Source organism: Channa argus, chromosome 4 (assembly GCF_033026475.1).
Source record: "Channa argus isolate prfri chromosome 4, Channa argus male v1.0, whole genome shotgun sequence".
Taxonomy (NCBI): Eukaryota; Metazoa; Chordata; class Actinopteri; order Anabantiformes; family Channidae; genus Channa; species Channa argus.
In genome coordinates this window covers 9,526,979-10,103,694 of record NC_090200.1, presented here as the reverse complement: position 1 = coordinate 10,103,694, position 576,716 = coordinate 9,526,979, and the positions used below count along the sequence as shown (strand labels likewise).

The window sequence follows — 576,716 nt, the reverse complement described above, 5'->3', positions numbered from 1 at the left end:
TAGTATGAAAGACTTCTAGACAACATGTGGACGGGGGCAGTCATTTTAATCCTCAGCCAGGCTGCCTTCTGCATTCAGAGCTCTTTCTACCCCTGAAGAGTCTAATGCAAGCCAGATTGTTGCTTCTTTGGGGAAAATATAGATATCATGATTACCAGCATTCACCAATTCATTGAAGACCTTTAACATGGCATTGTGTCATTTACTGTGTGTATGTGTGTGTGTGTGTGTGTGTTATTGCCTTCCACAATAATAAATCAAAAGAGACGTGTGGCCTTTAGATCTTGTTGGGCCACATGTGTTGGAGAATGGCACTCGGTTTGAACACTGATTGAGCCACTGAGAGGGTGTTTCGATTAGAAAGAGTCTATACACTACACAAACGGGGCTCTGTGTGTGTGTGTGTGTGTGTGTGTGTGTGACAGCCAACAAATTCTAATAAATATACATTAGGAGATATTTGCTTGTACAGCACCATATCACCCAGCCAAATAATGTGTGCCAGGCAGCACATGCAAGTAGTGGAATTGAAAAGCAACAAAGGTCGTGTGATGAATGGTTTAATGGCTTAAACTGAGATCACTAGACTTTGTAGCTGGCTGTTTTTAGCTCAGATAGCTCCAGCTTGACTGCCATAAAACCTGTTTGGAAAGGTGAAGGGAGGCAATAGAGAGGCAGAGAACTTTACTGGCTTGAGATTAAGTGCTTGTGTACAAAGGGATTCCATAAATGCCAGGAAAGATGGAGACTGCCCATGGCCAGGTAGCTCTCTAATACATCCTCCCTCCTTATCATGGAGCCACTCACAGCTGGCATACAGCTGCTTCTTTGCACCACTCTATCTAAAACCACTGGCACCAGTACTTATCATCGCCTAATATCAGTTATATGAGTGAAGGAGGACTGCAGATAACAGGGAAGATAAATCTGAAACTAGTTTTTGCCTTTTATCCTAGACTGCTAACTTGTGCCATGCCTGAAGGAAAAAACAAAGAATGACTGATACAACAACTTAAACACAACCAAGCCACTTTACTTTTCACTTTGGATTTTTCTGTAAATGCGTGCATGTTAAAAGTTCTGCACACAAAGGATTAGGACTGTATATGCTGATACATGTAAACATATTTCACTTGTTTGGAAATGAATTAAGCACATCACATGAGAGCAGAGTGAGATGATATCTTACAATTTGCACGTGTATGATCACGAACACCAAAGGGTTGGTCATAAGTAGCAGGGTGGGTGGTTCGATGCCGAGCTCCTCTTGTCCACACGTTGAAGCGGGTAAGACACTTACTGCCTGGTGTGTTCTCCTTACTGTTTAGTTGCTATGGAGTAAAGCATCTGCTTGGAGACTACAGTACATCCAGCTCACTCGAGTTTTATGATGCCACTGAATGGTGAGTTGCTGCTTGAATAGCTGCTTTTAGCCCAGAGTGTGTGGTTTGGTAGGTAACATACTACCTACCGGCACAGTCATTATTATTGAGACATGTGGGAAATTAGCAACATGTGCTAGAGTTGCATTATGTGACATAAAGTTCCCTTTGGAAGTTGGAGCTGGGAATTACATCACACCCTGGCTGACCACGTTCCATTTTACCGTCCAGGTTACAATATCAATACCATTTCAATCCAGGATAACAACTTTAGTTTATAACATCTACTAAAGCACTGCAAACATAATACGTTCATAGATAGAAGTTGGAATGTTGGATGGGACGTTCCAGATCAAAGTTTTGTGACAAAACCAACAATTTTGAGATCAAAGAGACACAAGCAATTTTAGTCATTTTTCCTCCCTATCTTTGTATTTTTTTACCACCCTACTTCCTCTTTTCCCTAAACCCAACGACATTGCAGTGATAATAACCTACTAGCATGTGGCACAGCAACCTATGGGCCCATAGTTCTGGTTCCGATAACACCAATGAACCATTGAGTGGTGTGATAACATCCAAGGCAGGTGCTGTATAGATAATAACAGCTTAGAATAAAGACTGGAAACCGTGCCAACCACTGTTGCCCGGCCAAAGTTTGTAAAGTTGCAGATAGTTCCGTAAAAAAGGATACAGCATGTAAACTGGTGAATTTGTGTACAACTGGTGGTAGGAGTATTTTTTTACTTTGGACAGAGTTAGGCTCAGCTGAATATTTCCCCCTGCAGCCAGTCTTTATGCTAAGCTATTACCCTCCTGGCTCTTCATACATAACAAATGATATATTGTATTGGCAGAGAATACAAACGTTCCCCAGAATCATTCACATGAATCTCTGTGTTGTCTGTGTTGATTAGCCCAAAACAACCAGACATTGCATGTAAACCAGCTTGAGGGGGATGAACTGATTGTGTCTGTCTGTGTGTTTGAATGGGAACCTCTGACTGATCCCAGCACTCACCAGAAACGTATTTCCCTCCAGTCTTTCAATCACATTTTAAACCATCACCCGGGGTTTCCCAGACAATCAGTATGACGATGGTTGACATTCTGTGGCAAGCAAGAAAATCTTCATAGTTTAGAATCCAAAAAAACTACATTAACGCCAATTACATTAACGCCAACACATGCACCTACTGTTACAGTAAAACCCAACCACAAGACAAGTAAATGAGCAAATCAAGGAAATGAACAACATTACACAAAAGAGTAAAAAATAATTACGCTGGGAGTTTAACATGTACATGCACCGACGTATAATATTTACACATAATGTATACAGACACACATAGAATAATACACAATATGCAGTCTCAAAGGAAATGCCCCTAAATATCTGGAAATCGCCTATTTCCTTCTAACATAAAATGGAAACCTTATCTCTCATCTGTTTTTAAAGCAAAAACAGTTCACAAATTTTTTTACTATTGTTAGATATTTCTTTTGGCTGGGTAACCACTGCTGATTAAAACAGACCCTGACCACAAATTGTACGTTATGACCCTGCTGGTTTAATTAGAGATATTTACCTTATACTTAAATTGATTTGTCTGTTGAGTGAGTGGAGGTCCTTTGGGTGTTTGACTATAAATATTAATAATTAAAAGGGCTTTTATCGTTGAGTAAGATGACCCCGGCCTAAGAAAATAAAATTCCATTAACATCAAAAATGCTTCCTACCATTTTAACTCTTAAAAGGGTCAGAACCGAGCGGCTGTTGTTCCACAGCCTGTTAGCGTGCGATTCGTTGATCCCTCTGTAACACGAAGCCTGTGTAGCGAGCCGGACCACATGGAGGGTGCGATGTTGTGAGGTGAGGTATTTTTCGACTGGGAGATGGATATGTAATACATTCCAGACACTCAGGCTGCACATGACTTTCTCCCCTGCTACCTATAGGCATCAATCATCTCCCCTTTCGCTAGAACAATAAACCCACTGCCGCTAAGGAAGAACTCATTTCAGACTCCAAATCGCAACTACCTCTTCTGTTGCTTCCTGGGGCTTGGAGAGAAATCCTAACTAAGACTTTTGGCTTGGAGTTGGTCTCTAAACATTAAACATTTGACCCATGAACATCAACCCTTGACCCAAACTTTAGGACCTTGTATAAATGTTCACAACTTTGACCCTCAGATCACTCACAAAGCCAACCATTACAATAAATCTGTCAGACATCCAAAAAATAGTCGCAGTGGTTCCTCGATACACGACCTCCTGGATGATCAGCTTGTACAGTAGAAAGAACAGTTACATAACTCGAATGCTCAAGTTTCTCTGTTCAATGAAGCCCAGATGGAAGACAATGCCTTTTTTTAAACAAATCTGTAAGGGATCCCTTCCCTCACTTCCTACCTTGTCAACATTCATGGGGTGATGCAAAGATAGATGTAACAAACAGAAAGCTGACATACTAGTTTATTTATAATTTCTGTGCCGGGATACTAAAGTAATGGAAAGCATGAGTTTTATTATGAACCTGCATCCCCTTTGCTTTATTTGAAAAGCATCTTTGTGTGATTTTCTCCCCTTTTCTCTATGTGTATGAAATGAGTTTCAAAGGGAGCTACAAATGACTGAAAGTTGCATAGTGACTTAATTTTGTAAATTCTAGCAAAAGTGTTTACTCATCCTTGTTCAAACTAAAACAAAAGGACAACAGATCGACAGCCTTCACTGCGTGACACGAAATCTCTTTCTTGGCCTTCACTAAAGGCATGGGTGGGTCCATGTCTGCATGCAGGATGTCTACATGTGTCTCAGCCTCCCCATGTCGTTCCAATGTTCTCTCTTCTTTCATTCCTCAATTTTTTGTTTTAATTCCTCTTTTCCAAGGAATCTGATCCTGTAGACCTTCAGACATGTGAGAGCTGATGGTGCATTCCTCCTGCCAAGACTGCAAAGCTTTGAACTGAGCTGCATGAAACAGAGTCAGCAAGGCCAAGCTGAACTGGGCTGGATTATACCTGAATTTTACTTCTGCATAAAGAAATCTCTGTAACCAAGCTGTGGGCTCAGGTCTATTACATGGGGAAGCATAATTCTGCATAGGGAGCATGATTTTTTTTTGGCCCCTTGAGGGTAGGATACACAAGTTTGTCATATCATCATCTTTTTAGTTAAAACAGGTGTAGTTAACACCTGTTTATTCACACACCCAGCGATTATGAAGCAACTTTATCATTCATTTGCAATATTGTTTCTGGTCACCTGATGAATGTAGATGGTAATTCACTGCAGGTCTTCTCTTTTTTTTTAAGGTAAATTGATTTAATACCATTCGAACTTTATGGTCTGTCTTAACAACTCTCAAGTCAAAACTGAAAAAGTTTTGGATTGTGGTATTCTCTTCTTATGGGCACGAGTTTGTTTAATTTCAAAAGGAAACGAAAAGATTAAATTATTTTATTCACAAAACAGACACCCAAAATTAAGGGTTTGAACAACGATTCAAGTTAAATTTCTCATGTCTTTAGGTGTTAATGGAACATTTCACTTTCAAAGCCTTGCAATCCAGAAATCCAGAAAAAAAATTCAAGGAATGCAGTGATGTTAGGTTTCATTTTCTTATTGCTCCAGGTATTTATTAGCTTAACCTCTGACCCTCGTTTCCCTTAAGTCTGGAGTCTGTAGGAAGAGATGTCTCAAGTCTCAGCGCTCGCAGAATTGTGTCCAAGCTGAGTCTGAATTGGATCCAAGTCCACCGCTCTGGTTTCGAACCACAAGGCTGTGCATTCTTCTGTTTACCTGACATAATTGTTTAATAAATTTACTTCATCATTAAATGTTATAATGTTTTGGTCAAATAAACGAAGAGATGCCATTTCTATGATTTGCAAACCAACACACCTGGCGCTGGAAGCATAATAATCATAGTTCACAAAGACATCCATCTCTGAGTCGGACTGAAAATAAACATAGAAGGCAGTTCTCCTGGAAATCACCTCTTATAGCTATAGCTGCATCAAACAGTGGATCCACTCGCCTGTCACTTTGTTGGGTGCAGTGAAGGTGAGATGTTTAGTTGAAGTAAGGCAGTGTGAAATTGCTCACTGTGAACTTTCATTTCAGTTTTACAATAAGGAGATGTATTAGTACAGAGACACTGTTACAAACTTTGGGTAAGAAGTCCTTCATGTTTTGGGCTGGATGTAGCTCAGTGGACCATCCACAAACCACAGGCTCAGTGTCTACGTATATCAGAGTGTCCTTGGTGGATCAGGTGAGCACCTTGCATGGCAGCTGTGAGCATGTGTGTGAATGTGAAGCAAGACTGTGAAGCGCTATGGATGAGACCAAGTTTCCTTCCTGTGAAGGACGGCCAAAAACACGAACGGCCCAGGGGGCCGGGTCATGTTCACTGGCCCATTACACATTCTGGTACTTCTGAGACTTTGTCCTCTTTTACTTTCTGAGAGGTTCAGTCCACAATTTCTTTTATTGACCTACTTTTTAGGTAGTGCACAGATGATATATGGAGCAGGGCTAACAGGGCTAACCAATTGGTGGGGGCTGGCGAGGACTTCACCATCGCATACCTCTGTGTGAGTACAAGAAGTAGCCTTTCACCTCTCTGGCGCTGTGCTGCTTTTGTTATTGCAGAGAACATAAATCACTAGAAGTCAAGCACAGAAATCAGCAGTGACCAAAACCTCAAAATAAAGAAAGGAACAGGATAGGTGAGGTGAGCAGTAAGGCAGAAGGTCGCCAGACTAAACCTCAAAATTCATTCTGAAAGTGAGAGCCAATTGACAATCCCCAGTTCCACCCACATGTGTATGTGAGCGCCGAGGCAGGATTTATGTCGAATCTACAACATGTTCAGCTCACGAGTCTGGCAGACAGCTAGGAGACGGAGCGAGCGAGAGCCAAAGATAAAGTAAGAGCGCAGAAGAATAGGATCCAGCCCTGTTCTCAGGCTTTACTCTAATCAGCTCTGCAGAAGGAAAACACAGACAGGGCGCATCAGGAAAAGAACAGTATAAAGCCTCTGGCACTACTGATGGTTCGTCACACAAACGTACAGAGTACAGGGTTTCCTCTTAAGTTTTAACCTCTAACCTTTTTTAGCAGCGAGTAGAAACAACTGTATATGTTTCAACTTCCAACAGACGAAAAGAGAGTGAAGTCTCATTTCTGTTACAGACCAAGTGCTAAGATTAATTCGTCTCCAGAAATTTCCAAAACATTCTCCAGCATAACTTTATACCAAATCACAACTGCTAACTTTTAAAAACTTTATTTGTAAGTTACTAAGGACTAGGACAATAATAAGAACAACAGTGAATGGTTTGCCCACACAAAATAATTATAGATGTGCTTTGCCAGCAGCATTTACTGTGCTTTACTCTTGTTTGCTCCCTAATTTAACAGTTTATACTTCATATAAGACACAGGTAAACCTATCTGTATTTTATATGAAATAGAATCACAATCTCTGGTTATTGCAATAGAAGGAAATTTTTTTATTCTAATTTTATTTGATTCCTTTGTAAAAAAAAAAAAAAAAAAGTTTTCCTTACTTGCCTTATACTGTTGAACATTTCGTCTTCTTTTTAACGTAGTTGGTCATCCACCTGAACATCCACCTGTCTTTTAAACTTGTAAGCTAACATTGAGGCCATTTTGCGCTGTTATATCATCTTATCAGATTATTCACGTAATGTCAGTTTTTTGTACAAAGGTTTGATTATCCAGTAAAACAATGATGGCATCTTGAATGTAACTTCAAGACTGCAGGTCCACATTCATCAATTCAGCACTTATTGACCCACCATGAATCAGCATTATAATTAAGTTTGAGCTGTGTTTCTTTCTACCTGGCATACATAAATCTAACATTTACTCTATTTTAGCTCCTTTTTTGGTCTAGTGTAAATAGTGTAGGTATAGTTGGATTTTGGAGCTTTTCCGTTGTAAACGCTGCCTCCTGCAGCTGGAAACACTATTTCTAGTAACAGTAAGTTAAAATTCATTCTATTCTATTGCTTTGTAAAGCTGAGGGCAGCTGCAGATTCAGGTGACTGTGGGTCTGTAGGTTCATCTTTAACTGTCACATTTGATGTTATTAAAATTTCATTTTTAGTCACTTTCAATAATAAACACAGTCAAGAAATATATTACTTACTGTTTTGTTTTTTTCTTTGGCATGTTTTACAGTGTCCTTTTGGAGGCTGTAATAGTACCTATTATAGTAATACCTATTGCCACTCAAAGCCCTTCACACTGCTTCTCATTCACCCATTCGCACTCACAGCCAGCAAACACATGCTGTGAGCAACTAAGTTGGGGTTCAGTGTCTTGCTCAAGGACACTTTGACTTGTGACCGGGATCCGGGATCGGTGGACTACCACTCTACCTCCTGTGCCACAGTCACTGCGAACTGTATATGTAAGGTGGAACAGAAAGATGCTTCTGAAGAACATTTATGCACGTAGTCTCTCATCTTCAACCACATGTGCTACTCTAAGAGCTGTGAACACACACACACGTGCAGAGAAACACACACAGTGACCTACAGCAACATGTCCCAACAGGTGTGGGTTTTATACACTAGGAGGTATAAGATGCTGTCACTGTGCCATTACATAAGACCGTTCAAACTGAAGTAGAGCATTCTTACAAGGTGATTCACCTGTGTAAAAACATTATAAAACATGGAAATAAGTAGTCTGCTGAGCACTACTTGGACAGGAGAGTGAATTAGGAGCCTCTAAATTAATTTAAGACCTGAAAGCCTCCCAGGTGCACCTCCACCGGCCATGTAGCACCAGGAATCAGCACTTAAGGGTGGTAATAACAGGGTGCTGTTGTCAGAGAGCTGCACGCACACACACATGCACACGCATACAGAATCATAACTCACAGAGACATTTGCACGCACACGCTCAAACTTCACCTGCTTTATCACAACCAGCATTTTGCTTTCTCAACCTTTTCACACTTTCTGTCTCTCACTCAGACATTTTCGCACCTCCGTTCGGATCTTTCAGCTGATGTCTTACAGGTCAGCACATATGCAATAAACTCAAACAGCAGCTGTGTGGTTATACAAGCGGCTCCAAAGCTGTCTGTAAACCTTTTGACCTCTAGTCTATGCGGGTCAGATCACAAGTCTAGCAACAAAAAGAGAAAGGAATCTCAACCACATCGTTGTTGATGGCATCGAACAACAGCATAGCACTTCTGGTATTTCATTTGTAATGTTTGTTTACTAAAGAACGATCCCACTGCAACTGCTGTGCATATTTTTCTCTTTAATAAAATCTATTTTTAGGCAATATTTTCAAGGGCTGGTGTTGGTATGAAGCACAGTGGGGCACATCATTTCCAACAAGCCAATGTAGCAGCAAACATTTTTCTTGACCATTGCATACCACAACGTGAAAACAGGGCTCCATGCAGGAGTCAAGGTCAGATTCCCAAACACAGATCAGAGTTATTAATCATATAATCATATAAATGCACAATTTAAAACAAACAGCAAAAAATATATAGACCGATTTTTACAAAGAAATTATTCTAATGTTTGTTATGGGCCACACAAACTCACTCTCAGACACACAGAAACACACACACAAACACACACACACAACACACACACCTACACACACACCTACACACACAACACACACACACAACACACAAAATGCACAACTGTGCACTTTGACAGAAGCTTAAAGATTTTAGAGGTTTATAAATGTCTACAAAAAAAAAAGAAACCAAAATTCAAGTGGAGGCCTTTAGACAGCTGAAATGAATATTTGCCACCTGTGGGCTCTTATCTTAAGCTGCTGTTAATCTGAAAGGGGGGAGCTCCCTGTCCATCATTAACTACAGGTATGTGAGGAAATGCAGCTGTTTTCTGTCCCTGCTTTTTTCTCAAAGGGGTGTGGTAACGGTGCTCACAAATCATGGCTCAAGTTCTGAGAAAGAACCCCACACAAGCACTAAATACCTTTCAACTACACTGCATTTGTTTTTTTGTTTTTTTTTGCCCCCAAAATTTCCCTAACACCGTCGTCACAAGTGTATTGAAGCACAGAGTGAGCAGATCTGGCCTCTGGTCTAGCCAGCATCGTTATGTGATACCAGCGTCACCACATGCTATTTTTAACTGTGTCCTTTTTCAATTTGACCACAAACAGCCAGGAACCAGTCTTCTTGTGTTTGTATACGCTTACTTGGTTACCTATCCGGGGGGGCGTAGGGCTGACAAACAGCTTGTCTCAGACCCATCTCATGTATGCTGCTAATTACAGACCCTGTCAGAGCTTAGTCAACACTGGTGCTGTGGAAATCTCTGCTCGCTGAGATGCTGTCAGATTAGGGAACATTCAGTTGCAGGTACAGTGACCGTCCTCTGTGACCCTGCTAACCGTAAACACACAACAAGCCTAATCTTCTGGGGCCTCTTTAAGCTCCACAGCAAACAGGACCCCTGACATAGGAGCTGTGCTGATGAAAAACGACTTGACCACAGGGGACAGCAAAATACCAGAGTTATCTCACACTGCCTACACAAGTTTCAGCTTAAATTAAAATCTTTGCAGACTTGCTTGAGTTATGCAATTTGGTTTGCAATGTAATGGTGGTTCACTGTGGTAAATGTGAGTAATTGTGAATGTGGCCAAGGTGTTCCTGTAAAAGAGTCTGTTAGGGGTCGGTTAATTGTGTTTCCTGTTGTGCAGAAATGAAAAACAAAAACAGACTGGAACAGTTGAAAAAACATGTCCAAAAATCTAAAACTCTAGAGCGTGCAATAATGATTTGAGTAATAATACTTTATTAAGTTATTCGTCCATTATTAACAATTTACAAGACTTTGAAACATTGAAAACGAAATACCCAACCAAATCAAAAGTGAAGCAGGACGTGTGTAGCAGGCATATCTCAAGCTGGACTGCTCTCCATGATGACAGGTCTTTAGCAGCCCTCAGTGCCACAACACCATTAGACTGGCACCTTTAATCTTACATAACTCTCTTAATATGTGCAGCCACCACCTCTGCTGCAGTACTGAATATGAAAAAAAAAAGCTTTTCTCTTGAGACAAAGGAGATCTGTCACCAACACTCATTTGTTTTGAAATTCCTCAGTTCTTATCCTTTTACATCGATACCAAGCACAACCCAGGCAGGATTAATGACCTACAGTCAGTTGTGTTTATGTAGACTGTGGGTTCCGCTCAAAGGAAGCTATGGGTGGCAAGAGGAGAAGAAGTGAGGTGAGAGGATGTGGGGAGGACAGCGGTGGCTTGGCACATTAGCCCTCGTTGGCTGGTCGATGCAGAACATCATGCTATATAACATGGAGGGTTTAATAGAGTGAGAGTGAAATAGGGAGAGAGTGGTTATTATTGCTCCTGGAATAGCATAATTAGAGAGAAAGGCCTCGCTGGGCAGTGTCTATGTGTGTTTTTCTTTTCCTGCTGGGGATAAAACAGTAGAACATCCCAGGTGCATTTATGTGCCACTGGTTTACCGGCACTTTTTGTGAGCCTTTAGAACAAAAAACAAAATGTTTCAAAAGGATATCTGGCCATTTTAATGACAACAAAAGTTGCAAGTACGTCATGCTGTGCAGCCAATCATCATTTCGTTTCAAACCAGCAATACGTTTTGTTATTTGAGGCAATATAAACAGGACTGCAACGGATCAACAGCTTTAGGGTTGTCCCCAAAGCCGTTGAGCTGCACTTGATGAATTTTTTATGCCACACGCCCTTCCTGCTGCATCACGTCTGTTTTATCTGGACTCGGGACCGCATCAGGGTGCTCCTTGGTGGGTGAGAAGGACTGGGCCTAGTGGGGTGGGATATTTGATCCCATACCCTTCTGCATCCCAACCCCGGTGCTCTACCCATTGAGCCGCTAGGCCCCCTATAAACAGGAATGCACATTATTATATTAAAGTAAAACATATTAGCAAACGTTGCTTTACACATTAACCTGATACAGAGCAACAGTTGATGAATGTAAAGCAATTTCTCCTTTTACCAGAGAAATTGTTACAAACGTTTCACCACTAAGTTGCTAACTTTGTCTGTCTGCCATTTGGTCCTGAACGGTTAGCACACAGTAGGTTTTCAGAGCCTTCGCCGCTGCCTTTGAAAGCTGAAAAACACCGTAAAACAGCCGAGGGAAGCTGCAGACTGAAGTGATAATTCTCCCAGACATTTTGCATTATACATAATCTTTTATTAGATCAAAGTTCAAATGCTATACACATCGCCTGATGGATTGTTGCAGCCCTAAAAAACACAGAGTCGTGGGTTTGAATATTTAATTTATTGTAAACATCTGAACTTTATTGAAGAGGTCAGGTGATCATCACTGTGATTGTGATGGTCCATATGGTCTAGGAACTTAATGGCACTGGAAGCACTAAAGAGCAAATGTGCTGTGTGAATAATATTTTCCCTGATTCTAGTTTTAAGCTGTTCCAGTGATCGACAGTGGATGGCAGTAATACACACAAAGACATGTCTATGTAGCCGAGCAAAAGTAAAAAAGAGGTAGAAGACTGCTAGCTGGCCAACATGAGTTCAAACTGCAGATTTTATATTGCCACACACTACATACTCATAAAGATTATCTTTTTAACAAAGAGATATTTTCTACTTATAAAACTGTACCGGGATTTTTAATTAGCAGAGTCCATCCTTTGTCTTTATTTTGTTAAACTTAAAAAAGTCCAAATATCCTGAGTTTATACTGACAACTAATGATATATTAGGATCTTTACATCTGCCACATTAGTGTTTCTCTCTGTAATTGCAGGAAACATGTTATCTACAACTCTCAAACAAAAACTAGCTGGGCCTTGATTAAAATTAGTCTAATACATAAACACCAGAGTGATTGAGTAATCTAATCATCAGATCTCAACAGGAGAATGTGCATGTGATAGCGGTTAAACACACACATCACGGCTGCATTTAGGAAATGGGCAGTGAACACAGAACGGCTGAGAATGGCAAATTGATTTTCTCTTTGGAACAAAAGCACATTTTTAATCTGACGTTTCCAAATTTAGTGCACCATCATTTCCATTAACAAAGAGCAGATTAAATGCTTACAACTGCACTCCCACATGTCTGTGAACATGCCGGATGCATTCACACACACGCTCAAACTCAGTGAAATACTTGCACACATGCATTCGCGTGTTCACGCTCACACGCACACACCAGCGTTCTTCACCGTAGCTGTTGCAGTGCATGCGACCGCTCTGCCGATGAAGGACGAGGAGCTGCATCTGTCACTGCTGCACCAACATTACAAGCATGACAGTTTACACAACTATGGGGCACTAAAGTTGGCCTTCATTAGAGGAATTAGAAGCCTAATCTAAAACACTGTTCAAGTCTCTCATCCCAAAGCCTAAACACCCTCTCTAGGGGGGCCCTTCCCTCCTACACCAACCATAACATCTCAGACTTCAAACACTCCATCTGTAACCCCAACCTCTGAGTGCTATCCCCTCTCCCATCGACCCCTATCTCAGAGTGAGGGGTTACAGAGGTTGATGGACCCCATGTGACGGTGCAGCTGTGGAATGATTTATTGTCGGGTTAATTGTTGGGTGAGAGGGAATAGTACCCATGGGCTGCTAGCAGTGGTCTGATTACAGGTTCACCTGCGATCAGACTGTAGCATCCACTTCATTAGCTTCATAATTGGGCTCAAGCCCCCTCCCCTCTTTCTGTGAATAACCGTAGGCCATGGAGGGAAAGCTTAGAATCCGATCCTTAGAGTCCTATTTAAGCAATTAAGGGTCATCTGTTTTGAGGACTTCCTGTGCTGACCAGCTGTTTAGTGTCTGTCCACCATAAAGCTTTGTGGAAGGCATCAACAGTTTTCTGATGACTATGACCCCAAATAGTCTCTCATAAATGCACGGTCAAGTCATGGCTACAAGTTGCACTGAGCATTGATAGGTACCATGAAACTAATAGTTGAAGCAAAAACATCAACAATTCTTTGATTTGCACTTAAATGTGAAAATTTGCTACTTTACTTTGGTATATACAGTATGATAGAACATTTAATATCCTTGGGTTTGCAACTGTTGAAAAGACAATAATCTCCTACTCTAATAATGATCAAAACAATCACCACTTGTAAACTTTTTTTTCCGGGTTTCCAAACATTCTAAATCCAAATGTAGGTGTCTCTACAAATGTAGAGAGCTCATTCTCTACATGTTTAAAGAAGCAAAGATTAGGTGGACTCATTTGTCCCAACTGCACATATACATTTACCTTTGTGTCTGAGTCTGCATCTTTAAACATTAAGCACACACATCGATTTCATAACATTGTTTAGAGGAACCATGAGTTGTTCAGTGTGACACTGTCTGTGCAGAAATTTCACTATCGGTGTGCTGCCATTTTAAAAACAAGCATCTTAAAGTCTTGGCACATAAAACCAAAATGATTAACGTACCTGTAGAGGTACGTTAGTGAACATGTTTCTTTGTGATTTGAGTGTACTAACCCTTTAACATAAATTAAATAGGACAGAATATGAGACATTTTGTGTAATCCAAATTGATACAGAGGAAAAAAGCTTTGACAGGCCGGGATAGACTGAATGGTGCAGAATGACATGTGGTATAATCAGCCTTAAACGTAGCAGACCATAATCTTCTGTTTCCTGATATTAGCTATAATCAGCAGCCAACCTACAGTAATCAAAAACACATCTCAGAGTAGAACCTCTGAGAGCTTTAACTTTCAATTTCTGTCCATTTATTTGATAGAATTAAACTACTGGACTTCAGGGTTCAGAAAAACCAACAAGGAAAATGAATTCCCTTCAGCTCATCAACCTAAAAATGGTCTAAAGAGGAAATGTCAACTTTAGTTCCTGTTTTTAACACAGGAAAAACCTGGACCAGACTTTGGAATCTGTGAGGTGGAGGTGGAGATAGAGGTACCTGTGCACATGATGGAAAATCAGCTGCCACATTTGTAACAGTGTGATTGGATTGTTCTCACCACCCTGGAATCTATACATTTTTATTATTTCCCATAATGTGAGTGTTGGCGGAAGCACACTGAGAAAGGTATTCCTCTGAAATGTGCGAACAGTGAAGTAATCACCCAAATACGTCCTTGTTACAGTCCAATGGATATTTGTTGGGCTTTTACTCAAGCTAAAAATATGTCCCCCGCTCTTTCATCTCTACTCACTTTAGTTTTGCATGTGAGAGCTTTACTGGGTGCTGCTGGTCCGTGGCCTAACTGAGGCCTAAAGCCCCCTCTCCTGTAAAGTAGTGTGATGCCAAACATCTCTGATTTACAGCTTGGAGCACACGGTATGCCTTCGCTCCTATGGCCTATAAACGGCAAATGAGAGTGAGATGCCCAGATCCCGCTTGCTATATTAACCTACATTCTTTCCAATAGAGCGGAGTGGCTGCATGAACTGACTATAACCACATGCTGAAAAGTGGCAAACCTTCCAGGCCCCGGTAGAGAGCTCACGTGAAGGGCAGCTGGAGGCTTGGGATAATGATCTGATAAAATCAGCTGCTGACCTGCTCTTGGATACTGTATATAGAGCAGTCAATGACATTCCTTTTCCTCTACATAACACTGGCTCCACAGGCTTGTCTGAGCTCAAATCATATTAGATATTTCCTCAGGAACACCTGGGGACTAGGAGGACAACAAGTCAAAGAAAGAAAGGTCCTAATCAGGACAAAATACAAACAACATGGGTGAACAGCCATGCTAGCAGCTCTGTCAGGCTGCATTTAGGTGCAACAGTGCACTGGGAGGACCGCGTGAACTCTCCGGACTCGCGTCTTTGTCGAGCCCTGATGAGAGACATTTTACTTAAAACCACAAATTAGATGCCAGTTAATGTCAAATGATCACAAAAGTCATAAGGATACATCGTCTAGGAAGCATGAGTGTCTGTCCAAATTCATCTCGTAGATGTTAAGACGCTTTCTTGGCAATGCATCAAAGTGTTGTTGACATATTTCAGGGTGGACCAGGGTAGCGGACTAACCAATTGACATTTCCAGCCGTAGCTGCTAGCATGGCTAAAAATCATGGGACTTAAAACCTAAAGTAACACTAAAGGCAAAAAGAGGACAGGTTCTCATAATGCTTTGAAGTAGTGCTCGCCGACCATTGTGAGCATAGGCCCCTGTTGAAGATGCCGCCAGGACCCTCAACTGCCTTTACCCCTGCCGTTCCCCTCAGGATTAGCTTTGCTGTGATTTAGTGTTGTTTCTCACTGGCCTCTGGAATGCGACAGATGACGGATCTATTTTCCTACATTGTTTCACCTGCTCTAAATGGAACCACATGCTGCACCGGACCGCCTCTCCTTTGGCTGTAATTGGAAGCACATGCACTGTGAAGCCAAGAGTAAAGCGAAGCCGCCACAACCAACAGGGCTCCCACCTCACCTTCTCCCTCCCCCACCTCCTCCCTTGGGTCTGGGGTGCCACATTTTAGTCTGGGCCCCAGTGCAGATCCTCAGAGCATTTATTGAACTAACTGACCTGACATTGCATGTCAAACTCAGTTCAATGGGACGACTGTATCTTGTGTCCTGTGTCACTTTCAAGCCCTCGGATTGAAACTTGAGTGACAGTTGAGAGTCTGCTGAGGGAGGAGGCCTTGACATTGAGCTTGCAAAGCGCTGGGAACACGAGCAGAACCGTACTGTTCATTCGCCACGGTCTGCGGTGTCTCGACACGACAGGCCAAGAAGCAGGGCCGAAGGATCACCAAATTTTACAGCGCTGCTTTGTATCAGAGCAAAATTGCATAAGGGGAAAAATGTATGATATTTATCAACCTCATCCGTCATGTTAATTTAACATGTCTGTCAGTGATGTATGGAAGGAATTTCTCTTAGACAGAAGAGGGAAGGAGGGAAACAGAACTCCCTGTAGTCAAAACAGTGCATTGCTTGTTAGGGCTGTAGTGAGGATTGTGGATTCACGTCCCCCCTCCTCCAAATTAGTATGATCAGAAACCAATTTGATGGCTGTTATTTACTCTGTTACAGAATTTAGATTGTTTTCTGTAAATTTCCTGACGTGAACACCCAAATGCTTTCTTCGCACTTGTTCTGCATCCCGGAACAGGAGTAAGTGATTACGATGATGGATAGATGGATGAATTTTTAAATGACAAACATCTACTAGGATAATGTTTTTTAAACAAAATGTTAAATTACCTACCGTAGTTAACTGAACCCTTTATATATCTTAAAATTAGGCTTATTTAAATACATTGTAAATAAATTCTAAAAAAATCGGTAAAAAATAAAAACACAGATGTAAACACCCTCAGGTTTCTAAAAATGGTGCACAGGGAGCTACAGTGCTGCAGGTTGGTACTTCAGTGTAATTTATGATGAAGTAGCAGTGAGCTAGAGAGGCTTTTATGTTCTTAAACTTCCAAGCCAATTTGGAGCATTAGAGCAGGTTTGAAATACCAATTAATGAAGGCTGGGGTAGGTATTTTTGTAAATATTTTTGTAAATTCACTTGGCAGCAAAGCCTGTCTCTTCTCTTTTTTTCTCAGAACAACATTACAAGACCAGGTAAGGCTGGGGATACATAACACCCATTTTCAGGTTTCAGCCTCATTACTGTAAAAAACACCCTGGCATCGGCTGTAAACTCATCAGGGAAAGCTGGAGGGGCCTTTAAGTGGCCTCATTGCCATGGAAAATCTGGCAACGTTATTTTTCACCCCACCAAAAAAATTATTAGCGCCCAGTTCCAGTTAGTGGCCTCAATTGGGACTCTGGGGCCAAAGACTAGTGAAACCCTCTGCTTTCTCAAGTCAAGTGGTGATGACTGCTGGTTTTAACCATTTTATCACAGTCTAAGCCTAAAAGCAATTACTGAGGCTTCAAGGGTAAGAAAATAACATACTTCCTAGGAAATTTAGATATGAAAGAAATGTGGTGTCCTGGATCTTTTTGCTGGCTGCCCGTTAAAGCCATAGCTGTGCTGCAGTGACATCTACTGTGCACAAGTGGAATTACAGACACAATTGTGGGAAGCTTAAAAGTTATTTTCTTTACTTTTATTCCTAGAAATGGACACAATGCATCAATAATGACTGTATTGTTGACTGTATTAATGATTGTATTGCTTCTTGTCCAGTGGTGACAACATAAAACATAATTAGTACAAAATTAGTATCCAGTTGTCTCTTTTCTCTGCTTTTCGGTTTCTAAATGAATGTGACATTTTTTGTATAAAAACTAAAATAACTGAAATGATTATGATGATGGGTATATAATAAGTTACGTAATGGCTTTTTTTGGCTTTGTGTAGTTTGAAAAATGTGAAAGAAGTTTAAAAAATGTGTTTGTATCTTTGATCTTTTGATAATGCAATGATTTTGACAAAAATATGCAGTCTTGCAATGTTATGTATCGGCCAAATGTTTGGTATGATATGGAAATTAACCTTAGCCACCACATGGTTGGTTCATGGAGCCACCAACTGAAGCACAATATAGTGTTCACTATGAAAAATGAAGGACTCAAAAAGGCAGTATTTACACTTTCCTTACATGTGCTAATAATGTGCCTGCTGCTCCCCACTGTTTACAAAGAAAATGCTTCTAATAAATTTAAAAACAACTAACAATTGTTAGGAAAAATATTTTAATGTGTAAAATATATATTATGTAAAGTGTATTATAGTATATCTTAATGTATACTAAAGTTGCAGCTTATATTCGAGTAAGTCTTGGATTATTTCCTGTTATAATAAAACTAAATTCCGTTCATTTCTAGTACAACTGCAAGTAGGACAGGAAAGTTTTCTATTTCTGTTGTTACACAGTGTATAATTACTTGTCAGATTTCCAGTCAGCCCTTTTGAAAAATGTCTTGTTGTCCTTTCTTATCATGTCATCAACCGTTTGGATAAGTGAGCGAGGCAGGTTTGAGGCGAAGCAGAGAGAGGAGCAGATCAGAGGAGACGCCAGTGTTGACTAAAGATTTCAGCTGGAGAAAGAGCAGCTGCGTTGTCGTGGCGAGCCAGCTGCATAGATGATCTGATTAAGGGCTTGTTCTCAATCACGTAGCTCTCACAGTTTACACACAGGCACATATTTATTTGTACTTGATGTACAGAGCACTGCTCACTTCACGGGAGAACGGAGTGCATGTTGTGGAAACTTTTAGAGAGTGATAACAAGTCAGTGGCTTACTTTTGACTAAACGTGTTGCTGAGTGACACGTCACACACTGCAGTTCAGCCTGATTATATAACAAGTCATGGGATTCTACATTACTGACAAAAAGCAAAGTTTGTATTCAACAATTTGGAGCATTACAATAAATAAATGATGTTAAGATGTTGGTTTCGATACCGTACGTCACCTTGATACCATTTGTACCTGATGAAGAGTCTGCTGAGACTTAACAGGAATAAAGAAGTAATTAAACAGCAGCTGTCAGCACAGCTGTGAGTCTTTCCTAAACTCATTTTCTCACCTTCAACTATATTTCTCGGTCTTAATTTATTGTTTATGTATTTTAGTGACCGTGTAGCACTCAGCTAACAATAAGAAGCAGAACATGATTCACCAAAGGTTTATTTTTTTCAGTATTACCCTATATTGCAATATGTTGTCAGTGGAGGTGAATGGAATTTCATTTACGTTTCACTGTGGCAGTAACAACAAAAGAGTTTCATCAGTCTGCACCAACGTAACCATGTCCCTGTGACTCTGGATGCTCAACAGAAGACGTGGTTTTTTGAAGGCATATTTTTTCAATAGAAGTAGCTGAGTAGTGTCCAGACTAACCAAACCCTACTGACACTCAAGGCACCAAGGCCGTCTCCATACAAGTGCTTCAGCATTGAATGATTCTGCACAACATTTGATCGTGTGCAGTAGAAATGTTTTTAGGTTTTTTGTTTAATGTCACTGTCAATTTCTACAACGTTTGAGCCTGTTATCTGTGATCGTTCGGTTACATACATGACTAGGGTAAGAAATTGTATTAGCTTTGATTACTCTGACCTACAAATCTACCTGTCAATAGGACACATGTGTTTCTGCATTGTTACTTAATGTTATATGGAATATTAGAGATAACCAAAGCTATCTGCATCACCAAACAAATGCAGGGGTACGTTAAAAAATGTTTTACTGCAATTTAGATGGAATGACATTTTAAGTCTTTATGTCTCTGCCATATTTTCTGAAGACATGTCATAAAATATACTGTAGTATCCCCACCCTGGTTTCTAGATGATGATACAGTATGAAAGCACAGAGGCTGGGCATGCCCTTTTTCAGCTGTCTTTCTCAAGCTGACTTATTGGTGAAGCTCTGTTTTGTCTTGCACAGAATGACATGAGGGTCTTCTAAGTGTCCTTGGTTTCTGTAAGCTATTGACTTTATAATATGATTCTGAATCACTGGAGAGTTGCTTCTGTCCAATTAGAGACAAGACAGAACGCTACCTGCTCCTCCCTCCCACTCCTCCGAGCACTCCCAACACTGTCAATTACTGAGATGGAGCTGTGATTGACCATGTTGCAGGTGGACTGCGTTCTCCTCCTCTGTCCACTAATGACAAATGTTCCCCTCACTTCTAACTTGATGTTGTTAAGCAGTCTGACTATAACGGAGGGAAAGGGAAAGCCTGTACAGTGGCTCCCAAAAGTATTCAGACACCTTCACTTTCGATACACATTAAGGTGTATTCAATTTTGATTTGATAAAATTTTCATTTTGCCCATCAGTCTACACTCTGTGGATGGCATAAAAAGAAAGTAAAAAACAAGGTTTATTAAAAATCATTCACCCATCAGCCAAAACTTTTAATGCAGCTGGTTGTTTTAATGCTGAGGTTCACAGAAGTCAGTATAGAATAGAATAGAATCTTTAATGTCATCAGCGCATGTACTGTACAGTACAATGATCTGCATTGAGCAGCCTTATGGGCGCCTGGGGAGCTGAGTGTCATGCTCAAGGACACGCTTGGTGTGTAGATTGAGCCTGATGTTCTACCCACTGAGGCACCAAGCTGCGAAATAATAAGTCATACGCCCTCTCGGGTAAACTGTGCAGCTACATGCACATGTATGGACCCTCTTCCATACACAGGAAGCTGCAATGCACTGTGTAATCTGCCTCCTGTTGATCATGGCCGGAATTCAATTTTTCCATGCAGACACCTCTCCACCACATCATTAACGCCACGACGTGGATTTATGTTCAGCACTGTCTACTGTGTAGAAGCCCCCTGTGGCACAGCTCAGAATTTTCCTGAGTAGGTATCCACAAGCTTCTCACCCCTGGATTCAGGCAGTTGATCTTTTTCGCCCTGTCAGATCCTCTCAAGCTCCATCAGGTTGGATTCGAAGTCTCTGTGAAGTCATATCTTCAGGTCTCTCCACCTGTGGGAGGTCGATGTAAACACTACTCTCAACAGTAACCACAACTGTGTGCAGACAATACAAAAGTCTCAGAGTCATTCCTGATCAGGAGAATAAAGTGTGTGAAAAAAAGACATGGGAGAGAAAAAGTTTGTAAAATGTGAGAGAAATGAATCCCTTAAATTATTACTTCTTTTAATCACAAATCATATAGCAGTCAACAGTATAAAGAAACACTGGTGGGTTTTTAATGAAGGCTCCAGGTCTTTTCCAGAGTGTGAATGGGCATGTAAATAATTGTTTTGACCTTAAGTGGTTTCTGTAATTTTCAGAATCAATGTGCCACAAAATCCTGGAGGATCCTCCAAACATTAATTGAATAATTTAACATTCTGAGGAAATTGGTTTATTTGTTGGGTTGCAGAGAGTTGAATTAAAACCACTCTCATGTCTGTGCGGCTAAGACGAAGGTGGAGGCAGTCAGTTAGGCTACAGTTTAAATCCAGGAATGAAAAGCTACCCTGGCTCAGAGGTAAAATTAACACAGTGTATCTGGTTTTCTAAGTGTAAAGCAGCAAGTTGGAGTTTTACGGTGGGTGTGACTGTTTCCGCACCGAGAAGAGTAACGTCCTGGAATCACCGTGAAATTGGCAGGAAACCAGAATTGCGTGACGTGTTAATTGATGATTTTTAAACCTGTTGGCAGGTAGAATTTCTTTCGGCATTCGGCTTTTACTCTTAACCCATTTGTAATATATAACTGTCAAAACAAATGAGTGTGTTCACCCAAAACACCAAATAAATTACGCTGTGTCTTACTTCTCAATGACATCCCATTCTTGTTACATTCAAGCAAAATGCTATGCAGCAGCACAGCTTTAATCTAAGCCTGTGATGTGCCACAGCAGCATTCTACTGCAAAAGACTTCACTTTGCACTGTATTATTCATCAACATTCTGCCCTTTTGTCCCTGTTAGACTAACTGCAAAGGCAGTGACATTCATCACATGCAGAAGCAACTGCAATAAAGGGTAAAGCGGAGCTGATAAAAGTGGGCAAGACAGGTGGAGCAACACACAGTGAAAGCCAAAGGCCTCTCGAAGGCACTGCTGCTATTATAGTGAATTAGCAGCAGGTAGGAAATGAAGATGTCAGGGAACAGGAACACTTACGTGGTTGCGGTCAAATGCTCCGGCGCTGTCGGCAAAGTGCAGCTCTTTTATAATAGGCCATAAACTACACAGTACATAAAGCAGCTCACTGCGTCTGCTGTAAATTCTACCTCTACTGTACCGTAAGTGAACAGTGTAAATGCTGCAATGGTGTGAGCTGAAAAAGGGCTTTGAATTGAAAGAGACACTACATAAAACCCCTTGGTATCAACGTGAGTGATCTGCCTGTAGCACATCAGTACTGAACACTCAGGAAAACAGACACAAAGAGTAAACAGCGAGGTTTTGCTCGGGTATTGTGAAACACATCCCCATGTTTATGTGACTGGTCAGTCAAAGCTGCACACACACACTTGTACAGTACAGTATAAAGCGGTTTGTGTAGCACTGATGGAACATTACCTAAATCTTAAGTGTTTTAAACTTGAAATCTCCTCTTAAAATATCCTCCTGGGTACTAGTGAGTGGAGGATGTTGTGCATTCATTAGAGGAGAGAACTGTCGCGGGGCCTGGCTGACAAATGGCCTGGGATCCTTGTGCCAAGCTATGATGTGTCTTGTTGTTTTGGGGCCCACACTGGTGTTGCTGTAGGTGGCAACAGAATAGCCCTGTTTATATCCCATATTTTCTCACTAACAACTACTTCTGCATATAAACCCGATAATAAATGTATCCATCCAACAAGTATTATCTGTGTATCCAAAGCCTTATGCAGCTTATTCCTCAACCCTTAATACCTCCACTGTTGCCAACACTATTAAAAAAGGGTTTACTCATCCACGATGTCGCAGTGGGTTTGATGAACCTGGACACTGCAATTTATTTTCGGCCCCACACACACCATCCTGTTGCTGTGACACTGTAATAAATCCTTAATGTGGTGCTTTATCTGTTCTTTAAAGTCTTTTCATTGGATTTTTTGACAATAAGAAAATTATACAATAAACCAATCTAATCATTTAAAACGTGGCAGAACATTTAAAATCAGGTTTGATATGCAAAAAATATTGATTGCCATGAGATCAGTGTCGCAAAGCAATGTTAAACAAGAGAGGGGGGCAATTAATGTCTTTATTTTAATTTTAAGCCACTGAAGACAATTTAAAAACATTTTCTGCTGTTACACAATACAGTAGATCACATTTATGCTGTGAGATACAAACAACCTGTGTGACAATTATGCGTCTGTAAACCTGGAGAAAGATTTAAGTGCAGTGTGAATTACCCAATAGCCCTGAAATCAGAGCTCTTCGGGGGGGAAAAAAAACAACACATGCATGAGTTGAGACAGAAAAGAGAGAGGAGAACAGAGTCAGACAGACATAGCCAGAGAAGCTTCATGAGTCATATGCAGCTGTTACATAATCAGTCTGGGTCACAAGTGACAACACCAGCTACAACCTGGTTGACACACCCAAGATATTTGGAGAAATTTATTTCTTGGAGAAAGATACCATTGACTTAAATTGCTGCTATTAGCATTAATGTGAATGTCTTATGATACCTGAAATCAATACCTGCTGAGATGCTCTATGACACACTAACAAAAACTTATTTGTCTTTGTCTCACTAGTTTGGTGACTCCACCACACAATGAATGGTGTCTTGGAGAAAGAACTGAGCAGTGATTGTTATTGCAGAAGAAATTCCAGACAGTTATTTACTGTAGCTGGGTTTCCTGTCTTGCCCTTCTGAAAAAGAAAGAGAACATTCTAAGATGGTTCTCACAATGTCTGCCACTGCTGCACACAGCTGCAAGTCCCACAGAGGGTGCTTTTCCACTTCAATGCACATCTTGTTTTTTGGGTTATTTTTATTTATTTTTTATTTTTTTGCAAAGTGAGGAGTGACTGTTAATGCTGTCAGCAGATCTCCACTGTGCATCCCTGCATCACTGAACCACCCATGACTTCATAAGGCAGTTTCCTCAGAGAGTGCAGGCAAGCTGTCCACATGCTCGCTCAGTGAGATAGTTAAAGCCTGAGACTTGTTTCGTGTGTGGTGATTGGAGCACTTACACGCTCTCTGCGTGTTATGTGAGTGTCCTCCCTGTAAATGAGTTTGTAGGATCCTGTAGAGACAAAAAAACAAAGTTGTTCACTTTCATGAGCATCAGCTTTCATTCACTTTAAGAGAAGTTTGAGAGTTAGTACCTGTGGTGTGTTTCCTTCAGTCACTGCTAGTCTATAACAAAGGGAGGAAAAATAATCAGTGCAAACATATTTACATAGACTTTTTTCATCAATTGTCTTTTTCTTGTGTTTTAGCTCAACGTCAAGACCGTGCTCAACAACGCCCGTGCACTCATGAAAAAAAGAGTCAATACGTTTGCTACATGTAAAATGAATTCTAAATTCAATGAATTCTTCATTGCACTTTGTATTTAGCACAATAGGCACAAGGACAAACATGATGAGAAGAATGCCTTTAGGAGTGCAAAATACAAGACTGAAGTTGCAGTTTGCTTATGTCACTTTACAATAAAAAATGTCACTGATCAGCCACAACATTAAGAGTATCTGGTGGTTTTAATATTAAATAATATGTGTTTTTCATTTTAAAAAAATCTCCCACTGAACATCTAATTGAGTTAAAGATTTGAAGTAGTACTTGTAATTTTAGGCCTTGAACATGCCACAAGAGCTGCAGTTTTAGAGTTGCTCTGTCGCATAGCCAGCACATCAACTGCAGGTACAAAATGTTCTTTTGCTTCCTAATAATTCCCACCCACTTCCAGGTGTCGTTATAACACGATAATCAATGTTATTCACTTCACCTCTTAGTGGTCATAATGTTAAAATTCAGTGTACACCGGCATTGAGCTCATTATATCATGTAACAGGTTTCCTAACAAAGATAACTAATGTACACTGATCAGCCACAACATTAACACCAGTAGTCTGTATAGAGGACAGGGGTTAACATGGCCACTCTGAGCAGCCTGCAGCTAAACAGTAAAATGCCTACAGGCATCAAACGGTGAAGCACTGTGTTATGACACGTTTTTACCAGAACCAGCATTACCATTTTCAGAAACTGGGCTGAGCCATGTCTACAAGACCACATAGCAGTAGATGATTATGGACTGGTCTGATGAGTCAATGTTTTTTTTATTTTTGGTTTGTATGTTAGTTTTAGTAGATTTTTTTATTTTGTATTTTACAAGGCCAGCTTAAGGTTTTTTGAGCTTCTGTTTTTTCACTTTAGAAAAAATGTGTTCTTTCACTTTAGAAAAAAAGTATACAGCCTACAATTTGTCCTTGGTTTTCAAGTGTGACCACCATGCACCATCTACAGACTATGCAGAGGGTTAGACATGTTTACCTTTACGTGTGGGCTTGGCTTGACTAGCAGCCACAGTTGTCAGGTCTGCTGGTAGACCCACATATACACCGCCATAGTTCCTGAGAGGAGACGAGAGGAGAGTCAGAGTCATTTTGTTTTAATTATTTGCACCTGTGCTTTTCCTAGAAGGAAAACTATTATTATTATGTATTATGTCATATGCTACAAAGAAAATAAGTCTTTTCACAATATTAGATAGTGCAGGTGCATTAAAACACAAACATTAACCTTCTTTTCTCATCTTCTGCCAAGGGATCTTCTGTCCTGATTGAGAGAAGAAGCGCAGGTCAGGTCAGCTCTTTGGAGCACAGGGGACATACAAAGTTACAAACTAATTCATTAGAGGCAGTCAACACTGGACTGTTGCTACAAAACGTTGAGGTGTACTTCTTTAACACTTTGGGAATATTGCTTATTGAATGTTGAGAGTTCTGAACAGGTAAAGATCAGATTTAATTACCAGCTTTAGTGGTAACTGGTTTCCAGCCACCATATTTTGTTTTTCCTGCTTATTTTTTTAAGGGATGGCATTACACAAACTCAGGGTTACTGCAGTGCAAGAAAATATTATTCTAGTGTGTGCATGTGTTTTTAATATTATGCTGTGTAGTACAGTGCTAGGAAGCAGTGATTGGCTTTAGTGAGTCAGTAGTGTGCTGCTGTCAGCTCTCATGGGTCGTTTGCTGACTGCTCAGACAGGTATCAAGGAGCCTACACACACACACACACACACACACACACACACACACACACACACACAAACGTACAGCACACTGACACACATACAAATACACTGATTTCCAGGGAAATGCTTACAAATAGATGGGAACGCCCAATCTTTCTTTGATGTGACACTGGACTGAATTGACAGTTTTAATAAAGTAACTTTTTAAATCCAAAATAGTTGTAGAACTAAAGTAGAGCCAGTGGGGATTTGGCTTCAGGGTCACATATCTGATTTTCGTACAGTCAAGTTTTCTAGTGTTTTTTTCAACATTGGTGGGGAGTTTTATTTAGCTGAAATGAGACAACCTTACAGTTCATTTTACTTTTTTACTACATTTGTCAAACTAAGACTCACCACAACAGTCCCCATTCAACCACACACACTCCTTTACAAACGGAATACAGTTTAGATTTGTGTTGCAAATCCTGAAGAAAAGAACTTTAATATAAAAAAAGTATATTAAATTAATGCTTTAAAGCAACTTTTAAAAAGTTTTTATTACCTATGTATCTTCAGTTTGCAACATATGTTGTAAATCCCATGCTGGTTTGTTTCTATCTGTTTTAGGGAGTGAGATGGATCAAATTGTACACAGTGTTGCATCAAAGTAGAATCAAGAGCCACAAACACTAGAAACACTTCTCCAAAAAGTTTCACTTCGAAAGTTGACACTGTACAGTATAAAAGAGGATATGGCGAACCCTTGAATTATTATTAAATCTAATTGACAATAACAATTAGATTTTGAAAAAAAAACAAAAACGTGTTAATCTGAGTAAAAGTACCGTGTTTACCTCTTTGTTTTGACTAGATCTAGTTTTTTTTACTAAAAGCCATTAACTGCAGTTGAAGAACATCAGCTGTCAGGACATAAATACCTAACCACACATACAGTACGTATACTGTATTCATGCAGTATTAGGTTAGTTAAGGTCTACTGTGATGGAAAGCCTGGGGGGGCTGCAGATGATACAGTTTATTAATGGTTTAAATCATTAAAATAACACTGGTGTACTTACACATCTTTGGAGGCTTCTGCTGGCCCTGAAAACACATGAAAAGACAAGATTTATTTCATCTTCATTTTAAGAAATGCAAAATAATAAATAATAAAGGAGGTTTGCTGCTTCACTGAAAATTAATTCCTTATGTATTTACAAACCACAGATCATCAGGCCTATAAGAACAAATAAAGACAACAAACCACCACTACATAACAAGCCCCACTGCTCTTTTCTGGCTTTCTGAATTCTCACTCTCCTCGTTTAGGGCAATATGTTTTGTAGAAACATTCTCCAGAATTTTTTAATATGGAGAGGTGCTGTCAAAGCCTCCTGTTGCGTGGCAGAACAGCACTGGTTAGCACTGCAGAGATATTCACTCCTCACAGTTTCTCAGCAAAAGTTTGCCACTTGCAGGGATTTTGTGGATGTACAAGCAAATGATTAACAAGAATATACAATATGTAGATTTATTGTTGATGTTTTAAGTTCATTTAAATGTTAATTTTGGATATATATCTTTTAAATTGCGTCTTTAACTCATGTCGGTTTGAGTGCTTAACTTTACAGCCTATAGTCTATTGGCAGCTTGTGTCTCTATGAGGTTGGCCTTTCTGATATCCCCGCTTCCCTCTGTAGACTAACAGAGGACAAGTTGTAAATTGACATGAAGGATAAAATATAAAATGCTTTAAATCTAAATGACACCTGTTGTGCTCATGCCGATTCTAAGTGACTCTTTTATGGACCGATAGGAGCTCACTCATTGCTGAACCACAGGCAGTCCTCTGAACTTGATTTGACTTGAAATGAGGTCATAATACATTCATATGGGGGGGGACTCTAACATCCTCCGTGAACATACAGCATCACATCAACTTACATCAAGTAAGAGAAGACAAAACCCTTCCAACAGGCATGGAAGGCTTTTTCATGGTTAAAGTTTGAGTCTGCTGACATGACACAGGAGCCCATTCAGTTGACTGACAAAAGCTCATTCATATCCAAGACTAGAGAGGAGCAATCCGATATAGGCTTCGCCGAGGCGGTCCTTAGAGTTTGGTGAGATCACTGCTTGCAATTGGAAGATTTTTGTATGACTTGACCTACAAGTTTTCTGAATGATGTTGCTTATGGTCAAGATTGAGATATGTCCTGTAAGAAACACTAAATCAAATGGTATTACACTACTGTAAACCTCTTATATACTGGTTAGAAAAAGGTTGTTTATCACATACTGTAATGTAGTTGTACATCTAAATACATATTAAGTTGTTGTTGACATAGATAGTCTTTGCTTGTAGTAATGTATATGAAGACATGTACATTATTTCAGCAGTTGTTTTACAAAAATATTGTATCATTAATTTCCTGCATAAATATATACCAACCTTAATAACCGCACAGACTTCTCATATGCTAAAGGAAATCGTAATGTATAAACTTATAAAAAATTTTAATGCATAGAACAAGTGTAATTATGTAAAACAAGTATTCTGAAAAGAATTTATATTATGTACTGTGTATCCTATATTATGTTTTAAAGTGTCTTTTGTTCTTAAATAAATATATATCAGTGTTAGCTACTGTGGTAAGATATTATTTCTCTACAATTTTACACTGTCCTAGGGGTACTCAAATCTGGACCTTGAGTTCCACTGTCCTGCTTGTTATCCAACTATCCCCATCTGATGCTGTTCTCCTGCATCAGGTGTGTTCAGTCAATGAGACACCAATTAACCAAAGTGAACTGCTGTCTTTGGTAGATTACTGTCTTTCATCCTCATCTACGATGTTGTTTTCCAGCTTCCAACTGACTGATCACACCTAATCCAGGTAATCAGCAAGAGGTAGGACAGGAGAGGATGGAAAACAAGCAGGACAGTGGCACTTGGGAGTTAAACTAAATACGAATACCTATATGTGCTTAGTGCTATATAAATGGAAGGTGTGTCACAAAACATTTACAAAGGTTTATGTGCTGCAAAACATAGTCGGTGAAAATGAAGCAACTTACAAGTGTGTAGTGAAAAAATTATACATCTTCTATTCTACAGAATATGAAAATATGGGAAACAGTGTTCATTGACTCTGCTCTGGTATCAGCGTCCATGGATGGATGTGTGCAGCCACTAGTCCACATTCATTACAGTAAAAGGATGCCACACGTCCTTGTATAGGTACTGACCTCTACGAAAGAGCACAAGATGGCTAAGACTTCACGCTGAAATAAATACAGCTGCTGTTCTTTATAGACAAAAACAGACATTTACTATTACATGCTGTTTGCTGACAGTGTTACTGCCAAGCTGATCAAATTTAAGGCAAAAGACGATACTGGGACCCATTTCCCAGTAGCAGTCTGTGGCTCTGTTAACATGCCTGGCAAGCACTGATTAGGTACCTGCAAGCACACAAAACACACACCATCCTGCTTTAATGGGCAGTGATGGTGAGGTAATCCTGCCTCCTACTTCAATCCAATTATTACCTCAATTTGACTATGGTGCCCAGAGATTTGTTCAGTATAATTTAAACCAGGCATTGTATCAACCTACATCAACTGAGAGATGTGTGCTATTTGAGAATAAGTGTCAATAAAGATGAATATCTGGTAAAAAGCAATGAAATACCAGATTTTCTCCATGTATTTTTCTCCTCCAGGCTTTATGAATGAAGCCTGGCCATTGAGGGAGTATTTCAAAGCTGCCAGCTTACAAGCACAACATCAGCATCAGTCAAGCGAGTAGAAAGGAATTGGTGAATGTCAATAAAAGTGCTCGCTTTTCACTCTCACTAATCCTCAAAAAATAGCACAAACAAGCACCAAGTGAAACGCATCATCAGAAAAGACACAAGTGGCCTACAGCATCGAGGACTTCGCTTGGTATTGATATAGATATTAACATAAGAATTGCTGCATGAGTGACATTATGATTATAAAGATGGAACATTCCTGGTTCTACTACATACTAGAATATGGGAGGCCCTTCATGACTGACCACAATCCGTGGCTTTAGAAGACCATCGTTTACACACAAACAGTACGGACACTACAGAGTGGGAGCCGGCGTGTCACAAATTCATGAGGGGGTGAAATACAAGTCATTTTGAGATACAGACATCGATGAACATGATGCTGTTTATGTATTTCTGAATGAAATAAAGACAGTGAGGGCCCCACTCAAAAAACCATGGGGATAAACTGGATGCAAGGTATATACTCACACACTTAATTTACATTCAAAACACCTTCTCTCCTCGGTGCAGATACAGTGACAACACTCACACAGACACGCTCACCCAATTTTATTCTCTTGTACACAAACACAAACATATGTATGTGTGTGTGTGTGAGTGTAAACTGAAATACTCACCCCCTCCTGAGGTGCTGGTGGCTGAGGAATTGCCACAACCCATTTTGCATCGATGGAGCCACTGTCCAAGCAGACTGGAGATGCTTAACAAGAAGTGGAGGAAGATGAAGAAGGATAAGAAGAAGGAGGAGGAGGAGAAAAGGAAGGACAGCCGAAACACACTGGGAGAAGGGGAGAAAGTGTGGAAGAGAGAAGTAACAGAGAAACAGTCAGAGGGAAGGTCAAAGAACCGTCTCACAGGAATCTCCTTTGGTCGTGTCCCCCCTCCCCTCGCTTTAGTCTTACGTCTATCCACTCTGTAATGCAATGAAGGGCTGGGAGTGAAGTGAAAGCATGGGGAGAGAGGTTTTTATAAACACACACACACACACACAGACACACACACACACACACACACTGAGAAAGGCAGGGGAGAGAAAGAGAAAGGAGGAAGAGATGCTATGCCCTCACATGATTTGCTCTTTTCCTCCACCCTGACAGGGTTGCCCGGGAAACCAGGGGAAAGAGGCGGAGGGTGGGGTGAGACTCAACCAATAGGATGATTCCTTTTTATATAAAGGTGGGAAAAAATTAAATGCTTTTAAGGAGCATCAATATATCAGCCTGTGTGTATAACATTCTGTAAAATCCACGAATTGTCTTTGTGTGTTAAAACAAAGACAATTTTTATGGGTTTTTTTCTATGGCTGAAACACAAAAATCACTCGTGGCTCACTTGAATAGGCTCTGCACAAATTATGAGAGCGACAAGCTGGAAAAGCCTTGAACAGTCTTTTCATGGAACCATAAGGTCACACTTAGGCCAGTTTTTAGCCCCCAATAATTCTCAGCAAATCTTTTTTCCTTTTTGTCAGACACACCATTGTGTGTGCGCTCTGACAAAATTAGCGTAGTCATATGAGTGGAGTTTAGATAGCACGATGCATTACATTAGCACCATCCACCAGTCAAACTAATTCTCACATTCAGCTAGGAGTGTGATCTGATGATGTTAAGATGTCTGTGTAGCTGAGAGTCAAGATTTTTGAAGTCCCAATGAGAAGTTTTCTGTAGCGAATGCTCTGCCTCTGGAAAAGTATCCAAAGAAACAAAACACTAGAGGGAGAACTTCTGATATTATTTATTATGTATTCATATTTATTGTACTGTCATAAAATCATGGATTGATGTAAAGGTACAGTAGATTTATAGAGAATCTCTTTTTCCACTGATATGTAAGATCAGAGACTGAATAACATTCAAGGAATAGCTTGACTAGAATACTTTGCTTTCCAGTTAAAAAAGTCAACATTTATATTTATCTTTATTTAATTTGTATAATAAAGTGTCCAAATTACAAATTTGCATTGTATGGAGTGTTATGTGGCTATATGCCCAGTTTTTGTGTTAAGCTAAGCTAACCAGCATGTGGCTGTAGCGTCATAGGCCTGTATGTAAATGGTATTAATTTTCTCATTTAACTCCCTCATAAAAAAACAACGCATGATACTTATGCAGGGCAAAAGTAGCCCCAGTTTGGTTCTTAGCCTCTGTGCTTCCGGCTTGGACCCATCACAACATACTTGTGCATCCTTGCACCAGCCTCAGCTTTATCTTTAGCGCTAAGTCGCAAATGTTAGCATGCGTTTACAGTGGCAGTGTTGTAGTGAAAGAAGTTAATCCGAGGCGCAATTATTGCTAGTTGAAAACGTTACCCAGCAAATGTTTGCATGCTGACACAATAAAATAAGTTGGTTTGCTCTAAAAATCTATATAAAAACATTATTATTTTCAGCATGTTTGTGTGCTGACATTACCATTTACTCAAAGCTCCGCTGTTCACCTGATGTAACCTGTTTTGTTCAAAGGTACATTTTGCCCACACATGGAAAGTACAAATGGTTTGAGTAGTAGTTAACTTGTAAGAAAGGGCCATTTAATGTATAATTCCTAGTCACAAGCACTTGCTCACCAGAAAGTACAGCTCTGCTCTATTTTCTCCTGAGAGCATGTTTGCTTGGTCAGCTGCTTTATTTAATCCAGGTTAGTTCCACTGACATTCAGCATCTCATTTTATAGGCCAGATGTCACTAAGCCAGCAAACCCAATTAATTGTGAAAGTCACTAGTGAAATTCTTTGTCTGATTTAGAGCCTCGACTCTACCAATTAAAAATACAGGACCACTGAGGAGGAAAAATGTCCTCAAGCTCCCAAAGACCTTGATGAGGAAACACTACTTGTCATGACTTGCCTGCATTGTCAAGACACTACACAAAAAGACATAATTGTCCTAACAAGTCTATAAGGGTATCACGGCGACCTAAGTTTATATAAAAAGGCTTTAAAATATCCTGTTAGATTAGATTGTGCTAAAAAGCTTTTTTGAGTAATTGTTATTCATACAGTATTTCTATGTTAGGAGGCCACAAACCATTTTACATTCAAAAAATGGTGTAAACTTTGCTTTGGAGATTAGGCTCAACCCAACAAATATTTGAAAGCGATGTTTTGTGGCACATTGTTTCATTTTACAAAATGTCAGCAACTTATAAATCCATGACACGAAATAACACATAGCAAACAAATGTGGCTCTTTTTCATAACAACACCACTTCAGAATTATGTGAGAATACCAGCACTTTTTCACAGCTCATTACCAAAAACCAAAGTATTCTGATTATTGTTGTTTTCTAGATTCCAAGACTAAACTGAGGACTCTGGACAAGAAGACAACTCTTAGCAAAATTTCAATCCACTCTGACCCACATGACACACCGCTGTTACCACGTCACCTGTCTGTTTTTAGCCTGGTAGCTGCACTTAGCAGGCTTTCTGTCAGAGGAAGGAACTCAGGCAGGAAAAGTGGGATGTTTAAAACTAGCGGAACAGAACAAAAGCGAGACTAATGGTAAAAGAGTGCACTTAAAGATGAGTAGACTGAAAAATATTTGTTTATTTCATCTAGAATTTTCTTTCTATAAAATATTTTGGAAGAGAGGTAAAACAAAAAGGTACTAGATGTTTTGTGAGCACAGGATGTTTTTGCTATGATTTAATAATTTGTTTAATCCAACTTCCCTGGATCCATGACATTGTGAAAATGCTGCAAGTAAACCAAGTTGTAGACTAAGTAAGCTGTAAGCTTCGTTATTGTGTGATCTATAATTAAGTACTATCTATAATTAAGTAAAAATACTTTTTATGTGTAGGTTTAACATAAAAAAAATTTTCTGGAAGACATTGGTTTTATGAAGACTTGATTTAGTTATATTAAATGGAACCATCTTTTGGGTATATAGTAGCCTATTATCATAGGCATAAATTAGGCCTTTTTATGTAAAAATATAAGAGGATGTTTGCAGAGCAAAAGAGCATGATAACCACTCTCTTCATCATCCAGGATGAGATCAGTCAAGGAAGAGCATGTGTGCATCCTCTCCAGGAAGTAAGAGGTAATTAGAGAGACAGTAGTTCCAGCTATACTCAGTACATGTCATGCTCTGTCTCTAATTTTGTAATTACAAACAAGACTGAACATGACAAGATGTGCATTATGATTACTTCCTGAATGTTTTAGTAAGTAGATGTGATTTTAAAAGATATTTATTGGTTTTCAACTATGTTTCATACTGTATATTCATTCTTTTGCCAGAAATAATTCCTAAATGTTTTTTGACTAACTATGACAAACATTTTATTGGTCCTAGATATAGAAAGGAACCTAAAGGTCAACTGATCCTGGTTGTAGTACTGAGCATGGAAAATTCCACATGGAGAGGACTTTATGTAACCAAAACCTTAATATTCAGATGTGATTTCACAGTTACTCTATGTTTTCTGAACAGGGATTTCAGACAGCAATTTAAACGTTGTACTTTCTGCTGTATATGATAAGAGACAACATCATCTTAAAACCAAATCCAAACAGTGTAGACCCAGTTAAACAATTTATTAGTAATAAATAAGAAAGTAATAAAAATACTGTAATAATATAATATATGAAGAGGTAAGGAATCATCATGAGTAATTACAATATCTATACTTTATGGTAATAATATGCAAGTCAGCCCTTGTAGATGTAATATTTCTATATAGTTGCCACTCACTTCTAACACCACTGTTGAAATGGATGAGAAGAGTCAATCTATTAAATGTTTGACTGTGTTATAATCTTTAATAGTAGTAACATTTTAGTGGCCATAATGTGAAATAAGTCCCTTTCTATAAGTAGAAGTCAGATTTTATGATTTGTGCAAACGTCTTATTTTGAAATAGCAATCTGTGACCACATAGTGTCACTGTTGATATGAAAATGGTAAAAACGTAGTTGGACCATGTCTTTTACTTTACACTGTCCACTGAAGTGGACAGGTTTGCTATTTACAAACCGCATATTTAGACCACAAAGACAATCATTACGAAAATACACAAACATGTACCTTCGAGTTAAACCTGACCTGAGTTAAACAGTTTTAATGATAAGTCGTTAACAACAGATCCGGAAGATGAGGTCACATTAGGCCCGCCTCCAACTCCTACGTGTACACCTCGCCCGCCCAAAGGCCGCTGGGAAACCGAGTGCACGCGCTAAGTAATTCAAGCTCCCATTCCCGTCTCCGCCACTGCTAGCAAGATGCCGGCCGTACATCACAAACTGCTCCTTGAGGACGCTTTGCAGGACAGTCCTCAGGTAGGCCCCGTGTGGGGGGTTATCACGTTTAAAGAACGATTTGTCACGTAGAAGGACGCTCCGAAGGCTGAAGTTAGCATCCTAACTATCCCAGGCAGTATCCTGTTCCAGTTGTAGTAGGCTGTTTCCACTGGTCGATGACAGCTCTCAATTGACACATTGTTTTGGGAATATAACAATCTGTCAGGAGTGGCTCCACTCTCCGACTGTAAACACTGCTCTAGTTTATGCAGCATCTCATAGTTAATTGGCGTTTTTCGGCATCTGTTGTATTTAATAAGCTACCCTTCGTCATAGAGCCATACCCATTTTTCAGACGTTGATATTCTGTGTACATTCAGACTCGTATCCATTTGACAGATGTCACGACCATGTAGCTCAACTAAAGCCACTTTCCTGCGAACGAATTATATTTTCAATGTCGTATGAATTTAGTTCTTTTGGGATACGACTCTGATCTGGAATTAAACTGGGCCTGATTTACAGGATGTGGGAGGGGTTTCCATTATCGGACTCCCCTGGAATTAGTCAATAGCCTGCAAAGAAGCAGTGTTAGTCACTAAATACCATATGGTGTTTGAGTCTTACAGGTCTGAAATGCAATCTGAAAGTTGTTCACCAAGTACTGGGCCTCATGCATGAATACCAATTCCTGTGAAGTGAAATGTATCACAGTCTTTGCTATTGAAACCAAACATAGATAATCTCAGTGATAGTTCTGCTTAATTGCAACTTGTGCAGGAGGTTAATTTCTCTCCTCACATTTTGTCCTTCAAAATACAGGCTCTTCAAATACAGTGACCTTGCCTACTGTATAATGTAAACACAATGCTGATAATATACCAGATGATTCTTTTAAAAATTGTATCTATGGCACTGTACACAGACTTTAGCTGATGGGTGTGTTCCTCTCTGCTATATCTGTCCTGTGTTGCTGCACCTGTTCATGGGAGAAAAAAAACTACACCCAGACAGGATTTTCTCAGTTTGCATAGCCAGCCCGTAGTAAAATCATTAGGTTCACTTCAAAGCAGCACTTTGCATGCCTGTGCATACTGCAACACCCTTTATTGCTTCACCTTGGTGCCTCATGTCCACTTTTAACTTCCAGCACTGTTATAATACACCTTTTTTATGAGACTCCTGCCAAAGTTGGTATAAATTGTTTTAATTTATTTTATGGATGTAGCGTTGAGTACACTGCTTTTAAAACAAACATGACAAGAAACCTTTGAAACAACAGTGACACCCAGCTCCACCCAAATCCACCTGAAAGGTTACATGCTTTAACGAATGTTTTTACTATTTGATGAATGGGCTCATTATTTTACTGATTATTTGGTTTGTATATTTTGTTATATAAAGTAAACTAGTGACATATGCCAGTTATAATTTTAACACCTCAAGATGAATCAGAACCAGAGAACTGTTTCACCTCTAACTGTTGTCTTATCCGTTTATTTCTTGATCTTATTCAGCAAATGTTTTATCTTTAAGACTCGCTCCTTGCTCAGTGTATTTGAAGAAGATGCTGGCATGCTTACAGAGTACACCAACCAGCTGCTACAATCAATGCAGCGCGTCTTTGGAGCTCAGGTACCAAACAAATCACAAACACTCACACATACAATTTGTTTTCTTAGCTGTTTGTGACTAAGCTTTTTTTATGTATAAACAGCTATATCATTTTATTTGCCTGAGTGGAATTGATTTTGAGTTGAACATTTGCATTGTCGAACTACAGTAGAGTTTTGTTTTGATTTGCATTGAACCAAATATGGTGCTGGACCGGTTTTTCACTAGACACCAAAATAGAATATTAAATGCACGTTTGCAACTGTTGCACATGCAGACTGATGAATGAAGCATTATGTGCAGAGGTGTCTTGTACAAAAACTGAGGAGTATTTGACATTGATCCTGACCTTTGGGAGGAGTGTGTGCAACAAAATAATACCTTCAATAATACAAGCTTGGCAATGTGATTGAAGGAAACAATTTCTGTATAAGTTACTCACTAAGTGTAGTGTGCAGCAGTTGTGGAAAAAGTAGTCAGATAATTTACTGAAGTAAGTTACAAGTAAAAGTCCCACATTCAAAATATTACGTAAGTAAAAGTACATAAGTAATGGCATAAAAATACTTTGGTACCCAAAGTAAAAGTACTCTTTTTGTAGAATGTCACATTTAGGAGTATGATATTGCTGGATTATTCAATAATTTCTGCATCATCTAAATATTTCAGCTTTTAACAGTGGAACTTATTTATTTATTTATTTATATACTGTTTTATTGAACACATGTTTTGAATCTAACAATTTAAATTACATTACCCACTGCTGGTTGGCTTAAGGACTTCCCTCTGGGGATCAATGGAGACACAGCACACAAAACTTAAGGATAACCTCTTCCATTCTATATCAAGTTTAAGCAATTTCAACAACTTTTAAGCCAAAAGAAACAAGAGGTAGGGAGGTAAGCAATTGTAACCACCACAGCGGGCGGAGCATGTACCTGTACCTTACAAGATGTTGCACCCACCCCCCAACAGTTAAAGTAGCGGGATGTTAACCTCACATTTTTTTGTTTAGCAAATGAAGTGAAAGTACAATATTTGCCTCAAAAGTATAGTGAAGGTGAAGTACTCATTTAAAATAGAAATATTTCAAAATCATACTTAATATAGTATCTAGGTAAAATATACATACTTACTTCCTGCTACTTGTATGCTGTAAGAAGAGGCGGCGAGTACATCGTGATTTAGTTGTTTTTACAATGTTTGTTTTATATGCATCATTTCTTTTCCTAACATCAGACCGTTTCTGAACCAGTAGTAGTTTGCTGATAGAGTTGGGATTTATGTGACCTGGCCCTTTTTGCTTTTTCAGAGCAATTTTCCTTTGAACCATTGATTCGCCCATTGTAATTTTGTTTCTTTTCATTGCCTTATGATGAACAGGGACCGAGAAGAGAAAAAATGTAGGAGCCAGGGATCAATTTTGTCCATTAAAAAAAAATTATTTTCCTTAACAGAGTGAAATGGGATTGGCCACAGAGCAGCTCTCACAGCAACTTCTGGATTACGAGAAAAAAGTAAGTATGATGTGAGCATGACGGTTTATACATATTAGTTCAGGTGTAACAATTTAGTTCTGCTAATGTGATATAACAAATACATTTGAGTTTTGTCCAAAAAAAACACATTCCCGCGATGGTTTATCACTTCTGTCCCTCCAATTATATCAGTATCATCTGAGGTTTTTTTTTATGTTGGGTTGCATGTGACTGCAAAGCCTCATCTTTGCATGCCTGTCAGTGAAATCTCTGTGCATGAGAAAACCTTGCTGTAGAAGAGGCTCGCTGTTGGTAGTCTGTCGTGGGGGCTTGTTTTCATCAACTAAGAGGAGATGAAAAGAGCGAGTCTGTTAAATCATGCTGGAAAGATTTTGTTGGAACACATTCCAGATTGCAGAGTGGATGTTGGACAGAAAAAACACAGCATTGACCTATAATGAATGCACTTTTTAGCTATTTTAGACAAAGCTTTCAACTCAGCATCTCTTCACTGTGTTTATAAGCATCTTTGGCCTTGCTTCATTAAAGTGATGTGCCAGATTTCCTGGCAGAAAATGGCTTCTTAGCCCATAATATATGTTGGTTCTGCACTAATTTATGCTGTTTCATGTCGTTTCCCTTCACTTCTTGTTCTTTCTAGAATTTTGCCCTTGGAAAAGGCGATGAAGAGGTAATCACCACTCTGCAGAAGTTCGCCAAAACTGTAGGGGAGGTAAGGCCTGTATTGGCAGTGTTGATGTTTTTATGTATGTATATATTTGTGTTCGCTCGTAGCATAAGGGAGGAACAGTAAACTATTTCCCAGTCAGTAGTTGGTTCTTTATATCATGTTACAAAAGCATTCATTGGAAAAGCTTGAGCATTATCCTCAATGTACTGTAAGTCTGGAACTGTTTGTATTGTATATTAATGCAAAGATGTGATAACGATACTGTGATGGATGGATAGATGGATGGTACGGAGAAGCAACAGTGGGTCATGCTGATAGATGGGGTTTTGCGGGCTCATGTATATGGATAAAACAGATAGGCCTGTCACTTTCAGCCATAGGGATCCACAAGCCTGCTCAGTCAGCACTCCACAAGATTCAGGACACATCCACACAGACATTTGGTCAGAGGACACAGGCTGATTGTTTGTTTGACCTTTACCACATCATGTACAGAAGAGAGCTCATTTCCTGCGAAGAAATAGGCCTATTACTGCACTTTTAGCACTTGTGAAATCATTCAAATGAACCTAAATGTCACTTTGTTAATTGTTGGTATGTAGCTTGCCAATAATCCTGAAGAATTATTGCAGGATATGTTTGTGTGAAGGATATATGGTCTTGTTTCCAACAAACAGCAGGTTTTATTATTTCCTTCACAAAATGTACTGTTCCATAATATGGGTTTTTTTATGATGTACGAGAGGCTTCTGCTCCCATTTCGCCGAAAATGTTACTTTCCAGGAATAACTGGCGGCAAATGTCATCGTACATATTAAAATAAATTGAAATCCCTCAAGATGTTTGGCGAGGGTACATCTTCTGTTTGTGTCCTCGTGTAGCTCTTGATATTTTTGTATAATCTGTGTTGTCTGGTCCAGCTGAACTCGCTCCACTCTGAGCTAGCCAACCAGATGGCTGACAGCATGGTCTTCCCCTTGATCCAGTTCCGAGAGAAAGACCTCACAGGTAGGAACACATGCTCACACATAAATGCACAAAACATATTTCAAATGTTTAAATATATATTGCTACAGACAATACTTTTTTTTAAATCAATGTTGAAGTAAAGAGCTCATTTGATTGAGTCTAAACCGCAGAACAAAATCTCATCTCCCAACAAACCTATATAGAATCAGATTTGTACAACCATTTCTCTGCAAATGCTGACTAATTTAAAAAGCAATAATGCCGTTTTATAATGTGAATGTTTACTGCATTTAATTTTTCAGAGATAAGCACATTAAAGGAAATATTTGGCATCGCCACTGATGGCAAGTACATATTTTCATCAACTTCAGAAACAATTGCAGCCTATAATTATTATCTGACCCTCATGTCCTTTCTCTCCTCTCCTGCAGAGCATGAGGCAGCTATGGTCAAGTACAGCCGATTGCCCAAGAAAAAGGAGAACGAGAAGGTAATATGACTGGGGAGTGCTTTTTCAGCTTCACCGATAATGCTTTTGTTGGAGCAGTACAATAATGCAATGGGAGTGTTTTATGACCATCTGAAGTACAAATGGATGGAATAAAATATTCCCTGACTGCTGGGCATTAAGACTATAAACACAACATACCGAAATGGCTGCTAAGGTAAGGGTTCTCTGCAGTTCACTCCTCTTTTATGTGTCACAGCATCTTGTCTTGAGTGTGTAGCTTATTTGAATGTGTGCACGAATAGGGCAAGTGTTTGCATAGTATGTATGAGTGAGTGTACAGCGCTTTACGGTTTGTGCTGGCCATGTTTATATCTGTAGAACCAGTCAAATGTTTGGACAAACATTTATACACTGTCATTTCTGTGTTTCTGTTATTTAAACATTATAGATTTATGATTTAAATTAGCAATGACCAAATTGAAATGACACACATTTATTCAGTGCATATTTTGCCTATACCCTTTTCTGTCTGGACAGCTGAAGGCAGACTTGGTGAAGGAAGTGGCCTACACCAGAAGGAAGCAGCACCAGGGGTCACTACAGTATTACTGCGCCCTCAACGCCCTGCAGTATCGCAAAAGAGTAGCTATGCTGGAGCCGATGCTAGGCTACACTCAGGCACAGGTACTAAGCTGCTGTAGGCCTACAAATGTCATTGTCCTATCAACATTCAAATTCAGTGTCTCAGGAATAGCTATGATTCCCTCACTGAAAGTGATTTAGTTTAGTACACTTGTTACTGTGCAGTGTGCCCAATGCAATATAAACTTAATAAAACAATATTAATAGTTACATTTCAAGCTAAAATGCCACCTTATCTAGATCCAGCTTTTCATATGTGAGGGTTTGAGGGTTTTCTTTTTTGTATATTTCGGAGTTTGGACAGTTAGCCAAATAAAACAAGCATCTGAAAATCGGATTTTTGACTGTAAAAAAACATGAGCGACATTTTTCCCTACTTTCAGACATTGTCAAAACGGTTATTTAAGAGAACAAAGGGCAACTTGGTAATGAAAACACTGATTAGTTGCAAGTTGACCAGGTGATTAAAAATGTTAAGTAGAAATTCAACTGCAGCTGTAAAACTACACCAAAGGAATAATCAACTATAACTCTTCTCTCAGATCAGCTTCTTCAAGAAAGGCATTGAGCTGGTGTCAAAGAAAATGGACAGCTTTCTCAACTCCGTGTCCAACATGACAGAAAGGTAAAGACTCATCATTTCTTTGTGCACAGGACATGTGAGGAACCATGGACAATGTAAAGCACAGTGGTGTATCATCCTGAAGAATAGTTAATAAATAAAAATAAGTTTTTGTCTGCAAGCATTTCATATTTTTTGTGTTCACAATTTCTGTAGACAAAGACGACGCATTTTATGAATCAATTTAGATAAATTTCACCTGTATTAAAACTTTTTTTTTTCCCTAGTATTCAGGCCCAGCTGGACAAAGAGGCAGAGGCCATGCGTATGTCCCAGAGAGAGCTACTGTCTGTGGAGGACACTGTCTATATGCCGGATAAGGACATTGAACCTGTAAATCGCACACTTATCCAGAAGGCTGGCTACCTCAACATTAGGAAGTAAGTTCACTTACACTGCTTCTGTCTAAAATCTGGGGACATTTTCTATTCATGCAGCATTCCTAGGTAGTCGTTATGTTAAGAGGTGTCTCCAAGTATTGAACGTAGAGGAACACGATTCTTGTGACATTTCAGACTTTGTATGAGTATTGAGTCTGCTGCAATCAATACACTGCAGCTACACTGCATTTTGAATGTCTAGATAACCAAATGTAACAGAGAAATAATGTTGCTCTGATTGCTGAAGCTGAACTATGCGAGGATACAGTAAACAAACAAACCAAAAATGTCTGTCACAACAGACACAGTGGGTCAGGTAACATGTTGACAGTGTGCGCTGTCAGCTTATTGCAGAGTGGATGTATGAGAAGGGAAACTTCCTTGATGGTTTCGGGGCAGAACTGCAGCGTAGCCCACAATGTGATTTAGTGAAATGTCAGAGCTGTCAAACTGTGTCTCTCCTTCATATACATCGAGAGTCTTTGACAAATGTCTGTGACACCAGAGAAAAGGTTTCCACAGAATGCCATTCTGCTTAATGACACGCAGTGCCAGCAGCCTCAAACACTTGTGAAATGGAGCTGTGCAGAGAACATTTGCTTTTTTTTTTTTTTTAATGGTTCCTCAATGTTAAGGGTCTGAGTCACCCACAGCAGCATGAGCCCTACATGTGAATATTAATTAAATAACAATTATGGATAATATTTTATGAACAGTTGGGCAGGTTTACAGTTAGGAAATCAAAAATGAAGTGGCTCAACAATTATTTGCGTGGTAGTTTATGTATAAATTTTATTTTCACAGAAGCTTTAATACCCAAAACAAAAGCAAAACCGAGATTGAGTACAACTTATATTTACACGTAAAATATGATTTAATATTAAAACTGTGAAAAAATAATATAGTGTGTAAAATTGGAAAGAGAAGATGCAATGTTGGATGGGAAATATTAAACACATATTAAACAAAATCTGATTAGATTAAAGTTTGATTAGGATTGTAAATGTAAATTCTATTATGCTAAACAATATTGTAAGTATAGAAAACTTGAAAAAAGGTTGAAGACAGTTGAACAGAGATTTCAGAGAGCATACCAAACCATTTAATGACTTTTCTGAAAGCTAACTTGATGCGACATTTCCATTTTCGCTTTCATGAATTATTACACCAAGAAATTTATGTGATTCTGCCTGATGGATTTAACAGTTGTCTGTTATTTTTGGAAAGTACTACTGTCACTGATGACTCATGAGTGAGTCACAATAACTAAAAATTTATATTAGATATATTTTAACAGAGATGATCAAACAAAAAGTAGCGATGACCTAAGAATAGCACTGCAGAGATTAATTTTCTTCTATATGCAGGCAGCATCAGACAATCACACAAGCATATTGATAATAGATATACACTGTTTGTGTACCCTGAGGTGCAGTATTTGTTGGTCCTCATTCCATTCAAAATACTATTTATCCAGTAATATGTTATGATTAACTGTAAATTGTCTTTGGTAGATGAATAAATCCATCTATTTCTGATTTACATAAGGTAGATTTATATTACCATTGAATTGTAAAAATGATATTTCATTAAGGGTATGTTCTAGAAAGGTTCTCTGATGCATATATAAATAGTTTAATTGCTTCTGTGTTTAAACATTTCACACATAATTGTAGCAATTTAGGTTTGAATGATAATTATGGCAGTACACAGATTGGGTAATAATTGTGAAAATTTAAATTCTCTTCACATAAAGTATAAGGAAGCATAAACATTATCGTCATTTATTTGCAATAACATTGAGGGGGGAAAAAGCTAGCAAGCTTAGCTTCCACTCCTAAATATGGATGTGTCCAGGCCATAGTTTGCACCTCCTCATACAGTCATTTCATTAAATCTTTAGACTTCTTCACTTTTGCACTCACGAACGTTGATGTCATTTTAAATCTATACAGATACTATTGTCCATCAGTCTACACTCAATAGCCCATTATGACAAAGTAAAAGCAGGTTAAAAAAAAAAAAGTTTATTAATTTATTAAACCCAAACTGAAATTAGAGCTTTGATTCTTATTGGCTATGCCTCTACAAGCTTTGCATGTGTGGATTTGGGCAGTTTATCCCATTCTTCCTGTGAGATCCCCTCAAGCTCTGTCAGGTTGAATGGGAAGTGTCTGTGGACTGTCATCTTCAGGTCTCTCCACAGATGTTTTATGGGGATTAAATCTGAGCCACTCAGGGACAGACTTGTCCTGAAGCCACTCCGGCATCGTCTTGGCTGTTTCCTTTACTGCCGTGCAGAAAAGGTGAACGGTCGCCTCAGTAACCCTTTTCCCTATGGGAGCGCTCAAAGCTTTAGAAGTGGTTTGATAACCTTCCTCTAATAATTGCCTCCACACAGTTTTATTGCAGAGGTCTACAGTTCACATCTTGGCTTGGTTGTTGTACTACTGACTTGTATCCTTGACAGCCATGTGCCTTCCTAGGTCAGATTTCTGTTCTTGTTCTCATTATGGGTTATTAAGTAGTCGATGGGCAAATTTGCAAATTAAAATTAAAAGTACACCACAAAGTGTTGAAATAAAGGGGCTCTGAATACTTTCTGCGGCTATTGTATTAGCGTACAGTACAGTATGTCAGAGACGGTGACACTGTTACATCATTAGGTTATTACATTTAAAAAAAAAACACAGGCCATATAAAGTCAGTAAAACATGACATGCCGGACACAAATAGTTTGAAAAGGATACTAATACAGATTTCCAATCATTCATATTGTTGGGCAGTTAAATTTGTTATTAAATTCACTTGCTTTGAAGTAAAGCCATTGATTCAGTAAACCTTTCATAATGCTATGAGTTAATGTTACTTTTATCAGATCAAAATCGGGATATTAACAAATATCTTTACATTTATTTATGCAGAATTTGGAGGAACTCCAAGAAATGGTTATGTTTTAAGTGGATATCACGACCTGCAGCACTGACCCTTACCTGCTTTTTTTTCCCCTGCCTTTTTCTCTGTGCTCCAGTAAAACAGGCCTGGTGACCACAGCCTGGGACCGTCTGTATTTCTTCACTCAGGGAGGGAACCTCATGTGTCAGCCACGTGGGGCGGTTGCGGGGGGCATGGTGCTGGACCTGGACAACAGCTCTGTCATGGCCGTGGAGTGTGAGGACAGACGCTACTGTTTTCAGATAACCTCCCCCTCTGGCAAAACGTATGTACATGTCTCTCTTTATCCAGTAATGAGAGTAATACACAAATATGTATATTGGTTGTATTTGATTTGTCTTCATTTTATTGATGATTTCAGGTCAATGATTCTACAAGCTGAGAGCAAAAGAGAATATGAAGAAGTAAGCGTGAAAGAGGCAGCGGAGACAGCTGTGTTTGACCTTTTTATCGCTTTATATCTTCATTCCAAACATATCTGCTGCTACAAGTATCCGTCATAGAACAATGGAGGAGCTGTCGAGACTCATTTGTGTGGTTTTAATAGCTGATTCTGTGCTTGGACACAACTGACTGGCCTGTCACAGCTGGTATCAGTCAAGTGATTTCAGGCGGTTTGTGTAGCGAAAGCCCTAATGTGGAAATCTGTGTTTCTTTCTCAGTGGATTTGCACTGTGAACAACATCTCCAGACAGATCTACCTGACTGACAACCCAGAGGTAAAGCGCTAATTTCATAAGACGTCTAAGAATAAAATTTGCTCTAAATTGCAACAAACATTTTATTAGGTTTTTTTTTGGTTAAACCTTCGCCCATTACAGTATGTTGTGATTAGTTGTGGCAGTGACACAAAAGTTTAATGATGGATTACATTAAGATTAATGGCTTATTTGATGCTAATTACAGTTTGAAACTCACTCTTAACACAGTTATTTATGATCATCTCTAATGTTCGCTAATGTTTTGGTCATTTTTATTGTATCATTTAAAATATTCTGATTCACAAAGCAAATTCAAATTTTTATATATTTCTATTTTGTAATTTTTGGGGGCTTTTTTTGTTTTGTTTTGTCAGTTTAAAGTTCTTTCAGAGAAAATTTCTTGTTTCTTAGTTTATTTGTGAAAGGGCACCAAAAATATTATCCATGTCTATGTGTGATTACATTTAAAAATTACACATATTGTTTAAAGTAGTGGAACAACCACATTTGGGGGAAAGTAGTCACTGTGTTTTTTGCTGTGGGCTTAGTTTTATTATTCCAGTTATTCCAGTTATTATTCATTACAGCTGTTGACTGATTGTCAGTCACAAAATGTTGTATGTTTATTCTTCAGACTTTAGAGAGACAGAATAGAGCTGTAGCTCTCTCTCTCTCTCACTCTCACTCTCTCTTACACACCTATTTAAAACGATATTAACTTGGTGCATTACTGTACAGGAAGCATTAGTTAAAAAATTCCAGATCACACTTAAAATTGTCAGGGATGAAGATGTGTCCCCAGTCTCTCTCAGTGTAATCTGTATTCTATGGCAACTTCCTGGTCTTATTTCTTCTGTTTATGACCAGTTTAATTATTTAATTCTGTAATTAAACACTAAAAATTTTTCCACTTAATAAACAACTGCATTGGGGAAACATGTAATCCAATAAAATAAAATGTGATTGACGATCTCTATAAGACATGATGGATTTGGTTTCAAAATTTAAATTGTGGGTTTTTCTTTTTAATTTTATAACAATTTTTCAGTGTTTTACTTAATTAGTCCCCACAGACTATTTCTTTTCCCAGATCTATAAACTAATAGATTTATTCCTTACTGCAAGTGTCAGAAATAGACCAATTAAAACCATTAATAATTTTCTTTTAACTGAAAAAAAAAACAAAAAAACTTTAAATCAGGCAAGCTGATTAGTGTTTCTGAGGGATTAACACGGGTGAACAGGCCCCTCTTACTCCACACAGAGCAACAGGAGTTGAGATAATGTAGAGAATTAGTTGTGGAGGTGGTTCAAATTTAACATAATATTACAAGTAATTTACTTAATAGTTTGGCTAAATAATACTACTTCAGCTTAGTTCTGATGTCATGTTTCTCACCATCACAGTGCTAATTAAGCAAAGTTCTGCTGGAAACTGAAGGCACAGAGCTTATTATAACAAGTTTATTTACACGAGCAAGTGTCCAGACTGTCATCTGAAAATGTTTTTCAGTAGTAGGAGATGTGACCTTTTGTACAAAGGGGCTAACAGAGAAAATGCCACAAACTTGCTTAAATCTGATTGCTGGCCTAAGAATGTATATTTTTCATTTTACACGTCATAACTACTTGTGGGTTACAATGTTTTTAAATCCTCAAATTCTCAATATTCTTTCCAAGTTTAGACTTTTACAGACTTCTCCGAGTTTTGGATCTTAATGCTTTATGAATGATTCACCTGCTGCATTGTCCCCGCTTGTTGTTAGGCTGTGGCCATCCGTCTGAACCAATCTGCCATCCAGGCTGTCACCCCCATCACCAGCTTTGAGAAGAGACAAGAAGGCTCGCCCAACCCTGACAGGTCAGACATGTTGCGTGTATAAGTTACAAGCGCCAAGGTTCCCAATGGCAACACTACATGCTGCATCTCCTCCTGAAATGTACAGCATAATTAACTACATAGAACTGTGTTGTTTCACAAACTAATGATTAAATCTGCAGCCGTTTACATCATCCTTTTTGGTTTTTATTTCAGTATACATTATGAAACACTAGTTATTCTTATATCAGTAAAAAGAAATAAGAAGTTTCTTATTTCCCCACATATTTGACCTAAGCTGTGAGCAGATTCACACTGATTAAACTCATTCTCGTTCTACCCGTCTTAATCATGCAGAGCAAAGCCAGGAGGAATTCATGCTGCCAGTGGCAGTTCCCAGAAGACCGGCTCTGCTCCGGAACCAGAGGATCTGATAGCCCCCGGGACACCCATTCAGTTTGACATCATGCTGCCAGCGTCCGAGTTTCAGGACCAAAACAGAGCTGGAGGGAGGTGAGGTGGCCACTAGGGCAGGCGGTTTATGTGGGCTTGTGTTTGTGAGAGGCAGGAATAAAGCAAACAGTAGGTGGGTGATGAGGCTCATTTTTCTGAAGTCGGCTTCACGCAGCACTAGTTATTATATCTTTTCCAGGAAACTGAATGCTTCTTGGTGGCTCAGTGCAGGGGTTTAATTTTCTTTTTTTCTTTTGTGTTTACTTCCTCAAAGACGCACAAATCCGTTTGGAGAAACAGACGATGGCTGTTCCACAGAAAGTGATGGTAACATTTTCCACTTTGTCTCAAGCACTGTTTAAATTTAGCTCAGCCTCTTTTGTGTTTTTGTGTACCTTGAGTTTACTCTCCTACATGAGTGTTCCTGTGTTGTTTACACTCTTTGTGTATTTATGCTGTTGACACATTTTTGTGTGGGTTATGTTTGTATGTTTCTGCAGACTCCCTCCTGCAGCAGGTTTTCGCTGTACGCTTCTTGGGCTCTATGGCAGTTCGCTGTGGCAACAATCAGGAGGTAATCTATGAAGCCATGAGGCAAGTGCTGGCTGCCCGAGCCATCCACAACATCTTCAGGACCACTGAGTCCCACCTGATGGTCACTAGCAGTAATATCAGGTAGAATCAGATTTTCAACAATTCCCATACAGACTCTAAAATTATTCTCCCGTAGTCATGGTTTAAGTTGGTCAGTCTGCAACCTTGGTAACTCGTTTGTCTGTGCTCCATGACATCTGTCCAAAACCAATTCAAAACACATCAGTCAGATTCTGCAACTCAGCGACATGTTTCTTAATTTGAAAGCACTTGTGTCAAGCAGCTGTTCAAAAGCATTGCCCCAAATCGCCTTAGTCTTTTACAGCTGTCAAAAGTAAGAGACAATAATGATTTAGGATCACATTTTAACAACAATCCAGGTTGGACACTGACCAGTTCCCTTTAGGTAGAGATAATAATGAATCAACATGAAATAATAGAATATTTTAATAATGAAATAAAATACTTGGGGGAGATGCTGCATAACTGTAGCATCCCAGGTTTGAGTCTGGCTGGGGACCTTTGCATCCATTTACATTTAGTCATTTAGCAGACACTTTTATGCAAAGCGACTTTCAAGTGAGGTACAAAGCAGCAAAAATCTAAGCAAAAAGGAAGTTTCTTTTTTCCGTTAAATGCATAAGGATGGTGGGGAATAGTTCTCTTTTCAGCAGTTTTTTGAATGTTTGCATACCATACTCTAACTGTATATACAGTAGATCTGTAGCCAGGTGCAACCATGCAACATCAACAAGAAAGCTTCATATCCCAGCCAATAAAATACGAAAATATCAACACGTCTGTAAACTGTTTTGAAGTGACTATGGCAGTTTTTCTTTAAAAGTGAGAAAGGATCTTGTCCCAAGAAGCATTTGAAGCCTCATCAAAGCAACAAAGAACTTTTTAACATGCCACATGGGCTATCAAATAAAAATCACTGACTTGACACAACTGTCAAGTTGTCGTAAAACCTGTAATTGATGTTGACATGTAAAGCAATGTCTTCTGACCAAGTAGGGAGACACGTTTATTCAGATACAAATGACAAGTCACATTGTTTTATTGCTTCAAAATTGTTCAGAGTGAAAAAAAAAAACAGAAGAGATAAGAGTTCCTTAACAAAGAAAATGGACACATCTAAAACATGGCTGATGTTTTTATATTCTTGCTCCTATTTGGTTTTCACAATAGGTTGATTGACCCACAGACTCAAGTTACAAGAATAAGTGTAAGTATCAGGATAATATCGCACCAAATTTAAATTAAAAAAAATCTTTATTCTCTTCACCTCACCTGTCTCAACTGTTGTAATTTCTCAGTTCCAGCTTGATGAGATATGTCAGTTTGCAGCCCACCAAGAGAATGGGAGGCTGATGGGATTCGTGGTTGAGAGTAGAGATTGGAGTGATGGAGATGATGATGGAGAGCCCTCATTTAGCGCATTCATCTTCGAGAGCAACACAGAAGGCGAAAAGGTCAACACAGCAAGCCTTGATTGTATTTTATATTCCAAAGGAGTAGAAATATGTTGTAGTTATGGAAAAGAGTGTCTCTTTTTGTCTTTTGACCACAGATATGTTACACTATAAGCTTGGCGAAGGACATTACAGAAGCCAAGAAGGTAACGTAAATACTAAAAAAACATTTAAAGTTGCATCCTGTACCACATGAAACAGGAGGGAGTAAGAAGTTGTGTGTGCGTGTTTGAATGAGGTAGGGAATGATTAGGGTTCTATATTTCTCATCCAAATCATCTGGGAGTGCATGTTATTTATACATTTCTAGTGGTGAATGTTGATGTAATGCATGAGCAACATGGGGAAACAGGTTTTGACTGTGATTTTTGTAAATTGAACACGGTTCAGAAGTAATAGGAAGTAAGAGGAAGTAAGAGGAATACCTCTGTAACCCCTCTGAACAACCAGCGTGAATCGAGTAGTTCTAGATTATATCAACACAGGCATCTTTTGTAAAATCATCAGCTGACAAATCTTTTCTGTAATAGAACTTTTACCTCAGAATATATATTGTATTCATACGATTACTTAAGGAAATTAAACATAAAACGAGGAAATAAAGTTATATCTCACTTAGCAATTTTATTTTTTGTTTTCTATTATAAAAGGACCCAGAGGCATTGGCTCAGTTAATAAAGAATATGCCGCTCACCAATGATGGTAAATTCCTGCTGCTGGAGCCAGAGGCCGACAACACATCAGACGGAGCTGGACAGGAAGATCTGGAGTCTGAGGCCTAGTCCAAGTCAGGACCAAAAACAACCGAGAGCAGAGCCATGATGTGACTTTACACAGGAAAGAAGGCATTTCCTGGATGAAGGTTTTATCATGAACCTCTTGTCCTAGTTCCGGTACTGTAACACCCACATTAGACGTGTAGACTCACATTGCTCACATTAGACTCACCCCCCACTACTACATTTCCAGTTTTTTTTCTGGATCTCAAAGCATATCTCATAGATGTTAAATTAATGCATTTTTTTCAAGGTCAAACATTAACATGGGTCTTTTCCATTTGGAGTTGCCTACAAACCACTGACCTTTCCAGAACTTTCATCAAAAGGGACACTATATTAATTGTGTTTCATTGTCACTTTTTAATATCCCCAGCCATCTTGACACGATGGTAAATCATTTGCTTCAGTTTAAGTTTACATAGTTTGAAGTTTGTTTGCAGATTTGATTACTTTCTTTTAAATGTTAATGTGTATAACATGTAAGGATCTCATTCAACTACTTAGGCATTTAATTCTTTATTTGTAATGCACAAAATCGTTAATGCACTTCCAAGTTTTTTTTTTATCTGTCTATTAATAATACTCATTAGCTACCGCATGCACTACCTGAGCAATTTTAAGGATCTGAGACCTAAGGAGTTAAAATTTTAATTAAAAATTGTATGAATTTTGTCTGAAGAGCAGTGACTGTTGAATTGCTTATTATTGTTAGTCAGTGGACACCGTAGGCATGAGTGATTAGGCAGAGCGGTCTTATTTTCATGTCAGCACTCTGCTACGATGAGGTTGCCTTTGCATCCTGACCATCTTAACCACTGACACTAAACTGAATCAATGTAACCTTGACAAAATTCTCGACTAAGTGTACAAATCTTAAGATGATCTGTATGCCAGGTAGGTACTTTCTGAACCACCTGTATGTTCTCTTAATTAAAATGAAACTACTTTGCACTCTCTCTTGAAAGCCTATGTAAATATATTCTGTCCAAGTGTCTATATGATGTTTAATCAGAGTCTGCTGCATTAAAGGCTTTCAGAATCAATAGGACTGATGCAGTGCATGATTAAATTAAAGCATTGTTTCTTGTTCCCTTTGCAGAAAATTAAAACCACTACAATGAGCTGTAATGCTAAAGAAAATCCACCGAAATGTTACAGGCAATTTGTATGCACGCCTCAGTGAGGTATTCCACACTTAAAACAGAAAAAGGAGAAAGTAATCGATCTGTGGATCCCAGCGTAGTTTTGTTTCAGCCCACTTGAGCTATAATGTTGATCTGGACAGACAGTGAAATTCTGCAATGGACAGTGTGAATGTGACATGTTTTTGTACTGTGTAACACAGACAAGAGCAGAGCTACTGAGTTGACGTTGATTGTGAATGATTTGTTTTGTTGAATAGTCCGTTTGCCTGTCTGCTAATTTTTCCTATTCAACACTAGAGCTTCTGCAGAATCACATCAAGCAGTGATGGTGTGTGGATATTTTACGGCCTGATCTACTAATGAAAAAAGGAGTAATGATCATTTTGGATTGTTGCTGACAATTCATATTATGATTAAAGGAATTGTCTCCAGTGTGTCTCTAGGAGCACTAGCTCGGCTGATGCAGTAGTAAAATGCTATGTCTTCTACAGAGATGCAGTATTAAATGATAAATTAGTCCCATTATTGTGATTGTAGCATTTTCCCCTAATTGATTATGATTGTTGCTTAAAATGCCTGATTTTGCAAGGTCGTGACGAATTCATTGGACACTGGCTTAAAAACTAGTAGCTGGTTAGCTGTAGTTCAGGAAAAAAGTTTAAATAGGGATCCAAATACTTTGCTCCGAAGTGAGAAGCTAAAATTGCAGGATGTTTGTTTTTGTGTGTGTGTGTGTGTGTGAATACGCATCTAGAAATTGTAATATTACAAAATAATTTCTTTTGAGCAAAGAATATCTTCAATAAGCTATACATGTGCACTTGTAATGAATAAGCTAATGTCCCACAATGTCTAAATTCTGCTCTTATTTGGTCAAAAATGTCTTCGTTGCCTGAGGTACAGTAAAAAAGAATAAACAAGTGTCTTTTGTGGACAGGGGTAACCACTGGGAATATTGGCCATGGCAACTATAGTCATGACTGGTCAAAGAACCCATGCTGACTCCTGTCCACCACAACATTAATAACACATGGGAGTTATAATGTTGTGGCTGATTAGTATGTTACAGCTGTGCTGCGCAATCTCGCCATTTTTGTTTTGTCAGTAATGCAATGTCAGCAGAAATCTGGTACTCATGGTGTAAAAATAAATAAATCGCTGTAATATAGCTATAACTGCATTTTCTACCCCTCACCTTGTCTTTTTGTAAATGGCTGAAGTTGACAGAATCCATTATCCATAAGGCTTCGTCCTTATTTTGTCCTAGTTTTCGAAAAACTTTAAAAAAAAATGTCTTACTCGGGTAAATGTGTTATCTTTAAATCATAAAAAAATTCAAAAATAGACAAAGTGTACAGCATTTATTAAACAAAGCTTTCCGCTTCTGAATTTATTAATAATTGACATTTAATTTTTATTCCCTTAAAATCTACATAGCTGGAGGCACACTTGAGACATTAGTTAGCAATAGATTGATCTGAATTACAAACAGCAGCATATACATTTTAGCATATACACGGCCAATGGGTTCAAAAACAGTATATACAGTACAGGTAAAGATCAGTGTATTTTGGATAGACATTAAAAAAATGATGATTATCAGTACTGTCTTAAGGGATTCTTATGGTACATGCATTGCACAATGATTTAATATCAAATAAAAACTGTAAAATTAAGCTCATGTATAATTTAGACACATGCAGCTCAGGAGTCTTTGTAGTAGTTGTTGAAATTGATGCGAAGAAGGAAATCCTCTAAATGAGGCTGGTAGCCTCTGTTCACTAGTTTAGTCACCACTGAAAGACAAAAACACATTTGTTATCTTTCACACATACTCATCGATTTCTCTACTATTTTGTAGTTAAACGAGGTTTGTTTCAATACACTATATTTAGCTTTGGTTACTTTGCAGATTGAAGTTGTAATTACAAAATAATACAAAATTAACATTTTATAGATAAAGCTACCTCATCATATAAAGGAAATACTGTACAACTGGTTCTACCTTTACCAGCTGCAACATACTAATGCTTATACAGTACATGAATGCATCTGTTGTATTACAGTTAAATAGTACACTGTATATGAACTGCTAATTTTTAGCCATTCTGCTAAATTTGCTCTTTTACTCATTGTGCTACATTAAATCATATTTCAAGTAATTTTGAATTAATTTATCAAGGGAGATGCAAACTTTTGCCCTATTGTAATTAACATTATTGTAACTTTTTTAAAATACATCCCTTGGCCATTTGTCACTTTTTTGATGAGAAAATTTGTACTAATTGACTGTGCATTGTTATTATTTGTAGTTTAGGGTTACGTTTGTATCTCCTTACATGTTATGTCAATGTAATTGAGTCCGAAACAATCTTCTGCCCTTACCTTTGAAAAGGAAGTGAGAGTAATACTTGAAGGTGTTGTACGACTGCTGCATGGCAATGAAGCTGGGGTGCATTGCCTCCCCCTGTTGGCTGTCCCAGGGCTGTGTAATCAGCTGTGCCCTAAACTTGAGGATCAGGCTGAAGATGCTGTGGATGATGTTCATGACCGGAGCTGCTTTCTCTGTCAGCAAACCCCTATGAAGGTGTGAGACAGGCTGGAATTTTAACACCCAAAAGTTTCATAGTGACAACCTCTCCTAATAAGATTAAATCCTTCATTGAGTTCAGAAGTTAGCCTCAGATCTAGCTGGAATTTTAATGAATTTGTTACAAGGAGATTGATTTGATTTTATATCAAAGTCCATCGTTAGTTTATTTTTTGCTGCATTCTTTTGGTTTGCAGCTTGAAATTTGTTACCTATACCAACACTTTTCAGGGAGGCCTTTGAAACACAAAGTTTGGGACCCTTCTCTTGCTCGCTCACACACACACACGCTCACACACACACACACACGCTCACACACACACACACACACACACACACACACCTCTACTTACAGGTGCTGCAACTTACAATTAAGAGATTTCCGAATGATGTCTGCAACATTGCTGGCTTCAAACTATTAAAGTTCTAATTTATTCTACAAAATAATTTTAATTCAGGCGATCACCAACAAATTCCACAAAAGGGATGGATACTTATGCATATAAGTCATCATATTAAAGCTAAAAAGCATGAGTGTAGACTTTCTAGAGAAAGCTGCCTTCTAACGAACTCCGAGTACTAAGGTGATGAGTTTTTGGGTATACAGCAAGTACTATATGCAGTCTATGCATACAGCCAGAGAGATTACAAGATTATCTGCACCTGTCCTTATATGGTATATACAAGTTAAAATGTGATAACTCTTAATCTCTAGAGCTGTAATCACTCACTGCTAAAAGGGGTTTGTTTAAAATGTATTGCTTTCAAGGGAAGACAAGGACAAATAGTCTTGTAACAAATCAGTGTATCACATATTTTGTGCATACTGATGACAGCATGCATTGCGTAGTACTCAATGCTAGAATATGTAAGTGGGGCCTGGTGGCTTAGTGCTAGATCACTGGGTTGGGATGCAGAAGGCAACGTGTTTGAATCTCAAACCACCAAGTGTGGCCCCACCCAGACACCAAGGGCAACATTGGTGCCGGTCCCAAGCCTGGACAAAAATGGGAAGGTTTCAGCAGGAAGCGCATCCAGCGTAAAAACACGTGCCAAATCAACGTGCGGAACGTGTTCCGCTGTGGCGGCCCCTGAAGGGATCAAGCCGCAAGTTGATATTGAAATGCTAGAATACACACTTGCTTAGTTCCAGTCCTCACCTGAAGATGGCTCTGTTGAGGTAGTCTGCATGCATGCGGTGGATGGCATCTAGGTCACTGGCAGTGGCCAGCTTGGCTGTGAACTCACTCCAGGACACTTGCAGGATCTGGTTGGCGATGTATCCCTGTATCACCTTGACAAAGTGCTGCATCTCATGCCTGTATAGCTGCAGCTGACGGAATTGGACAGAGCGACCTGCACCTTTCACCAGGGCTAAGGGAAACAAACACGGAACTTACCAAACATTTGCCAGTTACACCTGCCAAATATCTGAGGATATGCTTTTTCTGTAGTCCCCCCCAAATAAAAAAAAAAAAAAAAAAAAAAATCAATTCATCACACCATCATGCTGAGCCTTGTATTAAATTGCAATTTCCATCATGATCATAATTAATCCTATAATTGACAAAGTTTACATTCACTTTCATAACTTATACTAATAGTAAAAAAAAAAAGTATTATCTATTTATGTAGTCTACACAGGCTTTCACTGATCAATACTATCCAACCCAGTGAAGCGCACCGTTTTACAACAATCCCACTGGTATGACACGTGCTTTGTATAAATAAAAAAGAGGAATTGCAACATTGTCCTCTATGAATATTTCATAAACAACTGAAGCACAACAGGGAGAATCTTAACTCGTCTCCCTCAGAGGTAAGATTGAGTCTGAGCTGGGTTTGGTTCAACAGCTCCCATCCTCTCACCTGTTCTCTTGAGGTGGAACCAGACATCACGAAGGCTCCACACCATGTGCTTGAGCTGTAGCAGGAAGGAGAACAGACGGTTGTACTTGTTCATGCAGCTGTCCGTGATGATTATATTCAATGGCCAGTCCACCTGGGAGATGACATGAAAGAAAAAAAAAAAGTGTGAAGGTGTGACGGAGTGAGTGCGAAAGAAACCAAAGGAAAGTGGAATAGGAGTCAAGAAAAACAGGTAGAGGGAAAGTGATGGATGAAGCAAGGGAAAGGAAGGAGAAAGGTGTGAGTGCAGGGATGTTGATAGAGGAGGTGAGAGGATTGTGAAGGGAAGACAGAGTGGTGCGAGATAGGGGGCAGAGGAGGAATGTGGAAACATATGGGGAGAGAGTGAAAAATACCCACAGCCAGAGACGGAGGAAAAAAAAGGGAAGGGTGATGAAGCAGGAAAGAAAGCCGTCGTGAGACAGACAAGAGGGTGACAAACACAGGAGTGAACAAGAGCAGAGGACAATGTGTGCAGCATTAGTCACTGTGCGTGTCATCGAAAAGACCCAAGTCCAATCAATCTATGAGGTTCAACCATTTAAGTGCGTGATAAGCTCATTTTCCACACCCAAAGCAGTTTGTCAAAACATGACAGGTTGTCACATTCAAGCTGCCACTCACGCTGAGACAAGCTCACCCATGCAAGCATACGGACTCTGTTACCTACTCCATTAAAACACACTGCCTCACCTTGTAGCATAGCTCTAAGCAGTTGAGGGAGTCAGGTGCGTGTGGGTGGAACGTCTCTGGCAGGAAGCGAAGGGCAAAGGTGAAGTTACTAGCCAAGGGGGTGTCTCCATGTAAGCTGTACTGCAGGGCTTTACTGAGGATGGAGTTCAAGACCAGGGGGGTCAGCAATTCACCGGGAGTCTGCCCACTGGCCAGCTAGATGGGGGAGACATGGGTAGATAGACAAAGGTCAAACACGGATGACTCTCCTGTCATTTCAGATGCTTTCAAGACCTAGAAGTTGGCAGGTTTACATTCCAAATAAACACTACGAGTAGCTGATTACAATGATTATTTCCCTCGTCAGTTGAAGGTGTGCTAATCAGTGAAATGAGCTGGTGTAGTGTTTGGCTGGAACAAAAACCTTCTGTCTCATGAGCCTCAAGAGTCACATGTCCATAAATGTTTGTGCAGAACAGCACCAAGGTGTTAGCGAAAGCTGTGCCTGTTATTTCATGCCAGGAATCTCTGGCTTGACATTAGTCTTCAAATTTGGCAGTGATACATCATGTGCTGCAAACAGACAGATTATAAAGTTTACATTCCTATAAAATTATGTCTACCGCCTTAGCTAATAATTTATTCATGCATCCAGCAAAAAAAAGCATATCATATCATATTCATATGTAGAATATTCACTCCTTTTTACTCTGTTTTGGTCTCCACCGCCGCTTAACTTCTGCACTCCTCTTCAGATGCTAGCTGATGCTAAAAATAGTCGCTAGCTTCGTCTATCTGCTGGTTGATCCTTGGCAGCTCTCTGCTGCAGCTGAAAACTATGCTAACAAGAGCGGTGAGACTTACCCAAAATAGTGAGGTTGCAGGTGACAAACCCAAAACAAAGAGACGAAACACAGTGAGCTCAAACACTTTTTAGAGCTGAGGAGAACTGCAGAGCTGGGTGATAACTCTCTTCGGTCTTGTTAGTACAAGCAACACCTTTCGGGTATTATTAGTTGTCATTAATACTGAAATATAAGAGCAGCTAAAACAATGTTCTGTTTTGCTTGTACAAAGAAAACCTCAGTAGTTCAGCACTCGAGATTAGTTTATTTCTCTGCCATTTCTACACACTACTCTACTTTGTGTTTCTAGGTTTGATGTAAGCCAGCACTAAAGTTTATCATTCAGCATGTATTTAGCAGTTTAAGCATAAAATCACTACGTTTACAAGGTTAGATAGCACTAATTATATGCAATGCTGAGGACTCAAAGAAGGTTAGAATTGTGGGAAACCAGAACATTTGGCCTTGTGCTTAGAATGTATTAAATTGAAGAAAAATATCATAAATCACCCAATTCTCAATGTGCATGAAGATGACAGCAACAGTGAAAGAACATCACCTTTTCAAAGAGCAAATCACTAAGGGACTGTGCAAACTCGCCATCCTCCATCAGCAGGAAATGGCGCAGCGCCTCAAAGTGTCTTTCCACCCCCAACTCCACAAAGAAGTAGTCCACAACTGCCTTGTTCACCAGAGATACACTGGGGATGGAAGGTAGATGAGAAAATGACCAAGATAAGGAGACAGAAGTTATGGCACAACAATCAGGACTTGAAAATGATGCTGACTTGCAAATCTGATACAGACTGTGGAAATGATAGACATCAGCTCTGAAGAAAGCTCAGGGAATGTATGGGGGATTTTTTTTTCCATTTTCCGGATAACTTCCTCCATCTCATTACTTTAAAATATTCCTATGCAATTCACATTTTTATAAGAGTGGGATTTAAGGAAGGTTCTCTTCCACTGTAAAGTCAGCAGGTAAGAGATAAAAATAGAGGTGAAAATCTTTGCAGAACTCCACTCCTCTACCTGGTGATGGCATAAAAATGTGTTAATAAAACTTTTGGAGTTATGAATTTCAGTGCCAAATAAAGTGCAACACCGGTGTGTTCAGAAAGGGATGAGAAAGCCATTTCTTTAAACACAAAGGCTAAACTGCATAGTATGCACACACATTGTAGGTGAAGACTGACAAGCTTGTCTGGAGTACTGATGGAATTTCAAACAGAAAAAGGATCCTACAAAGATGGAAGGTAATGAGAATTTAAATTATTCCTGCAGTGCAGACTATGTGCTTAGCTACAGTTTAAGTGGTTTGAAGTAGCAGAAAAATGACAAGAGATCAGTGAAAAACCTCACACTTGCATTTTTCTAAACCAAGCATTAGACTGTACAGGAAAAATATGCATATGCATTTTTCAGACACATCAAACTTATATTTCTATACAACAACCTCCAAATTTAATATGTCTAGTAACAAACAGACCCTCTCCTCTGGCAGCATTCACGAGACAAACACTTACTGTGTGATGAGCGGGGCAGTAACAGAGTGTTTTATCAGAACTGGCAGGGAAACCATTTCGCTGAGTTGGACAGCAGTGGTGTCAGTGGCTCTGCGGAGTGTGGGGTCCATTGGAAGGCCCCATGGGCCTCGGATTACCTGCTTCAGCAGCTGACACTCGGGGGATGAAGCTATGAGAGTGTGAGATGACATACATAGTGCTATATGACTTCAAACAAAAACAAAAACAAAAAATAATTAAATATATAAAAATGGACAATGCTATATTTTTGCTGGATTTCTTACTCTAAACATTTGCAGCCTACAATGGCCTTATAGTACAACGTATGCCTGACAAAAATCAACAAAGACAGAATATAAAAGCTTCACAATGGATGGCAAATTTGAAAGCTAATTTGAAATTAGCTGAAAACTATTTTGTCCATGTTCCCTCCGTACCTTCTTTACTTCTGACACTGCCTAAATAATTAGGGCTCCTGACTGATCAGTGGTGTGGAAGATGTATTTGGCTGAGTAGATTCCGATTGATTTCACAGAAGCAGGCATGAATAATACGAGCATGACCGAACTACAAACGTAGAGTGGAAAAGGATGTTACTTCAACGAGCCATGATGCATCCCAGCAAAACATAAACCAGACTTAATATGTTTATGAAATATCACTGCTTTTTATGCAACCTCTGTGCTGGCTGATGGAGAAAATATTCAACAGCCTCTGGAAATAAATCACTCCTGAATATGTAAAAAGACACACACAAAAAAAAGAAAAGCTTGTTTTAATTTACATCAAGGAAGCTTCACAATTAGGTGCATCATTTTAATTTCTCTGCTATTTGAATTGCTCATCTTCTTCAATATATACTATTTAATTCTAAAGTGCTCATTTAATTATTTTGAGGTCAACTTGTACTTTAGCCTACGATTACTGGGTTTGGACAGACAGCAAAAACAGTTTTGGACAGTTCCAAAACTGTCAATTTTAGGAGACATAATTATTGAATTTAATTAATTTAATCTGACTATTTTTTATGATAGAAGCCCATGTGAATTATTAATAACAAAATGTATTCAATGACCTACCACTGTATACTCTACAACACTAATAAACTGGTTTTTACATTTTCCTATTGTCAGTAGGAAACTAATCTGTCACTGTACTTGTATAAAAATGTCTGTTATTCCCATTAACTTAAAATGTGGAGTTCCTCAAAGTTCTGTTTTGGATCCTCTTCTAATTCCAATTCAGCTATAAGAGTATTCATTTATATGCTAATGATAGTCAAATAAACAATATGCACTTGAATTCGTAATAGCAGCAGGCATCAAACCACAAACAAGAAAGTTATCAGTAAACATTCTCCAAATCAACAAGACCAAATCAGAAATAGTTTCGCATTTGTACAATGTGAAAGTAAGAAACACCATAGTAATTTTTAGTCACATTAAGATTTTAAATATCAATTTAACTATATTATATTCTGTTATTATTAGCTAAAAATTACCTAACATTATATCTACAACCATTCATTTTGAACCAGTCAAATGTTTTCAACTAACCCATCAGGTTGTAGCAGTCTTCATAGTGTTCCACCTGGTACTGCGCAGACAAAGCAAAGAGGTATTCCCTCTCAGACTTTTCTCCAGGGGACATACTGAAGCTGGCTGCCCAGGACCCCATGCCCTCTAACAGCTGCTCACCAGGGCTTTCGGGCTTAGAACCTTAAAAAAGAAAAAAAAGAAAAAAAAAAAAGGAGCAAGATACATAAATAGAACTGAGTTTCAGTGACATCCTATTTGTTTGCACTATTCCTAACACCACAGAGTCAGAGCTACAGATACTATATTTAATTTATTTTTACATTTTTTAAAGACATCTCAATGTAAAAGTGACAACATAGTAAATGTAAGTGCAATCACAATATTACTTCTACACTAAACAATATTTATAACGTACCTTTATTTTCTTCATCGGCCACTGTTTTTTGCTGATCTCTAGTGCCTTTGCCTTTCACCACACATCCAATTCCAAGTGAAGAATCTGATGAATGGCCATAAGCACTGCCAGGTAGTGCAGAGGACTGCAGCTCCGAACCCAACACCACACAACCTACACCCAGTGCTGAGTCAGAGGAGTGGCCATAGGCACTGCCTGGTAGAGGTGATCGAAGTGGTTCCGTTTTGGAAACAATGCATCCAGTGCCTAAATTGGAGTCTGAAGAATGGCCATAAGCACTACCAGGTAGAGGGGAACGTTCTGGTTCATCTCCTGAGACTAAACATCCAATCCCTAACACTGAATCTGAGGAGTGACCATAAGAGCTTCCAGGCAAAGGGGACAGAGCTGGTTCCACTCCAGACACTACACAGCCTTGTTGAAGCGTGGAGTCTGAGGTATGTCCATGCTTACTCCAACGAGGCCTTGCTTCAGCGACATTGGACACAAACTCACCCACTTTTATATTGGAGTCAGAAGAGTGCCCATGGATACTAGGAGTGGGAAGTGGTGCACCTACATCTGAAACAAGCTCCCCAATTTTGATGTGGGAATCTGAAGCATGACCATGGACATTTGGGGTGGGAAAAGGCGCAACAAAATCAGAAACATTTACTCCAAGTTTAATGTGAGAATCAGAAGAGTGACCATGAACACTGGGAAAAGTTAGAGGTGCATCAACTTTGGAAACATTTTCTCCAACCTTAATGTGTGAATCTGAAGTGTGACCATGAATGTTAGGTAATGACAGATGAGCGGTTTCCTCTGATACAAACTGTCCAATCTTGATGTGTGCATCAGAGACATGTCCGTGAATGATATGTGAAGGTTGAGGGGCAACAACATCTGAAACCAACTCTTCAGCCATTAGGTGTACACTGGAGACATGACCATGAATCTTTGTTAAAGAAATATTTTCACCAGTGTTATCTGGAGCATCTGAGGTCTGATCTTCAGTATCTGCCTCAAGTGGTTTAGCCAAACTACAGTCAGAGACTCTAGTCAATACTTTATTGCCACCATTAAGGTCTTGCTCTTGAGTAGTAGAAATGGAAGTGTCAACTACATCATCTTCTTTTGTAAGCTCAACAGATTTACTCTCATCTTTTAAATCTACTTCACTTTCTGAGATCCTCATTTCAGTCTCTTCTTCTGGCATAGAGGCAACTTCTTGCTTTCGGTCTGTGCTTGAGCAACTACCATCTTGAGGCTGCACTAAGGCTTGAGAGAGATGTGTATTCATACTGGCTTTAGATGCATCTCCTGGGGTGTGCTGGCCTGGTGTAAAACTGGACTTAGAGGCATGACCAAAGGGGTCGGCTTTGGGAACATTCTTCTGAACTTGAAACATGTTCTCTCCTATGGTGATGTGAGACAAAGAGGGGTGGTTTTGAATGAAACCAGGCTGGACTGCAGGTCCCCAGTGAGGTCGGGGCTGCATTGGTGCTTGGCCAGTGATACCCTCAAGTGGACTAAAGGGGGCACTGAAGTCATAGTCAACTAGCTGTGCTGTAGGGCAGGCCTCAGGTAGGTTAGAGCCAATCTCTTGTAGGGCTATATCCACTTGCTGACCGTCAGGATTTGGAGACTTTGGGAGAAAATCCGTGATATCAACGTTTTCAGTGATGAGAGCAGGCTCTGCGGTAAGGGAAGTGAGGGTGAAGGAGGACAGGTCAGTTTGTGGCGATACCATATGAGATTCTTGAGTTTTATGTGGCTGTTGTCCAGACAGCTCCTGTGTGGGAGATTCCTGTAAGAGAAAAAAAGTACTTGAGAGGCATAAATGTGTCAATCAATCAATGGAGCTAGCATTCAAGATCCAGTGTGGTCACATACCAGTGCTAGTTGTGCTACAGCCTGCTTAGCTGGGAGAACAGATGCCAACACTTCCATAGGAGGTCTCTCCTGGCCTAAGGGATACTGCTCTAGTATTGCCTGGCAACAAGTCATAAAACCTTTGGTTAAAATTCTTTACACTTCCTTTACCTCAAATAATTAAATACTTTAACGATTTTTGGCTTGTTATCCGAATGTGTTTTTTATGTCTTTTTAGGTTTTTTTTTAACAACCTGAATCTGCTGCCTGTCACGCATGAAGAACTGAGCACGCGCTTCATCAAGTCTCATTCGCTGCACCCGCCACATGGCCCTTCTCTCTCTGCGGGCTGCTTCCTCTGAAAGGCGGCTGTACTGAGCAATCAGCTCCTTCCTACAATTTGAGTGTAGAGACACACAAGAAAACAATTTAGCTGATCATCTTATGGTCGGCAACTTGCACCAAAGGCAAGTTCAGCCAAGGATTAACATCGTGTAGAACTTTTTTCTTGCTATCGATTATTTTCTTGTATAATTATTTGGTCAAAAATGCGTAATTGTGAAAAATGTCTATGTCCCAATGACCCAGAATCAAAAGTGACATCTTTAAATGCATTATTTTATCTCACCAAGTGCTAAAAAAACAAAAAGGTATTTAGTTTAGAGTTATATAATGCAAAGGAAACAATCATATATTGAAAATGAGGAAATTGGAAACAGAAACTACATCATTTCTAAGCACTGTATTATTGCAAAAAAACGTATAAAAAATGCGATAAAATTCCACCAATCCATTATCCACAATTGGTATCATCACATTAGTACTGAATTAGGAGAAGGACAGCAAAATGTTATAACTCCATGCACATTGCTTCCTACATGTCGACTTACTCAAGTAATTCTCTACACAAGTCGGCTGTTCCAATAAATACTAATAGCATGTCTCATTTGAATAATGAATAATTTATATTTAAATTTGAGTGCAAACCATTAAGCATTCACTGTTCCTTCTACCTGCATTTCATGTGCAAGTGCTTACGAGGAACATTACATTACAGGCTCTGATAACATTTGCTCATGTTGTCACTGCTCATGGCATCACACCCTTATCCCAAATGAAATGGCCAGCCACTTAAATATCCCACAGGGATGGCGCTGATGTCCCATCATGTTTGCACAATGACAGTTAATATATTGTAGATTAAATAAAATTGAACAGAGATTAATCAATCATCAGTACAATGTTTACATTTCGAGTAGCAGCCGTAAAAGTGGTCAGACCTGGCTCTTTGCTCAAGCTGCTCCTCCAAGGCTTGTAGTCTCTTTTCTCTGTCTCTCAGCTCTCTGGCAAAGCTGAAGTCATCTTCCTCCTGCTTCTTCTTGTCTGCACTTCGCCACTAGTGCCAAACACATACACATACCAGAAATCATTGTGTTCAAATTCCAAAATGGTGCCACAAATTCTGTAGTGGAAATGTATAAAATCGATTTTCCAAACGTCTGATCTAACACGTGTAATGCCTTTTATATGTTTAAATACAGAAATTCTATAACAAACTGCCTGGTTTTGTTTGTCTTTCTTCATCTATATTCACATCTTGTCATACTCACGTACAAGCAGATTAAAATCTTTAATTCACACACAACATTTGTTCTTCTCCTCACTTATCCACTCATACCCACCCACCTCTTGTTCTTGCTCAAGGTGCTGTTTCAGCTCCTCAAAACGTTCCCTTTTTCTGGCCTCCTCAGCCAGACGTTGTGACACCTGGTGCCCTACAGGAAACAAGGTAGATAACAGTAGGCTGCTTACCACATAGAAAAGTATGTAACATCTTGGTTCTCTTATATGCACACACGGAAAACAACTTCACCATCTGCCTCACACAAATATGCATATGCCAAGAAACACACAGTGCATTCAAGGCAGATAGTCCCCAAATCAACCACATTCCCCACCTCCCAAACTTTGCTAGACACTTTGAATGAAGAAATGATGTGAGGAGTTTGCTAAACTGTGCGAGTGATGATTAGATTTCACAGCCCGTAGGACTGGAAGCCATTCAAAACATTCCTCATTGCAAATACGCCTGTGCATCTCTGCTGATCTCCTGAGAGGAATGAAAAGACCTCAAGAAAGCTCTGGTAGTGAAGAGTCAACAAGGAAGTGTGGGTTACACTCAGAGCAGAGCCATTTGTTAAAGTGTACTCAGCAGGACTGGGGTGCGCATGAACATCAAGCATTATATAAATTATACATGCAGAGTGTGTGTGTGTGTGTGTGTGTGTGTGTGTGTGTGTGTGAAGCACTAACCCCGGATGCTCTCCAGAGTTTTGGCTGCTGACTCCCTGACCTGATTGATCAGCTCCTGGCGTGCCCTCTCTGTTCGCAGAGCCTAACAATAGACAGACAAGAAGATGATTAACAAAGATCTATGCAACAGCTCTGTACCTCACTTCACCTGCCTTTACCTCTGCCAGTTAGCACCACACACTGCACAGGCCATACAAACCAGGGTGTCACACTTAATCATGCAGCGTGCAAGCTTCAGACTTTGGCTGCACCATTTTAATGACTTCCTGCTGGAATTCTCACTACTTGAGGGGCTGTGTCACAATCATGGATCATGTTATGTAGAAAAAGAACTCCCCCCTCCCACCCACCTTTCTCTCTGTCTTAGGGGACAAAACCTGTGTAATGACTTGTCTTACTGCAGGTTTGCCACTTTACCTTCCAGAAGTGCAGACTTCCTTTGATTTTTAAAAATCCATTAAAGTCACCTAGCAGACATAATAGTGTCTTTATTAAAGTAATACACCATGATTACTGCCCATGTTTTAACATTCATTCTGCATGAAACATATCTCTCTTTATGTAAATTTGACCAAAGTTCTTACACACAGCCAAGAAGAAATAATAACTAAAGCTCAAACCTTAGAAGAACACATTACAGAAACATAAGACTCCATGACATTGTGTGTGTGTGTGTGTGTGTGTGTGTGTGTGTGTGTGTGTGTGTGTGTGCGTGTGTGCGTGTGTGTCTCAGTACTTGTTCCTCCCTGCTGATGGCACTGTGTTTAGCAATCCTCTCCATGCGTCCACGGTACACGGCACAGTCTCTTTCGATCTCCTCTACCTCTTGGAGGGAGAAAGTGACAGCAATGCGAGGCACTGGCAGCTCAGACCAGCAGATATAATGCTGTGGACCCAAGTTACCAGAACATTAGTACCATAGAGAAGATTCACTGATTTATAAGTTAATTTGGATTATTCTCACATTTGATGGATGTGAATCATATGTTAGAACATGAACTTCACAATTAAATATGTACTATAAGCCATCTGAAGCTCATTTTTGCAGATACACCCTCAAAAATGTTTCTTTTTTAAAGTCTAGAAAGAGAAAGTGAATCAAATAAGCAATTAAAATTAATGAGAAGCTGTGAAGTGGCCTGTGCAGAGAGTGGGTTACATCTTCTTTGAATTAAAGGTATAGATGAACTTTTCTGCATCAGTGTTACATCACCGTCCAAATTACACAAATTTAACTCAAATCTCAAAACCCTGTTTCACATGTGGCTTAGAAGAAGGCACATTTTTTAAATTCTCCTTGGTCCTAAACCAAATGTTTTTTTCTGATGTAAGCAATATATCCCAATTCCATCTGACTAATATGTAACTATGTTTGCAGAAATCTTATTACACTACTTCCAAAGACTAAAACAGAAATCCAAGATCTTGGCCCCTAGATTGCTTAAATAATTACATAACAAGTAAGAAAATTACATATTGGGTGAGAATTAAAAGTTAAACCTTTCAGGAGATATGAAAAAGAGTTTCAACAACCAACATTGACCTTGTCCACACAGACTGAATCTATGCATGAGGCTAATTTTATCAAGTGTTTTATCAAGTAACAGGAAATGCAAACACTCCCATTAATTAATTAATTATCCTAGTAATATATTTGAAACTAATTAAAAAGGTCTATTTTGGTCTGAGCTATTGCTTCTTCATTTTTGCTCATTTTTTTTACATTATGTACTCTACTTTCTATATGTAATTTTTTTTAAAAAAGGTAAATGCTGAAAACTGAAAAGCAACTTAAAATATAAATAACTAAAAAAAGCACAGTACATTGCATGGTGTTGTTCAGAAAATAGCCACAATGTATTTTTTAATAAACAGACTATCACTAGCCACACTGTCTTATTAGCCAATAGCACACACATTAGTGAGTGTATTTTTATCATTCTCCTGTATTCACAGTCATCATGCAGCTTTTCCAAGAATAACAACGTTAATGGAAATTACTATTTAGAAAAACACTGTGGTTACAGAATTTGCCACAGGCCCTGCAGTTCAGGTCAGGGAGGTTGAGTCATAAAGAAGCATAATATGCTTGTGAATTAGCAGGAAAGTCACACAGGAATTAGAAAATTAAGGCCAAATAGACCACATAAAAACTTCAAAGCTTGACTTGACACTTTGCTCTTCTCCGCCATGCTAAGCTTAAAGCCACGTGAGGAATCAAACAAAATGTATAGACAACAATTTTGATAATTGATCCTGGGAAACTGTGAAGGACATTTTCTATAATAACATTGTAATAAATCAACTGATAAGCCATAGGGAAAAAAGAAAGACACAATTATTTCAAGCTGCAACTAATGACCAATTTACAACTGCAAAACAGTTTCATTATGTTATAACATTTCATTATAAAACAATTTAGCTATTATGTATGAAATTAGTTATTAATTTATATAAAAAAATACTATCAGGACAAAAAAGGTTAAACACCACATGTTACAAGTCCAGGGTGTTGTCTTTATAGGTCTACAGAGTAAACCCCAACCCAAACACATGCTGCTAAACAAACAAACAAATAAATAAATAATTTATTTAAAAAAAATGCCAACCATTCCCTTGTTCCAACTTTCTAAAGATGACTTGCTGGATTACTCTAAATACATAATCAAAATGGCTGCAGATCAATTCCTGTGGATTCGACTAAATCACTAGTCTCTACACTCTTTATCGTGGCATGATGCCTCTATGACAAAGAAAGAAATCTGTCGACAGTGACAGAAAACTCAACAGTTTAAAGTTAAAAATAATGAAAACACTTCTGCCCCAATAACAGAACAAACTCTATCACAAAATTGATGACAGTGTATGGATAACAATTTACGGGAACATGCATCCCCATACAATGCTGTATTGATTATTTGTCCCACCATTGCGGGCAGTATGGATTTTCAAATGAGCAGAAACATTGTTGTGGCGGGTCTTTAATATGTGGAGTGTCTGTTGGTTGATGTCTGAGCTGCTGTGTGGGTCTCTAAGCCAACACAGTACACTGAATGGCTCGTGACACCAAGACAAACAAATCAAATATGTTAGCCTAATCTTAAGGATTAACATTTTGCATGATTCATTTATCCACTGCTAATAACTGTCAAATTTCCCTTTGCACTGAATAAAATACAGGTTATATTAACCTTTATCCTAATTAAACATTCATCTGTGTAATATTACCCTCCTGTATATACATATGAATGCATATGACTTTGGTAAATGTGCAAAACAAACCTGTGGGCAACAGATCTTGAGGAGGTTGATGGTCTTTCCGCAGACATAAACGTCATTGGCAATGTGTCTCAAGAAGGCCGGAACACAATCTTCCACATCCTTTGAGATTAGAGTGTAGCCCTCAACCCAGAAGTGTTTGTCTGCAGAAATTCAAAGAGTATACAAAAGTAAAGTAATACAAAAAGTAATATTGGTGGCGGGGTACCCAGCCTGTGGTGGGCAAAAACTTTTCCTTGTTAGTATGACTTACGGGGCATAGCAAAACTCTGGCCGCTTGAATTAACACTTGGAAATTGTTAGCGCTTAGCTCAGTGATCCTAAGCAAAAAGCATAAGAGAACATGAATGCACCAAGCTTCCAGAGCTCTTTACAGAAAGCCTGCGGCTTGCCAAGAAAGCTTAGTCACTGATTGCTTGCCTGGCTGATGGACTTCGAGGAGAACAATGACATTTGTGTGTCCTCCAAAAAGCAGGAACGAGAAGCACAGAGGTTCAATGCAAGAGTTGATGAGGTGTAGCAGATGAGCAAATGAACCTCTTAGCCAGACAAAGGCGAGGTGATGGTGTGACCTTGTGTGGGGTGTTGCATGACATACAATATTTGGACAGGATATAATGATTCATACAGAACCATACTTGGAACCTTGTCAAAATGCAGCAGTTACAGTGTGTACTTGTTTGGGGAATAGGACTTAATTGATCATTACTCAGCTTAGCTGTAGCTAATTATTAGGACACAAAATATAATCATTTTTTAATTTGGCGGGTTATGGTACAGTTTTATTACTGTATTTGAAAATACAACTCCTCATCCATTTGTTGAGGAATGAGACAGTAGGCAGTAAGGCAGTTCCTGTTGTTTACAGATGGGTCTATACCCCTCCCCTCTCAACTTTACCTTTCTTTACGGATGCTACTCATTAATTGGACTGAAAAAAAAATTCTCAGCCTGTCCACATTTGTCAGGAGTAATTACAAGAGATGACATGTAAAAAATAATATAAAATTATTTCATAACCTATGTTATTTTAGCCAGCATGTATCAACCGAAAAGAATAAAGGAAAAATATTTATTTGTGTTTGTCCCTCTGGCTAACTGAGCAGAGAAGGCTTTGGTCCCTGCAGCTGTGGTAGCTGATTCTGTTTCCCACTGATTATCATCCAATAACTTCATGACATCCTTTATAGACACAAGGACAAATCCAACCAGGCAATAAAGGCTGTAATGAAATCCATTTTTTTCTGCTAGACAATCTGTCTGGCAGGCTTTTCATTTTCTGAACCTGCTGACTGAAGCCAAAGTGTTTATGCGACAGCATATGGGTGTGTGTGTCGCCTCACCTCTAAAGCTGAGGTACTCCTCATTGACCTGGATCATGAATTCCCCATAAACATCTCGAAACACACCACTATACACCCACTCAGACACAAACCTAAGTGAAGCACAGGAAAAACTGTCACAGAGAGGTGAGATCAATATAGCAAGCTCTGCATAACAATCAACTGAAGTCATGTCCTCGGTTGATATGATTTTGTTTTTGGATCACGCGTCTGTTTAAGAAGCATGCCTACAGACCGTGTGTAAGGTTCACAGCTGCTCTTCAGCAGCGACAGCAGGACTGGATAGTTCTCGTTGCTGCAGTTATTCTGTGCTTCATTGTACAGGTAGGACAGCAGTTTAACACCCTGAGGAGAACCACATGGCATTGAGCTGAAATACCATCTGATAGGCTAAACACAGCTGTGATGGATGACATATTGCAGTTTGCAGATAAAGGAGCACTCACCACAGGGAAGGTAGCCTGGCCTGCACCCAAAGGCCCATCTACACAGCACAGTTCTGACAGGTACCTTAGATTAAAAGAAAGCAGAAATGTTTTGATCTGATCAAGGTCCCCTCTGTCAGGACACGACTGCACTGGTTACTAGACTGGCTTGAGGTTCAAAAGTCTGAAATTAACACTTGCAGAAAATAACCTTTTGTGCCTCACCTGAGTTGGCGACCAACTTTCCGAAAGAGGAAGCCAATAGTCAAAAGGCTGAGGGTGGGTGGCGTGCTAAGAACACAAGCCCTGTAGTAATGCAGATACTTTCGCAGACCCCCTGTAAAAGCCTAGAAGTAAAATAAAATAGAAAACCTTTTACTATGTACACTTATATCATACAATACTGGTGTTCTCCCCCATGTATGAATGTCTAACTGCTCCTTAGACTCTGAAGGCCTCAGTTATAGGTCCTCCCAGCTAGCAAATCTGAGAACTAGCAGCCAATCACAAACCTTCTGGGGATATAACAGGGATCAGGACTTTAATTCAGGGCCTCTTGGTCAATTTCTGCTGACTGCTAACATCCACATTTGTACTGGGAGCAATTTGTCTCAGGAGTTTACATTTGCTTTAGCTCTTTTCGGTTTTGTTGCCAAATGTATTACAACAAGGTAGAGTGGATTTGTTACAAAGCAATTAGGTTATGCAGCAAATGAGTGAAAGATAAAATGTGGAGTCCAAATGGCATTAACAAGAATTATATGAACATACCTGAAAGACTAGGCCTTTCTTGTCAGCACTCTGCAGAGAGAAGCGGCTAAGCCTCAAGTAGTAAGTGCCATACAGGGCTAGTTCCCCCAACAGACGAGACACGCTCTCGGGGGAGGCTCCAGAAACGCACACACCAGGTCTGACATCAAAATGAACATTCTGAGAAGATGATTAGACATATACAGATGGTGGAAGAAATACATTGAATAAGTGTTCTGTCTAATATATCCAATAAAAAGAGCCTTGCAGCAAAGACCGTCTTTGTAAAGTGCAATATTGAATTTTTGTCACAGGTGTCAGAGAGTCACCTCCATAGTGATTTCTAAAGGCATGGTTGGTGGTGTTATTTTATTAACTGCAATATGCTGTATAATCAGGTGTTTGTCAGGTTTTTGTCCTTCCCATGGTTCTTTTATTAGAACTGGACACAAAGTTCCTAGACAGCACTCTTCTGGGGGGACAAACACAGACAATATTTTTGCGCTACCACAAACCAAAGCCTCAAAGGTTGCAAATGTGTTTCATAAACATTTCTCTGATCATATCAACAAACTTTAGTCATCACAAAAGTAGAGCCTGCTTGTGCAGCCATTGAATTCCATTATATTGTGTTCAACTGTGTATGTTTTCATTACATTATCCCCACTGCCGATCCTTTAGGGATCAGAAAGCAAACAAGGGAATGAACCTTCAAATGATGGAGTTAAAAGATGACTATAAATAATAATAAAGTATAAAAGCTAATGGAAAGCAGTGAAGCAACAGAAGAGTCCCTTAGAATCTTTCCTCTGGTGTTAGGAATCTTTTCATTAATCTCTTCATCATTTAATGGATTATGTCAGGCCTTTGTGTTTTCTTCATTATTTGAAGTTAAAGTGCTTTTATGAATCAGCTGGGTGTGTTTTATCATACATGCGCAAATTGCCCACTGATACTCTTTAGAATTGCCTTCTCTTAGTTTTTTAGTAATTGCATGCTGTCAATGAGCTTTCACGACTCCATTCACTACTTTTATTACTTCCGTTTGATGGGGCCCTAAAACAGCAAATCAGCTGCATTTTATTGCATTTCAGTGACTGATTAATTAAGATAATCAAGAGTACCTGGTTAAGAGGGAAGGTTGTAGATGCCACACCAATCAGCACGTTGAGGAGGTCAGACACAAGTTGTGTCTGAGAGTCCAGGGGCAGAAGGAGTATAGGAGAAGGTGTACTAGTGCTCAACACCCTCATCTCTCCCTCCCACAGACGATACAACTGGTCGAAGACTTCCCTTCCTCCTTCTGTTAGATAGAGAGACTCCCTTTTTCCTGGTGGGCTAATGGAAGAAACAGATTGGCATTTGATGTTTTGTTCTAGAAGGGGAGAGTAAAACTAAATATATGACTACATGCTGCTCTGGAGGCCAAAATTAAAATCTAGTCTTCCTTTTATTTATGGATAATCTCATTTGAAAAAAATACACCACGTTTATCCTAAATAAAATTATTATGGAATGGTCCCTACCTAGGTATATTACATGAAAAGAAAGAGCAGTAGTTATTTGACTGCTCCAATTCCATGAACAAACTGAATGTTGAGGACTGTAAGATCTCTCCCTGCCTGGAACTGACTTCCCACATCATTGAAAATAGATATAAAAAATAAAAAAAACTGATGAGTCACACATCATACCTGTTTTAGACCACTCTATAAAAAATATCTTTGGGTTTGGGCTTATAGTCAAACAAACAAGTGGATGACATCTTAAACTGACAACTTGCATTTTACAGTCTCAAAGATTATTCAGTTAAAAATATTCAACACCAGGGATGAAAACAATTGGTAGTTGCATCCCTTAGCAAATGACTTAAGTCATTTAGAATCAACACAAATTTCTACAACACAAGTGACGTGTCACTTACCAGCCGATAGACTCCCAACAGCGACATCTTCCAGGCTCAAATGTGCGGACTGCTTCCCATACGTCAATGTCTGGAACTGAGCTGGGCTCCGACTGAGAATCTGGGGTCAGGTTGGAGGCTGACTGAAAGCCCTCATCTTCTGACTGATCTAAGCAGGGAGGAACCTGAACAAACAAAAAACAAGATGGGTGAGCATTCAAACTCGGTCTAAGATTGATCTTACTATTATAAAATATCTCAAATTAAACAACGTGGTTTAGAATCAATACTAGACTAAACCAGTCTCCTACCCTGATCGCCAGCCCAGTGACATCAATATTACTGGGAACAGGAGGCAGGTCCAGTCTTATGTCCATATCTGAAGTGCGAGTGTGCTGCAGTGCTCCAAACAGTGTCATCCTAGTCTCTTTCTCAAATCTTTCCTCTACTTCCAGGTTAGTCCTCAGAGCCAGCAGCCCTGTACCTGGAGGAGCATCCATCAGTCTCTGAGTTCCACACAAACTCTCCAATGTTCCCCATTCCTCCCCACACATTAAGCCCCATGCATGGGCTTCTAGCCTTTGCAGTTCCTCACTCTGGTAGGCCCAGGGTTGAGACCTTCGCAACACAGGCCGCTCTCTTCTCATATAGTCCATGCTAAAAGTAGTAGGGGGAGGAGGCGCTGAACCAGCTAGGTGTACTAGAAGCTCGAGGACAGCGTCTAATTCTTTCAGGCCAGAGGATTCTCCATCCAGCAACATCTCCAGCTGGTCCTCCAACCTTTCTGCTTCCTCCCTGCACCCTGCCACCCGCAAGTCAAAACATATCATCAGGACTTTGTTTCTGGGGGGCGTATTAGCTGTGGCACTCTGTCCTGTAGTAGACCCTTTGGTGCCATCTTGAAAGAGCTTAGATAGCAGGGCACCATAGGCGCGCTTCTTGAGAGACTTGCGGAAACCTTCTCGTGAAACTCCTCCCAGGGCACGTCGCTTCCATGAGACTCCAGACAGACTGCAGTCACACAGCGCACCCAGCAGCTCGGTGATGCTGCTGCTATTGTAGCTAAGCTTCATGGGGGTGTTAAAGCTCGGGTACATGATGCCACTGTTGCATCAGCCTGTATGAGTGACATAAGGTCAGGTTGGACAATAATATACTGTTTACAAGAAATACTGGGAAAAACAGCACACGAGGACTAGTAACGTTAAAAGTTTAGCTAGACAACCGACACCAAATATGCTAAGTTTCCAAAACAGCCTTTCACGTTTTACATTACTTTTTCTTAACGAAACATCAACAAGCCAGTAAATAGACTGCACCAGAGCCATCTTGACAGTAATAAGCTAACACTTATTTATTGCAGACGCAATAATTAACTGAAGCTTATTAAATTTACCCTCTCGAGATGATGTGTTGCAAGTTGATTCAGCTGGCCGTTTCAATATCGCATCCACCCCAAGTGACTGCTTTCCGTACATGCTAACTGTTATTAGCAAGCCTAAGGTTGCTCTGCGACCAACTGGATTCGTAGCTTAATTTAGGTTGCAAGCATGCACAAAACAGAAGGTATAACATCTAAGCAGCTTAACGTTTGTCTTTATTATTCCTTTGTTTCTTGTTGCTACATATTAATGACTGGAATGTTGTCGCTGCTAGCTAATAACTTCATTCATCTTCCACCGTCTACCGCGGGGCTACGACCGAATAAGAATATCGCGTCTTGATTCTGATTGGACGATATGCTATTTTGACTTGGATGATTGGCTAAAGATATTATAGTGGCCACGCTGATTGGTCAGTTAAGTCAGTCGATCATAGCTTGACGGAAACAGGCATTCGCCACCGCGCTTTGTTGCATTCAAGTGAGGAGGGGGGAAATGGAAATAACACTTTCCATTTCCATCCCGCCAGCGAAGAGAAACTTTATCTTAACTCGCGATTCCGGTAAGCTCCAGTACAGCAGCAATACTTGTAGGATGTGCAATTTGTAGGATTTGAAAAATGTGTTAATTGAACGAATAGAAGCTGTGTGTGCTCTGATCTGGTTACTAAATGCAGCAGCAATAAAAAAGTTTATCGACGCGCCTGCTGTTTGACAGGCCTGCAGGCTGCACACGCTTGCTTTTATTTATTTATTTTTACCGGTTGGGTAAATCAGGTACCGTGGTCCGTGTACAGTCAGGGGGACAAGCTCTCTACGGACTTTCAAGAGATAAATCATGGCATTTGTTTGCATTTTCTCTAAAAATGTAGTTCATGGGGGCAATAATAGTCTGTTTTGTGCGTAAACGCATTTCATTATTTAGCTGAAACGTATATGGGATTTTATCTGTCAATGTTAAACCAAAAGACAAAGTTCCCAAGTTCCAGGCTACAAAATCCCACGTTTCAATTAGGCAATTGGACATTACCCCCCATCCTTTATAATCCTGTTGGGGAGCAATGTTGTTTGGTCCAATTTAAACAGAAGGATAAGTGTGAACAGTAATTCTTTTAAAGATTGTGAGTAAAATTAGCCAATTATTTAAAATATTCTCTCAAAGCACCAGGGCGTATACAACAGGTAGCCTGGAATAAGCTGCTTTGTTTTGCAGTGAATCTTTTGGAGTTGTATTTAAATTTTATTTAGAGAACTAGGCAAAAAGCATTTATAAGGTTGCATATAATTGTTTTTTTTCATCTGGAACCACTGTTTTGTGCATGCAAATTGTGTGTTTGCCTGTGCCTATTGTGTAGCTACATGATTATTACTTTAAAACATCCGGATTTTAACACAAACTTCTTAACATGTATTATTTGGATAACATAACTATATCTTAAAATAGCAGATTGATTGTATTAACTTGTGTTAAAATAGTCCCAATTACCCTCAATGTAGCCAAAGTGCACTAATATTGTCTTCCAAATAACTTGCACATGCACTATATTAAACATGGATTTTGGCCCGTAACTCTGCACCTCCCACAGATTGTTTTCACCCCAACAAATCAGTTTGGACTCATTGCTTGAGAAACTTCAGCAGATTTAACTGCTTTAATATATCCTGGGTTTAGTTTAAAAGAACCGTGCCGCTTTAAGTTTGTTAAAATGCAAGAAAACCTAAATTATAAAATCCATTTGCTCTTTGCTTATCTCTAACCTTAGAAAGCCCCCAGTTGTTGCTGGATTTTAATTTTTCACAGCTTTAAATAAAACAATACACAATCATTGTTTGTTTTAATTTATTCGCCAAGTTCCTTTCCCCCTCCTCCCCAAAGGCAGAGGAAATCAAAGCCAAATCTCATTAGAAGAGTTGAAACACATGGAGGTGAAACACAACCTGCTGGTGTCTCATGCTGAAGGAGAGGCTGGCTGTTTTAAGTGAAGCACCCCAGACTAGAGAACATAAGACAGCAACATGCAGATTTTAACCCAATTTCTAAGAAATCACGAAAGAAACTCAAAATAATTATTCCTGCTGTGCAGTACGATTAATTTCTACACTTACAAGGGCACAATTTTCTGGAAATCTCATCACAAGTGCAGTGCACAGCAAATAATGTTGACTCTCAAAATGATGTAAGATGCACGTCTTAACAGAAATATAAAGTACAGTAGTGCCTTTGATTTTCCAGCAGCCTGATGTACTAGATGCAGTGCTTGTGATAATCAAGCGTAATCACTCTTGTTTTGGAAGCAGCCCTTGAAGTCGCTTTATCTGTTGCTGCATCAATGATCTGCTCAGTTAGAAGATGGCCTGCACAGGCCTCTGCTCTGTCTTTGAAATCTTCACCCCTGCATCAGGGTTTGTTAGCCAGTCAGAAGATGCAATGCTGCCTTTCATCTTTCTTTATTCCAATTTCATTCTTAGCTGTCATTACTTAATTAATGTTTTCGCAGCAATTTTTCAACCTTCACTGGCGATGACAGATATGCTACGCTGTTATTTACATTATCAGCTCATTTCATGAAGCCAGATACTGCCTTCTAGTTTGTATTCTGGGGCCCGTGACAGGAACCTGATTTGGCATTTAGGAAAAAACATCAGCCATCATGGGGTATGCTGCAGAAAAAAAGATTGATGCTATCAACTAAGTCATTTGAGGTCGTAATATGCTCGAATATCTGATAAGGTAAAAAAATAAAAATCAGATTCAAGCACTTGGCCTTCTCCTTCATAAAGTGATTGCGTTTGAATGAGGGGTCAGTTTCATAAATTCACATATTACTCTTGCCAGTGTATAAGCCCTTTAGTGAATCTATGTTCTGTAATGAGCTGTAGAAATATCAAACTCTTAAAGCAAAGATTCAATTCACTTCAACAAGAAATTGGCTACCTGTGGCAAGTGTTATTCTATCACCCAAGGTGATTGTAACTCATGTAATATGCATGGGAGGTGAGTGTTCAATTGAAGCAAATCAATATTGTAAAAGTGAAAGAAAAACAGCAGATATGAAGGGCGTATATGTCTCTGAGTTTATTCAAGGAGGAGCGAATGATGAAACCTGTGGGTAACTGCCCCGTCCACACACAACCTTTGTAAAATTAAGTTCATCCAGTACAACCAGATCAGGTACAAGATTGAGAATCTTCTGAGCTGCCTTGGATGGAGGAAAACATCGGCTTCCGTTACTGGTCTTGTACAGAAAATGGAGTGTACCAGTTTCTTTTATCAATACAGCACATTCACAAGGTTCAAAATGGGGAAAAAAGTCTCGACAACTGCACAAAGTTTTTTTTTTTTCTGTTTTGTTTTTTTGTGTCCCAGAACTCAATGCATAGGATTATACAGTTAGAATACAGTATTTCAACATGTTTTACAAAGATTTATATGGTATAGGAAACAAGAAATAAAAATAACTGCACAGCAGTAAAAAAGGTAATTTGTCGAGTATAGATAGTCATTTATCGTACACTGTGGAATAGCTTAGAAACACATGGCAAAAAATTAACACCATTGGAACAATTTTGCGCTATATTCAATCTACATAAGGACACCTTTTGACTTTAGACTAATTCAGGAATGCCAGACATTTTCAAGGGAAACCCAAATCACACCGGGCACTTTTACGTTTATTAATTTTGGCTGTTTGCCTTAGCCACCAGTCCTATTAAGCACACACCACAGACACCCAAAGGATATGCACACATCAAAACTGCAACCAGAAAAGAAATCATACTGAAATGTCTTCAGCCTATTGGCACGCAAATGGCTGCAGCAGGGCATCTAGCATTTTAGACAGCACACAGAATATCACAAGTTCAAATACATTGCTTTGTCTATAGCACTATCATCATCATAATCACCTAGGTTAACAATAGAATAATTTAGAAACAATATATATGTATCCTATTTAATAAGGCACATTTTTGGTCAAAGAAAGGCTCTGAAAGAAGCTTCTTGCATCATCTCTGTCAGTGAGAGAGGAGACAGCAGTAAACAATAGCAGAGACAAGGATGGAGTCTGCAGTCGGCATGCAATTAAGATCAAAAGCCTCCCCTGCTGATTCCATTATACAGAGTGCCACTCTGCACTGCGCTGAGTGGGCAGTGCCAAGTGCTGTTGGTCGGGATGCCAGGGTGCCATGCTGAGAAAGCAGGCAGGCAGGCTCCAGTTCTGTGCAAACCTCTCTCAGGCCAAGGCAGGAATCATTAACATTCTGGGGTCTCTGAAGCTCGTTATGCGCTGTCAACTACACACGTCCATGATCAGATACAGGGAGTACAATTATATCATCTGTCAACAGCAAAACCTACAATTTAGAATGGCGCTCAATGGTCCAATAAATATCAAACCCTCATTCCTATCTTGTCAACACCCCATCCCTGGCACTGACATATCAATATTCCAATTACTATAACAATTATGTACATGACTAAACCTGACCTTCCCAACATCACAGAACGGCTAAAACCACTGTAATTAGATCAATATGTAGCATTTACGTACCTTCGCATCTCAGCAGAATATTTATATCATATGCAATAGGCAATTTCATAGCTTTAGAGGCAGAATGCTTGATGGTTATTTGGAACATTACAAGGGTAATACCAAAACAAACGGCACTAAAAATCATGAACACTAAATGCATAAATCAATATTTTAAACATATTGCTGGATTGCTACTGTATGTGAATACAAATATTAAGCTAATGTGACTATTGAATGTGGTTCATGTATTTGTGACATTATTGCAGGGCTAATATGAGTGACATGGCTCCATGGCAGAATAAAGTTGCTTCTTGCTGACACTTAAAAAAAAAAAAGTTTTATTAGAGAGAAAAATATCTGAAAATAGTAATTAACTGAAATGTTCTTTTAAAAAATTCTGAAATGTCCTTCTGTGCTTTAGTTGAAGTGGAATGTATCATGGCACTGTACAATAAAGGGAGACAGACTGTGCTATTATCGATTTCTACAAGCACAAGTGGCACTCCAGCTTGAAACAAATCTGGATCCAAAGCAGTGAATTTAACTGAAATGTTCTGAAATTACTGGTGACCTGTCATTCATATGAGCCTGTACATTGCTAGATGAACCAGTGTCCTTATGAGGACCCTTTGGTCTCTGCCAAAAAGCTCGATGAGAGTGCAGGCTCCAGTGTATCACTGGAAATGGGGATTAAAAATGACGAAAAGCAGGCGTCCCTTCGCCCTCGCGCCTGACAGTAGGCATCCTGTGTGTGCACATACATTCCCTCACACTCTCACACTCACACACTTACAAGCCACACGAACATACACATGCGCGCAAACACACACACACAGAGTTTTATTCACATGTACTTCACACAGACATCTACGCACACACAGGCTAATAAAAACACTATCCGCACCACAAGGTGATCCATTTAAAAAGATAATTTTTTTCATATAAAGCTTTCCGCATAAAGACTGGACGATAAAAAAAATATATAATACAATTCTTAAAACCTTTTCTACACAGAAAGAAATTGAACATCTGATTATCTCCCGTGCCAGTGCTCCACAGACGGGCTTAATTCTCAGAGAGAGGTTTCCCGCGCTGCATTGTGGGAGGCAATATTCAGTGAAGCATGAGTGAGCGCGCAGACCTTTAAGGTTTGGCAAGTGAGCTTTAAGGCGTACCTATGACAGTGTAACCCATAATTTTCTTCCTCTTTTTGCTCTCTACCTGCATTGCATTAGTCCCTGTTGCTGAACAGCACAGAAAATTGTCCAAGGGCCAAATTGTACAATACACAAGCCCACAAGTTCCTTCTCACCTTTCCTTATTTCCATGTTTTCTTTTCTAAAAAAAAAAAAAAAAAAACACAAAAAACAAAAAATAGGAAACAAGAACTAAGCCCCTGTAGTCACTGGCAGTATCCTGTCATTCCCCTTCCTTCCTCCCCCACTCGCTGGGTTAGAGATCAGTCACTTTGTTTTCCAGGGCAGCAGCTATCTGCTGAAGCCGCAGGGTCAGCTGTTTGCTCTGGGCAGCTGGGTCCTCGTCTAGAGATGCGATGATCTGAAACAGGGAGGAAAGGTGAGAAGGACAGAAAAATTAGGTAAAATGAGGAATGTCAAGAGAAGCAAGGGGGTGGGAGAGTGAGCACAGAATGAAGTGGAAGAAAAGGGGAGGAGAGTGGGAGGAGAGGATAGTGTTATTTGACATCAACAGTCGTATAAGCCGTTATTGTTTGTGAGCCCCACTTAGGGGAGACTGACAGCCCCATTTGTTTATCCAACTTGTTCATTAGGTTTTGTTTATCCCCTTTTCGTGACCTCAAGAGGCAATGCAAAATGGACATTTAAAAATCAATTCCCAGAGCAATTTTCCAATTCACATCCCACAGAAATGCTTTCAATTAAAATTTCATACAATCACACTTCTGGCATATCAAGAGTGGAGTGAGAAAAAAAGGAAAAGCAATAATATAGTGGGCAGTAGTGCATTCAGTGGAATAGCCTCCTTTGGGTGTGATAGGAAAGAGAAGGGCCCCTTACCCCATCATAGTATTTGCTGGCATACTGGTAAAGCTGATGGAGAGCCACTTGTGTGTTCAGTCTGTCTGTGTGAGACTGGAGAACAAAAAAAAACAAATTGAAGGTTACGGAGAAAATATAACTAAAGCATGAAACAGCAGAGACTTGAGTGGGCAATCTACTGTTTGTTTTCAGGTTGAAAAAATAACAAAAATAAATAAACTTGGCTTTGCAAAGAAGCCGTTATTATTCACCATTAGCCATTAAAGTCACATTCGTCACATATTGTCATCAATTCATATATTATTTGCAAATATTAAGCAAATATTGATCGCAAATATTAAGCGTTGTAAGAATAGTCTTGACAAATGGACGCCTCTCTGTTAGGGGCACCGTCTGCTATTTGCGCACTTCTTCATGTCTTCACAATCACTGAACGTTTGGTCAAACATCTGTGTTTCTCACCCGTGACACCTCTGCCAGATGAGTGTTCATGTCTTGGTCACTGACGGGAACCATCTGCCTGATTCCCTTGTAGTAACTACACATGGGAGACAACAAGTGGTAATCACATTATGTAATTCTGGTAGACAAAGCTTTGACAAGAACCACTTTCAATTGACGTGAAAACAACAGATTGAAAGAAAATTGCAAAGTGCTGACATGACTTACTCATCCACCATCTTCTTGTAAGTGGAGATTTCCTTTGCATAGAGTAGTTTGTTACTTGGAGAGTCCTAAAGACAAGAGTGAAAATAAAGCCACTTTAGACTCATTGACCTCTGATATTCCCGCTGACTTCTTTGTACTTCTCATGTAATCAACGTTGTTCTTCTTCATCGGGTCTCCCGTCCCATCTCCCCCCTTCTTCCTTCTCCACTCACCCGGCTGAGTTTGTGCTCACTCTTCGTACATGCATCCATGAAGGTCTGGGCGATGACAGAGAGCGAGGCGTCCACCACTTCAGACACGTGGACGTCGAAGATGAAGTGGGGATTCTTAAGGATGTTCACCCAGAACCGTAGAGGAAGGCTGTATGGAGAAAAAGGGCAAGAAAACGGTCTATTGTTATGGTGGTTATTGCTTTAGAATGCGAGAAAATCTCATCAATTGAGTCAGGGAGGCATTTCATGTGCGAGAGCACTTGCCTGAGGTGCAATTGAGCGCAGTACAAGATAATAACAGGGATGGAGAAAAGCCTTTCTTGTAGGTGTCAGTTTATTCAAGCCAATACCCTCCACTGTCAGTTTATATTACCATTTCATATGACACTGACCTCTGTGAAAATTATTGCAGCTCAATGAAAAAGAAAAGAATAACCACACAAGATTTTTTTTCCTCAATAACAAAAGGGATCTACAGTGAGTAACAGTCAATGATGCTTGTCTTCTCTAACAAGTAGTGATTAGAATTGCTAAGGTAACAGTAAAACTTTGACCTTTCAAGCTCCTGCGTAGCCTAACAGCTGAAAGCACCGACTACATAATGTAATGCTCGAGTACTCGCACTAATTTCCCCTCTGAACACAAAAGCGCAAGCTCCATACACTTTTCTCCAACCTCATGTCAGCATGTGATTTCAAAAGAATCCCCAAAATGCAGCAGTTTCCAAAAAAACTCTCCACCCTGATCGGTGTGAATGCCGCGCCATTTGAGACATGAAACGAACACTGCGTAAATTTCATACTGGCTTGGTAATATCTCTGGGGAAGGCTGCAGTGAGAATACAATAGAAGCATAAAAATAGCAATGTTGCTATAATCACAGAATTAAATTAGCTTGGGACATAATTACCATGTTTGTTTGTTGTTATGCCTCATACACACATTCATATTTAATACATAGCCCTCAGTTGATCTGATAAACAGAACGGGTGGGTGCAGAATGCGGTGTGGAGTGTAGTAAGTAATTAAATTGCTCATCTGCTGTCCTTGTGTGGGTGCTCTCTTGCCAGCCTAACGTCAGTCACTTGCATCTACATGCAACACGTCGTCTTGTATGCTTGAGCCTTAGCCGACGTGACACTAATTTATGCACTTAAATGTCACATGGGAGCAGGGGGATTGCAAATGCAAACTAAGTGAGCTGAAATTGTCCATTTGTATTCAGCTCTTTCTTGGGTAAGTAAGTTTTATTTCTTGGAGAGTTACTGTATCTCAGGCGGCAGGATCTGTGGTGTTTTCACAGTCAGACAGTCAGTGCTTCTGTGTGTTTATGTGTTAGTGGACATTTTCTCACAGTCAGTGGGGGCAAGTAACCAAATGCTCAAATACAAATAGGCACTTGCAGTTTACTTGAGTAATATGCTACTACCTTGTACCTGCAGAGACAAATAGTGTCTCTGTTTTTCTAAACTAAACCTAATCAATACGTAGCTTTAAATAAGAGACACTAAGGGGTAAATTAATCAAATATTTTTTTTGTGTATTTAGAGAGCGGCAGCATGGTGGTCTTCCAGCTAGAAGGTCCCCAGTTTGAATTCTCAGCCAGCTGTGGCCTGCTCGGGATTTTAAATACACAATTTATTTTGTCTTACTGGTAATTTTACTTAAGTAAATGATCTGCGTCCTCCTTTAAAGTCTGATTCCTGCACATGAGACTCTCGGTGTATACGGAGGACCATTACCTATTCGTTTTCCAGATATGGATGGTCTCCTCATCCATGTTGTTTTTTAGCGCCTGCTCATCCAGGAAGTCAAAGAAATATTTGACAGCCGGTGGCACCACTGCCCCTGAGCACAGCACACTTCGGAAGAAGTCATCCACAAACTGCTGCAGTGTTCCCTGAAAGGAGTCACAAATAATATGAGACGGGGCAGAGACAAAGAGCAGAGCCCGAAATATCAGAGCCCTGAGACATAGCTATTTGCACTTAATGTGAGGTAAGATATTCCGGTATTCAGGAGTATTTTACCATTTTCTAGCCTATCCAAACCTAGATTCAATGAATTATATTTCCCTTAACTGAAAAATCCTTCCAGAAAGAGCAAAAACTGCTATTGGCTGGAGTCAGAAAATTAAATAACTACCTAACAAATGTCTGATTGAATAAATGGGTCGGTCTTTGTACCTTGACAGAAAGGAGTCGTGTTAAATAGATCTCTGTAATGGCTTTGGTCATCGACTTGTCCTTTATGCTTCCTCGTTTAGATTTGATCTCATCCAGTTCCTCCGCTGGCCTCACCAAGTGGAACACTTTGTCATCTTCCAACAGAGCATTTCCTATGGAGTAGAGACAACACTTCTTAAACTTTCTTGTAATGATTCTACTACTTATTTATTCATGCACACCCATACAGAACATATTCATACGCTGGAAAATGTGAGGGTGTTTGTCATCTGAATTGGAATGCAAAGAGAATATCCAAGCAGAAATGCTAAACAATCAACTATTCTGAAATGCACATGAAAAGGCTGAAGATAAAAGTGCATTTTATTTCTGCATAATCTCAGTGTGCTATACATAAAACCACATGTATTAGCATGTTAAATGAGAGCAGGGACGTTGACAAAAGCCCTGGGGAACATAAACAATAGCATGCATTATGTTCTCAAGTACACATCTTATCTGCCTGTTCAACAAGTGTGTGTTATGTGTATGCAGAGACACTTACGTTCCTCGTGGTTTTCCTGGTTCTGGTCATAGTTCTGCTGAGTGTGAAACACTCTGGACAGGACTAATGTGGCGTTGTCTCTCACCTGAAATGCACACAACACTCTTTTGTTAGACAGAAAACACACAATGATTTGAACTCACTTCACACACCTTCAATTTAATTAGGCACTGTGACTGAGGTCAGCAGTCTCTCTTAGTTCCCCAGAACTAATTCATAATCAATGTGACTGAGTGGACATCAACAGTGGGTCTTTATCTGGGTATTTACAGCCCATTTTCTTTGGCTTCAACCCATTATTGACCCCACAAATACTGTGATTAGCACTACTCTGACACAACCAATGAAACTATGGCAGCAAGGTTGTCCTCTAAGAACAACTGCGAGACATCAGCAGGGCAGGACAAAAAGGAAAAGGAGTACCTTTGAAGAGGAAGGATTAACGTGGCAGAGAAGCAGGACAAGTTGGGGATATTTGTGAGTGACCTTTACTTTCTCAGGATCAATACTGTTCCAAGAAGATTTAGTGGTGTTCTGTCACCACTGAGCTACAGTAGCAAACCAAGGCAGTGGCTGTGACAAATTACCTGATTTTTTTTTTCTCACATGATAAACGCTGATGATAATAGAAAATACAGCATATTTGATTTGTGAACGCATGAATGTGATGTTTGTACTCATGCAAACACTTTCATCCCAAAACTTTTAGCTTTACAACCTTTTATATTTTCACTACTTACCAGCTTCCAACACAAATATAATACAAATTTAGGAAACCTACAAAATAAAAGCTGCTTGATGGACTAGAAAATGTGAGGCACATAAAGGACTTTGAAGTACCACTTCACCAATTTCCAATATTGTCCTTGAGTGCATGTTGTACAATGGCGTTCTTATACAGTCACTTCAGAAAGTATTCATACCTTTTCACTTGTTGCACAGTTTAATTTGAACTGGCCCCTCTAAAGTTATACACAATAACCCATACTGACAAAGAGAAAGCATTTTTAGCATTTCTATTAAAAGTCAAAAACCTGTCATTTACAAAGGTATTCTACCCTTAATTCAGTACTTTGTAGAAACCCCATTTGACAGCCATTTTAACTTTGAGTCTCTACAAGCTTCTAACACCTGGATTTGTGCAGTTTATCCTATTCCACCTGACAGATCCTCTCAAGAATGGACAGGAAGTGGCTGAACTGCCAGGTCTCTGGGCTTTGTTTGGGCCAATCACAGACAGTCAGAGACTTCCTGAAATGTGAACTGTTACCCCAACTTCAGGTCTCATCCATTCAGGAGCAGTTCATCCCTCAGTCTTAACCAGTGTTCCCATCCCTGTTGCTGGACTGCACCCTCATAGCATGATAATGCCCCCACCATGCTTCACTGTGGGGATAGTATTAACCAAGTGATGAGTACTGCCTAATTGATAAAGTGCATCACTTCAAAGAACTTCTCGAGCTCTTTGAGATAAAGTTATGTTAGAGTGGCCACTGGGTTCCTGGTCACCCCCCTGACCAAGGCCATTATTGTCTGATTACTCTATTTGGCTGGATGGGCAATGCTAGGAAGGGTCCTGGTGGTTTCAGACTTGTTTCATTTCACAGTTATTGAAGCCAGTGAGCTGCTGGGGATACTAAGAGCTTTAGAAATGGCTCTACAATATACACTTGTCCGGATCTGTGCCTCACCACCAAATCTTATTGTGGACGTCTACAGAGTATCATTTAGACTTCATGACTTGGGTTTTTGTCCTAATATGCAGTGTGGATTGTTGGAATTTTATATAAACACGTTTCTTCTAAACTACATCCAATCAATGCAATTTTACCACAGGGGGAGTCTAATCAATGAATGAAAGCAAACTGGATGCACCCAACCACAACTCGGTGTGTCACATCAAAGAGTGTAAATGCTTCTGAAAATACAAGATCTTAGTTTTTCCATTTTGGGTTCATTTACAGACAATTCTAAAACTACTGCGTGTGGCAATGTACTGTGTGAAGATTGATAGGGATGTTTTTCCATTTTCATTTCAAAAGAAATTCACAATGCAGTGAATTGTGCCAAAAGTGAAGGGTTATGAATAGTTTCTAAAGCTGCAACTGTAACCTATTAGCGATAAATGTATCACAACTTTTTTGTTTGAATAGTCTATTTTCAGGCACAAGCAGCAATAAAGAAATGAGAATGGTTTTATTAACAATAGCTTATTACTGCAATTTTCCCATAGTATGTAGATTTTTCATTTATTTTAACTTTTTTTATTTAGTCTAAAATTCGTTTTTTTGGTTTCAGGTTTTAGTTTCCAGGAGTGAAACTGTAGCTGGATCACGTGCTTGTATCATTCAAAGATTTTCATCTCTAAATAAAGCATGTTTATTGTCAATAAACTGCTGAATGGTTTCTGAAAAGTACTTACACTGTGGTATTACCATGAAAATGTATTGTTTGACAAGACTGCACATCTGCATATCGATTTGTGGTAAATAATAATAAAATAAACCTATAAATAAAATAATTTAAAGAATGGTAAGATATTTAGGTCTCCAGAAGACATAGATTACATACACACCACTGTGACACAAGATAATAAAACTCAGCCTCTTACTGAAATGGCATGAATTCACATCCACATGCCAACATACAGCTTTTTACTCCCCCCGCCTCCACACATCCTTGCTATTTTCAGTCTTCCCCTTTTTTATTATGTTGCATCATGGCACCAAATTTTGTCAGTACTCACATTGTAGTGTGCCAGAGTGTTGATGCGTTTCCATCTGCCCTCTTTTTGGGAAGTCAAGTCCAGATCTGACAAAATCTGCCCTGTTGAACCTGGACGCCACTCTGCAGTGAAGGCAAGAGGAGAAAGTTAATCTGTTAGGCGGAATTGTGCTGCAATCTTTGGCAATTTCTCATCATATTTTAGCAATTTTTAATTTTTTCAATGCCAATTGCATTTATTTCATCATGGGCCACTGTTGCCCTGAGGTTGGCCCTTAATAATGTTGGCTTAAAAAAAAAAAATCTTTCGCACTGCCTGCCCAACTCACACACCTGGGAATTAGTGACACACTCAAGTTAATTTGTGGTGAAAAAGTAACAGAATAAGTTAAACTGAATAACCTAAATCTAATTCTAAACTGTGATTTTCACCCCAACATTTTCAATTTAGAAAATTTTGACATCACTTTAAACCTGAGCTTAACGCCATCTGTGATGTGTGATTCATTTACTAGCACCACCAAATATAAGGGGGTTATGTTTCTGATTCATCGTGAAAAAAGAAGGATCTCTGCTTATCTAAAATGTATAAAAGAGAAAGATCTACAGCATGCGTGGGAATAAAAATTACTTTGATGATGGAAATTTCTATAGAGATTTAGCCTTTCAAGTGAGTCCCCAAGGTTTGTGATTACAGTAGTGAGCCAAACTTTGCTCAGGGATGATCATGCTGCTGACAATGAATTACTCCTCAACTTCAGTAAAGCATTTTTAATCATACAAACAGATGGTCAAAATGAAACAATAAATGTAATTAAAATGTAATAAATAATCAATTATGTATATAGAAACTTGCATTCTGATTCAATTATAAATGGATTTCAGTTAGGAATAAATGAGCTTCTCCATTCTGACATCCTCCCAACTCCCTGTAACCATTACATTATTCATCATTATTAGATATTTTTTGCTTCTACTTAGGTGGTTCTCATTTACTCACCCAGCGTGACACTGTCAACCTTCGGCCGCAGAGAGTATGGCAGGTTCTTGTACACCTGCTCTATGATCTTCTCTTTCACCTGCGAGATGGTGTCACAGTTCAAAACCTTGACGGGCGTCACATCTGGACCCTCACCATGCACCAGCACTTGCAATGTCTGGCAGACACAAACAAACACACATTAGGATCACATGGTGACAGAATAAACACCCAGGAGCACAAACGACATATTTGGAGAAATATTCCAACATGGCTAGAGTACCCACCCACCCACTCACACACACACCAAGCTGTGTCAGGATGTTGTTGTCATGGTAACCGAGTTTCTCTAAGCGCACACACTCACACACTGTGGCGACACCTGACAGGACTCCTGTCACCTTGGCCAGCTAATGACCACAGCTCAGTGGGAGCAAACTCTAACCCCCTCACCTCCCACTGTCAGTCACTCTGTCACAAATAACCAACTGACCACTCCACAGATTCAAACAGGGGGCCAGGCAATCTCATCGCAGTAGCAACCGCATCAGCTCGTCTGAATTTTAAAGTGAATGGGACAAGTGCACAGTGAATAAAAGCCTGTAGGAAGCAGTGCCACTGACTGTGAAATCTTGCTTATTGCGTTTTTTTCCTCCCTTTCTATAATTCAATCACAGATTGCAATCCATCATGGCAGGAGACGTGTAATTCAGGCTAATTTGATAATTGCCCTCGACAACGCCATTACCCATGGGTCTTTTTATTTGTGCTGACTTTAACAGGAAACAGCTGTGTTCATATTAGCCTCTATTATTGAAACACGATATCAAAGCGTGCCTTTGAAACCTGTCCAAATGGATACGGAGCAGGTGCAGGTTAGAAGGTCAATGAGGGCTTGTAAAGGTGGCTTGTAGTCTATACTTGTCCCAACTTGTGGTACTTTCACCTAAGTCATGCATTTCACTGCTATATTGGAAAGTGTTGCCTGTGTCGTTTCCGTGCCGACAACAGTGACATTGAAAATGGATGTCACACAAAAGCAGGCAGTCGCCGGGGATTTTTTTGGTGGTTACCATGGCAACTGCAGCGCGTGTGTGCACATGCTCGTGTGTACGATCTGTTTGTCTATTTGTGCGTGTTTGTGTTGCTCACCAAGCAAAAAAGGCCATGCAATCTCAAAGCAATGTGTGCAGCTTTTCCAACTATGGAGTTTGCATGCTTGATTGTTTGTGTGCGTTCTGTTTGTGTGTTTCTGTCCGTCTCACCAGGACGGAGTACTCTACATCATCGCCCAACAGGCCTGTGTCGTTGAGAGTGTACTTGGCTTTCTTCAATCTGGCGTCCACAGGCCCTTTCTCGATCTGGTGCTTGATGGCTCGGAACAGTTTGTACAAGGGCTCGCCTGCAGAGTCCTAATACACACAAACATGGTTGTCACAGATGTTGTCAAGGAGCTAATTGTAGTGCTTAGCAGTTTAGAGGCCAGACAAATGCACATTATCAATACCGAGCACTAATGTAAGAAATGAACAAATCTATAATTGGAAACATGGTTTAATCCTGTAACATGATCATTATACACTTTTTGTAATAAAGTTTATTCACTGCAAAATGAATTAGGCCATTTAAAATAATATATGCTTGGATCACCTTAACTGAGACTTAGAAATGTAGTTATCATTAGGCCTGCAACAAAGGATTTTCAAATTGTATTATTTGTTATATTCTTCTCAATTCATAGTTAATGAAACATCAGAAAACTGTGAACGTGTCCTAGACTCCTACACCTTGTCTGACCAATAAGCCAAAACTCATAGACATTAAATTTAACATAAACTACGATAAGAATAAACAGCAATTAAGAAGCTGGTGACATGTAAAATCTGGCATTTTTCTTGAAGCAAGAACAAAAATAGCTACTAACTGATTTTCTGTTAAACAACAGAATGAACACACATTTTTTAAGCTTTAGTTATCATATTATATTTTGTTCATTAAAATCCCACGTTACCTTCAAAAACTGGTAAAGGCAGATAGACATCCAGTTGCACAGCATCCTTTCCACCACTGTTTCTGACCTGGAGAATACATAAATACAGTATCATCATGAGAATAAATGTGGGTGAATGACTGCCATGTGTTAATAAGCAAGGAAAAAAGTGATATCGTTTGAATGCTAAACCTGAAACCCTGTTGTTTAGCGTGCACCCATGTGGGAGATTTAGCATTTGTCTTTCTATATTTTACATTAAATATAATGTAATTATTTTGTTACATCTTTGGGAGGGCCTGGTGGATCAATGGGCAGGATATCGGGTTGGGGTACAGAAGGCCACGGAATCGAATCCCAGCCCACCATGCGTGGCCCCACGAAGCCACCAAGGGCAACCTTGGTGCCGTTACCAAGCTCGAATAAAAATGGGACGGTTGTGGCAGGAAGGGCATCCGGTGTAATAACTCATGCCAAATCAACGTGCGGAACACGTTCCGCTGTGGCAACTCCTGGAGGGACAAGCTGAAAGCCGATGATCTATTTTGTTACATCTATGGAATGTGTTTATCATGATTGCGAGACAAATTTCACCTTGGGAAGTGACTGAGAGTTACCACATATTGCAGTTCATACCTGCCTTCCTTCCATCTTGCAATATGTAAATGCAGCTTTTTTAAAACATATTTTTTTCAGCATAGCCTGTCACTGTCATGATATTTTAATAAAAAACTTGTGTCAGCAGTCACTTGACAGATCACCCATCCTACTGTCAGACATCCAGTGGTGGTGCCCGTTGTTAGCTGTTAGCATGCCTAATTAGATGTCTTGTATATAAGGGGGCCTGTGCTGGCACAATGGCCTAATCAGCATAATGAGCTTCTCCATTGGGAGATAATTAAGGTGTGTACTTGCATAACAGCCAGTCACAGCGTGCCTAGCCACAGCAGACAGTTCACATCACATAACCCACTCCCAGTAGTGACGAGCGACTGTACTGTCAGACAAGTGGGTTCTGATGAGGGAGGGCAGACAGTCATCAGTGGATGAACTGACCTTGACATGATCATTACAGTGAGGAGAAGGGTAAAAAACATTTGGTGATTCTTTGCTTGAGGCTGTTTACTTCAATCAAAATAGTCATTTCAATGTTTACAGACACTAACATAACCAAGAAATTATGAGCTATTGCCAAGGGAGAAAACAGTGTGCAGTTAATTTTGGTAATGTAAGTGAAAAACATCTACATTATAAGTTTATAAGTTTTACATTTTTTCAAAGATGTATCCATTACATTTTGTAATACAACTAGTGATTGTATCTGTGTGAAAAGTTCTAATCTAAAATTAAATTCTGGGTCATGTTAAATGCTGGCTCAAGTGCTGCAGGTGATTTGGTGATGATTATGTTCTAAAGCGACGTGCAGAAAAGGCAATTTAATTTGACTGAAGTAATTTCTACCCCACTATACATCCTGTTGGTCAAAAGCAACAGGACAAGAAAACGGGAATCAGGGAACAGATGAAGTAGAATCATCTAGCACGATGTGGTTGGACTCCAATGAAGAAAAAAACAGAAGGAGAAACAGAAGGCGGAGGACTGGAATAGATCAAGCAGCAGTCTGGCTCTTGATAGTGGACTACAGTATTCAGTGCAAAATTCAACAGAAAACATGGCAACAGAATGAAACAATGCACCGCATCTTGAACTGAATCCCAGTCCTCCCAAAATGGTTGGTAATATCATGGCCAGGGTTTAGATATGGGTGATTCTGATTATAGCTCTAAAGAATAACAACACTGCACAATGTCGAGAGCAGAAACGTTTGGGGCTTTGAGGGGGTGTAATAAAGCTGATCGTGTTCCCTGATCCTTGTGCAGCGACAATGCTAAAACACCCCCACCTCCATCATCACTACGCTGACATGGTGATGTTTAGCTGTTACAATGTTTGTGATTGCCATCTAAAATTTTTGCAGGCTAAAAGTTGCTAATTAAAGTTGGCCTACAATAGAAAATTAGGGGAGAATAAATTAGTTTTGCAAACGTTTAGGGATGATGATGATGATGGTGCTACTGTAGATTTAAGTATTGTGATAACATAACTTAAAATTGCAATCCATCTGGTACATTTAGATATATTTTACTGTATATGTTAAAACTAATGTGCTGGTAGCACTAAATGACAGGGGATCCCCAGAGTAAATGGTCTCTGTTTGTACAACATTTAATGATAATGCTTCCAAGGAGACACACCAGCCCGCTAATGTAGTTAAAAGGCATCCAAGCCATGGTGTTGACATGTCTTACCAATAGTTTTCCTTTTTGGCATTTTGGCATAGTGACTGCACCACTGTCTACTTAGCAACAGGACTGAGTTGTTCCTCACTCACCTGCGCAGCATGAGTTTAGGGTTCTTGCTGTTAACGTAGTCATACATCAGCTCCAGCAGCAGTGTTCTCATAATGTCAGTGTAGTATTCCAGCTTCCCGTGCAGAGCCACTGTCAGCAGGGAGGCAAAATACACCTTGGCCCTGGCATTGAAGTCATGACTGCGCTCCAGGGTACGGATAAACTACAGATGGACCACACACACACAAACACACACACACACGCAAAAAGATAAACAGACAAATGAGAAGCAAAGTTAATGAAACCCACATACACACACACCAGCAAACCCAACATAATATGCTTTTAAATGATCAAAATACTAATGCTTGTGAAAACAATAATTATCAAGGTAAATTTAGTTATGCCCTGTGAAATATTGTGGCTCAGAGAAGATACCAATTAGTGAATGAGGAATCACCCACACATATGCAATTAACACCTCACAGGCCGTTTCTGTGCCAGCAAAATTGTATTATTAGTAATCTTCACACGTCTCCCTGTGCTGTGTCTTTTGTATCTCACTTTTCACTTCTGTACTGACTAAAGTATTATACAGTAATTCAAGGGAAGACAGCCCGAATTTGAAGTAGATCCAAACGACTTTATATGTTATATTAACTGTGCTTAAAGCAGATTGTGTAAACTTGCAGAGATGAAGAAGGGTGTACACTGGTTGTGGGAGGTTAGGTTCACACATGTGATTTTGTTTATTTTGTTTTAGTGTGAATAGGCCCATTAAGGTGGGACAAGGGGGGAGTCATCAAGATGTCACGATTAGGACCCTAAACCCCTAAACCCCTGAGATGGGGTTCGTTAGGTATGGCCCTCTTGGTAAATGTGTGAAGTGGTCTTAATCTACCTGGGGATGGATGAAAGAGCAGCGAGAAAAATGGGAGACAGATTGTGCCTGAGGCCTCCTGCTCTGTTGAGAGAAGAATTCTCCATGTGAACATAAATGGCTTTACATACTCCTATCTCATACCATCTGTATTCTCTGTCCAAAATGTGCACATTGTCCTTGGGTACAATGCTGATTCTGATCCTGAGGTGTTGCTTCTCGTGTGCTTCCTCTGTTCCGCTTGTGTGGTTGATGAGTCCCCCCTTGTCCCACCTCCCAACTCAACAAGCCTATTCAGGCCACGGTGGAACAAAGCCTACTCTGGAGGATATAACTGGGTTCCCTGGTCACTTTATTCCGATAAGTAGTGAAACTTTTCTAACCAAGAAGACAGAAGTCCAGTTGACGTGATTCAATCTTCTGATTTACTCTGCTAACTAAAGATGACGCTGGCACAACTTTATAATTTTATTACTAGAAAACTATTGTAAAAAGTAAATCCACCAACAAATTTCTGAAGGATTGCCTTGGTTGCTACAGCCTGGTAATTTATACGGTTCCACAAACTTCACTTCCCAAACATTTATTAAATCATATAAAATAGCCATATTTTCACTGAGTTTCACTGAGCTACACACTCCTTTATTTATAATAAAAAGACTGATTTAGTTTGCTCACAAACTGTCCACAAATGCATTTTCAATTTCTCTGCACCTGTAAATCAGGGAGCCCCACATATGACAGGGTTTTTGCTGCTTGGATAAACAGAGAATTTCCTCAAAAATACAAAAGCAATGGCAGCCACCTACTTCAAGTACTGTCATTTTTGTATACTGTATTAAAATTCTTAACAAATGGCGTTTAGTACATGGTTAACATCTCAGGGGACATATTTAGCTGGGTTAACGTGTGCCATCTTGGTTCAGAGATTTTCTTGGATGTCACTTGCTAATTAGCACACAGCACGGTTTAGGCTGGTAAGCACATCAATAGTCATGCAAATATGTGTAAAAAAGAGCAAAGTGATGGACAAAAAGTTTGAACCAATTATAGCACTAGAGGAAAAGTCAGGGGCTTCCCCAACTTTTTACAAATTATCCTTTGGAGAAAATTAGCTTATATACGAATTTTCATCTAACCATTGTAAATATTTCTCTCATAAGCACAAATGTCAACCCCCAGGTGACAAGATGATGCGGAAAACTAAGTAGCTCACAGGTCATAGATCATCTGATGACCATCAATGTCTATTTAAAATCCATTCAGTAGCTGCTGAGGTATTTCAGTCTGAACCAAAGTGATGGAATGACCTACACTGACATTTCCAGAGCTCTGCTGCTAGTGTGGCTAAAAGGAAAATTGTTAAATTCAAATAAGTCTTAGAAGCATCCAGCATCAGTCACTTTGTGGGGCTTTAATGTTGCACACGTTTACAACACAACCGTCGACTGCACATGTGCTGATATTGTCTGGCCCCAGCTGTCTATTTAATGATGCATGTCTATGTGAAATGTACTTACATTAATGAGGAAAGTCTTGGAGTTCAGGAGGTTGGAGAATTGGTTGAGTGCCTGGGTCACCGTGGCCCGTCGAGCCTCTGGGATGTCAAGTTTCCCCGTGATCATTACATCATTGGCACCATCCTTAGAGGGCAGGAAGAAGACTCGGTCCGTGTAGGTCTTGTAGTCCAAGAAGGGGATACGTCCCTCGCTCAGTTCGTTGGTGTGGTCCTCCATCTCAATCATCAAGTCTGCAATACAGAAACAAGAAAATTGCACCTTGTTTCTTTTTAATAAGCGTTTGTACACTGCTTGTCTGTCTCAATCACTGTGTCGCGGGAAGCAAAGAAAGGAGACCAGTGTACGGAAAATTATTTCAGCTGGGAAAGATTATTTTCTGTTACTGTTGCTGTGAAACTGCTGCTCATAATGATGATAACATGATGTTAAGGAGGAGCATTTATTTAATTCGCTGCAGTACAATACATCACAGAAATGTAATCAGAGCTATAAAGCACTTCATTACTTTATAGCTTCGTGGAAACATGGATCCTATGAGAGACATTAGCGATACTTTGAGCTTTCGCACAACTGCAGTGTTGGTACCTGTGAATTCTTTCTTGCAGCGGTCTCGTACGCTCTCCTCCAGATTCTCGAGCTGGTGTTTCACCTTCTCGTACTCCCTCTCAGCCTGCTGACTCTTTCTCCTGAACAGGCAGGCAGACGAAGACAGTGCAGGTGTCATTAAAGCAAAAGTCTCTCAAAGGGAACTGTTTTTATTTTTAAAACAATGATTTCATCGAATTCACCTAATTAAAAGACGTCACGCTCTAGCCAAGAGAGGATAACTGGTACATTTGGCTGATAAATTAAGCACATTGTGTTTTCACTGAGTTTGATAAATATCTCATTAGTGCTGCTATTATTTCATCATTTGTGGGCATGCTGTTGCTGTAGGTGTTTTATGAATATTTAGCTGTAAATTTGTACTAAGGCATAATCACCTGTCACAGACATTACCTGGATTGTGGAGAACCTCTAATAACAGTAAATGTGGTAAAAATTAGTGTTATGGTTATGAAACGAACCCTGCAATGATATTAGGCAAATACAATTTGAGGAAAAACACCATGAACACACTGCTGAGTACAAAATAGCAAGTGTGTCACTATATATATAAATAAGAAAATGGATCGTGTTTGACTTGGCTCACTATGTATAAACTAATATTTAACAGACACAAGTTACACAAAGTACATTTTAATAGACACAGCTCTTACTACAGATTCCAAAATATGTATTGGGAGCACAATAGACTATATATTTTTTTCCCTTGCATAATGGTCTGGCATTGACTCATAACACTTACTAAGGAGACAATAATGTTTATTTATAAGGTGTAACCTTTTGATTCTGGTTTGAATATTATCCCTTCCATTTAATCACTGGGTAGATAATGCACACCAAATAATGGAGAGCAAGCAACAGTTTTACACCTGCCCTCCAGCAATTCACAAAGACTGCGGTGAACTGCAAACCTTTATGATCTGAGGTACAATGATGTAATAAAGGATCATCAGTAGGTTAGAGCCTATGTGTGGTATGAACATTTACATCCCACTAGTGCTCATTATGATTTTCTTACTGGATGTTTCTAGCTGTGCTGACTCTGCACTGTGGATCATAATATGTGAAGCGCTCTGTTATACTGTGCAGATTTTAAATTACCCAAAAAACATTTCAACAAGGTAAACAAGTTCACCACACTCAAAATAGATGTCAAGGTCTATATTCATGAATATTTAACTAAACAAAACACAATCCATCTAGACAAAAAGTGTGTTGCAGAATTAGAAGTTTTGTGGAGATTAATTTTAATTTTCTGACATTTTATTTTATGCAGGGCCCTGGAGACATCAGACCTTTTAAAAATGTGCTTAACATTGTTTTATCGACTTGATACTTCATCAATTTTACAAACTTTTTTATTTATTTGCTTATATTTTTTAAAATAACTTGATGACATGTTTAGGAAGTCCAAAAAAAAGTAGCTGCTCTCTAAGTCAACTGCGAGTTGGGTAGTATGTGTTGCTAAAGAGCACACTAAATTGACTTTTCCGCCTTTTCTATGTAATACTACAACAGTTAAACAGCTAAAATAGCACCACTATAAAGATCGAGGTGATATTATTTAACTGTGTGGGGTCAACAAGATCAAATCTGATCTAAACATCCAGAGAACCTGTAAACATAGTTTATTTTAAATATAATATAACTTACCTGTAGCAATAGACGGAGATTGCGATGATGAGCAGCATGGGCACGATGACAGCAGGGATGATAATGTAGAGTGACAAATCATTCTTCTGCTCATACTGCACCGAGCCGACCACCCACTCCCCTTTTCCAAATTTGATCTGTACATAAACACAAAGAGGAAATGTTCCCATCTGCACAAGTTCTTCTCAAATTTTAGGTTTTTGTCAATAGTGTCCAATTGTGTTGAGGAGGTAAGAGTGGACAGAAGACTTCTCTGTATCTGCTGGGACTATATGCACAATCGCGAGCCAACTCTAACTGAACAATGAATTACTGTGTTAAACCTGACACTCTATAATCAAACCTTTTCTATAAAGGTATCCTGTACTATTGATAGTCTGGTGATTTCACTTCTTAATGCAGCACACAGCCACAGAAATGAAACAATACCTCACTTAGAGAAACTACACAGAGGAGAGGTTACTGTATTCATCGCAATTGTGGCTCGGCTATAATTAAAACTAATTATAAGGGCCTGTAGCTCCATGAAATTTGTTCCATTTAGAAAATGTCTCATGTACAGAAGACAGGCTTAGAGAGGAAAGATGAGGAAAGATTCATGGTTCATTTCTGGTCTCAGCTGCAGGTTCGTTATAGAAGGAAACCGTACAAAAGGTAATATGTGTCTACATTTAAAAGGAAAAAAAGGGAAGTCTAAATTTCAATCATTTATACTTCCCTCTTAGAATTTTTTAATGGTTTGGAGGGTTTAGACTATTGTTGAGACAAAACAATCAAGGTTCACTTTGAATTAACTTTCCATCACCATTCGTCTGGAAGATTGTGGTGGGAAGTTCTGACTACTTTTTGATTTTCATAAACATCGACAAAAAGCAAAGACTGATACAGTGATATAACACTTACAGAGACCCAAAGCTGCCATTCAGTAGCAACTAAACTTGCTTGACATAGTTGAAGGTGCTTCACCTCTCGTCTGAAAGGTTTCATCAGTTCTGACTAACTGGTTTGGAGTGGCAGGCATATAAATTCTGTGAAATCATAAGAGTGCCTGCCGATCCAAGCCAATTAGTTAGAACCGATGAAGCCTTTCAGATGAGAGATGAAATGTCTTTAAGAAGTTCAAGCAAGTCCAGCTGCCACTGAACTGCACCTTTGGCATAAGCTGGATAACTGAGAATCTTCACAGACATCTTAGAGGGGCATTTGTCTGTGTTCTATATTTTTATAACACATTAAGTGCATTTACCTATTTATTTATCTTTTTACTTGCATTTAAAATTTATTTTCACTGTGTGCTTTGAGTAGTCTGAATAACTGTGAACTGATTGAAGCTGTTGAAATAGTTTGATATCTTTCTCTGATCTGACCATTAGATCCAGCAGCTCGGGCCGGGCGTCCCTGCGGTGCCTTCTGGAGCGAGCACGGGGCGGGGTGGACGGTGGGTCCAGGAACAGCTTGTCATCCTGAAGTGTGTTGACCAGACATGGAACGTCGCCCACAAAAGCTTGAGCCTCTTTGGCCGTCATAGCTTTGGAGAATCCTCGACCCTACAGGGGAAGACCATGTGTAGTGCTTAAAGTGTTATGACTGAACTGCATTGGGGAGAAATTAATTTGTGCATTTAAAAGCAACAAATGGATGCATCACATAGTTTGTAATAAAAACATTATTGAAAGCCCTTCAATTAGTAAAAGGTGGAAAGTTTAAACCATCGCCGTTCCATCACGAATGCCAAAATTAATTAAAAAGATTAAGAATGTAGTCAGCGTAAGCACATTTCTTTATATTTAGTATTTTCTTCGTTAAGACACTTTAGGCACTGCTCCAGTCATTCCCAAAGTTCTGGCACTACAGTATACACTCTGAGATTCTACAGCACACTTCTATAACTATAGACATGCATTTCAATTATTCTAATGCACTCTAGAATACAAGAAAGGGGAAATTAGCTTAAGTAAAACTGCATATGAGTAGGGCGGCAATGGCTCAGTAGGTAGAGTGGCCGTCTACCGACCATAGGGTCAGAGATTCACACCCCACTCTTCCCAACCACATGTCAGTGTCCCTGGGCAAGACACTGAGTCCCCAACATTTCAAGCCGTGCAGTGCCAGGCTCAAGCCCAATAGAAATTGCGGAGGGTTGCGTCAGGAAGGGCATCAGGCGTAAAAACTGTGCCAAATCATCATGCAGACAAATGATCCGCTGTGGTGACCCTGAACACACAGAATAAGCCGAAAGGACAAACAAAAGAAACTGCATCCGAGTAATTAAAAAGGTCTCAGACCTATTTTTTCAGCCTTTTTCAACTGAATTATCTAAAGTGTGTTTACTCAAAGAATATGTACGGAGGCCCAAAGCTGACATAACGCAGTAATACAGTAGGCCATTGGAACGAAATTGAGCCATTTTACTATCAAGCTAACTACTGTTTGTCAAATTGTAGGAATAACTGCATTAATGTACTTGCCTCATTAGTGAAGGTTTCCTTTAATTTGTCGCATGCGATGATAGACTAAATATAAATTGGATTCTGAGTGAAAGACAAAACAAGCATTTTAAAGACATGACCTCACTTTAGGAAACTGTGACGCCCTTTTTTAAAAATTTCTGGGATTCTAGAGACCATAAAGCTGATTAAAATCAGAGAATGATCTTGAATTAACACCTAAATGATACTAAATATAATTTAGTTGCACGCCTGTAGGTGTCAAAACAAATAATACAGGTAGTTAAATGTTTAAAATGAAGTAAAGAAAGATATTATTACTTAAACCTGTAATGTTTGAACTGAGCCACCATCATATGCACTAAACATTTAACCCCAATAGGAAGCACATTTCTAAACTTACTGAGCTGTCAGTAAGACAAGAAATTTGTAATGAAGTGTTGTACATTATAATTTATCCTTGAATGTGTCCTTTGGTGCAGTGTCTCAAATCAAAACCATGTTTATCTGTTGCAGTCATTAGTTACTGTATTACATGTGTTCAACCAAAAATGAAATTCCTAATTGTGTATCTGAAGAGCCGTTTAAGTAGAAATATTCAAACATTTCCATCACAGTCGGTATGGTAATGTGTAAATTAACTTGTGACAATCTGTTTTAGAGGCCTGGATATTTACCTTAAAATCTTCGTTTACATAGATTTAACTGAATACAAGTTTGTTAATTGCAGCAAATATATTGTACAGTTGACCCAGTTCATTTAACTTGCAGAATAACCACGCCACTGAGCTAAAATAACTAATGCTGCTATTTGCATAATTCTTATATGCAATGAAACTCAACCATGATTTAAGCAGCTTAAGAGTGAAAATGTGGCACAGCAAGTGCGATTCAGCATGTTTTCCATTTTTATCCTCAAGTCAGATAATAACACCATTTGTCTTAATTCCCGCACACAAAGGGGCTGAGTTCAGCTCTGTCGTGTTATAACTGCAGCAGTAGAAGAAGTTGTGCGGTCTGCACTCACTGTGACGATGATGATGCTGGCCTCAGTGATGACCTTCTTCGGCAGCTCGTTGAAAGTGGGGTCAGGGTAGTATTCAAAGGGCTTTAGGTCCCTCGACCAGTTGTCCAGCTGGATGGTGGTTTTAAAATGCTGGGTAAGGGAGCTGTTCACCGTTGGAGACCGAAACTGGATGACTGTATCGTTCTTCTCGTGGGCGCTCTAAAAGTGTTGGAGGGAGACTAAGATGTCATAACTCAACTCTAACCGTGTGTTCAAGTTTATGTGTTCAAGAAAAATTTGGATCTGGGCTGTCCATAAAAAAATGCACAGCTTCATCAGAATACATGTCTGTCAGAATTGTCACGTTTGATATATCTAACCATCCATCATCCATCATCCAGGTGGCAAGAAAACACTTGCAGTACTTAACTAGGATTGTGAATAGAAAATGGTGGCAATGTCATTACATATGAACTAAATCATATATAATTCATTAGGCGTTCAAAGTGAAATATACAACCAAAAAACTCAAAACTCGATTTAAAACTTGTCCTAGTCAATGGAAGTCATAGAAATTTTTGTTAATATATAATTACTAAATATATAAATTTTAATCAACTCATAATTTTCTATACTATTACTACGCCCAACATATTTTAGTTATTTTTTTCTTAGCATTCGCTTATAGGTTTTGAGTAAATTTCATTATCTTATTTGATACATTTTACTCAAACCATTTTTTTTTTACATCAAATCTACTCACTTATATTAGCCTCACTTTGTTGACACAATTTTTATAAGTAAATATTGTGCAGTGTAATGTAGAGTAGTGATATGAAACACACAACATAAGCAAGACATGAAGGAGAACATATGACAGTATAGCCTAGAAAATTCAAAGTAGGATTAGAGGTAAAAAAAAAAAAAAAAAAGCAGTGGGTTTCAAGTGCTTTTTAAAAAGAGGCAGAGAACTAATTTTTTGGTTCTGTGAAGAGTTTTGGTGGTGGTGTCGTGGAGAAAGAAAACGGCTTGTTTGCTACAAAGGAGAAGGTAAAAGTATGTCTCTCTATTCGAAGAGTCTATTAAAATCCAAATCTGCCATCGTAGGAATTGCAGCCTTTCACGAATCACAACTCACACTGAGTCATTCCTCCCCTGCCTTTGTTTATTTGTGTGTGATGAGCTGGACTGATGGTGATATTTCTGTCACTCGCTAATTGTTTCTATACAGGGATGACAATGCTGTGTGTGACAGCTAAACCCTACAGTCCTACACAGAGTCTCGCTTTTTCAAAGCGCAAGGCAGAAAGCGTAGGCTACACAGAGTAATGCTTTGAAAAATCCTGTAGACCTACTACAAATTAGTTGGACGTCTTTTTTTCTTTATCGATGTACAGCTGAGTTGCACCAGCTATTTGTAAATCCATCACAAAGTTTGAGTGTAACAGCATTTAAGGCTCTCACTACCAACTAACTGGTGATCTACTAAACGACGCTGCACCATTAAAAGTAGCCAAGGAATGTAGTGAAGACCTTTGTATACGAATGGGTTATTTGACATGAGCCAGAACCTATTGTTTGTTTTTTTTGTTTGAAAGAACTCAGAAGGCAAAAAAACAACAACGACACACAAACCTAATGGCCTAATACTATTCAAAAGAGGTGCAAAATAGACACGGAAAAATTACACATCAGTAACTAAAAACAAATGAAACAACAGGAGTTGATACAATGGTTTTTAGATGAAAATTCAAGGGGCCACTTAAGTTATTACAATTTCTGTGGTGGATCAAAAGGTATATCAAGTTTTATGGCCATGTAGGGGAACTGGGAATACATTCTCCCAAAAGCAACACTTTGAAATTCATGATGGTAATAATAGGGAAGAAACTGTGGGCCAACACACTGACATGTAAGAAGGTGGTTGTTCAGCCTACTTCAGTGGTGCATAAATCCCAATTTTCCCCATCTCCTAGAAAAATATCACTGCCTTGAGTCACTAACCTGACCTGCAGTGTAATCAACATGTTTTTACCACAAATCAGCAGTCATAACATTCCAAATATGTGGATGTTGTTCAGTTTTTGGAATCATACCAAGAGAAGCTTATGAAGTTGACCAGCCAAGGCCTTTGAGATAACACTTTACATCTGCTGCTAGTTTGTGGCTGCCAGAAGTCTTTTCAAATCTCTCCTGTCCCTGGGTAGCAGGGACCAGGGACTTGGCCGGGAGTAAGGTGGTAAAGAGCGGCACAGTCACATAATCTTCTGCAACCTTAATTCTGGTATTAAATTTAGCCCTTTAAATGAACAAAAACTGCTACTGCTTAACACTGGCCAGTACCCTGGAGGGCAGGAGGGGGCAAGCTTCAAGTTCTCTGGCACAATCAGTCCAACTTGATTAAGCTGGACAAAGAAGGGAGTTATATTTTGGTGAGGGTGAAACAGTGGTGCTGCTATCTGCAATCCTACAGGTTTTAAGGATTTATGGGCAAAGAAGTGAGATGAATTAATGCTGGCTTATGGAATCTCACTGATGAGTGTAAGCAAAAAAAAAAATGCATGTGTTTGTGTGTGTGTATGTATGTGTGTGTGTGTGTCTGCTAGAACTGTTGCAATGCTTCACAGAGTGTGAATGAATCACCACTGTAGTCGTGGGCTCCTGAGATGTGGTGAGATCGATGGAAAGGGCCGCTGTGTGTGTGTGGTGTGTGAGTGTGAGTGTGCGCGCGAGCTGGAAAAGTTGAAAATCTATGAGACAAACAATGTTAGAAAACAGATGGTAAGAAACACAGTGAGGAAAGTAAGGAAATGGTGATTGTCGAGGTGCAGGATCATCTGGGCTCATAAAAAGATGCTTATAAATATAAAGAAAATAGAAACCTCAAAAAATCTTGAGTTGTCTCCTTCAACCTTCAGAACAGCAGTCTGGATCAGGTCAAAGCCAGAGCCGATCACCACAATGTTCCTCCCACCACTAAAACACACACACATACATATGAATACACACCACAAGCACAGAAAAGCACATACACTGGTAGGTTAAGTATGTGAACTCATTGCATACAAAAAATGTCCTTCTGCATTACATTACTTCTGCTGAGCTACAGCGAACTGACAATCCCCCTGACATCCACAAATTTGGAAAATCTTTTGCCCCTCGTTGAGGAGTACCCATCCAGGCCCAAAGGGCAGCAAAAGTGACCCAAATTATATTGCCCCCTCTGTCTTATTTCACCTTTGGGATGATGTTTCATGTTGGCATGCGGCCCCTTTTAAACTGTAGTATAGTGCCGCATGTTCTTCCAAAGTAATTCAACCTTTGTTTCGTCGGTCAGCAAAACATTTTCCCAGTAGTGTTGTGTAAGCTCTCCAGCTACTGGGAAACTTCAGAAGCACAATGATGGAAAGCAGCTGCTTCCCCTGTGATGTCCTGCCATAGACATCTGGGTTTTTATAGGGTAGAGTCAAAAATATACTGTAGCCTTAAGCAATGTCAGTTGTTTCTTTAAATGTTTTGTTGTTATTTCTGGGTTATTTTTATACTAACCTTTAACATTCAGCTTTGTGTATTTAGGATCTGGAGATGCTTCTTGTTAACAGCAAACTCAAACTGTTTTTACATATTAAAGAAGCTCTTTTCATTGGCTGGTCACTGAGTATTTTAACCCCTGGCTCCAATTAGCATTTGTTGATGCAATTAACCTAGGGTTTCCTCATACTATTTCCAAAATAAATTGTAAATAATGTAATAAATATGGGCAAAGCTATGGTCCATGTTTACACAAGGATAACTCATAGGGAGACTTATGGGAGGTGGGTAGAGTTCTGAAATTGCGCCTGGTGTCATTTCACAAGAGATAAAAACAAATGAATTTAGCTCGCAAACACACCATCTCTTGTTGAAGTCCTTGTAATTATTTAATGCATCCATTAAGATCAACAAGCATTTTGTTGCAAAATCAAAGACTAGACACTTGAACCTCCTTCAGCCAATAAAAACTATGTATGGAAAATATTGTGCACACAGAGGCATAACTAGTCACTCTGAAGGACAATTTACAACTTTAAAACCTAAAATATTCTCGGCAATAAAATTCTTTACAAAGGTTGCAGACAGACAGAAGCTAGCAGATCAAAGAACAAGCCAGACGCCTTTCGACACAATTATTTAGATCATCATTCTGTTTGACCTTGCCATCAATGGCAGCTTATCAGTTTTTTACTTTGCTTCTCTACTTTACAAATGGAAGTACTTCAGGTATTGAAAGGAAAAGGTCTTGGGTTGTAAATCTCCTTTTCAGTTGTAAAATAAAACAAAAATTGCACAATACAAACCGTTTTATTCGGTACAACTGTACAATCCGAGGCAATGTATTCACTTTAAAAAGGGTGCCCAAAATATTAGAAACACCTCTTAATTAAGTTCACTCCAGTACAACTCCAACTCCCACTATGACCTCAATAATAACCATATAGTAGTATTATTAACTTTCTGACAGATTTAACTTAAAAACTGAGAAATTATAACATTGTAAAAGTAGCTGTCGTATTGGATTTTATTCAGTTGTACAGCTGTACCTAATAGAGGGGTAAGTGAGTGTATGTCTACATATAGTATGTAAAGTCTACAGACTTTTCTGTTTTACAACATTTATGACCTAAATGTGATCAGCTTTTCAGTCCTAAAACTACATAAACAACCCAACTAAATGAATGTGACCAAAAAGACCAAGCAAATATTTGTGTCAGGGAAAAATATGTAAACTCGTAGTTTCAGTAACTTATGTGTGTGACTCCCTTTTACAGCAAAAATTTCAGCTAAGCATTAACAGTAACCTTTTATCAGCCTAGCACATCAGCTGGGAGACATTTTCTTTGTCTTGCAGCATGATTCACTCTCTGTTGAGATTCAGTTCACAGATGGGTATCTTGACATTTTCCTGTAGAATTTGCTGGTACAACTCCGAATTCATAGCTTCATCAACAATGGAACAATATCCTGCTCCAGAGGCAGTAAAGCAGGCCCTAAATACGATACTGCCACCACCATGCTTCACTGATGGATAAGACTCTTGTGTTGGAGTGCAGCGTTTTGTTGACACCAAACATACTTTAGCGCTTCTGATTCAATTTAAGTTTCACAATGTTTTTCCTCAAAACATTATTCTTATTGTACATAATCGGATCTGTCTGATTGCCAGCTTCTGCTGATTCTTAAGTAACTCTTTCCAGCCTGCTAAAAAAACAACGCCAAGATAAACTCAAACCTCTGTTGTCAAGATCAGGATTTATGAATCAAGAAATGCCAGCTTCCTTTATATCTGGTTGTTATCACATTGACTGAATCAGCTGAGCCTGATTTTTCTCTTCAAGTGAACTGATAACCACAGAGGTTCACATACTTTTCCCACTGACAGATATTCAATACATTTTTGGGTCTCATTTCTTTACCTGGAGTTCATTTATTTTTTAGGTCTGGCACATAGATTTGATCACATTTTAGATCGTATTCATGCAGAAACTTCTAATGATCACAAACTGTCATAAACTGACCAGACAAAGCTCCCCTTTGGTTGGTGGTCCACCACGATGGGGTTTTCCAAGAACTGGAAGGCACTTGGAATGACTGTTGTGGTACTCTTTCCGTACTTCACTGTGACGGTGAGAAGGTCAGAGGGCACCTTATCTGCTCCGTAGACTCCTGTCCTGCAGGTGATCACAGCTCCAAAGTGCTCCCTGTCAAGACAAGGACATAGCTTAGCCCCGACTGGCTAGAGGGGTTGGGTTTCCCAAGGTCTCTGTGCAATGGAAGCAACATGGCCGCAGCGTGACACCTTGTTAAATCTCATCCCATTTTTCTGTTACCTCTGCCTATAAAGTCACCGAGTACTGGTGCTCACACCTTACAAAGCAAACGGTAGGATGAAAAAAAAAAAATCTTATAACTACAAAGTTAAGGTCAATTCCATTTCTGGTTTATAAATTGAAAAATAAATACACTTATGGGCTTTGAAGTGTGCATACGGTGGAATTTACATAGAATAAAATGTGCAAATAAAAATAGTGGCACTTCTCAACCAAAGACGCTGAATTAAAACAGAACTGATCTTTGGTGAAAATGACAATGGCTGAAAAGAAAAAAAAAAACAATCCTTACACAGTGCACTCCACCCCTCCAATGGCAACCTGGACATCCTCCTTACTGCCAGTGTCTAGAAATCGGCCAGAAATTGTAATGAGGGTGCCTCCTGCTTTAGGACCTTTAGTAGGCTGCACTGCCTCAGGAATGGGATTCTGGTAAGGAGGAGGAGAAGGGTCACAAGATACATTATGAATACATACTCATTTTTCCACTGCAAGGAGTTACAAGCATACAGAAGCTTCAACACAAACCCAAGAACAACACACACAGTGCTATGTCATACACACACACACACACACAGTTCCTCTCGTCTTCCTTGATCTCGCTGTCTCCATCACGAACATTCACACGCACACACTCATACAAGCACCACATCTGCCTCAATTTGCTGAGCAAACAGTTAGGCGGAGCACTCCCCTGTGGGGAAGCTTTAGCGGAGCCAGAGATATGAAAAGCCAGTTAAATAGCTACGCTGTAGCCTGTTAAAGTATTAGAGAGAAAAGTGGGACTGCTGCACAGCATCTGGTTAAAGAGGAATGCATACACATTCTGGTTTATAATACAATGCATTATCATTGTAAATATGACAGAATCTCAGTTCCTAATATGCCAGTACATTGGGATGTTGTATTTGAACATTTCACTTAAATGGCATGCCCTTGGTATGTCTCTGCTGTTAGAAAATGGAAAACAAAATAGACGCCACAAAACAACAAAATCAGTTGAAAGCCTTTGGATATGTCTATTTTCAGGGTCAAAGGTCGTGCGTGTAAATGAAAGAAAGAGCATTTACCCTGTAGGTGAAGTACATGGAGGATGTTCCTTTCTTCCCCCCCCTCAACTCCACCTTCACCTGGCCCCAGTGGTTTTTGGGGTCAATACGACCAATCTCACACACCACGCTAGAAAATAACAAGTCACACATTTAGCAGTAAATCTACGGATTCTCAAAAGCATGAAGAATGTTGGTGATGTGTTAAAGTTACTCGGTTTGCCTAATCAACACTGGAAAAACCCAAAGATATGCAGTTAACCTTTACACAAGATGAAGTAATGCAGCGTTACACATTTAAGGAGCTGGATACAGAAAATCTTTCACATTTTTACTTGGAAAATTACTTGATAATCGAAACAGCTACTGATAAAGGTTTTTTTTTTCCCCCCGAATGACTAATAAATAGTGAAATCTTATCTGTGCTACTTTGACTGCCAGTTTGGAGCTGCTCCATTGACAACAAACAAGACTCATGCAAACCAGCTAATGTTACAGATAGTGACAGACATATGATTTTGTTCACTTTTTAAAGTGGGCAGACATGCTAATAAACACGTTTAGCTGTTGTTTGATTAACGTTGACTAAGGAGCTATGAATGTCGTATGATTTCTAATGCCATATTGCTTGGCTCTCGAGTCAGAAATTGAACCCTGTGGGAATTTCCCACATTGCAGAGCCTGGAGTTTACTGGGAATCGTGTGATAAACCACACACATTCAAGTCTGCTGCAGTCCTCAGGGAAAATGTGCTGCTGATGGAAGAGGTCAGCATTAAATGGCAAGCCTCATTCTGACTAACAGGTGGGCCTCGAGTAGACTATTAAGAGCTCCAACAGTGAGGTGAAGGAATGAGATAGTGCAAAGGAAGAAAAGTGAACATTTAAACAAGCAGGCTACAGTGTGTAAAAGGAGAGCGAGAGCAAGTAAAAATGAAGGCACGCCTCCAAAAGTGGATGATTTAAGGGTGAAAAACATTCCATCTGCTCTCATAAATTCTGGTTTATGCCTCATCATGCAGATGGTGGGGCGAGAGCTTGTCATAAACGTGGATCCATGCTGCCAGGTGTCAACAGTTCTGGCTAGTGGCTGTGGGGCAACAATGTGTATGTTTTCTCTTTTATAGACCATTTGTGTGAACTGAACATTTTTAAACACTGCTGTTGCTGAAGTACATTTGCCAGACGTAAACATTTATTCCAAAGGATTTTTTTCTTTTTTTGGGGGGGGGGGGGGGGGGGGGGGGGGCGGCAATACTCAGCCCATAAAGCACCTTTGGGATGAGGTGAAACAGAGTGTCAGCAGCATGAACAGACCAGTAAAAACATCTGTGGCAAATGTGGGATGCTATCAGATAACTGTGGTTTATTTCCAGTGCTTTAATAAGAATCTGTCTCTGAGATTTCCGACTGTGAGGGTCACATCCTTTGAGTGCCCTTATAGATATGAGCTAAGTACAGTTATTAAGTTACTGTACATAAATACAAGTTAAAGTACTTAATTCAGGTTTTGCTCCAGGTGCAATTTTTCACCATCAATTCAGAAGAAATGGTGCAATATCTACTTTTATCTGACCTCTGTAGACACCCGGTTACTATTCATTATAAGTATCAAAACTACTTATAATAACATTAGGTTAAGGTTGAACCACAGAAAGCACTACCTGTGAGTGCAGACAAATAGAGATTTCCCCTTGAAACTTCTCAAATGCTTTCATTTAAATAACATTTTGAGGCCCAATGAGGTAAAAGTGTAAAACATTTGACAAAAAAGTAAATATTAGAGAAACTATGAATACTGATTTATCAAGCAGTGTTTTGTCTTTTTTTTTTAATCTCTCCTACCCATTAATCACCTCACTGCCCCAAACAGTGTATACTAAACTGTAGGTAAACTACTGTAGCTACTTTTTGACCAGCTACACCAGATAAATACTGTTTGCATTTTGCCACATAAGTATAAATGATCTGAGAATGCAACAGATAATGATATACTGTACGAGTCACAAGTTTGTTTGTTTTTAGAATGTGTACTTTACTGCAGAACTTTTACTTTAAAGTAGGTGTTAATACATTGCTGTAGTGGTACTTTTACTCAAATAAAGATCTAAATACTGATTCTGGTCCTCAATTAACCTTTTTCTGGAGGCTTTCAGATCAATACAGTGGAATAATGAGCTAATTAGAAAACAAAGCACGCCTTAGCTTATAATGTATCTAAAACTCGCTCTAAGAAAAGACTTTGAATAAAACCAATATAATTACAATATAATTTAACCAATATAAATACTGTACAGTGTGTATTTGTTTCTGCTCATAGTTCGATAAATGCATCAAGGTGTGCAATTATCACCTTGTAGAGACAGAGTACTTCTCCTCCTGGTGGATACACGGCTCTTCAACCACTGTGATGCTTTTAATGTCTTCCTTGCGGATCCCGAGGTTGGAGCCACGGATGGTGATGGAGATGCCTCCCTGCAGGGGGCCGAAGCGAGGGATGATCTGGATGGGAAAAACACAGCATATGGGATTGGAGTGGCTGTTTATAGAAAGAAGGGATTTAAAATGGATTTCAACAGATTAGTTGTGCCATAAGAACAAACAACAGATTCAGACAATCAGTTCAATGTCGGCAGAATAGTTGTAGCTAAAGTGTTTATTATTCAAGGAAGAGGTTGAGAATAACATCCGTACTGTATGACTCATGTCTGGATGTTTGTGTGTAGATGCGAGCATCACTGAAACTGGATTTCTGAGCCAAATACAATCAGTGCTGGAGAATGATATCAATATATCCACAACATATAAGCTTGTATTTGAATTAAAGTTTGATTCCAATCTGTTCTAAATATGATAAAAATTTGGCTATATTGAGACAATTCAAAAGCAAAGAAAACATTACTATCTTATTCTCAAAAAAGGTAGTGACAGCATATTTGAACAGTAAATGTTGATGTTATTTAAAGTATTTTAGATAAATAAAAATGAAAAACTACATTAACCTGACCCAATCAAATATACATTAAATACGCAAAAAAATGCACACAGTATATATAGTAGGTCTAATACATTGGATTCATATTAATGTAAACTGTAAGTAGAGTTAAACTGCACTAAGTTTAACTCTACAGATTAAAGAGCTAAATAAGTGCTGCAGCTACTTTCTTGTCTAAAAGGAATGAGACAGAAATGCTAGTGCGTGGTGTCAAAGGTCAGGCTGGAGTATGCATGGTCACTGTTGCTGGCGGGTTTTTGTCCATGACAATCACCTAACAACAGTTAAGGGAGCAAAGAAAGAATTGATTCAATCTAGAATCTGTTGAGCCACAGATCAGGTCAACACACCCTCAAGGAGAAACAGACTTTCAACGCATCCATCAACACAAAGAGGTGGGAAAAAAAAACACTGGCATTAAAGTGTTCAGATGAATAATCCAATCAGTGAAGTCAATGCCTTTTCAAAGCTATTCAAAGGTCTTCAAAACACTGTTCACAGAGCAAAGGTCAATTTAAAGACATGATGACACTGTAAATACTCACATCAGTAATCTGAGGGTCGGGGCACTCGATGTCAAAGGGATTGTATGAGCCTTGTTGTGTCGTGCACAACTTCTCATACACACAGGCTTTCTGCTTGGCGCACCACACACACCTGTACTTTCGATCTGCATTTTTGCAGAGACTACAATCCTCTCTCCCCACGGAGCAGTTGTACAGTGTCACTGTTAGGAAAGAAGTGAAAATAAATAAAAAGAGAAAAATAAATAAAATAAATTCACATTTTGCATGAAATTCCTTATATTTAAATAGCGATAGGGCAGGTCTTTATCAAGAAAACATAATTTTTACTAATCACTGCACATTGAACTGAACACTGAACATTTTTTACAATACCATTATTAAAAGTATGATTACACTCGATATGTAATGTTTAAAATTGGTAACCCCCAACCACACGCTGAAACCAAATCTATGCTGTAATATGTGTACTGGAAATAACTGATAAAACAATCAGTTATTCACAATACACATACTACAGCATCTGTTTATTATGTTTTTAAATTAATGAGAAGAAAGGCAAAGAAAAGGTAAAACAGGTTGCACAATCAGTTTTTATGAATGCCTTTGAATCCAAAATGCACCTAATGAGGTAATAAACAAATATTATTCAAATTAATATTCAATAGGAAATTAAAAGTAGCTTCCTCAGATATATTGAATGTCCCACATTGGGACTAGCAGAGTACACACAGGTTATTGTAAATAAGATCTCCACATTAAAATGTACCATTCAGCGTGCTGTCCATCTTCTTGTCTGACTCCTTGTCCTTCACGTAAAAAACAACAGTGGTCTCCGGTGACTTATCGTATGAAAACTAAGAAAATGGAAAAAATGAATTATTAATACAGAATCCAGTGATTAATGGCACTTAAGCGCTTCTTGGCAAACAGTGTGGGCTGCCGCTCTTCCATACCAAGGTAAAAAAAAAAAGAAGAAGAAAAAATGATATGCAGCCTGGCTGAATTTCAGCTGAAGAAATCAATGTTGGAAAAGAACATAGCTGGGGGCTAGGCACTGTTTGAGCTTCCCAATAACAGAATTCACATTATGGATGGAGATGGAGCTAAAATAACTCCAGTCAGGAGACTGTGTCCATTAGAGGGAGCTAGAGAACATCAAAGTGACTGTGACAACCAGTTAAAGGGTTATTTGATTTATAAGTCTGGAACATGAAGTCAGCTGCATGTGGACTTTTTCAGTACAGAAAAACTGAAATCAAGTGATACTCCACAGTACATTTCACTGAAATTAGGTCCACAGCTCAATAATCTGTGTTGAGTGGAGGGCAAATTTGCCAGAAGCTCTTTGAACAAGCTTAGAAAAGGGTCTGTGAACACTGAGCCACAGTCAAGCATTAGGAGCACAGTCAAGACAAGTGTCGAGCAACTACCAACCAGCCACGCTCACATTAAAGCCGCTGAAGGTGTAGAATGGCGAGAATTCAGAAATGACCTCTTCCTCGACATTTCTCATCAGATCGGTCCCGATTGTGAAAGCATGACCCTGTAGAACCAGACAAATAAGAAAAACAAACACAGTGTGATCCGGTTTGTAAAATATTGCTTTTTTCATTCTACAAAATGAGAAATGTTAAACACTATGTTGTACATGCAGACTCTTCAAGCCCTTTTATTCCCATTCAGGGAAGCTTGGACGGGGAGATTTTTTCCTTTTCACAACTGCGTGGCATGTGAAAAAACATTTACAGGTCACAGTACTAACAACGTCTACTTCAATAGGCGTGCTGTCTGTTGGCATCATTTACCTTCTCTCTTGCCCACGTGGGCTGCACTATATTGCTCAGACAGGCTCAAATGCACGGACAAGTGTCTTAGCACCACACTCAGAGCTGATGGGATCCGTTAAGAGTGGAACATAAACTACTGACTGTTACTTACTGTTTATCCATTCAATGATTAATGGAAGCCAACCGATCTTACTGTTGCCTACAGTGATTTCTGTGAACATACGTGAGTGTATAGATCTAAATATGTTGGGACACATGGGAATATGTATACTTTCTGTGTATTCAGTCCTTTAGATCATGTGACCACTCTCATGTAGCAGATTCTTCATAAAAACACCTTTTTGTTGCTGCTTACTACGTCTCCTTTCACCTAATTGGTTAGTTTGATAGACAATTACATGATCCATGAGTTGTTTCTACAATTGACTGTGAGAATTAACCCTTTTCTGGTCATGTGTTGTCCAAGAAATGTATTTACTGGTAGCCTGAAACCTTTTTTGTCAGGGTTTTGTGTTTGTGAGCAATTATTTTTTTGACAGTGAATCCTTTACTTTTGACCAATTTTTGACCAATCTTGTCAAAATACCAAACCCAAGAAATGCTTATAAAAAGCTGAGAACTTTTCCCAGAAATGCTTTCAAAACTGTGTTTGTGCCACTTTACCTCGTATTGTTCCAAATTGATCCCCTCAAAGCTGATTCGTGTCTTGTAGCCCACTGGAATCAGCACAGGATCTGGATTCTCGAACTGAGGACACTTTGATCCCTGAGAAGGCATCAAAAACAAATCAGACGCTCCCGCTTTCTAGCATTTACATTTTAAATGTGCCAGCCGCTTAACGGACACCCTCATCTGTGGCGACAGATAAGTGTATCGCCGAAACATCTGCTGACTTGTAAATTGATATCCTCCACCCTACAACATTTGTCATGCAAGATGGTGGCAGCTGATATGAGGATTTGAGATTTTTATTAATTTTAAGGAGGAATTTGGATCCCTCAAGCGTTGCATTGCATGTGATGATTACATGTGTCTTACTAAAGTTTGGATACTCGTTTACCAACTCTTATCATACACGTACTATGAGAGACAGGAGTGTTTGAACTTGTACTGATGTCTTTACCCTTGTGGTGACTGACCTGACGATGCTTGATGATGTTGGCGCCCTCAACGGTGTCGTCCATGTCGCTGCAGGTGTGGTCAAGCGTGTTCCACTGACATCCCCACTGACTGGCCACACATGCCATGCATCTGAAAACGCATAAACACAGCAAGAAGAAAATGCATTCAGATATATAATCAGGCAGGATCACACACATAAAAGCACACACAAACAAAAACCTTAAAACATGCAAACTCATCAAACAGCGTCCGGCACAAAAATCCATGCTGCTGACAACAAAATGGATCTCTACAACTTCGCATAAGCAAAGCTCGTTCATCACGCATTCCTCAGCGTGAAAGCAATGAAGAAAAAAAAATAGGAAGGGGCGAGAAAAAAATGGTGAGATCGACTTTCATTTTTTGATTAATGAAAAGGAAACTGAGGCAATTTCCTGAGCTTGGTAATAAAAGGGGGAGAGAAAATGCAAGAGGTGCATTCAAAACTAGCATGCATCACAATTTACAAACAGAGCCTTGATCTCTCATCTGTTCATGCACGGTGATACATTTACATCAAGGTTGTCAGATGATGCTGTGTTCAGTGTCTCTGTATATTTTCAGTGAGTGACAGAGCAGAACTGATAGAATAAGAGTCTGACTCACGGTGTGTTTTCAGCTTTCTTCACTGTGGCGGCGCAGTTGTAGAACTTGAAGTCCCGCGTAGCCAGTTCCACAGTGTCATTGACGAAAACCCCGATAGCCACGGCTACAAAGTCTGCAGGCACAACAATGGAAGTTTTAAGCTACACTAGCAGTCTGAAGGCCTTTTTTATTTTGGTTTTACTCAGAGACACTTGTTCAGTTCAGTGAATCTTCTTCATGGCAGGATGCTGTTACCGGTGCCTTTGAGGACAACAGGAACCATAAAGTTACATTTATACATGTATACTAACTAGTTATGTTTTAATGTAATTATTTAAAAAGTTAGAATCACTACCTTTAAATTCCATTAAGTCCAGACCAACCAGTACTCGTAATAAATCTTTAAACCAAGGAGGTAACTTCCTGTGTTAACGACAGTTCTTCTTACCCCTTTAGTTATTATTTGACAACCAGACTCAGTAAAATAATTTGGGATGTGGGAAACATCTATGGCTACACAGCCATAGAGCTTCATATTATACATTACATTACATTTATTTATAAGAAGGTGGACTATAACCGATTTATAAAACAACTGACTCCTATGTTAGATAAATGCCAAAGTTTTAGTATGTGGCAGTTTGATCAGTATAATTAACATATCATAAGCATATATAGCTACGTTTCTAAAACTCTTCATGAAATAAGATGTGACCACAAAATGGTTTATATTACAACACCGACTTTACTGGACACTGGGATTCTGTGACATAGTTTAGAGGACAACAATAGACATGGCCACACCTTGGTCCTCAGGTGTTTGTGGTATAAGTAACGGTTGGGGCAGATCACAGGAGACCTGACCGGAGTCAGACATGGTGCCTTCGCTCTGGAAAGACCTAATAGTGCAATGCAGAGTGTCAGAGGGTCCAATGGTAGGAAGGGAGGGGATGCTGATCTTCACCTGTACAAAAAAAAAACTGAAGATTAAGAGTTGTTTGGGTGAATAAAAACAATTAACATTAAATTACTGTCTAATGTGGGTTTACAAATGAAAAGGTTTCCTATTGATAGAGGGACAGAGGTGCTGCTGCTGGAAATATTAAAGTGAGTCAGAAAGGGACGACATGAAGGGAAAAGCGCTCTCCATCTTTAGGCCATGAGCACAATTGCTGAGATCAAGTCGGTTTGGTTTTCGGGATGGATCAATACAGAGCAGGAAGACCCAGAATACAGGGTCTCTGATTCACAATAGAATCCATTTATTACTCAGGCTGTTTATGGTTGTGTAACGTGCATGTATGTGGGGTCGTGTACTCTGGAGCGAGAGTAGACAGAGAGAGATGCAGGGAGCAGAGAGGGAAAGAGAGTGAGAAAAATGAGCAGGGATGCAGTGCCTTACCTTCACCGTCTTTTTACAGGAAAGGTTCGGGGGGAAGAAGGAGACGATCTTGACACACTGCTGCCTGGGGCTCCACAGCCAGCCATTCTTCTCCTCTGCCCTTCGGCACTCAGACCTCCTGGTACACCTTCAGAAGCAGAATGAACAACCCCCATCAGTCTCTGCTCCACACATCCCCTAAACGCTTTCACAAAAAACAAAGCCTGTGGAATCTAACAGATTTTTAAGGTACTTTTGTGAACAACAACCACATGCCCACTTCGCTTAATGCAGCCCCTGTGCACTTCAATATAAAGTTTGTGTACATATGAAAAACAAAATTACCCAACTGCCAACTCATTTAGCGGAATAATTGTAGCAATGGCTTAGAGCTTAAAGTCTTTTTTAAGCAAAATGCCCCATATTGCAGTGTTCCAATTTTAAAACCACGAGGATGTGCTCATTTTCATTGTCTTATGAGACATTAAACTGAATACTTTCAGGTTGTCACTGTGGGTTGAGGAAAATTACCACTTTAAAGACATCACCTTGTGCTTTAGAAAACATTAATGGAATTTATTTCACTACTTACTTATATCTTATAGGTTGAATGATAAACTATTGAAGAAACAGTACAATTGGTACAATAAGGAAAAATTAAGTTGTTGTAGTTGGTATCAACGTATCAACCATTATTAGCAGTTTAATTTCATATAATGATCATTTTTATATACTAACTACTTCTATACAGGAGAAGAAAATAAACATAAAAAGAAGGAGCTAATAAGATATGTTCAGATTTTTAGTCTGTTTTCAATTAATTGCAGCCCATAAATTAGACCAAAACACACGCTAGTTTGGATGTATACAAAGACACATTATGATGCATCATCAGATTTCAGTGGAAAACATCAAGATTGTTTAGAAGTGGAAGCAAAGACAAATACTAAAAAACTAAGTTCAGCTACTACCAACAATTAACTTTATCACTAAACAAAAATCCATGTGACAACCATTTTCTTGATTTGACTATTCATTTTGTCTGTGATACAACAGGAAACACGGAGAAATATCCATCAAAGCGTCCTAGAGCCTAAGGTGTTGACATCAAAATGCCATGCACTGACTAAGCATTGCAGCTCCAAATCCAAGTCAAGTGTCTCTAGTGTTTCTGAATATGAATGTCAACGACTTCCAGAGGGACATTCTGCTTTTTTCCTGATCACATCCGTGTAAAATACATGATACATACTGGTACCCTCCAGACCCTGACAAATATAGGCTGATGAGAGTAAATTGCACATTCTGCCTTCCCTGCATGAGGCTGACAAACAGCTTTAATTCCTTACGGCTGCACGGACAACAGGAGATGGAATATAAACACAGACGAGTACTAAAAGTGTCGGCAATAAAACACTGAACAAATATCCCGCTGTGTTTTACAGATGGAATTGCACGTGTGGGTGTTTGTGTTAGTCTGGTGCTGTGTGCTTGCATTTTATAGATGCATGCATTAGTATACGTGTGTGTCACCCTAACCTGCCCTCCAGGACACACCAGCCACAGTAAGGGTCCTTCAGTTCCACGCATGATTGGCAGTCTTTCTTTTGGAGGCACGTCTGCACCGGCACCTTAGTGATCTGGTGTGTTACAACATGAAATATGATCAAACAGTGCACCTTAGGGGGGACACGGCAAAACAAATGTGAAGCACTGTAAATACAGAAAGAGATGCTCCTTGGCTTGTTGCAGGTGGGCAGAGTGGGAGTAAAACATGTTATAGCACATGGTCTCTCTTGTTTGCACCCTATGTTTAATTACAACAAGAATTTCCTCTCTCTACATGCTAAATGTTTTTGTATCCAGTAGTGCGAAGTACATTTACTTTTCATAGCATGTGCTTTTAATGCTTGTATGCTTCCTACAAAGTCAAAAGATCTCAAAAAAAAAAAAAAACCTCTTACAGACTGTTCTGAATGTTCTCCTTTTGATGTTTGCTTTTTTAATGTACTTCTTTAGTCAAGTTTTCCATACAAACCTGTATACAGACCTTGTAATGAAATACTGAATACTTTTTCATATCTGCATTTATTTTCTTCAGTCTCCTCCAAGGTTTTCATCTACTGATTACACCCAATGCCATAAATAGCTGACATTTGTACTGTACGTGTTTAGCCACAATTACCATAAATCAGTATTCTTTAAAATACATGCTGTGTATAGGACTTTATAGCTGCAGACTGGTGGCCATACTTACTCTAGTCCTCCATGACATTATGAAGACCACCAGAGTTACTGTTGGTGTATATCCACATGAATGTGATAATATTTTCAACAGTGTTTTCATTATTTATTTTCAAACAATAACTTTACATTTATTCCTTTTCTGTCCCATATCCTAGACAGGTTGTGTTGGCAACTTCCAAATAAAAACATAATTTTAGTATGTTATTTGTCAAGTGGTGTCCAAACTATTTGGTTACAGCTGTATAAAACTGAAAGGACTCTGACACACACACCTTTTTCTCTGTGGTAACGTAGAGGTGGCTGTGACTGAAGTCAAAGAAAAGGTTCTTGTTGACCTTCTCTCCCACAGTGTCACCTGTTATCTTGTTGTAGACATATGGCTGTGCGGTCAAGTGTACCTGGGTAGACAAAAAAGGAAAAAGGCAAAACCATCAGACATAAGGTCATTAACTCCTGAGTCCTCTTTCCCTCAGGTAAAAGCGAAGGGAAAAAGTACAAAAAAAGGAAAAAAAAAGAGAAAAACTGCACCTTGAAGACCTCCCCCTGGTTGCTGCCCAAAAAAGCCACGGTGTGATCATTCTCCACAGCAACAGCCACGGCAGATAGAAGGCTAGACATGGTCAACACTGCATCTCCCTGTAAAGCGAATCTTGGCTTGCTGGCCAGAGGGGAAGGCAAAAAGTCTGCACCACACTTGAAGTTTTCCAACATGTCTTTCTGTAATGGAGTAAAACATGACAAAACATCAATTTTATGTGTCGATAGGCAACAGGTGCAATTAAGATAAACCATGTGTCAATTTGTGCACCATTGGTTGTATCTAAAGTGTACATTTACATGCAAAAGTTGGTACTCCCTTACTTTGAAATGGCAAAAAGAGTAAAACAAGTAATTTTTTGTCACAATAATATTTAATACCCAATTAGCTCTTACAAATTCAAAAAGATCAACGGCTTTCCGCTTGTCCCTTCAGGGGTATTTAAAATAATTTCTTAAGAGGAATGCAACCTTTTGCACAGGGTTAAAAAACATTGAATGCAAATGTTTGCACTTAAAATGCAATTTTAAAGTGCAAACATTCGCAACCACCTTTTTTTATACTAGCTAAACATTTGTACAAGCTAATTGTGCATAACATATTATCTTGATGAAAACAAATTCTTAGTTTTATTCTTTTTGCCGTTTCAAAAAGGGGGTACTAAATTTTCCATGTGCTCTTCAGATATCGGACCTGTAACTGGGCACAGTAACTGGTTTGTCCTTACTTGATCATTAATTCATAAATCTCCTTTATATTAATCTATAGGAGATTTATGCAAAAACTTATGTAAAAGTTTAAAGTCAGTAGAGAGAGCGTTCATCACAGAGCCAAATATTTCTGCTAGAGGGCCTGATTTAGCTTACAGTCTCCTTTTTGCCTCCCACATCTATGTCACATTGTTTTGTATGAGTTGAGGGAATTGGGAAAAGAGATGTGGAAGAAAAGAAAATGTGTGAGTAGAATAAAGAGATTTAGATACAACACACAGGATCTTCAGAACAACGACTGGGACACTGGGACATTAAAGTAAACAGTGACACATATGTGCATTATTGATTCCAGCAAAAGGAATTATTCTAAACAGGTCCCAGTCTGCCATTTATTTCAAACAGACTTTCTTAAAACTTTAATCAGTCGACATAAAAGAGGCACTTACTGAAATTTTTGATGTGCAGAAGTCCTCTGTTTTAGTTGAGTAGGGAATGTGTACAGCAGGTATATCAGAAATTTTCCCCGAGTCGCTGTAGCAGGCGCTGATGATATCCACCAGCCGCTCATTGATGGAGCTGAGTGGGTACATACATAGAGCAGAGTCATTTTCATTGTCATCAGGACTCGCCACCATGAACAGAACTTTGCTCCAAGGGTCGACTTTCCCATACACACTTGATTCAGCTATGACCCTTATAAGCTCTTTTCCCGGAGAAGCCACAAATGCAGCTTGGACTTTGTTGTATCTATTGTGTAGTCCACAGTTTAACTGGAGCTCTGTATGGGAATAGTAATGGTGGTCATCTTCGCAAAGACGAGACACAAATGTCAGGTTTTTGTTATCCGTACCATCCAGAGTCCGCGAGAAGAGGAAATACACAAATCCATCCTCTTTAAAGGCATGGCGGAAGTCGTGGAGGTACCTCGGAGCAAATGGCGTTGTCTGTACTGTTGATGCCTCAATGATGCTCTCAAATACAACCCAGTCCCGGAAGTCCTGAAGGATCCGAGTGCTGATGAGTTTTGTACTATCAAGGGTTCCATAGCCCTTCCCAACAACAAAAACACTAAAGGGGTGTCCATCTTTCAAGTAGGTGGACATGACGCCCACCACATTCACGTTGTCCTCTATGCTGGCCACATAAGTCCTCTCTCCTTTGCTGTCACTGTAATACAGCTGCTGTTCCACGTTGGTCAGGTTGAGGAGGGAGCAGATCCCTCGGTAGCGGCTGCCGCATACAATCAGTGAACCGTTGGATGGGTGGACCAGCAGAAGCTTGTTGAGGTTGGGCATGAGCTTTGTGTCCTGGCAGGCTGAAGCAGGAGGGGTACAGGTCCGGGCGTCCTCTTTGGGACCCGTCTCAGCACGAGCCTCTAGTTGGAGTGATGGTCCCAGCTGAAAGATGGTGTTGACTGCTCCCAGGTAGATGCGACCAGTCTGGGGGTCCTGGACCACATTATTGATGGGGGTGTCTGAAGTGAAATTTGGGGTGCTGCTGCTCACCACCTGGGCTCGTGAGATCAACTGCCAGAAGAGGAGGAGGAGGGAGACCCAGCTTGCCATCTCTGGAGAAAACAGAGAGGAAGAGGTGTTTTATTATTTATGAAGTTTAATGTACATATGTACATTAACTATCAATAAGGTATAAGCAAAGAGCAGGTGTGTGGTTAACATACACCCTAAGGCATAAATACACTCCACTGTAATGGTCACGTGTACAATGTCTGGATTCAGGTGTTAAATGATAAATCACACACACTTTGCTACATATGAAGCTGGATCTAGGAGACTCTTCACTTTTTTCTTTTTAACTGCACTTATTGTGTTTTCCTTATTAAACTAAGGAAATATAAGGCATTAATTAGTGAGCTTTAGATGTGTTGTTTGAACAGAGCCGGGCTATTTGTTTCCCCTGCTGCCAGTCTCTGATAAGTTCACCATCTTTATACAGTTTGATATTTATATATATGTGTGTATATATATATATATATATATATATATATATATATATATGTATATATATACACACACACACACACACACACACACACACACACACACACACAGAGACCATATAGAAATGACAATAATATTATCTAAAACACAGTTCTGAAAACTTTTCTTGTAAAGGTTGTGCTTGACTGAATTTAAAACAAAAATGTTTTTTCTCAATTAGCTCTTATTGCATCTGGTCCTGCACATAAAGTTTTTTTGTTTATACACACACACACACACACACACACACACACACGCACACTGAGGCCATTTTACTAGGTACACCTGTACAATTGCTCATCATCCTTATAATCTAATTAAGCACCAGCGGGATGCGCTGGGAAAATAAAGTCGATCCTTGTGGTCCCCACCTCACAATTTACAGGACTTCAAGGATCTGCTATCGATGGCTTGATACCAGACGCAATAGCACTACTTCAGAAGTCTAGTGGAGTCTATACCCTGAAGTGTCAGACCTGTTTTGTAGATCTACTGAAAACTAGTCAGGTGCTGATAAAGTTATGACTGATCGGGGTGTGTGTGTGTGTGTGTTAGTGTGTGTGTGAGTGAAAAAAACTGTGCAAAGCTAACAGCGTAGTGCAGCTGTTTGTGTATGACTCAACTCCCTGCTCCAGTTCTATAAAGGGCGTGCTATTTTGGATTTAATTGACTTAATATCAGAAAATGATTAGTGGTGAAAAAAATAAAACTGGTTTGTGCGAGAGTGAATAAAGATTAGGCGAAGAGCTAAATCTCGAATCATAACACTATAAAAGCCTATTTAAAAAGCTTGGATGCCTTCCAACTTCACTTGCACTTGTTTTTTCTGAAAACACCTCCAAACACGATGCACTCCGAAAGTACACCCGTTTTGTCTCAGGAAACATGATCACAGAGTATCCCTGTAAGACGCAGACAGCATCATGAACCGGTGAACAGCATGTGCCTGTGGAGTCCCTGCTCACTGCTGTTTGCCCGGGCTGTGGTAAATATGGAACTGCAGGTGGCTTTGAAGCAGCTATTGCCCACACAGGAAATGTGCGTCTGTTTGCATGCGCTCTCTCTCAATAGTATCCTCCTCCTCATTCCACCTTGTCAGTCAAGTCCATGGGCGCGTTTCGTCAAAGTGAAAGCCCCTGATAAAACTTTCGTTGAGTCACTTGCCAAAGCTGTGTTTTAATATGTTAACCTGCCTTCTCTCACCGGACAAAGTGGGGAGACCATTCATTAGACATATTGCCCTGAGGGGGGAGGGGGCGTTATTTTACTGGCAGCTCCTATTTGCATTTAAGTGCTCAATTTGATGATTTTATTTTTCTTTCCACTTACTGAGAAAGTCCCCCCCCCCCCAAACCAATTTCACTGCGTAAATGTATCGTGCCCTTTTCAATTCACAGCCTTAAATATTTCCATTAAAATTGAAATGGGGCAATAAAATCCCCGTCTGTGCTTATTCAGGACAGAAATGTGTGCTGTCGGTTCTCACAGCTTTAATTAAAAGGAAGGGACAGTTGCCGTTGCGCCAAGACTTCAATAAAGGGAGTAGACAAAAAATTAATAAAAAGGGAGTGCACAGTGTAGTGGTGGACACAATAAGAGAAGCACCATGTGAACAATAATTCCAGTGCTAAACTTCAACTACAGACACTTCAAAGACATTCCCACTGGCAAAGCTGAATGACAATACAAGCATATGTCAGCATTACGGGGCTCCACAATAACTCACTTTTATGTGTGACTTTTCAAGGAAGTGTCACATACAAAACAAAAATACACAAGAGGCCAAATGTTTTCAGAGCCTCAAAAAAATGACAGTATAAGCAAAACGCAATCGAACTTCTTGAACGTAAAAACAAATTGTGAAATGTGAACATTTCAGAATTGAGAGAGAGAGCGAGAGACAGAGAGAGAAATTGCCTTAAAATGATCACAGACATTTTCTCTGTAAAAAGGAAGCTACAACAAATGCTTTCTCTGGGTGTATTTAGGGCAGGACTGCCTTTTGGCAACACCTTGAAAGATGTTTTGAGCTAGATTGTAGATGGTCCTGTGCTGAACCAAAAAAATTCACATACAAAAATCAATTTAAGCCACAATAAACTGAACGCTTGGACGCTCTGCTTGTGAACTGGCATGGTGCTTGTTTATCAAAATGTCCAACTATAGCTGTTCTCATTTTCGCTCATTTGTAAAGTGCCGTTTCCTGCCTCTGAGATGTGACTATATAAATGCAGATTTTATCGTTATTACACTTCACTTTGTTTATGGAAGTCTGTTCTCACAAAAAGCTGTTTTTTAAATCAGTCTATGGATGGTATCAGTTTTGACTAGACAGGTTCAGGTACTTTGACATGTGGCATCACCTTTAATGTGCTTTTTTTTTTTTTTTTGCTATTTGTGGAAACACCTGACAGGAACATTCAGTGTGTGGGAACTTCATCAGCAGCTTCAGTGCGTGCTGTATAAATTAGACCAGCAGTACAGTAGCTTTGTGCTATGAAAATGTTTGCTGTTGAAAGCTGTTTGCTTAATGCTGCAGAGTTATTTTTCTGTTTTTTTATACAACAAGGAAGGCCAGGCTGTCTAAATATTGAGTGCAATTAAAAATATTGACAGTAATTGAAGCATGACTGCCTCTCTGAGTGAACTTCCACAATGTGCCATTCACAAAAAACTATAGTATCCATAGTGTTATCAGTTCACTTTGCCATAATGCAGACTGCATAGAGAGACTCCACAAGAGGTGGATTATGTCACTGGTTCCTGCGACAGAAAATGACTTGAATTCTTTGACTTCCAATCAAACAAGCTGTGACAATGCAACCTTCTCAAACTATGATGTACAATGCAAGGACAATAGTCTAGGGGTGCTCATTTAGGTTGCAGAAAACTCCAGTTCCACTTACATCCATGACTTCAAAGAGTCCCTTTTCTATTCATGCAAATCTTATAGCCAGCCCCCGACCAGAAAAAAAAAAGAAGAAAAAAACGAGTGTCACGCAAATTTCCTTCAGATGCTGCATTGTGGGTCAGTGCAAATGAAATTCTTAACATATTTCAAAGGAGCCCGTTCTCTCTTAGGATGACTCCTTCTGTCGCTCTATCACTTTTCATCCTTTTTTTCATGGCTTTAATCCTGAACGTGGGAATTAAAGAGGCTTCAAAGAGTTGAAGAGAGGCAGACGTCTGGTGTAGGGCACGCAGGTGGAATGAGGCCCATTTCTCCCTCATACCAGCCCACCCTCTCTCTCTCAACAAGTCTCCAAGCTGCTGCGAGAGAACACGGCAACTAGGTATACCACCCAACACGTGGCTATTGTGAATAAATAAAAAGCTGCTAAATTTAGAGGCTGCGTGCTGCATCAGCCTGAAGCTAATGAAGCCTCCAATGGCCTGAGATAAATAATAATGAAACACATCATGTGCTAATGAAGCTGGCACATCTGAAAAATGTGATCCTGTGAATGATACAACTGTTGCATTAATACCGCTTGATAGTCATTGTTGAATTGACCTCAAATTAGAAATCTCAGCCTGTTGCTCATGCACGTTTCTAACCACAATCGTTACTTCATAGTAACAAGCAACAACGCTTTTTTTTCCTGAATAGATTTGACTCTGAATCTTTAAACTGAACTGTCATTGTCACTGACCGAATCAGTAGCTTTTGGCAGTGCAGGTCCCCTTGCTGGGGGCTCACAGCTCAGCAGTGATTAACAGTATGTCGCTTCTTTGTTAATACTCTATTTTAAAACTCTTATTAAAACCTGCAAAAGCCACTAAGATGTGATAATGTGCAATTACAATAGTTATTTGAGTTAATTATGTGCAGAAATTCAGTTTTCCAGTTCTTACTTTGCTCTGATTTGTCTTATTGGACCTTATGCAAGAAACACTCTTAGGAACATATTAGTTTCTAAGTGGCAAATGCATATGATTTAAAAGACCTTGTGACATTCACAACTTTTCTTGTATTTAGAATACCAACAAAATTAATGAGTGGTTCACATTATCATACTAGGCTGTTTTGAACCAGCAACAGTAAAGACCTACAACTGAACTAAATAGGTCAGAGTCAATGTGAAAATTGATTCAATGAGTGACAACTTTGTTTTTGCATTTGGGGGTAAAATTAACTTTAAGAGCAAAACCGTTTAGGTACCACATGCACAGACTTGAAAGAGGCAAGTGAACGTGAGTCTCTTTGTTGGCTTCCATTCTCCACACAGATGCACATGCTCTTTTAGTTGACAACTATAGCACCATCTCTTTCACCCTCCCACCACAAGTTAGGACATGCCTGGGCAGGAAAAGCAGCTCTCAGCAGAGGAAAATGAACAACAATTGAAAAATTGCAGGTGTGCACACAAACCCGCGCACACAAATTCGTGAGGCTTAGAGATGCGTGCACCGGCGCCCAGCTTGAAGTGCTGACAAGGTAATCCCGCTCTGACCACACAGAGACACTCTTCTCTTATAACTGCCACGCTGTGTTTCTTTGACACAGGGGCACTAAAACCCGCCATGGCAGTCCACACGCTCTCGGCCAATCCTCTTGCCACGCAACATCCACATCCCCCACCATTTCTGGGACAGCACGCTTCGGGGAAAAAAAGTGTGCAATCGTGCCTGCACGAGGGAGCAACAGATCAGGAAGAAGAGAGGAAATGAGATGGTTGGGAAATGTGTGTGTGTGTGTGTGTGAGTGTGAGTGAGTGATTATTAAATAGATCACATACACAAACACTTCCACAACTGCTGACCTGGCAAGTTTTGAACCAGCACGACTGCTTCGCTCACTCATTAAAACAGATATGGAAAGAAAACAGATATAATAAATAAAAAAAGCAGACGCCCTACCCCGACAACATAATAGGATATCACCACATACTGTGATCTCTCATATTCAGCACTTTCTTTATCGGAGTGCTGGCTTTGACAGATGCCAGGGTCTGACATTGATGTGGGGGGTGTCTGCACATTGAAGCTGCTTTCAGTGTTATACACTGATAAAAGTGAACTGCTATTAAATTACTTGCATGTCCCCTGAGGCCTCGGGGCTGGGCAGAGGGGGGGGAGAAGTGAGTTGATCCAGGGGTTAATGCTCTGAAGCAAATCTTCCCATGTCTCTCGCAGCGCGTAGAGTGCTGAAAAGGACTGATAAAGTTTATACAAGGCAACATGACAACGTGGGTTAGGAGCCATACGAGGAGCCGGAAATAAGGGGCGGATCCTCGTCCTTTATTTTCCCAAAGCCATTGAGGGAAGGATAGGCAGAACAAGCGGCATTGTTAGAGATGAAACATGAAGTGGGAGAGTGTGGAGAACTCATTCTTTCTCTACACGTCTCCTATCTTGTGGGTTTTTTTTTTTTTTTTTTGACATGCAAACTCTCTTGTCTCATCCTTACAGCGAAATTGTTTCACAAGCTGCAATGGGAGGCCTGTGTGACGACGGCAATCCAATTTCCATATGAACAATTACCCTGCCGTCAGGGTTGGCAGTTCATTTATTTCAATTTGACTGACTGGGAGAACCATGCGTACCAAAGCAGCCAGCCTGGTCATTGTATTCAGGGCACCATGCAGGGGGGGGGGGGGTTGGGGGGGGTTGTTGGGCCTGGTCCATTTCAGTGGTATCCAGCTGCTCTGGCCTAAATATGCTAACACCTTTAAAGTTGGCCTGTGACCCAAGGAGGGCGTGAATCACACTCTGCTCCTATATTAGACTCTGTGTTGTGTGCGTCCCAGTTGTCACGGCTGCGTGCTTGTGTTCCTCTAGTGTGTCTATGTGTCTGCCCTCCTGTGTATGTTTGTCTGTTGTGATGTATGACCACAAGCCAGGGGGTGCGAGCATAACCCGCATACACACACGCCATCCTTTTAGGCACAGCACATTTCCTCATTAGGACTGATAGGCTGTTTGTGTGTCTGTTTACCGCTCCGTCACCATTTTCAAGGCTCTTGCTATCTCCCCTCTGCCAGCTGGACACTTGAGCGCAAAACCACAGGCGCACACACACAACACAAAAACTACTTGAGCAGAGCACACATTTCAATGTGCAGAGACACACAGAAGCACTCACTACTCGGCTTCTCCGCCTCATACCTTTCTCAGCAGGCGACCTCTGTGTCTCTTATAATCTCTCAATCTCTGTTTGTCTCTCAAACAAACACACAAATGCAACCTCTTTCTGTGTCTGGGCAGCAGCAGCTTGGACTAATCTCCCAATGCTAACTGGCCTCTCCCAACCCCAGCTGGACGTTGCAGCTCTCCAGCGGGACAGAGTGGCTGTTTGCTGTGTGGACACAGCTGGCGGATGTTGGGGAACCTGATTAAATTGCCTGGTCTGGTGGAGAAAAGCTACTTTCGGGAGCCAATGGCTCCTCCGATGTCGCCGCCACATCCAGACGGCTGCTAATACACACAAACAGTTGTAGGGGCAGGCATGCGTTCACAAGCTCACTAATCAACTTGACTCACTCAGATACGCTGACATCCAACACTGTAACTGCATATGAATAATGCTTCTCACCCAAACAAGTAGAAATGAATAAATAAATTGTTTAGTCTATAAGGATGTGCCTCTAACAAGTTGCCAGAACTCAAAATGAGTTATGTTTCACTCCTTAAGCCAAAGATATTCAATTTAAATGACACAAAAGTTTACTTTTGAAAAGCGCATAGCAGCATGAATGCCATGAATGAGTAAAACAGTCACTAAAAGTGTTATTGATAAAGTTTCTCTTCATCAGCTTAATCGATTATTATCATTTCAGGACTACCTGAAGCTTTCATTTCTTTGTGACACATCAACTGATTGCTACAAGGAATTTTACTACAGTGGTTAAGTGTCTTTTCAAGAACAGGTAAAAATCCAGTGTCTTGCTCAGGGGCACTCACACACAGAGACTTTAATCCCAACTTGCGCTGGTTGGAGGGCGGATTCTCGAATCTGTACAACCGCCCTAAGGCGAATCCTCTCGCTCCGAACACTCTGCACTTACAAACGGCCTGCGCTCACGTTGTAACACACATGCAGCCACAATTAAGAAGTCAGGCAGGCAAACTGACTGCTGGGAAGGAATCCATTACACACCTTATTGGTTATAATGATTTCACTTCACCAGCATAAACGCCAATGAGCCATGAAGGTATCTTGTAATGTGGCTTAGTCTCAGTGCCCAGCTTTCGTTTGGTTTCAAGGGGAATACAGATCTTATGTTGACTGATTGCTCGCCTGCTCTCTTAAAGGAATTCACATGAACAGTGGACAAGGAGATGTAAGCACCGTGAGTTTGAACGAATAGGTCAGCATTTAAATAAATACACCTGTTTGCTTTCTTTCCGACAGTGAGATAAGAAGCGTGATATTGATCTCTGGTCGGAGTGTGAAGTGTAGATTTACTGTTAGAACCTGTTAAAAGTAGTTTAAAGCAGGAAGAACCAGCAAGCCTGCTTCTGTGTAAGTAGCAAAAATACCACTACAAACACATTCAAACCCAGCATAATTAACACTTTGCATCTTTTTGTGCTTAATCAGTGCATAAACGTAAGAAACGATGACAATTTGCTTAACTGGCTTACAATTTGTCAACACTTTACCCATTTTTTTGTGCTTCTGAGGGGTTAATTTTAGCTATAGTGTCGCAGACACATGGTATTAAAATTGATGTAACAATGATAAAAACCAAATGACTTCTTTACTGATGAAAACCCAAGTGTGAGTAACTGCCCCTAAACCCCAGGTTGGGCTCCATACACTTGTTTTTGTGGATGCCTTGAACAAAGTAGATGCTAAATGTTGGATTTATGAGCTCTACATGTTCATTCCTGCACAATCAATCTAACTGCAATTGTGATGTTCACCTGTGGAATTACATAAACACAGAAGACAGCAATTTAAATAAAGAAATAACTATGTGAGGGTGACAACCTATTCTGTGTTTTGTACAGTTTGTTCTTTATCTACACACATAAAAACAGAAATAACCAGTTAGTCTCTGTGCAGGCAGTGCGTGTAATATAGTCACATGACTTCCTGCTTGGAGAGTGCACACAAACAAACAAATGGTGATTTATTGAATGCCGATATTTTATATTCAAGCTTCATCAGAAAACATGAAAAATCTACAGTATGCACAACATGCAAACGTTAGCATGAGACTCAAAAGCAGTTCACACTGCTCTGCAATGCCCACCCAGCACCTACTGCACTGTGCTCTTCTACCATCTGCTATGCTCTGCATAGCCCTTCAGGTATTAGTCATTAGCAAACTACGATAAATAAGAAGCCACAAAATAATCAAGCAAAAAATTTGAAAGTTAGAAACCTAACCCTCACACCAAAACCTGCAGAAAGGACTCTCTCTGCAGTGCTGCCATGGCTGCTCTGTGACTCTGACTTTATTAGAGGGGCTGAAAGCATCTCTCTGCAAAGGTACCATACTTTTAAACATGACAAAGAAAAGTATGATGAAGGAATGACAGACTAGTAAAAAAGACAGCTGAAAGCCAGGGGGATTTCAGAAATTGATCCGCACCCTGTACAGGAGGTACCCCAACTACCCTCGTGGAGCTACTGTATTTCTTTAAAGTTTCAAACGATCTGTTTTACATCAAATGCCATGGCGAGGATCAAGTACACAACACAATGTTTTTTGGATGTGTTTTTTTTTAAGATTTAATGTTCTGTACAATTAAGTTGGGAAATACACATTCTAATATCATCACCAATCTGTTTCCTTGATTACCAAGCGAATTGAGTCGTAGTACTATTTGTTTATTATGTATATCACAATCGTAATACTGTCCACAATAACTGCAATATGACCAATTCGTACCGCCCTGCACATGTTGGTGCTTTTCATTGTGAATGGAGCCAGGCTTAACGCCCAGATATCAAATTGATATGAAAAATCTCATCTCACTGTTGCAAAGAAAGCAAATGAGCATATTCCCCTAGAAAAGTACAAGCTGGGAGAGAAGACATGTCTCTGGTTCTGTCCATCCTTGTAAGAGTTAAATAAGCCAGAGAGGTAACCACAGGAAAGAAGGTGGGAGGGATGAGAGATGATCGGGAGACAGAAAGACAGGAACACAGGGGGAAAATGACACACACACACACACACACACACATACACACACATTGCTGACTGAGTCTCAATAGCTGCTTTGTGCAAACTGACAGGTGCCTGTCACTTGTCAAAATGAGTCAAAATGTGTAGATAGTGAGTGAGCACTGTGATGGTGAGGATATACGTAAACGTCGGCTGAGGCCCAAAACGATTCCAGCAGCCTTTGGTAATGACTAACAGCTATCAGGTAATGGCCCAAAGATTAGTCAGCTCTCTTCAGCATATGGAGAAAAGGTCACGTTTGAAGCTTAAAAGGTAATGGCTAAATGAGCTGCAAAAAATACCTCATAAAATTAAATAGCTTTCAGCGAGAAGGAGCACTTTCCGCTGGTCGTGCAGAAGGAAATAGACTGGGCTACTTTTTAATTAGCTGGACGATGAGAACTAATCACAGAAAGGGTAGACTTGTGTGTATGCCTCAATGCAAAATCTCAACTCATAACACAAGAGCACCTTCTAACTTCTCTATCTCTCGCGAAGATTAATGAAAAACCACATTTGCTCAGACTACCTCTGTACACATACTTCCAACAAATGTTCTTGATGCTATCGAAGCCCCTCCACAACACTCATACTCTCATCTGCGGACCCTTGCAATCTTCATCCATCATCTATCAATGTTGCTGCAGCCAGAGGGGAGAGCGCTGCTAAGCAGGGCCTGACTAATGGCTAAACAAACACCATTATCAGGCCTTAGTGGCCGAACGCTGAGCTACAGGAGCCCCAGAGCAGCTGAGGCTCTTTAATACTTAATCCCTGCTGCCCTGCTCTGCTAGCGGCTGGTATAAACTAAGCAAGAATTTGTGGCACTGAAAGTCCACTAATGAGGGAATAAGCACAAAAACACAAGCGAGGAGGATGTTCGAGGTAAAGAGGGACGTCACACATACATGCACACACATGCACAACCACTCCCTGCAAAAACAGTGTCAAGAATAGACTGAATTAAGAGGGGGAAGAGAGAAGTGCAGCATACTCGTCTTGGCCAATTCCCTCTCTAAAAAAAGGCTCAGGGAGAAGTTAATGAGCCTGTTACAGCCCCACAGTTCCCCTGATAAGGCCGCTGATTACACCACATGTTTAGGCAAGAGGATTGTCTGTGTGTTTGCATGCATATTTGTATGTGTGTGTCACCTGACCCAAAGCGGTCATCTGCTAATCGTACGTTCACGAGTCAAGAACGCACATTTTCTGACAAACACACTTTCACACACGCGCGTGCACACACACACCAATCACCACAGAGGCGCAATCTATCGCTCTTGCATAGACCCCCTCGCCTACACACACCAACAAAGTCACACCCGTGATCACATTTCTCAGAACATACACACTCACACACTCAATCAAGTGTGACTGAGTGAGCAAGGCACTCAATGAGAGTGGGTGATTAGGCCCTCGGAGACTAGGCTTGACCTTTCCCTCCACATCAAGTCCTCCACGCGCATGTGTGTTTTTATGAGTCAGTGGCTGTAAGCTCTCGGGCCTGCGCCACTTCACATCAAATGTCACTGACTTAAATGAGACGCCCAGACAGACAGGATGCTGGGGAGATGGAGTGGGGAGAAGAGGAGGATGACGACAAGGGAAAGGGTGTAATATGAGAAAGGGAGACGTTAGGCCGCAAGAAAAACCCAAAGAAAGAAATAACAAGAAGCAAAGGCTAAAGAAAGACTGAAAGAAAAAGAGAGAGGCCACTGTCACCCATCAATCTTATGTCTTGTTTTCTCCCTTTTTGCATGAGAAACAGCAAAGCTGAGGTATTTTTAAATTCCTTGTTGGTTGTGGGAATTCAGTGCAGGCCCTTGCGGTTACACAAAGCTCCCCCTCTGACTGTCGAGATGGTTGAGTCTGCACTTCCGTGTTCCCAGAGTTCAGATGTATAGAAAGGCAGCCAGTCTGACTCAGGCCTCTGAGGAGCAAGTGAGCAGGGGGCAACTGAGGTTCTGTTTGTGGGTTTGTTGTGCTACCAACTCTTCAGGGCAGTGTTAGTTAGCAGGCAAATTATATTCATGAACAACAAAAAGATACACAGGCTGTTCTGGTTCCAGATTGAACTCTTTCAGGATACAGTTTAAGGGTCAAATTGTCAAATAAAGCAACCAGGCCAAGACTATTTTAAAAGCAAGTTGAGTGAAAAGAATTAGATTTTCACCACATGTATCGCTTGTAAACATCAGAGTTTACAGACACATTTACTGGTTGATCTTATGATTGACAGGTGTGCACACATTTTTTCGGTAAGTGATTATTACCAACATTACGAGCTCACCAATATTCAGCTACAGTTCTTCATATATGGATACCTGCATGTCTGCTTATATCAGACTTAGTGATGTCACATCCCCTGAAAACTGCACCCAGAACTATGAAAATGAGATGTAAATCGTGACAAACCGGGAATTACCATTTAATAGTAGGTAAGTTTTGATGGTGGAGGTACAATTTCCCATCTGTCTTGTCTCGCCACTTTTCTCATCTTTCTCCTCCCATCATCACGGTAGATCTCAGTAGAGATTGTGAACCAGCACTCACTGCTGACGGGCCGGCAGACGCGTGGCGCGCCGCCCAGGTTAATTAAGTTTGAAATCGTGGAGATGATCAGTGGCGCTGCCACTCAGGCTGCCAGCCTCCCTTCCCTTCATCACTGTGTCCCTGCTACGACCAATGTGTTCAGTCTGTCTGACAGGTAGAGAGGTGTGCGCGTGTGTGTGTGCGTGTGTTTGAAAAAGAAAGTGTTATTTGTATGTCACCTGACCCTTACCTACAAAGGTAAGAGTTTAAGGGTAGGGGGAGGCATAAGGTCTGTGGATGTATGGCAAATTTGTGATTTTCCACAAAATAAATAAAATTGTTTTGAATCATTTATAGATTTTGATTGGTACTTAAGCAAAAAGAACCAAACATTTCCTATGCTTAACAATTAGTTAATAATCTAAATAATTAGGAGATTAATTGATCATCAAAGAAGCTGCAGTTCTAGTAGGTAGGTGCGCACACACACACAAACACAAACAAACACAGACACAGACACAGACACAGACACACACACACACACACACACACACACACACACACACACAGACACACTCTGGCCTGAATAAACTGTGTTGGAAAAATGGAAAGGGAAAAAAAAATGTCCAATCCCGTCCAGACTACAGCCTTTTTGCAGCCATGATTGCTCTGTTTCCCAGGAGGCTGCTGTAAGGAGCTGGAGCTGCAGTGATTGTTAGATGTGTATTGGCATTAAATGCACGTAGAGCCCCCCACCCCCCCACCGATCCAGTACCACTTGTAATCCTGCAAAAATGGACTCTACATATTAGAAAAAAGTGCTCAGTATTTGAAAAAAATTAACTCTATATATTAGAGAGATGCTTAAAATGCTGGAATGAACTCAGACACACAAACACACATTAAAACCACCTGTAAGTTTTTAAAAGGCTAAAGATGATCCCCTAGCTCAGTATCAAAACCTTTATGCTGAGAGTTTCCAGGTACAGAGGTACAGTGATGTGTACCCAAGTACATTTATTAAAGTACTAAAATTGTGTTCACTTTTGTGTTTCCATTTAATTAAACGTATACTTTTCGTCATGTACAAATATATACTTTCATACCCCTCCCACCACTGGCAAGATATTATGTGATGCATATCTACACATGAACTTTTCACCTGATGAATGGCTGTGATTGTATTTTGTTATTTATTTAGTTTTTGATTAATGGCTCGATCCTCCTCTTTCTAATCAAACACAGTCACACAAAGGTCAGAGGGAATTAGCCCCCCACAGCCTAAAAATAAGCTGCTTTAATCAAGTTGCAGATGGCCCGATACGCAGCAGGGTTGCATTACGGACCGGTCTTGTGGTGTAGCTGAGGCGTGTCAGCGATAGCATCTGCGCTTCGTCTCTGAAGGTGCCACTGTGTCTTTCATGTCAGGTGAGTGCACTGACATTCTGTCACATCCAGGGGGCAAAACATCAAAGTCGGGATTTATGTTGGCAGGGGGCTAACACTGACGCACACAGCACCGTCCTGTAAAAGCCCGGCACACTGTACATGCGTGCACGTGCACCATGATTGGTGACAAGCATTAAGTTTGAGTGTGAGATAGTGCTGATGTCTGCCAGTGAAGCCTACAATTCAGTCTCTTTATCTCCTGAGCCTTCTGCTGATAATTACAGCCGTCCCTTCCCTCGAACTCGGTCACACCAAAGCTGACAGTCTGCACAGCTCGAGCCAGAGGAATTATCGCTCCGGACATCGCAAAACGGAGCACGCCAAGGTCAGGCCCTGTGTTCAATTTCACTTCTGATTCCAGTCCACCTTTCTTGCTCTGCTACCACTTATCCACTCCTCCCTCCCAGCCCACCCACGCTGTCACCGTTGAATTTCAGTCCGGAGCTAACCTCTATTTCCAGGACAACCAGCACCCTGACACTCATTCATTTCCAATCCTGCGGAGTGGTCGGCTGAATGGAAATTGACGATTCAATTTTTGGAATGAAACTCAAGAGTTCTTTTTGGAATTGACTCTCCCCTCCTGCTCTCCCCACTCCTCCTCCTGCTTGGGTGCCCGTTCTGCCACCCCCTTTTGGCCCCCACCACTCACTATCTCTGTCTTGGTCTGCTGGGTACAGCCAATTTCTCTGCATGTATGGAGACGTGGGCGAGATGGCTACCGCAAAGCGAGGCTTAAACGCCCTGCAGCTTCCACCGGCTTCTCTCAGACACCTTTTCTCCATGCTTGCTCTCTCTCATCACTAAACTGCCATCAAACAAGCAAACACTTAAAACCAAAGGGTTTATTCTCAGCATTGCTCCCAGCTGGATGTTGGGTGGCAATTTAAAAATGATCTATGCAAATGTAATTTCGCTGTGTGTCATCCAACACAGCCAATTAATGAGTGAGCTTCTCCAACCCAACTATAAATTAACAAGGCTAGATATAATAGCTAGATTAATGTGTTTTTCTGGCACTTGCCTAATTGCTAGAAGACTCCGGTGGGGCTAGTATGAGCTGCCTCATTTCTATGTGTGATAGAGTGAATTAAGACAGAGAGGGATAAATGCTTGTATAAACTATTTATCATTTATATGAACTTTGTTGTCTCTCCTATTGGTTTTTAGCGAGGGAATGCATGAGGAAAGAGATGAGGAAAGATTGTCCTCAGGGAACGTTTTATTTACTTCAGCAGAAATGACTAGTATCAGTTCTTAGATTGAGTTTGGTCTGAAGGACAGCATTAGCTTCAGCCAGTCTTAGGAATTTATTAATGGAAAACAAATCCATAAGCGGTCAGAGGGGCATATATGCATGGGTGGCCTACCTGGTAATGAGAAATGAAAGCTGAAGGCAAAGAGAAAACATCCAACATGGCCAGGAAAGAGCATATGCAAGGTACGGGAGAAGGAGAGAATGACTAACCGTCTGTCTTAGCCAAAGGAAACACAAAGAGAGAGCAAGCAGAAGAGAAAACACGCTCCAGGATCCAAACCAGCACATCACCAACAAGGAAGCCTTTTGTTTTGCCCCTCTCAACCAATTGTTCTCTTCGCCAAGGGTGAGAACGCTAATCCGCTGTGGAAAGGGAAGTTGGGAGGATTTACTCTAAGTACCATTATTAGTGGGAATTCACTGATATGGGAGTGCAGCGGAGGGGTGACGGGGTAAAAGGGTGAGGAGAGAAGGTAGAGGGCACAACAAACAAGGAGAAAGAGGAGAGCAGCAGGAGGGGCGTTTTAGCGTATTCTGAATACACTGTAGGTGCCATATGAATCTTTAATACAGGGCTTAATGGGGAGGGAGGGAAGAAGGGAGGAGTAGAGTATATAAAGAGAGTGAGGGAAAATGGAGAGAAGTCTCAGAGGAGGTTACTGAGCCCCCCATATCACAACACTCCTGATAAGTGCCAGCCTCCCAGGATCAAACTTAATTTTCCACAGCTCCAACGCCACCAGAGTCCCTTTCAGAGTCAGAAGACGGTGGCAAAGGACAGAATTGCCTTTGTCTTCAAAAACAGAGACGGGCCTGATGTTCAGATAAAAACGGATAAAAGATCTTTCCAGGTGATAAAATTCTTAATTGCTTTTGTTAAACACATACCCTGCTGGAAGCTTGGCCACGGTACATTGTTTTAATTACACGCACAAGAGCCTAATTAGTTGTATCTGTTCTACCAGAGGCTAACGTGCACCCAATTAGACCCAAATCAAAAGGATAGTACAGTCAGACGGGGGAAATGTGCGGCTTTTTGTTCCTGCACAGTATTCGTCAAGTAACAGAGAAAAGTAACGACAGCGCTCAACTTTCCCAAGTTGCTGATGTCAAGATCGCCCCTGCTATCTTTAAACTAATTAAAAGCATTTTCTTGTGTGTGTACCCAAGCAGGTGGCTGCCTTGTCAGTTTCTCAATCTCTTTGTCTCATGCACTGATGATAACCGCTAAAGTGGAAAAAATGATCTATGCAATGATAAGACTAAACAACACAGGTCGTAATTGTGCCGCTCGTGCAACAGTTTGCGCGCTGACACTGGAAAAGTCTTCAGAGTCAGATCCACCAGCTGGTTCCCATAAAGAAAAGAGGGACTGTCTGAAATGCAGTGATGATGCCACAAAATACTGCCTTTCCTGTAAAGAAGGGGGGATATATTGTGGGTGTGGGTGCTGCTCTTGCTCTATGGTAACTAATTGTTAAACAGGCCCTCAGGGGAGATCAGATATAATTGAGCAAAAAAATAATAATCGGACATGAGAGCTTCAGGCAAAAATTATTCAAGGGCATCTACAAAAAGATTTCCCTAATGATGTGATAAACAGAAACAAAGATCCACCACTTTGGAAATGCAACCTCATCAAAGCCTTCTGAGCATCCCCCAAAAGAGCAGCTCTCTCCCTCAGCAGTGGGGCGAACAATCCCAGAAACATCCACAACTATTGCAGGTTCTTGTGAATTTTCCACATTGAGAGAGCCTGTAATGGTCTCCTGGGGCAGCGCAAGAGCAGAGTCAGGCGGCGGCTTTTCAGAGCATGTAGCATTTCTTCTCTGCATGTTTCCCTGTTAGCTGTTAACAACCTTGTAGTAGGTCTTCTGTACTCTACAATCACTCCCATCAGTCAATAGAAAGCATCAAGAGACCCACCGTGAAATTAGCTGTGGCTAAACTGTGGTGTTTTTTTTCCAGGCATAATTAGAGCCAGAAACCAAACCTAGATAGCAAGATTTTCTACATATATGTATCGGACACACACAGAGAGAAAGAACTTGTCTGAATTCTTGTGCCTTGTTTGTTGAAGCAAGTTGAAGTATGCGATTTGATCAAGAGGTACAAATAAATAAGTAGCTGTACAGATGCACATGTAGGAGTGCAAAGGAGGTAATGCTAATAATAAGTGCCATCTGGTGGAGCAAGTCCATTTCCTTGATTGGTTCTATTCTACCGCTGAAGGAGACATGCTGGGCTTATGGCCTGGCAATCCACATCCTGAATAGTGCCTGACAAGTCACACCTGAGTGGTGGGAGAGGAGGGAGGGGTGAGGTGTAGCTGCTGATTGTTACCATGGCAATAGCAGACCAAGGATCAGGAGGTTAGATCACTCTCCATAGCTGCGTGAGGCCACACGTGGGAGATATTCCTAAGGTTTATAATCACTGTCAGCCCGCAGCTCCAGCGGTCTATGTGCGCACACACTCGTGCACATACACACACACAGACACATATTTATGTGTGAGTATTTGTGTGTATGCGCACCCCTATCTTCCTGGGAAACTCATCTGGCCTAAGCTCCCAACTGGCAGAGAAATTCTAAAATCCTACCTACCAGCTTTCTCATGAGTGACAATCTTCTCTCACTGGTCCCACGCGGGTTCTTACTTTTAGTAAAATGAAGAAAAAAACAAAACAAAAACACATTTATAAGAAAGCAGGATGCATGATTCAAACAAGAGATCATCTGTGCTGTGAGAATAAAAACAGGCTGCTATGCTGCTGCAAAATAACCCAACAGCGCCCGTGTCTTATGATTTCCCAATCAATAGCTGGTATGTACACCAACAGCAGCCCACAGTTATGCAACCGTGCATCGACGATCAAATCGATGCCAGCTTGCTTTAAAAAAGCTCATCATCATTTCGCTGTGGTATGCCATTGAGTCGCTCCACTCATCAACTTACACACTGAATTTTCATTAGGAGGCACTTAATAAAGACAGGCACGTTTAGAGTTTCTCTCTGGGTGGGTGGGTTGTTTCGATTAGGCCGAGTTAATCTCTATCACAATAAATAACATTGATTACAAATGCTGAATGTTACGGGAGGGTGCTAAAATTAAAGTGCAAAGGAGGATGGGGATAGGGATGACAAAGAGCAGTGGAAATGAATAAATGGATATTAGTGGGGTGTTCTCTGTGAGAGAACAGCACATTCAGTACACGTGTGTGCAGCAGAGAAGTAAACAGGGTAACCACATTCATTCCTTCAGGAGTATCAGATTCTCACTGAGTCAGAGCGTCAGACCACTAACAGACACACTGGGCTTCTCTGGCGGGACACATGCATTCCCAGCCTTTTAACCTACAGGGACAAAACAGGTGCTGGCTCGCGTTTCCCTGGCTGAGGTGAGCATTAACAAAACAAATCAAAACCAAAGTCGCAATCGCACCGCAGCCACTGAAAATAATCTGTGCTGCACACTTTGGGTGAAGAAGTGTTTTCTCAACAGACACAGTTCACCTGAGGGTCACGGTAGCTCAGATGAATTGTTTTCAGCAAAATCCAATCCTGTGCTGCTACAATTACTACTTGACAGTAGTGAAAGTACCAGAATTATGCCCTCACTCTGCACCAATGAGATGTTTTGCTTCACTTCGCTCTATAAAAAGAGAAAAAAGTTTGCATCACATTTATCTCTTAATACTAAACAGAAATTTTGCCTCTATTTATATCACTTAATTTTTAAATGGACAGTTGTCTGGTAGAAGTGGGAGGAAAACCACCATGTTCTCAAGGGCTACGACCTTGCACAGCTTAATAGATCTTTTCGATGTTTGCTGGCTTGGTATGCTGTCTGGATTTGTTTACAATGCACCATGCTCAACATCACAAATCGGGGATTGCGTGGCTGTTGTCAGGGATTACTGGTCTGGTCTTTGAGTTTTTCATTAAACTGCTGTATCAGAAAACAAAACAAAACCAAAAAAAAAAAAATCCCTTCACCCTCTTGCCAGAAAAGACCATGTCACATACATCTGCAGGACACACATTTATCTGAATGAATGGTTTTTTTTTAATCCCATCTTCCGCATAATGCCAAGCTTCCTCATGAATAAATGAATGATCTGACAGACTCCACAGTAACAGAAAAAGAGCTTTCCCGTTTTCTAGATGAGAGTCACATTGACACTGTGAAGGAAAGCATAAATCAAGAAAAGCTTACAACTGCAGAGTGGACATCACATACAGTTTTTGGAAGCTGTAATATATTTAATATCTAAGCTCTTTATCCTATATAGGGCTGCAGCGTGATTTTGTTTGACACCGTAGCGAGTGGAATCCTCTTACTTTCTTCTTTATGAGGTCAGCAGTGGAAATGGACAAGGTTCAGACAGATGGGGCCCGAGGGAATGAGGCAGGGAAAGAGATAAAAAAATAAAAATAAAAAAAAATAGGGAGGAGCATCAAAGCAAGCAGGGGATGAAGGCAGGACAGGAATGGGTGGCGAGACGGAAATATGTAAAATTTAAGAGGCAAAGATAAGACACAATTAGAGAGAAGTGGGAATAGAGACTAAGGGAGATTAAAGGCGTCAGTATGTTTCAACCAAAGTGCTTTCTGGATGTTTGAACATTGCCTGAAACAGCCCTCCTACTACAGCTTTCTAACATTGATATAAGAGGATGACTGCGACTGACTATTTTTGCATTTTTCCCAACATTTACAGCGAGTTTGGCAGTAACTGTCCAGGTGTGGAGGTCCCTCACGCAAGTTCTTCCTTCCCATTTCCACAAAACTGAGTGATATATGGCTGACTGTCGCTTGTTGTTTTCTGTCATATGCTGACTCCTTATTATAAAAATGTAAATATCTAACACGCGACTGAAACGCTTTTTTGCGGTTCAGTGGCCGAATAGTTTGTTAGAATTTCCAAGGACATCTTCACAATTGTCTTTTCCTGTCTGTTTATCCAGTTACGTACTGGCAATGTGGACTTCCACGGGCTTCATGTGATCCCTCAGTGGTGACATAAACCGCCACTTTGCTGTTGTGCTGTTTGTTCACACCTCCACCTTTACCTCAGAAAGACCACTTGTGGTTAAAACAGTGTCAACTCCATGCAGGGATCAAAGACATCCTGGATACAGGATAGGAGTGTGTGGGTGCTTTTTTCATTTTAACTGCACAGCTGATTGTTACCCAGCACCTGCAAAAACTTTATAGATGTGCGTGCCACTCCTGATGATTGCCTTTTCATGTATACAAATGGCTGCAGCAGCATGAATGCATTCGAGGATAGCCCGTCCTAAAGAATGTGCTTTGAATGATCGTCCTACCTTACCCCCCCCCTCTCTCTATAATGGCAGCCCTTTAAACGCCGCCTTCAAGTTCTGCTGTTTGAAACAGCTATAAATATGCCTGCCTTCAGACCTGGTTGGACGACATGATAAAGTTTATTTTGAGCATAACCACCTCCAAGCCTGTGAAAACATGGTTCTGAATTCTAGGCGTTTTATTATTAGTATTCAGATTCAAATCGTTAACAATCATGTCTGGGCACAAAAGCACTCATTAAAAGGTATTAATTAAAAATCGTTTAACACTCAAAAAACTAATCTTTTGTTTTCTTCTAATTAACAGAATGGCATGACGATCAACTGATACTGTAATGAAGTGACTGTACACATAATTTACCAACTTAAAAAGTAGGTGTAGTGTTTTATTTTCTTAACAGCAAGAAGCAAACTAGAGTAACGATGTTCTGAGCTACCACTGTTGTTGATTGTCTCTGCAGTAAGTGATTAAAAGACAAATTTCCCATCAGTCACAGAGAAATAGGAGTCCCACTTAGTTACACCTGCTAACCAAGACTTTCTCCTCTTCAAGCCTTGATGGACTACACTTCCTCCCCTTTTCCCGCCTAGCCCGTTAACTCTGCTGCCCCTGAACATTGATGTGACCACTTGTCTCTGCCCAGGCCACAGGGGTCCTCTGTAAAAATGACTAGTCGCCAAGTACTGTCTGAAGTGAAGCTTTGATAAAAAAAAAAGTGGCTTTTTTCCACTTCGCTGCTCAGATCTGCAGGATCCAGTCTGCTCCAGAAGCTGCCCCCCACCCCCCAACCCCCTTACACAACCCTCCACAATCCCCTGCATCTTTTAGTGATAAAGCAGGCAGGCAGAAGGGCTCCTGCTTCCTACATCCTCAGGCCAAGAACACGGCCCTGACAACTATCTCCTCCCTGCGACAAGCAATCCCTCTGTGCAGGGCTGCCCAAAGAAAAGTGTTGATGTTAACAAAATGTGTGACAGCCACTCACTTATGCTAACAGCCCGCACAAACAGAAGAGCAGCAGCCCTTCGTTTGAGTTTGGTTTTATTTTCAATCACCCGCTCTAACATCTGAACTGTGCAGTCTCGCGGGGGATGAGAGGACAGTTGACAGTGAGCCAGACAACTCCCCACCACCGCCACGAGGGGTTTGAACTCTTTGTCCTGCACAGAGGGATAAGTGTGCATGCTGGGATAGGAGTGGAGGGGGTGAGGGATGGCTTAGCAAAAAAAGAGGAAATGGAGGGGACTGAAGAGAAGAGACCCATCAATTTCCTGTCATGGCTGTCTTGGAGAGCTACTGCTACAGAAATGCTGAGATAACACAAGACAGACAAGTTTACTTCTTTGATTTTTAATCTGAAAAACTGAAAAACAACTGGGGAAAAGTTTACTCGACTTAGAGAGAGGAGCAAAAAGCCATGGAGTAATCAATGTCAGTGGAGCTTTGTGAATAAAAAAATAACAGAGCCCTTACTGTGTGTTGTGTTTGTAGGGAGCTCCACAGGGCTTAGTGCACAGCCTCCTCATGTTATTCAAAAACCGGGAGCACAGGCAGCAAATGGTCCTCGGCAGAACAGAAGCCTCACAAACAAATTCGAGGTCAGAAATCAGAAGTTTTCAGGCAAAAGTGAAAAAGTGGAATTAATCTCCTAAGTTTTGTTAAGCAAAGCTCTGGGAGGAGTAAATTGTTGAAAGTCTACAGAGTTTAACAGATGAGCGGATACTCATCAGCCTGATTTTTCCTTTAAAAGTAATGACTCCAGACAGACGATGCTTAAAGAGGCTCCGCGTTTATTCCACAGTGATCTACCTTCCTATCGTTTAATATGGTGGTGGCTGACCTGCTAGTGCAGATAGCGGAGAGGAAATTCTCTTATAGGCCAAATAAACTGTCCAGTGGACCCGAACGTGCTGTCATCGTTGTGAAAAGGGCAATGACAGCTTGCATAGGCCATTCCACTTCAGCACTTTTAATGCATGTTAAGAAGAGAGGATAGGACTGGCAAATTAAAATCCATATCAATTACTTCTTGGCTCCTGTGACTCGTAAAGAGGGAGTCGAGTTTTAAGGTAAAATATCAGTCATTAGGTCCACATCATCAAAAATGCATTAAGAGTTGTTCCAGGGCAACTAAAGACAGTTTGAGTGGAAGAGAGATTTATATACTGTAATTTTCAAAAATCAAAAAGAGGAGGGCGGGGAGGACGCCAGGCATTCACACAAATACAACCAGTTCTTTCAAAAGAAACTCTTATTACCTTGCAGGTGTCAGCACTTGATTCATCACACACTAACAAAATCCCCCCCAGGCTCCCTTTTTTTAAATAACAAAAATCAAACATCTTAATTTCACAGACTCCTTTTTCCCCCTCCCTTTCTCATCTTTTTAGTCCCGCTAACCAAATACTGCACAAACTTGTGTCTCGCCATTCTGGAGAGCTTCCACACATACTCAGTAAAGCCGTGTGTGCGTCTCTCTATCACATCTAAGATAGCGTATCACAATGAGTGGGCTGCAGGGCCTCCCTCTTCCACAACAGATACTACTGTTGTTGTTTTTCCTTCTCGTTGGCAGTGACAGAGTGGAGCATTCCAAGTTTGCGTCAAGCAAGTCTGAGCTTTTTTGAGAATGTTGATTGCAACGCAGTGCCTTCTGCTTACGCAATCCGCTGAGACCAAAGCCTGTAACTAAAAACACCACAGAAAAAAGACATGTCAATTGTTTTTTCATCAGCTCAGGCAGATGGTAGCCCAGCTAGCAACATATCACTCTGTGAAAAGACTGGTTTTGTTTTGGCTTTCTTGGACTCTGTGTGCTGTTCATTCTTGCTTCTGAAAAGGAAAACCAATATGGACTTCCCCACACAGGCTCCTTTTCTATCAGTGGTGGAAGAATTAGATCCTTTACCTAAATAAAAGTACCGGGTAAGTAAATGTAATCAGCATTAAAACACACAACTAAATGGCTTCCACTGATTCAACAATGTGTAGGCACCATGTAACAGCTGTAGCTGCTTAACGGTGGATCAAGTTTTACCCTCATTATATAGACATTTATTTTAGTCCAGCGGCCCCGAACCTGGAAGCCCAGGCAGTGACAAGTGAATGTAATGGGTTGGGGCATGATTAATTTTTAGCCGAAAAGGAAAATCGAAATAATTCTACACATTTTAGGACCAATCCTGAAGTTTTTCTTATATAAATAAAATATTGTGTCTCAGTTTTTCAGTGGCAAAGCTATTTGAGAAGTTTATAGTGGACAGGGGAAATGCAAACAACATCTCAGACATCAAAAGGGGTTTCTAAAGGTCTCAAGTCAAAAGGTTTGGGAATATTCTACTATGCATTGTAATTTATAAATTCTTAAAAATCTAAATCTAAAAATAACTACAAGTTATATTTGTCAAACAATAAAATTTAAAAAGAACATTTTTCAATATGAAGTGTAGTGGAGTGGAAGAATCCTGCGGTATAAAGTGAATCTACTTTTGGATATTAGTAATATTAAATTCTACAACAGATTATGCTGACACTCATGTACCACGTCGTCTCTGTTGTCCTCAATACATTCATGACCCAGACAGCTAACATCATGTGAGTGACTGAACATGAGCAAATTATCGAATTATCAGTTTTTTCATACTGTAACTGTAACTTCTCATCAGATTGCATTAGAGCGCAATACTGAGCCTTTTTTTATTTGTTTTTATTTTTAGGGGCCTGGTGGTTCAGTGGCGAGCATTGACTTGGGATGCAGAAGGCAGCAGGTTTGAATCCCACCCCACCAAGTGTGACCCCGCCCAGCTGCCAAGGGCCAATTTGGTTCTGGTCCCGAGCCCGGATAAAAATGGGAGGGTTGCGACTGGAAGGGCATCCAGTGTAAACATGTGGAAAACGTTCTGCTGTGGTGACGCCTGAAGGGAAAAGCCGACAGCCATTGATGTTTACTTGTTTTATATTTTCTTTTCTTCGTTTCATTCATTTCAGAGATAGGGGATTCGTTTGACTGCTGAGTTTAAACGTTTCGGGTATTTTTCCCCAATTGGATCTCAATATAAACCAAACTTCACCTGCAGTAATGCAAACATATTCCCTTCTAAAGGTTTATAAGAGAAGGGCAAACCCTGCATTACATGCGGACTTGAAAGGCTACCTTGCACTTATCTATGAGACACCACAGGCTTTGATATATTGTCAGCGTTTGGCGCTGTGGGGGGATTGATTTAGACACTCATGCTACAGCTAGCTTGATTTCCAAATGTTGCGTAATGTGCCTTTAATTAAATCTGGATGCCCTAAGTGCAGCCATGTGAACCTTTCAGCAACAGCCCAGCTTACAATAACCACAGCTGTAGAGACTACAACAAACTAGCAGGGAGTGCAAGATTAGCTAGAATAATTGGTAATTCTTGCAAATTATAGAAAATTGGGTGTCTGTGTTTAATGAGAAGGGCAAAACAATAGTTCTTTGCAATTTGGGAGACATCATCACAGTGAGAGAAAAGAGATGCAAAGTCTTGAAGCCAATTGACCCTGCACATTTCTAACCCACACACATGACCGAGCACGGGTTCTTTCCATTCACCAATTCAACCAATTAGACTCACAGGGAGAGCGCCCACCATTGAAAGACATTCCCAGTCCAATTTCTCGCGCCCTATCTTGCCCCCCACTTTCTCAGAAAGATACTTTCAAGCCATCAGATAAAGTGCATATTTAAAAGTATCCACAGTGCGGCTGTGATGGAAAAGAAGAAACAGAGCAGGAAAAAGAAGTTCAACCCAGAGCTATCTGGCTCCCTTTGATGGAGGAACGGTGGATTAGAAAGGATTCTCCAGAAGTTTCCACTTAATCCGCATAACATTTTATAAACGTTAGAGCAAACTCAAACCTGCTCCCAAGGTTAGATTAGACTACATGCTCCACAGCGAGGATTCCCCCACTTTAACAGACTGGAGGTTTTTCTTTTGCCTTGGACTAAACTACTCCACGCTATTAAGTCCACAACAATGGTTGTTGCAGCTTTCCCTCCACAAAAACAAACAAAGGAAACCGTTTATCTTTTATCGTGGATACAGCTGCTCCAAACAGGTCAACTTTTCACCGCTTGTCAGGTGAGGATTTCTGAGAGAGCATCAGACAAAGAGGGACATAAAGAAACGTTTCTCCTGGGTATTAACTATTGAGAACGGTTTTGTTTTGTGCCTGCAACAACCCTCCAGCCTCTTTTGAACTTCAAGTGTCACATCTCCAGTAAACTATTTGAGATTGTGTTGGGAATGTGATCGTGTACATGTCCTCTGAGGCAGAGTATTATGTCTGTGGGGGTGGACTGATGAGACAGGCATGCAGACTCTGTTTCTGTATCGTCAATCACCTTCACGTACAGTAAATGATTTTTCAACAAGCTCCAGGGTGATGGATATTCAGAATGAAAGTGTGGGCCGAGTGTTCCTTTCGTAGTTTTTCAGTGGACGGCAGAGGGAAGAGAAGGTCCCTAAATCACTGTGCCCTTGTTGTGCTGTGCACGTTTTTCCATTTGGGTGCTAACGTTAAACATAGCGCCCTGGGCCAAAGCGATGATAGATTCCCCTCCTGCCAGCTTCCCTTGTTTCAAAAGAGCACACAGGATGACAGACGGGGTGAGAGAAGATGGGGGGGATGTCTGGGGACAGAGGTCCCATGTCGAATGAGAAGCTGCCAAATGAAGCCTCTGCAGCTCTTCATCAGGGCCGGTGGTCCTGGAGGGGTGGCTGCTCTAGGCAAAAGCTAAAAACTGCCAGCCAGGCAACACATCTGTGCAGCTGGGTTCTCTCTGTGGCGTGAAGCTGAAAACCCCTACGGCAAGTAGAGGCATGCGAGACAGGGACAAAGAGAGGAAATACTGAAGGGAAAGCAGACAGGGAGTGAGTCTGAGACCGACAGAAACGTAGGAATGTGTGGCTTTTGACTCCAGATAGAGAAACCAAAACTTTCTCTCCATTTGAGCGTCGACCACATTGAGCTGAAACCAAAAGCAGCCCTCTAATGGTGTAAGTGTCAAAGGAAATCAAGGCAAATCTCCATGGTAATTCTCCCTGGGTAATCACTCTTCTTGTCTCTCTCCAGCTGTATCACTACTATGGTTTCTCTATTTTCATTCAGGCATAATTGAGGCCCACTGTTTATACTGTTGATCGTCAATTAAGATGATTCACCGTGGACAGACAGGCTTTTTTACTTGATGGTATTGTGGCAGCATCTCTGTCTCATTGTTGATCCATCAGAAGAATTTATTCTGAACTGATTCAGCAGTTTGTGCTGACATTTATTTTACTTATGATGTTGTTTGACTCCCCTCCCAAACCTCGTTCACCTCCACTTTGCAAATGACACTTGCATTCTGCTGTCATAACACCTCTTCAAAAGTTTGGCACAGCTGCTCTCCCAAACAATGCATTAAATATAAAAGCTAAATTGAAAGGTTTCCCACACATGCGTTTGCTGATGACAGACTTTTCATGTAGAAATTACCATCAGACAAAGAAAAGGAAATGTTTACCTAATCTTTTTTTCTTCTTTTTTTCATGGTGGGAATGAAAAACTTCACATGGTGCCAAAGGTCACAAAGGCCAAGACCAGTTGACCAGAACTTGTTCAGAGGAACAGCAATTTCAATCTTCAGACTACTGTAAATTCCCAAGCTTGCTGAGACTTTTCCATAAGGTTATGTGTTCTGCACACTGCACAATCAGCCCTCTTGTGTCTATGGGATGTCTAAATTACTTGAATTACCCATATTTCTAGAGCTTACACCCAGCCAGTGCTGACCTCATTTGCACGACCAATTTTAATAAATAAGTCTCACATTTTACAGCAGCCACACGTACCAATTTCTGCATATTGTTCTTGTTTGCAGTGATCGGAGCCTCACTGTCCTCCACATAATGCATTGATTTACTGGTAATTCCTTAGTGACAGGGCTTTTGTCATTGCAGCATAGTGGTCTAACACCAACAATTTCAGTGTTTAACAAGCACAGAAATAATATGATGCGCCTTATGATTACGGCATGTTCTCCATGGCAATAACAACCTTAGTTATTATGCATGTATGAGAGCCTTGTACAATATGAAGAGTGACCTTAAATTTTATCAACGCAATCATGACCCTGTCCTGGATTTCCATTAAAGAATATCTGTCTCATTAGATTATGGAATGCAATCTGTGCAGGGCGAGATAAAGTGCTACCAGGTCACACACTCAATATCTCATCATTATGTAACAACAGGGAGTGTGGCCATCTTTCTCCACACATGTGCACACATACTCTCTTCTTCCAGATAACAGTAAAACTGGCAGCCTTCTCATTAATTTACAACACAAATACACACAAACTGCAGCCACAGCAGATAGGACTTGGGATTTGGAGGGAGTTGTTGAAAATCAAAAAGTCCAAATACAATCCAGAGTGGTCACAGTGCCTTCAGTTTCTATTTTTCCCATCTCATTACAGTTCACTTTGTATACTAATGGACAGAGTTGACACTGCCATGCAGCACTAATGATTTACAGCTAAGGAAAGTAAATATACTAAGATCCAAGCAAGCAGGGAAACAGAGTTTGGAGGTATTATTAATGGACAGCCCCGTGTACACTCCAACTGTGGTTTCATTTAAAAGCCTTATTCATGAGAGAAATTTCCCCAATGGTGTGTAGAAGAAAACAGTAACAGCTTTTAACATCTCTTACCATCTCGAGAAAGAGAATGTCATGCAAACTGATGATTTCTCATGTGCTCCCCATGAACAATGCTGCTCAAATGCTGCCCTGCAAATCACTTAATGCGGTGGGGATGCATGCATTTCTGCCTCGCCTTACAGTGCCTCAGAGATGGAGTAGGAGATTTTTGCTGTGTAATTCCACATCTTGCTCTGTGCCAGTAAAACCCTCAGTCAAACATTTGAGCCACGATTTAAGAATGAAGAAATAAAATAAAAGGATACAAGTCCTTCTCTCCCGGCTTTTCAGCCGTTTGTGGTGAAATTATTTTTAGCTTTAGAGATCCATGAAAATGACGAACAGAGAGGCAGCAAGAGGAAGGGAGAAAGATGCTTCTCGCAATGCCAGTGGATTATTGGCAGCTTGCAAAATCCCATCAGAAAGGATGGAGTAGTAAGAGATCACTTTGTGTTACATGGAAGAATAGAAGTTGGAGCACACTGTATAACCGGGGCCTGCTGTGTCACCCTGCTCACCACACTTATTCTCATCTCTTCTCTCCAAGCACCAGGCCACTCCCGGGGAATTAACCCCACAGTCATTATGCTGGTGAGGGTCACTGGATCTGTGGCATGTGTAGAAACACCAGCAGTACTCTGGCTTCAGTGTTCCGCCTCAGGCATCCTGCCTGCCTCCACACACACAAACACACACATCCCAAGCTGAGCAGTATTATGCACATAGAGGGTACCCTCAAACCCAGGCTTGTTGCCCAGCCACCAACCAGCCTGCTTAATAAGGACAGCAAGCACTCCCTGCAGCACTAACGGCACAACAACAGAAGCCATGATATTCTCTCTGTAGCTGGAGTTTAACTGTCTCTGAGTCCAAGCAGAGGGCTGGATGTTCAGAGGGCTAAACACACACGCTCCATTTGAATTAGAGCCGGATTCACTGAGGTGACAGGCCTCGTTTTCAGCTGCAGCCACCAGGGAGAAGTCAGCCAGGCTATCTCCTAAACCAGCACCACATTGATGTGCCACAGGTAAACCACTGGTCCAAATAATGAGTGCGATGAGAGTAGGCAGGGGAAACAATGGCTCGAGGCAAGCGCTGTAAACGCTGGCATCACTTTTTTAATTGGCACCATTCCCTTTGCTTGAAGGGGGGAGGAGCGGTCTTTTCCGTTATGCTCAGTCTGCAGTGTGCCATCCCTTACACACAAACTACAGCGAGACCTCCCCACCTTTAACTTGAAAATCAAACAGATGGAAGAATAACCCATTTTAGCACCCGCCATGAAATGCCTTTCAATATACCGCCTGCCCATAACAATTTTCCCTCCTCCTACTTCGACTAAGGTGGCAAGATGAGCAAATAGACATTCAGGCACACACACTCACCCCCCGGGGCATCATTATCCCAGATACAAGAGTTGCCGCCAAAAGTAATGGAGCTCGGGGTCTACCTGGCTCATGGCAGTTCCTACTTTCTTATATTGAAATTGAAGGAATGGGAAAGATCTGAACAGTGTTTATGAAAAAATGCTGCCAGGGTCTTTGCAGTGGGATTATTAGAATTGGCCATGGGTCAAGATAAGTAGGGAGGGGTGACAGGCAGGAATCCTGCTGTTGGTGTTTTTCCCCCTCTGTTGGCAAGTACTGTACTGTACTGGGCTGGGTCAGGTTTTCGCTGCCAGTTCCCAGAACACAAGGACCGTTTTTTGTCCTGCCAATCACAACCAGATGTTTCCAGACTGGTTTTAAGGACTCTGATCCCTCACTCAGTCCTGCTTTCAGCTCTAAGCAAGTCAGACAAGTTACAGCAAACTTGATGGAGCAGAATTACACACACACACAGACACACACACACACACACACACACACACACACACACTCTGACTGGCATGCACACAAACAGTCTGGCTGAGAAACTGTAATCACAGGGGCCCAAAATGAATCCCATAGCAGAAATGGGCTCCAATAACATGCTTTTCAATACTGAAACTCTCGTCTCACCCATACCCTCAGGACACGTAGTCTGAGAAGATTCAACCTGACATGACAGAGATTTACGAGGTGTAGATAGAGGCCTATTTTCACATAGATATACCTAGTCCTATCAATGCAGTGCCAAGGTCTATCAATTATGGACCAGACAGGTTTCTGCACCAGGAAATACTTCAACAGGTATCCTCTCTCTCAGCCTTAGAAAGCAAAATATGATGTAGCGTCTGCTACTGAGGCATTAGTATATCTGTGGGTGTATTTTAATATTTGAGTGTCACTGGAATGTTTCTCCTTCAAACACAGTGTGAACACAATTTCATGCCCTAAAGCTACATAAAGCATTGATGTTAATGATAGTGCAAGACTACAGAGATCATTCTACATGGCAACTGTGCTACTGCTGTTGTTTGTGTGTAAATGAATCTAGAGTTTGGTGTGGGCTATGTGTTGTGTATCTAGACAGTCGGTGCTGATGTGCAATTAACTATTCATCACATAAATCTGATTAGGGAATTATTCATCCACGCAGGTTATGTGAATAAGTATTACACGGTGCCTTAACCTCTTTTCTGTTCCCTCCTGTGCTCTGGAGGATGTGGTCTCCTCTCTCTGTATCTTCTCTGCCATGGATCTACCTCCGGCAACATTATCAGCAAGTACCATCTGTTCCCTGCAGCAAGTGTAAAATTGAGCTGCTCGAAAGTCATCCGATATCGATCGCAGCCACATTAATTTCATAACACCACGTACAGCGTGTCACCATTCGCAATCACATCGTGGAATCTGTGTGCCCGGTCATGCCAATGCTCGTGACCCGCATTGAATGCGACTGCACGTCAGGACATGAAGTGTGTACCTCTAATGTCTGAGCTGGACAACTGGTTGTGCAAAAAATAAACCCCAGGTTCAGTTTATTAAGGTAATAATTACAAGATATGGGCGATCCCCGGCCCCGGCTATACGTCGAAGTGTCTCTAGGCAAGACACTGAACCCCCAACAGCCCTTTCCCAGCTGTGCAGTGGCAGTCCAAGCCCGGTTGAAATTGGGGAGGGTTGCATCAGGAAGAGCACAAGGCTTAAAAACTGGATAATCAACATGCGGAAAATGTTCCGCTGTGGCAACCCTGAACTCACGGTATAAGCCCAAAGGAAATTTAAGAACAAAAAAAAAAAGAATTGGCCTGTTTGAAACATTTTACCATCTTAAAATAAACATTACACCAAACAGTACTAAAGTGAAATGACCTGAATATTTAATATTTTAAATACTTTTATACTAACAGGTCATACTAATAAAACATGCAGAGCTAATAGTTGTTAGGAAATAAGGAAGAGACCAGAGTCCTGCTACCAAACAGAGGCTGCAGTGTTAATTACACACAAACATAGAAAAGCACTGAACCAAGCAGCAAAAATACTGACCGCTTTTCTCGCTGTGTTTCTCACTTTGCTCCTACAAGAGATAAGTTTTTATTTTACACTTTTGATAGTTCACTTTAATAGATTTATCCTACCGGAGAGAATAAATGACCTCACTTTCTTAGCATTCTGATTCAGCTGGTAACTCCTGAGAGGGCATCTTAAGTTGTCATAACACGGGCAGGTATAAGGAGTGAAGTTTCTGATCATCTGTGCTCACAAATTAGCACGCAAAGTTAACAACTGTGCACATCAATAATTCATGCACACAAATTAACAGAACAGTAAGAACCCCAAGCAGTCCAATTAAACTGTCCTTGAAAAGACACCACACTGTCAAGTGTGCACTGAACAACCAAAGCTGGTCAACAAAGAGTAAGACGAGAAGTGCTTAAATGTTAAATGTGTCTGTGGTGTTCAAGTTGTCTCTTCTTACAGGCAGCAGAGGACTAAAGGGTTGAGATGGAAACTTGTGACTGGAAGGTGACAGGTTAAATACACCCGCAGGATTAAATCACACCACTGCAGTGCCTTTGAGGAAGGCCCTTAACCTCAGCTGCTACAGTGAAGCTGCTCAGTGAACAGCAGGGTCGACTACGGTTACTGGGCACCTTCCAGGTGTGAATATGATCAGAGGCTGTCGCTCGGAGGAACAGTAATTAAGGTTAAATGTAGCAGAGGATAATCCATACTGTGGAGCCATGATGGACAAAAAAAGTCTCATTTGGGCCCAAATGTTAACAATGTAAACAATTTTTAATAAGAAATACACTAAAATTTTACAGCTAATCAAGATTTTGAAAATACTGTATCTTGTCATTAGCTCAAGTGCTGGTAAAAGGCGATATTTTGACCAGATGGTGTCATGAGATGAAAGCTTAGAAAAAATGATTATAAATGATTCTCTTGGGGCTGTGAAAATCCATACCAAATTTAATGGAAATCTGGCCAGAAGCTGTTACAGGCAGCCAGGCTCACTGACCGACCGCTCGTGCCATCTTTGAGCTGTGCTGTGCGTGTGGCAAAAACCAATCAAAGAACCAGCAAAAGCCCACAAATGCATTAAACACATTGGAGTCATTTATTGGTGTTTTGCAAATCTGTGAGGATCTCACCCATGGCAAGCTCAGCATGTCACAACAACTGCAGCTTGGCTTGAAGGTGTCACAGTGCAAACAAGACATAGGGTAATATCGAATCAGATGCGTCTGCAGTGTTTAAGTGCTTTCTGCACTTTGGACAGACTCTATGTCTACCTGGATAGACACCAGGCTGTCAATAAAAAGGCTCTTCTCAACCTGTCAGGAAGTGATGTGCTTTCCCTTTTAATTACTGCCGTCAAAACTGGAAGCTAATGTCAAACATGGAAGAAAGCTGGATAACAGCCCATCTCGCACAACCTCCATTTCAAGTTCAGCTCCATCTGGGTTCCTTGTTTATGATTCAATCAAGGAGAAAGCCTGTTGCAAGGGGCACAAAGTCACAGTTGACATGAGGCAATCTCGCTTCAAACAAACCAGACATGAGTGGCCCAACAAATCATTGTCAGCAACTCATATGCACACGCACATTAAGTTAAATGGAAACACAGTGGGAGGACTGAGCTGAGCCAAGTCATCAGTGTAAGAAAAGTAAAACCACACAGACTACTTTACAGCCAGATGCTAATAGCACATTAAGTCCTAATCTCCATGGGGTTACACAGGGAATGAGCATGGAGACTGGTTGCAGAGGAGGTGGGAGGACACGAGTTGAGTGAGAGTACGCAAGAGAGGAGTGCATGCCCTACAGGCTCCTCTTTAGTACATGGTTCATTGTGGTTGACTGTACAGATCGATAGATCAGGTCAATAGATCATTAAGCAATCCCTATGCTCCCGAAATAACACAGGGATCAGAGTGGAGATAAGAGTCTGGATCAATGCTGGACGGAGAACAGGCAGGAGCAGTGGATGGAACCCGGATGGAGGTGTGGGTCCTGTCAAGGCTGTGAGCTGATTGGATACGTGCCTCAAGGCTACGGTAAATTGTTAGAAAAGGCTCACCCAAATTTTCAAAATATACATTTTCTCATTTGACTGTGATGTGAAGCCACGTGGATGGTCTTATAGAATGAAAGTCAATGGATTACTGTTTGAGGTGTTAAAGGGTCTCATAACTCCCATTTGGACAGGATTAATATTACAGGCGGAGGTGAGTAATGACATATTCCCCCTCCTGTCTCATAATAAAAGCTGTTGTTCCAGACAGTGTCCAGCCACTGGCAAATTACAGGAGCGCGTTCGATAATAGACAATGAAAAGCTGTGGGAATGTGACCATCACCTTTCATCTTTGGTAGAAAGTACTTCAAATAGAAAACTGTTCACAGTCAGGTCTGTGAATTATCCAGAGTAATGGAGGCTCGGCTTGGGAAAAACACACTGCTGTTGAATTTTTAAATGTAATTTTTCACTGCTGTGAGCACCACAAACAAATTTCCTTCACTTCCAATGGGATGGTGCGGCAGCAGAAATCTCAGACGTGGAAATCTTAAAACCCAGACACACAAAGCTATTTGCATGGCTAGAAACCACAAAATGCTGAAAAGATGAGGGTTGTTTTTTTTTCGGTCATGTGAGTAACCAACCTTTTAAACATTAGCTCATGTGAGCATGGCTGTGCAGTGATGGTGAACAACCAGCCAGGGTTTGACCACCTGTGCATTTCTCTGTAGGTGAGGCACCTGGGAGAAGAAGCACCTTTGTAAAACTGAGCAGCCAGAAGGATTTGGCAGTTTGACATGGATGAGGTTTTAGACCGGCAAATGGGAAAGCACAGCTGGATAGAAAACATAATCCTTTTCTACTTAGGCTAGTCATGCGTTTATTGCCTTTTTAAAATTCACTAATACACATCATTCTGTCTGGTTAACTCATTAACGTCAGTAGTTATCTGACGAACTGCCTTAATGACGTATGTCAGTCCAAACGCCTCGTGGCTAAAGCGCAGCTATGTGGCGCTGGTTTTAAAAAATTTCTTCCATCAAGTAAGGATGTAATTATACACAACACAACACTGTGTTGACTAATGCTACCATAAAGCACTTAATCGTATAGAGGCATTAGGATGCTTGTACTAATGCCATTCTATATGGCAAATATAAATGTAAGCTCATTCTTATGAATAAGATCCATTTGTAATTTGAGAGGTTCATTTTAAAAGGTCATTGCCTGATGTTTATCAAATTCTCTTTTAGCCATAAAAATGGCTAAAAATTGATTCAGGATCATTGCAGCTTTAAATTTCTTTAGAATTGATTTTATACTTTATAATATATCAACATGTCTGCTCTGTTGTGAGAAAGAAAAGCTCTGTGTCTTTGCTCACCTCTTTCGTATTATCATCTGTAAGCAGTACTAATATTAAAATAAACAAAGCAGGGGGTAAAGCCTGGGGACAGGGCTTCCTGCCCCCTGTCTGATGCCGCTGTTGGCTTTTCCTGTCTGGGTGTCGGGGCCAGGCCTGCCTGCTGGGGACCTGGGTAACCCTGTGCAGAGGAAAGGGGAAGACGGAGGGGGAGTGGCGGAAAGCCATACGCAGATGCTTCACCCTAAAGAGGAACAGCATGCCAGCCCCGGTGGACATCTGTTTTCACAGGTGTGCTCACCCAGTGTGATTAAGATTGGCGCTGCACACACCCCCGAGTGCTGGTACGCCAACACTGTGGGTGCCAGGGCGCAGGCGTGAGACACAAGGAACAGTTGTGATATTCTGGGGCATATGGAACTGATGATGAGAGTTTGACTGAAAGAGGAAAAAGATAATAGAGGAAGGAAAAAAAAGCTGGAGATGGACAAGGGGAGTTACAGGAGAAAGTTTATGAGGCTTATTCACTGCAAACAACTGTTTAGAGAAACAATTTGAGAAGAGTGGGATTATTCTGAGCACATGCAGATTATCCTCAGCGGTTTGATTCTCAAAGTGAGAAGGAGACATCACATGAAAAGACTGGAGTAAGCCACACATGGGCAATGTTTTTTATAAATACAATCCAGCATTTTTCCACTGAGCAGCCTGGATAGTCTGAAAGCGAAACTATTCACCCCTAGAGAAGCCTATAGCTCACAGGTGGGCAGCAGTTTTGGCAAAACCGACACAGCTGGTACCCAATGCTATAATGCACCTGCTTCCATGGCAACCAGAAGAAGGATTGCTTTCCCTTACACCAGCAGGCTACTTCATGCTTTAATGTAAAGCGACAACTTGCCGGAATTAATTTGTGTGTTGTCAAAAAATGTCCCCCCAAACAGATTTAATTCAGAAAACAGGGGGGAAAAGAGCAATTTTCTTTATTTATGTTGGCTCCCCCATACACCCCCACATCACTGCTGCCACACCATAATTCTCCAGTGGTTTTTGAGAACTTTCACCCATTTTCGAGTGATCTTACTCCTGGAGTAGTACGAGGCAGCGACAAGAAAATCTTTAACGAACGAGAAAGCAATTCCATTTCACAGCAGCGAGGAGCCGAGGAGGAGGAGGGGCGGGAGAGTCAGTCACCAGCTTCTAAAGAGAAATGGAAGCCTTGGATAAAAGCTGCTCACCCCAAGATATCGCCCCAGAAAAAAGAAAAGCAGAAAAAAAAAAAGAGGCAGACAGACTTAACACCAACCCATCCTGCTGTACAACTGAGAAGCTTACCTAACACTGACAACTGACAGGAAGAGTGATACACTGGATGTAGCCTATTAGCATTTGTGAATATCACTTTGCTTGTGCCCTCAAACTTCTTAAACCTCTATCTGTGACTACCAGAGCAACAACATCTTTTTACAGCAGAAGCGCTTTGGCCAACAGAATAAATAAAAACCAAATGCATACTTACACACATTCAGTGTGGCATTGAGTTCTGTTTTCATGGCATAATTTAGCGTTTTAGCCACACTGCCGTGTAAAACTTGTTGCTAATGCATGCTTAAGGGAAATATCCTATCAGTAGAAGAATAAGAATGATAGATGTGCACATACACCAGGCAGTATTCAGAGTTAATGTTGCTTGCTGTGATATCAAGCTGCTGGAAACAAACATATTCCATTAGCCAGTCTGGGATCTATTACGAACCCTGATCACACAGCCAGTCCACAGCCCTGATTCCATTATCCATCCAATCATGTGCACCCCCTCCTCCTCCTCCATCCTGTCAGTGAAGCAATGGCAGCCATCGCTCCCACAACTCTGCCCGGCTCCAATCTGCTTTCACTTCCCATCTCCTGGCGAGCATAACTCAGTGAGGGGTACGACTTTTCTGAAACGCAAGATGTGAGAAATGTATATATTTGTAAGTGCTAATACTAAGCGGCGCAGAATGTTGGGCCAGCACCAGACAGATGGTTCTGAGCGAGGCAGCAGATCAGAGAGATGCTCCCTCCCACCCTCTCTGTCCCAGTTCCTCTATTTCTCTGAGAGAAGGCACTATCACAGCTCTGCATGGCACCAAGAAGCTTCAGCGAACAAAAGTGGCCTTAATTCCCCTGATGGTGGAATCAGCTCACTCTAACAAGGCTATCGAAGTAGTCCATCGATGAGAGCATATTTAAACCACCAACTCTCAAAAACCAACATAACCATGTGCGGAATGCTTTGGGGATGGTTCGTGGGGTATAGTAAGACAAATAGAGGCAAATAGCAGAAAAGCAGCCAGAAAACAAAACAAAGTTGGACAAAAATAGTTCTGATGAGGACAGCAGGAAAGTCTTTCTCAGACTTGATAATGACATGAAAATTCTTCTATGTAACTGCTTTAAAGGCACAATTAGCTTTGCCCAGTGTGTCCTTCATAAAGCCTAGGCAGTAGCGATTAATTGATATAATCAAAGGCCAAGTGAGCTTAATTTATGAAGCCGGAATTCTCTGGAGCAAAAAATTATAAAGTGTGAACAAAAGAAATGACTGACTCACTGCATGTGTCTGGGAGCATGTGGGAGGGATTGTTTCACTTTCACAAGTAGAGGGATTGCGTGTCTTTATTTGGCATACATCTGTTTTACACTTGGCTCACTCTGGAACCCATCGGAGGCCAGGGTCAAACAAAGTGCAGAGTAAGTTTAACAGCACTTGTACACCAGGGGAAGCAGGGCTACTCAGCAACTAAACACAGACCCAAATGGATTCACTTTCACGCACATAGATGGACAAGAAGGCACACAGACAAAAACAAAACAGTCTGCAGACACAGAAAAATTCCCCTTTCGCTTGAACGGGCCAGGCAGCATGTGTGGGCTGCGTCAGCTATGCTCTCAACAATCTACATTAAATGGCTGAGACACATGTACAATAATCGACTCTGCCTAGTGCTCTGCTTCTGTCTTTCTATCTAAAACTCACAAATGGAATGTGCTACAATTCACCCACAGTGCAAATTACTCAGTCAGGGGTGAAGGCGCCATAGCACGGTTGCTACCACGCAGAAAATATGTTGCTGGGCCCGGTGAAAAAGAGGAACGTCGAGCAGAAGCTGCAGATCGATTGGGATTCTTATTGTTCAGATGGCATATAAAGCTCTCATTGTCTGCTCCCATTTCTCTGACCTTTATTAGGCTGCTGAAGAAGGCGAACGTTGCCAGGCCGAGAGGGAAATGGAGTGTCTCTTTTGCACTTAACACACTGCTCACAGATTGCAGACCTGGCATGGTGTGGTGGACACAGACTGTCTGATGACCTGGGCGCTCTTTGCCCTTCCCAACCTTGGTACCATTGCGCCTGTGTGCCAACGAGGGCTCCCTAGCACCCTGTTCTCCACTAAAAAATAAATAAATGAATAAAAATCCTCCCTGAGACGAGGCTGGAAAACAGAAATGGGCTAGAGACACAGAGTTCATTAACAGATAGACGGCGGGAGGTGGAAAAAGGAGAGAGATAGGAATAAACAAGAAAATGACAACGGACGGAAGATATGGGGAGAGGTTGGCAGCCGTCCATGAAAAAGACAGCTGGCAGCGACATCCTTCACAAACCTGGCGATGCAAGCGGCACGATGGAACTAACCTCCAGAGACACACAGAGAGGGAGAGAGGAAGAAGGAAAGAGATGAGGGGGCTTGGAGGAGGGGTTTTGTGGCTGTAGATAACGTGGCTTTTTCGTCTCCAGACCCACATGCTAATTAACACGGTTCCACATACACGACCCCCTGCCTGCCTCGCAGCCTGGCCTCGGTCTTAAGTGCTGACACAGAGGGACAGGGCATGATGGGGAAAATGTGCACATGTGAGTGTGTGTGAGGGGAGTATGAGGGATGAAAAGGGATGAAAGGTGAGGCAAGGTCTGGTGGCCTTGTCTGAAGGTGAGTCGGCTCCCCCGCCAGCCTGCAAGCTTGGTTCCACTGGCGGAAAGAACAAGGGGGCGGGGTGGGAAGGTGAAGACAAATTAGTTTGAGTGCTGTGATCAACAACCAACTCGCTCGCCGGCCATCTCACTCTGTCGCTCACCTCATCCAGAGGGAGCGAGTGAGAGAAAGGGAGAAGGCTAGAGAAACAGAGAGAGGGTGACAGAGAGAAGTGAGAAGGCCAATGAGCCGGCACCAGTCCAGTCACAACACCACAGACACAAATCCTGGTTCTGTACCATTAGCCTCAGACTGTCATAAATCAAAGCCAGCCAGCAGGATAGAGGGAGAAAGCCAAACAGAGAAGTCAAAAAGCTACAACCAAACAGTGCTGATCAGACAGCAATGGGGTGGGTGGGCAATCTACAACCTTTGAACAGAGGAAACATTTAGAACACAAGACAAGCTACACACACACACACACACACACACACACACACACACACACACAATGGAAGAGCCGGACTGTGGCAGGGCTGGGTATTGACCCCTGATGTTTTTGGAGCTCTGACTGAAATGTGTCCATAACATTGATTTCTAAAACTCCAGCAACATGAAAGTTGGCACTGAATGGTTGGGCTTATTCATTTTTGACAAGATATTTGTTTCTATCAGTCAGAAAACAAGCAATTGTATGTGTTTATTACATGGTTGACAGAAGAGAGATGGCAAAACATGAGGGTGGGGAGAAGATGAACAACATGCAACAAGGAGAGTAATGCAGCCCTCCATCACTCTGCTTCTCAGTCAAATACACAGCCTGGAGGTGTGTTTTGGGTCATTGTCCTGTTGAAAAACTGATGATGGTCCCCCTATACGCAAACTAGACGGAGCGGTGTGTTGCTGCAGAATAGTCTGGTTGCCATACTGGTTAAATTTGCCTTGAATTCCTAATAAATCTCCAACAGTGTTTCCAGCAAAGCACTCCAACACCATCACACCTCCTCCTCCATACTTCACAGTGGGAACCACACATACAGATACTATCCGTTCACCTTCTCCTTGCCTCCTAAAGATAAAGCGATTTGAGCCAAATATTTCAAATATAGACTCAAACCAGAGTACAGATTTCCACTGGTATAATGTCCATTCCTTGTGTTTTATGGCCCAATCAATTCTGTTCTTATTATTGGGCTCCCTCAGTAGTGCTATGAATGCAGCAATGAAGGCCTGATTCACAGTCTCCTGCGGACAGTTGATGTTGAAACCTGTCTTGGTACTTGAACTGCGGGACACACTAATGTGGGCTCTAACCTGAGGTGTTGTTCATTATAGCGTTTCAAAGAAACCTTTGTACTTAATTTTTCTTCCTATGACTGACTCTCCTGTCTAAATGAAATCAACTAGTTTTCCTCTTTACTTGGTGGAGCAGTTCCTGTGATGGTATGGATTACTACAGTCACTAAATAGGGCTGTTTGCTGTATACCAACACTGAAATACAACTGATAAAACACAATAAAAAGACAAGAAATCCCCTTTGTCCAAAACTGTCATCAAGACAGTACTGCTTAATTCTATATGTGTTCTTTACAAAGTCATGTCTATAATGTTAATCTACAATTAGGGATGTAAAAAAAAAAAAAGAGAAGGACAGTCTTTTTACAGGAAACAACTCTCTTCATTATTATGCTGCTTGTGTTAATAGAACAAAAAAGGCAAAGTTTAGAATATTTTGTTAAATAATCAGCACTGAAACTCAAGTGGCCTTTGGTGCGAATTTCCACAAATACTGTATACCAGAGTAGAATCCGCTTTTTACAAGCTACTTTACACAATGAGATTATAGCCCAGAGTCTCTGATTTTGTACCGTATAAAAGCCTCCATTAACACACTCATGATCCAGATTGTCCCGGTGCTAGCAGACTAGACATTAGTCATTAGGATTTTGTCATTGTAAATTGTGATGCTCGATTAAAACATGTGGGTTAGTGTTTCCATTTCGTAATGTCATTATTGGAGCAAAAGCTTCATTAGCATTACTGCATGTAATAACCTCAACGAGGGATTTCCTAACCCAGATTTCAACCACACCCAACCCAGGCATGCTGCCTTGGCATGCACCCTACTGGCAGACAAACAACACATCTGCCTCCCAATTGTACATATATATTGTATGAACCACAGGAGAAACCACAGTTGTTGTTTGTGGGTCTGTGTGTAGGACAACAGTGCAGTGTAGTGTAATAATGTAGTGTATGTGTGAAAAGATTTGGTTCCACGTGAGGCTCCAGATTGGCACAAACTGGCAGCAGAGCAATTCTTGGTCTTGAAGCAAGTTGTGGCAAGCGGGTGCCAATGCTACCTCACACAGCAGTACACCACAGGGGGCTAAACACTTCTACACTGTGATCCAATTAATTTCATCTCCACACACCGCACATTTCGACATGCTACGAGCGTAAGGAGAAGAAGCAGAGGGTTGAAGGGGGCGGAGGTGAGCGTTAAGGCAAGTGGGAATAACTGAGAAAGAGGAAGTGGAAGGATGGGCAGCGTTGGGAAATCTTAGAATTTCCCTTATCTTGCATTTGAGTTTCTGCACAGGGAAAAGAAAATGCAATTACACGTGCCCCCTCAGCCTTTTCAGGCAAGTGTGGAGTGTAGACGTGAGGGTGTAGTGGTGGGGTTTGTGCCCTGTGGGGTCCAGCACTCCTATACTCTATGCTAATAGATGCTTGTTCTGCATTCTAACAGGCGTTTGGTGGCATGGCTCTGAGTAGGGAGCAGCACAGGGTGAGTGCAGTGCACCAGCAGTGTAGGGGGATGGGGGTGGGGGGGGGGGTGGGGGGGGGGTCTGTCGCCTTGTGTCTCCAGAGATAGTTGGAATAATGAAAAACTCTGCAGGGACTTCAAAGTAAATGGCCGGTCATTTCCTGTGATGGCTGATACCAGTCTACATGTCCAGGCATAAAGCACGCACACACTTAGTCACACATTCCTGTCATCAAAACCACTGCCAATGAACACCACTTCCTTTGATAGCATAGCTGAGCCAAGAAGAACGAGAGACAAGTCTTTGGACGGGGAATAAATTTGAAAAGCTTTTGTGTGTGGCTGGCAGGACCATCTAAGTGCTTTGGCCATGGCCTCGGGGTCAATACTTACGCAATGCGGCTGTAATGCCAGAAACCAGCTGGTGATTTTACCCTCTTTTTATTTCCTCACAGAGTTTTACATTTTGAAACTGGAAACAAGGTGATAGCAGACCAAAAACAGAACAGAGCAGGAGTTGTTGTAGGCCAATATGAAATATACATACACTGATATTTTGACCCATTCCATGTTCTAAGTGACGTTTTTTTGACTTAATTGCATATTATGGCAGGGAAATCACAGGAATAACAACACTAACAATGACAGATTTATATTCATGTCATGAGTTAAATTGTTGCTGTGCTTTTACTGTTATGGGAAGATAATAGGTCATGGACCCACTCTATTATGGCAACTGTTTGACATATGAATTCTTGAAAATAATCCACTTTTCCACTGACTTCAGGAATGAAGACAATTTTTCCATTCACTAGATTTCCTAAAAGAAATATCAAGCCACAGCCTTTTCTTTAAACAATCAACTTTGGTTATAGCTCATTCCCAGTCTAAAAAATATATATATTTCAGTTGGGTATCAGTTCTCTCCTTGTATAATCTCTTCAGTGTTCCTATGATACATAACAGAAAAAGAGCTGGACCTGGCACATTCACTACTGTCTTTTATAATTTACACTGTCTCCTGTTCAATTTCTGAAAATATAAATAAATGTAATTATAGCTTCCAACACAGCTGTTGAGTGGATTTGATTTATGGTGTTGCGCTTAAGTTCTTTCAGCAGAAATGTTCCTGTACTCATTATCGAGTTACGGGTTGTACTTGCACAAATTACGTTCAATTTTTGCACACACTTTGTACCATTTTCCCTCTGAGGTTCACACAAATACCCAAAAAGAAAAAGAAAAAAAAAAAACACTCAGGCATGCATGATAAGCTTAGGCAGATTATGTGGCAAACTCTCTCAAAAAGGCTGATGTGTGCATTGTTCTTCACAGGATCAATACAGACCATCACGTACAAGCATGTTCAGGCAACAAAATCTGAGCGTTGGTCTATGTGAGTGAGCGAGGACTGTTAGATCAGCGTGCTATGCAAACATAAACAAGCCTTTAGAGGCCATTTCTGGCCAAGCACGTGTCTTATCATATCATCTGGTTCTGTTATGAAAGCCAGACTGCCATGCATGTCTGTGAGTATGAACCCAGAAGTACATTCATGTATGTCTCATGTGCAAGTAAAATGAGTTCATGATGGGAGATAGAGGGAACAAAAACACACATCTGGTTCCATTCAGGATTCCTGGAATTCTTTGTCTGCTTGGTTCAGATTACTTCCTGAGCCCCCATGCTGGCTGCGTGGGAGATGAGATCAACTTTGCCGCTCAACACAATGTCTGGCGTATTCCGCATGCAACTGAGAGGATGTATGTTGACAAAGGATAGAGGTGAAGCTTGGTGCAGACAAGTCTCAAGCTAGAGACTCTTGGGAGGTGAGGTATGCAAATTTACAGCTTCTCCCCTGATGCAAACATTTACACTATGTCGAGCAGGAGGGGCCCTAGGGGAAGACTACAGTAAAGGTTCTTCCAGGTGGAATAGGACCTTGACATTCAAATTCTTTCCAACCCTTCCCACTGAAATCCACTGGGGAAAAGCCAAGGCAGCAAAGGGTCAACTCTGTAGATATCAAGACTATAGAGACAGTTACAAGGTCAGGAGATTTTGAATCTCAAAAACTTTAGTTCTACTGATGTAGAAGTAGAAGCAGGCGTGTCAAAGGAAAGAAGAACAGATATAATCCTCTGTTCGCAGCCCGAAATCAAACTAAACTTTTGTTTATCTGGTGAGAGTTCCAAGGTGTAGCTATTAAAAACGTGATTTTTATAACAAAGAGCAAAAATCTATACACCTTGGAATCAGTTTGTTCTACACAACCCGATCTAGCTATAATTCCTGAACACCACCTTTCCTTTTGCATTTCAGAATACACCCACTCCAATTCTCTTATCTCCCAAGTTTGACAGAGTGATGTCTTCAGCCAAAATCACCTCGTCTACTCCGGTTCCCCAGGAGATGGAGTGCCAGTGATGTAGACGATTCAATCACTGAGATGTGAAGATCACAGACAATACGCTGTGGCCCCATTACCCCACTACTCGGTTACCGCTAGCAACGCTTAGCTCGGGCCCCCACCTAATGGGCCATAATATCATTTTACGCCATGTTCCAGCTCTTTATACTAGCTCTAAACATAACTCTGTCGCCAAGGCACAATAAAAACAGATATATTTCTTTATTACTCCTCACAAAGCATATCACCAGATCTGAGCACCCCTAGAAAGGAAACTAATATCTACAGCAACCCGCTCTTTTCCTTGGCTCATTTAGAGCAGACGCACAGTTGTTATTACATTGAGCTGCACTCTGCCGGCCTCACCTCCCCATGCCGTTCACTCAGAGTGTAATGGATGTTTTATTATAATCAAATGAATACAATATCTTCACCATAAATAGCCTACTTAAAAAACCATTTTCCCTGCCTTGCAATATGTTTGAATGTCCATCACGCCTCAAGCAATGAGGTGCCACATGTTTAATTCAGAGCCAATGCAATTTGCGTGTTGTGTGCTACTGTATAGGTGAAAACAACTCATCTACCCTCAGTTCACCCTCATGTCCCCCATTCCCCACCTCCCCAACAATCACACACTTTCTTATGACTCTTAAGTCATGCAAGTCTCCGACAGGTTTATTACTTTGCATGATAGTGGGAAGAGAAAATGTCACTGGGGTGCACTGCTTTTGAGCCCGTTCTCTTTCACCATCTCACAGGGCAAAATGCTGTCCTTGTAAGACTTGAGCCAGATGAACAGAATTTCACTTTAGCGAGGGCAAATTTTTATCTGCAACAAGGAATCATCCCCTATAAAGGTTATATGGTGCCATTGTCCTCTACCCTATATATCATCAGCTCTGACCAGCCCCATTTACACTATGGGAATCTGACAAGAGGTGAACGAACACTTGTGTAGGAACACGTGTTCTGGTGTATGTGTTTGTGTGTGTGTGTATGTGTAAGAGGGAAGTTGGGGAATCCAATCTCTCACACAGAGGAGCAGAGACAGGCGGGCAGATACGCTCCAGGCCCAGAATAACCCAGGCGGTATCCATGGATGAAATGACAGGATTACAGGGGTATCAGAAAAACCTGCTGAGATGGTTGATAATGCTGTTTATGGTTGGGCGTCACACCGCTTGCAGGGAAGAAGTCAAATTGTTTGACTAATAAAAATATGGAAAAGCTCTTCACTCCAAGCAGAGGACTCAAGGTCAGGGATGCCCCCTCTTCTTTCACGCTAATGGTTTGCTGTTGGTTAATTGATGGTCATTAAGACAAATACTTTGGTATTATTGTGACCGAACCTCCTAAAAATTGGGACAGTAAACATAAGCCCCACTGGTTGAGAATGGGATTATTGTTGTGTCAACAACCCCCATAGATAATAGTAATTACTGCCCTTGCTGCAGCGCCATCAGACTGAGGCAACTTCGCTAGCTGACAGCTTGGTCCTAATTACCAAGAACCACCAATTACTGGCTCCATTTCATTATTTATATTGCAGAACACACTCAAATAAAAAGAGACTTCAGTGACTCTGAGCAGTCACATCTCTGGCAGCTGCAGAGGATCATCCAGAGGACCTGCTGAATCACTCTCTTAAAGTATTTTTTTCTAGTCATCATGCAAACACATCATTGTGAGGGAAAACTGTAAAATTACACCAACGGGGGGCTTTCTTTGCTTCCTTTGCGTAATTTAGCTGCAAAGGAAGTGCATTACCATTTCTTCTTTTCCTACTCGCATGTGCTCATCTATCTGCCAACAAGACTGCATAATCAATTCTAAATCACTGGCCCAGGACCATTCTACAGTTTGCATGTTGGATCTACATTCGTATGTCATTTATTCCTCTGTGAGATCTGTGTTCAAATAATTGATTTGTTTGCTGCCATGCAAAAGGGGCCTCTAATAATAAATATAATAAAAACAGAAAAACACAAATTCTGTTAAGTGTATTCTACCATACACACACACATACTGACTTTCGCAGATGTTTCCCATCACCTTCTGCTGCCAAACAGTGTCCAGTGATGGCTGAGAGGAGGGGAGTGGGGGCCCGGGGTGGGGGTGTGAAATTCTGCTATTCCTGCTCCAGTGAATTTTGCAGAAACTTGGCAGATCATTGTGGAGATTTGTATATCTGTGGATTTGACATGAAACTGTTTGAAAAGCTCGTCTGGAGTCTGTCTCTCAACGTGGCACCCTGTAAAGTGGGCCTGGCTGTTTAGCTTATGTTCCCATTAAGCCTGACGGCCACATTTCTCAGCCACCAAGGGTGCAGATGGGCGATTAACTTGGCAGACAGGTCTACCATCATCTGAAAGATAACCATTTCAAGATTTTTATGCTTACATAAAAAAAGTATGCCTCTTCACAAAGGGAAGCACATAACCCTCAAACAGGGGAGCCAAAAACATCTGTAGCCTCTATACAGATTTCTGCAATCACACACCTAGTTGATGGACAAAGCTCTTTTTTTCACTGTTGATTCAGTGAAAATTCAATGAATCACAAATCCCGCTCAAACAGCAGCTCATGCTCAGTAAGCTATAAACCATGTAAAGCTATCACGTTCCAAAAGGACAACCAGTCTCAACAACACGATTAAGTATGTACAAAAGGAATCTACCATGGCGATCCAAAGCGCTTAGCATTTTAATGACAGTTGTGCAGGGCAGGCCTTGTTTGCAGGGGTTAGAGTGAAGCAGTATATATGGCCCGGAGGCCGGATCTGTTCCAACTGTGCCCTGGCAAGAAGACGCTCAGCCCAGTCAGCCTCGACAGCTTGGATATTCACAGGGGGCGATGGAAAACTGAAGGCCTCCAATACCGTGTTGGAGATAGGGGAGCTCGGGTGATGAGTCAGGAACAAGGTGTTTTATATTATTTTGGTACCGCAAGGACATGGCATTTTCTGTGTTCAATGAGAAAACCAAACATAGGCTGGTGATGAGGGCTTCGTGTCTGTGTTGGCCTTTGGCAATTAAGTTTATCATCTGGCAGGTGTGTCTGGAGGGGGCTAGCAGCAGCACTTGAGGTGTGAGTTTGTGCTGCAACTGCAATACCTTGCTTCAATATTGATGAATGTTTAAAGCCTGAAACTGAATTAGACATTTGTCACTGCTGCAAAACTGAAACAGAAATTGCTTTGGTTCATGTGGAAAAAAGCAACAGCACCACAGTAGCAGCATGAGGTGTTTTAACATGTGGAATTCTCCTACTATATTCTATAGCAATAGATTTTAGATCGCATGACACACTGACATTTAACAAACCATTGTGGCTATTTCTGAGTTTCTATAGATCACAGGCATTACAGTTAGGATCATCACTTTGATTTAATGTGACAAATGAATTATTCACTCTCTTCTCTGGGGATACATAGTTAAATTCTGAGTCATTTTGAATATCACAGAAAGGACTTTTGATGTCGGACAGCTTTCTCCTCACTTGATTAACCTGAACCAACTTCAAAAGTGCCACAGTTAGAGTATCGCCATGAGCAATATACTAAACAAACATGGAGCCATTTTCAAAAACAATATTTTCTATGAGCCTCGTTTTTGAAATATAATGTGTCAAAAGGTATTATTATCCATTGAATGCCCTTATTTACTTATTTAACATTTCTTTCAAAGAAATTATTATTTTTAAAAAAGGTAGAATAAAGTGTTATCCTATACAAGAACAGTGTTCATAACTAAATAATTGACTGCATTGATTAACAGTTAAAGCACCTAAAGATATTGTGGCAGATAAAAATTATTGTTTTTGCTCAAGAGAAAAGAATAACTATAGGCCCAACCTTCACCATTGCAAGAGAGAACGACAAAAAAAACAACAGGTTTTTGTACATGTGCATCCCAATTCATTCATCCCCAACTACCTCTCTGCTCCGGGGTTGTGCCGAGGCAAACCCTCACGAGACGAATGATTGACACCCCCTAATCCTTCTGGATACGAAAAGGCATGTCATTTCCATGACATTTACACGATCTTCTGGGATGCAAGTGTGGGAACAACAAAGGGATAAAAGCAGTGAACACAACCTCTAAAAATAAGAAGTGTGAATTTTTAATGTAGTGTGTTTTGGGTCACAATTGTAGCTTAAGTACTTTGAGCAAAAGCATCTCTCCACCCAAGTTCTATTAATTCAGCACAGCCAGGACAACCACCTGGGGTAGCCTACATTTCAAATGAGCCATATTTTGTTTATCTTTAACACCAGCGGGCAGGCTGGCAGGCATTCAGTACTGGAGAAAATCTGACGGAAAGTGGAGCACAAGAGTTATGACCTCAGCAAACAGCTGATTGTGAAGAAGATGAGTGGAAAAAAGGAGTTGTCTGTCAAGCTAAGCCCTCCACAGATGGAGGAGCATGGGACACCAAAAAAAAAAAAAAAAAGCAAGTCTTGAGGCTGTGTAGCTGCTTAGGGCTTTAAAGTACACCCCAGTTTAATAGGAAGTGATGAACACTAAACATGTTTATATTCCTCAGCTTTTCATTCATCGGCTCAAGTGAGTGATTCATTGCAACTGTACTTGTTCCACTCTTGAGTTAAGTATAAACATTATAAACAAGTTTTTACTATTATAGCAGCAAGATTTGTGAAGAGCTTTATTTAATAGATATCAGATATAATAATCAGATATAACAAAACTAGAAACCTATTAACCTAATGCAGATAAAGTTTAACAGAAGACAGACAGAATATAACTTATATATCCTAAGCTGTGAGAAGTCTTAGAAGTCTTGACTTCTAATTGGACCATTGTTTCAAACACACAGTGTTGACCATTTACTAGCCAGCTATGTTTCACATCAATGAGCACAATAACAAAAAGAGTTTTCATTGGTGTACTATGGCACCTGGGGGATGAACCTTGCCTGAGTATCTCCCAGGTGAGTCAGTCAACTATCTGCTAGCAGAGCTAATGTCTCACTTCCTCCCCTCTGCCCTGTAGGCCCTATCTGTTCTGTCCTTTCCCTTGAGCTCACTATCGCTCTGCAACCTCTACTCCTGTAGCCAGACAACAAAACAATAGGAGCCAAGACTGCCGTAACTAGAAGAAAGTGGAGGACCGACTAATTAGAGACCCCCAACGCCCCCACGCCGTCGCCTCCAATCCCTCCTGTTAACTCGGAACAGTGTGATACAGCCTGGCCAGAGCTGGGACTGTAGGACCCATTGTGAGAGAAATAAGGGCTGGAAGTTGTTTTTATTTTTTCTGGCTGCTGGCCAATGGGGGACCGTGGTAATTGCCCGAATCCCACTGTGGCAAGTGTGGAGAAGGATTGCGAGGCTGGTGCAAGCCAAGGAAAGTGAGAAAATGCTGGGACGAAGTGTGGGAATGAAACTCTAGCAGTAGGAAATAGAGACGAATGAAGTGACATTTGCAAGCTTAGAAAAATGAGAAATAAAAGATACATGTTTAGTAGAAGAAATATGGTATGGCGTGCAGGACAGGTTATTTAGATAAGCATCCCAGCCTGAAGAATCTGTCACATAAAAATAAAACAAGAGTGAAGTAAAGTATACAAAATACTGGAAGCGTAAGTGAAAACAAAATGACCTCAGGTCATACTCACTAGGGAGAGGCAGACAGTGGTGCAGTGAGCGCCTTGGCTGTTGGAGTGAGACAAAACAGGGTGCAGTGGCGGCTGCACAGTGGGCCCTCGCTGGACACTTCAATCACAGGCAGCCGGAGCCCTGAGCAAACTTGGCCAATTAGCCGCACACTGCTGCCGACCCCCAGCTTCATTAAGGGCCCGGGATCTGGATGAAGGGAGAGAGGAGAGGGAGGAAGAAGAGAGGATTATGTAGAGAGAGACAGTCAACCATAAGCACTGGCTAGGTTTGAGAGGACACACACAAACACACAGTAGAGGTGAAGCTCAAGGTTACAGATAAACACAATCAACTGTGAGAGTAGCTATACCACACATGTACACACTCTGCGAATCACAATCTCTCCTCCCTGTAGGTTTACACCCGCAGCAAAGGTGGTGGGGAGTTTGGAGCTGTAGAGGCCAGAGGGCAAAGCTCCCTTCTCTCTCCCACACTGCTGCACTGACAGCAACAGGTGTGGTGGCCAGCAGACATGCAATTACTAGGCTGAGAATCTGCTCTTTGTGACAGAGACAACGGCAGATCAGAGGGAAGATCAGAGCTAGAGGGGGAGAAGAGAGGAGTGAAGTGGGAGGAGAGGTGAGAGACGAGAAGGAAGAGAGGAAGATACAGACTACTGAAAGTCCCTGGAGGGGAGAAAGACGGAGAGAGAGAGAGAGAGAGGGAGAGAGAGAGGATTTCCAGTCGGTTCTTTTCATCGCAAATCCCTTGTCGGCAGAGCGCAGGCGTGCAGTAAAAAAAATAAAAATCAAAAGATCAAAAACCATAAAATACAGTGGTTACAACACACCTGTTGTTTTGCAGTAGAAATGCAAATCCACACGCTTTGGTGGTGTGAAAAGACCTCACATGCATGTGTGCACAACAGTCAGACAAAGAAGAAGGCAAGCTGACAGCATCGCATTTAAACTAAGAATGGGTGGGGCCGTTGGAGGTGCTCTGGGACAGGTTGCGCTCAATGAGCCCTGACAGCAGTGAAAGTGTTTGTGTTTGGTGTGTGTGTATGTGTGTGTGTTTGTCTGCATTACAAGTGTGTATATGCACGTGGGACCTCTGCTTGCATCAGCCTTGCAATGCAAACCTCAGCAGTGGGGGTAGTATCTTAATATGTGCTCTCCCTCTCCGATTACGGGGCTTTCGATCAGGCTTCAGAAAGGTTTGTGCTCTTTGCTTCCACTGTAGCAATAACTGCTGTCAGAAAACTTGCATGCTTGGGTGAAGAGGAGATAGGTCCTTTATTTAAAACAAGCCAAGGATAAAAGATCAATGGCCCAATTCAGGCCATGAATTGGAGGGAAAAGTTCACAAACATACTGGGAGATTATGAGAAGGAGATATATGTGTGGATGGGGGGGGGGAGCAAAGAGCGAGGGGGCATCTAGCTCATCTGGGTGATAGTGGCTTATTGATCGGTGGAGACACACAGCTCCCAGCCATTCATCACAGGCCACTCAGGCCCTTAGATAACTCCCTATGATAGTGCCCTGCAGCTGAGCAGCAGCAACTGGCCACATCCATTATGCTTCAAAGTAAGGCCCCTAGTATGGGAACAGGCATGGTGGGGCTGCTGGGTGACAGCCTGGAATGGAAATAGAAAAGACCAAGCCTATGGTTAGGACCCTATGGCTGATGCTAGTGTACACAAAAAATCTGGGGTTGAAGGGACAGGGTTTTATGAAAAATGCTGCTCTGACAGCCAGAACAGAGATGAGTAACTGTCTGTTTGCACCAGTCAGAGGGAGGGGAGAAAATGTGACGGCCCTATTGTTTCCACTTCTCGGGCCAAACAGCATTAGCAAAGCTGTTTTAGAGCAGATAGCACACAAACCATCCAAGCGACAGGGAGCTCTGAAAACTGCTGAGTAGCTCTTTATGTCTCTGAGTGTGTGTGTGTGTGTGTGTGTAAAGAGAATTCCCAGATTGGGCAGGTGGGGATCAGCTATAATGAGCCATGTAGGGAGAGAAGAGGAGGAGGGGGGTCGGAGTGAGGCCAAAAACAGAAAGGAGGAGACCAAAGAGCGAGCGAGAGAGACAGAGTGAGAGTGATGGAGACCGGCTCAGAGCCAGAGACAAGGCCCCAGAAGAGCAATTACAGAAGCTCTAGAGAAGGTGCGCGCCCAGCCCCCAGGCATAGTTTCAAACAGCACAAAGCCCAGCCAGACATGTACTCACAAGCATGCACACATACACAGTCACAAAACCTAATCTAACACAATCTCTGGACAAACAACAGAGACAGAAGGAGAAACAAAAGATGAATGAAAGTCAAAATGAGAGGGAAACCAGCAGGGGGCGGGAGCAGTTTTAAACTGGGGGTCATCTCAATCCAAACCATCACCGTGCTGCCCCCTCCTCCACATGTTTTCACTGCAACATTCTGTTCTGGTCGAAACCTGTTCCCTTAACAGCACGGACCGAAACAAAAGCTAAAACTCCCGGGCTGAGGTCAGTGTGCACAAAACTTTCAAGTCGATTGTGATCCGTGTTGTGATTGCTAAACAACACTGAAAAAGCTGGACAGCCTCACTCCATGGTGCCTGTCACAAATACAAGTCCAAAATGGTTCTGAAGGCAACTATTTCTGCCCCCCCAACTCACCTCCCCCCACCCCCCCTAAACAACTCCCCACCTCACTCATCACCTCGAGCCTTTAAAGGAGAACGACAGAGTGGAAAGAACAAGCAAGAATGATGGGAGAAAAAGAAAGAGAGAGATGTGCAAATAGATAAGGGGGAGGGGAAATTAAATTAAGAGAAAAGTTCTCACGCACCGGTATGCACCATTGATTTCCTATTCTCTTGGAAACATTTAATGAGCTTAAATAGGAGCCTCGTTTGACACTGCCACAGTGACTCGGAGGAGCCTCCCAGTGAGAGGAAATCGTTCAGTAACTGTGACGGCTACTGGAGGGAGGTGGGAGATGGAGGAGGTGAAGGATGGTGGAGGGATTTGGGGTGGGGTGGGGGGGGTGGAGGGTTGTAGTGAATGTTTTAATGCCAAAGAAAGAGATGTGTTCAAGACAGATGTTGGATTATGCCCGGGAAATGGTCCATGGGTAGCAATAGTTGCCTAGCTCTCAGGGAGGAGGAAAAGGCATGAAGGATGAAGGGGGAGTGCAGCAAGAGAGGCTGAGAAAGGTAAAGGTGGTCCACATTCAGCCAAGCTGCTTAGCTATGAAGGTGCTTACCAGTCACAACAGGCTCTCATTATAACCCGACAATGTCCAAACTGATTGACAGCTACTGCTCTACTGCAGCGTTTCACCTCATTACTTCCTGGATGACCTTCCTATGAGGTATTCAACAGATGCCTATTGCTTGGCAGCCATCTTGTTTTTCTACCCTCCCTGCTCCCTTTTCTCCCCTCTGTCGGCAGGAGAACTATTGTCACTTCAGAGAGCAAAGTCCAGAGGCGCCTCACTGCTCTCTGCCGCTGATGAAGGCCCCACTGGGAACCATCGGCAGCCGCTTTATGAAGCTGTCTGGCTGAGTGAATGGACTCAGCGTCCCGCCACCTTTTGCAGGCAATCATGATAATAAGAGTGTGGAGTCAGGCATGGCTGTACACTGGCACCACAGGGGGACTTCCCCTCTCTGACTGCTGGGTCTGATGCTGTGTGTTTGTAAGGGGGATGCATGAGAGTGTGTTTGGTGCTGCAAAATAAACAGATTTTACTGATGTTGCTAAATCTAAACTAATTAAACTGACAATAAATACAATAAATGAACTGAAACAGAACTCAAGCAAAGCAGAATGTCCGTCAAGGGTGTGTAAATAATGAGGACAAACAAAGGAACTACAGGGATAAATATAAAGCATACAGATGGAGTACATCATTAGGAAGTGGCAGTTTCCATTACATTATTGATTTGTCATTGCATAATATTTACAGTATTTTGTCTGTATCGTATGTTCATTTTACAATGTTTGTTCGGACAAAAAGCTCAACCTGAAGTAAAAGTTCTGCTGTTTGCACATTTGCTTTGGCTACTTGTCTCTAAGCAAACAGCAACGATTATAAAAGATAACGTCTAGCTCTGGGGTTTATGTGTAAATGCAAAAGAGAAAGAGATAAAGCATGATTTACATAAATAAGGGGAACTGTGGTGTACTACAACGTACTTCAAGAGTATGAAACAGATTCTGAACAGGTAATGAAGGAAATGTGCTTATGTCGACATGTGCTTATGTGCATGCAAACATGCTAATAAATATGTGCACTGCTGTAATGTGATGATGTGTAAACTTTTAAAATCATCTGAACTTGTTTTTCTGGTCTATCACATTCAACTAGTGTCTGTTTCTTACATTAGTGGGTCAGAAAGGAGTTCTTCAGTTCCTGACCCCATTTTTCCCCTAACTTTGGCTAAGCTTGTAGCACCACTGAGTGTCTATTCAGACAGATCCATAGTAAGCAGTGCTGGAGCTAGTGTGGGTCTTTAACTTGCAGTAGTGCTGAGGCCTCATTTCACTGGGCTTTCATGTGTGACTTGCAGCAAAAGTTGCGCTGAAGGAGGATTTTTTTTTTATTTTTGCCTCAAAAACAATCACGAGATGCTCTGGTGATTAATTAGGGAAAGAGAAATGGCCTTTATTAGAGTGGCCTTTCTCCCTTCTTTAGAACTCCTGCAGATACACATGGGGGTGCACTCCCACACTAACAGAAGTATCAGAATTGGAAATGACTAACAGCAGCGTATGGGCAACAACTTGGGAAAGGTGTAGTGTTGCAGTGCTTTCTCCAGTGTCCTCAGCTGTCATTCCTGCAGTTCTTACTCAACACAGTGCCAGCAAGAAACTATTTTTCACTAGAAACTGTCTTTGCTTTAAGTAGGAACCCACAGGCTATCATCTATAAGAAACTATGGCCATTCTCCAAGTCATATGCACCGGCCCATATGGAGCCAGACTGGAAAAAAGGTCGTTATTTTTACTATATTTCATAATTGCACTACCACGCTTCTATCCCCTTAGTGAAATTGGCTCTCCAGAATATATTCTGTCTCACTCTTCTCCATCTCTCTTTATCTCCCTCTCTTGTCTGTTAGAGAGGGTGATTTTGACAGGCTGACTGTCTCTCCTGATGCAATAACCACCCTCCATTTGTATCTGAGGAGGGTGCATTAACTAGACAGCGTAATCAGACAGCAAGCCTCACCAACCGACTGCTTTTTACCACTCTAAGCTGTAACAGCTCACCATTAGGCCACAATTAGTACAGCGCACTCAGGGGAATAAACCCTCAAAGACCTTTAGCCAGCAGAGCGGATGCAAGAAACAAGGAGACTTTCCTCAAAGTCCATTGTTGCATTACACACTGGGGCCAAGTAATCTCATTTGATTACACTTGAAGATGAAGGCGACAGGTCTCAAAGTAAAAGATTAAAAAAATTCTAGCAGTGGCAGGATCCAATCTAATATCACTGACAAGTTCTAGCAAAAGTTTTCTGAATAAGGCCTCTGAAGAGCAAGATGTATCGCCAGACACTTCAGACGGTGCATAATTCATTTCAAAGATCAGCAGGCAAAAAAGGGGAAGAAAATAATCAGAAAATGCTGGCTTATCATAAGTGTATGCACTTTCACAAACAGCGATGAGAGTTTTGTTGAAATACCACTGTAGTGAAGGTGCACTTCAGGTGAATGTGTTCATCCAGTGGAGGATGCAGTCACACAAGTCTGACACACAAGAGCTAAGTTCATTGCACACAAACACACTCCCTCGGGGCTTTGGAACAATAAAAAGAAATGCGTGTCCCTCTGGTCATTTGTGGCATGCTGGCAATGGGCAGACACAGATAAGAGTTTGGATCGGTGGAGGCTGACACGCTGTGATTATCTCCCGCTGCTGGAATTGACCGTCCATCAATCTAGATGGCTGAGAGGACCGGGCCGGCCGGCTCAATTGTTGCACAAGACAGGATTTTTATGATTCAATGGCTTTGGAAAGAAAAAAAAAAGAAGAAAATGTGTCAAGTGTTTCAAATGTGTTGTCGCACTGGTACGCTTGTGTATGGTTATTCAGTTTCACAAATACTGAAGTAGAGACAGCACTGCAGTCTCATAGGTACAATAACTAGCACATATGTTCTCACACAAATCTAAACACACACACGGCTACACTCAGAGACTACCACCTGACTTTCCAAGGCTCCAGTCTGCCTTCCTGGCTCTCTCATCACCTTCCCCCTCAATTCATGCTGCGTGTTCTAGACCTGAATCCAAGCCCATACACCGGAGTGAGCCACAGGAGAGATGGAGGGAGGGAAAGAGTGTGGAAAGAGAGAGGTAGAGAAAGGGAGAATGTCAAGAAGCACATTCTTTCTGCTGAGCGCCATCTGGAATCGGAAAGGTAGATAAACAATGACGTGAGCTGCATCCCATCTCCTTCCTTAAGCCCGAGCAGACACACACACTCTCCACAAAGCATGAGCGCCATCACCACCGATCCAATGCTTGGCGTGCTGCAAGCATTGTCAGGGATTGGGTCTTATCAATCGTTGGCCAGATACTGAGCAGAAGCGTGAGGCAAACAAAGGGAAGGGGAGAGAACAAAAATGGAAGGGAGCTGCTAGCGACAATGAGAAACACAAATGAGATGATGGCTGGGAGCCACCCATCCACGCGGCCCGGACCGACTCCATTTAATCTGGTCAAGTCTGCCCCAAAATCAAAGCAATCTCCTCCAGTAAGCTGAAAAAGGAAGGAATCAGACAGCCAAACCCACACAAAAAGGAAGTTGCTGTGGAATTGAATGAGGGGATATGGGGGTATGCAGCATTGTGCTAGGCATGCAGACTATTACAGCTGGGGAACTCTATTTAAAAAAAAAAGTCCATTTGCATTCACTCAGCTTGCAAGTGGAGCTTGGGGGCAACGTTAGCTGCTGCTCCTGCTGCTTTTGAATTCCTCACCATATTTTTTAGACCCTTCTGGCATGCAATATATTACAACAGTAGTAGAAATCTTTATTATTCCTTATGGGGAAATTGTCCTTGTAGTAAGTCAGCGATAATAACAAAAACAGTATCTATACAATACAAAAGCACAGAAGTTGAAGACTTATGAAGAGCAACAGCTGGAGCAACAGCTGGAGGGATTCTCCCAGTAGGCACTACGCCTCTTGGGGCCACCCTGTCCTGAAAGAGTGTTTAGCTAGACCTGAATTAGACTAGAAAGAGATGTACAAAGGCCACAGTGGGGATGATGGGAAGAAATAGGGCCAAAATGAAGAGAGTTTGACAGCCATTCCTCAGGCAGCGAGAGGAGCTGCACCCGTGTGCAACTCGGCTCTGCTCAGTTTAGCTTCTGTCTCCTTAGACTCCCCGCCCACTCAAACACACACACAGCAGCTCTTCAGTTGTGTTGGCACTGGCGGAACAACAGGAGGGAGGGATCAGGTGGCTGGGGCAAACAGACAGAAAGAGAAGGACTGGGGAGGGGGCTGACAAATGAGTCCCGTCAGGTAACATTCACAGATGTGAAGGGATGGAGGGGGAAGAGGAGGGAGAAGATAGGTGAAGGAAGGGGAGGGGGTCTGTCAGCTCATATTGGTTCATCAGCAAAACTCTAATGCCCTGATTAGAAATCATTGCAGTCAGGAGAGGGGAGGACAGAGACACTGGGAAAGAGGAGGCATTTAGAGTGGCCTGTTTGCTCCCGAGGCCCACTCACTGATTCTGATGGAGGAGACCACGTAACGGCCTCTATCTTTTTTGCCTGAGATATTTCGTGCAATGATGGCTCTGATCAAAAAGAACAGTGGGGACAAGGCAGAAAAAGAGCCATGGGCCAAGAAATTTTGGGTCAGAAACACAACATGTTAATACAATGACTGACAAAAAAATAAAGTGATATAGGAACTAGGAAATAGGAACTGAATTTAAAAATAAATATAAAATAGGCATGATGGGCAAAATCTTCACAGCAGAGAGAATGTGTTTTTTTTTTCAACTCAGCATTCAGGGGGAAAACAGGAACTTGTTCACAACAAGCTTCAGAAAATAAAAAGAACATAATCACTTTAAAGTGATTTTGGCCAAATGAATGCATGATCCTAAAGCTGTGTTCAGACCTTGATAAATGCTCACTGTCTAGGCTGTTATTAAACACAAGAGAGACCGGTTGGTCCCTGTGCCAGGCAAAACTAATTAAAGCGAAGCAGATGTGTCTGGACAGTGGTGTGCCACGTACACATATGCACGCACACCCACTGTTACACACTTGTGTACAAGCATGCATAGAAGTGAACACGACAGTGCGCATTCACACACACCTACAACCTCTAAATGGACTGTTTACCATGGCCACAGTGCAATCAGTGCCAGCTGATGAGCCGTCACCGTGCTAACTAGACCAGGTGAACACCAGACAACAGCATCTCAGCTTTAATTTCCAACTTTGGTGCACCTGACTTTGGGAACTTTTTGTCAGCCAGCGGCCAGAGAGAGAAAAACGCCTTTCCCCCAGTGCCTTATTATCCTCGCCAACACCAGGCAACTTGTTTCTTTTCTGTATTCCCTACCTTCTCGTCTGCAGGTGATGATGAGAGTTAGAGCTAACAGCAACCAATTAATCTTTCATGGTGCACGTGTTCTTGCTTTTGTTAGGTCTGCTCCGTGAGATTGTATGAGACTGCAGCTGTACAATAGAGGGCTGGTGATGCTTTCATCCTCCCCCTCTTCCTCCTCTCTACTTTTCATTCTAAAACAGCTGGGCTTTTTTTTTTTTTTTTTTTTTTTTTTTTTGCAAAAGCTATCATTACGGCAGCCTACAGGCATGAGAGCAGCACTCCAAATCACTGATGGAAGCCCAGCTAGCCGAATCAGAGATAGAGATGAGATGGCATTGGAAATGCGAGTACAAAGAGGGGAGATGATGGCTATTAGATGATAAACACAGAGAACCACAACTCTTTTCACACAAACAAGTGAAGAAGTGCATGACATGAAGCAATACAAGCCCGTTTTATCTTCATTTAGGCTGTCGGACTCGTCTCCTTGTAATCACACCAATCTTAGGTCACACACACACCAGCAGCTCTCTCACAGTGTCTCAAAGACACATACACACAGCGGTGACTAATCACCCATCTGGAGCAGCCATTCCCAGGTCTGGATGACAAAGCACCCATGCTTACAAATATAGGCTAATGCCCTTCTCAACAAACGGCTTATAGGCTGAGCTACAGCTAAAGAGACAGGTCTACAGAAAGGGAGGGGGTAGCTTATGACCTGGCTTAGACAAGCATGGACAGGGGAGGAAGCAAGTGACATCACAGATAAGGGTGATGTACTTAGGCTAGCTGCTAGTGGCTATATGGAGCTGACAAGCCTGTACGTGCATTTGATTTCAATAGCACCTCCATGAGTCAAGGGCAAGGCGAGGGCAGAGCCAAAACAGTAGGAAAAGCCAGTTCAATGTGATGAGGCTAGTTTGTGAAGTGAAAAATCCGGTGTGCCTTACCCACAGGGCTTTGCTGAAACCCTCTCGTCGCTAAATATTAGTGTGTTAGCAGTGGCAGTGGCAGGTGCTGCCCCCCACCCCCCTCCCCCTTTCCTCACAGAGCAGTCCATCGGGTAGGGCTTACCCTCCAAATGCCTCAGCCACTGTGGAAAACTGTTTCCCTAGCAGAAACTGGCTGCTGGCTGGCTTGATCCAGGTAAGTCTTTCTGGTTGTGAGAAGGGCCCGATGCAACAAAAGCCAGGTTCAGAATGTGGGATAAGGTTGGATCAGAGCCAGGAGCCATTAGCAAGTGTGTCTGACACAACGGGCAGAACACGACATTTTCAAAGGTGTAGAAAGGACTTGAACGGAGCTGCGGTGAAGAGTTCTCGGCAGCTGTTTTATTCAGGCTCTCTGATAACAAGCCCTTGTCCAGATTGGCTACTGCAAACAGTGCAGAGGACCACAAAGTAGCAGGAATACAAATCACTTCTTGGTTTATTCTACACTGAGCTAAGCAAAAAACTAGTTCAGTGGCATTCTCCTATTCATTTCTTAGCCGATCAACTCTCTTGTGGTTGTGTGTGTTCTGCTATAAAGAATTTTAAAGTACTTGGGTGCATTTAGATTAATGTGCATGCTTACAAAAGAGCATATGACAGTATAGTTAATAAGCAGAAAACACTTTAGCTATCAGGAAGAGCCAGCAGTATGAACGGACAAGGATCAAGCTAATGGCCCAAGCCATATCATTTACCGTACAGGCCCTTGCCAGACACTGGATCACACAACGGCTCGAAAGACAGAGAAGATGGGACACTTTCATTACTCAAGAGATAAGATCCTAAGAATAATTTCTAAAGCAAGAGTCTTTCGCTTTCAACTCCCATTGTGAATGCGAAAGCAAGTAGAGCATCAATTATGAGAGTAGGAAATGAAAACTCAGGGTTATTTGATTGTCTTTATTCCACTTAGTGCTTGGGTATAACTACCAAACAGAGCTCATGAGCAATGTGACAAACAGATACAAGCACAGGTACTTAACCCCAATAGCACAGGCCTTTTATTTTGTTTGGGATTTTGCAAAATATCTTGGCAATGTGACTCTCATTTTCAATTATAAATCTGTGGAACAAAAAGCAATTTAAAATACTGGTGGGAAACCGTGTGGCTGCGAGTGGTGCTTGATCTCAACAATCAGTCACAGATTCAAGCAGACTATGCTCTGCTGACCCACCTATCACACACTGACCATTGCAATCACCAAAAACAACAAGCCTTTACATCTGCGACTGTGGCTCAGTCCCATTAAAAACCCATCACCCCCACTACCACCATGCTACGCTTACTGCGCACAAAACCCATTGCTATAATTGGTTCCACTGCACCCCATACCCATTCTGGATGGGCCAACCAGCAAATGCAAACAACTCTGTAGTGACTGGAAGAGAACCAAAGTCTGGACATGTCTCAGTTACAATCAAGCATGACAAATTATTTCCAAACATGAAGAAGGTAAAACATGACAAGTGTTTCAGATAATCACATAAGAAAGAAATAATGATTTGAATGGAAAAGAAAAGAGACCAGATGAAACAAAGCACTGTTCACTGCTTGCCATGGGAGTCTCATGGTGATGACAGTGTGGCAGGAGGCTGATGGCACACCTCCAAACAACACACACACACACTCCATCACCTCACACAAACAGACAGAAAGGTGTGGTTGCAAAGCGGATCTGCTGTTTCACAGCGTCCGCAGTTAGGTCCGCAACCATGTCATTACCCCAGCCAGCGAAGAAGAGGAACTCCAGAGCCTGGATTTCTGAGACTCGTGGGAGAGCTGCGAGAGTGTTTGTGTGAGGATGTTTGACAATGAGAGAAAGATAAACAGAAAGCAGGGGAAAGAGAATGTGTATTAAAGTGTGACTGAATGAAATACAGTGCTGTGCAAGTTTGAGGTGCCAAAGTAAAGTGAGGAAGCTTTCAGGTAACTGCAAACAAGGTAAAGTAAACAGAAGACACCTAAATCGTATCAATATTCCATGTGACCATCCTTTGCCTTTGTAACCGTTTTCCTCGGTAAACCTTTGCATAGTATTTGGCAGGTAGGCTGCCAAGACATCTTGAGGAAGTTGCAAAAGTTCCTATGTAACTTTAGACAATCTCAGTGTCTTCTGTCTCTTCATGTACTTTATCTAATTCTATAATGTTGAGATCAGGGCTCTTAGGGGGCCATAACATCTGTTGCAGGCCTCCTTGTTCTTCTCGTCCTTGAATATAGTTCCTTATTACTTTGGCTGTTTGGCGTCGCTATACTTCTAAATGAATTTGGCCCTATCAGATGCCTCCCTGGTGGCACCGTGTGATGGATAAGAACATGGAAGTAATTGTGTGCCACCGAGCCTCAGCTCTAGTTTGAACGAGCACTGTGGAGATGTTTGACATACCAGAGCGAAGAGTGTGTCTGGACAAGTGTAAGACTGAGAAAATGTTAGCCGGCCCCCAAGGCTCTCTGAATAAAAACAGAGCCTTCTCTCCTCAGAAGAACACACTCATAGACTGACTGGCAAACTCATAATTTAAGAGAAAGGGGAAGTTAAGGCCACTCATTATTATAAAAAAGTAAAGCGGAAGCAGAGGAAAGTAGAGGAAGTTATTTATAGAAAGCAATAGAATTTATAAGCAAAAAATACTAATTATCACCAGCAAGAGACAATAAAAACTCCCAATCAGTCATAATTGTTTCTCAGTGTGACATGACTATAGATAAAGGAAAGCTATAATTGATATTCTGAACTGACTTTTGTTAATTAAAGGACTGATTATTCTGCTAAACAGACTTCAACAAGCAGAGGCACAGCACTGCCCTTTAGAAAAGGCACTAGCACAGCGTTAAACTGAATTCCTTTGAGGGCTTTGCTTTTTGCAGCATGCGGTTGTCCAGGGATCATGACAACCAATGATATGCAAACAAAACAAAAAAAGAAAAAAAAAAAACGACTGCGGTTTGCATACAAGACAATCCCCAAACCAAGCGCTTTTATTTGTTTTCTCCAATAAATGTCAAGCTTTATTAACCAATTGTGCTTGAGAGGGACAGAGACTGGAAGAGGAAAGAGGCAGTAGAAGCTATACAGCAGTGAGTGGACCATTGTGATTTCATCCCTCTCTGCTCTTAGGGGGAAATTGATGCCAAGGCCTTACCCAAACAAATATATTTTTAAAAATTAAATAGATAAATAATATTAATAGTGGAAGGTTTATTGGTTATAAAGGTTGGACACTGAACAAAAGGCAACCTGGCTTTAGTGAGAGGTGGGTCTGAGCATATAGGGAGGCAGTTGAAGACAGCATATTTTTTGGAAGTGGCAGTCAGCTGATACATGCTGGTTCCTTCCACCTGCATTTGCTCCCATCCCCTCCTCCTATGGCGGGCCCAGAAAAGAACAGGGAAATTAAAAAATGTTAAACACACACACACACACACCTCGTCACCCATCTACTGATTAGACACAATACACCCTAACATAACGGCAAAGAGGAAGGGGAGGTGAGGGGTGGAGTGGGGGAGTGAAGAAACAGGGAGTGCTGCCAGGGCCTACTTTTAGATAGCGTGGTTATCAGTGAGAATAGGAGAGTGAAAACAAAGAGAAAGTTTACTGGCGTTCTTTTATCTGAAAGAGCATTAAACTGAGAGGCACACAGGGGACGAGACAGCAAGAGTAAAGAAAAAGACCAGTCGGAAGAAAAAGAGAAACTGTCCAAAGTCAGACAACCTTGAGAAGCGCCCCGTCTCTCTAGTGCACACACACGCTTTGCCCTTGGCTGAAAGTCATCCCCGGTTCATGGTCGCTGGCTTTGATAGGAGTCCGGGCCCTGGAACGAGTTACTAACGACCCAGAAAGCTGCTTGTCGGGCTACTGGTGCAGCTTGATATGCAGCTGAGAGAGGCTGTCACTGGGATGGAAACTGAATGTGGCCTTTGATAAAACACTCAAAGAGGTTTAAAAACAGAACTGCAAGTAGGCAGCCCATTAGCCCATGATAGAAAGTAGGGGAGATAGAGAGGACCAGACAAGGTGGGCTGAGGGTAAATTCGTGGCAATGTGTGCTGTCCTTGACCCCATCAGATGAGGCTGAGGCCTGCAGGGAGAATAAGTGTTGGGCACACAAGCCCCAGGTATGGGCTGGATAGGGATGAGAGGCATGCCTATGAGAATACCCGCATCCCTCCCCATCACCTCCACCACCGCCGCTGCTGCCAAACACAGCACCCAGGCAGCCTGCTGGAGCCCACTAATCAGAGGACTCAGCCACTGACCTCTCCACAGGCTCTATACCTTTTAATGAGGCCCATGCCTTTGATTCGTCTAGCCGCCTGGAGTGAGAGACAGATCATGCAGAAGCTCAGAAACACACACATCCACACATGTCAACTTTGCCAACACTAGATGGACACTTTAACATCCACACACTGCCGAGGAGACACAAGAGATGTACCCGTTTGAAATATTGAATGTAATCCACAATGGCCAAGGACTCACATGCGTTTACACACATGCATGTGGGAAGTGAGTACACAACCATAGACTAAAACAACCACAGGCTGAGACCAAACTAAAGCCAATTAATCAACACAGACAAATCCCAGACACAAGCTGAGCCCAGCTCAAGGAGAGAACACCCAACTTGTTACCATAAGACAGAGGGAAGTGCAGGTAAGAATGGTTTCAAACATGCTTACTCACAAATACAACTGAATTATTGATCAGCCAACAGCCAACTATGTGTTATGAGGAATTCATAGAATCACATCTGGGTTGTCCAGCTCCCTAAGCCTGAAAGACTGACTGTGTGTGAAGTCACTGTACATATATACATTTGTGTGCTGTATTTGTATTTGTGTGCGCACGCGCTAGGGAAGCCTAGGGGAAGCATGCTGCCCTGGTCGAAATCCAAATTATTTTCTGTGGGCAGAGTGGGCAGTGTGAGCTCGCACTTAGACAAGGCAGAGCAAACAGTGAATCGATCAAGCTGGCTGGGGTGATGCATACAGAAGGAAGGCCTCACCCTCGCTGTGCTGAGAGGGCTTTAACTGCTCACATACTGAGTGGCTTTTTCATCGGCACTCAAGCAACAGCACAATCCTCAGCTCTTAATACCGACAATGGAAAGAGAGGAAATGGGATTTTTATTTGCCCGAACTCGACAGTTGGTCTGCTGCTGCTGCTGCTAACAATGCACTGACATACAGTGCCTCGCTTAGTTTGGGTTCCGTTAGCAACAGAGTCAATGTGAGGCGCATGCCTGTACACAAAGGTAGGATGTCATGAGTGTGTTGGCACCCAAAACTAAACTTTAACCCAAAAACCTGTCAACACTTCCTCACGGCATGAGGAACTGGACAATGTGACAGAATCTGTTTTTGCATTGTCTCATCATGGGCTACTTCTTCAAAAATAAAAAATAAATCTTTCTGCAGCCTGGACATGTTGATTTGTGCCAGAGATTTACAGAGGACACATCAGTTGCATCTCAAATGCCAACACAGCGATGAGACAGAAATGGTCATAACTTTAGGGTCACATGCTGTGAAACAACAATACAAATCAATATTTAATAAGACCAGGACTTAGTGGCGTGGTAAAGCCTAACAAAGATCCAGTGGATCAAATCTCTGCAGAGATAAATGAAATAACCAGTAACTTTAATCCAGTCTAATCCGATTTCCCGCACAGAAAATAAAAAATTTAAAAATTTAAAAAAATCACTTTATCACTTGGAATTACACCATATTTAATAATCTCACCGGTTTTGGTGATTAGGACTTGTTTCGTTTGTATCCTATGTGCAGAACAGATGTGTGTTTTAGGATGCTGCTCGAGGGGGATAATGTTTTGTTTTCAAGTCAGAAGATGGAGAGACACATAAGAACCCGCTGGGACTAAAATGTGAGTTCATTTTTTCCATTACCCAAAGAGGAGGCCAACTCCATATGACTAATTAAACAAGAGACACAGGGGAATGCATGATACATCCTGACGGCAGACAAAAACACTGACTGGAAGTGAAACAGAACAGAACATGTTTAAAAATAAAAACACTGACTATGAGGCAGGAGGAGGAAGATGAGAGACATAATAGTGGGAGTTTGCTGTGGATCTCAACAGGGAGAGATACACAGAGATCTAAATGGAGCTCTGGAGTGGTGAATAAATGGCTACTCTGGCCGGGTCACGCCACCAGTCGGGACCGGTAAACCAGTAAACAAGTGACGGCACGCTGACATGGCCTCATACACCCCACTTTGCTTCAATCTGTTATTGAAAAGCTGAACACGTCTCATCCAAATCCAGTTGAGAGAGGATGAGAGTAGAAGGGGGAACTGTCTCCTGGTGAGACTTGTGTGATTTGGGGATCCAATTTGGCAGCATGTTTTCTGTAAACATTGTAACTGCAGCTTGTTTTCAGAATGCGCACTAGTGAGCAGCATTAGGTTGTTCTGTGCAAGGTGAGGGAAAAGACAAGGCCTGGTAATAAGGTTCTTTAAACCTGGAAACACATCTACTCCAGGTAATGACTGTAATTAAAGAGCCCAGCTCTATGGAGGGATCAATGACGTGGGATCAGCTCAGACAAGACGTAGAATAGACGTAACTACAGATAAAGGAACCGACCACTGAGCCGAGTTTAAAAACTTACAGCCTGGACAAATTGATGGCTGAGTGGTAAGCTAGCATGTGTTATGAGGCCTTGTAAATATTTAGGCATTCTTACAGGAGCATGTAGCTGCGACTGTGATGTCATTTTTCCTAAGCCTGTCATTTCTTTTAGTTAAGGGAGAAAAACCTGGTGTGGAGCAATAAACACACATCTGTGAAAAGGGGAACATTGACAAGACAGTGTGTCACAGGACTAAAAACAGCACACATTATCTGCATGACTATCACGTGGCTGACCAACTATAAACAGTTTGGGCAAGAGAAGAAAGAGGGCGAAAAAATGCAGATGCCACATCCATGTGATTTGCAGACACCGGCATAAAATATCTAACAACTTCTGTTTTGTCCCAGAAATTGTCGAGAAGGGAAACCAAAACTGGGCAGCTCTGAGGTCGTCCAGATGAGTCAGTGAGGAATAATGCATGTCACTGTGCCAGCGTGAATAGGAGAGTGAGGCTGTGGGGCAAACACAGACACCCAAGACATTGAGCTATGAAGACACCTCCACAGATCTGAATTTTAGGAGACAGCTCTGAGCCCCAGGCAGGTTTGAAGCACCAGGATTAATATCCACGTAGACTACAGACACACTGAGTAAGAAAAGAAAGAAAGAAAAAAAAAAGCTGAAAAAAGAAAGTTAGGGAGCACAAGAGAACGGATAAAGAGAAACTATGTTCTGCTGACAAGTGGAGCTAAAAAGTCTGCTCAGAGATGGGATTATTTAACATAAACAAGAAGTTATAAACACGTGGAGAGCAGGTACTTCTACCCTGCGAAAGAACAAAGACAATGGTTGCCTGACCAGGCGTAGCTAATATTTTTGTAGATCACCACCAAGCTACAGAGGTGTACATTTCTTCAGGTCTGTCTGTAGACCCCCACTATTCCCCACCCCCACCTCAGCAACGTCAGAGCCAAGTAAAGGCCTGACTTAAACCATTGTCCAATATGTGCCAGCTTTTTACTAAGGTGCACAGTAAATGTGACAAAGCTCACCTCCAGACCGCATTATTTTTTTATAGTTTTATGACATATTTGCCTATTTTGGTGGGGGAGTATATTGCTGATTTTATTTGTCTTTGTACTTATATTATCCCAGCCGAGTTATTCTACTCCTGCACTGGGTGGTTAATTTCCCCGTGGGTATTATAAAAAAAATAAATAAATAAAAATCTGTCACCTTAGAAAATCCCACCTCAAACACAAAATGTAGCCACTGATGGTCACTACAAAATGTCAGTCTCTAAGGTTAAGACAGTATTTTTGGCATTACTACTGCTGGGACTAGTGGCACAGTAAAATGGCCTGTCAGTTTACGGTTGAGAAGCAACACAGCCAGTGGCATTTAACTAGATCCTCAGTAACTTTAACAATTGCTGTATGAACAGATTTTAATAGGTCCCTCTTGGATCATAGGCTGCCGAAAGGCCACGATACCCACCTCATTTAACAGAGACAAGGACATGATACTGACAAAGAAATTCTTTCATTTTCATAATGCCATTTCATTGTGAACTGTAATAAAGTCAGACAACCTACATACTGTATTTTCTGTGCTTGATAGAAAAGATGAATTTATCTCTGAGTTCTGTGGAAGGGGTAATTACACATAAACTGCCTGTGTTTGTGTAATGTGCTTTTGAATGTCAGTTACATGTGGACTCTCCCAATTTCCTTTCATCATTAAATTTATTTTTAAAGCCATAATGGCCAACAGCAATTGAGTGCTTAAAGAGGGCTGCAAGGTAGGATGAACATCTCCTCTTTCCACCTCGAATGCTTGCCAGATTTCAAGTTTTGATTGAGAGAGACAACCAAGAGACAAACACCCAACCTCCAGCAATGCTGCCACCCCCATGTCCACTTCCAGCTGTCAGCAGGTTTCAGCAGATGCCAGCAGTAATAGGGACAGCATATGTTTCCTCAAGATCTAATGTTGCTATTGCTATTTTAGAGCACATTGAGCCTACAGATTTAAAGCTGACTCTTTCAAAATGTCATTCAAACGCTATTCTGAGGTTAATATTAAAAAAAGTTTTCAACACACATTAATAGTTTAAATTAACATGTTCCAACAACTACAATGAGTGGCAAATTAAAACAAACTTGTTAAGATTTAGTATATTTCAAAATTCTAAACCACTGAAAAATGATTTTATATATATATATATATATATATATATATATATATATATATATATATATATATATATATATATATATATATATATATATATATATAAATAACACACACATACATGGCAAGTTATCTAGAAACAGTTAATGTAGAGATGTATTAATAAACTGCTTTCAGCAATATTTTCAAAAAAAAGAAAAAATTGTTGATTAAAATATAACCAAAAGGTCCAACTGCAACAAACGCAGACAAACACACACACACAAAATCCTCCCAGGCATGAAGGATAAAAATCTTGCACACGTGTGGAAAAATATTTGTGGATCTATAAATGTCATCTCCCCTCACACCTTTTACACTCACCCACCCCCATGTTTCACATTCAGCACTGTGTAGTCACTGTAGCAGTCCTGGCCAGGTCCATGGCAAACATGCTGGACCCCCTCTGATCCAAACTCATTTATTTTGGTTTCATCTGACCAAAAAATGTGCTGCCAATAATTATCAGGCTTCTTTTCATGTTCTCTGGCAAACTGTAATCTTGCAGTTCTTTGCAGTTTTGTGAGTTTTCTTTCTGGACACCGTCTGTAGAGGTCGATTCAGAGAGTGTCCTTCACAGCGTCTGATCGGCCACTGAAACAACAGTTTTCACAGATAATCCCAAACCTGTTATTCAATGCAAGGTTGTGCAAATAGTGAATGGTGGTGTCATTTTTTGAGGACAGCCTCTATTCCTTCTATCACTGTTAGTATGACTCTTCCTGTACCTCCTAACCACTGCAGTGCCTGTTTCCATTTAAGCTCAGCAGTGAACTGATGCTCTTGAAGCCTCATATTGATGAAGCCTCATAATCTAATATCTTACTTGTTCAGACAGTTCCATGCCATGTGAAGCATGGATGGATTACTAAGGGGCCAGAGTCTCTGAACGTACTGTTTACATTTCGTGTCTGAAAGACAGTTAAAAGATACAACCACAAGAAAAAATTACCTAAAACCATCCAAAGGTGATACTAAATTTTTAAAAGTAGATACAAAAACTGTGCATAAATTGGCATAAATCCCCAAAAATAGACACAAAACATTAAACAATAGATATTAAAAGGCCCATTTTCGGAAAATCCATGACGTGGAGCGCTGCTGCATTAGACAATACCCAGGCAAACATTTTGAAATTCGTGATGTTCATAAACTTGTTTGTGCAATTACTCCATACTGGAAATCACAAGCGCAATCACTTTTGTTGATGTAAACTGACTTTTGTTGCTGTGGTTGCAGTTGTACAAATTTTTGTTGCACTGAGAATGTACTTTGAGGTCCACAGTCTTATTTGTTTGTTTTTAACTATACATACGATCAAATACCCTTCGTGTCGGCATTTAAATGGTCCAATATTTCTAACATAATAAATTTGTGATGATTTGATGAAACATTTTAATGATTTTGCACAGGGGTGTTTTAAACATGACATTAATTTATATTAAGGTTGCTCAGAGACCGATCAAGTAACGTACTTTTGAGCACACCTGTTAAAATGTGATACATTTAATCTCTTTTATGAAGTTACAGCTGCAGGGGCCACTCCTCTAAGTCTTACCCATTTCGCCACATTATCCTCCCCATCTTTACTCTCTCAGGTTGGTGTGACCTTCTTCTCCAGCTGCTGCCAGTGCACTGACCCTTCAAGCATCTGTCACCCACCAGCCCTGGCTGAGACTCACACTCAGTGCTTCATAATTAATCACCCAATGCGCATGCAAAAAAGAAGAGGGCCAATATTCAACAGCGACTATCATATTAACATAAACCAGCTGGACGTCATATTAGCTGTAAAACAGAGGTGATAATTAAAAATGATCTTGGTGGGAGTAAATTGGGCAGTTTGAGGATTAACTGTGAAATGACTCACATGGATAAAAATGAATTGCACCCTCTCTGCTGCCTTAGTTAGGATTAAATGGCACTCAACGTGCAGCAACTCTCAGTGAAGAACAAAAAGTACAGTGAAAACGCATTACAGGTAGAATAAGTGGCTCTAGAGTTTCCATTATTGCTCAGCTACTGTAAGACTATGTCCATTTAAAACCTAAATCTCCCTGAGTAAGATCTATCAGCAAGCTGCCAAACCCTGCAAAGGCACCCTCAATTTGCACAGAAATGAGGCATTGACTCATCTTTGATACGCTAAAAACTGAGTGATCTGCGAGTTGTCCCTTCATCAGAAAGTAAAGGAGCTGGGCTAAACATTGCCTGTTACATTACGGCGATTGAAGCAGGCACGACCAACTTCCTTCTGAAGTGTTTAAATAGATAGCATTTGATAGACAGCAATATGTGCCAGACTCAATTACCAAAGCGAAAAATAAATTAGCTTCCCGCTCTCTTTTCTACTGCCAATACAAGCCTTGATAAGAAAGAATCCAACTAAGATTTCCCAGGATAGGATGCAAGGTGACCCGCTCCCTCTCATCATCACTGATAGGTTCTCAGATACCCAGTCTTTGGTGTCAGGGTAAAATGCCTCAATGGGTGTGAACTATTGCCAGTGGCTTGAGAATGTACGCTGGCTGACATGCCTCCAGTGAGCAGGTAGCATCAAAAGCCTCTGCAATACTATGTGTCTATGTCAGTCTGTCAGTTCAGCTGCCATAGGGAAGTGGTTGAGGGGAAGCAAACTGAGCCAGATGTCTGTATTGTGTATCCGTCACCGGCGTTCAGTCCTCAGTTATACAACCTCAAGGCTGCTGACAGCCAACATCACTGTTGTTCCCAAAATGCTTTTTCAACAGCAATCGAGATCATATTTTCCTCTGGGTTATCTTTTTTTTTTTTAAATAGCCGCCTACATCTCAAAACCTTACATCAAATCATCGGTCTCCCTCTTTGCCTTTGTTACATTAGGATGTCTCAGTTCTTTTGGAGAACATCCTGCCCACAACCTCTCAACTGAGCAATTAACACAGCTCCATACCCATGTGAATCATTTAGATCTTTAAGGAGCGTAAGCACGTTCACAATATTCATCATGTTCCTCTTACTTATGCTCTAAGCAATGGTTAAAAGGTAGACGTGAGGAAGAGCTGTGTGGGGAGAAGTGGGAAAGAAAAAACAGCATGAGTTAGCAGCGGCACGGACAAGAAAGTAATCCATGATGTGTTGAGTGGACAATGCAGTCGGTCGTGGAAGCAGGGCGAAAGACATCGTGGATTTAGGATGTGTCAAGGTTGATTCGGAGGTAAAACGTAGACAATGCTGAGCTGAACTTGAGCATGCTGAGGGACCATCCTGGAGTTCAGAGAATTTAAAGGAGTAGTTCAGGATTTTCAAGCTGGTCTTAATAGGAAATTGAAAGTTGTTATTAAATATGACAGTGGGTCTTCTTTTCACAATCCCCGTGAACGTTTTCAAGCAGAATAAAAGTACACGGTAAGAAATGAGGGTCACTGTGTGCAGTGCTTCTTCTGTGCAGAAATGTCCAATTGAGACGCATATGAAACTTTAACACTCCCATTGAGCTGAGTCGAGTTGCTATCTTTCAAAGTAACAGTGTATTTAGGACAACTTTTACTCTTGTAAGTCCCCCGATAGTCCCTGCCTGCTAAGACTTAGGAATATAAAAGTTGTGCATCGGTTTGCTGTTGTAAGCCCGTCTCTTTCCTTCAAAAGATGTGAGCAGAGTTGACACAAAGTGAACTGGTACTTTACAGATTCAATAACTGGAGTCTTTTCGCAGTTTGACAGACACAAATAATTTGATAAAACTCGACTCCAGCCTGTGTCTGAATTATATTTCTGTGAGCGTGATTTAATGCAGTGTTTCTTTGCTTCGGTCATCCACACAGTGTGAAGTTATTATTGTCGTATGGGTTTGTGTTTATTTACACTGTTTTGAAAGAACATGCATTGACTGAAACTGTCCCACAGGTTCCCCGCTGAGATCATGGACAAACATGGTGGGTAACAGCAGTCGAAATGGGCCATAAATACACTGTTTACAAAAAGAGCTCCTTGTACAGTATGCAGAGCCTATATCTGATGATGTTTCTGTGAGAAAAAAATCAGAAGCCCCGAACGTCACCAACTCACAGCTGATGAGGGGTAACATGAAAGAAGTATGGGCTCTGTTGTTTTTCCCCTAGTTTTGTAGAAACAAATGTATGCCAGGCATATTATGTTACCACGAGATAGTGGGATACTGGTTACGGTTAAGCTTGTCTACACTTTCATCTGTGTATTCTGTTGCATACCTGTGGACTTTACTATACAATATTCAGAGTGCAACACAACTATGTTTTTACTTTGTTTATGAAATGCTAACAATAATAAAAAGCTGGCACCGTCCTTCACAGGGGAACAAAAACAGTAAAATTTGTATTAAATATGCTAAAACTGAACTAGATTCTGATTTGATTTATCTTAGGAGCCTTAATCTAGGGAGTCCTAAGGTATCAAATGTATCTTGATAGATACATTTTGAAGAGCAATTTTTGCACAGAACAAGGGCTGTACCTGTTTTGCACATGAAAACATGAACATTTTTAGCGACTATGAACCATTGGTAAAGAAATATTGTTCAAGTTAGTATTTAAAACGGCTTAAAAGAAACCCAAACTCCCCTCCCATGTCCGCTGTCTGAGTTGGTGGGTGCAAATGCAAATATGTCAAGCTACAGTACCGCCTCCCGCCACAAAGCCCCTCACATAGTCTGCTGCTGGGGATGTAGTGTGACAGTAGGCATGATCCCACCTCAGAGGTCTGTCATACATCTGCTTTGTTATTTCTGAATTAGTAAAATGGGAAAAGTGTAAAGTGGAAGGCTGGTGAGGATTTAGTGTGTGAACTACTAACAACATAGAAGCAAAAGAGAAAACTGTTGAGTATATGAATGTAAGACGAGGCCACGAAGTCCGAGGCCAAGGGTGGCAATTGTAAAACCCAGCAGAGATAAAATCAGAAATCCACCCCAGCATGATGTCCCTTCATCATAGGATAATCCTCAGACATGAAAAGACGCGTTTATCTCCAATCTGAAGGAAATCTCTATTCCCCAGATTCTTCAGCTATTTAATGCCAAGCAGACACACCCTTCACCCATCTGCCCACGCTGACCTAAAGCCTTCACTATGTGTACTTTAGATAAGCAACAGGAACAAGGTAATGCAAATGGGTTTTTCTCATGTGCAGCTCGCCTATTTTATGACCCATATGTTAACAAAGTCCATTCGGAAGAGTGGAATTGTAAAGACTAACTGTAACAAAAAAGAAATCAGCTTTTCAAGCCAAAAATAGGTCAAACAGATAAAGCAATATGATAATAATTTAGATCGCATCCTACTTTAAAGAAGCTTAACTTGTCATTTTAAATGAGCTACTTGTGATGAACCAGTGGCATACATACTATTCATGTGCTTTTTGCCTGTTTGCAGGCTACAGACAACAGGCATGGGATTGCTTGTTGCTTACAAGGATTAGAGTGTTATTTTCAAAATGAGAATAACAGAAGTCAGTAATCCAGTGCAACAGAAAACAAAAGAGACTGGGGATGGGTTCACATTTTTTTGACCTCAAAAATATTGCAACACTCACTGAAATGTGGAGCGTGCTTCCAGGAGACAACTTGGTTTAAACTATCTGAGAAAACCATGTTGTTCTAAAAAAAAAAAAAAAAAAAAAAACCAACAACAACAAAAAAAAAAAACCCAAAAACAAAAGGACAGGATAAACTTTTGCTTACCCAAAACATGTAGGAGCTTATTCGGTGAGTGCTCAGTGATTCACTCCCTCTTTTTCTCAGTCGGTCAGAGGCTATTTTACTGTATCCAAAAATATTGACAGTGCATCTCACCACAGAGTTTCATTGCCAGAGCTAACAGAGTACAACTAAGAAAGAAAGGGGGGAAAAAAGCAAGGAAAATGTTATTCTGTTTGTTATTTCACTGTGTCGCTTGTATTACAGGGTGTAAGCTTGCATTTAGCTTTTTGGGACTGTTTTGCAGCTTTCTCAAACACTAACATGACCTGAATGAGAAATGCCTCCTATTCACTTGCCCTGAAAAGAGCATCTATGATGAAGAAGTGCGGTGTGCTTGTCTCTTCACCCTTACGAAGAGCAGGAGAAAACATTTATCACACTCTCTATCGCACTCTCCTCTGCACAGATAAGGTGTCTCTATTTATTCCGAGTGGAAGAGATAAACCCTGAATGAAGCATTGTGGGGCAACGAGAGAGATGGGGGAAAAGAGGGACCAGACAAGGAAGCAGCATGGTTTTGCATTCCTTGCATCTGCGGGTGTTTGTGACCATGTGAGCAGATGGCATCTATCGGAAAACCATCCCCTCTCAGTGAGGAGACTGTGGCATGAACCCCTACTCTAACACCCCATCCAGCCACCTCTCCTGCCACCAGCAGTCTCCTTTCCTGCCTCCACGTGCCCCCTGCCTGCACTAATCCAATCCCACTATGGCACTGTTTGTATAATGTTATTAAATGGGAATTATCCCCAGGAGATGGAGCATCCTATGTACAGTACGTCTGTGCACAAGGGGGCCGAAGATGGTAGGGACTGGGAATGAAAGGACAGTTTAGACAGACAAAAAAGGCAGTACAGTGTTCTGTTGAGGGCCGCACCAGGGACTGAGAGCTACAGACTGACGGAACTGGACAGGAGATTCAACAAGGACATGAATAGATCTTCTGTCTCCTTGTTCTTCACAAGACAGACAAGATGGGGGGGGGAAGTAATACAAACAGGAAGCAATGCTCACTAGTGCTTCTGTCCTCTCAGCTGCTGATATACAGCCTACTGTCCAGAGGTGAGGAACACAGTTCACATGTTCATTTCTCACTGAAATTGCTTGTGTAAGGGGACAGACGACTTCTTGTGAGGCGACTGAACAGATGCTATGCCTGCAATGTTCCAGAGATAAAATGGTTTAGGCAAGAGCGTGTCTACACAAGCTATTTTTTTTTTTTTTATTTTTTTTCTTTTCTTCTCCAAACACGCAGCTGTTGAGTTGAACAAGTTTGCAACCAAGCAGCCAATGACTACAACTGAGCGTTTCCAAGATACATTTAATAACCTCTGTTTAAAATACCTGCTGTGGATATACATGTTTCTTTGAATGCTTACAAATGCAAGTCTTTAGAAAACATTGCATGGTTCTGATGATGCCTTGGCTGTTCATCGCATCCGTTTGTTGGCAGCGTATGTCAAGGACTTATCCACGGAATCCAATACTTCAGCATGGCACAATAAAGAAAGCATAAATGAAACGAGCAGTCGCGTTATTTCACGGGAAGTAACGGCGATCCGTTAAGGGTTTACGCTGTCAAGCCCATCGACGGGGCGTGTAATTTATAGCCTATCAAAACTTGCTGCTCATATTTATCTGGGTTTTAAACTGAAACCGCAGTTAAACGCTGAGGCAAAAACAATCCCAACCCGTCCGGAATGGGATACACCAGCTTCCCCGGAACTCACCTTAAAGGAAAAGGAGCGAAGAGGGTAGTTGCAAAAACGCGTAGAGTCCAGACACTGAAGAACACCCCCTTGATTAAATTATTTCAAAACAAAATAAGTCCCAAAGCAAAGTTCACATTTTACTCTCCTCACGCGTCCTGTGAGGGCTTTCACAAAGGCACTATTCCGCAGAAAAGCAACCGGCTGCTTGTTTGACCGATTTGTCAATCCCTGCTGAAAGACGACACGGGCAACTCCTCAACAAAAGGCTCCGGGACTTTCTCCACGCCCAGGTGCCGAGTCACATGGTAATATCCAGGTGTGTGTGTGTGTGTGCGCGCGCGAGTGTGTCTCCAGGAGCCACGGCTCAGTTGGCAACAACACACCTGTGGGATCCGCTTACGCGTTCGCTTCGGCTGTCATCGCGTTTGAAAGTCGGGAGGTTGTGCTGAGGGAGAGACGAAAGGAAAGAAGGGAGAGAGGAGGGGGGAGGAGGAGGAGGAGGAAGAGGGAGGAAGAGAAGCGCGCACTGAACGAGAACCGACGCGACCGGGTACAGAGAGGAATGACTCCCCTCCCACCACACGCTCGCCGTCGCTGTGTGTGGACACAACCAGCGGGAAGTGGTGGACGCACGGCGCAAGTTGTGTCGTCTGTGTCCCCGAAATGTTTTCGGTGGGAGCGGTGTGGCAGCTCCGCGCTGTGGTTACGGAGGTGTGGTCCCGGTCCGACAGGGGGCTTTGGGGGCGGTTTCAGGCCATTCCAGACAAGGCATTTTTAGTGCGGTTCCAATTTCATTAAAGTTCCCAGGCCATTTGTAGTAAGCTGCAAACAGTTACATATTTCAGTTCCGTTAGAAGCAGTAACGAGAAGATGTTCACACTTTGTTTACCGAAAAAGCCCAATGATGTGCGAGTTTACTGCTTCGTGACATGACGCGCCTGTTTGTTCGTCAAACTAGGGAAGAAGTTCAGCAGCTGATTCATTTTCCAGCGCATCCCGTTTTGTATCTCACACTTGTAGTTGTTGTTTTACTTTCGCCAAAATGATCTAATAACAGACCGTTTCCATTGCAGGAAATTTGTCGCCTGTGTCGTGTTTGCTTTGGAAAATCCCTGTTAGGTCTAACACCCAAAAACTCTCCGCTTGCGGTTTCCAAAGGTCTACAAACTATTGGGGTGCAGGGACAGATATAGACAATTTTTATTAGGTGGCCTGAGGGGGGCACACATTTAAAATAGGGTGACAAATATATTTTAAATGTTTTAAACAAACTTTTTTTTAAAGTTTTTAAATTATAAACTGTATGTTAAGAGCTTAATAGTCCATTTATAAAGTGTTTGTTCAGTGTCAGGCATTTCAAATACATAACTTATTTACATTTTTACTTCAAATAGTAAAGAAATAATGACAAATAGCTCCAGAGTGGAAAAAATCAATTCTACCTGACCTGGTTTCAACTTCTAGAAAAATTATATTGTAACAACAATTATGAAAACACCTTAGATGTACTAAATTGTTAATTTTTTAAAGTAAATTTATAATGATTTATTTCAGCCTCAGATTTGGTCTGTTATTTTTGTGCTGAAAGTACTGCAGCAGGTACCTAAGCCTTCTCACTTTGGCAGTAGCTGTCACCTCTGGTGGCCAATCAGATATTGGCCACCTGGCCACCTTTTTGGCTCTGCTGCTCTGTACATCGATGACTGATCATGTACAGCAACATTTTTTACAACTGGCAAAAGGCCACTTTGGTTATGCTTTTAATTCTAGCAGAATAATTTGTTTTGGCTCTTCTAGTGAGAATCCAAATCGCTAATGTTCTCAGGGGAGGTTCCTGAAGTTAAGTTACTGGGAAATAAAAGTACCTGTAAGGTTCCAATGCAAACACAATTCTATTTTCACAGCAGCTGTAGCGCACAGGTAACTAGCACTAGTATCACTACAGATGCCCCTCTTCAGCCATGACAGTGTTACAGTGACCACACATCCGTAATACAAGGGCCAAGAAACCAAAGGGGCATAATCATAACTTTATTATTCACACCATGCATTTTCAACTCTGAAATGTCAAAATGCCCCAGGTGAAAAGATCTATGGAAGCATAGTGTCAGGATCCTAGAAATACGGACGTCATGAATCTTGATTTTTTTTTTCCACTAGAAACACACTTCACACGTGTTTTATACAAAAAATGTCTTTATGTTGTTTACATTTTTTTTGAAGGTACTGCGTTAACTCTATATTACTCATAGAATATGAACTCGCCTTCAGGTCCACCTCCTCACAAACAATACAGATGACCCGGCCTGAGTGCCCAAGCAGCTACTGCTCTTTCATTAGAGGTGCTCACAACAATATAAAAAAGTGGCAGTTGAAAACAGCCCCTGGCATGTGTCTGTCCAGAGAAAATCCCATGTTGACTCTGGATAATCAACAGACATCACTGTGGACAGCTTTTACCATATATTGCCTTTGGAATGATATGCAGTGGTGTTTCCCAGTGAAACCTGTTGACAGGGAGGTCTGTCAGTTATCCAGAGAAAGACACGTTGCTGTTGAATTTTTCAAATTCGATTTCTTGACCCTTTGAGCATCACTGACAAGTTTCCCAGTCACATTCATTATATTGGGGTGGTAGCAGAAGCCTCAGCAGCAGCTGTGTTTAAACCAAATTAAAGCAGAGCTGTGTCACAGTTCATTTTGTCTGGATGTTTTTACTATCTAAAGTTTATTATTGTGTAAACTATCACTATTATCATTATTGTCAGTGTATCTTTTTAGTGCTTGTGCCACAAGAATGATGCACAGTATAATGTATTTTATTGTGGCAGTCTTTTCCTGTACCTTTAAATTTCAGATTTCATATTAAATTGTGTAATTTATCTAAAAACACTACCCAGGACCAATAACTGTAAATTGGTACTATATCACTATGAACTCAACCTCATTTGTTATATTTGAAGCGACTGAATGTAATGATGTTTATTGCACTTTCCCTGTCAAATAAATGACTAAATAAAGCATAAATGGTATTTCATGCAACTGAACACAGATTAGTGTGGAAAGGGAATTTAGGGACATGCTTGGTTTAAAAATATTTTCAAAGGCAACCACTTGTCATTTATTTATATTTCAGTGAGTCTCATTTGGCTATGTCCTTACAAGAGATGTATTAGCAGTCATTATAACACAAATTATTGGTGTGCTCGTTGTACCTTGGCTGCAGAAATCATTAATCATAAGAAGTATCATTTTGCAGCTCTTAAATCTAGCTGAGAATTAGAAAGTGCAACGCTGCAACACTCTTTCATTGCTCTTTGAATACGTAGCAACCTTTAAATCTGCCGTATGTTTTTGTTCACAGATTCTCAACACAGTTGTTCAGCAAGGAGCTAAATGACGCTTTAATTTCAAATATGGGCCATATGTGTGTAAGTGCTTGATTGGCCACTCAATCGCCCAAAAGGTTATGTGAATAGTCCATTCTTGCCCTACAGCCTAATATCACATAACACTGCAATTTGGCGCGCTGAGTTTTATGGCCGTGTGTCATGCCTTGTTGTGTGGCTGGGTGTCACTTTTGTGAGTGATTTATGGGCATGCAAATGAGGCTGTCTGTTTGGGGAGATGTGCTGCCTTTGCCCAGTGGGCCCTGGAGCGAAGACTGGAGACTGCGTGGGTGTGAGTCAGTCCCTAACTGCTGACACAGGCACAGAGCTGGCAAGGATTCACAGAGCAAGATAAGGAGATGGCCTTCACAGGTCCTCACATTGACTGATGAGATCAAGGAGAAAGTAGGCCAAGCCAGACAAGTGTCAGGCAAACAGACACCCAGAGATAGAGTGAGAGAGACAAACACTCCCCAATCACAAATACAGCTTGGAGAGGGGAAAGTGGTGGGGCAGAGCTGGGCTGTTTTGGGTCTGAGTTCAATATGTCCAAACCTGTTTGTCTAAAGAGTAATGAGGCTGCTGAGTCTGAGAACATGCTAGCCCAGGGGATGTCGGGAGCTGGGAGAAGCCAAGTCAGAGCTCTCTAAATTCACTAAAGTGGAATAGAAGTTCACTCTGTTCTACTAGATAGCCTGACTGTGATGACATTTTGATCAATGCGCCTATACCTTCTTGCAGCTCGCCTTTATGTTGCTTGAATAGTGATGATCTGTTATCATGCTGGTGTCAAACACTACCATTTGTCATACGGTGTCCCTCAGCTGGCCCAGGCTGTAAAATGTTTGACTATCAACATATTATGCAGTCTAATTTATGATCCAGCATTTCAGTTGTCCATAATGATGTAGTGGTCAAATCAGATTCAAGGTTCATGGTTCAGTGTGCGGGCGTGCACAGTGTGGTTAGACTGCCCTCTGTAGGCGGCAGCTAGAATTCATCAGAAGAACAAGCTCCTTAACAAGCAAGTTTCCATCCAGCCATTATCGTAACCACTTACCCTGTTTAGTGTACCAGCAATCCCAATGTTTAAAATGTAAAAGCATCCAACAAACATCAACAAACTCTTTATTGCATGCTACAATGTATGCGGCTATAAGGAGGCAGTAATTATAACTTGTCCTGTGAAGATATATAGTTCTATTTTCACGCTGTGTAGGCACATTGTGTGTTATTGTGTACCAGCCATTTATTATCCTATTTATTAAATAATATTTATATACAGCCTATGTGTATATACTGCTTAATTTAAAGCTGCATTAGGCATTTACTGTTTTAACTGTGCGTACAAGCAAGTGTGTAAAATTACACTAATACCTTAAAGACAATGCAGTCCAATAAAACTACATGACTCACATCATTAGTTCATTACAATGCTGAAGCATTTCTGGACATCATCAGTAAGTCATCCCCAATGCCATTATTGCAAAATATACTGTATATATTACATGTACGAGCCAAAGGAGGGTTCGAGTTAGGAGCTGTTTTGTAATTTGTCTGCAGGTAGTGTAGGCAGACTTCACTCATTAATTCATCACAGAGGAACATAAGACTTTCACAGATGAAATTTTGGCAATCATATGCCATTTCGTAAATACCATTCACCAGTTGGTCTTGGCTTTTATACATAAATGCATTTCTGGTACAGTATGAGAATTATTAATGTCATTAACATTCTGTAAATAATCATCATACCATTCTACACAATCTCACAATTTCGTCGTTCCCTTGCTATGCAACTATACTGTCAGTATCTATCAGTCTTGTTATTTCTTGTATCGCCAGGTGCAGGTTGTCATATATACTGTAGTGGCAAATCTAAAGATGCAGATAACAGATGGAACAGTTAACAGACACAGGAAGCTGTCATAGTGGTGAATGATAAAGGTGTGAAGAAAGACTCAACGGGGAGACAGAGGAAGGTTATTTAAAGCGTAAGGAACACTGTGATTTGAATGGCTTCCTGACCTAGCTAAATGTGCCTCCAGCTGTCAATATGACTTATAGGTAATTACAGAACGGACGAGGGAGGGATGTGTAAGAGACGGAGCTATGGCTACTGTAAGCAGAGCTCAGATCCTCCGCAACGGCATGTGCAACAAGGAGACATCAGGTTTGGCATAAAACGGACAGACAGGCTTATGGTGCCACTCTGAGTCATTCTGGGAATAACCACAAGCTGGGAATAGCAGGGTGGCAGCAGTGTGTGGGTTGGTGTGAACAGTCTGCAAGCATGTGTGTGTCAGAGAAAGAGAACGACAGAATGGTTTAATTAAAAGGTTGATGTTTCAAGATGCAGCTTGAGTCTAAAGTATTTTACACATATGTACAATATATGATCAAATGTAGGGAGAAATATTGAGCATACAAATAGCTGTGTGACATTTAAAAGTGAAACTAAAAGTCTAATGTAAACCTATGTATTTGACCTTGACATTGAGGGAGAAACCAAAAGGCACCACGAGCGACATTTGTCTTCTCTTATCAGATGTGCCCTTGCGCTAGCTGAGCTGTCACTTTGCCCAAGAAAAATATCATTGTTTTCCTCAGTGTGTTCATAACAAAATCTAATCACAGTTTTCCTAGCTCATCCTGTATTGTCCAGGAGGCCCCACTCTGAGAGGGAACAGAGCATCAATAAATGTCCATAACCAGGCTGATGTGATGTAGCCCAGATTACACAATGGCCTGGGTACATCCAGCTAAACTTGTGTGCAGGTAAACAAACGTGCACACACCTGCTTGCGTTCACACACATTTACACAAAGCACACTTCATGTCCATTCCTTATTGAGTCACTGTCCAGTAAGTCAAAGAGGTGCTCTGCAAGCGTGTGTGGTGAAAGGAAGAGAGCTACTCGGTGCGGTCTTTGCTGGATCAGCCTAACTGGCACTTGCACAGTCTAGTGACTGAACCAACAAGTTTACATTTCGCCAAACCAAAACAGTCCTACTTAACCTTACATGAACTGCTCCTGATGGCGCAAGATAACTTAGCTCATGGACCCTGGAGTGACATTGATTTTTTCACTGGTATTTGAGTGATTGATGGTTCCGGGGATAAAGAGTTCTCAGCATGTTAAACACTCTAGACAACCCACTGAGCCCCTTTTGGATGGCATGGTGTTATGTGGGCTGCCCAGCAGCCTGTACTGAATGGCAGAAACAGCTAAGCCATCTGTTACTCTCTATTTTCATCTTTCTGCCTACCAGTGGGGAAAGCCACAGCCCAAAAGGACTTTAGCTGCACTCACAGACTCCTATTTGTTCATCAGGTCAAGTCTAGGTCTTGTATTGAGGGATCGCCAACTGGTTTCATTAATGCCATGATCCAGGTGTCAATAAAAACCCACACATTGTTTGACTGGGCAGAGCTAGTGATAAAGGGGAAATGACTAATACAAAAAGTAATCACATGCCTTATAGAATTAGCAGAGATTATTACAGTCACAGTTGTTGCATGACCGCAGCCCAGTCTGCCCTGAAATGCTCTTTAAACCAGGTTGAAAGGATGATCTCGTGAACTGAACTCTGTTCATGTGCTTCTTGGGTTGGGAAGGAGAAATGTGGGCTTTTCCAGGTGAGGATGAAACAGAGGCTGGCAGGATTCATTTGAGATTACTTGGCGCAAACATGGTGTAATCCCCTTATCTGCGTACTTACCTGTCCCTGACAGTGATCCAGGCCTACTTCTATGAGCCTCATTGGCTTGACATTCTGGCAGGAGCAAATCCCTGTCTAATGTGTCAGCCCAGGCAGCTTTAACACCTGGCATGCCAATGCTTATCTGCTGAGCACCCCAAAGCACCTGCATTATCCCAGTGAAGCTTCCCAACAAGTGAAAGGCCTTTTAATATTCACACAGTTGTGTCATACCTCAAGCAGTTTGTAAAGTGCAAATCATTACTGAAGGCTTAAGTTCTGATCATACACAGCACTGTGTCAGACGTCCCCCATTTGGACATCTTCTCTTCTGGTCGCTGATTCCTAGAGGATTTTACAAATGATGGATCTGGCTCATTATTTTTAATGTACTGAATGGTCTAGACACTGTAAGTGAGTTAGAATCCTCTTAAATCAATACTCTTAGGACCTCCATTAAAAACTTTATAGTTAATCCCTTGATCCAAACTAATGGTCAAATATGACCAAGAATTGACTGTCTTGGTCCACAAACCTGTGGTATTCAATGTGAAATCTCTGCATCATGTGCACTATTTTATTTATTACTGCTGAAAACCATAGTTGTTGATTCAGGCAGGATTTTAGATGTTTATTTTCACTTATATTTACTTTATCTTTTGCATGTCTAAAACATAGGGCTCCATTACCATTTAAAAGGAGTCATAAGAAAATTAAGTGGGAAAATATGACTAGTTAGGCTAACAACACTGCAGTCTTTAAAGCTTTCTTAAGAATATTACATATTCAGTCACATGCTTGTACATACAGTAGCTGACAGTATATAATCATCTCTGGGCTGGTGCTTAAAATCAATGGGCATTTGTAGACATGTAATGTGCAGCACAAAACAGGTAACAATATGATGAATGAAAAGTGGTTTCATCACTTTTAGATTATGTCTTGTTAAATGTTTATTTGCTGTCTATAACCTAACCTTCACATTGTTGGCCCCTGGAAGGAGGCCCACACTCCACCACAACACCTGAGCAGCCATTTTTTTTTTTACTGTATTCCTGCTTGACAACGGAGGTCACAGTCACAGCAGATCCTGATCAAATGGAAGTTACTAATGTGACCAGGATCGACATAAACACTTCAGAGACCATGTTTCCTCGTCAGAGTTTTACTTCTTAGGAGACTTCTCAGAGAGCAGGTGGGAAAAGTTCAATCTTCGTACTTGTTGAGGTTTGTTAGAAGAGAACACACCGTGTGGCAATCGCGTAATGTTTTACCATTTTCTCAAATGAGTATATATATATATATATATATATATATATATATATATATATATATATATATATATATATATATATATGTAATTTAACTAACTACATATTTGGTTAAATTACTTTTTAAACAATCATTTAATCGCATGTGTGACAGCTTAAAGTGAATGTATCCTTGTTTTTCACTGACATCTAGTGGTGTTTAAGTGGCATAGCATCACTGACAAACAGGTCAAAGTCATTGTTAGACGGAGTTTACGTCGTTTACAACCCTGTTGCAACGGTCATATGGCATAATTTATGCTACAGTCGCTTTTCCTTAATTACTGGTTCCACAAGCATATTTTTCTAACGGACCAATTAATTTCATAGTATTGGTGCATTGCTGCCTTGCACAATGTTTACTGCAATAAAATATTCGTGAAACACCGTGAGAAGGTATTTGGTTCAATACCTTCTAGTGTGTGTATGTTGTTTAAACTCAATCAGTTGTCACTTTCTCTTACTCCAGTGCATGTTCGGAAAAGCAGTTATCTTCTAATCAGCATGAAAAGAATAAATTTATAAAAACTTTATTCCAGAGGGATTTAACCGCAGTAATAATTCTGTCTCATATTTGAATCGATTCGTGAACGACTTGACATGAAAAGTCTGGTTCTTGCCTAACGAATGTTTTATATCTAACATGTTCATCCATAAGATCGGTAGATAAATCTACTGTAAAATAAGTCAGAAATTATACTGACAAAAGTTATGTATTTTGATTTTTTGTCCCCTGAGACCTTCACCATTTATTTTGGCACTACCCACTGTGAACACTTATTGGAATCATTATTTATATTCGTATTGATTAAAAGTATGTTTTCATTTAGGAAAATGTACTGTTTGTCTATCCGGAAGTCAGCTTTTTATTTAAATAGATATTAAATATCCCCATAGTGTTTGCATTTCATATACTTTAATGCAAATTCATTCAAATTCATTCTCTGCAAACTCATGGATTCTTTTAAGTCCCTCCCAAAACGAATTTGCGCTTGGAAATTCAGTCAGAGCGGCCACCGTAGAAATACGCCGCTTCGGTCCCAGTAAACATGTGGGCTAAATAAAAAACGAACTCTTTATTTTATCATTAACGACACATTTTATTTTTTATTATCTGATGTTGACTGATCTGCTGACAAACGATGGACAATATGAAACGCTTGTCTTGTCTTTAAACTTATCAATTGTTTGTTGGGGCGGGACTACCACTGCTCAGTGTGAGACAGGCTCGATCCCATGGTGCATTGCGAAACGCAGCGACAGCAGAAAATACATTTAAACTCAGAAATAACAAACTGCAACGAGCGCCGAATATGGAATGATATAAAGATTTGACAGATTCAGGGACATGATGTGATTGTCTTGAATCATACTGTTTAGGCACGACTCAAACACCGCGACTAAACAACGTCTGTGGCGGAGTGACTCCTCTGTTCCCACCGTTTCCTGGTCAGCTTTGCGCAGTGGCAGTATCGTAGCCTATGAGGTTTATCCGAGGCGCGATTATTGCTAGTTGAAAACTTTACCCAATACCCCGCCTTGACGACTTGAAATATAGTCGGCAATGGCAATTTTTGACGGTCTCTAAGGAGACTGATCATTTTGTCAAATAGAAATATGATGACTAAGGACTAACATCACATCGTAATGTGCTACTTGTGACGAGAAATAAAACTACAAGCGATTTAATAAACTTAATATGTGAAGACCTGCTGAAATTGTGAACATATTACTACAATAACGTAATAAGTATACATTTGTCATTGTCTCTGTGTTCTTACATTGCAATTGTGTTTGTTCACTTTACTGTAGAGTGGATGTAGATAAATAACCTCTTGCAGTACGTGTACTTTTTCGAGGACTGTGACGCAAAATGGAAGACGTGGCTTCCAAAGCTGGACTACTTGTCCTAGGTGTTGGAAGCTAGAAAATCCACACCTCGTCTCAAAGGCTGCACGTTTCAGGCGTTTATTATGTGTTGGACACTTCTACCGTGTTAAAATGAAGTTGGGACATAACGACGAGCATCTAAAACCAAGTGCACGGTGTTATAAACTGTAGCGGTAGAATAGGATTCTAGGAGAAATCAAGCACATGAACATGTTCTGTTATATATATGTATATATTGAGATTGCAAAGCGTCTAGTTTCTACTATGGTTGAGTTTACGGATTTTAAAAGAGTACGCGAATGCAGTGACGTCATTTCCGTTTATATCCGTCATTTTCCAGTTTTTCCCCAATCGTACTGCATTAAGTAATGTAATGTTGGATTATACGTACGTGACATTATTCTCACATTAATACATAATATTTGGCCTCACAATCACATCGGTTTAGTTTGTACACTGGTTCTTTCGTTAAAAACGTTACGGACATCGCTTAGAGCTTCTGCTCAGTGGCCAATATACTGTTACCGGTTCCACATGACTTATGTGTTATTATGATTCTCTCTTCCATGATGGTGTGTTTTTTCGTCATAAAGACCTATAATCATGATAGATTATAAAGTTAGATTCTTAAAACTGCAGCCCGAGTTTAAACCATAACAGAAAAACATGTGACCCGGATACACCCCCTTGTCGTTCACTTCTATTTGGTAGCTTTGCGCAGTGGCAGTATCGTAGCCTATGAGGTTTATCCGAGGCGCGATTATTGCTAGTTGAAAACTTTACCCAATACCCCGCCTTGACGACTTGTAATATAGTCGGCAACGGCAATTTTTGACGGTCTCTATTGAGACTGATAAGTGTGTTGAAAATGAAACCAAAATAATATTAAGGCGACCATATGGCCTCACTGTAGGTTCGGTATAAAACTATGGCATCAAGTCACAACATTTACCGTCATTGTGATATTTCGCATGTGGACAAAGAGTACATATGTGATATATCTATATGATATATTATGTATTATGTATTGTCCATTGACACAAAAAAGTGTACTTACCAGCAATGTACTTACCAGAACAGTAGAGGGCCCTCTACAACAACATATGAGAAGGTGAACGTGAGGACACACGGTTTAAACTGCCAATGCAGAAAAGGCTTATTTCCGAATTCTAACTTTTGCAATTAGTTGATGGATTTTTGTATCATCAAAATAGCTTTGTGACATTTGTTATGGGCGCCAAATACCTTGAAAATATCACCAAACTATCACTCCTCCCTCCCCCGGCCCTTTGTTACTGCGATATTTCCTCGTGGTTTTGAATCTAGGTATGTGCCCTTTATAACGTTGTTATGACAAAATTTTTATTTTACTATTACTGTGATTTTACCAATGTGTAAAGTCGTACTGACTTTTCCTAACCATAACTCCAGTAACCTCGGTATAGCCCAACCATTCTTCTGGACAGTCCTGCCCCATTCTATAAGCACAGTAAAACCGTAACAGAGAGATGTGCAGATATTTGATTGCCCCCTTTATGTAAACTGTCAACTTCATTCTTGCGCAGTGGCAGTATCGTAGCCCGTGAGGTTTATCCGAGGCGCGATTATTGCTAGTTGAAAACTTTACCCAATACCCCGCCTTGACGACTTGAAATATAGTCGGCTATGGCAATTTTTGATGGTCTCTGTGGAGACTGCCATCGGTGTAAAATATAAATTTAGGTAAATCCCTGCTAATGCTTGTGCCTGTCAATCATTGCTGTAATTCACAAAGGTAGCATTTGCAACAAATACTTTAATCTGTCAGGAAGTGGAGTGCATTACGACTTTATGCTGAAGGCTAGTCAACTCTATGTCTTTTGTCTGGTAGGTTATGAATGTTACAGCTCTGTTTCTTGGTTATTACACAGAAACTACCAGTTTGGTTTTGGACGATCATTAACCTGCTGGAAAGGTTTGACTTTACCACAGCCTAAGACAGCCATGGCTTAATGGTGGATTAGAACATAGTAAGTAGATTGATTTTCAGCCTTTCAACTTTGATATGCAACAGAATGAGGATTATGTAAACATTTGATTTTTACTACTACCTTGACATGACCATGGCTTATTTCCAGATTATAACTTTTGCAGTTGTCACGATGTTAGTTGATGGATTTTTGTATCATCAAAATAGCTTTGTGACATTTTTTATGAACGCCAAATACCTTGAAAATATCACCAAACTATCACTCCTCCCTCCCCCGGCCCTTTGTTACTGCGATATTTCCTCGTGGTTTTGAATCTAGGTATTTATAACGTTGTTATGACAAAATTTTTATTTTACTATTACTGTGATTTTACCAATATGTAAAGTCGTACTGACTTTTCCTAACCATAACTCCAGTAACCTCGGTATAACCCAACCATTCTTCTGGACAGTCCTGCCCCATTCTATAAGCACAGTAAAACCGTAACAGAGAGATGTGCAGATATTTGATTGCGCCCTTTATGTAAACTGTCAACTTCATTCTTGCGCAGTGGCAGTATCGTAGCCCGTGAGGTTTATCCGAGGCGCGATTATTGCTAGTTGAAAACTTTACCCAATACCCCGCCTTGGCGACTTGAAATATAGTCGGCTATGGCAATTTTTGACTGTCTCTGCGGAGACTGATGAATGTGTTTAAGATAATATTACGTGACGTGAACAAATGTTAACAGCATCTGAATATCGTCTCTAAACTTCCGTTATAAACTACAACATGAAGTTACAACATTTAACTTGAGCTCACGTAATTCTGTTTTTTCAACATGTGGCTGCTAAATATGATTTGGCTTTCTTAGTCTTGCTGAGGTTGTAACATAGTTTTAGTGACAAAGTGTCAATTGTAAGAGTAGATATGATTTTAAAACAGTTTCATTATACTCTAACATGAAAGTACTGTTTACTTGATTTGTTTTATCTTTTGTGCTTTTTCCCAATTGGTAAATTTTGGAGGTAGGTGTTGTCATGTCAAATAATCTTTGCACAGTGTTTGGAGTTAGTTGCTTGAATGGAGAAAGAGCACATATGTGATATATCCATATGATATATATACTATATTATGTGTTGTCCATTGACACAAAAAGTGTACTTACCAGCAATGTACTTACCAGAACAGTAGAGGGCCCTCTACAACAACATATGAGAAGGTGAACGTGAGGACACACGGTTTAAACTGCCAATGCAGAAAAGGCTTATTTCCGAATTCTAACTTTTGCAATTAGTTGATGGATTTTTGTATCATCAAAATAGCTTTGGGACATTTTTTATGAGCGCCAAATACCTTGAAAATATCACCAAACTATCACTCCTCCCTCCCCCGGCCCTTTGTTACTGCGATATTTCCTCGTGGTTTTGAATATAGGTATTTATAACGTTGTTATGACAAAATTTTTATTTTACTATTACTGTGATTTTACCAATGTGTAAAGTCGTACTGACTTTTCCTAACCATAACTCCAGTAACCTCGGTATAGCCCAACCATTCTTCTGGACAGTCCTGCCCCATTCTATAAGCACAGTAAAACCGTAACAGAGAGATGTGCAGAAATTTGATTGCCCCCTTTATGTAAACTGTCAACTTCATTCTTGCGCAGTGGCAGTATCGTAGCCCGTGAGGTTTATCCGAGGCGCGATTATTGCTAGTTGAAAACTTTACCCAATACCCCGCCTTGACGACTTGAAATATAGTCGGCTATGGCAATTTTTGATGGTCTCTGTGGAGACTGCCATCGGTGTAAAATATAAATTTAGGTAAATCCCTGCTAATGCTTGTGCCTGTCAATCATTGCTGTAATTCACAAAGGTAGCATTTGCAACAAATACTTTAATCTGTCAGGAAGTGGAGTGCATTACGACTTTATGCTGAAGGCTAGTCAACTCTATGTCTTTTGTCTGGTAGGTTATGAATGTTACAGCTCTGTTTCTTGGTTATTACACAGAAACTACCAGTTTGGTTTTGGACGATCATTTACCTGCTGGAAAGGTTTGGCTTTACCACAGCCTAAGACAGCCATGGCTTAATGGTGGATTAGAACATAGTAAGTAGATTGATTTTCAGCCTTTCAACTTTGATATGCAACAGAATGAGGATTATGTAAACATTTGATTTTTACTACTACCTTGACATGACCATGGCTTATTTCCAGATTATAACTTTTGCAGTTGTCACGATGTTAGTTGATGGATTTTTGTATCATCAAAATAGCTTTGTGACATTTGTTATGGGCACCAAATACCTTGAAAATATCACCAAACTATCACTCCTCCCTCCCCCGGCCCTTTGTTACTGCGATATTTCCTCGTGGTTTTGAATCTAGGTATGTGCCCTTTATAACGTTGTTATGACAAAATTTTTATTTTACTATTACTGTGATTTTACCAATGTGTAAAGTCGTACTGACTTTTCCTAACCATAACTCCAGTAACCTCGGTATAGCCCAACCATTCTTCTGGACAGTCCTGCCCCATTCTATAAGCACAGTAAAACCGTAACAGAGAGATGTGCAGATATTTGATTGCCCCCTTTATGTAAACTGTCAACTTCATTCTTGCGCAGTGGCAGTATCGTAGCCCGTGAGGTTTATCCGAGGCGCGATTATTGCTAGTTGAAAACTTTACCCAATACCCCGCCTTGACGACTTGAAATATAGTCGGCTATGGCAATTTTTGACTGTCTCTGCGGAGACTGATGAATGTGTTTAAGATAATATTACGTGACGTGAACAAATGTTAACAGCATCTGAATATCTTCTCTAAACTTCCGTTATAAACTACAACATGAAGTTACAACATTTAACTTGAGCTCACGTAATTCTGTTTTTTCAACATGTGGCTGCTAAATATGATTTGGCTTTCTTAGTCTTGCTGAGGTTGTAACATAGTTTTAGTGACAAAGTGTCAATTGTAAGAGTAGATATGATTTTAAAACAGTTTCATTATACTCTAACATGAAAGTACTGTTTACTTGATTTGTTTTATCTTTTGTGCTTTTTCCCAATTGGTAAATTTTGGAGGTAGGTGTTGTCATGTCAAATAATCTTTGCACAGTGTTTGGAGTTAGTTGCTTGAATGGAGAAAGAGCACATATGTGATATATCCATATGATATATATACTATATTATGTGTTGTCCATTGACACAAAAAGTGTACTTACCAGCAATGTACTTACCAGAACAGTAGAGGGCCCTCTACAACAACATATGAGAAGGTGAACGTGAGGACACACGGTTTAAACTGCCAATGCAGAAAAGGCTTATTTCCGAATTCTAACTTTTGCAATTAGTTGATGGATTTTTGTATCATCAAAATAGCTTTGGGACATTTTTTATGAGCGCCAAATACCTTGAAAATATCACCAAACTATCACTCCTCCCTCCCCCGGCCCTTTGTTACTGCGATATTTCCTCGTGGTTTTGAATATAGGTATTTATAACGTTGTTATGACAAAATTTTTATTTTACTATTACTGTGATTTTACCAATGTGTAAAGTCGTACTGACTTTTCCTAACCATAACTCCAGTAACCTCGGTATAGCCCAACCATTCTTCTGGACAGTCCTGCCCCATTCTATAAGCACAGTAAAACCGTAACAGAGAGATGTGCAGAAATTTGATTGCCCCCTTTATGTAAACTGTCAACTTCATTCTTGCGCAGTGGCAGTATCGTAGCCCGTGAGGTTTATCCGAGGCGCGATTATTGCTAGTTGAAAACTTTACCCAATACCCCGCCTTGACGACTTGAAATATAGTCGGCTATGGCAATTTTTGATGGTCTCTGTGGAGACTGCCATCGGTGTAAAATATAAATTTAGGTAAATCCCTGCTAATGCTTGTGCCTGTCAATCATTGCTGTAATTCACAAAGGTAGCATTTGCAACAAATACTTTAATCTGTCAGGAAGTGGAGTGCATTACGACTTTATGCTGAAGGCTAGTCAACTCCATGTCTTTTGTCTGGTAGGTTATGAATGTTACAGCTCTGTTTCTTGGTTATTACACAGAAACTACCAGTTTGGTTTTGGACGATCATTAACCTGCTGGAAAGGTTTGGCTTTACCACAGCCTAAGACAGCCATGGCTTAATGGTGGATTAGAACATAGTAAGTAGATTGATTTTCAGCCTTTCAACTTTGATATGCAACAGAATGAGGATTATGTAAACATTTGATTTTTACTACTACCTTGACATGACCATGGCTTATTTCCAGATTATAACTTTTGCAGTTGTCACGATGTTAGTTGATGGATTTTTGTATCATCAAAATAGCTTTGTGACATTTGTTATGGGCACCAAATACCTTGAAAATATCACCAAACTATCACTCCTCCCTCCCCCGGCCCTTTGTTACTGCGATATTTCCTCGTGGTTTTGAATCTAGGTATGTGCCCTTTATAACGTTGTTATGACAAAATTTTTATTTTACTATTACTGTGATTTTACCAATGTGTAAAGTCGTACTGACTTTTCCTAACCATAACTCCAGTAACCTCGGTATAGCCCAACCATTCTTCTGGACAGTCCTGCCCCATTCTATAAGCACAGTAAAACCGTAACAGAGAGATGTGCAGATATTTGATTGCCCCCTTTATGTAAACTGTCAACTTCATTCTTGCGCAGTGGCAGTATCGTAGCCCGTGAGGTTTATCCGAGGCGCGATTATTGCTAGTTGAAAACTTTACCCAATACCCCGCCTTGACGACTTGAAATATAGTCGGCTATGGCAATTTTTGACTGTCTCTGCGGAGACTGATGAATGTGTTTAAGATAATATTACGTGACGTGAACAAATGTTAACAGCATCTGAATATCGTCTCTAAACTTCCGTTATAAACTACAACATGAAGTTACAACATTTAACTTGAGCTCACGTAATTCTGTTTTTTCAACATGTGGCTGCTAAATATGATTTGGCTTTCTTAGTCTTGCTGAGGTTGTAACATAGTTTTAGTGACAAAGTGTCAATTGTAAGAGTAGATATGATTTTAAAACAGTTTCATTATACTCTAACATGAAAGTACTGTTTACTTGATTTGTTTTATCTTTTGTGCTTTTTCCCAATTGGTAAATTTTGGAGGTAGGTGTTGTCATGTCAAATAATCTTTGCACAGTGTTTGGAGTTAGTTGCTTGAATGGAGAAAGAGCACATATGTGATATATCCATATGATATATATACTATATTATGTGTTGTCCATTGACACAAAAAGTGTACTTACCAGCAATGTACTTACCAGAACAGTAGAGGGCCCTCTACAACAACATATGAGAAGGTGAACGTGAGGACACAAGGTTTAAACTGCCAATGCAGAAAAGGCTTATTTCCGAATTCTAACTTTTGCAATTAGTTGATGGATTTTTGTATCATCAAAATAGCTTTGGGACATTTTTTATGAGCGCCAAATACCTTGAAAATATCACCAAACTATCACTCCTCCCTCCCCCGGCCCTTTGTTACTGCGATATTTCCTCGTGGTTTTGAATATAGGTATTTATAACGTTGTTATGACAAAATTTTTATTTTACTATTACTGTGATTTTACCAATGTGTAAAGTCGTACTGACTTTTCCTAACCATAACTCCAGTAACCTCGGTATAGCCCAACCATTCTTCTGGACAGTCCTGCCCCATTCTATAAGCACAGTAAAACCGTAACAGAGAGATGTGCAGAAATTTGATTGCCCCCTTTATGTAAACTGTCAACTTCATTCTTGCGCAGTGGCAGTATCGTAGCCCGTGAGGTTTATCCGAGGCGCGATTATTGCTAGTTGAAAACTTTACCCAATACCCCGCCTTGACGACTTGAAATATAGTCGGCTATGGCAATTTTTGACTGTCTCTGCGGAGACTGATGAATGTGTTTAAGATAATATTACGTGACGTGAACAAATGTTAACAGCATCTGAATATCGTCTCTAAACTTCCGTTATAAACTACAACATGAAGTTACAACATTTAACTTGAGCTCACGAAATTCTGTTTTTTCAACATGTGGCTGCTAAATATGATTTGGCTTTCTTAGTCTTGCTGAGGTTGTAACATAGTTTTAGTGACAAAGTGTCAATTGTAAGAGTAGATATGATTTTAAAACAGTTTCATTATACTCTAACATGAAAGTACTGTTTACTTGATTTGTTTTATCTTTTGTGCTTTTTCCCAATTGGTAAATTTTGGAGGTAGGTGTTGTCATGTCAAATAATCTTTGCACAGTGTTTGGAGTTAGTTGCTTGAATGGAGAAAGAGCACATATGTGATATATCCATATGATATATATACTATATTATGTGTTGTCCATTGACACAAAAAGTGTACTTACCAGCAATGTACTTACCAGAACAGTAGAGGGCCCTCTACAACAACATATGAGAAGGTGAACGTGAGGACACACGGTTTAAACTGCCAATGCAGAAAAGGCTTATTTCCGAATTCTAACTTTTGCAATTAGTTGATGGATTTTTGTATCATCAAAATAGCTTTGGGACATTTTTTATGAGCGCCAAATACCTTGAAAATATCACCAAACTATCACTCCTCCCTCCCCCGGCCCTTTGTTACTGCGATATTTCCTCGTGGTTTTGAATATAGGTATTTATAACGTTGTTATGACAAAATTTTTATTTTACTATTACTGTGATTTTACCAACGTGTAAAGTCGTACTGTCTTTTCCTAACCATAACTCCAGTAACCTCGGTATAGCCCAACCATTCTTCTGAACAGTCCTGCCCCATTCTATAAGCACAGTAAAACCGTAACAGAGAGATGTGCAGATATGTGATTGCCCCCTTTATGTAAACTGTCAACTTCATTCTTGTGCAGTGGCAGTATCGTAGCCCGTGAGGTTTATCCGAGGCGCGATTATTGCTAGTTGAAAACTTTACCCAATACCCCGCCTTGACGACTTGAAATATAGTCGGCTATGGCAATTTTTGATGGTCTCTGTGGTGACTGCCATCGGTGTAAAATATAAATTTAGGTAAATCCCTGCTAATGCTTGCGCCTGTCAATCATTGCTGTAATTCACCAAGGTAGCATTTGCAACAAATACTTTAATCTGTCAGGAAGTGGAGTGCATTACGACTTTATGCTGAAGGCTAGTCAACTCTATGTCTTTTGTCTGGTAGATTATGAATGTTACAGCTCTGTTTCTTGGTTATTACACAGAAACTACCAGTTTGGTTTTGGACGATCATTAACCTGCTGGAAAGGTTTGGCTTTAACACAGCCTAAGACAGCCATGGCTTAATGGTGGATTAGAACATAGTAAGTAGATTGATTTTCAGCCTTTCAACTTTGATATGCAACAGAATGAGGATTATGTAAACATTTGATTTTTACTACTACCTTGACATGACCATGGCTTATTTCCAGATTATAACTTTTGCAGTTGTCACGATGTTAGTTGATGGATTTTTGTATCATCAAAATAGCTTTGTGACATTTGTTATGGGCGCCAAATACCTTGAAAATATCACCAAACTATCACTCCTCCCTCCCCCGGCCCTTTGTTACTGCGATATTTCCTCGTGGTTTTGAATCTAGGTATGTGCCCTTTATAACGTTGTTATGACAAAATTTTTATTTTACTATTACTGTGATTTTACCAATGTGTAAAGTCGTACTGACTTTTCCTAACCATAACTCCAGTAACCTCGGTATAGCCCAACCATTCTTCTGGACAGTCCTGCCCCATTCTATAAGCACAGTAAAACCGTAACAGAGAGATGTGCAGATATTTGATTGCCCCCTTTATGTAAACTGTCAACTTCATTCTTGCGCAGTGGCAGTATCGTAGCCCGTGAGGTTTATCCGAGGCGCGATTATTGCTAGTTGAAAACTTTACCCAATACCCCGCCTTGACGACTTGAAATATAGTCGGCTATGGCAATTTTTGATGGTCTCTGCGGAGACTGATGAATGTGTTTAAGATAATATTACGTGACGTGAACAAATGTTAACAGCATCTGAATATCGTCTCTAAACTTCCGTTATAAACTACAACATGAAGTTACAACATTTAACTTGAGCTCACGTAATTCTGTTTTTTCAACATGTGGCTGCTAAATATGATTTGGCTTTCTTAGTCTTGCTGAGGTTGTAACATAGTTTTAGTGACAAAGTGTCAATTGTAAGAGTAGATATGATTTTAAAACAGTTTCATTATACTCTAACATGAAAGTACTGTTTACTTGATTTGTTTTATCTTTTGTGCTTTTTCCCAATTGGTAAATTTTGGAGGTAGGTGTTGTCATGTCAAATAATCTTTGCACAGTGTTTGGAGTTAGTTGCTTGAATGGAGAAAGAGCACATATGTGATATATCCATATGATATATATACTATATTATGTGTTGTCCATTGACACAAAAAGTGTACTTACCAGCAATGTACTTACCAGAACAGTAGAGGGCCCTCTACAACAACATATGAGAAGGTGAACGTGAGGACACACGGTTTAAACTGCCAATGCAGAAAAGGCTTATTTCCGAATTCTAACTTTTGCAATTAGTTGATGGATTTTTGTATCATCAAAATAGCTTTGGGACATTTTCTATGAGCGCCAAATACCTTGAAAATATCACCAAACTATCACTCCTCCCTCCCCCGGCCCTTTGTTACTGCGATATTTCCTCGTGGTTTTGAATATAGGTATTTATAACGTTGTTATGACAAAATTTTTATTTTACTATTACTGTGATTTTACCAACGTGTAAAGTCGTACTGTCTTTTCCTAACCATAACTCCAGTAACCTCGGTATAGCCCAACCATTCTTCTGAACAGTCCTGCCCCATTCTATAAGCACAGTAAAACCGTAACAGAGAGATGTGCAGATATTTGATTGCCCCCTTTATGTAAACTGTCAACTTCATTCTTGTGCAGTGGCAGTATCGTAGCCTGTGAGGTTTATCCGAGGCGCGATTATTGCTAGTTGAAAACTTTACCCAATACCCCGCCTTGACGACTTGAAATATAGTCGGCTATGGCAATTTTTGATGGTCTCTGTGGTGACTGCCATCGGTGTAAAATATAAATTTAGGTAAATCCCTGCTAATGCTTGCGCCTGTCAATCATTGCTGTAATTCACCAAGGTAGCATTTGCAACAAATACTTTAATCTGTCAGGAAGTGGAGTGCATTACGACTTTATGCTGAAGGCTAGTCAACTCTATGTCTTTTGTCTGGTAGATTATGAATGTTACAGCTCTGTTTCTTGGTTATTACACAGAAACTACCAGTTTGGTTTTGGACGATCATTAACCTGCTGGAAAGGTTTGGCTTTAACACAGCCTAAGACAGCCATGGCTTAATGGTGGATTAGAACATAGTAAGTAGATTGATTTTCAGCCTTTCAACTTTGATATGCAACAGAATGAGGATTATGTAAACATTTGATTTTTACTACTACCTTGACATGACCATGGCTTATTTCCAGATTATAACTTTTGCAGTTGTCACGATGTTAGTTGATGGATTTTTGTATCATCAAAATAGCTTTGTGACATTTGTTATGGGCGCCAAATACCTTGAAAATATCACCAAACTATCACTCCTCCCTCCCCCGGCCCTTTGTTACTGCGATATTTCCTCGTGGTTTTGAATCTAGGTATGTGCCCTTTATAACGTTGTTATGACAAAATTTTTATTTTACTATTACTGTGATTTTACCAATGTGTAAAGTCGTACTGACTTTTCCTAACCATAACTCCAGTAACCTCGGTATAGCCCAACCATTCTTCTGGACAGTCCTGCCCCATTCTATAAGCACAGTAAAACCGTAACAGAGAGATGTGCAGATATTTGATTGCGCCCTTTATGTAAACTGTCAACTTCATTCTTGCGCAGTGGCAGTATCGTAGCCCGTGAGGTTTATCCGAGGCGCGATTATTGCTAGTTGAAAACTTTACCCAATACCCCGCCTTGACGACTTGAAATATAGTCGGCTATGGCAATTTTTGACTGTCTCTGCGGAGACTGATGAATGTGTTTAAGATAATATTACGTGACGTGAACAAATGTTAACAGCATCTGAATATCTTCTCTAAACTTCCGTTATAAACTACAACATGAAGTTACAACATTTAACTTGAGCTCACGTAATTCTGTTTTTTCAACATGTGGCTGCTAAATATGATTTGGCTTTCTTAGTCTTGCTGAGGTTGTAACATAGTTTTAGTGACAAAGTGTCAATTGTAAGAGTAGATATGATTTTAAAACAGTTTCATTATACTCTAACATGAAAGTACTGTTTACTTGATTTGTTTTATCTTTTGTGCTTTTTCCCAATTGGTAAATTTTGGAGGTAGGTGTTGTCATGTCAAATAATCTTTGCACAGTGTTTGGAGTTAGTTGCTTGAATGGAGAAAGAGCACATATGTGATATATCCATATGATATATATACTATATTATGTGTTGTCCATTGACACAAAAAGTGTACTTACCAGCAATGTACTTACCAGAACAGTAGAGGGCCCTCTACAACAACATATGAGAAGGTGAACGTGAGGACACACGGTTTAAACTGCCAATGCAGAAAAGGCTTATTTCCGAATTCTAACTTTTGCAATTAGTTGATGGATTTTTGTATCATCAAAATAGCTTTGGGACATTTTTTATGAGCGCCAAATACCTTGAAAATATCACCAAACTATCACTCCTCCCTCCCCCGGCCCTTTGTTACTGCGATATTTCCTCGTGGTTTTGAATATAGGTATTTATAACGTTGTTATGACAAAATTTTTATTTTACTATTACTGTGATTTTACCAACGTGTAAAGTCGTACTGTCTTTTCCTAACCATAACTCCAGTAACCTCGGTATAGCCCAACCATTCTTCTGAACAGTCCTGCCCCATTCTATAAGCACAGTAAAACCGTAACAGAGAGATGTGCAGATATTTGATTGCCCCCTTTATGTAAACTGTCAACTTCATTCTTGTGCAGTGGCAGTATCGTAGCCTGTGAGGTTTATCCGAGGCGCGATTATTGCTAGTTGAAAACTTTACCCAATACCCCGCCTTGACGACTTGAAATATAGTCGGCTATGGCAATTTTTGATGGTCTCTGTGGTGACTGCCATCGGTGTAAAATATAAATTTAGGTAAATCCCTGCTAATGCTTGCGCCTGTCAATCATTGCTGTAATTCACCAAGGTAGCATTTGCAACAAATACTTTAATCTGTCAGGAAGTGGAGTGCATTACGACTTTATGCTGAAGGCTAGTCAACTCTATGTCTTTTGTCTGGTAGATTATGAATGTTACAGCTCTGTTTCTTGGTTATTACACAGAAACTACCAGTTTGGTTTTGGACGATCATTAACCTGCTGGAAAGGTTTGGCTTTAACACAGCCTAAGACAGCCATGGCTTAATGGTGGATTAGAACATAGTAAGTAGATTGATTTTCAGCCTTTCAACTTTGATATGCAACAGAATGAGGATTATGTAAACATTTGATTTTTACTACTACCTTGACATGACCATGGCTTATTTCCAGATTATAACTTTTGCAGTTGTCACGATGTTAGTTGATGGATTTTTGTATCATCAAAATAGCTTTGTGACATTTTTTATGAGCGCCAAATACCTTGAAAATATCACCAAACTATCACTCCTCCCTCCCCCGGCCCTTTGTTACTGCGATATTTCCTCGTGGTTTTGAATCTAGGTATTTATAACGTTGTTATGACAAAATTTTTATTTTACCATTACTGTGATTTTACCAATGTGTAAAGTCGTACTGACTTTTCCTAACCATAACTCCAGTAACCTCGGTATAGCCCAACCATTCTTCTGGACAGTCCTGCCCCATTCTATAAGCACAGTAAAACCGTAACAGAGAGATGTGCAGATATTTGATTGCCCCCTTTATGTAAACTGTCAACTTCATTCTTGCGCAGTGGCAGTATCGTAGCCCGTGAGGTTTATCCGAGGCGCGATTATTGCTAGTTGAAAACTTTACCCAATACCCCGCCTTGACGACTTGAAATATAGTCGGCTATGGCAATTTTTGACTGTCTCTGCGGAGACTGATGAATGTGTTTAAGATAATATTACGTGACGTGAACAAATGTTAACAGCATCTGAATATCTTCTCTAAACTTCCGTTATAAACTACAACATGAAGTTACAACATTTAACTTGAGCTCACGTAATTCTGTTTTTTCAACATGTGGCTGCTAAATATGATTTGGCTTTCTTAGTCTTGCTGAGGTTGTAACATAGTTTTAGTGACAAAGTGTCAATTGTAAGAGTAGATATGATTTTAAAACAGTTTCATTATACTCTAACATGAAAGTACTGTTTACTTGATTTGTTTTATCTTTTGTGCTTTTTCCCAATTGGTAAATTTTGGAGGTAGGTGTTGTCATGTCAAATAATCTTTGCACAGTGTTTGGAGTTAGTTGCTTGAATGGAGAAAGAGCACATATGTGATATATCCATATGATATATATACTATATTATGTGTTGTCCATTGACACAAAAAGTGTACTTACCAGCAATGTACTTACCAGAACAGTAGAGGGCCCTCTACAACAACATATGAGAAGGTGAACGTGAGGACACACGGTTTAAACTGCCAATGCAGAAAAGGCTTATTTCCGAATTCTAACTTTTGCAATTAGTTGATGGATTTTTGTATCATCAAAATAGCTTTGGGACATTTTTTATGAGCGCCAAATACCTTGAAAATATCACCAAACTATCACTCCTCCCTCCCCCGGCCCTTTGTTACTGCGATATTTCCTCGTGGTTTTGAATATAGGTATTTATAACGTTGTTATGACAAAATTTTTATTTTACTATTACTGTGATTTTACCAACGTGTAAAGTCGTACTGTCTTTTCCTAACCATAACTCCAGTAACCTCGGTATAGCCCAACCATTCTTCTGAACAGTCCTGCCCCATTCTATAAGCACAGTAAAACCGTAACAGAGAGATGTGCAGATATTTGATTGCCCCCTTTATGTAAACTGTCAACTTCATTCTTGTGCAGTGGCAGTATCGTAGCCCGTGAGGTTTATCCGAGGCGCGATTATTGCTAGTTGAAAACTTTACCCAATACCCCGCCTTGACGACTTGAAATATAGTCGGCTATGGCAATTTTTGATGGTCTCTGTGGTGACTGCCATCGGTGTAAAATATAAATTTAGGTAAATCCCTGCTAATGCTTGCGCCTGTCAATCATTGCTGTAATTCACCAAGGTAGCATTTGCAACAAATACTTTAATCTGTCAGGAAGTGGAGTGCATTACGACTTTATGCTGAAGGCTAGTCAACTCTATGTCTTTTGTCTGGTAGATTATGAATGTTACAGCTCTGTTTCTTGGTTATTACACAGAAACTACCAGTTTGGTTTTGGACGATCATTAACCTGCTGGAAAGGTTTGGCTTTAACACAGCCTAAGACAGCCATGGCTTAATGGTGGATTAGAACATAGTAAGTAGATTGATTTTCAGCCTTTCAACTTTGATATGCAACAGAATGAGGATTATGTAAACATTTGATTTTTACTACTACCTTGACATGACCATGGCTTATTTCCAGATTATAACTTTTGCAGTTGTCACGATGTTAGTTGATGGATTTTTGTATCATCAAAATAGCTTTGTGACATTTGTTATGGGCACCAAATACCTTGAAAATATCACCAAACTATCACTCCTCCCTCCCCCGGCCCTTTGTTACTGCGATATTTCCTCGTGGTTTTGAATCTAGGTATGTGCCCTTTATAACGTTGTTATGACAAAATTTTTATTTTACTATTACTGTGATTTTACCAATGTGTAAAGTCGTACTGACTTTTCCTAACCATAACTCCAGTAACCTCGGTATAGCCCAACCATTCTTCTGGACAGTCCTGCCCCATTCTATAAGCACAGTAAAACCGTAACAGAGAGATGTGCAGATATTTGATTGCCCCCTTTATGTAAACTGTCAACTTCATTCTTGCGCAGTGGCAGTATCGTAGCCCGTGAGGTTTATCCGAGGCGCGATTATTGCTAGTTGAAAACTTTACCCAATACCCCGCCTTGACGACTTGAAATATAGTCGGCTATGGCAATTTTTGATGGTCTCTGCGGAGACTGATGAATGTGTTTAAGATAATATTACGTGACGTGAACAAATGTTAACAGCATCTGAATATCGTCTCTAAACTTCCGTTATAAACTACAACATGAAGTTACAACATTTAACTTGAGCTCACGTAATTCTGTTTTTTCAACATGTGGCTGCTAAATATGATTTGGCTTTCTTAGTCTTGCTGAGGTTGTAACATAGTTTTAGTGACAAAGTGTCAATTGTAAGAGTAGATATGATTTTAAAACAGTTTCATTATACTCTAACATGAAAGTACTGTTTACTTGATTTGTTTTATCTTTTGTGCTTTTTCCCAATTGGTAAATTTTGGAGGTAGGTGTTGTCATGTCAAATAATCTTTGCACAGTGTTTGGAGTTAGTTGCTTGAATGGAGAAAGAGCACATATGTGATATATCCATATGATATATATACTATATTATGTGTTGTCCATTGACACAAAAAGTGTACTTACCAGCAATGTACTTACCAGAACAGTAGAGGGCCCTCTACAACAACATATGAGAAGGTGAACGTGAGGACACACGGTTTAAACTGCCAATGCAGAAAAGGCTTATTTCCGAATTCTAACTTTTGCAATTAGTTGATGGATTTTTGTATCATCAAAATAGCTTTGGGACATTTTCTATGAGCGCCAAATACCTTGAAAATATCACCAAACTATCACTCCTCCCTCCCCCGGCCCTTTGTTACTGCGATATTTCCTCGTGGTTTTGAATATAGGTATTTATAACGTTGTTATGACAAAATTTTTATTTTACTATTACTGTGATTTTACCAACGTGTAAAGTCGTACTGTCTTTTCCTAACCATAACTCCAGTAACCTCGGTATAGCCCAACCATTCTTCTGAACAGTCCTGCCCCATTCTATAAGCACAGTAAAACCGTAACAGAGAGATGTGCAGATATTTGATTGCCCCCTTTATGTAAACTGTCAACTTCATTCTTGTGCAGTGGCAGTATCGTAGCCTGTGAGGTTTATCCGAGGCGCGATTATTGCTAGTTGAAAACTTTACCCAATACCCCGCCTTGACGACTTGAAATATAGTCGGCTATGGCAATTTTTGATGGTCTCTGTGGTGACTGCCATCGGTGTAAAATATAAATTTAGGTAAATCCCTGCTAATGCTTGCGCCTGTCAATCATTGCTGTAATTCACCAAGGTAGCATTTGCAACAAATACTTTAATCTGTCAGGAAGTGGAGTGCATTACGACTTTATGCTGAAGGCTAGTCAACTCTATGTCTTTTGTCTGGTAGATTATGAATGTTACAGCTCTGTTTCTTGGTTATTACACAGAAACTACCAGTTTGGTTTTGGACGATCATTAACCTGCTGGAAAGGTTTGGCTTTAACACAGCCTAAGACAGCCATGGCTTAATGGTGGATTAGAACATAGTAAGTAGATTGATTTTCAGCCTTTCAACTTTGATATGCAACAGAATGAGGATTATGTAAACATTTGATTTTTACTACTACCTTGACATGACCATGGCTTATTTCCAGATTATAACTTTTGCAGTTGTCACGATGTTAGTTGATGGATTTTTGTATCATCAAAATAGCTTTGTGACATTTGTTATGGGCGCCAAATACCTTGAAAATATCACCAAACTATCACTCCTCCCTCCCCCGGCCCTTTGTTACTGCGATATTTCCTCGTGGTTTTGAATCTAGGTATGTGCCCTTTATAACGTTGTTATGACAAAATTTTTATTTTACTATTACTGTGATTTTACCAATGTGTAAAGTCGTACTGACTTTTCCTAACCATAACTCCAGTAACCTCGGTATAGCCCAACCATTCTTCTGGACAGTCCTGCCCCATTCTATAAGCACAGTAAAACCGTAACAGAGAGATGTGCAGATATTTGATTGCGCCCTTTATGTAAACTGTCAACTTCATTCTTGCGCAGTGGCAGTATCGTAGCCCGTGAGGTTTATCCGAGGCGCGATTATTGCTAGTTGAAAACTTTACCCAATACCCCGCCTTGACGACTTGAAATATAGTCGGCTATGGCAATTTTTGACTGTCTCTGCGGAGACTGATGAATGTGTTTAAGATAATATTACGTGACGTGAACAAATGTTAACAGCATCTGAATATCTTCTCTAAACTTCCGTTATAAACTACAACATGAAGTTACAACATTTAACTTGAGCTCACGTAATTCTGTTTTTTCAACATGTGGCTGCTAAATATGATTTGGCTTTCTTAGTCTTGCTGAGGTTGTAACATAGTTTTAGTGACAAAGTGTCAATTGTAAGAGTAGATATGATTTTAAAACAGTTTCATTATACTCTAACATGAAAGTACTGTTTACTTGATTTGTTTTATCTTTTGTGCTTTTTCCCAATTGGTAAATTTTGGAGGTAGGTGTTGTCATGTCAAATAATCTTTGCACAGTGTTTGGAGTTAGTTGCTTGAATGGAGAAAGAGCACATATGTGATATATCCATATGATATATATACTATATTATGTGTTGTCCATTGACACAAAAAGTGTACTTACCAGCAATGTACTTACCAGAACAGTAGAGGGCCCTCTACAACAACATATGAGAAGGTGAACGTGAGGACACACGGTTTAAACTGCCAATGCAGAAAAGGCTTATTTCCGAATTCTAACTTTTGCAATTAGTTGATGGATTTTTGTATCATCAAAATAGCTTTGGGACATTTTTTATGAGCGCCAAATACCTTGAAAATATCACCAAACTATCACTCCTCCCTCCCCCGGCCCTTTGTTACTGCGATATTTCCTCGTGGTTTTGAATATAGGTATTTATAACGTTGTTATGACAAAATTTTTATTTTACTATTACTGTGATTTTACCAACGTGTAAAGTCGTACTGTCTTTTCCTAACCATAACTCCAGTAACCTCGGTATAGCCCAACCATTCTTCTGAACAGTCCTGCCCCATTCTATAAGCACAGTAAAACCGTAACAGAGAGATGTGCAGATATTTGATTGCCCCCTTTATGTAAACTGTCAACTTCATTCTTGTGCAGTGGCAGTATCGTAGCCTGTGAGGTTTATCCGAGGCGCGATTATTGCTAGTTGAAAACTTTACCCAATACCCCGCCTTGACGACTTGAAATATAGTCGGCTATGGCAATTTTTGATGGTCTCTGTGGTGACTGCCATCGGTGTAAAATATAAATTTAGGTAAATCCCTGCTAATGCTTGCGCCTGTCAATCATTGCTGTAATTCACCAAGGTAGCATTTGCAACAAATACTTTAATCTGTCAGGAAGTGGAGTGCATTACGACTTTATGCTGAAGGCTAGTCAACTCTATGTCTTTTGTCTGGTAGATTATGAATGTTACAGCTCTGTTTCTTGGTTATTACACAGAAACTACCAGTTTGGTTTTGGACGATCATTAACCTGCTGGAAAGGTTTGGCTTTAACACAGCCTAAGACAGCCATGGCTTAATGGTGGATTAGAACATAGTAAGTAGATTGATTTTCAGCCTTTCAACTTTGATATGCAACAGAATGAGGATTATGTAAACATTTGATTTTTACTACTACCTTGACATGACCATGGCTTATTTCCAGATTATAACTTTTGCAGTTGTCACGATGTTAGTTGATGGATTTTTGTATCATCAAAATAGCTTTGTGACATTTTTTATGAGCGCCAAATACCTTGAAAATATCACCAAACTATCACTCCTCCCTCCCCCGGCCCTTTGTTACTGCGATATTTCCTCGTGGTTTTGAATCTAGGTATTTATAACGTTGTTATGACAAAATTTTTATTTTACCATTACTGTGATTTTACCAATGTGTAAAGTCGTACTGACTTTTCCTAACCATAACTCCAGTAACCTCGGTATAGCCCAACCATTCTTCTGGACAGTCCTGCCCCATTCTATAAGCACAGTAAAACCGTAACAGAGAGATGTGCAGAAATTTGATTGGCCCCTTTATGTAAACTGTCAACTTCATTCTTGCGCAGTGGCAGTATCGTAGCCCGTGAGGTTTATCCGAGGCGTGATTATTGCTAGTTGAAAACTTTACCCAATACCCCGCCTTGACGACTTGAAATATAGTCGGCTATGGCAATTTTTGATGGTCTCTGTGGAGACTGCCATCGGTGTAAAATATAAATTTAGGTAAATCCCTGCTAATGCTTGCGCCTGTCAATCATTGCTGTAATTCACAAAGGTAGCATTTGCAACAAATACTTTAATCTGTCAGGAAGTGGAGTGCATTACGACTTTATGCTGAAGGCTAGTCAACTCTATGTCTTTTGTCTGGTAGGTTATGAATGTTACAGCTCTGTTTCTTGGTTATTACACAGAAACTACCAGTTTGGTTTTGGACGATCATTAACCTGCTGGAAAGGTTTGGCTTTACCACAGCCTAAGACAGCCATGGCTTAATGGTGGATTAGAACATAATAAGTAGATTGATTTTCAGCCTTTCAACTTTGATATGCAACAGAATGAGGATTATGTAAACATTTGATTTTTACTACTACCTTGACATGACCATGGCTTATTTCCAGATTATAACTTTTGCAGTTGTCACGATGTTAGTTGATGGAATTTTGTATCATCAAAATAGCTTTGTGACATTTGTTATGGGCGCCAAATACCTTGAAAATATCACCAAACTATCACTCCTCCCTCCCCCGGCCCTTTGTTACTGCGATATTTCCTCGTGGTTTTGAATATAGGTATTTATAACGTTGTTATGACAAAATTTTTATTTTACTATTACTGTGATTTTACCAACGTGTAAAGTCGTACTGACTTTTCCTAACCATAACTCCAGTAACCTCGGTATAGCCCAACCATTCTTCTGGACAGTCCTGCCCCATTCTATAAGCACAGTAAAACCGTAACAGAGAGATGTGCAGATATTTGATTGCCCCCTTTATGTAAACTGTCAACTTCATTCTTGCGCAGTGGCAGTATCGTAGCCCGTGAGGTTTATCCGAGGCGCGATTATTGCTAGTTGAAAACTTTACCCAATACCCCGCCTTGACGACTTGAAATATAGTCGGCTATGGCAATTTTTGACTGTCTCTGCGGAGACTGATGAATGTGTTTAAGATAATATTACGTGACGTGAACAAATGTTAACAGCATCTGAATATCTTCTCTAAACTTCCGTTATAAACTACAACATGAAGTTACAACATTTAACTTGAGCTCACGTAATTCTGTTTTTTCAACATGTGGCTGCTAAATATGATTTGGCTTTCTTAGTCTTGCTGAGGTTGTAACATAGTTTTAGTGACAAAGTGTCAATTGTAAGAGTAGATATGATTTTAAAACAGTTTCATTATACTCTAACATGAAAGTACTGTTTACTTGATTTGTTTTATCTTTTGTGCTTTTTCCCAATTGGTAAATTTTGGAGGTAGGTGTTGTCATGTCAAATAATCTTTGCACAGTGTTTGGAGTTAGTTGCTTGAATGGAGAAAGAGCACATATGTGATATATCCATATGATATATATACTATATTATGTGTTGTCCATTGACACAAAAAGTGTACTTACCAGCAATGTACTTACCAGAACAGTAGAGGGCCCTCTACAACAACATATGAGAAGGTGAACGTGAGGACACACGGTTTAAACTGCCAATGCAGAAAAGGCTTATTTCCGAATTCTAACTTTTGCAATTAGTTGATGGATTTTTGTATCATCAAAATAGCTTTGGGACATTTTTTATGAGCGCCAAATACCTTGAAAATATCACCAAACTATCACTCCTCCCTCCCCCGGCCCTTTGTTACTGCGATATTTCCTCGTGGTTTTGAATATAGGTATTTATAACGTTGTTATGACAAAATTTTTATTTTACTATTACTGTGATTTTACCAACGTGTAAAGTCGTACTGTCTTTTCCTAACCATAACTCCAGTAACCTCGGTATAGCCCAACCATTCTTCTGAACAGTCCTGCCCCATTCTATAAGCACAGTAAAACCGTAACAGAGAGATGTGCAGATATTTGATTGCCCCCTTTATGTAAACTGTCAACTTCATTCTTGTGCAGTGGCAGTATCGTAGCCCGTGAGGTTTATCCGAGGCGCGATTATTGCTAGTTGAAAACTTTACCCAATACCCCGCCTTGACGACTTGAAATATAGTCGGCTATGGCAATTTTTGATGGTCTCTGTGGTGACTGCCATCGGTGTAAAATATAAATTTAGGTAAATCCCTGCTAATGCTTGCGCCTGTCAATCATTGCTGTAATTCACCAAGGTAGCATTTGCAACAAATACTTTAATCTGTCAGGAAGTGGAGTGCATTACGACTTTATGCTGAAGGCTAGTCAACTCTATGTCTTTTGTCTGGTAGATTATGAATGTTACAGCTCTGTTTCTTGGTTATTACACAGAAACTACCAGTTTGGTTTTGGACGATCATTAACCTGCTGGAAAGGTTTGGCTTTAACACAGCCTAAGACAGCCATGGCTTAATGGTGGATTAGAACATAGTAAGTAGATTGATTTTCAGCCTTTCAACTTTGATATGCAACAGAATTAGGATTATGTAAACATTTGATTTTTACTACTACCTTGACATGACCATGGCTTATTTCCAGATTATAACTTTTGCAGTTGTCACGATGTTAGTTGATGGATTTTTGTATCATCAAAATAGCTTTGTGACATTTTTTATGAGCGCCAAATACCTTGAAAATATCACCAAACTATCACTCCTCCCTCCCCCGGCCCTTTGTTACTGCGATATTTCCTCGTGGTTTTGAATCTAGGTATGTGCCCTTTATAACGTTGTTATGACAAAATTTTTATTTTACTATTACTGTGATTTTACCAATGTGTAAAGTCGTACTGACTTTTCCTAACCATAACTCCAGTAACCTCGGTATAGCCCAACCATTCTTCTGGACAGTCCTGCCCCATTCTATAAGCACAGTAAAACCGTAACAGAGAGATGTGCAGATATTTGATTGCCCCCTTTATGTAAACTGTCAACTTCATTCTTGCGCAGTGGCAGTATCGTAGCCCGTGAGGTTTATCCGAGGCGCGATTATTGCTAGTTGAAAACTTTACCCAATACCCCGCCTTGACGACTTGAAATATAGTCGGCTATGGCAATTTTTGATGGTCTCTGTGGAGACTGCCATCGGTGTAAAATATAAATTTAGGTAAATCCCTGCTAATGCTTGTGCCTGTCAATCATTGCTGTAATTCACAAAGGTAGCATTTGCAACAAATACTTTAATCTGTCAGGAAGTGGAGTGCATTACGACTTTATGCTGAAGGCTAGTCAACTCTATGTCTTTTGTCTGGTAGGTTATGAATGTTACAGCTCTGTTTCTTGGTTATTACACAGAAACTACCAGTTTGGTTTTGGACGATCATTAACCTGCTGGAAAGGTTTGGCTTTACCACAGCCTAAGACAGCCATGGCTTAATGGTGGATTAGAACATAGTAAGTAGATTGATTTTCAGCCTTTCAACTTTGATATGCAACAGAATGAGGATTATGTAAACATTTGATTTTTACTACTACCTTGACATGACCATGGCTTATTTCCAGATTATAACTTTTGCAGTTGTCACGATGTTAGTTGATGGATTTTTGTATCATCAAAATAGCTTTGTGACATTTTTTATGAACGCCAAATACCTTGAAAATATCACCAAACTATCACTCCTCCCTCCCCCGGCCCTTTGTTACTGCGATATTTCCTCGTGGTTTTGAATCTAGGTATTTATAACGTTGTTATGACAAAATTTTTATTTTACTATTACTGTGATTTTACCAATATGTAAAGTCGTACTGACTTTTCCTAACCATAACTCCAGTAACCTCGGTATAACCCAACCATTCTTCTGGACAGTCCTGCCCCATTCTATAAGCACAGTAAAACCGTAACAGAGAGATGTGCAGATATTTGATTGCGCCCTTTATGTAAACTGTCAACTTCATTCTTGCGCAGTGGCAGTATCGTAGCCCGTGAGGTTTATCCGAGGCGCGATTATTGCTAGTTGAAAACTTTACCCAATACCCCACCTTGGCGACTTGAAATATAGTCGGCTATGGCAATTTTTGACTGTCTCTGCGGAGACTGATGAATGTGTTTAAGATAATATTACGTGACGTGAACAAATGTTAACAGCATCTGAATATCGTCTCTAAACTTCCGTTATAAACTACAACATGAAGTTACAACATTTAACTTGAGCTCACGTAATTCTGTTTTTTCAACATGTGGCTGCTAAATATGATTTGGCTTTCTTAGTCTTGCTGAGGTTGTAACATAGTTTTAGTGACAAAGTGTCAATTGTAAGAGTAGATATGATTTTAAAACAGTTTCATTATACTCTAACATGAAAGTACTGTTTACTTGATTTGTTTTATCTTTTGTGCTTTTTCCCAATTGGTAAATTTTGGAGGTAGGTGTTGTCATGTCAAATAATCTTTGCACAGTGTTTGGAGTTAGTTGCTTGAATGGAGAAAGAGCACATATGTGATATATCCATATGATATATATACTATATTATGTGTTGTCCATTGACACAAAAAGTGTACTTACCAGCAATGTACTTACCAGAACAGTAGAGGGCCCTCTACAACAACATATGAGAAGGTGAACGTGAGGACACACGGTTTAAACTGCCAATGCAGAAAAGGCTTATTTCCGAATTCTAACTTTTGCAATTAGTTGATGGATTTTTGTATCATCAAAATAGCTTTGGGACATTTTTTATGAGCGCCAAATACCTTGAAAATATCACCAAACTATCACTCCTCCCTCCCCCGGCCCTTTGTTACTGCGATATTTCCTCGTGGTTTTGAATCTAGGTATGTGCCCTTTATAACGTTGTTATGACAAAATTTTTATTTTACTATTACTGTGATTTTACCAATGTGTAAAGTCGTACTGACTTTTCCTAACCATAACTCCAGTAACCTCGGTATAGCCCAACCATTCTTCTGGACAGTCCTGCCCCATTCTATAAGCACAGTAAAACCGTAACAGAGAGATGTGCAGAAATTTGATTGCCCCCTTTATGTAAACTGTCAACTTCATTCTTGCGCAGTGGCAGTATCGTAGCCCGTGAGGTTTATCCGAGGCGCGATTATTGCTAGTTGAAAACTTTACCCAATACCCCGCCTTGACGACTTGAAATATAGTCGGCTATGGCAATTTTTGATGGTCTCTGTGGAGACTGCCATCGGTGTAAAATATAAATTTAGGTAAATCCCTGCTAATGCTTGTGCCTGTCAATCATTGCTGTAATTCACAAAGGTAGCATTTGCAACAAATACTTTAATCTGTCAGGAAGTGGAGTGCATTACGACTTTATGCTGAAGGCTAGTCAACTCCATGTCTTTTGTCTGGTAGGTTATGAATGTTACAGCTCTGTTTCTTGGTTATTACACAGAAACTACCAGTTTGGTTTTGGACGATCATTAACCTGCTGGAAAGGTTTGGCTTTACCACAGCCTAAGACAGCCATGGCTTAATGGTGGATTAGAACATAGTAAGTAGATTGATTTTCAGCCTTTCAACTTTGATATGCAACAGAATGAGGATTATGTAAACATTTGATTTTTACTACTACCTTGACATGACCATGGCTTATTTCCAGATTATAACTTTTGCAGTTGTCACGATGTTAGTTGATGGATTTTTGTATCATCAAAATAGCTTTGTGACATTTGTTATGGGCACCAAATACCTTGAAAATATCACCAAACTATCACTCCTCCCTCCCCCGGCCCTTTGTTACTGCGATATTTCCTCGTGGTTTTGAATCTAGGTATGTGCCCTTTATAACGTTGTTATGACAAAATTTTTATTTTACTATTACTGTGATTTTACCAATGTGTAAAGTCGTACTGACTTTTCCTAACCATAACTCCAGTAACCTCGGTATAGCCCAACCATTCTTCTGGACAGTCCTGCCCCATTCTATAAGCACAGTAAAACCGTAACAGAGAGATGTGCAGATATTTGATTGCCCCCTTTATGTAAACTGTCAACTTCATTCTTGCGCAGTGGCAGTATCGTAGCCCGTGAGGTTTATCCGAGGCGCGATTATTGCTAGTTGAAAACTTTAACCAATACCCCGCCTTGACGACTTGAAATATAGTCGGCTATGGCAATTTTTGACTGTCTCTGCGGAGACTGATGAATGTGTTTAAGATAATATTACGTGACGTGAACAAATGTTAACAGCATCTGAATATCTTCTCTAAACTTCCGTTATAAACTACAACATGAAGTTACAACATTTAACTTGAGCTCACGTAATTCTGTTTTTTCAACATGTGGCTGCTAAATATGATTTGGCTTTCTTAGTCTTGCTGAGGTTGTAACATAGTTTTAGTGACAAAGTGTCAATTGTAAGAGTAGATATGATTTTAAAACAGTTTCATTATACTCTAACATGAAAGTACTGTTTACTTGATTTGTTTTATCTTTTGTGCTTTTTCCCAATTGGTAAATTTTGGAGGTAGGTGTTGTCATGTCAAATAATCTTTGCACAGTGTTTGGAGTTAGTTGCTTGAATGGAGAAAGAGCACATATGTGATATATCCATATGATATATATACTATATTATGTGTTGTCCATTGACACAAAAAGTGTACTTACCAGCAATGTACTTACCAGAACAGTAGAGGGCCCTCTACAACAACATATGAGAAGGTGAACGTGAGGACACACGGTTTAAACTGCCAATGCAGAAAAGGCTTATTTCCGAATTCTAACTTTTGCAATTAGTTGATGGATTTTTGTATCATCAAAATAGCTTTGGGACATTTTCTATGAGCGCCAAATACCTTGAAAATATCACCAAACTATCACTCCTCCCTCCCCCGGCCCTTTGTTACTGCGATATTTCCTCGTGGTTTTGAATATAGGTATTTATAACGTTGTTATGACAAAATTTTTATTTTACTATTACTGTGATTTTACCAACGTGTAAAGTCGTACTGACTTTTCCTAACCATAACTCCAGTAACCTCGGTATAGCCCAACCATTCTTCTGAACAGTCCTGCCCCATTCTATAAGCACAGTAAAACCGTAACAGAGAGATGTGCAGATATTTGATTGCCCCCTTTATGTAAACTGTCAACTTCATTCTTGTGCAGTGGCAGTATCGTAGCCTGTGAGGTTTATCCGAGGCGCGATTATTGCTAGTTGAAAACTTTACCCAATACCCCGCCTTGACGACTTGAAATATAGTCGGCTATGGCAATTTTTGATGGTCTCTGTGGTGACTGCCATCGGTGTAAAATATAAATTTAGATAAATCCCTGCTAATGCTTGCGCCTGTCAATCATTGCTGTAATTCACCAAGGTAGCATTTGCAACAAATACTTTAATCTGTCAGGAAGTGGAGTGCATTACGACTTTATGCTGAAGGCTAGTCAACTCTATGTCTTTTGTCTGGTAGATTATGAATGTTACAGCTCTGTTTCTTGGTTATTACACAGAAACTACCAGTTTGGTTTTGGACGATCATTAACCTGCTGGAAAGGTTTGGCTTTAACACAGCCTAAGACAGCCATGGCTTAATGGTGGATTAGAACATAGTAAGTAGATTGATTTTCAGCCTTTCAACTTTGATATGCAACAGAATGAGGATTATGTAAACATTTGATTTTTACTACTACCTTGACATGACCATGGCTTATTTCCAGATTATAACTTTTGCAGTTGTCACGATGTTAGTTGATGGATTTTTGTATCATCAAAATAGCTTTGTGACATTTTTTATGAGCGCCAAATACCTTGAAAATATCACCAAACTATCACTCCTCCCTCCCCCGGCCCTTTGTTACTGCGATATTTCCTCGTGGTTTTGAATCTAGGTATGTGCCCTTTATAACGTTGTTATGACAAAATTTTTATTTTACCATTACTGTGATTTTACCAATGTGTAAAGTCGTACTGACTTTTCCTAACCATAACTCCAGTAACCTCGGTATAGCCCAACCATTCTTCTGGACAGTCCTGCCCCATTCTATAAGCACAGTAAAACCGTAACAGAGAGATGTGCAGAAATTTGATTGCCCCCTTTATGTAAACTGTCAACTTCATTCTTGCGCAGTGGCAGTATCGTAGCCCGTGAGGTTTATCCGAGGCGTGATTATTGCTAGTTGAAAACTTTACCCAATACCCCGCCTTGACGACTTGAAATATAGTCGGCTATGGCAATTTTTGACTGTCTCTGCGGAGACTGATGAATGTGTTTAAGATAATATTACGTGACGTGAACAAATGTTAACAGCATCTGAATATCTTCTCTAAACTTCCGTTATAAACTACAACATGAAGTTACAACATTTAACTTGAGCTCACGTAATTCTGTTTTTTCAACATGTGGCTGCTAAATATGATTTGGCTTTCTTAGTCTTGCTGAGGTTGTAACATAGTTTTAGTGACAAAGTGTCAATTGTAAGAGTAGATATGATTTTAAAACAGTTTCATTATACTCTAACATGAAAGTACTGTTTACTTGATTTGTTTTATCTTTTGTGCTTTTTCCCAATTGGTAAATTTTGGAGGTAGGTGTTGTCATGTCAAATAATCTTTGCACAGTGTTTGGAGTTAGTTGCTTGAATGGAGAAAGAGCACATATGTGATATATCCATATGATATATATACTATATTATGTGTTGTCCATTGACACAAAAAGTGTACTTACCAGCAATGTACTTACCAGAACAGTAGAGGGCCCTCTACAACAACATATGAGAAGGTGAACGTGAGGACACACGGTTTAAACTGCCAATGCAGAAAAGGCTTATTTCCGAATTCTAACTTTTGCAATTAGTTGATGGATTTTTGTATCATCAAAATAGCTTTGGGACATTTTTTATGAGCGCCAAATACCTTGAAAATATCACCAAACTATCACTCCTCCCTCCCCCGGCCCTTTGTTACTGCGATATTTCCTCGTGGTTTTGAATATAGGTATTTATAACGTTGTTATGACAAAATTTTTATTTTACTATTACTGTGATTTTACCAATGTGTAAAGTCGTACTGACTTTTCCTAACCATAACTCCAGTAACCTCGGTATAGCCCAACCATTCTTCTGGACAGTCCTGCCCCATTCTATAAGCACAATAAAACCGTAACAGAGAGATGTGCAGAAATTTGATTGCCCCCTTTATGTAAACTGTCAACTTCATTCTTGCGCAGTGGCAGTATCGTAGCCCGTGAGGTTTATCCGAGGCGCGATTATTGCTAGTTGAAAACTTTACCCAATACCCCGCCTTGACGACTTGAAATATAGTCGGCTATGGCAATTTTTGATGGTCTCTGTGGAGACTGCCATCGGTGTAAAATATAAATTTAGGTAAATCCCTGCTAATGCTTGCGCCTGTCAATCATTGCTGTAATTCACAAAGGTAGCATTTGCAACAAATACTTTAATCTGTCAGGAAGTGGAGTGCATTACGACTTTATGCTGAAGGCTAGTCAACTCTATGTCTTTTGTCTGGTAGGTTATGAATGTTACAGCTCTGTTTCTTGGTTATTACACAGAAACTACCAGTTTGGTTTTGGACGATCATTTACCTGCTGGAAAGGTTTGGCTTTACCACAGCCTAAGACAGCCATGGCTTAATGGTGGATTAGAACATAGTAAGTAGATTGATTTTCAGCCTTTCAACTTTGATATGCAACAGAATGAGGATTATGTAAACATTTGATTTTTACTACTACCTTGACATGACCATGGCTTATTTCCAGATTATAACTTTTGCAGTTGTCACGATGTTAGTTGATGGATTTTTGTATCATCAAAATAGCTTTGTGACATTTGTTATGGGCACCAAATACCTTGAAAATATCACCAAACTATCACTCCTCCCTCCCCCGGCCCTTTGTTACTGCGATATTTCCTCGTGGTTTTGAATCTAGGTATGTGCCCTTTATAACGTTGTTATGACAAAATTTTTATTTTACTATTACTGTGATTTTACCAATGTGTAAAGTCGTACTGACTTTTCCTAACCATAACTCCAGTAACCTCGGTATAGCCCAACCATTCTTCTGGACAGTCCTGCCCCATTCTATAAGCACAGTAAAACCGTAACAGAGAGATGTGCAGATATTTGATTGCCCCCTTTATGTAAACTGTCAACTTCATTCTTGCGCAGTGGCAGTATCGTAGCCCGTGAGGTTTATCCGAGGCGCGATTATTGCTAGTTGAAAACTTTACCCAATACCCCGCCTTGACGACTTGAAATATAGTCGGCTATGGCAATTTTTGACTGTCTCTGCGGAGACTGATGAATGTGTTTAAGATAATATTACGTGACGTGAACAAATGTTAACAGCATCTGAATATCGTCTCTAAACTTCCGTTATAAACTACAACATGAAGTTACAACATTTAACTTGAGCTCACGTAATTCTGTTTTTTCAACATGTGGCTGCTAAATATGATTTGGCTTTCTTAGTCTTGCTGAGGTTGTAACATAGTTTTAGTGACAAAGTGTCAATTGTAAGAGTAGATATGATTTTAAAACAGTTTCATTATACTCTAACATGAAAGTACTGTTTACTTGATTTGTTTTATCTTTTGTGCTTTTTCCCAATTGGTAAATTTTGGAGGTAGGTGTTGTCATGTCAAATAATCTTTGCACAGTGTTTGGAGTTAGTTGCTTGAATGGAGAAAGAGCACATATGTGATATATCCATATGATATATATACTATATTATGTGTTGTCCATTGACACAAAAAGTGTACTTACCAGCAATGTACTTACCAGAACAGTAGAGGGCCCTCTACAACAACATATGAGAAGGTGAACGTGAGGACACACGGTTTAAACTGCCAATGCAGAAAAGGCTTATTTCCGAATTCTAACTTTTGCAATTAGTTGATGGATTTTTGTATCATCAAAATAGCTTTGGGACATTTTCTATGAGCGCCAAATACCTTGAAAATATCACCAAACTATCACTCCTCCCTCCCCCGGCCCTTTGTTACTGCGATATTTCCTCGTGGTTTTGAATATAGGTATTTATAACGTTGTTATGACAAAATTTTTATTTTACTATTACTGTGATTTTACCAACGTGTAAAGTCGTACTGTCTTTTCCTAACCATAACTCCAGTAACCTCGGTATAGCCCAACCATTCTTCTGAACAGTCCTGCCCCATTCTATAAGCACAGTAAAACCGTAACAGAGAGATGTGCAGATATTTGATTGCCCCCTTTATGTAAACTGTCAACTTCATTCTTGTGCAGTGGCAGTATCGTAGCCTGTGAGGTTTATCCGAGGCGCGATTATTGCTAGTTGAAAACTTTACCCAATACCCCGCCTTGACGACTTGAAATATAGTCGGCTATGGCAATTTTTGATGGTCTCTGTGGTGACTGCCATCGGTGTAAAATATAAATTTAGGTAAATCCCTGCTAATGCTTGCGCCTGTCAATCATTGCTGTAATTCACCAAGGTAGCATTTGCAACAAATACTTTAATCTGTCAGGAAGTGGAGTGCATTACGACTTTATGCTGAAGGCTAGTCAACTCTATGTCTTTTGTCTGGTAGATTATGAATGTTACAGCTCTGTTTCTTGGTTATTACACAGAAACTACCAGTTTGGTTTTGGACGATCATTAACCTGCTGGAAAGGTTTGGCTTTAACACAGCCTAAGACAGCCATGGCTTAATGGTGGATTAGAACATAGTAAGTAGATTGATTTTCAGCCTTTCAACTTTGATATGCAACAGAATGAGGATTATGTAAACATTTGATTTTTACTACTACCTTGACATGACCATGGCTTATTTCCAGATTATAACTTTTGCAGTTGTCACGATGTTAGTTGATGGATTTTTGTATCATCAAAATAGCTTTGTGACATTTGTTATGGGCGCCAAATACCTTGAAAATATCACCAAACTATCACTCCTCCCTCCCCCGGCCCTTTGTTACTGCGATATTTCCTCGTGGTTTTGAATCTAGGTATTTATAACGTTGTTATGACAAAATTTTTATTTTACTATTACTGTGATTTTACCAATATGTAAAGTCGTACTGACTTTTCCTAACCATAACTCCAGTAACCTCGGTATAACCCAACCATTCTTCTGGACAGTCCTGCCCCATTCTATAAGCACAGTAAAACCGTAACAGAGAGATGTGCAGATATTTGATTGCGCCCTTTATGTAAACTGTCAACTTCATTCTTGCGCAGTGGCAGTATCGTAGCCCGTGAGGTTTATCCGAGGCGCGATTATTGCTAGTTGAAAACTTTACCCAATACCCCGCCTTGGCGACTTGAAATATAGTCGGCTATGGCAATTTTTGACTGTCTCTGCGGAGACTGATGAATGTGTTTAAGATAATATTACGTGACGTGAACAAATGTTAACAGCATCTGAATATCGTCTCTAAACTTCCGTTATAAACTACAACATGAAGTTACAACATTTAACTTGAGCTCACGTAATTCTGTTTTTTCAACATGTGGCTGCTAAATATGATTTGGCTTTCTTAGTCTTGCTGAGGTTGTAACATAGTTTTAGTGACAAAGTGTCAATTGTAAGAGTAGATATGATTTTAAAACAGTTTCATTATACTCTAACATGAAAGTACTGTTTACTTGATTTGTTTTATCTTTTGTGCTTTTTCCCAATTGGTAAATTTTGGAGGTAGGTGTTGTCATGTCAAATAATCTTTGCACAGTGTTTGGAGTTAGTTGCTTGAATGGAGAAAGAGCACATATGTGATATATCCATATGATATATATACTATATTATGTGTTGTCCATTGACACAAAAAGTGTACTTACCAGCAATGTACTTACCAGAACAGTAGAGGGCCCTCTACAACAACATATGAGAAGGTGAACGTGAGGACACACGGTTTAAACTGCCAATGCAGAAAAGGCTTATTTCCGAATTCTAACTTTTGCAATTAGTTGATGGATTTTTGTATCATCAAAATAGCTTTGGGACATTTTCTATGAGCGCCAAATACCTTGAAAATATCACCAAACTATCACTCCTCCCTCCCCCGGCCCTTTGTTACTGCGATATTTCCTCGTGGTTTTGAATATAGGTATTTATAACGTTGTTATGACAAAATTTTTATTTTACTATTACTGTGATTTTACCAACGTGTAAAGTCGTACTGTCTTTTCCTAACCATAACTCCAGTAACCTCGGTATAGCCCAACCATTCTTCTGAACAGTCCTGCCCCATTCTATAAGCACAGTAAAACCGTAACAGAGAGATGTGCAGATATTTGATTGCCCCCTTTATGTAAACTGTCAACTTCATTCTTGTGCAGTGGCAGTATCGTAGCCTGTGAGGTTTATCCGAGGCGCGATTATTGCTAGTTGAAAACTTTACCCAATACCCCGCCTTGACGACTTGAAATATAGTCGGCTATGGCAATTTTTGATGGTCTCTGTGGTGACTGCCATCGGTGTAAAATATAAATTTAGGTAAATCCCTGCTAATGCTTGCGCCTGTCAATCATTGCTGTAATTCACCAAGGTAGCATTTGCAACAAATACTTTAATCTGTCAGGAAGTGGAGTGCATTACGACTTTATGCTGAAGGCTAGTCAACTCTATGTCTTTTGTCTGGTAGATTATGAATGTTACAGCTCTGTTTCTTGGTTATTACACAGAAACTACCAGTTTGGTTTTGGACGATCATTAACCTGCTGGAAAGGTTTGGCTTTAACACAGCCTAAGACAGCCATGGCTTAATGGTGGATTAGAACATAGTAAGTAGATTGATTTTCAGCCTTTCAACTTTGATATGCAACAGAATGAGGATTATGTAAACATTTGATTTTTACTACTACCTTGACATGACCATGGCTTATTTCCAGATTATAACTTTTGCAGTTGTCACGATGTTAGTTGATGGATTTTTGTATCATCAAAATAGCTTTGTGACATTTGTTATGGGCGCCAAATACCTTGAAAATATCACCAAACTATCACTCCTCCCTCCCCCGGCCCTTTGTTACTGCGATATTTCCTCGTGGTTTTGAATCTAGGTATGTGCCCTTTATAACGTTGTTATGACAAAATTTTTATTTTACTATTACTGTGATTTTACCAATGTGTAAAGTCGTACTGACTTTTCCTAACCATAACTCCAGTAACCTCGGTATAGCCCAACCATTCTTCTGGACAGTCCTGCCCCATTCTATAAGCACAGTAAAACCGTAACAGAGAGATGTGCAGATATTTGATTGCCCCCTTTATGTAAACTGTCAACTTCATTCTTGCGCAGTGGCAGTATCGTAGCCCGTGAGGTTTATCCGAGGCGCGATTATTGCTAGTTGAAAACTTTACCCAATACCCCGCCTTGACGACTTGAAATATAGTCGGCTATGGCAATTTTTGACTGTCTCTGCGGAGACTGATGAATGTGTTTAAGATAATATTACGTGACGTGAACAAATGTTAACAGCATCTGAATATCTTCTCTAAACTTCCGTTATAAACTACAACATGAAGTTACAACATTTAACTTGAGCTCACGTAATTCTGTTTTTTCAACATGTGGCTGCTAAATATGATTTGGCTTTCTTAGTCTTGCTGAGGTTGTAACATAGTTTTAGTGACAAAGTGTCAATTGTAAGAGTAGATATGATTTTAAAACAGTTTCATTATACTCTAACATGAAAGTACTGTTTACTTGATTTGTTTTATCTTTTGTGCTTTTTCCCAATTGGTAAATTTTGGAGGTAGGTGTTGTCATGTCAAATAATCTTTGCACAGTGTTTGGAGTTAGTTGCTTGAATGGAGAAAGAGCACATATGTGATATATCCATATGATATATATACTATATTATGTGTTGTCCATTGACACAAAAAGTGTACTTACCAGCAATGTACTTACCAGAACAGTAGAGGGCCCTCTACAACAACATATGAGAAGGTGAACGTGAGGACACACGGTTTAAACTGCCAATGCAGAAAAGGCTTATTTCCGAATTCTAACTTTTGCAATTAGTTGATGGATTTTTGTATCATCAAAATAGCTTTGGGACATTTTTTATGAGCGCCAAATACCTTGAAAATATCACCAAACTATCACTCCTCCCTCCCCCGGCCCTTTGTTACTGCGATATTTCCTCGTGGTTTTGAATATAGGTATTTATAACGTTGTTATGACAAAATTTTTATTTTACTATTACTGTGATTTTACCAACGTGTAAAGTCGTACTGTCTTTTCCTAACCATAACTCCAGTAACCTCGGTATAGCCCAACCATTCTTCTGAACAGTCCTGCCCCATTCTATAAGCACAGTAAAACCGTAACAGAGAGATGTGCAGATATTTGATTGCCCCCTTTATGTAAACTGTCAACTTCATTCTTGTGCAGTGGCAGTATCGTAGCCTGTGAGGTTTATCCGAGGCGCGATTATTGCTAGTTGAAAACTTTACCCAATACCCCGCCTTGACGACTTGAAATATAGTCGGCTATGGCAATTTTTGATGGTCTCTGTGGTGACTGCCATCGGTGTAAAATATAAATTTAGGTAAATCCCTGCTAATGCTTGCGCCTGTCAATCATTGCTGTAATTCACCAAGGTAGCATTTGCAACAAATACTTTAATCTGTCAGGAAGTGGAGTGCATTACGACTTTATGCTGAAGGCTAGTCAACTCTATGTCTTTTGTCTGGTAGATTATGAATGTTACAGCTCTGTTTCTTGGTTATTACACAGAAACTACCAGTTTGGTTTTGGACGATCATTAACCTGCTGGAAAGGTTTGGCTTTAACACAGCCTAAGACAGCCATGGCTTAATGGTGGATTAGAACATAGTAAGTAGATTGATTTTCAGCCTTTCAACTTTGATATGCAACAGAATGAGGATTATGTAAACATTTGATTTTTACTACTACCTTGACATGACCATGGCTTATTTCCAGATTATAACTTTTGCAGTTGTCACGATGTTAGTTGATGGATTTTTGTATCATCAAAATAGCTTTGTGACATTTTTCATGAGCGCCAAATACCTTGAAAATATCACCAAACTATCACTCCTCCCTCCCCCGGCCCTTTGTTACTGCGATATTTCCTCGTGGTTTTGAATCTAGGTATTTATAACGTTGTTATGACAAAATTTTTATTTTACTATTACTGTGATTTTACCAATATGTAAAGTCGTACTGACTTTTCCTAACCATAACTCCAGTAACCTCGGTATAACCCAACCATTCTTCTGGACAGTCCTGCCCCATTCTATAAGCACAGTAAAACCGTAACAGAGAGATGTGCAGATATTTGATTGCGCCCTTTATGTAAACTGTCAACTTCATTCTTACGCAGTGGCAGTATCGTAGCCCGTGAGGTTTATCCGAGGCGCGATTATTGCTAGTTGAAAACTTTACCCAATACCCCGCCTTGGCGACTTGAAATATAGTCGGCTATGGCAATTTTTGACTGTCTCTGCGGAGACTGATGAATGTGTTTAAGATAATATTACGTGACGTGAACAAATGTTAACAGCATCTGAATATCGTCTCTAAACTTCCGTTATAAACTACAACATGAAGTTACAACATTTAACTTGAGCTCACGTAATTCTGTTTTTTCAACATGTGGCTGCTAAATATGATTTGGCTTTCTTAGTCTTGCTGAGGTTGTAACATAGTTTTAGTGACAAAGTGTCAATTGTAAGAGTAGATATGATTTTAAAACAGTTTCATTATACTCTAACATGAAAGTACTGTTTACTTGATTTGTTTTATCTTTTGTGCTTTTTCCCAATTGGTAAATTTTGGAGGTAGGTGTTGTCATGTCAAATAATCTTTGCACAGTGTTTGGAGTTAGTTGCTTGAATGGAGAAAGAGCACATATGTGATATATCCATATGATATATATACTATATTATGTGTTGTCCATTGACACAAAAAGTGTACTTACCAGCAATGTACTTACCAGAACAGTAGAGGGCCCTCTACAACAACATATGAGAAGGTGAACGTGAGGACACACGGTTTAAACTGCCAATGCAGAAAAGGCTTATTTCCGAATTCTAACTTTTGCAATTAGTTGATGGATTTTTGTATCATCAAAATAGCTTTGGGACATTTTCTATGAGCGCCAAATACCTTGAAAATATCACCAAACTATCACTCCTCCCTCCCCCGGCCCTTTGTTACTGCGATATTTCCTCGTGGTTTTGAATATAGGTATTTATAACGTTGTTATGACAAAATTTTTATTTTACTATTACTGTGATTTTACCAACGTGTAAAGTCGTACTGTCTTTTCCTAACCATAACTCCAGTAACCTCGGTATAGCCCAACCATTCTTCTGAACAGTCCTGCCCCATTCTATAAGCACAGTAAAACCGTAACAGAGAGATGTGCAGATATTTGATTGCCCCCTTTATGTAAACTGTCAACTTCATTCTTGTGCAGTGGCAGTATCGTAGCCTGTGAGGTTTATCCGAGGCGCGATTATTGCTAGTTGAAAACTTTACCCAATACCCCGCCTTGACGACTTGAAATATAGTCGGCTATGGCAATTTTTGATGGTCTCTGTGGTGACTGCCATCGGTGTAAAATATAAATTTAGGTAAATCCCTGCTAATGCTTGCGCCTGTCAATCATTGCTGTAATTCACCAAGGTAGCATTTGCAACAAATACTTTAATCTGTCAGGAAGTGGAGTGCATTACGACTTTATGCTGAAGGCTAGTCAACTCTATGTCTTTTGTCTGGTAGATTATGAATGTTACAGCTCTGTTTCTTGGTTATTACACAGAAACTACCAGTTTGGTTTTGGACGATCATTAACCTGCTGGAAAGGTTTGGCTTTAACACAGCCTAAGACAGCCATGGCTTAATGGTGGATTAGAACATAGTAAGTAGATTGATTTTCAGCCTTTCAACTTTGATATGCAACAGAATGAGGATTATGTAAACATTTGATTTTTACTACTACCTTGACATGACCATGGCTTATTTCCAGATTATAACTTTTGCAGTTGTCACGATGTTAGTTGATGGATTTTTGTATCATCAAAATAGCTTTGTGACATTTTTTATGAGCGCCAAATACCTTGAAAATATCACCAAACTATCACTCCTCCCTCCCCCGGCCCTTTGTTACTGCGATATTTCCTCGTGGTTTTGAATCTAGGTATGTGCCCTTTATAACGTTGTTATGACAAAATTTTTATTTTACTATTACTGTGATTTTACCAATGTGTAAAGTCGTACTGACTTTTCCTAACCATAACTCCAGTAACCTCGGTATAGCCCAACCATTCTTCTGGACAGTCCTGCCCCATTCTATAAGCACAGTAAAACCGTAACAGAGAGATGTGCAGATATTTGATTGCCCCCTTTATGTAAACTGTCAACTTCATTCTTGCGCAGTGGCAGTATCGTAGCCCGTGAGGTTTATCCGAGGCGCGATTATTGCTAGTTGAAAACTTTACCCAATACCCCGCCTTGACGACTTGAAATATAGTCGGCTATGGCAATTTTTGATGGTCTCTGTGGAGACTGCCATCGGTGTAAAATATAAATTTAGGTAAATCCCTGCTAATGCTTGTGCCTGTCAATCATTGCTGTAATTCACAAAGGTAGCATTTGCAACAAATACTTTAATCTGTCAGGAAGTGGAGTGCATTACGACTTTATGCTGAAGGCTAGTCAACTCTATGTCTTTTGTCTGGTAGGTTATGAATGTTACAGCTCTGTTTCTTGGTTATTACACAGAAACTACCAGTTTGGTTTTGGACGATCATTAACCTGCTGGAAAGGTTTGGCTTTACCACAGCCTAAGACAGCCATGGCTTAATGGTGGATTAGAACATAGTAAGTAGATTGATTTTCAGCCTTTCAACTTTGATATGCAACAGAATGAGGATTATGTAAACATTTGATTTTTACTACTACCTTGACATGACCATGGCTTATTTCCAGATTATAACTTTTGCAGTTGTCACGATGTTAGTTGATGGATTTTTGTATCATCAAAATAGCTTTGTGACATTTTTTATGAACGCCAAATACCTTGAAAATATCACCAAACTATCACTCCTCCCTCCCCCGGCCCTTTGTTACTGCGATATTTCCTCGTGGTTTTGAATCTAGGTATTTATAACGTTGTTATGACAAAATTTTTATTTTACTATTACTGTGATTTTACCAATATGTAAAGTCGTACTGACTTTTCCTAACCATAACTCCAGTAACCTCGGTATAACCCAACCATTCTTCTGGACAGTCCTGCCCCATTCTATAAGCACAGTAAAACCGTAACAGAGAGATGTGCAGATATTTGATTGCGCCCTTTATGTAAACTGTCAACTTCATTCTTGCGCAGTGGCAGTATCGTAGCCCGTGAGGTTTATCCGAGGCGCGATTATTGCTAGTTGAAAACTTTACCCAATACCCCACCTTGGCGACTTGAAATATAGTCGGCTATGGCAATTTTTGACTGTCTCTGCGGAGACTGATGAATGTGTTTAAGATAATATTACGTGACGTGAACAAATGTTAACAGCATCTGAATATCGTCTCTAAACTTCCGTTATAAACTACAACATGAAGTTACAACATTTAACTTGAGCTCACGTAATTCTGTTTTTTCAACATGTGGCTGCTAAATATGATTTGGCTTTCTTAGTCTTGCTGAGGTTGTAACATAGTTTTAGTGACAAAGTGTCAATTGTAAGAGTAGATATGATTTTAAAACAGTTTCATTATACTCTAACATGAAAGTACTGTTTACTTGATTTGTTTTATCTTTTGTGCTTTTTCCCAATTGGTAAATTTTGGAGGTAGGTGTTGTCATGTCAAATAATCTTTGCACAGTGTTTGGAGTTAGTTGCTTGAATGGAGAAAGAGCACATATGTGATATATCCATATGATATATATACTATATTATGTGTTGTCCATTGACACAAAAAGTGTACTTACCAGCAATGTACTTACCAGAACAGTAGAGGGCCCTCTACAACAACATATGAGAAGGTGAACGTGAGGACACACGGTTTAAACTGCCAATGCAGAAAAGGCTTATTTCCGAATTCTAACTTTTGCAATTAGTTGATGGATTTTTGTATCATCAAAATAGCTTTGGGACATTTTTTATGAGCGCCAAATACCTTGAAAATATCACCAAACTATCACTCCTCCCTCCCCCGGCCCTTTGTTACTGCGATATTTCCTCGTGGTTTTGAATCTAGGTATGTGCCCTTTATAACGTTGTTATGACAAAATTTTTATTTTACTATTACTGTGATTTTACCAATGTGTAAAGTCGTACTGACTTTTCCTAACCATAACTCCAGTAACCTCGGTATAGCCCAACCATTCTTCTGGACAGTCCTGCCCCATTCTATAAGCACAGTAAAACCGTAACAGAGAGATGTGCAGAAATTTGATTGCCCCCTTTATGTAAACTGTCAACTTCATTCTTGCGCAGTGGCAGTATCGTAGCCCGTGAGGTTTATCCGAGGCGCGATTATTGCTAGTTGAAAACTTTACCCAATACCCCGCCTTGACGACTTGAAATATAGTCGGCTATGGCAATTTTTGATGGTCTCTGTGGAGACTGCCATCGGTGTAAAATATAAATTTAGGTAAATCCCTGCTAATGCTTGTGCCTGTCAATCATTGCTGTAATTCACAAAGGTAGCATTTGCAACAAATACTTTAATCTGTCAGGAAGTGGAGTGCATTACGACTTTATGCTGAAGGCTAGTCAACTCCATGTCTTTTGTCTGGTAGGTTATGAATGTTACAGCTCTGTTTCTTGGTTATTACACAGAAACTACCAGTTTGGTTTTGGACGATCATTAACCTGCTGGAAAGGTTTGGCTTTACCACAGCCTAAGACAGCCATGGCTTAATGGTGGATTAGAACATAGTAAGTAGATTGATTTTCAGCCTTTCAACTTTGATATGCAACAGAATGAGGATTATGTAAACATTTGATTTTTACTACTACCTTGACATGACCATGGCTTATTTCCAGATTATAACTTTTGCAGTTGTCACGATGTTAGTTGATGGATTTTTGTATCATCAAAATAGCTTTGTGACATTTGTTATGGGCACCAAATACCTTGAAAATATCACCAAACTATCACTCCTCCCTCCCCCGGCCCTTTGTTACTGCGATATTTCCTCGTGGTTTTGAATCTAGGTATGTGCCCTTTATAACGTTGTTATGACAAAATTTTTATTTTACTATTACTGTGATTTTACCAATGTGTAAAGTCGTACTGACTTTTCCTAACCATAACTCCAGTAACCTCGGTATAGCCCAACCATTCTTCTGGACAGTCCTGCCCCATTCTATAAGCACAGTAAAACCGTAACAGAGAGATGTGCAGATATTTGATTGCCCCCTTTATGTAAACTGTCAACTTCATTCTTGCGCAGTGGCAGTATCGTAGCCCGTGAGGTTTATCCGAGGCGCGATTATTGCTAGTTGAAAACTTTACCCAATACCCCGCCTTGACGACTTGAAATATAGTCGGCTATGGCAATTTTTGACTGTCTCTGCGGAGACTGATGAATGTGTTTAAGATAATATTACGTGACGTGAACAAATGTTAACAGCATCTGAATATCGTCTCTAAACTTCCGTTATAAACTACAACATGAAGTTACAACATTTAACTTGAGCTCACGTAATTCTGTTTTTTCAACATGTGGCTGCTAAATATGATTTGGCTTTCTTAGTCTTGCTGAGGTTGTAACATAGTTTTAGTGACAAAGTGTCAATTGTAAGAGTAGATATGATTTTAAAACAGTTTCATTATACTCTAACATGAAAGTACTGTTTACTTGATTTGTTTTATCTTTTGTGCTTTTTCCCAATTGGTAAATTTTGGAGGTAGGTGTTGTCATGTCAAATAATCTTTGCACAGTGTTTGGAGTTAGTTGCTTGAATGGAGAAAGAGCACATATGTGATATATCCATATGATATATATACTATATTATGTGTTGTCCATTGACACAAAAAGTGTACTTACCAGCAATGTACTTACCAGAACAGTAGAGGGCCCTCTACAACAACATATGAGAAGGTGAACGTGAGGACACACGGTTTAAACTGCCAATGCAGAAAAGGCTTATTTCCGAATTCTAACTTTTGCAATTAGTTGATGGATTTTTGTATCATCAAAATAGCTTTGTGACATTTGTTATGGGCGCCAAATCATTGAAAATATCACCAAACTATCACTCCTCCCTCCCCCGGCCCTTTGTTACTGCGATATTTCCTCGTGGTTTTGAATCTAGGTATGTGCCCTTTATAACGTTGTTATGACAAAATTTTTATTTTACTATTACTGTGATTTTACCAATGTGTAAAGTCGTACTGACTTTTCCTAACCATAACTCCAGTAACCTCGGTATAGCCCAACCATTCTTCTGGACAGTCCTGCCCCATTCTATAAGCACAGTAAAACCGTAACAGAGAGATGTGCAGATATTTGATTGGCCACTTTATGTAAACTGTCAACTTCATTCTTGCGCAGTGGCAGTATCATAGCCCGTGAGGTTTATCCGAGGCGCGATTATTGCTAGTTGAAAACTTTACCCAATACCCCTCCTTGACGACTTGAAATATAGTCGGCTATGGCAATTTTTGATGGTCTCTGTGGAGACTGCCATCGGTGTAAAATATAAATTTAGGTAAATCCCTGCTAATGCTTGCGCCTGTCAATCATTGCTGTAATTCACCAAGGTAACATTTGCAACAAATACTTTAGTCTGTCAGGAAGTGAAGTGCATTACGACTTTATGCTGAAGGCTAGTCAACTCTATGTCTTTTGTCTGGTAGGTTATGAATGTTACAGCTCTGTTTCTTGGTTATTACACAGAAACTACCAGTTTGGTTTTGGACCCTCATTAACCTGCTGGAAAGGTTTGGCTTTACCACAGCCTAAGACAGCCATGGCTTAATGGTGGATTAGAACATAGTAAGTAGATTGATTTTCAGCCTTTCAACTTTGATATGCAACAGAATGAGGATTATGTAAACATTTGATTTTTACTACTACCTTGACATGACCATGGCTTATTTCCAGATTATAACTTTTGCAGTTGTCACGATGTTAGTTGATGGATTTTTGTATCATCAAAATAGCTTTGTGACATTTTTTATGAGCGCCAAATACCTTGAAAATATCACCAAACTATCACTCCTCCCTCCCCCGGCCCTTTGTTACTGCGATATTTCCTCGTGGTTTTGAATCTAGGTATGTGCCCTTTATAACGTTGTTATAACAAAATTTTTATTTTAGTATTACTGTGATTTTACCAATGTGTAAAGTCGTACTGACTTTTCCTAACCATAACTCCAGTAACCTCGGTATAGCCCAACCATTCTTCTGGACAGTCCTGCCCCATTCTATAAGCACAGTAAAACCGTAACAGAGAGATGTGCAGATATTTGATTGCCCCCTTTATGTAAACTGTCAACTTCATTCTTGCGCAGTGGCAGTATCGTAGCCCGTGAGGTTTATCCGAGGCGCGATTATTGCTAGTTGAAAACTTTACCCAATACCCCGCCTTGACGACTTGAAATATAGTCGGCTATGGCAATTTTTGACTGTCTCTGCGGAGACTGATGAATGTGTTTAAGATAATATTACGTGACGTGAACAAATGTTAACAGCATCTGAATATCGTCTCTAAACTTCCGTTATAAACTACAACATGGAGTTACAACATTTAACTTGAGCTCACGTAATTCTGTTTTTTCAACATGTGGCTGCTAAATATGATTTGGCTTTCTTAGTCTTGCTGAGGTTGTAACATAGTTTTAGTGACAAAGTGTCAATTGTAAGAGCAGATATGATTTTAAAACAGTTTCATTATACTCTAACATGAAAGTACTGTTTACTTGATTTGTTTTATCTTTTGTGCTTTTTCCCAATTGGTAAATTTTGGAGGTAGGTGTTGTCATGTCAAATAATCTTTGCACAGTGTTTGGAGTTAGTTGCTTGAATGGAGAAAGAGCACATATGTGATATATCCATATGATATATATACTATATTATGTGTTGTCCATTGACACAAAAAGTGTACTTACCAGCAATGTACTTACCAGAACAGTAGAGGGCCCTCTACAACAACATATGAGAAGGTGAACGTGAGGACACACGGTTTAAACTGCCAATGCAGAAAAGGCTTATTTCCGAATTCTAACTTTTGCAATTAGTTGATGGATTTTTGTATCATCAAAATAGCTTTGTGACATTTGTTATGGGCGCCAAATCATTGAAAATATCACCAAACTATCACTCCTCCCTCCCCCGGCCCTTTGTTACTGCGATATTTCCTCGTGGTTTTGAATATAGGCATTTATAACGTTGTTATGACAAAATTTTTATTTTACTATTACTGTGATTTTACCAACGTGTAAAGTCGTACTGTCTTTTCCTAACCATAACTCCAGTAACCTCGGTATAGCCCAACCATTCTTCTGAACAGTCCTGCCCCATTCTATATGCACAGTAAAACCGTAACAGAGAGATGTGCAGATATTTGATTGCCCCCTTTATGTAACCTGTCAACTTCATTCTTGCGCAGTGGCAGTATCGTAGCCCGTGAGGTTTATCCGAGGCGCGATTATTGCTAGTTGAAAACTTTACCCAATACCCCGCCTTGACGACTTGAAATATAGTCGGCTATGGCAATTTTTGACTGTCTCTGTGGAGACTGGTGAATGTGTTTAAGATAATATTAGGTCATGTGAACCAATGTTGATCGCAACTGAATATCACCTCTAAACTTCCGTTATAAACTACAGTGTGTTTTATAGTCGTTCAAATTTACCTAAAAATTACAGAACATTGATTTGCTTTTACTGTTGCTATATGTATGTGCTAAAGAACCTCACCAGCTACATTGGTTATGAAAGGAGAACTTCAGAGAGTCAATTATTTGAAATACATCAAAAAGTTTTGGTGAGATATGTACAGACTTTTTTCACTTTTATGTACATGGAATCAAAACCTTAGAAAGATGATAAATTGAAGTATCATGGCCATGGTGCCAATGTGCTCGCGAGAACAGTAGAGAGCACTGTGACACACTGTATAGTTCATTGAGCATGAGACTGAAGTATAGGGACACAATTTTTTGTTTTTTAAACTTTTAAAATTTGAAGTTTTTTTGTTTTTGTTAAGTGCCCAATAATATACACATAATGTTCAGAGATATTAAACAACATAATGTTCAGAGATATTAAACAACATAATGATGAATTTATAATTGTGTTTTCTTGTTTTGTAAATGATGATTTAGGCACCATGTGTTTATGCTTTAAATTTTGATTCTGATTGAGATTTTCATTTTCAAAGTGAGGGTAAAATTTGTACAGTCATTTTACCACCCTTTAATAAACCACAGTTGCAGTGATGGAAAGAAGGGTTGGATTTAGACAGTAACAGGTGTAGTCAGATAAGCTCAAAGCCTCATCTCTCAGACTCTTGTTATCAAGAGTATCATGTTATTTTTCTGCAGTGTGTTTGGCATTTCCTTTCAAACATTCTACATTGTAATGTAATAGTACATAAATTGTAATCTCATAGTTCATATTTAGACTGTAAAAATGTCAGTAAGGCAAAGAGTACTCACCAGGGTTATTATTAGTATTTTTTTTATCAATTATACTTAATTTTTTACTTTTAGAACAAGGCATGTAATTGTCCATAAGGTATCCAGGAACCCCAGGAACACATCTAGAAAAGTAAAAGCCTTTCTTGCAGCATATTAATCTTCATGACTCCACCACAAGGAAAACATTAAGCACCTGTAGAAAACAATGTTAGAGTTGCAAAGAGTAAACCATTACTCTCTAAAAAACATTTATGCCTATCTACACTTTGATCAAGGCCATGTGGATAAGTCACAAGCTACTGGTAAAGTAAAACAGTTTGGCTTCAATGAGAAGCGTTATGTTTGGTGACACGGTGGTGGCAGCATTATGATTAGGAGCTGCCATGATTGATGGAGCTATGAATTTTGAGTTGTACAAGCAAAATAAACCTTAAACATCTCAAGGTGTCTATTCATCTACAGAAAGTTGATCAAGCAGCAAGAAAACACCCCTAACACACAACAGGTTCTGCTAAAGAATGGTAGAAGCTAATATAAGAACCTAATATTTTTGTGCGGCTGTGTCAAGGTTTGATTTCAAAATTATAAAAATGCTGTGGAAGAACCTTAAGCAAGCAGTTTACACGAGGATGCCTCTGAGTTGAAGACCTTCTGTTAGAAGGAATGGCCTAAAATCCCTTCAGGGCTGATACTCAGTTACCAGAAATGTTTAGTTACAAAAGAAAGGGGTCACATCAGTTATTGAAGGGACAGGTTCACATACTTTTTTCACACAAAAATATATAAGATTGTATCATTTTCCACCCAAAAAAGTTTTAAGTTTAATTCTTTCGTGTCACTTTTTTGTTTTTAGGAAATACATGAAAATTAGGTGACATTGTTATATTTATCCAGACCTCAAAAAACTTCAAAGCTCCACTGTATAAATAATGAGAGATTATGAGAGGTAATTTGTTTTGTGATTATTGTAATCCAGCATCTTGTAAACCCCCAATTCCATTAATTCTTTAAAGGGAACTATGTTTTCAGACTAATGCAGCATTTGGTTGTCTCAATCAAAGGTTAATCTAAGGCTTTGAACACGATACATGTTTTCATAAATTGCTCAAGATGAATTTTAATCTTCTTTCAGTATGACCCATGATTCATTTGCTTTTACTCTTTTTACAGGGTGGATGTATGTGTTTGTGGTCCTTATAAACTGAATATGACCCATTTCTTTATACAAGTTAGAATGTAATTATAGTACTCGCACAAATATATTTAATATAAGGAGACATTGATGCTTGAGAGCACAATTGACAGACTTGCAACAATGACCTTTCAAATTTCACTGAAAGTTCTTGATCTGTCAGAAATGAAATGTTGAGATATAGCTTTGTTCTGTGTAAGCAAGTGCTGGGGACCTGCCAACCATAAACAAATAAATTGCACAGCATCACAGGACTAGTTCCTAGGTAACCATGTGACAGTGCTGACGATTGCTATGGAAACCAGTGCATCCTCATTCTCTCTCTCTTGCCGTGGAAATGTGTAAGAATATTCCATTTCCTGTGAATTGCTTTTAGTTTGTTAGTTTGACAGTTCTGGAGGAAGACACCATCACGTCATACACAGTAATTCCCCCTCATACTTCTAGAATAAATACAGGTCAAAAGATCAACGGCTTTCGTCTTGTCCCTTCAGGGGTCGCCAGAGCTGAACATGTTTCACACGTTGATTTGGCATGAGTTTTTATGCCTGATGCACTTACTACCGCAACCTTCCCTTTTTATCCGGGTTCCCCCTTCGTGGCTAGGTGGGGCCACACCTGATGAGGTGGGATTAAAGCCTGCTGCCTTCTGCATTCCCACCCAGTGCTTTACCACTGAGCCACCAAGTCCCTCTATCTAGAAAAAATACAGATACACCTAAATATTTCAAATCAAAACAAATCAAGTTTAACGATACAATGTCACTTGTAGTGAAAGGTTAAGTAAATTAACTTTCCTCTAAATAGCATAGTCAGATTATCTGCAGGTCTTGTAAAGGCTTCAAAAACACTGATTTCTGATTGATGAAGACTTTTTTTCAATGATTAAACAAAAAACTGTTTTAATATTTTCTTAGATCTTTTGTTAGTAAGCTATACTGTATTTGCATTCTTTGCCGCAGATCTTTTGTTCTGATTCCTCCACAAATACAGTTACAAATCCAAAAGGAAAACCAGGCTTCTCTTCAAAGGGGGAAACATCACAGACTATTCTTTTTTAAAAAGCAGGTGCAAAGCAAAAAGAGATGCTTTGAATTACAGCCAATTATGACCATCGCTGTCCACATCATATGTTAGTACTTCTCCCCCTTTCCTCAAAGCTTATCAGAAGAATTAGCCTTATGATCCTGGTAGAAAATGTGGAGATAACATGAATAAATAGAAACCTTAAAAGTTATCAAGTTATTCACACACACATGCAATTAAACTTGTTCCAGCCCTCTAATGACATCTCTCTCTTAATCACTGCTAGCTGTACACCAGGTTGCCCCCAATTAGCTGCCTCCTTTGACACCCTGACATCCTGCCATATTGCGATTGTTTTTTAGCTCGTTATTTGAAAACCTTTCAGACAGAGGTGATTGGTCTTCTTTACTCTTCACTCTTCGCCTTTCTTTGCAGTGCTTCCCTTTCTTTTGATTGGTGTGAGGGGCAAAAGGGTAGTGGTGCTGCTAAATGGTTACAGCACATGACACATAATTATTTCCACAGTTTGTTGCAAGTCTGTTTTTCCACAGCTTTATTGACCACATCTCCTCCTTCCTTCAGGTATGAAGATTTGCCCTCTGTAACATCAGTAAGAGTTGACCCAAAATGCTGCAGCATGTCTCATTTTTGATCATCCATAAATTAAATGTCACGTCACTGTTTATGTCTCTCCTGATTTCCAGTAGCTGTTGATTTGGCAGTGTTTTTACGCCGGATGCCCTTCCTGACGCAACCCTCACCTATTTGTACCAGGCTTGGACCAGCACTGCACAGGTGGGAAGGGAATGGGCTGTTAGAAAGAAACACAGAAACACTTTGACATATAGCCACGACCAGGGGATCAAACCACAGACCCTGTGGTCCGTGGACGACTGCCTTACCAACTGAGCTACTGTGAATGGTTACAGTAAGCAACAGAAAGTTACTGGGCTTGAAGTCCCATCTCCTGTCCTGTCTGCTTTGTTGACCCATCCACCCCTCAGCAACTTCGGGAGCAGCAAATTTCTAGTTATTGTTTTCTTTTATCCTAATTAATCGCAAAAAACACAATACGTCTTGTTTCACCATCCTCATCAAGATTTATGTTGCACCAAATTAGTTCAAAGTGGCCTTAAAAAGCTGGTTTCTGGGTTAGTTTAACATGATTTACACAGTGAAGCAAGCTCACTACTGTTATTTGTGGCAAACTTTGATAAATATAAATGTAAATAAAGCCTTAGTGCTTTCTTGTGTTTTTGTCTTAGTTGTATGAATCATTAAATGTTGGGGATAGCCCTCTACTGAGATCTACAGTGCAGTGTATTTTTGCTGTAAAGACAAGTAACAGGCAGTAAAACTCTCTGAATTTTTTTTCAATTTTAGCAAAGGTGTAAATGTGAGTTTAAATGTTTGTTTTTCTGTGTATGTCTCTCTGTGTTGGCCTTGAGATAGATTGGCGACTTGTCCAGGGTGTCCACTTCTTGCAAGGGAAGGCTTCAGCCCCCTGTGACCCTGAACAGGATAAGCAGTTACTGATGACCTTACATTTAATGTTTTTGAATTATGACACATTTAGGGACATTTTAGACACACTTCATAGTCCAATCCTCAGAGGCAGTGGTTTTCTTCTCTTTTTTATTGTTTTTAACTTGGCTCATCATTGTTATTAGCTCTACTGCCAATTGTTAGATATTCACACGTAATAATTATTCTACAATTGGGCTGTCCATGACATAACACATCTATTTTTTGGAAAGGCTTTCAATTTGTATTGAATGTTGTTTCAAGGATCATAGATTTATCTGAAGTCGGTACATAGTATGTGTATACATTAGTATATCTGTCAGTGTATTGGTTGTAAGAAAAGGGAAACCCTAGCTTCTTCAGACTATTAGGAGTAGAACCCTGCTAGCCCCAGTAGCCTGAAGCTATTAGAAATAGCTTTTTAGGTAAGGTACCAGTATCCCCTGTTTCCTCAGGATCCAGGAGCTTTTAAATAGATTTCTTTGACAAGATTATTTGCTGCCCTCTGGCCAAACTTGGATAATGCTTAGTTTTAAAAAGTGCGTCCATATAGTCACTTCAATCATAAATAAAGTTCACAGAGAACTTTGAATTGATTGGAAATTACAATGTGACCAAATGTTGACCCTCACCCTCACAAATACTGCAACCCCATGTAATCCTTTGTGAAGTGTAGTGAGACTTCATCAAGTTATACACTGCAAATCATCAAGTCTGACATACATGTCATGTAATGCCACAGCTTTCAAGAAAATTAAGACCCTGCATTGCCTGAATATATCCAGAGCCACATTGTACAACTGTTTTTACAAGGGGATAAATTAAAATCCTGAATGTGTAGAAAGTATAAAATAATTTCTTCCCAAGGACATAGTCCCCCCAAGGTATTCTGACTCCTGAAATGAAACTGACTTTAGGGCAACCATTTACTGAAGGCAGTGAGTCATATCAACCAGTTCTTTAATCCCTTAGAAAATGGCATTTTACAATCCTATTATAATAGCGTAGATCCAAGCTTGGTCAAAGCAATTAGTTAGAGGAAATGTCTCTCAATCCAAACAGGCTTATGAATAGATAAAGACAAACAATAAGATTGTATCCAGCCAATTTGAATGTGTTATTGTTCAACTTAATTTCATTTAATTGTGCAAGGCTACTTTGTGCCAATCAAAAAGATTAGTCCTTCTCTAAGGACAATTAATGCAGAGGTTATTGTCCGATCATTTGCATAATAGGCAATGGTCCAATACTATTATGTAATTTAATTGCAACTTGTGTGTATTTCTGCTTGTACAATAAACAAATACAGCATACTTAAAAATATGGGTTATTAAATTTAAATTTTGTTTTTCTATTTTTCATGGCAGAATCTGAAAATTGTATTGGTCTGATTTTATCCTGTTTGAAACACTCTTTGAAAATGAAAAAATAAAATACAGTTCAGTTGTATCTCTAAATATGTTAATGTAAAGACTGCAAATCACCCAAGATGGTAATTTTTTATGGTACTGATAGGATCTGCAATATTTGAGTGATTGTAAAGTACCCTATGAAGTAAGATATATGCTACTTTACTTGGGACTCAACCAGGAAATTTTCAGGAGGTACATAGTTGGGAGTTTAGTAAGGAACGGCTTCTGACTTTGACTTTGTCATGCATATCATGATGTGTCTCATCTGTTCTCACCTCACCAATTGTTACACAGCCAGCTAAAAATGGCTTCTGGTGTTTCTTGCAATCTAACACATTGTTTTTAAAGAACATTGGCTTGCTGAATAAGTCGAAGTGTGAGGGCCCTACCATGAGAAACTCCAAAATAAAGGTGAAAAGGTTATGAATTATCGAACTCTACTCAGTTTCATAGAATGAGCATGCAGATTTTGAAGCAGAAAAAGTTCATTAATAAAGCTCAAGCGCGAACCGATATGGATGTTCATTAGTCATGCAAGTAGCATGGCCTTAGGAATAGCTCAACATCTGTTGGAGAAATAGTCATTCATTATCATGAAGCATTTGGTAGCTTTTGGTGATCTCATTTCCTGTGCCACCTTTGGATGGATGGTCATAACATTTGTAAATTTTGTGTACCAAAACTTTCATATACTTTTTTGTCCCAACTGTTGTTAAAAATACTTATAAAACTAATGGCATTCCCAGCACCACCAATAGTATTTGTAGTTTGTCCAATAAAAATACACCTCAATAAAGCTGATCTAAATATAGTCTATGTGACTGGTGTTGATAATGGTGAATTAAATTATCTTCTATGAGTTCTTCAAATTACAGGAATTCTTAGGAATACCAGCTGAAAAGCACCACTTCAATTTATTAAGAGCTCAAAGAGATTGATCTCCTTGCAAAACAGTACTTTGCTATACCTGCCTCCACTGTACCCATAGAAAGTGTTTGGCTCTGTGGTTTAAGTGGGTTAACAGACTGTTACTGATACCTTGACCAAAAGATGCGCTTGCCTTCTTTCACAAGAAATAGAATCAGAGATAGCAAAACATGAGGTCTACATGTTCCAGTTTTTATTAGTTGTTTCATTTTGATTCCATTAATGTCTGTATACTACAGTATTTATGAAAGTACAGAGAATCAAAGCAATTATTATTGACAATACTAGTATATTTTATAATTGGGTGTTCTGCAGTTTTTAGTTCTTACTTGTTAATCTGCTCATTTCACCAGCTGCTTATGACAGTTAGCACATTTTGTCCATTATAATAGATAAAGTTAATAGATTTTCTGTGTGTACATTCAATAAAAAGCTGAGCTGAAATTTTATACTGAAAATCATACTACTTCAAATTTCTAGATACCATTCTGTACCTTAGTACTGTGATACCTCCCAATCCCAGTAAGGAGGCAAAGAAGTTATTTGCATGTTAAATGTAATTTGAAACTTAACCAAAAGTAAAGAAAAAATTGTCAAGTAATAAAATAAATCAAGAAGCACCTTTTAATTCCATTTTAAAATAATTTATTTTGTTTTTTGGTATTTGTCAAAATCTCAATTGTAATCTCTTTTCAAAGTCTAATATGCAAGTATAGTTTCAACTTGAAACATATGAAATATAAAATTATTTGGTCAAATTATTAGGCATTATTTTCTTGTAAGTTTGGGGTTAGCACGAAAAGTGTATCCAGCATACTTTGAATTTCTTCCTTTAATTAATTAATTCATTCATTCATTCATTTTTATATTTTTTTTAATTTAATCTAGTTTAATTTAATTAACATTAATTAACAATTCATTTAACATGTAATCTAGTTTCACATTATAGGTATTCAGCTCATGCAGAAGCACAATGTTGAAATAGCAAGTACATTCCCACTGATATTATAGTGATTGCCCTCTTGAAACAAAATTAGAGCAATTGGAAGAGTAATTCATCTCTCCTTGCATATAAATCCACTTTAGAGGACACAGCCATATATTCTGCTTTATTGGCAACCTAAATGGGTTTCCCCAGGGTACAGCAAGTATTGAGGCTGCCATATTCATTCACATTGACCAAATCGCATGGTCACATGATTCACAGACAAGGAAAGAGGGAAATGAAATATGTCTTTTACTATAACTATGGAGAAGGCCTTTTTCACTTTTACACATCACTTACATCACTTTGGACATTTTTCTAGTTTGTTTCTTACAATGGTTTCAGAAGGTATTCTGACCCTACACTTTCTGCACTTTATTGTGTTGTTCATTTAATTTGAAATTGATTGAACTGCCATTTGTCTTATCAATTTAAATTCAATAAAGCATAGTGACATTGTCAAAATATGAAAATACTTAACTATTGATTACAGCAAATTTAAATTTAAAAATGCAATGTGGACTGTGGAACCATACACTACATCCACAATTCAGTTTGCCTCAGGGGGACTCCAGTCAAATTCTTTTACATTTAAGAGTTAAAGCATCAGGGTGCTTACCATATGCGAGATAAATAGTTGATAAAATAAGCAGTTATGAGAGTTGCATATCCATAGCATATAAGGTTCAGATTTTATTAATTGACAGTGTCACCTCAACAACAGATGGATGTGTTGTATTGATAATCAGGCCATATGATGATATTAATTATTTCAATTCTTCAAAACTAAAAGGAGGTTTAAGGGCTGCAGCTATTGTCTATTTTAGTCATTGAGCAGTACTGATTATTCTTTTGATTAATAGAGACTGGGAGTTAAAATAACTTGAATCACAAAAACTGCAAATTTCAAAGAAAGTGAAAATTTACCACAGCAGACCTACAATGACTCGCTTTTTGAGTAGTTTAAGCTACAATAAATTTTTTGTTTTGTTTTTAGGCTTACTGTCTGCTGCTTTATAGTAATGGAGCCAGACCATTTTCCCAGGGGCAGCCTACCAGAGGCCAGTACTGTGTTTGAGTTGGCTACCTCCCACCCCTCAGCTAAATAATTTACCTAACCTGACATGTTTTTCTTTCCTTTTTCCATTTAATATTTATCACGTTACTCTGTTATTAATGTATTATTAATGTAATGTATATTAATGTAATTTATGTCCAATATACATGTGGCCATAGCCACCCTTTGACATCCCCTAGAACTGCCCCTGCTGGCTCATATTCTTTAGTTATTTAAGTTTCATGCTTGAAGTAATGCAACATATTTTTATATTTAGGGATTTTAACTAATAATTGCAGATGCAGAGAAGATTTGCAGCAGATATGGCTTTTCTATATGTGTACTACTACTACTACTTGTTTACTAATAGTATGCTGAAGGGCTATTGGGCTGATGGGCTTACTCCATATATTACATAACTCCTGTGTGAAATTCAGCACTGTCTGTAAATAGGAGCTTGCATACAATTAGTTCAAAAGAATTCTCCATATAAAATTAGAAACAGGTTTGCCATTTAACGTTGTTGACTGTTTCAGCATGTCATGATCTTTTTTAAAAGTAGGAATCATTGTTGTTGTCAACTAGAACTGTTGGGGGTGGAGACCAGTCAATGAATCCACTCGGTAATTGAACTGTCTGTACAAAGCTTCTCGGTGTCAACAACACAAAGTCCATCAGTCACAAAGTGGATCTATTGACATATCTGAAATGTCAGTGCAAGAAACAGCATGCAGAAACAGGTTTATTATTAGATTTCTGATCTAACCTTCAACCTATTTCTGTGTGACTGGTCGTTATTTCCCAAAGAGCAGGCTGATATGGGCCTGTGTGCAGGTCTGGTAGGTCACAAACACCCACACACAGACCTGGGAGTCTTGAGGCATCAGTACATGGTCAACAACCATGACAAATCTCCTGTCAGACAGGTTCTCTTTCCACCTACCAAACATGAAGAGAAAAGCATCTAAGTTAGCCTCCATCATTTTAAGGCACAAACAGCTATGCAGCAAACAAAACCAGAGACAGATAAAATGGCCAAAAAACTAGACAGCTGTACACAGATGAAAATCTACAGCCATACAAGTTTTTTTTTCATTTATAAATTAATTTCTTAATTCTTAATTAGTGTTTATAAAAAAAACATTGATATGTACATAAATGAGGAGGAATTTAGAATGTGTGTATTTAAAAATGTACACAATCAGCCACAAAGACCATTAAACTGTTTGTCATAATTTTTGTGTTAAGGATTTTTTGGCCAGGGTTGGGAGGAAGCTCAATGATGCAGCGGGGTATTTGAAAACCCTATTAAAAATGATATTGCTTTTTAACATCACTAATAACTAAAACTCTATCCTTGAAATGCAGCATTTTTCAACAGTATACATGAAATGGTGTCTAATAAAAGTCTAATACATTTTCAGTATATATGAAACATCTAATATTTATTTTCATAGCAGCAGTTAAAGAACACCATTTCCCAAGAAACATCCATAAAAGAGGCAAATTCATGAGCAACTCAGTCGGTCACAGTGAGTTTTTAGAAATGTCTGCACATACAATAATTGGAACTATTGTTGTGGCTGATGGGCGTAAATGTTCGCGTTACACTGCATTTGATCATAGGATACCCAGATCCATGAACATCTTTAAAGATACACACTTGTTACTATATAGCAAGATTGAGGAAAGTATAGGCTAAAAGGTTTTTTTGCTTCTATTCATTTATTAACAATCTACAATTGTTATTAAATGATGTTAATGTAAATGTCTCTGTGAACCTATAAACAGTTTTCCAGCCCTGTCCCCTTACAGATGAATGAACACCATCCGTTAATTCACCTGTTGTACACTGTTTAGGAACTCATATGTATATTGTGTGCATATGTATTATTTTACCTGCTTCAATGAATTTTAACACCATCATAGTGTGTAGCACATAACCCATCTGATTGCTTATGTAACAAATGCTGCTTATGAGTAAAACCTATAGATGAAATAAAACTCGTACAGTTACTAATAGTGTCAACAGTAAGAGATGCAAACTGTGAAGCAACAACACCATCTGGCCATACTTCTGTCTGTGTATTATTAATGATGTACTGTATGTTGTGACAGTCAGAGTATTATAATGTCATTTTAATAAAGAAGTATGAAATAAATAAAAAAAATATATACATAAATAGGAATATAATTACTTTCAGTTACAGAATCTATTCAGTAGATGTTCTTCGTTTGGTCAGTTATAAAAGCCAGTCATCCTCTGATCAAATTTTTAAACACTTATATATTGAGATAGTGAAGCTTCCCTCACTGGAAGATGTGTTTGGTCCATCAGCATATTTCTGTCATTGAGTTTGAAAAGTAATTACACAATAATTGTGCCACTTTCAATTAAACATTGAAGACGCTTCTCAGGAGAATCCCATTTACTGGGAGAGTCTAAATTGTGCTAAATCATCTAGATCAATTACAAATTAGCATTCTAAAATGTGGGGATGAGAAGGCACCAGAGAGAAACTCACATTTTCTAATTCAACACCTTGTTCTATCTTTAGACACAGAGCACACTGTTATTCAAAGTTTTTCTATTGTGCTCTTTTTACACAAGTGTGTCATTGTATTCTGGTGACAAAGCTGATGAAGGTGCATATCATACGACTGTGTCCTTGCTTTTATTTTGGCCTTGGGCTTTTGTCATCTGTCACTTTCCCTTCTTTACCCTGAAGGACTAAATAAAAAGAAAGAACTCAAAAACAAAAACTTAAAAAAAAACTAAACAAGCAGCATCCAAAATGTCATACAAGTGAGGTTGTGATCCAGAAATGTTGTAAGGTTTTATCCACAGATTTCGTGCGAAGTTAGTAATGCTTTAGCTCATTAGTGGTGGGCTCAGGCTGTTCTGTTTAAGGGGCATTGGTAAAAATATTTTAATGGCACCTGATATCAGTGGAGAACAAGGGTAGAAGACTACATAATATTATTGTGTTCACTCTATTATGTGGCACCTTTGTTGAATGCAGTCTACTTTCGGGGCGATTTAAAGGGCACTTATTTGGAGAAGTGCTGGTATAAACATGTCATGGTACATGTGCATTTTTAGCCTACAAAAATACAATAGATTAACCAAGAGATCAATAAACGTTTTAGAAAATACTGCCTAGATATTGCAAAATGACTCTAGAACATGCTGGGCTATAGGAACAACACTGAGTAAACTGGCGTTGTAGCGCTTAACTGTAGTGCTTTATTTTAAACAACCTAAATTTTTCAGATAGATTCAGATAGAAATGTTTTTCTGAATTTCTCAGCTGATATTATTTCAAAACTTAGAAGGCCAAGTAGTGAATGTTAATTGCTACAGTACATTCTTGTTACTAGATATTTTCATTTTCAAGAAAAGCAATTAGATATTTTATCCTGCATTTGACATGATATTTCAATTGTTTGGGAACAGCAGCTGTAGAAAACTTTAAAGTCAAAATTAGAGTCAGATATTTGCACGTAGAGCAATTAAGTGAATTTAGTCTAAAACAGCATGTGTGACAACCTGCTGTGCTCAGAATCTGTCATTCTTTTGTGTAACTAGTATTGGCAGTGAGGAAATCAGTCAACATCTCATACAGCTTTTCCTCAGATTGTGTAGAGCAATTTAAGCAGAAACAGATGAATTGTTTGTTATCACACTAATATGTTTCTGAGTGAGGGAGTGCTTTAAATGGCAATATAAGTGGGAGCAGAGAGGCAGTCAAGTTCCCATGACAAACAGATAAGAAAACAGGACTTTGCAGACCTTCAGCTTCAGCTTTAATATCCGGTGTGAAAGAGAAGCACAAACAGGAGATTGGCTGTTGTATGGAAGGAGTCTCTGGCTCCTCTTTGAACACTTCCTCCAAATAGCAGCTAGACAGTTGATTATAGAAGGATTGAAGGGAAGTGAAGCAGGATGATTCCACACAATCTGGATTTTGATCAAACGCAAGCAAATGCTGCGACAGCCATGATAAAGTCATGGGGTGCGATAAATGGCTTCCTCCAGAGACAGATTGCTAACTGTTAAATTTAGAGCACATCACCGCTCAGTCATCCTCCTGTAAGACAGCCAAAATGATCACCCAGGTATGCTGCAATTATCAGAAATCACAGCAGTAACTTGCTTTTTGGCTGCAGGAACTTTTGCAGAAAATATATCAATTTTTACCTTTGCTTGCGTTAGGACCATAGGATCCAGGTTGCAGTTTTTGTTTCTGGGATGCATCTTGTTCCTACATGTGGAGAGGTGCTGTAGAGGCCTCCCATTAAGTCTCATTGTTTATAAAGACTCATTATACAGGTATAGAGATATGCACTGTTTTTTCTAGCCCTTCTAACATATGAGAACATTTCAGTTAGTTTTGCTTGGATTTTTGGAGCTTTTCATTTATTGTATTTTGAAAAAGGCACCTACCTGAAGTGCCGGCAGACTGTAGCAGAGCAGGGAGATGGGCAGAGCAGAGTGGACTGATTTTGAGTCTCATGCTAACGCTGGATTAGGTATCATATTAAAGCTTTAATTAATTGCAAACCTTAATCTATGAGGTGTTTGGTTAATGTTCCACCAAAACTGGAAAAATGTGGACAGCCACTGTGGCACTGTTGCCAACTTCAAACCAACATCACAGTCACACAACAATTTGAGTAATTATAAGCAAAAAATTGTTTTCTCTCAAACTTTTGCTATATTTTAGCTAACGTGGTGGAAATCCAAACATGAAAAGTATGTTTTAGTTCCTGCTCTGGGTCTGTTTTTAATTACTGGGACTATCTGCTGCAGAAGGCCCACGAGTCAACTTCTCCAAGTGGCAATTCAGTGATCTGAAACCATCCCAAACAAAACCTCCACAATCTCCCTGCTTCATTCGCTGAAGCTCCCTCTGGTTTGTCTTGGCTGCCGTCCACGCAGCCATCTGAGCCACCAGCTCATTCGTTAAGACCAAGGCTGAGTCCCTCAGCCGGGTGCTTGGGGTGGTTGTCTGCCATCCGTGCTGACATGCACCGCTCAGGCCAGCACCAAAGGGTGGATGAATAATGAACGAGGGCAGACCAGAGGTTTCTCATCTCCCCATTCAGTGTTTCACAGATCTTTTGTCTCTCCTTTTTCTGTTTGTAACTCCCACATCAACAGCCAGTGTCTCCAAGGATGTGTTTTCTTCAGCTCAACATAGAGAGAAAGCAGAAATGTTTGTTATGACATTAACTCAGGAGTTACTGTTAAAACAGTAAAATAGTTTTGATAAGAGGTACAGTGTGTGCATTTGTATTTAGGACTATCTGTTTAGCATTACTGCTAGCATTGGTTTCTGGTTTTAAAGAGGAAAAAATACTGCTGTTGTGGAAGCAGAAAATGTGCCGATAGCAGTTGCTAAGAAACTGCTGAAGTGTTGGTGTTGGACAGTGATAATTATACTACTGGAATGTGATCACTTGTGAATTATTTATCCAGCATGTGATGGAAAGGCAAGAGTATGGGGAACGTTGCATCCCCCATATGTGTCAAAACCAAAGTAAACAGAGTGATGAGAAGCCTGCTAATGGAGCCACTTGGAAGACCTCCGGCATGACCAATTGAAGGATAGCCATGCCAGAGAGTGTGATATAAGTGTTATAATGATTTTGGCTGGACGAATTCTTAAATAGAGAAAATGACAGAGTCTGCATCAGGATTCAGTGGGAAATGCTGCAGACATTGTAACAGCTTGTTACCACAATGAATACAACAGCTGTCAAAACTTGCCAAGTGAGAACTGAATGATTTTATTCATTTTGCAAGGCAGAAAATTCACTCCCCTCTAACCTGTACGGTTTTGTTAGGATTTACATTACTTGGCACTAGTCCTGAAAAAATTATTTAGGTGCCAGTTGAAGGCTCTGTTTAAGAAAAGTGCGGGTTGAAATGGGTTATTTAAACTCCCCTAGGTTTTAATCTGTGCTGTTCAGGACAGACAAACAACAGTTCAAAACTACAGACGAATTAGGCTCCCTTCCAACATGTGAAATGTCTCCCTGCAAGTTGGGCTGTGTGCAGCTAAATCCCTCTTGGCGCTATTGCCCATCATTAGCCCAGCAGAATGAGAATCACTGTATTTGCCAAATACAGAGGAATGTGACTTTGTGATACAGCAGAATAAAAACATTTAAGTGTAAAATAAACAATTAAATAAAAATGTAACTTAAGTAAGGATATGTTGCACGCCTGGACAGTTGATGACTAGATAAGCAACAGTGATATTTAAAACAGAGTAAAAAAACACTTGTAATAATCTGTATTATTAGAGTTTAACATTTAAAAACTTAGTTAATCTCTCAACAGTGGGATTTGATAAAATTTGACTGACAGTGACCAAACAGGTTAACAGTTTTGGATTTTGATTCAATGTTCAAAAGTAAATATAAAAATAAATAAAAAAACAATAGTGATGTTTTTATCTAATCATAATGAAAATTTTATCAATTTTTCCTTCCCTCTCTGCTCTTTGCATTTGCTCGCTCACAAGTCTCACTGATTCACGTCAATTAACCTCAACTGTACACTCGCTGAACTTGGACAAAAACAGTCCAACCATACACTGGTGAAGGTTCATTGTGATTGGTTGAGCCCTTTGTGTATATGACTAGTCTCTAAACTGCTGCCAGTCATTTTATTTTCAGTCACTGTCTTTCCCTAAATCTGCCAGAACCTCAGGCCAATCGAAGCAGCGGAAATGGGATATGTTTGCAAAGTGATCACTTCAAAGGACTGTCCTTTCAGAGACGCATGGAAAGCAGAGCGGTGGTCTTCTATGATGAAACATATCAATTTCTCATGCGTGTCTCATTTTTCCTGCTTGGATATTGATTTTAAAATGAGAACACCTGTGGCTGATTCTTGATTTTGTTTGCTAATGCAAATCTGTTTCTCTCAGTTATATTGTTCATTTTTAGTTGATCTCACAACCAGTAAAATAACAGAATCTCTTATTTTACAGTATGTTTTCATGGTTGAAGCCCTGCACAATTTACAGATGTCAAGGATAACACATTGGGAGATGTGAATGGTGATTATGGAAAATAGATAAAAATTATATAAAAATAATTGTAATTTACTTTGCCTCTCAGACATTTTTCAGTCAGATTTTTACTTTTTAACATTTGAAGTACAAATACTCTATGCTTCTTGCCATGGGTACTATACTAAATGGTATATATTATCTTAAATGAATCTTTATTGCACTGCTTCAGTTTAATTCAGTCACCAATCAGTCATAATTCTTTTACACGCAGTCAGCAGATTTCCCATACGCTCTGCCTTTTTAGTTTATCACTTATCACAATAGCTCACTTATGAGATATTGTGTTATTGCAGGATATGAAATATTAGAAGGCTTATGGGTGCTAATACCTCTTCTACTATTAGTGTACTGTGTGTTCTTCCACTAAGTAATCAGAACAGGCCATAACTAAGAGATGTTGTAATCTCCATCGTCAGCCTGCTATTGTTGAATCATTTGTTACTGAAACATTTTTTTCTTTTTTTATTGTTGGCCCTTTGTTTGGCAGTTGGCAGTAGACCACTTTGGCCAAGAAATCTTCTGAGAATACTTCCTCGCCTAATATGTTCATGCATCCATAAGGCCTATGGCATTTGTCTCAATTGCTTTAAATTTATATTTAAAGCAATTGATACAAGAAATACAGTGTACATACCTACACAACTATTGTTGTACAGATAATCATGGTCACCAGAGGAGGAATCCCATTGATCTTGGTGAACCCTGGCATTCCATCTAGTGCATATGACGTGACAATAGCAATTTATTCACGTATCCGATTACATTTAAAATTATCAAATATTAGCATGGTAAACTAAGGTGGTTAATTTGGCATTTGTGACCCATCAGTATGTTAGCATTGTCACTGTGATGAGTGATGTGCACAGCCTCACAGAGCTGCTAGGCCACAGATTCCAAGTCTTGTTTAAAGAAAACCGAGAAGCATCATCAAGATGAGTGATTTTAGCTCAGTAAAAGTAATTTGGCCCATGAATGAAAGGCTTTACCTGATTAAAATGCTATTCATTAATTCAGCAACACTTCATGACCTTCATCTGATAATGAGTTCCAGTTACTCGGATGTTTTCTGGGGGCAGCTTTAATTGTGCTTTAAGTTATCCAGTCAAAACAAGACAGTTTTTTTTTTTTCTTTTCTTTTATGAGTGATCATCTGATGACTGAGGTTTTTCTTTCTACAAATGGACACACAGACAATAACACACAAACATGTCCACCCTATGGGCAGGACTATGTAGTGATAATGTCACACACGCTAAAGGTCAGCCTCTGTCCTTTTGCCCCAGCTGGAGGAGCTGGAGGACATGTCTGTGGTTACCATTGCACGTTAAGCAAACAATCACCTGCTCAACGCAGCTTTTATAAGCTTGGTTTAACCTCACTCCATGATAAGCCCATATGCATCTTAAATGCATGTCTCTTTTCACTGTTGTCTTGTAGCTGTTTTGCTAGAACAAACCATATTTGTTTTGTTCTGACTTCAACAGACAGAACTGCTATAAGATTAGTAAAATAAAAGTATGTGGACATGGTTGAGATGATGACAGCATTCACTGGGCAGTCAATTTCCCCTCTGGCCATTTTCCTCCAAGGATAAAATCAGAACAACTTTCCAAACCTGTCAGCCATACTTTGAGCTTATAGAAGTGTCTATTTTTATTTTCTCAAAACTCCCAAAGCAGCTTAATGGGAACAGTCTCCTGGAGCCCTGTGGTAATGGATGTTCTTTCAAATGCTACTGAAATTTCACGCCCACATACTTCTCAGATTCCAAAAGTTTTAGCAGATGTTGCAATAAAGAAATTACAACATGTCAAACCTATACACGTGATCAAGATTAAATATAAAGATTGGAGCTGTCACATTAAGGTGTTCATTTAGATTCATTAATCACAGAAAAATAACGCTTTAAAAATAAACACTGACTACTCAGGTTTTGTGGCTTAGTACAGTGGCTAGTCTTTCCCGGCTGTACTTCTCTGCCCATATGTTAAAGTCCCTGGGCAAGACACTGAACGCCAAAACTGTCCAACCTAAGCCGCTGGAATTGCGTGAGGGAACCTCAGCGTCTTTTTGTGCTCAATCTCAGTAGGTTGGGGGTTTGATCCCCAGAATCGAAGTCAGTGGTGTTGGCCATAATTACATAAATATTAATATATGATTTGTTTAGATTAATTAATCACAAAGCATGTGATGAGTTGGGTAAATTTTGTAATCACTTGAAATAAAGATAAATAAATAATAATAAATAAAGATGTTTCAAATCTTATCTGCATGCTGCTGCAAGTAGTTAAATTTATGAATGGTAGAGTTCTCGTTGGTGTAACAGTTTTATTCCTTACCCTCCTGAAAAAAAAATAAAAATTAAGTTCTGTTTCTGTCCTGATGTTTTAAAAATTCACTTCTTTTACTCGCTCGAACCCTCTTCAATTCAAAGGTCAGTATTAACAACCACCCAGAATGCAGTGGCTCAGTGCTACAACCTTGTAACAGTATGCTATCTGTGACAGCAAATGATAAGAATGTAGTAAAGAGCAGACAGCTTTGCCACTGGCTTTGTCATTGTCCTGGTAGCTCACTCAAGATAATTAGCTTTGGGAAAGTGAAGTGTCTTGTCTCTTTCAAGCCTGTTTGTTGATCAAAGGCCTTTGACAGAGTCACTAATCCCATCTGACTGGCTAGAAAGCGACAGTGGCATTGGAGTGTGGAGTGGCAGCTGACACACACAAGGACTTTAAACACAGCAGCTCTGTTGGGCATCTCTTGATTTCTCATTTTATATCTGATAACTTTGTGAGTGTTTAAAGCGTATATCTTGTGATGTTTTATATACATTTCTTACTGTAATAAAAATTACATAAAAAGAGCGAAACAAACTAGTTCTCTACCCTGACTGTGTGTAAAGATGTACCTTGAAGAAAAAAAAAGCAGCTCACAAGTATATTTTCATTTTCAAAACAGGTTTAATAATTTCCTAAACCTTTTGTCTAGTAATGTAATTCTTCATTAATGTTTCATTCATTCATTAATGAAAGTGGTGACATCAAATGTCTTGTTTGGTCTAAGTTGAAACATAAATCCAAAATTCTAAAAACCGAACATATTACTTAGCTTTTATGAGATGCTTTGACAATGAGAAAAAAGTGATTGCAAGACCACACTGATTTGCTAAAAGTTGCTAAAAGTCATTCCGTAGCAATAAAAGAAAAGTGGTGTTGTTGCCGCTCTGAGTGATTAATTTATCATTAGTAATTTTGTAATTATAATTAGACATATACTTATTGGTTCAGCTCAAAATAAGTCAATATAAAAATTGAAGTAGTTTTCTTTATGCCAGTAGCAGATAAATTGATAAAATTTTAAAATTTTGTTCTTTCATGTGAATCAAATTTAAATTCGAAATCCAAAAGCCATTGTCCACTCTGCAGCTTCTTTGCACTCCTTTGGTCTGTGTCTGTCTTCAGCACCTCAGTCCTTTGTGGTTTCAGCAGAAGCTTTGCGCCGACAACTTAAATGAGTCTTGGGGAGGACAACAAATACAATTTAAAATGGCTGCCTATGTCACTGGGGAGTTTCGCTCTATGTCTGCTGTTACAGCCATTTGGGAAATTAACTGAACAGCCAGTTTTCTAAGAACATCTTGTGAACAACAGCAATAGTGCTCAGAGAGAGAGAGAGAGAGAGAGAGAGAGAGAGAGTTCATGGCTAATGTGTTTTCAGTAACATCACTCTCTGACAAATCTATGTTTAATTTCAAATTAGGAAAGTGTTGGGTCAGTTTTAAAAGGCAGTCTTAGATTGATGGGAGTGGTTTAAAATGTCAGTTTCCCTTAAGACCAAAGCTTTGCTCTGTCAAGCAAAAGATTCATTTTTGTGAGTGAATCTGAAATGTAAATTAATACCTTCACAATTAACGAGAGTTTCTGTAATACAAAATGATGGTTTTAACCGAGGGAGCTCTAAAACAACAATTGTTACTGCATTATTTATATTTTCTTTCATAATTGAGTGAGATTCTCTTCTACTTCTTCCCTTCTACGAAACCTTTACTGTAATTAAATATTTATTAAATAATCAGTGTGTATTAGTGCACCATCAGTTGAAATGTAGTATACATTTTAACAATTTTATTAGCTGGTACATCAAGACAAACAGCTGGTGGCACTGGCACTAATTTTATAGTCAGGTGTCCTCAGGCTACTGCATAAGCTGAGGTTACATTATGATCATGTAATTAAAAGATTGCCAGTCAAAACAACTTGTCTGTGTTTGTTTTATGTACTGTATTAAGTTGAGGAACGTTACAGTCTACTCATTACTCCACAAATATTTGCTTTGGACTCCTACTAATATTTCCATTTCTTTTCTGGACATTTAAGTCACATCATTTCATAATTTATTCACTAAAACTGTCTATGAAGAAAACTTGGTTAGGGCGCATATTCAGAAGAACATGCTCAAGAGATGTGGGCAGTAAATGTTAGTTGGCTGTTAATAATGACGGCCAGTTTTCTGGCAAATGTGATCAGCATCATCAACATATCAAATTGTTTAACAGGCTTGTTTTTCTGCATTTTGACAGGGTTTGTTTGAGAGTGCCTATGATAAAGATTTAGATGGTCACTGTTTTAAGTCTTTCTGAATGTTATAAGTCGTGTTTTTCACATACTCAGAATTCAGCTGTAAGTGTTTTATTGAGAGCTGACATCCCGATTACTGTTAACATGTCTAACTTCCCGTAAGCAGAGGCCATAAATGAATTTCTATCTGTATAAATGCTTCTTAATGGCTGCTTTTGCCAGTCAGCTAATGAGGCTGGTTTGTGAATGACAGAGCTGAATCTGTGGAGTGGCAGTGTATCTTCCATGCTCTAACAGTGTCATATCAGGACACGGTTCTGGCAGCATAAATGCTGCACATCTCTGTGGCAGAGCCGCACTAATTCTTTTGTCAGCCAAGTATTCCAGCAAAGCAAATTCAATCTGGGTGTCCGATATGTTCCTGTTGCCCTTTTAGCAAGGCAATGGAAGATGCTAAATCTTTTTCTAATCTGAGTTGGTTTAACCAGGTTTATTCGGAAGTTGACTTTTCTGTGAGTGAGTAGTCACTGGTAAGCAGCTGCAGCTGATAAAATATATTACTCACTACCAGCGACTCAACAATAACATTGTCGGGTGTTTTTTGAAACACTTTTTATTGTCAAAACCTTTTGGAACATAAGCTGGGATTCTAGTATAGTCCTTTTTACAACCAAGTTCTCTGAACACAGTTGAGCTATGAAGCTGAAATGCTCCACTCCCTTAATACAGAAGGCTAATAACAAAATATATATGCAATGTTCTTTCACTGTGATGACTTAGAGCTAGATGTTTATGGGAAACTTAACTCCTTTGTGTTTCAGAAATCTGACTTATTTATGTTAATTATAGCCTACTGTCCCTGAGATGGGAGGGAGACTCAGCTTGAGACTTGAGTGTGGGAGGAAACATACTCTTATTATGTTGGTGCAGGTCCTATTAGTTCCCAGCAGAGGTCAATGAAGGTCATTCATTATATAATGTGCCCCTCCAGCTCCAAATATATTAAATCGAAAAGGCTGAACACATGTTTTGCTTTTGGTATGTTTGGTCTAAATAATACCAGTGTGCACATTAAACAGTGTGGTGTAATGAAATCGCCTCAGTCGTTGGAATGGTGTTCAAACTCCATATCTGCCAAAGCACACATGGGAGATCATTAAAAGTGAGAAGAGATCCCATTTGCCAGCCACCTTACCAAACTCTGAGACCAACTATTAGTTTGGTATGGCAGTCCTATATCTGTTTATTGTCCTATCTAAACATGGACATCAGTAACTATGTGCTTTCACACAAACAGAGAACTCTTAGTGCCCTGAACTACCATTCTTTTCATGCCATGGCTGGTGTGAAAGGCGCCTCAGTCCAGTATTATACAGACACTCTAATGAATTCGCTTATAAACCGGTGTTTCAATAACATTTCTGTTCCCAGAAATGTGAGGACATGTACAACTGCAGCAGGTTCACTGAGGAGTCTTGAAAACATTAAACAAAGACAGGGGTTACATATGGACATGGGTTCATTAAAAATTTCTGGTTCACACACTGCTTAGCCTATATCACATAATGGTAACATTCAGTGAAATGTTCCTCACTCCTCATCACTCTGGCCACCCGAATTCGGTCAACTGAATTGAGCTCTCTGAGCATGAGTCATAGCTCTTCTGCTGGAATGAATGCAGTTATGGGGAAGTTGACCTCTGAGTCATTTAAATCATTTACAGACATTGACTTTTTGCAGGAGGCCATGCCTTCTGAGTTGCTAATATCTAAATCAAAGAGCTCAGACTGGAGTTTCAAGCTCCGTAATTTGAACAAATCAGCCTCGATTCACTTTATTCAGACATTTTAGTCTGATGATGATGACCTGAGCAGCAATTTACAGAAAGAAATGGTGCCATGCTGGCATAGTGCAAAGTTAACTTTTAATTTCTTTACATAAAGGGTCATTTTGCATGAATTATATACACTTTTGGAACTCATAGCTTTTTAACACAAAGTACAAAGTACTCTACAAAGTATTCTATCCATACATCCATTATCAATACCCGCTTATCCTATTCAGGATCACAGGTGACTGCAGCCTATCCCAGCTGTTACTGGGAAATTTAGAGTCCCCAATTAACCTCACATGCATGTCTTTGGACTGTGGGAGGAAACTCACTCAAGCATGGGGAGAACATGCAAACTCCGCAGAGAAAGGCTGCAGCCAGCAGGAAGATTTGAAGTGACTTACTGTGACCACTAATGCTGTTTGTGCTAATTAGGAAAATAGCCGACCAACTGGAGTTTAGAGAGCAGGATTAAGAATGGGTATAGTTAGCTCCCTTGCTACATTGATAGAAATGAGTAATAAAAGTGCACTTATTATCTTTAGCTGAAGACGGAACAATTAGGGCTTTTAAACATAGTACTTTTTTCTAAATATAATCTAGAAATATATTTTAATGGGAGCATTTTACAGTGATGTGAGTCCAGGTATAGCATATGAACCATTATGTAAAGCAACCCCAGGTTCCATTACCACAGCATCTTTAAATGACTGAGTGATGGATAAGTCACTTACAAATGATTAGCAAGGAAAAAAACAAAAGTAAATGGCAAATCAGACTACATCTTTTTCCTCTTAAAATGAAATCAACAATTGATGAACAGAGAAAAGCTCCATTAATACAAAATAGTTACTGATTTCTTTTTCTGAGCAAGTGATTAATGGCTCAACTATTCAAATCAACTGTCTCCGCAAGCTTTTCATAAAGCGGCTATTCTGTATCAAGGGCGGTCATTCGACTCTCGGCCCCCTCTGAGTATGTGTCGAAGCATCCTTGGGCTGAATGAGCACCTTGCATGGCAGCTGCTGTGTGTGAGTGTAAATGGGTGACTTTGAATAAAAGCACTATATAAACAGACAATTTACCATTGGCTAAAGCTACAATGTGCAACCTCTGCTACCATGCATGTTTGCATGTTTGCGTCCTTTCGGCTTATCCTGTGAGTTCAGCGTCGCTCCAGAGGATCATTGTCTGCATGTTGACTTGGCACAGTTTGTTTTTTTACACCGGATGCCCTTCCTGATGCAACCCTCCCCAGTTTCTACCGGGCTTGGACTGACACTGCACAGCTGGGGATGGAAATGGGCTGTTGGGGGTTCAGTGTCATGCCCAGAGACACTTAGCTGGAACCGGGGATCAAACCATAGACCCTGTGGTCTGTGGACGACTGCCTTACCAACTGAGCTACAGCCGCCCCCAGCTGCTACCACTAGCATGAGATTTAAAATTATTCTGCACTGCTATAACCTGCTGTATCTGGTCGGTTGTGCTCTGCTATAAACTGCCATACTCTGCCATATTCTGAACAATGATTCAATTCTTATTTTTTGAAAAATCAAACAAGATGAAGAAGAATGCCGCGAGCAGATATAGTAAAAATTATCTGATTGGAAGGGTGAGCCTCAGTCAGAATTGAGTTTCTGCACACTGCTGGTGGTGCTGTTGAATAAAGGAAGGCTTCAGCAGCACCTGTCTATAATAGATGTGTTTAGGAGCATATTTAAGGTAAAAATAAAAACCTATATACTCTAGCTTTAGGTGTTTGTATGCTTTTCTTTCTTAATTATTCAATGTATTACCATACGGCGCTGTCCAGTTAGTTTGGTAATTTAGAGAAGCTGCTTAATTACACATTTTACAACAAATAATAACTGGAAGCAGCAAATTCCTTTTATTTTACCCCTGGAGCAAAGGACAATTGGCATTAAACAACATTCATAAATTATGCCAACTTGAATTTGTTTGGCAGTCACCAAAGGTCAAACTATTTCTTTCTTAAATGTGAAGCAGAGAAGCATTGGCAGGTATTACCATATTAATAATGTGGTGTTCTCCATATAAATAGGCCCAGTGGATAAGTTAATTCTCTCACCAGTTAAAGGTCAGTCACAGAGCAACTTGTCTGGGTAACATGAAATACAATGAATACCAAATAGACTGAAGGAATGCAAGACTTTGATATTTTGAAAAATGTATTTGACTCTTTTACTTTCTGTATATTTGGAAGTGTATTCATCCTTGAATAGCTTGGCATGCCCTAAAATGTCTAAATAATTGCTTAATATTCTTAATGATACTCCTTCATACCATTCAAGTTATCCCAAGTGCTATTTATTTACATGCCCGTGGCACATTCACTGGTCTGAGCGGTTTTTCATGCTCTGCTTCCATAGTGGCTGAAGCATAAAATAAATTTTACATGAGCTGAAGCTAATCTGCGTCGGGCTGATTAGGTGCTAAAAAGGGAGTAATTCACCAGATAATGAATAGAGCTCGATGAAAATGTTCTGCAAATGTCATTGATGACGCATAATCCCTCAATAACTGTCAATTTTTTTTCTTCTCCTTTTCCCTTCTGTGGCTTTCAAGTCATATCATTGCAATTCAGAAAAAAATAGATGTAGATACAAATATGTTGGAAAAATTCACTTCTGCTGCAACAAGCATGTTTTAAACATCAACAGATGTTTACATTACTATGCCACAAAGTAAATGAATGTTTTACTGCCTAATCGCAGGTTTCAGCTCACAGAAAGCTTTAAATAGTTCATTCAGACTAAGGTAGCAGCTTTGCACGTTTCTGGTTAATAATATCTCCGTTTGCGGCCAATTACATAACGTAAAGGAGACAGAGCGTCCTTACACATGACATTGAGCAAAGATGAATTTCTAGCGTTTTAAAAGAAAAGGGCAGAAAGGAGAAAAGCTCAGCAGGGAGTGAGTTGAAGGAGGGTCTGAATTGGCTAAGAAAAGGTCCAGGTTACTGTTATCTTTCCAAACACACTAGGACACACACTCTCATCCATGCAATGCTGTTGTGCCCATTGTCTCCTGCAGGCGAGTCACTCAGGTAACACTATGAAAGCAGCTATTGTGTGCCAGTCCTTGAGATGGATACTTTATTATGGACTGGCAAAGCAGTGGCAGCCTGTGGCACCGCAGGGCTGTCAGTGTGCTCCATCGGCATGCGTTGGCAGGGCAGATGTGACATTTAGGTAGCCGTTGCCCTGCTGGTCTCTCCTTTGAGCTGGAGGAGGAGATAATGACATCCTAGTTGGAGAGGTGGCCTGTGTGGCTAATGTCATACATAACCTTTAACATTTATGTAGCAATATTTGTCACTCTCATTTATCACAAGCTTACCCTGATGAATTTCACTGCTTTCTTGTGGCCACAATCATTCAGCTCCTTGCTGAAGCTAGAAATCAATATTGAAATGTCAGCTTCTGCATTCTTGTTTAGTGGCCCCAGTTTGGGACGCAGATTACATGAGATGAGGAGAAATTTAATCAGTGGTTGATAATTAAACAAAGAACACCACACCAAATGATAAGGTGGTCTTGGGATTCACTGACAAAGAGAGAGAAGTCTTTGAAATGTCTTTGAATGTCTTCTAACTCTGTAAACAAGAAAATCAGAAAATTATGAAATAAACAATGTAGCTGTAATAAAACTGAGAGCTGCTTGAGTTCAGAATGTAAAGCTTGCTTGATCTGATATATGTGAGCTAATTGACAGGCGTCATTAACTGAGAAAATTTATATTGATATTTATTGATGTAAATCTAATTTATGATGAGATCATAAATTACTTTAGAATAATAGACATTAAAGTATAAATTGTTTTAAATTTGTTCATCCACACAGTGGTGGAGTGGTTAGAGGTTCCACTTCGCAGCTGAAAGGTCCCCGGCTCAAATCTACCAGCTGCATGCAGCTTTTCTGTGTGAAATTTGGATCTTCTCTGGCCAGTTTGTCAGAACTGAAGAAGCCTCGCAGATGATAGGTGAGGAACTACAACTAAGACCAGTTACCACTGAACAACACTTCTGGGATAACTATGACCTGGATAATTGAGAATCTTCACAGAACTGACAGCTGCTCTTGTTGAAGCCTCAGTAAACACAAATACAACATGTGAAGCTGCTCCCAGTGAATTTGTGTATAGGATAGGGACCAAATTCAACTTTCATGTTTTCATTATTACAAGATGAAACAAGCATAACTGTGCTTGGATTAACTTAATACATATAACTTTTCATAGTAATGTAGTAATATCACATGTTACTGCAATATTTTATTAGCATTATTACTAGTTACTTTATACAGTAACATGTTGAGGACCATACTGTGGTTTTTATTATTACTGTACCTCAAACTTCTAGTCCATTTTCTAGCCCACTGGCATGTTACACTCACTGAGTCAGTGAGTCCCAATCATAATCTATGGGGATCCAAGAGTAATGCAAATTTACATGCTTAGCTGCTTTAAAAATAAATATTGTAACAAGTTTCTTTCAATGAATAATAATAAATTTTCATAATAAAACCTCTGATCATTTTAGCATTTATCAAAGACATAACTAAGTGAAGGAATATGGTTTTCCAGGCACAGGCAAGCAGATTTATGGTTCTTCAGTCTATTTGTTAAGTTAATCAACCAGTCACTCTTCATATTAACCACACAGATATGATATCAGTCTTCAGATGTAACCCAAAAAGGAAAAAAACAAATGAATTGCAAAACTATTACAAAACTGATCAGCTGAACTAATTGTTAACAGACAGGCTACAAAAAAATCAGTGGTTATAGTTTATATCTGCTGTTATTTGTAGACTTCCATAATTATTTATTGCATAATTGTTATTCTCCCAATGTGATAATTGGTATTAAATTATATTAAATCTTCCTATAATTTGTACCGCTGTTGATATGGAAGCACACAGGACAATATTGTGGTCCATCTTCGTTAGTCTATCGCTGTAGATGCTGAACGTCTACACTTGTCAGTCGGAGCCTTCTCAGATCAGAGCCAGTGGCTGATTCCCTGTATGAGGTGTGTGCTCCCTTGCTAGGGCCTCAAACACAGAGGGGACGTGAAGAGGTGGTGGTGGGTGGGGGGGTTATATACAAAGTAGTAGAACAAAGTTTAGTTACTGAGGCAGAGAAGGAGCCATGGGGTGGCTTTGAATCAGATTCAAGCCGTGCTATCTGAGAAGTCAAGCAGCTCATTATTACATGAAGTGCATATTAAAGGGGGATTATAGATGGTGGAAGTGGGCTCAAATGCTAATCCTCTTCAACAGGTGCAGGAGTGTTGATTACGGAAACGCTATGACTGTTTCAATGAGTGTTCCTTCACTGTTGCTGCAGATAGTCATGAAACATCAGATGAGGTTGTCTGGAAAACACGCAAATAATTGAATTGCACAAAGAAAATAAGACTATTTACATAGGCAAGGACATGTCTGCATTTTTTGTGTTTTTCTGCTTTTCAAATGCAGGAGTGAATGCTGAGTCAGTGTGACTTTTAAAATAATCTTGGCACAAACCTGTCTCAGACATCTTTCTCTGTTTAGTTTACAGGATGCTCTCATGGAGAATATATTCTTTCCAAAAATATTCCGTGTTATTGTGATTGAGGTGCATAAGTCGGGCCACAGGAGAAACAGGGAAACCTTTCCAACAAAAGAGAGACAAAATTCACCTAGGGCAATCCTCTCTACTTTCTCGTTGTCATGGTAACTTATTAGACACTGGGAGGGTTACAGTGGAAGGATGCACATTTTTCAGTCTTATTGGTCTTTTTGCACAATTATATGCTGCACTTCGCAACTATATCATATCTGTGCATGGTGTGCTACTTTCACTACTTTGTTTAAAATGATAAATTCCAGCACAGGGTGGTATCTGCCCTTGGAGACAGGCATGTAAATAGGGATTGTATGTCTCAGACAAGCTGTTTCTATATCACCACTAGTGCCATTTTGGTGGGAGCACTCTCAGAATGCACCATGACAAATACTACACAAGCTGCCAGATGGTGGCCTACTGTAACTGATGCATTCATGCCATAGGGTACGCACTGGCACAGTGCAGTCATATGGGAGCGTGTTAAATACACGGGACACAGTGGGAACAATTATGCTAAGCAGTACTAATGAATTATAATCCATAAAATTTGGAATATTCAGTACGAGTGTGCACAAAACTGCATATATGAGGAAATGCAACTTACTAACTTAGGAAGCAGAAATCACTGAAATGTCTGATGGTTAGAATAGCTTTGAAAAGTTGTCATATATAATAAAAAAAATCATTAGACAAGACATAACAAGCACAAAATCAAGATGATATATAGAAATTAACCTGGACCTTCCAAGGTAAATAGATATTTTTTTTAATTATTGCAACAGTTAGCTGATTTATTGATTAGTCTATAAGTTTATTTAACAATCAATCATTTCATTCTTAACAAACATTTGCTCATTTTAGCTACAAAGTATATATTGTAAACTGAATATTTTAGATGTAATAGCATCTGAGGTCTTTTTTGAGGAAAGTGAATTCACAAGTTATGAAAGACCTTTCTAGACCTGTTTTAACAAATCTGTCCTGTAAAAATCTCCTGTAACCCAAATTAGATCAGGAGTAAATGATGAGCAGGTTGTATTGAATGAGGCCCATATGTTGTGAGCCAGGTAAACACACACCTCCGCCAGTACTGACACGGCAGCTTTTCCTAATCTATGGGAAACACAGAAGGAATTTACAGAAGTCCCTCTCAACTCTGCCTGCCACTGCTGTGTTATCTCACTTTAGACAGCTGGCTAACGACGGTGCGGTTGCCATGGAAACCTGCACGATTCATGACAGACAGAAATAAGACAGAGCAGTTTTGTCTAGAAACTATAAACTGCATGTGACCCATGAAACAGATGCATTTCAGAGCTGTTTAACTATGTTTAACTATTGACTTATTGCTTCAGTGTTTGTTTGCCACGAGACTCTGACGTATGTTCCTGAAAACAGCCAGTGCTCGATTAATGAAAATACAAATACACAAAAATTATTTTACAACCAAGAAATAAGGACATTCCAAGATGGATCATATTCCCCATTGCCTTTGAACTGCCACCAAACCTTTCCTTCTTATTCTTTTTCTCTTTCTTCCCAATTTGTTGATCAATGATGATTAGCAGTTGGATCCAGAGACTAGTTAGTGATTCGTTTGCAAAAGAAGCCCGATGTCTATGGAGGTATGGTATAAGTAGAAGTATGTCTATACCTTATGCAGTCTGAGCTGTTTTTTTGTTTGTTCTATTTCAGTTGCATCTCTTAACTTCCGATTGTTGTTGGTTGCTACCGTAGTTACGTGTAAATAATCCTGGTCCTGAACACAGCCTGGCATATATTTCTCTAAATGTATCAACATTTACGAGGGGGTCCTACATGACCCACATACACAGACCACAGATATTCAATTAAAGCTAATGATATTTGGCACAAAGTTACATCTGGCTTTCTGCTTGTTGTAGCAGCAGCTCGATGTGTCTTTGGTGAAAAATATCAAGAGCTGACAGTCCAGATTTTTATGACTGGGTAGCATAATTTAGCAAATATCTACTGACACTCAATGTTCTGGATGGAAAGAAATATTGTATTAACACATTTTTAATAGCCACAATCAGTCAATTTCTGTTATGACTGTCGCAATTATAGGTAAAGGACGAGTACCTGGTCCCAGCCTTGTCCAGAAGAACTCATCTTATCTCTCGTTCCCTTCCAGGTTATACCATCTCTTATATTACAAAACCACACAGATATTTGTAAAAATGTACAGTAGTTGTAGTGATCACAAACAACAGATCTATTGAAGACTTCAAAACATTGATTAACAGCAATGAAGGAGCAAGGACGTAGTCAAGTCTCACACAACATACACAGGTCCAACACCTGAGTCCTGTTGAAGGATAATTTTTTCTAAACCAGCAGCATTTTTACCCACAAAAAACTCTAAAACCAAAAAGCACATCTACTCAGGCATCAGTCTGCAAATGGGATTAACTAATTTGTCTTTCCCATGAACAGCCTGTTGTCCAAAAATGATTTAATGTTTGATGTTAAAATAACATTTGTAGTAACTGGGTTATGTATCTCCTTATGTCATTTCAATAAAAGGGGATTACTTTCTGATGAAGGAAATGTTTTAGTAGAATATGCATTAATTATTGTTAATGAAAATATATTATTTGTTGTACACTTTCTGCCAATTCAAAATGAATGGATGCAAACCCAACTGAATCAAACCCAACTGAATCAAGCAGACACACTGCTACACCAGGGGACACATTTCTTTACACCAGTAAATAAAAAATTTTTCTAAGCTACTACACTTTAGACCTTTGGTGTAGATAGTAAGAGCTGCAAGTTGTCATGACATCTATATTTACAATAGGCTTTCAGAACCCGAGCCTGGTGACAGTACAACATATGAGGTGTCTTCACTTGTATTCCTCTGTAGAAATCACAAATGTAGCAGGAAGTCAGAGAAATATGGGAGTAGGAGTGTTGGTATCATGGTGATGGATGTGAGTAGTAGCACCAAGAGTAGCAGTGTCCACACCAAGCGCTGTGACTGTGACAATCGAGCCAGGCTGTCTGTTGTAAGATGTTGATGAGTTGCTAATTTCCTCTGGAGCTGAGCCACTAGTGATTAAAAAACATGGCACGATGTTTTTAATCGTTATAAAAGATAATACTGAGCTGTTCTGCAGTACACAGTCAAAACTGTTGTTTTAGTCTTTTAAAGATCAGGGTTGGAACATAGTCAGCGTTACTAACCTGATTAAATTCAATTACTATTCTTCCAAAGGAAATCTACATACTTCAATTCACAAGCGGGGGTGTGTAATACATATCATCTACAGCAATCGCTGTCTAAGAAGGCATGACTGAAGTTACAAATAAGCAAACAAACAGCACAGAGAGACAAAATGTGGACACTAACAGCCCTGCAACTTACGCTGATTTAATTACTAGATGTGCTTCGTTCTCACTTTACAATCTGCAAATCAACTATTGCACAGAATATAAGGAACATGACAAGCTGCAACTGTATGTCAGTATCGCACATCCTAGTTCACAAGAACAAGTGTTACTTTTGTAATGACAACTGTATGTAAAATTTCACAAAAAAGTGAAACCTGTTCTCCATTTGTTAAACACGTAATCATTTGTTTGTTTGTTTAGGGAACAAACAACTAGAACATGCAGCTTCTTGCACTTTTGATAATCTTGAACAAGAGGAGAAGAAGATTTCTGATACTGTCCTTTTGAAGTGCTGGGTACTGCCTAAACTGCTACTGAGAACTGCTACTGAGTATGGCACAGTACCAGAAGATTTCAGCACTTCAAATTATCTTTCTAATGAGAAGTGCTAATGATTAATACGGGAAACGTGGAGAACCTTGGGTTGTAGCAATTAGAGCTGTGTTCATTTCAGTTGTTGTCTTGCAAAACCTCCTCCTGATACAATTTATCATTAATGGCACTATACTGGAAATTGTTGAAAGGGGTGTACAGTATGAAAATGAAATAAAAGGCGATGAGTTTTTTATGTAAGAGAGTCAAAAACCTGCAACAATGAACCAAGGGCAGGATTTACTACATTCATCACACTACAGTACAATACTTTACAGGTGAAGATTTCACACAGACGCTTATAGCATTTTTAAATATACAGTTTTAAACACAGCAAGGTTTTTTTTAATCCAGCCTTGTAATGCTTTTCGAAAAGCAGTTTGTGCAACTTTAAATCGATATAAGCTTTATGTCACATTTGCCTTCTAAACTTCTCTCATCTGTTAAAACCACCTTTTTTTTATACTTGCAGGGGCTTTTGTTGATAGGAGACCTCACATTTTTAGCAAGCAGGTTGACTGTAAATTAACATTATTTAGTTTCCTGAAGAGAAAAGACTGATGTACTTTAAAAAATATTTATAGACACATTTCATTATTCAAAGCAGTGTCATTTTAAACGACTTACTGTAATGACTAGAGGGGACCTTTATGTAAGAAATATGAATATGTCTAATCTACATGCAGGTTAGTAAAAAACAAATTCTTTCATTTTCACAGCAAGTACTTCCCTTTAAGTATTCATAATATTACTAGTAAAGAAGAATATTGATAAACATTAGACAAAGCAAATGATGCCCACTGGTTCACACAGACTTCCAGATCAAGTCACATATACGCTTCTGTGACTTTACCCAGATGTGCATGACAGCTGCCTGAGATCTTCCATTATAAGCAGTGTGGCGCAGGTGCCTGCCTCCTCTCTAATTCATCCTGGTAATAATCTCTCTGACTTGCTGCTATTTCCAGACTAATTGATGTCTGAAAAAGCTAACCTGTCCAGGTCCTAGAATAGATCTGACTTCCACCCACTCAACTCACAAGGAATCCAAAGTGGCGTTTGTCCAGTGCTGCTACTCTCCTGTCAGTGCAGGCACAACATACACATGGATGAGTCACAAAAACATGTTTATTTGTGTCACACACAGGGACAAGGTCCTCCAGTGTGTTCAGCTGTATGGAAATACCAACAGGTTGGTCGAATGTTGTTAAGAGGCACAACAACTTAAGATGTACAGAGACAAAACTTTAGCACATACTGTGAAAATGCTGGGCTAATAGTGTGATTCGATGGGCACTCTGTCTTCATGATGGCTTTCTCTGTGAAAACAGATGAGAGAGTGTTGGGGGAGCAAAGGTGGGCTCGATAACAAGTGGCTCCCCTTACCCTGCCTGCTGGCACTTTTGGGCTGTGTTCCTGTGTGTTAATATGCTCACCTGCTGGTCTCTCACCCCACCCTTAACCTCTACCCCAGTCAGTTTCTGAACCCTCTTGTTTTTTTCCCCATCTGCACCCTCAGTTACAATAGTGAAAAATGGAACACTCAAATTACAGTCGTGTAGAGCTTAAAATAGCCAACAACTGTGTCTGTGTGTGTGTGTGTGTGTGTGGAGCAAGTGTGGATGGTCCTGTTTTTGCGTCAGCCCTGCCATGGCAACTAGGCTTTGCTGGTGAGCGTCTCCCTTTCTTCTCCAAATGTTTCTTTTGATTAACATCAAAGAAAACTGTCCACACCAATACTGCTAATTGCATTCTGTCTGTGGTGTGTTATGCAATAACTGAGCGCACTAAAACAGAGATCGAAGAGGTAAACATGCAACACGGCGTACACAAGGGACAACAGACTGACATGAGTATTAGATCTAAGTTTCACTTGTTCCTTCCTCTCTCTTTCTCCTCATGTGCATAGTGACTATATTTTTACCCGCTGTGTGTCACTTATTACAGATGAGGGTTAATTAAGGTTGCGTGAAATTGAAATTCAGAATTAAAGGATACTGTTGCAGTGAAAAGGCGGAGATAGATGAACACGGGGCTTTTGATTCTGATAAAATTACTTTAAAATGGTAACATGCGGATAGGACGCAGCTGAAGTGTGTCGAATCAATTTTCTGACAAGTGTTGAACATCTTCTGATAAATTTCTGCTTCATCAGCCTAGTGGGACATTCAGAAGAAATGTCAGTATCTGTTTGATTTGTGCTTTCAGAGGCCCACTTACAGTATACTTGATTTGATGCACAGTGCAAAAACACAAGTAGGTATTACATCTTCACTGAAAGTGGTGTGACTGATAAAAAACAGTAAAGGTGAGGGCAAGAAAGCCTCAACTTAATCTCACAGATGCCATAAAGCCCTAAGGAGGGTTGGGGAGTACGGTTGGAATCTGATAGCCACTTCCATTTTGGATCTGGTTCTTAATTGACCTTAATAGTAAAGACCAATATTGAAATGTGAAGAGAACGTTATCAAACTTTTCATTTACAGACAGTTCCGAGTGTTGATTTCACCGGTTAAAACGGCTGACGTCACCAGTGGTAGATGAAATCAGCCACATTTAGTCACGGCACCACTGAAATGTTTGTCTGTCAGTTAACCTGCTGTCACCAAGCTGCTGACTGTACTCTGCCAAAGACTGTTTGTGAGGGACCCACACAAACTATCATTGAGTTTTCTCTCTACAGAGACCTGGGAACTGTGTTTTTGGGGTTTGCTGGTTACGAACATTAAATATGGGAGAGTTACAGTTACCGACTCATCAGTTTGGACAGTATTTATATTGATCAGTTTCTGGAATGAAGAAATATGTCACATAGAAAAGCTGTGTGTCAGTCAGACACTGCTCCACTGGGTGACAAATTGTTTTTAGTCAGTTTTGGACAAAATCAGAGGTCTACAGCACAGACAAACTAACCTAGGCAGCATTCTGACAGCCAACCAAATGCAGGTCAGGAAGATGCAATGTAGGTTTTAATATGATTAATTTAGAAAATGATCAAAGTCCCTCGGGACAATAGTTCAAAAATCATCAGGTGTAAATGTTACAACTGGCATTTCAGTGGGACAGAACAATCAACAATCAATACACGTGCTGCTGATCTCAGGTCCAGGTTATACTGTACCTACAGTTTGTCAAATGTATGGTAGAGTGAATACATTTTGTACAAAAAAAGTAGTTATTTTCTATTCCGATGATCACAAATGTGAACTGAACTTTTGCTTTGCAGTTATTTGGTATATACCAAAATGATGAAAATCCAACTTGACAAAATTCAAAGGGATTTGATGAGCAGATTTGTTTTTAGATTCTATCAACCCAACCTTAGTAATAATTCTCTGTTTTGTAATTACTGCGACAAAACCAATGAAAACACTTTCCTGTGAGCAAAGAGAACACGAGATACTTTAACTTCGGTGTTTATCATTTATTATTCACAACCACTGACCTTGGTGTATCCTCAGCTGATCCTGGCACCATTGGAGTTCTGTTGTAGAACCATCACCATGCACAGAGGTCTTTGCATATAACTAAAACACCTCATATTTCACACAAACCCTGGCTGCCTGACATACTTCTCCTCATGAGTAGAAAGGCCGCAACAGAGGCGACCATTCAGGCTGAGCTCAGCCAAGCAACTTTAGTCCAAATCTGGCCATCTCCCTCAGGCCTGGTTTCAGGAGGCTGCTGTCCCACATCTGTCCTCTTTTGGCCACTTCACTAGAGACTTTGAGACAGCTTTCCTCTGGCCTCTTATCTGGGTCCAATTTGGTGTGGGAGGCATCACCAGTAAATACTGACCCCAATAACAAAACTTCCCAGGTCATGGAGTGTAATGTCTTACTCAAGCTCATAAATAGAAAAGAAAAAGAGTAGAAAATTCACACTGATTAAACAACATACTTAAAATTCTTAAATACTTAAATAACTTTATTATGCATTTAACTGTTGCCCATTAAGAGAACGTGCACTTAGCCAAATTTTCAACTCAGTGGTAAAAGTTCTGACCATAATCTACCTCAAATCACATGTGGTGCATTTAAAGGCGGCTGTTAGATGCACCTTTTAGGTGCCATTCACTGCTGTTGATCACTCTCAACATCATCAGGCCATTAAATGAAAATTGTGCATAATTTCTTTGGTTAGTTTCACTGAATGCACTGGCTTTCTGGAAAATGATAAAATGATAATAGAGATGGTGCAGAGAACACTACGCTGTTGTAGGCTCGTGCACCATATGGCAGCATTGATATCGCCCACCTTAACAACCCAACGGGCAGCACTTGAAACTGAACAATTTGTGGCAACAAAAGGAGGGTGTTTTTTAGCAAGTAAAATGCTTTCAAATTAATTAACGTGCATTTATTTCATTTCCGCCCGGCTGTTTGTGCTCTGTCAAGCTTAAGGCAGCTCCTGTCATCGCTCATCTGCCGTCAGCCCTGCAGTGAGCAGTCAGGGTGCGCTTGGTTTCTTCCTTCTTGCAATTCATCCGCTATTCAGGTGCATCTGTGCATGTTTGTGTAGGTGTGTGTTATTGTACAAAGACATTAGAGAATTGAGGCTGTTGCCAAATCCTTATGGAAGTTCTGATTAGTATATGTTGTACTTGGAGCTATATTGGGCATCTGCACTAATTTAGCTCAGTAAAGTCTACTCAAGTAATTTAATACGTTAAGTCAGATACATATTTAATCAACATTTATGCAAATACACTCTAAGTATTGTACATTAATGTTATTTTTAGTTGCTGTTGTTGTTCAGGAGCTATTGATTATTATTTAAATTATCAGGTTATCATCTTAAATTATTGTAGGATTTTGAATTATGGTCTAAAATGCCAGAACCTAGTTCAACTCCTGAAATTGATGTGGCATAATCAGATTATACAGACCTGTCTGCAGGATTTATGGAAACAGAAACGCAGCACCAGTGCAGTGGAAGTCATTTACTGGTGTTTATGGGAATGTTTACATGTTCCATGACATAACAAGAACAACATGGAAGCAAAGCACCTTGTTGGTCAGACAGAACAAGTTCTCACTTTGGTAAATTAATAAAATACAAGAGAAAATGTTGAGAGTTCTGACTTTTTGAGTGTCGACCACATCGGACCAGTACCTCGATCACAATCGTTTTGAACAATAATTGAAAGCAAACCACTTCCATTGTTTATGGAACTGGCAGCAGATATGTCAGATTTTTTCATTTTTACCTTATTTAACTTTATTTGTTCATACTTTCAGGTGGCTGGCTATTATTTGAGCCACAGCCATCATTTGACTTTTATATGAGACTTTACAGTTTGAGAGTTTGGTAAAAAAAGGTTGAACTAAGATTGAGATTGTGTGTGTACGTTGAGTGTCTTGTTGCACTGGCAAATTCAAGGAGCAGAAGAGTTATTTTACCTTCCAAAAACAAAATAAACTGAAAAGCATTGAGCATTGTCAGCATGCAGTGGGTACTGCTCTGCATGCAGAAGGCTTCCAAGTGTTTGGTAAGAACCTGTGTGCAGTGTCTGTCTTCTGTCATGTTGAGTTAATCTTTTGTGATTCATGACAAATCAAATTAAAATCACTTTCTCTGTTTTTTTAAGGCCTTAAAGAGGGCAAGAGAGTTTTTCTCTGTGTTCTTCCTCCCACCAGTCTCAAAGGGAGCCACATACACAGAAAGACAAAACACAGACTCTGAGTTGCATTAAGTCTGAAGAATTGACAGACAGAATCAAACAGTGAGAACAGATAAAAGACAAGGCACATTATGTCTGTTTGTGTGTGTGTGTGTGTATGTACGATCAAAGCTATCTTGCCTTTCCTCAAGGCGATCACAAAAAACACAGTGTCACTGTTCGCTCGGTACAAGCCTGAGTGTGAATACATTGCTATGATTAGAATTGCACTATTCTTCAGATCCCAGGGTGATGAAAACACAGCACACGGCCCTCCTAAAACCCAAAATGGAAAATAGAGATATCTCAAACAGAATAGGTGTGGTTTTGAGGAAAATCCAGAATCAGTATTTTAGGATTTAAACACACAACCTGATGTGCCACAATATTTTCAATAAACTATCTGACACTTGTCTCTTATAAAATTCTTCTAATGTTTTCTTTCTGACTTGGATTTTTTCCTTGCGCTGTACCTCACTGGTAAGTCACTTTGGATAAAAGCATCTGCCAAACGAATAAATGCAAATGTTGAAATCCTGAGATCAATCTTTGCATCAACAAACTTTTTCAGTAAACATGTACATCTCTGTCCAATTGTGGGATGCTTGCTCTGGTTACTTGTTGCAATTCATTCAGTCCTTCATTTGTTCGGCTGGAGTTGCCGCTTATGTAAAAACATGCTTATAAAATATACAACATGTTTGGGTTAAAAAGTAATGTAAATGACAGGTGGTTGCATGAGTCACCTTCAGTCGCAAACTGTGATATGAGAAACTACAGGCTGTGCAGATCTGATGCAGTTTACATGACTGCTGTGCCTTAGGATAGATAGCTGAATCTGCTAGAGCAATTTCATTATTTCACAGTGCTCCCAAAGCATTTTTCATATATGATGAGCAGCAGAATACATTTGCAAATCAGATTTTTGTTCATCACCCTCTTGACCTTGAAGAGGAACCTCAGTATGCCCCGTAGCTGATTTATTAACGAAGATTAGGACCCCTGAGCTCTGCTGTGCTCACATAAGTGATCGTTCAAATATTGTCTCAGCACAATTGGAAGACAACAATGACTGATATTTGCTCCACACAAGGATTATATCATGCCTCTGATTGTGACATTTCTTAATAAATGTCATGTTATAGGTCTGCTGGGGGTTATTCTAATAAATCTATCACCCAGATGTCGGGATCTTTGGGGATCCTGGACATACTGGATTCTACCCTTATTGTGGAGTGAATCCCAGAAAAGCAATAAAGTAGCATTTGATGCAGCGCGAGGAATTAACCACAGGATCGCTTCAATGTCCACTAACTACTGCGTCTGTTCTGCTTTTACAGCTATAAATAAACTTTCCAAATAAGAAATATGTTCATTTATTGAACATCTACGTTTCCCAGTAACTCTCAGAATTAGCGAGATGCAGTTTCACTAAAGTTTAATCGTTTTTCCTGTACTCTGTGTTCTTTCCTCCTCTGCTCCCTATTCTTTCCTTTGAGCCATAAAAACTTTATTGTTGGTTTCACAAATGATCTTCGATTCATTCGTGGAAGATTTGACAGCTTTGTGTTGCGAAGCTAAAGCCAAACAGTGGATGGAATAATAAAGGTTTATGTACAAGAGGAGACTGCTTTATTTTACTGTGTAAGGCCGACTACCAAGGACACCATTTTAAAGTAATCAAGGAATGAGTTGCCAAGGTGCATGTTAAGTGTCGGTGCAGAAAGGTAATGCTTTTTCTATCAGTATATTGGTCATCTCTCGTATGGGAGTCAGAAACAGAACATCATTATGACCGTCATAAAATACGCAGTTAAACAATTTTGAATTTAATTCAAGTCCACCTCATGTTTATTCTTCTCAGACCACACTGCACTGACATTCTATTTACATTTGTTTGGTCAACAAGGACAAACACTTGGACAGGATACCATGTCTACTGCAGTCAAATCAAATCAAAGTTTCTTGTCTCTGATACACAACATGAACTTTTGGAGCGATCTGAGTAATCTCACTGCCAGAACCCAGTTTATACTGTCAGCACACATAAAAACCTGTCTCGTTTATAAAGTTATGTGCAAATGGGGCTGACGTTTTATCAATAAAACTTGTTCTGAGTATCTTCTCAGCTCTTTTAACTCAAAGCCACATGTGATGCCATTTATTTGTAAATTCATGCATCATGACCAAGCATGAAGAGTTTAGTTCTTTTTTTACATGTCAGTTTAATTGGTCCATCTCTTGCCAAATTAAAGTGATCTGCATATTTAATTCGAGACAGTTGTGTGTTTATGGCATTAGTAATTAGGAAATCACTGATGTGCTGCAGATTCATATATTTACCATCACTTCTGGTTGTAATGTCATTCAAAGAAATTTACAGCAAATGACAGTATAAATTATTTAATTACACAGTCACAAAGATCAGTAAAAATTGGAATTATACTGCTAAAGCACCGATGAATTTTTCCCAGGTTTCAATTTAAATGCATTGTGATGCCTAATACTTTTGTTCTTTTGCTTAATTTAATGTAAGGCTTTAGTTATTATGTTTGCTGATAATGGTTCTGTACGAGTAATTTCACAAGTAGTAAACTGTTTAGCTTCTGGTATGAGTTGCTGGACTGTGAAACCTCATCAATCCATTATATTGGACTAATAAGAACAAAAACAAAAAAGAAAAAAGACAGTAAAAAGAAAGATTTAGGGTGAGATCCTGGATGGGCAGACAACAGACTATAAAGTCTGCACAGGCATATTAATGTAAAATAACTTTCTAAAACAAAGCAAACTTCAGGCAAAGTTCTATTTACTATATATAACTCTTGCTGTTGGTGTCAGTCGCAAATATTAAGCTTTTAAAAATATTCTTGAGAATATTAGTAACTAGATTTGAAGACTTTAGCACAGCAGTGTTTGCATTCGGCTTTACTTTTGTTGTTATTAATTATCTTAAAACAGCTCTAAACCACAGACATTTTTCTACCACTGTCTACGTTTGGAGGCTAACGTGGTATCAGGTGCAATATCTGAGAAGTTTTACAAGTGCACAAAGGCAGGATCGGGCCGGATGCCAGATACTGTTATTTGCATCAGGAAATCCCTATATTTTATGTACAGTAGTTAACCCATTGTAAGTGTTTCAGTTTCACCTGTGAGAAATTACTGTTAATGTAGCGTGAAGTTGAAGCTCTGTTGCTATGGGAACCTGTGGTTTCAGACACTGAACATTGTGCACTGAATTAGAACAGTGGTTAAACTGTCAACTAAATCTTTCTTTTAGGTTTTCCTGTTTTACTTTTGACAGACATGTGCCACCCGAACAACAAATTTACAGGGCGGCTGTAGCTCAGTTGGTAAAGATGTCACCCACGGACCACACGCTTGTAAAGCGCTTTGGATAAAAGCGCTAAATAAGTGGACATTATTATATTTCTGCTCAATATGCAGTTTGGTCTTTCATTCACCTGTGGTGCAGGTTGAAGCGAACTTCCCTTATCACCGGAGGATGAAATGTGACTTTAGTGGTGTAAAAAGCAACCTGTCACACTCACTGAACTTAGATCTACAGTGCTTCAGCAGCTGTTTTCAAAGCCACTTAAAGCTTGTACTTCTTCTATTCCCTATAATTAAAAGTATCTGAAAACAACGAGAGCACAGTGTTATCTCTAGAAATACAGCTCAGGATTAAAATATAGGTTTATCCTTGTTAGACTAGTTAAATACTCTCTACTTCTATCAACTGACGCTTCAGTGGAAGAGCAGCCTTTATAAAGGCTGGAGTAGTTTGCACAGTTGTCACATATTGAGGTCAGAGGTCGACTCATCAGTCATGAGGAGTGTGCTCCCTAGAGCTCCACTCACATCCTCAGGTCATGTGGTTTTTAAGCAGCCAAGCGCGCGCACACACACACACACACACACACACACACACACACGTCAGTAGAGCTGTCTCGTCACTTTTTGCAATCACATGAAATGGCACTTATGCTGATTAATAATTTAAGTGCGGATCCTCATTCTCTCTCTAAACAACATTTAGATATAAGAACTTTGGCACAGATGTCACTCCTTTTTTCAACTTACCATTTTGAAGGCTTTTTTCCTGATATTGTGATTACATTTCTATTCTAGTTTGTCAGATATATGCTGCTGATTTTATTACCTTTGTAGGATAGTGGTTACTTTTATTTAAAATTAGATAATTTAGTTATGAGTCAGAGATTTCACAAATAAGAAACAAAAGCAGATTTCTCATTTGTAAATGACAACTGTGGATTCTGCTTTCTGAAATGACTCCTCCTGTTAGCTGATAATATCAGCAAAAGCTCTTTATAACATAATGTTCTTCCATGACCAAATCAATGGTTACATTTATTTCAGTTTGCAGGTTTGTATTTTCACCCAGCGTGCTTCACTTTTACAAGAGCATGAGAATTAACTAATTGGTTTTTACAAATACAACATTATCTAATGCACTTTGGCCCAAGTCGCTGGAGTGTTAATATCTTCCAGAGACAGTGTAACTACTAACATTTCTACAGTCTCTGATTTACGTTTCAGCACAGTTTACCAAGTGTAATCGAATACTTTTCAAGATATTTTAATATATGGAATTCAAAATAATAACTGTATCACTGCCAAGTAAACATGAATGATTAATTAGCAAATTAAATGAATAAAAATAAAATAAAACTATAAAAATAACTGATTTAATTAAGTCTGCATATTAATTTTACATAAGATAAGAGGTATCAAACAATAGAACAGGAAATTTTTAACCCTGCATTTACTAAGAATCACTGAACAAGCTGGAAAAATACACTTACACTTAGTCACTTGACAGATGCTTTTATCCAAAGCGACTTACAAGTGAGGTACAGGGCAAGCAATAACTAAGTCAAGGAGAAAACATTAGCAAAGTGCTATCAGAAGAAGTGTTTTCGTTTCATGTTAGTGCAAGAAAGAGTATAAGGGAAGTTTTTATTTTAGTAGATTTCTGTTTTCAGCTGTTTTTTAATATTGGGAGTGAGGTTGCTGAGCATGCAGTTAACATCGTGGGATCAATCAGCTGAAGAGTTTTGTTTGGTGTCTTCTGACAACAGTGGAAAAGTGGTCCATGAAGCTCAGTTGGTTCTTGATGATGACCCCCAGATTTCTGTCTGACTTAGAGGGGATAATAACTGCAGACCCAATGTTGATCCTAATGTTTTGTGTTGAAGGTCTGGCTGGGAGACAAGAATTTTGGTCTTGAAGAGGTTGAGCTGCAGATGTCTTCCTCTCATCCAAACAGAGATGTCAGAGAGACAGGCAGAAATGCGTGATGAGACCATGGAGTCATCCGGTGGAAAGGACAGGAAGAGCTGTGTGTCATCAGCATAGCAGTGATAGGAAAAGCCACGTGAGTGATGATGGAACCCAGGGATGTAGTATGGATGGACAAAAGAAGAGGACCAAGCACTGAGCCCAGTGTCTCTACCTGAGTCACACAGGTAGAGACACAATGAGAACAAGAAACATGCCCCTGCCAGGATACCTTGAAGGTTTGTCCAGATAAGTAGGACGAGAGCTGATCCACAAATGCCCAACTCAGACAGTGTGAACAGGAGGATCTGATAGTTCACTGTCTCAAAGGGTGCAGGTAGATCTAGTAGGATTAAGAAAATATGTTGGATGTTTGTGAAGGAGAAGGATTTATGTACTTTAAGACTTAACCTGGCTGATATATTGTCAGTTTTGACTCCCACAGGGTGGATGTTCCTGCCCTGATCAGGTATTTTTATAAAAAAAATAACCTGTAACCAAAAAAACCTGCGCACTGAGTAACATAACATGCCTCTTGCTTTTCACATGCAAATGTATGCACACACTTTAGAGCAGATAAACATGAATCCATTTTTGACACTTTTTGCTCCTAAGGCTTTAGAGTGTTAAAAACAGGCACTGCCTTCCAAACGTTTCAAATGCAGTATAACTCTCACTAGAGCCGGCTGGTTCAACATGCAGAGAAATAAAAGCTTGACAGCCTGACGTGCCTTGTTAGGATTGCCAGACTAGACAGTCAATAAACAGAAAATTTTGACTGAGTGATGTATTATTTGTAAAAACATCAAATATGTGATGCTCACAGCTTCACCAAAAGAAGTGTGTGCTGCTTTTCCTGTTTATTCTCAACACTAGACAGACTGAGTGTTCAGACAAAGGTAAGGGTTTACAGTTTAAGGAGTCTGGTGACTGTGTTGGGTTTTAGAAGTGACTATTATCCATAAATCTGTCCAGGAAAGACTAGAGTGGTGGCAGTGTTGTAGTTACAGAAGAAGTTTGAAAGATTTGGTCCCTGTAGCACCATGTGTCCCTGAGTTGTTAGACACAGACTCATTTTAGGTTCCTCTGGGTAAGTATTTCTCTAAAAGCCTCAAATGTAAACATCATATAAACACTCCTGTGCTGTGTCTTTGCCTTTCCTTTCCTTTAAAGCCTCAGTGGCCTAATGTTTGTATCAGAGAAATGGATACCGTCTTAAAATCTGAGCTCTGAATCCTTTGATTCAGACACAGACGGGTGGTACATTAATGAGAAATCAAAGGACGACTAAAAATGGGGTCCTGAGAGTGCAAAAACCTCACTATTCCCAGAAACACAAAAGCAAAAGATGAAAAAGTGAATAATTCAGTATCTTTATCTAGCACTATAGTAAGTACTTCATGAAGGGTTTCATAAATTTTTACATTAGTTATCATTTTTATATACAGTAGTTTGCAGGTTTATTTAAAAAAGCTGCAACTTCAGCGTTAGATGCACTCTAAGCATTTTTAGTAATGCAGCAATTTTATAGCATAATGATATTATGGACGGCAGGGTCGGTCGGCAACACTTTGACCCAGACTGAAATAGCTCAGCAAGTATTCGATAAATTGCCATGGTATTTGGTAGACATTCTCCCTCAGGCTCAACCATAACCGCTTTGGCATTTCCTGTAGCACCATCATCAGGTCACAAGTTGATGTTGGGTTATGACCAAATACCTGTGAACATGGTCACATTCCCATCAACTTCAGTTTCAGGATAATTAGTAAAGCCTGCTAACATTTCAAAGTATTCAAACAAACTTTGGCTTTTGGTTAACAAATTTAAAAAAAAAGGTAGTGAACAGATTTGAAATGTATAAATAATGTTGACCTTCACCAAACTCCATGTGGAACAGCAGTGAGGCTTTGAGCAAATAAATAGAAACTGGAGATGAGACGATGCAAGGTTGGCAAAGGCTGACAGTATTTCTTGGAAGCGGAGAAAAATCTTCAGGTCAGGAGGTCAGGGTGTTTCAGGCCTCCATATGCTTTAAACTGTTTAAGGCAGAGAACTATCAAGGCTGATACAATTTTCATAATAAAGAAAACTTTAAAGTAGGATATTGCAGCACATTATAGAGAAAAAAACATTAGAACAAAAGTAAGTTTCCTCTGAGAAAGCACAGAGTTGACAAGTCAGAGAGCTGTGAATCACCATCTGATACACAAGGAGCCAGACGCCCAGGTGCATTAGATTTGACTTGGGCAGACATAACAAAAGCCCTTTGCCACAAAGATTTGCAGTTTAATGTTGCTATTAAACATTTTTGCTTTGATGCCAGAATGAGTTGTACTTTAACTTATTGTCTTGGATGTCTCTACCACGCTTCACTTTCTGGTTTTAATTTGCTGCTCCACATTGCTAAATCTATCACTGGCATGGTACACAAGCCTGAGCCATAAAACTCTTATTAGAGGTGAAGCAGAGAGATCTTCAACTACTACTCAGTGTAGAAGATGGCACCTGAACGAATTTTAGTTTACTTCATTTCTCAAAATGTTACAGTTTGCAGAATCTAAAAAACAAAAAACAAAATGCAAGATTGAAAAAAATCCAATTAGACTGATTTTAAAGGAGAGGAAGAGTGCTTATAGTAATCGAGTTTCGCTTTAACGAGTGACTATTCGTGCTGCTTCTGAAAGATTTGTTCTCGCTCTCTCTAATAACATCTCTGACACAATGCTTTTATGTTAAATGCAGAAAATCCTCACCTTTTGACTTCAGACTTATTGCTTGCTATTGCCAGACCTTGTCATCGATTAGTTGTAACCTGTCACTTTTTAAAAGCTGTAAATTTACATCCTTGCTGCTCAAAAGACACTCGACAGCGATACCTTTACAGCCTATTGTCCTGAAAAGATGTTTTATCAGCAGTGCGGAAAAGCCAAAAGACATACACATAAAGAAAAGTCTGTTGCAGCCGCTGGGTCTGGCTGAGAGTGGAATTGATCTGAGTGCTAAGAATCCCTGCATTGTTTTCTCACAAATTACCCTGGACCAAATCGACAGTGAAGGCATCAATCAATGTGAAAGACACAGTAGCTCTAGAGGTGAAAAGCTATTAAGCTTTGCACAAGAAGCAACTTAATTTCCAGGAAGCATTGCTGTAATGATGCATCACCTTTATCCAAAAACACACAAGTAATTCCAGTGTTTTGTGAGCGTCTTGGCCGTGACGGTGACCACAGACACGACGAAGAGAAGCTACGTTAGTTTGTCTTTGCAAAAAGTACGTGTTCACATTAGGGGCACAGCAGAATAACACATAAATCCATTTGGAAAGCTTTTCCTCAAAACCTCATACAAAATTTAGTTGAAGCATGGTATCAGTTCGGCTGACGGTTGCTCTCCCCACTGAGTCATGAGTGTGAGGCTTCATCACAGGTGACAGTGCTCTGAGACTTTGTTGTTCAGCAATGAAAAGAGCAGATATTCTATTGACAGCTAGTAAATATTTTATGGAGCTGTGTGTTCGTGGCCTCTTTAAGTTATAAATATGTTGTACAAAATGGATTTTAGGAGTGATGGGGTTATCTTCTATTCAAAAAGTGCAGGCACAGCTGCCAGGCACATTCTTATTTACGAAAATTCTTTGTCGATAAAAGTGTTTTTGGAGACATAAGTTAAGTTTCCTTCAGTAAATTCATTGCAGCTACTCATCTCCATATTGAAAGACCTTGAGGCTTGAAACATCCCTTCTCTTTCTTAGATACAGAAATCCTTACAACTAAATCTTTAATTCACTTCACTTCTATTGTTTTTCAGCCGGCTCATGTGGAGAAGCCTTTCGATGACACATCTGAGCTCACCTGAGCCTGAAGCTAAGACACCCTCATCCAATCATAGAAAGAGGAGAGGATGGAAATAAATATTTCAAATGTAAGCAAAATATGAAGCAAGTATAAGCAAATATTTTCTCATTCATAAAGAGCGATTACAGAACATGCTTATTAGTCAGGCTCTTTTACTTTTGGAAGAGTGATCTGATACAGGAGGTCCTATATTGGTCCGATGTTGTTTAACAAATTGAGGTGTAAATACTATCATACAAAAGCAGAAATTATATTTATCTACTGCTTCACATCCATCTTTTGATCAGAAAACCCAAATGTCTTCTGTCTACAGTAAAACCAACACCCTATTGTTGTACATCAATAGAGAAAATACTTGAACTTAAAGTTTAAAGTTCTGTACCTACCAATTTTTTGATAAGGGGAAAGAATTTCATTAAAATAAGCATTGGGGCTGCACCAAACAATGAATGCAATGAAAAATCCCTGTCATTATAATTAAAATGACCATTTCCCAAAGCGAATATTTAATAATTGCTTATTTTATTCAACCAACAGTATAAAGATAATTTGTTTACAATATAAAACAGAAGTTGGTAAAGTATCAGTTGCATTGCTTGTTTCACTTCTTAATCCTTTTGCCTAACAGACAAGCTTTAACTTCTAAATGAAACTGTCACTGGAATACGAATGCAGACACAGTGCCAAGAGAAAAGGACCAGAGACTTGAAGATGAACAATGGATGACTTTTCTTTTCTTGGTTTATTTTTTCAACAGTATTGTTTTTGTTGTGTTGTGTTTTGACAGCTGAGCTGTTAGAAATCATATGATGATGCTGAAAAGTTAGTAGAATAGAAAACATTGCACCAGTGTGACCAGAATCTTGGGAACATGATGGGAGTCACAAAAGTTTAAAGTTTGAAAGCCATTTCAGTGTGAAACCAGAACTGATTTGTCACTTCACATACAGCAGAAGATGACATCGATTAGACATAGCAGTGGTTCATAACAGAACACCGTGGAGGTATGACTCAAAGCCTGTCAGACAGCCCTTCCACTTCTACTGCAGACACCTCCAGGGAAAGTTGAGATTTTACCCCGGACTCCATCAGAAGCTTATAAAATCAACCAACCAAACAACAATTTAATCTAAAAATGCCGTTTAAAGTTATAATGTGCAACAGTTAAAGTTAATTTCTGTGTTCTCTATGCATTTAATCTCACTTTGTAATTCCCACCAGACATTGGTTGTGGTGAGAAAAGCAGCTGCTCAGCTTAGATTAATGAGTATTCAGAGAAGGCCATAAAAACTATAGCCTGCTCTGCAGCATATTGGCATTTTCACTGGATTTGTTTGTTATTGAAGGAGGAAACAGTTGGTCATTGTAATATTTTTCAGATGGTTAAACAGTTTGTGATTGAATGTTCTAAATGCTGAGCAACACTCCATCAGTTTACAGGTTTACAACAAAACAAGTAACATTACCGTGGAGGCAATTAGGAGAACACACTTCCCTGAAGTAGAGGGGGAGTCACTCTGACAGGCTCCCGACGGGCAATCGGCTAACTGAAAGCTGCTGTCTGATGTGTTTCGTAAAGACTGTCTCAATCACATGGGAAGATGGAAGTGTGATGTCCTTAGTGGAGGCACAGTTTTCAAGCTTACAACAATAAATTGTGGAGGCTAGTGTAAGTAAGAGCTCATTTGGGGAAATAAATACCCAATTTCACTTTCTTTTTCATACCTGACCTTTTGAATTTAGCAAAAACAAAAGCAAAAACTGCACATAAATGTCCAAAAGTGGCAGGATGCACGTTTCTATTAGCAGCATCAATCTAAAGACCAGATGACATGCAATGACTTGCAGGGATGTGCACAGTTCCCCAAGCTGACTGTAACCTCTATCCAGCTCACTTAAGCCGGGCCCATGAGAAAAGCCTAACAAAAACATTCACTCACTGTATTGCCACGGGACTACACAGCGTGAGCTACAGGACACTAATTCATAGCTGGGCTCTATTGTGCACAGAACTAAATTCATTTTTAAGCCACCCCTGCACATTCTCTACAATAGAAAACAACCCAGCACCAGAGGCTGACAGAGTTGGCAGAAAGATCCCAAAGAAGAAAAGGAAAAAAAAAAAAAACAGACAGGGCTTTTCTAAAAGTCATTTCCTTGCACATGGAGCATATAACACAAAGCTAAGCTGAAATCTCATTTTCTGAAGATTGAAAGTCACATCTGTATCAAATACCCTGCAGGTTTAATGGTGGGCAGTGTAAGCTGATCCTCTGCATTTATGGAGACTCCTAAAAGATTCAAAGAAATCTCCCCGAGCTTGGCTAAAAGAGGAAAGGCCACGCCAGACAGCATGACTCCTATCATCTGAATCTCTCGGAGGAGGGAGGAACACTTAACCGAAACACAAAAGGGAACTGGAGTAGATCATTTTAATTCCAGGAGGAACAGATATGATATAGGTGATGAACGCCTCCATGCACACAGCCATTTTTATTATTAATGAGCCCAGCTACTGTACGTAGAAGACAATTGAAGCATGGAACGTATTATAAATATAACTCTAATATAGCCCTGTGTACTCTGCAGTCCAAAGAGAGGGCACACTCTCTGAGTGTATGCAAAAAATAAACTGATACCTAAACTGATCGGATAGAGTATAAAAGACATCAGTTTACTTGCTGCCTGACACAAAGTCACGAGAACCATTATCTAGTGACTAAGCTGTACAGTTGAACAATCCAAACTGTTTCCCCTGCTTTGCATTCATTTATCATGACCTCATTTCCTGAGTATACAACAAGCTTCTCCATTTTTCATGACTTTTAACTTTTACATTTGCTATTCAGCACTGTTTCTGAACCGATTGTATAGAAACAGCAATTTCCCAGCTCCTTTCTGCTACAAATACAATGAGCTTTTATAATTTTGATAGCTTCATGTTTTTTTGGGTTTTTTTTTTTGTGGATGAATGTGATGTAGTGATGAGTTTTTACAGTTATTTTCTTTCAGCGCTCACAACGTCCACGTGCATACACACATAGGATGCATTTTATGCCTGAGACCTCCCTGTAGGGCCATCCTCCTTTTGACAGAAACTGGCCATTAACAGAACAGTGGCTGCATGTGTCCTGGAGCATAACTTACCAGTCGAGACGGTACAATACCCACAGTGCACCACAGGAGCTCCTCTTGTTCACCCGGTCAGCGAGCAGACGTGCAGTGTCAAGATGACATGGCCATATGTTCATACCCTCCATTTCCCCGCTGTGGGGAGATTCTGTATCACTTCATCTGTGTTGGGGCTTGAGGGTTTCTGTCAATCTGCCTGTGGTGTGCACGACTGCCTGCATGATTCATGACATCTTGACACTTCATCAACATAATTAAGAAAGCAGTCTTGTTGGCCCCTGAATCACCATTCAGTGACCTTATTGATTCACTGCTTTATGTACATGTTGACCAAGTGTGCACCATACTCAGGGAGACACTTAGCCTCCCAGTCTGCCATGATACAATAGGAATCAGCAACGAAGGAAGGGAGAGAATTACAGTTTCAACATGTTCCATACACAGAGGCTGACTTGCAAGACTTTTTCCTGTGTTTTTATGTATATTTATATTTTATGTAACTGTTACAAAACCAATACTTTCAAAGATTACCTGTCAGATATGACAACAATTCCGATAATTTTCATTTAATTCTGACTCACTAACAGCAAAGTGGGAATGGACACAGGTGAGCAGCCACCATACAATTCCAAGACTACTATAGCGTCCTTAAGTAAAGGCTCCCAATGTTTGTAGGTACAATAATAATATATTTGTAATAATACAGTAATAATAAAATAATACATTTTATTTAAATGTTTACTATATAAAATGTCAAACAATAGCGAAAATTCCCTATGGTCCAAGGTGACACCTTATGGAATCTTTTTAGATAAAAAATCTGAAAATCAAAAGACATTGATGGAATCATCTTAAAATCATCCATCAAACAAAAGAAAAAAATCATATCGCGTGTGAAGCCATGAGCAGAAAGCAGCTGGCATTATTACTTCATTAATAACGGAAATCAATTTGTGGCAGCAGTGTGATTATCAGCTAATCAATTAAGTATGTGTTTCAGTATTAAAATAGGCCTGTGACTAACATTGATTAATCAGTTATTTTTTCTCGACTGATTAACTGTTTCACTATAAAATATGAGAAAATTTTAAACTATCTAGAGTACCCGGTGACATGTTTGGATCATAAACAAAACTTTTAGTTCACCAAAAAAAAAAAAAAAAAAATAGACAAAACATTTTTTTTTGACTGTTTTATGTTAAAACTGCCAATGAAGTTTCTAAATTAGCTTTGATGTATTAACACCGGGAAAAATAAAATAATTATAATTTTTTTTTTCCTTTATTCCTTTCAGAGCAGAGCACTATCGGACATTAAACAGATCTTCCCTCATGTGTACAAACTATGAAGTTCACAGTCGCATTTTTTATCCACGCAAATTGCAGCTGCATCTACTGAATACAAAATTAACTGTTTCTTGTTTGTTTGTACATTTGTACGGTGCAGCCCTATTCTTGTCAGTTGAATAACCTCTGGGGAGGCCGTGATGGTAAACAGATCAGATTGACTCTGACTAGGATGTTAAGTCATTTAGAGACAGGAATATTTGTGTGTGTGCAAGAGAGAGAGTGCATTAGAGAGGGACATTAAAAAATATGCAGGGTGATTCCACTCATGAGGGAAGTTGAGTGAAGAAGTAACGGGAAGTCTTTTTCCCTCAAGAGGAAAACCAAGTGTTGTTACTGTAAAAGAAGCTGACCTCATGGCTTCTGTTGGGAAGGAACGCAATCAGAGGAGACAGACGGAGAGATAAACAGGAGCTCGTACAGTATAGAGGATCACCCTCCTGTGTGCACACACACAAGCTCTCTCTCCCTCCCTCTCTCACTCGCCCACTTACTCAGTATCGTTTCATCTCTCTCTCTCTCTCTCTCTCTCTCTCTCCCCCCTCTCTCTCTCTCATACACACACACTCTCAGTCACTGCTCGCTGACGGATGGGGAAACACTGCCAAGGACGACTTAGGGGCGAGAAGAGTGCTTCTTTTCTTCTCTGGTGTGTTTGCTTTCACTTCCGCCTGGGTTCCCCATGAGCTGTTAATTCCAGCCCTGGTCCTGAGGATGAGGAGGATCTATTTGTGAGGAAGACGCCACAAAAGCAACAGAGAACAAGGAGCAACAGGGTGGTTAATTCTGCGAGCAGGAGTGAGGAGAAGATCTTTTCTTTTTCTCCGGGCTTTAAAAAGAGGTTAGTGCAGAAAAATGCTTATCATTAGAACAAACACTGCCTTCTAATATTGTTTCCTCCTCTGATCTCTATGTTGTTATCTTTATGAAATGCTTTAAACAGGAAATCTCTTGCTATTCATGTGGTTTCCTTTCCTTGGTGTAGATTAAGGCTTAATTCAAATGTCCTCACATAGCACTTTTCTAAATTCAGAACAGTTTCTCAAATGTAAAAGTCTCCTTGCTACATTGTGCATATTTCTATTTCATACAGTAAAGTCTCCAGGTTGCTTACTCAAGTTTCACTCTAGGTCAACACTACAGTGTAATTTCCCAAAGGTATACAGTACGGTTCTCAGGTGGCGTCTCCCTTTTGGCAAGGTAGCAGAGAGTGAGCTGCAGGAAAGACGAGGACAGCTCCTCAGCTGTTCCTCAGCCGTCACTTTACACAGGAGGCAATTAAGCAGGATTGGCAGCTGACGCTGCCAGTAACTTGGAAACAGGCATGTGGGAGAAGGATGGCGGCGTATGATAGGATTTAGAGGAGAGAGGAACAGAGGAGGAAGGAGATTCCCTTTGTTCATTCACACAAAAGCCTGCTCCTCTGTGAAAAATCCTGCTCTCGCCTGCGTGTCTGCGTAAAAACTGGCCTTGGGGCAGAAGTTGTGGGCTTTTATGATTTTATATGACAGTGCACACTGTTTGAGTTTCTGCGCTGTAATCACATGTACATTAAGAGCGTGTTTTTATTGTTCATGCGCATACACAGACAGTACAGAGTGTCTCTAGTGTTTATTGAAGGTAATGAGTCTCTTAGGTGAACCCTCATATTTAATTACCACAAGTAGAAGACAATATTCACACTTAAAACAAGCCAGACACCGGGAGAACAGGAAAAGCTAATAAAAATATCATCATCTTCACCTTTTAAACAAACAAGCGAGTCCTGGATGAGCTATTGTGCAATTTCTGTAATGAATGGATGAGCAGTTGTATATTTTACGCCTCGGAGGACACTTCCTTTGTTCCTATTTATTTACAGTATACAATCGGGAACAAGATTTCCTTGAAAGCAATAAAGAGCTATTCTGCTCATTATTGTCACAAAGCCCCCTTGCAGCCAATTGTCATTGTGGACGTAAGATAAGTGCGCATGGAGACGCTGAGGTTGGCCTCTGGCTCCTGGCAACAAAGACCTGTGACGGAGGCTTAAGCAAACTGATGAAAGGCAAAGTTATTTTAAAGGTTCACCAATGGGCTGGGGTGCATTAAAAAGAAGGACAGGGAACAGAGAGCTCTGTGCTCTGAGTGTAAACACAGGTGGGCAGATGGTTGGGCAATTATTCTGCACTGTGTATGTTTTGACACAATGGGAGAGATATTGCATAAGCCCAAGCCTCACTGTCCACTTCAGTGACAGCGAAGTGTATGTCTACAGTCAGCAGGATGTGTTTATACCGACCCCCCCAAAGAAAAAGACTTTCTTTTTGATGACATTTTTAAAAGCCAGATTAAAACAGTGGCCGTCCATAAGTGAAGTCAGGACAGTTGGCTGTGCCCATCATTCATCAGCAAAAGACTGCTTTGTGTATCACCTTGTCTCAGTCAGTCAGACACACACACACACACACACACACACACAAATACCTCACAGGGACAGTTATAGTGAGTCCATCAGTGGCTCGCTGACTTTTCTGAATAGGAGGACACTGCATAGGGCTTAATGTCTACTTGGTAAATGCTCTCACTTTCCTCCAGGCATAAGGACAAATACACATTCGTCCACAAGAACCAAAAACACATACAGCGGCTCTATAACACACACATACACACCAGAGGAGGTGGAGCAGGGAGAGGCGTCGTGACCAGTGGCTTGGCAGAAACCCTCAAGGTGAAAATTTAGAGTGAGGAGCATTTCAAATTCAGAACAGATGATCAAACTGGTGTCAAAACTGCAGAGTAGCTGGCGGTACCAGATGCAGACAATCTTTTGGCAGAGGAAAAGTTTTTGGTGCCTGAATCACAAACATAAAAGTCCGAGGCACTGAGCTGAAATTAATATAACCGTGCTTATCGTCATCTCACGGATGGAGGTTCTTATCATGGTCCGCATGAGGCATGAGGCAAAAAACTCCCAGCTATACCGAGCAGCCTTTTCTGTTCGACTAGTATCACCACACAACAAATCCTGCCGACTATCTATACGCATCTGAGTGCAGACAGAGTAGGTTATTTAGGAGAGAGCACATGCTGAAACTGTGTTGTCAGTCTATCTTTGGTCATGGCGAGATTAAAGTGTGTCACACGCTTATCACTTAGATACAGCTACACTCACTGAGCATTTATTTTTAACTCAGTCATAATTCTTATATAAACATTTTGCTTTAACTTCACACCCACTGAAATCTAAATCAGACTCATATTTTGTGAATTAATAATAATAAAAAAAAAAGGTAAGTGCACAGAACACAATAAAAACACAGTAACAATAGATGGAGAAACACAGGTCCAATCAGACAGTGGCTTTAGATGAAAGACCCTGGTGGAGGTTGTCATCTCTGCCAAATACCTTAAAGTACAGAAAGCACAGAGAGGCTGATTATGAATAAACAAACAATGAATGACCAACTGAGGATGTTTTCATAGTGAGTTTGATGCAGAACGCCTGAGTTTTACTATCATCCTTTTTTTAACCTTTTACTGTTGTTCTGACCTGAGGTTTAATTTAAAAAAGCACGGCTGCAAACCCAGTTGGCACCTGTTTTCCACCAGCTGTATGAGTGTTGAGCAGTCGACAGGCCACATGAGCCGCGCCGAGGGGACCACAAACACATATGCAGGCCACAGACTGTTTCCGAGGACTGCATTACCCACCGTCCTTTTAATGAAAAATATAATATTTAGGGCTGCAACTAATGATAATTTTAATTACAGATAAATGTCTTTTCATTAACCATTTGTTCTTTCAAAATAAAAGTAGTGAAAAATCTCCCGTGTCTCAAATCTCTAGGGCACAAAGTAATTAAAAAGGCTTGTTATGTCTAATGAAGAGTAAGACAATCAAATATTTTGAGCTTATAATCATGTAAAACAAAAACCAAATCCTGAGGCTTTTTTGACTTCAAGTTACAGCTAAAGCCTATATTTTATGACAACATACAGTATCAAGTCAGTATCAAGTCAGTATCAAGTCGGAGATTTACCTGGTGAAGCTGTACAGCTTTGCAATAAGTTTCAGCTTGAAACAATTCGATACACTCTCCCTGCTCTCACACCAGCTCTTTTCATCAGACTGACTCTGAAAACCCACACTCCACCACCTGCTCAGCAGCAAACAGCAGACAGACACAGAATAGGTGGTGAACACAGTGGAGCATTTAACAGCTGTAGAGCCAGGAGGCTCCCGCAGGAGTTGGTAGAGGCCAAAAACAGAAGAAAAATAGAAGGAATATCGACAAGAACTCTAAATGAATGATCATGTCACTTCATAACTGCTACGTATGTAGGTGTTCACTAACCAATTTGCCATATCAATCAAAGTCAGGGCTGTAATTCCATTTTTGTGAGCTTAAAAAAACAAAACTTTTTTTGGCCATTGGACACACGATTTGAACTTCTCCATGATTTGGAATATACCACCACTGCAGACCACTGAAATGTTACTTCTGGATTTCATATATATTCTTTTGACATATTAAAAAAAGAGGTGAAAAACTATTCCAAATTCCACCAAAAGCCTAATGTGTGATGGAGAGATATCTCAGTTTGCACATCTGAACAGAACAAAGGCTTTTATCTGATTTTTAGAGTTCAGACAACCCCCCCACCCCCACCCCCACAAAAAAATCACATTCAACAGTCTCCAACTGCGAGTATAACTGATTAATAACACAGTGGCTGCCAAATAATTACATTCTCCAACTCCAAATACATATCAGCATGAAGTCACTCAGTGTGCGCAGAAGTGTCTTGTTTTCCGATCTGCGGTGCAGAAAACTCTGAATTTATTTGATTTATGGGGTTTGTGATTGTGACCTCTATCTCCTGAGGGTTCAGACCGAGTTCCCCTGCCCTGGGCCTGGCTCTGAGTGTGTGTGTGTGTTTGTTGTGTGCTTTTATTTGCATTGATCTCCACATGCATGTATATTTGTGTGTTTACTAGAAAAAGGAAAAATTTGGAAGAGATCAAGATTGCTTACAGAATGCGTGTGTTTCCAGACAAGTGGCTGAGTATGGAAGTATATGTGTGTGTGCATGTCTATAGTATGTTAAAGTGCAAACAAAGTAGTGATATTTGTGAAGCAATAGAAAACAATATGATAATCTAGCAGAGAACTGTGGTGCAAATCATACAAACACACACACTATTTATCAGCGGTAACTGCTCACTTTCCTTTCACGCGGCCCCTGTTGTTCTTCTGCACTGTAACCCTTAGATGCCAGAGGCAGAGAGGCAGCTAGCACTTTGTCCCCATATCCTGTATATCAGTAGCTCACTGCTCTTGGTAACTCTAAACATCCTGACCCCTTTGAGCATCACTGTAACACTTTTCAACAGCCGCACAAGTCAAAATACAAACACTCCACTTTTTACTCTTTGTTTGTGTGCAGCTGATCAAATGATTTCATTATGCTGTAATGTCAATATGCCAAGATGCTTGTATTCTCACCATCTACCTCAGTGTGTGTATGTACATTAGTTTGAGCTTTGATGCTGGATTTCTTGTGGGGAGAGAGTTGTTTTTTTTAATCGCACTCAAAAAGGCATGTCCTTCATTTTTGCGGCTACTGAAATGAGAGACTGAATGAATAATCAAATCTGTTGAAACTTTAAAGCTTTGTTTGCACTGTGTACACGCATGAATCTTGGTCAACACAAAAGTGAAGTAAAATTACATCAATTCAGAAAATGGATTCAGAGTCCTTTAAAGGATTTCCTAGTATTAACTGTGCTAAATGTTTTAAATCACACATTGATATTGGTTCACAAAAAAACGGAGCAAATATTTACTGCTGTGGAAGAATTATGCCGTAGTGTTTCTCTGTTTGGTTCATTCCTACCCAAATTGGAGCTTCTGCATTTGTACAGTTTATTGTGATCCTTTGAATGTAATCAGCCCCTTACAGACCAAAAACCTTAATTCAGGGAGAAAGGCTCTTTTCAAGTCGGCAATCTTGAGAATAACCCGATGTACCAGCGTCTGACCTGTGATCAAAGCAGCCAAGAAATGTGTCCTTTTCAACTTCAACTTTTCAACTGCAACAAATATCTTTATTGTCTCAGAGCATCTTTTTCTTAAAGACAATCTACGATACGAGGTTTATACTCATACACATCACTTAACTGTAACAGCACAGGAAACGTGGCCTAATTAGACAATAATCTAAAAGAAATCAAGCCAAACCTGTTAAAATCTAAACTATTGCAGATTATGAAAAAACTTCCGAGGTATTTACTTCAGTGTAAGGTTTGGTAGTTTAAAGTCAGTTGCACACCAGACGTGGCATTTTCAGTTTGCAGAGTTAACTAAAGCACAAGTTAAGAGAGGCTTTGTGTCTTTTTTGACTTTGTTTGTATTGTTACATAAAAGCATATTTCCTCACATAACATTTTCAAAACCAATTCATCTTTTAAACAAGCAGCAGAAAGAGGGACACAAATGGAGCAAAGTGTAAAGACTAAAATAGATGTGAAATCTCACTAAATTTGAGACACTGTTAAACCGTCATATTTGAGAGCAATGAAAACATTTCGTCAAGCAGCAATCTATAGATATAACATTCAATTATTGTGCCTTTGTGGAGACACAGCTTTTGATTTTATTCATGGTGTAACCTCCTGCTGTCTTAGTGAATGAACCAGGTTTAATTCCTGGAGCTCCAGTAGTCTGTAGCAAAATTAAGACACAGTACAGTAATAGCACTTCTCAGCATGCAGCCAAGTTTAACTTGACTCTACTTTGCTTTTTTTTTTTTTATTCATCAGGCAAATATTTTAGATAGTACTTGGGACTATTTATCTAGGTACCTGGTATATACAGTACCAAAAGGTGGCGTGAAAACACTTCGTCAAAAAGAGCCATCACTACCACTGTATCCACAGTTGTCTCGTCATCTTAACCAAACCCCAATGAAGAATTTCCCAAACAGAATGACAGAAATGTATGCTCTCAACATCTTCCATATAGAGCCATACAACTGTGGTGTTGCAGGGAGAGAGAACATGTTAGTGCCATCTGAGATGTGAAAGACAGGTGAACGAAGGGTTAAATGCTAGTGTCACTTTGGCTCAATTTTGCATAGAGGAAAAAAAGCTTTTATCACCAGATAAAAGCAGCATGTCGAGGTAAATGCAATACAAGAGACATGGAAAGTGAGAGGAGTGAAGTCTGGCCGCACAACCTCTGGATTAGCAAATAAGATGAGCACTGATTCTTAACACTTCTTAACACTTCAGCACCATGATGTACTGTTAAAGCCATAAAAATGTGTTAGACATTGAGTTGAGATTTAGTTTCAGTGACCTTGGAAATTGTAGGCACATGTACTAGAGCTAAAAGTTGTGGGGTACTTACAGTCAGAAGTGAGTCAGTGGACAAAACAAATACAAATCAGCAACAGGGTTTAGGAGGATGGAACGAGCCTGATCCACATCGGCTCAACCTTGCAACTTGCAGGATGTAAAGATTTTGCTGTTATTATCCCTTGTGACAGGTACCACAGAGCATCTCCAGGGGTCTCGTAGAATCCAGGCTTTGGCAGGTCAAATCTGTTTCGGGTAGCACTGGAAAGACCAACAGTTTATTAATCAGTGGTATTTTTGTTCATGTGCACAATATGCCGACAGAGATTATGAGTTATATAAAGCCTCACTATAAGCCATGAGTAATTATGGGCTCATTTTTTGATTCACCATGCAATATAATGACCCATTATAATCTCTCTGTCCAATAATGGCTAATAATTTAAACTGACATGATAATCATGTCCACATATTATCAGTCACTAACAGCAGGTAACTTGGCTACTGTTAATGTTTAAAAGAAAATGAATTTAGGAAAATCAGCACAATAAAACACTTCAGAGCATTTAGCACAAACTAAAGTTTAGGGTTGAGCTCACTAGCATTCAGCCGGCATTTCAGGAAACAATAGGAAGTTAATATTCACAGAAGATTCACCAAACATATGCAAACTGAGGTGAGGTCACTCTCTGTGGGTCAAAACCAGGACAGCCTCGTTAGAGGGGTGCAATACCACTACAATGGCCAGTCAACCAACACTTCTAATAATGACTCCTGGAACAGCTAACATAAGCCTTTCCTACATTTTAAGATTTTCCTAACAGGCCATGTTAACTTGCTGCCAAAACACCATTAGTGTTTGGATGTGGAACAGGGTGATGTTTTATCCATTCTCGTCTGAGATATTCTTGGCCGTGGAGTGTGCCCACTGCCCTCTGTGGCCTCCAAGACCTTGAGGTGTACGAGAGCGCTCCAGGTCTCCTTCAGCGGTAACTTGAATGAGATTTTGTCTGGAGTGTTAAAGCTCTTTACACAGACTTTTGTTCTGGGAGGTTATCTGAGGGAAAACTCAGACACCTCCCTAAGTTCAGTGTGCTGCTTTTGGAACTAACACAGAAGCAGATCAGTCACTGTAGATTGGGAGTTTCTATTGTTACTTCTGTGGAGGCTAGGTTGACATGAGAAACATGAGCAACTTTGCATACGTTAAATATTTGGGGTACAAAATGTACATTCAGTCAATTTTGCTAGTATTCTGTACTTCAAATTATTCACACCTTCTAATTTATTTGAGATGGGTTGCTGTTTAAAATGAGCTCATATTTTCCAGGGAATGTTTAAATTTCCCGGTTTTAACATCTGATATCTTTTTCATGTTCTATTGTGAATAAAATATGGGTTGAGGAGATTTGAAAATCGTTGCGTTCTATTTTTATTTAGGTTTTACACATCGTTCCAGCTTCTATATAAATGGGATTGTATATAACCACCAAATCTTATCCCTAACATAAACCCTTCAGATTACTGCTTTGTCTACTTACGGTTTCATTTGTTGGTTATATGTTTTAGTTATAATAACTTGAGCCAAACAGATCATTACTTTTTCTCTTTTTGTGCAGTGTATTCATGTTATCATGGTGGTCCACAAAAACCTAGAATATTAACTGGGGGCATGTGAGGACACGACAAACATCGTTAAATTGATGCATTTCAGTTGCAGTTTTGTCATTCTTTACTGTCCCACGTCAGGACTTTTGTCTTTCTTCATTTTTGAAATTCCCAGCAGGCTATTTGTCTATGGGTAGACTCTATTTTAAACCCAGGGTCAGGCTGATGATGTCAGGGAACATTTCCAAGAGAAACCAACTGGGCCCAGAGTGGGGTGTTAAAGCAAATGCATACAAACAATGGTGGCTTGTCTTGTCTGTGAGATACTGTCGTGTCTGTCTACATCACACACAGTAAATAGTCCACGGGATAGGTCTCCCAAATCGCAGAGCCAAAACAAGTCCACTTATTCTGCATGAGTCACAGCCCCACTACCAAAGAAAACTGAATTTGAGTGCCAAGGCACTGATGTGTTGAAAGATGAGGCCTCTGTGTAGCTTGCAGGCAACTCAAACCTTGGATGTGTTAGGAGCTGCTGTAGAACAATTCCTGGAAGGGTTTCTAGGGCTTTAAGAGTGACTTAACATTTGACAGTTACTGTGTCTCTGTGACATTTTGCAGTCAAACTCAACACCACCCAATCCCCAGAGTCACCTGATCAAAGCAAACTCTGATCAAAAGTAGTGCCGCAACTAATCCTTATTGGATTTATATTATCAATAAATCTATTCACACTCTGATTAATCATTTAATGATTTTTAAATAAATCGTGCTTTCACAAAGCCAAAACAGACATCTTGAAACTGTTATGATAGATATTATGAAAGCACTCACAACAGCTAATAAATAAAAAGAACCTTGCTGTGGGATTGTGTTGTTGTAGTTCAAAAAACTTTATTGCAAAATGGAGAAGAAGTGATTAGAAACATGAAAATGTTGAAAACTGCAACAGAGTGTTTCCAACTTTCCTTTTTGGCCTGTGACTGTTGTACGGCATACATGGCTGCTTTTCTGATCCATTTTAGATGGCTGAAAAGGCAAAACCATACAATACATCACAAGTACAAGCAAATAATCAAATATGATAATCTTGAAATCAACTCGGGGGTCTGATCCTGGGAATCACAAACCTTGACGTATATATTGAGATAATTTGTCTGACACTATTAAATCTCCAGAACAGCTAATAAATGGACCACATGCTTTGTGCATTGTTTTGTCAAGTTCAGATATCCCACTGACTATATAATGGATAGAAGCTGCAAACTACACCTATACATTTGAGAAGCCAGACAACAATGTTTTTGTCTAAAAGAGGACTAAGCAATAATGAAAACAGTTAGATGGTTTCATGATTTTATCAATCTATCAACTAATAGTTTCAGTGCAGTTATCTACTATAGGTTTTAGCAGTAGACCCCTAACCTTTAGTACCGTATGTTGCAGAGGCATCCTATAGTATAAAGTAAACTGGATTCTTATTGTTTCACATCGAATCAGGATTTTTGACTTGCATTTATTAGTCTAAGCTCCAAAAACGTCCATCTCCCAGATGACCATGAGGCCTTGATTGTATAATGAATACAACTTATTAGACTGCAGTAGCTGTCTCATTAGCAGTCTCACCCTTGTTACAAACATATATTTTTTGCCAAGCAAAAATTTACTGATGAAAAAAAAAAAACCCTGTCTCTTTGAACAGAGAATCCACTACTATAAACCCAAGAGCAAAATACAAGTTACTTTTTGCTTAGGAAGTCTAGGGATAAAAACAGGGGGCATGTTATTTAGGTATCTATATTATTTTGTTTAGTTACAAGCTATTTTAAATATCTTTTCAGAACTGAAACCCTTTTAGAATCCAAAAGGCAGTCACTGCTTTTAGCTTTGTCAACCTTTTAAAAGTTTTTTAAGATTCTTAAATTTTATTTACACAGTTTGAAAATATCCTTTACTCATTTGACCTTCATTACAGTCAGTGTGGCATTAAAATGTTGTGATGCTCTGCTGCAATTTCTATGAAGTATTACCAAATCTTCTATACTGTATGTGTGTGTGTCTGTCACACACACAAATGAAAGAATCTGATTAGTTATTGCCATCATCATTCTGGTTAGATCGGGAGAGAATTCTTCAGACACACATACATTATTTTCCAGTCTCCCTTTTTGGTCCAAATTGGTACTGAAATACATGTTGTGAGAAAAAGTGAAAGAGGAAGCAGAATGGTTTCCATCAACATGAGAGCTCTCTGCAGGTAGAAACACAGGGAGCCTGCAGCAGATGTAAGTTTGATTACAGCTTTTTTCTCCTCTTCTGCTCATGTTAAGCTAACAAACCATTACCAAGTCCAAAACAGCAACAGACCACCCATGCTGCAAGGTGGCTGCAGTGCACAACTGCTAAGCCTATTATGCTGCCGTACCGGCCGAACTCTCCACAACAAGCTCTATGGCAACCCTGCTGTGTTAGTCTCCATTTGCTTTTTTTAAGATTGACTGCATTCATTTCCTGTGCACTACATTGTGCGCGCTAATTACTAAATGTAACATTGCTCCCCTTATTTTCTGTGACTGGGATGTCTCCCTGACAACATCACGCCACCAGACCAAAATATGATGCTGCATCTGGGCTTTATTTGGAATATTTGATCAAAAACATTTGATTTAGGTGACTGATCATATAAACCCAAGATGAGCTTTTACTGAGAGCTCAGAGCTGGAGACCTAAATACAAATTTCAATGCTGAACAGTCCTTACAATGACACTGCTGCAAGATTTTTGACCATTACTTTGTACAAGTAATCTTGTGCTATTTGTTGAAATTGTTTTGTTACTTTAACTGTGTATTGTTGTGCATTTGTTTTGTTTTTGACTATCAAGGCTCTCCAATATTTGCTATATTAAATATCTAAAAAACACTGACAACTCATAAATCAATTTGTCCTTTTATCTTTGCTGGCGGGGTTTTGTGGGAAAGTCAGAGCTATCAGGAAAACAGCTTTTCAAGGCAATAAAACTATATTAAATGTTCATGGGACTGTGTTTCTCCTTACATCTTTTCACTATTAAAGACAACACATTATATTTAAATCAGTATTATGCATTAAATTTGCGAGGAGCCTGGGGTTATAGCTAGCACTGACAGATCATAATCGTGTAGAGTGATTATGTGGTCTTTACAAGTTTGGCACAAACACAGAGTCTGGCTATAAAAACCAAAAAAATATATTTATCAGTAAAGACACCTTAGTAATGTAAGTAAAACTTTGTAGAATCTGTTTAGCTTCTTTTTTAGCTTCAATTCTCTGCCCAAGTTAATTTAACTTACAGGTTGTTGGTAACAAATTAGATGTGTTTAATTGTGAGGAGGCAAAGCATTTCCTGGCCTGTGCAAGTAAGACCTCATTCGTTGTACAGTAATTTCATAATGACTATTACATTAAGTGCTGGGTGGTGTTGTGGAGGGTAGCAGAGTGAAGCAGAGCAGGGGGAGAGAGAGTGGCATGATCTCGAGTGTCATATCTTGCACATTTACTGTCTTAAGTCTTAAAATGATATTTAGTTTGCAGTCAACAACTGATTGCTAGGGAATCCCCTTCTTTGGGGAAATACCTGCTCCTCTGTTTCTCAGCTGGCTGAAGCAGCGTGTCTGTGTTGGTTTGACAGCAGCTGGCAGGCTGAGCTCTGGTAACAGCAAGAGAACAAGAAACAAAGTAAACAAACTTGTGCTGCAGCTGAAAGTCATGGACAGACAATGTTTAGTAAGCAATGAAATAGACAGGCAGAGAAGACTCCACTATCTAAGCCGACAGAGACAACATAAGTGATATTTGCAGCTACATTTAAATGCAGTTTACTGTCGCTAAATAAATACATCTAAAATGCTATCTAGGCTGATGTTAGCACATGATGTTAGCACATGATGTTGCACGTTCCCCTGCGAATGTTTGTTTGCTCATGGGTTTAACACACTGTGGTGCAGGACAAGATGAGTTCATGTCTATCAGATGAGCTGACTTTAACAGGAAATCTAATGCGGGATGTTGTTCAACTTGTGATTCTTTCGGCAGCAGGAGCTGTCTGACACTGACTCAAACATTGCAGCTTCACACAAATCTTGTTTAAATTAGCAGTGGTTTAAGTGGCCATATGAGAACAAGTACAAGTGTTTTCTCTTTTTTGCAAATTAATTTCAGTTGGACTATACCATGGCCTTGGTCTGTGTATCGACAGCTCCACCTCTGACACATGCTGAAGTAGATATTCAACAACCATCAGCCATCTTTTAGTCCCTTTAGCTCAACTCACTGCCATTTGCACTGCACAGAGTCCAGTACTCAATGATGATTATTTTCTAACATTTCAAATCTCCTAACATGGGCTCACATCCTGATGGAGCCCCATAGGGCTTCTGAGTGGGGGTCTAATATCATCAAAAGTGAATGAAACCCAATTTATTATGATGACAGTCAAAGGGAACATCAATTAAGCACAGGCCTCATTATAGCTGAATACTGATCAGTATTTGGATGCAAGCCCATCAACAGACCCAGATGTGAGATGCAGTCACTTAGGTAGTGTGCACTCATCCCCATGTGAAGTGCAACTCTCAAATCTAAACTCTACTTCAGTGTGGATGCTCACAAGCTCATGTTTTAGTGGGATTGATAATGCGCATTATCATGGGTTAAGGCCCAGCATAGCAACAGGGAGTGTATTTGTGTGTTCTAAGGAAAACACAAACCTAAAAACAAGGCAAACATGGTGCATAAATGTCCAACTACTATCATTGATAGGAGAAAACAGAAGTTATGTGAATAGTCAAATTTGCAGGCCTAAATATTTCTGCTAAAAATAAAGTTAAGCTTTAGGGAAAGTGAGAATTATAATGTGCCCTAAACACGAAAGCTTGTCAGATAAAAGACATAGCAGGCGAAAAAAAAAAAAAATTATATATAGCATAATAACAAGCATAATAACATATCATAGAATTTGAAGTTAATGTCTGAACAAAAATAAGACTTGGAAAAGACCATTCATGAGATAGGCCTGGAATATCACTGTGTGTAATCTCCAAATAGCCCAAAGTCTCCCACTGCACTTTTCCTCATCAACCCTCTGACAGATTCAGGTCTCCTGCTGTGTTGGGATGAAAAGTGTGCTGGGAGATTACAGTGGTTGCTGCAGTAATTGGTCACTTCATATTTTCTTCTTATCTCGGCCAACAACAACAACCGACACGTAGACAAACAAGCTCTGTGTGCTTTCAGTTACCCCAGGAGTCTGTTAATTGTTTAGATCCTTCCTCTCATAACAGCATTTACATTCACTCTGAGTAACTCCGGGTTGTCATGGTATTTATGTATATTTTAGTCTGATCTCAGATATAAACAGCAAGTAGCAAGACCCTCCGTCTGTGTTGCATGCCTGTTCAGCTGGGCAGTATGTTCTATTTCAGTCCCTGGGAGCTATATACTGTGTACTGTGCCATGCATGCACATCTGTGTATTTACAGTGCATGTTCTGCTTCGCTATAATCAGCCTCATTACACAAACCTTTCACATTCACTTTCAAAACAAGACAGGAACTGTGGTGAAGTAAACCCTACAGTATCTACAGTACATACCAGTTTTTTGACAATGACGTGTCTCCTCGGATGAAGAATTAATGTAAATATATATATTTTTAAGTTGTAAAAGACCAGAGCTGTAGAAAGAAAGAAGAGCCGCGTGCGCAGGGATTTGAGAGGATGGGAATCCCTCATAGTACTGCACATGTTGTCATCTGACAGTACGCTGAAGCTCTCACCGGAGGTAAAAGGAGTGGAAAAAATATATAAAAATGCCACTTTAACAAGCCTCCTGGGACACCAGCTGCCTGGATTTTTGAAAAAAGAACAGCTTGTCTGATCTAAAATGCTCTAAAAGACTCTTGCAGCCTGGTGCGCTTCACATACATATTTGTCCATACAGTCCATGGTAAAGGCTTTGTGTATTAAGCTGCAACCACCAACCTGTAGCATCTACACTGCATTACAAACAGGTCGAATAACAAACACAGAATCTAAGAGAAACAGGAATCTCAAAGGTGTTTGCACTTTAGTCTCTTCTTACATGCTGTACTGTATTTATGTCCACTTCTGGGCTGCAAGTGCAGTTCAGGCAGTCTGAAAAGGGAGCAGAGGTCCACATGGGTCCAATATGCTTCTAGGATAAGGGTCCAAATTGGATTCGGTCTGATTGGTTCAGGTATGTTAAAACAGAGAGAAGGATCAGTGTGATCTGTGAACTTACAAAAATGACATCTACTCTCTTTGACAGTGGCTGCTTGTTAACTGATGGTGCATCATGCTGCTGCCAGTGCCCTGAGTGTGTATCAGCTAACCACATTATGGATAATGAGTTCTCAGCTTAGTTCGGATCAATATGCCCTATAATTTATTCATGTTGGCCTTGGATATCCTCAAGGTCAGTCCTGATCAAATACAAAAGCCATTAGTTCTGCTTCAACTACGCTTTGCAGCTTTCTGAAACTGACACACCGACAGCCACACCTGCTTCTGATTGGGCAGGTATGCAATAGCCCAACAATAGGAAAAATAGTCATTCTTAGTATACATAATATACTTGAACCTCACTAATCAGTATTGTGTTGATAACAGCAGGGAACTTTTTTTTTTGTGGCCTATATCTGTGGACACAGTATATCATTTCTTTTAACTAACAACTGTTTTTATTATGAAATACTCCCCAAATTATTTTCTTTATTCCTTACTTAGTCTAAGAAACATTGCAAAAAAGTTGACCTTAAAAATCTTAGAGCAAGATGATTTCTTTTTTTATCCAATCAAAAGTCCAGTCCTGAAAAATAATTGCTATTCAACATTCACCATAAAGCTGCTTAAAAGGCATCGAATACTCAACATTTTAGCGGAAGAAAGAATGTATTCACTTTTATGATCAACATGGTTTATTTTTGAACTACATATTTTGTGAAATATATATATATTTTTTTTTTTCTTCTTCTCAACCACCCTTGATCTTTCCCTTTTGCTTGAGTGTTTATGTGAAACAAAGTAATGCCCCAAAACTTCCTCCAAATGGAGATTTCTCAGCACCACACTTGGCACTAAGGATTCACCAAAACAACTTGCATACAGTAAAAGAAAAAGAAACAAAGTGTAGATGGTGGTGATGCAACAATAACTGGATGTGATCCATCATTACACTGTATTTCATCACAAGAAAAAAGAACAATGTTGGTGCTTTCTACATCCTTGTTGTTGCTCTTTATATGTGGTTTCTATTCTGCTGTCACCTGCTGTCAGCTTCTCAATAATTCAGGATTTGTGTAATACTTTCTAAGCTGCTTCTCCAGAGTACGTGTTCTTGTGTGTTTGCAAATCCGTGCAACTGAAGCTGACTTTGGGTCATTTTCAGAGGATATTTCTGTTTCTTTAGATAAAAATGTTAAATATGGAAGGAGGAGATTTTAGATTTTTGAGGCTGATTAACTTTTTTAAACCGTGTTTGACAGCATGTCCTATAGAAAGCCACTGATAAAAGCTCAAATGTCACAAAGGTGTTTGAAAAACAACCACCAAATGCAAACTTTAAGAGAGAGTTTGAGAGAGAATGTAATAAAATACCATAAGCTTTTTTTAATGAAGGGACAGGGACCATTTATGTGCATTTTATTCTGCTGCTAATAAAAGAATAATTCTGCCAAAGAACAGAAACACGCATAGCTAAGCAAAACGTTCCACCACACCATTAATCACACTTAGCATCAGTGCAAAGGTGGCTAGTATGCAGTTTTAAATGGGGACTGTACAATGATACTCAGGTAGAAGAAGATTCATTCAAGTCCCACAACACATCATTTAAAAGCAACGTCTGCAATCACAACCCTTCAGTTTGCTGAAGGAGCAAGTTCTGTATACTTTATTAAATGTTTGGTGAAAACAACACAGTCTCTAATAATGCCATACTTTTGAGTATTTTCCTTAACCACAAAACTTCCACTTTTCATGAAAGTAACTAAATAAAAAACATATCTTATTCAGACAAAGGAAGACATTTTCATTTAAACCCAAGTAAACATTATTTAAACCACACAGGCTTTATTCTTTTTATGAATAATTGTAAGTCATTCTTATATCTAAGCATATTCAAATGACCTGCTGTTGCAACTGAACACTGTCTCTACTTTCTCTATAATTTAATCCACAATATGCAAAATTTAAGAATCATACATAATAACACCCAGCAAACCTCAATTCTGATCAAGTAATCAGTTTAGTATTTGAATTTTAAAATGCCACAAAATAAATTTTAATTGCTTTTACTGTTTTATCAGCAGATTCAAAGATATTTGATTTATCTGGAAATCTGAAAAAACAACAACAGTATATTGTAATACTTTTTTAAAGGCATCACTTGAGGATTTTCTGCTGTTTAATGACACCATTAATATTGTGACTATGGTTTACGGTAGGATGCATTACAGTCCTAGAATTATGTGCAAATATTTGTCTCATCAAATACAGAAAAACTGTAAAAATATCAAATATGGAACAGATTTAGCCCCAATGTGGGGTTAGGAGTGCCAATTTAAATTAAAATAAAATCCAAGTCATCATATTATATAAACCTCAGGACAGATTTCGGAAGGCATCATGGGCGCTCACTGCCAGACAAGCTGTCCACACAGTTGGGTGGAACTTGAAATCTAAATCAAATATCTTAATCTTTTCCCTTCCTGCTTGTCTTGTTCCCATCAGGAGTCTTGACTCCCAGCAGCAGCCATGTGAGAAGAGCTGTCAACACGCAAAAGATGCCCATGTCCAACTAAAACTCAACAGTCCTCCTTCTCCCTCCCTTCCTCCCTCCTACTGGCGCCCTCCCTCCTTCCCACATGAGGACGAGAAGATGACTATCACCAGCCGACAGTCCTTCAATGTCCTGACAGTCATCTTCCTCCTGCTGTCCACTGCAGGTCTGTAAACTTTAGTTTGTGCTTATCGGTTATTCACCCTGTCTGACCCTCGCAAGGTCATATTTTTTTTTCATTAGAGGAGCATACAGTAACTCAAATGAGTGTGTCATGGGGTGCTCATAGTAGGTAAGCTGTTTCTGCAAACTCAGGATGCATCAATCCTTTATTAGTGCCATGAACTAAGCACACAAAACAACACAGCAGTTTATGAATAGAAGGAGATAAACAACTGATGTCCAGATGTTAAGTCATAGAAACTTGTCATCAACAGGAAAATGTATTGGCAAAATAATGGACTTGTCGAGAAAAGCTCTGACACAGAAGGTGCTCTCTAAATAATGTCTTGAAATTATGAAGAGAGAACATTATAACCTCAAAAGGTACAAAAAGAAAACCCCAGCCAACATTTCTCTGAGATAAGGAGTATACATTATTCACAGGCAGGGGGAAAAGATGCCAACTAAAGTCTGAAAATGACAAAATAGGGCAAGAGGAACATGAAGTGTTAAAGAGAAAAAACAGCTACAAGGAACATTGGGAGCAGCAAGTAGGATTCAACAGTAAAGCTGTAATAAACAGAAGAGTCAGTGTGTGATTGGTGTTAATGACCACGTTATTAAAGATGAACACTTGAAAAGTAAAAAATACAAAATATGTATTCATTCCCCGAAAGCCTTGATCTCTTTTCAAATACAGCAAATACAGCTTCCATTTGAGAGTTATACATTGTTCTGTGAATTGTGGATGACAGCCAGATATAGGGTGAGATGAGAACAATGAAATGCAGCACTATATATTTGCTGTTTTCGACCAATGTTATCTTACGTTCCATGAATTAATAACTGACATTTTAAAAACTAAATAAATAGGCTAAACTAAAATAGCCTATTTATTTACTAAATAAATATCAAATGTATCAATAAAACAATCAGCAGATATACACAAAATAAATATTTTTTTAAAAATGTAATGATGAAATAAAATGTATGACAGTGAAGTGGCCATAAAAAACGTCTCAGAGGCCAAATTCACATGCTTAAATTGTATATTTTGTACAAGCATCAGTGCAAAATAGAGAAAAACAGCAAATCCTCACACTTTAAAAGCTAGAATCAGGTGCAAAAATTGGTGTCAACCTCGTGATAAGATGATTTTATTCACCCTGAATGAAGGACATAACTGGCAAAGATACTTCTATACTTCTATAGTTTTATATATATATATCAATAACACTAATGATCTAAACGCCTCACGTTAAAGGGGACACACCTGGTGGGGTGGGATTAGAATCCAAAGGCTTCTGCATCCCAACCCAGTGCTCTACCACTGAGCCACCAGGCCCCCTTTGTGAGTCAATATGAAATCTACTGTAGGAAATACGATATAACGTAAGAGTGACTCCTGCTGTAAATAAATGAATATGATGTTTGAGCAGTTGAGCACAAACTGATGTTCAGATGTTGCTTGTTGTTGGTTGCACTGAGAGAGAGAGAGAGAGAGAGAGAGAGAGAGAGAGAGAGAGAGAGAGAGATGCACAATGTGTAGCGGTTTTTAGACCACAGGTTGTAAACAAACTGTGATGCAAGAGCCAAGCTTTTAACTGTATCCTAAAATTCATGAGGTGTTAATGAAAAGAGACACATGGGTGTGTTTACAGCTAAATCATATCCAGAACCAGCTGTTATTCATTTGAGAAGTCAGAGACTTCACCTGAACTCTTCTCTTTTCAAGCCTATAAGTCCTGCATCATTAGAGGATTTTATGTACCACTTCCAACGTCGAGGGCCCCTGCTTCCTTATTGCCAGTTCATTACTTACAAATGAAGAGTTTTCCTTCACTTTATAAGGCAAGCTTGACTTCTAATCGCAATGCCTCCTTCATTTTAACCTGTCCTCTGCTGAAATTATGGTTGTCGAAAGGAAGATGGCCGTCCACACCGAGCTCATTAAAACCTGAAAGAGCTCCTGCTTTTCAAATGCTGATCCATCCGTCTTTGAGATTAATGAAACACAGCAGCATAAGTGGACCATGAATTAAACCACAGCAACAACGCTTTACAGACAACACTTCCAGATTCTAAGGTGGAAATACACAAGAAAAACACAAATCCATCAGAATAAAACTTACCTCAATGACTAAAAGAGATGCCACCTACAGTAGATTAAACAAAGGCATATTGTTACCGTGAGATTTGGAGTTGATTATTTAGGGCCACACACAGCAATGTAACAAAGTACTATGCAGTTGACAGGTCTGTCACATAATACTGGTAACAGAAGAGAAAGGATGCTAAGAAGTAAATACTGATTGGTTATGAGACTGTTGAACAAGGTTGTATGGTCTGATTCATTCTGATGTGCATCATCAGCCCTATAAATTGATACTGACTGTATCTGGTTCACCTCTCTGACAAATTGCTAATTATTACCAATAATTATATATATGCTCACATTAATCTAAATTCCAGTGGTTTCCTTTTTTAAACAAAAACTTATTTGCAGCCAGATTCAATAAATGCATTGTTTTCCTAAAGCTTCAGGGATTTTGAATCACAGCTACAGATAAATGCAAATAAGCCAAACAACTATTATCTATATCTTTGCATATATATTGGATATAAACCCAAGTGTCCAAAAAAAGTAATAGCAAATTTCATGATGTATTTCTTAAGTTCTGACAAAAAGGTTTACAACTACCTAAATCTCGCTTCTTTAATTTGAATTCAGCTTTTTTCTGTCACGAGGAGAAAAGGTTTCTGACTTTAACGCTATATGGATATTTGGATATAGATACTATATGGATTTGTATAGAGTTCGGTCACAGCAATAAACAAATCCCTGAGTTTATTTGGTATATTTACATCCAGATGCACAGATAGTCTTATGTTTACATAATTACCTAATAAATGTACTTGATTTATTCTGAGTTGCTGTGTTTCTGTAATAAAAAGGTGACAGAGCTTTGCCATCCAAGCCTGTATGCATAATGTAATGTCTTTTCCAGTTTTTCTATCTGGTCTTATAGTAAAGTGTGATAGAGTTGTTCTTTGTGGTGACTTCAGTATTCACGCTGACAATTTTTAGAATAGTTATGCTACAGAATTTTTAAATGTTATGAACTCTTTTCATTGTCAGCAACATGTAGCAGGTGAAATTCAGAGTAGTTGTTATTACACATTGCTAGGGACTGTCCATGTCCCAAGGGTTTACATGTTTTTAATGAGCATTGTGCCATTAGGTTTTGTACTCTTTAATTCTGTGGACATGGCATTGCTTGATTCCACCTGCACTAATAAAATTGTTGAGTCTTTTGACTCACTTTGCGTGTCAACCTCAGACCTTAGAGCTCCTTTAAAAAGCAGACCTGATCCAACCATTAATGAGAGATTAATGAGAAAATACGAAATTGTAAACGAGTATGTGGAAGGGCTAAGCATAAATGGAAGAATTTTGGTCTTGTTTTACACTTTATTGTAATGAAAGAAAACTTGGATGGTGAAGGATGCCAGAGCCTTTTATTTCTCACAACTTATCTGTGCCAATCGTCAAAATCCCTGGTTTCTATTTCATACTGTCGATAGGGTACTTAACCCTCTCCCTCCTCATGCATCTGCCAATTGTTTTGCTGATTGCAATAAGTTTTTGTCACACTTAGTTTCCAAAGTGGAGATAATTAGGGGTGGGATAACTCAAAATCCATCATTTCTGGATGTGGTCTTTCCTTATCACCACTTCCTGAACCATTTCTTATGCATTACACTGTCTAAGCTACTCGATACTATATTGCATATGAAAACATCAGCTAGTCCACTTAACATTATTCCTACAAAAGGTTTTACTGGAAGTGTTAGACTGTGTATCACCAAACTTGTTCATTATATTGAACAAATCACTGAGTACTGGTTGTGTCCCTGATTAAGTTGCCTGCAAACAGCCCATTTTATAGAAACCCGGTCTTGATCCTTCTCCTCTGGACTGCTAAAGATTCTACCCCATTTCCAAATTGCCATTTGTCTCTACAATTCTAGAAAAATTGGTCACACAGCAGTTGCTGACAGTTTTGGAAAAAAAAAACATGTTTGAAAAGTTCCAGTCAGGTTTCGCAAAAACAACAGCAGAGAGACAGCTCTTCTACAAATCATAAATGACCTTCTAATTACTGCTGACTCTGGTTTATGCTCGATCCTAGTGCTGTTAGATTTAAGTGCTACATTTGACACAGTTGATCATAATATTCTGTTGGATAGTCTGAGGCTCTGGGTGGGTATATGGAGCACAGCGTTAACTGGTTTGCTTCTTATTTGTCAAACAGGAAATCTTGTGTTTCCATTAATTATATGTCATCCCTCTCCCACTCTGAGTAAGATGTTCCCCAAGGATCAGTACTTGGTCCAATTCTATTCTCACTATACATACTTCCATTATAATGATGTCATATGCAGACATAATATTTCATTTTACTGTTATGCTGATAACCCTCAGCTGTATCTCCCTATTACTCCCATTGACCATAGTAGGCTGAGTTCAGACCTATGTTAAATTTTAATGATGCTAAGACTATTATTCATGCTTTTGTCTCCTCTCATCTTGATTATTGCTATAGCCTATTTTCCTCACTTTATCAAAAGGACGTGAAATGCCTATAAATCGTTCAGAGCTCAGCAGCTAGGCTCCTGACTAGTACCGGGAAGCTCAGCCACATTCCTCCTTGCCTCCTTACATTGGCTCCTTGTTCATTTTAGGATAAATTGTAAGCTTTTATTGATTACTTACAAAGGTCTGGATGGTGTTACTCCATCCTTTATTTCCGATCTTTTAATTCCACACATGCCATTAAGAAACCTAAGATCATTAGAGAGGGAATTGTTGTCTGGTTCAACTTCCCAAATAAATCCAATGGGGATAGAGCATTTTCCATCATGGCTCAAAAACTCTGGAATGACCTGTCTGACTCAGTATCATCTTTTAAGTCTCGTCCTTAAATCCATTTATATCGAATAGCCTTTCCTGAGATGTGAGACTATTTTCTATCTATGTCATGTTATGTAATTTTTCTTTGTGCTTTTCTTTGATTTTATACTTATCCTGATTATTTTGTTATTTTACAATTTTTCACTTTTAAATTCTCTTTGCACTTTGCATGTTGTTTGATACATGCTTTAGAAATAAAGCTATCATTATTATTATTACTACTATATGATTAGTGCGGTACAGTGTTTGTTATCTGTCCCCTGTTCTACACTATCATTAATACTTGCATTCTCTCCAGAAAACAAAGAAGCATTCGGCTTTGTTTTTGCAATTTGGCAGCTGCAAGTTCAAGGGTGTTTCTTGAAGAACCATTTTCATCAATAATTCTAATAAATGGTTGTCATTTTTCAGTTAGTAATCAAAGTCAAAGGTCATGTCCAGTTTGAATAATAGTGTCTGTATCTCTCGCTTCATACAAAAACTTTCTTGCTTAGAGATATTTCTTTGCTGACAGTTTCTTAATGGATTTTTCATCTCTTTCAACACTGCAGCCCTTTCAGCTCATTATCGGGTGTGTGAACCCTACTCCGACCACAAAGGGCGTTACCACTTTGGCTTTCACTGCCCACGACTCTCAGACAACAAAACGTACATGTTCTGCTGCCACCACAATAATACTGCCTTCAAATACTGCTGCAACGAGACTGATTTCCAAATGGTCATGCAGATCAACCTCACCTCCACCTCAGATGGATATGCACACAAGTGAGTAACGATCTCTTTGGCCCAGTTTGACCCATTTAAACTGTGCATCTCCCAGGTGTAAATTTTATGTCATTATTCATGTTTATTTCAGGTTATTTTAGCTTTTTTGGTATTTAATATTTAAATTTAACTTATTGAACATACAATAAGTAAAACAGTAGGAAAAAAGAGAAAAGACAGCACAGAGTGCAGGTCATCTTTTTTACAACTCAGTTTTTATTGATTATTCTACTTATCACTACAGCTCTAATGCAATGTAGGAATATATACTCCTACTATTTGTTTCACAGTTCACTACAGACTAATGAGTCAAAATGTTTGGTGTTTTCACTGTCCCCCTTTCCACACCAAAAGCTAATTATTTCTTTTTTGGGCCATCATGGAACATTCCACCAAATTAGGAAATATGTGGTGCATTTTGCAATACCTGCTAAAAGAGAAACAAACAGCACCAAAACATAGCCTAAACAGCAGAGGTAACTAGGAAAAAATAGGGTTGTGCTACATCAAGAATCAACTTTTATGCCAGAAGGTATGCTGGAACAAACAGTTTCAGAGATGGGACATTTTCTCTTATCAACTGAAAACAGGCAGTTACAGTCTTCAGACTCACAAATGGTTTGCTCCCGTGACAGTGCTGCACTCATTGAGACCGTTTGCCTGTAGCTCAGAGGGATTGTTGACATTGGTCCACACTTACAGAGGCATTCAAACCACCATAGATAGGAGCAGTTGTGTTCAGTGGCATGACTCAGTGTGGTAGCTCAATAAAGCAGGTGTTAAGTGTTTGCTATTACATTAAGTATCACTAGGATACATTCCTTTGTTGTATTATAGAGAATTCATATGATAAAATATAGTGCGTTTCAAATACTATTAATCACAAACTCCACCACACAAATTACAAAAGATTTTCATGGGGGACACACAAATCTGAAGACACACATTGGGTCGAGGGCACAGACCAATGTTCACTCTGAACTCTCAGTGGGAGAGTTGGGTGACAAAGCTACAGCTTTCTGTATTAATGCACTTACTGTATCCATTGTATTGGACAATCCACACTGCCCAGCAGCCAGTCATGACATTTCTCTTCAGTGTCAGATAGCCTGTAGGGCTACTCTTTTTTTCCTGGCTCAATGCTTGAAATGATTATGGGTTTGATATTTACCACTGGCCAAGTGAGTTAAACCCACCACAATTCTGCTCAGAACTCACATTGCACAGTAAAATTGTATTCTAGTTTGAGATTTACTGCAGTTCAAAGTACAAAGTACTAGATAGTTTCAGAGCACCTGAAATGGTGCACAAATATAAACAGACTCAGAGTGTAAGATTTGTCTGACAGTAAATTAAACGAAACATGGAAACATGGAAAGAAATGTGATAAAATTATAAAATATGGATTTCCCTTCAAATAATCGCCCTCAATTTCTGTGACACTACTCAACTTACTGTTCTCAGTGTCAAATAAAGAGCAGCACCAATATCAGGGATATTTCGTATCCATTTTGGCAAATGTTACTCAAGCTTTTCAGAAAGCTATTTCTGCTCATTTACCTTTGGATTTATGGATGTGGGTGGACTAAAAGAAAGTTCAAATGTGCCCTGCATAAATCTAGCTGAATCGTGTAATACATGGAGAAAATTTATGAGAGGTGAAAACAAGAAGTAGAGATTTTCAGAGGCAGCCAGAATTAGAGGAATTAAAAAGTCTCATTTGCTAATGAATTAGTTTTGCTAATTAAAGTATTTTAAAAAAGCAGCAAATGGAACGGACAGAGGTTATTTAAATGAATTTAGGGTTTCTGTCAAAGGAGGACTTGATGAACGTTTTTAACACCTGGCAGCTCCATTGTCGCTACTGGGAGTTAGGGACCGAGCTTAAGAGTTATCTGGATGGCAGCTCTGAGCATCTGAAGAATGTTTATCATCGTCTTCCCAGATTATACTCTGTTAATACCCTCATTCTGTCTCTTGCAGTAATTATACAGCCCTGGTCGGTGTGTGGATCTATGGCTTCTTCGTCATGGTTCTGCTGGCCCTGGACTTTCTCTATTACTCAGCCATAAACTACGAGTTGTGCCGGGTCTACCTGGAGAAATGGGGTCTGGGGGGGCGCTGGCTAAAAAAGGCTCGAAGTCAGTGGCACAAGTCCATGCCAGAGGAGAGCGACACCCAGCCTCAAGCTCAACCTATGGGCCCCAGCCACTACCAGCCCCGACACAGCCTCCGAGGAGAGAGCCACAGCCCTACACTCCTGCCCTACAACACATCCACTGCATGGTGAGTCAACATCTGTCACACGCTTACAGGTTAGAACACATGTCTATAGTAAAGCTGCAAAAATCAGAAAATTGTATTTTCTTATAGTTAAGTACAAGTTATTTGCACTGTGCAGAAAATTCATTATTATACGTCCTTAGAAGAGAACTTTATTGTAGCCTAAATCACTTTAACACTTTTTTATTATTATTATAGCCTAAATAATATGACTATAACTATACTATATTGTGTTTAGTTTGCAGTATGTCCATTTGCTTGTTGCATTTTTCCTTATAATATACAATATACAACTCAGTTAGGCAAAAGATTTACAGTAAATAGCCAACTGGCTACATCTGTATCAATTTCTTCTTCCTGGCACAAGGATTTATAAATTCTTCATTCATGCCATGTGGCAGAAAGGGAAGAACAATAAAAACATCCTGGAACTCCAACTAGAGTGTCCATGGATTATTCCAAGATAGTTGCCTGTATTGTTAGCCTTGTAGCCACTCCAAATAGAAACAAAACCTAAATGAGCCATTTTATACCACAGGTAGAACCGAGTTAACTACATTATGTGGGTTGTTTGGGAAGTAAAAATCTTATCATAACATCAAAATGTATTTAACATTTATGACATTAATTTAGTACTTCAGTATTACCCTAACCCTGCCAAATACATGTATCAGAAGAAAAGCTGCATCTATGGCGTTGCCTCTTTTACACATTGTTCAAACTTCTTTGGAATTGGGGTTGTAGTTTTCACATCATTTTATTAACATCACATATACAGTGCTAATAAAGAAGTATTCATCCAATATTAAAAGGAAAATCAGACTTAGATATCCCCCACCACATTGTTTTTTCTAGACAAAATTCTGCTCAGCACAGTAGAGTTATAATACTGTTATCACTTTTCACTTACAGTTAACACGGTACCCATTTAAGTCTCATTTTCTTCTGTCTTTAGTTGTACCCTGTGTTGTGTTACATATTGGCAAATGTACAGAGAAACAGTCTGTGTAGAAGGACAGATTTCTAGCATACTTTTCCTAAACAAACAGGGAGGAAACTGGAACACCAGTTTTCTCATATACCTACCATATACCATATTGTCATATCCCTATTATACACATGTATACTATCAATTCTTTCCAAATTATTATTGAATTCTTTACTAGTAAGTTACAAATATTTCAAAATATGGTTTCCCTCTGACAAAGGACTTTATCAATATTTTAGAAGTCCATCCACCCACTAAAGGATAATTTTTGCAAAGCATCTGATCTCTATTTGTCTTTCATCTTAAAATAGCTTTATTTAGTCTGAAGATAAGCCTCTCTTTTTTTTTTTTTTTTTTTTTTTTTTTTAACTCTGACCAACTGATTAGGGAGTAGTCATTACTAATGAACCAAAAAGAACAGGATAATGTGAAAGCTTCACTGCCCACCAGGGGACCCTAACTCATATTTATCCTGAATAATTTTACTCTCAGTTACTGTACATTAGAAAACTTAAAGGAGTTTCTGTGGCAAAACACCATCTGCTGCCTTTTCAGCTTATCTTACTCACAGGAGTTGCAAAGTATGTTGTGGCCTTTGTGATTGTTAAGACACATGAGATGATGACCACAGTCTGAACAAACCTACATTTTTGTGCAGTCAATTTTTCATTCCGTTCTCTGTTTCAGACACTGTGCACCATATCTGTCTGCCTGGGGTTCAGAGTCTCGCTAGTGGGAGACATCTCTCTCTCGGGTCATGATAATTTAATGTGTGCAGAGGTTTGACAAATGGCTTTGAGAAGCAGTGAAGCCATAGATAGAGGAACTGGGATGCTGCAGAGGAGACCTGGGGCAGCTCTGCTGGTGGAAACATGGTTTACTAGGAGTTGACATATCCACGTAGCCTCCTCATTAGATACAAAGTCAGTTCAGTATGACAGGAGTCATCAGTCCTAGACTGGTTCAGTTGACCTGTACTGGCAGCTATCCAGCTTTAAAACAGACAACGACTGGAAAAAAGTGTTTTTGAACTTAATCAGAATGCTCATTTACAAAGTGGGCTTAGAAAATGAGAGCATGCTTGGTCCATGATTATTCATTGTAATGATAGGTTTTGAGAAGGGTTTTAGGATAAATAGGATAAGTCTCCCATAAAAACTGCTTCCTTAACAGCTTTTTACTAAACAGGCCAGAATTTAAAAGAGCTATAAATATAACCGGAAAATTACTGACATTAGTTAAAAATATAAAAATAAAAAGTGATAGATGATGGGAGCTATATTTAGTCTCACTCACAAGTAGTTTTGGGGGCAAGATTAGAATAGCATGTTTACAGTTTTGGATGGTGAAGCATTTTGCACAATACAGATAGTGCGTACACTTTTTTGTAAATTAATTATATATAAATACTGTATGTAATTTACAGTTGTTGTTGCTAACACAGTGCGTGATCAGGTGGCTCAGCCCATGGTTTATTTGCAGGGGTACAGATCTTTATCCCCAGAGAGGATACAGGGTACATGGCTCAGAAAACTGGATCCATTTAGTTGAACATCTGTTGGCCAAATGTAAACAGAGATGGGGTCAAGTCCCACAGCTGGGGCAGCAGCATCTAAAAACGATCCAGTCACACAGTATCTCAGGAATCCAGCACAAATGTTTGCTAGTCCTAGAGACATTGCTAGCAAGTTTTAGTAACCTTTGGGCAGACTAGATACAGTATATCTCCCTGTTTTAATCTTCAAACTAACCTAAGCTAACCAGCACATTGCTCTAGATACGTACAGTGGTGCTTGAAAGTTTGTAGATCCATTAGAATTGTTTCTCTTTCTTAATAACTATGACTTAAAGGTGGTCAGACTTTAATGTTATACCCAGGGAGACCTAATTATACAATTAAGGGAAAATCACAATTATTAATGTATTTATTGTGGAAAATTATCCGATATGAAACATTTGTGTGGAAAGGGTACAATTTTACGGCAATACCTTCAACTAAATGTTTCCAGTAAATGTTTATCAGTCCTGCACACTAAGTTGGAGGGATTTTAGCCCCTCTATAACTTTTACTACAAAACAGCTTCATCTAATATTTGTTGGTTGGCTTCCTCAGCATTTCTATAGGTGAAGATGGTCAAGACGTTGACTCGGCAATACCAAAATTTTGAATTCTTTTACCTTTACCATTCTTTGGTAGAAAAACTCAAATGCTGTGGGAACCTCAATGATGGCTAGCCCTCCTTGTCTAGAGGCAGCAAATCACACGTAAATCGTTCTCTCTACAGAACATTTTTCCAAGGGCCTTCTGGCTTATCCACATGACGTTGAGCAAACTGTAGGTGGGCAGCAATGTTCTTTTAAACTAGTTGTTAAGTGTGTGCCACTTCCAGACTGTCATTGACTAGAAATCTGTGATAGTTGTGGAAACATTTTTTTATATTTTTACTGTCCATTCTTCTGGTGTGTCCCCAGCCTTAATTTGATCCTCATTATGGAGGACTTGGAGGAAGGAAGAAAAGCAGATAGATAGATATATAGAAAGATTTATTCAGGAAAAGTAAACTTCTAAAGGGGTTACGACTTTAAACCATCACTCTTTGAAGATTTGAGTGGTTTTTATCTTATCTACCTTTGCAAGAAAGCAAATAATTGTATTTCAAAGTGCCAGACTAATTCTTTAAATATCCAGGCTAAATCCATTCAAAGCAATACAGGAGCACATAAGGTTGCGGCAAGGAAGAGGTACTTCTGACTATCTGGCAAGGTTATGGAGGGACATCAGACCAAATCTATTGGAAACCACTGCACTCACAGAAAAAGAAAACATTGGCACCACAAATCTTAGCAGGGTTCTCATACAACCCTTAAACGGTAATAAACACAGCTGTTCCTGGAAGCTTCTGCTCTATCAGCAACATTAAAGCCTTGATTGGTTGTCCACTCTTAGCCACTAGGGCATTAAATGTTTGGCTAAGATCCCAGTTTGCGCCAACCATCTTTGCCCACCAGCCTACCTCTTGTAATTAGCAGCACTGGGAGCTGCAGCAGCATGTGAGTATTTTTACTCTTTACAAAGAAACATTTGATGAGCAGGAAGTGAGAATATTTGATATTAATCACATATTTTACATTTCCTGTGTAATGTGCCCGATATGTCACTGTGGAAATATTTGATGCACTCCTATCATTTCAGGCCAACTTTCTTGCATCATTTAAATAAATTACATTTGTCTTTAGTCAGTACTGATCAAGGTTGATCAAGGCTTACTCTGAAAAAACAGCAATGTAATCAAGATAAATAAACAGCAAGGCTACTTGTTTTCTCATGTTTCCTGGCAGAATTAAAAATACATGACTAAATGTTAGGTGAAATTGAGCTTAGTTTCAGTCAGAGGTGTCAGATAAAAGAGGGCGAAATGAGATGTTGGCTACATCAACTTACACCACTGTACATCAACCAGAACACATTGACTCCCTCTGTAAATTCATTAATCACTTGGCACAAGGCTGCAACAGAACCTCGTGCCAGTATCCACCTACAAACTTCAGCTTATGTTGCCAGCTGAGATTAACCATGAGCACTAAATGTTAGGTGGCATCTGTCACCTCAATGAGCATATACCTGACTCATCAGCAATCGTAACACTGCCTCTTACAGTCAGGCCTCATTGACTCAGCGTTATTAATCAGTTTAGTAAATGTAGTCTCATCCTGGATTCAATCTGTTGTGTTATTTTGGTCATATAGTTGGTAACCATTCCACCTTAGCATATGGATCAGGCTGTATTTATCTGTGGAAACCCAACCTAAGCCCAAAGGTGTGTTGGCCAAACCCAGCACAGCCCCGACAACCCCACTGTATTTCATGTCAAAGCTTGACCTGAACCCGGCACAGCTGAGTTTGTGCTGTCTTTTCTAGCATATACACTTAACTAGAGGCAACATAGTCACTAGAGGCTCATCATTTTGGTGTTTAATAGCACTTTAAATTAAAGAAAAAAACATGGATTTGTGTAGTCTGTTTTATAGTTCTAAATATTTATGCCTGTTTACCCCTGACCATCTTGACCGAACACGACCTAAACATTATTTCTAAATTTCTGTGCAAACATGACCGAACCAATTCAAACCTTCAGGTACCAAATGGTTGAATTGGGTATCCACCCTCTAAACCATCTACCAGTTCTGTAGATGAAATGACACTGCCCCACTTTGCTCTATTCTGGAAGTTCAAACTATTTTTCACATCTTCTTTTCTGTCAGAATATAATCAAAGCCCGACTCTGTCTCCTGCATTTTTACCTCCATCTTTGAAGTCACTGGGTTGCTTTCTGAGGTAATAATAGAATTGTACATTATGAAATTATTCCTGGCCTGTCTGTCCACTGAGCAGAATGCCAAAACCTTGTCCAATTAAAGCAACACTTTCCATGTGGTGCAAGTTAATTAACATCATAGATGCTACAAAAGCAGCCAGGCCCAGAGTTCTGCTGCAGGGTAACGGGGGAGAGCAGGAGAACAGGTTTAGCTCTCTTCAAGTTGTGAGATTGACTTTCGGCATTGCCAGAAGGAAAAGAGGTTGCGGAATTTATTCTGTTTATTTGTGACCTTTTGGGGATCTTTTATTAGATCTGTCACATGTTTTCTTTGCATTTAGTCATTTTTTTCTACGGTGCAACAGAATAACGTTCAAGTTCAAAAATATCCCAAGTGTCACATCAACCCACTGATAAACGATATTTCCTACTAGCATACAAAGAAAATCAATAAGGTGCGGAGGTTGTTATTTTCCCATTAACAATGTAGTTATATTATTTTCGACAGCAGAAATGGGTGCGGTGGATTGATTCATGGTGGTGGGGTGGGGTTAGTATCTTTGCAAGAATTAGAGACTTGTAAAATATCCCTGTAAATCTGATTTCCTTTTTAAAAGCAAAGCTGCCCTGTTTTATAAGTCTTTTATGTTTTCTGGCCTTGAACCAATTTTGAAGCCAATATGTTGTTATATAAAGATCAGTGAAAACCATGAAACACAAAGCACAACCATTTCTGCCACGTAGAAACAAAGCCATGAACGTGGATTCAGGTTTTTTCCAAACAAGTCTTGTGGTAAATTAATGATACAAACATGTGCATACTAGACTTGCTGCTTAGAGAGAATAAAAACAATTTCTTAAATGTTTTTATTTTCTGTGATCCCTTTTAATTTAAATATCCATGTATGTATGTGATCGTGTTTTTATTCATCACTTGCTTAGTAGTCCAAGGCTTTAAGCACAATCTAGAATCTTATTATTTTGATTATGTCTCATTTTCTCAATTAATCACTTAGTTTAATGTGACAAATGAACATCAACATTTCAGAAAGTGACACTCTCCAATACATAGCCTATAAAATATTGCAAACATATTGCCATAATATAAAACTTATAATAATGAACAAAAACTATGGAGGGTTAAAAATGTAAATTTGGAGGAATTTTGCTTCAAAGTTTACACAAATAATTAACTGAGTATGCAAATAGTTGCCAATTATGATCTTTTGGCTTTGACTATCCAGGGGCCTGTCGACTCGGTGGTAGAGCATTGAGTTGGGATGCAGAATGCCGTGGGTTCGAATCCACACATGGTGGGGGAGTTGAAGGTCCATGCAGTACATAGGCATTTGTGTTTTAACTACATCTCCCCAATCACTCTAGAACAATTAGTTCTTTCCAAATTAAGCTTTACAAGTCCTGTTATTTGTTTCTAAAATCTTGCAGCACTACATTCAATTCAAGGACAAGTTAGCTTACTCCAACCCCATGAATATAACCTTCTTAATCTTTGTTAAGATGTCTACTCTCAGACTTGAACCCATTTTGCAGTCAATATTTTGACCTGTTTTAATGTCCAGGGATAGCTTAGGCCATCCAACCATCTATTATCATGACCCCTCATCCTGTTCAGGGTCACTGGGGCCTCCAGCCTATCGCCTACCACAGCTCCCATTGGGCAAGAGGAAGGGTACACACAGGATCGAACGCCATTCTATCTTAGGGCCAACACACATACACAGACAGCAAAACCATTCACGCTGAACTACAAGCAATTTAGAGTCCACAATTAACCTAAAATGCATGTCTTTGGAATGTGGAAAGAAGCTGGAATACTCAGAAGAAGCCCACGAACCACAGGGAAAAAAAGGCAGCAGCCAGCACGTAGATTTGAACAAAGGACATTTTAGCTGTGAGGTGGCCTGCATCAGAGGACTTCTGATTTCAGATAGATAAGATAATCTGCATCTCAGCAAGGGAACAAACAATCTGGATTTGCAGAAGAAACTTGGGAAACATGTAGAGCAAAGAAACTTTAGCATGTAAAAAGCAAAGATCAGACATGGAGCATATTGCATGCACCATGAATTGTGAATTAATACTAATCAAAGAATTAGCTCAAATCCAGAATTTAGTCATAAGCATTTATTCTGTAATGTTACAACCAACTTTAGTCACTGCAGCCATGTCTCCCCCATGCCAAAACACAGGCTAGCCAATGCTAACACTGTAAAGTATAAAACATATCCTATCATACAGCGCTGTCAAGCAACATGTTGTATGTCTGTGTGTTTACACGAGGTCACACATTCTCTCGTGAGCAGGGGACTCTGGGGGAAAAAAAGTAAAGTAGAAAACACTAAAGTTTACCAAAATTCACCATAGGGCCCTGGAAGCAGCCAGGAGAAGTCCAGAAGACAGACGTGAGCATTCAATTCAGCCAGGTCAAAGAGCAAGCTGAGCTGCTCTACTGAACAATAGGACAGAGGCTGAGCTTGTCCAGCATGAATAGAAATAAAAAACTAACCCAATTCTTTAATTTTCTATTTTCTGATTTTAAGTTAGACATTATATCCATAGACCATTGAAAAACAGACCCAATACAATCCGAATTTTACATTGATCTGACAAATAAAGTAATAAAGTTTTAGGACACTGAAATAAAATTTCCAATGTTCTGCTTTTTAATTTGTAAATAAATGTTTTTACTGAAAAGCACTACATGGACCAACGATGAACTGCTATGTCACCAGGTCAGCTATGTCTCTTGCAAAAAACCAAACTTTACATTGTTGTAAAAAGACTTTTTGTCAAACTGATATTTCCAAGGCCAGTGATGAACCTTGATGTTTATTTTCTTGTCTATTTTTTTTTGGGGGGGGGGGACAGAATAATGACGCGAGTGGACAAACCGAAGAGTAGCAACACCTTGTCCCTTACATGGCACAGAGGAGAATCTGCACAGACGGCCCTCTCTGGATCACAGACACAAACACCACTGGTGGGCTAGCCATACTGTAGTAGTTAGAAGCGACTACTGCCCCTTTCCAATGAGCACACAACACCCATAAACTGAAAGAAGGAGGTTGATATAGCTTCTAGAAAACCCAGCTGTACCATGGCTGCAAGAGGAGAAGTTGACCGTACTGCTCTCACAGCAGAGGAGCAACAGACAAATTCAACTGCTCACAGGTGTTCAGTGATCCCCCTGAAATGTCTGCCAAGGCCTGGAGTATCCCAAACAAATCTGAGCTGAACTGGATAAACTGTACTCACAAGCAAGGACGCTTGTCTGTTTAAAAAAAAAGAAAATAAGCTCATCTTTCTAGATATAAAATGTTTATTACACTGCTGTGTCAGTTTGTGTTCAGTAGCAGTTAGACACAGTTGTGGGTTATCTATTTGGTGATTTATTTATGTGAACTAGTCAGAGAAATATTTGAGTGGTTAACATTCGGAACATGTAACAGCCTAGGTTGATGCTGAGCATCTCACTTAGAGTAGAATGTTTTTGTTACTTACTGAAACAAGACACAAATTGTCTCTGCAGCCATCTTGAATAACATCTTGTATGAATTGTTTTAGGTCTCCTGCAAAATAAGTGATTTATCTGTGTTGTAATGTATCTGACAAGGACACCACGCCATTCAGTTAAATTGCGGTAGATCTAAAGGTTTTATTGTGCATCACATCATTGTAAGGAACTGAATTCTGAATCTTAATAAGTTATTTCACCCAAAACATTACTGAGGATCAGGGATGCCCTCACAGAAGAGAGCTTTATGCTAAGGTAAACATAAACTTCACCATTGTCTATGAGCCCTAAAGCCTATTGAAGACAATTATGTAAAATGATAATGGTTGACAGTTGTTTCACTAACCTCATCCAATGCCATTAATTATTACCAGAGCTGCCTGTAAAACAGGTCCATTAGCAATATGATGCAAATAAATATCCATTAGGTTCCTTTATGAGAAGAATTCCATATCCCAACTTGGTAATAGACAATTGTACCAGATTAGCCATAACAGGAAAAAAAAATATTAAAAGCCCTTCACTGTCAGCAATAATGTACAGTAGCTTATTCAGAAGGATGACATGGTATGTTAAAGTCAGAAGCCAGCCAAGTGAACCCTGGGTAATCACTGAGGTATATCACAGGGATTTCTACTTGGTTTGCATTTAATGAGACGGTGAAGTCGGTGAATGGACATACAGTACTCTCTGTCTGGATAATGAACTCATATCAAAAAAGGTCTCTAACCATTTCTGCTTCAACTTTGTAAGAGTGAAAAGTGAAAATAATTATCACATTAATAGAAAACTTTTGCTTCAGGGGTTAAACTAATTATTATTTGTATTAAAACTTAACCTGTTTTCAATTAATCAATAATTCATTTGGTCAATGATATGTCAGAAAATAATGCAAATTGCCATATTCTGATTGTTTACAGTTCATTATAATCTGACAAACATTTTGAACCAGCATATCAAATATTACTAAAATGATTCATTAGTTATTAAAATAGAATCCTCTCGGGCCTAACTAAAGACCAATTTCTTTACTGATTAGTCTGCCAATTATTTTCAAAATATTTGTCTGATCTGCAAAGTGTCAGAAAATGGAGAAAAAAGCCTGTATCAATTTAGTAATTATTCTTTTAGTGCAAAGATATTTAATTAACAAACACAACAGACAAAGAAACCAGCAAATGTTTGCATTTGAGAGAGGTTGGCATTTTTGCTTTAATTATCCAAAAATGAATTTGATAAAAAAAAATTGATTGCAACATAAATTGTTTCAGTAGTGAAATTTTAAAGTAAATCTTTTACATAATTTAAAATCTGAATGAACCCCCCAGGAAATTCTCTATAAACCCTGAAATGCAGTGTTTTCAGTCTGAGGAGAGCATACAGAGCAGCTGTTCATGCCAGGCTGTGTATGAGCAACAGAGTGTGAGTAGCAGGTGGACAGAAGGTAGGTACAGTCAGAGTGTGGTGTCTGTCCCAATCTTGCAACTGCAACTGGTAATCTGTCAGCTGCCAAGCCACAGATTCTATGATTTATGCACACATTGCAATGCCTTCACTAAAAAACTATCAAAAGACACAATTATTAAAGATGGCTAATAGCCATCTAACTCAACACAAAAATATAGAGACAGAAACAAGCCAGCCACGAGACTTGGGTCTTATCATCGTATCTTTTTCTCTGTTTCCTAAACTTTAAGTGGAGCCTAACAGAACTCCCATCAAGTGCTATAAGCGGGGCCTGCCATTATTCCTCAGTTATCAGCAATAATATTCACATTTGCTGAGTTGTTAAAGCAGTTATTTCCCGTTTCAATGGCTAAAGTTTAATTGTGTGTTCGCCCCAGCAGGCTCATGCTGTCCTTTTCAGGGGCAGAGAAACTGGATGTGTTCAAGTGAAATAATTGGCCCCAGAGATCAGCAGTAGTTTAAAATTACACTCTCTTGCTCTCTCCCTGTAGCTGCCTCTCTAGTCCTAGAGTGTGAACAGCACTCAAAAACAGGGAGGGGAAGTTTTTAACAGGTATAGAAGCACAAAAGGGATTTGAGTAGTCCCCAATGCTGGATAAGCGGGGACATTTTCAGGGGTCTCAGATGTGCTATCTGATCTATAAGGAAAAGGAGGTCTATACTTATTACCAATAAAGTAATAGTCACACCCAGGGAATAAAACAGCTTCACGTTGCCTCTGACATGCAGTAGCAGGGTTCCCTCAAGAGTTTTATGAGCAATCTTTCCCGTTTATTAAAATGTTAAAACTTGATTTTGTGACGTTTCCTGTTTTGTTGAAAACAGTCTTGACTCTGACCTGATGTGATGTGGTACTGTAAAATCGTATCAGCTCAACCTTCTTCCCAAAAAGAAAAAAAGAAAAAAAAAAGGATGGGGAGAAGGGAGCGCACATCTGTTTCAGTCTCTCCAGGTTGTCATGGTAACAGTTGCCTTACAGTTGAATACCCACCTGTACACAGAAGCTTTGTAGTGGTCGATACCTCACTTTCTGGGTGTGGTAGTGATGACAATGTGCACCACGTTCTGTCTATGTATTTACTACTAGATAGAATGTTCAGTACCGTTTTCAGTTGGATTGTTATTGCACTTGTTGACTTTGTATTGTCACGACAGGGAGAAATAAAGTTTTATCTTTTCCAGTGTGTTTAAATCCTTCTGTGTCAAATGTGTGTTTTTATTTGGGGGCGTGGGTGGCTTATTTTACTAAGCCTCTACAGCCAAATCTGCTCTACAAATTATAAGAAATCTCAAGGTAAGAGACTATAAGTGAAGTTCACAACATAACTGAATAATAGTGTCAGTTAAATTGTCAGTTAAATTGGTTTTAAATAGATATAAATACTGTTCCCCTAAATATTATCCTTTGAAGTTTTGACTATTGACATTACAGATGAAGCTGTGATTTGAGGAGTGGGTTCCTGCTATATGCACATGTTAGGATTTACATTGCTTCAAGTCATTTTGTTTCACTAATCAACAGCTGCTGAGCGTAACATGTCAAATAAATTTAGGAATACACATACACAGTCATGAAGGAAAAAGACAGCAGGTAAACAGGGATGTAAATATTGCTTCAAATCTGCTTTGCAAATATTTTATGCACTTAAGACTTTAAAAAACGTGTTAGCCAAACACCAAAAAAGACCCCATCATTTAAATGCATACTGCACAGCAATGTATTATAAAAATAGAAATGTTTACATCATTTGATGTATTCAATTGTGTTTTGACGTGACCTTTTTTACCCCATTTGTTGATCAACGGCTCCATAAAGCCTCTGAATGAACTGTGTGTTCTTTTATATGGTCAATCAATAGATAGTGACATGATTCATCTGGCCTCAAAAGCGCTGACCTTTCCACACTGACAGTCACATCCAAAGCTGGCCGACACAGAAACATCATTAAAGCAGATAGGTGGTGAGAAACTAAGGTGAAAGACAGGCAGCAACAGGATGTGACAGACCTCAACACCTCACTTCAAACCAGACACCTGCCGCTGCTCGCTTGCGTCAAAGTCCCCCAGCAACCGTGAAGTTTGTTACCATGTTGTCAAGGTCCCTTTGAGCTTTACTAATGAGCTGCCTCCTACTTTTCCGCCTCCAATCCACATCCACCTCTGTCATCCTCCTGAGGTTCTGCCCATCAAACTGCTTCTTTATGCTGCCATCTTTTCTTCATTCACTCCATTTGCATCTGTGTCCTCCACTTCCTGCCACTAACCAACATTCTTCCCATCTGTGCACATGAAGCCAATTGCTACCATCAATCACCATTTAAAAACCATTGTCTGTTTTTCCACATCCTGCTGCTATTAAGGAGCCTAAGATACATCCTGCCAACATTTATCTATTAAACCTCAATTAGGCCTGTTCTTTTTGATGCTTGTCTGCTCCTAGATCTTCTGTGGCACAGACAAAAAAATATCCATTAAGAACTGATGACATCTGAAGAAGATACAAATGTTGCCATTTAAGATGTCCATTTAAATTAGCCACAGTGCAGTGGTTGACCACGCCTAACTTCTAAAAAGATGCCAGCCATCACAAGTTAGAGCAAGACTAATACATATATAGGATTTGGAATAATTGGTTGTGGATAATTTGATAGAATGTTTCTAAAATTTCTTTAGCAAAAATGTATTGTTTTTTCCCGATCTCATCCACCTCTATCACAGATTCAGGAAGCCAGAAAATAATTCATTTTGACAACTCATTACATATGAAAACCATTGTAAAAGCTAGCATGCCAAAAATGACTGCTTTAAGCTACTTAACCGTAAGGAACTTGACTTTTTCTCAGTTTTAAAGCTTAGTAAACTGAATATCAAAAATGCAGGAAATATGCCCTATAGTAACATGAAAATTAGTAATTTAGGCAGATAATGAACTGCGTGGCATTGATAATCTTTATAATGTGTTTGAGTGTAGATTCAATGCCATAGTAAAAGGATCTTAAAAGATGCAGTAGGTCTGCCAGGTGAACAATAGTAAAGCAAGCTGTCACACAATCCATTTGCTTTGAGGGGCATATTCCTCTAATGCTCATCCGAATATAAAATGTGATGGAAAATGTGACAAAAGCCATACTGAGCTCACCATGAAGTCAGTATTATTAGGATAAAATCATGCAAATGAGATGTGTGTTATCATGTTTATGCCTCTGAAGCCAAAATACTGCTGCACAATATTCATAATAATCAACAACAGACCTGGCAGGGAAGAGACCCGCCCCTCCACACACACACACACACACACACACACACACACACACACAAAAAGCAACAACAACCAGAGGAGGAATATGCAGAAAAAAGTAAATCAGCCTGGATTTCACAACACTCAAACATGAGTTTTTTATTTTTCACTACTTTGCAAAGCATCACAATGCAACTGGCGAACCCTATGATAAGCACTTTATTTTAGCTAATTCATAATCAGCTAATAAGAATAACATGGTGCACATGATGTAGCAGCAGCGTTATAGAATAAAACTGCCCATAGATCAAGCAGATGTCAGAGAAAATAAAAAAACGCTTCAAAGCTTTTTGATAATCTCAAGCCCACGAATACCAAGTCAACAGAACCCGAGATTTGCTTTGCAACTCCCCCGCCAGCAGAATCTGCTAGCGAGATGACGACAAGATGGCGCCAAGCCCCGAGGAATGACCAACGGCTGATCAACAATGCTGTTTCCAGTAGAAGGTGAGCCAGTAGTAGTAGCATTATATGGAGGCCCTGTGCGGTCAAATTAAGTTAATTTGTCATATGGGATAAATATATATAGGAATATGTCCATAGTAAATAATTTTATATTACTATAAAATGATGAAACCATTCTATACATTTTAAAACATGCTTTTCACAAACATAATTTTGAAGTAATTAGTATTTAATCCTTTCAGCATTAATTTCACAACCCAAATTTTTTCATTTACCAAGTCGTCGACAGTTTCATAAGCCAAGACAAACAACACTTATATAGATGAAAAGTCACAGAACTCCACGATAAAAGACAAACTTAAGGAAGACATAAAATAGAGACCCAGTAGAAAAGTGATAAATAAAATATAGATATAAAAAAAATTTAAGCTAATGGTGGTAGTTCCGTTGGTAAGGCAGTTGTCCACAGACCTCAGGGTCAGCTCTAAAATCTTAGGCTTTATTTCTATAGCACCTTTCACGTACGAGCGTCTCAAAGTGCTGTACAATAGTCACATGCCAAAAAATGCCCATCATTAAAAAACTTCTATTCGCAGATCTTTTACCCTTAACCATATGTTCTTTTAATTCATTATAAAAAATGTGAGAGGGTATATATGGCATACTTTGCAAAAGGTATATTTTGCATTAAAATGCTGAACTTAAACAAGATGACCTTCCATAAAATCTGTTATTATGGAAAAAGGCAGAAAGCTTATAGCACTTTTTTTTTAGTAAGGTGATTTGAAAATAACCAAAGTGACTCTAGACCCATCCCCACCCCCTCCCCCTAACTGTTGCCATTGCTTGCTGCCTTCCTGTAAAAAAGGCAAATCTGTAAAATATTTCAATTATTTTTTAAAAAGTCTAGCATTTCTTCATTGAATAGCACAAGAACCTATTTTGCTAAGAAATCTTTAAGTGGCATATAATGGTCTTTCTGTGGTGAAACATTGTTTTATTTGATTTTGCAGGTGCTGCTTTTGACTCCCACTACTGGTTATTTTCTATATGTGGCTTTGATAATTTTGTCTATATTACTATGTCCATCACTAACCTCCTGCTTGAAAAGATGCCCGTGTTTGGTTTCAGTTACTGAAGCCCCTGCTCTTGGCTCTCTATCATAACTGAAAATTGGTCAAATAACGAGGACAAGCTTCTCCCACAAGGATCAGTAGTTTGTAGCATAAAAATGAGTGTAAATAGAACTTTGTTTAAATCACTCGTCATTATATCCTCCTAGGTCATAACACCCTAGAGGATGTGTGGATATTCAGTATAAATTATTTTCAGAAAAATAACAACCTTACTCTCAGGGGAAAATAATGGGATGTGTTTTTTAGGGAGGGGTTGTTTTGTTTTTTCAAATGCCAAAGTTTTTATTTTAATGGCAGAAACTGGTAGTGGTTTTTAAAAGAAAATGGAAAATGCTTTAAGATATCTTTACATTTGCTTGTTTAGAAATACTGGGCTTATTTTACATCTTCTACAAAACGAATTTCATTCAATTAGGCCATGATATAGTAGTCTTAGATACTAATTAGTTGAAGCATTTGGGATATTGTATAAAATGTAATAAAACACAAGAAATGTGATCATAAATTACCACTGCTTTGCAGGAATTGCCTCTTTATTTGCAAATACACTTACAAGCCCACAGGAGTTCTTGTATTTATGGAAATTTTACAGTACCACATATTGTTTGCCCCCTGCAGTTTACATGCTTCCTCCCCTGCCGCCACCTCCACAGTGAATGAAAACACAGTGATTTGAAACATAATCATGACCCCTTTAACAGTTCTTGAGCACTCCTGAATTGTTACTCTTAAACATGGATGCAAGATCCATTATAAACAGGGAGACTGTGGAAAAAGTCTCATAGATGTTTTGGGCTTGAAAAATCCTTTATTTAACACCATTGACAGAGAAGATGACCTTTAACCCCATTCCGGTCTATGACCCATAACTAAGATCCTAGGTCCGCATCATTATTTTCGAAATAAATACTGACAGTAAAACACCAATGTTTCTTTTCCCCCTACCCAAGTTATGCTTGTATTCTGGAGCAAATGGGGGTCATGTTGCCATTTGGGTTGTGGAGAGTGTTAGGGATGCTTAGCTGCTTTTTCATTGATCATAGTCCCATTGCACGATAATAGTGTGTGTGGGTTTCTGACTTATTTTTAGAGTTTTTAAATAATTTGTCTATTTTAAGATTTGGCCGTCACAGAATGGATTGCATTGCATACTTGTGCAATGACAAAGATTGTATTTTTCCATTTCTATTTTTTTGTCCTTTCGGCCTATCCTGCGAGTTCATGGTGACTGCATGTTGATTTGGCACAGTTTTTACGCTGGATGCCCTTCCTGAAGCCACCCTCCTTAATTTCTACCGGGCTTGGACCGGCACTGCACAGCTGGGGGCGGGAATGAGCTGTTAGGGGTTCAGTGTCTTGCCCAAAGACACTCTGACCTATAGCTGGGACTGGGGATTGAGCCACTGCCCCTGTGGTCCATGGACAACTGCCTTTACCAACTGAGCTACAGCAGCCCCCCACAAAGATTCTATTTTAGTAATTTTTCTTCAGTTTAAATAGATTTTCCATTTGTTTCAAATTGTGTTACTTACAAAGCTATGTGAATAACCCTTGTTCCTGTGATTACTTTTCTCATTTCACTTTTAGCTCACGTTTACTTATGTAAAAGTACAGCAATGTGAAATAACTCCATTAGGTAAAAGCATTGTATTTACAATAAAAATACTTTTGTAGTTTGAACTGTATTATTAAATGATCGTGATGAGGCTGAAAATTATAACAACTTTGGTACCATTATACTGTAGATAAAATGTTTGAATATGGAACTATGGAATATGGGTCATGTGACATTCTAATCCCTCTTTACGCTGACATGTATCCATGTTGGTACAACTGGATTAGAAACTGGTGACAAAATAAGCTGTAACCTTTTTGCTAATGAGCACAACATGGGTTAAAAAAAACACACATTTTTCATAAATTTAACTCTTTTTGTGTTACAAAGATCACTGCACATTTATATTAAAGACACACAAATATTTGGACATTGAGAGGGTACTGTGATTCATCCAGCTGGTTTTTAGACTTGCTTGACTGGCTGTTTTAGAACTCCTCCTGATCACATCATGTGAACTCCTAATGATGGTAAACTCATCCAGATGATGTCATCCAGAAGTCTGTTGTTTAATCTAGCTTTTGGTCTCTACCACCTCCTGAGCGGCTAAATGCTCCAGTGATTACCAGCTGGTTTCTGTGTTTGGTGTTCGGTGACTTTTCACAGCATTGATTCCAAAACAAGCTGCTCCCTGGGGCCAAAATAATACTCTGAAAATAGTTAGACGTACCCACATAAATAAAACTGTAGACCAAAGAGCAAAAGAATAAGCCTGAAATTGCTATAAAGCTCTGTACCCTAGGGAGCTATTGACAGAGGAGACATTGCTGGATTTTCAGCTCTCTTTGTATGTTCATCACTACAGATGACCCCTTACACCAGGGGTCTCAAACTCAAATTACCTGGGGGCCGCAGAAGGCAGAGCCTGGGTGAGGCTGGGCCGCATCAGGTATTCCACAAAAAAAGCTTTGTTAAAAAAAATCTAATCTTCTCAAATATCACCACTAACAGTTTTTTAACTTCATTGGGTTCTTCTGAACATGAACATAAATAGTTCTTCTGAACATGGCTTCTCTTGCCTTCTTCTTGCTGCCAGAGATCTGGCAGCGCTTCCTCTCACATAGCTGAGCCACATTTGGCTTGAGAGAAGAAGCAGTTGAGACCCTCAGTATGGCTTGAAGATGATCGTCAGTAAGTCTGGAGCTGTACTTGGACTTATTGAAGTTCAAGTTAGAGAAAAACTTTTCGCACAAATATGTGCTCCCAAAAAGGCCCATGGTCAGCTTGGACATTTTAGAAAGCTCAGGGGAGCCGGGGGTCAATTCTCTAAAAGATTGCTCAAGCTTGTCTGCTTTTCCACTCACCTCCCTGAACTTGGCTTTGAGGTCAGAGTTGCACTGCAGGTCAATGAGCTCTATTGGAAGTACAGGAGGGGCATCTTGCACAGGTGGTAAAAAGTACCAGGATAGCGAGTGCAAAAAAAGGCAACTGCTACCGGGCTGTTCATTATCAGCTGGGACAGTGGGACACCATTATTTATTTATTATTTTAAACAATGGGATGCAGCCATAGAGGCGTTATTTACTGGCTTTTATTTTCTATAATAACCCCATGGATTCAGCGGTACGTCCTAGCCAACACCGATGTTCCATTGACTATAAAATCGAGCCCCTGATGGGGCTTACATGCGAGGCTCCAGCCTGACTCCGAAGCGGGACGGCTGGCGGGAACTGGTTGAGTGGCCCCATCGGAGGTCCACTCCCCTCGGTGACATCGTCAAGAGTGTCGGAACATCGGTGTTGGTCATTAACGCCGGTAACATTGACTTCGTCCAGCTCGAAGCCAAACATGCTTATTTCAAACACAGTAAGAAATAATAATTCTATGACGGTTATGTGATGTTACACGGCCGCCTCCATAGTTGTGCAATGTTTCTCTGCAGTCTCCACTGCGATTTGTAGGTTCCTTCAGCTCTAGCTTTACAAAAAAGGAACCTTCCGCACACAACGTGTTAAAGTGCCATTCATATAAAACTCGTGGGCCGCACTAACATTAAAGTTTCATATCGTCCTGCTGGCCACAAAATATTATCTAGAGGGCCGCAATTGGACTGCGAGTTTGAGACCCCTGCCTTATACACTGATATTGCTATGAAAAATATTAATAGCGTCTTTATCTCCTTAGTGTGGATCTATTTTGCAGTATCTATGTTTCTATTTGGCTACCAACCGAAATATGTGGCAACTTTTTGAAATGCCAGGGGAAATAAGATGAGAATTAGGGTGTATATCCTCGAGGATGAATGCATAAATTAAGATCCTGAATGTCAAGACACACATCTGCAAGAAAACTGGAGGGAATAAGAAATTTGAAAGTGATTTCTGTTACAGTTTAGCATTGCCCAAATTTCATCTTTTAACCTTAAGAAAAAACTGAAACACAAAAGCACTAAACACTAAAAGCAGGGCAGCGTTGATAGATTGTCATTTTATACAAGGAACTTTGTTGCTAAATATAATGGATTTTCACTAAGTCACTAATGGTTTGCATAAATGTGTTCTTTTTTTTTTGCAGCACAGAGAATATTTAAGTGGATTTTTTCAGGTCTAGATGACTTTTTTGATTCATCACATGACTGGCAAACTATGTCTGTCCATCTTCTATTTTCTGTCTATTGTCTGTCTCTCATTCGTGTTTTTTTTTCTATTGCTGCCTACTGCATCCTTTCTACGTTTGTGTGACATTAGGTTGTGAAAAGTTCAGTAAAAATGAAAATGACAGAAACAGGGGAGGCCACAACCCATTAGCAGAAACACATACAGTAATACAGTAGAAGCTCTGAGTTAAATTTCACATTCTTTATTGAGACGTGACAGTCAAGACGGGGATCGTACTATTAGAAGAATGAATAGTGGCATATTACAGCCCTGTTCCAGTAAACAACTCAATAATTTAGTACCACTTTCAGCTGAAATAGGGAATTATCAGATGGTACATTAATGATAAGTGAGCACAACATTAAGACTTTATTCAGAAGCTGGCAGGTGAGCTACACACACCTGAACCGAAAGTGGTCTACATGTATGCACAAATGTGTTGTTCTTTAAACGACACTATCGAACAGCAAACCAAAGTCTTACAAACTAAAGTCTGAAACAGGTCAAAAGTCAGGCATGTAAACATAGCTATTATTGCAGAGCCTCAGTTGATTTTGTGCATATAGTACAGTTAGTTAATTTCAAACAATTGTGCATTTAATCAAACTATATAAAACAAGCAACACATAGTGAACCTGAGACTTTTGGAACCCCAGGGGAGGTTGGCCTTGTCCTCACAAAAACTTGTGGTCGTGACAGCTTGTTGTTTGGTGGTGAGCTAATTGCCATCATCCTTGCTAGGCGGTAATGAACTAGCCAGATTATTGTAGTTACACAAAAAGTAAATACAAAAAATAGTGAGTGTGGTAGTGACAGTAGTTAACATTTAATTTGCATTTAACAGTTTAAAGAAAGTTACCACAAGCTCCGCCTGTCTTCATCTGTGTCTGTATTTCGGGCTGTTGAGTTCCTCTCAATGTGTATGTGTCGTCTTTCATTTGCCTTTGTGCTTCTTGAACAGCGTGTACAGGACCTTCAAGGTGGTAGCAACATCCTGAGAGACAATATCTGTCACACAATCAACAAGAGACATTTACAACATACTTTAATGTCCCACCAGCATCCATTAAGCCCCTGAGACAGTGGGAATATGAGGATGCTTTTACCAACATGAGTAAATAACTGTTCTCTCAATCGGTTCTTACAGGTCATAGATCACAAGGACAAAAATAAAAAAAACATTAGATGGAAATTTAATCAATGTGTCCTTGGTGAGATGAGAGCCCAGCGAAATGTCTCTCTGTTGTAAGATGCACTAAGTGAATGAATTTGACATGAAGACTGACTCCACCGCTGACTAACCTAATTAATGCACACAGCATGCTCCCGTTTTAAACCCAGAGTGCTGGGATTCCTCATTCCTATCGCAGCAATTATGGTGGTAATTAAAGAGAATGCTGAAAATAAATTTAATTAGCCCCTTGCCCCTGGCTTAGATTAATTGTCCTGGTCTTTACATTAACAGTTATCGTGTTAAAGTTTTGTATTACAAATACAGGCTACAGTATGTGGCTGGCAGGCAGCCCTGTGATTGTCAAAGGGAGGCTCCAGCTCATAAGGAATAGTGTGAAAAAGATCTGAAGGGAAGTGAAACTGAGCAATTTGTTATTGATTTATACACCTAAACAAGTCAGTAACTCATATTGTTACACTCCAACATCTCACCCATGTGTGGTTGTTGAATGTTGCTTATATACTACTGTAACTTACTCCTATAAACAATTAAGGACAGATTTAAATTCACCCCACGATTGAATGCAATGTTAAATTAATAGTGTATATCAGCAGTGTTTAATTATTTGAGTTATAATATGATTCAGATCAAGTCTTTTATTTCAAATATCACAATATCATAAATTATTAGTACTGTAAAGTCTGTACAGCATAGAGGATCCTCTGTCCTTAGACTTAGACTAAATCAGACAACTAAAAAAGGCTTTCATAGAAAAAAGTGGATTCATGACTATCAATGAAGAGGTACTTAAAAAGATTGTTATATCGCCACATGCATAGACAGTGTATGGAAACACTATTCTACGCGTAATAAACTAGAGATAAAGTAGAAGTTTCCCAAAAACGTTACATAAATGTACACTGGAAAATCTTCTAATAGTGCAGTGCCTTTTTTCTGCTGCATGATATTTTGTATGCTTATGCTCGTAATGCCACAAATCAAACTCTTGTGATTTTACGGTTGAAAATCTGATAGTAGCTGCGAGCTGGAACTGACAAACACGACATTCCAGTGCACAGATACAATCAGAAAATTTCTGGGATCTCTTTGATAACTTTGTATTATGCAATAGAAGTGCTCATGAATACAGATAACATATCTTTCTCCACACACACACACACACACACACACACACACACACACACACACACACACACAGACAGCATAGATATAGCCATAGTGGCATAGTGGTGAGGTTAAATATATCTTTGTCTATCAGACAGTGTCCCATTGAGAACGTCTCCCTCACTGTTCCTCTCTAAATGAATGATGACAACCTCAGAGTGAGCCAATCATCTACACTGATACTTATCGAGATCCAAGTTGCACTCATTCATATTCAAGAAGCAATTTCATTTTTCCCTTCAAAATGCCATCAAACCCACAGTCTGCCAAGCAGCGGAGATGAACTGAAACTGCGGGAGTGATTCTCCTTTTCGCCTGACACCCAAACGGATTTGTGTGTTTCCCTGTCATCGTGATAAATGCTCTTGATAAGGGATAATATCTGTATTAGTTTGACGTTAGAGCCCCACTGTTTTTCTGTTACAGTAATTTTACACCCACACAAACACACACACACACACACACACACACACACACACACAAACAAACACACACATATACATGTGAGAATAGTGTGAATTTTCTCACCTTGAGGGTTAATATTGGATATTTGCAGGCCTGTATCATTCAAGAGGTCCAAGGCTAAGGTCACATTATGGAGCTACAATTCAAAGAGAGAAAAATGTACAATAAATACAACGCTGTTCAACAATGTTCATCTAAAAAAATTCAACAGGAAATTCTGTTTTGAAAAAACTACCTAAATCCTTCATACACTCTATATATATTGTCTATATTTCTAGTACATTTCTAGCAGTTTTCATAATTGAAATACCAGGTAAATAGAAACTTTGAGAAAGAATTGTGACAGAGATTTATATTAAAAAACTACTAATTCTTAAAGATGATGAAATTTATGGACATCCATACTTTATGTTGGTAGACTTTTTAGATTTTGATTCAGGGATAAACCAAATGCATATATCTAGGCTCCTTGTTACTCCTGTGAGCTTCCCCTGATGTTAGAACTTTCAGTTTTATTAAATTTGACTGTAAGACATCAAAAATCCACTACAAAGTATTACATTTTAGGCTTTTACATAATATGTTTATCACATGGAGCTTTTAAGTTTTTAAAATCAATCGAAAACATCAAAAACTTTGATATGGAGTGTCACAGTGTCTTCATGCAGCCCATTAAGTAATTCATGAACTCATAATATCTAAGATAAAAGAGTCATAACTTTTTCATAGACTCATCCTATTGCTTGGAGTGAAGTGAGATCAAAGATATCATTATAAGTTAACCATGACACAGTCATAATTATGCATCTACTTTTATTATGAGAATTGTAAAATATTAATTTTATCCTATCATCTATTGTAATAGGCACAATTGTGGATTATGTTTCAGCATTAGTTTATTACCCACTGTGCTCTTGGGGGATATTAGATTTGCTCAAATTAAAAGTAGTGAAAAAAGATGTATTATGATAATTTTTTCTTTTGAATTAGGATAATGGAGCATACTGTACTTAATATTATTAATTTATAAGAGTTGATGTTAAAATATAGTAGCATGTGTATGTGCCTCGCTTCAGTAGCAATTTATCACCGCTCTGACAAAGCAGTTTTCCTGTTAATGTGCCGCTAATCTATAGTGGATTCAAACTGCACCATTTCCGAGTGATTGACGGGGGTCAGGTTGAAGTTGGAGAGCGGGATGAAGAAGCCTTCCAACTGTCCGATCAGCAGCAGCAGAATCACTCCATCAGAAAACTAGATGGAAAAAACACGGCGCATTGGAGCTTGTCCAAGGATATAATCTCAACGGAAATAATCAATAAGTCTTTTTTTCCATGCAGGAACAGCTGTACATGCTCCTAAACACTATTCATCTGCTCACAACTTTTTAAAATTTTTTACCTGTTTGTCCATATCAGACACCTGCACACCCATGGTTGACATATTCTGGTTGACAAAGTGTAAAATGGCCTAAAGTAAAAAAAAAATAAACATGTTAGCTATAAAATACTTAGAGGTTGAGGTTAAGGGTTTAAACACGTCAAAGATGTAGCTATTTAAATGGGGATGAAGCTACTTGATACTTATATGGTACTGGTAGGTCACCAGTCTATCTTAAGGCCAACACAGAGAGACATACAGTCAGAGAAATATTCACACCCTCAGGTAATTCAGTGCCACCAATTAACCCAAAATGCATGTCTTTGGTCTGTGGGATGAACGGGGAGAAGATACAAATTCGGCAGCAGAGGCTGCAGCACTATCCAATGCACCATTGTGCTGCCCGAAGCAGATAATTGGATTCACTAAAAAGTTGATCCGGTGGTTGTTAAATTATTGCCACCTTCCAAAATCATTTAGTTTTTCCATTGTAAATTAACAGTTTTTAGGTTTTGGGCTGTGGGTTGGACTCTGGTCTCTTGGACTGAAAGAAACTGCACAGTATGCACAAGTGTCTCACCACTACCACCACCAACTGCCTATTTTGCACCAATCCTGGTTATGTTTTTGAACACACTAAGGTTCTGGAAAAGTTGCCACACCAACCAGGATATTAAATAAAAACTACATCAGGAAATCTCTTGGTGAAGATGTGAGTGTTATTAACTTAAGTGACCTCGTCACTTCTCCTCCTGTCCTTGTTATACCTTCTTCACTGTGTTGACCTTGTGAGCCTCCAGCTTCAACAGCTGCTCTATGGGATCTTCCCCTGGGTGACCAGAAAGCCAAAAAAGTGTGTTAAGTCTCCGTGGGCTGTGATGCAGTTTGGACAACATTCAACGTGTCATCTCAGCTTAACCTCCCATCACTCGTACTCACTTTCAGTATTGCTGATGGAGTCGTTGCCTGCTTTGCTGTTGAAAAAGCCCAAAGAAATACTTGAGGTGAAAGCAGAGTTTTTTCTGACATGCACAGCAGAATGCCACAGAAATCCACTCACTTGTCTTCTGTTAGGACCTCCACCTGTACATCGGATCTTATTCCACTTTTGCTGACCTGAATGTAAATTAAAGTGAACCATATTTCAGTAACAGATCCAGAAGATGTATTCAGAACCATTGTCTAGCAGAAATGGTGCTACAGGTGCAAACTCACCTGCACATGTACAACTTCAATCTTCACATTTGGTGGCAATTCCAGTTCAGGCTCAAAACATCTCACCATGGCAACCAGAAGATGAATAGTAGCCAGAAGGTCTTTGTTGTGAATGACTGACAGACAAAACACACAAAAACATAACTAGCAGACAATGGCAGAGCTCATTACTAACAACCATGGAAGCCAAAAAATGTCTATTCATGTAAATCAACACATGATGGTGTGATTTAATAATTGCTAAATACTTTATGTTATAGTTATTGCTAATTTTCATTTTAAAGCAATTAAACACTTTTGATACTGTTCATGATGAACATTTTCAGCAGGTGGTCTTCTGTGTTTGTGTGTGTTTGTGTGATAACAGTTTTATATAATAATTGCCATCATTAGTGGCGGAGTCTGAAACAGTCAAAACTTCAGGTACACATTCATAGTGACATCAGTGCATTTCAGTTTATAAAGAAATGTTTACATCCTGGATACAAGGGAGTCACAGGAAATGATGCAGCATTTGTTACAGAGTAGCTGTTTATATCACTGTCTCACTGTTTACAGTTTACTTTCCTACAACTAGGAAACTTACAAGCTTAGCACTGATTGGTTCCCCCCCCAAATGTCTTTTCGCTTTTTTTATGGCACATTTCTTTTCGGTACTGTAAGGTAACAAACCTGCTGTTTTGTAGAAAACTACTTTTTTATTTCGATCACATTTGGAATAATTTCTGCCAGATTATCGTCGATTATCAAAGCAAAAGATCTGCACTATAAACAAATACATACTTGGATGCATTTTGTGTTTCTGATCATACCAGCAGTAAACACAATTGTTACCCAAAAAAATTATGTTAAAGAAATTTTATTTTATACTTTGATCCCAAGAGGAAATCGTTCTGTACAGCTGCCATTCAAAGTGTTACAGTACTTTGTAGAGGATAAGTATCCAAGAACTGGCTAAATGTGGTCAGGAGGAACCAGGGATTGAACCACGGACCCCCAGCCACAGCTGGGCCCAAATATCAGTATTATTACAGTTTTTCCATTGCCTCCATATCTTAGCACAAGCATGTAATCCACTGACTAGTGACTAAAACAGAAGCCCCATAATGCGGGAAATTGTTTTTGTCCACAATAATGTCTCACAGTGGGTGTAGGCTAACATGGCAGCCCTGAGCTAGCACCAAATCCTGCTGTAGTTCGAACTTGGGCGCCAGAACAGAATATTTGTTTACTTGTTGCTTTGTTACTGAAGCCCAGTCAGCTGCATGACTCACGTTTGACACTCCACTTGATTTGACTGCCGTCTTCTAGGCCCAGTCTCTTGTCCAGCTCCTCCATGATCACTTTAAGCTTGCGGGTCTGAGCAGTGCTGGTCAATGCTATTTCCTCTACAGCCAAGTGCACATCAGCCAACTTGTCTGCAGACAGTAATGATTAAGCACAAGCATGGTTATGGTAAAAGAAATATCGGAGATGGTGGTGCATACAAATGTGTAACAACTCACCCAGCAGGTGATGAAGCACCAGCCCATCGAACAGATCTTCCTCCAGACTCTGAACAACAATATGCTCCGGTTTCAAAACCCTATTGATCCACTCTATCAATGTCTAGCAGGACACAATTCATCACACAGTCAGATACAGCACTTCTTTCATACGGTTTTCTTGTTTCAATGTGGCAGGTGAAAAGCAATGTGAACCCTCATTTTTCAAACTCCTCTTAATTGATTCTCAGAGATAATATAATTGTGAAAGAAACTGATGATAATGTGAAAGACAACAACAAAAGAAACTATATTTCCTTTGGTCTTCTTCACCACTTGACATATAATAAAACATTCCAGGCTTATTTAATCATTTATTTATTCATTCCCACATGCATAAAGCACCTTAACTGCCATTTTTCTCCAATCAAAATGTGTTTCAAAGTCTGATCCAGCAGGCTCTGCCAGATCCTTGTGGTCCATTTGCCATCACCTCTGGTAATTGCATTCATTAAAATTTCACTGATCCTTGCACCTCTCTCCCTGCATCAGATATTATTCATGCTCGTTACAGAACACATACATTCTGTACAGGCTCTGTAATTTGGTTTTTCAGCCCACGAAAGACAAATGGGGACTCTTGCATCTGCGATCTGCCACGATGGGCTTTGATGTTACAGCAAACGTTGGATGGAAGACAAAGAATCCAGTCATGGTCTATACTGTATGTAGATGACAAGAGCTAATAGCATACCTGCTTTAGCTGCTCAAGTCTGGGGTCTTTTAAAGATGTTGGCTGAATAAGTTTCCTCTTCTCCCCTGTGTGAATACATGTAATATACTGTGTAAAACTTGCACTGGTTAAAGTTTGAATTTATTGATGCATTTTTCCAGGCAGCTATTTTTTTCCACTTCTTTGAATGCAATACATTACAATCTTAAATCATTGTACACTGCTGCCCATAAAGTTGAAATCAGATATGTTATACCTCTTCTCGTGAAATTATTGTGACAATGTGATTTATTCTTGAAAGATAAAGTGTATGTCTTTATTTTTTTCTTTACTTTATTTATCAATCTCAAACATATCAAAGTGAAAACTGAAACACAATTAACCTTTGAAAGAGGAATGTGTCTGGAAACAAAATTAGTCCAACTTTATGGGCTACAGTGTAGTTTAAAGCTTTTTTAATTATTTTTATATTTTTTATGAATTGTACATGGATTTGCTAGAAGAAAAACAGACACTCAGCTGCCAGTTCTTTGGGTACATCTACTGACTAATGCTCTAAATGTGGTACACAAATTAAGACTGTCTAAACTGAACTAAAAATGATGACAGTATTTATCATTTTACTGAATGCACACATACCCTGGAAAGACTCCACGTCTACAGCGTCTTCCGCTTTTTGATTCGTAAACATATCAGCCTCCATTACTCTTCCTCAAGGCGAAATATTCACTTCTGTTGGCCTGTCAACAAAACCTGCAGAGCAGTCAGCTCTGCACTTGCACATTCAGGAGACGTGCTTAAACACAAACCACGACAAAAACAAGTAACACTTTCTCCATCAGTATGTCCTGCAGATAGTCTCTCTTTCAGCAAAGGCTCAGTAAGTGTCCTTGACCAATGCAGGGAGCTACTTACTGACAAACACTGGAAGATGCTGATTGACTTCAAACCTCCAAGTTGTTGGTGAATTTTTGCTCTTAGGGTACAAAGTTGTCTTTTAAAGAAGGTTTTTTTTTTGTTGTTATGTATAAGTGTGTTAGGAGTTTCTCAAAAAAACAACTGAGGCACACAGAGGCACACCAGTTGAACTATTCAAACACAAATTGAAGAAGGAAGACGTTTAGTTTCCTCACTTCCTTTTTCTCTTTTAAGCTCTCTGCACTCAATAGTTCTCGTACTTATATCTGCAGGACTGTGTCTCTCCCTCTGAACATTTCAAATCGTGTGGTCTGGGACAAAGCCCAGCAAACACACTGTGACAGAACAGACGTCACCTGGAGTGTGTCACACTGTTGTTTTGCGGATTTGGAAGAATAATAAGGCTCTGTGACTTTCAACTGTTCTTTCGCAGTGTGTGTTACGCTTGTGTGGCTTCCTTTTCCTGAGGTTGACAGTAACTTTCAAACAAGGTCACAAACAGAGAGATGTTTTGAATGAGCTTACCTTCAGTACTCTGAGAGTGACTCGACAGATTTGGGTGACTTCTGCTGATTTAAGTTCCTTTTCTCCACAAACTGTCAAAACAGCGGTATTAGGAGTGTAGGTCTGTCTGAACAGAGGCCTTGTGAATTCTATTAAACCAAATGGCTCGTCTGCACTTACTTTCTTTTAAAAGAAAATAACATGTCACCAGATCGAAAAGGAAGACGGGCACCAGTGAGAGGATGTGGCTGCAGCACTTCCTCTTTTGTTACTGGTTTTGCAGCACAGTGACTTCTGATAAGGACGTTTATGTTCTGTGTCACGAACCGTTTGAGGCTTTAATAATATGTATGTGTCGGGGGGAAGAGGACAGAGAGGACTCTTGGGTGCAAATGTATTGTTTGGAAAACTACGCTACAGGAGGGCTGAGAGAAATGTGACACTCAGGGGCTTGAACCACTCAAGCTGAACTCACACATCTCCATCTGTGACCGGTTGAATCAATTTGTTGTCATCTGTTCTCCAGCCTTTTCCATTCTCCAACATAAAAAAAGAAAGAACAAAAACACACACACACACACACACACAGAAAGAGATAGAGACAACACAACAACAAGCTCTGCATGCACCGGCCTTGTAGAAGAAAAGAAAAAGGACCACCCATCAGCCAGACGAAGGGGCAATTTAGGGGGATGTGGAAGGTTACCATAGCAACAAAGGAATGAGACAAGAAAATAAAGGCCTAAAATAAACCCATAATTCCTTTAGCTAAATCCAAATAGCAGGAATTGGATGTTCCAAAGCCAATCTCAATTGAAAGCAGAAGCAAATCTAACCTATCACACAAGTAAAAGATAAAATGAAATCCCCATTCTGTTTGATTCCAGGCATTTATTTCTTGATAGGCAGGATAAAAAATGCACAGGGGTGAGCCATCTAGTGTGAGCGCAGTCTAGATTGACTCATCCACTCTTAATAATTCAGCCTGGCTCTAAAATGGATGCACTGTACATCTTAGTAGGTCTCCTGGTTGCACCGCCGGGCCAGCTCTGCTCTGGAGAGCAGTGAGAGGTCCAGTTCCCATAAGGGACTCATCTGAAAGGCTAGTCAATACAACGACGCTCTGACTGGGGGTTTCAAAGGACGGCCAGAGGACACTGCACTTAGAATCAGCTTTAGAAGGTGGCTTGAGATCTGCTGTCTGTGGACATTCTGAGTTGTCCACGTCATGGTCTACCATGACCCATTACATCCTCGGTGAAAAGTGGGATGGAAATTTTGACATTTTTAAAATTTGACATTTTACGTCTCATCCAAAAGGCTTTGCCAGTTGTAATCTGGAGTCCATAGCTCTTAGCATATAAAAGCCGATCACAGTTCCTTCCACAGGTAAGAAAAGTGATCGTGGTGAAGATGTTGTGAATGGTACAAAGCACTGGCTCACAAAGGCAGAGTCCAGTCGCTTTGACAAGATATTTGGTCAAAATCTAATGAGGGACAGATGAATTTTTGACATCTGTTGCTATTTGTTATTTTAAAGTAAATAGCAGCTAAAACTAGACTGCACTAACATTAACTACACTCTAAAAAAGCCAACGGTTATCTGTAAATGAAAAGTACTAATTTTAATGAAGTGCAACCACATTAATAAGCAGTTTAAACCAGTTCAGCCAAAGCTAATGGAATCGTAGTGGAGTTTCTGACTCCAGTGAATGCGATCGGATCTGCAAATAATTTGAACTTATGTACTGCATGTAAAAGTATGGATTGCAAGTAGTTTTCTAAACAAAGTTATTGAAAACTAACAAAAGTTGGGCAAATTTTATTGTGGTCTGTCCTCCTTGCTTTTAGATTATCCAAAAGGCAGAAGGTGTTTTAAAGCAGGTTTAATAGATCCAGATTACTATTAGCCAACTGTGATAACTAGTTCTGGTTGTACATTTTAATATTTAGCATATAAATATAAGAGTGGCATCAATCCTATCTTCCAGCTAACTCAGCAAACACGTTTCCAAAAATGTATTAGACCTACTATAAAAAGAGCATCAACCAAACTTTTTGTGTTTCTTAATCTGTGGTGGCGGACAATCAACTTACACACAAAGGTTTTCCAGTTTTATAGTTCTCAGTTCATATATTTTCCCATGACGGATGCATATTTAAATGCAGGGATAAAGGGAACAGAGCTTCCTGGGTACCAGTTAACATTTGAGGAAGGAATAAATAAATACTGACATTTGGGGTAGATTAAACGCTAGCATTCAGAGCCTTTTTCAGGCTACTCCCTCTGGGTCTTTTTAAGTCCAACATAATGACTTTCAGTCCCAGTTGGTCTCCTTCAGTGTCCAGACTGTATTGCATAATGTGAGCACAGGCACAGGGCAGCATTTAAATAATATTAACGTAATATTGGTGAAGCAAGAGAAGTTCATTCAGAGTTTTTGTAGTTGGTGAAAAGGTTGTAGAGGACTCTGAGGGTGGACTTGAGGTTCAGGTTGACAACATCTATAAAAAAATAAATGGAGACAAATCAGTACTTATTAGAATTTACCAAGCATTAACTGCTTTGAGAAATTTCAAGGAAGAATATTTACACCTTTGACATGGCAAAATTATGATTATTGAAACACCGTGGAACTAAATAAATGGTCTGTGCTACAATAAAGTCACATTTACAATGCAACAGAGGCTCTTGCTGTTGGACTACATTCAATCATAAAGTTATTTGTAATTCTGGAAAAGAACTGGAGCCCAGAATAGCTCCCAAGAATTTGCAAGTGATTATTATATGATTTATTACACGACATCTTACCAGGAGAGGCACAAAAATACTTTGCTCTTCCAGAACCAATGTGTCCTACATACATGTTTATTTGCTTATTGCAATTTATTATCACACATATTAGATGTTATGTCAGTGAATCCAGACAGACACCATTTGTTTTAGCCCTGACACTGCATTCCCATTTAAACTAGCATGGCTCCTTATCATCTGCATCTCCCTGATAGCCAGGGTGACAGTGTTGATATCATTAACAGCTTTGGGATGTCTACTTTCATTTATGACAAACCTGCAGATGTGCACAAACCTGTGCAAACCCTTTCCAAACCAGGGCACATACAGTATTCTGTAGTCCAAATACAGCCATGCAGCTACAGTATAAGGATAATATGTATAATGGTTTCAGTTATTACAAAAAAAAATGCAAGTAGTGATTGCAAGTGGTTTATGCAAAAAAAAAAAAGGGGAGGATACTTGGCTTAGTCTGGAAAATGTTTGATTGACGTGGAAAAAGCCTTTGCATTAATAAATCATGGAGAGAAAACGAACACATGCTTAAACTGTAGCTAACATATTATTCTTTAAATATGTGTTTGTCACTTATGTGACACTATATGCTTGGTTGCTATTTCCAGAGAGTTTGAAATAATGAAACTGAGAAAATTATACAGGATGGTGAGTCAAAGGTGTCAAATCTGAGTCAACTGAATAAAAACCCATTTTGAACACTATATTACATTACTATAATGTCTCTGTCGGACTTAGAACACAAGTGGTAGATTTTATTGTATTGTACATTGTAACATGTCATTTTGTATGTCTTTGGAATATTAATATCGCCCAGTAACTAAGACGATTGTCCTGTTGCTGGAGCCCACCCTAATTCTATTTGTTTTAATTTATCATATCGTAGAATGATATTATATAGAAGTTATTTTGTTCCTAAGTTCTTTTCTCATATATCACGTTACAGTGTCCAGAGCCTCTCCAGATGGCAGGCAAGAGATGTGTCTGCCTGTAGCAGGGTTTGCAGATGATTCATAAAGCTGCCCCTACACAATCATAACGTTATTGGCTTTTACTACTAGTCTCGCCCTGTTAATTGCCAGACAGACATCCACAGCAGTAATCTGTGTCAGTACGTGACCAAGGAGAGCACAAAGGATACCTCCTCATTTAGAAATCCTTGAAAATCATTTCTGAAATGATTCTCAAATGCTATAATGCTACACAACAAAACAACAACAACAAAAACAGGTTTTAACCAATGATCATTAGATTTATAACCTACCTGAAGTCTTTTTAATTCTCTGTGTATGAGCTATTGTATTCAGCTCTAGGCTGATTGAACTATCCACACATCAGTGTGGTGTAGAGATGAGACAAGGTTTCCACCTACTGGACAACCTCTAATATATATGCTTCACTAATGTATCCCCCATCTGTACAAGTCAAGATGCTTGCAATCTTGGTCGGGCTCCAAAAAACCTCTTCTGGAAAATAAGTCTTTTACCTTATCTTATAATAATGTAATGTATCTCTGTCTATAAAATACCTTCTGGTCTGGCTTTTGGTTTTTTCAGGCCTCCATCCTGCATCAGCTCAAAGGCAAAAGTGACATTGTGGACCTGAGGAAAAACAAATTGGAAACTTAGAATACAGATCGAGTAAGAAAAATATTCCAAATATCCAACAAATTTCATTTTTGGGGAGTGAAATCACCTTCTGTTCAAAGCTCTCAGGGGTGAGAAAGAAGTTGTACAGAGGTACAAAGTAGTCTTCCAGCAGTCCCATCAGCAAAATCAGATAAACTCCATCAGCAAACTGGACACACACATTTACACACAGCAGGCTGCAGTTAGATACACAGCACAAATGATATTAAAACTGCATAAGCAGATCTGATTGGATCCATTTAAAATTATCAACATGTACAGGGCGCATCCAGGGTGGAAATGAGAGCTATTAAATAACAGACATACCAATAATTAATTACCAGCAATTATTAAGCTTATTACCCAGTTACAGCTACCATAAGGAGACTCCTACCTGAGATTCCAGCTCAGTAACTTCCAGGTTCAGCTTGTTCAGGTGTTTGTTCACAAAGGTAATGAGCGACTGGTAAGAAGACAAATTCATTATTAATAATTAAGGTTTAGATAATTAAAAAAAACGTAAATGTCAAGGGATAATACTGATCTGTTTTTTACCGTTTTTACCACATTGAGCTTGTCAGGTGCATGATCCATCAAAGTGTCAAACGCATCTCTTTCTGATTTAAAGGAGACAGAATTTCTCGGTTATAAATATTTGTAAGTTAAATATTAAATATATTAAATATAAATATTTGTAGTTTAACATTGTGGTAAAGGTTAAAGAAGAGAAGATTGATACCACTCTGCAATTATAAGCCAGCAGACAGTTAGCTAAGTTAAGCTTAAAGACTGAAAACAGATAGCTGGCTCTGTCACAACCATAACTATAACTTGTTTTTACACTTAACAGATTAAACAACAAAAGTTTTAAGTGTTGGAGGTACTATTTTATTACCCATTATTAAAAGACTTGGGCTGTCTGTTCCCCTCCTGAATGGAGTCTTTATGTTCAGCTAAACGAACCATCTACCAGCTTTATATTTTATGTACAGACATGAAGATCTTTTCATCTAACTGTCAGCAAGAAAGTGAACAAAGGCATTTTTTTAACTAACGTAACTTGGAAAACTCACCAAATCGTCCCATCATCATTCTGAAAAGAAAAATATAACAGAGAATTTAAAAAACTACTTGGTTTTGCATTCAATGTGTTGGAATCTATAGCATCCTGATACAACAGCAAACAGTATTAATACATTAAAGAAAGAAATTATATCAGCTATTACTCTGTGGTGCTGGTCAGCTCCTTGGTCACTACAGCAGTCTGAAGGATGCCCTCTCGTTTCTGCTCAAACCAAATTAAACTGCTGTAGTTACTACATGGTAAATCATTATGAATCAATATTATTTCGTAATATTAATACACATTATGCACACATGTGCAGACAAGAGCATGACAAAAAAAATTAAGTGTGACATTAACTTCAGGTATGAACTGAAATGAGCCTCAAAAAATGTTGATTGTTTGCTGTTTTGTAGTTTGACACTGCTTGTGGTTGTTTGAAGGCATTTACAGTTCAGGTAATTTGTAGGATGAATTCAATGTATTTTAAATATATATTTGAATTTGTATTATTTGTTTGTCCTTAATTTTGAGCTGTATTTATTATTAGCTGCATTACGTGGTTTGTAACTGTGTGACAAGTTCATGGTGCCTGATTTGTTCTGTTTAAGTAGACATAACAAAAAATATACAAATAAAAGCTTCTTCTCTGCGTATTTATGCCTACATCACTGCACATATTGACTATCAGTGTTCATGTTATGCGAGCTTTACCTTGACTATCACGATCTGTACAGAGACGTGCTCAGGCAATCTGATGGGAGCCTGGAAGTGCATAGCGAGAGCGACCAGCAGAGAGACAATAGCCACCAGGTTCTTTGAATGGATCGCTGGAACATTAAGTAATAGGATAAAACTGTCAGCTCTTTCATGGAAACATGAAAAAAAAAACTCTAAAGAAGAAAGGTGTTAGTTGCTGCTTTTCATAAGGAAAACAAACTTGCAGATGAAAAGCTAATGAGCATTAATTAAAACGACTCCCCCCTTGGTAGAAATCCTTGTAGACTTACACTGCTCAAGGTTAAATCAATATCATTTGCAATGCAAATGAAGAAAATAAATGATGACTTAAAGGGGGAAATTTCACCAACTTTTCCTCTAAAGTTCAGTATGTTTGTCACAAAGCGAACATTGCCGCTTGGAGCCCAATTTATCTTCCCCCAAGAGTTGGAGGTTTTTAACAGCTTAGACCAGCATGAAGCTCAGCCAGTTGTCTGTCCAAATGCGTTGGACAGCTGCGTTGGAATATACAGCCATTGACGGCAAGTTGTCCAACTCCTAAAAAAATTAAAATCTCATCACGTGAATCACTAATCGCTAGGGACAGATAAACATTGCAGTGTTGAGCAAATTAAGAACACAATACTGTTCTGTAGTGTTTAGACACATCCTACGCGACAAATTAATTTAATTTCCTTCTTTTGAATTCATCATTTAAAAAGGCATCGCACAACCCTTCCAACCCTGCATACTGTATTCACCCAGTGTTTTCAGTTATAGTTGGGGGAAAAAGTTTGCACGCCCTTATCTTGAAATGTCAAAAAGAGTAAAGCAAAGACTGTATATATGAAAGCTGCAAACAACCTCAAGAGGTCAAACTGAAAATGACTGGAGAAGTGCTGTGTGTCGCAGTTTACCGGAGCAAATCGTGTTATCAATGAGGATAAACTAATTAAAGGAGGCAGCTGTGACATAAAACTATAGGATCATTAATAGGGAAATTGTTTAAATGGTAAATGGTCTGCACACACACACACATATATATATATATATATATATATATATATATATATGTGTGTGTGTGTGTGTGTGTGTGTGTGTGTGTGTGTGTGTGTGTGTGTGTGTGCGCACATACAGCACTTTTCTACCTATTGCCACTCAAAGTGCTTTTTGTCACCTGCGATTTCTCCAGCCTTGTGGCAGTGCCATACTAAATCCCCGCGGTTCCCCTTTAAGCAGAAAATCACTAGTTGATGTAAAACTCACAGTCCACACTCCACTCCACGCTCCAGCCATGAGGCCTCAGCAGTTCGTTAACAGCCTCCAAAACCGTCTGAAGCTTTTGCTTCTGTCCGATCTCTGACTGGGTCACCTCAGCCACATTCAGCTTCCTGTCTGACAACTTTTCTGACAGAGACAAGTGAGACAGAGGAGATGATCTCAGTATCAGGAAGCTCTACAGTACTACAGCGACTGTGATTTAAATAGGACTCAGGGCTTAGAAAATGATTAGCATATTTTAAGTGAAGAAACTGGATAGGAACAAAAAGTAAAATGCTTGAAGTCAACAACAGAACAAAATGTTTTTCACTGCTGTGTTCGTGTGGGTTATGTTCTTTGGTAAACAAGGACATAATGATCTTGAAAATGTACAAATGCAGACAAAAAAAGAGAACCTGTTAGAGAAAGTAAGGAAAATGAGTTACGAGGCTTATGTCAAGTGCGTGGGCTCAAGTATTATTTTACAAAACTAAACAAACATGTACCAGCAACACCGATATAAAAAGGAATTCGATTCGGGCACCGATGCAGTAAAACAATTAAAATTACATAAGGTCCAGATGATGAAGAAGGAGTGTGAAAGCTAAAAAAGGACTTTAACCCAACTGAAGAAATCACACCTTGTTTTTCAAGAACGTTTCCTGCTGTGTGTTTTCTAAGTGCTGTTCTTGACACTTGAACAACATATGTACTGTAATTAAACGTCGGCCCGATTTCATATCAGCCAGCTTTGGAAATTTCAAAAATAAACTTCCTGAAGTTTTATTCTTGTGCATGTTTGACAGATGATTTTATTTATTTATTCATTTTAATCCGGCTGAAATAATTAGCTGGTGTTTGTACAGTGGATGAAAAAAGAAGACAGAAAGAGAAACCCAGGAGCTGAAGAGGGAATTTGATTACACAAAAACCACACGAGAGCCAATTAAGTGGAGGCATTTAAGGATCTATACAGGATCTATTGGGCCATTGTAGCCATTTAAATATGGTTATTTCAATCACTCTTGCAGTTATTGTGTCATTTTTATTTGGTGGTAATCAAAATTAAGTAGTTATTTTGCATAGTTGGTGTCAAAAATGTTTACAGGGTCTGTAGCGGAATCTGGAAACCTCCTTTTTTAGCCTGTTGTAACAAGTACAGACACAAGGGGGAGCCCTTTGCAAAATGAAGCCTTATGAGACGTTATCACAGTGGAAACAACAATAATGCTGCTAATGAACCATGTTTGACAGATTATTGAATGTAAGATCATAGATTTATTAAAATGTTTTCTAAATAAGATGAATGTTTAAGTGAATTGTCATTATTCATTTTACTACAAATTCAACACACTTGAGTATACTTGTTGCCAAATTACTGCTACAGCTAGAAAACATTAGGTCTTCTTTAAATGCACAACTGGCAAACTGAAGAGCAGGTAACTTTAATCGTGTGTTGAACAGCTGCCCAGTGTCAGCTTTAAGTTTATTTTAACTGTAGTATTTGGGTCATAGACCTCTGTCAGGCACCAAACACCCAGGATAAACCAACATACTGGAGCCTCAGGCTGCACCAACTAATGGATGGGACCCTAAATTATTCATGGTATAACTGTCCCAGGTGTTTGGGATTTGAGTTCTTGTTGCAGTCCAACTTTAAAGCACCTCAGTGCTGCCAGTCTACAGAGACGGCTTAGGTTACTTCAGGGACAAAAAGACAAAAAGGTTGGGACAAAGAGTGCACTTTCTCACCAAATAATTTCTGGAGCACTTGTCCATCATAACAGTCCTCCTCCAGGTCTTTAACTATGATCCTCTCTTCTTCCAGCTCACTGTTGATCCAGTCAATCAGGACCTGGACACACAGGAAAATACAATGAGCCCCTTTCCTTTCCTATGCACCCCATTGATGCTCAGAGTGCAGCTGAGGTGGCATCACCTTCAGTAGATCTTTGAATTTAAGATTTTCCCGTGACGTTGGGTCTAACATGATCCTCTCAGCGTTTTCCTCTGATCAAGGTAATGGGAGAGAAAGAAAGACGGGTCAGGACACGTGAGGGTGGAGGTTTGCAGTCAATTTTATGTCACATAATAGAAAACCTCAAGGCACAAATACAAGCAGACAATGTTCTTGTGATGCTTTTGATTCACATGGTGTCTGAAGACACATGTGCACCCCACCCACTTTCATTTCCTGCACCTACAAAATCCCCATTAGTCAACATGTGTTATAATTACATTTCCCTATAAGAACTCAGTGACGTGTCAGATAACATTTTACACGTACAGGAAATTATCACAACAGACATTGTCTCAGTTCTGTGTTTTATTGTGTGTCTACGTACCCAACAGCGTGTCCTCTGGATGGATGTCTGACCCCGGGGGAAGCATGGGAGCATTAATAGCAATCTTCCCCTCCTCGTTGAGATTGCTCACTGAAGAGACACAAACATCCCACACACGCATTTGGATAATTACATTCACAACATTTGATTGAATTCCTTGTGTTCGTCCTCTGTAGCAATTACCTTTGTCCTTTATTTAGTCTGAGTAAAACTTAAATCAAAGCAAAATCCCATTTACAAATGTTTTACAGGGACAACAAATTAGCTTTTATCGTTACTTTATACTCAAGAGTCTTTTTCATTTACCATCATTAGAGGAAGATAACTCATTCATGTACTTAAGAACAACGCAGCATCAAGTCACGTGAGAATGAAAGACAACTTTTTATTCCACCACATTTACGCGACAGCTGTAGCTAATGGTTAGTTTGGATTCTATTATATTTACCAACCCTCAAGTATATGTAATATCATTATTGCTATGATGATGCAAAAGAATTCGATATCATCACAAATCACAGGACGTCCTTCAAACTGCTCCTACAGTTGAATAAATCCAGACCCCACTCCGGTCCTTAGTACCCCAAACCCAAAGACACAAAAGAACTACAAACAAGGCCGTCATGTGTTTTTTGTGGGGGTTTGTCTCTTTTTGTTTTGTGTCTAAATCTGATCATTTCTTTGCGGTTGCCCCTTTAAGGCTACATCGTTGGTCTAATTTGGGTCATCTTTCATCCCTTTCTGGTAATTCTGGATCTTTTAACTGAACCTTGTGAAGTTCAAACACGTAAAATTAAACACTGACACCTGTCAGTCACTTCATACAGATGCTCTGGCCCGGGGGACCCTGTGCCTGTGCCCCGTAGGCAAATTCATGCCTACATCAAAAACTATACCCTTCTGAGAGGACGATTTACGGCTGTAATGATGTATCGAAGTATATTTAAAACGCGTTGTGCAACTTTCACTTGCAGAATGTAAATATATCTGGTTACCAATTACAACACTCTGAATCAAGGTGAACATACAGAACCCACACTCAAAATGTTTCCTGTGAGGGTGAGATGTGATTTAATGCCACTTATGTAATGCCCTGGGTCAAATATTTTTAGCCTTTACTAACGCTGTTTATGCTCAATAATTTATGTCCTCATGCCACATTATAGCATTATGAAGTGTAAAGTGCAGAGTGCATTGTAAAAACGTTGGCATAAACGCTTTGCCACATAAGACAAAGCGAAGCTGTCACACACTTCCTCACCTTTTTAGAGGCTCCTTCCTCTTTTTTAGTGCATTTTAATTGTAATAACATACTGTACTTCAAATAATCAAGTCATTTTAGCATGTATCTTAGCATGTTGCAGTAGATTGTGAGTCTAAACATGTGGTACACTCTTTCAATTCATCTTGAAACTGGGAACATTAGAGTTAAATAAAAAGTGACTGGACACAGACACACACTTTGAATCTAGCTTTGAATAAAATCAATTTGTGCTACTTTCACTTCTCGCTGAGGAAACACTTATTGGCCTTTCTTCCCCTAATGGCCATGTTGCTTTTATCATCCGGCATTTCAATTTATAACACTTGCAAGAGACTGAACCAGAGTCAGCGTTCTGCAAATCAAGCATTGACTTGATTTGCTTGCCATTTATAAAGTCTGTCTGGAAAACAGGGTCCACTTTCGGCTTTTTACCTTTAAAAGCATGGGTCAAATTGTGAATCTCTGTGTGTTTATGCCACAAACTGATTGAAATCACAACTTCAAAACAAAACTACAATGAGAGGATGTACAGACCTGCCCACGGAGAAAGGGTCCCCACAGGTTTCCTATCTGATCCAGGCTTATTATAAAAGCCGAGCACTGGCTCGGGGCCCGAATCTCACTACAGATCAGCAGTTTGCTTCGTAATTACAGAGCAGGCTGCATTTCATCATAATTGTGCTGTTTCCTCCCTCTGGGTCCATCTCACTGCCTTACTGCTGCATTGCCCTAAGCTGGACAGAGCTTCAGCTCTTCACACAGTCAAGTGTGTTAAAATGCTAAATCTATACAAAATAATTTACTATAGCACATTTATAAAAAAAGGGTAACGCAACAAACAACTTCACCCACACGTCTACACACAAACGAGAATGCTTCATATATACCCTTCGTATACACAGTTCTACAGTGTATACATTTCACAGTGGTCAGTACACACAGGTTGACGTCTCAACATATTTAAAACCTCTCTGCACTAAGGTAGCATGTTCTGCTTCCCCATTTATGTTCTAAGTTCCTTAAAGTCAAACATTAAAACCATATTACCTTGTTTCTTCCTCTTGGTCCCACACAGCAGCCCTGCCATATCTCTACTATAAAGCTCTGGATTCCCTCCTGAATGCAGCGAGCGAAGGTAGTAAATAGTAAGTGCATGGATCTTGTGAGTGAGTGTGTGTGTGTGTGTGTGTGTGTGTGTGTGAATCCCAGTCCGTGGGGTCTGAGCAGTGGCAGAGGCGTCATCACGTGTTTATTTCTGTCACAACCCTCCACCCCACCTCTGCAGTCCAGTTACTGGAGATGTTGACGAGGGCTTGTGTGTAAATGTGTGTGTGTGTGTGTGTGTGTGTGTGTGAGAAACAGGAAGGAGATATCAAAGAGGTCCTACTGTACCAAACCAGTAACCTCACTTCGCCAAAATGTGACGGGAGTAGTGTTGTCGAGATAAACTAATTGACGGTATCATGTGCGTTGTGACCCCAGCATGGGTTAGTTTGTCCCCTACTAGAGGGTTTTATCACACAAACAATTCCCTGTTTTGTGACTATTAAACTGAGCTGCAGTCGTTAACAGTAATATGTTACCTCCTCGTTGAGCATGTGAAAGCAGCCTTTAATATGTTTTCCTGCAGTAGATAATCAATCAGACAGTGGCTGAATCCCTGTTAAGAGAATTAGACTGATTCTACAAACCAAAGCCAACTGTCGAGGTGATTTACCTTATGCAGCTTCATTGCTCCACAGTATATTGCAAGCTAACATATTGAAAGGGACAGAGTGAGCGTTCAGATTTCTCTTGCTTTGCAGGGTAAAATGAGCTAAGGATAATCACGGTGCATCACAAACAACAGCGTAAAACAGATTCAAATCGACCTCGTCTCGTATGGCTCCACTTCTCCAAGGGGGGGAGGTGCACCACTGTGGCATAAGGGGGTAAGATATAAATAATGAGGCAGACTGGACCTTAAATATAGCTCCAGTTATTTATGCCAACACAGGCACCAGTGAGTAACAACAGCCAGAACATGACGGCATCACCAAGTGACTTCCACAGAGGCCTTCAATAGAGATATATCTATATCTATATCTCTCTATATATAAATAAACATCATGGTTGCCTGGTGAAGACACCACGTAACATAATAATAATAATAATAAACTTACAGTATCTCACAAGAATCTTTGTCGTTTCTGTACTGCAATCCGTGTTACCATGTCTGTCAATATATTGCTGAAGCCCATATAAATGAGCTAATACCAATTTCAGTACATATTTACACAAAAGTACATATTTGAGGTCCTCCTTTACTGGAGAATTTCTAATATATAAAACTTTTGCTCCAGTACAATTGAGAAGATAATGTTACTTTTGCTTGACAACACATATTTTACAGCTTTAGGTAGTAATTTTTTAATTAAAAAAACAAAACCATGGATTCACCAACTGTCGGTATATGAAGTGGTTAACATTTGCTCAACTTTTATAACCTGTGCTGTTTTTGTAAATTTTGAAATACATACAGTATAATGCATTTTAAATGGCATCTCAGTGAAGTACTGTGTTTTAAGAGCAGATACTTATTTATTATGAGTATTACTATGGGCAAGAACTTGCACTTTTATGTGAGTTTTGAACGTACTGTACATAGTTACTTCTGATCAGTTTTTGGATGATGCTGTAATCTAAATACAATGGGAGATAACAACTCTCTAGTTTTCTCTAGTTGACTCTAGTTTTAAATGCATAGAACATCAGAGAATCCCTTTATTTGGCCACTAACAATAAAAGCATAAATGTAGAGTCAGCATTATTAAGCAACAAAAAAAGCAACAATACTATTAATTACTTGTATTTGCATTAATATGAATTCACAGCAAGCTACATTTTAAAGTCAAGTTTAAAGTGGTTAAAAGCTGTAAGCACAAGATATGAATTCATGTATAATGTACTCACTCTGGGTATAGTGATGTATGAATAGCAAAACTAAACTCAGGACAGAATGAAAACTACTTACAATTATCAGCATCCATCCTAGAGCGTGTATTTTACTTATTTCGTTTTTTCTGAGTGAAAACACTCTTAATATAAATGTAATCCAGTGAGAACGTGTCCTGACACTTGTGCCCTGAGACCTTTCTATATGTGTTTGCTCCCACAAAAATTATTATTTCTCCAGCACTGCCTGTTGCTGACAACGGGGCTTGTGTCTTGTCAGACAGGCGCAGACTTCCTTTCAAGTTTATCAGGATCCACAAAACCAGGCATGAAACAGTAGGCCAGCATCTACAGGACATGTTCTTTTTTTTAATGTCGACTAAGCATTTTTCTATCCCATTTAAAGTCAACGAAGAAATTAAGAGGATTCGTGAGCTCAATATGCTACGAAAATATGTGTGTGGTTGCTAAGCAGTGACGCCATAATTTGAGAATTCCCTATCTTTGAGGAACAATTAATGATTATTCAGCAAATTGTGAAGCAACTACTCTGAGTTGAGTGTTTCCTTTAAACAACAGAGAGTGTCACCACACCCAAAACCACAGCATGTCAGGATGTAAGCAAAACGGTCTCCATCAAAAACACCCACTCCAAATAAACCTTTTTACTCTGTTTTCTGTTTACTAACCCTAACACGAATACAATTGTGTCTCTTTGAGCTCAGTTTTCATCCAGTTTGACCACACAGGGCCACTGCACTAACTCCCAAGCTGAAGGTGAACATTTCCATTCAACACTCGCTTCTTTTTGTTCACACTGCACAATTAATTGCTTACAGCACTGGCTTAGAGACGTGTTGTCATGTTGGCTAAAGGTGGAGTCTGAAAAATAGAGGAGCTATAAACTTTTACATTGGCATTGTTCATTAAGGGTCAGCACTACATAAAAACACCCTTTATGTTTCCATGTCTACACTTTAAGTTACCCGACTGAGCATTTTGTCTATGAGAAGAGGAATAATAAAAAGACTTTACAGTTTCTGAGTACCCACTGTGACGGGTTTCAATTGCTTATTAAGACCCCCAGTTTACTATATTATGTACAATTTCTCACAGATTACACAAAACAGATTACATTTCTTTTTTCCAGTGTGGACTGGATTATATCTGACTATAAATGAAGGACTCTTGGTCAAGATGTGTTATGTAATAATTCTATAATTTCTATTACTACATGGCAAATGAAGCCTTAACCACGAGTTCAAGCAAGAAGACAATTTTTCTAACTCTTTCATTACACCAGAACTCCCACTCTCATGTCGGTGAAGATTCTCAGTCATCCTGGTTTGGTTATCCAAAGATTGACTCATGTCAACTGGACTTCTTTTCCTTGGCTAGAAACGTTTCGCTACTTATCCGAGCAGCTTCTTCAGTCTGAATAAAGTGGCTGGGGAACCCAGTTATATCCTTATCCAGAAAAGGCTTTGTTCAACCCCGGCCTGAATAAGCTCGTTAAGGTGGAGGAGGAGGGAACTGGGTGGACTCATGAAGATGATCGTTAGGTATGGCCCTCTTGGTGGATGTGTGAAGTGGTCTTAATCTACCTGGAGATGGATAAAAGAGCAGCATGAAAAATGGGATTCAAGTTGTGCCTGAGGCCTCCTCCTCTGTTGAGAGAAAAATTCTCCATGGGAACATAATTGGCTTTACATATTCCTCTCTCATACCATCTGTATCCTCTGTCCAAAATGTGTGCATCCTCAAACAAGTGTCCTTTGTCCTTCAGATGTAAGTACACTGCTGATTCTGGTCCTGAGGGGTTGCTTGTCCTGTGCTGGACCACCCTCTTGTGTAGATGCTGATTGGTTTCTCCAATGTAGAGCTCTGAGACCTCTTCACTGCACTGCGGTGCTCTTCTTGGGTTTAGGTGTTTGGTCTTTAGGGTGGACAAGTCTTTGTCTCATGGTGTTGGTGGGTTTAAAGTGAACACGTATGTGGTGTTTTCTGGAGATCTTTTTGAGCTTCTCCAACACTCCAGCCATGTAAGGAATCACCAGGTTTTTACTTTGACTATGGGTCCCAGCTCTGTCCATCGTCCTTATGTTGGATCTGGACGACATCTTCGTCTCATTCGTCTAGTTTCCTGGACTGTTTCTATTTTAACCCCATTATATTTTCCCTTTTTTCACTGCAATAATCTGAATTTTTCCATTCTAATATGATAGTATTAAGTTTATGAAGGCTAGAAATAGAAATTATTCTCAGTTTCAACAAATCTACTGATTTTTTTTCTGAACATTTATATAAAGGCTGACTTATTCTAACTGTGTTTATAAGTCTAAACCACACACACATTTCGTTTAAAGTTTTTCTCTCCTTGACTAAAATTAAATCTGACATTCGATGTTTCCTCCATGAGACTCCACTATAATAAGCTGGGCTTTTAAACAATGTGTCAAGCTGCACCAGTTCATCAACAAAAATAATGTAATCCCAACACCAGCATCCAGCCTGATCCACCAATGTTCTAAAACTATGCATTTAATTACAAAGTCAATAAAAATCAGTGGAGATACTGGAGTTTTAGAGGTAAACTGTGGAATTTAAGGCTCCTAAACAATTTAAATGTCTCTGTGCTCCTGCTGGTGGCACTCCCTTAATAGAGATTACAAACACATGCCAGATAGGACACACACACACACACACACAGACACACACACACAGGGTTTAAACTTTGCAGCTGTCCATTTTACCAGTCAATGACCTGTTTGGGGGCAGAAAATAGTTTGGTCACCCAGCTTGGAAAAACTGGGACATTAAAGTTGGAGCTTTCTGGTGGCCCAAACACAGTGGATCTCTCACCTTTGCCCTCATAACCTTGAATTCCTGTCCCCTGTCCTGGCTCTCTGATCTATTTATGTTTATTCCCTCATATTAAATGCCTGTGTAAGTTGCTCAGTGGCTTTTTCTCTTTTGTTAAAAAATATTTCTTTATAGAAACCCCCTTTATATAAGCGACTAAATTACACTACAACTAACAAGGTGTTAATTAAGGGACCGTCTATGCTGATTTCTACAGCAAGTAAACTGAGCCCATAAAGATATGATAAACTAAATACAGGAAATGCGATAGCCATGGAAACACATGCTGATAACCATGTGTACAGTTCATGACTAAGCTGCCACTTATTTCCCAAGAAGACAGTTTATTAGAGCATCATGTGATTGCATCACGTAGGACATAAACGTATCAAGGGGAAACAAATTAAGACATTTCATTATGTAAGTCATCTTCTATTGGACTCACCCTCTTTGGACTTTTTCTTCCGGACCAGGGTTCCTCCTAATCTCCCAAGAAAAGACTCGTCTTTTTTCATCTTTGCGGACTGCGAGGACGCAGATGTGGTCGGAGTCAAAGACATCTCTCAACGTGTGGACCTACAGAGACTTGTCTCTCTCTTGTCCCTGAGCTGATGATGAAACTGTCACTCCTCCCCGTGATGCATTCAGGGAACCGGTGCGCGATTCAATCACAGCGTAAAGACCTAAACCCACAGTGTGAGAGGACCATGAGGTATGAGGGTTGGGGGGTGGTGGTGGTGATGGAGGGTAGGGGGGGTGGACGTGGAGGGTGGGGGGCATCATGTGAGAGGAGAAAGCTTCATCCGAGTCATCACAGCGCCACGCACAGGTTTGGTGAGGTGGTGCGTCCTCCTTAGTGCAAATAATTCTAGCTATTTCCATCCACATAGTTTTCACCAGTCACAGTGATTAAAATAGTATTAGACTGCATAAATAACAGCATTAAAAAGGTCTAGATTTAAAAAAAATTTTTTTTATTGAACTTGTTAACCAAACACAGACCATGTTTTCAACATGTAAACTGCTACAGATTTACAAATTTCAAAAATCATGATTCATCGACATTCATCCAATCAGTCTTTTAAAGCATTAGAAAATGTTTATGGCAGAATAAGTTGTCACATCATTGAATTAATTAAAATCTTTATGGATCAATAATGAGATTCACAATATTTTCAATAACTCCAAAACATGTATGTAATAAAATACAGTCAACTTCAGGCCAGTTTGTGTACAAAAAAGGCTTTGAACATTTGAACATTAAAAGCTGTGGAAAAAAATTAAAATACAAAACTATATCAAAACATTTATTGAAGAGCTGCATCTGATTTGTTTTACAAACAGGAGCAGGATCGGCTTCAGAGATCATCACTTCCTTTAGTCTGCTGCTATTTTTAGGAGACAAAAGTACAAGTAAACAAATTTAAATAGTGCAGTTTGTGTTTAAAGCTCCGTGAATGTAATATTATGTGTAACCGTGTGATGCAGATTACCTGTGGTCTGCAGTAGTTTCCAGTAGCCCTCCAGCCTGTGTCTCAAGCTCTCCACAGCCTCGACATCTTCAGGTAGAGAAGCATGAAGCTGCCCCAGAGAGGGGGCAGCGTTCCCAAGTAGGGAGGAGGCTGTGGGTCCAACACATGCCCTCCCATCCTCCTGAAATAGAAAAATAACAAGTCAACTAACAAGCACTGTTTCTTCCACAACATCAGGTAATTAGATAGGACTTTCCTTGCTATAGTCTTCATACCTTCATGAGTACAAGTATGTGGCCTTGAGCGAGGCCCTGCAGCAGACCTATAAGTTGTTGCCACACACTGTCACATATCCCACTATCTGGCATTTGAGCCAAAACAACCAGACCAGGGTCGTACTCGTACCCCATAGGCAGGAGGAGGCCCAAGATGCTGTGTATGAACCCTGGCACATCACTGCAGCCCTGTGAGATGTTTTTCTATTAATATTTTCAGAAACACACTATTCCTGCATGTATAATATACATGCACATACTTTAAGTGTAAAAAGTGCAATATAAATTCATCACATTCCATAAGATGGGTTAATTGTGCTGTGTTGGCCAGAATCTATAGTGTCAAATATTTAACATCACATGCTGTTGGAGAATTTAACGATCATGTATATTAAATGTACAATTAAAAAATAGGGATAATAACAGTAATTCCGAATTAACATCAGTCATATATGTAAACAGAAAATTTGAGGTGACAAATAATCTCAAATGTAATTTCTACATGGTACCTTCTTCAGACACACAGGAATGTAATATCTGCTCTCCTCTTCCTCTGACTTCCTGCTGCTGAACTGCACCACAAGTGTCTTCCTGAATATGAAAACATTACTGTCATCGTGTTGCAAGCAGAGACGTTTCCACCCAATGTTGAATTGACATGAGCGCAAATAATATTTACCCATCTTGTGAGCAGTAATTCTGGACTTTACCATCTCCGACACACACGACTAAAACCCTGAAAAAAGACAAAGTTGGGGCTTTTGTTAGTTGAAAGCTAATCTAATCTAACAATCTAATTAATCTTTGGACACTATAAACCTGTTATGTCAATCAGTAGGTGTCTGGTAACTGTTAAAACACTGCACTTTGTATCAGAAATGAGAAAAACATTTTTTCAAAAATACTGAACCATTTTTCTTTGCTGTTGAACACGTCCACAAAGACAAGGGTTAGTCATATAAAATCCAGTATGATGTGGCACCACATTGCTATACCGATTACTGAGAGCAGTTGCAGCATGCTGGACAACACACATCATCGCCATGGAGACGTCACGGACGAGCACCAAGCCACTACAGATCTGAGAGGCAGTAATTAAACATAATGATCTCAGCCTGCAGCTCATGATAGCAACTCATCACACTACAGAAACACTCGAGAAGAGAAGATACAAACAATATCCCAACTGTACCTCATTTTTTTCCATTTTATCTGCAAGGCCAATAAGACTGGAGAGAGTTGCGAGAGCATTGCTGTCATCCCCGTCTTTCAGGTAATTCTCCCTTGTTGTGGGGGCAAAAAAAACAAAAGCAATCACATTTATGACTAATCAATATGGTGAAATTGTTTCAACAAATAACTTTCAGAATTCTCGAGTACATGAGGAACTGTTAATATTTGGAAGAACTACTATGGATAATAAGTGAAATTAACCGTTACAGCCATAGCCGCCTACCTGAGTTTGTTTACCACTAGTGGGTCAGGATCTGCGGACGAACTGAAGCGTTTACATTGGTCCGGGCAAGTCACACCATCTGGAAGCACTACAGCGGTCCGGATAGGAGGAGTGACTCGTTTCGGAGGCTGTGTCCACACTTTTTCTTCTGTGCTTTCATCTTGTTCTCCTTTAAACATTTTTTCTTTTTCTTCCTTTAATTTAATGCGCTTAGTGCTGATATCAGAAGTGGGTAGATCAGCTGCAGACAAAAAAGCAACTAATGTTTTGAGGTATTAAAAGCAGAAGTACTGCTGAAGTACTGCTAGCCATCCCACTGGCAGGTACAGTATACGGGCTGAAGGAAAACCACCAATTTTATTTTTCATGTATAAGAAAGTATTACTCCACATAAAAAGAGTGGTAAAAAGTCTTCTGTGGCTACAAAATGAGCTACAAAAAGTTACAAAGAGGGCAACGATAGTCAGCCTTGTTGGACTTAGAAAGAAGTGGGTTTCTGCAGCCCCCTCCTAGACTGTGCTTAAGGCACATGGCTCAAGGTTACATTAACTGCTGCCATCATGTCTCCAGCCAAACTGTTAGCACTTACAACTGTATTGTAGGCTCCAGGAAGAACAATGTGTGGAATAAAAATAAGATAGTATTTGTTTTTGCTGCGTTCATTTGATCCTTTCCATCGTGACTCTGTTATATAACTGCAAAACTTAATCAGCCGAATAACATTTCAAGGAAAAGTCCAAAAACACTTATGTGGATCTTATACCTGCATGTTTGAGGCAGGTCCAATACTGTCTATGAGCTGATCGGACACACTGAAGGGATTCAAGTGCACTGAAAGAGAAACATAATTTTTCCTACTGCTATTTTAAACAAACAAACAAAAAGTTATACAAGTAATGTAAATACTACAAATAGTGAGACAGACCTTTTACAGGGACTGCCAAGGTTTGCAGGTCGTGGTGCAGGATCTCCAAGCAACGTTTGGACTGTCTGACACACGGACTGAGCAAGGGAAGTCAAGTTGTATCCTCCCTGGAAACATTCACACAATATAGGCTTTTACGCAGCCCTGTGTAGTAATTTCCCAGAATGCAAGAGTCACATGAATATAAACATGTAACATATGAAGGAACAGATTGGACACTTGTGGTTGCAGTTATTGGCCATTTTTGAAAACAATACTGTAAAATAAAGGTAAACAACTAACTAGTCATTTAAGGATGTGGATATGTCATTAGAAGAAATTAGTGGTTTGTTTCATACGTTTGTGTTGATTTTAAAAATAATGTTTCATTTAGCCTGGAAAAAACAAACTGACCTCCAGCACAGCGCACACTTTGCCTCCTGCGAGATTCATCAGGAGGTGAGTGAGGTGGGCAAATATATCTGGGGTTGCACACATTTCACCCTGAAAATATCAAACACAAATCAGTTTCCTATACAAAGTCCCAGTTATTATAGTCATTTATATTTACTACCTCAGGGTCACCGATGGCTGAGTCAAAGCCTGCACACACCATCACCAAGTCCGGGGAAAACTGTGACACAGCAATCAAAAGTTCATATAAATCATGTCTAATTCATCGCACCACGTGGTAGCAAAATGTTAATTTTATGTCTCACCTCATATGCAACTGGCAGAAGGACATGAAAAAAGACTGAGAGATAGTCACTGTTGTGCATTTTCACCTGAACAAGGAAAATGGAATAATCTGACATTTCTCTTTCCATGATCATCTTCTTCAGGTCAATAAAAACTGATGTCTTGCAAACATTTTAAGCAACATTAAAAACAGTTTAAACAATTTACAACTTAAAACGAAAAGTAATTCTGTGGATATTTACCTTGTTCCACGGCACATTCACATTAAATCCAGCCCCTTTCATTTTGCCGACACTATCAAAGTCGGATTCTCTAAGTTGAGGCCAGAAATCCTGATGCTCATAGCGGTGCCATGAGAAGTACAGCACACTGGAACATCATGCAGCATATAGAAGTTATTAAAACATGAAACAGCCTCCACATAGGAACTTAAGGACCGTTCCACTAGCAAGCGCTCACCTTGGATCATCTTCAAAACAGTACTGTACCCCTTGACCATGATGTATGTCCCAGTCAACAATCAAAACCCTGAAAACAAAGTAAATAATTGTACACTGTAGCTCTTCACAGAATAAACAGGTGAAATATCATGTTACTGTACCTTTGAACTCCATATTGTTGCTTGGCATATCGAGCTGCTATGGCCACATTGTTAAACACACAGAAGCCACTGGCAGCACTGCGCATACTGTGGTGTCCTGGTGGCCTATGAAACAGAGGTGATATAAATGTAATAGCTGTGTCCATTAATTTCTTTTAAGTTTCCACAAAACAAAGTGCCCACATCTTTCGAAGAGCCAAGCATTTGTATAACCGTTTTCCTTGACCTCCCCATTCCCTTGTGTTTCACCTCTGCTGGACTTAATGGACTAACCCTACTCTGATCAGCCACAATTTAACCACACGCCTAGTAGATGTTTGATCAGCACAGATGTTAGACCCTGTTGCAGATTCACAGGTTGCCCTTCCATTGGCCAATTTTGGTAGGTACTAACCCCTGCATACTAAGAGCACTCCACAAGACCTGTTGTTTTCGAGGACCAGTTGTTCAGACATCTCAGCTTGGTCCTTGTCAAAGTCACTCAGATTTTCATGCTACCCCTTTGTCCTCTTTTGAACACATCAACATTTGCTGACTAATATGACAGGTGCCATTATAACAAGATAATGAATGCTATTCACTTCTCTTCAGTGTGGCTGATCTGTGTGTTCATAGCATTATTTTTGAAAGTGTACTCACTTATTTTTTTTTTATCCCAATTTCTGCACAGATTAATGTGTTAATCTGTAAATTTAAGTAAGTTTTATATATTCAGAAAGTTCACACTCCGTACACCAACTTTACATGTTCAAAGCCTTTTTCAACGTTTTTTTTTCTTGTCCTTTCAGCTTATTCCGTGAGTTCAGGGTTTCCACAGCGGATCATTGTCTTTTATTTATTTGGCACAGTTTTTTTTACGCCATGTTCTGAAAAAAATTCAGGTTTTCCAGGATGCGCAAGAACACCAAAAGCAACACAATCAGCAGCAATATTCCTCACAAGAAAGGCTTAAATATACACCATGCAGCATCAGAGTATAAATAAGAACTGCTGTTTGTTAGTGGTTAACAGCCTCACCTGACCAGAGCCATGCCATTCCTCACCTTTCCCGTCATAACACTGTCCACCAGTTGCAGTGAGGCTCCTATAGCCAGCTTGGCACAGTGGTAGATGTTCTAGGACAGCAAAGAGAGAGCAATGAGTGGAAATGACCTTATTTCATTGTCCCTCTAACCACATCTGAACAAACAAACATGATATCCGGATGAATGACACATGCTACTGAGCAACAAGCATAGTTGTGTAGTTGTAGTCTCTGTCTTGTAGGACTAACTGGGTGAAAGTAGACATCACCATACTGCTGGGTGAACTCCTGCAGTTCCTCAAGGGTCATGTAAGGAGTCGTCTTCACTCCTTCCAGGTATTCCTCACTGTTGTAATTAGCAAAGTACATGTATCTAACTGATATGAGGTATATATTGCACACAGTTGACAAGAATTAATAAATTAGGTCTTGGAGCCTTGAGTTTGCATTAAGCCTGACCTGTGAACAAGAAGGATGTCTGCATCCGTCGCCTCACGGACAGGTATGGAGATGCAACGATCAGCCATACCAGTCTCAACCAAAGCTTCATGACTCACTGTCAGACGCTCAGGGACTTCAATCTTACATGCTGGACTGGAGAAAGAAAAAATATTTCAAACTCATGTTTAAATTATGTGTTGAATTTTGTGTTCAAGATGTTTATGTGGATTAGTGAATGTTCACTAGTGCATCTGTGGTTCAGTCAGGAGTTTGTTTGTAAGCATGTGACACTCAGATTAAAAACAATATAGTATATGTGGTTTATAGTTCCTACAAGATACTAATAATTCCATAAATTCATTGGTTACATTAAATTAATACAAGGAAGTGTATGCTGTAGAATCGAAATCGATCTCATGAACAAAAGCATTGCACTTTTGTTAAACAGCAAAGATTAGGCGTAATTAGGGTTCAAAACAAATGAGAACATAAAGAGCAGAGCCGGAGCAGCGATAAAACCCACATTGTTAATAAAATTAATGAGTGCTGTGATCACTTTAAGTTAATCATGTGAGAATACTAAGCAGCGTATCGTTATTAAAGGCATGTAAACAAATCAGTTAGCTTGGAGCTCGCAAAGCTAACTTGTGGGTGTCCCTCACTAACGGACCGTACTAGAAACCATAGGCTCCGACATTTTATCCTACCACCACAATAGTTTAACGTTATCAATCACAGAGAATGGATTTCATTGTAATTATTGTGTAATTATTTAGTATTGTTTAATTAAAAACGGTCGTTTTTTGCGGTAAAAAAAGATAAACAGTTCATTATTTTGTACGCAGCAGTTAGCATTAGCTCACCAGAGGTAAAGCCTACAGTTACAGCAATGTAGCTAACTGAGCGCTAGCTAACTTGACCATCTTGAAACGTAAAAGTATCCACTCACTCAACCCAGAGAAGTTTGTATTTGGTCATTTCCTCATCATAAATCAACGCAGTTCCCATCTTCACTAGTTATCACAGATCACTCGAGCTGCACTGGTATAAACTGTGCACGACAAGCGCCGATGGACTTTCACCTAAAACTGTCAACAGTGCCAAGACCAAAGTCTTCTTCTTCTTCTTGTTTATGAGGCATCGTTATGGATCACCGCCGCCAACTGTGTGGATCCGCTGTTAATTTTAGTCATGAATTAAAGAAATATGTTAGTCATAGAGTTATATTTAGTTTATGAATAACAAATAGCTCCATTCCTTCTTTGTAAATATATATATAAATGTTGTATGTATAAATGTTGTAACAGGTCCCCCCCCCACCCCCCTCTGAGCATCAGTAAAGCTTAACACAACATTTTTCTCTTTTTAATCCTGTTTGCCCAAACTATTAATACTATTAATTACAATGAAACACATTCACTGTAATAAATAACGTTAAATTATTGTGGTGCTAGGATGTCTCCTTTCTCCTGCTTCTCATTCCTAGAATGTTCAAAAATCTCCACTACTCTGCCACCTACTAAGTGTACAGGACATTTGTGTCATTGGGATTTTTGTTATTTTTTTGGTTTCTAGGTACTTTTCTTGTAATAAAGGAGTACTAAACAAACAAAGGGACAAATATGAGTTTACAGAAATCTTACTTTAATTAAAAACATATAAACAGTGCAACACAAATCAACAAACAGGTCGGGAAATATTACAAAAAAAAAATGCAGAAACAGATCGTGTAACTGAACATATTTGGTCAAATCAGTGTAATGGAGGCATCTTTCCTGTGGGAAATGTGTATATTTGAAGCAGGAATTATTATTAGATTTAAGTGGGTTAATGTTTTTCTTTCATAGGCAGTTCTCTTATTGTATTTTTAGCCATGGTTCCTGTGACATTTCACCGTTCAGTCACCATCTCCTCCTCTGTCCCATGTGCAGTTTCCTGCTGCGTTCCCGTAGGAACAGTTGAGCTCCCTTCACCTTTGTCTTTCTCCTCCACTCCGTCATCTTTTGCTCCCTCCTCACTTCTGCTCATCCTGCACATCATCAGAAGAGCTGCTCTGCATCTCTTCCTGAAAGATGGATCACAGGCTGCATACAAGAGAGGGTTCAGGCAGGAGTTGAGGTAAGCTAAACAGGTGACATAGGGGTGAGCAGCGAGTAAAATCTGATCTAAAGAGCAGGAATATGGGACTATATCAAACTCCAGCAGTATGGACACAGACTTATTAATATGCAGTGGCAGCCAGCACAGAAAGAACGCCATCACTAATGTCACAATGACCCGGAGGAGTCTGCGCTGGCGCCTGCGGTCAGGACGAGGCCCCTTTCCAAAATGTCTGCTGAGAAGCTGAGCCAATGAGCAGTAGCAGACCAGCAAGATGACAAGAGGAAGTAGGAAGCCAAGTATAGTTGATTTAAGACTCAAGGCGGCTGCCCACCACATCTCAGCTCTCTCTTTCTCTGACTCCTCCAGCTGTGCCCCGATCAGCATGGAGTAATCCATCTGGCAGGAGAGGAAGACAGATCCAAACTCATCTTTAGACTCAGAATCTGGCTCCAGCTCCTGAACAGAGCGCAGCAGCAAACCAGGCAGTGCCAGGACCCCCGCCAGCACCCACATCCCCCCAAGTATCCACAAAGCCCGATTGGGGTAGCTCTGCCGGGTGTGGTGGCTGGACTGGCGACGTCCAGTGAGAACCCAGTAGCGCTCCACACTGAGCATGCTCAGGCTGAACACGCTGGCGTACATGTTGAGAGCAGTGAGGAAGCTACTGATTTGGCAAAGGGGTTGCCCAAAAGGCCAGTGGTAGCCCATGGCTGTGTAGACTGCCCACAGAGGGAGAGTCACAAGGAAGCAAAGGTCAGCTAAGGCCAAGCTGGCTATTAGGGATTCGGTCAGAGAGCGGGAGGGACGAGGAATGGAAGGAAGAGAAGACGAGGAGGCGGAGGAGTGAGATGAACATCTGTAGCTTCGTCCTAAGGGGAATCTACCGTTTCCTTTGTTCTCCAGAGGAGAAGACTCATGTTGAGCTCTGTTAATGTTCTCCTGACTGGTGGTGCAACAGAACCTTTTACCTCGAGTTTGTCCTCTGTCCCTATTTCTCATTCTTCTCCCCTCGACTCGGTCTAGGTAGACCCATAGCACCAGGCTATTGCCAAGGCAACCAACCAGAAAGGCCAGCAGGTAGACTGATGGGATGATGGAGTAGGAGGGAGACCAGTCTGTGTAATCGCAGTGGAGGAGGGAAGGGGGAGATGGAGAAGGGGAAGGGGAGCCTTGGAGGTCTGCGTCTGACATCTGTATGTCCATTTGCCTTGTTTCTATATGAAACGACTTGCCATTAAAATCAATGACGGTTCCTAAGTTTGGTGATTACAATAAAAGCAAGAACTCCTGGACCTAAAAGATTGTTTCAGAGATTTGGAACTATTGTCCCTTGTTCTCTTTCACTCCTGCTGTGCCTTGATTCTGATGTTCTGAAAAGAAAGTGAAAATAAAATGAATAAAGTGTACATGCACCTCTTTGAGCAACAGATCAACATTTATGCAGATTAGTTCAGAAATTTAGTCCTGCAAATACTACCACAATGTCATCTTATGTCATTTTAACTGGTTTAATGTCCCACTGCTTTATCAAACAATTAAACACTATGTGTAACTGTATGCCGGACATTGCAGGCACCAATAAGTTCATGAGTTTTACAAAACACCAGAGTGGGTGCAAATCTGTGAATATTTTTGTACATGCTGCATCAACTCTTATGCAAAAGCAGAAATGGAAAAAAAAAACAAAACAGCAGACTGCAGTCCTGAATTTTTGGTTTTAAAAATTTATTAATTAGTAGTGCTCAGTGCAGCTCTTCTCGGAAAAAAGATATGATTTGAATTCTTCTTGCAAATACTCTACATCTACATGCTTATGTAAAAAAAAAAATCTAAATTTGAAAGTCCGAAAAGTGTCATAAAAGAGTTACTCAGTGGCGTGCAAGTAATGTTTTTCTAAATAAGCATAGTTCTTCTAACTGGGCACAGTCCTGAGAGATATTATGACAAAACTATGGAAAGACACTCACCTCAGGTTACTTCCCCAGCCTGTCTGATCATTGTGGAGCAAACGTCAGCCTCTGTTCTCTTATCCTGTCTGCTCCCAGTCTTTCTACATCTGCTCAGCTGAAGAAGGTAGGTCTTCTTCGTAATTCTGATTATAAAGCAATGCCCTCAAACCACACACACACACACACACACACACAGCTATCCATCCATCCATCCATATGCACACATGCAGTAACTTTCTCTTGTTCACAAACCAGACCACCCCAGCAATGTTACAAGATCTGCAAATACCACCCCCCAAGGAAAACACACATACCTCCCAAGAGACACAATAACGTCCCCTGCAAACACACACAGGCCTGAGACACGCAAACAGGCACACAAATAGATACCCACAATACTCTAGGCTGCTCATATTCTTGAGACACAAACACATCAGAATGCACACACGTTTGTTCTCCTTGTCTCACATGTTCAAACACACAGTTTCTGCATTGTTCAAATGTCTCAAACCCCCACAGAGGACAAACATCTAACGGCCCCCACAGAATGTATGTGATACAGCTTTCATGAATACATTGAAAAGACCTTTAAACCAATGATCTTAATAAACCTGATGGCAAAAGAACATTTTCAGCTGAAAGCAGATCCTAACAGACACAGCTTTGCTAACACTTGACAGAGTGTAAGAGCCGTTTCTTGATTTGCAGCAAATTACCTGTATTAAAAATATACAGCAAAGATTAACATAGTCCAAGGCAGGATGCATAAATCAGCCAAAATCAATCATGTTAAATAGACATAAAAAAAACTTTGGTGTCCTCAGCCAACATGATGAAAAGTAACTTTGAATTCTGTGCCACAGATCACAAAGACAAAATGGTTTAAATGTTTTATATATTTTGCTTACTGGTAATTTAAGAATAATAGTATATTGAATAAGTGTTTATACAAATTTTAAATTAAACCATCCTACACAATGTAAAATGAACTTTATATTAATATTAAAATCCTCCATTCATTATGCCACATATTAATAGCAGAGTAAAGTACGTTTTTACTATACCATGACTTTTATCTAAGTAATATTTGGAAGGCAGAGCTTGAAATTTATGTATTGCTACTTTTACATAAGGGAAATATCTGAAAGAAATGTACATGTAGTGTACTGTTCTCATACATCAGCTACATTTCTGCGTCAGAATGATGTTCTGTGTGTCATCTTGATGTCACCTTCATGATTATAGTTAAATGATTTAGAGACATTTTAACCTTTTTTTTTCCTGTCATTCTTTCTGTAATTTTCTAGGTCTGTACATTTACAGGTTTAGGTATATGGTGATGGATAAATAGATAACAGATACGTCTTTATTATTTACAATAGATGAATGGCTCAGTATTGTGTGTAGGTTACAGTGTAAATAGTGAAGAAGCTCGAATAGTAAACAGGAAGTGTTTGTTTCCAGAGGGGCAGAGGTCACAGAGCCATCAACCTGTTGCTATGGAGACATACATTTCCAAAAACATTCCAGCCTTTCCCCCTCAATGAAACACAAAGTTGATTGCACACAACTTTACTTACGGAAAATAAAACAAAAGTAAACCGTTCCATTCAGGAGAAATCTGCATGTGGAGCATCACAGGGGGGAAGAATAGGGGGGAGGAGGCTCTGCAGGATTTCAAATCAGGATTACACCAAGAGAACTGCACATTGTGCTGTAACTCAACTTGGTCTCTAAACCAATGTTCAGCAAAAAGAAGTGAATAGAACTCGGAAATCCAGATTTGTTTCTTTATCTTTTTTAAACTGCCCTTATAAAGGCTAGTGAAAAGATGAGGACATCTTAAGAAAGCCTGTGTGTTTCCTTTTGATATTTTGAGCTTATGGATATCTAATATCATATTTAACAATACAGAGAGATTCAAGTGATATAACTAAACAATCAAAACTTAAGAAAAGCCTTTGAAACTTTCTGTAAAATGCTATTTTTAGTGAGGAATAAATTAGGACACCCCCACATTTATTGCTTTTTAAAATTGCTAGAATCCCACACAGGTGTGTCAGATCAGATTACTCATGAATTCTACCCTGTATCACAGGCTGCTGTAGGAACATGTGAGACCATCTCTAAATTAAAGCTGAAGCAGAACTGGACCCTACAACAATGACCCAAAACATACCTGGAAATCCACCAAGGACTGGCTAAAAACTAAGAAAGTTAGAGTCCTGGAATGGTTGAGTCAAAGCCCAGACTGGTAGATGGCTACAATAAGCATCTATCTCAATTAAGTTATTTCAGCCAAAGGGGTAACACTAGCTATTAGGAGGCACAGTGTCCTAACGTTTTCCTCAGTTAAAAAAAAAATCATTTTGGTTAATATCTTTTGCTTAATGAGTAAAACAAGGTTTTTTGTTTGCAATTAAATGACTTTATTTTCCAGGGATAAATAAATAACAAGATAAGACATTGAAATGTGAAGTTTTTTCAAATAAAGAACTGAATATTTAATGAGGTGTCCTTATTTTTTTCACGACTGTACATTGTGTCCCTTCCATAACTTAAACTAACCATTCGGTTTGCTTAACGCCAGAAACAGCTTTATTAGTTAAGTAAATCAGATTTGCTGACTAATACACCCAAAATGATAACCTAACTTACAAAATGCAAATAACAATCATCATTTTTTGCTATAACCAAAAATTTCCCTGAAAAACACAAAAAAACTCCTGTCAGGGTGTGCAGGGCATTTCAGATCAGCCACCGGGATTGTTAATGGCTTTTCAACTACGGCAATGGATTGGCTACTCGTGTAAGGGAAAAAAAGATAAGAATTTGCATAATATAGCTGAGATGAAGCTGCAGTAAAGGCAAAGTCCATTTGAAAGGGAAGTTTCAAAGGGATTAAATGCGCTCTCACCTCTGGTCATGATGGTGTACACAACAGATCAAGCGCTCGTCTGTCTGCTTCTCATCGTGATGGCAGGAGGAGAGGTGCAGGAACACTTTACCCCTGAGTGTAAACAGTTCCTGTACATGGGGACGCAACCTAGGGGTCTCGATGAGCAGCCTTTTAAAAAGATCTGCCAGTTCTATGCAGGGAAGCCACGGTTCGTGACTCTGTACGACACTTACAACCACATCCCTATTTATTCTGCGTACACCTTCAAGCGCTCTGATGGCTTTAAGAAAGTTTATGTTCCCTGGATGTATGAACCTCAGGTAAGTAGTAGTTTAGGGGAGGAATAATGCTCTAAACAGTAATTTGTTTTCATTAACCGCAATGCTTATTTCTGGCAGCTGTCCACATTGTCTGGCTCCAGAGAGATGGAGCAGTTCCCTTCAGAAAGGGTTCACAAGAGTTTTGAAGATGTTCAGGCTGTTCTGGACGACTACTCAGACACTGTGATGTTTGAACGTGGTCAACTAAATCCAGACGAGCACCAGGCCGACCCCGATGACAAAGCGGCCACCTACACCCTGACGAATGTGGTTCCTCAGGTTCGAGAGTTCAACATCGGTCCCTGGGCACACCACGAGCACATCATCCGCAGGAGGCTCAACAACTACTGCCGCGGTACTGCCTACATGGTCACTGGGATCACGACCTCTGGGCACACGATCCGCCGTAACAACATCAACCGCCTGGGGATCCCCACGTACCTCTGGTCAGCTTACTGTTGCGTTGATTTTGACCACAATGCACCATTCTCGGAGCGTTCAAAGTTTCCTGCGTTTGCAGCCTATGGCCTTAATGACAGGGAGAATAATAAGGTTCAGGAGATGACCGTGCAGCAGCTGGAAGAGTTCCTCAAGAGGGTAACTTATGTTAGCAGCTCTTTCCAGATCTTCTATGACAACTGTATGCCTCTTGGTAGTGCAAACAGAGCCTCACACCTGCCTTGAAAAGATGATCAGAGGATCAGTTTTGCTCAAGTTCCTATATACATTGTCATTGACATGCCATAGTTAGCGATTAATTAGGAATCCTTAACCTCAAATAAATTTTCATTGATTTAGTCAAAATTTTGTCCGGCTAAATAATGTCTGTTGACCACTTACGTAACTTCAATTTCCATTGTAAAATTTAGCTGCACATAATTGCTAAGTTAAAGCTTGAATGCTGATTTAAAATGTCTTATTTCAAAAACACTAATAAACAATCATCAGTTTTTGTTTTGTTTGGGCCTGAAATGTTCTCAGCACTTCGACCGCCTGTATGCAGACAGGTTAAAGGGTCTACTTGCATTTTTTTCTGAGCGTAATTGTAAAAAAAAAAAAAAAAAAAAAAAAAAGACTCAAAAGCAGTGAATGCTCCAAAAAGTTACTAATTGACATTTGGGCTCAGATTTTGTAATACATGCGGTTTGAAAAGCTCTATAAAAACAATAACCTCCTTTGTAATTAAGTACAAGTTGACAACAAAATTCCTATTTGCTCCCAGCATTGATTATTATACAAATTGTGTTTTGTAAATATTAAAGTCACTGTAAAAAAACAAAACAAAAAAACACTGCCTACATGGTTGTACTCTCCATTGACTTTATCTCAGAACTTGATTACTGGGAACTGCACCTGCCTCTATAGGCCTTTTGTTAGCATAGACAGATTAGATCAACAGTTTTACATTTTAACTTTCATCCTCCATCAGTTTACTACACTTCAGACATCTCTTAGTAAAACACAGAAAGGACAAAGGCCGGTATCCAAACTTATTTAATTTTTATGGTATTTAAGAGTATATGAATATATCATCTTATATTATAGCTGTTTTTTTGTCTTAGTTCTTTGAGAAGTAAGTTAGTTCCCATTACTTTGATCTGTATTCTTGTTGGAGACCTTTTGTTTACATTTAACTGTGCCACGAAAGGCGGACAACTAAAGTAAGAGGGATAGAAAAATAAAAATGATGGTTGTGTTTTAGTACAGCAGACCACAGTTACAAAAAGGCTTAGAGCATTAAAATACAGATATGACCCAAGCCCGAGGGCAGACATAGCCCCAGGGTGAAGGATATGATTAGTAACCACATTTAGTTTGAGTGGGCAGCTGCATCCTGCCAGCTGGCATAAGCCACAGAGACAGATGGTTAGCTCCACAGCTCCTGTTCTGACCAGCAGCAATCTGAAAGCAAAATACATTTTCGATCCTCCATTGGAAAGACACTAAGCTCATATGGCCAGTAGAGGGAGACACCGTTTACCCAATTAGGGAAAGAAATATGTCTTTAGAATGCAAAACTGTGGCTAAAACCCTCAAAATATAAAAGGAAACCAAATTAAAACATGGCACCACCTCGACAATGTTCAAACTCTGTAAACTCAGCCTTTAAACATTTTTAATTTTCTTTGAGTTTAATGTTAAAAAACAAAAGCCCAAGTTTCGGTTCACTGAAATCATTGTTAATTATGATGAGTCACTGCAGCACAGAAATGTTTAAGCCCAAATAAAAACATAATTATAATAATAATAATAATAATAATAATAATAATTAAAAAAAAGCTGAATTGGTTCTCTTTGTACTTCAAAGAATTAACATTTGGATTCACACCGAACCCAAGCGCACACTCTCACAGACAGATAAAACACTCACAACAGTAGGTACACAGTATACAGGTGCTTAGCAGCCTACAGCATCAGGCCTGTTTAGTAGAGTTTGTTTTGGTCTCAGTTGAACCAGGTGGTGTTGAGTTGTGTCTGTTTTTTGATGCTAGTGTCCAACTTGAGAACTTCTCTTATTGCCATGGTAGCATAGGTTGACGGAGGCAGAGAAAACTCCATCCGCAGAGCGCGATACTTCCCCTCTGATGGATAAAGAAAAGAAACCGTTTAATTAGATATTTTACAGAAAGGAAGTAGAATGTCAAACTGCCAGAGCTACAGCAATCAGTCCATTACCTGGTTAATTCATTGAAAAAATGTAATTGCCTATTAACTATTCTGAGGATATTTTCATTGTTTTTGAGAAAAATGGCACAACTCAGTTATTACATTATATTTCTAGCCTATAATTAAGATGCTGGAATCAAGTATTTTTCATGTTTTTTCAAAAATTCAAAATGTAAATGACAACTCAGATTGCAAGCCTCGTTTCAATATTTCTGGCTTTTATTATACAACAGGATATATCTCAGAAATGTTCGTTTGTAAGTACAAATAGGCAGCAGTCAGCCCCTCTTTTTTAAAACCCCTGTTGAATTCAGATGTGTGCACTAGATATATTCATAAATGATATTTCAACTCAGCTGTGTCCCAAGGTCAAATACAGTCTTTTTAATAATCTATAATAACAAAACAGTTCAGAGCATCAGTAAATAATTGGTTGCTCAAACTCGGGCCTACACTATGAACCACAACATCCTAGAGAGGCCACGGACCTATTTGAAATCTCTCTCTCGGTCATTTCCTCTCTGCTATATGGAAGAATCCCCTAACTTTTAACTGAATATTAACTGATTAACATTAGGCCAGTCTTTCTCTTGTGTCCATACATGTATACAGTTTAATAGCACTTTAAAGATGGTTCAAGAATGAATTTACCTTTGTTGAAGACTGGTGCAGGTTTGTTCTCTAGTTTCTCAAAATCAGTGTGCACCAGTGAGATCCGGGGGTCATCATAGTGAATCACCTCCCTACATGAAACAGACAGCACACCATTTCATACCAATGGCTGGCAACATTTTAACCTGCAGTGTATTTCACTGTATGCACTGAAAGGCCTGCTAACCAGCTGACATCACTAGGTCTGATGAGGATTCGTCTATAGGCTCCTGCCAGAGAGTAGTCCTTCACTTTGTGTCTCATGTTGTCGATGTCCAGCCCATCTGCAGCAAGCAGCTCTCTGTATCCTTTACCCACTGATCAAAACACACAAAACATTATCAGAAAGTTTCTAAAAAATATTTATTTATTTGTTATCGGTGATTATGGCATACTGATTTGTGCCCATTAGGCTGACATGGTTTAAACCTGTTCAGTGTGTGTGTGTGTGTGTGTGTGTGTAGCTTAATAAATAAACAAACAAAACATAAAAATAAGGTGTCACTATTTTCAAGCACATAAGGGGTAAAGCAACCGTTTTCACAGCAATCCTTGGATGCAACATGAAACTAATTAACACACAGAACTATTTACCGTGGTGAGTTGGGTAGATGACGTCAAACCCAGGAAGTGGCATCACTATGTCGTGGATGGAGTGACTCTCTGCCTCCTCTGCAGACAGCACATGGGCTGTGGCTTCATTAAAGTAAACAGCAATTTCTTCATTAAATCACAAGGCTGAAAATATGATGTACTGAAATTCCATGACATTACATGTGTTTTAAATGAGTTATTATTGGTTTTAAATTATACAAATAATTGGTTAAAAGCTGTACCAGTCAGGCTGAGGTCTTGGCAGTACTACTATCTGGCGGCTTTTAAAGACTTCAAACAAAGGATTTTCAAATGTTGGTGCATTTAAATGTAAATTTGTAACTTCTTTTAAAGAAACTATGATTGAGCAGCAGTTTGACATTTACAGGAATCCAATTATATGACAAGATTGATACCACTCATGTCTGTATGAGAAATATGGAGTTACAACAGGCAGACCTTAACTTAGAACAAAGACTGGAAATGTGAAAACAGCTATGCTGGCTAAGTCTACTCGGATCCGTCTGCTCAAGAAATTAAGCATACAATTATAATTTATGCATTTTTTCCCCCAGGAGTAAGAAGGCAAATAAGCACATTTCCCCCAAATGTTTAACTCATCCTCTAGCTAGAAGAAAACATGAACTACTAACTTCCTTTGAGCACCAAATCCCCTCCCGTAGGCTTCAGGCCAAAGGCTTCGATTCTGCGGCTCACCATGGTGTTCCATACTACGCTCTGGTAGCTGTGGATGTACATCAGACGGTTGTTACGGGGGATCTGGAAAAGAAACAATAAATAAATAAATAAAGAGCAAAAAGCTATTGGAGAGAACATAAGCTTGTCTTGCTGGATATAAATAAACAGCCAGCAAATGTGTTAACCCACTGAGAATTTACTAAATGTACTTTAGGTCTTGTAGGTCTTCTTGAGCCAGCGTTGCTTAAACAAAAGAAATGTGAGGGAGTCGAGTAAAAAAGAAGTGAGTTGCTCCTCATCTCTGCTAAAAAAGCTACATTAGTGGCTAAAAAAACAATCCAAGCAAACATCAACGGCTTTCGGCTTGTCCCTTCAGGGGTCACCACAGTGGAATGTGTCCACACGTTGATTTGGGTGTGTTTTTACAACGGATGCCCTTCCTGCCGCAACCCGCCCGTATTATTCGGGTTCGGGACCGGCACCAAGGTGGCCACACCTGGTTCGCCCTGCCAATGCTCTTCCACTGAGCCACCAGGCCCCCCTAAAAGCACGATACAACCGAATTCTGTAAAGACAAAAAAAGCTAGAGCTGAAAAGCTAAAGCACTGTAGCGCCTTCTAACTATTACCCTAGTTTTACTTTGATAATTTAGCAGTATCTGTGTTAGAGCTCTTTGAATGGCTGCAAAATAAATAAATAAATAAATAAAAGTTTTACATCTTTTGTATGGGATTATTTTCTCATACTTATTTTCATCCTAATTAAATATTATTAGTCAAAAACCAACCAGTCCAAAGGCAGTGACAATGTTCTTCTTGCCATACATAGACAGGCCTCGTAACAGCTGCCCCTCCACACAGCGCTTGTTGGGCAGCTTTTTCAGTGCTGCCTCTGGGTCCTGAGTCTTTGCCCACTCTTCCCTGCAACGGACCAGGAATTCTTTCTCAGCTGTGGAAAGCAATAAAGGTTAGGAAAAATGCTGAATTACTTTGGAAACACTTTGTAGAAACAAGAAAAAAAGTTTGGCACAATAGTTTATTACCTCCAGGACGAGGTTTCAGAATCAAATCCATCACCTCATTCCAGTCATTTCTCAAGATGGCCCTGTCACGAACAAAATGAGAAAACCAACAATTTTGCAGTCAAGTCCTACCAACCTGTCAAAATTTATTCCACTGTCTCCATATTATGACCTTACCGGCCAACTTGTTGTGTAGGAACAGCTGTGGTGCCGAAGCGCTGCATCCCATAGTAGTTGATGAAGCCTGTTTGCTTGAGAGATGTCAGGGCCTGATGGACCTGTTCATCTGTTCCTGAGATGTTCCTGATACAAAAATATGTCAACAAATACAAATGGTGAGAGTTGTCCAGAGTAATGCTAAATAAACAAGACAAGACTGGACACAGTGGGCCTAAAAGAGTTTTAGTAGTGGAAGTAGTAGAGGCTAGAAGCAAAATCACAATACTACATGAAAGAGATTAAGATTTTTAACACCCGTAGGACTTTTGACCTGATCTTGCTAATGAATTGTGTATAAACACGCTAGTAAAGGTGGATTAAATAATACTTGGAATCAAGTAGAAGAGTAACAGTGATAAACACTAAGCTTTCCGTCATTATTAGTAACAAAATTTGTATTGATATCAATGGTTATTTCAGATGAGTTTGATGATTAGAATACAACATATACATCATCACCTTGGTGACGTGCATTTTTGGAGACTGATGATGACGGCACATTTTTGCAAATAAGCCATCATGACAAAACGTAATTAATGACTGGTCTTTTTATTTTATTCTTTCAACTGTTTTGTCATTTTGTATTCACATCAACTGTAAGCATAAGGAATAATGGCTCCAGTTTACAGATAACTACCATGGGCTGTAATGCACATGAATAAAAGCCATGTGAAACATCTGTTCTCATCTGCTGACCTGATGACCACGGTGAAGTGATTTCCCTGCAGCTCCCCCAGCTTTAGAGGATGGTTCTTGTAGCAGAAGTTTCCCACTTTGAGGTTTATGAGGCACTTGTTAAGGTGAGCCAACCTCTCAGCTGTGATCCTGAGTGGACAAATAGAAATGTTTCAAACACCAAAGAATAGAACAGTTTGAATCATTTTGCTTACTGGATCACAAACTCACTTTAGCACAGCAATCTCTTGCACAGTGATGGCCCTCTTATCCTTGGTTCCCATGTAGGAAAACATATTGGGTCTGAGTCTAAAATACATGTATCATCATACAATACTTTAACATAGTCATAGTTTAACAACTACAATCATTTCATTAGGTAAATGCTGTTAAGTTTTTTGTATTAAAAAAAAGATTTTTATTTTACTAACATTTTTTTTTTACTAATAAAAATAATAAGGTGCTCATATCACACCTGAGGAACTTTGAAAGCACATTGATGGCATCCATGGTGTCCTTGTTCTCTTTGTACAGCACAAGGTGGCAGAAACTGCCACGGTTTTTGGGCCAAAAGTGTTTCCTTGGGGCTTTTACGGAGACAGAAAAAAAGACTGCACTACATTACTGAGTAAAAAATGTTGGGTCAAATAATTTACATATTTCCAAAATATACATAAGAGACTTTCAAGAAAACAACTTGTTCAAAATTCTTTGAAAATGCTTAGTAAGTAAAGTTAATTTTGACTGGTATAGTCAATCCCTGCACTGCAAAAAAGAAAGGAAATACATTTAAATTGTAATTGCAAATTCCATCAAACATTTCAGCAGTTTCTTGTTACCACACCCTACTATATGTGAGTTAAACCCCTTCCTCTATGCTGTGCGGAGAATTGGTTCTTACCTGTAGCTGTTTTGACCTCTATCCACCAGAGAAGAGCAGAAGGAGGATAGAATAATGTTACTAGAAAAAATATTCTTATTGACTATGTGTTGAGTTGTCAAGGTGAGATCACATGCATGGGCCTGAGAGTGAAGTGTGGTATTTAAATGGTTTATGCAACATGAGTGAAGGGTCTTTTTAGGGCACTGTGATAATGTGTCACTGCTACCTTAATGTTTTTAAAGTGTAACCAACTGAGCCAGTAACTTTGATAATCCAATGCGAACAAATGCTAGTTTAAAGACTCATTAAAATCTAAACCTATTCATGCAGGTTTATTTAGCATGCAAATACACATGTGCATGCATATTTTACTACTCTGTAATTCAGCTGAGACAACATGCACTGAAGTAGAGTAGCAAACATAAATAAGGACATGCAATAAAAACTTTATTTGGGCGTTAAATTCATCTATTGGTTAAGAACTCTTTTAAAGACAGCAATCGGAGTCTGTCTGCTTTCCACATACCTGCTAGAGCTTTCTTTCCAGCAGTGTGATACGCCACTATAAACTTCTGACCATCCTTCTCTTCTGTTTTTGTTTCCAGACCAGGAAACTGAGTCTTGATGGCTTTGTGGACCAGTGTCCGTTTCTCTTTTGTATCATCAATCACCTACATATGTTAAAGCATTGGGGGTTAGGACATTCCATAAAACTTACAATGACTTTTAGGTGCCCTCATAAAATTATAGAGAAATCAAAACCCACTTCAATGGAAACACTGCCCTCTTTATTCTTGAAGAGCTGAAGCTCCCCAAGCTGCTTTTTCTGCTCTTCTGTCAGGATATCAGATTCATTTGGCTGCTCCAGAGCCTCTGGGACTTCCTAACATAGACAAAACACAAAACAAAAACCATTGAAAGCATTATCTGACTTAATGCAGGTCAGGAGGAAATCAATTTAAGGTTTCCCTTACTACAGTTTTTAAAACTGTTTTGATTACATTTAACTCTATGATCTTTATCACCATTTTTATACATTTTATGTGTGAATCTTTTGTTTACAGTCAACTTCTAGAACTACCCACAAAGTAAAGGTTTAACAATAGAGAAAAGTGACAAGGATGAAATGTAATTTGATGTCTTACCTCAGCATCTGCAGGGATCGTAAGATCATCTAAATGCACTATCTTGCCTTGTTTGTTGATTTCATGCACCACAAAATCAGAATATCTAAGAGCAAACCAAAATAAATTACCTGTTAAACAGACCAGACTGGATCATATTGAGGGAAACAATGAGGTCTCTTTAGTGAATCTTGAAAACCAACCTTTCCTTAAGGATTCCTGAGAAGCCCTCATGGTCACTGACATACTTCAGGATGCCCACATCTAACTCAGTGAGGCCATGCTTCATCATATCAGCAAAGGTCTCCCCATCCTCCTCTCCATCATTTGCTTCCCCCTCAAGGCACTCCTCCTCATCTTGGTGGGGAAGACCTTCATTCTCCTGATCACTCTCAACTCTTGGTTTCTTTGATGGTGTGTCTTTCTCCTCATCCTCTGGACATCCTCTCTTTTCTCCGGCTAGGACAGCCACCAGCACAGGCTCTACTTCAGCCATCAGGGTCAAACTTGGAAAACAGGTGCACAAAAGTAATGCAAGAATTATTCCTGGCTATCTGAAAGACTTAGTTATCACTTTTTTTAAAACAATAAAACACGTGTGGTACATAATTTGCCTCACTTGAGTGACATGTAACTGAATTGAAACCATCACTCACTGCCTGAATAATATTTTTACTAACATTTTATTATTGCGGTTATAGTGAATGGTGGAACTGTACTGGGGTGCATTTCATTAGAATAGGAGGTGGGTCTAATGTTTTAGGGCCCTCATTCATTTTAAATAGATTGGCAAAAACATTAGAACCACCTGGACATTGCACTCCAGCAAGACTCCTCCACCCACTATGACCTAGATAATAAACACATACTCGAATTAACACCTTTCTGACAGTTTTTACTTAAGAGCTGAGAAATAATAATCTTGTAAATAATATAATTTATGCTAAAGTTGCCCTGTGACACAGCACAATGTCGATGGAAAGACTGCATCGCAAAATTGCAACTCAAAACACAGCTGTTAATAGCGTTACATTACTACAGTAATGCTACTTTTCTGTGTACATGTACTACAGTGTCCGCATGGATGAATCAATGCTAAACCGACGCTACTGACTTACTGTTTGTAAAAGTGAGGTAGCGCCTAACCTCCTGTCTCCCAGCCTCTAAAAAAGTCTTTAACAGAAGCGAACCGAGCCTGACAGAGGCACTAAAAGACATAACAAACATACTGTTAATAATTCTGAAGCCGCTAGCGTTACGACATTTGCACGGTCATCAAATAGCTAGCAAACATCGCTAACTAAGGCTAACGGTTTCTAGCAGCAAAACTAAGCTAAAAGCCTGGCGTAAAACAAGCAAGCGTGCACTAGTTCAACCAAAATGTTTCCATTTACCTTGTGTACGTGCACTGATGTTCACGAAAGTCTGGACAACACTCGCTTTTCTCACGTGCGCGTATGTATACCGGAAACAGATCCTCCTCAAAGGTCCTCCCGCTGTGAACATTACACTAACGTGCAGCCAACAGGAGCCACAGATGCTCTACTAAAACAGATGAATCACTCAGCAAGGAAAATAAAATCTAACACCTAAGTATGCTGCTGAAAAGTTAGTTTTCGCGCATGCGCTTTTCATCTGCTAATAGTATATTAATGGTAATCATCCAATATATGGGGATCATTCTGTGGGTAGATTTGCTCCTTCTGTAGTCCAGGTGGCAACAGTGTCATCAAATGTTACCCGGAAGTATCACAAGAAAAAAATACATTTAAGGTGATGGTTGTCTATTAAAATAATTTTAAAAAGACATACACTTAAAGAAGGACCATAAATTGAGAGCTCTAACGTAATCAGGCCCAAGCAACAGCAAACACAAAGCTATAATATTATTCTGGGACTTTCACAGTGCTGCACTGATAAAAATAGGCTCAAAGTACCTGATATGTTATGCAAATTGGCCCAATTCAAAGTAGGACATTATGGGATTGCTTGTTGTAGAGTACTAGAACAAATGAAGGTGAGTACATAAATACACAGTAGGTAGATCAGCTTGTACACGATTGAATGTGCACAGATCCAGTTTCACTAAATCTGATTCTGTGCCTGTATTCCTTTTGACTATTCATGTCTGCTTTTCTGTCTGTGCAGGTGGATTAGGAATAGAGGTCAGGTAAAGATTACCATGTTTTTCACGAGGTATGAGTTTTTTTAAAAAATTGTGGAGCTTGATACTGTGACAAATTGGTAACTTAACATTTCATACACTTTTTTCGAGTAAGTCCAATTCTCAGTCGTGTATTGGAAAACTGTATATATAACGGAGCTTATGAGCACAATGAAAAAGTGAAGATGAGATCAGATAATCAGAATCTAAGTCAAAAACTCAACAACATGTCATAAACAGAGAGTGGGCTATAGACAGCAATACAAACAAACTCCCCAACCAAGTGTAACACTGTAAGAAAAAAAGCATCTAAAGTTTGATTAATAAAGACATTTTATTTTCAAAATATACTGTAAAAAAGTACCTTAGTTAAGGCTGGATATATTACATATTTTAATAAAAAATGTGTAATCAGAATTTTTAAATTGTAGTTAATTATCAAGCCAAGTATAATCAACATTACATATTGTTGATTAATTAAAGTTGGAAATGCACAGTGGTGAAAAAATGTATCAAATATTTCCTTGTTTAAAAATAACAGAATGCAATGCAAAAAATACTAAATTTGAAGAAACTGCATTTATATTTTTACTTAGGTAATGTGTGTTGAAATATTGAAATATATATATTTGAGTGAAAGACTTCGGGAAATAATAAAAAATATTATCTTCATTATTTAGGAAAAATGCTAAAAAGTATGAACATATATTTACAAATGTGTGCACAAACAGAAACTTGTGGCGCGGGTGTCTACGGCACGCGACACCCGCTTCAAACTGCAGAGGGAGCGCGTGTCATCCAAGGGTAGAGAGGGAAATGTGTGTGTATATGTGTGTTTGAGAGAGAGAAGAGAGAGAGAGAGAGAGAGAGAGAGAGAGAGAGTGGGACTGAGAGATTCTGGCTGCCCGCTGCTGCTGAGGGGAAGAGGAGGAAACATGAGCTCTAGGAAAGGTAAGTCTCCCTGAGCCTGTAACACGGATCTGCTGCATCACTTTTGCGAGAATTTAAAATTAAATGTGGCGGAAGTTATTCCGTGCAGTAAGCCTACCAAGGCACGCTAAACGACGCAAAATGCCCCGTGTCAGCCAGCGTTCTCCTGATGATGTGTGTTTGTTCTCTCTCCCCGTAACTACTCCTACACCTTCACCGGACTCGGACGTCGGTCATGCCCGTGGATAAACGTAACCTCAACCCGGCAGTCATGGCCATCCAGGCCAGAAAGAGGAGGCCGAAGGGGAAGAAAGACAAAACGGGTCACCATCGGAGGTAAGCGGGGCGGCGTCGGTAAGGGACTGCGCGACGTAGTGAGAGTGGAGGTGAGGGGTTTGTTTGTTCGCCGGGGTTTGGCTTGTTGACAGCGGGTCCCCCTCTGTGTGACGCCGGCGCTGCTGCCGGTGCGTCGGCGGGGTAGACTGTGCGCACATATGGCTAAAGGCGTGTGTTTCCGTCCCACAGACAGGCTGCTGTACAGCATGAGAAGTTGCCATTTATGCTACAGGACCCAGACTGGGTCTCAGGAGGATAAGGTCCACACATGGCTGCCTAGCTACTGTTTCCAGCAACTGTTGCAACCACAGCTCTTCGGTTATTGCCTGTTCAGGGGTGATGATTGATTTATTTTGGACTGAGGACTGCAAAATCTCTAACAGATTTTGACAGGTCGTCCCCTTGTCCCCCATGAAGTAGTAGTAGTAGCAGCAGCAGCTTCACCAGACGGATGAGTAAATCACTGAAGCTTATTTATGAATCTCTCACATGGTGTCTGATTATGTAACTTTTCTTGAATCTGTTAGAGCGTTGTTCCCTGGTGGTTGTGTGTGTCTGCGTGTGTGTGTGAGAGAGAGAGAGTGTGTTGCTTTGGTTGTTCTGGGCGGTCTTACAGGGACGATGCACAGTTATTTCAGCATGATTTGCCCGGTGTAAGTGTTTGCAGGCAGCGGGATGGCGAATACGAGCAGCGCAGTGGCTCTTTAAAGTGCATGAGAATTGGAGTAGAGGCAGAGAAGAGAGATGGGGCTTATTTCATGGCATGATGCTATTGGACCGACGTCAGCAGCAGACGAAGAAGGCATCAGTTAGGTGATACCAACCATGCGACCACCCTAGGGGGCTGCTGGGTACCAGCCAGGTGCTGGAATGTACTGGAATTCCACCTGCACATTGAAACACAGATCTAACACACGGGTGCAAAAATGTCTGCACCTAAATCAAGTTATTCCAATATAACATGAAAACATTTTGCTATATCTGTGGTTAAATTTTATAAATATCAAAAACTTAAGTAGCGCCCCTGGTGTCTTGTTTATTCTCCGACTGATGTCTAGTGTATGATGGGATACACAACAGGTCTGAAACCGTTTTTATTTAGTTTTTTATTAATCTCCTCGTTGTGGAAAAAAGGAGAAAGTTAATCTAAAAAATCATAGGCAATGATTCTGACAGTCCCAAATTGTAGCCATTGTTCAAGCAAAACGAACAGAAAATTGCCTGATATTTCTTTTTTTTTAATATCTTAAAATAATTGTCTTTGGGTTTAAGCTGCTGGTTGAAAAAACAAGACATTTCCAGACATCACAGAAGCTGTGAGGGGCACAGTTTATTTTTTTATAGTGTTTTGATGCACCTTAATTTGCTACATTTTTTAATACATTAAAACAACTCCTTATTAGCAGATATATATATAAATATACATAAATATATATATATATATATATATATATATATATATATATATATACACACACACACACATATATATATATATATATATATATAATTATTATAATCGCGGTTCTTTGTAAAAACCAGGTAATGTAGAAAAACATCTGTCCCAATTTCTTAGGCAAAGTTAAGAATTTTATTGACCATGTTATGAAACTTCAACTTCACCACACAGTTAAGACAAACCCCCACTATTTATGGTTACATACAAAACAAAATTTCAAGTGACAAAAACATGACATTTTAACTTAAAAACATAAAATATTGTGCGAGAGAATACATAGGTGAGAAATGCTTGGTCAGCAGCAGAGCCACAGACACTCAGGTTGACTAATTGAACTGGAATCTGTAGCAAAGTAACGTTCGTACAGTTACTCTAACTGTAGGCTCTGTGTGATTATTTTATCTTTTACATTGCAGCATATATACTATATATACGCTGGATAAAGAGTTAGTTTATCTAAAAGATAAATTAAATTCTATCTTTTTTAAATGCCTTTGTAACTGTAGTGCCAGCCCCATGGCAGGGCGGCTTGAGGTGCATATTTTGAAATTATTCCATGAGGGATTTTGATAATAGCCCATCTAATCTAATCACTTTAAAGTGATCACTTTAAAGTACTGTTAAAAATGATAATTTTTAAAAATTATCATTTTTAACAGCATGTCATGAAAATGTCTTTACTTGACTTTCTTGGCATTTTCGCCATGGGCGTGTGACGTGTCTATGCTTGTTAAAGATGGAATCAAGCTGGTGACAGTGTGTATGCACTTTAAGCACTTGGTTGTCAGGACACCCCAAAGAATTGCCTATTGGCGGTTATTGAATAAATGCGACCAGAGTAACATGAATTTCTTGTTTGAGCAATAAGATACATGTTGCAAGGGCCTCACTTTAAGCTAAGAAGAGTGACTTTCACTTGTGGTCACATGCTTGATGCTTAGAGAAGGACTTAGTGATGCTTCATTGATCATTTATATTAAAGCCTTATATATATATTATAAATTCTTAAACATTGATTTTATAGTCTTCCAACCTTTGGTAATAGCACAGGAAATGACCAACAATCTAATATGTTTATAAACCACAACAATATAAATAGACATGGAATAACAGGAAATCAGCTGAAAGGAAACGCTGCTGCAAGACATTTTGCTGCTGTCATGTACTACAACTATGACTACTACTAAGTACTACTGTAGTACTACACTGACAAGTGCAGTCAATGAAGATGCTTAGAAAGCGAGGGCAAATAAAATCAGTGCTTTATTGTTTTTTGTTTTTTGCTTGACAAATTCCCAGCAAGAATTAGGGATGAAACATCAAACATCAAATGTTTAAGGGCAAATAATAGGCTAAAACTAACCAAATTTTAAATTGCATCAGCTAATGTTATGTTAATAGAGCTAGGCCCTGTCTCTAAACCATAGTTTATCTCTTAGATTTAAAAGCAGTTTTAAGTTAAACAGTTATCTGATCTGTAGTTATGCGAGTGAGAGTAACATCTAAAAGATTTTGTTTTATCTTTAGACCTTGGTCAGTGGTATGCATAGATTAGACATTTTAACATTTAATCCCAGAAGATTGTTGTCTTTGCCTCTTGGATCTAGTTTCTTTCTTTCTCACAGTAGTTTGACAGACAACAAATTCTTTCACAAACATACAACCCCAATTCCAAAAAAGTTGAGACGATGTGTAAACGTAAATAAAAATAGAATGTAATGATTTGCAAATCTTATCAACCCACATTTTATTCACAATAGACCATAAACAACTGAGATATTATTCTACCATTTCATGGAAAATGTTTGCTTATTTTGAATTTGATGGCAGCAACACATCTCAAAAACGTTGGAACAGGGGCAACAAAAGGCTGGAAAAGTAATTGCTGCAAATAAAAAATGAACGGAGGAGCATTTGATAACTAATTAACCAGCTTGTTATCAGCGGACAGTTCAAAAGTCTGCATCTCTGATGGCATGTGCATTAGTGCCTATGGCGTGGGCTTCTTACACATCTGGAAAGGCACCATCAAACATTCAGCACATCCTAAAACATAAAATCCGGCAACAACGGGACTGTTGGGCAGATAGAATCCTACATCAGACAAGAATGGGCCAACATTCCTCTCCTAAAAATCCAGAAACTGGTCTCCTCACGTTCCAGACATTTACAGACAGTTGTCAAAAGAAGAGGGGATGCTACACAATACTAAACATCACCCTGTTCCAACTTTTTTAAGATGTATTGCTGCCATCAAATTCTAAATGACCTAATATTTCCCATGAAATGGTAAAATGTCTCAGTTTCAACATCTGTTATGTTGTTAAGGTTCTGTTGTGAATAAAATATGATTAATGAGATTTCCAAATCATTGCATTGTGTTTTTATTTATGTTTTACACATCGCCCCAACTTTTTTTCGAATTGGGGTTGTACTTTCCAATAGAAAGTTCATTCTTAAGGGCTGTGACCTGCTTTGATCAAGAGTCGTGTCTGGCCCCAGATTAAGAGCTACACCCAGCTGAGACAGGTTTTGTGGTGTAAAACCACAACAGGCACAAACACAAATGGGTGTGTACACACCCCCCCACACACACAGAGAAGACTTAAAATTCAGAGCATTATGTACTGTATGAATAGCAGTGTCTGGGCTGTGTTCAGGTCAGGTCATTGCATTCATTGTCACCCGACTTTGATCTCGTCTGATTTAATCTGATTCAACTTCCCATGTTTGAACTCATTCATTCGCACAAACAAACACATGAATACATGCACACATGTACAAAAAATTCCCAGAGTCAAGACAAGCCCCCCAGTCCTCACTCTCCGACCTCGCTCTGTCAGGCCAACAGAATGGTGTCATGCTGAGAACTAATAGAAACACATGGTTTGTGTGAGTGTGATTTCTAATAAGGGCCCTGCTTAGTATCTGGCAGCTTCTTCTGGATGCCAAGTTGATGCTTCCACAGAAGAAGCTTGATCAGGAATGGCCTTTGTGGAAGGATGGCAGACAAGAAACCCCTTTTTTTCAAAGGGGAAAGGGGTGAAAAGGATAAGATGTAAATGCTCACAAAGATTGGTGGAAAGATCAGTGGGAAATAGTATTTAGGATTAATTAATCAAGGTTTGAAATCAAACCTTTTGAATCAAGTCATTGACAAAATGCGAGATAGAGGGTTGGAGAGAGTTAAAGTATGAGTGCTTGCAGCCTTCAGTGAAAAATATTGGAGGGTCTGTCATGGTTCGGGGCTGCATTTCTGCCAGTGGTTTTGTTCGATATTGTCTGAATTGATGGGATCATGAATGCTGAAGACAGATTTGTTTTTCATTGTGCCATTCCTTCTGGAAAGGTACTGATGGTGAATGTAGTGATGCAGTGAAAATACATAAACAAACATCAGATTAAACACTGACTGTCACAGACTGGCCTCCCCAGAGTCCAGACTTGAATACCAGAGTGGCAGTATGTGATGACCTAGACAGAGAAAGACTTAAAAGACACTCAAGGTCTAAAGAAGAACTCTGAAGAAAAATTGGTAGATTATATTGTACCAGAAGATTCCTTAAAAAAACTTCAGGACTTCAAGTCTCCTCAAAGAATCAAGATGTGCTGTGCAAATGTGCAAAGTTCTAGTACAGAATGATGGATGGTTGTGCTATGGACCATTTTATCAGTTACCATGGAAGTTAGGGGTATAAAATGTCAAATGTCAAACTATGAAGCCATTGACATCTACATTCCCTAAAAGCATCAGTGAGAAGTGGTGAATATGTTTATGGATATGTTATAATTTTGTGATTTTTAAATGTCACAGCTAAAATGCAAAGGTGACATTTTTGTGAGTGCATATCTGTGGACTGAAACATAAGATCTTTTAGAGCCATTTGTTGGTTACGTGCCCACACTGAGGAGACCCACCATTTGTGATTATCCGCTGTGACAGGGGGCGGAAGTAAAATGCATTGTCACAGCTGTGATGAGCAGCAGACTTAGTCTTTTTGTCTTTTCATAATTGATGTTTAAATTGAATTTTAAACACATTTTTAAAGTTGCATTAAAAATGCATGTGTCATCGGGTTGCATTTCTTTTTAATAGCCTACATTTAAGTGGTAAAATGATTCTAGCCTACATGATGATTGTAATGATTGTCACTTCACAGGACATTACAATACTTCAGACATCTGGATAGCAGAAATATATATTTACCTTGCAGTTTCTGATGCTTGTTAACAGGGGGTACTTTATTTCCTATATTGTCTGGTTATATCTTAATATATAGACCTAGAAATAAATATAGATTGTCATTGCAACCATTTTTTGTTCATTTTCACTGCTAATTTATTAATTTGTGATTTAAAAAAATAGCAATATTAATAAAGGCTATATATAGATGCAGATAATATTTTGATGCTGACACACTGACTTAGTTTATACTGAATGTCAGTATTTTATATTGGGAATGATTGTTCAAGCATATTTTATTTGTTGCACACAGTTCCTCTTATTAGAGACTGACAGGCAGTATGATTCATCCCAACGCTGTCTTTCAGGTCAATTTCAATTTTCACAGCTAAAACAGAAAAAAAAAAAAAAAAAAAAAAAAGAAATTATATATACTTATATAAATTCTTTATATATATGTTGCTGATTCACCCAGAGCGAAACAACATCATTTGTATTGCCTTGATGATTAACATCATCTGCCTAAGTAGTGGATCAGTCACATGTTTCAGTGCAACCATTGAAAGTGCTCGACAGAGAGCATTTGCAAGTAAAGAAACCGATCTAGTACCCTTGAAGCTCTTGGAGTCTGGTTTTCAAGCTGTTTTTTTTTTTGTGTGTGTGTGTCTGCAAGGTCTGTAGGTGGAGTAGGAGGAGACGCTTTGAAATTTTTGTGTCCCCAAAAAAAGTTTACTTTAAAACACCGTCTCTTTCATCAGCTTTTGTTGTACTGTTTGAGTGTACATCTATGCCCACAGACAGTAACCTGATGATTTCAGTTTATTTCACCAACACAGTCGTTGTCGTTTCTGTTTGTGTGGCTAACCTGGCCTTTTTTTCTCTGTGTTTGAGTGATTCAAACGTGTATGAAAGAGACATACCAGATTGGACAGTGTATTAAACTTCTTACTAATATAGTTTGACCCAGGAAAATGAACATAAATCCAAAGTGTTGTGTATGGTCCAACAGATTTGAACTAATATTATGGCTTTTGTGTTAGCATTGTCAAATTTTCTTTCCTATGGCATCTCTCATACCAGTCAGCTGCTTGTTCTTTAAAGGACTTTAACCACTGATTCTTATGCCTCCCTGCTGGCGATAGCCTTAGCCAGGGGCATTGTGTTTTCGGGTTGTCCGTTCCATTCATGTGAACACTATCTAAATATATGAATTAGCTTGGGAATTTCTTTAAACATCCAGTTGGCGTCAAGGATGAGAAGATTACATTTGGGTGGTCAAAGTTTTGTCTAACACTGAAAAAAAATACATAACATATAGAGTTAATTACAAAATAAAAGAAACAGTAGCGTCTCATCCCTCATTTTTAAAAATTACCAGTCTTTAAATTAATCAGGTAACAAAAATAACTAATAATTTGTTTGTTGTTGCTCAAATAATGAAGGAATCAATGCACCATTTCAACTCTACTTCCTTTTTTTCTTGCCATGTGTTAATGGACTAAATAAAACTCTTTGGCTAATATATGTTAGCCGACAATATAAGGGTTAAAAGAAAAACAATGAAAACAACGAAAGTTTTTTGCAAGGTGCTGTAGAAACCACACAACAGAGTAGTGATATTTTTTCTAACAGGATGTGATGGTTCATAGCTTTTACGACTTCACATTTATTTGTCTCACTTTATCATCTTTTCATTTATTACGTTTTGGGCTGTCATCTAGAATAGATGGACCACTGTGTCTTTTGTTGTGCACGTTGCCATAGAAACACTGGCTGCATGACTCTATTTGACCAGTAGCAATAATAACAGAGCAAGTCCTAGTCACCATGATTACAGGCGCAGCAGTGATGCAGTAGTTTGGAGTCAGGGCAGCATTACCTTTTGTAAAACTGCAAATGTGTGTTGTTTTCTATAGTCAATAGTACAGATACATGTAACTTAAAGAGGTAACTGCCTGGCTGTTAACTGGCATCTCTCTAACAGTACCTTTTTGACATGGTATAGACCCAACAGTCAAGCCCTGATTAAAGGTTAGTTGCACATTTTAGACTTTAGACTAGACTTGTATGTGTCCTTGATTAAATAGCTCTGGATCAGCATAACAAAACATCAACACCTGTGCAATAACATTTAGTAAAAGTGAGTCTAAATGCTAATATCCTTCTCTGGGTATATATCTGTCAGCTTTTGGTGCCCTTCATAGCACTATAGACCCTTCTGCATGTAACGAGCTGACTCTAACCTGACTAATGCTCCCACACAGTGCACTGTAAAGTGCATTGATTTTCTTTGGGGGTTCTGCCCAGCTCATAGTATTTGACTAAAGATGAGAGCAAGCAGCCGGTTGGAGCGATGTGCAGAAATCGGACGGGGTTTATTCAGGCAGCGAGCTGATGCTGCAGTTTATCACCATTTAAATTCTTACTGTGGTTTGACTGATTTGTATACACAAATATACATTATACAAAAAAATGTACCACACGCATACAACCACCATGACTTGTTATTGTAAATATTCGCTTACAGACTCCCTCTAGGTCCTTTGTGTTTCTTACTATATTTTCCTTATTTCTTTAATAGTTTTATTTTGATAGTGATGGGAGATGACAAGGAACAAGAGAGATGGATGCTTCATGGTTGGCCACAAACCATAGCTGCACATTTTCACACTTTACTCTAAGCTGAGATAACCATCTGCTGCAACCATCTTTAAAATTAAATGGTGTTGATCTTGTCACTTAAGTTTCATCAACAAAATGAATAAAAATGATCAGCAAAGTTTTGAAATATTGATTTTAGACAGGTTCTTGGCAGCCGAATGTATGTACTGTGTGTGTAATAAATTATCCTTTATTGATTACTGAATAGTATGGAAGAGGTCCTAATTGGCTCCTCTATTAATCCATTTAAAGGTTTCCCAGGTTCCAGCTCTCTGTGGATGAAAAAAATGAGTGGCCATGTGCTTTACAGCTGATCAGATGTGCTAGTTTAAGGCTGGATGGTGTGATGAGCAGTAAGCAATACATCATATACTGTTGACATGGGGAAGAAAGATTCATTCTTTGGCAAGCAGATTTGCACGGCTCAGTAAATATTGCTTCCTTCATCAATACTGCAGCCTGGCTGGATGGAGCTAGTGTTGGGTGATGAGAGCTGTGCATGTGAGCTGCATGCAGAGAGAGGTAGAGAGGGAGATGAAAAGGGGGAAAGAGAAATAGTGAGTAGCATGCTGAAAGCTACAGGGGTGGAGTAGATATAAAGAGAAGGGCTAAAAGGAAGGGAGGAGTGTGAAATGGAGAGTTTGCATATGAGTGAGCATGTGTTTGGCCAACTAATAGAAACAGGAAAGCTGGGGATAGAGAGAAAGGGCCAAGGAAAGTTGAGGGAGAGAATTATTGGATGCCACAGGGCAGCTGAAGGCAGGAACAGAGGGTTTGCAAAAACTGCTGTGTTAGACACACGAGGTTTAAGCACATAGGTTGCTGAATGGAGAGTCAGACCAAAGTGCTCTAAATGTCCAGTTGCATACAAATATGACTCATACACACTGTTGCAGGTTTATGTTTGATTTTTGTTATATTATTTAATTTGAGTCAGAATTGTGTCCTTTGAAAGGTGTCACACAGGTCAGACCTGAACGACAACAATTTATCGCCTACATTTACTTAAAGCAGGGAAGAATTTTATTTATTTAAGGAGTTCAGTGTCAGAGCAACGGGAAGAGCAATCCACACCCACTGCTAGTAGAGTCAGGATTGCGAGGTGAAACCAATTTCACATCAGCCTGCGACTCTAGAATTTATAGCGACAGATGAATTAATCACCTGCTACTTATCAAAGCCAGTGCGGGTGTCAGGTGTTTGGAAGAACTGCAAATTTCAGTTAAAATCCCAGTAAAATCACAACACAATTTTCTTTATTTTTTATTTTTGGCCCAAGTTGGGAATGTGTAGAGCTTTTACTTTAAAAAAGCTGACAAGGCCAAAGACGGGTAACAATTTACACATTTACACCAGTGAACATAAGTTTGAGTTGACTCTGTATTTACTTTTGTTTGGTTTCTGTAAACTCCCTACTCTTTCAGCTGTAAATTATCCACTATGTTCACCAGTTAACCTCTAACTCTGTCTGTCAGAAATTTAATTCTTTCTAGTATACTGTGGGTTTATCAGCACTTTTACACTGCTGGGGCTGAGGCGATAAGAGCGTTGAGCCTGAGCCAAAAACAATAAAGTTGTGAGCCGTAAAATCAAAATTATTAGCTCAAAAACGCTAAACACTCTGTAGAAGTGAGAGAAACAGACCCAGGTGTTGGTTCTTCACAGAAAAAGAAAACCCTGGAAAAACACTTTGTCATATTATGCATATTTGTCTTATCCACTGTAAATGTAAAAATGCTGAAGAGTGGAGTTTTAATTAAATGGAATGTTGTGTCATAAAAATGTATATCGATGATGATTTATATTAATAAATACCTTAATATGGTAGAAAACTGAAATGAGAATTGTGGAAGGAATACTGAAAAGCATTTAAATTTGTTTTAACTTATCGGTTGTATTCCTGAGGTTTTTTTCCTAAAATCTGGGAATAGACCTGAGCTTTTTGGATTTAGACTCACACTAAATCCAAAAGAGGGATTGGCCAAGGCTCTTTCAAATCATTCATTGTTGTACTGAACTGAATAGTAATATGATATTAGCTGCTTCCTTTGTGGTGTCTGAGTGGTAATGGTATTCTCCCTGGTGGCCACAGTGCCAGTATTATTGCTGGCTGACTGGCTAATTGAATCTATGAGTACACCATCCTAGTAGAAGTAGGGTCTCCTGAAGAAAAGCTGTCAATTCATAAAAGCCGTTATGAGGGGTGCTGGTTTTTTGAGCCTCCAGGTTGTGTATGGGCTGTGTACATAAATAAGTGTAAAGCTGAGTGGTTGTTTTCTCTGTTACTGTGCAACAGCAACTACTAGAATTTGTCTGTTACATGAATTTCTCCTTATATCCACTTGTCTATTAGATTGTTCTTGGCGCTTACAATGTGGATTTTTCACTAGATTTTGCTGTCTTTTTTTATTTTATTAGATTTTAGTTTGACTTAGAAATCCTCAACAAGCTTGAATTTCCTATCTGCTTTGCCAGAACGTTATCCTGAAAAGCACAGGATCAGAGCAAATCTGCCAAGTCCATGAGAGTGGACAAGGAGGCAGAACAAGAGTGAACCGAGGGGATTCCCATGTTCTGTGTGTGTGTGTGTGTTTGTGTATGTGGTCCAAATAGGATTTGTTCAGCAAAGACAAGAAACATGGATTTGTGCCTCACATGTAAAGCTTCTGAAGTGCAGTCCAGTCCTCCTGCACTTGCAGGCCAGTGTGTAACCACATGAGGCGGAGGGGAAGATATTAGTAGGGCATGTAATTCTGTGAGGGCAGGAGCTTATCACAGTCAGGGAGGCTGGAGTCTGCACACAGTCACTCTCCACTGCCACCTTCTGGTCAACTGTGAAGAAGGAATTTCAATCATGTGGTTGCTTTTCTTATGTGCGTTTAACATTTAAAAATCCTCCTTTCTCAGCACCTCACACAAACTATCTTTTTACAACAAAGTAATGAGGCCAAAAACTGATCTACTGTTGGCAGCTTTATTTCCTCTTTTCATCAAATGTTGCTATTTGGGTGTTTCTCTGTCTCATGGTGAAATGTGCCATTACACCCTACAGCCGAAGCACAGTTCTGTATTCTTTGTAGTTATAAACGATTTTACTGCATTTCAGTGCAATTTTCCTGCAAATTGGCAGATTACTGAAGTTGGGCCATGGTCCAAAGCATCTGATATTAACACCATATTTCTAATTTAATGAGGTCAGATAAAAGACACAAAATGACAACTGACATATACGACAAATATAAAAAGAAAAAAAAATGACCAATATGAAATGTCTACAGACAAGCTCAAAAGACGAGGAAAAATTGGTGTGGGGCTCCTTCCCTGACTGTTCTTATAATCGTTCATGGTTTTCAGAGGCATATAATTGTTTAGGTTCCCTGGCCTCTATGAAGGTTAAATATAATAATTATGTGCACAGAATTGGTCAGACTTCTCTCCCTTATCAGTCCTGTCTAGCATCTGCAGATCTGTCACTCATGTTGGATATTGCAACCTCAATAAATCAGGATAGGACAGCCAGCATGCAGCCATGTCTGCAAAATTATTGCTATAGTTATAATAGGAGGTGATAAGCAAATCTGCATTTTTAGTAACTTTTATCTATTTCAGAATCAATAAAAATGCTGTATTACAGCAAGGAAGACAAAAAAAAAAAGGTTTTTGGCAAACGGATTCTAGAAGTGTGCAGTGTGTACTTTTAGTAAACCATGATCCTCTGGATGACTTAATGCTAAGTTTTTAAAAAAACGATTCAGCTCTTTCCGTTGCTTCTTTCTGCTTGGTTAATAGCTTTTGCGCAAATAAGCTACCAGCATTGATTTAAAGTAATTGCCTCCTTCAAAACTGGTTAAACACCAACTCAAAGCCCAGTGGAAAATGTAAATACAGTCTCAGTGAAAGGAAACTGTAGCGTGTGTTACAATGCCGAGATGCTGTTCATGATGTCAGTGTGCTTAAACATTTCCACCACTTACTTACTGATAATTACAGATAATACTATGAAGGCAGACACAGGTACCACACGGCTGAATCAATACTCATTCCTCTGGTATCGAATTGCTGCTGGCAGCTATAATCGCTGCTTCTCCTGTTTGCAGTCTAGCCACAAGGTATTTGTTTGTCTCAGTATCTCCACAGCACACTAACCCAGATCTCTGGAGAGAGTGTGTACATGCTCTGTGTATGTGTGTGTCCTTGCTGTCCGTGCATAAGCTCCTTTCTATCAAAGCTGCTTCTGCCATTGTAAACACTGAGCAGTCTGGTGTCCTCATTTAGCTTTGCCTTGAAAGTCTTGTTAGATCCAGAAGCCTCAAAGTTTATGGCTGAAATGCTGAAATGCAAGTTTGACAGCACTTTTTTCTAGATTGCACTCAATTAATTAAATGTCAAATAGCTTTATGCTTCCCAAATCTGTAAAAAAAAAAAAAAAAAAGTGAAGTTGCATGTTTAAATTGACCTCTAAATGTCAACACAAAAAATCCTAGTAGTTTTACAGGAAGTCATGCTGTAGTGTAGCATTTATTTAGTGCTACATGCAGAATTTATCACCAAAAATGTGATGTGATGTCTGCATGTCTGCATAACCACAGGAAATTAAACATCCCCAAGTCTGCGTGTTAGGGGTATTTTCTGTTCAGCTTGAATCAATATAGCATAGTTGTATTTAGTTATATTTAGGCCACAAACCTAATTGTAGCCTTGTGTATTTTATTTTATTTTTTGCAATTGTTAACACTTACTTTAGTTTATGCAAAATTACCAGCACTCTAAGATATACAATTCAAATGTTAGGCAAACCTAGAGTAGCCAGTACCTGGTAATTGTCACATGCTAGCGTTCACTTTGTGAGCATGTTAATGTGCTGATGAAGATATTGCACTTAGAATCCTCTGTCTAAGTACAGCTTAACAGAACCACAGTTATTGATCTAACATTTGCATGGGGTTTTAAACTTGTGGGTCGCCATAGGGATTTGGTAATGATGGGAATTCTCAAGGGCCCTAAAAAAATAAATTAATAAATTCCTGTCATTTACAGGTTTCTCAAATAATGGTGGTTGGTTATTGCCGAGTGGGTTTTAGTCTCATATTTAAGTCAGTCTTATTTAATGTTTTTCCAATTTTGAGACATATTTTTCCAGTCTGGATTTGTCGTTTGGCTGTTTTTTTTGGTGCAACTCCTGTTTAACCTCATATAGCTCCACGTGAAGGCTGTAATCTTACATTTAGTCTCAAAGAGACATTAAAACCGCTAGTCTCCATCTATTTTCAGGGACATTACAGCAGCAGTCCTGCTAAGTGAATTATCACATTCATTGTTTTTTCATGACGCTTGTGGGTGACCACAGGCCTGCTTGCACTCTATGATGCTTCAGAGCTTTTATCGCAGTACCCTAAAAACATAGGGCATTCAAACACCCTCATCTTGTGGGGAAGAGTTTTTTCTTTTTTCTTTTTTTTTGCTCCCCATGCATTATGACAGTAGGAAAGAGCACCTTATTTTTCTGTTTATCCTTGTTTGGCCTCGGAAAGTGCTGTTTTTATACTTCCCCCAGTGGCCTGTATCCCAATATGAATGCATTGGATCAGGTGAAGAGTTTGTGTGCAGGTTTGAGTCTCAGGAGTGTAATATTTGTTCTGTCCAATAGAGGGGATCCATGTCCCAGTATTTTGTCTCTGTTGAAAGGAGTCTTTGTAGTTACTGCTCTATGCCCCTGTTGTATGTCATGCTGGGAATGACTAAATGCCTTACCTCAGAGCTAATGTTTATCTTTTAAAAAATCTCTTTGTATTTTATATCTTTATATAATGGACACAAGACTCGCTGCTTTACATGACAGTCCAGACCACTCATATATAAATGCATTTGTTGCTTTCCAATATGTAGGGTCAAATAAAGGTCAAAGGTTATTGATTATAGTTTTTGACAAATCTAGAGCGTTTGTGTGTGATTCGCACACAGTTCTTCTTAAACCACAATTCATGAGATTTGCAACGATTTCAAAAGCTTTTGTAAAATAGTACCCGATATTCTAAATTTGCTTTAAAAAGACAGTTGATCACCTTTATCTCGGTGTAGTGTTGGTATTGGACATGTCCTGTTCTCCATTAGTGAGGTGAATGGACATTTAAAAACATGAAGTCAGCAGTTTTGTTGGTGAGCTTTGTATTAAGTGTGTGACAAAATCCATTTAAACATGTCAGTGTGGTGCAGCAGCTGGGGTCAGAGTGCACGAAGAGAGGCAAGAGGTCACTCATTCAATTAAATGCACCACTTAGCTAATGAGCTCCCACTCACATGCACACACACACTCTCAGAGGACCAGGTGGAGCTGTTAGTAAGCTATAATCTGGCTAGTTTGTGATATAACGTTTGAGTAAACTGAATATTTCCCCCTCCTCCCTTTACTGTTTTTGCCCACTTACTACGCATACGCACTTGCTTGAACTTGCAGAGTGAAACATACTGCTGTGGAGTGCATTCCATGGGCTAATGAGGCACACAAAGTGCAAGCTGCTTACCTATGTACGAATTCCGAGCATTTGTTTGTTTGTGTGTGATGGGAAAGATTATGCTTTTTCCCACTTAACTGAAAGAAAGAGATGCGATGGGATGTGAGGAAGAGACTGGAACGGTTCCCAGCCCATGACTAATCCAGATGTTCAGTAAATGTCGGCAGATACACATGGTGTAATTAATAGCATGATGAATGGCTGCTTTGCATATTTCTGAGCCAGGTCCAGGACATTGGCATTGTGCAGGTTTGGTCCCCGTCATATTTAAGTGGGATAGAGCACTGATATGATCCCGTAACTGCTTAAGCCAGAAGTAACTTCTTAACAAACATTTATACATCCAACAGATACATAACAATGTTATCATTCATCTGCATTCACAATTGTGTCCAGTTGATGAAGTCCAGTAGTTGCTCTGTTTATGCTCTGTGTTTGGTCTCTCTCGAGGGGAATATTTGACTGTCTTAATGCTCTATTGCTGCATGCTCAACAGTTAGTTACGGTTTGTATGCCACTTGGTGCATAGCGTGTGTGTTTTAGGAACTCATTTGCTGAGACTGTTGCCTGCAGTTGCTAATAATGGTGTAATGAGAGCATCAACACAACAGTACTTGGGGTGTGGGGTAGATGATAATTCTCTGTATACGTTTGTCACTATGAGTGACCTCTGTGACATTGTAATTGTAACATCATTATTATTATTTTATTAGCTTATTTTAGCCACTTTAATTATATAGTTTCCATATTAGCTGTGATTAGAATTGGTTTTTTGCACATTTCTGTACATTGTTTGTGTGCTTTCAAGACTTGTTCTCTGATATGATCTTATGTGATTACCTCAGTATCTGTTTTCAGATATTGAGGTAAATAAAAAAATATTTCTTTACCATCTGTACTTATTTTGCTGGAACAGGACTGTCCACTGTGAAAAAGGCCTGTAGATTGTGGATAAATGGCAATAATGTTCAGTTCTGCATCAGGCTGGAGCTATTGTGAAAATAGATTACAGGCTGGCTGTGAAAGCCAGTTGTCAGCTAATGGTAGCAAATGAGTTTTCCATAAAATCCCTTCTAAAAATCATGCTATAACAGGAAAAAAAATCTGTGTTGACAGTCATTTGTAAAAATAGTCATGGATCTCTTTTAGTCACATAGCAGTAGAAAGTTCAGTGGATATAAGGGACAGCTTATAAAATAATAAGTTTGGGTTAGCTTGACTTACAATATATATTCCCTTTATGGATGGTTCACTTCCCATAATGTGAATCGGTTATTAAATAATAATGGTCCATATTATAGTTACCATAATTGCCAGATTTAGACACATTAGCGGTAATATCTGGGTCATTGTTAGAAGTTGGAAGCTTCATTATGCATTCAAATTCATTTGAACTAAAACTGACTTGACAACACTCACCAGAACCTCATTGTACATTTGGATTTGCAATCTTAAAAGTTCTCCTTCTGAGAAAAGTTTAAATTAACTTTCAAATTCAAAATTGCCTCCATAAGATTGTGTCTTAAATGAGAAATGCATACCCAAACAGTTCCCCACATACTCTTCAGTCCTGTCACGATCAGTTCTGCAGACACAGAAACAAATGCTTTTGCTGCTAAAATGTCATGCTCTCAAATGTCTCCTAGCAGGTTTTTAAATTTCTACAAACTGTATATTACTGGATGTTAACCATTATGCTCAGAATAATCGTTTAAATTTCCCCTAGCTTTTGCATACCATACATTGTGTGCTCTGTGTGTGTGTGTATGTGTGTGTGAGGGTGTGAGTGTGCACCAGTATGAATTAGTATGCTCCATTTGGAAGTCTGTAGCAGGAAAAAAAATTAAAATGCTCTAAGGCAGACCTGAGGCTATCAGTATGTCAATCAATCTGGACACTGACAACACACACACACACACACACACACACACACAAATACTAAAAGACAAGCCACTTTGTGAGTGTGTGTGGTCATGTGTGTGTGTTTCCTCTTGGGGGCAGTGTTTTCTCTGTAAACAGTGACAGGAAGGTTATAGACACAAAGAGTGACAGCATCTTGACACACACACACACTCACACAGAGCACACAATGTATTATGTACACATACTGTCTATGCACCTGCTCTGACATCTGTCTCTGCCTTCATTTGTGTGTTGGATTCACGTGTATGTTGAGGAACAGTTTGCAGTGGCACCTGTGCCTGTGTGTGAGTGCGTGTGTTTGCCTACGTAAACCCCTTCTCTCTTCCCAGCATCCAGCAGACATTGAGGAGAAGTAGGCCGCTTAAAGATAGCTCCTGGCAGCCTCAATACCGGGTCCCAAAATATATCTGCTCATGAGAGTCATCGTCTCCCTCCCCCTTTCTTATTCTTCTTTTGCTCCTTCTCTTTTTTTTTTTTTTTAAATAGAACGAGAATTAGGCTTTGAATGTGCAAATAAGAGCCTAGATTAAATATCCTGAGTTGTCCTGTAAGGGTGTGTGTGCGCACCTGTAAGCTTGCATTTTCTTCACGTTAATGAGCTATTGGATTTTGGGAGGCCCTAAATCTCACTTGGAAGTTCCCTCGATGGAATAGTGACATCAGGATTGTACCCCCACACCTATCAAAGTTAAGAAGGGTCCATTGAGAAGCTTTGTCACCCATGACTTCCCTTGCGCTCTCATTTAATGGAAAAGTGTGATGCATCATTTTAAATTTCCCCCTCCCAGTTGATTCTGATGCTTCAAATCAGGATATCTGCTATTATCAAGTACAGATGCAATACCAGTACAATCTTTTTATCAAATTTGAACTTTGTTTACCTTGTTACCTCAAATACAGTGGGGTTATGAAAGGTAACATTTTGCTTGGAATGCTGCTTTACTACAAGCCTTTTTGGAGCCTATCATGGCTACATTCTTCTTTTCCTTTGGGCTGTTCCCTTTCAGGCGTCACCACAGTGAATCGTGCCTCATCTAACCCTGTCCTCTGCATCCACTTCTCTCACACCAACTAACTTCATGTCCTCTCTCACTACATCCATAAATCTCCTTGAAACTAGTTGAAACTCAAAACTATTGGGATCCACTATCTTTATTCAGTATTTAATAGAACAGACATGTTGCTTCTGATTTTAATGTGACATATTTAAAATTGTACAACAAGGGTATAATCAGAAAAAATACGGGACTTTTGTAACACAAACTGCTTTTATAGCTCTATACATCTCCACTGGTAGGTTGTCTCATTCTTTTGAATGAAATAGTTTCAGCTCACTTTCAGCCACTGAAAGCCAAAGCCAAAAAAAGAAAATCTGTGTTAATAAAATATAAAATAACATATTTTTCTGTGTTTCAGATAATTAACTTAAATTTTTGGGTTTAGAATTACACCTTAACAATATTTAAATACAGAACTATTAAAACTCTATGCTGTCACCTTAGGTACCCAATGTACCAGAGTGGGAGAAAAAAACAACACACTAGCAAGATTGTGCTCATTTTACATATATGGTAAAAACTGTAAAATACAACACTAGGAGCAGAAAATGGCATTTTGTGCTCTGAATGTTTCTAAAACATAAGTCACCTACACTCTCTACTGTACCCGGAAGCATCAACAGCTTAACAACACACAGCAATGGTTGCAAACATCAACAATTTGTGTGTAGACATGGGGTAACTTTTTTTAATTGTCAAACCAACGTATTACTGAGGTAACAACCTTTCTTTGGTGTTATTTTATCGTCTTTGCTTATGGCTGCTATTACTTCCAACTTGTTGACCAGCAAAGGCAACACGTGCAAACCGTGATAGCTGACATTACTGTCATAACTCAAAAAATCTCCTTCTGAGTGACAGCAGAAGAAGATGTTGGATTTTTTTGTTTTATGGTACACCAAATGTTTTCTATTGGTGAAAGCTCTGGACTGCAGGCAGGCCAGTTCAGCACCCAGACTGTTCTCCTGCAAAGCCATGCTGTTGTGATGGATGCAGTATGTGATTTAGCATTGTCTTGCTGAAATATGCAAGGCCTTCCCTGAGAGGGACATCGTCTGGATGGGAGTATATGTTGCTCTAAAACTTTTATGTACTTTTCAACATTTATAGTGATGGTGCCTTTCCAGATGTGTAAGCTGTCCAGACCATAGGCACTAATGCAGAGATGCAGGCTTTTGAACTGTCGGCTGACAACAAGATGGATGGTCTCTCTCCTCTTTAGTCAGCAGGACACGATGGCCGTGGGTTCCAACAGATTAAAGTTTTGATTCAGCTGACCACAGGACAATTTTTCATTTTGCCTCAGACCATTTTAAATGAGATTTGGCCCAGAGAACACGGCAGCATTTCTGGATCGTGTTTGCTTCTTCTTTGCATAATACAGCTTTAACTTACATTTGTGGATTGCACAGTGAACCGTGTTCACATAGAATGATTTCTGGAAGTGTTACAGAGCCCATGCAGGGATGTCAAGTAGAGAACGATGTCTTATTTTTAACGCGGTGCTGGCTGGGGGCCCGAAGATCACAGTTTTAAGCTTCGGCCTTGTCCCTTGCGCACAGAGTTTCCTCCTGATTCTCTGAATCTTTAGATGACATTATATACTATAGATGGTGGGATCTTCAAATTGTTCCACATTTTTTTTGGCACAGTTTCTCACAGATTGGTGAACCACTAGCCATATTTACATTTGCTCCTTTTAAACCCAGTTATGTTACTGACCTGTTGCCAATTAACCTAATTAGTTGTCAAATGCTCCTACATTTCTTTTTGATTAGCGGCAATTACTTTCCCAGCCTTATTTTGCCCTCTTCCAACTATTTCAAAATTAGCTATGATCAGTATTCAATGATGCAGAACAGCACAATGAGTACTTCTCCCCATATAAATAGGCTGAATGACTCATTCTACGATACAAGACACCTGTGATAGTTATTCAAAGCAGTAGTGTGCTTGAAACACAACTACAATCTACTTATAGCTATTGAAATAATATTGTTCAGGCCAAAATGAGTAGGGCTTTGCACAGCTTCTAATCTAAAGGTATGCAAGTACCATTCTATCCACTTCATCATGTACTAAAGTGTGTCATTGTTGTTCATGTACAGGTTTATTGGGGCATTCGTTTTCCCAGAAGAGTCTTTGTGAACGTAGATGTTTTCTCTTGTTCATGAACTGGCGATTGGTCAGTTTTTTTGCGCTATTTGTGCTGTGAAACACCACAGTCCCACCCCCTCCTGTGACCCCAAAAAACTGGGTTTGGAAAATACATGAATAAAAAGCCGAGTGTGCCCTCTCATATTAGCTCAATATTCTTCCTGCTGTCTGGATGCGCTGAGTGCCAGTGTACTTTACCCCCCACTGGCCCACATCCACCGAGAATGAGGACAATGGTTTGGCTCAGAGACATGTGTGCCTAATGTAGTCCTTTTATGTGGGAAAGTGGAACTGTATGAAGAGAGTAGAAAAAAGGGATCATTGTGTTCCTGTTTTCTTACCGTCTCCATCTCTCAGGCATGTCCCGTGCGCCTGATAGCATCCAGAAATGGTTATGTTTTTTCTGCTTTAATTGATTCGACATTTTATTAACAAAGGACCCGCAGAAGCTGCTGAGGTTCAAGCTCAGTCGCCTCATTTTAGAGCTGGGTGATAATTGAGCATTAGAGTAAGACAAATTTTTGTGGTATTGTGTTATGTTGCCGTATTTCTTTCAATGCAAAATGATGATGATTTCCAGTACAGTTAAATTTAAAAACCAAACAAAAGCAGATATTGTCGTCTTTGTTTATGTATGTAATGCATAACAGCAGTAAACATCATGTGATGTTTAGTATATTTTTTATACTTAAGCTTGGGTATGATTATTTTAAGGCTATGTATTGAATCAAATGTACTACATTAAAGCTCCCATTGAGATAAGTGTTGTAATGTGGTTAATTTAATAAAGATACAAGTAAATATAAATTTGGCAGTGTAGTAATAAGACTTAACAAGACTTAACAAGTGTAGTAACAAGACTACAGAGTCTAGTGACTGTACTTATAATAAGTGCTAACCTCTGCATGCTATCAAGACCACATTGACACACAAGCTCACATTGTCTTCATTAATCAAGTGACTCAGCTGACTTGTTAGCATGCTAACATGTGCTAAAATAAAACAGTACAATCAGTACAACTGATACGCGTATGATGGGAGTAAAATTTTTTTTTTAAGTTAATTCAATAAATCAATAAAATACTGAGAAACACTAAGGGATCAGCAAAACAATTATATGTCCCCTTGAGTAGGACATAATGTGTTTCCTTTCCTATTTCTCTAAAACCCAACAAAGTTGAAGTCATGGTGGTGCTAGAGAAAAAGTCAGGGGATCACAAAAATCCACCAGATTGATCCTCTGAGCCACATCAATGTCTGTTCAAAATGCCTTGGCCATCAATTTAGTAGCTGTTGTGGTGGCCAAAAAGATGACTGACAGACAAACCGTCTTTGGCTAATAATCAGTTAAGAGTGTCAGTGTTTTGGTTTGTCCACCAAATTGACAAATAGGTGCCAAACAAGATTTTCAATAAAACTGATGGAATTTCCAGCAAATCCAATATTGCCATAAAGCAGTATTGCTAAATAATGTGCAATACCAAATGCAATGACCTAAAAAAATCTTTTTTGTCACAGTTTCCATCACTCACAATTCATACCCTTGCTGCGTATAACTATTAATGTTATTAAACAGCTTTGTGCATGTCACACCATCAGCTAATAATTTTGGCAATCCCTGACAGGTATTATAGAGAAGAATTTGATCCTACTGTGAAAATTGTGTACTGTACATCTTCATACTGTGCATTCCCTGGATGACTATTCCTTCAGTTACGTTTACCACAGGATGCTCCCTCCACCCCCTGCTGTGTATGTTCACAAGAGCACTCACATACACACATACTCACACACTCACGCCCACACACATGCCAGTATTGAGGTCAGATTGAGAGGTAGAGACAGACCCCCCATCATGGCACACCCTCTGGCTACCTCTCTGTGAGCGGTTCACTCGCGTAGAAGCAGGCCCATCTGCCTAGAGAGATGCCAATAGAATAGCGGTGGATGGGGATGGGTGCAGGAAAAAGGATGAGACACACATGGTTAAGCAGTGGCGTCCAAAAAAAGAAGTGGAAATGGGGTTTTACAGAAAAGGAGTTGTGGATGTGTGAGGAGAACAGTAGGGGAGAGTCAAGCAGATCTGTGTGGCGTTGCCCTGAGATACAGGATGTCGTAATAAGGCAGTTGGAAGAGAGAGCAAGAGAGAGAGTAAGGGCGGAACTAATTCGTAAGGGTAAAGGGGGAGGAGAGTGTGCTTCAAGGAGAACAGCATTTATTTTCATGTTGCTGTGTCAAGCCGACACCCCTCTGCCTGCATACAAAGTGGAATGCCCCAGCTCGCTCTCGGCTCTGTTGTTGTGCAGAGCTGCAGAAGGCCTGATAGATCCAGCTAGGCAGAGAGAGAAGGAAGAGAGAGACACAGAGACTGAGACACTGTGGATTGAGAGCCCGTGTATTCATTTCATCAGCCAGTTCAGCCAGCGACACCAGTGAGGAAGGACACGAAGGAAAGTGCAAGTCAAAAAGGTGCTTCAGTCACTGAAAGGCAAGGTGAAGGAGGAGAAGGAGGGAAGGAAGGAAAGGGAGGGAGGAAGGAAGGAGACTGGGGCATGAGGAGGGGCGCCTGACTGACATTGCTGCTCTTGCTATCAGCTCACACACACACACAGACAGACATAGGCAGACTCCCACATGCACACTCACCCAGATTGTGCACTGCACAGTTGCTGCTCTTTTTTGTCCTTTGTGGAGCCCTGTCCTACATTCTTTGCTCTCCTCTGAGCAAGGGGACAAGAAAGACACAGAGAGTAGGAAGAGGAGGAGGAGGAGGAGGAGAAGGGAGAGGAGGGGTGGCAGTAACCCTCTCCCCGTCTTTGCTCAGAGACACAGGAGAGCAAGATAGGGAGAGAAGAGTCAAAAAAGAGAGAGAAAGCAGCTTTCTGTTCTATTTCCTCGTCTCCTGTGGTCCCTCGGCCAGCGAGCGGCTAACAGGCACCGCTCATGTCCGTGAACTCGGAGAAATCCTCGTCCCCTGAAAGGTAACACCTCCTCCTCCCTATCATTTTATCTCCATATGTTGGTATGCATGCCCTTCTGTCTGTCTGTTGTTTTGTTTTCTCCCATCTTGACCCTCTCTGACCACCCGCCTCCTCAGCACCTCCGTGTTTTGTCTCTTAATGTTTTTCTCTGTGTATCCTTAGCTCAGTTTCCTCTATTGTCTGGGTCATAGCAGTCTGACTGTATCAAGGAAAAAAAAATGCAGTGCTTCATTGTTACATGGTGCTATACCCTTTCAGTTGACTCTTAAAACAGAACACCTATAATACTGCTTAGAACATGCACACAATGGCACACACAGGATTGTGTACATATACTGTACATCATTTCTTACACATACCTCTACACAGATGCACACCTGGGCTGCTGCTTCCTTCTAAGGCTGAAACATCTCCAAAGACAACAATAACAAGTGTACACACACAGACAAATATGTTTGTTCATGGCGGTGGTGCACAGAGCTTATCCAGCAAGAATGTCAGCACACGTCAACATTAGCACAGCCAGCAAGAGCAGCAGCAGCAGCAGCAGCAGCACCAGCAGCAGTGCATTTCAGCAGCAGTGCAAGACAACAGCTCTCCACATGACGCACCTCAGTGCATTAGTGAACAATGGCACCCCAGATGCTACACAACGTCACACAGACACACATTTTGACCAGCTGTAAGTGTTCATCATAGATTTCATAGCATCATAGATTCACACGCTATGGAACCTACAATAATGATGCATGGACAACAAAGTAAAAAGGCATTATCCCTCACGTGGCCAACTGGGGCTTTATGAAAAAATATGCACAAGCATGCACACACCTGCATTATTTTCAAACAGTCTTGACAGTATATTTCACAATACATGACAAATGTGTGTATTAAGGCTAGGCATAGTTCAAAAATCATATCTGAATTTGTTATTCAATACAGATTAATGTCATCTTTAATTTATATCTGTCTAGTAGATGTGATTTTTACATCGTATGAAGTCTTATAAGGTGAAGTAAACCCAGATGTTTTATTTCTTAGCAGGTTTTTAGACATTATGCCTATTTAGAAAGTGTGTGTTGTTGCACTGTCATACATATCTGACTTTAGTTGTAACTCAGTTTAAGGAACTACAGTTAGTCTTTTAAAAAAAAAAACACAAGAGGCAGGAGAATTGTTTCTGTGCTCTGAGTGCAGGCTCTATCTCAGTTTAAAGTGGGGGATCTAAAAGCAAATCCATTTACTGTACATTTAAATCTCACTCTGCATGCTTAGAACCCCACGTTTATTCAGTGCTATTCAGACCAATTGCCTCTTTTCCTTGTGCAAAGGCGGAAAGAGCTCGATTTGACGGGTGCTGGAGGGTGAGGAGCAGGCAGACTGGATGACTCAGGTAGCCACTGATGCTGTGCCAAGTAGGATCAGGCAGAGCTGCTGCCATCCACACAACGTAGCGCCAGGCCCCAGACTGGCACATTCAAACACACAGCACAGTTGGCAAATAAACAGGCTGAAAGTAAATGGGCACTAACAATATCGGGCATTAGTACATGGGCAGTTGGGCACAGAGGAGGGCAGTATTTTATTGGCAGTTTTGGACAAACATGATGTAAAGTTTAATTTTGGCAAAGAGGAGGTGGCACATACAAATGCACACGTACTGTAAACAGGCATGTGAGAGCAAATGTAAATGATAAATGTCACACTCCTTCACAGTATACATATTGCATCTTGACAAGGAAAATAGGCTCCCTGATCTTGGACACGTACATAAACACACACTGCACTGTGAATATACAGTATCGTCTGGCAGTAGTCGTGTAGTGAGGTTTGTGAATTTTACTTTTACTCGGCTACTTTTTCCCTTCCTCTTTTGTATGCGTTGCAGACGTCTGACTGTAATTAAGAGTAATGCAGGGGTCCCTTGTTGCTTTTCAGTTGACAACAAAGAACTACACTGGTAGACGCACCGCTGCCCTCTTAACGGCGGCAACAGCTCATGTAACAGCAGCAGCAATGCATGTGACAGTTCGACCATGCTACGAGCAGCTTAACAGATCAGACGTGGCATTTTATTTCTGTGTTTGTCGGAAATAATAAATAAATCCTGACTTATGAAACTAAAGTGTAAACTAGCTGCTAATACCCCCGTGATCAAAGCTGTATGGGAATGCTACAAGCTGCAGCCGAGGATCTGAGAGCAATCTGTTGCTTTGCGAATGTGGACAGTGGGTGGCCTTTGACAAAACACATGTAGATACTGAACACAGCAGCGCTTGCTTTAGAGAAAAAAAAAACATGATTATATATTCTGCATCCCCTCATCTGGCAGTTCAAGAAAAAGATTCACATGGCTAAAAGATCGAACTTCAAATAAAAATATGTCCATATAAATATATTCTATATAAAGATACTATGCAGAATAATGCAGGAATTATTTGCACATAACACCACAAACAGGACTGTACTGTAACACAAATCCCAAACATTAGGTGACCCTAGCATCACAAAATGTGGACTTGCTGGTTGTCTCTGTTTTAGATTAAGGTAGAAAAAATACCTTGAATTTTAGTAGGTCACTTCAGGCTCTTCTATATGGCCCTTTTTTAAAATTTTTAACAGTGTTTTTATGGCTCAATTAAAATGAGTAATTTTTCAAAAATAATTTACATTTGTTTTTAATGTAAATAATCACCAGTGGCAACCTTTAACACAGAGAAACATATGCATTATGTGTTTGCTGTACATGAAGTGGCATAAATTAATTTGGAGGTTATAGTTGTTTACTTTAGATTGTTTATTGGGCCTGAGGTTTGGGATATATTAGCACACTTTTTCTGACTACAACACCATCTGGGCCTTGGGCACCATGTACACACACACAGACAGACGCAGCTCTCGAGTGCTTAATTTGGGTTGTGTAGTAACATATTTGTCAACAATATATCAGAATGGATTGGACAACTTATGTTTGTTAAACTATATGGATAGAGGCGGCACTGTGACAAATTTCTCTCGGAGCACTTTTATTAGGAAGACGATTCCTGTTGTGTAACTTGGCACTTGAGGCATGGCAGAGATGGAAATGGATGGAGGACAAGGAGTGTGTGTGTGTGTGTGTGTGTGGGGGGGGGGGATATCAGTGTTTTGACATTGCTGATGCGTGTGAGAAGCTTAAAGCTTCTTTCTACGGCTTGATGACACGTTGGTCATAACTGATGGGTGGAAGGCTTATGTCTTTTGAAGAGACTTTCTTTAAGGATTAAACATTTGAAAAAGTAAACACATAAAGGTCAAGAGTTTACTGGCTTTGTGTCAAAGCTGACTTGTGGCAGTTGGAGTACTTAAAGGTGGTGGGTAAACCTCTCCGTCTTCGAGGCAGATTGCCTTCCCTTGAGGAGTGTGTAGTCTGTCAAGCATTGACTGTGTGTGTGTGTGTGTGTGAGTTTGTGTAAATTAGTGTAGTGTTTAGGTGAGCTGTTGAGAATCATGTAGTAGGTAAAAAAATGGTTATCCTAAGATGATGGGTTTAATGTCTGAATTAGCATAATATCCATATTTAAATTCCTGTAGGTGTGTGTATCTGTACCATAGGATTTCTAAACCCACCACTCTGCATGAACAGAGAAAAGGATGAAAAGGGGAAGAAGTAAGACAAGTGAGAGGGAGGTTGGGAGGTACAATAAGGCAGAGAAAGGAAGTGAGATAGAAGTTTAAAAGGTTTATCCACAAACAGGAACTAGACTGACGGACTGATGACAGAAATAAAAGATTAGAATGAGCAACACAGACACCACATGAACATAGACCCAGCTGTTACCACCAGTATCTAAAATTTCCATCATCATCTCCTCTTTCATGTACTTGACACCATTTGAAAGGCAGGCTACTGGATACATCCAGATACTCCCTTGCAACCTCCTTCCTGCCTCCATTTTTGTCTTCTTAAGTTTTACTAGGTGCTCTGTGAAATGAAACTAAATGTCTAAATTGGAAAACCGTGGGGGCTGCAACCAACAGTTATTTTCATCCTCACTTCATAAGCCGATTGTTTTGTTGATTATCCACTCCGTTAAATGTCACCGTGGTAAAACGTAAAAACATCACCGTTCTTAATAGTCCAGGATCTTCGGAGACATTCAGTCTGATATTTAGATATTTAACTGGGAAAAGCAGAAAATTGTCACATTTGAGTTGATGGAAGCAGAGAAAGGTTTATTTATAATATTAAAATAAATGTTTTAATGTTTTCTTGTGGTAGGGCAGGTTGTATCTGTATTATTCATTTATGTCATAAAAAAACAAATAGCACTCAATACAGCTTTACCAATGTGAGAATTGTTTTTTTCTATTGTTTTGTCATGATTTATACCGTTCTAAATGACCCTACTGGTTTACTGAAGTAAGTATTTTTTTAGAAGTGAGTGTAATGAACATTATTTTATCAAATAATGCAGCTTACAGCATCACTTCCAGCAGTCATCACTTTCACACAGTTAATGTAGCTTCAGTTGGGCTTTTTGACCTCCGCCATCTTCTATAGTCCACCCCACATCACTACAGGCACACACCAGGCACACAAACACACACAGAGATTAACTGTCCCAGCTATGCCATGACATGACAATAGCTAATGAAGTGTGGCAGGGAGTCAGACTAGCCAGCCTGTCCTGACTGTCTGGCTTTTTGGCCTCCATGATCCCCACATTCCCACCACCCTCCCTCTTACGCCTGGAAAGAGAGATGAATGGTTGTGCTTCCTTTCCCACTACCGCTTTTTTTCTTATATCTGGGCTCCGATCTCCATTTGGGACAGATGGAGAGGAGGACATACTCACGCATGTTGCCACCTATTGCTATCCTTCTAAGGGCTCACAGTGAAGTAGCGAAATTGTTAATAAAACGGTTCTGTGTAGTTGAAACTTGCCTGAGAATTTCAGCCAAGCACATTGCTGTGTTGCCACAGAAAATCTCCACCCTGCTCATTTGATTAATCAGTAATAGGAATCGCTGAGTCAAACATCCAGCAGCCAGGAACAAGACACCTCACGAGAAGTGTATTGTAGGTGATGGTTATGGCAATACCTCCAAGGAGTGTTCATGTGATCTGGACCCGGGCACCTGATTCGTGTCTCATCAGTGTTGCAGTTCTTTTCAAATGTAATATGGGATCAGAGGTCACGTTGTTTGTAGATGAGAATCAATGAAAAATCACACCCTGCAGGATGATACTGGTAAAACGATAGGCTGCAGTGAGCAAACTGTGATATGTATGTGTTCAGTGTTTTAATCAGCGTTTTGGTTCAGCCTTAACTTCGCTTATTGCAATAAGAACACACGACAAACAAAGTCCTTCTAAATTAAAGCAAGTTGTTACTGTTTCCTGACACAGCTTGCAAATCACAGCTGTTTGATTCACATCTGCTGCACTGTTCCCATATGAAAAAGGAAGCTCCTTATTTTTCTCAGAATCTTCTAAACATGGCCTCAGCGTTTCATAATGCCTGTTGCGTTTTCAGGCACATGCAAGACGTCCAAGTCACAGGTTGTATTTATCAACATCATTACACAACTATATCAACAATCTAGCGAAAGAATACATTTCCATTCCCATCATCATCACAATGCAGCATGGACGATATGATATGGCACAGCCCTGTTATCACATCTGTCTAAAAGTTGAACATAGAACCTTCACCAGCATGGTACGTTTGCATTTAAAGAGTCTTGGCTATTTCATTTTTCTCTTGTCAATGTGGTCACAGTTTACACACCTGAGACAACTTGTAAAGCCTGATTCACAAGAAGAAACACGTTTTACATTTTTTAGTCTGGACCAATAATGTAACAGGATGTTTTCCCAGGCTCAGCGCTGCCACATTCCACTGTGAAAATATTCAGCTGGCTTTGGTAAAAGCTTTGAACGAAATGCTGCTAAAATGATGTTGTTTTGGAGAACTTTGAATTGATGTCATAGGCAGCAGCAACCCTGTTCCTGATGACTCTGCATGTTTACATACGGTATATACAGTAGTTCTGTCTTTCCTCAGCTGCTTTGGTCATTTGAGGTCACTCAGCTTCTCCCCTTTTCATCTTTTTGTCACTACCTACTTTCTGTTCCTATTTTTGCTCTCTGTTTTCTGGGAACCAGATCATCTTGCCGTGTTTTTCCGGTAGTGGCCATTGCCTTTCCCACTATTGTACTTGTTACTGTTGCTGTGAATTCATTGTATTATTATCTAACGGCTTTTATATTAAATATTACATTAGTATTCACATTTAATTAATAAATCCATATTTTGACTTGTACAAAGTTACATTTATTATCTTCATCACTTATTTTGCATTCCAATAAGTTTTGCAGTGACCTTTTCTATATTCATAAAATTACATTTTGCATATTGTAAGACACCAGATTTTCAAGATATTATAACCATGCTAATAACAGACTGTTTTCCTATTATGCAGCACAGGCTTGTGAAATGGTTAATGTTGTAATGGCCTTTACAACGTTGCTTCTCATTTATCCATTCACACAACGATGATGGCAGCTGCCTTGCAAGGTGCTGACCTGACCCATCGGGAGCAACTTAGGATTCAGTGTCTTGCCCAGGAGGGCCCGGAAGTTGAACCACTGACCCTGTGGTCCGTTGAGGACTAACTTAACAACATTCTCTTTAAGTCTTCTTATGCTAAAGTGAACTGCATTAACCTGCAATGTGGATAGTTAGCATGAAGCCCAGGGTTTTATCTCTCAGTATTTTACAGCTTTCTGCCATCAGTGTATTAGTCTTTCTGGAGACGACTTTACTGCTACGATACTGTGCAAGGGAAAAAGAGGATAAGGTAGAGAAAGGGGAGAGGGTGAAAAATATGAGATTTCTTGAGAAGACGACGATAGCCCTCGGAGAGAGACAATCCCCCAGAGGAACTGAGAAAGAGATGATGAGGCCAAAGAAAGAGCAAAAGGAAAAGACCAAGATGTAGAGACATGGAGACCAAAGAACAGGAAAGGACAGCAGAAACCTCAGGAAAGGGCTGAGGAAGACAGCCAGGGAGTCTAAGCTAGACAAAGATAAAAGGGAGAGGAGGCACAGGGAAGGAAGATGGAGGGAGAAGATAGATGGCCCTCTGCAGACTTGCGCAGTGTGTTGGGTAATGCTAGGTCACCAGGGGACTAATCTGTTCTGATGCTGTAGCATTGAAGCAGTGGAATGATAATGTCTTGTTTGTTTGTGTGGCTTGGAATATGCATGTGTGTGAAAAGATAACATGTTTGCTTTTAAAGGTACCATTATTTTTGTCTCTTGCTACATTCACAAACACACATGCGCGTGCGCACACACACGCACAAGTCTGTACGTACTCGTGCACATAACCTCTTATCGCCGCTAGGACTGAGTCACATGTCTACTGCATAACTGAGAACAGTACTCATCTGTTGTATGTGGGAACACTTGTTCAACTGTTGTGTCTCTTCCTGCAGCATAGCGATGAGTGTATTATTTTTTGTCGGTCCACATCAGCCCTGAGTGGGAGGGGTTCACTGAGGTCTGGACTCGTGAAAGTCTCATTTATTGCCAACTCAGCACGTTCTGCTCATGCCCAGGCCTCTGGTTTTACAGCAGTAAACTGACAGCCAGTAATGCCACTGGTTGGGTGTGGTAATCCTGATGTTTGGACAGGGTGCATAGAATCTCCATCACATTACACAAATAAGTGCTAAAATTATTTGTTACTTGTAAATTGATCAGCCAAAATGTTTCTAAGGGTTTATTTTTGTAATGTCTTTGTCTTGCTGTTGCACAAACAAAAATGGCCATCACTGTTTGATGACCTACAGCAGGCTACTGGTATGCATGTTTCTCACTAGACTCCATGAGGGCCCAAAGTCCTCTAGGACAACCTGTGCTTACAGGCTAGCACCTTACAGGTTGACTGGCATTTGTCAGAGGACACAGAATTGGTAGGTTGTCTGATGGCCCCCCATTAACCTCACAGAGCAGGCTCATGCTGAGCACGTGTCCCAGGCATAAAAGCATGACTGGTTTGGTGGTGGGTCAGGGATGGTTTTGGGGAGGCATCTTGCTGCTGTGAGGGTCCTAAGTCATAGGACTCTGTAAAATCAGCTCAGTTTGTCTGGAGTTGTCGTTTCACACAGCGGGAAATTGTCAGAAGTGTTCTCATGGGTGAAACTCTGCTTGATTTCAGTGAGCGTTGGTGCCTGGCCAGAGCACGCAGGAGACACATGAGGGAAACAGTGTTTTATTTGCACCACATCAAAGCTGTGCATGTAAGAGTATATAGAAACACAATGTGGCAGTCACCTGATAGAAATGTTGTCAACACACCCATTCACTTGCTCTAAATACTCCAAGACAATTTGAGACAGAGCACTGCGCTCTATCCATACACAGGCTCATGCATATAATCCAGACTTTGTATTACGGGCCTTGCAGGATAAACTCTGGCCAATCTCCGGAGTGTCAGTCTGACATTTGAATTTCCACATACACCGCCTCTGGGTTAACTCTGGAGAAGATCAGGATTCCAGTGCATGTGTGAATGAGGCTTTACGCTGGTGCAGTGGGCCCTCGGTTCCTCCTGATTCATCCTGTATAATGAAGGCATTAAGGCCATTGATTGGGTCTCATGTTCTCTGGCCTAAATCCAATTGAGCACCTAGGGGACAGTATGTATTGTTGCACCTGACACTACCAATTAACACCACAGACTGTCCAGGAGCTCAACGATGCCGACTCATCAGTAGCACGCCCAGTTGTTGTTGGTGGACGCAGGGACTTTAGAAACGTCTGACTCACATTATGAGTTGCCATGGTGATTATGGTTTCCTTTGACCCTTGTTACCATTTTTGGTTCTGCACGGATACTTCAACTAGAAGAATTTGTTCATGAAGATCCAGCGTATGATTTGGGAGACATGGTTTCATCTTTTGGTACGTATCTGAATTCAAAGCCTTGATGCATTAATGTAGCCAACTTACAGATAAAATTATGTTTAACTCTGAGGTTCACATTAACTGCAGCCCTAGTAGAGGGACATAACACCAGCTCGTAGCCACGTTCCACACCGGCTTTAAACGAGAGTCCTCAGTTCTGCTCTGTCCTAGTGTAAGTAAAGCTTTGGCTTCAGACACACTGGTAAACTAATGAGCAGACAATCAATCATACTACATGGTATTTTGGTGAGCAGAGTTGTCTGGAAGCCTAATTGACTTTGGGTGTTTTTTTTCCAAGTGTTCAGAGTGTATTTTAGGGATGGAGAGGTGCTAATGTTGTGGGTGTTGCATTCCTGATCCGTATGCGAAATGTTGTTTGTGCACTAGTGTGTACAAAAGACGTGTGCGCAAGAATAGGTGTGTGTGGCATCAAGAAGAATCCTTAGCAGGTGGGTGCTACATCCCCACATTACATATGCTGGAATTCAAGGCTGGGTTTGTCTTTCCCCTCTAATGCTGTATCTATGGGGCTACAGCAAAGACTGGGAGCTACTGTGTTTCCTCTCTTCATCTATTTTTCCTTGTTTCATCCTGTATGGCGTTAAGCTCCTGTGTGGCCGCTATGAAGAAGTTGGGTCTGGCTTTGTGTGTGATGCGCCTGCGCCACAGGGCCCTCCGAAAAAGGTAGAGGGGAGAACATAAAAACAAATGAGGAGAATGAAGTGCTGAAGGTTTTTTGGATTGACAAGACTAATAGGTAACCTTTGAGATGGTGTGCCGGTTGTTGTTTTCAACTTTTTTTTAATGAGACCTTGTTTGCGCCTATGCTAGAACAAGTGGAAAAAATAAACAAAATCAAATGTTAAAGAGGGGCTGGCTCGAAAAAGCTAATAGATTATTAATGATTATACATTTTGGTTTATGAACAAGCTCCATCGCTGTGGTAATTTGGTTTTAGCATTGCAATGTTTTGTTTTTTTACCATAAGGAAAAAAAAATGCAAAACACTTTTTCTGAAATAAAGTGCGGTAAGGAACAAGCAAAGAAAGATTTAAGTAGGTCATTCACGTCTAACTGCTTAGAGTAGCATCTCTTTCATGCATGGATATAATTAAAGGTAATTTTTAAAGCTAAAGCTAATGGCTAATTGAGTAGTGAATTGGCGAAATTAGTTTTAGTAATAATATCTTTTAATCAAAACATATTACAGGCAAATTGTGGAGCATAGTCAATATAAAGTTATATTGTCTATTAATACATACATTTTCACATTGCTGATGATGTTTGTCATAATTAAAGCAAAACAATGTATTTTTGTATGACCCTAAACAATAGACACCGTTATTGTCCATCTGTCATTTATTCCATTTGTATTTTCTCTTAGGGGTTAGGTTTGACAGTTACCAGTGACAACTGAAAATATAAAATAATTTCTCAGATTGATAGGGAGACATTTTGATTCATATATGTAATGTTATTTATCACCAGGTATAACAGCATAAGGACACAGTACTTAGAAATAAACAAAAAAGAAATCCTAATTTAAATACACAAATTAATGTAATTGTCTTATTTTGCACATAGTGCATACAGTATGATAATCAGGGAGATGTTCTGATTTCTTAGAGCATGAAAAGCTGTAATTAATAAGATTAACATTCAGTTGTTATTATATTTATAATTCCATTAATGTTTTTTAGTAAGCCTTGATACTTCACCCTTAATAATTTAATCAATTACACCTGCGCCTACACATTTTCCATGTTTATGCTTAATATCTCTCTTTGTGCTGTTTACCTTGAGAAACATTTGGTTTCTTACTTGGTAGTTTCACACATGCCATCTGTCTAGCAACAAAAATGTGAACCCCCCCCCAAAAAACATAGAGTATTCAGATAAAAGCAAATCTCAACACAAGCTCCAGTTTTTAGCAGTTCAGATGGCAATCGTCAACAGATGAAGTTTGCCCCAGTTGTCCTATAGGAGTTCAAACTAAAAGAAATTTATCAGAGCACCGTGAGGACTTGTCATCCATGTTGGTTGAAAAGTTAAATGAATGTTGGAAACTGTAGATGACAGAACATCACTCTAGGTCCAGTGTCTGTTCTGGAGAAAAGCAGTTTAACCGTATTATATTATACTTAACTGTACTGTGTGAGATACAGTTGTAACTATGTTGTTACTATATTTTCTGGCTCTCAACTAGTTGATTGCGGGCAATTTGATAAATTTGGTTCACTGTGCAGCCATTGCATCCATGCTTGATTTGCTCCATGTCAAGAAGCAGATAAACAATAGTACTATAATGAGAGTAATGAGAGTTGACAGGGCCCTGTATCTTTGTGTGTTCTTATGTGTGCCTACCCTGGAGTACGTTGGCATATTACATCTATTACATGCACATACCTTTTGTGATGTTCTCACTTGGTTTAACAAGTGTGGGCAGACGTAACTTCCACAATACCAGGCACTGTGGCCAGCTGACGTCATTGGAATGTATAACTACAGAATGCATCCAAGGTTGCTCGGCAGATGGATGAGTGCAAAAAATAGTGCACTGCCTTGTAAAAGATACAACAGAGACCCGCTGGCTTTGAATGGAGGATATGTGCTTAGATGTTTCTGTAATGAGCGGAGTAAACCATGAACACCAGCCTAATGGGTTTTGCACAAAGTGACAAGGGTGACACACATGATGCACACAAAAGCACATGCATTTGAGAATGTGGATGTTGGTCTTTGTGGTTAGGAGATAGGAATGTGCATGTCCTGCTGGGTCTGCAGCTATGTCACTTGACTAACACAACAGTGTGTGTGTTTTTGTGTGAACACACGCACAAATATGCCTCTACACCAGCCCTGTAGAACAGTGTTCTATGCAAATTTTATTTCAAGCCAACTGGTCTTATCACAAGGGTTTTCCACACAGCCGCAGATGTGTGTCAGATTGCTGCAAGTTTATTTTGGCTAACGTGTGCTCCTTGGGGTTTTGTATAGAATTTTGCTTAGTAGGTTTTGTTCAAACCTGTCACTTTTGACTGTTTTTGTATTTGTGTCTGCATGTATTTGGGCATGATCTATCTATTGTAGAGTTCAGTCAATGCAGCATAGCGTGTGGTCTTGTGTCCATCGACTCCTGTGGGGAAATGCAGCAACAGTCAATTCATCCTTTATAGATTGGTGTGTCCTGAACCCTGCAGCACCTTGGAGTTTATGTTTTTCTGTGTTTATTTATAGCCAGACAGTATTTAACTTTAACAAGGGCAGCTGCACAAAACATTGTAATTGTTGTAACAAAATTACTGCTTACATTTCAAGTTATAGCCATTTAGCTGATGCTTTCACACAGAGTGACATAACAGTATAGTGGTGAGGGGTCAGCAGTTCTTGTGTAATGACATGGCGACAGGATGTGGGATTGTTACTTAATGAAACGCACATTTATTCCTGCAAAATGCATTAGCTGCTTTAGGTGCGTTGTGTTCATTTTGTATTTCCTCAGAACTAACTGGTGACCGGATTATGATGCTGCTTTTTTTGAGCACTTTGAAGCTAATTCAATTGTTTCTGCAGCTCAGGAAACAAGGGTTATATGCAAACCGCCACTTCCACTGAGTAGGTAGAAAATTGGTATGAAAAAAAACATTCTACATGCATAAAAATTGAATTGGGTTTTATGCAGCTTCAGGTGCCAAAGTGCAGTGTAATGAACGAACTTGTAAAAATAATATGTTTTAATTGCTTTGTGCTGCGAGGAAGATGAACGATCTGCACTTTCTATCACTTAAATTTAACAGGTATATTGCTTCAGAAAAATAATCCCGACACTTTCTTGCTGGCGTGCCAAATGAATCTTGTTACACCAAAATGACAAATCTTTCAGTAAGATGTCTGTTCATTGCATTGTTATCAATAATTCATCTGGTAATAGAGCAGGCATCATAAGACACCTGGAAGTAGCAGCACATCCACAACACATCCTAAAAACACAATATCCAAACTTGCAGTACAACTTTGAGTCATAACATCATAATCGAATGAGTGACTGCTCATTTAATGATGTGTCTGCATATAATGAGCTTCTGGGTGGAATGAATCATAATGAAAGCACTGGAGAAGGGTCAGAGTCAGGATTCGGCATAGGCGACAGAGTTAAAATGGGGGTTGGGGGTTTTTAGTGTCGCACACTGTAATGCCATTACTTCCCTAAGTATGTCTCCTGAATACTGTCCTCATTTTACTGCTTTTCACGGTAACTCTCTTTGGAGCTGAGCTTCAGCTGCTGAAATCAATAATGGCACAGTTCCAGAGCATCTTCAGACTTTTGTCTTGAACATTGTGCCTTTCAGGCACTGTGTCACTCTGACTAACTAATGTAGAACGTACCTCCTTTCCAGTGCTTGTTAATTTGGCCTTAGCAGTAGCAGGATCAATATGTGAGAGGGACAATGCACAACTTACACACGTGGCTCAGCAGCATTAGCTCCATTTATTATTTAATGGTTCTGTATCTACATAATCATTATTTTTGTCTTCTCGGTTTATCCTGTTAGTTCAGGTTTGCCACAGCGTATCATTTTGTCCACATGTTCATTTGGCAAACTTTTTACACCTGATGCCCTTCCTGATGCGACCCTCCCCAATTTCTTCTGGGCTTGGGACCGGTGCTGCACAGCTGGGGATGAGGATGGGCCGTCGGGGGTTCAGTGTCTTGCCTACACTTCGACATGTGGTCGGGAAGAGCGGGGCACGAAGCTTAACCGCTATGGTCTGTAGGCGGCCACTCTACCAAGTGAGCCACTGCCACTGCTCTTATCTACAGAAGACTCTTTAAACTAAATGCTCTCTTATAAAACTAACATGTACTCTGCTGTGAAATAATGTTCCAAGGAGTCTAGTGCCTTGGCCTGGCCTCTTTACATGACAATTAACCCAGTACAGCACACGGTAATGGGGTCCTTTAAAACTGCAAGTGTAGGGAAGTTGTTTGTCAAAGGGCTGCTGGTCTAACCAAAATATCCTCTGAATTGATGGGACATCAGTGCCACTCATCTGAAATCACAGAATCTAAGAACAGACAGCAACAAAAAATACAATGTGTACTACAACAATTTTATTTTTTGTTGTGTTTTTCTTAAAATACAGTAAGACTAAAACAAGATGAAAAAAATATTAAACTCTTGCATCTGCAAAACATTTGGATTAATAAATAGAATAATAAAATAACTGTATCACTTTCAAGGCTATCCTTATTATGTACAGTTAATCCCATACAAATATGGCCTGTCAGTACCAGATGGTTTGGTTAGGAAAAACACAGACGTCCGTTTCTTTTGTTTTTTACAACTCTGATGTTTTACATTAGACAACAATTCCACAAAATCAGATGAATTTAATGGCATCCATTCCAAACTGAAAAAGCTAAGACACTTGAGAATTGTCTAGTAACACTTGCAAACTTTGGGCCTATTAATTTAGTTTTTTTAATTATTGCTTTTTTTTTTCATCACGTGCCATTAAACTGATGTCTGGCCTTCTTACTTGTTGTTTAGTCTTGGGGATTCTCTGTGTTAGTGAAAATTTCTACAATAGAATACAAGTTTAAAGCAGCAGCCACGTGTGTGTACTGTATGGGAATCTAGCATTGCACGTTGTAGTCACGTATTGAATTGAGGGCTGGTGGTATGTAACAGGATCCCTGCAGAGCCATAATGTGGAACTAGACCTTATACTGTGTGGGGTGGTGCAGCCGGTGATGTCAGGCTTCATCCTGAAAATAGCGGTGAGATCTCAGTTTTCCACACAGACAGATACTCCGGAGGAGAGGAGAGAATGAATCAGCTGTCCTGCTGACATAAGCCAAGATAGAGAGACGGAGAGAATAAAAGATTAACGATGAATCAATGGAGGCAGAGACACCACTGTTGGAATGGATAATAAGAACTGAAGGACACCCGCGGTCTGAATCCCACGCCTTAACATTGACAGTGGAAGATGATGCTCTTGTTGCTAAGGAATACCTGTTACCTTGGTGATAACTCAAGAGCGGTCAACTGTTCTCACTGGTCGGAGATGTGTTAGTGATGCTCAGTGACTTTCTTTGTCGTTAACAGACATATAAATTGCTGATGTCAAGTCTCTGATCTATTCCATTTCATTTACTTCAAAACTGAAGCCTGAAGCTGCTTATTCTGTACAACAGAGCTCCACAGCTGTTTAAAAAGCAAAACGTTAGAAAGAAAGAACCACATCCGGAGTGGGTGACATGCACCTTTATTACCATGAATTCCACATACACAGAGGATGTTCTATAGAGAAACATTATTTGCTCCTGATGATGCAATGTTTGATGAAAGCCACATTGCCCAACTGTTTGACTGTTTTTAAAACAATTAGACCATACATTCATTAAAATGGGGTTGAGTTGCCACAGACAGGTTAGGGACATCTGAAAGTAAGGAAAGACTTTCAGATGTCAATGAGTGAAGCATGGTTGTTTTTGTTGTTTTTAACGAAGCTCTTGACATTAATAAAGATATATAATATAATATTTGTAATTTTTTTTACTGTATACTAGTGAGTATGTTAATAAGCATTGGATGATGATGCTGTTCACAGCCCATCATGATCGACCATAGCGCAACATTCAGAACCTAGACTGAACTGAATGCATTGTTATGCTGAAAATGAATTCTTTTAATTGTGGACACAGAGTTGTATTTATTAAACTCAGTGCTTGTTTGCAGGGTAAATCTTGAAGTTGTTTTGCCTCTATACTGTTGATGTTTCCAGTGCTGCCCTGTCAGGGCAAAACTGTTCAGACAAGATTGCACTGTGTGGTATGATGTGGAATTTACCAGTAGAAAAAAATTACTTTAGTATTCAGTGGCATCTTACTGTTTATTTTGTCAAAATAAATAATTTTACATCTCTTTTTATTTTTTAACAAATTTTCCATGACCCGCTGCAGATCGACTGAAGTGGTTTTCAGATGTCAATGTGTACAAGCTTAATCTTGCCTGCAGCTGATTAGTAACTAGACAAGCACAAAGAAAAATGGCTCTTCTGTTTGCTAATTTGGAAATAATGCCAGATCTATAATAATGTGCTGGGCTATTTCACCTAGAACACTGTGGCTACAGATGCTGTTGTGGAGCGTGAGAATGGAGTGGCTAAAACTGAAAATAGGCGTGTGAGTGTTCAGATCTGTGAACACGCTCACACTTGAGTTAGGGTGTATGAAGTAGTCGGGGCATGTCCACACACATAACAAAATAGAAAGATGGAAGTTCAGGTTCTGCAGTTGTTTACTGTACCTCGACGGTATAAGGTTGTTGTCTAAATGACTACTGTCTCAAGCTGTGGTTTACAGCCATGTTTTACTGTAATTTACCAACACACTGTTTGCTTGAGAGACATTTTCATTAAAATATGTATCGTCATGCTTTAAACATGCATTACGGTAAGAGTGGACAATACCTCTATGAGCTTAGCAACACAAACACACGCTGCTGGATTTATAAAAACATATATTGCTTGTAATTTACGCACAGGACACTCACGATGGTTCGTATTTGCTTCCGCTACACTGCCCTGAGGCAAGGCAATAACACACACATTGTGACTTGTATGGCTGCAATGAGGAAAATGACAGTGATCATGTGCTAGTCATGGTCGTAAACCTTAATGGTACAATTGTATTCTTGTATAAATAAAGGGACCAGATTTAGAAAGGAAAGATTTTGCCTCCAGTATTATTATACAGCATAACTTGTACCTGTTCTTTTTTTTTTTTTTTTTTTTTTTTTTTTTGGAAGAGGGATTCCTATTATTGCTCTTTCTATTTATTTTTTTGTAAGGAAGGTTTTCCTTATCTGATTTCAGGAACAGAGCTGTAAAGTTGTGCCTTGTGATATTTGGTTACATAAATCAAATTTGTTTTAATATGATAATTAATGACTATATTACTCTCTGGATCCCTGTAGTGCTTTTTTTAAATACAAGCAATATGAGGAAATAAACCATGAATGTGTCACTGTATCTCACTGACTTAGCTGGCTTTCTTTCTTTGTCCCTCACTTGCAAGGTGATCTTAGCTCACTGACATGTTTTGGTGTTTGTTGTCAGCCTCCTGTTGGTCAGTGCTGGTGTTTTCCACTTGCTCAGCACTCACGCTTTCTCCACCTGTTTTTCAGTATGGTTTAAGGTGGTGCACCGATCGATTTGCGAAGCATCTTCCTACATGCAGTCTGGGTATAAGGGTTTTGGTGTCTGTGTTTGGATTCAGATGAGGAATATCTTGGAGATATGTGTTTCCCTCTATGATTTTCTGCCTGTCTCTTTCTTCTGGCAGCCTCTTTCTGGTTTTTTTTTAATCTGCTGCCTCTGTTTTTCTCTGCTTGTGTCTCTGTTTTGTTCTGACTGGTCTCTCTGCTGTCAGCCTGCTACTCTCGTTCTGCCTCTCCGCCTCTCTTTTTCCCCCCTTTTTCTGTCTCTGTCTGCGTGTGTGTGTCTCTCTCTGCATGCTGTATTTATCTCTCTCTTTCTTCTGCCCACCAAACCCTTTATTTTTCTGTACGTCTCTTAACTCTCTCTGCCTCCATCTGTTTACCTCTTTCTGTTTATGCCTCTCTTTGGTTGTTTCTGATTAGGCTTCCCTCTAAATTCCTCTCTGTTTTTCTTGTTTTGCCTCTGATTCAAAGTCTTCCTCTGCCTGTTTCTCTTCTCCGCCTTCTGTTTTATGTTTTCTTTATTTTCACGCACTCCATTCCTCATCATTCTTTGACCAGCTCTCCCCCTGTCTGTCTTTCAGACTGTGGCATCTTTGGTATCTTAATGTTTGGTTGCTCAGCTCAGGTCCAGACAGTGGTGGGGGGGGCCTAAGTGTTCACATAGCCAATGGCAAGATGAGCCACGTAAAGGCATCAAGACTATAGACGTGATGTATGACACCCTACGTGACTGCTTTGATAAAAAAGCAGCTTCAAGGGCACCTCCCTCCATTGCTCGTGTGTGTGACTTGTAAAATGGCAATTAACTCGCAATGCCAAGATTTCTTCTGTCCTTTGCTGCTGCATTGGAGAACCATTGCTGTCGTTCATCTGTGTGCCTGTTGGCCTTGCCACCACGTCAATGCTTTGTGTCCTGTTACCCCCCCGATTGCTCTGCTGTTGCCATGGAAACGCACCGAGAGTCTCTATCTGCGCCTGTGACCACAATGTTATAACAGCTCACAAGCACTGGCTTTGTGTTTGTATCTTTTTCTTTCTTAATTTAGCAGTTGATCATGTTGCCAGTACTGTGAGGTGACACTGAATAAGAGGAATCTGTCAAGCTGTCTTAGGCCCCCTTTCATGGACGGTTGTATAATTCAAGCTTACAGAGACATCATTGAAAAGTTCTCACAAATGTGAAAGCTATTTTCCCTCTTCCATGCACATCACATGTTGTTTACAGAACACTGAATTTGTATATTGCATATTCATGACGGAGGAGCTCATCTGACAGGCACAAAATTAATTATTAAAATGAACCATTGCCAACAAATTTTGCTGCAGAAACAATCTTATAGTATTTTTTGATTGTAACCCCTCAAAACAAAACTGGTTCCCAACAATTTAGCTTTGCCTTTGTATAGCATTGAAGAAACTATAGAAAGGCCTTTCTAAAGCTCATGATGGAAGGCTTTGTAAATTTTATGTATATTATATTTTTCCACATAAGGTTCAGTTTGTGACATCTTTGTCGGGTGAAACCTCAAAATTGATCTTGGATCTTGAAGAGGTGCCACTGGAGCCTCCTGTGACCCTCACTCACAAAACATTACTATACAGCAGTGTAGAACCAGTCAAAGAATATTCGTTATTTCTGTTTAATTAGTAAGTTTCAAAGCATTTCATATCATAGTGATGACTACACAAATAACTGGGCAGAGTGAGTTAGAGCAGGGAAAAGGTGGGATGGGTGGAGCAGAGTGAATTGACATTTTTGCATATTGTAGCTTTAATGATTTTTAAACCATGCATTCTTCTCCTGTGTTAGACCTAGTGTTATAAGTACACGAGTGTTTACATGACCCACAATGCAGCATGACTGCAGACGGTTCATTAATGCTACTCTAATTGGAGCTAATGTAGCTTTAAGCCTCTGACCTCCAGCAGAAATGCGGAGCAGCTACATAGGTCTGACACCATCACTTGTTTGTTACTTTGTAACTTTAGTGCCATTTGCTATCTTATGCCCTCAGAATTATCCTGTCAAAGAAACAACTGAATAGTTTAAATCGTGGGCTAATTTGATAGGGATAAATTCTAATAGGCTCGTCGGTTGTGTTTTTCTTTGTTTTAGCATTTTATTCCCCGTATGCTGCAGAGATTTGACTTTACAGTAAGTTTCTGGTGATGCCATCTTGTTCTTCCCGTTTGTTCAGCCTCAGTGGCCTTAGTTCATCTTTTATTCATTCCAAACACAAACCTCTCGAGCTGAAGAGGTGGATTTCCAGTAAAAGTTGCCTAACTTTCATCCCACTGTTGTGTTTACAGGCCTGAGACCCAGCAGAAAGCCCCTGTGAGTGCCCCTCCTCCCCCACCACCCCCTCCACCTCCCCCTGAGCCGGCAGTTCCCCCGGAGCCGGAGGAGGAGATCCTGGGCTCTGACGATGAGGAGCAGGAGGATCCCACAGACTACTGCAAAGGTCAGAGTGAAACATACATACAGCTGAATAATTCCAGTCTCTACCAACAGCCTCCTCTTTCTCTGTATTTACACCCTCTATCCTAATGAAATTCGCAGCAGTTGCCGTTGTGGCCATCAGTGTGAGACGTTCAGTCGTTGTGACTACAGTGTTTTAAGGTTGTTTGGTTGTTGGAAGAAAGGAGCAGCATTATCGTTTCCTGCAGTGGCTCAGGATGACAAACACTGTGCTGTCTCTGTTTGACAATGCTGCACCCATTCTGTAAACACTCTAGAGCTAATTACACTATACTGAAAATGTAGCACAATGCAGTATATTATACTGGAATTTGGTCACCAATGGTCAGTTCCTTAATTTCTTACCTTTTTATGAAGTTTAATATGCAGTCAGAAGAATTTACTGTGGAAACAATTTTTGTAAGAGTAGTAAAAGCAGAAGTAGTAGCAGTTGTGGTAGTTTTCTGTGTGCATTTGTTGGCCTTTCCCACTCTACTTATGCATCTGTGATAATTCACTTGAAATTACACAATTGTGCAAGTTTGTGTTCAATAAAATACACCTACAACAAATGTAACCCTGGCAAGCTGGAGCTCTCTCCCTGCCAGCTGCTTGTGTCATTGTAGCTAAAACAAAGAGCCCTTGATGTCTCATTTGGTTAATTGTATTTAACTCCGGGTTGAAACATTACTAAATGATTATAAGTTTGGTGTCTAAATAATCAGAGTGTTGTTTAAGCTCTGCAGCTTTGAAATAAGGATCCAGTGTAGAAAATGTTCTTTATGTATAAACAGGCCTCAGTCCTGGATGCAAACCCAGAGCCTTCTTGCTGTGAGGTGACAGTATTAACCACCGGGCCACTGTGCTGCCCCAACCCTAACATTTAGAAAATTTAATAGCTGCCAATGTTAAACCATTTTACATAGACCGTGACCCTGGTTTCCTGTGAAACATAACATTTAGGAGTTTACTATCATAAAGTCAGAGTTTCTGTTGAACTTTACAGATGGTGAAAGGGTTTTATCCCATCTGTGTTTTTATACAAGTAAAAACTGTCACAAAAATTAAAAAGATTCACACAGATTCATTTGTTGAAGTTAGAAAATGCCTCATGCATTAAGGAAACTTATACTGTAAGTCTAAGCCTATGGTAGACTATAAATCATATGTACAAAGATTGAGGCATGCAAAGCAATGTATACATTGTTATATGCGGTAGGGGCTAAACTAATTTCATTTCAATCTTTATGCTTGAAAAATGCTTTTCGCAGTTTTCCAAATGCTACCCACATCCAACAAATAATCCCAATCCAGATATATTCTGTTTGCAATTATAAAATCTGAACATTTGAATCATTTAAGAAGCTGGAACCGGCTTTTTTAGGTAAAGTCACTTTATAAAAAACACTCCACTGATCTTTGCAAAGGTTACAAAGTTGCATTATTATATTTGAGGCTGTTTAGTAGTTGGTTGTGCTGTTACACTATCATTCTAAGAGATGTTTCTGTCTTCAAATTGTCATTGATGTACTGGTCTAAGTTAAGCGCAACTTTCATTCAACTCGTAGTTCGAGTATTAATGTTCACAAATGTTTCTGGCCAAAAGTTGTCATTTTACAGGTCTAAATTTGAACACTCGAGATTTTATTTATTTTTTTCCCCCCAGCTGCTTCTTCATTTAGTCATAAAAACACTTTTCTTCTTTCTTCTTTTCTGTCTGTTCTGTTTTACCTCCCACTCCCTCTGCTGCTCTCTCTCCTCTTCTTACTCACTAATGCATTTCATGTCATCACTTGCAGTCACCTGTAACCTTCTTCTTCTCTCCCTCCATCTCTCTCAGGAGGGTACCATCCGGTGAAGATCGGGGATTTGTTCAACGGGAGGTACCATGTGATCAGGAAGTTGGGGTGGGGCCACTTCTCCACCGTATGGCTGTGCTGGGACATACAGTGAGTCACACACACATATACACACACACACATTACCAAAGAGGCTTTTCTGCTTCATGCGTAAGGCGTATAGACCATCACCGCATGCACCCACGCCATGACCCAGAAAAGTCACTCAGGGGCTCACAAAGGGGATCTTGCTGTTCTTTACTTCACCTCGCTCTCATACACTCACACACACATCAAATACACCACACATCCAACTGTTGACAGGATCTGGCACGTCACCACGACGACAGCTGCACCCAACACCACCTTGCACTATGATGATGTTTCTGTGTTCACGTAGCAACCAGGGTAGATGGATGGCAGTATCATCCACCTGGTGTTACCTTTCACTGACTGTGAAATGTCAGAGGTGTTAATTACATTAATGGTGATCATAAACTAATGACTGGGAGTTGGAAGGCTTCACACACACTGTACAGTAAGTAGCAGTCTTTACACAAGCATGTCCTTGGTTAAATTCAATGACTCAGTATTACTGTAATTCCTGTGTTGTTATATGCTTCCAAACATTCATCAATTCACATATCAATTGAAGGATTACAATGACCAACAATCATTTTCTCATTCTCCTTTTGTCTCTATTCTCTTGCTTGTTTCTTCTTGCTCAGTTCTCATGCTGATGCCTTCACTAGTCCTTTTAACTTAAAAATTCTATCAATTTTGATATATTATTTAATCGCCATATGGTTTTTATGTGTCGTTTTTGACAGATGCTTTTCTCTAAAAGACAGTTCAGTTCATCGTACATTTTTCAGCAACATTGTGACATTTTTCAAAAAATTAAATACTATGAAAATACAACGATTTGAAAGTCATTTGAGACCTATAGTATAAAGACAACATATTAAATACTGAAACTGAGAAATTTGATTATTTTTTTTATAAAATCCTTGCTCACTTTGAATATGATGCCATACACATGTCTTTAAAAACATTTTGTCATATTTGTGTCATGTTGCACTTAACAGAACAGTTTGTTTCTTCATCAATCCATTTCAAATGAGCTCAGTCTCAGAGAAGGCATTTGAATCTTGTTTATATATGGTTGTTTATATATGGTTGTTTCTTTACATGGTAGATTAACATGCGGTTGTGGATGTAGAGAGGAACTGTGTAGAGCTGTATGCGATTTCCACTACTGCATAATTTCTGTTTTTAATACCTGAAGATTGATTTTTGGCCTTGTACCTTGCATTGGAGATGTCTCCAGATTCTCTGAATGTTTTCATTATATTATTTAACCTAAATAACCCACATTACCTTTGCACTTTTACATTGATAAATGCTATTTTCAAGGTGACCTTGCCTCATCTTTACTTTTGAAAGACTAAGCCTCTCTGTGATGCTCTTTACAACTAACAACTAACTAACAGACCTGTTACTTGTGAGCATTTCATCACTTTTCCAGGCTTTTGTTGCCCCTGTCACAACTTTTCATAATCAAAATGAGCACATACTAATGATATAGGAAATGGGATTTATAAAAGTTATCAATAATTTCTTAATTATTAGGTTTTTTTCCATAAATTATCCATAAATAAAGAAAAATGTCCATCAAAGGAGCAAGAGGTAACAAAGGTCTCACATTTACAAAGCTGGAAACAAAGTAACACTGGGAATGTTTGCTCCATTATTGACTCCAATATTTTTAATTACTATATCACATTGGCCCACTCAAATACACCCTAGGTATCAAATATCCAACATACATCGGTTGCATAAAGTGTGTATGTGAAGCGGGGTTCATTACATACTGTAATCAAGTATTATTTGTTTGCGATAAACTGCCACACAGCACATTTACATTTCCAGTGGTAGTGTGGGCAGTGTGGATGAGAAACGATTGGTCCAGGTGCTAGTTTTGCGTCTCTCACTTGAACACACTAATTAGCATTACTGGCTGGAATAACCTGTTTGGTTTATGAATAAGTATAAAATGAAATGATGTGTGCATTGTTACAGAGTGAAGAACTTTGTGGCGATGAAGGTCGTGAAGAGCGCCCAGCATTACACAGAGACAGCCCTGGATGAGATCAAACTGCTGCGATGTGTGAGAATCTCATCAGTTTGGCATTTTCGTGTTTGGGAGTTTTATTCGTTTCATCATCCTTTGGTCCTTTTTCTCTCTTTTTTACTTCTTCTTCTCTCTTATTTACAGTCAGACTCACACAGTGTTTCCTCCTCTTCTGATCAGTTTTTCCTGCTCTATTTATATGTTTATATCTATCCTATCATCTCATAAGCTTGATCTTCTGTTCCCTCCTCTTCTCATGTTTGCTTCATCCCCTTGTCCCCCTGTCCTCCAGGTGAGAGAGAGCGACCCCAGCGACCCCAACAAGGACATGGTGGTTCAGCTGATAGATGACTTCAAGATCTCTGGAGTGAATGGCATACGTATCCTGATCAGAAAAGCGTGGGGGGTTGCATGCGTTACTGTGTGTGTGTATGTGAAACAGATATCAAAATATGAGTCCTTGACTCTCAATCACAGATGTGTGTATGGTGTTTGAGGTGCTGGGCCACCACCTGCTCAAGTGGATTATTAAATCCAACTACCAAGGTCTGCCGCTGCCATGTGTCAAGAGTATTATCAAACAGGTATGGACAAGCATACAACGTTTTTCTAGACATGACATTATTTCAGGCACTGATGGCTGCATTTTTCACAAACTTTGGATAAATTAGACGATTGCACTCTAGAATCTTTTCATTTAAACATGTCAAACATTGTTAACAAACAGTGAGGGCAAAAAAGAGCATCAAATCAGCATTATATTAAAACTTAACAGAACTATACAACCTTAAAGATCAACATTTGGATCTAATAATGCAGGTGCAGGAATAATAAACCGTGTCATGTCAAACTGGTTTTCAAAGAAATGTTGTTTATGTCCCCTCTTGGGAGTTTGATATTTGTATGATATTTGGATTTCAGTTAAAGTCCACAAATATTTTATGCAATAATGAGTTAATTTATGCATGTGCTGTTGGAGGAAGATTCCGATGTCTGATTATCTTGTAGTATTTATGTAGAATTTTCAAGCCAAACGTAAAAAAAAAAACTGTAGAGCCTATTCTGGAAATATATGTTCATTGTTGTCTCAATAATATATTGCCTGTTGTGACCTGGCTTCTATCTCTTATGTCAGCTCAATTTACAGAACCTTATAGTAAATTTTATAACTTAGTTTATCGACATTATAGATCATCCAAAACTATATAATGTCAACATCAGCTTCACTTGACTTTAAATAATTACAGTTTTGATAGTATTTCCTTTTTTTTTTAAACAAAGCTGTTTTTTAAGCAAACTACACCTGCTGTATGTAGTTGGGAATATTTCATCTACTAAGGATTAAGGTAAAATGTTTTTTTAAGCATGAAACATGCATGTGTATTGTATTAACTATATAAAGGCTTTCAGTTTATAATTTCTCTGGAGTGGGATGTTAAAAAAACATTTATATTTAATCAGATTCCATGTCCTAATACTGCCGGATATAAATGGACTGAAGAAAGTAAAAGATGTTTATAGAAATATATTAGACAGCACGAAGTCTCTGGACACCAAACGAAACACTTAGAATTTGCACCTTCTACTAAAGTGCACGGGATTCTGCACTTCACTCAAAAGATGCTGGGCTTTCAGGCATTTTCCTCTCAGATATCTGATGAGCGTGCAAAGATGCTGCGCCATTTCAGCCGCTGCCAGCCTCTCATTTCTCAAAAGCAAAGCAGCAGATGAGGAGAAATTAAACGAGACTGTTGTTTGTTTCAGTCTCGGAGCCTCTGGACAGAAACAAACAAGAGAACCAGTGAGACAAAAACATTAACAGCCTCTCATCTCTGCCCCCAGAAAATGGCAGTCATTAGAAGAAAAGCTTATTTGGCTCTGGGAGAATAAGAAACTTAACAGGCCGTGTTTGTGAGTGTGCACCTCCCTAAAAAATAAGTGGGTGCATGTTTTTCAGTAATAAAAATGTGTGTCTGTCTATGGGAATGTGTTTGTAGGTGCTGCAGGGTTTGGACTACCTCCACTCAAAGTGTAAAATCATCCACACGGACATAAAGCCAGAGAACATCCTCATGTGTGTAGACGATGCATTTGTTAGGCGGATGGCGATGGAAGCAACCGAATGGCAGAAAGCCGGAGCCCCCCCACCATCTGGATCAGCCGGTAGGACCACAAACAAACCAAAACTCTTCTCTAATATATTCTAAACAAATTTCATTCGTTCTAATGCCTGCACAGTAAGTATGAATCTGCCGAGACTAAAAAACAGAGGAGATTAGGAGGCCTAGCTCTGGTCACAATCCAGAACTGCTTCCTGACCTTGTTGATCCTATATTTATTTTCTGTACACATTAACCAAATAAGATACTATGTTTTTATTAGTGAGCCTTTGGACAAAGCCAGTCAATGTGTTTGGTTAAACCCATAGACAGGTTTCCTGTATACGAATGATCAGGTGGGTAGAAAAAACTTTTCATGACAGCATATATAGTATATGAGCATTTTTTGTTTTTTTTTTAAATAAATAAGATGAAAGATACAAACCTGTAAAAACCAGTGAGACAGTAGATGTAAAGATAAGTTTGTTCCAAAAGCATCAGCTTACAGTACCTAGAAGAATCTTTTAGTTTAGTATTTTATTTATGCAAAGTGTGAATATTTTTAACAAATATTAGATTTAAGGTTAAAGAGGATGCTTAAAATACACATATTACTTAATGTTATTAGTTTGATGTAGGTATTTATAATAGATGCAATAAATCATACATTGGCAATTATGTTGTTAATTATTTTCCCCCTTAGAATAGTGTTTAGTATTAAAGCACTTTGTAAAGAAAAGAGATTCACCGAGCAGCCTTTTGTGCCTCCTCAGCTGCCTGCTTTTTGTACTACACAGACACATTTCTTGTATTTTCATCTTCTGTTCCCAAATTCCCCCATTGGAAAAAAAAAAGTCTTAACGAACTTGAGATGAACCCTGTCCCCTCTGTGAACCTCCCACACGAGCTGTCAATTGCTTGCATCAGCCAATGGAGTGTTTTTGAGCCCTAGGGTAGCCAATTACACTGCTTACATTTCTAAACAATTAGTCAGGCACTAAACCGTCAGCTGTCAAAACAGAGGGGATCTGTGTGTCGTATCTGTCTGTGATTGTAGACAGATCATACAGATTGTCATTAATACAAGTGCAGGCATGTCCAGTAGAGCAAGACATTATTTTAAAGAAGGTAAACAACTGATGCTGCACTGGATAAAATGGAAACACAGTTTTGGTCTTTTTAAGCTCAAAACTTCAATCAATAAGTCACTTCTGAAAAGAATGTGTTTGTGCACCACTCTAGGTGTGATCATGATCATATTAGGAGACTAATTTTGTTAATGCTAAAGATTAATATGCTTTGCTTTGCAAATGGTAACATATTTGGAAATGGTATTGCCCTACTACAACTGAATCGAATTGTTATTGAAATTTCAATCATTTTGTGTCAGATAAATTAGGTTCTGCACAGAATATACTAGCTAGATTCTCAGGCTTTAGAGAAACATTAATATTATGGATCTGGGACAAGCGAGAAATGCAGTGGGAGTGTGAAAGATCCTTTTTTTCTCATTTCTTTGCAATTTTATCACATAAAGATTCTGTATGTATCAAGTCTTTAAAGGAAGAGCCTGTAGATAACATACCTTGATGATTTATTTTCCAGGAGAATGGAATATTGAATGCAGTTTGACCGCAGTTGTGTGATGGATTGATGTTGGTGAGACTTTGAAGGCTCTGATTGTTGTTGTTTTTCTTTCTGTCTGTCAGTTAGCACAGCCCCCCAGCTCAAACCGGTGAGTACAACAGATGTGAGTATGAAATGAGAGGAATGCACACACACACACACACACACACACACACAAACACACACCTATATCTATATACATAAACACACACATATAAACACAGAAACATTGAAGCAAAAGAAAAAGTTTTACATTGTTCAGTTTGATCATTTCAGTCACTAGAAACACAGTGAAGGTACTGAGGGCATCACAGAATTGAAAAGGAATATTAAAAATGTCTTCTCTTCATATCCAATCTGCTACATTGTGTGAATTCCCAATACTACTTTCAGCAGACTTTCAATCACACATTGATAAATCTCGAAAATGTAGAATCTGACCGAGAACCACCCATTTCAAACCAGTGAGAAAAACGAAATTAAAAGTAAAAATGTGGAATCGCTGTTAAAATACAAATAAAAAATTGTGTGTTCACATATGGTCACATCACTCAGAGTAAGAAGCTAAGTTACAATATTTTGATTTATGATTTTCACTGAACAGCAATGATTTTAGCCACTAAATAATATCAATATACATTCAAAGTCAATCAACCAATGTTTCTATTCCTTAAATAGCTCTTGATTGTGCTTGTGTTTTCTGCCTCCCCTGTGACTTTGCTCTCACAGATCGGGAAGATCTCCAAGAACAAGAAGAAGAAGCTGAAGAAGAAGCAAAAGCGGCAGGCGGAGCTGCTGGAGAGGCGGATGCTCGAGATCGAAGCCCTGGAGCGAGAGGCTGAGAGAAAGGAGGAGAGGGCCAAAGATGGGGGAGAGAAAGGGGCTCTTGAACACAACCTAACTTCACCATCGCCACCGCCGCCGCCACCACTGGGCCCCACCATGGCTCTAGGAGAGAGCGATGAGGAGGATGATGAGGACGAGGATGGGGAAGATGAGGAAGAGGAGGCAGGAGGGAGGGAAAGGCCTGTCAGGCTGACTAATCATACATGTGAGTGTTAGATAATTTGCTTTGGTAAAACCAGATATGATGAAAATGTCTGATTTGATTGTCTGCCTCAAACTTATTTAACTGACATGACACGCTTCCCTTAAATCTTTCTTTAAGAAACACTCTCCACACTGTACAATAAACACCCCATGGAGCAGATATTCTTTATCACTATATTCCATTGATCAAGAGTTGGGCTTCAAAAACTGTGAGAATTGTATAAATACATGTAGATTTTATATAAACATAGCAAGGTCTAAGTGATCCTTTTAGTTGAAGTTATGAGACTGGCTTTCAGGGACCTGAAGAGGTCAAAGTTAGCAGTAAATTACTGTCCACATCTCCTCTTACCTGACAATAAATGGACAATTCAGCTTGATCATCTGGCCTGAAAACGAAACGAATTGGAAACTTTATGCAACTGAACTGTTTTTGTCTTCAATCGTACTATAATGACCCCTCTGGTTTTTGAGTTCCTGTTTTAGAACATGACCTAACTCAAAATGTCACATATTATAGTTGTGCTGTGAAATGTCCTGTCCTCTAATAAGCCTGGCCTGTGTTCTAGAAAATATTTAGTGGAATAAATCGCTGATCGATGGAGGCTCTGTGTGAACGTTCTTAGAAGTGTGAATGTGCACGATTTATTATAATTATTTTATATGTGAAACTGAAAATTGCCAATTGTAGTGACATTTGTAGTGCTACATTTTCCCCTCTCAGCATGGCTTTAGCTGCTGGACAATCACAAATTTGAATTGTCCACCAGAATTGGACAGAACTGTTATTCTGTCTACAATTGGCTAACTTTTAAAATCGTGTCCATAATTGCTCCAGTTTTGAAATATTGGTGTTGTGTCAAAGATTCCACAGCTGTGGAATTCTGTCCTTCACAGCTCACCTACATATAAAAATCTCAATTGAATTGTATTAGTCATTCATTGATTGTTACTGCCTGGTTATTATAAGTTCATTACACAAACTTGGCACTGAGAATGTCCTGTATTAATTTAAACTGTGTGGCGCACAATCCTTTCTTATGCAGACAGTTTAGTTTCAGATACAGGTCTGAAGATGGACTCTCTTCGCTGCAGCTTTTTAATTTAAGAGGACGAATAGTGATTAAGGTTAAATTTAACTCAGAAAGTAGAAAGGTGATGTTCCTGGGCTGTGGCTTTGACAGATCTGCATCATGAGCAAGTCTGTGAGTATCTGTAGGTAGGTGGAGTCTGACTGTGAATGAATAGGAGGTGGATTGGCTCAAACCACGAAGCCCACGCAAGATCCATTGTGTATGGGGCTTAGGCTGATTCTCTCTCTCACAAACACACACACAAAAACACAGACACACACGGCAAACATAGGATTTCTACGTCTCCCTCCTCCACCCTCTGTCTCTCCACCTTCTGTCTCTTTCATTCTTATATTCATTCTTTGCCTGCTCCTCTCAAATCTTTATTCTCTTTTCATGCTGGGTTGCTCTCTGCCTACGCTGTCTTAGATTGTGCTTAATGTCTCCTTCCCCCCCCACTTCCTCTCTTAACAGTTTTGCCTCTCCTCTGTTTTTGTTAGGCGCATCAACTCCCCAGGAGCAGTCCGAGCCACCCAACATCACAGATGATGGCCCCGATGAGGAGGTGGAAGAAGAAGAGGAGGCAACGCCTGTCGCTGAAAAAGATGCTCCCATTCCCCCTTTCTCGGAGGAAGGTAATGGAGATCCAACGCAAGGAGAGGAGGAGGAAGTCGAGGAGGAGGATGTATTGAAAGAGACTGAGGATGAGAATGCAGAAGGAGAGGTGGAGGACAAGGTAGAGGAGAAGGAAGAGGAGGATGAGGGGAAACAGACTGAAACAGAGGAGAACGATGCAGAGGAGCCAAAGACTGAAAGCAGGACAGAGGAGGAAAAAGATGAGGAGGTGGGGGCGGAAGAAGAGGAAACAAAGGTGAAGGAGGCAGAGGATGAGGAGGACGATGACGATGAGGAAGATGAGGATGAGGACACAACCACTGACCTCCTCACAGACAGCACCTCTCCCATCAAACCCCACATCAACAAAACCGATTCATCCAAAATCAATGGTCATGTTTTGCTGGGGACTGATGGACTGAAACCAAAACCCGGCATTCCTCCGCCCCCCTCGCCCACCCCAGAACCTCTCCTCTGCCCCCTGGTGGAATCCGAGCTCAGTTACACGGACAGGGACAACTCTCTCAGCTCTGGCTATGAGATGTATAACGGTGAGCTGGGCGAACCGGGGCTGACCAACGGCTCCAGCGAGCGGCACCGGAACGTGCTGCCCCTCTTCCCTGACTTGCCCCTGGATCCTGAGCCAGGAAACCCCATTTCTGTTGGAACGGCTGACATCGGTGCAGGACCGTCACCCAACAGCCCCACTGCTGACCGTAGTCGCACTGTGTCGTCTTCGAGCACGGGAGATGCACCTAAAGGTGAGACATGGTTATATAGTATGTAACTACTGTTTTTATTTGCTGTTTTGTTTATTGTGTTATGCTCTTTGTAACATTGTTAAGCAAATTAGTATATGAATAAAGTTTATTATAATTACTGTATATTACTAATTTATACAATACACACAGTGAATTTCAGAAGTCTGTTCTCTAGCCCCAAATCATTCATTTCATTTAAATTATTTCAAAATTGGTTAATTTATGCCATTTATCTTTATATCTCAGTTTACACTTGGGTTTATATTTGCACAGATAAGTTCAAAGATATGTTTTAAACTCAATCCCTCAGTGTACAGTAAGCGCCTTTCAGTTTTTAATTTGTGTTTTTTGCGTTACTCATCACTAATTTTTCTTTCTTATTGTCTGCTTTCATGCTGCCTTTTTTCCCAGGCTCTCTGTTGAAAATGCATTTTTGATTTACGTGTAAATGAACATGAATAATCACTGTTATGATTTTCTGTTTTGATCTTATACTTTAGAGCTGCCTAATATGATGATCCCGTTGCTCATTGTTATGTTTGAGTGTCCAAGCATCTCTTCAGGTTATTAAAAAATGACTCACCACCCCTATTACTCATCCACCCACAGCGTTCGTTTTATTACCATAAACTTTTTAACTCTAGGGTCATTTCAAAAATAACATCTCCAAACCTTAATATACATCCATTATCGGTAACCACTTACCCTGTGTAGGGTCGTGGGGGGGCTGGAACCTATCCCAGCTGTCCCACAGACAGACAACCATTCACATTCACACCTACGGACAATTTAGAGTCATCAATTAACCTAACATGGATGTCTTTGGACTGTGGGAGGAAACCGCAGTACCTGGAGGAAACCCACGCAAACACAAGCAGAACATGCAAACTCTACATAAAAGGTCGCAGCCAGCCAGGGATGCTAATCCGTGACCTTCTAGCTGTGAGGCGGCAGCACTAACCACTCCACCACCGTGCTGCAAACCTCCGTGTTTTTATCTTATTACCAATTGAAAACACTGCATAACTGAACATTTAGTAAATAGAAATTGGTCCTATTTTCAATCCCAATTTTTTTCCCCAACTCAACTCATCTAGAGTCTTGCTTCCAGCTAAGAACAATAAATATATGGTGTTATACTTGTAGACAAGACTCCGTTTTTCTTATTTGCATTTTGTGTTAAAAAAGCTGAAGAATGAATGGTAATTGCTACACTGAAGTGTTTAAATTCCTCTTACCTCTGGTTATTCTCTGTGTTAATCCTGTGATGTCCCAATTTGTCCTCTCTCAGTCAAAGCCAGAGCTGCAGATCTCCTGATCAACCCACTAGACCCACGCAATGCTGAATTTATTCGAGTCAAAATTGCTGATCTTGGAAATGCTTGCTGGGTGGTAAGACACAGACTTACAAATTACATTCTTTTTAAAGACTTGTAGGATACAAGGGCAACGTGGTCTTTATTAGTCAGAGTCTTACACCTTGTCGTACAGTTTCTCACATTTAGATATTTTAGGTAAGAGTAAGAAAGGATGAAGACTAAAAGTTCAGTACAGGATTGTCTTTGTGTGAAAACTTCGTTTTAGTTTTTTTCCCAAATAGAAGCAGAATAGCATCATTTTGATTTCTAAACATCTATACAGTAGTTTTGTCTCATTTTCTTATTAAAAACAAAAAACAGATGTAGGGAGTGTAGTTCATTGACAGTGCAGTATGTTTGTTTAGAAACAAATATAAAATCATACATATATTATTCACAGTGAGCTCTCCTCTCCTCTCCACAGCACAAGCACTTTACAGAGGACATCCAGACGAGACAGTATCGTGCCATTGAGGTCCTGATAGGAGCAGGTTACAGCACTCCTGCAGACATCTGGAGCACTGCTTGCATGGTGAGCACAACATACGCTCATGATCTAAACAGTGCATTGGATACATATAGAATTATTTTCATCTGTGCATCCTGTGTTCTCTTATAGGCATTTGAACTGGCTACTGGGGATTACCTGTTTGAGCCACACTCTGGAGAGGACTACTCCCGTGATGAGGGTGTGTATTTAAATCTTTTTTAAATACATACACACACACAAATAATTATCCAGATATACAAACATAGGGAAAAAAATGTTATTTGTAAGTGTTTCACATGAGGTCGTAGCTCAATATTCTGCCTCTATACCGTAGGCTTGATCTACTCTATATTTTAGACATTGACGCAAAGTTAAATAACTAAGATTGAAGTAATATATTCAGTATATAATAAAAATGCAAAGGCAAAGTGTCTGGAATGTTTAATGAAATGTTGTTACCGAAATATTTATAGATTTAATGTATTTTCATATGAAAATGGTGGATATTTGTTATCTGTTACTGTTTGCTTTACATCTCTTTATCCTATTTCCATTGCTGAGATATGTTGCTTCCAACTGTGTTATACTATTGGAAATGCAGCAATGCATTTCTGTATTTTACACATAACAGAAGCATGTATTGAAAAACACTTGACACCGGTGCAAAGAGAATAATGTGCACAATATTCTCAAACCTTATCCCCATTTAACACCAACAATAAGAAAATAATTAAAGCCAAGCTTAATTATTATTTTATTTATTTATTACATTTTATTCCCAGGTTTTATGAATCCCCAGAAAAAAGAACAAAAAGGTCGTCTTTTCTGTCGACGACAGGAAGATTAATGAGCCAATGTGGAATAATGAAAAATAATTAAGAATACTGAAACACAAATAATTTTTATATATAAGCTTTGGACACCAGTAGGTGAATTGTAATTGTACGGAGTGTATTGAACATAAAACACTTTTAGGTATTGATTTGTCTTTTGCTAATGTGTCATCTATCTACAAAATGAATGGGACTATTTTTTTTTTCAAACAATGCACCCAGACAATAGGAAAAAATAGATAAAACATCTTAATGTAAATGCCATAAAGTGAGCACAGTTCAAACTAGTCACCCCTCTCCCCAAACTCCCACTATCCACTGTCAGCTGTTAAATCCTGTCCTACAGTAGAATTCTGATGCTTTGCCTCCACCCAACCTAACCCTGAATTGTTCAAATGTTATAGATACACAAAGAACTCACAGTAATTCTGTCATTGTGTTCAAATCTAGACTTTTGGACCTTAACAGAATCTATAAAATGTTAACATGCTTAAGAGCAACATTAGCCAGTTATCATGTGAGTATATGTGTATCTATCTGCTGGGCACATATAGTTCTCCTCTATCAGGCATCACAATCCCAGCATCTGCATGCAGATCCAGTCATTAACCTTACTCACTCCCGCTTTGCTCAACGTCTTGCCAAAAATAATTCATTCCTCTAAACTGTGCACCCTCATATTCAGCTCATGCATTGAGCACCTCATTGCATGTGACACATGGTTAACCTGGTTTTGCATGTTTTGCACACATAGTAAGCCAGTCAGTTTTGCCATGGTGTTCCGATTCACAGAGAGGCGTCTGTGATCTCCCACCATGGCCAAAATGAAAAACCGTTAGCTTTGTGTTCCAGTATATTCAGTTCTGCATCAAATGCATGTCAGTCACATTTCATTTCATCACCTCTGCTGTGGAGGCACAGCTCACTAACACAGGTTTTTCTCCTTACTGTCTGTGACTCTCTTTTTTCCTTCTTTTCTCCTCTTCTCTCTGTCACTTCCCTGTTTATATTTTTACCCACAATCCACCTTTTTTATACTTTCATCTCTCCTCTTTCAATGACTTCCTCCTTTCCTTCCCCTTTTCTTCCCTCCCTCCCTCCCTCCTTCCCTTCTCGTCCTTAGACCACATAGCCCACATCATAGAGCTTCTGGGCTGTATTCCGAGGCACTTTGCACTCTCTGGAAAATATTCCCGGGAGTTCTTCAACAGAAGAGGTAGCGATGGCCACAGAGCTGGTGGGACTGAGACACACAGATGTCTAAGATGGCTCAAAATGGACACAAACAGATTTAGCACACCATTCAAATTTGCTGAAGTTGGTAAAAAATGAATATATGCATTGAAATTGTGACTACAAAGAATGAGAACAACAAAAATTCTCACCAATTCATGGTGTTGCAATAGTCTTTAAGACTGTGAATGTGTCCATGCTGGACCTGAAGGCAGAGGTGTCTTGGTTCCGTACAGCCTGTGGTGTTGGTGTGTGTGTGCATGCTGTAATGCTGAACCGTGCCTGTTCCCTCTGTGATGTATGTGATGGTGGGCAGACCACATCGCTCTGATCATGGAGCTCCTTGGGAAGGTTCCACGCAAAGTGGTCGCTGGCGGGAAGTACAGCCGAGAGTTTTTCTCCAAGAAAGGTAAACGACACTGTGGTTAGCAGTTGGTTAGGTCTTATATAGGCCTTGTCCCTTATTTGGAGTAGTAAACGAGGATCTTCAGTAGCCATCAGACAGTGATTTTGCGTAACAAGGTTTGCAACCAGTACTTTGTATTAAGACAGCAAAATTCACTTCAAATTCACAGGGCAATAATTATATATATATATATATATATATATATATGTGTGTGTGTGTGTGTGTGTAATATTTGTAACAGCAGCTGATATATATATATGCACACATATATATGTGCACATATATGGATATGTGTGTGTGTGTGTGTGTGTGTATGTGTGTATATATATATATATATATATATATATATATATATATATATATATATGTGTGTGTGTGTGTGTGTGTGTGTGTGTATATGTATATATATGTGTGTGTGTGTATACACACACACACACACACACATGTTATATGCACACACATGTTACCTGTTATATTTATATATATATATATGTGTATACACACACACACACACACACATATATATATATTCATATATATATATGTGTGTATATATATACACACATATATATAAGTCACATGATATATATAAAGCTGACTTTTGACCAATTGAACAGGATGTGACTAGTCAGCACAGATTGTTTGTTAGCCCATACATAGAGCAGTAAGACACCTCAGTGGTTCCGCTTATCTTTGAGCCTGGTAAGTGTGTAGATCTGTGTTTGATACAACTGGTAACCTTTGCACTCTCTCATTTATTCTCTTTTTTCCATGTCTTAATCTCCCTTTCTGCTTATATATTCTTCATAATGTGTCATGAGACCTGGATATTCTGCCTTTGATGTTGTCTATCTGAGGTCTGAGCCTGCACTCGATGTCTCAATGTTCCTTTTATCTCTTGGTGCTCTGTTAATCTGCTCCGACTTTCTTGTTCTGTCTCTCTGGGCTTCTCTCTACCAAGCAGCCTTCAGCCGTGCAGAGCAATTGAGCAGCCTTGTTACCCTGTTTACTTTATTGCACCCTGATTTTTTTAATTAATTTTTTTATTTTTTCTTGGGGAGAAAATAGTTACACTGATTGGAGACCAAATAATTGAAACTTTTTATAAGAACACAGACCAAAAGAACATAAATGTGCAGCAATCTTTGAAATATTGCAAATTGCAGCCATAAACTTTTATGTTGCTGTCAAAAATCCGCAGTGTTAAAAATGGTTTCCTTTTGCCCATAGTGTGCTCTCCAGTCACTGATCAGTCTCATTAATCATTCCCTTTATACCTTTTTTTCTCATCCATTAGTCTCTCGGCCAATCATGTCCCCACTCTTTAAGAATTAAAACCTTCCTCCCCCTGTCCATTGCCAGTACCTCGCCTTTTCTCTGTTTCTTTCTGCCCATGTCTTGCTCTCTGTGTCTCTTTGGTTTTCAGCCAAGACTGCAGGTTTTCACTCCATCATTACAGCTCCTTGCTGATAAGCACAAGAGAAAGTTATGAATTATAATGGAGCAGCTGCTGTTGTGATTGGTTGGAGCCTGCAGAATTATGCTCTTCCAGTTCATCCAAGTAACACACAACATATTTTATTATTTACCTCAGGATCCAGCCATACAGACATTTTTGCCTCTGGGATTTCTCTCACCACACCAATCAAAATGAAATGAATAATCTTTTTAAATTATATTTAAAAAAATAGTGACAACAATCACTATTTCCAGAAAATCCTGTTGCTGCTAAATTGTTTATTATAATTTTACAGTGCTGTGGGAACCATACATAAATTTTTTCCCATCTCATTGCAGTAGGATAAAGCGAGAAATCTCAGAGAAACAGAGCAAAACTATGCACATGGCCAGATACAATTTCAATTTAACGTATACAGTAAAAACTGTTCTTGTATTTGTCGACAAATGCCTTGAAAAGACAAGAAAGTCCAACCACGTTCAAGACAGTCACTCAGTAGTCTGGTGCAAAAATTACATTTCCAATATAAAGGTAAATTATTCCCTAAAATAGATTTTAATAATTGATTTACTGTTAAATCTGCTCTTTTTTGGGGATTTGTTGACAAGAGAAAAAAAACTGCATCTTGCTAGTCTTGCTAGAAAATAAGTTTTTTGTCACTTGGGTGAACGAACCAGGCTAAAATCTTTTTTTCCCTACATCCTCTGATGGTCTCACACACTCTGCTCCCCCCTGCAGGTGAGCTGCGGCACATCACTAAGCTGAAGCCGTGGTCCCTGTTCGACGTGTTGGTGGAGAAGTACGGCTGGTTGCACGAAGACGCCGGCCACTTCACTCACTTCCTTCTGCCCATGCTGGAGATGGTGCCCGAGAAAAGGGCCTCAGCCAGCGAATGCCTCAACCACGCCTGGCTAAACTCGTAGCCGCAAACTCTGATCATTTGTCCTCCTCCCCTTGTTCCCCAACATTTAACCCAAACATCCCCCCCCTGGTGGCAGCATGTGTAACAACAATGTGGAAAGAAGCTGAAAACAGTTGGAGAAGATGAGGAAGACTTGATCTTTCCAGCCCTATCCTAGACATGTTCCCTTACATGCTTATCTGACTAGGCTTAACTCCCACACAGCTCCCTCCATCTTTCCCAAAAGGAATGTAAAGACACGTTTATGGAGATTACACGACATAGTACTTGTGTCTTCCTAAACATCTCCCAAAAAAAGAATCGGATCATTTGAGGATGGATGCTGCTCGTCCGTAAAAGGGAGAAGACCGGCTCTGTCTGATGGATATGTGCTTTCTTCTTCTTTTCTGCCATCAAGATGTCAGCCGGTCCCATGTGTCTATCTACCCTTCGCCTTCTAACACTTAGTTTAACTGGATCCAGCTGCTGATCTTTTCAATAACGTGAAAGAAATGTCAACCAGAAGCCCCGCTGTAGTGCTGGCAGTCCATCTGCCGTGACCTTTTACATAACCAGGGCCTCAAAGACAGACCAGTGTGTTTCTGTGCGCGTGAGAATGAGCGTATGTGCCTGTACTCAAGATCTGCCTAAATAAACTTTTTTTCTAATCCAGCAGCCCCACCTTTTCTCTCTCACCCTGCTGTGGAGGAAGCGCCAGCCACATCAGACTGAAAGTTTACACCCAGATTTCTTCCAAGAATCTGTTCCCGAGAAATCCCCTCTATGCCGGTTTGGTTCCCACTTCCTCCCCTTCTAAGTGAACTGCATGCTCCTACTGGGGGCCACCACAGACAACTGGAGGACAGCCAGTCCTCCAGCACCACACTGACAGTTGTCGCACTACTACAGACGAGACAGAAAAAGTTTGGGTTGAGCAAAAGGAAAAAGATACAATCAGTTACACATGGAGGAGGACATTTTGGTCTTTAAAGGCTGTCTTTAAAATGCATGGAGACACTGATGGATCAGCATGAATGGAAGACAAAGGACCATGGATGCATTTAATATTTTTTTTTCCCCATTTCATTACCTGACATTCTGTTAGAACACATTAGGATATTTTGGTGCCCCCCTCTGGGGAAGGTCACTATATTATAATCCCCTCCCCTTTAGCTTTTGACATTCCTAAATCTTCGTCCTTTGGCATCATTCCTGACTTTAATTCCTGAGAAGTCTTCTGTTGAGTCCCGCTGTGTCACGTTTACCTGATCTGGTTGGTACTATTCCCCCTTATTTTCCCTTATTGAGTGACTCTTTGATCCCTGAGCTTCTCCATAATAAAGGGGGTGGTCACATGGAGGTTGCACTTGTCTTTGTAGATGTCCTTCAGGGATTTGAAACCTTTGTACATAGAACTGATATCTGGCAATGCTGAAAAGCGACCGTGGACTGAGTTTCAACACACAAGCATCATTCCAAAAAACAAAAAACACACACAAAAAAAAAACAAAAACCAGAGGATGGTGTTGGCAGAACTTGACTTCCTCTGATACAGCGGGAGTGGTGGGCCATCATCGCTGCAGCCCTGTAGGAGTGTTCAGACTGAACTGTGCCACCTGGTGGCTTAATGAAAGTGCTGCATTGCCACACTGCTGCTGCTCTCAGACGTTCCACTATCTCTCCACTTACTCTTCTGTCAGACATTTACACACACACACACACACACACATAGATACACACAAAATCTCGCATCACCACAATTAGTCCAGTTGCCTATTTTCGCAATAAATGGGAAAAAAAGATGAGTATAAGTAAATCGTGAGATATTTTTAAAAACTATTTAATTCGTTAAAAAAAAGAGGAAAAAGAAAACAACTTTTCTCTGGTTGTTGTGACCGTGACAGAATCTTGTCTTATACTGAGGTGATTGTGTTTGTCTATTAGAAATGTTTTATTTCTTTTGTCATTATTAATTATAATAATTATTCTTAAAAAGATTTTTTACACAGTTGTCACCTCTCCCCTCCCTCCTTACTTGAACAGTGCTGCTCTGTCTGGGCACTTAATTGTGATGGGAAAAAAAAACCAAACAGTTTTGCAATAAAGGGTATGTGATGAGTTTTTTTGCACCAAAACCTCCTGATCTCACTCTTTCAGCCATGCTGACTGTTCTTCCTAATGATATACACAGATTTGCGTCTCTTGTGTTTTTCATTGACAAATTTAATAAAATTGTAAGTTAATGGATGTTGTGCCCTTGATGGAGTGAAATTTCTGCATCAGTCAGCCTTAGTGAAATAAAGACTTAGGACTGGACAGACTGGAAAGAAAAAGACAAAGAGCACATATTCCCTTTTTTATTATGTTCCTTCTATTTTAATGGAAAGTTGAAAGACATGGGTCAGTTGTGCTCCACACTGTAACTTTTGTGTGTAAAAACAAAATTATAGTACACTGTGAATCACACTAAAACAAATATGGTCTATTGAACATTACTAAAGATGCAATAAAAGATTACGTGGTAAAAGACCATGCTGAGCTCAATATTCATCACTAAAAAGTAAAAAAAACAAAAACTACAAAGTACCTGGCATTTCTGCAGTATTTTTTGTCTAAAAACACTACATATGGTCTCTGATGCCATCTAGGCTTCGGCCAATTAGTCTGACTAATGCATTAGCACTTAAACTACACCTGTTGCCTGTAAACACTCTTCTACATTAGGCTTCTGACAGAGGTGCCTTTAAGTAGATTTTAATAGGTGCAATATTCGAGCAGATAAAAGATGGGAATAACAATATTGGAGGGGAAAATACCCACTAATGTGAAAAACACTGAGGTATTTATGGCATTAACCCATCCATGTCATCCTTATCATCCACAGCAGAATCTTTCGTTATAAACTTGAAGCATCATCATAACATTCTGAGGATATACAGTACAGATGTATATGGAAATATATTTATACAGTATGTATAGAATCTATAGGGGCTAGTACCCGTGTGTCCACCTAAAGGTACCTCTCGGTTGTGTTCCTTAGCTTTGTATGTACAGTCAGTTTCATAATTTGGCATTTGGCCTCTGCACCACCACATTGACTTTAACACAAAACACTCAAGATGCGAGTGAAGTCGAGCTTTCAGCTTTAATTCAAGAGATTTGACAAAAGTTTGGCATTGACCATTCAGGAACTACTGCCATTTTCTCACACACACGTTTTTGGTCGCCAGGTGTTGCCTGTGTTTTTGCCGGTTCCCTTATTATTCTATGACTTCTGTTATTCTATTCTATAATCAAACTCGTGCTGGTTCCGAGTGTTACAGTTGCATATGGCAGCTGTTCATTGAAACTCACAACATAAGGGCCAAAGAGAAATCTATGCAAGTGAAGCTGGAAAAAAAACCAACCCAACAGACCCCATAGAGGCTTTACGCTTTGCTCCAATTCAGCCAAATGCTGCAAAACACAGAATTGGAAAATGACCCAAAACAGCTGCCTCAGAGTTTCTTACCTGATGTTATCCTAATAGAGCAGAGATGAAACTCAGCATTTCATCATGTTTGTGGGTTCCAGACTTCAGGCAGTCAGTGACTGGATTTTCATCCAAGTATTAAATGTAATGTTAATTTGTAACATAATTTATGAGCCACTACAAGCGGGAGTGTGGCATGAAAATGGCTGTAATTAATAAATGGGTAAATGTTAAATGGTCTGCACTTATATAGTGCTTTTCTACCTATTGGCACTCAAAGTGATTTACACTGCTTCTTATTCAACCATTCACACTCACAATCACACACACACTCATACACCGATGGGGGAGCTGCTATGCAGCTGGCCAACACTCACCGGGAGCAACTAAGTTGGGGCTCAGTGTTTGCTCAAGGACACTTCGACATGTGACCGGAGGAGCCGGGGATCAGACCCACAACTGGGGGATTGGTGGACGACCGCTTTACTTCCTGCGCCACAGACGCCCCCGTGGCAAACTTTTGTCAAACCCCTTTAATTGAAGGTGAAGGTCTTCAAATTAATTTTGGGGGTATAGAAGCCAAAACGTATTGTTCCAATATTTATGAACCTCGCTGTACGCTCACTAGCCACATTATTAGGTACACTTGTACAATCTAATGCCATCCAACACAGCAGCTCTGCCATGAATTCTACTTTTACAAGGTTATAATTTCTCAGTTTGTAAGCTCAAACTGCAAGAAAGGTGATAATTCTAATCTGTTTATTATTGCAATTACATTTAATCATTTAGCAGATGCTTTTATCCAAAGCGAGCAAAAATCTAAGTCGAGGAGAAAACATCAGAGCAAAGTCCTATCAGAAAAGTGTTCACATGTCACGTAAACCACATATTGAGGTAGAAGTGGTTAGTGGAGTCATAGGGGAGTGCGTTACAGGAGGTGGTTCTAATGTTTTGGCCACTATATAAATGAGGTAAGGCGAAAACATTAACTCCTGCATTGGATTGCATTCAATTGTACAGCTGTACCTAATAAAGTGGCCAGTGGGTGTATATGTATTTGTTTATCACATCAGTGAAGCACAGTTCTTCAGCAGCAGGGGTTTGGCCAAATCCAGGATGTCCAAGGTCGGATCAAGTGACCTGCCCAGACCTTCGAGCACCATGATGGCAAACACAATAGAGGCGAAATTACTCTCCAGCTTCACCTGGAAAAACAGTAACAACATTAGTGAGCTATGGCATCACAGCGCTCCAAGCTGTTCAATTTGATGGTTGACACTGTTATAATGTAAAAGTGTGAAGGTAGAAATATATCGTTTGAAGGTTAATGACACTGCGGCCACCTTTTTAAATCCAGAGGTAACAAACCATGACTGCTTGTGTTTTTATTGAGCCAGAAGTGAGTTAGTATTACAGCTGAGATGAGAAGTGTGCAATGTGTAGTGTGTGAGAGGAAATCTAATACACAATTCTCTGTGACAACGATCGGATGGTCAGTTAAGCCTCAAGATTCTGTGTAAATGCTTGTCAGTACTTCATACTGGGTACGGTGTTCTTTTGTTGATGCGTGTTTTTGCAGCAAACACACAGATTTGCTCTCATCAGACCATAACACAATTGATCGCATGCTTTTGTCAGATGTGATGTAGGTTTTTGCAAAATGGGCTCAATGTTTACTTCGTAAGAAAAGGCTTCTGTCTTGCCACCTTTACACATAGACCAGATGTATGAAGAATAGCTTCTTCAGTCTGAAGACCAACTCTTCATTTCTTCAGACTGAAAAAGTTCTTTAGTTCTCCAGACTAAAGAAGCCGATTGGATGAGTAGCAAAGGTTTTCCAGTAAAGCAAGAAGTCCAGTCGACATGACTCAACCTTCGGATAACATAACCTGGATTACTGACAACCTTTACAGACATGTTGCCACAGGTAGTATAAATGCTGCAGGAGGCTTCTTGGCAGCTTCCTGGCCTGGATTTTGAGGGACTTCCATTTCTTATTTAAGTCAGTGATGTGCCATATTTTTCATTTGTTAATGACCATCTTCACCGTGTTCCATGGTAAATCTAATGTCTTTATTATTAATATTTTTTGCACCCTTATCCTGACTTGTGCCTTCCATCAGTGAGATTCCTTTGATGCGTTGATACCATGACAGCTGAGTAAATCAGAGTCACTTTAATTAACGGCATAGAAGATATGTAAACTTGTACAGACACATTATTTTAGTTTATTTTTAGACAGGTTATAGGCCACATTAAAAAGGTGGAATTAATTCTGAAGGGATTCATCTCTAACTTTTTTTTTTTCACAAAACCCTGGCATTTCCACAAGGGAGTTTAAACTTATATCCACTGTAGGAAGCTCAGTCCGAATTGTTATTGTGATTTCTTACCTTGTGTTTGATGAGTAGACCAAAGACTCTGGAGAGCAAGTCTGCCACTTGGATCTGTACAGACCATAAAACCAGAGAGATGAATAGTATTTAGTGACCTTTATTACCTCACTTTTTAAGTCACTTTCACCAGCCAGTAAGATATTTTGAATTGAAAAATAACTTCAATTGATAACTGGTTTCTGTCAAAAGTGTTAATGTTCCCCTTTGACTCCTAAGGCATCTATATATGTATTGATTGCTTAACTACAAACCCCGATTAATCAATTACTGATTAATCCTGGATAGATCTTAGCACAGCAATGTAAACTATGAGGGGATGTTAATTAGTTGTCATCATGCCCACAAACAGGAAAACAGGCTGAGATAATAAAAGCAAACAAAGCTTTTTATATCATAACATGTAACAATATAAGTCAATAAAATTCAGAAACACAAAATGAATGTCAAACCAATAATAATAATAATAATAATAATAATAATAATAATAATAATAATAATAATAATAATAATATAAAAACACAAATCATAAACATAAGGAAAGCCCCAATCTTGGGCATTACCTTTCCCAGAGAGAGGGTGTTGCTGACTGCATGGTCCACTAGCTGGGTCATATCCTTCTTAAACTGCTGCACGTCTTGGCACTCATTGGCTCGGGCATGATGCAAAATCAACTCTGCTACCCGCTCACCCTGAAAACACGATTTTAAAAATGATTAGTCCAGGACATACTGTTTCTTTGATTTCAATCCTTACTTTCTGAATGCTAATTGGAGTCGCTGTGGAAAATATAGAACTAGTTACAGTTTTAAAAATGCGTTCTGCACAATTCCTATAAAGTGGGAAATGTCTAAATTCACATGATTATTGCTTTATTTAAGAGTTTTCCTTGAAACTTAATAATGTTGGAAGAGTCTATAGTTTGACATAGGTGAAATGTGTTGTCCACAATAACAATACAGGTGCTGTACCACAGCCAGTCATTCACATTCACAGTTTGGACAATATTTATGTTGAACAGGTTTTATAATGGGGAAATATGTCATCCAGTGCGGTGGGAGGTCTGGATGATGTATGTTTTAACCATTTTTGGAAAAAAACGGAGGCGTATGGCACAGATGAACATGATTATCCAGCTATAAGCTTACAATTAACCAGACATTATTCGATTCAATATTGTTTTTAGGGTCTTTATAGTGATTGGGGACAATAAATTATATTAGTAAATGACAAAAGTTATCCTTTAACAAATCCAAAGTTAAATGTTGGAAACATTTGAATAAGTTAAACAAAATGAAGGAATTGATCCATCAAAGTGTTTGCTCATACGTTGCAACAATCATTGCTCATATGAGAAAATAAACAGTTTTATGAATAATCTTCCCTCTGCAGGATTCACCTAATGCTATAGAGCATTGCTCATGTCTATGTTCTTAATGGGCAGGACAATCTTTCTATCCACTAGGCCAACGTACCAGCACAATATACCATGAAAATTCCAACTACTATATGTGTCCTTGGCTCATTACCTGCCGTAGCACCACAGCTGTGAAGACAGCCTTGAAGTTGGCAAGGTCGTGGTCACTGAGATGAGCTACGATGCCAGCGTCCAGCAGCACCAACTGGATAGGACATGGGTCTGGTCGGACACTGACCACCACTGTGTCCCACAAATCGGTGAGGGTGGTCTTACCCTGGGGCACCCCTGCAATACCAGCACTGTCACTGGAATCAGCAAGGGGATCCTGACACTGGACCAGAATGTTCCCAGGATGGAGGTCCCCATGGACGAAGTTGTCCACAAAAATCTGGAATGCAGATGAACACAAACGGACACCCGGGCAATGTTCAAGGTATAAGTACATCTAGTCATGAGACATTCAGTTAAATCTCCTCAGAAATGTGTAGGCGGTGTAATTTTTCCCCACTGATAGAACCATCCATAAACACATAGAGAAAGTAAATATCTCACTCACCATTTTCAGCAACATGTCTACACCCGTTCTGGCTATTTTCTGCTTCACCTCTTGAGAAATATCAGAGCTCAGGTAGTTAGAAATGGGCACACTCTCCTGAAAGAGGAATAAATATACATTGATGCTGCAGCAAGAGTGCTGACTGGAACTAGCAAGAGAGATCATATTTCACCTTCACTAGCTTCTCTCCATTGGCTTCCCATTAAATGTAGAATAGAATTTAAAACCCTGATTCTTACATATAAAGCTCTGAATGGTCAGGCTCCATCATATATAGAAGACCTTATAGCACCATATCATCCCAGTAGACCACTTCGCTCTCAGAATGCCGGCTTACTTGTGGTTCCCAGAATTTCCAAAGGTAGAATGGGAGGTAGAGCCTTTAGCTATCAAGCTCCTCTCTTGTGGAACCAGCTCCCAGATCGTTCAGATTCGGGAAGCAGACACCCTCTCTACTTTTAAGTCTACGCTTAAAACCTTCCTCTTTAATAAAGCATATAGTTAGTTATAGTTATGCTGCTATAGGCTTAGACTGCTGGGGGACCCACCCCCCGATGCACTGAGCTCCTTTCCTCCTCTTGACCATCTCTCCTCTCCTCTCACCCTGCAATTGTCACCACTGTATGTCATTAACTCTATGTGTTCTCTCCCGTAGTTGTCTTTGTCCTTCTCTGTCCCCCTCTCTCTGTCCCTTTCTGCAGGTGTCCCCCGGCTTTGAAGCTGTGTGTCTTCCAGCATGCAGCTACTGGTCCTACCAATCTGCCCGATGTTTTGTTGTTGCTTTTTTTTGCTCTGTTCTTTTCTCTCTCCCCTTTCCACTCACCCCAACCGGTCGAGGCAGATGGCCGTCCACCCTGAGCCTGGTTCTGCTGGAGGTTTCTTCCATTAAAGGGAGTTTTTCCTCTCCACTGTTGCCTATGGCTTGCTCCAGGGGGAATTGTTGGGTTCTCTTTATACATCTTTATAATCTTGACTTTATTCTGTAAAGTGCCCTGAGATGACTTTGTTGTGAATTGGTGCTATATAAATAAAGTTGAATTGAATTGAATTGAATTAAAGAATGTTCATTTTATTTATGGTGAATGAATTTTCCGAATAATATTGCCTAGAAATCACAGAGTTTGCTAAGGAGGACAATGTATTCAAACACAATAGTTATAGAAATAAGCAACTGATCTTCTGACTTTTTGGATTTGCTTAGGTTGTACATTCATTGTTAAATTGTAATTACTCACTTCAAAGGTTTCCACTAAAATGGTCCCGGTGACAAATGGTCGTAATGGAGTTGGGAATTTCACATAATCCACGTCACGAAAATTATCCCGAAAACGCTCAATGTTTCTGGCCTCAAAACGGAGATCAATCTGAAATAAAAATGTTGCCAGACCATGGAGATTATACTCTTCCTGTTTCTTTTTGCGCTGTAAATGTAGTATGTTCATCATTTCTGAGGATCCTTAACTTGGAAATCAATATGCATATATATTAAGAGATGTCTTTGTTTATCACATTCCTACCTGTTTGGTCATGAGCTTCTCAAACTCCTCTACTATTTCGCACAGACTGAGCCACTTGAGTCCAGGTAGGCAATGCAGGAGCCAACTGCCTGCTTTCATCAACAACAGATCAATCTCCACCTGCCTCCTGACGCCTGGATGGATCACCTTAAATACATAAGAAACTATTTAAACATCTGCTGCAGAGTGTGAAAACAATACAACAACATTAATGTACAGTGTGGAGGCAATATGAGAGTTTGAAGGATGTAAATGAATAACTTGCTACTGTCAGACTGACCTTGATGGCCACAGGTATCAGACGCTCTTTCTCTGTGCTGTTCTCCTTTTGCTGACCCTCTGGACAACTCCTGTCATCATATGCTTCTTCCTCCTTCCTCCCTCTCCATAGCTGCCACAAGGAACTGGCCACTCCTCTAAGCCCTGGGATCTCCCAGGCTTCCAGCAAGTCTTCTTTGTCCATCTCCTCCATTATTGACTGGAATACTGGGTCCTCCACCTGGTCTGCCCTGGCCCAGCCTCGATAGACCTGTGCCACACATCCTGAACCCACAGGCTCTTTGCTCTCAAACACCAAAACCCTCCTCCAGCATTCTCCGAAGGCCCTCCGTAGACACTGCTTGGTGTGGGACCAGGAGTGAGGGCGGACCCTGATGTGGAGCCTAGAGAACCGTTCACAGAACTCTGGAGAGAAGATATCCCGCCTGGTACTGGCCCACTGCCCCAGCTTGATGAAAGTAGGACCTGATGTCTCAGTCACCCAAAGCAGAGCATCTAACCAGCAGGAGGCACAGCGGTTAGACACTAGAGTCAAAGGAAAGAGGAGGAAAAGGGGGCCAAACTTGAGGAGTAGAACCAATGCGCGGAAGGTGAGACGAAGGAAAAATACAACTTTGTGCACCTGGACTTTGGCTAAAGACTTTCTCCCAGCAGTCTTGGATGGAAGGATTGCTCCCTGGCATCTGGCTGCACAGGATGATGCTTTGACAGCACCCCAACATAGCAGTGAAAACGTGGGTATCTGGGTCATGATCTGCCTTGTTTGAAGCAAATATGTCCTGTTCTGAATGAGTCTGACCCTGGTGAAGGAGCCTGCTCTTTGGCAACTGTACCTCACCTTGAGAAGGAATGCTTTGGCTCCATGGGTCATCATGGTCACCATGTTAGATGGCTGTTAGCTCAATCCAGAGAGGTAAATTGTATAAAAAATGTTCTTGTCAAATGCTACAACATCGCACAATCATCGGTTAATAATAATCGAGTAACCGTGCAAGGTTTCAATGAAAGAGATCATGAATACACGAATATTTGACTACATTCAAGGCATCACTTTAACTTACAGTCAGTGGCAATTACTGATGTTCCCTACTGCAAGAAACTAGATGACTTCTTCTCACATTTAGTGGTTCAGCTCTCTTTCTGGGACCGACGTCAAATTTCTTCCGTTTACAGTGTAAAAACAACAATGAAAGCGTTTCAATGAGAGCCGATGCCTGTTGCACTTCCGCATGACGTCTTGCTACGCGCCAACACGTGTCTTGCGTTGAAATGCGTCACCAAAGTGTAGGAAATGCTAACCGAAGTTACCTTACCAAGTGACGGAGCGCATGTGTTTCTTAACAATAAGGTAGCAATGTTTTTTTTTTTAACAATAAATATTAGCTGAATATGAAAACTGTCACATACTAATAATATTAGCTCAGCATAGTGTACTTATTCAAGTTTCAATAGAGACATCTACTGCCCCACAGATGGAGCCATTTCACACATTATTCTGGGTGCACGTTCAGTTTGTTTCTCTCCTTACAAGGAAACGAGGGATAATAGATGCAAAAGGGAACATACCTAAGTAATATTGTTTATTGTTGATATTAGACAGTTTGCACAAAGCTGGACTATCATCTACGCCAAAAGGCACCGAAAACTCTAGATCTTTATGTATCTGCCAATAACTTCTTCCCAGACCAAAGTGACCCCTGCTTTGTTTATAGATATTTACTGTGTGTGACCAAAGAACGGATTGCATGATATAGGTCCTGTCAAATAGTGGTCAACCGGGGCCCAACAACATTTTTTGCACCAGGGACCCTTGGGAGGTTACTTTGTTTTACTATGTTTATAAGGGTGGAAAAGTAGGGGAAGCACATGCGATCTACCTGTATATCAAATGCTGTTGTGCAGTAAGTGCACATGGAAGTATTAATAAGCCACATTGTATGCCGGACATGGCTGTTCAAATTGCATAAATAAAATTGAGCTTGCCTGTGTTTTTTTATACACTTGGTGTACAGTACTTGTAGTGTTTTTCCTATGTCAGAATGTTAGCACTTAAAATGTTATAATTCGTTCTAAAACGATTTAATTAAAATGTGCCTATATACATTTGGAAGGCCAAACCTTAACAATTAGGAGAGCAAATGTTTTTATTTTGTGCTTCAAGCCCTTATAACACGTTATGTATCACCATATAAGAGAAAGTCAGAGGGAAAAAAAACCTTTGTTGTCGTCATGATTTCTGTTTGGTAACGGACCCAAGAGTAGATGCAGTGAGAGGGATTATAGTATAGTGAATTTTATTCTGAAACAGCGGGGAAAGGAAAAAAATATATATTCACTTAACTCAAGAACGAGCTGAAAGGGCGAAGATAGATAGATAAATAAATAAAGCATGATCTAAAGACACTAAGAAAGGAAACCAGGGTGATACCAAGAGTTTGTGTACGGATATAAAAACTAGGGAACGGCACTGACTGAGCTGGAAAACCAGAAGGATGAACGTGTAAGTGGTAAACAGAAAAAGAACACGGGGCGTCTGGAGAAGTGAACTAAAAATCACTCCAGGAAGGCAGGAAAAAATAATTTGACCCACAGAATCATATTGCGTACGGAGACGCAAATCAGGGGTAAACACAAGCAAAAGAACGGATCCGCAGCAGGTTTGAACAGTAAACTAAATGTGGGAACCAACTGAGCAGGTCTGAAATATACCCGAACAAATAACCTAAGGAGCATCTCGCAGGGCTGAACGAAAATCGATATGAACTCCGTACAGACAAATGGAGCAGTTCCTTAATAAACCCGGTGCGTGGATAACAAAGACAGATCAAGAAGGAGTAGGAAACTACGAACGTACAAGAGGGCTAATAAGGAACACAACAACCAAACCTCAGGTCAAAGGTAAAAAAAAAAAAAAAAAAAAAAACAGGCAACAGCCTCCAAATACCAAGAGTCAGCAGGCCAAATGATCATAAGGAAGGGGAGCAGGTGTAAACAATTGTGAACGGTGATGAGTGGTGAAGCTGGTTTAATCAACTGCGAACCGGAAGTGGGGGAAGTGCTGCAAAATAAAATCCCCGAACAAGAATGAATTTGAAAGGCCAGATCATGACATTTGTCGAGTAAATAAATGCAGTTCTGTGAAACTTTTTGGAAAGTCAATTGTAAAACATTGTGAAGAAATGTTGTTTCAAAGCAGCAAAATGTCAAAATTGCGAAGTTGTGACCAGAGAAATACCTATAATTTTTGCTTTTAAAATGTGTTTATCAATCAAATATTAAAGTAGATTTCAGTTAACTATAGTTCGGAATGACTATTAGATTATTTTGCATAATTCCTTTTGCTCTCATTGGTACAACGAAACAAAAAGTAAACCCAAAATATGTAAGATTGCAGAACATGTGGAAAAATAAAATTTCATAGCTTACTGTTCATCAGTGGTTGATAGGAATGTTTTTGGGAAGAGCATAGTTTAGAATATGTGGTTTGTGAATTGATGGAAGTGGCATTAAGAAGTACTTCCTGATACTCTTTTCGTTCCAGAACAAAGTTCTTAAGCTATTTTATGACTTTTCGTCAGAAATGGTACAGCAAAATCTGTTTCTGGGCCATAAAGGAAAGGAGGAGGCATGGAACAAAAAAGGTCTCAGCTCGATTTCATCGCCATTTGCTCTGTTTCATACAGAAGTCTTGAAATCATCTTACTATGCACCATTAAGGACTAATAATTTGTCCTAGCCGTGTTCGCAGTCACAGTGCGTCCCCTGGACAGTGGGCTCAGTATGCTCCCAGGATCCCAGCTATAGGCCTGATACAGGACTGAGCCAAACAATAACGTGGGATAAACTCCAAACAGATGTTACTACCCCACACCTCCCACCTCCCACCCTGCTCCCCTAACTGCTATTGATGGAAAAGCCAGGCTTTTAGATCTCGCTTGCATTTCAAAGGAGAGGTCAGGGTTTGGGCTCAGAGGTCAGCAGGATAGTTGCTGTGCTGAGGTGATGCTGTTAGACACTTTATTAAGGCTCTGCAGTGAAATGACTGAAGGAATGCAACCCAAGCCCCTTGGCATGTTTTCTGTATAAGATGGCTCTATTACACTTCTGAGAGATCGAAGGATATCACAGCAACAACATCGATAAAAAAAATCAGTCTGCTTTGTCTTTTTTTGCTTTGTTTATGCACATATAAGAACATAAGCATTATTGCTTCCAATTTACGACTTACATTTACTCAAAGCTTTAGAGTAAGATACACTACCTGCTAGCACCAACATGGGGTGTGGACACACCACCCTAAACTGGCCTAATCTAATGTAGTAATGTAACATTTAAATGTAACACAGATTGGAAACAAACTTTATGACATGGAATATAATTCACACACAAGCAACAATGTATTAACTGAATGGAAATTGTATTAATATTCATTATGTTGTTTGCCTAGACTAGTACAAATCATTAATCATTGAAAATATTTAGTTTCTCAATTAATTAAGTGGCTGATTTATATTAGTTCACTATTTTTATTTTTTTTATTTTATTACTTATCCCGTGAGTTCAGCGGATCATTGTCCGCATGTTGGTTTGGCACAGTGTTTATCCCGAATGCCCCCCCCCCCCCCATTTTCTACCGGGCTTGGAGCAGCACTGCACAGCTGGGGATGTGATTTATATTAGTGCACTAAATATAATATATTCAGGTTTTGAATGACCATCTGTCAGATATTTTCTTTATTGTCAAAAAATAAATAATCACAACTTTTGTTGAAATATTGGCATTTATAGATGTTGTAATAGCTGTTGATTACTGTTCTCTCTCTTTATCTCTAATGTTTATATAGACTTTGTGTTTTCAGAACACCTTTTTTTAGTGAAATATTTAAATCTATAATAAATGCACTGTTGGATAAAATGGAAATTTCTAGATGGCTTCTGCATCATTTGGTACACATATATCCACATGTCCTTTTTCCACTATAAAGGTTCAAGGCGTTAAGATCCTTGTTTTTGAAGCATGTGTTTACAATAATGAACAGGCCAAAGAGACCCAGTGGGGTTGACCAGGTTAATTATTAATTATTATTTTGGCCATCAGTATGCATGTCCAGCCATGTTCCCTGCTTCCTTACTTTCTTTTCCCACTCATACAGCGCCATTGAGCTTTTCTGCAGCCCTGGGCCTGATTGTGAGCTGGACTCTGCAGTTTGTATTCTCTTACTGAGCAGAGGTCAGTGGTGATCAACCCAAACTCGGCCAAACCACTTTTGCCTCTACACAACATCATCACCACACACAACATTCAACTCACACAGCTTGCACTTCTGGACTACTTGTAATTGTTGTTGTTGCTTTTAAATGGCACATGAACCAGAAGAGATAAAAAATGATGAACATGTTGTCCCTTCATTGAGATAAGAGGGCTCTTGGGGTTTTTTAATTGGCTCCCAAAAGAGGCTTTTATTTATGTATTCGGTGGTGCTAAGCTTTGCCCCTTCCTGCTCCTTTTTTTCTTTATGCAGGACACTCGGTTTCCCAGGCAACTAGGCCTCCAATCACCCAGCCAGCTGCAGATTAGTTCAGCGGTGGGGGGGGGTATAGGTGGTGGGTGGGAGGCGACGTGGAGTAGGGTGATGATGGAAAATGGAGAGGGGGGAGAGAGAGAGAGAGAGAGAGAGAGAAGGAGGGAGGAAGGGAGAAGGAAAGGGGGCTTGCATGAAGGAAGGAGGGGTGGGAAAAGTTTGAGAAGGGGAGAGAAAACGAGCAACTCTCTGATAGATAGGGAGTCCGACTGAGTCAGTGTGCGTTGAGAGAGGAGAAAGAGCTGTAAACATTTTAGCCCGGTGGCTGGAGAGGAGGAGGGATTTCCCTGACTTTGTGCCCTTTTTTAAACTTTTTGCTGTGCTTGGAGTTGCAGTCTGTGTCTTTCCCTGTTTTTAAATGTAGGTGGTACAGGCAGCAGTTGATATGCAAAGTGAAACAAGTCAGAGGCAGGGGTAGGGGTTTAAAAACCAAGGAAGAGAGAAAGACAGTGAGAGAGGAGAGAGAGAGAGAGGGAGGGGGGGGGGGGGGGGAGGCTAACTACTTTGAAGGAAAGGAACCATGCAAGTGGATGCTATCTTCTGTGGAGTCAGATTACACAAAATGAGGAACTACTCCAAGAGCACTTATTCAGGGCTCATCCAGCTCAGAAAGGTAATGATGTGTGTATGACAGCATGTGTACGTGTGTGTGCTGGCTTTCTATTCTTTACTTAACAACAAAGTCACTAAATTCTAAGAAAAATTGGGATTTAATCTCTAAAAATTATTATAGTGGATTATTAGATATATATGTGGTAACTAAATGTGCATTATTGTGTGTGGCTTTTGACTATGTCAGGAGGCATGTGTGTGTGCCCATGTGCAAAATTTACATCTTTGCTTTTTTTTTTTTTTAAAGCAATCTGGATGGTAAATTTTAGGGTGAGCTTTTATTTCCTTCTTCAGGGCTTTGGCTCTGGTTTCATGCCCTAGTTTTGCTCAAGTAGCCACTCTCACATTGTTTTCACCAAGTCCATTACTGCTTCTCACAAGAGACTTATCTGTACCTCGCTGAGAACACGTGACCACGCATGCACGCCAATGGTTTATCATCTCTCATTGGCTTATTACTCCCAAGTGCAAACAAAGTGATGATAGATACTGTGGTGAGTAATATGATAACAGTGATAATGTACACTTTAACCATAACATTCCACTCCGGCTTGTTGAGATGAGATGATAAGGAAGATGAGCATTCTTTGCTGTGAACAAAGCCACCACTTCATGCATAGACCACAGCACTTGTATTGTTATAGGGAGGCGGGCAGGGGTGAAATCCTCCTTACTGAACCAAAAGCTTCAGCTTCAGGTGGCTGTAAAAATCTAGAGATTAGGAGTTTGTCAGATTCATAATCCGGCATTATTGAAACTGCAAAGTTGGGTTTTAAATATATTGCACAGCACCATGAATACATGCAAAAGGAAGCGATACATCTTAAATCTTCAGCAGCAGTTTTTCTGGGGGGAATATAGTATTAAATGAGAAAAATAAGCAAAAGCAAACAGCTATAAATGGTCAGAGAAAACAGCACTACGCACAGGCTTCATCAGCATGAATCAATGGAAAAAACTGGCACACAGCACTGGCTCACACTGTTTGATTGTCAAGTGATTAGATAATACAATTGTAATGACCTTATTACAGCTACTGAATGGTCTGTTTTTATTGTAAGACATTGGTCTTTCCCAGGGAAATAAAAAGATGAGAAAAAAGAAAGAATCATACTGTCGTCTGACTGTTAAACGCCCCATGTTGGGTTATTATTCAGCAGAATGCACAATTAAGACCTAATCTTTTCGCCCTCTTTAACCTTTGCAAATGTTTTTTTTTATGCTTGGAAATATCATGGAGCTTTTAAAACAAACTTTGGTTTGTTTAAATTGACCGGAGCCTTTACTTCAACAGACATCTCTGGGTTTTGAAGGAAAAGTCAGTTTTATTAACCAACATATAGTATTTGGCAAGTTAATGTACAAGCCTGACTAGCAATTGATATGATGTTTTCCTCCCGTGGCAGAGCTTTGCGGTGAGAAGAAATATGTAAGATGGTAATCATTTACATATGGCTTGTGTTTAACGTATGTTTTGCACATGCTGAAGGGACACATGATAGAAACAAAATAGGAACCTATAGGTTCATTGCTCTGTATAGCTGTTAGTGATCAAAAACTCCACAAGGCAAATTTAACAGATGTGTTAAACACATATGATTCTTTCTTTTTTCTCAGGAAATTTTTAGAATCAACATCATTTTACTTTCCCAGGAAAGACCAATATCTTACACACATAATATTAAAAATATTACACATTTTAGCTCTTTTTGAATGCAGTAATCCTGTAACCAGAAAACTTTCTGAACTTGCAGGGTCAAATGTGGTCTGTTTTTTCCCCCTCTTCTGTTTGTGTTGTTTGTTTGTGCTTGATATGCTAATGCTAGAGACAAGACAGCTTTTATCTTTAACCAATCACAGGTCGCTTGTGTGTGTGTGTGTGTGTGTGGGGGGGGGGGGGGGTGTTTGTGTGTCTACTTAACTTGGTAAGGGACTGGCTGATTCTATAGCCAACACTGTGGAGAGGTTTATAGACTAGATAAAGTAGTGGGGACTGTCTGTCTACTAGTAAAGTTGTAATAAATGCACTGCAATCTTGTAAAGGGGCTCTGGAGCCATGATGTGTTACTATCACACACACTGGTCTGTCAAATTGGGTCAGTTGTTTACATTCCGAGTCAGACTGTCTGCTTGACTGCTGTGCAAAACAATGGACAAGTGGGCATTCGTGACCTTGAATACATGACTTTGAAGCTCTGCGAGTGTGAATATTCTGTCTTCCTCTCTCTGTGATTCATTTTACTCTCAGACACACATTCATTCTCCAAGCATTTTCTTCTACTTCTTCACCCCAAATTATTGACACAGTCATTGTCATGTCATGGTCACATTATGCTCATCCATGTTATAACTCAGTGACTCATAATTTCTACCATATTGACAGAAATGCATTATTACGACACGAGGTCCTAAATAAAAGTGGAGGTTAAGAGAATGTTTCATGAGTATGCATCAGCATGCTTTGTATGACGGGGAAAAAAAAACTCCTGACTACGCAAACACCAGCTGTTTAGCATCATGAAAAGTCTGTCATCTCTCACAACTGAATAAGCTTCTTTCTTTTTTTTTTTTTTTGTCCTGGAAGTCCTGAGCTGAAGTGGAGAAATGATCCTTGCTGATTGTTATGAGTCACAAAAGTGCTAATTCATCCAGGAAAACTGCTCCACTACAGGCTCAATTTACACAGGTTCGGTTTAAGTGTAAAGTTAATTGTTAGATGCTAGTTTTACATCCAGAACAGCTGTAAAGTAGGTTTTTACAAAAGTGCACAATAGGTGTTTTTTGTGTGTGTCTATGGGCTCGCACATGTGTGTGTATATATGTTGTTTATGTGTACAGCACAGGCTGCATATATGTTATTAGTGGCATGTGGTTGGTCTGTGTGTGTGTGATTGCGTGCGCTAGAGGACCTATCCCGTGACATCCGTCTTCTCCATTCTTTTCTGCTTTGAAAAGTGACAGCAGGACTTTAGGAGGGTATAGCCCATGCACCCCTCCTCTTGGAGGAACTGGCTTTTGACAGCCACTCTGCAGGGCAGCCTGTGACTTAAAGACTCTACCGAGCCAAACTCCTGCCGTTCCCAAGCCGCTGCTGTTATCACAGTGACACGCTTAGAAAAAATGTGTCCTGCGGTGATGGTAAAAGAATTCCTCTTGTTACAAAGATATGGCGGGAAGGGGGGGCTGATGCTGGTAGATGGTCATGGGTTTTGTCATGAACGAAACACACACACATACACAGATGCATGGATAATGCATACCATCTTAGACACCTTAAACCCTGTCTTTGTAAAAGTCAAGCAATACGCATACATAAACGACTGCATGGATAATGAATACCATCACACTGGATACTGAAGACATTTATCCAGTTGGCAGCTGGCCATAGTTTTTTCATTTGCTGACACTCTCTCTCACACACACACACACACACACACACACACAAAAACACACACACACACACAACACACAACACACACACAACACACACACACACACACACACACACACACACACAGTTTACACCTGGTAAGTGTCTTAGTTGAAATAAAAAGAAATCAGACCAAGGCTTGGGGGAAAATGCTGTGACTATTAATTGGACATTTAACAGGACATGTAAAGCTGAATCCTTGTCTTGCTGCTTTGTTTACATGGGTTACAGTACAGACTGTGAGTGGAGAGAGAGAAGCAAAGACATGGGGACAGTGTGATGCCAGGGTGTTAGATGTGGATTTGGAAGATCATCCATTGCTGGTTATGACCATCCAGTGCCCCGGAGTTGCCAGCTTGGTGAGGCCTTGTGGCAATGCCCACTGGCAGCATGTGTTGAGGGCATACACTACATCTACACACACATACACTCCAGACAACACACCTGCAGGAAAACAGGCACAGGAAAAGTCACATGGAAACAGACACAGAAACTAGACCATGCACTGACATATGGATACAAACAGATGTCCACACATACATCCAGTGATATACTGTACACACACACACGAGCATGCATTTACCATTTGTCAGGTTTCAAATTGTAACTCTTACTGCACTGTTCAGCTCACTGATTTAAGCTGCTTGCCTCATTGTTATGATTATTATTATAATTATAATTGTTGTTGTTGTTATTAGTAGAACAAATATTATTCAAATGATTTACAGAGTTCCAGTTTCTCTTATCTTTCTCTTCTCTTCAACCTCTCTTCTTTTCCTCCTCTCTTTCCTTCTCAGAGCTTTGACTGAGAATGAAAAGAATGTTGTTTACCTGTCAATTTAGGGATCCACTCTAGAATGATAATTAAAACAATCTCTAAATGAGCATTCAAGTGTAACAACTTAATGAGTAGATACTCCAGACACACTGCAGACACAGGGGAGCTTTGATCATACCAAATCATATCTAAACACTGTCTTGTTAGGTTCCAGTGCTGGGAAAGTGGTAGTTTTTACTTTGTCTGTCTCCAGTGTAATAATGGATATAATAATGTAATCTTTAATTATATTGCTGTAGCTGAGTCTGCCAGGATAAGCTCTGATGTTGCATGCCATTAGGATATAGAGTAATTGCATATTTTCTTTTGTATGTGTTGAGTAAAGTTTGCCCTGAAGTTCCTGAGGAGATGATGATGGAAAAGCACATCTTTAGATTGGTGTAGCTTGATTTCCTTCAGTTTTTTTGTTCAGTGGCTGTCTTGGCCCAGACTCGCAGTTGTTGGTCATAGGGTGTGTGGAGGTCAAAAATGTCGTCTTTGACTCTGACTTTGGAGTGTACTCTCTGGAAGTACACTTTCCCAAGATCTCGCCTTGTTGGGTTCCCCTGGGGATCAGCGGGTGAGTTATAAAAATCTGTTGTTTTTTTTGGTTTTTTTGTGCAAGCATGCAGAGGAGCAGAGGAACAAGGATGGGACGGGGGATGTCTGGTGGGAATTCTCAAGCGTGAATTGGGGAAAAACAGGAAGACAAAGGATAGGAGAGAATTTTGGCATTGGCCCTCAGCTCAGCAACTGTGGCTTGGAGGAGAAATTCGATCTGGGGGCAAGAGAATAAAGTTAGTGTGCTGAAAAAGGCAGGTTATTGTTGAAAGGATCTGTAGGTCCACTCACTGCTGCACATTCACTGTGGCTAAGCCTGTTTTGGAGATGAGAGGTTTTGCCATTAGGCTCAGGAATCCCATATTGAATGTCAGCACAATGTAACATCACATAGCTGTAAATACTACTCACTGTAGGTAATTGTAAGTTAGTCATTTTCTGCCTGTGAATGATTTTGGATTCAATGACACTTCCTCACATGTCTGCAAATCCCAGGTCCTTTGGGTGCTGTTAACAGCAGTTACAGGTATTGTGTGAGGTGTAGGAAATGTCACATCTGAGACCTGCATTTTAAAGGCGTGGTGAAATATAATACAGCTGTGATTGCAGATGACAGAAGGCGTGCTTATCTATTATCTGCATGAATTAAAATTCATCACTGCCTGCCAAACAGCAGGGATCATTGCTAAGAAGAGCACTGTAGCTCCTTTTGTTTTGCAGACTTTCCTGTCAATGACATTACTTAAGGCTGTTTCAAACACGAACTCTAGAGAATGTCAGGAGGATCATGCCCTGAGAGAAGAGAGTTCTGTATGAAAGAAAAAGAGGGGCTAAGGATTAAAAAACAGTACCCCTTCATCCTTGCTTCCAGTCCTTTACTCCCTCGTCCATCATGCTTTTCTGCTTCCATCGCCAAGACTGAGTGGGAATGAAAGAGAAAATGAAAGGGAGAAGTAAAAGCATGGAGGACTTGGGGGGAAAATTAGCCAAATTTGCCATTCCAGAAAGAGCTGGCTAAATGTGCAGTGGTGCAATAAATTCCTTGCCAGGCCACGCTCACTCACTCATGGTGAATTCTCCAGAGTATTACCTCCTCTATTCACAAATGAGCTTGGGTGGAGATAATCCGGACTTTGCAGTAGGAAGCTGGCTGGGTAAAGTCCGGGTAATGTCAGGGCCAACAGACTTGGGTGCTTGCATTCACACATACACCCACCCCCAGAGAAAGTCTGGAAAATGTCTGATTCCAGAACATGTCTGATGGGGCTTTAGTCTGTCAGTGAAGATTTTATGTTTCCCACAACCACAGTACTCAAACCACACGTGCATCTACACTATGATGTTATTTCATACTGTAAGATGAGTGTGTGGCGTATACTCATTAGGCTTTAGGATGAAGGGAACTGAAACTTTAAACGGCAGAACCATAAGCAGATACAGAATAACTTTGTTGTTTAACATCAATACAAGTCTTTTAATTGGTTCATTCAGCTACATTAGTGGCTCTGTGAAGCTTGGCCTAGACACAGCAATGCTTTGAGCTAAATGCTAAAGTCAGCATGCTAACATGCTCACAATAACAATGTTTAAGTTTATGCTGATGTTTAATCGGTAATTTATTTAAAAGTTGGCATACAAATGTTTGCCTGAGTGGCAGGCAAGCATTGCTCCCCAAGGGTCGTGACCCACCAAGCCAACAGTCACCATTGTATTAACAATGCCAGTTCAGTTTTGAACATATTATCTGATATATCGTGTATTAGAAGTAGCTACAAACCATCTGTGGTGAATGAGAGTGGTGTGAAAATGGTAAACTAACACTGTTTTTTTCATATTGTCTCCTTCTCATGCAGGTGACAAAACATGCCTGCTACATGTCTGTTAGATGTTGTCTTTGCGGTTTGTTTAAGTGACACTTGCTGGGCCAGACAAACGTCAACATGAGCTGACACAACAGTTGGTCTTTGTCGCTTTCTTTGAAGTTGGCTTGAAATTATTAAAAAAAAGTTGAAATGTATAAATCTGAGCATATAGTTAGCCAAGTGGTGGTTGTGCTTTGTGTGCAATTCACATGTGCTGCTCATATTTTCTAAACTATCCTACGTCCTAGAAATCACCCGCTAACATTGTATGTGATATGTCATTCTTTTTTTGTCCCGGTCCTGTCCTGGCCTTCTCTTCAACCACTGAAAAAGTGCCTTCAAGTGTTAAATGTTTCAAAAAGCACTTGTTTTTATGGTTTAGGTATTCTTAGGCCTTTAGCCATACCAAACCTTCATGACTGGCTGAAGTTCGGACTTGTGTTTCAGCTGCAAATGTAGCAAATGTGCATTTTTGGATTATGAAGGTAAAGTGAGAGCTGTTTAAAAGCACAGTTCTGAGATGAGTTGGCATGGACCCGTTGAAGCTGGTGGGGTAATTGGGAACAGACTGGGGATGAGTCAGGAGCTCTGCTAATGGTAGGGAGGAGGGGCTGACTTGTCTGTGGGAGGGAATCAAAGGACAGATGCTCCACCTCTGCACTGAGACGAAACATGACACTGTTTCCCAGATGGAGGGGTAGAGAAAGATTTGTTTGCTTTGGTTCCAGGACAGATCCCCCCCCCCCCCCTCCTTTCTCTGGATCATTGGAATGACCTTGCTTTTCTGCTGTGGGGATGTTACAGATTTCTTATCATACTGAAGTCTTTAGGGCATCATTAGGTTGGAAGCTCCATCATTTGCAGTGGCCACTGGAATGTGCAATGGAAGTCACATTGTCCAAAGGGAAGAGGATGCCGTTTGTAAACTCTGACAAATGGAGCAAGTTAAGTTGGAAGGACTTTGCTGATTTTGCTAAGTTCCCCTAGAGATTTCCTTCCATCTGCTGCTTTTCTGACCTTGTGCATGTCAGTGCTGTCCCATTTATCAACAATAAAGTCAAGTTCTTACTGTACTAGATGAATTGGTAAGCAAGAAAAATGTGCTGTGTAAAAGTCAGATGACGTCATTTCAGGAGACAGGATGTAAGTTGTTCCCCCACTTCCTGCAAGTCACGTCACACTTCCTGTCTGTTTATGTGCGCAATCCCAAACAACAAAATAGCTGCTCATTTCATGCATAGGCAGCCTGCTAAATGATGTCCCTTGGTTGTGCTTCACACCATAATTATATCCTCAGTGGTTTGCTCTGTTGCCCCAATTATAATTAAGGTCTGTTTATCCATTTTCTGAGGTAATATGTTGGCCCATTTCTCCAGCTCCCAGCAGGATGGTCTGCAGACAACAAGGCTTTCAGGAGTCTCAGATATAAAGAACAACCACAATAACAATCAATGCTCTATGTGTGGAGTAAGAAATACAACAATGGATACTTATGATATATATTTAGAATGGCCTGATAAGTAAAAAAAACATGCAGAGAGAAATTAATTGTATGTGGTATCCCCCATTGGTTCCTGTCTGGATCTGTGGCTAACCCAGTTTCAATGCTGTCTGGCATTCATCCTCTCCTAACAATAGAGGGAGCAGGGGGAGAGGTGAAGGGCCAAGTGGACAATGATTGTTTTTTTAGATGGGACACTGTCCTTGTCTTGTCCCCCCTTATTTTTTATAATCAGTTACCACTGTACATCACTCCTATCCCAGTGGACTGTAGTTCAATATAGAATGAAAACCAGCTGACAGAAAAGGGATAAGTGCAGCAAAACCCGAAAAAAAAGAGATAGAGATGAAGATGAGAGAGAGGTAAACATGGACGTTTGTAAAAGTCAGTGTACACTTCCCAGAGTTGTAACACTTTCTGATTGTCACATGCATTGATAGATACAAACAGAGATACAGGCACACATACTGTAGTCGATTGGCCTGTTTGGCTCATGTCCAAGGCCTTGCTTTGAAATCAGCTTGGGAAAGCAGCAGGGGCCCTGAACAGGACATAGAGACAGAAACAGGGAGCGAAAAAGAAAGAAGGACACTGCTGAGCCCAGATAAAATTCTATTGTTTGTTTCCCGACCCTCTCTTTCCTCTCTTCTCTCCACACATCCCTTCCTTTACAATGAACCTTTGCTTTCCTGATTCTTTAGGAACCATGCAAAACCCTTCTAAAGCCTATCAGGTCAAGGCTGCATGTCAGTCATTGTGAAATTCCCATGTTGCTCAAACCAAACAGTTAATGTCAGATCTGGCAACCCTGCAGTACTTGTAACAAATTGGCTGTACATGAATTATCTCTGCTCCACATCTGCAGAGCTTAAGAAGTGGTACAGTTCTGTATGAAAGAAAAAGAGGGGCTAAGGATTAAAAAACAGTACCCCTTCATCCTTGCTTCCAGTCCTTTACTCCCTCGTCCATCATGCTTTTCTGCTTCCATCGCCAAGACTGAGTGGGAATGAAAGAGAAAATGAAAGGGAGAAGTAAAAGCATGGAGGACTTGGGGGGAAAATTAGCCAAATTTGCCATTCCAGAAAGAGCTGGCTAAATATGCAGTGGTGCATTAAATTCCTTGCCAGGCCATGTTTTGGTATAGTGAGACATATTTTGTAGTGCTTAGGGTCCTCAACACCATGGGTGCAGAAAGAGAAAAGTAAATCTTTTTTTTTTTTGTAGAATCTAATTCACATTTAGAGCAACAGTGGCTCCTTTCCTTGTACTGGTTTTACATGAGGTCTCAGTCATAAGGATGAATAATAATTTAGGTGCTGTCCATTTTAATTTGCTTTCTGCATTTCATATTGTTTCCTGATAAATGCTACCTTTCTTCTGCAGGAATGCCCTGGTCCCATTGGTAACTGAAACAGTTGCCATTAAAGGCCTTGCTTAAGGGCACTGCAGTGGTGACATTCCAGCCGCGTCCAGTCATTCCAGTTTGCTCTAACCATTAGGCTTACCACTGTTCCCAGTCATAAAATAACATAGAGAGAAGGGGGGAAAAGGCATTCTGGGAAAGAACAAACAAGGGAAGATGATGTCATGACTTTAGCTGTTTCTGCAGGGCTGGGCAGAAGGATAGAGGGACAGTGGGGATAGTGGGGAGGATGAAATCTTTATGAGAAGCAGCTGTTGGGGAGAGGCAGGCAGGCCTCCACAGTGCAAAAGCAGCAGTCAGCCGGCAAGTCGCTGATAACAACCCAAAGGCCTGATAAAGATGGCTATGAAACCCTGAACCATCTGTGTGATAAAGCTAATTTAACTTCAACAGCAAAACTTGAAGTTGTGATATTAGGAGCTTAGCACCTCAACACCTGGCTGACATTTTCTCATGCTGCGTTCCATTTGTACTGTCAAGTCCGAATTTCCAAGTTCCCAGTTGGAAACTTTTAAATTGAACACCCACTGTGGGTTTTTATGCACAAAGGTATTTGTAGTGCTTTACTGGTGTTGTTAACCTGGCTAGAACTGGTATTGTTATGTAAACTAGCTGGTCAACTGTAATACAGTCGCCTCAGGTATGACGTCATTCGGAGCTCCGACTTCCAATTTGTAAGGTAAATGCATTGGTTGGATAATAGACTATGATGCATAGAAAATGTGAAGTTGACCTTATGCTAAGTTGTGTTTTAGCAGCTAGCCATGCTAAGTAGTAGCTAGTGGCAAAGATTGAGTAGATCAGCGGGTTTCAGCTTGTCCCTCTAGGGGTCGCCACAGCAGAACGTTGTACACCAGATGCCCTTCCTGCCGCAACCCTCCCATTTTATTTCGGCTCAGGACTGGCCCCAAGGGCCCCTTGGTGGCTGTCCAGGGCCACACCTGGTGGGTAGGGATTCGAACCCGTGGCCTTTTGCATCCTAACCTAATGCTCAACCACTGAACACTGAGTGTCTTCTGGAAAAAACTTGCTAGCACTCTACAGATTTTAACAGGAGATGCTCGGCAATATCCGGGATGTTGTTTATTTCAACATCACAACACTGTGCAAACAACAATCTTGTCCCAGAGCTATATGTGATTACATGTTATGAATTTGTCCATGACCAGATAACCACTGTCCATCCACTAATGGAGCACTCGTGCAGTGGTGTTATGCAACTGATAGGTGACGCCCTGCCTCTGACCCAGACTGCTGCTATCTCTATCTAATAAAAGGCTTTTAGGATTTTACCCTCTTCACTGAGCACCAGTCGCCTTTCATCTAAAGCCAAACCTGGAGGTCTGGCTTTAGATGATTTTTTTTTGTATAATACTTTAGATCTGAATCTCATTAGGTAAACAAGCTAATAGAATCAACAGGTGGTTTACACGATTTTTCAAAATTCTAGTAAACAATATTTTGAATATCAATCAGAAATATTGTGAGAAAATTCCATTCTAACACATTTTCCACTGCCATCTTCTCGTCCCAACACTCATCCACCCAGCTGCTGATAAACAATAACACTTCCTCTCCTGTGGCGTGTATGACCTGTCACACCTCAGAGCTCAGGCTGAAAGGGTTGGGGCAGGTAGAGGTCTTTTGGGTCAGTGTTTCCGGTGATGTTTTTATTGGCCACAGCAGATGGCTAACCTCAGCCTTTGCATTGTAATGGTGGCCATCTCACTCTTGGGGTCAGGGTTAACAATAGTTTCCATAGCTGAAGGAGACAAAAGCTTTCAGTGATCCTGAAAAGAGTTTCCTTAGCAACCAAACGCTGTAAAACGGGCAATGCTGTCAAATTTACTGCTTTTACAAGATGCTACTGCTTGTCAGGTTCAGACGAGTGCTGGGAAACTCTGCATGTATGAGTCAAGTTTGAGATATGTTCAAGCCCAATAAATCAGAATTGTGTGAAAATAGCAAATTACCTTTTAAGGCACTGAATAGCATTTTCCATTTTGGTCTTTGCTCTCCAAACACTGTAGTGGGGCAGTTTGAAAGCCTGCACTGTTTTCACAGTGCAACAGTATACTTATATTATTCTTTGCAATATCTACTTTCCTCTTTAGTTTTGACAACCCCTGTCTCCCCAGACTCCCTCTCTTTTTTTTGATTTGTTCCCTCTATTCATATCTCCCATCTTTCCTCTCCAACTGTGATATAGAACACTCTTCCCTGCTCAGAAAAAATTGTAAAACTAGGAGGATCTATACACTCTTTACAGCTCCATTTGCCAACCCCACTTTCCATGCACGATCTCTGTTCCTCATTTCTGCGTTGGATTTTACTAAGGAGAAAAGAATCAACAGGGGGAGGAAGAAAAATAAAATGGTTGATGTTTCCCCTCAAACATGTGACCTCTGCTCAGCTTACAGCTGAAAATAATTTGGCCCTGCAGGCCAGTGGATGGCGGGCACAAGCCTTTCTAGACTGCTTTTTTCATCTTTCTGGGGGCTAGGCCTCAGACCTATAGGGGTTAAGACAAAGCTACAAAGCTGAACAAAGCTACAATCTAGCTATAAAAGATGTCTGATTGTACATTTGTTTATATTATTCTGGAAGAGAAAAGTGCAGAATTATTCCACAAAAGGGGTCCCGATAGGCCAATTAAGTTGTTGGTGCAAGGAAGAGTTTAGCTATTTGGCTGCATTTTTATGAAATGCTCCAAAACTGTGGCATTTTTTATATGACTCACCTTGCTTCCAGTTGGGACAACAATTTGTGGAATTCAGCTGAATTGGATTTACATTCTCTAGGTAGACAGTGGGGAGAGAGGCGTCAGGTTGAATAATACTGGTTTATATGCTGGGGATAAAGAGGGGGTTTGGGTTATGCAGTGCTCAGGAAATGTTTAATGGCCTACAAATACCCTAAAGTATCTCAGCACATCTGGTAGAATCGCACATGTACACACGAATGCATATGTTAGTCTGGAGTATGGACTCCTTGGCAGGATGTGGAGATCTATGCAGGTGTGTTTTTATATGAGGTTTTGTGTGTGAATATGCAACTGGGTGGCAGAGCATGCATCTGTGAAAAGGACCAAATGTATGAATACATGCCAAAAGGAGTTAGCTCTGACTTGTCTGCCTCTTTTATGTTAACCACATCTATGTCATGCAGAGGCCAGGCCCTCCTGCTCCATGCCAACCCTACACCAAGGTTTGTACGTAAGCCAAGCCAGGAGCACTGTGCGCCACCACTTCTAATTTGATGGTATATGTGGAGGATCTTGCTACACTCCAAGTGGATCTGGTTTCATTATACTCAGACACATGGAGCAAATAACAATTTTGAGCCGGCCGAATATGTCCCCTTACAATCAGCTTGGCACTACTTGTCTGTAATGAAGAACAGAGGGGGAAATGTGCAGGGCTAGAGAAAATGCAGCGCATTAAAAAAGATATTTTCTGGAATGAAAAGATAGTTTGTCAAGAGAATCTGAAATGCAAAAGCAAAATGTGTGTAGAGGGGTTGTCTTGAAATTACTCCAGAAATCTGTTTTGGCAAATGCAAAAGCACAAGCACGAGACACTAAATGATAAATGTTGTTGAACCGAGTACTTTTCTCTGGCTTTTAACTGCCACTGATATTTTCCTTATGGAGCTTAATTATGTTTTGCTGCAATGTTGAGTTTTTTGTTTTTCCATATGTTTTCTCTAATGCCACTTGGGTCCTGGAAGCTAATGTCTGTTTATGCCTGTTCGTAAAGCTTTGTTTTCAGTTATGTCCTCCAGTTACCAATCAAGTGGGGATCGGTAGTTTGGAGGGACGCCATGCAACATGTGAGGTCGGCTTCTCTCCTGCTTGGTTTAGAAATTAGTTTTGCTATCCACAAAGTGAGTGGTTAGAGGTATTTGGATATTTTCCATAAGCAGGTTTTAAGAGAAGCTGTGTTTATTTTGACCTGGATTTAATTGCCGATCTATGTTTCTGCCTGTTTTTGTGAATCATCTCCATCTATCTAGTAAAAATGGACTAGCTGTAATATTTTCAACTGTAGCAGCAGTTTTGTTTGTCACTTAAGACCTATGAGCTGAAAGTCTCTTTTGTTCTTGACTTCACCATGTTTCAACATGCTTGTCAGACACACAGTGCAAGTAACCCACTGTACTAATACATTATGCTAAATGACTGTCTGTCTTTGTTTGACTTTTCAGGATGCCAGCTGCTAGCACCATGACTGGTGGGAGGGCCCTGCTGCTCTGTACGAACACTGACAACTGTATCTACCAATCGGTCAACGGGTAGGTGCCTTAAAACCCATTGAGATTATTTCATTAAGAGTTTAAAAAAAGTCTTCTCTTTGAGGAAAGTACCAGTACACTAAACTCACAGCCGACTTAACAATTTCAAGATCAAGTCCAACATAATGCATTTAGGAGAGATGTCAACATACTGCCTTAAGAAACATCTATATAAAAGGTTTAATACTTTGGTTGTGGATCAAATCAACATTTATGATGGAAAGCCTTCCCTCCATTGCCTAGATGAAACATCTAGAATATGTTGTAGCCGCATTTCTTTGGGTTGTGGTTTTGGTCTTTGACATAGTGACAGTCAATGTGTTCTGTAGTGTGAGTGTCATTTTGGACCCAACAAGCCACACTAAAAACACACATTATCAGAAATAAAGGTGAAAGTAAAGATACATTTTACAAGTAAATGTTGTCTGATTGATGACAGTTTACTTTTAATTTTGAACCAATACCTCTAAAACTAGTAGATAAAAAAAAAGTGAGAAAAACTGGCAGTCTGCAGCAGTTCTCTTTTCTCAGACATCTCATACCTCTACACGTTCCCCACAACATTTTGCTTGGGCCTTAACTGCACTTTTTCCACAAACACCATATATTTCTCTACTGCGCTTAAGCAAACTGGAGACACCCCTCGCCAGCGGGACCAATAGTATAAACAAAACAGGGCTAGACAACAGGATAGGGCAAAGTTGGGCATATGGCAACTGGATACTGTTACTGGCCCCCTGCTGCAATGGTCCAATACATCTATGGCTGCAATCTATGGTCCTTTCTGTCGATCTTAAAATACTGATTAGTGCTATTTAGATTACAGTGGTGGGGATTTAATTTGTGTCAGTAAGGGTTTTTCTGTGGAAAGATTTCAAATTCTTTGGTTTATTGTGTTTCTTAAAGGTTTGGTTCCTTTCTCTTGGGTAATTGTCCAAAACTGGAACATCATTATAACAATATAATTTTGTCTGCTGTTCTTCCTCTGTATCTATTTCAAACCCTTTCCCTTATCCATTTGTCATGCTGTATGTTAACTCAGCTGCTCGAAAATGCTTTTGTGCCCCTGATCCCTTCCTTCTTTCCACCCTCAATGACCCCCATCTCCACCCATCCATTGTTTGTATGTTTTTAATATCTGCTTTTTAATAACTCTCTGTCGGTCTTCATCACAAAGTGTCAGGAGGGAAGAGCAGTATTGACTTCCCCCTCCATCTGCTCCACTTGTCCTATAACTCTTTCACTCGACCCCCTGCCTACTTCTTTTTCTCCATCCCCATTCTCTATATGACCTACTTTTTCCCCTTCTATTGCTTCACTCTTAATAATCCTTGCATTTTCAAAGGGGCCAAACTAATAAAATCTATTTGGTCTCGTCTTTGGCCATAGTTTCAACATCAAGTTTTTTTTTTAATGGCCTCTGAAGAAACTTGAATCAGTAATTTTCCCGAGAGATTTCTCACAGATTGCATGACTGTTGCTTTTCTCATCCTACAATGTCGTCATATGTCACCCGCCAAGGCAGAATTTCCTCTGTTTGTTGGAAATTCAATCATTTGATGAATAGGCTTTGGGCCATAGTAGAGTTCAGTGGGTCGAGGACAGACTTAAAAAATGCACGTTTACACTTCAGCCTCTCGCTTCTTCTGTGTAAACTCTCCAGAAATAGCTGTGTGTGTAGTTTGTAAACTTTGCCCCCCCAGACCAGAAGTTCAAACAGTCATGACCCAGTAATCTTCCAGGGTTGACTCACAGCTAAAACTGAGGCAACCAAACAGATGTCTGTGCTCTTTTAATGAGAATTCCTGTTTACCCTATAAAACAAAGATATATTAGGACGCAAAAGTGAGCGTTGACATGTGGGGAGCATGATGCTTTGCTATGCACTCAAGGCAGAGACTGACATTTCTATGAAAACAATTGCACTTTAAATTGTTCATGTTCAAAAGCTAGTTTACTTTCTTTTCTCCTTCTGTTTATCTGGATTAAATTAAGTACCTATGAGGTTTGAGCAGTTTCCCACTGATTAGCACAGTCCCCTCAACCAGGACAATGGTCAAAATGTATATTTTATTTTTAATCTATTGAATCAGTCTATTTTTTAGCAAGAATTGTAAATATTTATTTGAATTCTTGGTTAGAATTATAGGTCATTTAGTGGAATAGTAAAAAAAAAAAAAAACACTTAAGCAAAATATATTGTGTTTCTCAGGTTTTAGGTAAGTATGTTATTTACCCTGTGTGTGTTTCCCTTCTAGGCTACAGTGCTGTGGCTTGAAGGTTGGGGAGGCTCCGCAATCTGTGGTGCCCCAGCCTCAAGAGCTGTGCGGGTCGCCAGGGGACAGAGACAGGAGGGACATCACTGTGTCCACCAAACATCACCTCTCTCCCCTACTAAGCCTGAGCGACAGCCTAGGTCCTCTTGACAACATGCTTGCTCATCAGAGAGCCACCACCACAGACACAGGGACTCCCAAACTGGAGAACGGATTGTGTGGTAAACTGAACCACAACAAGTCTCCGGCTGGGGTCAAGACTGCCAGCATCCGTGATAAGATCTCACAATGGGAGGGCAAAAAGGAGCCTGGCCAACTAACCTCTACAGGGACTTGTCCACTGAGCACGACGCAAAAGGAAGTGGAGACCGTGAGGAAAAAGGAATGCAAATCTTCAGAGGTCCAAAGGACAGATAGCAAGCGGTTTGTCAGCTGGGACAGACAAGACTCAGGGAAAGAGAATGTTGGAAAAGTAGGGGATTCAAAGCCTAAATCTCCGGAAGGAACAACAAACAAAGAGGTGATCATAGAGAAAGGGTTTTGGGCTTCTAAGCCTATAGAACAGCCCCAAGACAAGAAAACAGTTTTAACTCATGTTAAGAAACTGGAGAGGGTGACCAAGGAAGTTCCTGACAGACCTTCACTGGCGTTTCCTGGGAATTACTTCTGTCCTCCTTCGAAGGAGGAGCTGGAGGAAACAGAAAAGAAAACCAATGAGCCTATATTTGGGACTTTTGACGTGGCCCGGCCTGGTAGGTTGCGGAGGAGGAGGGACGGAGATCCAGAGAACGTATACAGTGAGCCAGGTGCTCCATCTATAAACCCTGTACCTAAACCTCAGAGAACCTTCCAGCACCACACACCACCCACAACCCCAGCTTTAGGGCCCAGCTTGGGGAAGGGAAAGAGGAACCTGCCCCCTTTGCCATCTATTCCTCCACCACCTTTACCCACATGCCCACCACCTGGGGTTTGCAGGAGACCTTGGGCTGACAAACCCAGAGACAGCAGTAACAGGTAAAAGAATGAGAACTAAGTGAAGACCATCCGTCTTACAACAGACACCCAGCCTTGACACAAAGACCTTTGATAAAGCTTATTATCAAGTATCAAACATCGAATGTTCTCAAGTGTTCTCCTGTAAATCACAGCTAACAAGTTATAGCCCAGTGTACCCTCTAACCTTCCTCTACCACTACCCATTCACTGAGGTGAACATCTACCACATCTGCTGTAAATCAAACCACCGGTGACATCATCCCATTTCTAAATATCCCACAAAATGAGCTCATTGGTTGGATCTGAGGAATGCACATAACAACATCTCTCTCCTTCCAGAATTTTAGTGGAAGGGGAGAAGAACATGCAGAGGGGTATGAGTCATGATAAAGAGGTCTTTTGCTTTTGCAAGAATTTTAGCCTTGACAGTAAAAATAATTTTGCTGTCAAATGAGTGGTCAGGCATTCATTTCATTCAGAGTTTGAATTTCTTAAATGTGATGCAGAATCTGAAACTCCAGTTCTGTCACAAGCCATTAAGATGTTGGAACTTTCAACACTTTCGAGTAGTTTTTCTAATTCATGTGGTTACAATCAAACAAACAGGGCTCTGTAGGGAAAACAAAAAATGTGAGCTCTGCAGCATTGGAGTCCATCTATTGTTCGCTTTCTCCAGTGGGCTGAATTCTTGTTTGGAGCTTGGCTGGGATCTGTTACATTCCATACCATATGTGGAGGCCTCACTTTTCTCAAGTGTGCGGCGTCTATCCCTTTGTTTGGTCAGGCTGTCTGTCTTTTAGTGTGCTTTGCAGTGGGCATTTTTCTGTGGGCCTGTGTGTGAACTAACACAGAGTTGCCAGGATTTCAGATACACTTTGCTTAAGCGGGTCCCCCAACAGTCTAATCTATAACAGCATAACCAAGAGATCCGTTCGGAATCACCTGCACCAGCTTTAAGCTTTATCAAAAGGGAGGTTTTAAGTCTAGTTTTAAAACTAGTGTGGATGTCTGCCTCTTGAACTAGGAGCTGGTTCCACAGGAGAGGATAGCTTGATAGCTGAAGGCTCTTCTTCCCAATCCCCTGTATAAGTTTATATATCAGGGACACGACCATGATGTAAAGTAAATATCCCGTTTTAGCCCAATAGCTATTTTTAACTTGGAATTCCTAAAAAGTTATTGTTGCAGTAAAAAAAAAACAAAAAAACAACAAAATCTAAAAAGGCAGACAAGTAACAAGTTGTATCTTTTAAGCAGAGAAACCTAACTATGAATGTATGTGCATGGGTGCATGGGAGAGCTGATATGCACTGAAGTCTACTGGGCTTTAATCTTTGACAGTGATGAAATACAGATGCGGTCATTGAGATGTGGAAACTAACAAATGGTAACATCAGTTTTGCTGCTTGGCGAACAGTATCAGACATTTTAAAAGCATCAACTTGAACACAACTTCACGCAGGGGTATTAGTCAAAAATCCTTCCTTCCTTTTCTTTTCTGTTTGGCATGACTCTCTCCTAAATCTTTGTGCTACTCTCTCCATCAGAAAGTCATATGAGTTTGAGGATCTGCTCCAGTCATCAACAGAAAGCTGCAGGGTGGATTGGTACGCTCAGTCTAAATTGGGCCTAACACGCACTTTATCAGAAGAGAATGTCTACGAGGACATAATAGGTAAATGATACGTCTCACACATTTGTTTTTCCTTAACCGTGTGGATTTTTGCAGTGGTGTGATGTGGTTTCTGAAGTGTTACCTTGGAAAACTGAATAAATAGATTGTTTGTTGTTCTGTTTTGAATACTTTTATATACTACTCAACTTAAGTTTCATCCATCACAGAGTTCAGTAACCGAGGTGATGAGAAGGCCAAGTTGTCTTTACTGTTCTTTGTTTTCGCTGCTCCAGTTTTAATTTAGAGCCATGCTGTTCCACTTTTATTAAAAATTATATGCAGAAACCTGACCTACTGTACGTTCCTATCTTATTGTCTGGCATGTTACACCAACCCCACCTAGAGCCTGTTTAATTTTATAATGTACCATGGTAGCATTGTGTGAGGTCGTACTACAGCTGAGGCTGGCTACTGTGATTGTCAGTGCTGCAGGGGGCACGCACAGTAAATGGCCCCGAGCCACGGCGCATTACTGGCAATGGCTTCAATTTTCTTTGGTTTTCATCCCTGAGACCCGTGTATACTCCAACAGGGAAATTAAGTTCAATTATATCGGAGCTTATTTTGGATCATTTTATAGCTTCCTCCTTTTTATATAAAGTCATATTGTCCCATAAAACACTCAAACGCTGTTCAACAAACTACAGCTATGTACGTAAAATAAACATTCGTTATGGTTGAAACGTACATATAGTGCAGACAGTAATGAATCGATATGAATTCCTGCGGGTATTGCCTTCAACCTCAAACTACAAACCACGTTGTTATCAACACACTCCACATACCTGATAATGTTTTCAGGCTTTAACTCAAATACACTTCTGATGGATTGTAACCTTTACCCTGCTACAATTATTTTAGAGCTTTAGTCACAAGCTGTAGATTCTTAATAAAAATATAATGAATTAGTGATGTATTATTATGGCTGAAGCAGCTGTCAGTTTATTAGATGGTTCAAATTAATCTTTACATCCCTACTTTTCATTAATTACGAGGAATGTTTCTACTTTTCACCTTTTTAAAATGTGTTATACAGATCTGCACTGAACCTTTAAGTGTGTGTTATCCGAAGATCAAATTCAATATTGTTTAAAATACATTTTTTTCTTAGTACTTTTGTATTTAAATTTTACAGCGCATACATACAGTAGTTTTGTAAATTATTTGAAATGGTACTTCTGCTTGTAGTGGAGTAGCTTTTAAGTATTTAAATACTTGCATCTTTACTTGAGCACTGAGTTTGTGTATTTCTACCAACTCTGAACTCAAGGGGAACTGTCACCCTTTCTATGTATTTGAACGCAAGTTCTGGTTATTGCCTCTAACTCACATGTGCACAGCTGACAGCACAAACAAACACACCAAAGAGGTTAGCGTGACGTTCTCATCAGCCAACAATGTGAAAAACACTACACTGATCCCTTGTTTTCTTCAGAGAGAAGGAGCATGGAACTGAACGTCCCTATTTTCCTCCCACTTCTGCAGGTCACATCTGGTGGATGGATTGATAGAGCAGAGGAGAGAGACAGAGACAAAGAGACTAGGAGGCACAGGCTTTGGAAGCTGAAACTCTTAGTCTTTAACTGCAGGGGAGGACTAGTGGCTAGGGATACATTTAGCTTTAGCTGTGCAAGCATCTTATCACAGTACAATTTGAGCTGCACACTGCTGCCTCTAGTAGCTCTCGACACATCTGGAGTAGGAATCATCTGGCAAAACAAACATCACTGATATGGAAATAACATTTTATCTGCTCTTTCAAAAGCATGTGTGAGGCTGTTGCATAATCCCAGTGACACTGATTTCTTAATTTTGACAGACATGTATTTTTCCTTCTTAAGATCCTCCATCCAAGGAAAACCCCTATGAAGACATAGAGCTGGAGAGGAGTTGTCTGGGAAGCAAATGTGTTTCACCTGTCTCCTCATCTTTTGTCACTGACACTAAGGTACCTGATCAACAACACATGACTATGAAAGTAGCCATGAACTATGAAGTAGATTTAATTAAAGCAGCTTTACATTAAAATTACTTTTTTAATATGCCAATTTTCCTTCACCCATCCCCTCCAGCTCCCCTCCAAGCCCAGCTTCTTCAGACAAAACCCGGAACGACAAAGCTTCAAGATCCTGGAGTTACGCAAGAACGCCAGAGACACTAGCATCTCCTCACCCTCCCGTATAAGCCCACCCTCCACACCCAGCAGCCCTGATGACACCCCCTGTCTCTCTGGAGACCCGTACAATCGCAGGCGGAGAAAAATCCCCAAGGTATAGAAGTTTGAGAGGCCTCTTACAAAGCCCCTTCTGCACTGTGTGTGATTTATGGTCCAGTGTACTGCTCTGGGAGATTCGGAGCTGGTCCACTCGTGCTATTATGTGGGGATGAGTAAGGCAGGGAAAACTTTTCTGACACATATTTCCTGCGCGGAGTGTGCCTGGAGGAAGGCCTCCCAGAAGATGAATTCAAATAACTTTGGTTGGAGTGTTCCAGATTTTGTTTATTAGTTTAAGGAGAAAAAGATGGACGTGGACATTTCTTTTCCTTTACCTCCTCCAGATGGTGCTGAAAATCAATGGCATCTTCGAGGCGCGCAGAGGGAAAAAACGCATGAAGAGGGTTTCCCAGTCCACTGAGTCCAGCTCAGGGAGAGGTGAGACTTAAAATATGACAGCAGGCCCGCAAATACACATTTGTTTGTCCTCTTCTCCCTAGTGAAAGTAAATCTAAACTCTTGTGCAAAACTTATCTAAACATTTGTTAACTCATCAAAATATACTTTGGTAGAAATTTAGGCCATTAGGCAAAGAACAAGGGATTAGTTTCTGCAAATAATTAAATTTTATAGGCAATAACTGGTCTCTCAAAGGACTACATGATGTGCGTATTTCCCATTTAGATTATTTGCAGTTTTCTCGGTCTAATTCTCTTTTTCCTTTCCTTTAATGCAGTGACAGATGAGAACAGTGAGTCAGAAAGTGACACAGAAGAGAAATTAAAAGGTGAGAACACACATCTATGTTCTATCCACGTCTATTTGTATGGATGTGTGTGTGCAAGCTTGACCTGGAAATATTTGGGTTTCTCTGTCCCTCAGCTCACAGTCAGCGGCTTGTATCGGTTAAGTCCATGTTGAGGCAAACGGGGCGGTATCGCACCTTGGAGAGGGACCTGATGGAGTTGCAGGAGAGGAAACTCTTTGAGTATTTCATAGTTGTTGCACTTCACAAGACCAAGGCTGGAGTGCCATACCTGCCAGAAGTCACACAGCAGTTCCCTCTCAAGGTAAATGAGGATAGAAATGTTATTGAATAAAGTGGAGACTCTTTAAATGTCCTGATAATGTTCTGTTTTTCTGTAGTGATGGAATAGCACTAGCCTGGTCATTTACATTAAACTGTGATACTGCTTCATTACTGACAAATTAAGTGGTGTAAGTTTGTAAGCAGTGTAACAGAGCAGAGCTACTCTACTGGATTGTATTAAATTGTACAGGTTGTCATAATGTTATGCCTGATCAGTGTATATAGACTTATGAATATCTCATTCCATTCGATTTAGTTTAACTTAGTTAAAGTAGTTACGCCATGGTTGGATGTACACTTCACATTCGTTTTAAGTTTTAAGTAGTTTTTCTAGTTAATTTATTCTGATTTCTGTATGAAACTGACTCCAGTGTAAGTATACATCTAATTTAAAAAAGTGTGATGATGATCAGCACGATGATCTAAGACACAGTTTAACGTTCTGCATTGTTTCCATGTGTTCTCCCTTTTTCACACAGCTTGAGAGGAGTTTCAAGTTCATGCGGGAGGCTGAGGACCAGCTGAAGGTCATTCCTCAGTTCTGTTTTCCTGATGCCAAAGACTGGGCGCCTGTCGACAACTTCCCCAGGTTAGTCAGAATCTGATTTTTTTTTTTTTTTTTTTTTTATTATTACACAACTGCTGTAATATCATAACAGCTCAGCTGTGGCTAATAACCACTTGGTAGTGAAGAGGCTGAAAGCCGCAAATGGAAATAACCCTGTGCCTTGTAAGGATGACTCTTCTTTCCATTGACATTGAAAGATGGTTACAGGGAAAGGTGGCAGATTTAGCACTTTACACCTGGTTTGCGTTTGCAAAGTCACCTCTTGTTGCATGCTGTATAAAGTTGGCCGTATTACCCAATACGCCCTAGCTTATCCCCAAAACATCTGTATTTTTCAGTGAAGGGATGATGTGTGTGTGGATGTTGGTAGTTAATAATTACCTGGAGGCAACTATTCAGTGGTTGAAGGGCGACCAAATGCACACCTGCAGAATGACACACTCACCTGTCAGAAGCTCATTACTAGTCGATTATTACCTGTCAGGTAAAGCTCAGGAAGATTTACATGTACGTGGTTATTAACCAAGCTTGTCCTGAGGGTATAGACTCTCAAGTACAAAGTCTTGGTTTTGTTTGCAAGAGTTCAGCCCAGAGTTGAGGGTTTTGGTTCCACAACAGTGTTTTCTTTGCATTTTTCAGGATCAAAATAATTTACAGCATGTTTGAATTATCTTTGTTTTCTCTCTCCCTCCTGCCCTCCTAGTGAGACGTTTTCATTTGTCCTCACCGGTGAAGATGGAAGCAGACGGTTCGGCTACTGTCGGCGATTATTGGTACGCTCTCAAATACTTCTGGCCCAGGTCACTAGTCACCTAATTTGATTTTGATTAGGAGTTTGTTCATCCATTTTCTGTTCCTCCTTTTGGCTCCTTCCTTATTTTTTCCCCCCAAATTTACCATCAAAGTCTCTGTCATATAAAAACATGTTTGCTCCACTGGTTTAACCCTGTGGTTGCACTTGGCTAAGCAGTATTTTGACACTTTTTTTGAAGCTGTCTTTTTCTGTCTGGCTGTTCACAGCCCAGTGGTAAAGGCCGAAGGCTCCCTGAGGTCTACTGTATCGTCAGCCGCCTCGGTTGCTTTGACCTCTTCTCCAAGGTATGCACGATGACATAGGCGTAATTACAAATACACACATTTCACTTACTGTGAATGCATTTCTTGGGTTACACGCAACTACATCACACAGTTTTGCATGTGTTACACAGACATAAACATACAATCCTCTCACCCCAATGAAAGAGTACAGAGCAGTGCCACCATCGGTGCCCACAGAGCCCCACCCACCCTCTGCCCTATCCGCGTTCCCACAGAGCCTCGTAGTCCAGGCTGCAGTACTGAGACACATGTGAACTGCATTTGAGGTGGTTACTGCAGTGGAAGAGGTTCCCTGTAATGAGCCTCAGATTTCTATGCATGGTGAACTATGTATGTAAATGGCTGTGCAGTGTGTGTGCCCTGCTGCTAAAGTTGGCTGCCATGACATGTACGTACAAGTGCAGAGGTACTGTGTCAGCAGTTTAAAGGAAACACATCATGGGTTCAGTCTGTTATCCATTTGGTGTTTTGATTTTGACAATGTGTGGCTGTCCTCACTGCAATTTAGGACAATGAATACCTGTGAATACTTGTGATAATAATAATAATAATAATAATAATAATAATAATAATAAAAACATTATTCCACTAATTAATTCCAGGTGAAAGAGGAAGAGCTAAACATTACCTTGAACCGGATAAATATGAAGGGAAGGAATAAAAAAAAGGAATTACTTAACACTGTGAAAATATATTGTACTGATATTGTACTCATTATTTTTTAATATACCTTTTCTAGATCCTGGATGAAGTAGAGAAGAGGAGGGCTATCTCTCCTGCCCTGGTGCAGCCTTTTATGAGAGGCATCATGGAAGCTCCCTTCCCTGCCCCTGGAAGAACAATCACGGTCAAGAACTTTCTACCTGGCTCTGGAACAGAGGTAAAATAATTGTGTGTGAGTGTTTGTGTGTGTGCGCGTTTTTTTTGTGTGTGTGTGGTATGTATATTATTATCTCTTATGTTTTTTTTGTCTGTCCTACAGGTGATAGAGTTGTGTAGGCCATCAGATTCCCGTCTGGAACACGTGGACTTTGAATGTCTCTTCTCTTCCTTAAGCCTGCGACCGCTTCTTCGAGTGTTTGCCTCTCTGCTGCTGGAGCGCAGGGTCATCTTCACTGCCGATAAACTCAGGTTGGCTCCAGCAGCAGTAAACGATGAGTTATGATGCTAAAAAGACCAAAAATAAAGAGCTTTTCCCATATGACAGGAACATATCAAGTCAATAAGCAGTTTGAGGAAAAGAAGATCCCAACCAAGTGTGAGAGGAAGGAATGCTGTTGTGTTATACAGTCGCCTGGGGAACAATCATTTCTTTGCTGGAAAACGATCATAGATGCCAGATAGGAGTTACACTTGAGAGCATGACTGCAGAGCTAACACTTTTACAAAATTACATCATCACACCCACATAGTTCGCTGAAATCCTTTAACTATTGAAGATATTAGCATTGTGGTCTGGGAGGTTTAAGGTTTATTTGTGGTACTCCTGAGGCAACCTGTGACCTCAGGAATTGTAACCTCACTTACTATAGTTCAGGAAACACCCTGAGGGTTCCGGCAATACGAGCACAATATAAAATTAATATGTCTTAGTTGTGCCTTCAACCTTTTGGGTGTACTTTTCTTTCTTGCCTATTAACTCATGTTGAAAAGGTAGAACTAGAAGCATTTCTCACTAAAGCTCATTAGAAAATTATGAGCAGCTGCACGTTCTCTACTGGGGAGTGGAAAATTGACTTGTCAATCAATTTTTATAATGAATTAACTGCAAGCAGATGCACTTGTGGGGGAGACCAAGTTTACAGTTTGGGGTGAGTGTGTTTGGTGCTGCTATGGAGTTTTATGGAGTAAAAGTGTTACATCACATTCTCTTAAAAGATGCTCTTAAAGTTTCCTCTCAGGGTTATGGCAGGTTTGCTGGGGCAACAGAAAATAAACTTGCTACAGTATGTTGAATGAACAAAGTGTGTAAGGTTATTTTTGGAGGAGTGTTTAAGCACCATCTTGTGGCCATGATTAGACTTATGTTCCAGACTCTCAAATAATATATGGCACTTGAGTAATCACTGTATTAGGGGTTTGCTTTGTTTATTGAAAGGCTTATTTGTGACATATTTTCATTAGTTTGCATTTTTATCTAGTCATAACAAACTTTATAAAGAGGTTAATTTACTGGAAGTAAGAAGAATTAATGGAAATAGTAAAAAGGTTGCTTTACGTTCACACAGATGATAACAGCTACTATGCATGGTGGTCACTTGACCTACTGTGTGGTATGTGTCTTGCCCAAAGACACCAATACTGTATGTAGCCAGAGGGAACCAGGTTTTAAACCAGTGCTCAGAAAGCTAAGCTACAGCCACATCCTAGACATTTTGAAATATATCCGAAAAAAAAAAAAAAAAAACACAGTTAGAACTAATATAAGTAAATATATGGTCCATACCAGCGGTTCAATGCATCAGCTAACTGTTGTTTGCTTTAAATATTTACAGTGTAGTTCATACAAGTCTTTCCGTACCGAATATATTTTCAGTAGAACGAATAGAAATAATTTTTTTACTGCTTTAAGAGCATTGACATTGTTTCTATCCTGCTCGTTTTTTTGCTTCCTTCCTTCCTTCCTCCTTTTATTTCTTTTTTCCTCCCTTTCTTTCTTTCTGCAGCACATTGTCCCAATGTTGTCACGCAGTAGTGGCTCTGCTCTACCCCTTCACCTGGCAGCACACGTACATCCCCGTGCTCCCACCCTCCATGTTGGACATTGTCTGCACTCCAACCCCTTTTATAGTTGGTCTCCTCTCCAGTTCTTTGCCTCGACTAAAGGAGCTGCCCATAGAAGAAGTAAGACTAGATTTTTGTGTCTTTTCCTCTACTGAACAATTGTTTCAGGAAGTTATATCCATCTCCCTCTGCTCTTCTCTCAGGTTCTGGTGGTCGATCTTGGCAATAGCCGCTGCCTACGACAGGTAAAAACCCTAAAAATAAACAGAAAACACAGTCTGTGGTCGCTGTGTTTTTCTCATCAAGTAATTCCATTATGTATGTAGTTGCTCTTCCAGATGTTAGGTACAGTAAATAGAACATGTCAGTTCACTGCAGAATGTTTACTGTATTTACATCTGTGTTTTGGTCTCTACAGTTGGATGATGAGGACTCCATTCTTCCACACAAGCTGCAGGCAGCTCTTGAGCATGTGCTGGACAAAAGGAGGGAGCTGGCCTGTGAGAAAGGAGAGCTGCCCAATGGTGACTTGATTCACACACAACTGCTTATATTTGGAAACATTTATACATCCATGGTATAAAACTGATTGCAAAATAACTATCATCCATTATTCCTAAAATTCTAACGGCATTTAATAAAATACATTTTGGACATTTGAGGCAGTTTTATATCATATAGCAACCTCACATTCAAATACACATACCAATTTCCAGACTAGTTGTAATTTGACATTAATAGAATGTTATATCAATAGAATGCAACGAGTTCCTGCCTTAAGCTTTCAATAATCTGTAAAGCACTGCATTAATCTGTATGAAAGGTGCTATAGAAATTAAGTTTTGAATGATGATTGATTATCACAGTTTTATTGACTGTGAAACATGCACCTGCCTAACTTCTTTAAAGTTTAAAGTTTGTAATTTTGTCTTGCATTAAAAAATTTTCAATTGAAACCAAATTTTCCTGGGCACATTCAAATGTATTGTTTCAGGAGTCCAAATATTTTAACAGTTACACAATTTTCTCAGTAGTGAGAAGAGCATTTAATAATGATGGTATCTATTGTATTATGTTTATATTAAAAGGAACAGTAAAGAGTGATGGAATGCATTGTGGAAGTGTAGCTTTTGCGGTCACACCCTTAAAGAAATGTTAGAGCTCATTCGCTATGGATGTGATTTACTTTATTACTGTTTAATTTGTGATATTCACTTTGTTTTATACACACAATTGTAGATGAACAAAATCATATCGTTGAATAATTTCCCTTTAATTGCTCTTTTCCCCCCGATCTCTCCCCTCTGCCTCCTCCTTCCAGACTCAAGCTCCCTCAGCACGGTAGTATCTGAGGCTTTTGTGCGTTTCTTTGTGGAGATGGTCGGCCACTACTCCCTCTTTATGGGTGGAGCGGAGAGGGACGATGAGTCAATCTCCTCCCCTACCTTGCCCAGCCCCTCTTCTTCCCCGTCCTCATCCTTTCAGCGCGAGGCCTTTCGCAAGGCCGTCACTTCGAAGAGCTTGAGAAGGTTTCTGGAGGTTTTCATGGAGACCCAGATGTTCGCCGGATTCATTCAGGAGAGGGAGCTGCGCAGACAGGGCCTCAGAGGTAATGAAAGTCGTTACGGTTTAATTGTAAATGTACTGGTTCCACATCATACACTCGTACAGTATATTTCTTTCAATTATTTTACCTTTATATATGCTGGTGATAGGGGATCTCTTTGAACATTTAAAATATTTGGCTTTTTTTTTTGTGTCCAGGTCTGTTTGAGGTGAGAGCACAAGAGTATCTGGACTCACTGCCTGGGAGTGAACAACGAGGAGTCAACAAGTTCCTCAAGGGCCTAGGTGAGCTCAAGCTGTCAATGAGATAACTGACTGTAAAAACTGCAGCTTTGTGTGTCATTTGTTTGTTCTCATTAATGTGATTTACACGGTTGCATTTTAGGAAACAAGATGAAATTCCTTTCCAAGAAATGAAGTTGGGTGGTAAAATGTCATCTGTGAAAGTAGGAAAACGGATCAGAAGTGGTGTGCAGTAACAAAGAAGACAGACTTCCTGGACATGGAGCATGTAGAAATGGACATGTCTTTGGGTCAGAGTCAAGGAAGATCCTTAAAATGAACTGGACTTCAAGTGGAAATCTGGGGAAAGTTAGGGTTTATCCCACAGCTTCAGTAACCAGTCATTCCATTAGTTTACTGAGCTTGGACCAAAACTCCTTTATCGAATGTGGAAACTACACAGCGTCTAAGGTTCCCAAGGTTACAGTCAGCTCTCACAGTGTATAACTGTTTACCACTGTACAGTGTGATTTTAGAAAACAGCTTCTTCCTTCAAGTCACTGACTTCACCTATAAATTCTAAGGAGAAGCATTACTTTAGTACAATACTGTCCTATACATTCCAATTATTTTTATAGAAGCTTTTATAAATGCGGTAGTACAACTTCTTCTTCAACAGGAGGCTTTTAAGTTAATTTATATTCTTTTTAGGAAAACTTAATCTCTCTCTTGTTTAAAATCAGTGCAAAGAAATCTCCTGTAGTTTGTAATAGGCTTTATTTAACAGAGTATAGTCCAGACACTCTGTAGACCACTTTGGGTTGTCAGGTATACTGTACGTACCACTGTTTTAAGTACATGAACTTTTATCCGAAAAGGAACGAGCACCAAAAGGATGACTGAGAAACATGCAAAAAGGAAAAGCAAATGTACAAAAAGGAGAAGCAGATGTACAAATACATCTGACTTTTGTTTCAGTATAGGAGTTGGATAGATTTGACGTTAATGAATTTTGTGTATCTAAGGCCAATCATTATCATTGTGTTTCAAAAAGCATTGACTGAGAATAAATGAAACTTTATTAATAAAATGATTTACAGGCTCAATGTTTCATACTGTTCTTTACTTTCCTGCATTTTGTCACCCGTAACCTCTAACTAGAGCAAGTTTATTGTTTGTCATAGAACTATTGAAATGTTTATCTCTGATATATGAAAGAGACATTCAACGATGTCTTTGAGGTTTTCTGACATTAGTTAAAGTAGTATTACAGCGCAAATGTGTGTATTGAATGTGTGTTTGGTTGCTTATGATTTCCACTTTTCATTTGTGAAAGAATTTGTTCATTTCTTTTTCAAAAGTTGCAGTCAGTCCCAGTTTAACATAATGGTTTGAATGAAGCCAACATACAAAGTGTGTGCAAAGTACATTGTTAGTTGTAGAATTTAAGCTTCAGCAACAGCAGAAAAACCAATTGCAAATGTGTAGTTTTAGATTAGTTGTCTAAAACCATATAAGGTAGCCAGAAGATCGAATTGGTCAGAGCTTAGTTTAAACTGATCTTACGGCTTAATCATCATCCTCTAGTAATTTACATATATTCCACTTACATAAAGTATAGGAAATGGTGACAGATAAATAAAAAAGGTTGCATTACAGGTTAAGGTTATTAATTTTTCCTTTTAAGGATAATTCAACTTCTCAAAACAGTGAAATTTAATCTTCCCAATTAAATTTTAATTTCCTCTTTCATAGCCCCCCAAAACGTGTAGCCTGCAAGCCCCAAACAAGATTATTCAAATGGTATCAATTGAGGGGTTCCTGAGCAAGACCTCCGCCTCTAGATGGCAGTGTCCCTGCATTCTGTTCCATTAGGAGCAGGTTTGGTGACAAGCATACGTTTCCTTACAGAAATAAGGAAACAGTGCATAAGTACACGGTTTCAGTTACAAATAGCATGAAAAATACTTTAATACAACACCCCTAAACCGTGACTGTAGTGATATTAGAGGTCACATACTGTGGTTAGTTAAAGGAAGATCCTGGGTGTTGTCAAAGGTTTCTGGCTAAAAATATACCTGTGCTTTGAAGAACACTCCAGGTAACTCTGCAAAACGGAAAGGAAGTGAAAAACAGCAAGTTGCACCCAAGTAATGGATACATGCTTTGTGTACAATATGTAAATCTGACAGATAGTGGCTATGCAGTGGAGAGTAAGGAGGAATGAGTGCATCAAATCGCTCATACTGTGAAGAGGACAGCATCTCCAGCTTAGACAAATTTCAACAACAATGACTAACACCTTTAGTGAAATAAGTGTGGCATCACACGCTGCTTACTTAAAAAGAAAAGACATTGACCAGCAAGCCAACCAGCACTTGCAATACCCATCACACCCGCTAGAGAACTCTGTTACCCTGTTCATGTTAACTGGCACATGTTGCTTTAAGTCCAAAGTTCAGAATCACATCCAGACAATATGGTCCTTCAGACGCTTGCACAACAAGTCTAAGTCCAACACTGTTATTGCTTAATTACTTATATGAGAAAATTGCAGGTGAAGACTGAAGCTGGAAACCTATGTGTGGATTCTCGATAAAATGCTTTTTTTTTTTAAAATCCAGCCTTTTTTTTTTTTTTTTTTTTAAGCTTGAAACACAATTTAAGCTTCTCCTAAACCGTTAAACACCTGACAACAGGCAACTGGAATATAGTTTAAAAGGGGGTTCAAAAAGCTATGTATTTAGATTAGAACTTTTTCAATAAAGTTTTCAATGTAGGGGATGGACACATTGATATTATTTGTTACACCAATAAAGACTGGGAAATGCCATCAATTAAAATTCATCTGCAGATATAACGTGATAATAAAAAAAAAGCACAACCACTTATTGCTTATTATGACACAACATAGCTTTTAATTCCAAATATGAATTTCCATAGCAATGAAAAAGTAGTTGGGAAGAACTGTTCTCGGCTTCACCACAGAGCAATAAAAACCGCACAAGACAATTGTCTCAACTGGCAAACAAGCAGCAGCATTAACATTGGAACAGTAATACAAGAGAAGGGTGTGAAATCATTAGGCACCCAATAAATCTTATTTACATCAAAGAACGGTTGAACGTTTAACAAACTTTCATTTTATTCCTACAAAGACAAATGCAGATCATTTGAACACTATAAACGCTACATTCGTTTGTCCTCTTACAGGTCTCCTTGTTTTTAGTCTTCATGAGGTTTCCTTTGCCCAGCTCCACGCTCACCACCCTTTCCTTTCTGTCAAGATTATTATTATTTTTATTTTTTGGTTACTCCCCCCTCACACACACACTCACACACCCCCACCAGCCATTACGTGTTGACCGGTCAGACCTGCCTCCCTCCCTCCCCTCTCCTCTCCTCTCCTCCCCTCCTTCTCTCCCTTGGTCCTTTTCTCAGGCTTTTTCCAGGCTTCATGTCATACCACGGCTAATTCCTGAAATTCCTGCCCTCCTCTCGCCTCAAACAAACGGCTTCGGGAAGGAGACGAGGCAGCAGAAAACAAACAAAGACTAAAACCCCAGGCTCACAGAGCCTGCGTGCGTCACGTCAAGAAGAAGAAAAAGAAAAATTAGAAAACAAAAATCAAAAACCAAAAAAAACAAAAAAACAGAGGTGCTCTTACCTGCCCGCCGGTGTCACAGCCAACACAGGTAAGTTCCTTCGATATGTTCCCTTTTTCTCCAGATGGGAACTGCTGCTTCTCTCGGCTTGTAAACTTTCACTTTGTTGGATTTTCGCAGCGGCTCACTCCGCTTTCTCTCCCTCTCATTCTCACTCATTGTCGAAGACGACATTCCTCAAATTTCTCACATTTCTTCGCTGCCAGATTCCAAATATTTCCCTCTTTAATACTACTAGTGAAGTGTGTGTGTGCGCGCGCGTGCCTGTGCCGTTTGACTTCCTGTGCTCCATCCGGAACTATTTTTTGTTTGTTTGTTTGTTTTCTGGAGGATTAACGTCAGAGCGGCGCAGTCCGGCATTTTAACGGCTGTCCGGCTAAAGTTTGAGGACACTCAGATAATTCCTGCGGTGTGTGTATTAACCTGAGGTCTTCATCCTCCTCTGTCATAAAGTGCGAGCGATCTGCCTGTTCCAGCTCCTTCTCGATTTCCCGCACTGTGCCATGATTTATTTGGCTTTTGGATAATTAAAACACCTGTTGTAGTCGCGCCAGGTGACGTCAGTGGCGGAACAAGTGTGAAGTTGATAATAGTGATGCAAGACGTGAATTAGCAAGTCGATAGTGTAAAAAAAAAAACCTCACTAGGCTACAAGTAAAAGTAAACTCACTGAACATTTTACTCAAGTGTCATCAAAATTAACCTAAAGTTTAAAATAACCCGCTCTTTAGGTAAGTTGTCTAATATATATATAGGTTATATATAGGTATATATATATATATATATATATATATATATATATATATATATATATATATATATATATATATATATATATATATATATATATATATATATATAGGCTACAGGTGTCAGATAGGTGTATACTTTCCTGTGAAAGTGGCAGTAGCCTATGTCCACTTAAATAAATGTACTCTGTCATCACCCCATCACTGCAATCACTAAATTGTAAGTTCTAGGTTAAAGTAATCTCTATGCAAAATCATCATCAGTATTCATGCACTAAGGTTTAATCTAATACTTTATTTATAAGTTATAAAGTTTGGAAATTTGTTTGTGAAATCTTAATCTGCACAGCACAAGCAGCTGCCTGCTGATGTGTTCCCTATAGTAGTACAACGTAGCAGAAAATGGAAATAAATCAAAGTTGTACTTGTGTTACTTTCCCCCAAACTGACTGAACTTATTATTTTAATGTTTTTGCAAATAATGTATTAGTAATATTTTTATTACCATTATTATTAACAGTGGAAGTGCTGATGTTGCTGTCATATGTTGGGCTGTTAAACTACACTTAAGTCGTTCTGTTAATTAACTAAATTTACCAAAACCATTTAAAAGCCACCTCCTATATGTTGGTCTTTTTCTGTGGCTACTAATAAGTTTTTTCTACTTTCAGCTTAACCTGTTAGTTCAGGGTCGCCACAGCGGATCAGTTGTCCGCACGTTGATTGGGCACAGTTTTTATGCCGGATGCCCTTCCTGATGTAACCCTCCCCGATTTCTACCGGGCTTGGGATCAGCACTGCGCGGCTGGGGACGTGGATGGGCTGTTGGGGGTTCAGTGTCTTACCCAGGGACACTTCGACATGTGGTTGGGAAAACCTCCGACCCTATGGTCGGTAGGCGGCCACTCTACCAACTGATCCACTGCTGCCCTTGGCTACTAATAAGTTATTACATTACATTAATTTTGTAGAAAATGTTTGTCTGAAGTCATTCACACTCAAGATTTTGAATTATACAAAAATTGTGTGTAACCCTACCAGAAATTCACAACATTTATATCAGTTAGGCTCTTTGTGAAATACCTCTCAGTAAAACGCAGCACAGTTCAACAGCTGCACAAACTACATCCTTCTAAAATGACGGTACAGTTAAATCAACACCTCTCTAAAAACAGTGTGAACAAAAAAAATGAACCTTTCAAGGAGAAGGATTCATTGCAGAACCGTTCTAAGCCTTACTTAGAGCCGGGTGTGCCTAATAAACCGATAATTATGTATTTTAATAGATTGTATCTGCACAACTGCAGAATTGAAAATGCAGTATGTGAGTGAACATTTTCGAGATAGCTCAACACAGGCCTAGGTTGTGTGTGCATGTGTGTGTTATGGAGTCCTGCAGGGCAGCTGAGAGGAGTGTGTTTTCCAGAGGGGCAACAGGTGGATTGGAGCAGGGTGACAGTGTGAAGAGGTGGAGGAGGGGTGGGGGGTTAAAAACACACCTGTCAAAGCCTCCTCTGACAGGAGTTTGGCTTTTTTCCAGGACGCGACCCTATTTTATTAAATTCTTTTCTAGCTTTTAGATTCACTGTATTGTCAGACAAATGAATTATATTGTAATATGAACTCTAAGGTTGTATTGTGTGCACTGCACTAATGTCTGCACATGCGGTGGTTTGTTTGTGTGAGTATGGGTGGATGTGTATGCATTTGTGTGGGTGAATAAATGGAGAAAGAAAGAACGGAGGTTAAAAAAAAGAAGGGAAATTGTGCGTTTCAACCTTGTTTTTTTGAGTTTGTGTTGCGTTGCCCTGAGACAGAGTAGAGGAGGCTTTTTTCTTTTTTTTTTTTCTTCTTTCTTTTATTTTTTGCTGTGCTCATCCCACATAGCGATCATTCCTCCTCCGCTCCAATGAGAAAAACGAATAATGCCTCAGATATGAGCCTTGTAGTACAAAGACTTTCTGGACTCCCCTCCCCTCCTTTCCTTCTAACAGTGCTCTGCACCCACAGCTCTGTGCAGTATGTATGAGTGTTGTCTATTGATTCCAGCCGGTCTGATGGATCTGTCTGTTTGCATTATCTAAGAACTGATCTAATAGACCCTCTGTCCTCATTGGCACATCTCGAGTGGTCCAAGACTCGATAGTTTTGACCCCCTGTCCTCTCTGGATGCTGTTTGATATGGCGTTGGATCTATGGATTTTGTACAAAGGTGAAAAATACACAAATCCACTTACTATAAAAGATGTTTGGCCATTCAGGGGTATCAGAAACAAGCTACAGGGTCCAAATTTATTTGGTAAACTATTAGCAAACCATATACATCCAGGTAACAGAGCAACTTTAGTAATCGTCTGATGCCATCATAAGTCCAATTATTCATTTGCTTTTCTGCTCTGTTTTGGTCTCCACCAACTTGTTGAGGGAAGAAGCTGTCTTTGTAAGTACAAAATGCTGCAGCAGTCACTAACTGTTAGTATCTACTGTTTGTTTTTGCACTATAGACACTCCACTGCTGTGTCTAAAAAAGACACAAGTGGTGAGACAAAACTGAAACAGCACAATGAAAACAAGGAGCTGAAAGTCACTAAAATGGAAGCATGTTGCAGAGCCGCATCCGTGGACTCACCTCAAGCACCACCTTTTAAATAATGTGGTCATTTAGTCTGTTTGTTGTTAAAAAAATGTAAACTATAGTTGCCTAAAATAAAATATTTTTAGCATTGTATTTCTTTCTTGTCAGTCAAACTTTAGAATTTACTGCCATCTTATTCTATAAGTCATTGTGGTGAGTTCTAAATTATTCTAATCTAATCTAAAATATTAAACCTCTTTTCATTGCAACTCTTTTATGTCTAAATTAAAAAGATTAAAGCTCAAAATATTTTGTGTAACGAGGAGTTTGTCAATATGCCAGTGGTATTTATTTTTCTGTATTGTTTTTATTTATCGTAAAATACCAATACCGAATATAAAATGTATGTTTGTAACACACAGTATAACATAACTAAGGGGGTGTAACCAACAATAATTTATTGTTATTTAATCTGCAGATTATTTATAACACAACTCAAAGTCTGACCAAAAGCCAAGAAAATTCCATTTCTAATCATAAATACAGCTAAAACTATTCATTAATTACTTGTCAACTATATTGACTATTAACTATAGTGAATTATTAATACTAAAATGTTTTTTTTAAAACATCGTCAGCCCAGCATCTTAAATGAGAGGATTTGCTGCTTTTAGTTTTCATTTATAATTGTGAAAGTGACATTTTTTATAAGCTTTGGACTTTTGGCCAAACAAAACAGGACATGCGGGAAATTACTGCTGGCTCTGCAAAACTGCGATTGGCATTTTTCTCAATTGGGTTGAATACACAGAAAGTTTAATTGAAGAAATTATTAGCAGAAGAATAATTAACTTAATTTTTTTGGCACTGACTCTTAATCGCTTCATCACTTTCATATATACACACGTGTAACTGTGTACGTGCACGTGTGTGTATGTGTGTATGTAAGGCTTGGAGGCTCCCACTGGAGCTGCCTAGTGGGATTTGATACCAGAGAGCATGTTTTCTCAGGAAAAATCTGACAAAAACAAGCCCGTTCTCTCACTGTATCCACAGAGCTGCCTTATTTTCAGGCTGTGTTTCCTGCCTTTACATTCCCAAGCTGATTAGTGGACATTGTGACTAGTTGTGTACACACACACGTACACACCCTCACTTATCAAATACTCTCACAAATGCACACTTAAACGTACAATATGCTCGATATCTTAGACAAACATTTTTCCAGGACTTCTTTATTTATTGACCAATTTGACGGCTGTTTTGATAATTGACTGATTAACAGGCTCCCTGTTTAGAAAAAAACCCCCAAAATATGATGGTTGAACATGAACCCTGTGGTTCATAGACATCCGCTCCAACCAAGCTAAAGCCGCCCAAAATAAAGATGTATAGAGTTTATATCAGCACTAATGTGTTTTAGGCCTCAGGACCTGCAGTACGTAACCTATACCCATGAAAAGCTCAGCCCTTTATGTGTTTCCCTTTGTTCTGATGTGTTTCAGGGTCTGTGTGTCTGTATTGTGATGTTTCTGAGGAACCTGATTGGATCAGTTCCCGTTTAGTATATGCATATGTATGGGCCCCTCTTCATTCTAGTGTATTTTCTCTCCCCATCATTTGTTAGTGTTAAGGGGTAGGGAGGCAGTCAGGCTATTTGGCCCCATGATTGCAGCACCAGCTGGGGGATTATCCCGTTGAGCAGATCCAAGGAAGAGGGGGCCCAGCTGGGGGTGAAAAATGGACTGGGCTGGACAGGTGAGGGTAGGTGGGGGCTGTTGTAAGGCAAAGCTTAGGTTGATTTACTTCCTGGATACTATGGCTTAGAGAAACATATTAATGTTAAAAAGCCTCATAAGTGTCACATTTAGTTGTTAAAAGTTAGAAATCAATTACACCAACAGTGGCAGTGTCAATCTTGAGTTAAGCGTTGTATTTAAATATACAAAAAATTTTCAGGATTTTAGTAAAGCCAGAGCTTCAGTGTCAGGTAGCTGGTGTGCAACAGTTTGAGTGTTTTATGTGTGTGATTAAATCCAGAACGGTAGTTTCAAAGTAGTTTAGCTCTGTCTTCATTAAAGCTAAAGTATCATTATTGCAGGAGCAACACCCTCTTTTTGACAATTTTAAATGTTTCTTTGGCTAATAAAACAAAAGCAGCATGGCAAATACCAATTAAAAAAGATTTTGTTTAGATATGGTAAAGATTTTTACAGACTGTATGTCCCACTTTCTGAACAGCCGTGTTGCCAGACTGTTAAAGCAATGAGTTACTATAGTCTTTACAGCCTTGCAGGAGAGCAGCCGTTAACTAGTTTATTATAATCAATGTCACACTTGCTTTGGTGTGGTGTCAGTTCAGGTTTTCTTTTATACTCACTTAGAGCTCAGTAATTAAACTGTACAGTATGGTGGCCTGTCCGACTCTTTAAAAGAAAAACGTCAGTTGTGTGTTTCTGTTTCTCAATGTTTATGGAAGACAATCCCAAGTGCAGGACTAAGAATGAACCTTTAGTTTAGTGCCGCAAATAGCACTTTGGATTATTGACCAGTTACTTTTTGAATCGATAAAATTGTTAAAAATGTCCGTCTCAAAAAAGTCAAAGATGATATCTACTGGTTGTTTATTTTTCAACTGACAGTTGGAACCCGAAAGGTGTAGTTATCTCATTAGAAATACTATCGAATGTTTTTCGATATCAACATATAACATCTACAAATAATCATCTTCAGCCTGGCAGGGTATAGTAAAGAAACAACTTCTAATTTTTTTACTTTAAAAAGGCTAACAGTTATTTTCATAATCAGATGATCGGGTTATTATCAGTTTGATAACTCTATAGATGATCAATCTTTAACATGTCAGAAAATAGTGAATAGTTTTCACAACAAAAAAGATATTCAGCTTATGATATATGAAAAGGAAAGCAACTCCTCTTATATTGAGAGATCTATGTCTGTTTGCTTGAGAAATAATGAAAAAAAAACTTAAAAGTAGTTGTAGTAGGTAATCAATAATTAGAAGTTTTTTTCTTTAATCAACAAAAGGCTGAACTGACTGCTGTTTCACACAGCGCTGGCAGCCTATCCATATCTATCATGCCAACAATATATCAACAATATGTCTGCTCTCTCAAGTGTTTCTGTCTATTAGCGTGTTGTGCACTTTTGTGAGACAGAGGAGAGAGAGATGAGGAGAATGGCCGACTGGCTGGCCGGACGCTGTACAGGAAACATTGTGGAACATCTGGGGGCTCAGAGGAAGAACGAGGGAGGTGGTCTAGAGAGTCTTACTCACTCCTCATAGCTCACAGGCTCATTCATTAGATAACTCAAACGCCTTTTCAACTGTAGCCTTACAGTTTAGGCCACTGCACTGCCACCACACATAACACACGCATTCATGGTCGGGATTACAAGTGACGTAATGTTCGCTGCTTTTCCTTTGGTTGCCCTAAATGGACATTGAGGTCTCTCTTGTGGTGGCAGGAAAAGCGTTAGGGACAAACACAAAGGTCTGTTTGTACTGACTCATAAGTTTGTGAGTTGTTTCTTCACCATGTCTTGCCATCCGTGCCCATTTCCATTTTTCTCTGCACGTCCGCCAAAAGGAAGAGGTGGAGCAGATGTCCCCCTATAAGCACGGTGTGCACATCCTAATCAAATTGTTGTGTATAGAAAACAGGATACGGATAGTAGTTAGTAGTTACTTTTCAAGTCAAACAACCCCATGGTATCATATATGCCTTTGCATCCTATTGCTGTTTGTCCAAACATTTCTGTCTTAACCAACGGAATGTCAAGTTAATGCGTTTCGTTGGTCAGCTGGTTATCGTAACACTGCTCCCACCTAAAACAATGCAACAAACACACTGATAAGCATCTTAGCTGAGGATCTATAAGTTCAGTAATAACACAGTCTGTTACTGTATAAGGCTGAGTAAGAAATGGGGAACCTGAAAAGCCCCCTGGCTTCAATATCCTGGTATAATCCTCCGTGGCATGTGTGTCTGAGGACGGTGATCCCACTTTAATGTGTTGACTTTAGGCCCCTCCTGTACCCCTCTCCCCCTCTACACTGGGTGCCACTTTGTTCTTCATTTTCATGCTGACAGTAAACTGATAAATGATCTAAAGTGCCTCTTCCATGTCGGCTTTAGAGCTGCAGCAGTGTGGATGCTGCTGAAGCTTTCACTTTACATATCACTTTTAGATAAAGACCTTCCTATGTTGATTCTGATTTTGGTGGGGGGTTTTTTGTTACATGGTCTACACATTTTGGACCCCTTGAGCCACTGAGGCACTGTCAAACACAGTAATCCATCTAAAAACCCATTTTCTGACTTCCTGAATAGTGAAAGGTCCCTGAACTTTTTGTCTAAAGCAACACACATATTCACATTTAGATATTCATATATTCCATCTGTGGATAAAAATATAATTAGGTTGTCTATGAAACTGTCCTTGAAATTGTCCAGCTTCTTTATAATATCCTAAATTCTTTGGCAGAAATCTGTGAAATCTTTCCCCTACATAATTCTGCATTCTAAGCAACATCTGTCTATGGCACCATAAAAATGTTAAAATCCTTTTTTGTTTGTTTTTCCCAGGTCTGACTTGCTGTATTCAGAGACCTCATCCTCACACTTGTGAATTTCATACAGGCAGGCTCCTTCTCATCCCCCCGACCCTACAAGCCCTGCTCTGTGGTCCTTCTTTCTTTGTCCCACCACGTCTGCGGAGTGGGTGCCGGCTCCCTCCCCCAGGGGTGGGAGTGAGGAGCTAGGGGACGGACTTGACAAACCCCTGGAGAATGATGCGGAGGGCGTGTGGAGCCCCGATATCGAGCAGAGCTTCCAAGAAGCCCTGGCTATATACCCTCCCTGTGGCCGCAGGAAGATCATCCTCTCCGATGAGGGCAAGATGTACGGTACGCTCAACTCTTATCGTCATTTTCGTGAAATGGTGAATATGAGGTTTGGAGATCAGCTCACAATCAGACAGAGTGAAACATAGTTTCAAACATTAAATTCAAGCACGTGAACAAGTGAATTTCAAATTCATTTGAAACCATAAATGATTCATTAATATTCTGTATCATACCAAATTAACAATAGTTAATCCAAACATAATTACAGAACAGCAGATATACAAAAAATATAGAACAGAAACTGACCTGCATATTTGGACATTGCTTTGAAGACAGTTCAGCCATGCGGTGCCTTTGCAGCTTGTGTCCAAATGTTTACAACCCACCTATTTTAAAATGGCAAAAAGAATAAGAGAAAAATGTTTTTTTCATCAACATAATATTTAGTGCACACTCAGCACATCAGCTAGTTTAAGTATCTTGCATCAGTGCTTGTTTATGAGAAATGAATTATTATTGCACCCCATACATTGAAATGGCATGTAAGGGGGATGCAAACTTACCCTAACCCTAGTATATTAAAAGTAATATTAATGCGCAGTTAGCTAATACGAGTGTTCTTTTATGATCAGAAGTTACATAAATGGTCAAGAAGTGTATAAAAGAAGCTATAGTAAAATACTAAATATATTGATCCATAGCTTTGCACCGTTAATAAATGTAATTAAAATTTAACTTGAAATTTTGATGAAGGAACATTTGTACCAGCTGAATTTGCATTAAATATTATGTTGATGAAAAAATGTTTTTTTATTAATTTTGATCCAATACTGACTTTACCAAAAGTCCCATTACTTTATTACACATATTCAACCACTCAACTCTTAATATTCCTCCTGGGAAATGTACTTCAAATCCATCTGACAGTAGCCTATTACATTAAGTAAGCTGGAGAAAAAATAAAATAGCATATTAGTAATGACCCAATTCAATTAAAATCTAATTAATTAATATACTTAAAAAAACAATGCAACGCAATATTTCTCAATATAGTCAAGAACTTTTTAATAGGTTTATCAATAAAATTCTACGGGCCGTAGAAGTTACATAGTGTGAACCTCTCCTCACACAAATACAATGTCAAATGTCTGCCAGAACAGCCCACATCTGCAGTGTTACAGGGCAAACTTCCAACATGAACTGTATAACAGTCGCAAGGGAAAAAAAAGGGCAATTGCATTTTCCTGGTTGTCGTCTGGTTGGTCATGAAATGTGATCTGATCTTCACTACAGCCTCAAATAACATCAAACACACTGTCTTCATGTCTTTATTGAACATATGCATTAAACATACAGAGTGATGATGGCAAAAGCAATGGCACCTGATGGCATTCAACATCAACCGGAGTCAAATGTTAGCAATCCTGGAGTTAAATCAATGAAACAAGAACAAGAAGAAGGTGTGGTTTAGAATTTCTGTGACTTACAAAAAACACTTGTTGGAATAGCTACAAGCAAAACAGAAACACTTTATCGTAGATGTCCTTTTTGCAAGACATGGCTCACATGAGCTGATGCTGCTGGTGAATGACACAGACACTGTTTGGGTTTTATCAGCTTAGAAATACTGTGTTTTTCATATTTGTGACTTACGTACAGATTGGATGACATTGAATGACCAGTTTATGCAGAAAACCAGGAAAGTGCAAACATTACTTTTACTTGTGACTGTATATGGTCAGACAATTTGTTTCACACACACTCTCCCCCTCAAACACTCCCCTGTTCACCGCCACTCCTCGCGTTCATGTTACACATGATTCCTGTTTCCTGCACACCTGTCAGCTCCACTTGGTGCCGTAACATACAGTATGATGACACGATGTGTCAGAAGCAGGCGCGCATATTCTCCTTGTGCAGATGTCTTCGCCCTCCATTAGAAACTCTAACATTTAAGAGAACACTAAAACAAAAAACCAAAGCAGCAGCTCTGTCCTTCATGATCGAATCTGTAGAAAACACGTTCAAATATGTATATATGTATATTTACACTCTAATCACTATTCACATTATACAATAAAAATGAATTTTGTATTACAGACCTTTGGACTGTTGTACCTCTGGCTGTGATTGTGGAGAGCACTTTACAGTTTTCCTGTTACCAGGAATACCAGGAATAGCTACAAATCGCTCAACACAAACAGGTTGAGAGGAGCAGGGATGAATCTCACTTCCTAACCATAAATAGGTTTTTCCACACAAAGGCCTACTTCAGGGCTGGAACATGCTTCCTGCGGGTGATTATGCACCATCTGCAGCAACCAAGGTGTTTATACCCGGACAAGCCCTGCTCTCATCTGCTTTTATGCTTTCCGACACTGCAGTGGTCACTGTGAACCAGTCCTTAGCAGTGCACAGGAGGCTTTTGTAGAAGAAGAACGCAGGCGAGACTTTCTTCTTTGTCACAGAGTCACGGTCTCTGTATGTAAACACTCTGCAGCATGTGTTCTGAGGTCTACTTGCTTACATGTATTTATTGTTTTAATCTTTAAAAGCGGGTTGGTGACCTTATTGTCAGTGCATGAAATAGGAAGTGGTTGGGTTGGGGCTTCCTCTGACCAGTAAGCCATCAAAAAGAAAGCTTGACCCAATCATTTCCTTTTCTGCCTCCTTCCAATATTTGTTGACAATAAGAGAAATATCATATCGGCGTACAGGCAAGTAGAACTTAGCACACAACGTTTGGACACCGAAACTGTAAAGCTGTGACACGGCGCTGTATTGTTGTACCTTGCCTGCTTTCTTCTTCTGCTTCAGCTTGATTGTGTGCTGAGGTAGACTGGTCCTCACCTCCCGCCACAGTGCTGGAGAGAAACAGCGGAGAAAAGAAAGTGTGATTGTTGCGTACAAACTGCACTCATCTGCAGAAAAATACATGTGCAGGCCACAGAATGAAGCCCAGTTAAGTCTATTTGGCTACAGACTCCTTGATTTCTTGGTGTATCTTCCTTAGATATGTTTATTATATTGGGTTCAATAATAGCACAAGGTAACGGCCCAATAAAATATCTGTACCACAGGTCTTTCCTGAGCAAACATTTGTGTAATGTCTTTTGCAAACAGGTGTTGGGAAGGTGAGACATCTTGCTGAAAGATGTGTGGAGAAAGATGGCTTAGTGGTGTGTCCTCCTGCCTGGTCATTTGAGAGTGGACCTGATCGGTGGAAAACAGCATGAATGGTGGTGGCGGTGCTATCAGGCAGCGTCTGTCCTGTCATCACCCTGTTTTGTCACTGTGCCAGACAGCTCCTTTAACTGTTAACTCTGCCTAGCCTAGCTTAGCCACATATTGAGGTCATGGTCATCCTCTGATCAACCCTTAAACCCTTATAAAGCCTGTAATAATAGTTGGAGGTGGGCAAAGGCGAGAGGAGCAGGTGGCTCATTCTGTGTCATGGCAATGGAGGCTGCATGGGCAAAGGTGGTAGTAGTGGGGGATTGGACAGGGACAGAGGTGCCCCAACCTCCCTGTGGGGGTCAGGGGCAGGTGATGCGTGCTAGCCAGCGCACTGGCCCGCTAGGAATGGCATGTGTGCTCGGGAGCCCGGGAGTTCAAGGCAGCTTGGCTGTAACTCTAAACCAGAATAGACGTTTACCCTTTGAGCGCCTGGAGGGTAGGAGGAGGGCTGGACAAATAAACACCAAGGTGGGCACTGGTGTCTTGCATGGCCTTGGGGCAGTACAGCACACCTGTCCCCAGCGTGTGTAAATATGTGTGTTTCCGATTGCGAAGGATAGAGATTGTGTCTTTGTGCTCCCTATACTATTTCTATGTTTTACCTCCCTCGCATCTCTTTGTCCGAGACTCTCTACCTCTCTTTGTCCTTTATGATTAACCTCTTCTCCCCTGTCAGCGAGTTCACCTGTCTCTCAGTTCACTTCCAGCTGCTCCCTGAAGTCAACTTGACAGCTGTTCTGCAAATTCAAATTTATGACTGGAGAAATAAGGCAAGACTGAGCCTGAGCATGTCCCGCTTTGCCCCCATTGCCCCTTAACAGACCAACCAGAACTCCCCTTAGCTATGTAGCTACATAGTTCTCTCCTTATCAAAATTACAATTGCATCTCTCAAGTCATTTAGGCAACTACAGTCATTGCAAGGCCACTTTAATGGTCTTTAGTGTTGTTAATGTTGTTAAAGTGCTGATGGGTGGTCTTTAGGTAGCCAAACCAAAAATCAGCTGATAATATCGTTAAAGAGATACATGAAATGGTTAACTGATGACTTTGGAGTTACAGAAATGTTATTTAGTCTCCTTACCAGCTAAATATGGACACATAGACAAAACAAACTCCCACAGAAAGAATTGTGTGCCTGTTGGCTAAGAGCGACATACTCTGAATATTAGGTTGAATTCCACTCTTTGGAATGAATGCCATTCTCTGCTAAACAATATGATAATGACTCTCAGAGCAGCAAAACAGAAGGAATGTGTTTGGATCACCTTCTCCATTGTAAATTCCTAAATTGAATGGAATGTTTTTACCCCATATTTCACATATATTCATCCCATTTCTTTCCCATAATGCTGTGCATAGCGCTGGCCCTCATACCCATTACTCAACAGGTCTATTAGCTCGCTTATTAGGGATGGTGTCACAGATATTATGGCGGTTATGTGCTTTAGTGGTAATTCGACATGCATCTGCCAAGGAAAACATCTCCTGCCTTGTGTGGCTCTCAGCGAGAGACATGCCCTGTGGTCTGGACGAAGGCCTCATGCTGCCATAATGAAAAAACAGTCCCAAACTTGTAGTGCTCTCAATAGAACAATGCCACATTGGCAATGTGATTATCCTCCCCGTTTATTTGCTGCCACATAACTGCCGTTTTAATTTATGTTCCACTTTTGCAACCGTAATTGTTTTATTTCATGATGTCTTTTGAATCATGTTTATTTAGCAGCATTAAATCTTGATTCCATCATGTTTTATGCAGCTGTTTGGTTTAGTCACACTAGATTTCCTAACATCTGTGTCAATGAGAGGGGCCCTTTTCTCACATTTTGATGGGTCTTGCTTCATGTGAACAAAAAGTTTGCTTGTGTTAGTGAATTGGATAAAGTCAACAGAACTTCCCCTCAGTAGCGGCATGTTTTTCTGTCAGTTCAGAACAAAGAATACCCACACAATGAATCATGCTCCCACTGAGCTTTGCTTGTGCAACATGTCAGCCCATTGTTGGTTTTTGTCCGGCCATGCAAATATGTTTTCATCAAGTGATCCTCATCCCATCATCATAATGATCAGCGGAAAGCAAGAGAGAGTCCTCACCCAGGTCCAAACTTTAGCAGTAAAGTGAGACACCCACAGATGACCCTGACCAGTTAAACCTTAAAGCAGACTTTCTGGCCTGTATTTTCAAGTGGTTTCCTTTTTGGAAGTATGTCTTTGCAGGAAGAAATGCACTTCTGTGTTATGCAAGGTTAACCAATGCTGGGCAGTATGGTTAAAAATAATAGAGAAAAGGATCATTTGATTTTATCAACAAATGACTTATTGTGGCGCCAGGCTCATGAAAAAAATATTCAAGTATGTAGTCTCCAATGTAGTCTGTCAATTGACACAGAATTTTCAATATAAAGGTTTGAAGGCCAGAGGGGCAGCAAGTGGCAACTGTAGAGTTTGAAGGTGCAGAACTAGTTTGTCTCATTTGTTCGGTTAAAGGTTCACAATTATGTAACATGATACTATTAGATTTAAAATTAAAATCAGAACTCACAGTTTTTACTACAAAGCTAAAACGACTACAGGAATGTGAACACTGAACCGCTCTGGTTGGTTTTCTGGATTCACACTGGTCAAGTTTACCGTTTTTTTATTGTTATCTTACACTTTGTATATATACTGTATCTCTATGTGGAGTTTATGTGCACACAAAGGAATATCAGTAAAGAATGTTAATTGTATTTCCTTTTTCTGTTTTATGTAGATTTTGTATTTTTTCTGTTGTCATCTAAAAGCTTAACCAGGGACAGGGGCAGCAAATTAGTTATTTCTATATGCCCCATATACACAACAACGTTTGATTGTATTGTCACTGAAAAAATAAATACATAGAAATAGGTGAATAAAAGTACCTGTAACAGTGCAATGTTTAATAATGGTAATGCAACTGTCGACTTTGACTGCACTGATGTTCCGTCTTTGGGGAAGTATTCCTGGGGTCACATGAGCAGGAGGATGAATATGAACCCAGGCCCTCAGGGTCTGATGGCTTTGATGGTCTGAAAGGCTTTTGAGAACCCCCCCCCACTGATGATGGAATCTGCTCCCTGCTTCTTTTGTTTTCTCTGACAATGTAAACCATAAAACACAGTGAGCGGACATGTAACAGAGATGTCACTTTATCTAGACGTTTTAGATCGGCCAGGTTAAAGAAGGATGGATCCGAACATGTGATTTACATATATCGAGTCACGGGCAACACTACCTCGACATAAATCTTTGTGACTGCAAAAACACACATGGCAGGCTGCGTTAGTATAACATCTGTTAAACCTACTTCACTGCTAGAAATACTATACTTTGTCAGACAGCAGTGCAACTGGTTACAACGCTGACATGTGCAGCACTTTCGAATATGAGAGTTACCCAGAGAGGAAGCAGTATTTTTGTACCATGAATGACACCTGTGACAGATCACCAGAGACCACCCTCATAGAAAATGTTAATAAGGGAGCAGAAAAGTGAGATTGAACACTTTTACCTACTCATAATTTTCCTATAAATATCTCAGTAGTTTCCTAGAAAGAACTGTCTTATTTTATCATTGTAGATGAAACACAAACTTTTGAGACTTTTACTAAGCAGTGTTTACTTTAAGCAGGTGTAGATTTCTATCTTATTTTCTGTGAAAACTAGGGAATTATTTATTTATGATTTCTTTACCATGGAAAGCTCGATTCAGCTTAGAGTCTACGTTACCTGTTACGTGCTTACCTGTTCTCTGACCTGCTCTACACTGAATAGGCTTTGAACATATTGTCTACATTACCCCCTCTTAGTTCCAAATCATTAGGGCAAAAGTGCGTCAAAAGTGCAAAATGCCTTTGAAACAGAAGTCATACAGAGATGAACCAAACAAACTTTGCTATAAGCAGAAAAACTACCGTCTTAATGCTGAACCAGCAGGGCTGTTCACTTGGCTCCAGCTCTGTCTTAATGTAGACTTGTCGCTGGTATTGAGACTTTATAGAGGTCTTTTTCAGAGTTTGACCCTGCATCCAGGGTCTATCAGAGGGGAAATAACACCCAGCCAAGACATTCCTGCAGCCTAAAAGTGACCTTTGTTTTCCTGAGCAGACACCTTGGGGCATGAGTACTGCAGAGGGGGAACGTAGGGCTGCGGGATGTATCTTCAGCCCGACATGCTGTACAGCATATGCACATACTGGGTAGAATAAAAATTTATTGATCATATTAATCTAAATATGAGAAATATTCCACATATTGTTTAAACAGTGAAACAAATATTGTCATCAGAGCCTTAAACAAGGAACTGAAGTTGGTGCCATCCCTTTAATTAGAGCTTTTAATTTTTAATTTTTTGTGAATAGCTGCTCGTTCGGCTTTACTGAGACAGTTTTTTGCACTTATTGTGTGATGTTGAAGCAGATGCAGGGACGGTAGATATCAGTCAGTACAGAGGAATTTCGGGAATGCGTTGGGCCGAGGGAGAAAGAGAGACGCATGCTGAGAAAGAGAGAGATCACACCAGGCCAAGATAGGGCATGACCGCAGCACGGCTCCACTGGCAGATTTACGATTGACCAGGCCCAGGGCTTGACTTTAGAGGAGTCACTCTTGGCCTCCTTCACTGACCCTTTCCACCTCTCCATGACCTCTATGTGGGAGGAGGACAGGGGAAGACAAACTTGTGAAATGGTGTAAGACCCTTTCACATCATCTCAGCTCGAGGATTGAAAACTTAAGTTATGTTTTGACATTTTTGAAAAAAAAGATGCAAAGGCCTGTTATGTTTCTGTCTGACTAATCGTTTTCTGATTTTTTTAGTGTGACACATTTCCATTTGATTATGGGAGTCTCAGTTGCCATCTGGGACAACTTTGTAGAAAGTTTGATTCTGCGTTACCATATCATGCTTTGTTCTAACTTCTGTATAACCGTTTGGCCTCATTGTATTGTCATTTTGTATGACACTATTAAAATGACTTATTCTGAATCTTGTAAAATATGGGAAAGTCCAATTTTCTGTAATTATGGTTGTGACTTAAGAGGCCCTTTTTTTTTTAGCAAAGTCACACGGGTGGCTGTAGCTCAGTTGGTAAGGCAGTCCATGGACCACAGGGCCAGTGGTTCGACTCCTAGTCCCTCCTGGCTACGTGTCGAAGTGTCTTTGCGCAACACACAGAATTACAAGCTGCTCCTGCTGGTGCATGGCAGCCAGTGTCATCAGTGTGTGAGTGTGCGTGTAGAAAAAGAGCTATATGTTGTTGCTAGCAGTGTGGAAACAATAAATATTAAGTAATAGTAAATTTATCACTTCTACACAGAGACTAGAAACAAAAACTGATTAAGCCTGATAAATCTCTATAAAGCCACAAATGATAATGTTAAAGTTGTGAAATCCAGAAGTAACCTCCGGACCCTCAACACCCAACTATAATTCTTATGCAGTCAGTTACTTTTCATCCCCTTAAGAAATTTTTCCATGATCATATTTTTCCAAGACAAGTCTGCGACTTGAGGCAGTGTGATAAACAACATCAAACTGTGGACCAGTGATTGTAATGTTCCGACTGACTTTCCTGCAGCCTTGACAAACATAACTTCTCTGTCTGTGCTCCCCCCACTGGATATCATGATCTCATCGCTGTGTGACTGAGTCCCCTCTCTGATCTCATGGGTGTGTTGGAGGATATTTTTGATGGGCCCTTCCTCAAGCACTCAGACTAGGAGTGGCAGGGCATCTGATATGACAGCATGAAGTCTCTCTGACAGCCCATTAATGAGGCCGTTTATTGTTTGTTTAACACATATCTGGCTGATTTTGAATGGATATGCCATCATATTGATAAACCAGTTTATCCTTTGTTCTGTTGTTGGTGGAATATCTTTAATATCATTATTTTCTGTGTGGTAATATAAAAAACAACAAAGAAAGGTATAGTTTTGTATGCATATGGGTTAGCATCTCTACAGACACCTGTTAAAAGTCTAATTTCCAGTGTTTTTACTTGTCCAAATGTTGATCAGCCTGTGAAGCACCATCTTAAGTTTAACAACAACTTGAGCCCAGAGTCTTGCAAAGCCATAATATCATTTAAAAAGTGGCTGGCTACCAAAATGAAAATATGGTCCATGTTTCTGAATCCAGGCAAAACTTCAATCATCCGTGGAGACACGCTTACACATCTGTGTCTCTGCCGCTTTGAAAATCCCTATTGTGCGTCTTACTGTACACTGAGTGAAGCTTCCAGAAGATAAATTGCTGGGGACTGGAAGAACTTGGAGCTGTAATGTGACGAACTCGATACAGACAACTTAACGTTCATTTGAGGTCAAGTGCTGTCAGGAGTTTACAAAGCTCTCTGTTCATCGTTTTAAGAGTTTGATTGCGAGAATACTTTCTTAATCCCTGGGGAATTAAAGAAATATGCATTTAGCGGCTCAAACAATCGGCTGGCAAGTGCACCTCCAGATAAACACTAAACGGTTGAGAAGTTTTGGCACTGAAAGGAAAATAAGATTGAGGAGGAATAAATGCCACAACTTGGGTGGTTTGGTGTGTGTGTGTGTGTGTCTTTGTGTGTGTGTGTATGTGTGTGTGTGAGAGAGAGAGAAAGAGCGAGAAAAAGAGTTTATGTCTACACATTGGTGTGCAACTATGTGTATAAACTAGAGTATACAACACTTGAAAGAAGGGTTGTGTGTGTGTGTGTGTGTGTGTGTGTCTGTCTGTCTGTCTGTGAGGGAGTGTGAGCACTAATATTGACCAGTTTGGCCTATTCTGATTCATTCACTGATTCACAGATAATATCACTCTGTTGTGTAATGTCAATATTTCTAACCCTTTACTACGAATACCAAATTTTGAGCGTCTATTTTTCATCAATCTTTATAAATTAAACATTATTTAAGCAGGATCCGTTTTGCTTGAATATCTGTAACAAATTCAAAACCACTTGAGCTCATTATATGTTACTACTTTCCAAAACTTTGGCTGCTAGTCATGAAGCCCACTTGAACAATGTGATGCCATCATTCTGATCATTAATAGAAATACTGTACTCCTCAAAGTATTTGTTGGGACTGTAGATCGCAGCACCGTCACAGACAGGGCACTGAAAAATAAAACTGTATAGCATAATTGACAGTAATGAATATTATAATTTTTTATTAAATTGAGTGTGAATATCCATTAGGGATTTTTAGTCTTATCTTCAGTTGTGTAGTTGTGCAAACCTAGTTTATCTCTGGAGTGATAGTTTAGCTTGGAATAAAGTTGTTTAATCAGATAACTTTGTTTATACAAGATTCAACATCCACTTGTGTTTCTTGCCTTGTCTGACTTTATGGAAATGCACATCTGAGCAAGCTGCTGGGACTGGGGCAGTCAGTTTATATGAGCACCAGGGAGAAGCAGCGCTTTGCATTCTGCGTAAAATCTGATCGCTTTTATTGACTGACAACATTTCTTGTGGGGCTTCAGCTGGGTTTCAGTTTTCCCCTTTTCACTGTTTGGAGTCATCTGATTGGCCTGGTTGTACAATGCCGTGAGGTCTGACCCATGCATCACTATGTGAGGGAAAATCTCAAGGGTTTGTACCAGGTTATGTGTCGGGACTGATCTGTGTGTTAATTCACAAGGAGATGTGGTGCCAAGGGAAAAAGAACTGTGTTTAAGAGGTCTTAAGAGGAAAAGTCTAACCAACAATTGTATGACTTTGAGTGAGTGTGTGTGTGTGTGTGTGTGTGTGCACTTGCAATTCTTACTTGGTGAGGCCCAGTGGCAAGGAGCCCACCAACAGCGTGGGGCCCAAAGCCTTTGTGGGGCCCAAAATGCTGGGCCCCACAAAGATTTCATTCAAAAAGCAGCTCAGGAGCCTCCCCTAATGTTGCTCTTGCTTTTTTTTCATTTGGCCCACAAGGTCAGAAATTTTGGAAAAGTGTGTGTGAAGTGTGTGTAAAATTTATCCTCAGTACTGCCAACTAGTGCTAGGGGCTTGGTATTGCAAAAGATACACACTTTCGGAAGTGTGTAACATTTCAACCAATCAGAGTACAGCCCTGATGATAAGAAGACATTTGATTGGCTACTTCACCGTCACCGTCACCAATTTGGGATACACGCCCATTTCCTCAAACCACAGAATATTGTGCCATTTACCAGTATGAAAACTTCATGAAGGGAGCAGGTAGGTTTCTTTTCTGATTTTTTTTTTACAGTTTTTAACTTTTTTATCCTCTGCATAGTTGCAAGCAGGGTACAAAGTGAAGTTGTAATATAAATTTATAGTTGCTAAAGTTAGCTACAGCATGTTGGCTGGTAATGTTAGCAACACCATACTACCTTCTAATGTTAGCTATGTTATAGCTTACAGCTTGTAAAGTGATCTATAGCTCGGTAGCTACTGCTGTAATGTTATAGATACGTATCTAGCACATTTTCTCTGAAGGTTAAAATACAATTGATTTTATAAGATAAGATATTCATTTGGATCGTAGCTAGATGAGATTAGTTGCCTTTAAGGCACGTACGTCACACATGTTGTACATCTACATGTCACTAAAATCTTACTTTTAAACTTTCAAAATACATAAAATTACATGTATGACAAATATTGATCCATAAGGAAATAAAAGAATCAATCAATTTGCTTCAAATCATGGGAAGAGGCTTTTTTGTTAAAGGATCAGGTTTAGTTAGAAATACATTGAAAAGAAATACATGCTGAAAAGACCCACACTGTTGCGGGCTTTGAATGCACCATGACTGCAGCTCGGTGAAGACCGCATGCTTCTTGTGGACTAAACAGGACAAAATCACTACGGCAGTAATACAAGACAATAAAGAAATGTAAGTCAACTTATACCTCAAATACTATCAATGCTAACAAAGAGCTGGTAATGAGCGTTTTTAACTCGTTTGTAAAGTGCCATCTCATGCAAGATGCTAGCGTTAGCATTAGCGCTAGCATTAGCGCTAGCATTAGCGCTAGCATTAGCTAAGTAAATGATAACACTGATAAAATTGTTCGGTGTTTCTTCAGGACAATATTCACTTGGACTTTAAGGGGTGGGAACTGTACTAATGTAAATGGGGGTGGGAGCAAATTTTCCCCTTTTTGAAGTACAAGTGCCTAATATTTATTATGGTAATGTGTAAAAATTAGTAGGATTCAGATTTTGGCCTTGCTCAAGGGGATCATTGAGAAGTAGAGGGGAAGGTGATGGTTTTTAGCTGACTTTTTTCACTTCTTTTTATTCATTATCCACAAATAACCTCATAAGTTTAGCCTGCTGTGTAAAAAAGAAAACTCATGACAAAAAAATATATTTTTACCTTGGTCAACAAATTAAATTTTACCTATTAGAAAATAAATATGACAGCTTTGATAAAGATGGATGTTATGTAATATTTAGAATGCCATTTATATAATGTGTGAATCTGGCATGTCACTTGTGCAAAGGGTAGGTAAATAATAAATATTAGATTCTGTTTGTTTATACTGTCTCCATGTCAGAAATAAGTTATAAATGGCCTAATCAATACATTTTAATAATGATTTATGTGTATAAATGCATACAGTTCTCTCTTCTTGGAGATGAATCCTCCTACCATTAAGCTCCAAGATTTTCATAATATCTTGTAGAAAGCACTAAAGTCCTCCATATATAAAGATGATCCTGTAATGATAACAGTAAAATTAACGCTGGAACATAACCTTTACTTAATTTACATTAAATCCAATTTTTTTGCTGTATTTCATTTATGAAAATAGTTTTATGTTAAATGCTGAAATCCCTGCTTTAATGAAGTAATATGTTTCGCTAGGTGTCCTGAATAAACCTTTTGTAGATCATCTTTGGAACATTGGATTGTTGGGTTCTCTTCTCTAAGCATCACAGTAGTTTTTTCCTATCTCAAGGAATATGGTTAGGAAAGGACAGGTTAGCAAAGAAGGAGAGGGAGTAATTTGTTTGACTATTGTTTGTTTGAATATACCTCGTGTTTTATATTTATGGTCTGCTATTTTGAATATTCCTGGGTTTCTGTTGAGCAATCTACATAGACCATATACCATGAAATATTAAAATACTCAGGTGATTAGTTAATAAGATAACCTGTGTTATGACTTAAAAACTGTTTCACAGAGCCATAATGAGTAAACGGAACTCAAGACTACAGCCTGCTGAGGATGCAAAGTCTTACATTCAATCTTCAAGGGACAAGCCTGGGTTTATAGAAAGATATATTGACACTAACAAAGGTAAGGGATAGCAGGTCTTTTACTTCTTTTCCTTTCGGCTGCTCCCTTTCAGGGGTTGCCACAGCGAATCATGTGCCTCCATCTAACTCTATCCTCTGCATCCTCTTCACTCACACCAACTAACTTCATGTCCTCCCTCAGGGATAGCAGGTCTTTTACTATTACTATTAATTTCATACATATATTAAAGCAAATATTTATGCTACATATTAGAAACAGATATATATTGGCATTTCCAGAGAAGCCATTGTGCTGATACTCAATAGGTCTAGCTGTTGGTTGTAAAGGAAGTAGGCTATACTCTTTCTTGTTATTGTTGCACCACATTTAAGTGACAAGAGGTGGGTCATGCTGTATGTTAAAGGTTAAGACAGCTCATTGTTTCTGTTAATCAAATGTATATCTAAAATAACCTTATAGGAAGAGGAGTGTTCGCTAGCCAGCCCGTCGACCCAGGTGCTTTTGTCTTGGAGTACAGGGGTCAACTTATATCAGTGGAAGAATGCCAGTCAAGACACTACACAGAGATAGAGAGTACATTTCTGTTTGAATTTGAGTGGCAAAATCATCACTGGTGGTAAGATTATAACAAAACATCTTTTGAAGAAATGTAGAAAGTCTTTAAGAGCTGAAAGTTTCGAATAGTTGATGAATTACAAAAAGAAGGAGAAATCTTATTCAAGCTATCACTTCTAAGTATTGATATTTTAAACTAGACTGAGCCAGTCTAGAAGTTTCTGTTATCACACATTATTTATGGTTCTTAAATATGTTTGCACTGTGAAGCCTGATTTTTGTAAAATAACTAACATTTGAATGTTTTACCTTTTATACCTTTTAGTATTGATGCATCCAAGGAAGATGGCTCTCTTGGAAGATTAGTAAATGACAATGGCAAATCTCCAAACTGCATCATGAAAAAAATCATAGTAGATGGCAAGCCACATTTGTGCCTCTTTGCAGTTAGGAAAATAGAGATAGGAGAGGAAATTGATTACAACTATGGTGATTCAAAATGGCCATGGCGTAAAAAGGTGAGTTGGTTAAATAGGGCATACTAACTTGCGTGTGAAGTTGTACTGACTAATGTAACAACTTTTATATTTTTCCATTGTTTTGTAAATTTATGTGTGTATCCATGTTCTTTTAAGATTAAGTGATATCCCTAAAAGTTATTATTTTTCATCTGATTTCTAGGTGAAAAACAAGAAGGCCCCTGCTGTGGTAATTGGGACTTCCCCTATACACCATCCTTCCCATAAAGATTCAAAAACAGATGATGCCAGTTCAAAGGTAAAGTAGTAATACAATGATGCAAAAAATACCTGACAGCTGAGCTATCATAGACAAAATCTTCCTAGTCTTTCCCTCATGGGGCCCTCCTGCATCCAGTTAACCTAAGTGACTCATATGCTCATTCGCTTGTGTTTCTAGTCTTCCACTTATGGGGCCCTCAAGTAGTCAGTTAATCTTACACACTCAGAATTTTAAAGTTTCTCCCCTTATGGGGTCCTCCCGTATGGATCTAACTTATAGTTATTTTACATCATTGCCTTAATACCTGCCAAGGTCAAACCTCAAGTTATTATAGTCATAATGCTACAACTCTTTAGGGGCTTCATGTTTTCAGAAGGTATTTTGAATGTTATCCATTGCATCCACTTCTATGCTGTTGTCAGTCATGCAGAAAGGCCATAGCATGTGGTTATTTCTTTATGCTAAATGCTATTTTAGAAATAGCTGACATCTGAGCTATCTTAGACAACTTGTGAATCTGTAAATAACCAATGTCTGGCAGTTCTTGATGTAAACCTGACAAATCTTCCTAGTCTTTCCCTCATGGGGCCCTCCTGCATCCAGTTAACCTAAGTGACTCATATGCTCATTCGCTTGTGTTTCTAGTCTTCCACTTATGGGGCCCTCAAGTAATCTGTGAATCTCACACACTCAGAATTTAATAGTTTCTCCCCTTATGGGGTCCTCCCGTATGGATCTAACTTATAGTTATTTTACATCATTGCCTTAATACCTGCCAAGGTCAAACCTCAAGTTATTATAGTCATAATGCTACACCTCTTTAGGGGCTTCATGTTTTCGGAAGGTATTTTGAATGTTATCCATTGCATCCACTTCTATGCTGTTGTCAGTCATGCAGAAAGGCCATAGCATGTAGTTATTTCTTTATGCTAAATGCTGTTTTAGAAATAGCTGACAGCTAAACAATCTTAGACAACTTGTGAATCTGTAAATAACCAATGTCTGGCAGTTCTTGATGTGCTTTTGATTTTGGTCTGAATACCAGGTGGAAAACAAGCAGACTCCTACTTTGGCAGTTGAGACCGATATATCCCCTATAGATCATCCTACGTGTGAGGATTCAAACAAAGATGATCCCAGCACACAGGTAATAAAGCAATGCACACACTTAGTCACATACTTTCTTTGTTCACCTGTACTTTGTGTAATTCTCATATGAAGATAGGGACTTGTTCACTGCTCTTCCAAAAAAGCTTTTTGATGGATAAGAGTAAACCTGACAAATCTTCCTAGTCTTTCCCTCATGGGGCCCTCCTGCATCCAGTTAACCTAAGTGACTCATATGCTCATTCGCTTGTGTTTCTAGTCTTCCACTTATGGGGCCCTCAAGTAGTCAGTTAATCTTACACACTCAGAATTTTAAAGTTTCTCCCCTTATGGGGTCCTCCCGTATGGATCTAACTTATAGTTATTTTACATCATTGCCTTAATACCTGCCAAGGTCAAACCTCAAGTTATTATAGTTATAATGCTACAACTCTTTAGGGGCTTCATGTTTTCAGAAGGTATTTTGAATGTTATCCATTGCATCCACTTCTATGCTGTTGTCAGTCATGCAGAAAGGCCATAGCATGTGGTTATTTCTTTATGCTAAATGCTATTTTAGAAATAGCTGACATCTGAGCTATCTTAGACAACTTGTGAATCTGTAAATAACCAATGTCTGGCAGTTCTTGATGTAAACCTGACAAATCTTCCTAGTCTTTCCCTCATGGGGCCCTCCTGCATCCAGTTAACCTAAGTGACTCATAGGCTCATTCGCTTGTGTTTCTAGTCTTCCACTTATGGGGCCCTCAAGTAATCTGTGAATCTCACACACTCAGAATTTAATAGTTTCTCCCCTTATGGGGTCCTCCCGTATGGATCTAACTTATAGTTATTTTACATCATTGCCTTAATACCTGCCAAGGTCAAACCTCAAGTTATTATAGTCATAATGCTACACCTCTTTAGGGGCTTCATGTTTTCAGAAGGTATTTTGAATGTTATCCATTGCATCCACTTCTATGCTGTTGTCAGTCATGCAGAAAGGCCATAGCATGTGGTTATTTCTTTATGCTAAATGCTGTTTTAGAAATAGCTGACAGCTAAACAATCTTAGACAACTTGTGAATCTGTAAATAACCAATGTCTGGCAGTTCTTGATGTGCTTTTGATTTTGGTCTGAATACCAGGTGGAAAACAAGCAGACTCCTACTTTGGCAGTTGAGACCGATATATCCCCTATAGATCATCCTACGTGTGAGGATTCAAACAAAGATGATCCCAGCACACAGGTAATAAAGCAATGCACACACTTAGTCACATACTTTCTTTGTTCACCTGTACTTTGTGTAATTCTCATATGAAGATAGGGACTTGTTCACTGCTCTTCCAAAAAAGCTTTTTGATGGATAAGAGTAAACCTGACAAATCTTCCTAGTCTTTCCCTCATGGGGCCCTCCTGCATCCAGTTAACCTAAGTGACTCATATGCTCATTCGCTTGTGTTTCTAGTCTTCCACTTATGGGGCCCTCAAGTAGTCAGTTAATCTTACACACTCAGAATTTTAAAGTTTCTCCCCTTATGGGGTCCTCCCGTATGGATCTAACTTATAGTTATTTTACATCATTGCCTTAATACCTGCCAAGGTCAAACCTCAAGTTATTATAGTTATAATGCTACAACTCTTTAGGGGCTTCATGTTTTCAGAAGGTATTTTGAATGTTATCCATTGCATCCACTTCTATGCTGTTGTCAGTCATGCAGAAAGGCCATAGCATGTGGTTATTTCTTTATGCTAAATGCTATTTTAGAAATAGCTGACATCTGAGCTATCTTAGACAACTTGTGAATCTGTAAATAACCAATGTCTGGCAGTTCTTGATGTAAACCTGACAAATCTTCCTAGTCTTTCCCTCATGGGGCCCTCCTGCATCCAGTTAACCTAAGTGACTCATAGGCTCATTCGCTTGTGTTTCTAGTCTTCCACTTATGGGGCCCTCAAGTAATCTGTGAATCTCACACACTCAGAATTTAATAGTTTCTCCCCTTATGGGGTCCTCCCGTATGGATCTAACTTATAGTTATTTTACATCATTGCCTTAATACCTGCCAAGGTCAAACCTCAAGTTATTATAGTCATAATGCTACACCTCTTTAGGGGCTTCATGTTTTCGGAAGGTATTTTGAATGTTATCCATTGCATCCACTTCTATGCTGTTGTCAGTCATGCAGAAGGGCCATAGCATGTGGTTATTTCTTTATGCTAAATGCTGTTTTAGAAATAGCTGACAGCTAAACAATCTTAGACAACTTGTGAATCTGTAAATAACCAATGTCTGGCAGTTCTTGATGTGCTTTTGATTTTGGTCTGAATACCAGGTGGAAAACAAGCAGACTCCTACTTTGGCAGTTGAGACCGATACATCCCCTATAGATCATCCTACGTGTGAGGATTCAAACAAAGATGATCCCAGCACACAGGTAATAAAGCAATGCACACACTTAGTCACATACTTTCTTTGTTCACCTGTACTTTGTGTAATTCTCATATGAAGATAGGGACTTGTTCACTGCTCTTCCAAAAAAGCTTTTTGATGGATAAGAGTAAACCTGACAAATCTTCCTAGTCTTTCCCTCATGGGGCCCTCCTGCATCCAGTTAACCTAAGTGACTCATATGCTCATTCGCTTGTGTTTCTAGTCTTCCACTTATGGGGCCCTCAAGTAGTCAGTTAATCTTACACACTCAGAATTTTAAAGTTTCTCCCCTTATGGGGTCCTCCCGTATGGATCTAACTTATAGTTATTTTACATCATTGCCTTAATACCTGCCAAGGTCAAACCTCAAGTTATTATAGTTATAATGCTACAACTCTTTAGGGGCTTCATGTTTTCAGAAGGTATTTTGAATGTTATCCATTGCATCCACTTCTATGCTGTTGTCAGTCATGCAGAAAGGCCATAGCATGTGGTTATTTCTTTATGCTAAATGCTATTTTAGAAATAGCTGACATCTGAGCTATCTTAGACAACTTGTGAATCTGTAAATAACCAATGTCTGGCAGTTCTTGATGTAAACCTGACAAATCTTCCTAGTCTTTCCCTCATGGGGCCCTCCTGCATCCAGTTAACCTAAGTGACTCATATGCTCATTCGCTTGTGTTTCTAGTCTTCCACTTATGGGGCCCTCAAGTAATCTGTGAATCTCACACACTCAGAATTTAATAGTTTCTCCCCTTATGGGGTCCTCCCGTATGGATCTAACTTATAGTTATTTTACATCATTGCCTTAATACCTGCCAAGGTCAAACCTCAAGTTATTATAGTCATAATGCTACACCTCTTTAGGGGCTTCATGTTTTCAGAAGGTATTTTGAATGTTATCCATTGCATCCACTTCTATGCTGTTGTCAGTCATGCAGAAAGGCCATAGCATGTGGTTATTTCTTTATGCTAAATGCTGTTTTAGAAATAGCTGACAGCTAATCAATCTTAGACAACTTGTGAATCTGTAAATAACCAATGTCTGGCAGTTCTTGATGTGCTTTTGATTTTGGTCTGAATACCAGGTGGAAAACAAGCAGACTCCTACTTTGGCAGTTGAGACCGATATATCCCCTATAGATCATCCTACGTGTGAGGATTCAAACAAAGATGATCCCAGCACACAGGTAATAAAGCAATGCACACACTTAGTCACATACTTTCTTTGTTCACCTGTACTTTGTGTAATTCTCATATGAAGATAGGGACTTGTTCACTGCTCTTCCAAAAAAGCTTTTTGATGGATAAGAGTAAACCTGACAAATCTTCCTAGTCTTTCCCTCATGGGGCCCTCCTGCATCCAGTTAACCTAAGTGACTCATATGCTCATTCGCTTGTGTTTCTAGTCTTCCACTTATGGGGCCCTCAAGTAATCTGTGAATCTCACACACTCAGAATTTAATAGTTTCTCCCCTTATGGGGTCCTCCCGTATGGATCTAACTTATAGTTATTTTACATCATTGCCTTAATACCTGCCAAGGTCAAACCTCAAGTTATTATAGTCATAATGCTACACCTCTTTAGGGGCTTCATGTTTTCAGAAGGTATTTTGAATGTTATCCATTGCATCCACTTCTATGCTGTTGTCAGTCATGCAGAAAGGCCATAGCATGTGGTTATTTCTTTATGCTAAATGCTGTTTTAGAAATAGCTGACAGCTAAACAATCTTAGACAACTTGTGAATCTGTAAATAACCAATGTCTGGCAGTTCTTGATGTGCTTTTGATTTTGGTCTGAATACCAGGTGGAAAACAAGCAGACTCCTACTTTGGCAGTTGAGACTGATACATCCCCTATAGATCATCCTACGAGTGAGGATTCAAACAAAGATGATCCCAGAACACAGGTAATAAAGTAATGCACACACTAGTCACATACTTTCTTTGTTCACCTGTACTTTGTGTAATTCTCATATGAAGATAGGGACTTGTTCACTGCTCTTCCAAAACAACTTTTTGATGGAAAAGAGTAAACCTGACAAATCTTCCTAGTCTTTCTCTCATGGGGCCCTCCTGCATCCAGTTAACCTAAGTGACTCATGTGCTCATTCGCTTGTGTTTCTAGTCTTCCACTTATGGGGCCCTCAAGTAGTCAGTTAATCTCACACACTCAGAATTTAATAGTTTCTCCCCTTATGGGGTCCTCCCGTATGGATCTAACTTATAGTTATTTTACATCATTGCCTTAATACCTGCCAGGGTCAAACCTCAAGTTATTATAGTTATAATGCTACACCTCTTTAGGGGCTTCATGTTTTCAGAAGGTATTTTGAATGTTATCCATTGCATCCACTTCTATGCTGTTGTCAGTCATGCAGAAAGGCCATAGCATGTGGTTATTTCTTTATGCTAAGTGCTATTTTAGAAATAGCTGACAGCTGAGCTATCTTAGACAACTTGTGAATCTGTAAATAACCAATGTCTGGCAGTTCTTGATGTGCTTTTGATTTCGGTCTGAATACCAGGTGGAAAACAAGCAGACTCCTACTTTGGCAGTTGAGACTGATACATCCCCTATAGATCATCCTACGTGTGAGGATTCAAACAAAAATGATCCCAGCACACAGGTAATAAAGTAATGCACACACTAGTCACATACCTTCTTTGTTCACCTGTACTTTGTGTAATTCTCATATGAAGATAGGGACTTGTTCACTGCTCTTCCAAAACAGCTTTTGAGTCAGGATTACTGTTTGGGTAACATGAGTGCATGTGGTTGAGGTAAAAGAGTAAATACAATTTTTTTCTAGTTCTTATGCACCCTGTTAATCTGAGAGATGCATTTGGTCATATGCATGAGTTTCTAGTCTTCCCCTCCCAGGATCCTCAAGTTCACTTAATCCAGGTGGAGTCACTAGTCACACTAGCCATTAGTTACAAATCACTTTTGTTGACCTGTACTTTGTGTAATTCTCTTATGAAGAGATGAATTCCAACTCTTTGTAATTTTATTCAATTGGCTCAATAGCAGTTTGTATCAAAATTAAAGTATATATAATGCAACACGTATTTATTTGATGCATTTTTAAAATTATATTTTTAATGTAATTCATGTCAGCCTCTATGTTGTTTTGCGAGACTTGTTGATGCCTGTAGCTGTGTCCTAAATATAACTAACATGCTAATTTAGATGATTGTTTTTTGTCTATTCTACTTTTTTAAAATATTTTTTTCCTTTCTAATTATTTGTTTTATTACATTTAGGTTTTCACTGTTAATAGTTTTTCCCTAGTGGACTATTCTGAAACTGATGATACAGACGAAGGCTATATAAACGATGGCTCTCATACAGTCATCCAAATTAACAAAATTACAGAAAACATTCTGGTATGTCTTAAATTCCAGTAAAATGTTCATAGTGTCAAGTGTATAGCATGTGTGTAGCATCAAGTGTTAAAATCCTTGTCCTGTGATTGATTTTTATAAAACATTAACAAAAATTGATTGCCATACCTTAACATTACACCCATTTTGCAGGATAGTGTACCAGATCATTCTGATTTTCTCCAAGATTCAAAGAGTGAGACTGTAGTGGATGAAACTGATAATGAGGATAATGCTGTTCCTAAGCTTAGAAGAACAAAAAGCATTCTGGTATGTCTCTGACAAAATATCGTGTCAGTTCTGTTAATACCAACTAAGTGGATAAGGCAATTTCCAAGCATTTCCCCTGTAATGATTTTTATTTAACATAACTGTTTTTGCAGATGAATAGAATACCACATTTTTCTGATGCACTCTATGATTCAAGTGATGACAGCACAGAGTGTCCTTCATCATCACAATCTAAAAAGGCTTTCCAAAGGCCAAGAAGAAGGTGTTGCCATCCTGTAAGTCTATTTTATTTTTTATCTTACCCTTTAATGCTATTAGTTAGTGGGCAGTGCAATTCAAACTCAGAATTATAATATTGTGCCTTTGTGAATATGTTTGCATAATTTAAACACTTTTGCACTTTTACCGGAGAAGTCATTTTTTAAACTACGCCTGCGCAGTTTTATGCTGTAGATTCAAATAGTTTGCAATTTTTTTTGTCCCAATAGTTTAACATATCTCAAATTTGTGAATTTACTTTGAATGAAAGTAATTTCACTTAATGCCCCTATAGAGAGTATACTATTCTAACAGGCAGTTGACAAAAGTGTAGCCAAGTTGTCACAATAAAACAATAATTGTTAGGGAAAGATATTAACAACATTTTTTTTTCTTTAAAAGATTGAAGATAGTCTTATACAATCAGATGAAGCAAGTGGAGAAAGCGAAGAGGAGTATATTCCAAATCCCAGGGAAGAAAGCACAGACAGTGATGGTAGCTTGGAATTATCCCTTGAAAAAAAGAGAGAGAACAACATTGGATCTACTAGTCAGAGAAGAAGCAAGTCTTCTAGTCAGACCCAGTCTGAGTCTAGTCAGAGCAGAAACATAGTTGTTGCAAGTTGTGATTCCACACAAAGATTTCCTGAAGGCACAGCTGATGCAAATGAGGATGAAACTGCACTCCTTGAAGAGCCATCTGTTTTTGTTAATCCAGTTTTGAAAAAGGAGGATGGGTCAAGGAGATATAATAAAAAACATCAGTGCTTGTACTGTGGACAAGTAGTTCAGAAAATGTCAAGACATTTGATGCGTAAACACAAAAATATGATTGATGTTGCCAAAGCTTTTAGTTTGCCAAAGAACTCAAAAGAAAGGCGACTGCAATTAGATTATATCCGAAATAAGGGGAACTTTGAGCACAACACTGAAGTTTTGGAGAGCCACAAAGGCAAACTCATCCCATGGAAACAACCAAAGAAAAGAAAAGAAGGACAGGAATATACACATTGTGTGTACTGCTATGGATTGTTCACAAAAACAGTGATGTGGCGACATTTCAAGGTCTGCAGGTTCAAGCCTCAGGGGAAGCCATCTAAACCAGGAAAAACAAGAGTCCAGGCATTGTGTGCTTTTGCTGAACCTGTTCCACCTGGATTAAGTGAAGCATACTGGAAGTTCTTAAGTGATATGAATCAAGACAAGATTGCAGTAGCAGTTAAAGAAGACAACTGCATTCTACAGTATGGTTACAGGCTGTTTATGAAGAATGAGAAGGTAATCAGCCAACATCAGTACATTCGACAAAAGCTGAGAGAGCTTGGTAGACTGCTATTGGAAGCAAAAAAGATTGCACTTGTGAAGACTATCAAAGATCTCATAAAACCTGAAAAGTACAATCATGTTGTCACTGCTGCAAGATGCCTGGCTGGATTTAGTGATGAAACTGGCAGATATCAACGTCCATCTCTTGCTCGCAAAGTGGGACACAGCTTGCATTCTTTGGCCATGTTTCTCAAGTCTGAAGGATTAAAGAACAAAGATAAACAAACTGTCAAGGATGCTGAGGATTTTGCACAGCTATACCAAGAGAGTTGGAAATTTGACATTGCAAGCCAAGCACTAACCCAGCTTGACCAGACCAAGTGGAATTCTCCTCAACTTCTACCATTCACACAGGATGTCCAGAATCTTCATTGCTACTTGTCTGGAAAACAGCGGAAACAATTGAATGCCCTGAAAGAAGAGCCTTCACCCTCAAACTGGAAAGACCTTGCTAGAGTGACACTGGCACAAGTTATTCTCTTTAACCGCCGGAGAGCAGGAGAGGTATCCAGAATGCCTTTGTCAGTGTACTTATCAAGAGACACATCAGAAACACATGAAGATGTTAACTTGGCCCTTACAGCACTCGAGCAGAAGCTTTGCAAACATTTTATTCGGATAACCATAGTAGGAAAGAGAGGAAGGAAAGTTCCTGTTCTCCTCACTCCAGACATGAGAGAATCACTTGATACTCTGACTGAAAAGCGAGAAGAATGTGGAGTGTTTAATGAAAATGGATACTTGTTTGCATTACCACAATCTGTCCATTACCTCAGGGGTTCAGACTGCATTAGACAATTTGTGAATGAATGTGATGACATAAAAACTCCCAAAGCACTAACCTCAACAAAACTCAGGAAACACATTGCTACCCTATCCACCGTTCTCAATCTCAAGACTACAGAACTTGACCAGTTGGCAGATTTTCTTGGGCATAACATTGAAGTACACAGAAAGCACTACCGTCTTCCAGAGGGCACCCTACAGCTAGCAAAAATAAGTAAAGTTCTCCTGGCAATGGAACAGGGACGGCTAGGAGAGTACAAAGGGAAGAGTCTGGATGAAATTCACCTTGATGTGAATGGTATTAAGACTTATTATATGTCAATGTAAAAAAAAGAAACATTTAAAAAGGACAATTTCTGTCTAATCCTACTTTTAAATGTTTCACTTTAACTAATTGACTTATGAAAAGGGCGAGTTTTGTAGATTAACTTTATCTACAGTCAGCAATTTATGCAGTACTTTATTACACTCTTGATCACATCAGTTTTCAGCTTTCCAATTCATTTTATCAATTAACATTTTAGAAACTGTTGACATGGAGGAGTGTTCACAAGAGGACATAGAAGGTATGTATGTTGTTTTATCTTAAGTGGTTGGAATGAATGATTTCTCAATGGATATGAATACTTTTGACTAGTGCATGTGGATTTTGTTTGGACGATTAAATGCTGGCAGGTTTCTGTAGCTATTGACCACATTTAGGAATAATTTTGCTATTTTTTTAAAGCCAGCATCTATTTTCTATAATGTAAAATAGTACATATGAGAATTCTTTTGTTTGGGGTGTCCTTATCAAGTTTTTAATCATGGGAAACTGTCAGTGGGAATTAATATTAAGGCACCGCTGTTTTCCACTCAATAGAAAAAAGCTGTAAACTCCCTGTAGGGGTGCAGTTCTAGTGAAGTCAAAAAGCTTTTCACACATATTCCAAAGTTCAAAAGAATTCTTACAACTTACAACTATAAAGTAGTGTGGATCCAAGCCTGTTTTAATTATTTATTTTTGCCCATATATCAAGTTGCATTTTCTGTGTAGTCCAACTGAGCTTCTCTAGGTGTGGGATATGGAAATCCAACCTGTTGAGAAAATTAAGCTAAAAAATATAAACTTATAGTATCATTAGTAATTAACAAAATAAAGTAATTTCTATGTTAATCTCAGCAGCAGTGCTTATATATTTGTTATGCTGTAACTGTCGTCATAGTTTTGTTATATATAGATTACATTAAATCACATTTGTTTAGCTTTTATCAAATGAAGAGTGAGCGGTTAGTTGGTATGTAGTACTGTTTGTGTGCTCAATATTTTGGTGTTTAAGCTGTGGACCTGCTGCTTGAAGGATTTGACCACAAAATTATTCTCCCACCCCAATTAGCAAACAACTGCACCAAAATTAAAGAGGAACAATGAGTAATTTCACATTATCTTTGAAACTTATACAATATAGGAGTGGTCTGGGCATGTGCAAATCTCACCCCTTCATGCAGAACCAGACTTTTTAACCCTTGTAGGTTGCTAACATGTAAATTTGATTTAGCACAGCACACAAAACCATGGCAAAATGGAGAAATAGAAATTGTCAATCCCATATGATCAGTTATGCATGATAGCTCCAGTCAGCTTTACTAATAGCTACTTCATATGTTAGTTCTAAATAACTGTCTTAAGTACTTGTAGTAATTTTTTTTTTACTGTACCCAGATTACGGTATTCCAGAAGAACAGGGGACCAAACATGTGGACAGTGTGGCATCCCATCAAGAAGGTACCATCATGGAGTTAGCTCATCATTAAGAGACACACTTGCCATATTAAATTATATTAATTTATACTAGCTATTCTTTTGAGCAATGTAAATCTATTGATTGATCTATTAATCTTGCATATCTAACTCTTTATTTTCTGTACACAGATACCAGTATGGCACTGGTTTCAGAGAATGAGGTCAGTGTGACATCCCTACAAGAATGTACCTCCTCATCAAGTGGCCAAAACCAGAGGAAGTTGGCTAAAAGGAGAGGTCAGCTTAGAATAGTGGTTCCTTCTTGGACCAGCAGGCCCTTTCGATTTCCAAGTTTCTTACCAGCACTTCCAGTTAGTACACAAGCAGATATTACTAGACTAGGACATCACCATCACAAAACGTTTAAAGTGCACTGCTCAAAAAATGCAGGTCATTGAAGGGCATCCGTGGGCATCACCCACTTCAGTGACGTAGTATATTTTGGTCTTGTTTATAACCAATGTGGAGTTGGGCATTAAGTGAAGTATATGAACTTTAAATCTCTAGGTAACAATTGCATTAACTATGGAAGGCTTTGAAGGGTGCACAATCAGTTTACTCGTGGAGTGAAGAATGGATATGTGCGAGATGGGGGATGGAGAGGAAGATGATACACATCATACATGGTTTCTGTGTGTAGGGGGTATAATGTCCCCATTTGGAGGTCTGTAAGTATACAGCAGTTTGGGTTTAACATAGTCTTTCCCAAAACTGAATGACTGTGGAGGAGTCCTTTATGGCCTTTGAACCAATTCAGTACTGCAGTGAATATGTGATTAATCTAGTTGTGTTTCCTTTCAGGTTAAGATTTGAAGTTTTTAAATCTAAAATATAATATGATCTTCTTATGCACATTTAGGTAATCAAACTGCAGTGAAAAGAAGCTGGACACCAGAGGAATGTGCTGCAGTAGAAAAGCATTTACGAAAATGTATAGTGATGAAACAAGTTCCAGGTAAGGTGGACTGTGAACGTTGCATTGCTGCAGAACCTCAAGCTCTGGGAAACCGAGACTGGAAAGCAGTTAAATACTTCATAAAAAATCGAATTACTACCATGAGAAGAAAGGTACAGTAGAAGAGCTTTAATGAACGGGTAGAAACACAAGGCTGGTCCTTTGTTCTATACTTTCTGTTGATGCCTGTTTGAAGGTAATCATGTTTTTCTCAGTTCCTTCACCATGCCCTCTTTGGTGTCTGTTCAGCTATGACATTTTATCACAAAATTCTTCCCACTACCCTACAGATCTCAAATATTTTTCATTTATGAAGCAAGAACACACTACACACACATACAGAATTTTAGTTCAAGAGTATGGCTATGTTATTGGTTTACAGTTGGTGTCCTCTGTTCTGCAGTCTCTTTTGTTTTTTCTCATTATGCAAAAGCAGAAGTTTACATTCCCTTATTTTGAAATGGTAAAAATGGTAATAAAGTGATTAACATTTGATTTGTATAAGCCAATTTTTGCTCTTTCAAAATAAGTTGGATGCAAGTTTTTGCATCCAGCTATGTTAATATGTGCTCCATAAGCTCAAATCCTTGAGTTTTTTTTTTTTTTTTCTGAAATGTTTTGTGTAAAACAGCAAACTGCAGAAATAAAAGGGAAAATCCCTATACCGCGTGGTTTGGTAATTGAGAAGAGATTCAAGTTTGAGTATTCTAATATCGTCGTCTTCATAATGCTCTTATCTTTCATTAACTTGAAGTGGCAAAATGTGAAATGTTTGGTGTAAAGGAATAACAGATGTGGAATAGAGAGAATGTAAAGTAGAATATAAATCCCTGATACTGCCCTGCATTTTCTTTAAAAACAAGGTAAAGGAAAAATAACAGAACTAATTTCTCCAGATGAAGATTTTGTTCCCTGCTAAGATACGTAAACTGGAAATATGCATGTGTGTGTGAAGGTGGATCTCATAAATACTGACCGTTAGAAAGAGACCCCACAAGCAACAAAAAAACGGGCATGAAAAATTAAGTTTTATATTCTGTGATTTAAAAGTGAAATTTTTAATTCTAATTTTTTTTTAGATTTGTGTGATTTTTTATAGCGGTGTAGAACCACTGGATAGGGTGGACCCTACCAGTGGGTAAAAAACTAGCGGGCCCCGCAAGGGAGGTAAACAAGTATGTGTGTGTGTGTGTGTGTGTGTGTGTGTGTGTGTGTGTGTGTGTGTGTGTGTGTGTGTGTGAGGAAGCCTGTGTAGGAGCAGGAAAGCTTCTTTGAGAGCAAGAGTTGTTTGGTGTGTGTGATCTCTTTATCTTATTTGTCCAAGTTTTCTCCCTTTTATTAGTACCTATTTATAAAGATGATCTCTATTTCTCATCATTAATCTCTTAATAAAGTACTACAGTAACTACTAGCTTTAAGCCGTCCATCTTACAGTACATGATTTCGCAGTGCGGTAATGTACTGTGCTTCAAAAACCTTACTGTACATATGTAACTGTGCATATATTTCCTTGTGCGGTTTATTCACTTTAGCCTTTAAACCAAAGGTGAACAACGTGAAAGAACCACATGACCATTGCCCTCCACTGTAATTGGAGACTCTGGTTGAGGTGGGGGGAAGCCCAAGATTTACTGCAAGCGTAAAGGCATATTCCATAAACATTGACACACACGCCAGCTGCCTGGCGGCCTCACCAGTCTGGGCCCCCTTTGGTCGCTGGACTGTGCCCTGTCTGTCCTGAGTCTGGTCTGAGGATCGCATGGCTGCAGCCGCCACCTGCTCTGCCAGAGTGTCCTGTCTGTTTGCAGTGGCAGTGCACAGACACAGACTCACTGTAGCGTTCTGAGCTCAGTGTAATATCAGGGGGTCGGGCTGGGACTGATGCACGCTCTCACCCAGACAGATGTATATACTTGGAGATATACTTAGACTTTTCAACGTGTGCCCGTTTGTGCAATCATCAGTAGATGCAGGCATGCTTGCAAACTCTTTCAAATATGGACACACACAAAAATTTTGTGAAACAGTTAATTCAATTTAAAAGGGATTTCAGTGACTGCAGAACACAGCTATTTGAATAAATATATGCACAAAAATGCACAGTGCATAAACTTTTCCTAATTTTTCTGGCCTGTGCTTCCTTGTTTAGCCAATTTTAAGTACAAGTGATTCTAAAAACTATTTTGGTAAAGCTTTAGATCACAGCCCACGACTTCCAGGGTAAGTACAGTGAACTTACTGTGTACTTATTAGTAACAATGGTGTACCTCCACAGAACCTATGTTCTTTCTTGATAACAATAAGCAAACTTTGGGGAATAATGAGGTAACAAGATAAAAAATAAGAGAAATACCTACAGTCTAAGTATTTTTGTAGCTATGGGGTACTTATTAAATATAACATGATACGTGTGAATTCTCAAGCTGTAACTACAGAAAAAAAGAGGAGAAAAGAAGAAGCTTCACTTTAAATTGCAGCCTTCATTTATTCTACTCTTGGTGTAACTACTACAGATAAGAAGATGGTAAGAGGCTACACTTTAAACCTGTCACACCTATAGGTACTGTGGAGTTACACCAATGTTACTAATAAGTACACAGTAAATTCACTGTACTTACCCTGTAAGTCGCGGGCTGTGATTTAAAGGGTTACCGTTATTTTTTTAAATGTAGGAAACGATACAGAACCATCCTAATAAGAAAAGAAATTGTAAAACAGGGGGGTGTTACATATGGAATCTCTCTAATTTATATTTTGTAATTACACTCAATACACTTAATAAATGTAGGGAGTTAGGAGGATAGAAAAAATATATGCAAATGTTATTTTAAGAAAAACATTTCAAAGCAAAAATGTAAATGTAAATAAAGAACATGTCATATATTCTTAAATAGAAAGAAAATATGTATTCAGATTCATTAGGCAACCCAATTGATATTTTTCTGCCCCCTTAACCTACTGTATTTTGTAACTATTTGCAATAAGATAAGTGGAATATTTACAGTTTACAGGAATATTTTCTTTCCAAATATGAAAGAAAAATGCAATAAAAATGTCAATATAAAATAAGGGGTGGTTTTAAATGTTGCTGCAAATTTCCAGTGAGGGGACCTTGTATTAATTTTTGATAAATTAAAATGTTTTTTGTCTGTCACTTTACAGGACGAAATGAGTTGATTGCACGGTACATCAAACTTCGCACAGGGAAGACGCGGACCAGGAAGCAGGTGAGTTTTCTTTAAATGCCACTTGAAGCAGCTCTTATTTTTAACCCCCCCCCCGACCTTTCACGTCGTCCTGCTGCGAAAGCTGGAGATGACGATTGATTTAGGGCCCTGGCCCAACGCACAGATACTATAAGATCAAGTGTCAGGTGGTGTTCCTTCATCACCTCATGGATCCGTTGCTTGTTAGAAGGGGGCAGAAGCTAGGGAATATGGGCATCTGGGAGACTGAGACGGGATGGATGAGGGATTTGGAACTTTATCTTCACTCACTGGTATCTGATATGGAAGCACTGATGTACAGGCAGTGATGGATGTGTAGAGAAAAGGTCCCTGCTAAGTCATCTGGCTGAGTCAGTGTGGGAATGAAAAGGGATGAGTGGAGAAGGTAGGAGATAGAAGACAGTGAAGGGGGCAGAGATGGGTGATGGTAGAGGTTCAACTGCAGTAAACTAACCGCTTTCTTGCACTACAACTTCAGTACATGTGTTACAGTATTTCTCTGACAGAGACAGAAAATCCTAACAAGCAGTATTTTACTTCAGTTTGTCATTTACAGTCGGAATATCAGTACCTCAACCCGGTTTTCAGTGGCTAGAAAAATAACTAATTACCTCAGCTTATGTATAAATGTGTCTTAAAATATGACCAAATGATTCACATACTGAAGCTTTTTTTCTCCATTGCATTTCTGAAGACCAAATTGTTGAACTGGTCAAATAAAAGGCCGATAGATGGACTAAGTGCTATTTTTAGCTTCCCTTCTTTTTTCAGTTCGTATTAAACTCAAACCTGCATGCATTGGGATTAAAATGGAGACATTGTAGCTCATTTAGTAATGCAGTGCTTTTGTCTGTGACAATCCCTCCTGAATCATATGCCATAAGCTCTGCATTCCTTTTCAGTGTGCTTTTGATGACAGGCAGAGCCCATCATGTTACCGCACAGGCAAAGATTCACATCTTTGGACGAAACAGGATCACCAGAAGGAAATCCTTATCAAGACACACAGTATTCTAAAAGCCCCTCTAAACCAGATCAGATTTGAGGATGCTCTCACTGAGAAGCCGCAGTGCTGACCACAAAGCCACCATGCCCCTCAGATTAGCCGGCAATGGGCGGCCGTAATGCCGTGCCTAACTCTGCTGTGTTGTGCTGTGTTGTCTTTGTCGCTCAGGTGTCCAGTCACATCCAGGTTCTTGCCCGACGGAAGGCCAGAGAGATCCAGGTGAAGCTGAAGGTACGCTACGTGAGTCAACTTCTATTTGCCCTTTAACATTCACCAAATAAATCAAATCAATAATTACAGATAAAAATACTTGAATCCCACTCAACACATATTATAAAATTCAACCTCTGCAGATGTTACCTGAGGGAAAAAAGTGCTTGCTGTTAATAATATGTTGCATTTTTATTTGGTATTGACTCATTCTGGCTTTTAGATCGTGGTTCCATTTGTTCAGCCACGGTTGTTATCATGATTTTAATGATGTTGAGCAGCAGCAGATGAAAAGAAAGAGGGTGAAAACATTATTACCCAATATTATTTTCTCTTACAATTAACTTTCATGTTTTGTTAAATATATTTTAACATCATAACACTCTGCCATGTATTCGCATTCTATTAACATAAAGGCGCCCACTATTGGCTATTTTAATTGCACCATCTAATTGATGCTACTTTTAAATGGGATGCTGACACATTTGTATCAAATGTGAACATATTTCTGGAAGCCTGAGGCTCGCTGTGCACGATTATGAACAAGATGAACCAAACACAATTGTCAGGAAACAAATTAATCCCTGCATTATTCCTCCCAGGTATTACGCTTGGTAAGTACCTCAATAAAAGTTTTCCCGTGCGGTATGATGAGAGCTTACACATCCCTGTCGCCCTCAGTACTTTCTCGGTTTACATTTCTCATCCACACACTCTCACATTTTCTCACTCACTGCAGGCAACAGGACTCACCCTCTACTTGGACAGTGGCCATGAGAGTTCAGCTGGCAGGGCTTGGCATTGGTCACAGGGTTGGCCCCTATGACGGGGCTTTTTAAATACGTCTTCGGTGTAACTGAGATCCCGGCCACATGTACCCCTATATTTCAGCTATGCTCTTGTGTTAGCCAGTTCTGGGAAAACGAGTGCACTGTGAGGCCTTGCCCATTAGGGCTGGATGGGAAGTCCTTGTAGTCCTCTGTGGTATGGAATGTGCTGAAGGAGTGGATTTAAAGACAAGAGGTGTATCACTTTACAGCACAGAGAAGACAATTGTCTAGCTATCTCCTATTTAACATTGCGTCTGCATTTAGCAATTTTGACTCTGTTATTATGTGCATTTTAACATGTAATTCTGTTGCCTGCCCTGTCTTAGAGTATGACCTCCAACTGAAGCTAGTTGTCATCAGTGGCTTGGCTCTGCCAAAGCATTAAACTTATCTCTTGACCCAAAGGCCCTTGACTGTAATATCACCTTCTCTCCAACTCTCAGCCTGGCAGGGATTCACCAATGATGCAAGCTGGCTTCAATTATTCATTTCCCCTTATAGGGCTTATAGGGTTAACACTGACTTAAATGGAGTCTGCTGGAGTGCTTCTCCCTATGCGTAACTATCTGTTTGTTTCCCTCTTGCCCCCTCTTCCTCACCATAGGACCAGGCTGCCAAAGACAAGGCTCTGCAGAGTATGGCCACCATGTCCTCAGCCCAGATCATCTCGCCCACAGCCTTCCAGAACAAAATGGCTCTCCAGGGCCTGTCTAGGCCGGCTTATCCCACTGCCGGTGGGGTGAGTCCCCGAGCATTGTCCCCTATTTCATGTTATTCATATTAACTAAGAAGATTCACCAGTCGACACACCATTTGCGTCCTTTGCAGTGTATTTTATAAGAGGCATCAAAATAATGTTTTGGCACAGGAATATCAATATATTATTAGCATGAGACTATGATGCCCAGGAAAAAAAAAATGTGCGCTCGGGTTAATTCTGCTTGAGTGTAGTAATTAGGTAACGCAAAATTGTAATTTTGCGTGCATAGTTTAGTAAATTACAACATAGTTTTTTTTCCTGCTTGTTTAAAAAAGCATAACAATAATATCGTAACTTGTGTCAAAGGGGTCCTACACTAATAAAGCCTAAACTATTTGAACAAAGGGACATCTCAGATAGAACAGGTATAGAACCACAAGTTTACCGTATTGAATTTATTGCACGCATATGTCAAAAATATATATAACTTTGAGAAGAGTTTTGTCTTTTTACTACAACACATATTTCTTTTTACTACGAAACATTCCTCAGCTATGTGCTTTCATTTGGAAATACACAATGAACAGTCATGTACTGTATGTGAGACTTGTTTAAAGTATCTGAACAATAATTTCCACTCCTTTTGTTTTTCACAGTTTTGGCACGGAGCTCTTCCAGGACAGCCAGCGGGTCATGAAGAGTAAGTAGCCCTCCTTTACACTCTGTAGCACCTCAGTCTGCTTTAGTAATTTTCATGCGATCTCCTTAATAACCATCAGATACATTTCTTTCAGGGAATAAATCTCAAAGCAAATTAAAACATATCACTGCAATTATAAACAAAAGTTCCCAGCTGTCTGACATTCAGCATACCACTCTGCCCCCTGTCTCTACAGAGGTCAGCTGGTCCAATTAGTATGTGATATGGGGTCATGAGGCTGAGACTGTGCATAACATGCCTCTCCCTCTCTTGTCTGTCTCGTCTCTCCAGCATTAAGCCCTTCTCCCAGCAGAGTTACACCATGCAAGCGTCCGGCCCGGCCCCCATAACAGGTGGGTGCTTTTTCTCTCCCCTGCTGTGTTGACAGAAGGCTGTCATGGCGGCAAAGTGATGAGACAGCCCGGCTCATGACGAACAGCTCGCACAAAGCTCAGGAAAATAACTGCAATATTATTATTATATTCCAATTGTACTCTGTCACATTCAAGGCACACATTTCATCTGCAGGTTATGAAAGCACAGCAGGGCTGTCCATGTCTCCGGGTGCCCCCCTCTGGCAGGGTAGAAGTATTGCCAGCTCCAAGCTGCGAATGCTGGAGTTTTCCGCCTTCCTAGAGCAGCCTCAGGACCCAGAGACTGTGAGTAGACGTGGCTAGAAATAACATTGTCTCATCCATGATCCAGAAGTGTTTGTACCCTCCACACAAAAGTTTATTTTTAATCAGTTCTTGTGTCCCAGAAAGTCCTACTGACAGATGCATCAGACTAATTGCTGAGTCACCTCAAAACAGGGTTCAATATAACACAAGGTCTCATGTCGGCCTCCAGTTTACCAATCATTGTTATATTAGGATGTTATTGTTTTTCCTCTGTAATGCTGACTCAATGGTATAATACTGCTAGATGCAATGTCAAAAAAGAAGGGACTTTTTAAAAATATTTTTATGACAGAGAACGTTGTGCTTGAATCCACTAAAAGAGTGCGGTTTACTAAAAACACTTAAATCTTTAGTTTGCTGTCAGCTCAGGTCAGTTGAGTTCAGGAGACACCATACTTTCTGCATAGTCTATCAATCACAGAAGCCACAAAATCTCCACGAACTCTTCTCCTCGCCATTATTAACACATAAAGAATGTGCACAAGAGCACATCACATGATCGTGAATGTTGAAAATGAGAAGAAAAGTGTGCGCCCTTTATGCAAGTGATGGAAGATTATGCACTTAGTGTTTACCAAATTGCACAATGACATTTGTGTCTTTGTCCATCTCCTGCTCTGCGCTTTTGTCTCACCAGTTCAACAAGCACCTGTTTGTGCATATTGGCCAGTCCAACCCAAGCTTCACTGACCCATATCTGGAGTCGGTGGACATCAGGCAGATCTACGACAAGTTCCCCGAGAAGAAGGGAGGCCTGAAGGAGCTGTTTGACAAAGGGCCACACAATGCTTTCTTCCTCGTCAAGTTCTGGGTAAAGACGTGTTTTCATTTTTTTCTTTAAAGAAGTCAAGCTCGTTTAAATCAGTGTATCACAGTCTGTTCTTCTGTATATTATCCCAGCATTTAATCCTTCACAAGTCACGCAGGTGAGGTGATAGTACAGTGAATACTCTTGCTAATGTTTTGTTGCACCTGTTGGCTGTTAATGGCCTAGCCGTGTTGACTTAGTTGAGATAGCTTAAGCACTGGAGTAAGAGGAACTTAAGTGTGATTTTAGGGGTAGAATGAATGGAAAGCTATTGCTTTCATGGCTTTATTGGCGATTTATGTGCTGGCAAAGAGGGCACGGGTGTATCTGTGATGTGTTTGTGACTGTGTGTGACAGTAGCCTTGGGGAGAGTGGCAGGCCTGATCTTTCACTAGGGGAAATGTGAGCCCAGGCACCTGTCTCTGTGCTATCAGACTGAGTCCAGCCTTCATGCCCCCTTCAATATATTTATTTATAGATAAGCCCCCCTAAAACACACAGGCATAGAGAAACACACAGCAACTCACCATTACACATTTAGAGGGGGGAGCACGATGACAAAGTCAATCCACAATGCTGACGGAACGAGGATAGTGTGGAAAAACAGGAAAAGAGGGAAAATGAAAAGTCAAGAACATTCAAATGGGGATACAAAGATGGCTTGGTGCAAAAGAGACAGGGAAATGGGGAGTATTATGGTGTAATTGGATATGTCTACTTTGCTCATCTCTCTGACCTGACCAGCCTGCTTTACCTCAGGACAAGACCTTTGGTATTTGTATCATGCACAACACGTACACAGTTACAAACCCCACCCTCTTCTTTACTTCAGGGCACCTCCTTCTACACATATAAAACATTAACACCTCTTTAAAAGGACTTTAACTCTGGCGTGAGTTACCCACAAACTTTTTTAAAAGGTCAAAACATCTGTGAAAAGGTCCTCACTGCCTCACAAGTGACATTTAGTAAGAATCTGTGGCATTTTTATTTCTTTGTTAAATCTACATGTTGACTTTAGTGCAAACAAAGTAATGAAAGTTTATTTCGAAACTCTAGACATTTTAAATGGAATAAAATAAATAAAGTTAACCAAAATGGCATTTCTGTCAAGCAGATTGTCAGCACCTTAATAGAAGTTGAATAAAGATGTTTTTGGGCACAAAGGACACGCAGCATCTCAGAATCATGAAATCCTTGAAAGGCTACCTTTGGCTAGACATCATGCCTATCTTTCTCTTTCTTCTCCCTCTCCAATACTGGGTTGTTCCAGTAGCAATTTATTTTTGTGCCGCAGACCAAAGGAATGAGCTGTTGCTACCATTGAAAACCAAAGTGGACAACTGTTGTCCTACTCTATAGTCCAGGAAACAGATCAGCATCCACCTGCTGCTGCAAACCTGACACACAGTCTTCAGTTTTGCAAGGTCATTGGCAGGTCTGAAAACAAGGCACTATGAAGCAGGGAGGCATATCAGTCCTTGGTTTTCTGCAGTGCTGTGGATGCTGATGGTGACAAATGATGACAGTCTGTCCACTGCCTAGAAACAATGTGAACACATGCCAGATATCATCAGAGTAATAACTGAAAATGCTGAAATATGTCTGGTCATTGCTGTAAAACATATATATATATATATATATATATATATATATATATATATATATATATATATATATGATACACATATGATATATGTGTCTATATATATATATTTAATTGATTTGGTTTGAAGGACCAAAAACTAGAAGTGTCAAGTTCAAAGTGCCGCCTGGCAATGTCATGCCGCCAGATGGCTTTATACTGTATGTATGGCATTACCCTCTTCAGACGTTTAACGGCCACATTATTTATTGTGCAGTGATAGAAGACGCTGGCGAATGACACCATACTAAAAGACCTCTTTTACAGTCCTTGGAAAGAACAGCTGTTCCAGCCAAGGCATTTGATTCAGGCCGAGGGGCAGAGTCGCCCCACCATATATCATAGAGTAAAAGGGAGCAATCAAAATTGAGAGATAGAAATAGGGACACAGTGTGAACAAGAGATAGGGGCGGTAGGAAAAATGGAGGGTGGCGCGTAACCAGCAAGTTCATCATCATCAATGAAATATTACTCTCTTGATTCGTGTCAGACCCTGGTGGAGTCAACAGATATGACATATGCGCTGGAGGAAAACAAGCTCATAACACTGCCCCCTCTTAGTCTGTTTATCTTATCGTACCCCGGGGGGGAGAGGGGTGTCCCTCCAATTCTCAAGGCATCCATGAGCAAACAAATACTACTGAACAACAGGTCATTTTAACATCTATGCCGGGAAGAAAATGGCAAAGATGCCCCGGGCCATGAAAATAAGCAAAATGAAATCCTCAACACATCTGAAAATACGATAACCTTATTTACGCCTCAGTAAAAAATGAGAAGAGCCTGTTTCATGCTGCTGCACTTACACGGCCACGTGGCAGGTCATGACTCCGGGGTGTGCTGAGGTGCAGGTTGGCATGGCGACGCTGACAGGCGGCTGGCCCACCTCCAAAGCTATGGCATTCTAGATTGAATTTCCAGCAGACCCCCCTGTCGGCCACTGTCTGCCTTGCCCCTCTCCCAACCTTCCTCCTCACCCCCTCAGCGCCTGTGGCCCTGTCCTAACGGATTGTCTCACGCCTTTGAAGTGCCGAGGGAATCCGATTTGAGCCAGCTCTGCTAAATTGTTACACAGCCAGCCTGCCCACCATGATCTAATCAGCCAATTGCACACTGCTGATTGTAATTGGATGAATTCCCTCGCAGGCTGTTAGGGAAGCAGGGAATGGTGGTTCGGAGAGGGTCACTAGGCCCCAGGGATGAAGACAAATAGAGGAATTACATGAGCCAGGGATGAAGATGTACGGGGTGATGAAGAGATGAGAGGAGGCTGAGCGGTGTCTCAATGGCCCATTAGGAGACAAGAGCCCGACAGGGGAAAAGGTAAAACAGGCCAGCTGTCTGACAGAGGAGACAGCACCTCAGTCTGATCCTAAATCAGATTATACTTGCCTCAATTCAAACTTGGTCTGTTGGGAAGATCACAGATAGGTGAATCTGCATCCACCTGAAGATGAAGAACTCGAAAGTTGAACTTTTAAACATAGGCTTCCCAGCATGCACTTGGTTTAAAGTCGTTTCCAAGTGACCCCCCCCCCACCCACACACACACACACACACACACACACACACACACACACACACACACACACACACACACACACACACACATACACACACACACACACACAGCATCTTGGGAAATTTGAAGTTTGAAATGACTATGTGTGTCTGGGTTAAAACAGTAAATCACACATGCTCCATTTCCGCCAAAGTAATCGCGGGTCTTTTTGGTTGGTACTGACGGATACTCATCGAAGCCCTCTGATATCATGTGTCTCTTCTTTTCAGGCGGACCTTAGTGTGAACCTGCAGGACGACAGCAACTTCTTCTATGGTGTTTCCAGCCAGTATGAGAGCTCTGAGAACATGATTATCACCTCATCCACCAAAGTCTGTTCCTTTGGAAAGCAGGTGGTGGAGAAAGTGGAGGTAAGAAGAATACTTGAGGATTTTATATGTAAACCAGGCCATGCTGGTAGTTGGACACTTACCCCACAAAATATTTTCTACTTTCCTGCATGATTGGGTATTTGCAACACAAAATCTCTTTTTTAAATTCCGTGTTAAACTTTGTGTAAATTCTTTAAGCAATCCTACTTGTTGTGAAGTGTTACACATACTGTCCCGCCCTCATAACTCAGATAACAGAAGTATTTGCACGTAGTTTTTCCTAAAATAAATAAAAACTGTCACTTTCTCAGTCACTTTCTAATGTTTTTTGATACAAACAGAGCAAATGTTGAGTCAGTGAGCGATGTTACAGCTGTTCCTTTTGTGAGCACCAGGCATGATTCAATCCTTTTTGTGCTTTATTGTTATTTTCGTATAAATGCAATAAAAAAAAATGTATAGTTTGAATGTATTCACTTATTTTTTTATGCTTGTAAAGATCCTGCAGATACACTGCTGCTTTTCAGACACATCCCTCTTTTTGCAAAGGTTTCAGTAAATTGTGTTTTACTTTAAACTGTGATATTTTTGGAACAGGTTGATGAATGAAGTTTTGAGACAATACACACTTTATCTATCAAGAATAAGTCACATTGTTACAATAATTTCATGAGAAGAGGTAGAAAAATTTTTTATTCCAACTTTATGGGCAACGGTGTATCTAGATCAGCTCTTACACTCAAGTGTTTGTGGCTACAAACTCAAGGGGTTTGCATCACCGATTGCTCAATAGATTAGTGATGATCTCGCGATCAAAGGAATGATTAACCACCACAGTGGAGATGGATTCCTGTCATCAACCTCTGATCGGAGGTCAGGAAACTGAAGTGATTCACAAATCTCCCTGCCATGACTAACTGCTCTGCTTCCCGTTAACTAGAACAAAAGAGTTGCCCAGCCCCCCACCCGCCGCTGATGGATTATACAATATAAATACATACACACATCCCCTAGGTAGAGCCATCTGCCTCAGTAGACCACATGATGATATTTAATGGTTCCATCATTTGATTATGGTTGTCACAATAAATATGTTTATTGTCATATTTGGCATGCCATATGCTGCATTAGGTATATTATATTATACATATTACAGCTTATCACATAGCTGTTCATATCCAATGTATCTAATTGAGTTTTCTACAATATGTATCCCTTTTATTTTCCAATACATTTCACATTTCATCCTTAAATGTATTTTAAATGTCTATTTCCACCTGGTATTACTTACAGTGTTGAGCAATACCTCAATGTTGTATGGTCTTAGAATAATTTTATAATTTTCGATTTGAAACATAGTGAATATGATGGTATGTCTAATTAAAAATAAACCGGGGGAAAACAACTGCATCACCCATGTTATAAAAGTTGTCCAATGCAGCATTACTAGTCGGACATTTCTGTGTCCGTGCTCTCCAAATCCAGGTGCGTCATTCTTCTGTATACTGAATGTGCTCACACACTGCATTCTTTTATGGTGCATTGTATCTGTTTTTCTAGACCGAGTATGCGCGTTTTGAGGGTGGGCGCTACGTGTTTCGAATCCACCGCTCCCCTTTATGTGAATACATGATCAACTTCATCCACAAACTTAAACACCTGCCGGAGAAGTACATGATGAACAGTGTACTGGAGAACTTCACTATTCTACAGGTAAACACTGGGAACTAGGGATAAACTAGAAGGAGCTTGTGTGTGTGAGATACTGTATAAGCATGTTCATCTTCCGGTATTATTTAAAACTCAGGCACCAAGCTATTCTGTGGCACATCATGTGAATAGTCTGGCTTTGGTGAAATAAGCTTATTTCTTTTCTTGCTGAAGGTTTGATGAGAATGTGGATATGAGTAGAACACAAATCTGGACTATGGATCTAGACTATACTTTGGCAGCCTTAGTCTAGTTGTGAAAACTCATAAATTTGGGGAAGTTTTACTTTTCAACCTAACCTACGCTGGACCAAGTCTAGTTTAAAAATTGCTACATTTAAAATGGACAAATGTAGACTAGATTAGCCAGTACTGTCTATTGATGTTTATACGACTATCATAATCAAGAAAAATTGGATTTTTTTGTGACAGATTAATACCACTGTTTGTATTTGTACACTGTTCTTAGTTATTCTGCTCATGCGGTTCATGCAAAAGAAAATGATGTGTCAGAAATACCAACAAGTTAGCAGTGGGGTAACCCCTAACACTCAGCTGCTCATTGTAGCTTCAGTCTTCTCATCTAACTCCTGGAAAGATACAAAGGAATTATATTTTCCTAAATGTTGAACTGTTCCTTTAAGCGCAGTTTTACAAACCTTGTGATTTGCAGACGCAGTAAAATTAAGGGATGTCAACACTCAATGCTGCTTCACCAGTCCACACATCAAAGTGTTTTTTGGACATGACACTGAAAACAGTACAAAGAAATTATTATTCTGTTTATTTGTACAGTACACAGTACATGAATAATTGGAAATTGTGATAATTTATCTTTATCTTGTGACCATCAGGTAAAGAGTTTGTTCTGGAGGAAAACCGTACGTTTTGATGTACCTTGACATGGTTTTGAGCAGTTTTTGTTTTTACTTCAAAGTTTGAAGTTGGTGAAGATGGTAATGCAGTTAAGTGCAGTCACGTGTTTAGAGCTTGAAAAAAGTCAGCATTAATTTAAGAAATGTGTCTTAAGTGTCTTAACTAATTAAAATAACTGTAACTGCCTTTAAAAGTTCTTCATTGCCAGTGTCAGTAATGGTTTTGTTTTGTTTCTGTTGTAAGTTGAACTTTTATGAATGAGTCAGCGTGCTCCTCAGAAAGAGGACACAGGGAACCGAACAGAGTAGAGTATGTCACCATAGTAACAAAGTGGTCCTCAACATTGGAGTTCAAAGACGTTGGTGTCCCTTCTATTGGTGGCTGCATTCCTGCTGGCCAAAGGACAATGACCATATTGAGCCCACACTGACGACTACATGGCAGCATGTCATTAGGTTTCTGAATGGGCTGATTTAGCTCATATTAACCATGAACAGCTTATCAACAGATGTGCACACATAGAGACACTGGCATGCCACACACGTGCAGGCAGCAGGAAGGTGCACACGCACATTCCACATTTCAAAGATGACAACAATGATCAATATTTATCATATGCAACTGAGCAAGTGTTTTTCTATGCTTGCTGCTGTTTTAGATGCAAACTTGTCTGACACGTAGAACAGAGAACTCTGATCAGAGAAGAACATACATCAGTTTATCATTATTCTATTGTTATCAATTGTCATATTCCCTATACATTAGATAAATTGTTTCAGAAACCCTATTATGATAAGTATCTTTATGTATGTAATGAGTGGGGACTACACTGTAAGAGCTGCTGTTATAAAAATGGAACCATGTGCTGCTGCTGGTACTATTTTTGCTTTTTATTAACTGTGGAGGTGAAGGTTCTCAGTCACTGAGGTTTGGTCATCTGGAAGTCGAGTCATGTCAGAGGAACTTTTTTCTTCTAGGGATCACAGCCGTGCTCCTTAGCCAACTTTTCCCTAGACTGAAGGAGCTACTTGGGTGAGCAGCAAAATGTTTCCAACTAAGAAGAAAGACAGAAGTTGACATGACACAACTTCCAGTTATGTTGTTATTAATGATATACTTTTCAAATTATAGAGGTCCTACACAAGAACTGTAATGTTTTAGGAACCTCCTATCCTGAAATCACATGACTTCTTATGCAGATTATTAGATTATTTCATTTGTTCTTTAGCTTGGTCCTCTTTGGTATAAGTGTGTTTGGTTTTCAGTAGACGGCCTTATAATTGTAAAATGCTGCCAAAAGATGCAGTAGTTTGAAATCAATAGCAGCATTGCTGTATGTGTAGGTGTAGGTTTATCCTGAAATGACTGAATAGAGCCTTCTGTGTTTGTCTGCAGGTGGTGACTAACAGAGACACACTGGAGACCCTGCTGTGCATAGCCTATGTCTTCGAGGTGTCCACCAGTGAGCACGGTGCACAGCATCATATTTACAGGCTAGTCAAAGACTGACACGGTCACACAGTTGGAACTGACCTGCTCTAGATCCATTGTAGCACCTCAGTGAGCAACAAAACTAAACAAGGGACTACTTCCTCCGTGAGCTTAAAGCTGAAACCACACGACTGTGTCCGGAGCCCGGAGACACACTGGCTTTGTGAGCGAGCCCAGGAACACTACTACTGCAGAGGAAGAGGTGGATTTGGGACTGTGGAGGCTGAAACAGGCATTGTGTGGAAAGCGACAGGAAATGAGAGAAGAGGACCATGATACACTGTGGTCTCTATACCAAAGGAGCCAAACCTAGCCAGCAAGACCTGCATGAGAGAGTTGTCATTGGTGGTGTTTTTCATCTCATTTTACTAGTGCTTGTTTTGATTTAGATTCTTTTACAACACGTGCATGTGCAGGGGTTGGTTGCTTCAGACGACTTTGGCTACCTCATGGTGCCACCTTGTGACTCAAATGTGAATTACAACGGCAGAAAAGAAATTGAAAGTAGAGTGAGATTCTCTCCTTTGCACATTTATAAAGTATCACTGTTTTTGGTGTCAGTATTTTGTGTTGAGTAATTGTGCACAGTGCCATATCCATCTCCTCTGAACAAAGTTATGACAATGAGAGGCTAAAGTGATTTAAAAGAGTTATTGTATTCATTTTGTTTGCCGTTTAATGTTTCTTGTATTGTCTTACTCTTGATTGAAAAGTATCTGATTACAACAACAGGCACATAATAACACTGCAAACTTGAACCAGGTTGGGATCTGTAAGCTGATTACAGAAGTTGTCTGTAACTTGGCCTGAAGTGTCAGATGAAAATACAAGTGTTTCGTTCATAACTCCTCTTAGTTGCTGAGTTTTGAATTGTGTGAGAAAGAAAACTGCCATTCACTTCTGCATGTTGCATGATACATAGAGTTTTATTAACTGTGCATCCTGGCGATCTTCATCACACTTTCTGTGGTTTCAGGCTACTACGTAAACATGAGCTCAGTTTTCTTCTCAAACACGATTTTATAATATATCCAACATATGAAATTATAGATGCATAAAGAGGCACATGAATAAACTTTTGCTATAGTTTTGAGATAACACTTAGAGAGGTACTTTTTATATCGGTTTCCAGGGGGAAAATCAGACAAAATAAATCATGTTAGCACCTTCCTAATTCCGTCCGTACGTACATAAGTAGTTATGCTTCAGCCTGGATATTTATATTCATACTAAATCTTTTTTGTTTGCTGTTCATGTACATTCATTTCCCCAAAATGCAGTGCACAAGGAGTGGAACTGCTTGCAGCTGCAAAAGTAAATTAAAAAAAAAAAATTAAAACTTAAAATGACAGAATAATGTGAAACAATAATGAAACATGTCAGACGAAGTTCACATCAGAGTGCTTGCCTTGTGGGAGCTGCACTCCAAATCTTAATGATATTCCAATTAAACCCACATAAAACAGAGATGAGTGTGGAACATATTTTAAATCTTTGTTTGTGTGAGGGAAATGGGACACAGCCTTAGAATAATAGACATGACTGTTGCCATCTGGTGATGCTGAGGCGTCATTGCATTTTTCCTGTAGTCACATCTACTTGGCCATTTATCGGGGTGAAACTCTTCCAACTGGGTTCCATGTTCATCCAACAGTAAGTGCCAGTTCCCATATAATCCACCAGTGGCTTAATTTCAACAGGACGTTTGTCAGATGTGTAGCTGTACCTTATAAACTACAGTAAAGATGTACTTGTAAGAAGTTCCATTTTTTTTAGGAGGTTAACAAGACTGTCAACTAAGGCTGATAAACTCTACTGGATCATCTCAATTCTAATAGAAGTTCAATTCATTAATATTTAGAACAGTCACTGCAGCATTATTTCTTTTACATTTTGTGGTATCAACACCCTGCACTCCACAACCTTGTTATCCAAACTGCTGCTTACAATTCTGAGGGGTAAACTGAGAATGTGGCGCTGTGCTCAAGTGGACAAGCTCACAAAAGGTGAGAGAAACAACCTAACAGGTGTAGCAAATCCAAAACCCTGAGAACAAAAGGCTGATTCTGTTCATCCCATTTAGAAGAATTAAGTCAGATTGATACAATTATGGCAACTTAATCTCAGATGCCTGACCCTGCTGAAACCACGCGGCTTATTTATTATACCGGAAAAAACAGATGTTACTGGTTACTGGTTTTTGACCTAGCTGACACCGAGGGGGTTTAACTTTACAGTGTGGTGTACTGAAGAGATTCCTGCAATGTACAGACTCATTAACAACAATGATGGTTCAGTGACCTAAATAATGATTGACAGACACATTTGTGTGAGACACAGCAGGTCAACAGTCTTTAGTTTTAGATTAGATTTTAGCGGCTGGTGTCTCTGTAACCTGAAAAAGGGTTAAATGATGTCAAATTATGCCTCTTTTTTGGGGGGGGGTAGTTTCAGATTATTGTTTATTCTGTTTTTGTAATTTTACATGTTTTCATGGTTGTCGTGCATCTCTGGGGTTATTTTGTGTCTTTTAAATGAGCTCTTTACAACAACCAGAACTGGCTGTGGCCTTTCTGTGTTGGAATTTGCATGTTCTGCTTGCGTGGGTTTCTCTCGTGTGGTTTCCACTCACAGTCCAAAGACGTCCGTGTTGCCCGTAGGTGTGAATGGTTGTCTGTCCATGAATGACTCTCTGTTTGCTCTGAGATAAACGGGAGACCTTTTCCAGCTTGTACGTTGGCTCTTGCCCATTGACAGCCGGGATACACTCCAACCCCTCATGACCCTGTGGTTACAGATAATGAATGGATGGACAATTGGTCCCAACATTAGCCACAAGGAAAAGCCAAATTACAGCTACTGACTCTGAGTGAGAGAGTTAAACATTATATTTTACTTGTTTTTGTCACTTCTCTTCAAGCTCAAGAAGGAACATGGACAAAAAAACATTGTATTTCCTGTAGTCATGTGCTTGATTAGAACCTTCTGCACATTGTAAAGTGTTTATGTGAATGTGTCCACCCATGTGTCCATCTGTGTTTTTTTTTTAAAAAATCTCTTTCATATTTAATTCTGATACTTAACTGTCACTAAATATGACGGACTTGTGCATCTTTGTAAGTGCGTTTCCTGTTTTAAATGTATTCTATTTTTCACTATCACTTAGCCTCAAAAATAGTTATACTAGTTAGTAGTATAGTTCACACCAGGGCTCACAACGTGCGCACGGTGTGGACACTTTACGCACGGCTTGGTCTCCACCTCCTCCAGGTGCGTAGCAGTGACACGCACCTGTCCGTAGACTGGCACCAGTAAAAGCAGACCACTGGCTCCACTTCATGTATGTCAACCCCACCTAATTAGCCTCGCAGATATGTGGATGCTTTGTCCAGATTGTAATTTGACATGGTCTGATTTACATTACGCGCAATGAATGTCACATGCGGTTTGCTGACGGCTTTGAGTCTGGTGTGTCACACCGAGTCCAAGTGCTCACCGACCTCCTATTACAAAAACTGCTGGATCCGACGCTTCCCGGGTATTTTCATCGACATCGAGGCGTCTCAGCGCAGAGGGGCGCAGCTTCTCAAGTCTTACCAGGAGGAGACCGCGCTCACATGCAGTCGCACCTGTTGCCTGACGAGAAACTGTGAGAAAAAGCTCCTTGACCAGTGGGACAGACACAAATTCCTTTAGCGTCCTCGTTCATGCACTGATTTACTATCTTCCCTCTTTACAGTTTCCTGTAATCTGGCCATATTTCACTATGACACCAGTCAAGAAAACGCGAACTGCTTCCACCTGCACTGTCCAACGCTGGAGAGCTGTATTCTCAGCCGCAGAGGCAACGTTGTTCTGTACAATATCACAAAAGGTAAGTAGCTCTACCTGTGGTTATACTGAGGCCTAACTGAAATATTCTGAAGAAAATAATTTATACATGTTCGCTGCAAGAAACAGACTCATGCCTTCATTACTACGAAACCTACTGTAACCGCGGTGGGAAACTCTTAACACATAGATTATTTGAATGAATACCTCAGTTGCACTTTGCTTATGTTTCTTATGTTTCCTGCAGTTTTGTATTTCGACACACACTTTAAGGAGTAAATATGTACAATTTATTTTACAGCTGTGCTACTTAGCACATACACATTTTGCATAAAACACCTGTAGTATTACTGTAAAGTGTTTGTAACAAATTACCCAGGTTTTGGAGAAATGTCAACCTTCTCGACCATGTGTAACAGTAAAATGCTATCAGTAAAAACAATACAGCGACTGAATACACAACAGGGGGAAATTGTTATTGCATAATTTCAGCACACTTCTCTGCATACTTTTTACTTGTCATAATTTATTATTCTTATTGCTACATTTACTTAGACAACAGATGTACTACTGCTACTTGTATGTTTGTTAGCATAAAAAGAAAAAGAAAAACCTATGTGTGAAAAAATGCCCCTCTTCATTCTCCAGGTGTGGATCCTGACCTGCTAGTGTTTGGTAAATCCTTCACATCCAATGTGCGTGTGTTACCCCACCACTACAGTCGAGTCAACGCCTCAGAGCCGTTGCCCTCAGACAAGCGCCAGTTCTTTCATCCCCCTCCACCCGCCGCTCTTCCTCTGACTTCAGCACCCACAGTCAAACCCCTGGTCACCGTTAGCAGAGTCCTCACCACCACCACCACCACCACCACCACCACCACCACCACCACCACCACCACCACCACCACCACCACCACCACCACTCTGCAGCACACTAGTCAGCCAACAACACTTTCCGCAACTACAACAGCATTGGCTTCCACTTCATCTACTCCAACAGTCACTGAGGACCGTGCACAAACAACAACCCCAACCACATCCACCACTTCTCCAACGCCCAGCTTTAATACACCTCTGTCGTCCACCAGCCTCGACCACGACAATGCGCAGACCGCTCCTGCCTTTTCTACCACAACTGCACAACCCTCCATATCCACCCCTGCCCATCATTACAGGTCCACCTTTGCCCACTCAGCCAGCAGCCCTCCAACTTCCTCAAAGAGCAGCGATCAAGATCCCAACGCCACCTCAGGGGTGTTGGAACCTGGATGGCAAGTAGCCACTCACAGCTTGATGGTTGCAGTGGCCATCTGCATCACAGTGTTGCTTAGCTGCTCTTGCTCTATTCTGCTGGTTGTGAGCTGGAGGGGTCAGAGAAAGAGAATGGGACGCTACCGGACGTCGTGGAGAGGGAAAACAGGCTCCATGCGTCTGATTAAATACGTGTTGGTCAGAGAGAGCACTTGAAATGGGCTCAAACTGATAAAGTAATGTAGGATGGAGACATTTTTTATAAGTTAGAATCTTTACTTTAGCTGTTTGCCCATGCTTGAGATTATTCAAATATCAATGTACAGTGATTTAAATTGCTTTATTATAAGCAGATGGTGATAGAATTTAGCTACCGTCAGGTGATGTAGTGGGGCTGAAATACTGTATATTCAAACTAACCGGGCGAAGTGAGCTCACCACAAACTTATGTTACCATAATTTTGGCTAGTACAGCAAAATATGCATTTGACCAGAGTAATTTGTCTCCAAAGAATAAATACAATGTCCAAAGGACTGAGCTACATGGCTTTAAACCTAAACTGATGTTAAACTTCAAGCACGTTTGCCAATTTGTCTACTGTGGTTTAATGTGGGCATCACAGCAAGAGACTGATACAGTTCAAGGGTTGTTGAGATTGTCAAAAATGTGTGGAAGATAGAAGGCCTAGCTTTCGCCTTGTGACCTGCAGCATTTAACCCGCCGGCAGTCTAGCACATCTTCTCAGGGCATTGGGTTTCCTCAAGAGTGCATGCACCACAGACCAAAGCTCTTTAAAAGGAGTGCGAGGTACGATTCAGCATTCAGCTGATGAAAGCGTCGTTTTGAGTGAAGAAGCGGCTCTTTGACCATGTAGTGACAAGAGTGGGATGAGGAATTTTAGGAGCGGAACTAAAACGGCGCTTTTGTTGCAAAAATGTTTAATTCTCATACACACAAACTTCACTCAGTTTTCTATCTTCAAAAACAGAGCACTCAGTAACAACAGATACATTAGGTTTTTATTTTTGTATTAAAGACATCATACACCTGTGGACATTTATTATGGAAAATAAATACATTAGTTGAGACCCATAATATCAGTCTGATATACTGGTGTATTTACAGTAGTCTCGTTTGTGTTACTGATATGTAGATGGACTTTAAATTCTTTAAGGGTTCTATTTGGGGACCCTGCTGCTCTTAGTCACTGTGTCACTAAATACATTTTGTACATTTAGCTGTATCACAGGTCGAGTACTTTCTTGACAGCCTCCTTGTACTGCAGCATGAAGCACTCGCTCTCCCCTTGGTTTTTCAGCATAGTGACCGAGTCCTTATACTCTTGCACCTCTCTTTTTCCCAACAGCTGCTCTCTCGCTTCCTCTGCTTCTCCCTCTCCGACCCCTTTCAAGCATAATAGCGTATCCAAGATATTCCTCTGGGACGGGCTGTTCTCCCAGCTGTACTCCTCCATGTCTGCCGCAGTCTTCTCTGCCTCCCAGGCTTCAGTTTTCTGAAAAATGAGAAAAAACGGCACATCTGTTTACTTCACATGGAGATGGACAATGTCCGCAGCCTGACTGAAAACAAGGTGGTCTGTAACATTAGATTTGAAATGCATGTGGGATTACATACAGCACCATTAATTGTATAGACAAAGTTTTTTCTGCACGGCAAAAATACAGGATTTTAAGAACCATTTCTACATTCATCTCTTCAGGATCTGACTCAGAACACAGCATGGTAACAACCTCATACCGACCTTGCTTCTTTTGGGTAGTACATGCACGTAAATGCCATCAAACTTCCCTTTGACTTCCTTATAACTCCTTTTCCGACTGAAAATGCCTCCAGATGACATCACTTGGAGAAACCTTCAGTTCAGATTATGTCATCTTGTTGCTCCAACTATTAAGGTCTTAATTATGGTCAACCTGCTTTTCCAGAGATTTTCTGGACGACATCACCTAAACTTCTAATGTTGAAAAACTCCTCCGGGTGAGGTCATCTGGAGGAGTTTTTCAGCTAGAAGCAGAGGAATATTTTGAATACAGGGAAGTCAGAGGTAAATTAAAAAGCATTAATGTGCATTTACATTCCAAAATAAAGCCAAAAGTTGAAAATTGGTGAACACGCTTTAAATGGGGGCTTATCAATTGCCCCTGAGCTCTTCTTACATAGATAGTATTTCTTCGTATGTTGTGCTCTGTCTGCTGCCTGTGTAGCTGTCATCACACCCCCAGGAGAACAATGTGCACCACTGTGCAGCAGCTTAAAGCAGAGTAACAATAGAGCCTCAGCTCTGCTGTTTTCCAGGTGTCTGAGGTTAATGACCATCATTAGTGCTAATACATACCTGATCCCCATAACATCCAGTGTGGATCAAGTTCAAGCCCTAGTTGAGTGAAGGGTGCTAAATACTTAGCAACCTATTAAATAATGACAACCTATTAAATGGAATGTTTTTAGATTGAAACATTTTCTGCAGTGTGCCGGGGTTGAAACAAAGAAGTACAACGCCTCTAGCGGGAAATGTCTCGCATGTTAAGAGGTAGCTTTGAGCAGTCAGCCCTAACACTGGCCTGGATTAGCGCACACTGGAATTAGCGAGGAAGGTCGATCTCCCTGAGTGGGGACATAAAACCCCCTCAGTGGCTGCTTACAATTGGCTTCTTTGTGAGCTAGCGTTACAACCTGAACGTTATGCCACTCTCACAGCCTTCACCAGCCTGCTGGACAAGCACTGTACCCTCCATTGTGTGTCCAAAAGGGCAGCAGACAGTGTTCTGCTTCCTGGCTCGGACACCTTTCCCAGCTGAGACAATTTATTTTAATACATGCCAAAGCTGTGACGGGAAATGCTTCTAAAGGCAGAGGTTGCACAACGAAGGGGGGGAGTCATTATCTTCCATGTGGGTGACTGCAAATTGATGCAAACAGCACCTGAGCTAACAAACCTGTCTGAAGTGGTGTGGTTGGCATAAAGTGAGAAGCATCAGTGCCAACACCTGATGGGGGGGAAGTGTGTGTGTGTCTGTGTGTGTGAGGGAGGGGTCTGTTGTCCCTTCATCTGTGGGGAAATGTCAAACGCACAATGCTGCTGTTTGCCACCGCTCTGGCCTTTCATCTCTAAAACTTCCCTAATGGACTTGGTCTCTCAGATCGCTGAGCAAGATGGACAAGAATTCCCCTTGTTAAACGGCTCGGTGCCAAAGTGATAGCAGCATGTAAATGTCACCAGGGATGCAGACGAACTAATAAAAATATTATTTCACTACTGCTTTTCATAGACATTATAAAATATATTGTCCTGATGAAATGTTTTTAAGGCGAAGTTCATTCAAGAATGAGAGAAAAAAACAAAAAAAATGAACAAAATACCAAAACAAAACAAAACAAAAACTATATACATATATACCATAAATGCCAGACTAAGCCACACCACTTCCAAATTGCATTCTTTTCCCTGTGTTTTCAGAGTAGGTAGCGGCAAAGAGTAAAATCACCTTTAAATTAATGGCCACTGACAAAAGAGCATTGAGCACAAAGAATGACTGAGAAAAAGACCAAAGTCACAGGAGACCTGTAACGAGAGCGGCAGAGAAACGGAGCAGGTGTCTCAGATAACCCCCAGTGTTGCTTATTAGCTGTCTGGCAGGGGCTCAAGTGATAGCTCCACTTACGACAAGAGCACTGGTAATTTGTGATTTGTGGGGATTCTGTATCAAGTTTGTGGGATCCTCTATTAAAAAGCGGGAGACTCAAGAAACTTCTGCGAGCTATGGTATGTCTGCTGCGGGTTAGGAGGGACATTAAAGCCCCTCACCCTGCTATGACAACAAAACAGTGGAGGAAAAAAAAGGTAATCTCACCCAGGACTCGTGGTAAAGGACAGTTAGCAGGTACATGGCGTAGTCGTAATTCTGCTGTCTCAGCGGGCAGCTGGTAACACACGAGAGAAAACACAAAACGGCAGATTTCATGGCATTTTTTTTAACAATTTCCTCACTTTATTACACTTTAGTAAACTGAAGCATGAAGAAGCTGCATCCTACCTATTAGTTGTGATGGTGAGCACATCAGTATCTTTGCAGTATCTCTGCCCGACAAGTTTGAGCATTTTCTTGCGTGCATGGTCATCCAAATTCAAACTGGACAGCTTTACCTGTGGCGACAAGGACACTACAGTAAATATAAATGAACTGAAACTGTTTTTTAAATCTGTTTACAGTTTTTCAGAATAGGTATAGTGATGGGCACAATATCAGTATACAAAGAAATACAGAAAGAAAACAAGTAGTTATTTCATTCTCAACTTGCCTGTGTCCCACATACAACATTGTTATCAACTGTATAGAACTTTGATGATGTTGATTAAAATACTGTACTTTTTACTGATGAAATTACAGCATTTATGACCCAGAATAACCTATAAGCCCTCTGTAGAGAGGGCAGATGGAAAACAAGAGAGAATATTCCACAATTATTGTTTTTTCATAGATCTGGCTTCCAATGGCTTTAGAAAAAAAATCCTATCCCTTCCCCTTTTGAATCCTTTACCGTTTAGATTTACCTGTAAATAAGTAAGTAAAATCGCTAACCTATACATTTTTTAGAAGGTTTTTCCTTAAAACGTAATAACGACACTCTGACTAAAAAAGAAATGGGAAAAAATGCAACTCAACAGTATAAAAACTAAGGTGAAAACTGGGGCACGGTCCACTTGTTTTGGACTCAAACCCTAACTGAGATTTGCTCTGATCTTTTGGCCTAATCCACAAGGATTAATGACTCAATCATTCCAACCTTGCTGATATAATCTAAGGCAAAGTGTCAGTGAAGCAGATGGCTGGTGATTAAAACCAAAGGTGCTACTGACTAACCACATAATCAGGATGTGGTTAACTGAGAATCTCTCTACAGACAATAATGGTACAAGTAACACATTTCCATTCTTTACGAATTTCCAGAGTATGTGGCTTGTTATGCTGGATTTTCCGACATGTTTTAAGAGTGAAAACAATCTTGATTTAACACAAAAAAAAAAAACAGGTTCTGAACAACTGAACTGTTGATTATGTGTGAAAAACAATATAAGGAGGACTGAAAAATTACTTTTTAAACAAGTAACGTTAAAATTATGGGAACATTTACATTATGATTTATGTGGAGATTGAATATGATTCGATACATCTGCTACATTGTTATTTTTTATGGAGCAATTAATTATTGCATTTTAGGTGTTTTCAACCAGTGGTCCATGGTAGTCTGTGAAGGCACTGCATCTGGCCCCTGATCATGCAATCAGTAATGTATTGCTACTGTTGAAATCACTATTTATTTTTACCTTTTAAATATTTGCTTATATTAATAACAGTTTGTGAATATTTTAACCAATGCAGATGACAGCCAAGATTTCTGAGAGGATCTTAGGTTTATATCTTTTCTTCTTCTGACTGTGGCTTCTAAACATTTTACATGTATAATTCTGTCCAGTGGGTGAAGACTGCACAACTAAAGATTATTGGTAGGAGGGATTAAGAGAAATATCAAAATGTCCCAACAAATATATAACTATTTGTGAAAGTTGTCAAAAAGTAAAGCCATAAGAACAACAGCAGCAGCGCAGCCAAAGCTAAAATAATTTCCAAGGATTAATCTCTCTGTAGACATGATGGCATATTTTTTCAGGTTTGAGGTCACCAGACAATGAATGAATCTCTAGGTGCTGAAAGTGACAGTGACACGACGCCAGCTGGTGATTTTGCATCCCCAGTAAAACTGTAATCTCCAATCTCCAACAATCCAGCTTGTTCTACATATGACTTTCATGCCTATACAATCAACATGACAACCTAAGGTCAAATCGATACTCACCCTAAGGTGAACAATACGAGCTGCAGGGTTTCGGACAGACGGACTAGCAGCCACATAGTCTGTGCTTTCTATTTTAATAGGGAAGTGCTTGTTGCATTTGGCATCAGTGTCCAGGGCAGAAGGCCACTCTGTACAGAAAGCTGTTGGAAGAGAATTTTGCATATTCTAATTTTTGTTTTTAATTAAGAAGCTGTGAGCAAAAATGTACTTACTATTAAAACAGTACAAAATTAGAAACAACATTCTCATTACGAATAAAGAACTTACATTTCAGAGCTTCACAGTGTTTCTTGATTGCTGCTGGTGTCAAATGCAGAAAGTTTGGTATCTGAAAGAGATTATGAGCAAGAGATTAAGTAAATGATCAAATGCTCATATAACAAATATTAAAAAATGTGGAAGTTGTAAATAAAAAAGGCATCGCAAAAAAAAAAAAATTAAATAGAGGATATATATATATATATATATATATATATATATATAAACTATTATATAATACATACAAGTACAGTGACAAAAAATTAACTTTTCAAAAGGTCACATTCCACTAGCTCTACATCAGTGATTTATGATTACAAAAGAATTCAAACATGAGTAAAGGATGCACAGCAGTTTAGCCCCTTGTAGCAGAGCAAGAGAATGAAAGCAATATCGCTAGGCTGCACGGCAGAGCTCCAGCTGTGAAGGGAAGTGGATCTGCAAGTGGCTCAAGTCCAGATGGGGCAGCTGGTGTCTGGACGCAGAAGCTCATTAATCCAGGAACAGAGACAGAAGCATCAGAGACTCGCAGCAGAGCAAAAAGCGCTCAACCGGTGTTGTGAGAACCAGCCTTCTACCATTCACTCAGATTGTGGCAATGAGTACCAACAGGTAAAGGCTAAGATGTAAAAGTAAAGGCCTTGATTGTCCTGTGTGTAGCTAATCTTAGAGAGAAGAATATGTGAATTCTTTGAAAAATGTACAAATATTCTTAAGCTGGATGTACAAACATTATAATACAAAAATATTTGTAGTTAACTGAGCAGCCAGTGCAACACTTTGTTGATTTATTATCGTTGACCTTTTTTTGTCTTCTCCTTTTGAAAGCCTGCCCACCCAGGCTCCATCTATTCTTACCTTGATCAGCTCCAGGTTGCCCTTCTTCTCTGGAGGAACCCCTCCCTTTACAGGGTAGCCCATCCTCACGGGCAGGGGAACTGCATTCGACCTGAAGGGTGCAGCAGCTGGATAAACGGCAGTCCAGTCCTGGTCCACCGGCATCTTTTCTGTTCTGGGGTCCCCTGGCTGGTACCCCAAACACAGATGACAAATCTTTTACTATGACCAAATCAGTGATTGTTGATTGTACAACAATGACTATGCCCCTTGTTTTTTTTTCCAGCAGTCATCACTGGACTATTTGATGGGAAATTTCATTAAATTTGTCTTCATTGGAATATGCACATATTCTAAGGACTTACATCTCTCCTGGGTTTTCTGCCAAAGGATCCTCTACCGCTTCTATCAGGAAGGCCTAAAATCGACATTTCAAATTTAACCAAGTTGTGTTCGCAAACGAAATGCCACCCAAACTAAATGCAATAACTGTATATTAATGTTGCTAAAACCTCTGTCTGTAAGTGAACTGTCCCCAACACACATTTTATTTGTCACATGCAGCTTTGATATTTATATTTATTCAGTAACAATTAGTGTTTTCTACAAAACCCTATAACAGAGTGTATACTCTGTGAGTAGAGTTTACAGCTAAAATAATCAGCTCCATTGATTCAATAGCCAACTGACAATTTTTTGATTGATCGTCAAGTTTTTCAAGTGCTTTTCAAGCACTTTAATATAAGGACCTTTAACACAGAGCTGGGTCCTAGTCTTTTATTATAATTTTGCAGGGGGTGCCTGATGGTAAACTGCTCCAGAAAGGGAAGTAAATGCATATAGGAACCTTTAGATATTGTCCCTACTAAAACAGATCAGATCCTTTTAAAACGTTAGTGGGAAAACACTCTCAATGCAAAGGTTCATCACAATCAATGGACGAAGTGTAACGACCTGGCTTATGGAGACTGACTTTGCTAGCAGCATTTCTAGTGGTTAGCTTAGCCTGCAGCTATGATTCGGAGTTGGCGTAACTATTTCACAGCGACAGAAATACTTACTTTTACTTCCACTAGAGGATTTTATAGACAATGCCGTCGCGTATGTGGCCCTGTTCACCGACTTCTGAAGTCCAACTGCGGGAACATTTATTCGACCTAACCACAGAAATGCCATGCGAGTGTGTGAAGCCATGTTTTTTTTTTTTTTTTTTTTCAATGACTACGGAATCTGGTCTGGGACAAATCTGTGCAATCGCGAAACAGATTAGTTATTTATTTATTTTTTTGTGCGCGATGAGATTTTAGCGCCCCCTGCAGGTTTGGAATCGCAGCTCATCTGCAGTAAGACCTATGGAACAGTTCAGGGCCTCTACACCTGCAAGTGGGTCTACATATTTTGATCACTCGAAAAAATGGTAATATCACTGTGGTAGTCTACAATTTTTACAATGTACGGTCCGTCTCATGTTCTTTCTTTTGTAGATGCACCAAAATCTACTATTATTCTTATGTTATGCTGTTGATAGTTTCGTGCATGGTGTAAATTATTGAATTGCCTTATTTTTATGCATCGAGTAATTAATAAAGAAAATCTTTTAATTTTGGCTACTTTTTCCTTATTTATTTGTCTGAGTTTGTGAGTATTTATACTCTGTGGTTGTTTTGTGTTCCTTTTAGCTGACAATTATATTCAAGTCAACTAATCAATTATTGAATAATTAAAGATAAAACCAGGGAAATAATAAAAGTGACACTAAGGTTAATGCCATATGGAGTTCAATCCAGTCATTTAACTATTTGTAATAAAGAAAAGGAGAAGAATATTGTAGTGAAAATGTCACGGTAACGAGTGTTTCCCATTTGTAGCTTATGTTAGAGCATTATCTGAAACCCCAGCCTGCCCCCTGCCAGCTGCTTGGTGCGTTCGAATGCACTCGGAAAAATCAACTTTCTCGTGTGCTAAAAATTAGGCATGTAGCTCAGGGATTTAAAATGTGTTAACTATCACTTAGTATCATACTAGTGTTAGCATGTTGGGTGCAAAGAAATAAGCCTATGTCCTATGTTGTGTTTTGGCCGGCCAACTGCAAAATCAAGCTCAAGTAGATGTTTTGAAAAGGGACAAAACTGTTTACATTCTAAGCACATTAAAACAAAACCAATAACCACATTTTTCTGTTTTAGTCATCACTTGGCCTTTATGTTGGTACGCTGCACATGTAAATAACTAGGCTGGCCAAGCAAAGCCAACTTTATTTATGAAGCACTTTTTAAAAAAACAGCAAAGACTGACCAAAGTGCTTCAGGAGGAGATATTGTGGCCATTTATGCATGCCCAACATTTTTTTCTAAATTACTATAAAAATATGCTTCTCGTGCATGTGTCCAGCAGCCTACAAATGTGATCTTTATGTCGTATATGTGGAAAGAATTACAGAATGTCCTAATATGCATCTGAAAGTGAGAAATCCACCTTAGGCATACGCTGACCAGGCAACAACATAAATACCACCTGTGGTTTTAATATAAAAATATATACATTAAAAAAATAATAAAATATAATAAACTAATAAATGTTTATGTATCAAAATGGGTTAACTACCTGTCAGCATACAAGGTGGTTTAAGTCAGCTCCTACTTTATCAACAGTGACCTTTGACACTCATCTTTTATTAATTATGGTGCATGTTTTGTCATAATTACCATAATCAGTATTGTTTTTTGTTATAAACGCCAATATTGTATGGTGTTGTTTAGTAATTTTCTTTGAGTAAAACGCTTAAATTGTTACTTTTAGTTGAGATATTTTTGGGCCCGTACTTGCAGTACTTGTGAGTTGGTGTAGTTCTTCCACTCCTACATAGTATATCTCAGCTATGTGGAACCTTTTTTCAAAATAAATACGTTTTTAAGCTGGAAAAGCTGAACATTGGCTGGTTCGCACTTCTCTAGGAGCTACTTCTTCACGTAAAATTTTCAAACTGAATATAGGCTTGGACAGCAATAGCACTTTTAAGGCCTCATTTGGGTCTGGCAACTGATTGTGGACATTTCCCACAAATTCATAATTTTTAAATCAGGCAACTTTTGTTTTACAAAATTTAAAGGAATAAAATCTAGACTAATTAATGAAGAATGTTGTTTTTAGTTTTAGTCTCAATAAAGTTAGAAAACTAAAAAAATCTGACAAACCATTCACACTCCCTGGACGGAAAGAAATTGAATGTTGTCCTGCCTTCCTAAGCTATCAGAGACAACCGTACCCTCTTAATCCTGTATATTATAGTAAAAAAAATAAATAACATTTTCTATAAAATATTTAAACTCTTCACAGGTAAGGTACTCCTAATTAACTTCACAGTTTGGACGGGGCCTAAGATAACACCATAGTGTTCGCTTACGCTGTGGTTTCTAAAAATTTCCTCGTACGCTTGAACGCATCCCGTCCAGGCGCAGGAGGAGATGCACTTCAAAGGGGACCAGTCCAGCCGACAGCAGGCGATTGAAGCCTTGTGCTTTTACTCTGTTTTTGATGTGACTTATGTTTTGGAGCGCTCAGAGAGTATTTCGAGTTTGTGTAATTAAGTTAGTTTGTACGATTGGAACTTGTTTTTTTTTTTCTCCAAAAAAGCTACAAAACCTGTTGCCTGGCTACAGAGAGACTAGTATAATTTGTCGCCGATAACAACGTGAGTTGTGTAATTGGACCTAAAGGTAAGCTCGGACACGTAGTTGGTTATTTCTTAAAGTCTTGGAACACTTCTTGCATTAGTCCAAAAACATCTTATTATGCAGCTTTAGACCTTAGCTGCTCTGAGCAGGAAAGTTCAGCACGTGAAACGAGAAAAGGTGTTTGTTTGTTTTTGTTTTGTTTTTTTAAGGTTTCTAATTCAGTCGAAACCACGTGAAACCACGTGTCATTTAGCCTCATTTGTGTTACAGCTCGCTTCACTTTATCGGAAAGTTACACAATACTGTGTAACTGTAGAAGTCCCACAGCAACCTGTCAGTGGATGACGGTGCTTTGTGTTTGTCGTGACTGTGTAGTTTTAAAGGCAGAAACTCAATCTACAGGGAGACGGCAGCACATGTGGCTCATGTCATCAGTTCGTCCCGAGTTGAGGACAGATACGGACGGGGGTGGCTGCCTCCAATTAGCCTGCCTCTCTTGTCCCAGGAGACTTTTTTCCGATGGTTTTAAGCGACATCCGGTCATCTATCGCACTACCAGGTTCAGTGTCTTTACAGAGAAGATGAATCACCTACTTAACCTTTGATGCACTAACTAATTGTGTTTAAGACCCAAAGGAGGAAAAGTGGTCAGGACATGGCTGATGGAAGATTTTTTTTATTTTTTATTTTTTTGATTGTCCTGCTGTCCAGATTTCACTACAGGTTCATTGCAGATTTCAGATGCTAGATGCTAAATATGAATTGAACTCAATAATGGCTAATAATTGCCTTGAGCCACAGAATCCTTTAATTACACCTGGTTTCAAAGGCAGACAGTGGAGGGGACAGTTTGACAGTTTAGGCTCATGATTCCAATATGGAGAGTTTATTTGCGAGTAATGTGCCTAAAACTAACTTTGTAGGGTCTGCAAAGAAAAACAAAAGCGAGAAAACAGCACAAAACAAGATGCAAACCAATGATTGACATGGCTGCAACCATCCACAACCGTAATCGGTCTAATTTGTGTCTGTGCACATTGATTAAGCTTCTGTGATGTGACACATTTTGTGTAGCCATTAGCGAAGGTCACATTGTAGCCGTAGTGGCTTAAAATTTGTCGTCAGCTGGTAAACATGGATTAGTTTCTCTAAATGTTAGTGGACTGGATGCTGTGCTTTTGTTTTACCTCCCAGATGGTAAACTAGGCAGGTTTTGACATCCATCAAGGACGATGCGGCGGGACGCTGTTTTTACAGCAGAAAATCCTCGGCGAGAAAGCTGGCAGCAAATGGACTTTTACGCTGACCTGTGGCTGCCACATTCCCTTGTGAATGTGTTCTGAGAATATCATTTGCCTTTTTATGGATTTATTATGTTCACACGCCATAAATAACTGTCATAGGCCTTGATAATTTACAAAAGTTATTCAATTATCATGATGTTATATTAACTTTCAGTAACACCGAATTGTCATAACTTTAAACTCCTAAATATCTGTTTTGTATTTCTA

The 576,716-nt window shown here is 39.7% G+C and overlaps 19 protein-coding genes, 45 non-coding genes and 1 pseudogene across 99 annotated transcripts; 55 read left to right on the top strand and 10 right to left on the bottom strand.

Moving 5' to 3' along the window:
* Positions 1-23,066: 23,066 nt before the first annotated feature.
* On the bottom strand, positions 23,067-30,898 carry LOC137126257 (overexpressed in colon carcinoma 1 protein). Of its 2 annotated transcripts, XM_067502808.1 has the most exons (7): positions 30,745-30,898; positions 30,460-30,620; positions 27,101-27,125; positions 25,583-25,618; positions 25,334-25,413; positions 24,163-24,193; positions 23,067-24,080 (listed from the first exon to the last, which is right to left on the bottom strand). In XM_067502808.1, exons 2-6 carry the CDS (start codon positions 30,500-30,502, stop codon positions 24,189-24,191), a joined length of 189 nt encoding a protein of 62 aa, XP_067358909.1. In that variant the 5' UTR covers positions 30,503-30,620; positions 30,745-30,898; the 3' UTR covers positions 23,067-24,080; positions 24,163-24,188. The 2 variants fall into 2 exon arrangements, with proteins under 2 accessions (XP_067358909.1, XP_067358908.1); XM_067502807.1 differs by having other exon boundaries at positions 30,460-30,891.
* A 1,181-nt stretch (positions 30,899-32,079) lies between these two features.
* On the top strand, positions 32,080-32,228 carry LOC137126438 (U4 spliceosomal RNA; annotated as a pseudogene).
* Positions 32,229-34,972: 2,744 nt separating this feature from the next.
* Positions 34,973-51,756, top strand: appl2 (adaptor protein, phosphotyrosine interaction, PH domain and leucine zipper containing 2). Of its 2 annotated transcripts, XM_067500644.1 has the most exons (21): positions 34,973-35,129; positions 36,627-36,725; positions 38,162-38,221; positions 38,844-38,915; positions 39,794-39,881; positions 40,145-40,186; positions 40,274-40,332; positions 40,831-40,977; positions 41,478-41,560; positions 41,785-41,937; positions 44,969-45,157; positions 45,254-45,296; positions 45,555-45,611; positions 47,360-47,454; positions 47,770-47,925; positions 48,140-48,192; positions 48,366-48,540; positions 49,651-49,687; positions 49,779-49,934; positions 50,033-50,080; positions 50,585-51,756. In XM_067500644.1, exons 1-21 carry the CDS (start codon positions 35,073-35,075, stop codon positions 50,714-50,716), a joined length of 2,001 nt encoding a protein of 666 aa, XP_067356745.1. In that variant the 5' UTR covers positions 34,973-35,072; the 3' UTR covers positions 50,717-51,756. The 2 variants fall into 2 exon arrangements, with proteins under 2 accessions (XP_067356745.1, XP_067356744.1); XM_067500643.1 differs by having other exon boundaries at positions 40,145-40,332.
* Positions 51,757-53,204: 1,448 nt separating this feature from the next.
* tubgcp6 (tubulin gamma complex component 6) lies at positions 53,205-74,937 on the bottom strand. 3 transcript variants are annotated; one of them, XM_067500640.1, is made up of 25 exons: positions 74,616-74,935; positions 73,531-74,336; positions 73,241-73,404; positions 72,441-72,654; positions 71,338-71,496; positions 70,792-70,913; positions 70,588-70,651; positions 70,377-70,486; positions 70,142-70,233; positions 68,802-68,941; positions 66,256-66,405; positions 65,520-65,601; positions 64,893-64,981; positions 64,487-64,602; positions 63,461-63,599; positions 63,228-63,326; positions 61,353-63,141; positions 60,956-61,117; positions 59,400-59,568; positions 58,433-58,574; positions 57,050-57,244; positions 56,318-56,450; positions 55,609-55,822; positions 54,244-54,437; positions 53,205-53,654 (listed from the first exon to the last, which is right to left on the bottom strand). In XM_067500640.1, exons 2-25 carry the CDS (start codon positions 74,314-74,316, stop codon positions 53,563-53,565), a joined length of 5,616 nt encoding a protein of 1,871 aa, XP_067356741.1. In that variant the 5' UTR covers positions 74,317-74,336; positions 74,616-74,935; the 3' UTR covers positions 53,205-53,562. The 3 variants fall into 3 exon arrangements, 2 of the variants coding, with proteins under 2 accessions (XP_067356741.1, XP_067356743.1); XR_010914129.1 differs by lacking the exons at positions 53,205-53,654; positions 54,244-54,437; positions 55,609-55,822; ... (1 more) ...; positions 57,050-57,244; positions 58,433-58,574 and adding exons at positions 59,837-59,966; positions 60,077-60,130 and having other exon boundaries at positions 59,433-59,568; positions 74,616-74,937; XM_067500642.1 differs by lacking the exons at positions 53,205-53,654; positions 54,244-54,437; positions 55,609-55,822; ... (2 more) ...; positions 58,433-58,574; positions 59,400-59,568 and adding an exon at positions 59,837-60,130 and having other exon boundaries at positions 74,616-74,937.
* A 2,715-nt stretch (positions 74,938-77,652) lies between these two features.
* Positions 77,653-197,202, bottom strand: plxnb2b (plexin b2b). Of its 4 annotated transcripts, none has more exons than XM_067500734.1 (38): positions 196,532-197,202; positions 170,704-170,890; positions 138,727-138,778; positions 120,212-121,332; positions 119,043-119,231; positions 118,787-118,912; positions 117,807-117,907; positions 116,289-116,415; positions 115,691-115,850; positions 114,908-115,019; positions 114,280-114,391; positions 113,804-113,905; positions 112,801-112,896; positions 112,120-112,207; positions 111,372-111,553; positions 110,185-110,333; positions 107,854-107,962; positions 107,076-107,212; positions 106,472-106,654; positions 103,799-103,892; positions 100,938-101,135; positions 98,831-99,010; positions 97,464-97,600; positions 95,790-95,890; positions 95,205-95,434; positions 92,846-93,027; positions 90,475-90,541; positions 89,729-89,875; positions 88,485-88,641; positions 87,507-87,607; positions 84,761-84,845; positions 84,217-84,368; positions 83,773-83,930; positions 82,032-82,179; positions 81,820-81,884; positions 81,613-81,688; positions 81,169-81,243; positions 77,653-80,689 (listed from the first exon to the last, which is right to left on the bottom strand). In XM_067500734.1, the coding sequence occupies exons 4-38, from the start codon at positions 121,328-121,330 to the stop codon at positions 80,585-80,587; spliced, it is 5,550 nt and encodes a 1,849-aa protein (XP_067356835.1). In that variant the 5' UTR covers positions 121,331-121,332; positions 138,727-138,778; positions 170,704-170,890; positions 196,532-197,202; the 3' UTR covers positions 77,653-80,584. The 4 variants fall into 4 exon arrangements, with proteins under 4 accessions (XP_067356835.1, XP_067356834.1, XP_067356833.1 ...); XM_067500733.1 differs by lacking the exon at positions 138,727-138,778 and adding an exon at positions 194,784-194,929 and having other exon boundaries at positions 196,532-197,201; XM_067500732.1 differs by lacking the exon at positions 138,727-138,778 and having other exon boundaries at positions 196,532-197,201.
* Positions 197,203-206,365: 9,163 nt separating this feature from the next.
* Positions 206,366-206,506, top strand: LOC137126403 (U4 spliceosomal RNA). The gene has a single exon (XR_010914323.1). It is a non-coding gene; the product is annotated as a U4 spliceosomal RNA (small nuclear RNA).
* A 1,006-nt stretch (positions 206,507-207,512) lies between these two features.
* LOC137126414 (U4 spliceosomal RNA) lies at positions 207,513-207,653 on the top strand. Its single transcript, XR_010914334.1, has one exon. It is a non-coding gene; the product is annotated as a U4 spliceosomal RNA (small nuclear RNA).
* A 703-nt stretch (positions 207,654-208,356) lies between these two features.
* Positions 208,357-208,497, top strand: LOC137126397 (U4 spliceosomal RNA). Its single transcript, XR_010914318.1, has one exon. It is a non-coding gene; the product is annotated as a U4 spliceosomal RNA (small nuclear RNA).
* Positions 208,498-209,311: 814 nt separating this feature from the next.
* On the top strand, positions 209,312-209,452 carry LOC137126417 (U4 spliceosomal RNA). The gene has a single exon (XR_010914337.1). It is a non-coding gene; the product is annotated as a U4 spliceosomal RNA (small nuclear RNA).
* Positions 209,453-210,409: 957 nt separating this feature from the next.
* Positions 210,410-210,550, top strand: LOC137126396 (U4 spliceosomal RNA). Its single transcript, XR_010914317.1, has one exon. It is a non-coding gene; the product is annotated as a U4 spliceosomal RNA (small nuclear RNA).
* An 821-nt stretch (positions 210,551-211,371) lies between these two features.
* On the top strand, positions 211,372-211,512 carry LOC137126413 (U4 spliceosomal RNA). Its single transcript, XR_010914333.1, has one exon. It is a non-coding gene; the product is annotated as a U4 spliceosomal RNA (small nuclear RNA).
* A 957-nt stretch (positions 211,513-212,469) lies between these two features.
* LOC137126395 (U4 spliceosomal RNA) lies at positions 212,470-212,610 on the top strand. The gene has a single exon (XR_010914316.1). It is a non-coding gene; the product is annotated as a U4 spliceosomal RNA (small nuclear RNA).
* An 821-nt stretch (positions 212,611-213,431) lies between these two features.
* Positions 213,432-213,572, top strand: LOC137126412 (U4 spliceosomal RNA). Its single transcript, XR_010914332.1, has one exon. It is a non-coding gene; the product is annotated as a U4 spliceosomal RNA (small nuclear RNA).
* Positions 213,573-214,529: 957 nt separating this feature from the next.
* On the top strand, positions 214,530-214,670 carry LOC137126411 (U4 spliceosomal RNA). The gene has a single exon (XR_010914331.1). It is a non-coding gene; the product is annotated as a U4 spliceosomal RNA (small nuclear RNA).
* Positions 214,671-215,627: 957 nt separating this feature from the next.
* LOC137126432 (U4 spliceosomal RNA) lies at positions 215,628-215,768 on the top strand. The gene has a single exon (XR_010914352.1). It is a non-coding gene; the product is annotated as a U4 spliceosomal RNA (small nuclear RNA).
* An 821-nt stretch (positions 215,769-216,589) lies between these two features.
* Positions 216,590-216,730, top strand: LOC137126400 (U4 spliceosomal RNA). The gene has a single exon (XR_010914321.1). It is a non-coding gene; the product is annotated as a U4 spliceosomal RNA (small nuclear RNA).
* Positions 216,731-217,687: 957 nt separating this feature from the next.
* LOC137126427 (U4 spliceosomal RNA) lies at positions 217,688-217,828 on the top strand. The gene has a single exon (XR_010914347.1). It is a non-coding gene; the product is annotated as a U4 spliceosomal RNA (small nuclear RNA).
* An 821-nt stretch (positions 217,829-218,649) lies between these two features.
* Positions 218,650-218,790, top strand: LOC137126410 (U4 spliceosomal RNA). Its single transcript, XR_010914330.1, has one exon. It is a non-coding gene; the product is annotated as a U4 spliceosomal RNA (small nuclear RNA).
* A 957-nt stretch (positions 218,791-219,747) lies between these two features.
* On the top strand, positions 219,748-219,888 carry LOC137126426 (U4 spliceosomal RNA). Its single transcript, XR_010914346.1, has one exon. It is a non-coding gene; the product is annotated as a U4 spliceosomal RNA (small nuclear RNA).
* Positions 219,889-220,702: 814 nt separating this feature from the next.
* On the top strand, positions 220,703-220,843 carry LOC137126409 (U4 spliceosomal RNA). Its single transcript, XR_010914329.1, has one exon. It is a non-coding gene; the product is annotated as a U4 spliceosomal RNA (small nuclear RNA).
* Positions 220,844-221,800: 957 nt separating this feature from the next.
* LOC137126431 (U4 spliceosomal RNA) lies at positions 221,801-221,941 on the top strand. The gene has a single exon (XR_010914351.1). It is a non-coding gene; the product is annotated as a U4 spliceosomal RNA (small nuclear RNA).
* An 821-nt stretch (positions 221,942-222,762) lies between these two features.
* On the top strand, positions 222,763-222,903 carry LOC137126399 (U4 spliceosomal RNA). Its single transcript, XR_010914320.1, has one exon. It is a non-coding gene; the product is annotated as a U4 spliceosomal RNA (small nuclear RNA).
* Positions 222,904-223,860: 957 nt separating this feature from the next.
* On the top strand, positions 223,861-224,001 carry LOC137126424 (U4 spliceosomal RNA). The gene has a single exon (XR_010914344.1). It is a non-coding gene; the product is annotated as a U4 spliceosomal RNA (small nuclear RNA).
* Positions 224,002-224,822: 821 nt separating this feature from the next.
* LOC137126408 (U4 spliceosomal RNA) lies at positions 224,823-224,963 on the top strand. Its single transcript, XR_010914328.1, has one exon. It is a non-coding gene; the product is annotated as a U4 spliceosomal RNA (small nuclear RNA).
* A 957-nt stretch (positions 224,964-225,920) lies between these two features.
* On the top strand, positions 225,921-226,061 carry LOC137126423 (U4 spliceosomal RNA). Its single transcript, XR_010914343.1, has one exon. It is a non-coding gene; the product is annotated as a U4 spliceosomal RNA (small nuclear RNA).
* An 814-nt stretch (positions 226,062-226,875) lies between these two features.
* LOC137126428 (U4 spliceosomal RNA) lies at positions 226,876-227,016 on the top strand. Its single transcript, XR_010914348.1, has one exon. It is a non-coding gene; the product is annotated as a U4 spliceosomal RNA (small nuclear RNA).
* Positions 227,017-227,830: 814 nt separating this feature from the next.
* Positions 227,831-227,971, top strand: LOC137126407 (U4 spliceosomal RNA). Its single transcript, XR_010914327.1, has one exon. It is a non-coding gene; the product is annotated as a U4 spliceosomal RNA (small nuclear RNA).
* A 957-nt stretch (positions 227,972-228,928) lies between these two features.
* On the top strand, positions 228,929-229,069 carry LOC137126430 (U4 spliceosomal RNA). The gene has a single exon (XR_010914350.1). It is a non-coding gene; the product is annotated as a U4 spliceosomal RNA (small nuclear RNA).
* Positions 229,070-229,890: 821 nt separating this feature from the next.
* Positions 229,891-230,031, top strand: LOC137126394 (U4 spliceosomal RNA). Its single transcript, XR_010914315.1, has one exon. It is a non-coding gene; the product is annotated as a U4 spliceosomal RNA (small nuclear RNA).
* Positions 230,032-230,845: 814 nt separating this feature from the next.
* On the top strand, positions 230,846-230,986 carry LOC137126435 (U4 spliceosomal RNA). Its single transcript, XR_010914355.1, has one exon. It is a non-coding gene; the product is annotated as a U4 spliceosomal RNA (small nuclear RNA).
* Positions 230,987-231,950: 964 nt separating this feature from the next.
* On the top strand, positions 231,951-232,091 carry LOC137126393 (U4 spliceosomal RNA). The gene has a single exon (XR_010914314.1). It is a non-coding gene; the product is annotated as a U4 spliceosomal RNA (small nuclear RNA).
* An 821-nt stretch (positions 232,092-232,912) lies between these two features.
* Positions 232,913-233,053, top strand: LOC137126415 (U4 spliceosomal RNA). The gene has a single exon (XR_010914335.1). It is a non-coding gene; the product is annotated as a U4 spliceosomal RNA (small nuclear RNA).
* A 957-nt stretch (positions 233,054-234,010) lies between these two features.
* LOC137126422 (U4 spliceosomal RNA) lies at positions 234,011-234,151 on the top strand. The gene has a single exon (XR_010914342.1). It is a non-coding gene; the product is annotated as a U4 spliceosomal RNA (small nuclear RNA).
* Positions 234,152-234,972: 821 nt separating this feature from the next.
* On the top strand, positions 234,973-235,113 carry LOC137126429 (U4 spliceosomal RNA). Its single transcript, XR_010914349.1, has one exon. It is a non-coding gene; the product is annotated as a U4 spliceosomal RNA (small nuclear RNA).
* A 957-nt stretch (positions 235,114-236,070) lies between these two features.
* Positions 236,071-236,211, top strand: LOC137126392 (U4 spliceosomal RNA). The gene has a single exon (XR_010914313.1). It is a non-coding gene; the product is annotated as a U4 spliceosomal RNA (small nuclear RNA).
* An 821-nt stretch (positions 236,212-237,032) lies between these two features.
* Positions 237,033-237,173, top strand: LOC137126406 (U4 spliceosomal RNA). Its single transcript, XR_010914326.1, has one exon. It is a non-coding gene; the product is annotated as a U4 spliceosomal RNA (small nuclear RNA).
* Positions 237,174-238,130: 957 nt separating this feature from the next.
* Positions 238,131-238,271, top strand: LOC137126421 (U4 spliceosomal RNA). The gene has a single exon (XR_010914341.1). It is a non-coding gene; the product is annotated as a U4 spliceosomal RNA (small nuclear RNA).
* An 814-nt stretch (positions 238,272-239,085) lies between these two features.
* On the top strand, positions 239,086-239,226 carry LOC137126416 (U4 spliceosomal RNA). Its single transcript, XR_010914336.1, has one exon. It is a non-coding gene; the product is annotated as a U4 spliceosomal RNA (small nuclear RNA).
* A 957-nt stretch (positions 239,227-240,183) lies between these two features.
* On the top strand, positions 240,184-240,324 carry LOC137126420 (U4 spliceosomal RNA). Its single transcript, XR_010914340.1, has one exon. It is a non-coding gene; the product is annotated as a U4 spliceosomal RNA (small nuclear RNA).
* Positions 240,325-241,145: 821 nt separating this feature from the next.
* Positions 241,146-241,286, top strand: LOC137126405 (U4 spliceosomal RNA). The gene has a single exon (XR_010914325.1). It is a non-coding gene; the product is annotated as a U4 spliceosomal RNA (small nuclear RNA).
* Positions 241,287-242,243: 957 nt separating this feature from the next.
* On the top strand, positions 242,244-242,384 carry LOC137126419 (U4 spliceosomal RNA). The gene has a single exon (XR_010914339.1). It is a non-coding gene; the product is annotated as a U4 spliceosomal RNA (small nuclear RNA).
* Positions 242,385-243,198: 814 nt separating this feature from the next.
* Positions 243,199-243,339, top strand: LOC137126433 (U4 spliceosomal RNA). Its single transcript, XR_010914353.1, has one exon. It is a non-coding gene; the product is annotated as a U4 spliceosomal RNA (small nuclear RNA).
* Positions 243,340-244,296: 957 nt separating this feature from the next.
* On the top strand, positions 244,297-244,437 carry LOC137126418 (U4 spliceosomal RNA). Its single transcript, XR_010914338.1, has one exon. It is a non-coding gene; the product is annotated as a U4 spliceosomal RNA (small nuclear RNA).
* An 821-nt stretch (positions 244,438-245,258) lies between these two features.
* LOC137126436 (U4 spliceosomal RNA) lies at positions 245,259-245,399 on the top strand. The gene has a single exon (XR_010914356.1). It is a non-coding gene; the product is annotated as a U4 spliceosomal RNA (small nuclear RNA).
* Positions 245,400-246,213: 814 nt separating this feature from the next.
* LOC137126434 (U4 spliceosomal RNA) lies at positions 246,214-246,354 on the top strand. The gene has a single exon (XR_010914354.1). It is a non-coding gene; the product is annotated as a U4 spliceosomal RNA (small nuclear RNA).
* A 964-nt stretch (positions 246,355-247,318) lies between these two features.
* Positions 247,319-247,459, top strand: LOC137126425 (U4 spliceosomal RNA). The gene has a single exon (XR_010914345.1). It is a non-coding gene; the product is annotated as a U4 spliceosomal RNA (small nuclear RNA).
* Positions 247,460-248,280: 821 nt separating this feature from the next.
* LOC137126404 (U4 spliceosomal RNA) lies at positions 248,281-248,421 on the top strand. Its single transcript, XR_010914324.1, has one exon. It is a non-coding gene; the product is annotated as a U4 spliceosomal RNA (small nuclear RNA).
* Positions 248,422-249,384: 963 nt separating this feature from the next.
* LOC137126437 (U4 spliceosomal RNA) lies at positions 249,385-249,525 on the top strand. The gene has a single exon (XR_010914357.1). It is a non-coding gene; the product is annotated as a U4 spliceosomal RNA (small nuclear RNA).
* An 821-nt stretch (positions 249,526-250,346) lies between these two features.
* On the top strand, positions 250,347-250,487 carry LOC137126401 (U4 spliceosomal RNA). Its single transcript, XR_010914322.1, has one exon. It is a non-coding gene; the product is annotated as a U4 spliceosomal RNA (small nuclear RNA).
* Positions 250,488-251,443: 956 nt separating this feature from the next.
* LOC137126398 (U4 spliceosomal RNA) lies at positions 251,444-251,584 on the top strand. The gene has a single exon (XR_010914319.1). It is a non-coding gene; the product is annotated as a U4 spliceosomal RNA (small nuclear RNA).
* Positions 251,585-303,526: 51,942 nt separating this feature from the next.
* Positions 303,527-338,578, top strand: shisal1b (shisa like 1b). 3 transcript variants are annotated; one of them, XM_067502088.1, is made up of 6 exons: positions 303,527-303,671; positions 320,567-320,781; positions 326,304-326,517; positions 328,501-328,803; positions 336,821-336,857; positions 336,994-338,578. In XM_067502088.1, exons 2-6 carry the CDS (start codon positions 320,715-320,717, stop codon positions 337,024-337,026), a joined length of 654 nt encoding a protein of 217 aa, XP_067358189.1. In that variant the 5' UTR covers positions 303,527-303,671; positions 320,567-320,714; the 3' UTR covers positions 337,027-338,578. The 3 variants fall into 3 exon arrangements, with proteins under 3 accessions (XP_067358189.1, XP_067358187.1, XP_067358188.1); XM_067502086.1 differs by lacking the exons at positions 303,527-303,671; positions 336,821-336,857 and having other exon boundaries at positions 320,582-320,781; XM_067502087.1 differs by lacking the exons at positions 303,527-303,671; positions 336,821-336,857; positions 336,994-338,578 and adding an exon at positions 330,476-336,814 and having other exon boundaries at positions 320,582-320,781.
* Positions 338,579-348,337: 9,759 nt separating this feature from the next.
* Positions 348,338-358,059, bottom strand: parvg (parvin, gamma). Of its 6 annotated transcripts, none has more exons than XR_010914140.1 (13): positions 356,433-357,217; positions 355,815-355,879; positions 355,082-355,184; positions 354,851-354,994; positions 353,577-353,692; positions 353,422-353,477; positions 353,301-353,335; positions 353,129-353,190; positions 352,383-352,451; positions 352,134-352,235; positions 351,045-351,117; positions 349,017-349,165; positions 348,338-348,909 (listed from the first exon to the last, which is right to left on the bottom strand). XR_010914140.1 is itself a non-coding variant. In XM_067500884.1 (13 exons), the coding sequence occupies exons 2-13, from the start codon at positions 356,494-356,496 to the stop codon at positions 349,092-349,094; spliced, it is 963 nt and encodes a 320-aa protein (XP_067356985.1). In that variant the 5' UTR covers positions 356,497-356,533; positions 357,237-358,059; the 3' UTR covers positions 348,338-349,091. The 6 variants fall into 6 exon arrangements, 5 of the variants coding, with proteins under 5 accessions (XP_067356985.1, XP_067356984.1, XP_067356981.1 ...); XM_067500884.1 differs by adding an exon at positions 357,237-358,059 and having other exon boundaries at positions 348,338-349,165; positions 356,433-356,533; XM_067500883.1 differs by adding an exon at positions 357,237-357,507 and having other exon boundaries at positions 348,338-349,165; positions 356,433-356,546.
* A 1,026-nt stretch (positions 358,060-359,085) lies between these two features.
* On the bottom strand, positions 359,086-374,809 carry parvb (parvin, beta). Of its 3 annotated transcripts, none has more exons than XM_067500877.1 (13): positions 374,546-374,809; positions 367,041-367,130; positions 366,635-366,705; positions 366,448-366,550; positions 364,702-364,842; positions 363,430-363,545; positions 362,879-362,937; positions 362,726-362,745; positions 362,208-362,269; positions 362,047-362,115; positions 361,720-361,821; positions 361,553-361,625; positions 359,086-359,720 (listed from the first exon to the last, which is right to left on the bottom strand). In XM_067500877.1, the coding sequence occupies exons 1-13, from the start codon at positions 374,658-374,660 to the stop codon at positions 359,644-359,646; spliced, it is 1,098 nt and encodes a 365-aa protein (XP_067356978.1). In that variant the 5' UTR covers positions 374,661-374,809; the 3' UTR covers positions 359,086-359,643. The 3 variants fall into 3 exon arrangements, with proteins under 3 accessions (XP_067356978.1, XP_067356980.1, XP_067356979.1); XM_067500879.1 differs by lacking the exon at positions 374,546-374,809 and adding an exon at positions 371,318-371,635; XM_067500878.1 differs by lacking the exon at positions 374,546-374,809 and adding an exon at positions 369,352-369,582.
* A 244-nt stretch (positions 374,810-375,053) lies between these two features.
* Positions 375,054-382,108, bottom strand: hdac10 (histone deacetylase 10). 3 transcript variants are annotated; one of them, XM_067500875.1, is made up of 20 exons: positions 381,922-382,105; positions 380,991-381,125; positions 380,781-380,877; positions 380,525-380,622; positions 379,508-379,612; positions 379,366-379,434; positions 379,149-379,275; positions 378,927-378,992; positions 378,782-378,841; positions 378,622-378,711; positions 378,229-378,335; positions 378,067-378,134; positions 377,304-377,544; positions 377,040-377,130; positions 376,843-376,928; positions 376,527-376,583; positions 376,357-376,438; positions 375,848-376,036; positions 375,594-375,753; positions 375,054-375,485 (listed from the first exon to the last, which is right to left on the bottom strand). In XM_067500875.1, exons 1-20 carry the CDS (start codon positions 381,978-381,980, stop codon positions 375,478-375,480), a joined length of 1,995 nt encoding a protein of 664 aa, XP_067356976.1. In that variant the 5' UTR covers positions 381,981-382,105; the 3' UTR covers positions 375,054-375,477. The 3 variants fall into 3 exon arrangements, 2 of the variants coding, with proteins under 2 accessions (XP_067356976.1, XP_067356975.1); XM_067500874.1 differs by having other exon boundaries at positions 375,054-375,488; positions 381,922-382,104; XR_010914139.1 differs by lacking the exons at positions 375,054-375,485; positions 375,594-375,753 and having other exon boundaries at positions 375,978-376,036; positions 376,758-376,928; positions 381,922-382,108.
* A 561-nt stretch (positions 382,109-382,669) lies between these two features.
* aplnr2 (apelin receptor 2) lies at positions 382,670-384,491 on the bottom strand. The gene has a single exon (XM_067502154.1). It carries the CDS (start codon positions 384,276-384,278, stop codon positions 382,863-382,865), a length of 1,416 nt encoding a protein of 471 aa, XP_067358255.1. The 5' UTR covers positions 384,279-384,491; the 3' UTR covers positions 382,670-382,862.
* Positions 384,492-387,913: 3,422 nt separating this feature from the next.
* Positions 387,914-389,325, top strand: LOC137125643 (endonuclease domain-containing 1 protein-like). Its single transcript, XM_067501433.1, has 2 exons — positions 387,914-388,243; positions 388,322-389,325. The coding sequence occupies exons 1-2, from the start codon at positions 387,950-387,952 to the stop codon at positions 388,925-388,927; spliced, it is 900 nt and encodes a 299-aa protein (XP_067357534.1). The 5' UTR covers positions 387,914-387,949; the 3' UTR covers positions 388,928-389,325.
* Positions 389,326-389,719: 394 nt separating this feature from the next.
* pus7 (pseudouridine synthase 7) lies at positions 389,720-398,331 on the bottom strand. Of its 3 annotated transcripts, XM_067501424.1 has the most exons (18): positions 398,171-398,312; positions 397,895-397,983; positions 396,980-397,282; positions 396,798-396,882; positions 396,419-396,535; positions 396,179-396,323; positions 395,671-395,688; positions 395,245-395,356; positions 395,001-395,078; positions 394,791-394,919; positions 394,053-394,178; positions 393,897-393,958; positions 393,642-393,802; positions 392,809-392,935; positions 392,156-392,257; positions 391,749-391,878; positions 391,562-391,653; positions 389,720-390,825 (listed from the first exon to the last, which is right to left on the bottom strand). In XM_067501424.1, exons 3-18 carry the CDS (start codon positions 397,270-397,272, stop codon positions 390,689-390,691), a joined length of 1,914 nt encoding a protein of 637 aa, XP_067357525.1. In that variant the 5' UTR covers positions 397,273-397,282; positions 397,895-397,983; positions 398,171-398,312; the 3' UTR covers positions 389,720-390,688. The 3 variants fall into 3 exon arrangements, with proteins under 3 accessions (XP_067357525.1, XP_067357524.1, XP_067357527.1); XM_067501423.1 differs by lacking the exon at positions 397,895-397,983 and having other exon boundaries at positions 398,171-398,331; XM_067501426.1 differs by lacking the exons at positions 395,671-395,688; positions 397,895-397,983 and having other exon boundaries at positions 398,171-398,331.
* Positions 398,332-399,802: 1,471 nt separating this feature from the next.
* Positions 399,803-462,912, top strand: srpk2 (SRSF protein kinase 2). Of its 10 annotated transcripts, XM_067501412.1 has the most exons (17): positions 399,803-399,891; positions 400,140-400,206; positions 442,642-442,793; positions 444,630-444,738; positions 446,710-446,797; positions 447,054-447,141; positions 447,239-447,345; positions 448,759-448,924; positions 450,570-450,610; positions 451,216-451,537; positions 453,110-453,985; positions 454,486-454,548; positions 455,277-455,377; positions 455,768-455,875; positions 455,963-456,032; positions 458,216-458,308; positions 460,503-462,912. In XM_067501412.1, the coding sequence occupies exons 1-17, from the start codon at positions 399,876-399,878 to the stop codon at positions 460,685-460,687; spliced, it is 2,652 nt and encodes an 883-aa protein (XP_067357513.1). In that variant the 5' UTR covers positions 399,803-399,875; the 3' UTR covers positions 460,688-462,912. The 10 variants fall into 10 exon arrangements, with proteins under 10 accessions (XP_067357513.1, XP_067357517.1, XP_067357512.1 ...); XM_067501416.1 differs by lacking the exons at positions 454,486-454,548; positions 458,216-458,308 and adding an exon at positions 457,790-457,882 and having other exon boundaries at positions 399,804-399,891; XM_067501411.1 differs by lacking the exon at positions 399,803-399,891 and having other exon boundaries at positions 399,912-400,206; positions 450,570-450,595.
* Positions 462,913-463,818: 906 nt separating this feature from the next.
* Positions 463,819-475,928, bottom strand: adck2 (aarF domain containing kinase 2). The gene is made up of 8 exons (XM_067501427.1): positions 470,307-475,928; positions 470,027-470,173; positions 469,745-469,873; positions 468,510-468,605; positions 468,063-468,341; positions 467,097-467,225; positions 466,534-466,587; positions 463,819-465,345 (listed from the first exon to the last, which is right to left on the bottom strand). Exons 1-8 carry the CDS (start codon positions 471,186-471,188, stop codon positions 465,205-465,207), a joined length of 1,857 nt encoding a protein of 618 aa, XP_067357528.1. The 5' UTR covers positions 471,189-475,928; the 3' UTR covers positions 463,819-465,204.
* A 244-nt stretch (positions 475,929-476,172) lies between these two features.
* Positions 476,173-508,480, top strand: si:dkey-82f1.1 (DENN domain-containing protein 2A). Its single transcript, XM_067501407.1, has 20 exons — positions 476,173-476,500; positions 490,300-490,386; positions 492,645-493,679; positions 495,209-495,336; positions 497,178-497,284; positions 497,409-497,606; positions 497,896-497,989; positions 498,288-498,338; positions 498,434-498,621; positions 499,121-499,230; positions 499,913-499,982; positions 500,230-500,307; positions 501,047-501,187; positions 501,290-501,438; positions 502,974-503,151; positions 503,235-503,276; positions 503,450-503,555; positions 504,353-504,640; positions 504,796-504,882; positions 504,983-508,480. The coding sequence occupies exons 2-20, from the start codon at positions 490,301-490,303 to the stop codon at positions 505,012-505,014; spliced, it is 3,168 nt and encodes a 1,055-aa protein (XP_067357508.1). The 5' UTR covers positions 476,173-476,500; position 490,300; the 3' UTR covers positions 505,015-508,480.
* Positions 508,481-516,602: 8,122 nt separating this feature from the next.
* LOC137125641 (transcriptional enhancer factor TEF-3-like) lies at positions 516,603-560,322 on the top strand. Of its 3 annotated transcripts, XM_067501430.1 has the most exons (12): positions 516,603-516,738; positions 546,865-546,929; positions 548,104-548,175; positions 549,580-549,714; positions 550,332-550,375; positions 550,667-550,728; positions 550,904-551,034; positions 551,693-551,866; positions 555,300-555,440; positions 556,962-557,114; positions 558,964-559,018; positions 559,382-560,322. In XM_067501430.1, exons 1-11 carry the CDS (start codon positions 516,732-516,734, stop codon positions 559,003-559,005), a joined length of 1,026 nt encoding a protein of 341 aa, XP_067357531.1. In that variant the 5' UTR covers positions 516,603-516,731; the 3' UTR covers positions 559,006-559,018; positions 559,382-560,322. The 3 variants fall into 3 exon arrangements, with proteins under 3 accessions (XP_067357531.1, XP_067357530.1, XP_067357529.1); XM_067501429.1 differs by lacking the exon at positions 558,964-559,018 and having other exon boundaries at positions 548,104-548,166; XM_067501428.1 differs by lacking the exon at positions 558,964-559,018.
* LOC137125642 (histone-lysine N-methyltransferase set-1-like) lies at positions 527,663-534,539 on the top strand. 2 transcript variants are annotated; one of them, XM_067501432.1, is made up of 7 exons: positions 527,663-528,118; positions 530,079-530,194; positions 530,615-530,771; positions 531,036-531,228; positions 531,392-531,487; positions 532,497-532,598; positions 533,686-534,539. In XM_067501432.1, the coding sequence occupies exons 2-7, from the start codon at positions 530,086-530,088 to the stop codon at positions 533,857-533,859; spliced, it is 831 nt and encodes a 276-aa protein (XP_067357533.1). In that variant the 5' UTR covers positions 527,663-528,118; positions 530,079-530,085; the 3' UTR covers positions 533,860-534,539. The 2 variants fall into 2 exon arrangements, with proteins under 2 accessions (XP_067357533.1, XP_067357532.1); XM_067501431.1 differs by having other exon boundaries at positions 527,663-528,780; positions 533,686-534,499.
* On the top strand, positions 536,803-544,896 carry LOC137125637 (uncharacterized). Of its 4 annotated transcripts, none has more exons than XM_067501421.1 (10): positions 536,803-536,886; positions 537,505-537,606; positions 538,244-538,366; positions 538,517-538,633; positions 538,747-538,869; positions 539,255-541,262; positions 541,489-541,530; positions 542,667-542,729; positions 542,877-542,908; positions 543,255-543,734. In XM_067501421.1, the coding sequence occupies exons 5-10, from the start codon at positions 538,747-538,749 to the stop codon at positions 543,315-543,317; spliced, it is 2,331 nt and encodes a 776-aa protein (XP_067357522.1). In that variant the 5' UTR covers positions 536,803-536,886; positions 537,505-537,606; positions 538,244-538,366; positions 538,517-538,633; the 3' UTR covers positions 543,318-543,734. The 4 variants fall into 4 exon arrangements, with proteins under 4 accessions (XP_067357522.1, XP_067357521.1, XP_067357520.1 ...); XM_067501420.1 differs by having other exon boundaries at positions 542,877-543,058; XM_067501419.1 differs by having other exon boundaries at positions 536,804-536,886; positions 542,877-542,984; positions 543,607-544,896.
* A 2,413-nt stretch (positions 560,323-562,735) lies between the features above and the next one.
* Positions 562,736-565,571, top strand: LOC137126107 (MANSC domain-containing protein 4-like). Its single transcript, XM_067502547.1, has 3 exons — positions 562,736-563,126; positions 563,217-563,351; positions 563,957-565,571. The coding sequence occupies exons 1-3, from the start codon at positions 562,907-562,909 to the stop codon at positions 564,772-564,774; spliced, it is 1,173 nt and encodes a 390-aa protein (XP_067358648.1). The 5' UTR covers positions 562,736-562,906; the 3' UTR covers positions 564,775-565,571.
* Positions 565,561-572,757, bottom strand: mrps35 (mitochondrial ribosomal protein S35). The gene is made up of 8 exons (XM_067502548.1): positions 572,593-572,757; positions 571,897-571,949; positions 571,553-571,720; positions 570,704-570,764; positions 570,437-570,576; positions 568,615-568,724; positions 568,432-568,501; positions 565,561-566,072 (listed from the first exon to the last, which is right to left on the bottom strand). The coding sequence occupies exons 1-8, from the start codon at positions 572,723-572,725 to the stop codon at positions 565,803-565,805; spliced, it is 1,005 nt and encodes a 334-aa protein (XP_067358649.1). The 5' UTR covers positions 572,726-572,757; the 3' UTR covers positions 565,561-565,802.
* Between the last annotated feature and the right edge of the window lie 3,959 nt (positions 572,758-576,716).

What these genes read in the sequence shown, in the direction of transcription:
- adck2 (XM_067501427.1), bottom strand. Translation starts at nt 471,188, where the DNA reads ATGGTGACCATGATGACCCATGGAGCCAAAGCATTCCTTCTCAAGGTG. An exon ending in TTTTAGTGGAAACCTTTGAA is followed by an intron (nt 468,606 to 469,744) that starts GTGAGTAATTAC and finishes TTCCTCTTTCAG; the next exon opens with GAGAGTGTGCCCATTTCTAA. An exon ending in GTCTACTCATCAAACACAAG is followed by an intron (nt 465,346 to 466,533) that starts GTAAGAAATCAC and finishes CTGTTTTTCCAG; the next exon opens with GTGAAGCTGGAGAGTAATTT.
- LOC137126107 (XM_067502547.1), top strand. Translation starts at nt 562,907, where the DNA reads ATGAATGTCACATGCGGTTTGCTGACGGCTTTGAGTCTGGTGTGTCAC. An exon ending in CTGTTGCCTGACGAGAAACT is followed by an intron (nt 563,127 to 563,216) that starts GTGAGAAAAAGC and finishes CCCTCTTTACAG; the next exon opens with TTTCCTGTAATCTGGCCATA. An exon ending in TCTGTACAATATCACAAAAG is followed by an intron (nt 563,352 to 563,956) that starts GTAAGTAGCTCT and finishes TTCATTCTCCAG; the next exon opens with GTGTGGATCCTGACCTGCTA.
- LOC137125642 (XM_067501431.1), top strand. Translation starts at nt 528,686, where the DNA reads ATGCACCATGACTGCAGCTCGGTGAAGACCGCATGCTTCTTGTGGACT. An exon ending in ATACAAGACAATAAAGAAAT is followed by an intron (nt 528,781 to 530,078) that starts GTAAGTCAACTT and finishes ACTGTTTCACAG; the next exon opens with AGCCATAATGAGTAAACGGA. An exon ending in ATATATTGACACTAACAAAG is followed by an intron (nt 530,195 to 530,614) that starts GTAAGGGATAGC and finishes ATAACCTTATAG; the next exon opens with GAAGAGGAGTGTTCGCTAGC.
- LOC137126257 (XM_067502808.1), bottom strand. Translation starts at nt 30,502, where the DNA reads ATGGGTTGTGGCAATTCCTCAGCCACCAGCACCTCAGGAGGGG. An exon ending in GCAGAAGCCTCCAAAGATGT is followed by an intron (nt 25,619 to 27,100) that starts GTAAGTACACCA and finishes TCTCTCAATCAG; the next exon opens with GACAGAAGATCCCTTGGCAG. An exon ending in GCAGAAGATGAGAAAAGAAG is followed by an intron (nt 25,414 to 25,582) that starts GTTAATGTTTGT and finishes GTCTCCTCTCAG; the next exon opens with GAACTATGGCGGTGTATATG.
- si:dkey-82f1.1 (XM_067501407.1), top strand. Translation starts at nt 490,301, where the DNA reads ATGCCAGCTGCTAGCACCATGACTGGTGGGAGGGCCCTGCTGCTCTGT. An exon ending in GCTACTGTCGGCGATTATTG is followed by an intron (nt 499,983 to 500,229) that starts GTACGCTCTCAA and finishes GGCTGTTCACAG; the next exon opens with CCCAGTGGTAAAGGCCGAAG. An exon ending in TTCACTGCCGATAAACTCAG is followed by an intron (nt 501,439 to 502,973) that starts GTTGGCTCCAGC and finishes TTCTTTCTGCAG; the next exon opens with CACATTGTCCCAATGTTGTC.
- LOC137125643 (XM_067501433.1), top strand. Translation starts at nt 387,950, where the DNA reads ATGATGGTGTACACAACAGATCAAGCGCTCGTCTGTCTGCTTCTCATC. An exon ending in CCTGGATGTATGAACCTCAG is followed by an intron (nt 388,244 to 388,321) that starts GTAAGTAGTAGT and finishes TATTTCTGGCAG; the next exon opens with CTGTCCACATTGTCTGGCTC.
- plxnb2b (XM_067500734.1), bottom strand. Translation starts at nt 121,330, where the DNA reads ATGGCAAGCTGGGTCTCCCTCCTCCTCCTCTTCTGGCAGTTGATCTCA. An exon ending in CCGAGCTGCTGGATCTAATG is followed by an intron (nt 97,601 to 98,830) that starts GTCAGATCAGAG and finishes GTTTATGTACAG; the next exon opens with ATCAAATTTGGAAAAGGGGA. An exon ending in CTGCAAGAAAGAATTCACAG is followed by an intron (nt 95,435 to 95,789) that starts GTACCAACACTG and finishes TCTGTATTGCAG; the next exon opens with ACTTGATGATTGAGATGGAG.
- appl2 (XM_067500643.1), top strand. Translation starts at nt 35,073, where the DNA reads ATGCCGGCCGTACATCACAAACTGCTCCTTGAGGACGCTTTGCAGGAC. An exon ending in CTTTGCAGGACAGTCCTCAG is followed by an intron (nt 35,130 to 36,626) that starts GTAGGCCCCGTG and finishes TTTATCTTTAAG; the next exon opens with ACTCGCTCCTTGCTCAGTGT. An exon ending in TAGGCTACACTCAGGCACAG is followed by an intron (nt 40,978 to 41,477) that starts GTACTAAGCTGC and finishes CTCTTCTCTCAG; the next exon opens with ATCAGCTTCTTCAAGAAAGG.
- LOC137125641 (XM_067501428.1), top strand. An exon ending in CTTATCCCACTGCCGGTGGG is followed by an intron (nt 549,715 to 550,331) that starts GTGAGTCCCCGA and finishes TGTTTTTCACAG; the next exon opens with TTTTGGCACGGAGCTCTTCC. An exon ending in AGGTGGTGGAGAAAGTGGAG is followed by an intron (nt 555,441 to 556,961) that starts GTAAGAAGAATA and finishes CTGTTTTTCTAG; the next exon opens with ACCGAGTATGCGCGTTTTGA.
- LOC137125637 (XM_067501419.1), top strand. Translation starts at nt 538,747, where the DNA reads ATGAATAGAATACCACATTTTTCTGATGCACTCTATGATTCAAGTGAT. An exon ending in AATTCACCTTGATGTGAATG is followed by an intron (nt 541,263 to 541,488) that starts GTATTAAGACTT and finishes TTAACATTTTAG; the next exon opens with AAACTGTTGACATGGAGGAG. An exon ending in TTCACAAGAGGACATAGAAG is followed by an intron (nt 541,531 to 542,666) that starts GTATGTATGTTG and finishes TACTGTACCCAG; the next exon opens with ATTACGGTATTCCAGAAGAA.
- aplnr2 (XM_067502154.1), bottom strand. Translation starts at nt 384,278, where the DNA reads ATGGACATACAGATGTCAGACGCAGACCTCCAAGGCTCCCCTTCCCCT.
- parvg (XM_067500884.1), bottom strand. Translation starts at nt 356,496, where the DNA reads ATGGAGGCTGATATGTTTACGAATCAAAAAGCGGAAGACGCTGTAGAC. An exon ending in CTCCATCAGCAATACTGAAA is followed by an intron (nt 353,191 to 353,300) that starts GTGAGTACGAGT and finishes CTGGTCACCCAG; the next exon opens with GGGAAGATCCCATAGAGCAG. An exon ending in CCGTCAATCACTCGGAAATG is followed by an intron (nt 351,118 to 352,133) that starts GTGCAGTTTGAA and finishes TTTGAATTGTAG; the next exon opens with CTCCATAATGTGACCTTAGC.
- tubgcp6 (XM_067500640.1), bottom strand. Translation starts at nt 74,316, where the DNA reads ATGTACCCGAGCTTTAACACCCCCATGAAGCTTAGCTACAATAGCAGC. An exon ending in AAAGTTGGTCGCCAACTCAG is followed by an intron (nt 70,652 to 70,791) that starts GTGAGGCACAAA and finishes TTTTAATCTAAG; the next exon opens with GTACCTGTCAGAACTGTGCT. An exon ending in ACCTTGAGCAAGAACAAGAG is followed by an intron (nt 64,603 to 64,892) that starts GTGGGTGGGTAT and finishes GTTTGGCACTAG; the next exon opens with TGGCGAAGTGCAGACAAGAA.
- parvb (XM_067500877.1), bottom strand. Translation starts at nt 374,660, where the DNA reads ATGTCTTTGACTCCGACCACATCTGCGTCCTCGCAGTCCGCAAAGATG. An exon ending in GAAGAAAAAGTCCAAAGAGG is followed by an intron (nt 367,131 to 374,545) that starts GTGAGTCCAATA and finishes GTGTCTCTTCAG; the next exon opens with TGAGCAATCTCAACGAGGAG. An exon ending in AATTCAAAGATCTACTGAAG is followed by an intron (nt 366,551 to 366,634) that starts GTGATGCCACCT and finishes CTGTGTGTCCAG; the next exon opens with GTCCTGATTGACTGGATCAA.
- shisal1b (XM_067502088.1), top strand. Translation starts at nt 320,715, where the DNA reads ATGACTATCACCAGCCGACAGTCCTTCAATGTCCTGACAGTCATCTTC. An exon ending in TCAGATGGATATGCACACAA is followed by an intron (nt 326,518 to 328,500) that starts GTGAGTAACGAT and finishes TGTCTCTTGCAG; the next exon opens with TAATTATACAGCCCTGGTCG. An exon ending in TACAACACATCCACTGCATG is followed by an intron (nt 328,804 to 336,820) that starts GTGAGTCAACAT and finishes TTTACTGAAAAG; the next exon opens with CACTACATGGACCAACGATG.
- srpk2 (XM_067501408.1), top strand. Translation starts at nt 400,106, where the DNA reads ATGCCCGTGGATAAACGTAACCTCAACCCGGCAGTCATGGCCATCCAG. An exon ending in TGGCTGTGCTGGGACATACA is followed by an intron (nt 444,739 to 446,709) that starts GTGAGTCACACA and finishes GCATTGTTACAG; the next exon opens with AGTGAAGAACTTTGTGGCGA. An exon ending in TTGGAAATGCTTGCTGGGTG is followed by an intron (nt 455,378 to 455,767) that starts GTAAGACACAGA and finishes TCCTCTCCACAG; the next exon opens with CACAAGCACTTTACAGAGGA.
- mrps35 (XM_067502548.1), bottom strand. Translation starts at nt 572,725, where the DNA reads ATGGCTTCACACACTCGCATGGCATTTCTGTGGTTAGGTCGAATAAAT. An exon ending in GCAGAAAACCCAGGAGAGAT is followed by an intron (nt 571,721 to 571,896) that starts GTAAGTCCTTAG and finishes TTGGGGTACCAG; the next exon opens with CCAGGGGACCCCAGAACAGA. An exon ending in GCAACCTGGAGCTGATCAAG is followed by an intron (nt 570,765 to 571,552) that starts GTAAGAATAGAT and finishes AATCTCTTTCAG; the next exon opens with ATACCAAACTTTCTGCATTT.
- hdac10 (XM_067500874.1), bottom strand. Translation starts at nt 381,980, where the DNA reads ATGGGAACTGCGTTGATTTATGATGAGGAAATGACCAAATACAAACTT. An exon ending in CAGCCATCGGTGACCCTGAG is followed by an intron (nt 378,712 to 378,781) that starts GTAGTAAATATA and finishes TGATATTTTCAG; the next exon opens with GGTGAAATGTGTGCAACCCC. An exon ending in GCAACTGCTCTCAGTAATCG is followed by an intron (nt 376,584 to 376,842) that starts GTATAGCAATGT and finishes GTCTTTTTTCAG; the next exon opens with GGTTTTAGTCGTGTGTGTCG.
- pus7 (XM_067501423.1), bottom strand. Translation starts at nt 397,272, where the DNA reads ATGGCTGAAGTAGAGCCTGTGCTGGTGGCTGTCCTAGCCGGAGAAAAG. An exon ending in CAAGAGATTGCTGTGCTAAA is followed by an intron (nt 394,920 to 395,000) that starts GTGAGTTTGTGA and finishes TTGTCCACTCAG; the next exon opens with GATCACAGCTGAGAGGTTGG. An exon ending in GGATTTGGTGCTCAAAGGAA is followed by an intron (nt 392,258 to 392,808) that starts GTTAGTAGTTCA and finishes ACTTTAATGAAG; the next exon opens with CCACAGCCCATGTGCTGTCT.